Here is a 529463-nt window from a genome sequence, read left to right on the forward strand (position 1 = left end):
AATAGACAGAAAGGAGTTATAAAGCAGCAATAGATAAAGAACAGTTTTTCTCCCATTTCAAAGAGCTCCAGATTTTACCATGGCACCTGGAGATATGGAGAGGGAAGAAGAGAAGCCACCATCAGCAAGACATGTTCTGCCAAAAGTCACATTTGGGCTGGTTGGTGGCTTCCGAAGGAGAGTAAAACGCAATGTAGGCATCCGTTTAGCATCTGGGGAACAGAGCTCCTGCCTCCAGACACCAAGACGCTTGCTGGAGTGAGAAATTGTTACTCCAGCCACAATACTTCAAGATGACGACATGTAAAGTGAATGGAACCCGCACAAATGAGCCCGTTAGCATAACCAAATACAATGTTCAGTCTTTCAAGAATGAAAAATATGAGTAATTCCCCGGCAAGGCCCAATTACAGCCTGCCAGCCCTAGCACATGGGTTATATCTGTTACGAAGTAATAAGATAACATTAATAAGATTCCTGGAAAGAAAATTAGATATCCAGTCTCCTAACTGCATAAAACCGGCCCAACTGTTCTGGCTGTCTCCTACCTTCATAGCCCAACACTCACCAGACCTTTCTTGTCACCTTTGGTCAGAAAAGCGAAGGCTTTCCGGTTTTTAAGCAAACGGCTCTGCGTGGGAAATGCAGCGAGATCTTTGGGAGTGCTCAGAAACTCAGGGAAGCTGTTCTCTTTCAAGGAATTTCAGTATCAGACATAAAAGAAAGAACTACAGCAAATACTAACACTGCTCATGAAATATTACTATAGATACAGAGCGATATAGGCAGCTATATATCGGGTCATTAACCTGAGTTCACAAGTACAATTCAGACACGCGCTGGCGGTGCTTTCCGCCTCTTGGTGGAAACGGGCTGAGTAGTCGTCTGAGCCCTTCCGCTGGAGCCCCCAGGCACGCGTCCCCGTGCAGACCCATCTCAGGAGCACACAGCACCGGCAAGGAGCTGGGCACACGGTCAGCCCCGCTCCCTGAGATACCTGCAGACATCAGAGAGAAGAGCACAAGAGAGACAGGCTGTTTTACCTCCAGGTATGCATAACTACAAGAGACTGTCTGCATTGCTCATGTCCTAAGGTAATAAAAAATAACCCACACAGAAAGACATACGTGTAGTTGAGGGTAATGTCACACACTGCTCAGAAGCCTGGCAGGATGATCCTTCCTAACGATGCCACTGTGATTTCCATCATCGTAACTCAGCAAGATGCAGCGCAGACACTGGCAAGGGGTGTCCAGCTCTCCAAGATCACGGAGGCATCCTGATACCAGCACTCGCAGCCACTGGAGGTTTGGCAGGTGGCTAAATTAGCTTCACAGCCTCACCATCCCTCGCTGGGGAAGAGAAGACGTGGAGTCTCAGCACATAGAGCTATAATGAGGATTAATAAGCCATGCAAAGACGTTATGTAATTGTCCGGCTGGCTGTTTCCTTTGCACCTTATGTTATCATTTATGCTTGTGCAAAGTGGCTATAAAATGCTCCTGGTCTGATTCAATATAACTTCACAGACTTCTCATGCAGGTGTAAATTGCTCTGTGAAGTCCAGGGCAATGTCTAAATGCAAACTAATCTGATCATTGCTGTTGTCTTTTTTTTTTTTTTCCTAAGCTCCTCTGCAGTCAATTGAACATTGTAATGCCTAATAAGCTGCAAAATATTGGGTATTCATTCATACACTGACTCCTCAGAAACCTCAATTGCACCTGGACGGAGAGTGGTGCCACTTTGCAAGGCTCCTGCTGCAGGATTGAAGCCTCCGTCCCCACACGGATCCTGCTCGCTTTGGTGTGTATGGTCAATAGATGGGCCCAACACGGACCCACCACTGAATATCTTCCATTTTGTTGTAAATTTGCTCATTTTCCTTTCAGTTCTTGAGATGTTTGCTGCAAAATAGTAATAAAACCCCCACATCTGCCATCCGCTGAAGCTTCGCTGGGACTTGGGCTTTTACCTTTCTGACCGCACCACTTTCTGACGTTGTGGCCTTTGGCCCCAGCAGAGGAACGGGCACATCATAAACCTCTGCAGCCGGTGCACAGTGACCGTGGGGCTGAACCCAGGGGGAACTGTAGAAAATCAGGTAAGAATGTGATTTTGGAAGGAACGGGGAGAAAAACCCTATTGTCCAGACAGAGGAGAAAACAACCGAAGACCTGTGGCAGCCGTAAAATTAGATTGAACTAAAACATTTGAGCTGATATACCAGGGAATAACCCTGAAGAAGCAGAGGGCTTTGATAGATGCACCCCTACAGGTATTTTCAATCCTTAGCAGCTGCAGTGCTTCAGTAATGAATGTCAGGCTGCTGGCCAGCTGAGAGTGGAATAAATATCCATTTGCCTTCAGTGCAAAAAGCAGCAGTTTGACATATGACATTCAAATGATATGAACTTTGAAAGAGTAGGTAAATGACTGCTGTTTGACTTGAAACCTTAAATTCCACAGGAACTGCATCACAGTTTACCTTAGCTCTGCAGGGGATTGAATCGCTGGGTTTGAAAATGAAATAGCAAAGTGTTTCTACAAATTCAGTCCATGGTACGTAGTGTGTCTAGCTGATAGTTTACACAAGCTTCAGTGGTCAGAAGGGTAAATATGAGTTCTTCCACAAAGAGCTGTTGTCACGTCCTTTGCCACTGAAGATGACTGCTGGTGGCACAAAGGTGGGTAAGGAGCCCAGTGCACAAGAGGCAAGGCTCACACATCGCGGTGGAGGACAGCGTAGCCTCCACTTGCTGAATCTTCTCCTACTTTTAAAGCGTAGCATGAGCTGTGAGCCAAGAGACCAGGCTTTTCCTCCCAACACTAACTTCCTGTCCCTTAAGCAGATCTACCTCAGTTTCCCCCAAAGGAAGATGAAAATTGATACTTCTTAGAGCACTTTGAGATCTCTAGATGAAAAGCTATATATAACATTATCATTTCTTTAGAGAATTTACAGCCGAGTTTAATGTGGACTTAGTACTTTTTGTTCTCAGTCTCCTCAGAGCACAGTTCTCATGGAGAACAGTGTCCTTCAGACAAAGTGTTGGGAGAAAGCACTGAGTGGATCCCTTGGCCCTTTCCAACAGAGTTAAATGCTTTGTAAGCAAATCAGAGCCAAATGGGTCATGCAAAACTGATTGTGAAAAGGAAACAGTGGTCCCAGACTAATTCCTACCCTGTGATCCTGCAGGAACAGAGCTCGTACTGGAGAGGCACTGCTGACAGCTACAGGGAAAAGAAACTAATAGGTTTTGGGACCTGGAGCGCAGTAGGCAGAGAGCAACAGGAATGTGACTGTGCGACAGAAATGAGCTTCTGGGCCATGGGACAGAACGGGCAGAGGAATGAGGGGGGATGTATTCTACCTGGTCCTGTAGTCCAGCACCAGGACTTTCCTGGCATCCTTCCATCTCCACCGTGGTGTAAAGCTGGTCTCCTGTCTGAGGATCTTCTGCAATTTGCCTTCCAGGACGGCTGGATTGTATCTACTTCACTGGCTCATTTTTCAGTTGTCCAAGAAATGAGCACTGCAAAGAATTCACCTCTCTATTCTAGGAGACCTTGTTACGCACTCGTTACATTAGCCTGTCAGTTTAATACCAGTAGTCATAACACTTTTATAGCCTACCTGCTGAAGTGACTCTGCTCACAATCCTCACACTAAAACAAGATCAGGACGAAAGCTGCTGCAGGAAAAATCACAGCCTTCTGACCTTTGGGCAGACTCTGTGGTTTAATTATTCCATCAATTTTAACTGAATGGAGTGTTCAATAAGGGTGTCTGGAGGCCTGTCTCTTCAGCAGCAGGTCTAGTACGGCACCAGCAGCAATAATGTGGACAACCTCTATGCAAAGCTGGGTCAGGGTCAGGAAAGCTCTAACTGTCTTGCAAATTGAAGCAGGCACCATCACTTTAACAGAGATCTGCCTGGGGACCTCCAGCTTGCTGGCTTGCACAGCCGGAGGAGAAGGCTGAGAGCCAACGAAGCACTCGAGCACATGTTAAGCCCAGGAGGGATACCACTTCAATGACTGAGCACCATGTTAAGTGCACATGGGTGCTCTTGTTTGAAACCAGCTTAAATAATTGAATCACAAGTGAATGGGGCCAGATTAAACTTTGCAACTTAGTGGTGAACTATCCCCACAGAAACTAGTGCCTTGCAGGAAGAGTTGCTAAGCTGAAGCTATGTTTGCATCAGCAAGAAGTACTATGTAATCGGAAGAGATATGTAGAGCAAAGGAGTTGGTGCTCAGGGTCCTATGTTTGTCCTATATGAACTTCTGGAGAAGAAGGGGACTTACTTCAAACTAGCTCTAGCCTGATCCAGTGGATGCCTAAAAGCAGTTGGAGCACTCTAGGTGAGCTCCCAGAGCACATCTGTTTTAGTGTCAAAAAGGAAACTCCTTGCTCCCCCTGTGACCTTTCTGTGATGTAAATCACAGCATGGCACTGATGTGGACACATGCCAAAGCTCACCATCACTAATCTGTAAGTATTTTACAAACAATTTTACATGCAGGTAAACTGAGGCACACTGTAGTTAAAGAACATAGCTCTGTTTCCCTCCAGCTATGATGAGCTGTGTATATTCAATACTTCTGGAAATAAGATCAGAGAGGAGTGATGTAGAACAACCTCCGAACTAGCTGCACAGGCTGGAATGAAGCCAAGCAGTCCTATCCACGTGCTATGCTCAAACCATGTTTGTCTCCAGAAAAACTCACAGTATCCAAGTGATTTCCCCTCTGTAAGTTCCCATCCAGCTACCCCACAAAGCCTCCCTCTAATGGTGAACCCCCCTCTAAGGCATCAGAGAAAACAGGATCCTTTTCTCCATTTCATAGCTATTTTTCCCTAATCTTTCTTTTCATCCTTGACACTGGAACCAGGTTTAGCAAAGGGATCTGAGATTTGTAGCCTCATGCCTCATTGCCTCTTTTAAAGCTAATCGGCACGAACCAAGATTTGTTCTCCCTTGCACAAGGCTTGTTGTCCTGCTGCACTTCTCCTTTAGGTCACCCTGAGACAGGCAGATGAGATGCTCAGAAGAGTCTTCATCCGTTCCAACAGCTTTCAAGATAGAAACATCTCCTTATTCAGGTAATTGTCCCAATTATAACCCTGATACAACCATGACACCACTGATTCACTATCACCTCCCTCTAGCTGCATCAAAGAAAGCCAGCCCTATTGCTGGTATTGCAGGGAGGGGATTTTCATTTTCCTCCGACATGAAAATTAAGTTCTCTGCTTAACCAAAAGCAGGTACCACACTGGAAGCAATACTGCCCTCTTTCCTAGTCACATCCTTCCTGTTTCAAGGCAAAGGCAAAGGCAAAGGCAAAAGGCCAGGCCAGGCTCAGCAGCCACAGTTTACTGTAAAAGACAAGGGGGAAATGGCAGAGGTGTGCAAATTCTGTTCTTAAGCAGGACTGAATTCAGTGAAATGAGGAGGAAATTTGTCACGCATCAGCGTCACTTTATCTCTTCCCAAAATTCAGTGCCTACCCTTCAAGATGAAGCAACACAGTCCTGTGAGTTTGTTCTTAGTTTCTCCGCAGGTAAATCTGGGCTGGAAGCGGCTGCGGCCCACCAGTGCGTGCCGAGATGGGGCAGGGGAGCAGCGCCGGGGTGCCAGCAGAGGAAGACGCCTTTGAACACAGATGAGAGAGGCTGAAATCCTTTGACACCTGGAAGCGAACTGTATATTACTAAAATGTTAAGCAGCTTTGTGAGAGAGATTATCCTGAAGGATATCTTCTGTCGGGTTGACATTTATATGTAAGTGATTAGGTCCAACACAGGCATGGAGTGAGCAGGCAAACCCCTTTGCCTGCTGGTTGGTCGCCTTCCCGCACTGCCGCTGAGCAAGCCATGGCCTTCTGGCCAGCAAGGGTACGAGTTCATTCCTGAGCTGTGACACCGTGTACTATTTCATCACCTTCATCTTCTTGGTCACCTCTCAAGGCAGAGACTAGAGGATTTTCCATGCCCCTTCTGGTGAACCACTGTGACAGCAGAGTCACGAAGGTCTGAAGGTCATGAAAGGCAGCAGGGGAAGCTGCGTTTGCATGCACGTCTGAGCTACTAGACTTTTATAGCCATCTTGCCAAGTTGCCAGAGAATCTGGAAAAAGAGCCTTACTCTTCTGCTACCCTTCCAGGCAAGGGAGTCATACTGAGGAATTTAATCCTCTGCAGAAAGGCTATTATGTCTCCTTAGGGGTTTTCTACTACATTCCTCAAAAATGCAGTGATAGAAAAATCAAAGGTTTAGCCAGCTGCTGTCCAGGGGCTGAAGTTCCGAAACTCAATTTTGCAACGGAAACCACTTCATGCTGTTAGGGACTTTGTACAGCCATTTCTTTCGGACTGGACTGTATCAAACTCTGCATCTCTAGAGGTAGCTCTTACTCCTGATGATACACGTAAGATAATGCCTTGGGTTCCTTTTTTATATAATGAGTTTTCATCCCCCAGGAATCCAAGCGGCATTATTCATGGTAGTGACTGGATTAGGTATATATGCACATGCAAATATTTTACCCAGCACTGAAATCTTGTGGTTTGGAAGCATGAGACATGCTCCTGTTGAAGGGTACACAAAAGCAGGTGCCAGAGGTGCTTAGGCGAGCATATGGAGAACACTTTGAACACCGCATGTGGTTAGCTAGTTTGCAGCATGGAACAGACACGGGAATCAAATCTCTTACTTTCACAGAAAGAGAAGTGCTTGGCTGAGACTAGCAAGATAGCACATTCAGAAATTTGTGTTGCTACAAAGGTCACAGTGGAATAATTAAGTGAAAAAGAGGGCTTCTACATTCACTCTGAGACACATTTCTGAGACAGAGGTACTTCCTTTGAACCTTCCCACCTAAGAAACGGAGAAGCCTTGCTGGGAAAGGCAATGGGACCACATCATTATCTGGCCAAATGCTTATGAGACCTACAGATGGATTCACTTGTGTATGGAGGAAAGAGCAGAAGCAGAGACTGGCTTCAGCTGGTTACAGAAGTAGAAGTAAGCGAGCTTTTTATTGTAATTCACCTTCCATTAGCACTTTTTGGAGGAGTAATGTGAAATGAGAAAGTACAAAGCACTATGTTCTCTAGAACGTAAAAATGGCAAAGTCCAGCAAGACTTCCCAGCTGCCAATAGCCAAAGGCAGCATCTTTCTTCTAGACTAAGGTTCTCCAGGATGACTGAAGACCTTCTCAGTGCTGCACCCTGCATTGTTAATTCAATTAAGTCAGTATTACAAAGGCAATACAAATCAAATCTAAACAGTCTCATGATAGCAGTGTAGACAGTGCTTGTGTTGACAGTCCCTTCTATGGGAGAAGGCTGCATGCCTGGGGTAAAATAAGCAAACAATCAGGAAACACATGCAGTGCACTTCTCTCCAGTTCTGCAGATCTCCAGTCATTAGGGGTAACTGCTTGTCTCTGCACTCCTCCAGTTAACAAATCTGCAGTCTGGAGCATGCAAAAGCCACCTAAAATCATTAAGAAAAATCTACAAAAAATCAGCACCAGAAAATTTGCCACAGGCATTATTTCCTGGAAGGATGTGACCACTTGAACACTTCTCAGAGTCGTAACAGCCTCACTGCACACAGCTGAGGAAACAGCCCAGGACAACTCTGTGTTCCCAGGAGACATACAGAGTCACCTAGCAGGCATTAGGAATAGGAGCAATGGTAGCATTACTTAACTCTGTGCAATTTGCTCTCCCTATCTTGATTTAAATTACACTGCCAAAAAAGACTGACAGTGTCTGAAATCAAATTGCTGGGCAAAGTTCATCTTTGAAGAGACAGAAAAAGCATTCAAATAACTCCAGTGCAAATGGGCTTGCAAAATGCCCATACTGATGTGGGACAGGGGGATTCGGGACTAAGGAATTTTCATTAGGATAATGAAATTCTGCTGGGCTAAACACCTAATGCCCTGTTACGAAATGGAGGTTTGCACCACTGACACAGACATCAAGCTGTATCTCCTCTTAAGTGTTAGAGAGTGGAAGCAGCACCCTTGGCACCCTCTTTCAGCAGTCTCTGATCTGTTCCAGCTCCTTTACTTCTCCAGATCAGCACAGCCTCTGGGGACCATCTTCAGGACGATGGGCTTCTTAGGCTGCATGAAACCCTGTGTGTCCAGCACCAGAGGGATCTTGAGCAGGAGGAAGAAAAATAAAAGAGCCATGTGAGCTGTGAGAAGGACAGTCCTGACACTGGCAGGACTCCTACAGCCCACGTATATCTCAGCCACCCCTTGTTCTCAATGAGTGTCCTGAGTTTACAGATGTATGTATACCAGGAATATCACTAACGCTCATGTGATACACATATAAACTTGGGTTTTAATACTCCTCACTCCTGAATGAATTGGTTAGTCAGTTCTGGCTTCCACACAGCACAGCTGGAAGAGCTCAGTGCACTGATCAACAGGATGGAGGAGGGAAAAGCTGGATGCGGAGGGAAAAGCATCCAGCATCCATCCATGGAGCAGCAACTAATGAGGGGACATGCAGTACCATTTTGTTTAATGCTGAAATGTGCCAGCACTAAGGGGAGCTAGACCATAACAGGAGCTGGAGGAGCAATAAGCTCTCTGTGAAGAAAGAAATTAAGAGAGGTGTTCAGGCTTAGTACCCAAGAGAAAGGTCCTCGCACAGGAAAGTGTCAGGCTCCTTTGGGGCTGGGCTGGAAGTCTCAATAAAATAAATACTTAAAACTAGTGATGGAGGGAGTCATCTTACAGGGGAGGGAAGAGCTGTTTTACCAAGTCTATTCTGCTGGTTCAGTGCTGCTCATATCCTTGCTCTCCTCTTCATCAAGACAATGGCAATATATCCCCATCCCGATGAGCTGCATTAAAAGCCCCATATCCCAATAAGCTTTTGTATCAGGAAATTCAAGCAATGTGGCGCTAAGCCCAATGTGCCATCAGTGAAGGAGCAAGAGCAGACTGTAGCTTCCATATACGTATTCCAAAGAGATGTTCTGGGGTGATTTTTTTCCCCCTCCTGCTCTAATCTGATATACGTGATTTCTTCTTCTGAAGAAAAAAGGCTAAAAGAGCCTCACAAACCTATGGGCACCAATAATACAATACATATTTAACTTCTCTCCCTTTAATTAAAGGCAGTTATAAAAAGAATCAATTTTATGGATTGCAGAGGACTAGAAAAATGTCATTAGACTTGGGGGAGGGTGGATAGGTCACCGCATTGTTAATGGACTATTACAGTCTTTCACCTCCAGGTTACTAGTTGAGTTGCAATCTGAATCTGCAGAGATTCAAGCAGAGAGCTTGTGCCAAGTAATAATTCTATGCATATTTTTCTGTTTCATACAACCAATGTCCTTTGCATATGCTTGCTGCCCCCTCTGTTCTGATTTCCCAAGCACGCCTCAAGAACAAAACACATTAATGTGACAGCTTTTCATGGCGATCAGTGTAGAAAGCCAGGTTAGGGGCCAGAAACTGGGTGTCCGCACCCAACAGTAACACCTTATGTAGTGCTCCCTGCCTCTGAGTCGCAGGAAATTGCCGTGCTTTCAGGGGGTACTGCTTGACTTACAATTTACTCTATGTCAAACAGCCCCATCTCCCAGTACTCGCAGGGCCTGCTCCATTGGTACCTGCTTGCGACATTCACAGGGATCCCAGGCAAAACGGGGAGCAGGGAGGGAGGGAGCCTATTCCCTGGTTTTCCTCTGCCTCCTAGATCCTGCATAGCCTCAAAGGGGAGAGAGGGCCACTAATTCAAATTTATCTCAGACTGGGCTTACTTAAAAGTTGTTACCCTTTAAAGACTGTCCGTTGCCCAAGAGAGAGGAATCTTGCTGTCTCATAGCTAATAGCCATGGTTGTGTGACAAAAACAACTTCAGAGCAGGCTGGGTGGGTGGTGGAGGACATTAATTTTCTCTTATCTGGAATAGGGTTGTCCTAAGCCAGGTCAAGGCAGACTGGCCAGGGACCACGGGGAAGTGAACACCCTGTGACTTAGGTGTACCAGAGGCAGAGGATGTCAGGGATTTCAGTCTGATGTATTCCACCACCATTACATCTCCTTCTGTAGAGGCTTGAAAAAATGAATCGGTAACTGGTGTTGAACCATTTAAAATAACTGAGAGCATTTAAATACAATCATTCCCATGTGCCTCTCTAATCCAGAGTAAAATCTTCCTCCCTGATCTCTGTGTGAAGTAGTAAAAACCAAGTCTGCAGACAAGGTTCAGTGCTCCTGGAGCTATCAGTCTCTGAACTCCTCAGGGAAGAGAGGAATTTAACGTGCATGTGAGCCGGTTCCCTATTTATCCTGAGATGTAGGCAAAAGAGAGCACACAGGACCATCTCAGTGGGACTAAGGTGCAGATAATGGAAAACATCAAGCCCATATTCTCACCGGAGTATCTTTGCAGGGTCTGAAAGAGTAGTTTTGCAACAGGACAACCACAGCCACTTTCAGGGTGAGGAGAGCAAACCTCATTCCTATGCAGTTCCTGGGGCCAGCCCCAAATGGCAGGTAGGTGTAGGGGTCAATAGACTCTTTGTTCTCTTTACTGAACCTGCTCACAATAAAAAAAATAGAGTTAGAAAGAGCTACTGTTCCAATGTCAGCTTTCAGATCTGAAGGGATGCGGGGTCTGGGAAGGAAAAAGGGTTTTGTGTTTCTGTGCATATTAGGAGAACCCAGCCAAGCTCCTTATTTCTTTCTTAATAGGTACCTTACGCTACTGCTTTTATCTGGTGCTTGGAGTTTGCTGTGCATCTCCAGGTTCATCGGGTGAGCACGGGAGACCTGAAACATGCTAATGGTTTCATAGCGACTCTTCTCTTAGAACTCCTGTTCTCAGCTCGAAACCTGAACCCAGATTTCAAACCCTGAAACACACATGCCTACAGCTTCACATCTTCCCTTTAAATCAAAGGATTAAGCGAACACAAAGATGTTCTCCCTCTGTGTGACTAAAAGGAGGATTGCTTTTGAGACATGCCAGCCATTCCTTTCCTCATCATGAAAAACAGGGCAGAACAATCAACTTCACAGAGAAATTTGCCACTGAGCGTTTTCAGTAATACTCCTTCCTAGTGATCACTTGATTTTCATGCTATCAGGGCTTTTTATTCCCAGTACATGAGGTCTGGGTATAAACCTTGGTCACGTTAGTCAGTAGTGAAGTATCTTGCTACCACACAGCACATCTCTCTGATCCACTCACAGCGGGACAAGCGATCCCTAAAGAGTGTCCGTCCAGCTGCGAACGCACCGTTAGTGACGTGGTGCAAGGATGCAGCTGCTGGAGTGACCCGTGCGACTGATGCCCATCGGCAGAGTGCTCCCACGCGGGTGGCTCCTTCTGCCATCGACACAGGGCGCCTGGGCCATAGGTATATAGTATCACCACGTGTGCCGTCAGCGCAAGGAGTCTGGGCCATAGGGGTTTGGTGCTTATCCATACAACCAACGCAGGTACCAGGGCCATAGGTGCAACTCCAGAACAGACTGGATGGTATAATCGCCATCGCTGCAAACAGAGTCCAGCTGGAGGATGCGATTTCAGCAGCACACATCCCCTTCCCTGACTTCTGCCTGATACTGCTGCCGGTTTTGTCCCAAGGGTGATGAAGGACCACATTTCAACCCAGGGGTTCACTTCCAGGGCATCTGAACACCTGGTGCAAGGGCACAGATCTGGCCCTCTGGGCCACCTGAGGGCCTAAGGGTCTCCCGGGTCCGTCTTGGGCTATTGCCTCATTTCTCAGGGGCTGACAGAGACTCCTGAGCAAGGACTGTTTCATAACTAGAACTGAAAAATTAAATTTTATTTCCTGCACGTCTTTGCCCTTCCAGTGCTGATTTGCATGGCGTTGTGCCAGTCACCCAATGGCTCTTGTTTTAATATCTGGCCATAAACCCCTCAGTGTTACAGCTGCTGGGAGCTGGTCTCGCTGTCGTTTTCTTCAATACAGTTAATTAAATTCCATGCACAGTTTATGGATGTAGATCATAAAATTCCCCTCATGGTAATGCTGGGACTAGATGTCAGACAATGATAAATGCCTAATTTAAATGTTATAATCATGCATTCCCCACTTTTGCTGCCATTTCTACTCCCAGGACTCAGGTTGAACGAGCAGCTATTTCCTCACCTCTCAGGCCTGAACTCCTCTGGCTGAGGCCAGTACGCCGGGTCGCGATGAATCACGTAGGCGGGAATCATTATCACCATGCCCTTCGGGATAGTCACGCCGTTGATCTCCACAGTCTTCTTGCAGACCCTTTCAATCCGCCCCCCCGGGGGGAAGAGCCGGAGGGTTTCGTTCACCACCATATCAAGATACTCCATCTGCACGAGCGCACTGTACGTGGGAGCGGCCTGGGGAGGGCAGCGGAGAGGAAAGTCTCAGGTCTGGGAAGACCACCTTGATAAGCGAGCACACCAGACTGCACCAAACAGAGCTGGAGGCACAACTGCTCTACCTCATCCCCTCGAAGACTGCAGTTACCTCAGTCTGCTCTTCGTTAGTGCCTAGATTTTAGGCCCTCAGGTGCTCTCAGATGGTTGTGAACATGGGACTTCAACCCCACCCCAATACACACCCAACGCTTCCCCTTCAGGCGTCAGAGACCAGCTCCAGAAGGTGAAATTCTAAAATTTCCACTCTGATGGATGCAGATCATCCCCAGAGACAGTGATGAAGTCACTGGAGGAAGCATGCTGCAGGTGTTAGTGTGTGTGGCTGGTGTCTCCTCCATGCAAAGTGACTGTTTTTGCTTTTAGTCTGACTTTTGGCTCAGTCTACATGGCAGAAGTGGGAAAGACCCTGGCATCTCCCACCCTCCTTTACCTTGCTGGGCAGATTTGCATCAATCTCATCCTGCAGTCGCTGCTGCACATCAGGGTGAGTGGCCAGGTGATAAGAGATGTAGCTGAGGGTGGAACTGGTGGTCTCATAACCAGCAAAAACAAAGGTAAGAGCCTGGGCCAGAATCTCCTCATCACTTAATGCTAAAAAGAGACATAAAAAACACAAGCAAGGAGCTGAAACTTACAGCACAACCCTGATTAACCTCAGGAATTCAGCATCCCACTGGTCTATTTAGGCAACTCTACTGATAATTACTTAACACCTAGTAAAGAAAACATCCAGCTGACACAGACTGAACGCTTCTGGCACCCACAGTGTGGTGGGTCTGGCACTGATGTAAAGCCAGAAAACTGCTGTAAAAATCAGCAGTGTGACATTGCTATCTTTAAGATAAAATCAAACCAGTGAAGTTACATGCACCCTGAGCCTGATTTAGAAAGTCTCTGTTAATTGCAGTCTTGGAATTGTGCTCAGTCCACAGTGGGTTAAAAAATATGGGCACATGCCAGGAATAGAGAAGAAGAAATGTCCAGAAGTTCCTCTAAGCTCTGAGATGAACCATGCACTGCTGAGGGATTAGTACAGCCCTGAACATAGTGTCACAGTGGTAATAATGAGAGCACAGGATTTAACACTGCTGCTGCAGTAGTGTCCAAGTGCTGTGAGGATGCAGCCTGCAGTGCAAGGTGTCATACAAAAACTCTGTCCTTGCGTCTCAGAAGTTTACGAGCATCCTGCCTTGTTAGAGGGAGATAGACTAGACTATGCCTTGGTTGAGCCATTATTCTCTGACTCTAACAATTTACATAGGATAAGCAACACATGAGCTCACAGATGAACAAGGTAAATACAGCATCATCACTTGCCTTTGGGGACGGCAAAGTAAGAAACAGCGGGGTAATGAGACATTCATCCTGTTTCCTCTCTGTTGGATGAACAGTGTTCAGGATTTGTCCCAGGAACTGAGATATAATTTAATATGGTTGACATGTGGCAAGCATCGTACTGCCTGCTACCGAGGCCCTGGATCTCCCACAGAATTAATGAATAAAATCCTCTCCCCTTCCTTCCTTTAACCATGTGAGGAACAGCCCTCCTCACTGCTGAGAGGAGGACAGATCTAAAGACATACTTTTATATGAGTTGCTCTCCTCAGCAGGGTTGGAGCTGCCACCTGAGCTCTGCGAATCAACCATGAGTTGCAGGAAATCAACCCGGTCCTGGAGAGAGAAAGTCGGAGAAGACATGGGTGGGGGCGAAGGCAAACCTTGCCCAGCACATATTCCTCTCTGACACGCCAGCGCCTGCTCCATTTGCAGCCCCAACTGCAGATGCATGTGCTCTGAAGAGCACATTGGGTTCAGACTGGGGACTTTCATGAGCAAACGCACTTTCTCCCCATGGAAGCCCAGGCAGGACATGTTTTTGGCCTTGCCCAGGTTCAACTAGCAGGGAGCTGTTATGGAGGGTAGGAGACACGCTACCGCTCCTGAACGCCTGAACAGATCCTTCCTGCGCTCAGAGAGAGAGTGGGGAGAAAAGGCCATCTGGGCTGCACTCACTTTATGGCAGCCCTTTCGCCGTTCCTTCTTCATTTTACTGAAGGTGTTTTTGAAGAAGTTCGTGGCTCCTGAGGGTAACAGAGTCACATTCATCTTCTCCAGCACTGGGACAACGAAGGGGAACAACACTGAAAGGAAAGAAAAGAACAACATATTTTAGTTCAAAGGGGCCCAAGAAACTCAAAACTGGCGAGGAACATGGCATGGGGAGGGACAAATCTGGACTCTGACCCAACAAATGGCTTTTCTGTGCCTCCAGCTCTAACTATACCTAACTGGCCTGAGTAGGCATGGAATAATGCTTGAGAACCTCCTGACTTTATACCACTATATGACCTCAGTGCCACATTAAGTGCAGTTCTCTGTGAGACAGAGTAGAAGCTCTCCATCTTATCTCTGCAAACAGATTTCCTGCTTGCAGCAAGATGAAGCAAAGACCCACGTGGGTTGTACAAATTTCCCTGGGGAACTATTTCTATGGACTTGCAAGGATGAATCAAATACTGCAGTGTCGAGCACCTCCTAGAAGATGAAGAGGACCCTGAACTACTAAGGGAGCTAAGAGGAAATGAAAGTGGTCACCATTTCTGACACTGATTTAGGGCCATGTGAGATGAGGTGTGTCATACCTATTAATAGGACCAGTGGATTTAAGAAATTGAATTTGAGAAATTTCTTAATGTTGGTGACAAAGGGGTCACTGGGATTATTCATGGAGTCAATATTCACACTGAAGGAAGTGCTGGCCACCACATCCATGCTGTAGGCTCCAAAAATGCTAGATAGAGAGAAAAAAAAAGAATGAATGGGATGAACCCAGCAGGACTGGTGAACAGAAGTCCTTCTAGGAACAATCCTTGAGAGAGAGAATCTCTTTTAATCAAGGGCTCAGTGCAGAGTCCTGACATAGCAGGTCCTGTCCTGGTTTGACAGTAACCAGCGTTATATTTTTCAAAGTTTCCTCAGTTCCATTCATGACTCAATTTTTCTCAGCTTCAAAAACCGAGGCTATAGATGGAAACCATTGAACTGCAACCCAGGGCAAGAAAAATTGTATTCTGATTTCCATCTGTAAAAGAGAGTGTGAAAATGACATCCAAAAATACCATGTCTGCAACATGAGGGGCTTCCGGAATGGGCCCAACTCCTTCCTCAAAATACTTCCCCAGTAAAAAGAAATGCAGAACACAGAAACATAGTTACCCAATTTGAACACAGCAGAGCACAGCAAGCCCGTAACAGAGGAACATACCATGGCCATGACCACGGTGGAGTTTGCCTCCAGGTGACATCCCAGGGAAGACAAGCAATCTACCCTGCAGCATGGAAATGGCTCTCCAAAATGACTCCTTCCCCATGCTGACTAAAGACTTTCCTGTCATCCCCGCACAGTTACTCACTCCTTTGTGGGCAGGAACTCATCATTAGCCACTTTCTTCTCAATGTTTTTCACTAATTTCTCACCATAGTAGTTAATGATAGGTAGCATCTGAAATGCAGAATAAAGCAGAAAGCACTGTTGACTCTTTCACCTCTATTAAGCAAGGCTGGGCACTGCTAGGCAACTCCACATCGGTATTTGCGATTTGCCAGCTCGCAGTGATTAGCTCTTTAGCTTGCGGAGAAAGCATTTCCAGGCCCTAGACATTGCTCTCTGTGACCTTAACAAGCTGTCTACAGAACGCGTCCGGATGTGGCTGAACAAGGGGCCCTTCGCATGCAGCTTCCCCTCTAGCTAGGCACGGTCCCTCGGTGACACAGAGCAGACTGCCGCCCTCCAGACTCCAAGGTCAAGAGCCATTTGAGAGCCTCCCTGCAGGGCAACACAAGCCAGTTGCAAACGACCAACCTTGAATTAGTGGCAGGAAGCAAAGTGGTGGCCCAGAGCTTGGTCAAACCCACAAGGCAGCTTTTTCCAGCCTGGGGGAAGTGTGCGTGTTGTGTGGGAAGGAAGGTGTTGAAGCCAGGCTGAAGATGAATAGGCTGGGTACCGTTCTGTGCAAACGTGGTGACACTGATCTGGGTCCTGAACACCTGGCTGGGAGTGAACGTGGCTCCTGAGTGCCATGGAAAACGGACACACAGGGTCTGAGCGAGATGGGATTAGAAAGAAGAAAATACAGGTCATTGGGCCATCAGCCTCAGCTCATAAAATCTTGCGTGCCGTTTCACTCCCCACATGCCCTTCTCCCAGCCGACAAAGCCAGGACAGGGTGGACAGCCACCACGTTACTGATCCATGAACGAAGGCTCTGCTGTACAAGATCTTGACACATGGGGCGACTTCCCCATTCGAGGAGAAGGTCTGTACTGACCAGAACTGCCCCACTACTCCTCCAACGACTGTTGCAGAGTACCAGCATACTCTGCTTTACCTCCTTCAGCTTCCCGCTGGTGAAGGTTGGAGATAGCACAGAGCGAATCCTTTTCCACTGCTCATCTTCAGCAAGGGTGAGGGCCGAGTCCAGGCTTCCATGCAGACCAAAGGTCTGCAGAGGGAGAATTTTAGAGCAAAAGAGATATTGTTATACAGGGAGGTGTGTGAAGGTTTCCAGCCCCCTCCCACAAGACAGCCCTAGGAAAAAAAGAAAATGGAGCACTGTCTTGGCCCCTGAAGTCATAGCAGCTCTGCCTCAACCAGCAAACAGCAGAAATGGAAATGAAAGCATAAAAGTCATAAATGACATTAGTTGTAGGGTACATCCAGACTAAGGCTACCAATGTGCCTGCCAGACTGGCAACTTTCTTCCCCGGCGCACGCACTCTTTGCACCAGAGAGGAAAGCTCTGCACTAGATACCTACCCGGCGATTAGTAAAAAGCGTATAGCACTCCTTCACCAGGATGGCTTTGATGAGTATGGGGTCCAGAACGGCTAGCACAGGCCGCCTGCCATCAAAAAACCTAGGCCAAGAGAAACCCACATCAATCTGTTGATCACAGCCACTTGGAGCAAACGCAGCCTGGTTTGTCTGTGGCCAGAGCAACTGCCCAAGCCCAAAGGATTTTGAGCCAGCTGAGTCCTCTCTGACAAAACAGCTAAGGGGACGAGGCTGAAACTCTTATTATGTAGCAAAACAGGAAAAAGGGAAGAAAGATGGTGCCAAATATAGACAATGTGGGCATCTCTAGCAATCGTCTGCATTATTAAAGAAGAACTTCCAAAGCAGCGTGTGTTTTGACAGAGGGCAGCTTTTGCCACGGCTTTGATCTGCTGCATTTGCGCTGTCTGAGCCCTGTTTGCACAACTGGTACCTGCAGTCAATAAAGCCACACAGAGTGGCCAGGCTGTGGGGTAAAGAGAGTTCCCTGCATGGCATTTGGGCAATGAGAGGGGATAAACTCCTCTGTGTCCTCTGTTTTTCCATCACTGGAGACAGAAACACTTAAAAGCCATGGTGAGGGCCAAAGGGCAGCGAGCTGAGGGCCACAGCTGAGGGAAGCTGCCATCTTCAAGAGGCTTGAGATCATTTAATCTTCTAAAAAATGCGCTGGGTTTCCTGAAGCCTCCCAGGATTTTTGTGCAACAGTTTTGCTTCGGTTTGAGAGGTTCCCAAGAGAAGCATGAAAAGAGACCCAGCGTCCGTCTGCACAAAACCAGCGCTGTGCAGGGAGCAGGGAGGCAGGTTGAAAGGTAACTCCTGCTCTGGTGCTGGGAGAGGCAGGGAGCAAGATGAAAAACACCGTGGCAGCCTGCAGCGCTCTTTCTGCCCAAGACAGACAGAACGGCAGCTTCAAAGACATGCGGCTCAGTTTGACACCAAGCAGCTGAGCTTTCTGGGCAGGCAGCACGGTAGGAAAATGACTGGTGCCTTCCCTCACTAGCGCATCCAGAGCTGAGAAATGAAAGTTTGGCTGTACGGATTTGATGGCGTTGGAGGACAGCAGGGAGCTGCCGGAATCGGATCTCTGGGCTCTCCACGGTGCAAGCTTCCCTGGCCCCAGGGTCACTAACACTGTCGTATGATTTTGAACATTCCCCAAAGGACAAGCGCTGGTTATGTTCAAAGGTTATGGAAACAAAAAACCCCAGACAGGCTGCCATCATCCCAACCTTACACTGTACCGAAATCCCAGTGGGAGAGCAGCCTTGGAGAGACGGCTGGAGAGATCCCCATTGGGGAACCTGGATTTCCCCGACGACCCAACCTGTCACTGCTGGAATTAAAATGTTGAGACTTGGTGGTAACATACCTCCTTCCACGGGTGTCACCATGCTATTTTGGGGCTGAGGAGCACCTCAAATAGGGCATTTTGCTCTGTAGTAAGAAACTCACCCCCACATTTTGCCGTATTTTTCAAAGCACTTCTGATCAAAATTCAGGACTCCCTGCAAAAGAGAAAAGGAGGAATGAACAGTTTGCAAGTGCACAGTGATCACAGCAGGTCACAGCTTGCAGTTTGGTGGACCCTGCAGACCCATTGTAAGTGGCAGAGGATGCCTGCTAGCTCTTAAGAGCCATGTTGGTTCTTAAGGGAGATCTGCAATGGAGGGAAAAAAGAGTGTGGAGCAAGAAAACTGCTCTTTCAATTTCCACTAGCCAACCTGAGCTAAAAATATAACAAAGTCAAGGTATGACAAGGTACATCTTTTTAGCATGAGGAGACTCAGCAGGCAGAACTAGATCCCAGTGCGCCGTCTCATTTCCAGCTCAACAAATCAGAGCTGCTACTACCTTGTCCTCACGAGATCTTCCACTGCACTTACTGAAACAGAGTGATGACGGCTTTTTTGTTCGCATTAAGGTTTTAACTGATGTTACATGTAAGGATGTAACTTATGGGACATGTAACAGTCACCATGTATCAACTAAACCATTAGCAGGAGACCATGTGCAGGCTGTAAGTCCACCAAACACAAGTTAAATCATCTCTTTCATTGAGGCTAAAGCTAATGCATTTCAGCCTGCATTTGCCCAGCTAGTACCTAGTTATTCGGTAAGCTCCAGTAACTTGATAATTGGTTTTATTTAGAAATCTCTTCATCTGGTCTAGTTTCAGGACAGCCGAGCAGCAAGTGGCTAAACAGGGCATGGCTGGGGCTAGTCCCGGCCTCTTTGTGGTGCCTGGCAGAAAGCACAAAGAAGCACGGAGTTTTCACAGAAATCCACAGCCTTGTGCACCTCTTCCTCTACTTTTTGCTTGTTTGTTTTGAACAGGTCTTCAGCTGCTGAGGAGGAGGTAGAAATCTAGGGGGAAACTAATAGCTTAAATTAAGAAGTGTGCGAAAAACATAACACCCCTCATCCTGGTCAACCAGTACCTAAAAGTGATTTCTGTGTTGTCTATGTCTGCAAAGAGTTTCCTAATTGAAAGCATAATTTCCAAGGGCAGGGGAAAGAGAAGGGCAAAGCACGGGGAGAAGAGGGCTGGCCACGAGAAAGAACCTAAAGCGTCGGCGGAGCAGAAGCTCCCGTTACTCACGTGCCGGTACTCCAGGAACGTCCCCAGAAACGGCAAAGGCCGTGGCCCAGGAACACCCAGCTTCTTGAAGGTCTGAAAGGGCCATATCCCATAGCTGCCAAGCAATGTCAGTATGTGAGACGCATTTATGCAACAAGAAGAGAAGGTGCTTCATCCTGAGGGCAGCAAATAGCTTAAATAGCTGGCCCCTGCCCTCCGGAGAATACTGAAATTATGGACTAAGCAGCTAACCTGCTGAGCATACTCTCTACCTGCAATAAATGTGAAATCATTTGGGGTATGTTTTGACACAGAAGAAGTGGTTGCCGTTGCGTGAATGCTCAGTGCCCTGCCAGGAGGGGTCTGAAAGCAGCTGCAGCCCAACCCGTGCAAACCCATGGGCCTATCTGAGCATCCCAGTCCTCAGCTCTTTATTCGGGGACCTCACTCGGTTGCCTGAGTCAGAGCGCTTTGGCTCAGGTGACTGAAGAGGGGCCTCAGCGGGATGAAGCTCCCAAGCTGAGACCTGCCTTTGCGTTTGTCTCTGCTAAGACCTGCTGCAAAGCTCAGGTGGGAGTGCTACAGAAAAGCCGCAGCAAAGCAGGGACATAAATTAAACCAGCAAAATTAAGTTTTTGCCTGTGTAGCTTGCTACAGCTCCTCTGAGTGACATAAGCAAAAGGGCAATTTTGCCAACATAACTGTCTAAAAGGGGACTTCTCCACTGGCACAGGTCCCACGCTCCCCTGCTCCCCGCTCACACACCCACACCAGGAAAAGCCATCGAGGGAGACCCCGTCTCCTTTGCAACCAACCAGAGTTTGCTACAACAAAAACACAGCAGTTATTTCTATTTGGATCTATGTAGAAAAGCACAAAACAAGGGGTTATTTTTTCCCCTGTAGTCCCAAATCCAATTTCCTCTTTCTCCCTTCGAGCTGACCCAGGCAGGGCACGGGGGAAAGGTCTGCCGGCAGGTTTCATTGAGCAAAGGCCTCCTTCTCCTTTATCAGCCCTTATCTCTGCCTTTAAGGTACCTCCAGACGGCCAGGGATCTGTTTTTAACACCGGCAGCGCAAACACTGCTTCCCTTCTTGGGTGTCCCAGCCCCTCCAAGGGCCCCGGGAAGCGCGGGGAGCTCCAGCTCCTCCCCGGGGAACACAGGCGCTTTTCCTCTTCCCCCGTCGCCCCGCGGGACCAGCCCCTACTTACAGAAGCAGGAGGCTAAGGAGGAGGGTGAGGAGCAGCCAAGTGGCTACGGAGAGCTCTGGCAGGAAATTCATGGCATCTCCCAGCCCGCCGCGGGAGCGCAAGTCTGCCACGAAGCCCCGACCTCCGCCGAGCAACTTTTCAGCCCCAGCTTTTGGCTGCAGCCACCCTCACATGACCCAGAGGAGGAGTCTGCCTTGCTCAGCTGCTCAGACTTTAACCCTTGGGCAGGTTTCTCCCTGGATTGAGACCTTAATAATGTGCCCAGCCCTAGTGACTTGAAGCTGCTAAAAGGGTAATTTTCACTAGGGGAAAAACAACACAGGGCTTGACCTTGCTTCACTCGTTCCTTCTCACCTTCTACCCCGAGAGCAGTGAGATTCGCAGGGGGCTGAGAGGGAGCTTCCAGATGCTGGTACTCACCAAACGAGCGGTGCTGCATCAAGCCGCTGCTGGATTTGTGCTCCATCAGCTTGCGCAGGCCTTTTCCGAACACCCCGTCGTCTTTGGTCTCTGCAATATCCCAGGGCAAGAAGTCCCATCGACAGGAGCACCGTGCCAAAAATACTTCCCCTGACCAGAGCCAGCTGCCTGGTGACTTCACTGGGCCCCAGTGCAGCTGGGGAAGGAGCCCCTGCCAAGGAGGGGTTTACAGTTCCCGCTGTATCACCCCTCGGATGCGATGCCCCGGTGAGCCCACGGCTTGTTGCGTTTGGACTTTTGCTGGTTTTGTTGCTTTTATTGAGGGCTACAATCAGGAGGGCGCGGGAAATATTGCCCTCTCCCCAGCCAGCCTCCTGCCCCCGCAGGGTCTCCCCCTGCCCGCCGTCCCCGGGGGCAGCTCCTGCCAGTGGCCCCTCGTCGCAGGGAGCAGCAAGTTAACCCTCCCTGCCCCGATAAGGGGAGGGGGGAGCGCCGGGTGCTGCCAGGGTGTTTCTGGCTGTGTAGATCACCTATAGTTGATATAAGGTATAGTCCTCTTATGTCTCCCTCACCCAGCCCCATTTATCTTGTCCTCCTGCACCTCCTCTTTCGGAGACAGGAGGGATGGAGGGCCCAAAGGAGACACTGGGGAGGAGAGAAACACCTTGCAGGGGAGGGCAGTCTTTTTGGGGTAGTGCTCGGGATGGGCCGAGAGGGTCGTTGCAGCTGAGTCCTCCCTCTGCTCTGGCTTTTTGCTGCCCCCTCCTTCTCTATGCGGGTCCATTCACCCCATCTTTGTCCCACGTCCCATCCTTCCACCCACCCACATCATCCCTCTTTTCACTGGCCTCGCACCCTGCCAGAAAACACTTCCCAGGGCCGAAAGGGACCCATCATCCCCAGGCAAGGTCCTCCGGCCTTCAGAGCGCGCAGCTGCGATTCAGCAGGGAACAGGACCTGCCTCCATCCCGAGGGCTCCCGCAGGGGCAAAACCGCTCGGATGCACTCGAGCCTGCAGCAGTCTGACCTGACGTTGCCGGCCCTGGAGACGCAGGCAGAAAAGCCAACAGGACAGGCTCGCCCTAACAGCCGCAAGTCCACAGCGAAGCTTTTACTAGGTCGCTTTTGGGTCGTGTTTGTGCTGCCGATGTACCTCCCTGAAGGAAGACAGAGCAGGGGGAGGATCGGATTTTCCATTTTGCATCTGGGCTCCCCGCTAGTTTGGATGCTGGTGGCTCCGTTGACGTATCCACGTGCGTCCTGGAGCCCTGCGAAGGCTGGCGAGGGCGCTAGGGCAAGAGGCAGCTCGCTGACCCTGAATCGGTTCAAAGGACCGAACCAGCCCGTGGCACAAACAGCACCGCGCAGGGAGGTCAGCCCACGCTCAGGGTCCCCGGCTCAGCAACGGCGTTTCCAGATGGGATCTCATTTCATCTCTGCCCCGGACTTTCTGCTTGCTTTACAGCCTGAGGTCACACGAGATGATATTGTTGCTTGTCTTCAGGAAACCGAGCGTCCCCCCACAAACACATGCAGGACCGGCCGCTTTCTACTGGAGAAACAGGGAAAACACATTAGAAATACCAGCAGAACGGACAGCAGGGCGTCTGGCTGGCTCAGCCGTAGCATGTTCAACCTCACCTGTGCTTGTGGGCTGCTGTGGACACGTGTTAGGGCATGGTCTATGTCGTTACCATTCCCTGTAGCAGACGGCGAGAGGGTGGCAGCCCCCGGGGCAGAGCCACAGACCTCCTCCTCCGCACGGCACAGCGCAGCCCCCTTCCCGCGGCCCCCCCGGAGCGCGTTGGCTGACCCACATAGCGGAGCGAACAGCCAGGCCCAGGGCACCCAGGCACATCCGCTCGCCTGCGCTGAGGATTGACCTACTGTGTCGAGCACCCTCAGCCACAGCCTGGGGGAAACCAAAGCGCTTCTGTAATTAACGGCCGGTTAGCACAAGGCAACAGCACCGATAGACTACATATGGCCATATCCATAGGCGAGGAGCGTTTTTGCCTGTGCCCAAATATTTATTTTTATCTCCTAAAACACAGCAGGTGCCAGTCTTCCCGCAGGTGCAAGGGTCACCTCCGCAAACACCCAAGCGAAAGAAGAGGGCAGCGGCACGGCAAGTTTCGGTAGGACGAAGTTTCAGGCATCCCCAGCTTCTCAAGGCCATGATGTGCTCCATGATTCACGTAATCAGCGACTGACAGGAATCAATTAGCCAGTTTACGGAAGAGTGTGTCTGATTTCCACCCGCCCCGGCGGTGCAGAGCAGCCGAACACCCAGCCGTTCGGCGCTGGAGACAGCGGCGGCCTGTTGAGCTGCAGAACACAGCGTCCCGTTTTGTTGTGGTCTCCTTCTCGCAAGAGCCCTTCACCTTGCCAGAGCTGAGGCTCCCTTATCCTGGGAGCTGTCTTTTGCCTTTGCATCTAAAGCCTAACTCCTCCACGAAGTAACCGACCATGGCCCAATACAACAAGGACATTAGGAACCGCAATTAGAGGCAGGAAGAAAAATTCGCCAGGGCTCAGTGTTAAAGAAGGCACCTCCAAGCGTACGCGGTGCTGCGGCACCGCTACGAACATCCCAGTCCGCGTTAGCTGCGTTTCTTCTTCTCACGCAGAGCCGCTGATTTTCTAATAAGCTCTGCTAATTGCTGTTGTGATTTCTCGGTGGGAAGCTGGTTTGTATTTCAGCATTTTCCCCTCTCTCTCTGACAGCAACCGAGGCCAAGCCTGGCTTTGGAGGAGGAGGAAGGGGTTAGCCCCCACCAAAGCTAAATAAACTGGGTAGCAACTTCGCACCCGAGCAAATATTTCCTTTCCTGCTAAATGGGCTTGAGCGGGGGCAACTTACTGATCTACAGGTGACCGATAATTTGAAGTAAGAGGAAAAAGAGGAGACGCAGAGGACTATCAAACACATGGTCACTACAAGCACCAGCAACGGAGAAGGTGACGGGTCAGGCGGAGGGGACAGTGACGCTGGTCTCCCCCGAAGCAGTTGTTCACCGAAGGAGAACTTCTCCTCCCTGTGGCAACATGCTCTGATAACCTTTGCACAACCTTACAGTGACGAATGAACCGCATTCAGGCGGGGAAAATCACACCGTTGGTGGTTTTGTGATGTTACTACGTGGGGTTCCTGCAGGCACGCCTGGGAGTGGCATGACAGAAAGCCACATCCGCACCAGCGCTCGTGAACTGCTGCAAAGGATTGAGCTACCCGAGTTTTTTGCGCAGCTCTCGTAGCGCTGTTGTCTCCCTGGCCTGGCCGACTTTGAGGAAATCGCGTGCTTGCTCTGCTCTCCCGAGGTTACGCCTCCTCCGAGAAGATGCCCTTCGCAGCCGGCTCCGGCTTGGGCTCAGAGCTGCTCGGTCCCAGCCTGCCAGTGCCTCGCGTCTGCTTTCCAGGTGCCTGGACCCAGTCTCCTCTCCTTCCCGCGTGGATTAAAGCGAAAACCGCAGCACTTCCAGCCTGTGACAGGGATTGACAAGAAAGGAGAAATGGGACGGAGAGGGTGGGATTGAGTCTATCTTGCTAACTCAGATATTCCCAACCCAAATTGCCGCCACAGGTGGGGCAGCACTGAACTCACATCACTGCATAGTTTTACACAAAATGAGAGTATTAAGGCAACACTTTTATACTTATGGGGCCCTTTGGACCAAATACGATGGTGGAGCCTGCACCTACCGTGGCTATTTTTGAAAGCAACTATCACTGAAACGGCACCCAAGGGGGAAAAAGCAGCCGGGCAGGTTCTCCAGATTACGTTTCCCGGCAACGTTAAAAGGGTTTTAGCACTGTGGGAAAGCAGGCCACAGCGTTACAGGTACGGCTGCTGTGGCAGCCCAGCGCTTGTCTAGGAAAAAGGGAAAAAAAGGCCCAGGTTTTGGCCAGGATCCGTACGCAGCTCTTGTGTCCAAGACCAGCGACCCAGGAAAATCTGAGCGTTTCACGTTTGGAGAAGGAGTCACTTCCAGCGGGAGGCCAGGAACGGGAACCGCGGCCGGCGCCGCGCGTGCGAAGACAACGCTCAGCCCGATGAGAGGCGGGAGGTGGGACGGGAGAGCGTCTCGGGCACCCGGCGCGGGCGAGCGGGGGGGGTGCCCCCGCACCGCGACACGGTCCAGAGTCCGGCAGCCCGGCGAGTGGGAGCAGACGTGCTGAAATAAATGACAAATAACCACACAGTTAAAAAAAAAAAAAGCACACGCTGCTGGGGGGTCAAGGCCGCCCGCGGCAGGCTGACGCGGTTCCCCGGGAGCACGGACCTCCTCTGCCTCCAGCCCCGACGCCGCGGCAGCAGGACGCTGCGAAACGCCGGTGACGCCCGGCGCAGACCGCGCCGAGTTGACTTCAATGCCCCTTCTAATTTCAGCTGCGTGCCGCAAAGCTGGCGCGTTTTTCTTCTCTCCTGCTTTGGATAATAACCTGTTTAATAGGAAATGTCTCCGAGACAGCTGTTAACCCCAGCAATGAGAGTCACGCTAACAGCTAGCAGCCTCTTTGGTACCCAGGGCTATGGGCGCTATTAGGTGTGAGAAGATAGAGATGGTTTGCAGCCAAAGTGATGTCTGCAGGGTTAATTGTCTCTAACTGCAGAGGAACGTGAACGGTCCAAAGGGAATCGCTTCCTCGGGGTTCACGAACAGAGGTGGCCTCAGCTGCTCTGCCAGGGCCCTTGTTCCCGACACCACCACAGCACCCTCCCTTTCCCTGTTAACAAGAAAGCCCCAGGACTTTCTCTAGAGAGACCCTTGGAAGCCTTGAGTAGTGCACAGCGCTATAAAAATATTGTACTTCCAGATCCTGGGGAGAAGAGGAGCCATTCGGTGTGTGAACCCGGGGCAGGGTCTCCTGCAGCGGCTGCAGACACCGCTGGAGCTGGGGGCCCGGCCGGGCTCCCGCGGGGGTTCGCCGGCTGCGCCCGGGGGTCCGCACGTCGCACCGGCACTCGCTGCAGTGCCTCACGGCGTGACCGCTCCTGCCACAAGTGCTCTCGTTCAGTATTAACAGGCTCACAAGGCTCCCCACCGCTCCTGATCACCGCAGTGAAACGGTGCTTGGCTTTCATCCACTATTGGCTTTCTTGGCTTCTGTATTACAGCTACGTGAGGGCAGGAGCTACGGCCCTCGCACAAGGGCAAGAAAAGACAAGACAAGAGAGAACGTGGCTCTGCAGAAAAGTAGCATGTATGAATTCACGGTTAAAACACACCGAACTATAACTGGCCATAGTCACAAGTGTTGTCATAGCTGTAAAAATGGGCCCAGCACAGGAACAGAACGAAACACCTTCGAGCAATCAGGGAGACGATGACCGAACTGATGACGTTTAAAACTCACGCAGAACTTCAGAGGAGCATGACTGACAAACGAAAACATCCTTCCATTTTTGAAAGCGCACAGAGAAACCGAGGCCCAAGAACTATTAAACCGCAGAGCCCTGCCTCGAGGAGAGGTGATATTACTGCTGTCTGCATGACAAGAACCAGACTGAACAGGGCAAAGTGGAGAGCAGTCCTGCATGGGCACAGGGGACCAGGCAGAAGACCACCAAGAGACGCATGCCCTAACTACATCTCAGGCACTTTCCTGAGCAGCTGTATTGTGAAACATCTGTATTGCAGACACACGGGTTCCCCTTTCCTCCGCACGCCATGGAAAAAATCCTGTTGTAACACACAGCAGTCTTCTAAAGGAGATAACAAAAAGCCTTGTTAAAGAACAAGCTTTGATTCACCGATTACCTCATCTTTAACAATTCCTTCTGCTGTCTCTCTGGTCCCACAAATGGGAACTTGGTATTTTGGGCTCTTTCTTACAAACCTTGCTTTCACGCAAACCTCTTGAAATGATTAAATGCAAAAGCACCAGATGTACTACTTCCTTGAAGAGCTCCAGCAGCGAGGGAATGACCAACGCTGGGCGCCGACTTCTGCCTTCCTTCTCCCTGAGCTCAAACCCGAGCAACTCATCGCGTCTGGATATTTCTGGGATCTCTGCAAAGCAAAGCAACACGTTGCTCCTTTAATCCAGTAACACTGCTCAATGCTCCTGAAGCATCGACAACTGAAACCCATCTCCCTTTCACCTACCCTGTAATTTCCTAGCAAGAATGGAAAATTATAAGCCACAGCAAGAGTTACATCATAAAACCAATTACGAAAAGCACAGAGGTGCCGGTTCTGTGTGTACTTTTAGTGCACTCCCCATGCTGTCAAACACTAACTCCTTCAAGGACAGTCTATCCTTTGCATATCACAGATATATTTTATACCAGTGAATAACATGTCTTTCTGTTTTCAGACCTCCCAGTTGGTAGCTCAGACTCACTTAACGAAGCAGCCAACACTCTCCAGAAAGCTATCCGAAGGTGAAGTGGCAATGCCGCATTTGCAATGACCCCAATTTCTGCCAAACCACTTCAAAATCATGAGTCAAGCCAGGGAAAAAAAAAATCATGAGGTGGCCTTAAAGATATCAGCTCTAAACATGCTATATACAATCTTTTCATTTGCTGTCTGTTTTCTTGCCCATCATGGACACAAGCACAACCTACACAAAAAGGCCAAAATTTAGAAAGAAATTCTACCATAACGTCCTTATCTCCAAACTACGCTATCTCGTGATGACACACGTTAAAAATGCACCATGGGCACAACACATTTTAGAGCCAGAATCTCTCCTCAGCCGGACTCCGCATTCGCAGTGGCATTGCTGCCTGCGGGAAGAGCCCGGCTCACCCATTTGTGCCTCCAGGAGCACCAGCTCCTGCGTTTGTTTTTCTCATGGAGCACGTCATGCACGTGATGTAGAGGGCGGCCACTCGAGCGAGTGATGCAAGCTGTTTGGCTCGTAGTTCTTTCAGCGTCGTCGATGTCTTATCAGTTGCTGCTGGACACCAGCCATCCCAGCATGTCTCGGCACATTCCCATCTGACAAACCCAGCGGATATGGCTGGAGGCTTCTCACGCAACCTCATAGGGAGAATTTTCTACAGCAACCATTTGCCTGGTTGTATTAAGCCTTACCTGCTTTTAAAACACCCATGTCTCTTACCTCACTAATTTATTGCGGTGTAGAAACAGCTGCCTGGGTGAGTCCTAATCTGTCAGCCTGGAAGGTATTAGGATGGAGGACTGAGATGCTGAGTTTTCCTCTTCTGGTCTTGTCCCTTCCATTGTGGTTGGGCGACTGTTTCCTATTGCATTAGGTTATGCCACATAAAGTTTTAGCATTCCTGGGGGAAAAGGTCTCCCAGCAGATTAAGTCACTGTCTCATAAATCAGTGTGGAAATTTGCACCACTTCCACCCCAAATTTTTCGTAGTTCAGTTTCTCTGATTACGCTTAATTGCCCCGTTCCTCCCTGATCCTCCACCTCCGGGGTGTTTATATCAATCAGATTTGTGCATTTGTACATGCATAAAAAAGAACCCAAGATTAAAAAAAAAAGCTTGTATTTACAAGTTGAGTCTGGTACTCGTGGAATTACGCTCTAATTAGGTCAGTCCTGTTCCTCTGGTAGGGTACGAACGATAGTGCAGGAAAACAGAGACAATTCACAGAGACCCAAAATAACTCTTCCTGCTCTGTTTCGTAAGCAAGAAGCGTTTCTTTGCACCGCGCTGAGGCCGTTCGCAGTTGAGGCCATCCGGGCACGCTTACCCCGGCCGCACGCACCACGGCTCGGCCCCGCAGGCACTGCCAGCCTGCACCTCCCTTGCCTTGCGGCAGGAGAGGGCTGTTAATCTGCTCCAATTTGACAGGGTTGTGGAGAGGTCACCCTGTGTTTGTAAGGCGTTTTATCGCTCTTGGCACAAGGCGCCTGGCCATACTACATACGCCTCTTTCCATGATTGCCTTCCTTATCTGCATATTCTGTTTACATAGGCCACAAAGTGCAAACGTTTGCATGATATCATATTATCAAGGATCGGGGTGAAGAACAGCGGGCTCATTCTCTCCGCGGGGACGGGCACTTCTGCGGGGTGCAGGCAGGAGGCCGGCGCTGCAGGAGCGATGGGGGAACATGCCTCCCCGTTGCACAACGCTGGGAAAGTACCTTTTAATGACAGCACGGGCGTTGCACCAGTTGCTTCCCCCTCTGACACATCCTTCCCCGTCACACGCTCATAATCTGCAGATTTATTATTTCTTCATCGAGCGGGGCAGGTTCATCAATTGTGCAGCTAACTATCGGTTTCAGCCACCACAGGCCAGCTCGGAAATTGGCCTTTTTAAAATTTTGCAGAGTGTCTTTGCACATGCCAGGCTCATCTGACTTAGTATTGTCCAGACTAGTCAACGGACGGTGCCAAGGGAAGGAGCCCCTTCCTTGGGGAGCAATGGAAGGGAGCAAAAACAAACAGACCCATGTGTTCAGATAAAGTTTGCTTTGATTTTGTAGGAAATGAAGGTTCGAAATGAAAACAACTGGTGAGGCAAGAGGAGGAGGAAAAAATAAATATATATATATAAATTTATATATATATAAAAATCAAGAGGCAGGCTTAAAAAAATGAAAATAAAAGGAGCGAGAGGAAAAATAAACAACCCTGGAGCAAAAACACAGGGAGAAGAGGAGGAAACAAATGAGACGAAGAGCAGGAAAGGGGTCAGTAATGAAAGCCCAGATTACTTGATTCACTCGGGGCAGGGCGGGAAGCCAATCTGCTCTCTGCAGTGTTGTTTAGGCTACAAACGCCGTGGCAGATTTCCCATCCGCTCCAGCGTTTATGTCCGCGCTCCACTCCTAACCACAAAAACACGCGTGGAGGAAAGGCAGCCGGAGGAAACCACAAAAACACGCATGGAGGAAAGGCAGCTGGAGGAGAGCGAGGGCTGGAAGCAGGAGGATGATACACTTTGGAGCTGAATGACCTCGAAAAAGCACTTCTGCATTTTCTGGCAATTTTGCAAAATAACGTTTTGTTCACAAAATTCTACAGCGTGAGGATTTTCATCTTCAAAATGGGTACATTGATACCTCTGGGTTATTACAAGCTACCAGCCGCAGAGGGCTGCCTGTATTTATACAGCACTGCATTATTTATAATATCCCTTTTAGGAGCAGGAAAATAAGAGTTTTTTCCTTAGCAGCTTTTTTTTTTTTTCTCCTCTCCCACTTGGAAAACATTGATTTTTCACCCTCGTTTCTCCCAACAGAGCCGTAGCCAATCTGACTCCATTTTACTTACTTCTCCAGGCAGCTCCTCAGCCGATGCGGAGCAGCGATAAGCTCCCTGGAATGAACGGAGCCACTCGGATTTACCGGAGGTGGGATCCGGCCGCCGCCTCGCCACCGCCACCGCCGGAGCGGGACCTGGTTCACGGCTGCCGCAGCGCTGCAGGGGACGCAGGTAGCGTTTGCAAAGGGACAAAATCACACCAAATGGTGGCCTGGGGGGTTACCTGGCCCCGAATGGGTTTTAACTCGTCCGTATTAATGAGCGGGTGGGAATTTATCACCAGAAAACAGCAAAAATATAGGGCCGATCAAATTCGCGGTGTAAACTATTTGAGAGTGTCATTTTAGTGGAAAAACAGCAGGGGATTGTAAGATTTTACAGTCCAGAACTAACAGCTTGGAGTTTCAGCCTGTTACATTTTCACTGTCCGGAACCGTTAAATCGTAAGCACACTGGCAAGGCACCGAGAAATTTCTCCAAGCCAAAAATAACAGAAGAGGTTTGAAAATATGTCCCCGTTCCCCCCTCCAAATAAACGCACCAAGGACACACGCATTCAAAAAAGGGTTCTTTTAATTAGAAGCAAGTTTGCAAAAGAAGAAGTAACTTTCTCATATAAAATAGTGGAGTGGTGAAGGTGAGGCTACCAAGAGGTGTGGAACAAAAAACCAGGTCAAATCCCCAAGGAGACACCAAAGTAAAAGCAACGACCCGATCACCATAACACACCGAAGGGCAACTCTGCGACACAGCTGTGTAAGGCGGTCCTACCCCTAAACCGACAGTGGATACCAAGGAAGATGAGGGACTCCATCTGAAGAGCGGCAAAGTGACTGGCTACAAACTCCCCATACCTTTAAATTTTTATTTTTTGCACCTTTCCATGACCTGAGAGCTGCCAGCGCTGCCCCCGGTGAACGTTACCAGGCTGGCGGGACCAGCGCAGCGCCCCAGCTCCTCCTCTCCGTGCTAGCGGAGAGGTCTCGTTCCCAGGCGTGGCTCCAGAGAAGCAGACCTACCTGGGAAACCCTGTTACGGCCTCTGTATCTAAGGATTTAAGCCCCAAGGAAGTACACCGTGATCAAACAGGCTGCAAGTGAAGTAACGCATTTCTTGCCAAACCAAATTTCCTGCCAAATCTCGAGGCTCCAAAGCCATTTAAAATGTGCATGTGTCAGCCTCGAGAAGATAAAAAGAAGATAAAAATTCTGAGTCAGAGCTCGAACTGCAGCTCCCAGTGCTGTTTCAGCCCTTGCGTAGACGCAGCTATGCCTCACCTGTCCCCCGTGTCGTGCGAGTGCTTATCAGTGCTGGCTCTCTACTGCTGGGGGTGGCAAACTTTACAGCTTCACAAAGTGCAAGCCAACTTTAGCTGTCTGGGAGGGTTGGCAGGGTAGAGATGTGGGCGAGAAGAGGAGGAATACAGAAGTATGGAGAACTTATCCAAGGAAGCTGTTTAAGGCTCATGCCCAGCCCAACATTTTCAATCTCAGGCTTAATGTGCTCCTAATTTAAGGGTGGCTTTCTGCAGGGAGGAGGTTTCAAGGGATACTGTACAACCACGTCACCATGCACGTGGCTTCTGTGAACAGAACGGCGACACACCTCTCCCCATGTGACCTCTAGTAACACCATGGTGTTGCATGGACTCCACATATTGTGGCAAAACCTATAAAAACAACCTAGAAAATGTGACTGAACTCACAGGAATTCAAGTTTGAATGAGACTGTTTACAATGCAAAGCGCCTGTCTAGCAACTGCCCCGTGATGGCTTTTCCTCTCTTGTCATAGCAGGTCCCTTTTGGCTATTACTGATAAAGGAGTTATCTGAAGATAGGAGGTTTAGGAATCATATTCTCTCTACAGGTCTCAAGTTTCTGGGAATGCTGATTTCTACTGGCCCATGCAAAGGTTTTTGTTCTTGTGTTTTTCTTTTTTAAAGTTTCTTGACAAATTCCTTCACTGAAAAGCGATTTTCTGAAACACGTCTTAGTCTGAAAACAGCAAGTGGGAGAAGACAACAGTGCTATCTATGCATAAACAGCTATTTCTCCTCCCTTTTGGGAGAACAAATTGGATAATCTTTAGATGACCCAATGGATTTCTTGAGAGAAGAAATGACAAGAATAATAAATGTATTCCCACATCAGGAGAGACGCAGATGCTTATTCTAAACAACCACTACAGCAGCCTCTGGCTGAGATCTGGGTGTAAGCAGATAAAATTAGGTCATGGCCCATCTGCAAAGCATCACTGGCTTTAAAACTCAAAATGAGGAAGAAAAAAAGTCCTGCTGGGTAATGGACCAGTTTCCTTTTTCAAATACTTTTTTCTTCTTCTCTCCTGCAATGCCAAGTGCTCCCAAAAGCAGGATTGCTGACCGCAGTGTGATTCCTTTAGTAAATGTTGCTGAAACCCTCTGCTCAGTTCTGCTGAGGCTTCTCTCTGCCCTCCCCAAGAAGGCGTTTCCAACTGGTAACTCCCAGGGTGGGGGAAGAAGAGGCTGTCACCAATTAAAATAAAACAGTGCCCTCTCCTGTCCCTTCTCACGACTGCTGCTCCACAAACAGCAAAGGTCCATGGGTGAAATGGACTTTTGGGGAATATAATGCTCCATTGAGAGTAGGTTGGAACAATACAAGGGTCCTTGGACGGCTTATTTACTCACGTGCGCTTTTGCACCAGAGCAGGATTTATTACAGAGACAACCTGAGGTTCGGTACTCGCTGGAAGCATCCCTGACAGTGGTGGTGGGTGTCCTCTCAGCCCTGGGAAGGGTAGGAAGATGGGAGCACTCTTTTCCTGTAGGAAACTGGGTATTTGCAAGGTTATTGCATGAAAATGAGCTCCTATTAAACTGCTCCCTGAAATGTCTCTCTTGGTCATTTCAGGATGCCATTTTCGTTTTTTTTTTTATAAGAGCCACCAAGAGACCTGAGAAACAAGGGAAAGTAAATAAAAAAATACAAATTAAATATCATAAGAAGGAGTTTTAAATATAAGCTTTCATTTTTCAAGACTGTTCTGAACAGTAAGATGAAACAAAAGTGAGTCTCATGGGTAAAGTTATTTTAACATGACAGCCAATGTTTGAAAGTCCTATTTCAAGGCTGTGACTCTCAAAGATTACAGCTATGAAAGAGAGCTTTCCTGCTAACTGATGGGTGTTTCCTTCCAGATAGAACAATTTGCCTGATATTTGAGGTAAATAAAACATACCTATTAATCATATTTTACGAGTACGGCATGCTAACAGCAAGGCACAGGCATCATGCACATAGCTATATGAAACAGTGGGCAGGAGAATACGCATCCTACTCTTATCTCGGGGGTGAGCAGGGCAGGGCACTTCCATGCTCTGCGAATGCTTAAATAAAATAAACCTGCATGTAAGAAAATCCTAAATAAAACAAAACCCCAGAGGAACAGTAGTGTGAACTGGAATGGAACAGAAATTCCTTTGTTCAGATCAACAGGTCCTAAAAGAATCACACCCAACATTTCGTTTTGGAGGCAGCCAAAAGAAAAGGGCCATACAGCCAACTCAGCAGGCCCTCAGGACGCTCGAGCATTTTAGCTGCAGTTGGCTCTGAGGAAGAAGGGATAGTCTCTTCTCACCACTTGGTACAGATCTTGCTGTTCCCCATGTTTTTCCTCAGTGGAAGAGCATCGTGAAGTCCACTTCCCTTATTCTATGTGGTTTCCTTGCCTTTTGGCTCAATGTGGTATCAGAATAAATCCAAGGAGTACTGCACCTTACACCAATCCAGATCTGGCAATACCTGCAGGAGATGTGGAGCTACGCTTACCTTTGGAGCAAGCTCTTCAGTAGTTTGATCTACTTTCTTCTAACCTGTTTCACTAACTCCCTCAGTGGTCCTTGGAAGCCTCTTCCTGTAACACTACCTCTCACAGCCGTTGGATAAGCACCATTAAATCTCCAACAGCAACTGCACTGCTATGTCACACGTATAGAAAACAGGGTGTCTAAAATATGCAATCTGATGCAGGAAATAACAAGGGAGAAAGAAAACAAGTCAGAAAGTCACACAGATAATTTTGTCTAAGAAACAAAACAAAACTCAAATGATAGACTGAGAACAAATTTTTGTCAGTTCAGTAATTAAAGCAAAGTCCATATGGCTTAAGAGAACAGTCAAAGTGCACAGAAGGCAGTGGTTTTTGTTTGTTTTACGTTCCTCTTCACAGTAAGCACATTTCATCCTCTTTGGAGCCCCTTCTCCATCCCACACACATCCTATCCAGTTGCAGAAAAGGGGATGGCTCACAGGGTTTTGACTCAAGCCCACGTCTTTGCAAGTCACTTGCCATCTACTGAGCTGTGGATCATTATCCCAAATTCAAAAGCACTTGAACACACAAACGCTAGAGTTTTTGGTTTTGAACTTTTTCTTTCTGGAGCCTTTGGAGAGGAACATCAATCCAGTGCCAAAGCTATCCAGAATCAGTATGCACCAAGAGCAGCAGTGCTCAGAGGCAGTGCCAAAGAATAAAAACAGTTCTGAGTTCATTTGCCTTGTCACAGAAGCACTGAAAGGTGACAGCAATGCTGAGCTCGCCCTTGGACCTGAGCAGGTGAGGTGCCACCAGTCTGCTCCTAACCAGCCCTGATGGGCAGCAGCTGCAATCAGTGCCAGGTTGGTTTCAACAACCTGCCTTGAAGACCAGCACCAGACAGTGCCACCACTGTCCCACATCCCTCCAGAGAGGGTGGGGACAATCTGCAATAGTAACAGTGCCCACACATGCCCTGATGACACATTAGCAAGTAGCAGGATGCTAATTATCCTGGCTCTTCTACACCCATCTGGGAGGAAATGCTGGATGCTGGAGTGGCAAGGACATGCCTACTTCCAAATCCCCCTTTCAAACTCTTGCAGTAAAAAGTCCAGTGATCCAGGACCGCTCCTAGGTCCAAGGGCTGGATTGGGATTTTTTAAGCACCTGACAGCTTCCTCATGAGCAAAACAACTTGCTGCTAAACACAACAGACTCAGGAAAAGGATGAACTGGTTGCAGTTCTGCAGGGGAAAAGAGGGAAACAAAAAGGGAGCTGTACAAAAGGATGGAAAATAAGCTAAAAATCCCCTCTCTTCTTCCACAAGGCTGTAGCTGGAAGTGCACAAAACAGCCTATATTAATGTGCACAAGATAATTCATGACCCTAATGCTTAGAAAACCTAGTCAACTTTATTTGGAGACACTTTGTTGCTTCTTTCAGATACAAAGCTGTAGAATCAATAAAAGGCACCTGTGGACACCAAAACTCAACCAATCTGTGTGAGGTGTCTTTGTACTAAAAAAATAAAAATCAAACAAACCCAGCTACCATGTACTTTTTTTTTTACAGACCAGTAAGCAGTGCTGCAGAATCTGGTCACGAAACGATGCTCAACTTCTATTGACAGGGCAGGATAACTTTGATGATCAAAAAATTTATCAATTAGTGCACTCTCTAGCTTGCCACTGCAATCTTCATTGAAAGTTTCCTCTGGCCTGCTGGGTTATGTCTTTTGACTTAAAAAACAAAAAACAAAAACCAAACAATTCGAATGGCATACGCAGTCCACAAGGGAGGATTAGAGCCACACCAAAAATAAACTGACCTTGCATCTGAATTCTTCCCACTTGCTTCACCCACTGCTGTCTAGAGCTCTCTTTTGAGCCATCTCCTCTCCTAAAGGCCCTGGAGTTGGAATATTTAAAGAATGCAGCAGGCCCCATTTGAACAAGAAAGAAAAGCAGGTCAGCAATTCAGTATAAAAACACCAGTAGTGAGCCTAGAGCAGACAGTGACACATCTGAGCCTAAGTTAATCAGCTGGTGCTCCTAATGTGGGGTACAGCAATGAGAAGAGGAGAGAGGAGGCACCTGCTTTTCATGTAGATATTTGTCCTTTCTCTATATTTTCCTACTTGACCCTGATGATGGGGAAAATTAAAAAAAAAAAAAAAAAAGTAAAGGAAAAGGAGCCTGGGAGGCTTTGTGTGTTTTCTCTTCAGATCACATCACGAAGTCACTCATTGCATCTAGGGAATTCACCTCCTTGTTTGGAAATGGGGGATAGGAGGAGGGAAGAGAAAGCAAAAGGGAAAAAAAAGGATATGGGAGCTGCTTCCTGAAGCAGTGTTACAAAAAAAGCGGTTAAAAAACCCCTACTATTCACAAGTGGTTAAAACTGTCACTTTTCAGAACTCTTTTTTCTCTTTTTTTAACAAAGGTTCAGCTAGTTCAGCTCCATATTTTTAGAGTTGATTGTCTTCAGAAAAAAAATAGCCTCATTCGTGTTCCCATCCATTCTACCCTGATAGAGAAGTTACCCACAGTTCACCGCACCGGTCACACACACACAGTCACTGCGACGGGTCACTCCGCGCTCCGACAGAGGCTTGGCTGTGCTGGTTCCTCCGCGCTGGTGTCAGACGAAGGAGGAGAACCCTGTCACTGGAGTCCGGGAGCCTGGCGCGGGCTGTCCCGTTGGGGTGTACACCCCTCCTGAGCTCTGTGTCGTGATGACAGTCTGGAAATAGGGTTCTGCCTCGCTCGCCGCACACTCCTCGTATCTGTAGGACGCCGGGTGCTTCACCCCTTTCTGTTGGCGCTTCCAAGAATTGTAGTATGTGGGGTCGCTCATGTAATGGTTCACAAAGGAGTGCTTTGGCAGCTCGTCTTCGTAATCTGAGTCAGTGGCCTGGAGCACCAGAGGAAAAAGAACAGCTGTTAGCATCTATGATTTAGCCTGCTCCACTCTGAAAGAAATTATAGACAAGTTTAACATCACCAGTTGACAAAAGCTGTAATTTTAGAGTAGGATGGTCTGCAATCCAACTGCAACACACACTGGATTGTAGAAAACTGCTGTGCTCTGATTTTGCTGGGAAAGTCCCCTGACGGACTCCAGCAATATGGGATGCAGAGAAATCTGTGCTAATTCACTGCAGAACACTGCTGCAAGAGTTAAAAGTTCCTATTTTGACAGAAGATGCAGGGGAGTGTAGAGACGTCATAGGGAAATTAGCAGCTTTCAATCACACCACCAAAAAGCTTGCAATTACAATTTGAGACAGGTGAAATGTTGATAAATGTTGATCAAAGAAAATTTTTGAGAATCTCTCTTCTTCTGATGCAAGGAGAGAAAAAGTGTCTTCCACGCAAATGTGCAGAAGTTGGCCAGACCTACTGCTGTTTATGATGGTCAGATCAGGGCACCTGCACAGTAGTCAGCGAGTTTGGCTTCTGAGCCCCATTAAAAATTGAATTTTTTTTTTATATAACTGAAAGGGAATTAAACAAAGTTACTGTTTATTTCAGCCAAAGAACTCTATTTTGTATATCCCATCTGATTATTTGTGGTATAACAATACACGCAAACAGCAGCAACAGAAGAAAACAGAATGCAAAATCTGAAAAAGAAGGATTGTCAGAATGGAGGAGTTGCTTTCCTGGGACGGCTCAGGCGCTGGCCTGTATTCAGAAAGGATCTTACCCCTTGAAACATTTATGTGTGGTGACTCGGTAGCTAAAAAGCTTATATCAATAGATAGAGCTGAGGAGCTCTACTGAGATGTAATCAGATATGCTTTGTGCATCTGCCCCCCCTCAAGTATTGCTGCTGTGCTACAGCTGGAGGAATCACAGAAGACTTGTAGATCTCTTCTGAATACAGAGACCATAGCAAAGGCTTGGCCATGGCATCCAAACGCACACTTTCCTCCTGTTCCCACCAGTGTTCCACCAATAACAGCCACATCCCATTCAGCATACAAACATTTACTCAGTAATTTCCATATCTCTTGCCTCCTCTCAGGATCTCTGGTTTGAGCAGGAAAAGCTTTTTTCCTTTTTTTCCTCCTGATAATCTGCATAGCCAATCCTAAAGGCAATTAAATATCAAAGCAGTAACTGCCTACGACATAAAATAGAGAGATGGGTAACTGGAGACTGTAACTGTTAGTTGCTGCAATTAGTTTCAAAAGTTGGTATCATTCTGATCTATGACACCACACCGCAAACGCACATCCTCCTTGATCCTGCCTGCCACACAACTGGTCTCTCCTCCTCTAAAGCTCCTTTTTAATGCTCTCTAAAGAACAATCCTCAAATGCCTTGCGAACCATCCTTTGAAAAGGGCACCGCATCCATCATCCCACTCTTTTGCTTAGATAGCTGCTTCGATACTATTTCGTGTCCGTTTTCCAGCACAGACAGTGATGGACAGGGCTGAGACATTTTTCCCAGAGTCTTCCAAAAGTCTGAGCAAAGCAGCTCTTTATAGTTCTGCAAAATTTCCCTTCCATTGTTAACCATGCTTTGGCTCTATCAGAATTATGTATTATATTATTTATTTATTATTTTAAGAATGCAAAGCTCCAGGTACCTTGACACATAATTAATATTACAACAAAACCCTACCAGCATTTAATAATTATTCCAGAAGGAACTCAGCACGTCTCTCAGCTAGGAAAACACTTCTTTGCACTAGCTGCCAATCTTGGGAAGCCAACACCCAACTCCCATCCAAAAGTCCTCCTTAACAGGTGCTTTTTGTAGCATGCCTGGAATATCCTCAGATTTAGACTATTTCACAGGCGGTGGGTGCAGAGAACAGGTCCAGAGTCTTGGCACCGCTACAGGGAACATCCTGCCAGCACTGCCCTAGCTGTTTTGTAAGAGGATTGAACAAAAGTGCCTCTGATGACTGCAGATGTGGCAGTATGGCAGAGAAGAGGAACAGAAGCTCAGACAGGCTGGTGTCCTCCCTATAGAGCCAACCAAGTCTCCCTGCAGACCCACAGGCAGCAAACATGGATCCCCAACCCCTGGTTTCTTCTGTTCCTATCAGCCAACAAGTTGCAGCACTTTGCAGCAGCCTGCATCTCCAAACATTACACTGCAGCTCCGCAGTGTCACCTTAAGGTAACAAGCACCTGGGGAGCAGGACTATGGCTGCATCCCAAAGAGAAGTCTCCCAGCTCGCTGCAGAGGAATGTGGTTACAGATCACTCACCAACAGCAAGCAACCAAGCATCATCTTATGGTGTGAACTCATGTAGTTCCCACAGATGTGCCTCCTCCACCAAAGGCATGATACTACCACTGCTCTTGCCTTGTCTTCTGACTCCTTCCCCACTCCAACGTCAGTCTGAGAGTCTCAGACGTGCTTAGCCACCTGCCCAAAGAATGGAACCACTGGCTGATGAGGTGGATTGCATCAGCCAGTTGAGGTGTCATAAGCATGGGGAAAAAAAGAAATTCCCTTCCACTGGTCTTAATGGCTGCATAGACATGTTGAAACAAAGAGAGAACTAAAAGGCCAGAAGTTCTAAGAAGAAAAGCTGAGAGGAAGAATTAATCCATGGGAGACTGTCCCCATCCATTCCCTCCTACGACAAGCAGCTAAGCAACGTGCATCCAGTACTGTCCTTGGCTAGTGAGCCTGGGGACATATGCCCTCTTTCAGCTCGAGCTATATTCATGGAAGAATTTACCACCCTCAGCTTCTTTACCCCACCTTTCCTGCTCCTCCCTACAGCCCACCATTCCTTCTACCGGAACAGTTTGTGTGAATGTTTCTGTCAGGAAAAAATCATATTCCTCACTTTGAATGTATAAATTACAGGCCTGAGATAACCTGGCTGACTTTGTCTAATATGAATTAGTACACGCATGCAAAAATAGCTCCTTTGATCATGAATGATTGTCCTTTGACCCTTTCATGAAACAGCAGTATCCCAAAGACCTCCACATTACTGGATAGACATAATACTATCAGTGTAGCCACTTCATTTCTGTCCATTGCTAGGAGAAAAATACCCACAAAAATAATAAAATTTCTGTACCTAAGCCAAGTCCCTTCTAGATTGCCAGAAGCCAACAAATAAAGAGGAGCAATACTGGAAACACTTTTAGATGGGCGGCTGCCACTTGTAATACAGTGTCACTTAGACCTGCCATGAACAGAGAGTATTTAAAACAATGCCACCTCATGACAGCCTGGCTGCTAATTACTCCATTATCCCAACCGGGAGACAACACCAATTTGGTGTAAATTCAGAGGGGATTGTCATGAAACATATATAACTGCACGAGCCTCATCTAACTTTGGCCTTTTACCATCGTTAGCACTAATGCTGGAAAGGATAATTTACTTGTTAGTGTTGATACACGGTGTTTTCTTAGTATTTCCTTCAAAATAGGCACTATTTTGACTGTTCTGTCCATGTGTGTTTCTTAAGTATCTTGTACAGTTCTGGTCCCAACCAGATCCTATAGCCGCCCTGACCAGCAAGGAATTCTCCAAATTACCGTCCCAGGTCCCTCTCTGCCCTGATGAAAATCAAGGAGCAATAAAATACATTCCATAACCTGCTTTGCACGATAATATAGACAGCTTATACTATAGGATTATTTTTTTTAGGCTGGATATATTATTTTTAATGTTTTTGAACTATTGAGTAAATAGAAATGCTGCAGGGCTTTTTGCTTTGTTTTTGGTTTTCTCCGCTCTGCGTCGCCCTTTAGCGCGACTCTGGCTTTGTTACCTAGGAAACGTCCATAGGCTGGAGTGGGATTGGATGTACTGTGACCTTAAAAGCTGTCAACCAAAGGTGCATGGATGCCCATGAAACAACAAATACAGAAAATGACAGCCTAAGTATTTTACTGATGACACAAAACGCACAAATGCTGTTAAGAGACAAATTGGGAACCTGAGTTGGCTAGTTTAGTCAAAAGGCCAGTATTGTAAGAAATTTGAAAATAGTTCCAATTATCGATTTTTTTAAAAAGTGACGGGACAAGAAATGATCTTATGAGGTGGTTTATAAAAATGTAGAAGGCAGCAGCTCCCCTTGGTTGCCATGAAGGGAATACACTGTAAGGGAGACCAGGAGAGCTAGCAGGCAAACAGATTTCCCTGGACAGTGGAACCCTTGCTCATTTAATGTGTCACCTGCTGCTGGTTTCCACATGGTGCCCGACTTGTCAAAATCCCTGGAGAACTTTATTGGAAACAAGTTAAGTCATATTCCATAATAACTATTAAGTGGAAATTTATAATATGTTCATACAGAGCTGAGAAAGCCAAAGTCAGCTACACTGCAGAGGGCAGCTGAGAAGACCAGAGCAATGCCAGCATTCAGCACTGACTGATAACATGGGAAATTTGTGAGAGTATGATCTTCTGAAAGCAGTTTTGGGAGACCACAAAGACACGTGCAAACAAACAAACAAACAAACAACCCCCCACCTCGGCAAAACTGCTCTTCCGTGGTTGGGTGCCATAGTAGATATATCATCAAATTTCTGTGCAGGGTGACCTCAGAATTTCTTCAGATTATTCACCCAGAGCCTAGTCCACTTGACTCATTATCTGAAAGCCTATTATTATTATTAATCATTTGGAAATTACACTCTTAGCACTCTCTTGGTCCATACCTGCCAATTAAACTACTTTAACCTCATTAAGAGCACTGGTGCTCAGTTTTCATGACATGGACTAAGTTAACAATTTGATTTATGAATGCTAGAGTACTGTTTGGTCTGCTAGATTTTCCCTTCATTTCTTTTCTGCTCTCCTCTCTTTCAGTAGGGAGCTTGGAGGCAGCACTGTTTTAAGTGCAGTCAGTCTGCCTGGGAGTTTCTTACAGGCTGCTTCGCATTCAGTAACCCCCGTGAGACTTGAAGGCAGTGAACTTCCTTCTTCTCCGTATAAAATCTTGACACCTCAGGCTACAAGAGTACAACTAAGAAGCAACAAGATGACGTGAGGACTGAAAGCAGAAGCGCAATTTTTGGCCTTGCCTGCCCTAATGTACGTTGTATTAAGCGGAATTTGAGATGCATGCAAAGATGTATCAGAGGAAAATAACATCAGGACCCCTCTGCTGCAGAGGCCCAAAGCTGTATAGAGCTCTTATAGAAATAAGATGCCTTTAATTCTTCATAACATGGGTAACATCTCTGTCTGCTAAAGGAGATGGGGATTCTGAAATCCTTGGAAAACTGAGCATGTCCCTTAAGATACCTTTGAAAACAGAAACCAAAAGAACAGAAAAGACAAACAGGAAGAGCTAATAGATTCATAAATGCTTGAAAAGAGAGTGGTCAAACTCCTGTAGCCACCTCTGTCCCTCTCCACCCCACCTCCTGCCTGCACCACCAACATAAACAGCATTTCTAGGCTGATCAAAAGACAGCATCTCCTATCGCTACCTCTACTGGGAGCCTATTAACATTTCATGCCTAAAAGCACTCCCCACAAAAAAAAACAACCATCAAAGACATTATACAGAAGGACTACATATCCAAGCCCCAAGGAAAAACAGGAGGCACATTTTGTTCACACACTCACACGCACACACAGACAGATTCACAAAAACACTGGAGTCTTGATTGAGACCTTCAGGCTCTACTGCAATACACAGTAAATAAGTAATATTAATAATAGCCTGGGAAAAAAATGAAAATCACCCTCCTCTACGTTGTACAAACAGTGCACATAGAAGAGAGTAATGACACCCTGCAAGTGCATTACCAGGAAATACCACATGGGGCATTGAAATTAATGTCAAAAGGTGCCAGAGCTAAATTCACGATCACGGTCAGCAAACTGTTTTAATGACAGGTTTAATGCTGGGTTGTTACAGTGACATGACTAAAGCACTACGGGTTTAATCTGGAGGTAATGCTCACACATTGCACAGACAGCAGCTTGAGCTACACCACGGAAAGCTGCCTGCATGACGGGTCGGCCATAGGGCAGCACAACGCGGCAGGCTGCCCGCAGTAATTAACAGGAGGTGAGCGCTAGGTAGCCAGGGAAAGCAGCTGTAGCTGCAGGTGCAGAGAAGCTACAGATGAAAACTGTCATCCTCTTTCACTGCTTGCTGCTCTTGATTTATTCTTGCTAGAAGGGTCAGGTTCGGAGTAGTTTGGCCCACTGCTCGCTTCTTGTGCTGTCAGCTCAGATTCATCAGAATCTCAGCTAACAACACACAACTTTAGAGACAGGTTTACCTTTCTGTATGTTCCTCGAAGTCTGTCTTTTAACCCAGGGCCACTGCCGAGTTCCTACAGAGCATGAGCATTTCATTTCTTCTTAAAGGGGATGTGAGACACAATATAGAGCACTGCCAGATGTATAACGCTGGCATACACCAACCTTCACTGGAGAGTCTAAAAGCAAACTGACCAGAAGGCTTCTCTTGTGTTAGACTAACTCTGCGGACTGGGGCATCCGGAAACCTGAATGCTGGGCTCTCTCGGCAATTGCTATGGGATCCTTGCAGGTTACTCATTCCCCAGTTACTCTGGGGAATGCCAGTGCCTCTGTAACAGAGGCAGCAGTTACCGTCAGTAAAGACCACCCTTCTGGATCTTGATGTTTGCTGTAACTGTCTAAAAATGCACTGTGAAAGCTTCAAACCACACTTACTTTGGTCAGTGCAACGATCCGATGCGTATCTCACCTTTGATTTCAGTCCAGACAGTAGCTGCAAGCAGCTGGTTATTTCTCAGCATACATACCTTTTCCCAAAAGCATTCCAACTTGCAGCCCACAGGCATTGCAGGATCAGCCTGTGCGCTGATCCAGCAGCCCACAGGATCAACAGGATGTGCAGCTGCGTACCACAGAAGTGAGCATACACTGACTGACCGACTGTGCTTTCCTTTTCACACAGCACTGGGAAACTGAAAAATATCCACCGAGGCCAGGTCTAACCTGGCTGGGCCCTGCCTGTCGTTCTTTCTTGTGGCATTTTAATTTTAGAACAGAGCACATGGTGGGAACAGCCAGGAGATACTCAAGACAGACAGACAATGAGAAAGTAGTAAAGTGCAGGTCTGGGAACGGGATTTCAAAGACCTTCTTGGGTTCAGTGGGCAAATGAGTGCCTTCAGTGACTGACCAAGGCCTTGGCATAGTCCAAGGCAAAGGAGAACACTCACCTCTGACTCGGATACTTCCAAGGGCTTCTCACTCAGGCCTAGGCCCTCGGTCAGCACGGCTCCGTTGTACTTGTTGCAGATATCCTCATCGGAGTAGTGCAGCCCCCCAGGGCTCGGGCGAGGAGGAGACCTAGGAAATGTAAAGGGTGAGCACATGAGATGTTGTCATTTTGCTGAAATGATCACAGTCCATGAACAACACTGTGTTTAGAAACTGGCATCACAGTCTAGGGCAGTGACCCAGAGACCGGCATATATTCCTCCCTAGATCCTCCAGACAACGGCCTTTCCACTTTGTCTCTTCAATGGTTGGCCTGAAGCCAGATAAAAAGCCATTTCCAAGAGCATGGTGTTCCCAGCTTCTTACCTGGTTCCATTTTTCTTTGAGAAGGTGCTCTTGATGTTTAGGTGCCTGCTGTTGAGCTCCAGAGCAGTGAAGCCTCCATTATCCAGGGTGACTGACTCTTCCATATTGGAGATGGTTTTACCTGGAGACAGTCAATGAAAGGTTCAGCTGAAACAAAGGCACTTTTCCCCCAAAACCAACTGTAAGAACCATTAGAAATGGGTTTCTAACTTTTCCTTCCTTTTGTTTTATGAGAACCTTCATTTTTTTGAAAATCTCTTTACCTTTCTTTCTGGTAAATGAGTCCAATCAGGATGGGTGAAAAGAGCTTATCAGGAGTGTGAATGGACAGAAGGAGCCAAAAGAGGCAACAAAGTCGCATGCATTTCGTTCTGAGGTAAGCATCAAAAATAACATGAATCAACTGTGCTCCAGAGGTGCTTATTTCTGTCTTTTGACGATAAATAGAATCCAGGTGACTAGTTCAGATGGCCATTGAAGATGTCCTAAACTAGGTGCCATGAATCCCATTCATGCTGATGGGAGCAAAGCAAGGGAAAGTAAGAAGTAGGAAAGGCAGAAAAAGAAGAAAAGGAGGAAAAAAAGGCAGGAAACAAAGCAAGAGGAAGGTTCAGTGGGTAGCAAAGGGGAGAAAGATGCCATAGCTGTAATAAGGTTAAGATACAGACGTGAGAAATGACAGGATAACACAGGGAAGGGAAAAGGACATGGGACTGGCAGAAGAGGTAAAAACACAGAAAAGTGTATTTTCTCTTGTGATCAAATACAGCAAGAGCTTATTCTCTCCCATGCTCATTCTTTGTAATCCCAAAGGTGTGAGCTCAGGTAGTATCTTGGGGAGAAAGACCAGTTGCATACTGCCACTTTGCAGCAGACAGGTACTTTATCCTTGGCTTCAATTTCAATGCTACATTAAGACTCAGTGTGAACACTGATATCTGACGGTACAGGTCAGACCTGTCTTTTCATGTCTTTTCCCCCAAAACAGAGCAAAACTAAAAAGATGAGAGATTTCCTGTGTGCTCTGCATACAAATATGTAATAGTATTAGCTCAGTAAAATACCATGGTATTCATACATCTTATATCCCATGGGACTAACATTTGATTTACTAACACTTAAGGGTGAATTATAAAGAAAGAAAAGATCTTCTCTTTGGGACTGAATTACTAAATTCTGCCTGGAAGACTACTTCACTACATTAATCCCTAAGAATGGGTAAAGTAAAGACCCATCCACCTGCTCTACTCATTAGTGTGTCTTTTTGGCACCTCCTAGCATTAGAGCTGTTTCTTGCTGGAGTGGAGAAGGCTATCAGAGAAACACACACATGAACAACTTCCTTCTGTAAGGAGAAGACAAGATAAAAGCAATATTCAGAGATCCAGAGTGAGGAATCTGTGTTTTGAAAGGGGCATATTTTGGCATTCATAGTTATAGAGCTGGAATGCCAGCACAGAAGGTATGATCAGTGCTTCAAATGCAAGGCATTTCTAATTCCTGCAGCTCCTGAGAATGTGCGCACAGCATGGAGCGAATGTCTTACCTGCGCTGCAGTTCTTGTATTTCTTGCTCTGGCCATGCAGGACCAATGCAAACACCACTAACAAGATGAGGATCAGACTAGAGAGAGCCATCACCAGCAGAAACCACCACTCCTCGTAAAAAGGGGCTTCTGTTTGTGCTGAAAGAACAAAAAACAAGTAATAATTCCTTGTTATGCTCCTTCAGAATTTCCCCTTCTTCCCAAAGTGAATGTTGCATCTATAATAGTGTACAGGACAGAGGGATGTTCAAAGGAGGTCATATATTCTACTAGGCAATCAGCACTTCCAAGAGGCATACTGACACTTTTCCTCAATGGCAAAGAGAGCCAGACAGGAGTATAGCATAGCTCCAGCATCTCCGCAAGCATCTTTCGCACACCCAGAGCAGTGCTCCAGAACCCCTTAGCCCAGAATTCATCACCAAATGAAGACAGGTAAGTTTCTTCCCACAGCTTTGCATACCCACATTTTCTGACTGCTCCGATATGCTTAATACTCCCTGGAGACAAAGAACTATTAATATATTTCTCATGACCCACAGCTACTCCACATTTTAAGAGGCCTGGACCTTGCCAGTGGCCTTTCTAAAACATACAGCTAGTGCCAGGGAACAAAGTACGTGCAGGTCAGAGTATTTCAGTACCTAAACAGTTTGTCTCCACCTTCCAATTTTCCCTGCTATTCTATACTGTTTCTCCATCAGCTTAGCCAAGCCCGATGTGCAGCACATGGACATCAATTCTCTTCCCAGATCTGCCTGGATCTTGCGCAATATCAAGTCATTTCACCCCATTTGACCTCTATTTCCCCAGCTGGAAGAGACTCAAAATGATACTAGCTTTCCCTTCCTAGAGTTATCTTGCCAGCGTCGGTTTAAAGTAGTAAGTACTGTTATTTTTTTGCTGTGGTATTCTCTTTGTCAGCATCCCTCAGCTTTGAGAAGAAATGCTGCCAGTAGAGCACAAATCGACAGTTGTGCCCAACTTCACTGCAGTCAGTAAGGTAGAGAAACACCTGGTGGGAACGGGTGACGCCAGGAGACCAACTGCAGCTGAAATCCTCACTATCACCAAACCCAGGCCGTTCTCTTTCCCCTGGCTGTCCAGATCCCCAGATCTAAGCAAAAGCCTGTTATGAGCCTGACAATATGGACTCGGATTTGTTCCAGATCGCTGGGTATTCTGCAGCAGTGAAAAGTAGCCACAATCTTTCTTTGCTAGGAGGCCAGCCCAGGCCAATAAAGCCCTGAAGGCAAACTGTGCAAGCCATGCTGGGCTGAGCAGATTCAGTGTAATTTGTACCTTCCTGTGCTAGCTGAAATGGCCAGCCTAAAATGCTTTATACTTTTATGACTGTGAATCTCAATGGAAACCTCTTACTTTCATGCAGCAATTTGAGATGAACATTGAAGCATCAAACAGAGATGAATTAAATAGTTCTGTTCAAGTGGAGAACTTACAAACAAGCATTTTATTTATAAAAAGCATCACGAGGCACTGCATGCCCAGCTTCGGGGGAATGATGCCTTCCACAAAAAGAGAGACTGACAAGATTACTGCTGTGGAATGATCCTTTACTTTGTGTTATAGCCTCTGTGAAACCACAGACAGGAAAAACACTGACTCTCGGTGCTTGGAGTGGGTTGTCAATGCCCTTGTCCTGAAGGAGAAAAGCAAGGTAGCACTCGCACTGAAATCCATAGCCAGCTCTCACAGGCTAAGTGGTTAATTGTGTAAGGACAAATGCAGCCATGATGGTGATAGCAGCATTTGCTATTCCTGCCTGCTGGGTAACTGTTCAATGGTGTTTATGCTTTTCACTCTAAGAGCAAAGAGATAAAAGCCACTCCAGATGCTGGAGCATTGCCAGGTTCTCAGGACTCTCCAGAATTTTGAATCACAAAGATGTTTTAGCAGGTTCTTTTATTCCTCTTGTCTGCCTTTGCTGACACAGCAAAGGTGAAACCTATTGCTCAAAAGCAACTTGGAGTAGAACTGCCTCAGCAAGGGTAAAAAGCAACCCGAGCAAAGCTTTCACAAAGACAAACTTTCCTACTTCACAAGAGGCCATCAAACTCCAGCTGCCCAAACACTGCAAGCTGAGCTGAATTTGCCCTTCAAGGTATTGAAGTTCCTCCTGAAAGTCGGAATGCCAGTTTGTTCAAAGGGATGCTGGAAGCATGTTAAGGCAATAATCCTGTTTACTGGGAATAACCACAACAGAGCAGGGAGAGTGGATGAGTACGCGAGCACCACCAACAAGCTCTTTGGGTGCTGGGGGCCTGGAAGCATTACACTCTACTGCAATGCCAGCACAGAAGATATGATGAACATTTCTCGGTAATTACAATTTTGTATTTTTGAGAGCTAAATTCAAAATAACACAGAAAGCGTTTATCGCAGAACCCTAGGAAAAGAAGGAAGCAGAGTAAGGAACAGAGCTGACCAGGGAAGGAGTAGGGAGAAAGAGCAAAGAGAGCCTTTGTGATTTATTTTAACTAGAGAATCTATTTTTGTTTTTTTTTTTCTCTTCCTCCTTCAAAAGAAAACCCATCTGAAAAGGTATAACAGAATACACGATTACCTGATACTGCCACAGAGGGGACACTTGGCTCTCCATAGCCAAATTCATTGACAGCCACTACTCGAAATTCATAGGTCACCCCCTCTTTCAGCTTGTCCAGGCTGACTGTGTAGGAGGTAGCACTGCGAGGGATATCCTTCACAAACATATCCCACAGTCCTTCATCTAGGAAAGCAGCAAGGAGAAAAATGGCGTTAACAGCGTGCCTTGGCACTTCCTTCTGCTCACTGAAAATTAATTGCCATTAATTGCATGTTTCAACCACAGGCAGCTCACCTGAAGGCTGCTCAACGATACGCACATATGTCAGAATGCCCTGTAAGACCCACCTTTATAAATGGATTTATTTATGATGGGAGGTCTTACACTAGTCCAGATGGAAGAGGTCTCCTCTAAGATCTGCACTAGCACCACAGTGGCCTGAGCTGGCTAGAGCAGCTAACAGCCACCTCAGTGCCTCCCAAATACCTGCGACCAATATATCAGCATTCCTGTTATGCGACAGAGCAATAAACCCAAAGCAAACTGATACATTAATCAGTCCTAACCACACAGATTTTGCCTGTTTTTCACATTGCAAAATGGACTTCATGATCCAAGCTAAGCTAAGCTTTGCAAACTAATGTTAAGATTTGGGTCCTGGCTGGAAGTACTGTGGCTTTGCATGAACTGGTGCCTGCCAGACTAGTGTCACTAGAGCACTGCTTCCTTCACGACATGGGCAGCGATGTCCTTAGCCCCTGCCAGCCTGCAGTGTGGCACAGCCCACGCAGGGAGCCTGCAGGCAGCACAGTTCTGCGCCGTGCGTTTTTAAGCAGAAATGAGTTTTTGTTTGTATTATAAAGCTATGAAAATTGTAAGAAACACAATGCCTTCTGAATAACTGATGAGAACGGTCCAGTAGGGTAATCTTGGTTCTCAACAGCCATACTGACATTTATATTGATGCACATCCAGCCTAGGTACTGTTTTGGTCCCTGATCCGTACCCATAATTCTATATATTCCCTTCAATATAGTGGAAAGAACTTTCAACAAGATGGATGCTGCTAGCAGTAAGCACAAAACCAACTATAATTAAAAATGCCAGTCAATAATTTTGAGTGTAGGGCTTGAACATTAATCTAAATGGACTTTTTTTCAGTAGCAATCGGTACCCAGCACTTCCACCGACAAAATGAAAGTACTGTCTAAGCACAGGGCCAAATTCTCAGCTAGCCTAAGCCAGTACAGCTCTTAAGGATCTGACTCCACAAATACCCCATCAGGCTTCTGCTTTTAGTTATCAGAATTGTTCAAGCGATGTCTTTTGCTCTCTAGGTCCCACAGCAATGGGAATCCTATGAGAGCTTCTGCACTGATGCTCTTCCAGCACAGGAGCTACCTGCTTTGAAAGAAAGCCCCCTGCACTGGGAGATGCTGGCATCATCATGACTTGAGGTGTTATCAAGGGAATGATAAAGCAGGAGCCAGTGGCGCTGCCTGGAGTGACTTCTTCCACCGCTGCAATATACAGCCAGAATCTGCTCTGATTTTCCTTGCGTTTACCCAAGTGCAGACTAACCGAAGTCACCACAGCGATTCCAGAACTGTGCTGGAGTAACAGAGCGAAATTTGGCCCTCAGCCTACCTCTATGCAACAGGGAATAACAGCAAAGATGGATTGATTAACACTGCAGGTGCATTTCCATGTGAATGTTTTAACTTTGGCATCAGTAAATATTGGCTCAGTAATCTGTAACGTGCTGCATGGCTAGCAACACACACAACGACTAACAACCCCCAAACTGCATTTTTTCTGATCATGAGGATTGGCAGTCTCAGCAGATGCAAAAAGCAGACTGAAATGTTATTGTTCTAGCTACATTTGAGAAATGTTGAAGAACAATAAAAACAGGTAATTCTTCTGTCATGCTTAAAATTCAGACCAATAAATTATTCACCAGCATGATCAGCGTATAATGAAGTTATCATAATGTACCATTGTTATGTATTAGTTGGATATTACAATAGCTATAAAACAAGAGATAAAATATTGACTTCCCTTTCACAGGGCAATATAAGGCTAGATTATTTCTACCATGCACAGTTACAATGTAATAAAAAAGAAGTTTAGGATTCAGTTTCTCTGAGGAGGGTGGAGTGAGGGACACGTTTTCATATTTAGATTGTGGCAACCACCAATACTAAAAAGATGCATCTCAGACTATAAAATATTGTCATAATTGCTAGAACTGTGTGAGCTTTCATAAACACATTTGTAAACAGCTATAACAGAATTTCAGCCTGTTGTGAATTGTCTGAAAAGCAATTTGTTTACATTGAAAAGCCACTTAAATGGGGAAGAAAAGGCAACAATAAAAATGAATGCTCAACCCTCATTGCAACAAACACAACTCTCCCCCCAACACACACACCCTTTCTCACTCATTTTCCTAAACCAGCCGGGGTGCACAGTGCAGGACAGCTAGCAGACCGAACCGAGAAAGGGTAAATTTTGCCTCTCTTTCTAGATATAGCTTGCAATCAGATGTATCCAAACTAAAAAGCCCTTTATGTCAGTGGCGAACTTTGCAATTAAATACCATTGCCAGCACTCGCGAAACCATTCGCCCCTACCCCTCAGCCCTAGATTTGCTGGAAACGTTAGAAGTTCAGCTGAAAGAGAATTCATGAGAAGGTTACCTAGCACGGCAGCAGACTGGCCTTTAAGTTCAGTAGAAAATCATTAGGATACCGCACGCAGCATTTGCACTGGGTTTGGGGAAGGGTGGGCACGGCGGCAGCTATACCGACGGCAGCTGAACTCCGAGAAAGCGCCGAGAGCAGCACGGTTCGCAGCGCCAGACTCCTCCAGCCAGGCCCCGGCACCTCCCGCCCACGGCACCGCTCCCAGGCGCTGCCGCTTCAGCGTCCGTCCCTGCCTTCATTTCACGCTGCCTTTCGCTGGGTGCTCAGAGCCCTAAACGTCCGGTGCAAAGGGGAGCGCTCCTCAGAAAAAAGAAATTTGTCTTTGCTTCCTGGTTTTACGAATACTTCACTGCACCCGGCCCCAGCCTTGTTGCCTGCTGACATGAGGTTCAGTATCTATCTTCCAGCCTTGAAGTCCAGCTCCGCCATGGGAGTCACCCGCTTGCACACGCATGGAGGGAGGGCCCGAACGACGGGGAAGGCAGAACCGCCTCGGACCCGACGCGACGCTGAGCCAGCCTGCGGGCCCCGGCCGCCCCGCCAAGGCGCAGAGCGGCACCGCGGGCTTTCTCCGGCTGCGGCACCCGCGCGCGAGCCTCGTTTCACAGGCAATTAGTCGGGGTCGGCACACTGGCTAAAGCTGCCAGTCAATAACGAAGGCTCCTGGCTCTGGTGATGCGGGCCGCTAACAAACGCCTGCCGTGCTGCGGCTGGCGGGACGGAAAGCTGTCAGCTATGTGTTTCTTAAACCCTCGCCCTCCCCTTCTTGGAGTAAGAGGAGGGCTGTGCCATAAAACCTCCTCCCGATCCCACGTTAGGAGGTTTAAGAGGGGAAAAGCAGCAGAGAATTAAGGGCCGGCTGAATGCAAGTAGTGTCCCCACTCCGAAGGGCAACGTTAATGTAGGGATGCGCTTGTCCGAGGCGAAGCTCTGCATCCCCGTGCAAGCGCCCGAGAGGACGAGAATGGAAGTGAAGGCTGCCAAACTGTCAGCCCCTGCACGTCGTCTGCAAGCGGAAGCGAACCGAAGGCCCCATGGCAGATGCCGGCAATGCAGCTGCACCCTTCACTTCGAATTTACTGACTGCTGCTGGTGTGTGTCCATGGCTGACACCGTGCTCCCTCATTTGTTTAAAAATAAACAGAAAAGGAAGAAAGCATAAACACGTTCCTCAAGAGACCAGAAAGGAAGCTAAAGTGAGATCTGCCTTTGGGAGTGTGCGAAGTGAAAAACCCCAGCGTTCATGGGAAGGAAAATCCCCACTCCAAGCAGAAGAGTTCTTCCCCAAAACCTCTGCTGCCCTCATTCAGCAGATCATTTGGGGGAACCAAAGAAAGCATTTGCCTGATTCGTCTATGTCCCAAGTTCACGATTTCTGGCTGATCTGAGATTTAAATGGCCTGTTCGTGCCAGCCAGAGTGTTAGGAACATTATTACTGGAAACACATTAAAACGTAGTTCTCTCCCGCCAGACTTAAGACATTCCCTACTTGGGAAAAGCCAACAAACAAAACCCAAAACACAGGCTGGGGGGAGAGGAAGCAGAAGAGGAAATCTGCCACCTTGTCCTGGGCAGAAGGCTCCTCCTGAGGTGAAGCTCTAAAAGCCCTCAAAGCACAGCGCAGAGAGAGGAAGCCTTGGACACGGCATGGAGTTGGGAGACAAGGGACAAGAGGGTTCTTCTCCGCTCCCTCTGGCAGTACTAGAGCCTTGCCACCGCTATGCCATTTTTGTCTTTTCCTCCGCACGTAGAAATAGAGGACACCACCCAGTACCCATTTCTCAGCCAGGCCAGCTGATGCCTAGGGAGCACACGCTACGGTAGCGACAGAGATCGCCTAATTGCATCACTTGTAACGCACAAGGAGCTGAACTGGAATCCGTTTCTCTAGAGACGGATGAGTTGAAGGAAAGGAGAGAACTCTTCTGTTTCTGTAATGCTTTCCTCTAGCACAGGTCACTCTGGAAAAAATATTGGTGTGCCTGTTCCACGCCTGTGCTGGAGTATATTCAAAATGCGCAGGAGGAACCCAGTCTGGTCACCTTCCACAGGTCCTGGAGAGAACAGGGAGATCAGAGGAGCAATCTCAGCTGCCTGCTGCCACCACCACTCAACCCAGCAGGGCAGAAGGAACCCTGGGAGACACAGCAGAGCAATGAAAAATTCAAAGGGAGGTGACAAAAGGGGGGAAGGTTTGCCATTTATGACAGAAAGCCACCCTCCTGCTCTGACAGAAGAATCTTGGCAGGGAACTACAGCAGGGAAATCAGCATTTAATGTTTGGGGTAATGAGGCCTATAATAGATGACACTTGAGATGTGAAATACTAAGGTAGTGGTATTGCATTTAAATATTGGCAACAAGCTGAAGCTTTTCATCTGTCTGTTCAATGCCCCTTTTTTTTGATCTCAGAAGGATGAATATCTTCTCCTTCCTTGATTTTATGTGAAGGGCACAAGTCAACTGCTCTTCTCTTGGACAACAACTACTTAAAAATAAAGGTTGCTCCAATCCTTGCTCTACTACCTATATAAATCACTGTACAAAAGTAAATTCTTAGAATTATATTAAAACAGAAGCTGCTCTGAATGACCAACCCTGGCAGGAGGAATTAGCTCCCTGCTTTTGTTAAGCTCGAAATTCAGGTTTCAAACTCTGCTGTGCAGAGACGAGGAAGAAAAGCAGTACTGAAATGAAGCTGAAGCTTGCGTGAGATAAGCAAACGTTCCAATTAGTCCGTCTCCTCTGTTGGATCACATTTCATGCTTTCTACAGCTGCAGCCACAACTGAGGAGGAGAATCCAGCACACAAATGGCTAGTTCATTTACTATAGCAGCATGAATAGGATTAAAATAATCTGAAGAGGAATTAAATGCCTCAACAGTCAGGTTGCAAGAGCAGGAGAATAAGACCTTTTCTGTGTGTGTTTCCAGGATCAGTGGAGTGGGGCCAGTAGGAATGACCCAAGGTTAATGCAGCTCAGACTGGCCTTGGAAGGACTGTTTTCTTTCTGCTCAAAAAGACTGGGCCACAAATCCTACAGTGAATCCTTAGGCATGACCTGTAAAATGTTCATCCATATCCAAAAGTGAGACAAGCCCAAAAACACCTGATAAATTTACGGTACCACCACTCACATGACAGGGTTGTCTTTTGCACGAGAACATTTCTTTAGAAGTTTTATGATTTGTTTCACAGTGATAGGGGAATAGATTAGAGTTGGGGTTTTTTCCTGGTCTAAAGCAAGATGTGAATGACAGTAGGCTCAGTGAGGTATCTTACAGAAAGGTGTAAGTTAAAGGAGCTCCTGGATTGTAAATTGGGATTTTTTCCATAGAGCACTTACAATATTTCAGCTTGCAGACAGTCTGTACACGGGGTACAGGTTTCCCCCTAAAATACTCTTCCTCAAAAAACCCTGGTTTTGGGGGCAAACGTTAGCTGGCTGGCAAAAGTCAGTGAATGGTTTTGGTTTAAGTTGCTATCTGAACAATACTGCTCAAAAAACCAGGATATTTTGTGTCCATGAACAAATAAGGACAGGAATCGACAAGCTAACTTAAGGGAAAAGGAAGCACTGAGTGTCATTCCCCAATTAAGAAAACTCGATCACTCTGGGAAACTCCAGCGCTTTCAGAATGTACACATTTTCCTTCACTTTGCTTTGAAAACAACTGTCACATTAAATGACAGAAATCAGAAAGCAGAGCCTCATACAGAGCAAATTCTACCAAAGGTACAAGCAGAAATCTGCATCTTCAGTGATGATCACAGAACTGCAGCCTGTGATTTTGTAACTGGTCTGGTTAAAATTAATTAAAATCATTGGATACAACTGCAACCCTACATTCAAGATATATATATCAGAAAAAGGTATGGTCCTTTATATAACCAAACAGATAAACATTCATTTAATCAATACGCAATCAAGCATTGTGTAACCACCTAGAAGTAAAAAGGAAAAAAACAACCAGACGACGTGGATTTGTCAAATATAAATCATGTCTGATCTCCTTCTATGACAAGGTAACAGACCTTGTCGATAGAGGAGAAAGAGCAGACATCATCTATCCTGACTTCAGCAAAGCTTTTGACACCATGACATTCAAACATGGCCTACATGAAACAAGTATCTTGTACATGCATCACTGGCTGGAAAACCGCACTCGAAGAACAGTTATCAACGTTCACTGTCAGAGTGGGGGGAATTTATCAAATGAGCTCCCACAGGGGTCTGGCAGTATTCACCATTTTTGTTAATGACTTGGTTACCAGAAGGTGTGCACTTATTAAATTTGCAAAATGATACCAAGCTGGAAGAGGCTGCAAAACAGGCTGGAACATAACTGCTCTGTGATCTAGCCAAACTGGGAAAATATTCTGGAAAAAGTACATAGCAATTCAGTAAGGAGGAATGCAAATCCCCAAAAGCAAAGGAGTTCAGGGAAAGCATCAAGGAAAACTGGCTGGTGATGAGGAGACTCCTTTCATCTACCTCACGTCCACCCCGCTGAACAACTGGGGAAAGCTATGCTCACACGCTGCCAAAAGTCCCGGTCCTGCTAACAACACCAATTAGCTGCTGCGTTCTGCTGTGCAGGGGGATAGGTTTCAGTGTGTGGTCCTCAAAATACAGTTTGTGAGTACTTAAGGGTCCTTGTGCCTGAAAGACGCTGTAAGCATTTAAGCGATTTTTAATTTTTAATTATATTAGTTTATCAGTTGGATGATTTAACAATGATGTAGCACAGTGAAACCCAGAGCACTCTGTGTAATTTTCTGTGACTATTCCTAAACAGCAGACAATCTCATACACCATATAATAAACCAGGGAAGGTTGAATACTGGATGGGGATAGCTTTCCCTCACAAAATCCTATTACCTTACCAGGATGACCAACAACCTCTTCCACTACGGGACGTGTTTCAGTCTGGACTGAAGGAAGAGAACTCCTGACACCATGCGCTCCATGTTTCCCACGGCTTACCTGAGGGCCGTGCCTCTATAATGTATCCGGTTGTGGGTTTTTCTCCTGAATCTCCCTCAGTCCACTGCAGAGTCAGCCCAGAAGCAGATTTTGTCACCAGAATTTCCTGAGGGGAGCCAGGAGATCCTGAAGGATGAAATGAGAATAGCAAACAGCAGTGATACCAGAGACCTACTGCAGTATTCCTTCTTAGGTCTGCTGACAGAGGAAAACAAAATGCAAAAGTATTGGTCAACACACACACATTACAAACCAGCCCAATGGGCTGCTGGCCTAAGGTTTTTTTTTTTTTTTTTTTTTTTTTACTGTTTCTAATATCACCAATTAAACAGCAAATGCTGGGTTTTACTGGTGCCTCTGTAAAGAAGGAAAGAGAAAAAGCACTGTCATTTTAACAATTTGCATATCTGCAACGTCTACACATTGCCACTGCTATTTCTGCCTTCAGAGGTGGAATCAGCCTCTGAGTTTCAGAGAGATGTTCTTTGCTGTAGCTGTCTGTATGTTCACCTGAGAACATGCCACTGTCACGTTAAAGAGAATTCATGGTTTCTACTGTCTATGACTGGACATGATCCACTGCGCGACTATCCCAGATATGGACTAAAGAGGACACTGGGATAAAATCAAAGCCTGCTGGCATCCAGAAGGGGGGAATCGCCTGATGTGGCCCACTGCCTTTGATGGAGGGAACGACTATTTCCTTGAGCTGGAAAGGAAGCAAAAATCAGAACTGTGAGCATTGCATGAATGATTTATGGTCTACTGGGCAGTCTAATATCATTGGAGGTCCTTTACCTTTTTAGGTTATCTATTTATTGGAATCAATAATAATAATAAAAACCCTACTGCTTTGGTATACACATTGAACCAAGGGGGAATTCTGAAGTTCATCTTGCTGCTCCTCTCAGCCTATGAGGAAATTTGCAGACATATCCCTGTGCATGAACTAAAGTGTCAGGAGGGTGTAATTCTAAATTCTTATTCATTTTAAATCCAGGACCCTCCACTGGTTTAGACAGAGTTTTTCCAGTTTGACTCCAAAGCATACCAGTACAATCAGAACCATGGACCATGCTGTCAGGCTGTACTGAATTCTCTGGCTAGCCAGTTTGTGTTATAATTTATTAACACTGCTTTGTTTATTCGCATCAGCCTTTTAGCCTTCAGAAAAAAAGGAAACATCTTTTTCACAGGCAGTTGTGAAACCCACTGAATCAGGCCCTGAGCTCCCACGACAAAACTTCTCCTTGGCTTGGAACTACATGTTAAGCAAGGGGTGCACTATTTCCTGCTGTTGGACTGTGTTTATACAACTGGATCTAACTTGCTACATGCTTTTACGGTTCCACTTACCTTCTGCTGGCCCAGCTGTGACATTGGCTTGCAGTTCAGGTCCATAGGCAATGGTTCTGGCTTGCACTCGGAATAAATAGGTCATGCCCTTGGTGAGATCTCGGACCTTCAACCAGCGTTGCCAATTTCCTTTTATGTCCACGGTCACCACCTTACTCACCCCTGGAATAGCCACATAGATGGAAAGTAAGAAAAGATTGCAATGCAAAAAAGAAATCAAGTGGAGCTTATCACATCTAGAAAGTAAGTAAAATTATCTAACAGTTTGCTAAGAAAGTATTTCTTACAATTAGCAGGAGTTTAAGTAGTGATAATAGCCAATTTTCAGCACTGATAAGTATAATTAGAGTTTAAGCTTGATAAGTGGGTACTGACAAGAAGAAAACCTTATAACACAACTGGGAAATTACCAAGAGACTATACGCAACTTCACTAATTACTCTGGGAAGAAAGCAGGAGGTAAACGAAGAGGACTGCATGCTGCAGATTGCTTTCTAAGCAGGCATTTCTCTGCTACTTCTTTGCCAAGCAACCTGCAACTCTGCTCAGGGAAAAAATAAGGGCCAGCTTCTTTCCTTTAATCCTGCCCTGTCATTTCCACCAATGCCAAGTGAATGCAGAATGAAGGACATATATCCCATGTATAACATACGGGTATAAATGCCACTGCAATGCGGGATGCAATCAAAGCATTATTGACTTGGACAAGGCCAACATCATCACTTGTGTTTCACTCTTTTCAGCTTGGTGGAGCTTCAAGGTGTGCTAAACGGCCACGCTGCAGATGTTGGTGCAGCGAAGGAAGTCTTAAGGCTGTGCTCCAGGGAGCCCCTGCAAGCCACACCACCCTGGAACAACTCGAGTAGAGCCATCTCAAAGTAATGTGCCCCCATAAGTCACGCAGAGCCTCCAGCCTTCTGCACTTGTGTAAACTGTCCTGGATCCTCTCTAGACCTTGAAGAATTAAAATCAATGCTGTTTCCTTCATCAGTGTTTATAGCCAGTTTCACATTTAAGTTCTCAATGCTTCCGTGTTGATGCTGCACAAAGGACAGGCAGGGTGGCAATGACTACTTTGAAAAAAAATAGTTTTCATTGAAATTTCCTAAAAGTAACCTAACGAGAAGAATTTGATACAGAAAGTATTTTATAGAACTAAAAGTTTGAATTGAAAGAGTCCTTTTAGTATTTTCTGGTTCTGTAGATGTATATAACACATTTCAAACCAAGAAGATAAGAAGTGGGAAAATTATTTTCCTGCTAGAGAAGGGTGTTTGCTAGTTTGTCTCTCTAGAAAATGCAGAAGGAAGAGGTTTTCCAATTTGGATGCTTATTTTATGCAAATCAAGTTGCTTCTTTCAGTTTTTATCAGTTAATAAAGAATAATGTCCAAACAATTTCTGCTCAAAGTTTACTTCCAGTTACAATTTATAATTCAGAGAATCTTTCCCCAGTTAACAAGGAAGCAGTAAAAATGCTCCCTCCTTCCCTAGGTGTACTATTTCATTTCTCAGAAACAAATCAGGAAGCATTTGTCATTTCAAAGTAATGTTCAAAAAAAAAAAAAAAAAAAAAAAAAAAAAAAAGGAACTGTTAAAAAAGGCTCCAGGGCAATTTTGTTGTCTATAATGGTCTAAAATATAACACACTAAAGCTTAAACAATAAAGGGTCAAACAGTGAAACGACTGCTAGAAAACAAATCATTGTTAGAAAGTTTTGCAAAACAAGTAGGTTTTTAAAGGTTCATGAGTGGGAGGGTAGGAGTTATCACAACACCAAGGGGGCACAGCCCAAAATCACAAATGGGTAGAAAGTGAAAAGACACAGGAAAACAGCTCCAATGGATCTGGTCGATAAGTGTGGCAGCTCTGCACTGGAGGAGCACAAGACCTGAGATTGGAAGGACCCTCCTGGATCTCGGGCATCAGCTGAGCTTGGCGAGCCTTGCTCTCTGGTTGCATGCTCCATCTTAAAATGAGTTTGGTTTTACTCTGCTCTCTAAATAAATGAGCACGGCTTTTCTATCTAAGAAAAATGATGGCTTCTAGGAAGGGATTGCTTACCACAGAGGGAGAATAAATATTTTTGAGGAGAGAAAAATGTTGGCACAGGAGCAAACAGGTAGAAACTGGAGGATAAATTTAGGCAAAATTTTAGAATCTGAGGAAAAGCCCTCCATAACCTCCTTCCTCAGATAAGAAATCTTCTATAGGGGAAGGAGAAACAAACAGAAACAAGATATAGCACAGGTGTGGAAGAAAAGAAAAAAATGACTGTGAGGATGATGTCATATTCTCACAGAGAAAATATGATTTAACACTTCCATATTTCCAGGGAAAAAAATGGATTCTTTAACATTTTGTAGGAATATAAAGCAGGGAATGTCCAAAGACCCTGAACATCCTACATACCCTCTCCATGTTTCCCGGTCAGAATTACAGATGCTTTCTGCATTAGCTCTTTGTGCTCAGATCTGCCAGCAGTAAAGGTTGAAAGTGCTTTTATTCTCCTGTTTTCAACCCTCAGTATAATTTTCTCAGTGCACAAGACATGGATATTCAGACTATATAGAACACCTTTATTCCTTACAGAAGAAACAAATACTAGTGATTGATATCCTTATTTCTTTGGAAAAGAGTTTAAAATGGATTGGCAATGCCTGAAATTACTATCCCTGCTGTCACCCTGCCAAAGTTGGACATCCTATTGAACTATCGGCTATCTACCAGGAATATAAAAATATTAATAAGACCATCCCAGAACTTCGTAGTCTTTTCTAATTCACCTTTGGAATGAATTTACATTTGTTTCCAGAGAAATTGCCAATTCCTTTTCTGTTGTTTTTCTGGCAAATTAATAAAGCATTCGTGGCTATCGTGTTGTTGTGGAGGGAGTTTAAGTCTAGCGCTGGGTAAAAAATGCTGCTTGAAAACTTAGTATAAACAGACTCTAGCATTGTTATTCTTCCCTGTCAAAAGTAGCAGTGGTACCAGTGATGACTAGCACGTGTGATGCCTGGGCAATCTTTGCGATAACAGAAGTGACACATGATGTGATAAGCAACACAAACAAGTCTGATGACTATTCTGGGATGGAGCCCACTCAGCAATTTTAAAATGCAATGCAGGGAGACAATCAAGCACTCACAGGCTAAGTTTGCTCCTCCCCGATAGCAGGTACCAATGGCAGCATAATGACTTTTCAAACCATACAGAAATACAATTTTTGCAAGAAAATGAGAGAGGACTGACAAAAGCTATATTCCATGATATTATAGTCTACTTAACAGTTCTGGCAAAACTGAAATTGTTTTACTTACCCTCTGCCACCTGGATCCTCTTGGAAAATGGCAGAGAGCAAGTAAAAAATTGGGCAGAGATAAAAGATATGACAGTGCTTTTCTGTCATTTTCTCATGAATATGTATGATCTTAAGCCTTTCTTACCCTGGACCGGAGCCAACGGCTCATAGACTACTCGATAACCCTGCAGGACTCCATTTGCTGCTGTCGGCTCACCCCAAGACACATTGAGCGTTGTGCAAGTGATTTCGGAGAACGCCAAGAAGCTGGGAGCACTGGGTGCTGAAAGGAGTACAAATATTTTGAATTGCAGTGGGAACAGTCAATCTGATATACATATAAATTATAAAACATTGGGTTTTGCCCAGCATAAATCTAAAGGAAACAAGCTGAGAAAGGGATTTATCAGTTGTATCAAAACTTCTTGTAATCAGTCAGAAATACAGTTTGTCCTAAGAAAAGCAGCCACTCAACTGCAAAACTAAATCCCAAAAGAAAGCAAGGAGATATGACCTAGAAGGAGAAAAACCTTCATAGGGACACTGATTTGTGCCTTCGTTCTCTACCTACTTGCTGAATTTCAAAAGCTCTCAGGAGTTTGATATGTTTGATATCCACGGTCATCTTTGGTGGAAATGGGCTGCAGACACTGACATTTCTCAAGTTTAATTTCCTTAGAAAAGCAGCTAAAATGCAGGGCTCAAAGACAGAAGGCTACTAAGTAAGCCTACAGTCCAAGTGCACATTTTCTCTTCATACTCAGCAATGACAGCACTTCCCTTCAGTCCATGTGGGTGTGCTCCCCCTGGGATCAGCGTCCAACAGAGACAGCTCATTCTGACTGCATGGTTGTTGTGGCTTAAAAAACAAGGAGTTATAAAAAGTACAATAGTTCTCTCATATGATCGTTTGGGGTACTTCCAGTCACTGGAGATGAGTTCCTCCTGATTTTCAGATGTGTAGATGGTAGAGACCAGACCAGACCTACAGTTTCATCCTGGATCAGCTTGTGAAGAGATCCCTCATTTGCCCAGTGTGGTCTAGTTTTTACAGTATTGTTCATTTTCACCCTCAAACCCTTTCCCAAATGTTTGAGTTATTTGATCCACTTTTTTTCCCTCTGAGACCATTACAACATAATGTCCTATTTGAAAACCAACTTTAAAACCCAGTGCCTCCCCCCCGTCCCATTTCCCTTAGCCACTTGCACCAAGCCAATGCTTTGGAACGAGAACACAATCTCATACCAGCCTGATGTGTCCTGCCCTGCGAAGGGCTGCTCCTCGGGCCATCCCCGGCTGCGTTGAAAGCGGAAATGCAGACCAAGTAGCGTGTGTGGCTGGTCAGATTTTTGAGCCGGACTGTTGTCTCTGGGAGGAAGAGGACCTTCACTTTCTCTGTGTCATTTTGGATGTCGCTCTCCCAGTAATAAATCTGTAAGAACAGAGAGATGCTTAAGTATATGCTATGTCTAGCTTCCAACCTGAGTACTGTAGGCTATAAAAGACAATCAAGAAGATGGTGTATCTTGCTCTGGATTCCTCCCTAGGTGGAATACTAACGCTTTTCACCATGTGCCCAAACTATTCTTATGGCAAATTCCCCTGAGTACAGTGACAGGGTGGCTGAGTACATCATTCAAAAATAGAGCACAGACTGAAGAATATGGGCTAATGACAGTAGATACGAACTTCCAGAGTTCAGTAACAAAAGGTCAGTTTTTAAATTCTCCCCAAAATACCAGCTATCTGTCAGCACTGGCACCCTGACACACTATATCCATAATTCATCTCTGCATGAACAAAACAGTTTCACCATTTATGTTCACAGGATAGCCAAGCCAAGCCAAGCCGAGCCTGTTACTGCCTTCCTGAAAAGGGTAATAAAGACTATTCCTAAAGTTCCTTGAGGTACTTTTTCCCAGTCCCCTTACATAATTTTAATCCTGATGCCATAAAATTAGGCTTCAGAGAAGATGATTCCAAAAGAAAACGTGGTGCCAGCCCTACTTATTGGACAGCCTGGCACTGAGAGCATTACAGCAGGCCAAAGCAAGCCAGAAAGTTGAGGGAGTGAGCCAAGGCAAGAGTCTACCTTGGCTCTACAAGCCAAACTGTTAGAACCATCTATATACATATGAAAAGAAAAGTACATGAATTGATATATAAGCTTGCTTGTCACTGCCAAGAAAGGATGCCAGATTATTCACACTCGCTTGGCTTTTCTTCACTTATGGACCTAAATTCATAGAGAGAGGCAGAGCCAGACACTGAATCAAAGCCAAGTTCCAGTGTTTGTAGACTTGCCCATTTCCACTCTCTGCGGGTCCATTCTCATTCTGGAGAGGCTAAGCAACATGTCCCTGCATCATGCTCATCTCCTACAAACCAAATGCAATTAATACTACGATTTAATTTTCTTAAAGTTAAGGGAATGAAACAATTCTTCTGAAATCTGACCTGGCTCTGGTTTCTAGTCTGAAGGAAGTTCTTCTTTTCCTGATGGCTTGTAACATTTGATAGACAGAAAGCTCAGTTAATTTTCTTCAATACATTTCTTGCCCCTAGCTCTTCTGTGTCAGTTGCTTTTTGGAGCAGACGTTGCCTGCATGAATGGAGCTCCCACCACTATCTGTATGCCCTGATTCCCCATCCTCTCCTTCTCTGCAAATAGTAAGACTTTCTCTTTTCTTATTATTATTTTTCTCTACCTCATTCTATTTCTTTTGGTTTTGGGACACAGTGCCATTTCCTTACTGCTTTAATTTGCCTTATGCATTGTGGATAGCTGTAGCTGTAGAGCTGTCGCACAAGTAATAGCAAAGCCAAGAAAGATAAATGAAACTAGTAGAAATAGAAGTATTGCCTTGTAGCCTTGTATGTTCCCATTTTGGCTGTCGACAGGAGGGGGGTCCCAGGTGAGCTCCAGCTGGCTTGCGGAAAGGGAGTTTACTTGGATGTTCTGCGGAGCCATTGCCGGTGCTAGAGAGAAGAAAGGACAGAAGAATTAATACCGACAAGCAGAACTAGTTCATATCCAGGTTGCAATTTTCTGTTTGTGAAATGACCAGGCCAGACTCTGTTTACACCACAAGTCAGCTATCGGAGTTGGCCCTGAAGCTATCTATATCATAGGGAAGTCTCAGGTATAAGCCTGCAGCACACGGGGACGGAGGATCAGCCAAGCCTCCGGAGCTGGCTGTGTTCTCTGTCTCACCCTGACTGAGTTAGACACTTAATAAGCCCAGCAGGGGCTGGGGCGGGGAGAAGAGAGAGAAAAATATTCTTTGTTCTATGGTTATGTTCCAGGCTTGCCTTTGGCAGTGATGCTGTGTTCCTGAACACCCACTCTTGAAAGCACCTGTTTGACCAGGAGCAACACCGGCTGCCCTTTGCCATCAGCCTGGCCTTTCTACTTGGTTGCAAGGTTTTGCAATGGCCTCTTTGCACCACTCCAACAATTAGGGCCAAAATACCATTTAAAATTACCTCCAGAATAGGTCAGATACAAATGAATTCAACTAATATTTCATGTAAAACAAAAGGGCTTTTAGTTTGACATTTGTTAGCTCTCATTTCATTATACCTTCAGATATACATACTGGACCTTCTTGGCTCACGATGGCATTTCTTCTTTGCATTGCACTGTACTAGGAAACTCAGCTTTCCCTTCCTTTGAGTGCACCTGGGTCACACCAACTTTCCTTTTTGTCATGATCCAACTTGGTGCAGGTGCATTTCCCTCCCCAGCAGCTAGCAAGGACGCCTGGTTTCTAGCCCTGCTGTCTCTGCCTCCAGCAGATCCTAACAAACCAGCACACGTGCTGTCTGCAGAAAGGCTGCTGGAGCACATCCTGCTCAAACTCCAGAAGCAGAGAAGGAGAGGCGAGGCAAAGGGCACGCTTCTCCTTTCCCCTAGGTCATGGTGCTGCAGCCTTTGCCCAAAATACCTGAGAAAGCTGCCTCTTTTCTCTGTGCCCTATTACAGGCCATAAATAGAAGTGATAAAACATCCACTACTCGAGTGCGATAGCCCCGGTTATCTGTCCCTCTGGAGAGTTCTTTCTTTAGCGAGAATGACCTTCATAAGTCACACTTTTCCACCAATACTCCCTCCCCCCAGAGTTATAAAATAAAATAGTAATTAACACCCACTCAGCCTGACACCAACTATTTATTTTGTTCTAACTGTGTGGTTTCCATATTATCACTGCCCACCCTGCCGTTAATGGAAATGTTAATAACCAGCGCCAGGTTGTTGTGACAGATGCTTGGGCTCATTATCAGAAATTCTTATTTACCGCTCCATTAAACGACAGAATCACACAAAAAAACAATTCAATCAAAACTAACTGGAGGAATTTTAACAGCCACATTAATAATCCAAAACATAAATAAAGTTAATGTCTTTTGCATGTTTGCCATCGGCAACTCTATTGCAAAATTATTGTTCTACAATTAAAATGTGAAAGGCAAAATTGAAAATAGCCATTATCTTAGTGCTTGGTTAAAACTATTTCTTTACTATATTTTTCATTTCCTCTTGGATTGAATGGGCTGAACGAATGCACGAGGTGACAGTGACCCACAGCAAGGCACAGCCAGGCTCGCTGGCAGGGGCGCAGTGTCCCACCGCTGGCCCGGCTCCTCCGCGTCTCGCGGGGGAACGACGGCGGCAGCGAGCTGCCTGCCTGGCTGCGTTCGGGGCAATGCAGCGCTGTTCTGTGAAGGGCCGAAAATCTCAAGATTTCAAGCTTTTCCAGCACACATCGGAATGCGAGGCCAAACTGTTCACACAACACAAATGTGAAAATACGGCTCGGCGATTTGCAGACGATGACGTGCTCAGGGAAACAGGAATATGCACAATCACGGAACAAAATGGATCACTTTAGCAATGTGTTTTCTTCCCAGGTAGTGGCATTATTCTCTGTCCTGAGCTGACAGCTTCGCGGTACTCTCAATACCCAGGTTGGAAGCGCCATCTACAACAGCATTTTTCTTTGGACTCCATGTGCCAGGCTAGAAAAATGCTTCAGAGCTGTGACAGTTGGGAAGAGCCGGTGGTGCAGCCCATCACTGCACTCGCCACCCTTTCCGCAGCCCCTTCTGCGGCACGTCTAAGGCACACAGAGGTGAAAAACTGCCAGCCATCTCTCTCCACCGACGCTCTCGCTGCTGGAGTTGCACTTTTGCTGGCACGGTGGTGGCAAATTTGACAGGAGAAAACAAAAAAAAAGACAGCGTGGAAAAAGCCATTTCTCTTTACTACCCCAGAGCTTCAACAACATGCAAATTGTGTTTGGTTTCATGCCCTGCGAGTCTGTCCCTCTGCTCAGCTTTCAAAGGCTGGTGTGTCCCTCCCTGATAAGCACAGATTTCACGTTGACAGCAAGGGACAGCAGAAAAGTGCTGCTTACGCTTGATGCTGCTCTGTGCAGACAGCACATTACATTAAGGGTGAAATGAAATATTTCAAAAGATGGAAATAAATCCCTACGGACTCTACCTGTTTGAAACCCCAAACCATTCACCGAATGCCTGGGCAGCCTGTACCAATAAAAGCAAATACACTTTAAAGGTGAATTCAAAAGCCTTTTGCCTTCTAGAAATGCAGTTCAAGCTTTCTGAGCTCTGAATTTTTTCATGGCTGTTGATATCACTAATACATAAAAAGCAGGGTTAAAGCTGCATACCTCACACTGCTTTAGGTGTTAGTGACATTATCAACTACAGCAGGACTGACACAGCCCCCGGGGGTTCAAACTCAGCTCCTGGCAGGTAGAAAGCATTTCACTTTCCCTGAAAAAATGTATGCATTCATCATGTCTAAGTCTGTCCACATACCCTGCATTGGCGTCTCATGCAGGTATTTGCAAACATCTCTTTTCTTATCAGATTTCAATTCAGCTTTAAGGCTGTCTCCTTGAAATTCTCTGTCTGCCAAAAAATACGGAGAAAAGCCCGAGCAGACTGTACAGTATAGTACAGTAATTAGTAGAAAATAATAACTCTGGACTGGGATGATGTTGGCAGGATTGTGCAAAGACAACAAATCTATCTGGAAACACAACGAGGGAGAGTCAATACGTACTCATGAATAACGTTACACACCTAAATCCGCATTTAAAAATATCGCTGCCCTGATTTTTCAGTCACGCTGAACAGCCTCTGCTCACGCTGCAGCCAACCTGAGCTTGCAAATGCCTACAACCTTTAGAAGAGAAGGTGCTTAAAATCCCTAGAGGCCAGCCTGCACCAGAGCTCCTCGTACTGCAGAAGGTTCACCGTAGTTTTTCCTGCCGCTTGCCTGGGATATTTGCGCTCTCTGGCACTGACAACTTTTCATCAAGGCAGAGGTACCGCTGTGCTTCCATTCCTTTTCCTGGTGACAGTTGCTATGATGCTCTGTAGCACAGGTAGGCTACAAATCCTTGTGATTCATCGTCTAAACTTAATAAATGTTTTTATGAAATATTCCTTGCTGCTGTTATGTCTGCTCAAATTTCTGGGTAGCCAAGGAGTTCTCTACTGCTTTTCGCAGTATTATGTCAGGAAATTCAGAGACGAGTCGGGGCAAGATGCCTGATACTCAAGCCATTTAAACAAACATGCAGATAAAATTGAGGAGAAAGCTGTGGTGGACGAGATTGAAGATTTGCTGTCGGCATCAGCTTGATCCCACAGTTTCAAACAATCCAAGCTGATTTTTGTTTTGTAAAGACGTCTGATCCTTTTCCATCTAGCAAGTGTTTTCACCCCAGTTCATCAAAGCATGGTTTTGTGAACATGTCTGCTTTTATTCCCTAGTAATCAATATATTTGCATTTTGCTGTTAGCACCTAGAGGCCAGAATCTCATTGCACAATGCATTGCATAAACACAGAACAAAGAGACAGCTCCAGGCCTAAAAAGCCTCTAATCTGTATGGCAGCACATTACAATGTGGTTGCAGCATGTTCCAGCGTATCAGCAGTAATCTTATCTACCTAGTCACTAAGGACAAGAGAGAAGACAGCAATATCCAGTTTAGCTAGTGCTAACAATTAAAGCCTGCACACACAGCTCCTCAAAAGTTTACACCCCGGCGCACACAGCCGTGGAAAAACAGAGCTGGAAAAGATTTTGGGAGGAGTCAAACAAGTCATCCTCCTGTGTCACCCCAGGACCAGCTCTGCTGGGCAGATCTTTGTGCACTCTTGATCACAGACCTCTCTCCAGATCCCCCCCGCCATCCCCACGCAAACTCTGCCAGTGTAACCCTCTTCTCACTCTTGAAATTTAATCTTAGGTTACATTTTTTCTTAATGCATTTTCTTTTCCACATTTAAGCTCTGTCCCTACAGTGGACATGGAGAACTGACTGTTCCCTCTTGCTTTGCTGCAGCTGCCCTCAAGTTATGGCACAGATAAGCAATAGTTAAGTGGATCATAAAAACCAACCACAACAAAACAGGGAGAAGGTCACAAGATGAAACAGCAAGACCACACTGATCAGCAGGGTGGGCAAAACAAAAACAAGAGGTTTTCTTGCAATATCGGCTCAGAGAAGAAATGCAAGGATGGTATCTTCCAAGGATGAACAAAGAGGTTTCTCTGCAGATGTTTGCAGTCACTCCTTCCATGGAGGAAAAGCTGTACGAGAGAAAAATGTTCCATGTTTATTGGCCATGTCCTTACAGAGCCTGTGAAAGGGAGGTGGGTCTCCGTGCAGCAATACCTCTGGATGCCATCGGGAATGCTGTGTGAACTATGCTGATTAATTCAATAACAATTAGTTAATTGTGCTTCAAAAACAGCTACTGTGAAGCAGCATTCCGCTGTGACAAAGCAATACAAGCTATATTTAGAATGTAAAAGATGTTTCCCACCAACTTCTAGCTGTTTTAAGCTAGGCTACATTTTGGGATGAAAGTACTTTTTTTTTTTTTTTTTTTTTTAAAGTACCACACCTTCTGGTATCACTTAGATCTACTTTAATTTAGATGCGACAAGACAGGCAGATCCACGCACAGAGGATACATACTGACAGGCTTAACCCCTCCAACACAAGTCCAGTTGCTAACATTTGACCTGACTAGTGCTCTTCCCCTCTTACTCAGGCATCACAATTTGGCACCAAAAACTAGTGCTCTGCCAGTCGTTAACTTAGATGGGTTCGTGGTCACCCTGAAACCTGAAGCGAGTCTCAGAAAATGAGCAATCTGCTCTCCTCCATTTTTGAGGAGCCCCACCTCCTACTAGGGGAGGTAAAACAGCTGCAAAAAGGCAGGGTTTAGTGGGAAATTACCATTCTCCAGGGGAGAAATCTGTGTGTTGATTAACATGATAGCATAGATCAGGGTAAGAGAACTTGGAACATTTCCTAGTCTACGAGAGACCAAAGGATGATGATACAAAACACCTTGAACAACATCTCTCTTACCCTCATGAACACTGAGAAAGGGGGACCACAGTGTAATTGAAGCAAAAATGGAAAGACAGACAGAACCACCTTGGCAGAAAAAGGAGGAATGAACAGCAGAAAGAGAACGGGCTATCAGGATGGGGCTCTGGGGAACCAAGCACACCTGCCCTTGCTTCACTTTGTGTTGTATTATCCAGACAAAAACAGCTCCCTCCCTCAATACAGCACTTAGTCTAGCAGGTGTGGGAAAGTATTTTTGCCGCATCCAGTTCTTAAGGGTATTAAAGACATGACAAAGCATAATTAAAAGCAGCTGCAAACGATAGCCAAATGCAACACCACCAGGCTCTCTCTCTTCAGCATGGGGAAGCCTCCCAGCACTGCGTAGGCTTATCCTCGGCACTCTGGAGAGGCGCACGATGGAAGAAGGGGGGTAAAGAGGGACAGATCGTATTCACCGCACACATCAGAAATGCTGAAATGAAACAAGGACTAGAAATGGAGTATCCTTTCCATGGACCCAGACTCTAGGAGGTTGTTTGCCAAAGCCATTTTTTCAAACCAAAGAGGCAATCATGTTCCGAAGAAACCTCCGCAAATATGACTTATTCATGAAGAAGCTTTATAAAATGGCAAGCGAGTCAAGCAGAAACAATTCGCACCCACTCCCTCACCTTCTCTTCCAGCAATGGTGAAAACACTGTTGCTGTGATTACTAATCTTTGAACACAGGTTTCAGATTTCCCAACGAGCCACGTGCAATGCAGGATTTTCACGGGGTCGGTACCATCTACAGAAAAGACACCAGGTTTGCACTGCAATGCCTGCAAGCAAGGCCTGGCAGAGTAGTACTGCAAAACAGCTACAGCCTGTGAACAAAACGCAGACACTTTGCTGCTGCTGAAGCCCACAGTTCTACCAACCTAATAAAAGCCTTAAATAGACTATTACTTTGGATACGGAGACTATCCATCAAGCGCCTGGGAATGTCGTGCCCAAAAGAGAAGCCCTTACAGAATTGCCAGACCGCCTCTGGAAAGGGCGCGCAGGTGGTTAAAACAGGAAGGGGGAAAATAATAAGAGCTTTTTTCTCTGTTTCTTATGCGTCGACGAGGATGTGCTCCCACCCAGGCAGGCAGCCCATCCGTCAGCAGAGCTGGACCCGTGAGCAGGAACAGCAAGAGTCTGACAAGCATTAGGTATGCGCAAACAAACACACAGGCTTAAACCTACGAGCTCAAATCCCCTCTCGCTTACATCGATGTAAATCAGGGTTGGCTCCGCTAAAGCTAGTGGAGCTAAACCAGTATGAAAGTTACGTGTAACTGAGAGCAGTGTCAGCTCTGATGAGTGCAGGATTTGCCCCCCAGGAGGTACTGAGGGTTGTTTAAGTATGCAAGAGATGGCAAAGAACCGCTGAGCGCCTGCTACTCCAGCCTGACTCCTCTCTCGCTTATGCCAGGAGAAGTGGGAGTAGCACCATGGGGGAAAGTGCCATTCTCAATTCCCTGATAATAGTCTATCCATTTGGCTGAGTCAAAATTACCTACTTCAGCCTATCTCCCCAGGCACCCTGGTTCCCACGACTCCTCCTTCTCAATTTATAGTCTCGTTCCTCTCATTATAACTTGCTAGTCCCCCACTCTAATATCATAATATCACAATGTCAGCAGTCAAAAGCACCCACTTAATGTTCACTAACAATAACAGCAGCAGCTACTAAAGCCTGTATGAGCACTGACAGTTCCTTATACTCCACTAAAGTCAAGGGACATGTATCAGATAATTAGGGTGAATCTCCTCTGGATTTGCCATACACCAGAAGTTAAAACCTATGTGAAAAAAAGTCAAACTGAGTAGGTGAGATCTGCCACTGAGATAACCTTTCTCTGTGGCTTTTGAAGCAAGTCAGGTAGTCCATCCCCATGAGGGATTAATTTAGGATTTACAAATTGCCACGGTCAGGGGGCCCCAGGGAGCCTGCAGAGGACTCTGATCTCGTGGTCCTGGGGAGGGAGAGAGAGACAAAAACATCTTCTGGATTCTGAATGAGAAATCTTTGTTTATTTTTTAATCATAGATTTCCCGAGTTCAGTTCCTCACTGCAATCCTATACCCTGATTTCTTCCTGGATGTCTGGATTGCTGTGGCCATAATATTTTAGAATATTGCTAACTCATACTTTCACAAAAACCGGCAACTTTGTTGCTTTCAGTCTGCAAGGGGCAACCTGAAATGCCTGCAGTTCCCTGGCTGATGATGGATACAGCAAACAGATGTCAGAAAAGAAAACCAACCATGTTTCTCTACAGTTGGGTTCACAGCAAAGCCATACAGAGGAGGCAAAGCCACGGGAGTTGAGATCCAGATGAAAAACCTCACAACCCTTTGCTCTTGAACACCAGGATGAACGAATACAAGCAGAGCAGGTCAATACAATTAGAAGAAACAGAAATCTGGCTGCAAATATAACCCTTTAGTCAAAAATACTCAAACTCCAGCCTGTGTCTGCTGGAATATGAGTTATCAGCCAGGGGCTTTCTCACTTCTTTACCAGTGTAATTTATGGTCCAGTTTACTTTAATAGCAATCGCTCATGTATTTTAAAGGAAGGTTAATTCCTTTCCTTTTAATGGAGTTGCTCTGCTGTTAGTTCAGTAAGGCTTTGCACACACGATCGCACTGCTTGTCCCTCCGCCCTCTGTGTCCTGTGCTCGGATGTCCCTGCGCTTAGTTCTTCACAGGCCATATAACATAGCTGCAGAACTGCTAACAGCCAATTTGTCCTAGCACTCCCACTACCGCTTGCACCGGCTACACAGCAAAGACAGAAGCTCTGCTGATAAATTCGAGCGTGGACAGTATCTCTGTCCTGGGCTTGAGTCCGTGTTGAACACTAACATCAAATTGTTGGGTTTGCGAGAAGGAAGTTCATCATCTGGGCAAGTATCGCATGGCAATCGCAGTTCAATGCCACCTGCGCTAACAGTAACAGCCAAAGAGATAAGCAAGCTCAGTTCATTGGAAACGGATTATATTTTTGCATGGACAGAAACATCTTTCCTATGCTGAGACATGATAAAAACAGGCAATTAAACCAGAGCTAAACAGGAGCTGCTGCACTGTATAAAGCATGTGCTGTACCAAAGGCTGCTTATGACCAGCATTAACAACTTAATGAGCCGTTAATGAGGCGCACATTCAGCTTTTACTTGCAGCATGAAAACATTGCAAATCATTTTAGGGAGCTTCTGGACTGTCAATGGAGAATTCAAGATGTCAAATAAGCCTATCAAATCTATGTCTCAATCTGGACACTACGTTCCAGTGCATTCTCTTAAAATTCCTTTTCCTATGTGGTAGGATAACTTGCTTTGACAGCAATACAACTTGCACTTAGACTTTGCCTCCTTCTGTCTTGACATCAGATTTCAGTCTCCAGAGAGCTGCAGGGATGTCTTTTTGACATGTTGACATTAAGGACACTTCTTCCACAGACTCACACTGGCATGGTTACATTCTGCCTTACTGTTACAACATCAGCTACTGAGCTAAGCTACCAAATTTGGAGGTTTAATTATGAAAACCTCTGTGCTCATCTATAAACAGATTAAGAACCTAAAGCTACCCTTAAAGAGTAGCCAGTCTGAGCAGGAAAGGGAGCTAAGGTTTATGCAGAGAACTCATATCTGTAACTCCCCAGCAGTGCAGCTCCACCAGTAGCAAGCACTGACTAATGCTCTAACGCAGGCACACTTTTGTTGTTATTTTTTACTGTCCTGTCACAGCCCTGCTGGATTAGATAATGCGACTGAGTGCTATCTATACTGCTATTACCACCAGCGGAGCTGCATTGATGGGAACAACAAATCCAATTTGGGCTCGCTGTAGACAAGCCCCAAGTGAAAACCAGGTACAGAGCAAGTCTGGATGAGCTTAAAATCCACCAAGAAATACTGATATGATCTATCCAGTGGCTGATGCTACTTTCAGAAATGGAAGGCTGTTGGGATACAGGGGTTGTAATCATAACGATTTCCAGTAATGCAAGAGAAACTGAAAAGAGGTTTCTTTCCCAGTCCAAACAGGAAATGTCTTTTCACTCTTCTTTTTTTACCCTCTATTTTCCTACAGTTTTCCTTTCTTGCTCTGCTCTCATCTTACTCTGCTCTTTTGGCACAGTGTTGGAGGACGTGGCTTGGATCTTGAGCTCTGAGCTCAGCTGAGAGCCTCTCCTTGCTTTGGGAGAAAGGTGCTGGGGGCAGGACGAAAAGCCAGCGTCGCTCCTGGAGGACAGCACTCCCCGGCAAGGGCTGCGTAAAGATAACTCACAACGGAACACGATGCTGGAACAACTCTGCAGGCTCTTCAGCCTTAAAGGTGAGGGAAAAGGGGAAATCGGTGTTTCAAACATACCCTGCAATCCCACCCAAAGCAGCTTTTTCCTGATGCTCAGAAGTCAATAATTAATATGTAAATACCTCTTCAGAGTTCAAAGATTTGGTGCTTTTAGAGTGCCAAGGCAGGTCAAGCCCTTTGTTTAAAGTTTGAGCAAATTAAACCAATAATTTAATATCTTTATTATACTACTTTCCAACAGCTCCCCCCCATCCTCTCTTGTTTATCAAGGGAAGATACTGTCAGTATCCTACTGACAGGTTTTAGACTGCTGCAATACAAAATGGCCAACATAATCCTCCTCTTCCCTCTGCCAGTGGAGTCTGGGATGGAAATGCCCAACCAGTTCTCCAAGCGGTGCCAGCAGCAACGCGCTCCCTATCTGCATACGCACAGTCAGTCTCTGAGAGACACCACGCACGTGTCCCAAACAGATAGGAGAAAACAGCCACAGGGGCCACAGCAGACTGACTGAAGCTGCCAGCTCTAATGTGTTGAAATGTTGTCATTCCTCTCGTAGGCTGTTAACAAGGAGGCACAGGGGACTTCTCTCCATGGCATCTTCTCAGCTACTTTCTGGGTGGAGAAAGAGATAAAGCTTCTATGTCATGAAAGAAAGGGGCACATGAGGTGGTGCCAAGGGTCTCCCTTCTCCAGAAGGCAACCTAGAAAGGGGAGATAACACCATGCAGGATATTTTGGAGGAACACATGAAAAGAACCAGCCTGCATAAAGAGATGAAAATAGTGAAGGATAAAGCAGCCTTAAACTGACAATCTTCTCTGGCATTAACAGGAGAGACCAAGAGGCATCACCCAAGGACAAACAACCAGCTAAGAAGGGACAAGAGCGCTTTGCTAGAAGCAGCTCACAAAGGGAAGCCACATGTCTGGAGTCAAGTTTTTGCTTCCCTATAAGGCTGCTACCTGTTCCTTTTTCCTTAGCACGACTTCTCCTTCCTCATGCAGGTGTTCAGCCCCGTATTTTTTCTCTTTCCCAGCTCTAAATTGCTATTTTTGGTCTCGGAGCTTTCCAGTTGGATTCTGCTCCTTGCCTGCAAAATGCTGGAGACACCCAGGCAGCTCTAAGTGCTCCTCCTGATGTGACTGGCAGAGCAGAGGCTCCCACCCACCCTTCAGGTGCAGGTGAGCAGGCAGCTGCTGGCAAAAGAAAAGGGTTTGGAAACTCTAGGGACACCTGTAGTGCAGCAGGCAGGAGGGCAGATGAAAATAACTGCAGGAAACAGTGAGAACAGGGATATTTGCTTTGGCTTCTTTAAGCTTTGCACCAGGGCATAAATTCAAGTTTTTGAAGGGGGACGGAGAAGAGAGGAAAGAAGCAATCATCCCTCTGTCCCACTCCTGCTGTTGTCTAACCTACAGTTTTGCTTTGATGAAAGTGAGAGACAGGAAACCTGCTTTTCCAAAAGATGATGTTAGCATCCAGCGCAGCATTTCAGTGCAGGACTTCTAAGAAGTGGATCTCTGTCTCCCAGCTCTTTGCTCCTTCCCTTCCCTTTATAGAAGCAGCTCTGAGATTATCATTAAAAACAACAAAATAATAAAAACACCCTCAGCCTCACCAGTTCTTGTGAATTCTGAAGGTCACCAATGTCATCATCAGTAATAATGTCACCCATCACTCCCCTCTTCATGCAAATGGATTTATCACCTGTGTAAAGGCAAGTGCCTCTCGGTATACTTCCCCCATTCTGTTACCTCCTCTCCCCATACACACACTCTCCTCCAGCAGCAGCTGGAAGAAATTATGAATTCCATTATTTTTCATCCAGAACAGCTTTGCAGTATACGGGAGAAGCACTGGAGGCTGTAGGCTCGTTAGCACAGGATTTGTATTACCGCCTTCCATTTTATTCACCTTCTGAAATTAGGTGAAGCATGCCTGCCCCAAACCTATGATTTCTGTTTAATTAAAATGCAGGTAGCGGACTCTCCTGAACTCCGGAGCCAACCACACAATCACATAATGACAGCAACCCGGTAGAATAATGCTCTTGATATAGTAGCGGCTCTAACAGAGTCTTAATTTCAGTCAAGCAGAACACCACCTCTGGCAGCAGCTGTATTTAGGACCGGGATGAATATCAGTATCCCGACTCTCACTGAATACTCCCTGCCTTTCCAATCAAAGCCACATTCCCTGACAGCTGAACTGTTAAATGAATTAACAAGGCGAGTAGAGGGCTTGCCGAAGGGGCTGTGACTCCCTTCTTAATTTCCGCAAGTGGCAGCTTTCAATTTTTCTGTCATTTGTCAGGAGATGCACATGGTTCGCTAATGAGCGGGGCAGATCTGTAGCCAGATCGAAACAGGCAACGCTACACAGATCTTCAGGTCTGCCGAGGAGGCAGGTGGGGGTGACGACCCCAGCTTACCCCTGCTCAGAGCGAAACGACAGAGCTGCCTCCTCGGCACTGAGCACGCCTCTATTTTGCCCGCTCCACAAAGAGTTCCCGGCCCGCTCTCCCGGCCGGGGAATAATTGCTATCCAGATCAATGGGGTTTGCGAGCATCCAGGCAGAACTCAAAGCAGAGCCTTCACCAGGCCCTTTGATCTTACGGGAGAACATCACTGTAATGAACATCACCTGCAGCAAAAAGAAACCAAGCACTTGCACCTAGCCCCTTCATTCACCAGGGAAATCAGGACGCAGAGTCCAGTGGCTCATGCCTGGCATGTTGTCTGCCAGCAGGTAGTTTCCTCAGACATCTCAAAATCTCTCCCCGCCCTTCAGCCAAAGGGGAGCAAAGCACCAGCACTACCTAAGGAGGACACAGGACAGATACGGCTAAGCTGCTTTCCAGGATCTCAGAGACACTCGTTCATCTGGGTCTCTTTATTCAATTTGCAAAATAGCTGGAAGATTGTTTTTAATCCTATATTTAAAGTTTGTCAGGAGGCTCCACTGCCTACTTAAGCTTTTTTTTTTTTTTTTTTTTTTTTTAATTAAGCTTAAAAATCCAGATACAATGATAGGAAAAGCTTCAAATCTAACAGGGGAGAGCGCAAGAGAGAAGGGAAGATTTACAGATATTCCTCCTTCTGCACCGTTTATCTTGCTGCACCAGATGCAGAAGCTGGGTGTTTTAGTGTGCTCATTCGGAACAGCACATCAGCTATTACTATTTTACTGTGCCCCATGCTGTAGGTGACGACACCCACCTGGACCCACTGGAATCTCACTTGCAAAGAGCACATTCCCCCGAAGGCACATGCTGTATATTCTCTTTTACAACAGAGGAATCTCTTCAGACCTACCAGATTTACCACAACCCCTGCAGCAGAACGAAACACCATTTAACACTACTCAGAAGTAAATTATTTGGGGCCTTCAGACCCGAGACTGGTCCCCTTCGGTCACCTTGTGTTCAGTGGTATTTTTCCCTAGCAGCGCTATGGCCATGTTGCCAACATTTTTGCTTGTTCAGAAGGTTTTCTCTACTTTTCACATGAATGTCCTATTATCAAAGCTAAGCAGACCCATTTTTTCCAGCTTGCTGCTTACCTGCCTTTGCCATGGGTAAGAACATCAAGCAAACAATAACAAAAAAACCTTGTATTTCCACAGCACGCTTTAACTCAAAGGTGTCACAAATTAATTTAAAAACTTAAATTGCAATACCAGCTCCGATCACTTTACTCACAGTCTAAAACACAGCCAGTTCTGGAGGTGGAAGCAGCAGTTATATAACAAAGCATAATATCTTCACACAACAAGTGTGAAAAACTGCAGGAAGATCCTACATTCATCTTTTCTACAGCATGAACCTGGATTGTCCCTAATCAGAGTTAAATCCACCATCTCTAAAAAATCCTCTGAGTCACGCTACATCTAGAGAAATGCCAGCCCTGACTGCCAATGAAAGAAGGCCTCCCAGATACCTGAGCTGTCTCCTGAGTTTGCTCCCTTCCATTCCCCTGCTACTCGTCTGAATCACAATAAGGAAGATTTGGGCTGTGGGGTTTAAAGACATGATATAACAACATTTTCTTGTTTCCCCAGTTGAATTTATTTGCTGTGTACGTGTATATAAATGTCTTTGCTGGCTCCATTTGCAGCAGTGAGATATTCAGTTCTGAAACAAAAATGCATTTCGAAGGCAGACACAGTTTCGTCCACTTGGGGCTTTCTTTGCAGTTGTTACAGGAAGAAGTTGCAGCAGTAGCAAACTAGAAAAAAATGTAAATATTGCCAACTGTTTCTCAAGAATCATGCTGCTCTGATTAATTTATGACTTTTTCATAAAAAGATAGTGAATGCTACACCATGAAAAGCCGAAGCAGAGTTTAAAAAATTGTGCTCTTCCTAGTTTAGAGCAACAGGGTATATAACGAATACTAATAAAATGAATTAGCGCTGAGCTTGAAAACAAACTTCATTTTAGCCTCGGGATAGAAGAACAAAAGCGCAACCAGATTTCTTCAGGCCAGTAGACTGATCAGCAGAAGGATTTGTGTCGCTATTCTTACTTTAGGCTCTAAAAGAAGTTGCTTCAGATATTGATACTACAACCAACAAATATTTCAGCACCAGCCTTTCTCCAGCTGGGGCCACCATAAACACAGCAGAGGCTTTGCAGCTGCCAGGAAGACATCAGCTATCCTAATCCTGTGCTTCTCAACAAGAGATACTGAGAACAGAGTCAGCTCCAGGTTACGTGGGCTGTGCAGAACCACAAAGCATTCAAAGCAGCACCTAGTTACCTGTCTTCTCCTGATTTCTGCCTCCAGCCTTCCAATGCAGGGATTTTAAATTGATCAGCAAGTTACACTTCATAAATACAACCTGGATTCATGCACTAGATCTACAATAAATAATGGCAAGAATAGTGTCCCAGCAGCTCAACTTCTTCTGAGGAGAGGCTGGATGCAGGGGTAGAAGAGTCTGCATTTTCTTGAGGGTACTGCCAAATGATTTGTGGCTCCAAAACTAACATTAAACTGAACACAATGTCGTCTTGAATTCAACAGCATAAAAATATAGCAAGATGTGATGCACAGACACTGTCTCTACTCAGAAAACTATAAAATAAAAGAACCAGCTTTCCAAGTCTCCCTTGTTTTTTAGTTTCGTTTCTTTTCCCTTGTGGCTTTCCTATGCTCCACTTTTTACTTCTTTAACTTGAGTCAATTTTTCCCTCAAGCTAATTTGGTATGAGCAGTCATCTTTCTGAAACTGCAAAAATATTTTCTCTTCTTTCCTTTAAATGCACTTTCTTCACATATTCTCAAGCTTGTAGATGTACTGGCTTTCAAATGGTAAGAGACTCTCAGTGAGAACTAACCTCTTCCAGGAGAGGACACTGCAAAAAACTGTCAGGGATCATGATTCTTGGGAGATTTTTCACATCAGCCCTTTCCCAGTATCTGAAGAATATTAAAACATGGTGGTACTTTTAGAAAAATCAGTTCATTTTCCTTCTACCTACCTGCTTCACCCACAAACACTTCCACTGGTGTGCTGGTAGGGCTCTCACCAATTACATTATACGCTGTCATTAAAACTTCATATCTCTTGTATTTCTTCAACTCTGAAAATGTAAATAATTAAAATTAAAAAGCAGACATTTTTTAGACTCCATCCCCTCTTTATCACCAGACTTCTCTCTCCTCAAATGCAGCATTAGAACAGTGCACCAGTGCAATGGCTAAGTACTTCCATCCTTCCCTAAATTACAAAAAATCTTTGCAATGAAATGCCCAGATTTTCTATTGGTTCCTCACTGTGTTGCGCCTGTAAAAGGGACAATTCTTGATGGGTAACTAGCAAGAGGAACATTTCTGTGTCATTCTTGATGGCAGAAAAAGGAAGGACTTTGCTCTGAATGTTCAACATGTGGATTCACTTTGATCTCTACTGGTAGGAAGCAATATAGCTTCAGGCCTTTCCCTAACCTTAAAGACTTTTATCCTGAGAGTCATCTAGCAACTGCAGTCCTTGAGAGTGTCACTCCTGAAGCAGGGTGCAGAAGATGCGCAGCAGCGAGTCTGCAGTCCCATTTGAAGTATTGCATGCATATCTTGCTCCCTCAAAGTGATCATAGTTTGAAAATCACTCACAAAGAGAAAGCAGAATTTGAAATTTGGACTCCATTTGGCCACCAGGCAACCAATTTCTTTGCTGACATATAGAAAACTGCACTGAGAGATGAGATGGGAAAGTGAGAGCAGCGTGAAAAAAAGCAAGAAAACCCTATGGTATTCGGGTAATTAATAGATGCAAAGAGGGGAGGAATAGAATCATGTCAACGTCATTAGAGGAGGCCATGGCTGAGCAGCTTCAGGATTTGCATTTGCGCGATGAAAGAATCAATTCTAACAGAAACATTTATCATCTAAAATATTTAACAGTGAAATTATAGTACGAGAGAGATCAATAATATAAACTGCTGTATTTAAATCAGCATTGAATTTATTGAGGCATGCATGGACAGGGGTCCAAATTTCTCCCTTTGCTAATAATTTTCTCTGCTATCTATGAATCACATTGTACCCTTGATTCTGTGACTGACAGCATGTCATTGGTTTGGTAAGGTTTAACAAACCTAACCATACTAGTCCTTCTAGCTTCAACTTCGTGGAAGTGTTTACAATTGTTCTGCTCATATATCTGACAGAGTCCAGCATCATTCCTTGGTCTTAGGTACACGGTAGATGATATCTGATACATCACTAACTCTGCCAGCCCATAAATAAAACAATTATGTAATGTAAGATACAGACTTCTTGATTGGGATTACGGCACTGGACAACTTGTACTGAGAAACTTTAATTGCTGCCGTCAAAAGCCACAAGGGAGATTTTAGTGCCAACTCGATGTGGAAGAAAACGGAACATCTGAGAGTTCATGCATGCAATTTCAGTTGGGATAGGGCTTCGGTTTTTTAGCCCATCACAATCTGTGACTCAAAAGCCTCGGGCAAAACCTATCTAGTGAACCATCATTACCACAAAGCAACTTGCCTTTTAACTCTGTCGAATGCTATTTTATTCATTTCCAATTGAAAACACCTCTGGAGATGCATATAAATTCATTGGGCCCTCTCTAAACTGGCCTCACACTCATGGAATGCCTGAGCATCCTAATGTTTGAATCATAGGACTAATGATGTGACACAACTAAACTCAGATGGACTGTGAAATATGAAGGAAGGAAATCAAAAGTCATTTAGCATCAGTAATACTGGGATGTTAGAGGCCATAATGTTTCACCTTCCCAGCAGCCACATTTTTACAACAGCTACCTACTTGCATCATCAATGTCTTCTGACGTAGGAAAAGCAAAGGTTTAAAGAAAAAAAAGGAACTCAAGGAAGCAGAATCATTAATCTGAGTTGATTTCTGCTAGATCCACTGAGGAGAACCATATGAGTTTGCCTATAGTGTATTTCAAACCATTACAAAGAGTCTCATCTAAAGGCAGTGTGCACTTACGTGTTAATTCATACGTCGTTAATGCAGAGCTGCTGTTCACTGTCTTGAAGCTGCTTTGGGCTATTCAGAGTAAGCAAAGCAGAAAGCTTGTTACAGTGCAAGGAAATAGTTATTGCAAATGATGTACAGCAGAGACAGAGGCAAATGATGCAGCACACACATACATAGTTTGAGCTCTAGGACTATACCTTGAAGGGCAATAAAATCACATCACTCGCTTGTAACACATCAAAAGCATCTCACTCACACAGGGTTGTTTCATTTCCTCCTCAAACAGAAAATCTCACAAATACACAACACAGGGAAATGTTCTGATTCCTAGATTAAATAGAACAAATAAGTAAAAAGGCAATTTCTAGGGGGAAACTCTCAACACTGTACTGCATTCTTTTCAACATGCAGAATTTCAAACGTGAAGGGTAAAGACCTGCAACGCAGGCCAGAAAGAACAAACACTTAAAATAGGATGGGATCTGCTTCTTTAAACGTATGTTAAATTTCCCACAGTTTCACTTCTGGCATTCAGTATTCCTGCTGTGAATGAATTGTAATAATATGCTAAGCTGTGCAAAACAGCAGGTCATTGTGGAACAGAGGTGTACTGAGGTGAGAATCGTCACATTACCAGGAGAGAAGAGGGAAATTTTTCTTAAAATACTTCTGTCTCCAGCTCTTTCTCTCTCTCTGGCTCCCTGGAGAAGTACAGCAAGATATTTTCTACTATATCACTATCAGGAAAGTAGCTGCAGGGCCAGCAAAGAAAAAGGAAGAGAGGGGATCGGTAGGTTTTCCAGCGTCCTCGTCTTGTTAGACTAGAGAGCATCCAAAGTCACTACTTTATGATAATATACTCAGCCACTCTTTCAGCTTTTGCCTGGAAAAAACCTTTTTGCACACCTATAGCTATAGGATCTTTACATCTCTACTTTGGCCTGGCTGGAAGTCCATATGCTCCCAGAACTCCCATTCAGGCCTGACAATGTAAATGAGGTCAGAGTTAGATGCTTACATTATATTTAGAATATCCACTTTTTCCACACACACACACACAAAAAAACCACTTTTTTTTATCACTTTTTTTTTTTTTTTTTTTTTTTTCCTGTAGAGACCACTTTTATGGGTTCTGGCAAAAACAGAAGATGATGTGATATATTCACATAGTCTTCCTCAGCCACATTCTGCCACTCTCGGAGTGAATATTATTCTGAATAGTCCACTGACGTCAATGAGGACAAAAGCTGGTCCCTCTATGAGCACATCTCATTGCTGGGCTCTATCTGTCAGGCTCCTACTGAGTGCCCGCATCTTTGTCTCCTATCATCCTATTCTGCCTGTTCTTCCCTCGGATTTTCTTTCAGTCTTTGTCTAAAAAAGCTTTTCATTTTTCTGTTAGTTTTCTCCCTCTCCACCTTCTTTCCATGTGAACCAAAACCCAAGCGACTAACATGGCAAATATGCAGCTTAAGCTTCCTGCTCATTTTTGCTATTTTCTTCCAAAATAATAACAAACATTATAAAACATTCTATTTAAAATTTCTCCTCAGCTGACTTCTTATACTGCAAAAAGAAAAACAAAACATCAGTTATAAAAACTATTAAAAAGTACTGGGAAAGAAAATGCATGCCAGCTGATGAAAATGCAGTCCCTCCCTTTTTTGCCTGAAGGCAGAACAAATCAGGGCAACCGCGAGACAGAAGTAGCAGAAAGCAGGAACTCAGAGGACCACATGGAGGACACAGTGTCACTTTAAGCATGCTGGCATAGATTAGAAGGCATCATTACAACTGATGCTGATCAAAGGTATTAGCTTTTTTCAGCATCTTCATGCTGATTGTGTAAAAGCTGAATTATCCCAGCACTCTTGGATACCATTCTGTGTCCTTTCCACAGGGTCTTATTGTCCGGTACAATGATGGATTACCATTCTGTGACACTACAGAGTCCCAAACACATGCTTACGTGTGAGCTCTGCTCGTAAAGCTGAAGGGTTCTTGATGGTTTTGGATTCTGTTCCAGATCCAGTGTCATAATCCAGTTCCCGATAGTAGATCCGGTATCCCAACAGCAAGCCATTTAGACTCTCGACCTTTGGTGGCTGAAAAAAGTTCACATTAAGAATGCGCTTGTTAAGATGTGCATTGCAACAAACATCCAACAGAGCAGACAGTAGGTTACATGGACTCTTGACATAGGCCCCACGCAAAAGGAGGAAGCTCTCTAGTAAATAAAGCCGTTATTAATATACAGGGTCAAAAAGTCTGTGTAATTTGAAAAACATGAATTACAGGCAACTGATGATTTCACTTAGCTGTGGCAGTTACAAAACACTGTTTACTTAGACGTCTACAGCTGACACACTTCACGAAGACATAAGCTCCTTTACTTCCTGGTCCACAGAACCTTGTGTGTGATAACGAATGCAGAAAATGCATGTTGCTGGCGACTAGCAGTGAATTAGTAAGCCAGTATTTCGCTTCTTCCAAGAAGACAACAAATAAATTATTTTGTCACAGACATTAAGAGAAAACACTAATTCTTTAGTGGCTATTTTCCTTGGGGATTCTTCTTCATACAGCATTCTTCATTTGGCATTATTTTACTGAAAGACAGAAGAAACGGAGAATTGGTATATTCTGGCTTTGATCAGGAAGATGAAAATAGGTGTTGTGGCAATAGCAAAACTTGTCGATCAGATACTGCCATTAGTTTTTATTTGACTGAGTAAAACACTCCTCCTCCTTTCCACAGGTCACATAAATCTTTCTACAGCAAACAAAAGAATCTTTCCACACGAGCCAGAAAGGCGTGATGGCTCTTCTCATTTCTCACATCTCTGTGCCATCAGAGGACTAGATCCACTTACAATACTCATTCTGACTGAATATTGCTCTGAAGGTGTCTGCCACATCACGCACAGGACTCAAAGCATTTTTCTCCTTCTTCCCACTTGTTAAGCCTCTTGCAGAAAGGTTGGATGGAGTCTCTTCTGAATCCTACCGCTGCGGGTCTTATATCTACCAGAGACGCTTTTAGAGAGCAGTCAAAACATGATGAGCTGCAATCTGTTGGGGAGGATCAGTCTCATAGGCAAACCCCAGTCTCCTCCACAACAGTTTGGAGCAGCATGGTAGGTATAGCCATTGGGCTGGCTCAAATACTTGCGTTTTTTTTTCCTGGAACATGCTGCAAGGTGCTCAGACATTGTACCTCAGCAAGGAATTTGTACCTTCAGCAGTCCCTCACATCTTCCTTCAGATACGGATGTATAATCAGAGCTGCCCATTCATTCTACTGAGAGGAGATTTTTGTCTGAATGGCTTTCTGAAATAAACCAGGCAAAGGGATTCTTGATGTTTGGGGAAAAAATGCCTTTCATGAGTCTAATGCAGGCTAAAAACTGCAGAGAAGAAAAGATGCCCTGAGCCATTTATCTTCTAAAGATCCTTGTACTGAAATTTAAGGGGCTGAAAGGATAAATGAGAAGGGTTTTAATGATGATCTTGCCTTTAATCCAGAAAGATCCCTAGGTGTCTTGAGAACTTTACTGAGAAAAAAACCTTTGTCCATCATTAAAAAATTAACCACTGGTGTGGTTACAGGATAAGGTAATACCATATATAATTTTAATGAAGAAAGTAAGAAAGAATATTAAAACAGGAAAGGAGGCAGATATCTGATAATAATGAAACACTCTGCTACAAGAAATGACAAGAATCTTCCATTACTTTACTATCATAGCAAGAGGAAAGGGAGGACTGTTCTTTCTCAGTGTAAAGGATATCTCTTTGGGCAAGAACTGAAAGAATTAAGGTAGTTTATGGAAACCAGAAAAGAAAATCCTATGCTAGAGAAAGGAAACAGAGTATCAGAAAACTACACAGCTACCAGGAAAAGGAGCAGAAACTGCTCCTGCAAAAAGCCTGCTTCTTTTTCAGTTGTCCTGTCTAGAGTCTGCTGAAAGCCATCCAAAGAGTCCCAAGATCTTGCTGTACTTGCTCTGCATGGTTGGAGAGCCTCATTCATCATTATGTACCATATTCATTATTTTGCTCCATCCTTCGCAGAAGCTCTGGCTGACTTTCAGTGTTATTTAGCATTTGCATTGGAGAATGACCTAGGAACACAAGGTTGTGAGGGACCTTGAGAACCCCCAAGACCAGCCCCTCCTGACTGCAGGAAACAACTTCTTAAAATCCTTTTCACAGACAGAGCAAGCTCCATCAGAAAACAAGTTAATTTTTCTGCTTCCCAGTACTCCTATTGGAAAGCTGTTCCAAACTTCACCACTTGGGTGGTTAGAAACCTTCATTTAATTCCTAATCTAAATAATTCATAGCTAGTTTATAACCATTTGTTTCTGTGCTAACACTGTCTTTTAGTTTAAATTCCTTCTCCCTATAGGGTGTTTACTCCCATGATGTATTTTAAAAAGAACAATCATATCCCCTCTCAGACTTCGTTTTACAAGGAAAATGCATCAACCTCTTGTACAACAGCCTTTCCTAGTCACAGATTGGAACCCCCTGTGCGAGGGACTGAACAAATAGACCAAAAAAACTGACAGCCTTCTCCACGTCTGGCTGATGATACGATCGCTCATGTAGCAGCTCAAAGGACTGTTCTCCTCTGCAGGATAGGGAAGATGAGATATTATTTACTGGCAATTACAAGTATATCAATCATCATCTTTTTTTTCTTTTCCAATCCTCTGGCTTTCCTCTTTTGTTTTCTATATGATTCTGAAGTTGCTTTAGCTCTGTCTCCTAGCAGAGAAGGGCTCTGCAGCATGGCAATATCATTGCCTCTCTCTGCCCTGGTAGGGAGGAATCCTAACGCGAAGCATAAGGACTGTTTTCTCCCTAGATAGGGTAAAAGGAGGCACTGTCCTACCACGATATATCTCGAGTACATCCCTGCAAAGGAGGAGAGAGGCTGTAAAAAAGCAAAGCCTGTCTGGCACAGAAATAAACTTCACAATGAGAAAATACTGTGAACATTAATTGGATTTGTATTTCAGGTTGGACATAAGTTAATTATTACCTAGAAGGAAGGTGCTCCTGTGAAGACATTCAGTGTCTTCTCCTATTTCACTTTTTAATCAGTGAAGGTGTAACACAGCACTTAAAAACAAAAGATGATTTTTCTAGACAAAAACTTGGAGGTGGAATATCCTACAGAATCTTAAAAGGAAAACACTACCGAATCTAAGAAAGAGACCACTACTGCATACTCTGCCATATAGCTAACTAACAGGTACAGCTTAATCCCTTTTTGCGGTACCACACTGATTTTATGACACCGAGCATGGGGTTTTTTAAGCCTTCATTTGATTCTCCATTTTTTCCCTTCTTTAAATTTAGGGCAAGGAAACTCAGAAAATAAATGGCTTGAAATCTGTCTTGCTCCTTGCAATGGAAATGATGATTCTTTCCTGAAAAGTGTACTTTGCTGAAAGGTCAGGTCTTCCCCTTCCTATCTGTCTTTCATGGACAAAACTCTGCTTTTGATGTAATGGATTATTTAGGATTTTGTATTTATATAGAGAAAGGCTTGAGGGATCTGCTGAAATAGGTAAAATGATTATGAGTGGCAGCCTGTAATGTTGTACAGAAGTAAGAGAAACATTTTTGTGTTGTTTAAAAAAAGAAGAAAAAATCTAAGCCTGAATAATTGCTGTCTCTGAGGTGGAAGCACAACAGTACATACTCCTGATGTTAACTACAGCATCATCCAAAACATTTGAAATAACCTTGCATTATTGATATAACAGACCACAACGGAAATTACTTATTTTCTTCCCACTTTAAATTTAAAAATAATGGACTGATTGGACCAAGCAGCTGAAAACACAGATAGTGCATCTAGAGTTTGTTTTGTGAATTATTAACACAGCTCAAAGTTAAAAATTTAGCTTTGCTTGGAAATCTACTCTCCCATTTAGCCTGACTGCTGTTTTCAGTTTACATTATTCCTTAAACAGTGCTGTGAAACTTCCTGTTAATTGTAGGGTATTGTGGGACTTGAAGATTTTTGTTTATTTGAAAAATATGGTACGGCTGAATTACCAGGACCCATTAATATACGTGTAGTAATGACATGTAATCACCCACAACTCCCTTGAGGTGGCTCTGGCACAACAACCCCATTTCAATTTCATGAAATAAAAAGCATCCAATTACCTAAACAACCACCTATTTCACATTAACTACACATCAATAATCAGTCAATTGGAGGAATGCTTATTTCTACAGTACATCATGCTTCACATCCTCTTTGTCCTCTCTTTGCATACCATTTTCTTCACTGGGGGCTTTATTTCGAGGTGGGGCGATTGATTTACATCTCGCCATAATTCCTTTGGTAAAACTGTTCAACATGTCTTCTATTTGTTCAACATGCTGTAAGCAATGATGTTACTTAGTATTATGCTGCATGAACTTGGGCCAGCAACCCAGTAGTAGAGCCAGGCATATTTCTGAAATGCTGCTGCACAGCAATAAACAGAACCTCATACATATATTTTTTCCAAAATACAAGGAGCCCCATCTGTACTGTAAATGCCTATGTATATTTTTCACTATAATGCAATCTGTCCACAGCCATCCTTATTATGTGTGTAGAACATTGTCTCGGGAGCAGGGTGGGCAGAGGCTTTCCAAGCTAGGTTACAGACAACTTGTAGTACCCCACTGGGTTCCCTCTATTAATGCTTACTCCACAAAAAGAAGTCTCAGACACTGGGTCACAAAATGTTCTAGCATATCCCAGGAGGCCAGTATTGGATTGAAAGATAAAGGAAAGCACAGAAAATGCTTATAAAATGCAGACTTGGCATGAATACTTTCACATTCAACTCAGAGATATGGTGTAGAGCTGAAACTTGTTTCCCTTTACTCTGAAGAAATCTGAATTTTAGCCCTCAAAGAGCCAAAAGCCTATGTGGAGTTCCTCAAAGGCATGTACACGATCTCAGACCCAGCATATACTACTTATTATTTCAGCAGCTGAAGAAGACAGCATACGATGTGAAGGACGGAGCTTTTGATTACCTGATCTTCCCCGACACCCCAATCTGTTGAACGCTTTGTATGTAAATATGCGGGTCTTTTGATATCAATAAACGGACTGGAGAATCTGTGAAAGGAAAGTCTTGGGTATCTCTATAGAAACTCCTTTACCTCCCAAGGCTTCTTTCACAGAGCACAAAGTAAGGGCAACAGCCAGAAATTTCCATCTATCACTAAGATGGATGCCTAGATCAGGAAAATGAAGAATTAGCTGCAGTCCTTTGACCTTACGACAAGCTCAGGAAAATATCCATTACAATGCACCAGTAGGGCCAACAAGTCAAAACTAACAACGTTTGTTTGAGAAACAACATAAATTTGTGTTTTACCTACCTGCCACTGCACAAGGACGGATGAAGTAGTGTGGGGAGTTACTAACACAGAACTGGGTGGTTCACCTGGAACTAAACAAGAAAGAAAGGTAACCAAACCAATCATAATAAAGGGTGGGAAATGGGCAGCTTATTCATCAGATTCTCTTCCTTCACTGCTGAACTTGCTACCCCAGCTACAACATGGTGAGTCTGAAAAGCAGTGCAGTGGTGCAGTACAGGCAGAAGCCAGCTACCTCTCATACATCCCTTGCTCTACCTGGCAACATGAGAAGGGATAAGAGAGAAGCTCAGGGCCTAAATCTGGAGCAAGCTGCCTTGTGCCAGCCGCTCACAAACAATGGGATACACATTGGAAAGGCAGTTAAACTGGCTGAGTGTCCACCTGAAAGCGGGAACAAACTGCTCCCAAACTTTTTAAGATATTTTTGCCACAGTTGGGGCAAGGCCACATTGTTTTTAGGAGTCTGTGTCATGTATTCACAGATGATTTAAATCAGAACAGCTTGATTTACCATGGGTTAACCCATTCCTCCGCCATGGCCTATAACACACGCGCTATCTCAGCTCCAGTGCACAGAAGGGAAGGCTTATCAGGAGCCAACAGCCCTCCACAGCGTAATGCTCTAGTGGCAGCACCAGGTTTGCTCAGCAGAATAAATGTTCACAGTTTGTTAAGGAGGTGAGAAGCTTTCACAGTGTTTCCCCATTGCATTGCAAGGAGGCCAAGCACAACGCGGGGTTCACTGTAGTTACATTCAAAGAGAACTGAAAACAAAACTTCAAATTTTGAGGCAGCGAGTCAGTACTGCCTCATTAGTACCAGTTACAGCCTGCACCAATACAGCAGCTATTGTTCAGAAAGGTTCAGAAAGTCAGGATGTCTTTAAAAGGCTGTTAGGCACACTATTTGTTTGAGTATTACATGGGTTCTAGTTTAAATTAGTATACCTCTAAGCTCCATCCTCTGGTTTTCTAATTTCAATATCATATTCTTTAAACATTCCTTGGCAAAATTCTTTGCTATTTTCATATCTTAATGGTGTATTTGACAAGTCATTCCCTGTGCAGCATCAAATGCTGTTTAACTCCTAGCACTGTATATACATATGTATCCTAGTGTTACCCAGTTTCCCAGTCAAAGGGTAAATACTGAGGCTTTTATCACACTTTGGAGAGTTCCTCTCTCCGTTGGTAGTCTCATCCAAGACACTGGAGCTATTTCTGCATCGAGGCATTGGCTTTATACAATCAAGGAATCAGAAGCTGATCTCTAAGGTTAAAAATAAAAGCATTGTCAATGTCATTCACAGTTTATCAGTCTTGATCTGCAGGATTAAATGCTCACGTTTGCAGGAGCTTCATACTCCTCCTTACTTATACCTCAACAATTTTGCCATATTGCAGACTGATGTGGATTGTGAGTGAAAACAATTGAAGAAACTTCTTCAAATGTATGCAGGGCTCTACATTTATTTTTAATGAACTCTTGTAAATTATTCAATTTCTGCAAAGATAATGGTTAGTGCAGAGTTTGGAAGCCAATCAAATGGAGTTTAATTCCACTTGGAGACTCCTGAAAGTATGATTTATTATCAGAGGGCACAGCAGGACACTTAAGACTGCCTGTTATTAATTCAGCCAAATCTCGTTACTACCTGTATCAATCTCCTGTGAACAAAACTGTGTTTGATGTTGATTCTTCACTCCACCCAAAGTCACAGACTAGAATGGAGTCAGTGGAGAACATCCTGCTGCAGGTCCAGCAAACCCTGGAGCATGACAGAGCACCCATCACATGGCAATGCCCCCATTACGCCTCTCCTTCACACTTACCATCCTGCAGAGTTGTGACCGCTTCGGTCTCCGCACTGAAGTCGCTGTCTCCAATATCATTGGTTGCCTTCACTCGTAGTTTGTAAGAGGTGAATGGGTTCAAGCTGTGAAATGTAAAAACACAGCTGAGGGATGAATTCTCTGCACATCGCCACAACTGGGCTCAGAACAAGCCTCTACAAAGAACCTGGCCATTGGCAACTGAAGCCGTTAGAGTAGTTTGTCTTTTCCCCATATAGCCTTTTCTTTCCAGCCTCTCCCACCTTCCTCATGACACGAGAATCTTCACACTCCCACTGTCACCAGCATCTTCTCAGATTCCCTTTGGCCTGAGTTCTTGGAAACAAGCATGGATTCATAACTGAATCAGACTTTAGAAAACAGACATTAAGTTGTAGTTCATGAAGAAACCTGTGATTGGGGCTTGTTGGAAAGGGCAAGAAGTGCTGCTATTTGAGTTTTGCATGGGTATGCAAAACGTAGCTTTCAAAGTTCTGTGTAAGCTTTATCTAAGACATCCTCAAAACACATCTGTGGGTCAGCTCATCCTCATTTTACAGATGGGGAAAACCACCAAAGAAAAGGCAGGTGATGTGTCCAGAGTCGGCCAGTGAGTCAGTGCACAGCTGGCACTGGAAATCAGGCGCCAGCCTTCTGACTAATCCACTAGACCATACTGTACGATCAGTGCATTTTATTCCTATTGAATTTCAAATTAATGCTATTACCTGGATTATTTAACAGAGACAGCAACAACAGGTTCCCTGAAGCTCTTTTATGTATGCGGTGCTTTAAGATATGCAAAGAGCTATTTCCAGCTGACATAACCTTAGCAAAGATTTTTCTGGCTTGGTTTAGAAGGGAGAAGGTGTGGGGGAGGCTGCCTTTTGACCCGCATGCAGAGGCTAGAAATTCAGAGCTGTAAGTTATAGGGGATTTAGCTAATTAATTGGTAATGTCTAGCCACCAGCTGGCAGATGTAGCACTGACTACGGGCCCAAGTAAAGCTACTTGTAAGGAATGATTAAACATCAAGGGATAATGCATTCTGATAGGCAGCACTCTAGCATCACGCACATGCTGCTCTTCTGGACTTTCACAGGAAAATGCTTTTAGCAAGGGGGAAAAGAAATGTTTTCAGTAGCTCTGTCCTATTAGGGCACTGTCACTTTCCTACAGCAACTTGAATTATCTTTCTCGAAATACAGCTCCTCTGTTTTCAGTAATGACAACGTTGTGTCTAAAGGACACAGCTGGCCTCCCTCATTTTAGAGGTTCTGACTGTAGAGATACCGGGTGTAATTCAGGACAGGTATAGCTCCACCAATGTCAATGAATCAGGTCTATATTCGTCCTATAATTGTCAAGTTTTCTTTTTCTGTGCAGTTGGACAAAAGGATAGCAATGTATCTATAGCTTCTGTCACACGACCAGTGAGCAGCCATATACCATAGCCATGGATGCTTTTATAACATGCCTTAAAAATCTGCATCTGAATGCTTTGAACACTGTACTCTCCAAAAGCCTGTGGCCTTTTAGAAGCAATCAGACTTGTACTAGTCAGTCAATAGGGGAAATGGACAGCAAAACAAGTACCTGCTCACAGACATTCAATTGCTTCCGCAGATGTTACAAGAACTTTAATTACAACAGCCTGGCTGAGGGTATAATGAAGGCTGAATAACAAAGTTTAAACATTCTGATGCTATCTATAAACTTCAGTATAGAAAAAACAGATAAAAATGGTTCTCATTTCATCTGGAAGAGTTCATATAGAGATAATTGCAATGCAGCAATGAGAGTGGATTGTAACATCAGTCACTACTGAAATGATTTTTAACTAGTTGTATTTTCCAGAGTATTGCATAGCTAGATATGGGTTTAATCTGTGTAGCATTATCTAGTGTGCTGAGCTTCTACGCAGGGCTTGAAAAAATATCCATTCCAGTCCAACTTTAATTAGATATGTTGCATGACCTTCAGGAAAACTCTGAACTTCTCTTCCTAACACAGTCTCCAAAATGGGACAAGTGACCCTCATTTACCTGTATCCTCCAAAGAGACTGTGAAGCTGAGTAATGCTTGCTTTGGATTCCTAACTATTTGAAGTGGACTGCACTGGAATTTCTATGCTAGACTGATATCATATGGTACCTTTCAATAATGCAGGATGTAGCCTCATGGCTGATGGACGAGGAGTAGGTTTGCCAGTCTCCATCTGGAAGTTCTCGCAATTGTACAGTAAAGTATCGTATTGGTGAAGATCCATCACTTCCAGGGACCCACTTCAGCTGCAGACTCCGTGATGACACATCAGACTGGGGAGTCATCAGCTGCCTGGGAGGTGCTGGTCGTTCTGCAATTAAACCATAATTTGGCACTGCCCTGAGAGGAAGTTCAAGCTAACATAAAAAGTAAGAGTCTAACTGGAACTCCATGGTGGTAATGTCATAGGAGATTGAACTTGTGGATTTGCCACATGAAGGATGCAAGCCATACCTTTCCTTAGCCTCCTACTGTAAAGAAGAGCAGTAAAAATTTTTTTTTTTACTCTCCCTGTGGTAAAGGTCATCATTGAATAGCCATGTTCTCTAACAGCCCACAGAACAGACATTGCAACTAAGTCAAGGATACCTACATTCTCAGTATACCCTTTCCTAGAAGGTGGCAGGTCAAGGAAGAATCATTAGAGCTGTAAGACCAGCAGCCAAACAGAGGAAGGAAGCCTTGAACGAAACTCAGGCGTCCTTCCAGTTGCAATTGCTCTTTTGACAGAATTTGTCTGTAAACTAGTCCACGCTCTTACCCTGTGCTCACTGCTTGATGCCAGGGGCCTGCATTCTCTAGCTAGCCAAGTTCATTCTGTGCTATGTAGCTCCCTCTTCCACCAGCTGCTCCCCAGTCACGAAGGAGAGGAAGATTCAAGTTGGAAGAGATCCGTGTGTAGCAGAGTCCAAGCGCAGGAGTTGCAGCAGATCCTGAATTCCTGCACCAGCTCTCTGGCAAGCAACCAGGAACCACCAGCAGCCCACTGCAGCTGCTGCTCTTTCCAGACCCCAGGCTGGAGATAACACAGGCTTGGGGTTTGAGTGTCTGCACTTTCAGACATTCCTTCTTCCTTCCTTCACATTGGCTGACCTTGCACTGCAAAGTTAAACCAGCCAGTCCCAGCGTTGAGAGAGACCTCCCCAGAGTAATTAACAATATACCTTTAATTGAGGTGGGGAATGGAAATGCAGGTGTGAGTATGCCAGTCCCTAACTGTTTCAATATAGATCTCCTTTTCCCGTCACTGCGTCTCCGCAGTCCATCGATTTCAATAGAGAAACTCTATAGAGTGAGGAATAATTGTTTAATTGTTTATCATGAAGATTATTGATTCTGATTAAAATGTGTGGCATGTAATAAAGCAGGAATTGATTGGAGACACTGCAGTGACTTGCCTTTGAGAAGCAATTCAATTCAACTTCATCAGCACTTGTTTCCATAAACATACATCTGACTGCATGAATTCTTCACAGCTCTGTATGGCGAGGACTTCATTTCCCTGCCACCCCCTAAAAACATTCCCTGTATGTTTTGGTATTTCTCTGCAGCACACTCTTGCTGACATTGGTGCCAAAAGATTTGTAAGCTATTAGCTGTAGGAAGCCCTCAGTGCCAACAGCATGCGATCCAGAGTACAATGCAAAAGGTCAATGCCTTACACTGACAGGCTGAGACAGGTATTCAGGGTTATTCTATCAGGGAAGTGAGTGTCTTGCGGGGATTTAATACTCCTTGCTGATAAGCTTTATCCAGCTTGCAGTTTTGGGCAGGTCAGATCTTGCAGTCAGTCTCCCATGACTGGGTTCCTGTCTGCTGCTAATGGGAGATCTTAAAATCTCCCGTACTGTGAGATATATTTCCTGACTGTTTGTACAAAACCATTAGTATAAAGAGTTTATTTATGGGGGTTTAGCCACAAGCAAATGCCAAGGTGAACTGTTTGTGCAGGAATGTGTGGCCAGGCCATATGACTCCATGGACCCCTTTTAATGGCAGATGTGGCAATTTCTTGCTACATTTAGGTACAGAACATCCTCTGACTCAATTCTGCCCTGATCACTACTGTTAACTATTCTAAAGGGTACCATGTCATTATGTAGATTCAAAGCACTGCAGAAGGATCTCCAGAGAGCATAGCTGCAATCCAGGTTGGGAATCCATAAACCACAGGCATCATTATAAAATACAAAGTTTTATTTGGGATTATTCAAGGAATTAAATGGACAAAAGTAACCAGTTTCACTGCCTGACTATCTTATTATCAAGTACTGCAAGGATTTTAAATGCATTTTTATTAATGGAAAGTAAATATTTTTTTCACTCTAGAATATTTATCATCGTGTAAATAAGTCCCCAGTTTGTTTGTTCATTTACTTGTTACCAGAATGGCTGCACTGGATAAATTTCATTATCATGTCCTCATATCAGTCTTGGCGATGTGAGGTTACATTTTTCTTTTTCCACCCCACGTCTGGGATCACTTCAGTTAACTCTCAGAGCCTTGGGACTCAGTTCATAGCAGGCATACAGACACAGTACAGCCATCCATCAAAAAGAAAAAGGGTTCATTTTACATTATGACTTGCCTATTCAAGATAACCCTAAAGGATTGATAGCAACAAGGGATCATTGTTCTCGCAGCGGAGCTGGCAGTTCCGCAGTGAGCTATTGTGTATCCAGCAACAGCCTGCGCATGGCCTGGGAAATCTGAGCACATTTTATTGAAAAGGAGAGGCTCCTCTACGCTCCAAGCTTCCATCGTACACTTTGTTGGGCCTGTTTTTTTCTGTGCTTTTTTTTTTTTTTTTTTTTTTTTTTTGAAACTTTCATATGTTGAGATGATGTAATCTTCCACTTTGACAGCAATCAGACAACGGTGGAAGAAACCTTGAGCTGATAAATCTGTCTGATGGACAGTATCTTTAGTCAAGGCACTAAGTTTCTTAATACAGTTCTAGAGATTCTTTCTCTGAGGACTGCACTATTATGCTCTGGGAAGGCCGCACCTGACCTGGAGAGCTATGTCAGCGGGAATTTTAACACCAACCAGACATGCCAAACGTAGTTGAAATGCACCCCACTGATCTTCCCTGTTGGTGGCTAAATAACAGGTCAATGGCTTCTTTTTTTTGAGCAGTGTTAGAGGAACATGATAACGAAGACCTTATGGGCAAACAGCGTGATAGACAACCATGGGCAATTCTTGGTGCTGCATTAATGTAGAAAGGGCTTAAAATGAGAGGTTGCTGGGTAGTGACATTTTAAGAACTAAAAAGTAAATATAATTTGTATTACAGTGCAAGACTGAGGGAAGAGCCAGGACCCAGGCATACAAGCTCAAGCAAAAGTGAGAACTATAGTTGAAAGATGTCTATGGGGGGCTGCTCCAGGTATCTGCTGAAGTACACTTCTCTCTGAACTGTGATTTTTATAAATCACAGAGGTTGCATGGTTGTAATTTTTGAGGGTGAAGTTTTCTTAAAGATCAATACCCAGACAGCACAATGGGCCAGGGAGGCACCAAGTCCAACGGTGCACGAGAGACTGATGCTATTAACATCATCCGGCTAGTTCTGACTTTGCCAGCTCAAGAGATGAGATACCTGCTCTGCAGGGGAACATGGCATATGGTACAAGTCCAGAGGAAAGCTCACACTTCTGTTCTCTGCCCATATATTCTATTTTAGTTCCAAATGAAAAAAATCTTCATTTATAAATGCAAAATACAATTCTTCTAGTCGGCAGCTCTGCAGATTCAATCTAAGCCTGGAGAGTCAAGCCACCTCTTAAGCCAAAGCATCAGCAAGAAATAACAATGCAGACCAGATTCTGTAATACCTTATGTCTGTCATATTTTGATGTGTTTGGTATCTAAGCATCTGGATTCATTTACACACATATAACTCCTATTTTCTTCAAGTAGCTTCCCTACAGAACAGAATTTGATTGAGGATTCAAAATGTGAATAGCCATTTTGTGACTGATGCAAGAAGCAGAAAAATTCTAGGCAATCCAGATGTAAATGCTCTGCTAGAGTGTACGGCAGTGAAAGGACAGAGTAATTACTAGCACATTGGGTCAGAAGTGGGGTGCAATGGAGGATCTGTGTGGAGAAATCCTGCAATACCACCTGCTCTCATTTTGGGTTCCCTAATCAATATAATTAATCCATCACTTACTTTCTCAAGATTTCAAACTTTCTAGAAGATGAGAGAGCTGAAAGAAAAGGTCTGACTGCAGAAGGAGGTTGCATATGGCTAATATAGTGGCTGACGGAAAAAATCAATCTCCAACAGCCTGGCAGCTTAGGAGAACTTTGCCTCATAAAAGTCTGTCTTGCTCACCAGGCTTCTAAAATCATGATGTTGCTATGGTTTAGGGGCAGGTTTATGGGGTGAAGAGGAGGAGGTACACAGGCTGTAGCAGAATTTTAAAAGCAGGCTAAGTGCAGCACAGGCTCCAAGGCATGTAACAGAGAGTACCTCAACCTGTAGCTGTAAGCATTACCTCGTTTTTCTGTAGTGATCACCGTGGCTTCCAGTGGCTCCCCCCAGCCCTGTCTCGTCTTGGCAGATGTCCGAAAGATGTACGCTGACTCAGGGGTGAGATCTGTAGCAGTAAACTGCCTGACTGTCGAGCCAACCTCCACCGTTGTGAACTTGTTAGGGCTGCTGCTGGCCAGGCGGTATGCAATTTGATATCCTGAAGTCACAGCACCAAAAGAGAATAAAAGGGTTAGGATTGTTTTAGAGTTTTCTAGCAGGGAGAAAAGAGCACCAAAGCTACTAGTTTATCATAATTACTTATTTACCTGAGACCAGAACAAAGTAATTTGCTTCCTTTAATGCTTTACAACTCTGCTTTATATCAGCCCTTCCCCAGTCAGATGCAGTCCCTTATGGGGGAAATTACACACACTGGGACAATGCTAGGGGTCTACTGAATATCATCTGCCATGAAACTTATTTCATTCTCCATCCTTTATACAAACAAGGTACCAAAACAGCTTAACCTTTCCTGAGCGTACTGGTACTTCAAGAAGAGGTGGAGAAGCACACAGAGTCCATGCAACTACTCCCATCTATTTCAGCTTTCCACCCAACAGACACATGCATACATACATATCCTTGTGCACTCTTCTCCCCTCTCATACATTTTCAGCACTGAATGAAGCTAGAAGGTTTTCAGCGGCAGAGCAGTTGGATTGCCCACACTGTGCAGCATTCATACCACCCAAGTGAACGCTTGCCTCTGCTTTTTGCAGTTTCCTTTTTCTCAGCTTTCCTGCTTGTCTGTAACTGTACAGTGAATGCAGGAACTGCCAATAAAAGCATCCTTCCTTTGTCATTCAACATTCCTGCCCTTGTCTGCAGCCCAAGGAAGAAGCCTGCAAGCTTTGAGGTCCTGCTTGAACCATGCAGCACTTAATAATCAATTTTGTTGATGACTGTAAACAATAATCTCCAGTCAAACCTGCCTGACAATTATGAGTTTACAGTTTATCATGTATTATTGATGATCCAACTGTGCAAAGTAGGGCTTGCAGAGCTCTCACGCACCACTGACAACAACTGCCCCCCAAAGAGGACCTGCCAAATGTTCAAACCCATTCTGTAGACCAAGCAATTGAATCAGGCTCTCGCTTCTGAAGCTCATTGGTAACCTTCAGTCCAGCTGCTAACTTCCAAAATCAATTAATACCAGAACTGGTGTGGGGCTTCACTGCCCAAGCTGAATACAGCAGTATGATTAAATGCTTCATGAGGTTACAGAGGGCAGAGGGCAGCCAACAAATCCAAATCAGAACAGCTGAATAGAGGCATGCCATTGTTCTGCCAGCCCTCTGCTCATCCTCTGAACTACAAAGGGATCTGCAGACACCCATCACCATTTCTTCCTCTTGGAATTAATATCCCAGAATTTGAACTCCGCCAACTCTTGCCTGTAACAAGAACAGGGGAGCTGAACCTAGAGTGCTTCATTCATGGAGGCTGGTGTATGAAAACTAAGAATTTTGTCTTCCCTGTGCTTATTAGACAAAATCAATGGCATTTTATTTCTTCTATGAGTATGCAACAATTGCCACATACCCACGCACGGAAAAGACACAAACAGTTCATTCACTCCCTAGAGTAAATGCAGCACTCGTGTGTGCTGTGGGTATTCTCTGAGGAACACTAGAATTTAGTTGGGATACAGACGGTGTTAGTTTTGTGTGCTGATTCTTGCAGTGGCGTTAACGATTCATTAGCACTTTCTTATCTTTTTTGCTTCAGAAGCTGTTAAGAAATGTGGGCAATAGCCACAGCTGCCTTTCGTGGAGCAAGTTTGATGGCACGGGCACCTCCAGAAGCAACCAGGCAGTGTGTATGCCAGGCGTAGTCTTTGAATATCATCTCAGCTGGGTGGTTAATGTTAGATTCCCAGATATAAAGTGGTTTGATTTTCAGAGCTACCGAGCGTGCTTAGAGCCTGGCAAAGTCTTACAGTCTTCAACTTTGACAATCACATTTTTCCACCTGCAAACTGCCTCCTTTTATCCACTGCACCAACTCTCCCATTACTGGTCCCATATACTTCACCACAGTATTTCTGTATCTTTAGTGCTATAGTATTTTAATTCTCTTTTTTAAAGTCCACAGAAAGACATATAGCAAAGGGGAGAAGAAAGGGATACATTATAATCTTTTCCATTTACACAGATGTGCAGAAAGCAAAAGTGAGAACTCAGGCGCAGAATCTCAGTAAAAAGGAAAAATAGTAAAAGAAAGACACTGGGGAAAATTTTACAGCAGTAGGAAAGATGAAGGAAGAGCAACTAAGATGGCAAAAGAAGTTTGATAAGGGGACATAAGACGTAAAGAATAAGACCTGGAGGGAAAGGCAGAATATTAAAAGAATAGCAAATTTGATTTATCTAGTTATTAAAAGATAAGTATGTTATCTGGGACATATCATTGCTGAATAATTTCCTCTCTTTTCTAAACCTTTTAAAATAGAAAGTGTAGTTAAAATGTAAGGAGGGAATAGAAAGATAACTATTTACTGCTAAATAGTGGTACTCATGCTGGAAAGTCAATTACAAACATGCACAGATTAATCAAAGGAACACATATGTATCTAGGCCATTACAATAACTTACACAAGAGTGAATCTTTGGCTAGTGTAAAAACTAATTGAGCCATGAGAAAGAGGAAATCACTCTGACAGGCTACACAAACTCGCTTGCAGTGAATCTCTGCAAAAAAAAGCTTCAGCCCTCACTGTCCTCTCCCACATTTGCTGTGTTGGCTGACAGTCTAGGAAAATACCTATTTTCTTGAGTATCTTGGGAAAACTTTACACAACCAGACACTTCACCTTTACATTTCCTTCAGTCTGATTCAAAGGTACTTATGAAACCTCTGCAGCTGAACCCAGCTCACTTATTGCTACCTGCAAGTCACTTGAGAGATACTCAGTACCTTAATTTTGATCTCCTAGATCACTCTCTCTTATCAGACAATTTGGGGCAGTCAACATACATTCTGTCATAAATAGCACTGCTTTTCTTGTTTCCGAGTGACACAGAAGATTCAGTACTTAAGGCACAACTTGGATAATAATTAGGGCTAAGACAAGATCAAAAAGATAAAATTATTAGGTTGATGCATCAGCAACAAAGGATGGAAGAAGGCAGAAAATGCTGGGTGAAATCAAACAAGCCAAATCAATAGAGGTAAATGGAAAGCATTCAAAGAGAAATTAATGTATGCTTGAGGGCTATAAGAGGCAATAAATGCGACTGCAGTTATAAAAGCTGCAGTGGTTGAAAAAGGACACTCAAAAGTAACAAAGAAAGTCACAGAAATCTGTCGGGAAAGATTATAGAATAAATTTAAGGTAGGGGAAGTATAAGAAAAACTTAAGGAGGGATGAGAGACAAATTACATGAAGTGAAACTGGTACAAAGAGGGGTATTTATGAGAGGGGTTCAGGGAGCTTGACTGGCTAGTCTGGCCAGCGAAGACTCACAGAGGACGCGACTGCCGTCTACAAACACATCCGGGAGGTAAAATACACCAGGGAGGGAAGAGAACTGCTCCAAAAGACAATGCTGGCACAGGGCAAATGATATAAACAGGCGCAGAATGGATTTAGACTAGGAGCTAATTGGGTGTTTCTCAGTAACAGAGCAAGGAGATTCAGGAAATGTCACTAGAAGTACAGACAAATTATCTACTTTTAAAATGGAGCGTGAGCAGCCTGCACAGCGGAAAACCCAACAAGGCTGTCTGCGACGGGAGCAGCTGGCACTGGGGAGCTCCCTCCCTTACTGGATTACGACAACAAGATGTGCTTTAGATAAGAAATCAAAGGCTATGAGTGAAAGTAAAATCTTTAAAAGGTGACCAGAGCAAACTCTTTGGGGAGAGGAATATATTACAGAACATTAATCCTCTTGATGATCGATCAGAAAAATTCATGGTGTTTTCCTCATTTTTCTACTTTTTTTTTTTTTTTAAATATATAGCATTACATCCCAAATCTCTTCTGTTTGTGGGAGTCTTGTCATTGACCGGGCCAAACTAGCATAAAAAAGGCTGAAAGATCGACTCCTCTGGAGTTTATTTATTCATTGAAACACAGCTTATTTTTGCATTAGCATCTTTTAAACATTTTTTGCACAACTGCAAGCAGTTTCATGAGCTGTGCTTTCTGAACTCAGTAAAAGGCAACAGTTTGAACTGCCTGTTAAATGTTAGGTCACTGCAACACAACCACTAGATTCCCCAAAGCAAACAGACAGGAAGATGACAACACATCATGAATATAAAAAAGCTTTCAAGCTCATCACTATACAAAGCCCTGCAGAACGGACAGCGCCCGTTCATGCAGGCCATGATGCACCAGAGATACAAACACTTATTAATTTGTCACAGAACTTAGGGAAAGTCAAATGATATTGGGAGGTTACGGTCTGCCTACTGGAGCAGCAATCCAGTTTGTTGATTCTACTGCTTATCTGTTTAAGGGCCAGCCGGTGTGCAAATGCAGTCTGGGATCAAAATATGAATTTGCAAACAGGGATTACATCCAATTTTGGTTCTAATTCTCAGTGGAGTTCTTACACTCTTTTGCAATAAGCTTCAGGTAAATGTTAAATACAAGAATACTATGAGGAATACTAACCAGGGCCTGGATAGATGCCAAAAGAGCTCTCATTTTCAGGGAAAGCTCACAGATACGAAGTGCACACACGCACAGTAACACATCATTTTTCTTCAGTAGTATTTAAAGGAGCTATGTTGGGTGCTAGGTGGATGGACTGCTGCAAAGAAGATAGAGTTAAGGCTCAGATGGTTACTGTAACATTCCCAAAAGGGGAAATACCTAGCAGGCCTCCACAGTAAAATACTTAAACAAACACGTAGTTTTCCCTCTTGGTGCCTGCCAGTATTTCATCCTGCTCATCTCGCTCTGAAATGCTAGAACATGTTTTGATATAGATTACAAAAATGGTAGCTGCAAAGGTGCTTGTATACTCAGAGGACAAAGCTAGCAGAGCAGGAACATTGCTTCAAAGGCTCTGAATATAAGTTGCTCTTGCAAAGCAGGTATTTTTTCTTTCCCACCAGTGAATAACAGGACGCAATGCAAAATTATGCTAACTTATTTTTTCCAGTAATTCTACTTCAGTGCACTTGCCTGTGATGTTTACAGTTTTGTTTTGAAAGTTCATTACAATAATAAGATGTAGAGGTGTGCAGGAAAAAAAGAAAATTGTAATCTTTACTTAAAATGCTACACTGTTTATCATCTATTTTTTGAAGTACTCCACTCTTCTTAGAAAAGATTACAGAAGTACCCAGCAGGAGTAATTCTTACTTGTTTCTCTCTGACATTGACACCTAACAACTTCCTCCACGAACCTCAATTTTTCTACTGTCAAAGAAACAGAGGAGTGAGAACTGTTCCATAAAGACAATGGACTTCAAAAAGGTAGACTTAGGGAATTGGTAGGTAAAGTACCCTGGGAAGGAATTCTAAGGGAAAAAGGAATTCAGGTTAGCAGACAGTTTAAAAAGAGACAAAAAAGGTTCAACTATCTCTATGCAAACAAAAGATGTTAAGAGCCCAACATGTTTGCATTGAGAGCTCACTAATGACCTCAAAATCAAAACCAGATTGCACAAAAAGCTGAGATAGGACACATTGCTAAGGGAGAGTATAAATAGATAGCACTAGCACGTAGGGACAAAATCAGAAGGGCTAAAGTGCAAAGGGAGTTAAAATTTACAAAGCGCATCAAAGGCAGAAGAAAGATTTTATAAATACAATAGAAATAAGAGGAAGACAGAAGGAGGACAGGTCTACTACCTGGAATGAAGATGAGCACGGGGCAGATGGCATAGAATGGAATGGCTAATAGCTGAGTTGCTCCATTTTCACATACACACACACACACACACACACACACACACACACACACACACACACACAGAGGAAAGAAAAAAAAGAAAAGAGATTGATATTGACTAGATATTTAACACAAATTAAAACTGACAACAATAGAAGTAGGGATGCAGGCTAGAATAGAGAACAGGTTAAAGAATATTTTGCTAAGCTAGATGTAATCAAGTCAGAAAGGCCTGATGAAATTTGCCCCAGAGTGCTTATGTAACCAGCTGAAGCAAGCTCTGAATAATTAGTGATTATCTTCAAGAACTTGTGGAGGACAGGTGAAGTCCCAGAGTATTCTGGAAGGGCAAGCATGGTATCTTATATTTTAAAAGGGTGAAAGAAAGACCTGAGGAGTTATGGGCAAATCAAGCTAAACTTCAGCACCCAGAAAGATCCTAGAACAATATGAGTCAATATATAAGCATCCGATGAAGATAATAAGGTGTCAAGGAACAGCCAATATGTATTTGCCTAGAACAACCAAAAAATGTTAAAATAACCTGTTTTCCATTTTGACAGGGTAATTGGCCAGGTGGAAATAACAGATATGATCCACATTAACTTTAAGTAAGGCTTTGATATGGCCCCACATGGCCCTACAGAAACAGAATCTAGCAAAAGTATTACAACACATAACAACATTTTGACTGTTTGTTTGGGTTTTTTTCTTTTAATCAATAGTTTGCTTACAAATTGGGAGGGTATACTAAGTAAGGTCTCAGGGGAATATGTCTTGAGTCTGGTTCTGTTCAGTATTTTCATTAATGACTTGGCTGATAGAATTGCTGATCTACTTCCAAAATTTGAGGATGACACCAAGTCGTGAGGGGTTACAAGCCCTCTGAAGGACAAGACTACAACTTAAAGTGATCCCAGTAACTAGCAAAAAGAGTCTGGAATCAGTAAGATGAAATTCAATAGAGAAACACGCAAAGTATCACACTTACAAAGAAAAAGCTAAATGTACATATAAAACAGGAACTGAATGACCTGGAAGCATACTGCAAAAAAGGGGTAGGAGTTAATAGTGGGTCATAAACCTACTCAGTTACAACACCAGTGCCGCAAAAAAGCCAAATCAGGGCAGTATCAAGTGGCCTGGGATGTGATACCAGGAGTATAGTATGCAAGACATAGGAGACAACAGTTCCCTTATCTCAGCAGTGGCGGAGCTCTGCCGACATGCTGTCATCAATGCGAGGCATTAAACTTCCAGAAACATGAAAGTAATACAGAAAACAAAGAGAACAATAACAATGTTGGTAAACATGGTGCAAGAAAAAAGGTTGAAGGAACTATCACCCTTGAGAGAAGGACCAGAACTATCCGGCTCGGCTGGCACCACAAGATAATCAGGCTAGATGTTTAGGGAAAAAAAGCTAACTGCAAATTTATTTAAATAGTGAAATAGATCAACAAGGGACTCTCACAGTTTAGATACATGTCAAGCATGCTTTAAGGGATACCTCTCGCCTTTCCTTCCAACCCTGTATTTGTATGGTTTTATCAACATAGTGGTAATGAGCAGGAACCAACTGAGGATGGGACATACTGCACAAAGCAGTGTGCAAAGTAAAAATAAAAGAGTTCCTGCTCTGCAGAGCTTACAAGCTTCAGCAGATAAGGCAGAGTGCAGCAACATAAGACATCGGAACATCATCTGGATAGCAAAGTACCATTTGTACTTTCTCATCATTTGTATCAAAAGATTTTTTTTTTCTCCTTAACCACATCCTGTGATTCAAATCTCAATCTCCACCGCGAACAAGCTTATAGGATGCTGCTCCTTAAAAAGACAGTAAATCAAATGCACAAGACAATCCAGATGTCAAGCTTCCTTGAGCTGCAGCGATACCCTGCGTGGTTCTGTCTCTGGCAGCTAACTGGTGCCAAGTTTCATACAAACTCTCTTTCTTGTGCTCAGAAAATCCCTGCAGCTGCTGCCTGTGAATCACATATGATGATTTCCCTGCTGCTTCAGGTGGCAGGATCACCTCTTGAGCACTTTTGGAAACTACACACCTGAGCAAGTAGTTTGAGTTCTTGATTTAAGACTTAAACACAATGCAGTGCCAGTCCTTTACTTAAAGGGATGCCACCAACACATTAAATATCAAAGTAGGCCCCCTCCACCCCATCAATGAATGCTGTGGGGAATATTCCTAAAAGACTAAATATAAACTTGAACTATGGCAGTGAAATTAGAAGCAGAAGGGTCTAAAAGAGTGAGAATGAAATGAAAAGCAAGAGTTTTTGTTTTTCCATTTTTAGAACTGAGAGGAATCCTTGCCTGCTGGAACCACTATGAAATGTGTTTAACATTAGCACAGAACTCTGAAGACAAAATTGCTGTGTAGCTATTTACTACTTTATTTTTAGAGGCAAGAATAGATTCTTGCATTATAAATGTCTTCATGTTTAAAGTGCAAGTAACCCCTGGTGTAGGTACTGGAAAGGCAACCCAAGAGTAAGGGGAGAAGAAAGGTAAGAAGGTTTTTCATGAATTCTCATCATCCCTGGCTGTTCCTGTTCTTCTTGATGGAAAGCCAAGTGCGAGATAACTCCTTGGGACCTGACAGATGGTATCATCCAAAGGAAGCAATAAAGCAGAAGCACACATGAAACTGCGAAGTTCAGCATGCCTGGCAGAGGGGAGCAGGGGAAAGGAGAGGAAAATGCAGCTCTCCCCTGCTGCAGCTTAACAGGCAAATTGCCCCAAAGCAAGCCAAACGGGTTACAAATCCAAACCCAGATGGAAAGAAAGATGACAATTCAGACATCGTGCCATGAGTGAAATGCAGTTCTGACTCAGGGAAATACACCCCACGGGGCCTGGAAGAATTTTACTTTCACCACAGGTGTCGTGTCTCTCAGCTGACACCAAGATGTTTGCTTTGCTTTAGGCATGGATTTGCTTCCGTGTGGTTTCTAACCCTACGAGCAAGAGGAAGACAAACCCGACAGCCAGCGCTCTCCCCATTCGCCAGCCCCTGAGTTTGCTGCTGCCTCTCCTTACCCAGAATAATGCCGTTGGGCTCCTCTGGCGGCTGCCAAACGATCCGCACCGATGTCAGCCTCACCTCGGGGAACACCAGCCTCACAGGCGGCCCGGGGGCTGCAAGGGAAAACAGAGATCAAGCAGCGGGCATCACCCGTCCGAGGGATTGCAGGTTCCCTGCCCGCTTTGTGCAGAAGGCAACCAGAGCTGTATCTCACCGATAACAAATGGATGGCTAGGAGCGCCTACATCCATACGTAATATGCATTTATTCTGGTGAATTCTGTCAGCAGCCGAATGCCTCCAGCACCCATGAACACCAAATACAATACAGAAACAGGGCACCCTACAGTGCTTTACTGCTCCTGTAAAATGAGTGTACTGGGATGCTCTGACAAATGAGTTGTGACCTCTGCAAGAGTTATCTCCTAGCAGCGCAGCAGGGAGTCCCTGCGAGCCAGCCACGTTACCTCCTCGCCTCGGCACCAGATAACTGATTACAGACTATGAAGCGAGTCACTGAGCTGCTTTACAGAGAGAATTATGGGTCAGCTTCATCCACTTCATACCTGTTGAAATTGAATAATATTCTTTCTCTGTGTCATCAGCCCCAGCTCCCAACTGCCTTGTGATTTTGCATGTGCATTTTAAACACTTCTGTCTGAGCAAGAGAACCTGAGGCAGGTTAGAGGCACTTTAATACAGACAGCTGGTGGCTGCACTGACCATCCCAGGTTCACAAGGTGAGGAGATGCTAATTCATAAATTTGCATCCACAAAATTTCCCCTTCAGCACAAATTCCACCTGCAATACCCCTGATGATACTTTTAATTAAGTTGAGCCCAGAGGAGACACAACATGTTTATATCAGGAGTCTGGAGATGGAAGAACAATTTGTATCATTTGCCAGCATGTACTTAAGGAGGGAACGGCTGTAATGGGGTTATCTTAAACAAACAGTTTTTAAATATTTCTCATTATATTCTGGTATGCGCAATTCTGTAAGTACTTTTTTTCTCCCGGCAGAGTTCTGCTAACAGTAACTTCTCTTTGTTCCCATTCAAAGAAAAGCCAAGACGCTGCACAGGCAGTACGGGGAGAAAACAGCTAACAAAACCACTGGGAGCTGCTGCCCCTCTTCCCGAGGGCAACACAGGCTCCAGACCCTCTTCCCTGCACTCCACAGAAAGTGTCATTTTAAGCCAGAAATCTGAATGTGTTTTCAGGCCAACAAAATCACCTTAATGAAGCTGTTTGTAGAAACCAGTATTTATTCCATTTCTTTTGGGAGCATTTTGACAAAAAAAAGGGAGACTAGTGTTTTTGTTCATTTTCACTGGGAGTAATAAAGGTAGCCTCTTTACACAGACATTATCTTTCACTGAATACTAAAAAGGTAATGAAGCTAAAAGTAACTTTAGCATCTGCAACGCCAAAAACATTTTAACAGCCGAGTTAAATTTCCATAAAAATCCACGAGCAGGAACGCTCTGAGCACACAGCCACATTCAAACAGAATCAGGCTGGGGGTGTGCCTGTGCGTACGTGTGTGTGCGCACGTGTTCCAGTTCTTTCAACACATCGAACCACACTCAGAAATCCCTGAGCTCACGGGAAGCATTGGAAGGAATTACAAAGGGAAGCTGATACAATCATCTTCCAGGGTCAGTGTCTTAGTCTTTTGCAAAAAAACTGAGACTGGATTACTGAAGTTGCAAATTCCCAATCTCAGTTCATTCCAGTCAGACTCAAATTAGTTTATTGATTCCAACTTCAGCTTTTTATTTATTTATTTATTTATTACATCCATGATTGAACTTCAAAAGGAATTCATAATTGGCCTCTAAAAATTCTCTTCAAATGAAATTGTCTACATCAAGCTTCAGAGTACAAATATTTTTTAGAATTTTTCCCCCCTCGATCAGCTGTGAAGAAAGAGAAAAAAGGGGCTGTGGTTTTCAGTGTTTTTTTCCAAATCCTCAGCCCATGACCAATGGAACCATGCAGAGTTATACTAGGTAAGGATCAGGTCCTTTAAGTTTAAAATTGTAAAAAATACCAAAAAAAAAAAAAAACCAACCCCCCCCGCCCCCAAAACCCAAATAGCTTTGTTTTGGGCTATTGTCTACTTGCATCACTAAAAATAAAAAATGGTGTTCAAAAAGATGAAATAAATAGGATATTTATTTTGTTATCCCATAAACTTACCATCATCCTTGGTTCTTTCTATAACTGCAGGAGAGCTGGGGACTCCATCTCCAATACGCGTGAATGCTAATACCTGGATCTCATAGAGCACGTATTTCCGCAGGCCAGACAGCAGGAAAGACTGAGTGTGGTTACCTCTTACTACTTGGCTCTTTGGTTCAGAGTCTAAATCTCTTGCCTTAAAAAGGATCTGCAGAATAAATGTGTACAAACACAGAAAGTAAATGATTATATTCCATGAGAACTGCAAAAAAGGGGTGTGCATTTTGGATTCCTCCTTTTCACTCGATACAAAATGAGATCATATTCACCAAGCAGATTACCCCTTTCAAAACCAGCACACTTCCTATATCTTTTCCTGGTGAGTTATGGAAAATATTAGTATCTAACAGATGAATAATAAATAACAAATGCAAAAACATATCTAGGTAAGACATCTAGTAAAGATGACACTCCAGTTGCGTGTACCTTATAACCCAGGATGAGTCCGTTCTGCTCCGACTCGGGTACCGCGGCCCACGTCAGGAGGATCTGGGTAGAGCTCACTGCTTCGGCAGACACATTCGCAGGAGGAGCAGAGGGAACTGGAATCACACAGTTACAGAAATCAGAGCTAGGTAAGCCCTGCTAGATCGTTTTGCTCCCTCTCCCTGTCTGCTTAGGATTGTTCTGTAAAGGCCAATTACTCTTCTCTTTCCTCATCTGTTTTTATAGATCCCTTCAAGAAGTATTCCAGCCCCAAAGGCCTGTAACATATTCTAGACAATCCCTTCTTCTCTTGTATTCACTCTACATCATCTTTAAATTTCAGCCTACTTCACAATTTCTTACCCGTTCATCGCAGAAATCACAATGTTTGTAAAGAGCTAAACATTCAACACTAATCAGTGGCTACAGAGAGACAATAAATACCAACAGATATGAATAAACTGCAGGTTCTATGTATTTGCAGGAATAAGAATCAAGTTGAGACTGGAGATGGGAGTCTATTTCCTAATATTTCTTTCCCATACATTTTATTTCCCTATGCCAAAAGCTGGAAATCTTTATGAATGGCAGTTAATCTCATGATATGATCTGTTCTAACAAGTTTTATACCACCTTGGCTTCCTATATTATCTGAAAGAAAATTATAGCATCTTGTCCAGAGTTAGGAGTAATTCCAACCACTGGATTGTGCCCAAGACCTCCCAGTTCAGGAAGAAGCGCTTTAACCTCTGAGCCATCTGATTATGTGATAGCGCTCAGCATTTGCAATACATCAATTACAGACAGATACATTAACACAAGGTGTATTTTAAGGGACTGGTACGGCATAAATGAAAGACATGCCTATTTCATTTATGTTGCAAAATTGGCTCTTATGAAACTAAAAACATCATTAGAACTGATGGCACAGGAAGACTGTAATTTTCTCTGACTTGAGAGAGAAGCAAACTTACATATTCTCATGCCATTAAAACCCTAACCACTGCAGAACAACCCCACAACTGCAAGGTTTTGTAGGCAAGCTTAATACTGTGCGGTTACACAAGTAGAATTGGAGGCTATTTTTAAGAGTTCACATTTTATGTTGCCCTTTCACATTTTCTTCTGTGGCATTTCCAACATCTGAAGGGTACGATCTTTTTTAAAGCGTAATACACCTGTCAGACCTCAGAGAACCTCACCAAGTTATGTTACACAAGCTCTTACGGACAGTAAGGCCTGATTAGGTCCTGAATATATCACAAAAGGAAGCACAAATCTCTACCAAAAGCAGTGCTTTCCTGGCTGTCCAAATGAAAGAGCAGATCTGTTGTTTTGAAGGCTAGCTCCTGGAGCTCCTAGCAACATGAACAAGATAATGAGAATGACACCAGAATTAATATAAATTGAAAAAAAAAATACATCAGCCCCCACCCTTGTGCACTCAAGGTTAACCGCAGAGATAGTCATTTCTGAAACAATTTCCCTGTTACCAATTAATTGGGACATGAGAAACAGAGCACCATCGCCCGACAATGCAGCAGACTAAAATCCGATTTTTTCCTCCAACGCTGAAATGCCTTTTTTTTTTCCCCCCTAATCTTCTCCCAGATTTATCCCCCACAAGGATATAATTATGTTAAAGGAAAATACATTGCCAGGAGCCACAAATGTCTTTGGATAGCTGCCATAACTTTATCTGTAGATCTTCACAAAGAGCTACTCCCACATGAATCACTTCTGGAGAGAGAAAGGGTGGAGGTGGGTCGCAGGAAACCAGAATGCGTAGAGGAAAGAAGCCCATTCCAGCCACGTTTATTTTCATTTTATCTGGTTTAAATCCTTTCAAGAAAGCAAGCTGCCTTATTTTACAAATATTTCTTTTCCTATTTGATCAGCAGCCACAAGATTTCCCGAATTCACAGAAGGTCAAGGCCGTGCCTAGGCTGGTCCTGTGCATGCACGCTTCCTTTGAGGCACATCTACGATCACACTGCTGGTAGGGGAGTCTAAAGCTAACAACGGAGAGAACGGTGTGTTTGAGGATTTATTAGCCCAGGCTCCTCTGAGTCCCCACTGACAGCCAGAGCAGCGAATGCTCCCTTCTCCCGGGAAAGGAATCTAAGCCCAACACCTAAATGGCAAAAATACTTGTGTTCTTTGTGTGTTTTGCTCTGCTTTAATTCCCCAATGCTGTTCTCATTTCAGTGTTGAGAATTTTATTCTAGTAGGAATGAACGAGTTCAGAGCCTGCAACTGATATCATGCATCTCATTGTTACCAACCTTCTATCAAGCAGCAGACCCTGCTTGGCCCTTTAAGAACGAATTGAAATGTAACCTTCACTTCTCCGACTCCTCTTCCATCTCAGGATATCTCGATTCAAAGTTTTGCAAGGCTGATTAGTAGCTTGAGTGAGGTATAGAGATCCCTCTCTTTCCTCTGCAGACTCCCTCCTCTAATGCTGGTTTGCTTAACTGTTACATGGCAGAGATTGTTATAAGCTCCAAAGCAGAGTTCTCATTAGTAACCCTGCAAGAACACTACATAAGCCAAGCAATGTCCGAAAAATCTCAGGGCTTTAAAGAACTGAACCAGAAATACTGAAACTAAAGGATTAGCTAATCCAGCAAACTGCCAGCTGCAGGATGTACTTTAGAAGATCAAACATATGAAATTATAGAGATACTGGTGCTTTGCACTGGAACTGCAATGAGAACTCAAGCATTTAAGGCTATCCATGTTGGCACCTAAGATCATGCCATCCCCTTTTCCACCTCTAACTTAACCATATTTAATATACAGCACATGATCCTGGTTTAGGTCTCTAACTGGGCCAAAATCAGCTTTTAATAAGCTCGTCTGTATTCTGGCTTTCTAAGAAAGCTGGATAGTGTGATGCAGCAGCTCTCTCCATTTTCACAGCTCATTTCAGCTGAACAACTATTACTGCTTTTTCAAAGTAAAAATTAAGCTGGCATACTGATGTCAGTAGGAGGTGCAAGTGTAGAGCTATGTCTGTGGCAGAAGCAATATAGCTGCAGTATGCAATCATTTTGCCTATAGAGTTAGATACCACAGGCCAAATTCTCAGCTTGTATAAACCGATAAATCTCCGCAGTGACATTGGACCCCATACGAATTATCAAGCAACGCTTTATCTCACCACACTAACTGCTTCGTGAAGGTCAGTCCCCGAAACATCACGAGATTGATCTTTGCCATAGATATGTGACCACGCTTGTGTAGCAGCTGATTTTATAAGACACTAGCTATGCACCTTCACGTACCTGAATATTAGGAGCCCCAAAATATTAAGACAGTGGGTTAGGTGTATTTGAGATGAACTGTTTGAAAATAAGAAGGTTTATATTTAAAAAGAAGCAATCCTGTCAAGGTTGTTTTACTACATTAGAGGTTGTCTTAGCATTTTCTTGCTTTCTGTATATTATATCTAAGATCATTTACAATTTATTGAGTGGAAACTGGGCTTGTTGCTCTGTAGTAATTTTACACTGTAAGATTAAATGAATTATTTAATTTCTAACATTATAAAAACATTTTGCATTGATAAAACCTGACCTGTTTAAAAATCGTAAGTCATTCCACTCTTCAGCTTCCTGCAACTGTACTCCAGATTTTCCTTTTAGGGTTTCCCTGTTTTGTAAACCTGTGTCCACAAAACCCACAACACTATATTTATCCTCTCATAGTTCCTTTGGTTTCAAGACACTTTTTTATATTTGAGCACTTCAGAAACCAGAAAATACGTGTAATAACATGCTCCTTTATCGTCAGCATGTGTGCTCAGCTAGTAGTGATATGATCACATATCCTAAAATAAACAGAAGTGTTCAAGTACAGCTTTATTTTTAATAAAGAGTTTGGATTTTCACTGCACTGTCATTAGATACTAAGAGCTAATACAGTGCTTGGGCTCTGACTTCTTAGGCTCCTTGCATGGTCTGAAACCCAGGACTATTAGTTCTGCCACTAAAAACCACGTGATCTTAGACAAGTCACTTTTGGACAGCTGTGAGGGATATTAAAATCTGCAACACCAATCAAAATCAACTTCCCTAAGTCTCTGCATAAAATGGAAACAAGTAATTGGGAGACTTGTGCTTGTAAAATGCTTTTAAAACATAAAGTAAGTGATAAATCTAATTTTTCTTATAGTTCAGAAAACAGACCTAAAAAAATTGCTTTGACCCCTTTCTCTGGCTTCAGATATCTTTTATTCTTATTTTAACCCAGTCTGACTGTGCATACACGTTGATTGAAGATTCACTGAGGTTATTCGCTCTAACGCAGCATGCTACTATGCCAATATTTCTTGTATATTCTAAATCTAAAAAGATGCAGCCAAAGTCTGAGACCTGAGTTGCTCTATTCCAAAAATCAAATGTTAGTATCAAAGAAAACACATTAAAAAAAAAAACAGTCCTTATGGCCTAGACCACAGCTTTGTATTATTTTGATCCCAGTTTCAGTTTGCCTCCTATAATCAGTTCCAAGTCAACCTTTTTTTTTTAATACTGCAACAGGAAATGCCAAATGCACACATGTAACCTCTGATCTTTAGATGCTGAGCAAAAGCACTGTAATCCTAAGGTTTTATGAAATCACTTAATCTTAGTATTTACTATATTTCAAAAGAAGTGTTTGAAGAGCAGTGGAAAGGAGAAAATGGAAAACGCAGAATGGTTTTATTATGATACAGAACACTTCAAAACTATTTTCTCTGGGTCATATAATCTTTAACTCCAGTACAAACATGCCTTGTTTAAAATACCTCTGGCAATAACTTTCCAATTACTGCTTCCCCAAAAACAACACTTTAATGGAGGGGGATGACTTTGTTTAGCTTTTCCCTCAGCCAGTTCAAAGAATAGTTGTCTGAATCAACGGACCAAATCCTGCAGCGTACGATGCATTCACATCCTGCACTAAGTGACACTGCATGCTAAAAAGCACATGCAGACATGCACTTGTTTGTCTGTAAGTGCACAACAGATACAGTATTAAATTTCAAAACACTTTTTATGATGAAAAATATGAAAAAAATGAAGCAAAATGTCACTGTTGAAGCTTGCTTAAATATAGGTCACAAAGAGCTTTTATTATTTAATTTTTAAACCATACAGGTCATCCATTTTGTTATTCACTTGCAATAGATAACCAGACTTATCAGTTGGTTGTAGGCAGGTTTGAGAAATAGGTTTTGTCGAAGTTAACAGCTAGACAGCAGCTTTCCAAGATCTGTCTTTAGTGTTGCTGCTGAACTAACAATAATTTACTGTTGCCTGAAATTCTGAGTTTGCTTATTTCTGATATTTGAAGGCTGTAGGGTAGTATACACAAATCAGCTAGACAATACAACACCTATGTTTGATGTATATATGAAGGTTATGTCTATATAACCTCGTGCAAACAATTTTAGCAGCCAGTTTTGAAAACGTGTCATCTAAAGCTTAGATAATTACCTCATTTCCATATGGGTAATCAGCTCTCTTAAATAATTTGTGCCCTTTTAGAAGTACTGGGTTCTTGAAATTAATTTTCAGATAACTACAGCTGTCTTAAAATCTGCCCCAAACTAGAAGCAGACAGGGAAAGGGGGAGAATGAGGGGCAATGGAGCTATGAGGGAGGGAGAGGAAGCAAGCCAAGAGGGATAAAGAACGTGAGAGCTGCTCAGGGAGAGAAGCTTCATCTTGTATTGCCCATACTGCTGCCAAACTGGAGCAGGAGTGGGGAGAGGTTGTTTTGTTTGCTTTAAATAAATAACCTACAGCTTTATACATGAAAACATGGTAGGAGTAAAATAAACAAATAAATTACAGAACTCCCTCAAATGTCTTCACGTCCTTTTGCCTTCAGTGAATGCAGAGACTGCTTTTTCTTGCATTTTAGATTTAGTGGATCAACAAGGAAAAAAAAGGCTGAATAACATGACATGAAATACTGAAATTCACTGACATGTTCTTCAAGCAGACATTATCCTTTGACTTACCAGACTCCCGTGTACGACCTCGCACTACTTCACTCCATGGTCCTGCCCCAATGGCATTGAAAGCCTGGATTTGCAGTTCATATTCTGTCCATTCCTCCAGATCTTCAATCGTGTACTCTCTCTCCAGCCGGTCATTAATAACCTTCATCAGCGGTGGAGACTGCAGGTCCACTCGCCAAAACTTTATCCTGTAGCCCACTGATTCGGGGTTGCCATTATACTGCGTGTCGGGAAGGGGCTGGCAAACGAGACAAAGAAAAAGCACAACATTATCATACAGCACACATTGCCAGTACTTTCCAAACTATATGCCAAGGCAGTCTGAACTCATATGAGGTCACAAAAAAGCAAAACGTATTGGAGGGGTTGATTATCTACAATTCATGACCTCTAAATGTTTCTGTTGCTTGAAATATTCTTTTCATTTTTACCTTAGTTTTGTACCAAATAGATATGCTTGCACAATGATGCCACTTGCTGTGGGTGTATCAACAAAAGTGATACTAGTACAACAAATTTCAGGTCTTTATGATTAATTATGGAAATGAATGATAAATTGCTGAACCATATGACAAATTAATTTATCGTGCATTTTTGACTTTTTAACTGACTCTCTGCCTACTCATTTATCAGCACAGATTTATTCTAGGATTCTAACTCCCCAAGCAATTTCAGAGATTAAAACACAAAATAATTAGCCTGCTTCAAGAAGTTTCAGAGTTTTTCCCTGTAAAACTCTTAACTGCATGATGCCAAGGATGACTGCGATTCAGCCTTGCACCACTGGCAAAATTTTGATATACATTAACATTTCACAGCTTAGAAGACTAGACTCTGCAGGCAAGCAGGGCTAGAAATGTGACCTTTATTCTGCTGGAAAGGAGGAATTCCCAGCTCCCAGGAGGACACTGGTTCACCTGTAGGTCTTGAAAAGGAAAGATTAAACATCTTCAAACACTGGTGATACTAAGCAGGGAAAAGGTATGCTGGGGTCATTTTTGGCTGCGGCTGTTGCTCCCCCTGAACCCCGAACAGTTTGACTCAGGACAACCAGGCTCCCTGAGAGCGCAGCGGGAAGCACGCTTTTAAAAGTTTTCAAAAGTCTCTGAAAGAACCTTGAGTTAATTTTGATGTAAGATATATGGGTCTGGATAGAGTATCTGTGGCTGTGATAGGATCCAAAGGTTTAATGAGGTGGGCATATTATTCACATGGTAAAGCCATGCATGAATTACGTGGGTCCTACCAAATGAACTGCAAAAGCTTGTCTACACATACTGAGGCGACACCTTAAAGTTGGACGTTTTGGTCTTTCAAGGATCAGAAGCAAATTCTGTTTCCCGTTCAGAAACTGGAATTATTTTTTTTCTGACCGCAGGAAAAAAACTCTCGTTTCTAGCCTGATTTTGACTTCCAGCCTTAATAAGTTTATGCACAGAAAAGCTAACATTTGGGCAAAAGGAAACCTGTGCTTCATCAACTTCACACTGCAGCAGCCCCAGTGGAAAATTCTCCTCTTACAGGGGAGGGAAAAACCCCATTTTGGAGCAGGTTAATTGCCAAACAAATCCCGCTGTAACAACTCTGCAGGCACCCAAGACCGGCAAAGGGGCACAGCACTTCCACCAGGCCCCATCTCTGCAATTAATCATGTGTTTCTACATTTTATCGCATAATGCCATAATCTTTTGCATAAATATAACCCTCCTACATGAATATAACACGCGAAACTTCACCGCCTTTGGACGACAGCTACTGGTATTCGGTACCCGCAAGATGGCCGCCAGTGGCCTGCGGGTACCTGCTGGGGGCCTGTTTTACACCAAACCAACGCCGGAGCCCTAGGAAAGTGCAAATTGGCTACGCTATTATATTTCTGTCCCACACGTTGACCCAGAGTGCGAAACTAGAGAGTCTCAAAAGACCGGGTTTTACACACAGGCACGCGTTTCCCTGACGAGGAGGCAGGAGTAGTGGCAGTAGGCAATTTAAGTGATTAATAACGCACTTAAGGTAAGGTTCAGCTTTCAGACTAGTCTGAAAGCAGGAAATAATTCCGCTCTCAGTTCTGCTGTCAACCGTGAGGAAAAGGCATTCCCGAACTCCGTGCTCATTATCCGGGGAAGGAATGGCAGCTCCCGGCCCGGCGCGCGCCCGCCCGCCCGCCCCGCGCCGCGGCGGCTCACCACCCAGCGCATCCGCAGGCTGGTCTCGCTGGCCGTGCGCACGCTGGGGCTCCCGGGGGCGGCGTCCGGCGGCGCCTGCAGCGTCCGGATGACCCGCGACGGCTGGCTCAGCGGGCTGGGGCCCGCCACGTTCACCTGCCTCATCCGGAACCTGCGGAGAGACGCAGCGGAGGTGCGCGGCGGCGCCGGGCGACGGCAAGGCCGCGGCGGGGGAAGGGGGCAAACGGGGCCTTTCGCAACGGTCCCCAAAGGGCGCTGCGGGCCTTCGTGACGACCGTTTTAATATCGCCGCAAAAAAACCCAACTAAAATAAAGGAAAGTCAGATTAGCTTAGGGTCTAGAAGCAGTTTAGGCATTTGTGTAAGAAATTTTTGTTAATTATACCGAGTCTGATGAGCTTATGCTGGCAGTCAGTGATTTTCTTTTGCAGTGCTTGCACAATACGTTCAGAAAGGTACTAAAATATCAAACTTTAGATAGTCTCATTCCCTGTCATTATAAAAAAAAATATATTAGTGATAACATTTCCCCTCAATTATGGGTTGAAAGCAGCTAATTTTTCCCCGTGCTGCATTTTCGGTCTTCCTGCACAAGAAAGATTAAGTTATTTAATACAGACATGCTTCTCAAAAAATACCCCTCTGCTTGAAACCGTCTCCTCTACAACAGAATTCCCCACCAGGTCACAAAAGATTTAGAGAAACCTTTTTTTCAAGACGTACAAAATAATTAGGATGTGCTGAATATTTCAGATACTCTCACCTGCCATAAACACGAAAAGATACTGCAGTTAGAGGCATCCAGTTCTTGCTCATAAATACATGACCTGCTCCTATTAAACACTTCATTTTTGGACATAATGACTGAGCTTGGTAAAAGGTTCTATCTGCTATCATCTATCTACTCTAATCTCCCTAGAAAATGCATTAAAGGAAATACATTAAACAAATACTGTCCTTGATTTCACTCTCAAACATTGGCACAAAATATAGAAAAGAAGCTGGCTGATAAAGACGCAGTCTGATAATTAGCTCTCATGATTTATCTCCTCAGTGGATAATCACTAAAGCTGACTAAAGGACAACAAATTTGGCATTTGGCAACAACTTTCTAGGTTTCAGAAAATTATATAAAATTGCCCTATACTGAAATGAAAACCAAAAAAGCTCATCTTTGTGCTTGCGTGTGAGAGAGGAAATATTCTAGACCAAATTCAAGGAACTGCCCTACTGTATGAATTACGATGAAAAGAAAGAGAGAAGAACTGGAAGTGAGAAAGGCGCAAGTGCCAACCAGTGCAGCTTGGATCACTTGAGAATTCAATGGGCGTATAAAATCAGTGCAAGACTCCAGAGAAAGAACAGAGATGTAGCAGTAAGAGAAATAAACCAAGAAGTGCAATAAAAAAAAATTCCCAACCTATCATATACTTTCTTGTTATTTGTTATCCCAGAGACATTTCTTCATGCACCTGCTAGGTGTGCAAGTTACACTCATTTTGTATGTTGAACTCTGGTACAGCTTAGACTTACAGCATCTGCTTTTTGATTCAATGATAGTTAACTCACAAAAGAGTTTGAAGAATTCACTGCTGTCTTTTCAGCTTTAAGGGTCCACCTCCATGAGGAGACCAAAATCCAGCTCAGCCTGAAAATAATTTTTCTAAAGCTCTGTACTAGAAATCTGTGCTCAAGTTCCACAGTTTTGAAATAGCTTTTCGTAAAAATCTTAGCTCTTAAAGTGAGGCGTAAAACACTTCAGTGGAGGGTTTGAGAGAAATCCAGCATGTTTCTGGATTTTTGACTAAGAGAAAAAAAAATTGTGTACCAGCACTGAATTAGCTGTAAGTGATGTGAACTATACTTTGGTTGCATCTTATTACTTTCTAGCTCACAACAGCACACGCACAAGCTAACAGGCCTTCCAGCCAGGGGAAAAGGGACAAAGTTTCTAGTAAGTTGATTTAACGCTTGCTGCTACATCTCCTTGACAACCAGCCTTTACATCAGCAAGCTATTCCATAGAAGCATTTTTCATTAGGATTGAGCATCCCAGATTCTCAAATCTTGTCTATACTAAAGCAATGCACCACTTGAACCATATCGATTTAAAAATCAATCTCATTTAACTGGGGTGCACCCATAATGCAGGTTCACTTCAGTCAGCTTAAGCCTTCCATATATCTATTAGCTTAATCTGGTAAATTCTTATAAGCAAAGGTTTCATCTAACTGATGTTATTAAGCTACATCAATAAAAGTACATTTAAACTGATGTTAATATGTAATTACAAGTTTGCACCAGTTTAACTACAATTGATTTGTTCCTGATTGGTGTTACACTGGTGCACCCTTTAGACTAGGAAAGCCTCAGGATATCAGTTACTCATAATACCATTCCACTGTGCACTTGGCTTCCCTTTTTTAATGTTATGAACTGTACCTTATGCAAATTCCAATTAACAATATCAGATGAGTAATTTTAAGTATAAACTATGGAAACAGTGAAACCTTTTCTCTTTTGTTCGGATTACAAAATACAGCCAGCTGTTCCTTATTAGGAAAGCTGTTCCATGCAGCAACTTACTCATTTATTCATGCTGTGGTTAATCACCAGCTGTTCTTACCTGTAATGAGTGTAAGGAATGAGGTTTGGTATCTCCAGCATCTGAGCATCAGGCTCATTCTCCACCTCACGGAGATTCACCCACTCTTCTTCATCACCCAGCACACCAACCTGTACATGGGAAAGATAAGAACAAATGCAATCAATACAGTATCTGCATTTGCAACGTACAGTTGAAGAGCCAATACTTTTAAATACGTAATATTTAGTTAATATTTTTTTTTTATGAAAAGGCACTACTTATTGGTAAAACAGCTGCATAGCCAAGTGTCTTTGCATCTGTTAGGACTTCACTGGGATTCCCTAATAGCATGTATTCTAGAAAAATACCATGTGAGAGAGCGAACATCCTGTTATCTTGCACTACAGCTCCAGAAGGCTCCCACTTGATCAAGATGTAAGGACATAAAAAATGTCCTTCAGGGCGAGACCAACAGTCCAGCCAGGCCGGTATTCCAGCTCCACCGGTGGCAATAGATGTTGAGAGAGAGCCACTGTCCTGGTCCCTGCCTGTAGTCAAGTCCCCTCACACTACCACGCTATCCACAACCATGATACGAGGGGTGTTTGAGGGTATATCCATGCCTATTCCCTTTAGTGTCTATTTATGGACTTAATGTCCATGAATTTGTCAAATCCTTTTTTAACCTGCTAACCTAATCTACTTCCACAGACTCCTATGGCAACAAATTCCAGAAGCTCATGATGCACTGTGTAAAGAACTGCTTTCTTTAAACTTTTTAAAATAGATCCCTTAGGAGTTTGATGTAGGATACCAGTTACACATAGACACTGTCAAGACACTTGATAGGCAACATAGCCCAAAGTATCTAACATTTCCCCAAGTACTTCAAATAGAAAAACTGGTTTCATTCACTCTTTTTTTTTTTCTTTCCCCTACAGGAGAAGCCGCCTGATTTATTTATAGATGTTTTAGTACTTTGCTCACCCAGGAGTTGCTGTGCTGCATATTTATGTTTGTGCAGAAAGAAATGACACAAGGAAAATTAGGCCAAAGAAATAAGTTGTGTCTTGTGTTGAGAGGGGGAACCGCTGTGATCTCTCTAGCAGAGGATGGCTTCCATGGAGCGATATGCTCGCAAAGATCTTTCAGCCTGATGGGTATCAGGGACATGGCCACATACCAAAGAGCTTATAAAGTAGATGGCACTGTAGATTATAGGCCTTTCAAAACTCCCAACCCCAACTGTGCTATAGAAATTGTAGTAAAGCTCATGGATACAGAAGCTTAATTAATCAGCAACTCACACAGGTTTGCAAGGTAAAACAGAACAGCCCTAAACTGAACCAGAGAACAAAGCGATGATAAAGAGAATTTTTTGAAAGAGCTACATGAACAAAGAAAGGAGGAGTGGATTGATTTTCAGTCACAGACACATAGAACATTTCCTGATTAAAAGAGTTTCTGATTAATTTTGTAGAAAGACTTTAGTAAATGGTTATTTTTGCAAAACTCCTTGCTCTTAACAGCATCACCTCAGAGCACTGCAGTAATTGTATAGCAATAATCCATAGCATTTCAGAGGCTGCAAATAATTTCCAGCAGCGAGTTAGAGTCCTCTTTTTACATTCTAAGAACAGTAAGAGCTTTTAAAAATGTTTCTTGCAGAAAAGACCACAGGTTTCAATGGATATGCAGCAGCAGGCAGGTCATTAATACACATTAAGGACCACATGGTTCAGGCCCAGAGGCTCACAGGGCTGTGAACAACTGTCATTGACTCAAGCTTGAGAAGTGTCCAAAACCTCCGCCTGTTTTGCAGCTATATATTTACCAGCTGGCTGCGAAGGTGGAAATACTGAGACTCTTTTACTGATTGAGAAGCAACAAAAGCTTCTCCGTGCCCAAGATTATGGCAAGCCCCTAAAAAGCTATGCCAGGAGACAGCTTTCTACTTTTCATCATCTCTGTTAGGGATGATCAGCGCAGCCCAAGAGGAAACGGCAGACCCCACCACGCTGGTCATTGCCATGCTCAGGAGCCAGCTGGTGACAGGTGCCCACAACCTGTGTTGGGAGCTGGGGGCCCCAGGCAGCGCAAACAGTCACAATTTACATCTTTAAGACCCATTTGCTGCCATGCTGCCAATGATGGGGAACAACCACAGGTCATAGATTTGTAATTCAGTAAAACTTTTCATAAAAAGTAGATTAGAAATTTGCTAGAGTCTACGCTGGCCAATGTCTTGTAACATTTCCAGGATTTGGTGCCAGCACTTGGGCAACTTTAGCTTAAGGGATTTCATCTTACTTCTACTGAAATCAGTAGTATAACTTCAGTGCACCTTTCCTGGAGGAGGATTTTCCAAAGTCGGAGGTTTGGGGCTGTTCCAGGGAGGCTAGGTGAATGGCCGGGGGCATTCGTAGGGCTTCTGGCTCACGTGGCCAAGGAATTCTGGGTCATCACTAATCAAAGGAAAATCCACTTATTAAGCAATAATCTCAGAAATGGGGCTTAGAAGAGAACCTTCAGCAATAAACTTCCATATTTTTACTTCTGGAAGATCTGTATTAGATTCCAAGGTTCAGGCTCTTGTTTTTTGCTGAAGCACTCTCATGTCAGATCGGAGGAAACCCATCAGCTTCAAAAATCGGAGTACAAAAGAATCCCCAGGAGGCAAAAAGAACTATGGGCAGTGGCAAGGATGAAAGAGTCCTTTGTGGGGCCAGAAAGTCCACTATGAACAGCTCTGTACAGAACAACATTAATTTTGAGGCTTTTTTCTTATTGCTATTTTTTGGATAACAGCGTAAGCACACTTTAGAGAAGGATTATGTTTGTAACAGATATGCACATGTTCACACATTCATTGTTTTAGCAGAACACCAACTGCTCTTCTGTTATAATTGGCACAAAAAAATCTTACGAAATGCAGTCTGCATCTTAACAGTACAATAGGACCACAACATCGCAGGAGGCCGGTGGGGATGGCCCCAACAAAGATACCTATGTTCACCAGGTCACTTCGTTTGATTCTCCCTAGCAATCAGCCATCACAAGCTCATTTCCAGCTCTAGGCCGAATCCTGGTGAAGTTCCCTACAAACACATACTGTTCCTAAAGCATTATGTTCAATAAAAGGGTATAATCATCTCTTATAATAGAAACAAGACAGCATAAAACAATATTGGAAGCGATATCAGAAACCTTTACCTCTCTCTGCTTTAGTTTCTCCATTTATAAAACAGAAAATGATGCATACTTTGTAAAGGGATTTAACATCTACTGACAGGACACACTATATGAGCAAAGCTTCAAAATCCTGACTTTTAAAAGATTTCAATGAAAAATGATTAAAATTTGCAATGAAAAGTCATTTGCTTGTGATTTCTTATACAAGACAGTGAAGTACTGCTTCCAAAATTGAAAATAATTACAAAGCATTAACTGCAGTAAAGGAAAAACACAACGCTGCTGCACATTATAGAGGTTCCCTGTGTTCTTCTGCAGTTCAAGGCATGGCAGAGTTTTCATTATAGGTCTGTAACTCAGGGATTTGAAATCCCTTTGGGATGAAATTTGGTACACAGGTTGTCACCCTGGATGCATTTCTTTTTTTTCTTACAAAAGAGTACTTAAATCCATTCAGCCATTTTTGATTCAAAGATTAATGAAAACATAAAACTGTCAGAGCTTCAGAGACACTTTACTTACCAGTTCTGACGTGAAAACGACACCAAGAGAATCTCCTCGTACAATGGATGAATCCTAACAGGGCCACTGACTTCACCCACAAAACCAGATAAATTCATGGTTAAAGCTACAATGCCTTCCCCAACTCACAGCTTTACAAATAAACACAGTGATAATACTTTAAAGCTTTTACTACTTTGAAACTCCCTTTTCCAACCCTGCTAGTGCTCACCATAATATTCACAAGAAATTTCTCTCGAAATAGATTTTTTTTAAGCAAAATCTGGCTATGTTAGCCCATATAGTACCCATGGCTCCGTGACTTGCACCACCTCCTCACAGGTGGCCTGCTGTCTTCTGCTGTCTGCACAACATTAATCACCAGAAAAATATCAAACTCAGCAGAAGTTAGCCCAGCTTCACTGAGCAACCGCTAGAATGCTTGATGCGGCGGGGGAAACATCTACCAAGGCATAGTAATGATTATGTCATTTACCTATTACTCCTCACAAAACCCCAGGAAAAACTGAGCAAGAGAAAAATAAGCTGAAACTGGACTGCAGCACAGAGGAAGTGCAAACATGAAACCACACGAGCAGCAGCTGGGTTTCACAGACACTTGTGGTTGCAAATCGCCGGAAAAATGTCTACACTATGTAGAGTATATGCTGACCAAATCTGAGAGTTCATTCAGGATGCCCTGTGGTAATAGGAAGGACGTCCTGAAGCTCTTCGGGGATGAATGTGTTGCCTGAGACCATCGAGGCCACGAGACATTTACTGCTGGATATTCTGAACAAGCATTAGCAAAACCTTTATATCACATCAGACTCTCTTCCCTTTAGATTATACTGTATTTAACAGAAAAGCAATTTTAGAAATATTTTTTTAAATGGCACTGCTACTTCTTTGTAGTTCTCCAGGAATCCAGTTTGCTCCAATCCTCCAGGTGCAGATGTAAAGATGGAAAAGAAACAAGCTAACAATTTTAAAGAAATCTCTTCAGAAGTAAAGAACGTAGCTTTACTAGAAACACAGGGATGGGATTGTAACACCTGATATTTCTGTATCTACCAGGACTGAAATCTTAAAAGACACGATTCTCTCTCATCTTCACTGACATAAAATCAGAATTAGTTCCACAGCAGCTCCAGCAAATTTGCACCACAGCACACAAAGCAGAAGCCAAGGCCAGATGTACAAAATTTCATGTAAACTGGAATTCCCAGCTGTGTTTTTCATCCAAATTGTTCACGAAGTATCAGACTTCAAAAACAGCACTTAGCCAAAATGGAATACTTGTTACGTTTTCTAGACCTGCCCTATTAACTAAGCCTTGTACCACATAAAGGAATAAAGAAGAAAAAAGTGTTGGTGGCAGGTCGGTTGTATATGTGAATATAAAACAAAGTCTGTAAAGACTCAGAGGCTCACAGGAAAGGATGTATCCCAGTAGACGATGGAAGACAGACTATAAGGGATGTTCAGTGTAAAGCTACAGCACAGCTGTACAAACCGGGGGGGACATAGACTGAAGTGCGCATGGCAGGACCATGTCAGTCATGCTTCATCCTGAACCCCCAGAGACAAGGCAAGTGCTGCCCAGAGGGACAGACTTGAGTGGGAAACAGACCTAGTCCTCTCTTCTCTCAGGAGAGATCACAACAGGAGCTCTGGTTTAGATTGGCTAAAGGTGCTGTGAAATCACACTTTAAGACAGAAAAAGTGTGAGTGGAGTGCTGGCAGAAAGGGGCTGTGAACAAGAATCATAGGCAGCTGTCCTCCTGGAAACACGATTTCCTTAAGGAACCACCAATTTCCTTGTGTAACTGAAAAGATTTTTGTTAACCAAGTGAGCAAGATTTTTTTTTTTTTTTTTTTTTTTTTTTTTTTTTTTAAGTATTAAGTCCAATTGGACCAATGTTTCCTGTTGTGCCAAAGCTAAGTAATGAGATATGGTCTAGAAGAAGTTTTCAGAGGAAGCTGTGGTGAAAAGAACTCCTGCTCAGATTCAGCATGACTCTGCACAGACTCCGGAGCAGAAGCTGTACTCTTACCTCAGATGGAGCACATATTGTTGGATCCATGACCTATCAGAACCACTAATCCTTTGACTTTGCTAGCAATGCATAAAATGCAGATGAGTGTTTGTAGATGGCAGATAGCCTCCCTTCCCTTCCTGCACACCAAGAACCCTTCAACCCCATCTGTACCTGGGGCTCTTCGTGGATGCAGGTGAACTTCATGGTAGTTATTACCACAGTGTTAAAACATTCAAATTTATTTCATTTCAGTGGTGTTCTGTAACTGATGTAGTTATAGAATTAACGCAATATCAACATGGTGCTCTAGGACAAAAATGCTTCTCAGAATGTGCCAAGCCATCACATTATAGGATTTCAGTGTTTAATTCTGTAATATGCAATAATGTGTACGTAAATGGTACAAAATGTACCAACTTGTTCACAGCAGTCTCCCTACCAAATGAAGTGATTGTTATCAACACATCTAAGTGGTGACGGTGATTTAAGAAGTCCAACATTTGGTCTTAAAAACAGATTATATTATTTATAAAGATCTGTGGGTGGAAAGGAAGAAGCACAGCTCATCTGTCAGGAAAACAAATGAGGAATGTATATCTCCTCCAAGGCATAATGACAGCAACTGAGAGGGACATTGTTTAAAGCTAATGAAGAAAAGAATTCATCCTATTCATATCTAGAGACCTGGATAGAAAGTCTTAGTACGTTCCATTACAAGATCGCACAAATATACTCCGTCTCACGAACAATAGGATCTTTACTGTCCATTGCGATTCTTCCTATACTGCTCTGTGACTTAGGAGGTAATAACTCCAGGTTTACACGTAGTTTGAAAATGCACATAACAGAACCTAAATCCAGGTTTGAAACCAATTTTTTAAAAACTGGACTTCAGCTCTCGTGAATGTGCTGCTTAAGTGGCATCTGGTGTTCTTCTGGACATACGCAAAGCTGCTTTACAAAAATCCATGTGAATTACTTAAAGGATAAGCATTCCCACATATACGTATTATATATAATATTTTTCCTTTGTCCTGTGAAAAGAAGTTACAATATTCATATCATCCTTTCTCTCACAGGCTGTTGCACAGACATTTCTCACCTAAGCCTCTCAAACTCCCCTATGTTTCAACCTTTCCAGAACCCTGTGAACAGTTGGCCCAGGCCATTTGCTGAACAGCTTTGATCTAAAGCTGATGAAAACCTGTGATCCAAACAGCAATTGCCTATTTAGATCCATTTTAACTGATCAGAAACTTCATTAGGAGCTCCTTGTCAAGGACATACCTGGCCTTCAACTATCCACTTGGAGATGGAGGTTTTGCCGTCATATCCTGGCCGGAACTGAAGCGTGGCGGAGCGAGGACTGATGTTGGAAATCACCAGGTTGGATGGAGCACCTGGAAGTTCTGAAGGCACAGGAACATAAATGAGAGGCAGAAAGGCTTTTGGTTTAAGATGCAGTAATACAGGTTGACATTCGATGTTGTAGTATATAAGGTACCTTTCTAAAAATCATAATAGGGGAAATATCTGTGTTTGTGGGTTTTGTTTTTTTTTTAAACTGTCTTTACTAAATACATTATTCCTCTTTCAGCTGCATTGAGCATACACAAAATTTTACAGATCAAAAGTGAAAAGAGAGACCCCACCTACAGAATTACAGCTACTATTTCAGAAAAGTTGCATAAGAGAGACAAAGCATGGTGGCTCAAGCAGGAAAGGTATTTCCCAGCTCCAGATCTGCTAAGTCAGTTGTCAAGTCACCCAATTCCTCTGTGCTTCTGTTTCTCTACAATTAAATGACAATAATATTTTCCTGCTTCTTCAGGTAAATAGAGCTTTAATATAGTAATAACCGTAGAAGACTGAAATTTCCAGGGCATGTAAGGGGAAGATTTTGTGATTCTTATATTGACCTATAATCGTTTGGGTTTTAGAGGGAGATGCTGATCAGCTTCTGATGCCTGAGTAAAGCAGATTAATTTGGTTAAATACCGGTTGTAAATACAGAGGGTGGCCTTCTCTGAGGAAAAGTATGGAGTCTAGATCAGATCTTTGCCTCACATCAGTCAAGCTTAGAGTGGATTTTTAATTTTAATTTAGCATTTTTAATATTATCTGAATTGTCAACAAAAGCAAGTCCAGGAAAGGGATCAAATACAGTTTGTTTAGAATAAATTCCCGTTAGTACCTGCATTGATAAGAGTGATGGAAATTAGTATTCTATAAACAGTAATCATTCCTAATGTTGTAACTGTGTGAAAATACATCAGGCAAAGAATGGACAGCTTTTTGGCATATATCTTAAATATGCAGAAATACATAGTATTTCTTGATTCTTGCTTCACATTTCTGGGAACTAACCTTGCCCAAATAGGATAATACTGTTATCTGGCTAACAACATGGCATTGATCGGTCTAAAACTTGTCACAGTTACCTAAGACTAGCAAAACCAAAGGCAAGTATACTTCAGGATATATGGAAAAGTTCAAAAATACCAGAAAAGACCTGACATATATAGGAAAATCTGGATTATCTCACCACCAATGATGTACACTAACTGCTCTACCTTGGAAAATTCTATTTAGGCAAACTAGAAATTAACTCAGGCTGCTTTTCTGAGGTCTGAAATGGCTTTTTAGGTTGCTTTTTGTACGGGATGAGGGAGAGCGCAGAATTTTAAAAACCAAAAGCAAAATGTTAAATCTAATAATAAACAAGTCCCCGAATGGTAAACTCAGACACTGCCGTACCGAATTATCTCATCCCAACTCTTTCTCAGGCTACCATACTGATTCTTGTAAATAAGATTTTAGTTTCACTATATAAATGTCTTCTCACAGGTGACATAAGCTCTACTACTTATAAATAGAAAAAAAATTTCTTTCCTTTTAACAGCATCCAAACACTATTTTTCTTCCAAAGCTACGTTTTTCAAACTGATTCAGGCTTCATTCTCATGTTACTTTATAAACATCAACAGATTCTGTACTGCATCCACTTTAGCACTTTATTTGTTCCTTCTGTCGTCCCTACAACATTTTTTCACGTGAATCAAACAGCCTCAACTTTCTGGCAATTTCAGAGAGTGTTTCATGTTAACTTTTTTAATGTCTTTTAAGAATTAAATTGAAATTATGTGATACAATATTTCAATGCTTTATAAATAAAACCATTTTTATTATTACTGAGCCAAAGTCATTCACGACCTTCAGGAATACAGAAGCAAACAGTCACATTTGAATCCGTTCCGCGTAGTTTTACCAACCTGGGGGCACACCAGATGAGATGGTGGAGGAAGTGACCCATCCGCTCCCTTTTGCGGTCACAGCTGCCACCTCTATTGTGTAGGTGGTTAGAGATGAGAGCCCCGTAATTTTGTACTCGAGAGTCGTGTTGGTTAATGTGCGGGCAAGACGAGTTTCGTTCCTGCCATACACCTCCCAGGATATCTGGTAGCCTGAAAAACAATTACACAGAAATCAGGGGGCTGTAACAGTGGTTAGGTCTAGTTTTTCTTCAAAAACGCTGTTATGCAATAGCCCGGACACTAGATAAATTGCTGCTCCTGCAAGATTTGTTCGTGGTCAACAGTGCTATGACTTGTTTCTTACTCTACTCCATTACAGAAACCTTTTATAAACAGAAAAAAAAAAAATTATGTTAGTATTAGCTAAAATACCCAAGTATTCTTCTAATACTACTAATTTCTAATGAGCAGTTGATATAGGTACCCACAGGATATCATCTGCTCATCACATTACAGATGGGAGAGGACACGGAGTCTCAACAGTCTGTCTTTCTTTCGATGAATATACAGTGCACACTACAAAATGGTTAGCAGTCCTGGGAATAATCTCTCTCAGAAGGATGGGCTTTCATTTTGTGAACTCTACAAATGAATAGGAAGAAACACTGGGAAATACATCTTCTCACCAGCTGGAATATCTAATTAAAGGCCAATCTGCACTTAGTAGGGCTACTCCTTTTCTAGGCTAAAGCAGCCATCACTGCTGTATATCTAGAAATACTTACAAATCAGACAATAATGATCATGTAGGAACATTGCGGGAATCTTCTAGGAACTGAAAAATCTCTACTCCCCATTGCTTGTTCCTCACACAAACCCTTTTGCAGGATGAATCATTATCTTTTCTTTCAAAACCATCATGCAGCCAATCTATTGTCCAAAACTGCACTCACCCTGACCTCTATATTATTCTTATATCATAACCAAGTTCTAATACCCTTCCCTTTTTATCACTTCTATAACCGTTTGCCTTCCAAGAACTTTTGAAACTTTATACGGTCTGATTTGCTCAATTTTGCCTCCAAATCTGCTTGTTCTCCTCCTGCCTGTTCCTACTTTATTCTCTTTTGAACCCATCTGAACCTTACTGTGCCATTCTCCAGAGAGCCTGTCTGAAAAGTTTGCTTGATTGCAGCTTTCTTTGTGATTTGGCTCTGGGGAAAAAATACACATCGCTCTTGAATGCCTATGAAATGGCAGTGAGTGAAAAGGACTAGCAGAAAGAAACCCCGCGGAGCAAACTGCGCATGAAGCAAGCTGGCTAGTGAAACTCCCTACTGGGTTCCTTTTCCCATCATCTAAGATGAGGAATTCAGACCAGTTGGAGTTTTTTTGGTTTTTCTCCTTCTTGTTTTGTTTTTTTAACTGTGATAAACTGATTAACATATACAAATTGGAATAGCAAAACACCTTATGGTATTGATCAACAGAGAAACAGCATCTAAGGAACTGAAAGCATGGTCAAACACTGCGCCACAGTTTGAAGGGTGTGAGATGTTATCCTCCCACTGGTGTCAGCTACCACCACTGACAGCAATTCACAAGAACCTGCCTGTGCATGAAAATGGGCTTGGAGTACTCAAATAGTCCCTAGCTATGTTTCAGGTGATTGGGCAGGGATAAACAGCCGAGGGGTGATACTTTCTTAAACCATTTCAACTGCGCTGCAAGCACTTGTTTGACTGTTTGACTTGTTTCCCAAGCGAAATGGGAAGTAGAAACTCCTGGAGGTTAATCTGGAATCAGTTTTAAGTGTCTCAAATGTCCCATCTGTAAAATGGGAATGAATTAAATCAGCAGTTTCCCAATGTCGCAGAGACGCTGTGGCGTTCCTGTGCCGCCTGCGAAGGCTTGAGAATCGTTTCCTGGAGATGGCTGTTTAGGTAGAACAGACAAGATTACAACCTGACGGAAGATTATGAGAAAACTTAAGGACTCTGTTGACTTTATTACTGGCGGGTGAACAGAAAGCTAGAGGAAGACTCTCCACTGTATTAGATGCTCAGTGAAGAGGCATGAAGGAGCCGTAAACAGAACGACTGTCACAAACACCCATTTCTCTCAACAGCCGAGGGAGCGATGCTTGTTGCAGACAGGGCAATGTGGAAAACGGAAAGGGTCCAAGGAAGCTGCAGCCATGCATGGCCCCACTTCCCAAACCGTGGCACAGCAGCACATCTGCGTGCGGTCCCAGGTGGAGCAGAGGCTGGGCAAGGGCTGTGCAGCAGCTGGTCTGTCCACCCAGGAGCTGCGGACAACCCTGCTATGCCCACTTCAAACCCTGCAGGCAGGCTGGGAGAGGAACAAGAGAATTTCACCTCAGAATAAAACAAAATGAGTTGTTCAAAAAATAAATAGCTAGAAGATAAGCAGGGGATTTTAATGCTCTCCCTACCCTTTTGTGGCTTACAAACAACACAGTTTCATGTGCCATGCACTGGGCAGTCTTGATTGAGAGAACTTCTCTCCCATCTAGATCAGCTTTGGCTACACATCAAATTTTGGTGATTACTCCCTGAATATTTTATGTTTTCTCTGTTGTGACCACAGGGATGAGACCCAGCTTCTCTGCCCATTATGCACAGAGTTTCTATGTATGTATTTACTGAAAAAATGTTCACCAGAAAAATATCCCAAGTTCCATGTAAACTGAAGAAAAGGCAAAGAGGCAGCATTTACTCTGGCTATTTCAACCCCAAAAGTATATAAAAATGCAAACAGCAAATACATACATACATAGCAAGCAGACACAAAGCCAAATGTAATCATGCATAACGAAACCGGATGAAAAAACGCTAAAGGAAAGGAACAACATCAGCAGTACCCCCAAGTAGTACTTAAGCCACAATGACTGACAGATGGGCCGAACTCTAGGACATGTGGTTGGTAAAAACGTGCTGTTTTACAGACACGATCTCTGCCAGAAACGTGCACGGGGAAGTCCAGCAGGCCTGGGCAGAGCGTGTTTCCGCTGGCTTCGGTGTGAGTGAGAACAGGAAAGGTGCCGCAGAGCCTTCCCCTGCGCTCTGGCACTACACCTTCTCCATAAAATGCTGCCTAACAGAAACTAATGACCAGAGGAGTTTCAGAAATAATTTTCTGTTGATCTGGAGTAAATTCTCTACAAGAGAGCAGTACACCCAATCACAAACTGTCCAACTACATCCAGGTCCTCATAAATCAGAGTTTACGGAGAGAAAGAGGAAGATGCTGAAATTCCCAGCCAGAGTAATGGGCAATTCACCGGGGCAGGCTGGCTGCCTGCGACACCCCCCGCTCCCCTCCTCTTAATTCTGGGGCATGGAACAAGAAGTTACAGTAAAGATATCAATGAGCAGAAGTGATGAAGAAATGCCTTCCTAAGCACTCAGATCTCCCTGTATGAACCTCTGAGCTACTCAGGGGCATGGACAATTTTGCTCTTGTTTTCCTCTAGCCCAAAAGCAATGTACGCCAGTAAGGGAAAACTCCCTCCCCACCCCCCAACCCCCCCATAAACCTTGATGGCATTTTTACACCTGTATTTCTTCACGAACAATAGAACAACTTGAATTCCTTCTTTTTAAGGCAATTTGTCCTGATCATAACCCAGCCCACGGTCTTGCTCCGCCGGGCTCCAGCTCAGCCAAGGAAGGGGCAGCTTGTTCCTACCAGAGCAATTCTGCAACATTAAGTGTATCACTAGCAGCTTTGCAGAGGGCAGATTGCTAATTGCTGTGTTAATCAGGGGCTTCCATCAAAGCAACACTGAAGCATTCAGTATCTTATGGATAATCTTATATTTGTATAGCCCCTTTTATGCTGAGGAAACCTAGGCGGCTTCACACATGGCGTTGGATCAGGATATTAACGGTTGGTACTAAAATAGTGGAGGCAAGAGAAAGGTCATGGGCTAGATGAAAATAGTAAGTATTCATACAGCAAATGTTCCCCAATATCAGGATGGAGTTTCCTTCAGGGAACCACTTACGTGTAGGGCAACTCTTTAGCAGAAACTTAAAACACAGCAGAAATGTTTGTAACTGGCACTAAGAAGAATCCGATTCCAATCATAATACTGGCGAAATTCAGTACAGAGCACAGTGTTATTTAAATCAGGCAAAGTGCCCAGCACTTATGAAACATGATATTATGGTTGTAAATAACAAGGCTAAAACATTTCTTTATAAATTTTATACTGCAGACGAACTCAGATATACAATTAACTGTCTTAAACAGTGAATATTAAAGACAACTATTGTTTTTATAACTCATCCTTGAGTTCCTGTCACAGACCAAAATAGACAAATTCTCATGCTTCAAATTATGCATCCAAAGAGACACTTTGCACTTGAATAATAACCTGTATATTAACAAATTCTGATGCTTAACAAGGATGAATATTAGATCATCTTGCTTAGATAGCTAGATTTGGATTTAGGTGCCTAAATTTAAGCACTCAAGCTTGAAGGCTTTGGCCATCATCACAGAATCAATACTGCTCTGCTTTCAGAAGTCATTAGTTTTTGTTCTTAAGCCATTTAAATCAATGCATATTTCAGGAACGCTACCATAGTATAAAGGCATAAGGTAATCTGCACAAGGGTTCCACATACACTACAAACAGCATGGAAGACACATGTACAAATGGTGCATCTTAGAGATACACAGAAAAAACATTGAAAAAACAAAGTCTCCTTACAATAATTAGCACTGTCAAAATTAAAATGCTTCATGCTATTGCATTGATATAACACTTCAATGCAAAGTCTGATTTTTTACTCCTTAATTTTTTCCTATTTTTTTTTTACAAAGTATAATACAATTTAAAAAAATAAAATAAAAATGCAATGTTTCAATGTCAATGCTGTCAAAAAGTTTTGATCCATGTGAAATGTTCTTCTCCCTTCCAAACTATGATTTTACCTCGAGTAATTTAAAATTTGAGGGCTTTCTTGCACTTTGAAATTTTGAAGCCCTTTGCTACATGGAACGCCTGTCCTGCGCAGTCGTAATACTTTTCTATCTGAAAACTATATGCCTCTCTTGACAAGAGCTAGGATTTTTCTCAACTATTTATGGTTTCCTTTATGAAAAATAATGAAGTAGCTGATGTTGCATCCACACTGACATAGAATATAAAGATAAATAGCAGGGAGCAGTCAAATGGCAAGCTCATCAAAAGAGAAACAAGAGAGCTCGGTACTGTTGTGATGGTTTGTGCAAAATTAAGTAATGACATGCAAATTCTGTCACACAGCCTCTCTCTGGACCACTCGATTAAAGATGATGCATACTGCTGATCTGGGGGCTGGTCTTGACTGCAACTGCTAGCAATGCAATGCAGATTTTTCAGCTGCAACTTCAATATAGGAAAACACAAACTTTGGGGCAAAAGACCAAACACTGTCTCACAAAGTTTCAGAAATTTAGTAACACAGGTGGAGGTCACGGAAGACTGAACAAGGCTGGAGACGCAATGGGGAGCTGATTTCTAATACAGACTGTCTTTTCACCAACCACAATCACGAGCTGCTGGTAATTGGACCTGTACTTTCTGCAACGCGCCCTAGCTGACATTTCAATTACCCTAAAGAGGGAGCAGGAAGCCAGCACTCGCGGTAGCCAGTTCTCCCTAAATGCTCTATTACGCCAACATTTTTCACTGCAATGATACATTCCACCCCACACATACACTTACAAAAAAATAAATAAATAAATAAAAAAGAGAGAGATAACAGCTGATACGTGCCTGTAATGATGCCATTTTTTTCTACAGGTTCTTGCCAGCTGACCTTGAGAGACGTGTCCAGAATTTCAGTGAAGCTCAGGTGTCCCACAGCTCCTGGCTCTGGCAATCAGAAAAGGAAATCTGTTAACAGGAGAACCCCACTTACTTTTGATCTGATTCACGTGGCAAGCTTAGGGCTGAAGAAAGAAAACACTGCGCCAAGGCCAGTGGAAGCCTGCTGGAAACATCAGTAAGAGCTGCAGGGGGGAGGAAAGAATGCAAGGTGTTAAGAAGAGCGCTGGCTATCATCACATAAATTATTTTATCCAGTCCTCATCCTAACTGTGCCGAGAACTAAAGAGAGACGCAGTGGGAGACTCGCATGCAACTTGTTCTCTGTCTCTCTTCTTGATCTAATCTAATTAGAACAATCATGCTGGCTGAAGCCTGGAAGAGGCTGCACGTGTTGCTCTCCCTTGGCTACGCGATGCTGCGTGGACCGGGGCTGCTGCAGAGACTCGTTTCCCAGGCCCCGGCTCGGCGACGCCACCAGCCGAACGCTCATCTGCAAAGAGCCTTTTGCCTCCGCAAGGTCAGTGCAAGGTCGGAGTTACCGAGCCACTGCTTAGACAAACTCTTTCAAAACATCTCTAAAAATGTCCAACATAATGGCAACTATCTTCTGCAAAATGAATACAAGTGTGTGAAACTTTTAAAGGATTTTTATGATGTAGCTCAAGAGATCTTAAAATCTTCAGCTCCCTAGCGTGCAATGAAAGAGTATAAAACGGAATGACTGTCAAGAATATGCCATTCTCCTTCAATTTTTATCTTCAAGGAAGACATCCTGACTGATTTTTGATCCAACTGCTGCTCTGTCTTCAATCGATGTACTGGAAAAAGGAGTTTTTGTTCACTTTATATTCACTGTGCTTCTGTCATTGGATCCCTGCCTGAGTATCCTCCAGCTCCACTGACATCAGTTGGCAATTTCTCCACTGCAATTTCATATTTTGTTTCCTCTTCACTTTAGTCCAGTTTCTCATTCCCCTCCAGCTATGATAAAAAAAAAAAAAAAAAAAAAAAAAAAAAAAAAAAAGCCTGCCAGTAGGTTGACTGCGACCACATTTGCAATTCTGCAATCCTAGCGAGGAAAACTTCCAAATCCCTTCTGCGATATCTAGTCAAAGAACTGTGGAAAGAACTGCTGATCTGGTAGCGAGCTGAGGAATACCTAACCGGAGCACAGCAATTGCCCACTATGCAGGAGGAGGTTATGTGCAGACATGCAAACCTCATACTCACAAAGCTTTACTCCTGTTAGGTCCTGCAGTTGCAGGCCAATTTTAACATCATAATGAAAACCAGGTGCAGATTGCACCAAGCTAGGACATGCGGCTTCAGACTAGATGTCAGATTCTATTTGACCTACAGTTCTTCAGTAAACAGATTGGTTTGCACCACTTTTTTTTTTTTTTTAAAGAAATGCCTGACTTTCCTATAAAGCCAGGCAGAAAATTACCACCTGAGAACATGAATGACAGTCCTTTCAGATCTTTTTTTCCCACCGCATAAATCCTAAAGCCACTTAGAGTCACTGAGTTCTCTGCAAAGATGCATTATACCATACTACACTTATCTCAATGAGTATTTTCTTAGTCATCACAAAAGCAAAGGAAAGCAATTCTGAGGGATCTAAAAATACAAAAAATACCTGCCCATCTCTGCTAGCAAACCTCCTCGCAGCATACAGCTAGCCATTCTCACCCAGAAATAAGTTTTAACAGATAGGAGTTTGGCTTTCTATAGTTTCACGTTTCCTGATGGAATTTTACCCCCTACCTTCCACAAGGTCTCTAATACGAAAGGCTCATTCTGCTACTATTTCTGCCGGGGGAAAGCCTGCAGCAGTCTCTTTCCTCTACCCAGCTGACTAATCTTCACTTAATCCCAGGGGTCTCATATCTTCGACATCTTACTCTTTGGGAAATTTCACTGAATTAGCCACTGGGTTCAAATGTTGCTGGAGGGAGGGAGAACGACAGATAGACATCAAGGCAGACAGGCAAATACATTTATGAACCATGACTGAAGAAATTCTCATTTCCTTACAAAACCAGGGAAAGACGTTATACTTGCACACATGAACCCGATGTAATGTTCCTCTTTCCTCCATGCTTTTTGCTTTCACCCCAGGTAAACATGTATGAGGTTATATTAACAGCTCATAGATCTCTGATAGTTAAATTGCTATCGCTGAGATCTTCCAACAAGCAAAAGGTTTAAGTCTAGAATCTACTTTTTCTGCACAGGTCTAGCATATGGAGGAAATGGACCACAAAAGGAAAATCCATGGACAAGTACTTAGTTTTCTTCATATTCTTTCAAGAGTATCTCACGAACAATTGGATTAGCACTTTAAGCCTCACTTCTATGAATATTAATGCAGTCCACAATCAGATTTTTCTTTACGGGAACATTGACTAACCTGAAAGATCCCTATTAAGGCAAAGTAGTATTTCTAAAAACAATACCTTAATGGCTGTATTAGACACTTTTTATTCTGATTTATCTGTAAATGGGAAGCAGTGTTTATGACGCTCCGTGAAAGGAAGAAGACTGAAGTGTTGGTCAAAGCCAAGATCACTGTGGACACGCAATTAGCTATGAGGGCCACTGCAACTTAATTGTTACCTGCATCATACACATGCTAGACTTGCTAGTCCCAAATGTGACCTGGGCAAACACTTCCAAGGGACCACAGAGGTCAGAACATTCTGTGATGCAGCAAATAGCTCATACACTGAACTATCAAGCTCATTTTATTTCATTCTAAAAATCTGACTCCAGTTTTGCAGAATAAAGGTTACTGTGCTATTCTGATCTTAGTTCTTTCACTTTTATACAAATGCTTGCAATATAATGTAGCTATATTTTCAGTATACTGAATAACAGAAGGAAACGATCTTAAATTAATCATTGCAATCCACATATAAGTATTTAAATATTTAAGTTTCAGGAATCGCTTGATCTGCAGAAATACTGAACTTTATCACTGTCCTCAACCTCCACAGGGCGTTCTCGTGCTCAGTTCCTGAGAAGATCAATTCATATTCATTTGAATGCCTAAAAATGGATTTAAGAGCATAAGGGTTCAAAAAAACATAATCAACTTATTCTGTGTTAGCCGAACCAGACCGTGGTGCGTGCAGCTGCTGACAAATCTAAGAAAATTCATCTAGGCCTAGACCATAACGAAAAAAACCCAACCTCCCAGCGGCGAAGTTCCCTACCAGTGCTGACTACTCACTGTCTTCAAGGGTGCGCAGGAGCTGCGGTGTGCTTCGTGGTCCATCGCCAGGTGTGGTGAAACACAGAACGGATGTATAATAAGTAGTGAATTTCTTCAGGTTGGTGATGCAGCCACTATGAACACCATGAAAATCCGGAGCAATGGTGACCATAGTTACGGTCTCCGGCGCATCCACTGGCCATGCGAGAAGCTAGAAAATTTAAACATTGATGAACTCTCATTAGACGCTGCATCTATCTGGAATCCAAGCATGCTTGACTGCCAAAACCATCTTAATCTAATTGAAAAAAAGAAGCAATATTGTGAAACTATTGTCAGCTCTGACACTGAGCAGATGGGTATAACGTTGCTACTACATTAACTGAGGGATGTGTATAATACTTGTGATGGGGGATATACCGATACCACGGTGGTACTGCAATTCCGGATGCCTGCTACTGAGCAATGCCAAAACTATCGTGTGCGGTTATTTGTATGACATTAATCTTTTGTTGCTCTCTGAGCTGTTCTGACCAGCTTAGACAATCTCTGCCTCTGAAAGGAGGATGAAGGAAGAAAGGAAATTCCAGTGCTACTCTGAGCAACGTGCTTTTTCTTTCCTTGGTGCTCCTTGAAAGATCCCACTGCCTGGGTAGGGTAGCGGTAGGAGAGAGAGGGAATCCTCCTTGACATCCCACTGCCCGACCTTGCCTAAAAGGCTAAGATTATTACAATGTTTGATTGTCTTACGATATCCATACTATGAATGATTCAAATGGTTCTGGGACTACAGGAAGAATAGGAAACTCTTGTAAAAATGATTATTACAATTTTCAACACCAAGGTCCCAAAAGTTAGACTCCTGAAGACATTCTCATGCATTAAAAGTAGCCTGTTTGTCAGATGTGCCCAATTCTTCCAGGTTTCATTGATCACAGTGGATTTTCTAGGTAATTAATATTTTTTGAAGTAGAATATCTTATATGTAAGTACCTAGAAGAAGGTACCTAGATTTCTGGCAAATGACTGATATTTTAAAACAATTTTAAAATCACCTTAATGGGTTAGGAATCTAAAGCTTTAAAGTGCTTATGAAATTTTATTTTGTCCAAAAATCCTTATCTTGTGACTCATAAGCATGTTAAAATTCTGGGCCTTACTCAGTAGCTCTGTAAATCATGCTACTTGCATTGATTTCAAGTTCATAAACATGAATAGATGCCTGAAATTAATGAGCCATATTTGACGCATTTAACCACTGTCTATACTTTCTGATAATCAGAAAGCACAGTTAGAGGACTATAAGGAGTAATTTTGTTAGGAGTATTTCATATTTTAAAAAGTGCACTTTACAACTCCTTGAAATGCAAATAAATTTCAAAGAAAAGATAAAAATGGAATAACGTTTGATGGAATAGTAAGTTTTATTTTCTTTTCTAAATCACCTTTGTGGATTACAATTGTCATTTATAACTTCTATGAACTGTACTTTTCCTCAGGAATATTTCATTGTGTATTCTTCACAAAACTTGCAGGAAATAAAGGTGAACTGTCAGCTAAAGGACATAAGGGGTTTAACCCTTTGGAAAAGCAAAGACCTTTGACTACTAGCAATTTGTAAATCATATAAAAAAATACGCAGTAGTAATAACTGCGACAGAAATGTTCTCACACAGTCTTCATAATGCAATTCAAAATCCCCATGAGGAACAGGAATGGTAAAGCTCTCGCAATCTAATGCAGTTAAAGAAATTCAAGTAAAGAGAAATTTTCATCATTTCAGAACAGTTTTCACTGACCACTCACAGCTACAAATAATGATTTTAGCTATTTTGTACGGTGGCTAAGGAAAATTAGACTTAAATTAGAAGTAGCTATGCAACAAAATAGGGATCTTTACACTGAAACTCTCTGTGATTGAATAAAACAAAGAGTAAAAATCTAAAATATGGCTTTTGGAAATCCGACTGAGCTCACCCAGTTTGGACTTCCACCAGAATAATGTACTGAGCTTCAGAGCCCCCAAAATGTTTTTATCCTCCAGATTTTGAACAGAACTCAATTGCTACGACTAGACTGAAGTTTCCAGACACACGCTTGCAGCCCAAATTCCCCATCAATCACGTCATCCTGAGAGCTGGGTCTGTCTCTGGGAAAACCAGACAGCTATACATCCACATGTATATATTACTTTGGCAGAAGGATTCTCAAAACCACCACTGCTCTTTGTAGCTATCAGCATGCAAAATACACAGATCTGAACAAAAATACAAAAACACGCATGCACGTCTCTGTCTCAGTTTCCTCATCACTTTGAAGCATTCTTAGATAAGGATCAAGTCATCTGAAACGCCTAAAATCCACCTAAAATCCCCAGACCCACAGCCTGCCTTCTGCACTACGCATTGGTCTTGGCTCAGCTAACAATTCCTCCACCAACAGCTAACCCAAGCCGCCTCCTCCCTGCTAATAAAACATACTTGTCTTCCCCTTTGCTGCTCTGTGATTCCTACAAGACTTCTCTTTTGTTCTATGAATGTTTTTAAGCCCTTCCTTTATCAAGTCCATACTGATGAAGCATTGAAGGAATTTCTATTAAGCAGCCCTTCCTGAGAGACAGAAATAAACCACTCCAGCTACCTTTTTAGCATACACTCCACTGGTCAAAGCACCAACAAGTGCTTTGTCAAGCACTCTCTGCTCTGCCTACGGTAATAGATATTGCCAGTTGCCCCATCAGCAGGGGCTATTCATGCTAACTCTGTCATCAAGCATGATTAATAAATTTCACATTCTTCTCTCTCCCAAATCATCACAGTGGGAAAGTTAAGACAAATATTTAGTGTGACATCTTGGTTCCTAATGAAATGAATGGGAATTTTGCATTAGAGTCAATAGACTTCTCAAGGTTGATTTTCAATGGCACAACAACATATCTTGCGTGCTGACTTTCCAAGCTGTTTGACATCGAATTGTTTTTCGTGTTTTGGAAATTCTCCAGGTAGATGACAAAGGGATTAGGACATATGCAATATTATGACATATTTCCTTCTCCTCTTCAAGAACGTACATAAATCAGCAAACATTATGTTAGGAGCAACAACAGCTCAGTTTTCTCTTCTTTCTACTCTTTTAATATACCTCTGATAATGAACAGTTGCACTGGAGATACACAGCTTAGGAGACTGAAATTCATTTTGTTATATACCAAGACTGTATAAAGCAAACTTGAAGTTACAGAAATCTTGTTTCTATTTACCTTGTATCCTTGGTTAATGCCATTGATGAATTGCTGGGGTGGAGGGTTCCAGAGGAACTGGATGGTTGTGGAGTTCACGGCTTCCACTTGCACATTTTGCGGCGGAGCTGTAGGCACTGCTCCCAGGCGGCCAAGAGGCAACCAAAATAAAACAGAGGGAAGGAGGGATTAGGGGACAGAAGAAAGAGATGAACACAGAAGCTACTCCCTGTTACTCATCAGTCACAAAGAAATACCAGCCTTGAGAAAAGGATGCACTTCCTGCGATATGGCAACCAGCAATAGTTTGGAAAGAAAGGTAATTGGGTTATTTCCCATTTTGTATTGGAGATTTGTTTAAGGAGAGGTGATGAAATTATTTCTTTAGCTTATTATGCCACAGAGGAGTTTCTCATCTGGACGTGAGACAGAAGCTAGGTAACGACAGGTGGACACATCTCTCTCAATTATCTATGACTGCACAGAGAACGAAGGGTTTCACCACGAAATTTCTTGAGTCCTTTAATTTCCCAGAACAGACAAGCAAACATGAAGTTTGCACAAATAGAAATCTAATTGTGAATTATAATCTGTCGACAGCATCTGTTTATTATTTACTGCTGCTTAAAAAATTATGATCAGTCAAATCTGATAAAGAGTTTTCTTGGAAATTGAAGACATTCTCACTTTATCTGATACGATACTCACTCCTGTATATTGGTTCAATATACACATTCTAAATCAATACATCCTCAAACCTACTAGAGGTTGTAAAAACACTTTATGTCAAGTATTTGAACAGATTTTTTTTCAATACAAAAGAAAGCATGGAACATAGAGGCATACTCGCTTCAAACGAAGAAAAAACACCCAAGTATTTTGCCATTTAACATAATGTCTCTTAAAATATCTTCCAGGCAATTTCTTGAACTCATTGCTTTAGGATGTCATTTGTGTAGTTTGCAGAGGAAGGAATACTAATAGTCAGTTTATAGTTTATAGTAAGATTAATCAGAAAGATTTATTTAAGCATAAATAAAGGCCTAATATCCTTTGAATCCTAAAAATAAATTTAATAAAGCTTCAGAAATATTACTATTGGCAACTATGTATATTCACAGTCTGTGAAAGAGGAATGAACCACAAGTCTCTCTGAAGCTTGAAAAACTTTATTGCTTCCTCTTCCAAGGGAAAATTTCTAGCGAAGACCAATGATCTGTGTTTCTAAAAAGTATCTGCAATTCCCCCTGGGAAGTGATGGTTTGCTCCATACTTTTCCAAAACAGGTCAGAAGCTTTTAAAGTTCCAAAAGCCTCGTGAAGATGAGTCTTTCTATGGGGAAGAAATCAAGACTTTACATTCAAAATGTAAAAATGCCCCTTTGTCCATCAAAAGCTGCGTTTGTTTGAAACGGATAGAAAGGAGCATTATTCTTAGCTGTGGAGAAGCTATTATGAGAGTGCAGCCAACAGCGTTAGGACAGTGTCCACCACTCAAAGACATCCACAACCTAGAAATAGCCACACAGATAAGTGGAGTAACCCACAAAGAGAACAGGTCTGAATGACAAGAGCTCCCACTCTCATGCACCGTGTCACTAAAACTCCTTGACGGCTACCTGACCTGAAAATTTAGCTCTGCACATTTTTTTTGTACCTCAGAAACCGCATGTTATTCAGAATTCTTTTGCCCTAGTCTAAGACCCAATGTCACAATTTATGAACTATACATAATTATTGAGTTCTAAAAACAGAATTTATCTAATGCTACTCTAAATTCTCATTAGAGTCTAGGCCCTATTTCCTGCCATATATTATAATTCCCTGTATGCTTTTGGAAGTTTAAAATATTATCTTAATGACCTGTAGACATCATAAAGTTTTTGTGGTTAAGAGATTCACCAAATCATCCTGATATACAGTCATATATATTAATGTCATTATATAGTCATAATGAGCTGCTTTGGCTACATTCCCCTACTAAATATATTTTTTCTTATTCATGTTCTTTGATGAAATCTGTTCATCATGAGAGCCACAAGATGTGCTTAAAGTTGCTTTAGTTGCAATACTTTGTACGATTTATGGTTGACGTGAGAAGATTTTGTAAAATTAAAATTCATACTTTCCTGCACATTTGCATATTCTCATATTGTATTTGCCAGAGATTTGCTATAGTAGGAGAAAATTGTATTAGAAGGCTTTGAGTTAGGGTTTTTTCTTTTTTTTCTTTTTTTTCTCAGAAAGTCATCTGGATATCATTGGTAGATTAATGTCCTGTCATGAAGGGTAAATCAGCTTTGTATCATCCCCCTCTCCACGCATTCCTCTTGCTTCTGCTGTAGTGCTACGTCACAACCCTATCTATAGATGCTATGTTGATTTTCTAACATATAATAATTATACAGAAAATCTGCCCATAACGCAGATGCTGCTGGACAGCCACAGCTAAAGAAATGCGCAGCTTTGGCAGTGATGGGAAGTGCCTCGTTCACAGAGCACACGAAACATGCCCAGGTGACCCATCACCTGAGAGTTCCTAGTACCACCACTCCCAGCAGGACATTCCTGCTGCCTTCATCACTGCCCTAAAATACTTATTAACATGCATACTGATGCCTTCATTTCTGAGGGCATTATCTGCTTTAGTGGAGGATCCCATGGATGCTCTAAAATCAATAGCAAATTTCCAGGGATCTCGATAAGGCAAGGATTTTATCCTATCAGTCTAATAAGCTTTTTAGCTATGCGGACAGTGTCCAATTGAAAATATTGCAAATTTTTTAACGGGGGGGGGGGGGGGGAAACTGTGTCAAAAAGCCCCAACTCTGCATTTATGATCCTTATTGCATCACACCTCAAAAAAGCCCAGACAAGCATTTTAGGACAGGTTTACCAAAGTTTTAGAAATGTGGATAACCAAATGCATTAGTCATTTCTTTAAAAATGTGAAATATTTTTCTTTCATTAGTAGGTAATTTCCTTCCTGAAACAAGAATAAATCATCATAGCACAAAGAGTACCTGCTATAAGAAGACAAATGATAAAAATCATGACCAGAAAACATAAACCCTTCAGTATGCTGGAAATCGTGATTTCTATTACAATTCATCTTTGGACAACTTTACTGAAAAATCAACATCTGCATCTCAATGAATGCATTTCAAAGATGGAAAGAACATGATCTGTCTAACATGCATAAGCTTAATTATACTGCAGAAGACATAATAGAATACTTTTTTATAATGTTATCAGTAAAATATTGGCATTATAACCTCAAATTGACTTCAAAGTGCCAGGACAAAGTTCTCTTTTTTATGTTCTGATATTAAAGACTTCCTTGGGTATCTGAACAGTTCTGCATTTAAAAACATGAAATTTGAGAGAAGCTAAATGCTATACTTACAGAGCTGACCTTCTGGTTACTTCTAAATTCAAATACTTTCCCAAGATCATGGTTAGATGTAGCTGGCCACATAAAGGGTTTTCTAATTGGATGTACTATTTACCACATCCCTCTTTCTCCAAGTTTCTTGCTGTCAAGCCATACAGAAGCTACTGATGTCAAAAAGGTGTTTTGACAGTAATCCCTAAGTATTTACATGCTCATTTCTTAAATCTGGTCATCTTCATGTTTGTGAGCATTCCTAAAACATCTCACCCTGGCATCCCATTTCAAACTTTATGTCACATCTGTGTCTCATTTCTGAACTGTAGATCAAATTGGTGAGGCAAAACCAACTGCTCGCTCCACCGTTCCTCCCTGTAACGCTCACTGGGCTCGAATCCGCCAGAGCTCAGCTCCCTGGCCAGCAAATTAATGCCCAGCTTCCTGAGTAGGAAAGGTCATGCAAGCACTCTGGATAAAAGCCATTAAAAGGGTTTGGTCGACAAGATAATTGAGACATGAGAGGGCATTAAGGTTAAGCATGTGTACATGTAATTATTCTGTCTCCAGCTATGTGCAAATAGCATGTAAAACCTGCACAGATTCCGAAAGCCAGACTACTGAGTTTAAATACAGGTCTTCAACAAAGGCTTGTCTCATCCTCCTCCCCAGCTCCTGACCTTTGAGATGCCAGTTTCCATGTCTCAATAAAGCAGGCTCAGAGAACCATAGGTTTTTCTTTAAGTGAGGATTCAGTTGCTCCTTTAATGCACTGGCTTGAGGAGCTAAGCTGCACAGCCCCAGTGGGAACCGGGAAGAGCTCTGCCTCAGAAGCACACGATTCTCACTTGAAGCATATTCCCCTACGCACTGGCCGACATCCTTCGCTGTGTTTTGAACTGCAGCAGGTGCACAGAAAAAGTGGTCTCTGCAATTCTACATATGCCAATATTTGAAATTCAGAAGTGTTAGATTTGGCAGTAACTGATGAGTTTGCTTCCTGCAGCTGGGAAGAGCCTTTTTTCTTTCTCATGTGCCTCTCATTAGAACAAGATTTTACCTCTTTAGGAAGCAGGATTTTGCAGCTTTCCCTGAATTCTGATGTCAGCAAGAGCTGGGGGCCAGAGGCTTCAGTGAGACCACTGCCAAGGCCACCTTTGTGAAAGCATTAAAAAAAAAAAAAAAGAAAAAAAAAAAGAAGAAAAAGAAAAAGAAAGGGCAGTAGATGGGAAACAACACCTAGCAGTGATAAAACTAAGGGTTATAAAGTCTAGACACTACAACCGCAGCCTGCTTCAGCAGCGGGAGCAGCTGGCTGTGGATGCTTCACTGCTGTAGGTAAATTCCCCATAGGCAGTCAATGAGCATCTTTAAGTTGCTTTTGGCAAGTAAATCTAAGGGAAAACTAAGGGAGATCTTGTGCTTCACCTAGATAAAATTGAATGCCTGTAGAGGACAATGATTATTCAAAGATTCCTTTTTCAAAATTATTTTCTGCTTACAGCAGGAAGTTTTCAATTAACAGAGACAGTCAACAATTTCTTCCAGCTCTTCAGTCTCATGCCTCTCTGCTTCACTTCCTACTGCCTGAAGACCTTTGGACCTGGCTGAACAGATGCATATTGCTTTTATCCTTCTCTCCATACCATCAAGACTCCCTAGTCTGGTGAATCTTTTGCTCAAATTTCCCTAGCTTTTCAGGGTGTCCATGTACAGCACAATAGGGAAAATAAAACAATAATAAACTACATGTTGAGGCCTGTGAACTTCAGGACAGAAGACTGGATTTTGGGACTCTCCGGCTACCTGCCAAAAGAAAGACACAGCACTCTAAGTAGACACAAAAGGAGGTTAATGCCAATGCAAGGAGGCTAACGAATGCTTTCTCTCTGCTTATAAACCTTGCTTTGCCTAAATCTAAGGAATGGTAGGAGTTTTTCAAAGAGAGAGAGATGCTCAAAATTATTCACATTAGTGAGATAGAAGGGACAGACCCAAGCCAAAGGATGGAAGATTTTTCTCTCCCAAATCAACCTGCAGGAAAAGATAAATATGTCCAATGGTACAGAACAAAATAAAACATCATCACCGTCCAGGAACATGTTTATATGTCTCACAGAGCTACTCTTGTATGAAAAGGTATTGAAAAGCTTCAGTTTTTCATATGGCAACATAAAGTCATGCAGGACACTGTTCACCTAGGTAAAATCTCTCTATGCAGCAGGCTGGCACAAATCCCCGTAAAAAGTAACATCAAGGTAAGGGACAGCTGGAGAAGCTCTGATGAAGAAAGATCGATATATACAGAACATCAAAGCATTATGCTGAACATCATTCTGAAAAGACTTTCAAGATTCAGAGACACTCAAACTGTCTGACCTTAGTACTAGGATGTTCAGTGCTTTGCCAGTTAATCTCCCTGCCATTATATCTAACTGACATTATGTGCCTGTTTCTCCACAAGGTTAGATCTTCCAGCATCTTGCAGTTTTGTCTACATGCTGGGAACTGGTGATTTTCAAAGAGCTTTGAGTAGTTGATTAGTTATCGGTGAGCTAAAGCAACCCAGAGGACTAATAAGGGATTAATGAAGTGGGTTCTGGTATAAATCCACAGTTTATATAGCCAGTCAATATTCATCATGACAAAGGTGCCAATGTGTTGATCTGCTCTTGCCAATGGGTTGATCTGCTCCCAGTGCTCTTTTCCTGCCAGGCTCTGACTGCATAGTATACTTGATTAATATGAGGTATTTCAGGTATTTTTCATCTGCAGACAGACAGGCTCTTGCCAGCATAGCTCAAATCATTTAATGCATGTCAAAACAGAGGTGGTGGTGGTGGCAGTAGGGGAAGGGGATGGATGGGAGTGTGTGTCTTTGACATTTATCTCAGCTCATTTTAAAATCAGAATACAATTTACAAGGCAGCTTTACACATTGCTATTTTTTACTCCTGTTGGTTTGGTTTAGGAAGGACATTCCACAGCAAGAAACTGCCACTGGCTTTTCCAGTCATTTCCCAGCTACAAGAAAGATAAAGGAGCAAGGCTAAGGACAGTAGTGCATTGCATACCAAAATTTGATGTTAATCTAGTTTCAAATTAGACTGACATCAACCAACCTCCCTTCTTTTCAATTCTAAATGTAAAAAGGCTTCAAACTCTTTTCAAAACAGACTGTATGCCTTAGGTGATGTGCACAGAACACCAGCAAGGCATTCATTAGGAGATGACAGCATCCATTAAGTAATTATTCACTACTATTATCAAATATTGATTTAAAATAAATAAGAAATAACTAGTTTTTCATCTATGTCTAACCACCATCAAACAGTTAAGGATTATATAAAGATGAACAGGCCACTGCAGATCGTCCTGCATTCTAAACATTCTTGCTTGCTAATATGAATGCAGGACTGACTTGCACTTAATTTATAACAGAGGATTTATATCCTTATAAGTGACAACAGACAACCAATCAATAAAGGATGATATTAACAGCACGTAATATCAAGGGAAATTAGAGTCAATTGCAGGGTTAAAGAAAAGGAGTGTGAAGTCGGAATGTGAGTCTTAATAGATGGAAGGTTAAGGTACTTGGACAGCTTAAAAATGTCCAAATAAACAAAGTAAGGAATTACAAGCATATGCACAAAAGAGATTCAAATTCTGAGTACAAACTAGTTCTCAGCAGAGATCTGGTCTTTTGTGGGATACAAAACATTAATCCTGGCTGTAAGGAGGGGACTATAAGTAAAACATTTCAAGGTCTGCCATAAATACTTCTAGAAAGAGGTAGAGTGTGTCTAGCCTTTTCTAAACAGTGAGGCTTTAGATGTCCTAAGACAGAATATGCACAGCTTCCTCCTTTAATTGTTGTAGTTAATTAGTTCTGCATGTGAATGATCTTATTTTAAAGATCTCCTCACAACTCAAACTGTATCTAATCACATTATAATGTACTCCTAGCAACAATTAACAAACAACTACATATTCTTCAGATTATAAATTAACTGATGTACTGTAAAACTGTAAGTTTTTAAAATAGTTTGTTTTATGACCAATAAAGTGGAGATCATGTACTGTCCAGCACTCAGAATTCAGCACAATCCTGTAATTATGGGAATATATGAAAGCTCTAAGGGCCTGGTAGTTAATTATCCTAAGGATTTTTATACCAATCTAGAGGCGTAAACATGCCTTATGCTGGTTATAAAATGTAATTACATATCCTTTTGTTGATGTAATTTATACTCTTCTTAAAGCACTTACCAGAAAGGTGTGGAGGAGTTGTAGCATAAAAATCAGGGCTTTAAAGACCATTTTATCTTCCTCTTGCAAAAGTCTGTTTCATTCCTGAAATGCTACAGAATCCTCTGTCTCTACAGGTGCTATTTGTTCCCTCTTTCTAAAACAAACTATTTTGTGTTTGGCAGAACTAATGGAGCTGGTATGCTTGGTATGTGTCTCCTATATTGCATATATGGCCTCCCACCACCACAAAGCCAATTCCTGCCATATTCTCCGTGCCTCTCCTATCAGGGCACTCGCAGCCCCTGCCCGTCACACACCCTTTCAGTCCATTCCACAGGACCTCAGCTCTCTTCAGCATCTCTTCTCACAACTTTTGCTGTGGTTGATTCTGACCTACACATGTGCTAACACGCCATCCTGTGGGTCAACAAGAATAGATAAGCTTTGAATTCAGCCACAGTTTTTTCCAAAACTGAGATAGTAACAGTCTTTTCTCTTGCCTCTACATAGGTATGGACTTTCTCAAAATTTGTAGGTGTTTGCTACTTCTGACACCTCAAGCCCTCTATGAGATTTGATTGAGCTGACCGTTCATTTCAAAGGGTGTCAGATGGGACCACCAGAAAGTGCATCTGCTCCTTAGGAAACTGTGCTATAAACTGATTTTATAGGATTTATTGTTCTGATTTGCTCACCTCCCTGTAAAGTGTACTCTGTCACAGGTCTGCTGAACGCTCCCAGCCCAGCTCCATTGTAAGATGCCACCTGGATTTCATACTGGGTCCAAATGATAAGGTCTTTCACTAAGCAGTAGTTAATTTCGGCACTGGTGATGTTCTTATACTGGTATTCCCCAGGGAGCCCTGCCAGGCGATACCTACCATAGGGGAAGAAAAATTTGCTGTTAATTAGATAGTATCAATTATAGCAAATATCCCGGCTAGCAAAATAGCTTCCTTTTTGAAGAGGCAATATCCAAACTTTTACAGCAGAATTATACAAAGAATAATAATAAAAAAAATCAGCAACAACAGACTAACTCCTGATAAGACCGTATCTTGTTTGATTGCTGTAGTATTTATAATCTGATTTCATTGAGATTACATGCTCAGGGCTATACAAAACTGGTATTTTATCCTGTTTTATGGTTGTAGAAAAATTACAGCTTTTTAAATGTGGCTTGTCTAGTAAAAGCTGAGATTTAGTACAAAAAATAGCCCAGATGTGATTTTTATCAGGGTGCTGCTGTAAATCAGTTTGAAAAATGCTTTCTTCCTTCTCCTCTGAAACCTGAAAAGGAAGAGCTCAGAGGGTGCTGACCTTCTGGTCTCAGGCACTGCCATCTCTGGCTTCCACCAGGATTCACTTCGCAGCATGAATAAAATAAGGACTGAATACATCTGAGGTTGAAGGAAGGGCTAGAACTGGAAATTCCAGGAGGAAGGCTAATCCAAAAAAGAATTAGTGGTAAACATCCTGAAAACTTTCTGCTGCAAGGTGGGAAGGAAAACAACTGAATACATTTTTCCTTGTAAAAACTGTACAGAAAACAGAGTCTGTTTGATGTTTCTCTTTAGGCCAAAAAACTATGGAGAAGAAATAAACTGTAGAAAACAAACAAACCTTGCAAACCTACAAATGTGAATAACAGTGTTTGGCTTTCTTCCTTTAGCAGGATGATACAATGGATGCTTAAAATACACTAATCCACAACAAATCAGAAAAACATAGACCAAGCAAGGGCATGAGGCATTACTATTTCAAGAAAGGACAAATATGGGAATGTTTGGATTTTTATTCATCACACCACTTTTACACAGTCTTATTCATTTTTTGCTTGACAATAATCACCAAAAGCTTACTGACACACAACAGTTTCATTGATATCTTATAGTGCCATTTTAAATTCATCTAAGTTAAACTGGTGCCATTTCTACAACTAGACAACTTCTGCATGTACTTAGGCAACAGAGTCTGTTGTAAAGTCTTCTAATAAAGAAATCAATTCTTAATCACTGGCAATCCCTCTCTCCTCTGCTGAAGAGTTGTTCGCCCAACCGTAATTTGGTGTACTTCGTATCTGTAACGCTACTTTACCGTGATTCCATTTATGAAACACAAATAAAGAAATATCAGCCTTCAGCTGAGTTTACTGAATGTCTTTCTCTTTTGCTATTTAATGCACTATCTACCTTCTCTTTTCTTCTGGCTCTTGTCAAGGTTGTATGAGTGTTGGCAAAAGCAAATCTTCGTGCAGTACTGTTTTGTGTCACACCTAGCAGACAAGGTGTGAGGAGCTCCTGTGGTCTAATGTATTATGCTGTTAGCACAGCACTCCTCTAAACGCAGCACTGCCAGGGAGAAAAAGGGCAGAGGAAGAAGGCCAGTTCAGAAATGTCATGTCTTCATGATTTTTCTCACCATAGACTTTGATGTATACTCTACGTGACTTGTGCAGTGCACCTTCACTTTTAAAGATCAGATGGTCTGTCACTTCGGTATCTTGCATGTCTTCGGTATTGGGTCTCTGGCCTGCATTGTGGTTTTGATTTTGTTATACGCTAATTCTACACAAAGCCAGTGTAGTAATAACCTTTTTCTGGGCACATATTGTGGTCACCACACATTTTGACTGGGAAGAACAGCTTGGTTTATTACCTGGGACAGTTGTGCTTTTATATGACAAACTTAAATTCCTGTCGAATAAATGCTTTCTCTGCTCTGTAGTCTAGACAAAGCATTTAGACATCAAAAACGCTCACAGATTGCCCATAATGAATATGATCACTCTCTATAAAAATGAAAAGTGATGTTATAGTGAGGACAGGGATCAATTATGCTAATAGCTGTGGTAGAAAATGCTTAAGTTAAACATTACTGAAAATGTTATATGGAGAAAGAGAACAGAACAGATTGGCAAAAGCAGGAGGCTATGGGACCACTTGCTCGGAGGAGTTCACGCCCAGACAGGGTAACAGCCCTTAGGAATAGCTAAGGAATTAATCCTATCATTCAGTAGACTGCTTTGAAGCAAAGAACTGTATAAACAACACTTGTACCCTGTGTAAATGGGAACCCAGACTTCATGACAAGATTCTGGCCATGGGCAGAAAAGCATCTTTTCCCACTTGTCACAGACGACTAGCACAGCTCTCAAACTATGTCCAGCTCTTAAGACCGCAGGCACTTGCACAAGCAGCACACCCCTATAACAGGCTCTGTGCAGGTGACAGGGAGATTAGCAGACTTCAGCTCTGCCTGCAGAGAGAAGGAACTTTCCAGCACTATTTTGGGAACTCACCAACACTCTAACATCACAAAAGCAACTCCATCCATGCCAGCAAAAGCGACAGCACAGCATGAACAGGGTGTTGGCATTTATACTGTAGCATTCATTTAGTTATACATTAAAAATGTCAGCAGCCTGACTACAATAGGGTATAACCATCACTTGGAGAGATGTTAGTGGTGGCGTAATGCTTAGGAGTTTCCCACAAAAAGTCTAATTTAGATAATGTCTCCCTTACTAAAGGCAAGACCCTAGCTGGCTGCTTAGCACAGCAGGATAGGTAGAAAGCCAAGTAAGCAAGTAAACTGTAGCTGGATTAGAGTGAATAGGAGTGAATAACTGATTCCTAAGAGATTAGAAAAGGGTTGTGCTCTGCAAAGTCTCTCAGGGTGGCAACATCCTTTCCAACAAAATAAACCCTGTGAAAGCAGAAAGACTGGATATATTAAGGATTCCCAGTTACCTGTCTGAATCTGCATCTCTTTAATAAATACAGCTGGGGCTGGAAGAATCTCACTCAACTGACTGATTTTCAAAACCAAACCAAACCCTGCCATGGAGCCCCTGACCTCTCATTCCCTCTCTCCATTCTGTTTGGCACAAAACAGAATTTTACTGATGCTGTTCTTGTTCTTCTGTAATGCAGGATCCCTTTGTTTACAGTGTCTTCGGTAAGAAAATTAACCTTTTTAGCAGGAAGCTTAGACTGTAATAAGCAAATATACACCTGCAATCCATAAGCTGCACTGTACCAAGCCATGTAAACACTTCTAGTATATGGTACTTCACTTCCTTTTGAAAACAGAAGAGGTTATCTGGACACGGAGAGTCTCCCCAGGGAACTAGTCCTCACAGGCACTCCCTTTGGGGTAGCTAACAGAGTAAAAAAGAGCCCCAGCTTCCTGGCTGTCTTGTGTAGACAGACCAGAATTTAGATATCTAGATTTTCGTAGCCATTTAAACAGAGACCTTTTCTCATCTGTAATCTACCAGGGCAGCCACGACATTTGTAAATAATAATTAATATATTAAATAAAATTGGGAATAGCCTTTAACACACGCTTGAATCACACTAAGCTAGGAATTCCCTCATGCACACATGGATCTAGCTCTGTATTTGCTATGTTAGGAACCAAATAACTCACCTGAGGATGTACCCGTGAAGAACTCCGTTATGTTCACTTTCGGGAGGAGGCTGCCACTGGACCATGATCGACTGATTAGTGCGCCCACTGGCCACTATGTTTTTAGGTGGAGCGCTGGGAGGCTCCTCAGGTAGCATCAACCTGAATACAAAAAAATGTGATGGAGCCAGATGTTGAAAGAAAATGATAGATAACATTTCTATTTTATGTATCTGCTACATGTGAACCACTTCCGTTTGTCAAAGTCTGATGACTTGAAAGAAATATAACGCTGATCAAACTGCTGAAGACATGCATGAAATAGTTACAACAAATCAACATAATAGGAAATCAGTTAAGCAAGCAACAAGACAGACAGCTGAGGTAACCTTGTTCTCTCTGAATCACCCAGGCTGCTGCAATTCTTTCGAAAGATTACAAGCCTGAATGAGTTAGAGCTCAGGTCCAGTATCTGTGACTCTTTCCAAATTGTTTCTTTCAATATTTTTCATATCAAATTCCTACATTTTGAAAAAGCCATTTAGAGTTCAGCTGTTCTGCAATTCAAGCTCACAGCAAGCTTTGGTTCACGGAAGAAAGGGGAGGCATTTGAAACTAAATTTGATGAAGCCATCCTTCTATGTCACATCTGGGTGAATTCCAGAAGTGACATTGCAATGATTGGGTGAACGTTGTGCTCCTTCCAGAGCTAACTGCTGGGGCTTAACACAACAGGAAAAAATATTTAGGTCACACATACGCTTATCTTTCAAGATGCTGTTCAAATGATATTCTGGAAATATGAGGGCACCTCTCTCTCGGTGTTTGCTGATATCCTACATCTCCTAATTGCTATTTATATCAATTACTGATGGTTCCAGTGCACTTTCCAGAGGCCTGGGTAACGGCTAACTGCTCCATTACCCAATTATTGTGTAAAAGGTAACTTTATTGTATTTATTAAAAAAAAAAAAGAAAAAACACAGCAGATTTCTCTCCTGGTAGTCCTAGGTTATTCCATAGCTTGTACCTTTACTACACAAGGATGTTCTTTTACTGTACCTGCTGGTCTCAGAGCTGTACTGGCCCTTTCCCACCTGGTTAACAGCACACACCCTAAACTGGTAGGTTCGGGCTGGAGTTAGTCCACTCACAGTGACACCGGTCATCTTTGGGTCAAGATTTGATAGGTGAACCTTCCAGGGAGAATCTGTTGGAATAATTCAGGTTTGAAAAAGATTGAGGTGTTTGTTAGAAGCCCTGCAGGGGTGAGAAAACGCCTCTGAATGCACAGAGCTCTTTGTGCTCCTTTTCCTCAGAGGAACTTCAGGAAGAAGTTTCTTCTCAACAAAAGAAACCTCCCTGTCAACCCACACAGTTATGCAGATTGCACATTTGTCTACTGGAAAGTGATGCTGCACATGTCATGGCATAATAAATAAAAACTATATTCATTAACATTTTAATAAAAGAGGAAGCAAGCATGATAAAGACAGATGGGCTGTGTATTTCACAACCCATCTGTTTGGCAGTCCATTACAGCACCACACCCATGAGTGGCTCCGGTGGAAGGGCTGTAATGAAATTCACAGTCGGTTTGGAATATCTTTCTACCCAGCTTGCAAGCAGGTGTAGAAGCGTGACTCTCTCTGCCAAATCAGCTCTTTGCTGTAAGACTTGAGAAAGTTTCTGCTGCAGATTCTGCGTCTGCATTTTTTCTAGAGATAGTATACGGTATTCAGTCTCTTCATTTCCTAGGAAGATTTCCTGGTACGCACAGCCCCGGCAGTACTATCAAACCCACGTTGTCAGTTCACATACTTCACACGCCAAGCTCCTTTGCTGCCCGAATTACATTTTCAAGTTTTCAAAGAGGTCAGAAATGAAACATGTTGAAAATTAAATATCCGGACTTTTCTTCCTAGCGTGGTATCATATATTCTCCCCAAAGTCATGGCTGAAATAGTCAAGGAGAGGTGACATTTGGTCTGTGTTGCAACAGTGCAGCTACGAAGTCAGCCAATTTAAAGATTTGTTCAGTTTTTAAATAATACCAGCTGTTTTCATGCTCCCTGCTCAAAATTATAAACACTTCTGGAAATTACCAAGGAGCTAGCTGCAGATTTTGGCAACGTATCTGTGCATGTTGCTCATCAGAAGTGCATTGCAGTTCCTGGCAGGTCACCTAGACGTCTGCCTGAAAATGAAGATGAGACGTCCCAAATGTGGAAGGCTGCTAAACTTCACACCAAGATATAAACCATTAATTTAGTGCTTTTCTGGCAGATTCCTTAGCAAGTCTAAGTCCTCTAGGGCATGATGCCAGTTGGGCTATAAACATGGCATCTCTTAATTATTCAAAATATATTTATTCCAGTAATAGCTTTCTGAGAACAAAGTCTTTTTTTAACAGGAAAACTGACACAGCAAAATGGGAGTGCTGGAGAGGGACACTTGCACAGCAGTCAAGTTCCATCAGCATCAGTTGTTGATGATTTACCAACATTCACTTCAGCTGCAAGATCTCGATGGCAATTTATCTTAACAGAATATTGAGCTTCTTTCAGCAAGCACTCGGAGGAAGCACACCTGCAGCCACCAGGAAAGCACTGGCCAGGAGCTGTTTGCACCTTCGTTCCTTCTGAAGTTTATCAAGCTCCTCTTGAGACTTTCCAAACAACTGTTCACCTTGTCACACGCAGAGTGCATGAAAACAAATCATGGAAAGCCAAAGCTAAGGTATGGCTGACTTGCTAAGTTGCCTAAAGCAGATTCCTGATGGAAAATGGGAGAGCAGGCAGCCCGAGGAGAGCCAAACACCCCCACGGCCCAGCTGATCAGGTAGGGGTCCATTCCCTAGAGCAAATCAGTCTCATTTGTTTATGGCCAGTGTAAACACCACCTGAGTGTGCTTAACCCCAGCAGCCCAATGTAGTGAGTGGTTTGATTCAACAACGGGGCCTATTAATCTCTTCAGCACCTCGGGGCTTTGCTCTGTTGATATGCTGCATCTTTAGAATACTTTATTTATTCTTTTTCCTCTCCTGGTGAAAGATAAAAGATCTGGCAGGAAGACAGATTAAACTGAAAACTAATATAAACGAATCCTATTCATCTCCGGGGCACTCTGATTTGTAAAGGAAAGTATTCAAGGAGGATTTGCTCGCTCACCGGGCAGTGGATACAGCGAGTCTGCAGAGTATCTTTAAAATTTAAATGTCAAGTTTCTTCTGACAATCAATAAACTAAACATTTTGAAAGCCTGTTCTTCCATCTTAAACACATAACAAAACCCAGAATTGTACAGAAGCTTGTTTCACCGTGTAGAAAAGTAATTTTGACATCGGAAACATTCCATGAAATTTTCAAGGCTCCCTCTCTTCTCCTTCAGGGATTACTGTCACTCTCCTGCCCCAGGAAGCCTGGGGAAGCTCCACACTGACAAAAGACTTGCCAGGCCAAACTATTAAATAAACCTCTGTTATATTGAACAGACTGTGCTAATCCTTCATTTAACTTAAGCTGCCCAGAACGGACTCTGGGCTTTGCTTGCTCATTCTTCCACTGTAATTGCCACTTTATGAAAAACTTTCATGTTTAGTTGTCTATCTTCTTAAGGACATTGGGTATGTGGAATTAACCCTGATTGCCTCTCCAAGTTAATTTGGTTGAAACTGAGAATCTCACAGGCTACTCTCTAGTTTACTGTTTGATTTTGAGGGATTTAGAAATTACTTCTGGTCTACCAAGAATTTTTGGATGTACTTGTGATAAGCTTGATAACACAGGTTACTCACTAAGGGACGTTTCTTCTACAGCTCCCTATGCACTCTGACATTCTTGTATTAATTGCAGGCTCCTCAAGAACCAATTCTGATTTGATATTGCAGATGAGATCTACAGCAGAAACATGATTTTTGTAGTAAATGGAATACATTTTTGTCTCCTTCCTTCTCCAGGGGGTTTCGTGCAGACAGTACTATTGGAATTTGCCATACTTCTGTAATTTGCTGAATTAATCTCTCAGTTGTTCTTGACAATATGATACTGCAAAAAGTTCAAATAAAAACAAATGGGCTCATCCTTCCTTTGGTGAGACTTCAACGTCTACCACTGGCCTGAGGAAAAGTATGTTTTAACAGTACCGTATATAGGCCTGACTCACAGCTGTAACAAATAACATAGTTTTCCGTTAATTTTTTTACAAAGATTTATGCATGTGTTCAATTTTCATCACATGAATAATCCTACCAAATTCAGGAAGACAATTCATGAGTTAAACATGTACAGATGCTTTTCACAGGAGCTTTAATCATCTCCTCACGGGCAATAACGTGATGAATCTGAGTTACAGCATTACATCACAAAGCAGATACCCAAGAATACAATAAAACAAAAATGGGCTTTTATCTTAACTGTACCCAGCAGAGAGTACCTCTTTAAATATTAATTCATTTGTTCAGATAAAAGACTAGTCAGAATAACATTTGATTAATTCCAGAAATTTAAACCTCCTAGGAATAAAATAAACATATCTCCTCCTAGCTCCATGAAGTTGCTTCTCCAGAATTCCTAGGTACACTGCAATAGTGGTTAAACAGGTTGTGAAACATCCAAAAATTGTGTTAGTGCAAATGACAGTAATGAATGCTACTATTTGTTTGAAAATCCCATTCCATATGAAGATTCACTTTCCTGGCTCTGTGTGGGCAGGAATACTTAATGACTGTGTTTCCCCGGAACTGTGTTTTTCAAATTAGATTATAAATTTGCCCCCAAATGTTTGAGGCCATATGTCTCAAATCACCCACAGACATGGTCTATTGTGAATACTTATGATTTGATAATTATTCCACTGTGCCAAATATACTCATTTTAAAGATTAGATGACTTGGTGACTAGAGTCATTTATATTTCCAGCAATTTATGCATGCGATCTGCCACTGTTTTTTTGGCTAATTAAAATGAGGTTTTTACATCTTTTTACTGATTTGATATTAATGAAAAGGAGTTTTAATCCATGCCAGGTGGAGTGACATGCCTCTCTTTAATGCAGCTAGTAATTAGTCCCTTGAAATTTATACTCATTATTTTGAACCCTCTTCAGTTAGTTCTGTGTAACAGATACTGTTGTTATCTATTCATTTATGGTACCTGCTTCAAAATGTACAATGGATGCTAAAGCTATCAGAAAATTATTCAAAGCAAAACAACCAAAAAATGAATGAAACTATGCTACATTTTGGCACCTGTAACTGCAAAACAAAACCCACCTGTAAAACTCCATAGAACCACGTTTTCTGTGCAGCCTTGCTAACTGAAAAACAATCTGTAATTCTGATGCCCCTCCCTAACCTTTACGTATATATGAAAGCAAACTTGGATTAGGATATTAAGCATTTTGCACTGCTGCCAACAGCGAAAGAGCTACAAACACAAGTAAACGAGCTCATAGGTGGCATATGCAGAATCCTTGAGAGCTGTTCCCTCTGCAGTAAAAACAGGAGCGACAGAGAACCTGAATGAAAATTTTCTTTGCAAAACAAAAAGATTCTGCACAGTCACATCAGACAAAACTATACCACCATAGGTCACATCAGCCTCATCCAAGAGCATCATTGAAAAGCGGGTGGCGTGGGGGGAAGGAAGGATGCCGTTCACCATAGGAGGAGTAGGTCTGTAGAAGCTAAGTATAAACCACACACTACTGAGCTAAAATAGCCCTCAAAAACAATATACTCTATGCAAGTAACAACAAAATGATACAGTGACACTATCCAGACATTGAAGTCATCTGTGCAAACCAAAGTCACTGCTGACATTGTTCCACTATTCTGCTGACATCCGTAAAGCTGAGCAATAGTACAAGAAATATGAGAGAACAGAAACATGTGGAACATTTAAGGGCTCAGATTCCTCCCCATCCTATTTCTGAGAGTGACCATTTAGAGACAGAATATAAAAGCAAGGTAAGTAAAATAAAGATGAAGACTCCAAGGACAGCAAGATCTAGAATATTTCTGGGAGTTAAGATGCTCAGTTCGCAGTAAGTCTGGCCTGTGTTTGGTTTTTGCAGCTGCAAGCTTGCTGAAGTACATATACCTATGATTTGTGATAATGAGACTCTCTCAGTGGTAGATTGCAATGCCATCAGCCAAAATTATTGGATCTATCACAGAGTGAGTGAGAGTTCACAGGATCCTGCAGAGTTCTGAGGGACTCGCTGCATAATTTCTGTAGAACTAGTGCTGATTTTTGCAGAGCCTTCTACAAATTTCAGCAAATGAATTATAGCATTTTCCAATCGATGGCACATTTACCCCATTCCCCTACTAGAACAAGTGCAAAGCATCCTTGCTTGAAAGTCACTTAAAGACCTTTCAAACTTCACCTGGCCCCAGATAAGCTGTCTCCTTCCCTAGGGACACTTCTGATTAACGCAGCCCAGTGCAGGACCCAAGGGCACACAGTCTGCCAGCTCTGCGCTGTCTCTGTATAAATACTGCTGGAGTACCTTTGCATCATATTCCCAGACTGGGAGTTTGTTAGCTTGCCTTCGTCAAAGCTACTGGGAGAAACAGAAGCACAAAGGCAACAATCTTGGGCGATAGAACAGGAAGGAAAAGAAAAGCAAAAAGGCATCTACTGGACTGGAGTCAATAGGAATGGAAGCAGAGGGGGAGAGAGAAGAGAGTAGCTGGTGGCGAGGAAAAGGTAGAGAACGGGCGCAAGCAGTTGGATCCAGTGTGGCACAGAACACTGAATTTCTCAAAGTCACTCTGTTACAGAAATATCAGGACTCTCTGCTCTAGAGAGCTGTTTTAAGGACAGCAGTCCTGGGCAAGACTTTAGAGCTCTGCTAGGATTAGAAAACTGCACTTGACTCAACAGCTGTCAAGATCATCAGTTCTGGGACCTCCGTATCTGAAAAGTGGTGCACTACAGCCTGCAAAGCAAAAGGCTTACGTGTGCTCTGAACTCTAGCTCTCCATGTCGCAACACAAGCACTATTCTCTAGATAATCAGAAATCAGCACTGTTTCACATTTAGTTATGCAGTGGCTAATATCCACATGTCAGAAAAAGTGATGCTCTTAATTTTTCCATCTAAAATCAATTGTTAGGCTTGGATTTCCAGCTCTCAGGGTGATAGAAATTAGAAAGTATTGCCAAGGTGACTGATTTCCATATAACCTCATCTTTCGCTCAATTCCTAAAGAGGCATTAGCAGTGTCCCTGAATAACCTGCAAAGGGAGAGCCAGAAAGGACCAGACCTACCAAAGAGGAAACGGTGAGAAGTGGCAATTTACAATGACCAGGTTTGCAATTTATGAACCCAGATCCTTCTGTATCTCACAGTTAAGTATCCTCAACCACCTACTTAAAACAAAGGTGTAAAATAACAGCATAGGGAAAGCAAAGAGAATATATGAATCCATATACATGTAAGACAGTAGGTGCTGTTACTAGAGCTGTTACCTGATAACAGATCAGAGGTTTGTTCCTCAGACAGATCATCAACTCCTCACATTATCATACATATTACTATGTACTCTTCAGCTGAAATTGAGGCTCTAACTGTATTAGGAGATCTACGAACCCAGAGGAAAAGACAACAACAGGAAGAAATAAAATACAGCTACTAGCCATGTTGCAGATGACGTTTAGAAGCACAGAGAGATGAACTGATGTGCTTGAAGTCAGGCTGGCAAAGCTGGGGGAGGCACAAGGCTTTCCTGGCTAACGAATTCACCATCTCAGGCCTCATGTTGAAAGAGTTAAATAACAGAAGAACAGTTGAATGTAAAACCCAGGACTTCCCATTCCTGCACGCTTTCTCTCATCAAGAAAGTAACCAGAACATTTTCTTGGTAGCTCTGGTAAAAGCTAAATCTGAAAGAAGGCTCAATAATTAAGGACAACGTGAGGTTGAAACATATTGGACTTTACTCACTGTTCTCAGATAGCTCTACCATGTAGTAGAGAACAGGGCTGTTTCCATCAAAGGGACGCACCCAGGAAAGCACCACGCTGCGGCTGTACGAGGAATTCAGGGCGGCCAGAAGATTCTGAGGGGCATGAGGCAGTTCACTATGGAGAAAAAGAGAAAGGGAGAAAAAACAGCACAGAAAATCAATCTACTTTTCATTCAGCTACAATCTTACAGGCACTTAGATGTGCACATGGCATCAACCTTGCATGATGATAGATATAAAACCAGCAGCTATTGCACAATTAAATAAATGAAAGATATCTCTGAATTATTCACAATTTTGTCCTGTTTGGAAAAAAAAAAAAAAAGAATTATGCTGAAAGTCCCACGGCTGATGCTTAGAACAGCTAATGGAACTATTACCAAATGTGGAAAAAAGCCAATTTTCCTATTGCTTTTTAATTGAGACAAGTTGGTCAATATATTTCTCTTCTTGCCTTCCCTCCCTCCCCCCTTACAATGACATCCGGAGCAATGGAACAGCAGTAGTACATATAAACAGTAAAACATACGAGAGGTATGATTTAATATGGAATTTTTCATACTCAGGAAAGCAGAAGACATTGACACTAGCTCTGCAGTGTTAATAATCAAAATTACCATATGTATTCTTAGGCTACAGGACAGCTTGATTTACTCGTGGATGCAGGCTTATGCTGTCACGGGTAGAATCTTTCCTTCATATAATAGGGATTTTTTTTTGGAAGCACCCAACCAGAAAATGCAGTGAAAATGCCTGCAGAAATCCCATGGAAATACTAAATGAAACATTAAAAATAAAAATAAAACAGTAGCTCAATTAAGACATGTAATTTCTCAAAATAAATGCATTCATTTGGACTCATTGTCTGAAAGTCACAGAGGCTGCATGGTGCAGTGAGGAAACTAAAATCTGCTGCAATCCTTAAATGCCGATCTGTGTTAAGAGCCCTCTAGCCATTATAGTTAAACCTGGTTCCTACTTCTTCATTCTCAAGGAGGACAAGGATCTCTGACAAGAAAGGAAAAGCAAGGGGGACCACTTTTCTCCCATTTGATCTACTGCTTCTCCCCAGGAAAGCTCAGGGGTAATCCTTCCTCAGCGTACACTACTGCTAATCCACACTAGCCAGAGCACAAAGCCACAAGGGTACTTGCTATCCTGAATTTAAAAATGTACTAATTGCTTGCTGTGATGTGTCATGCTCCTGCACGCTTAGCTACTAAAAACCCACAACTCCTTAGCCAGTCACAAAAGTAAACACAGACCCTGGCTTTAGGTCAGAACAGTATGTTCTGGATTCAGATTTTTTCTGGAAGATCAGGGAACGTACAGAAAACCAGACAACGGTTTTATTGCTTTTCCAATTAAAGCTGTGAATGTCCTTGTTTACGTCTTCAGAATGGTTCCTTGCTGCAGAGGCAGTTCAAAGGAGGTTGCAAGAAGAGTCAAACAGGAATGGCAAGAAAAATACATAGATTATGAGAAAACATAACTGGAGGGCTATCACTTACCCACCTCTACCTAGACTAGAAGGGTTAATGCTTCCTAAGGCTAAACCTGAGCTCAAAGCCTCTTCTCATCTCATTTGACTTTAAATGCCTAACCAAATGCGAAGCAGTAAACATGGAAGGACACCTCCGGGCGTGATTCGGGTATTAACTTCATTAAGTCACTCTCTAAGGATGCCTTGCTTTCTCCATTGATTATATGCAGTTTAGGCTGACACATGCTCATGTGCAGAATGCCTGCAGAAACCATGCACCAGACTTTTGATGTTAAGACATGGTCACTTTGGGGCTGGAGGAAACAGGGGGCGTTGGAAAGAGCACATAGGGAGCCCAAAACAAGCAGATTTAGAGCACAGCACTGCAAAATTTGGTAAAAATAAATAATTTATTTGTCTAAAAACCCGCTTCTGTACCACTGCAAATTATTGCTTCCACAAGTTCTCCAAGGGTTTTAGCTACCGTGCGTGGGATTAAGTTTAGGGAAGAGAGAAACCTGGAAACAGATTTGGAGAGCGGCTGGACTGCCAGACAAAACAGAAGAGTAAGCCTGCCACTGGAAAAGTATGGGCTTGGGGTTTAAAATATGGCCATTTACCAAGGGACTGTGAAAGTGTGTTACTTTATTATAATTTAATGTTTCATTCAAAATTAACATTAAATCTCCACTACAATTTATCACTACATCCTGAGCTAGCTGGGTGGAAAAACATATCTGCGATGAAGCTGGCAAAGGAAGTTACTGAAGGGAAGAGAGGGAAGTGTCATGCTGTGACCCGACTCCCGGGAGTCCCAGGCCCTTCGTCGGTTCTCACTGCGCCCTGCGGGGACCAGCCAGGGACGGGCTGTGGCTTCGGTGGCTTCCAGCAGCCAACGCTCGCGCAGGGAGCAGTGTACCAGGGATGGCTGTCGGGGAGCTCACGGCAAACATCCCCAGGTAACTCCTTCTGTGAGCTGAATAAACACCCCTGGAACTTATTCAGGATATTTTCAGGGCGTAATCTTGTTTTCTCATACATTTAGAAGGGCTGAATTAACAGCTTATTTGAGGACAGAAGCTATGGGACTAAAAGAATAGTTTGATCTCTTTTTCTCAGGTTACAAGTACCGAAAGATTTTTTGGAGGAGAGCAGACGTTCCTTTCTTCATTCCTTTTAAGTACACGCTGAGTTATAAATATGTTTTTTTGCTTAGGATCTTAGCTGATTATTTTGTTAGATTCGCACCAAATGGTAGCAGGAAGGAAATGGGCACTGTGGAGCTGGAAAGGCAGGAGCTGCAGCAGCCCCGCAGCACACCTAGCTCCCCAAATATCATATTCTCTACCCATATGTATCCACCCCGAACAGCAACAGATGGTGCTTACAGATTTAAATCCCTCAAGGCAGACATAGCAAGTGCCTAAGAAACACACCTGGTCAAAAATGAATATTTAAAAGTACACAGAAATTTCAGCACAGAAGAGTACTGCTCTGCTTGTAGTAAACAAAAGCAGAGATTAATAAATAGGAATTCCTACTTCAGCAAGCACTTCCACTTTGTCCCCTTCTCACTTGCTACCACGTACTGCGTAGAAGGGATGATAAATGAGACCTGTGCCACCATCATGAATATTCGTGCTCCCAAAAGAGGTTACTGCTTCTTTTTTTCTTTAAGAGAATTACTTTTTCTTGCTCCTAACATCCGAGAAGTCATTGCATGGAACGGTAAATCAAAGCCTTCCTCAGGCTGAGAAGAACCTCAGACTAGCACTGCTCAACTTCTGCTACACCACGGAAGCAAACAAGGCTCGGGAAAATGCCACACAGCACGTAACTGCTCTTAATCGGACACCGGCCGTTTAATTCTAGCATTATCATCTCTTTTTGTATTTGATGAAGCCCCAAACAGGAAAAATATCAACCTTTTTGAATACAGATGATATCTCAGGCATCATTCATCTCATGCTAAAGAGTTATGTGGAGTCAAGTTTTCCGTAACTTCCCTTGTACGATAGCAAAAAATAGTTTATGGACACTTAAATCTGTAACTGATAGATAAATCCAGGGTTAATGACATAGTCACCAAGGTGACCTGAGGGGACTTTGACAAAGCAATTAAAATAGAGGATTTGCAAGAAAAGAACATGAAGCCACTGTGACAACCCAGGAGAGAAACATTAGCTAGTTACAGATGATACATGTTCAAGACAAAAACCCTAATGTTTTGAGTCAGCTCTTCACTGCCAGAGGGTACCTGAAAAATTTACTCCACAAACACATAGTGTTTTATAAAATTAGCTAAAAGCAGACTATTTGCTAAGGGAAATAAACCAGACATGGTTTGGAAAGATTGCTGAGAAAAATGGTCCAACAGCAGGTAATTAGAGAGACTGTGACTGAAGAGGGGATTACTAAAAAGGCAAGGGAGATTAAACAAGTCTTCCTGTCAGTTTAGAAAAAGCTCTGCTCCTACCTTAAAAATGATTTCCTAAATCAGGCCATCCAAACATACCGGGTTTTCGCAGGAGCAGGTGGTTCTTCTGCTAGACCTGGTAACTTGCTAAGAAGTTGAGGCAAGAAGTTTAATAAATCACTCAGCCCTGATGGCTATTGGTCATAAAAGTTTATAATATTTTAAATTAAGAAACAGGTCATCTATTGCTCAAGACTTCCCAGTTTCTCTTGTAAAAGAATCCTCTCCAATTTTTTAACCCAGGAATGATTCTTACAGCACATCCAGTAGTAGCGAGGCTTTTTGCCTCTTGCAGGCCTACAACATGGTGGAACTTAGAAATTAAGCATTTGCCAGATACCAGAGCACACAGATTTATTTTCCATTTCATTCTGGCAGTCAACACAAGCTCAGATCTACAGAGAAAGACTTTTGAATTTTATGCTTTCTCTTTGCTAAAAACCTCTATATTTTTGATATACATTTGATGGTGACCAGGCACAACCGGTTTCTTGGCGATTCCCTCTGGAACATCAAGTGCATTTAGACTAGCAGGGAACCTTATTCCTTGGTTCCCAAGATCCCAACAGAGAGCTTGGAAAAATAATTAAACCTTTCTTTTTAGTGAGGAAGGCATAACACACTTGCATGTCTGATGTCCCTCCTTATTTTACTCCCTGCAAAAGGGAAAAGAGAGGGACTATCATAGGGGATCCGGACGAATGCAAGTTTGTAACAAGATGTCATTTTGATTTGTTAGTCTGCACTGCTCTTATCGATTTTACTTTTAGTAATCAAGCTATGTGGTTATGATGCAAATTTGAAAGAAATCAGAAGCAGTAACAATTACAAATACCGCAAGTAAAAATGTTATCACGCGTTCTCTCTAAGCGATGGACAAAGGCAGGGCTGCTGACTCCCGGCAAGCTGCTGGGCTGCGCTGAAAGCGGTTAGCTCACCTCTCCTGCTTTTGAAGAAGAGGCGGAATGGTGAAAGAGAACTGAAAGAAAATGAACTTGCTGCCAGGAATAAATTGTCTGTTTGTGTATTACACTGTCCTACCTGTATTTTTGTACAGAGAAAGAGTCTAAAAGATTTTACCGTATGTTGTGCCATAACCGAGGTTTGTCCAGGGCTTTGATTTCCCAACAACGCAGCAGTACCACGTACTTTTCAGCCACATTCAAACAACAAAGAGACTCCTTAGTATGGACTGCGCACAGGCAGGTATTGAGCAGCCAGCACAGATAGCCGTAATTTGGCATATTTTATATATACTGAGAACCCTCAGGATACTTGGAATCAGCAGAGTTTCCTGTCGGGAGAGTGATACACTGTGGTAACTCGGAGCTTATTCAGCTTCAGGAACAAGCATTTCTTTCTGTGTACCATTCTTTATGGTATTTACAGGACTATAAAAGCAAGCTAAATGAAGCTGGGATGTTTCATCCATACAACTATTTTCAGGATCAAATCTTATGACTTGGAAGGATGCAAGAGAAGCACAAGCTCATCACCAAAAGACCTGCAAATGTTTCTGTGTTTGCAGTTGAGAAGCTCTGCTAGAAACACAAATAGATTTAAATTTTGTGCTTATTTATTTCTTGCAGGAGAGAAACATCACTGGCAAATGTTTTACCTCGTGCAAATCAAATGAAGTGATGTATATGAAGAATAAACACATTTAGAGGGAAGACAAATGAATAGAGTATCTTGACTAGCAATTAGCTTCTGTGCCCAAGTACCATCAGTGCAGAATTGATGAGCAAGGTAACCTTTGGCTACACTTTAGCAAGTTCTTCATTAGTTTTCTGGCTTTCCTTTTCATATATTTTACTTCTTTCACAGACATGCCAAGGAAGACAGTCCACTCTGTTTGCACCAACCAGGTGTGCCACAGTAGAGCCCCATTCTGCTAGCACCATATTTTCCTCTAGCAAGAAACAGTATCTTCTCCACAAGCCTGTTTTCTAACAGGGGAAGACAAAGGAAGAAAAAGTTTTGTTTCCCTCTTTTCACAGACTGGTAAATCAAACCACTCAGAGATTAAATAACTGAAGGTCACCCTGAAGGTCAATGGGTTTGAACTGAATGCCTTGCAATGGAAATGAGTAACACTGTTATTTGCACCTTTGGAAATCTCTCTTTACATGCCTGGAGATAGAGAAGCGATATGCTGGTTCCTGGGGGAAAAGAGGTGGTAAGAAAATTAGAGTTGTCAGACGAAGCTAGATAGGCTACAATATTATCTGTTGGTAGACTGCTCTAGTCTGTAATTGGCTCAGAGGCCTCCTTTGAACATTTGTCTGACATTAGTGCTACTCAAGGCACTGAAGTGTAAGTGCTCACAGACAGGAATGTACATGCCCTGTTTGTTAATGTTCTGCACAAGAGAATTATCTGAGAGAAAAGGGAACCTTATAGATCTGTCATTCATATACTAGCTAGAATTTAATTTAAGCTTTACTTCAAACATTTCCTTTCCACATATTTTCTTCTCTATTTCATTTCTTGGATCATGTATCTCTGTATTTCTCACTGATTTGGTGCTGCTGAGCCAAATGATGATGATGAAAGCTGCAAGGGAAGGCAACGTTTTTGGCATTTTTGCAGTACTTGTACTACTTTGAAATGTCACAATCCAAGGTATGATTGAGTGACTTAACAGTTATTGAAGTCCTCTAAAGGAATTTCTTTAATTCCTCTGGGGAACGAAAAGGTTATAGGCCATCAGCCACAGAACATCAGAAGGAGCAGAGATACAGGATTAAGAGCGAGTGACAGCACACAGGCATCAGGAGCCAGCAGAACCACAGCAAATTGGGATGTGAGGAAAGGCAGCCTCAGGAGCACACACAAGATGTGCCTCTCCCAGTTAACTCGTAGCACGAGTTGTATGGACTATAAAACTGTTCCTCTCTGGTCAACAGAGACCTGCAAGTAAATAAACCTGCAGTGCTGTTCTGGGTTGCATAGGGCACCTTCTGCTGTTTTGGATTAAGAAATTGCCAGACTGCAAAAGCATTTAATACACATTTGAAGCTTTACTTCAAAGTCCAGCTTATAACATTCTTTGCAGTCTTTATTCCATAATTTTCTGTCCTCCACTCTAAAACAATATATTCTGAATTGTCTTCTGCTCTTGGATTCAAACCAGCTGTAAAGTGCACTCCGGGAGGAGAGCTGAGGAGTGCTTAATTAGAGAGAGAATGTATGACCGCTCTCTCAAAATGGGCATCTGATCTAGCCTTGGCACTGTCAGAATAATGCTGTATCAAACAGCGCTCTGCATAGCAAACCTCTGAGGTGAACTCATTATACTGCCAGCAACAGAAGTTGCCATCTTCTCAGAGAGATCAGGCACAACCAGCAGAAACAGATGCAATTTTAAATTAAAGCATGCAGCACTGCTCAGAAAAAAAAAAAAAAAAAAAAAAAAAGGAAAAAAACCTACATAAAATATTACCTTCTCATTCATTTGATCTACTCCACACACGTACCAAAACCATAGCTGTTGCTTTTAGTGATAAAAATAAAATGCTAGTGCATTTCACTCCAGTGAAGTGGCAGAAATAGAAAATACGGAACTTCACAATGCCATTTTTATAATCCTTTTTCAGAAGTGAACTGCACTTAACTTTTCTTTCTTTTTTTTTTTTTTTTTTTTTTTTTTAAAAGATCCTTAGGAAAAGGCATACATACACATATTTTTCCCTAGAAAAAATTCTTATAAAGGAAATGTAAGAATAAGCAATGCCTGCCCAGGGACCAGCTATTCTGATATGTGTTCAACAGGGGGAAAAACAATACTAAAAGGAGGAAAATATTTTCCTATAACCTTGGTGTCAAAGCCCAGCGCTTGGGCTTTATGTGGACATTCAACAACATGGCATCACGGGATGATTTCGGGTTGGAAGGGACCTCAGGAAGTTTCCAGCCTCTGTGGGCAATCTCTTCCAACACTTGAGCATCCTAGTGGTTAAAAATATGTTTCCTTACATCCAGCCTGAACCTCTCCTGTTTCAATTTCTGCAGACTGAACAAGCCCACTTCCCTCGGCCTTTCCTCACAGGGCAAACACTCTAGTCCCTTTCCCATCTTGGCAGCCCTCCACTATACTAGCTGCAGTTTCTCAACAACTGTTTTGTATTTGGGGGTCCGAAACTGGACCCAGCATTCTAGGTGCAATCTAATGAGTATTGAGGAATTATGTCCCTCAATCTACTGGCTCTGCTCCTGTTAATACAGCCCAGGGTGCTGTTAGCTTTCTTCAATGTCAGGGCTCATGTTCAGCTTGCTGCCTACCAAGACCTCCCAGCTCTTTATAGCAGAGCAGCTTCCCAGCCAGTCAGTTCCTAGCCTATATCATTGCAAAAGGTTATTCTATTCCAGACGCAACCTTGCATTTGTCTTTGTTGAATTTCATAAGATTCCTGTTGACCAACATCTTCAGCCTGTCTAGATCACTCTGAATGGTGCCCCTGCCCCTGAGTGTGTCAAATGTTCCTCCAACTTTTGGTACCACCTGCAAACTTGATGAGTGTGCACTCTGACACCTCCTCCAGACCACTGATAAAGATGTCAAACAGGACAGGTTCCAGTACAGACTTCTGCAATACTCCACTTGTTACCGACCTTCAGGTAACTAAGGCCCATGAACCACTCTCCTCTGAGCTCAGTCATCCAACCAGCCGAACATGCACAGATGCCTATCCATAAAGATGGACGGGCTGCAACTGGCATAGCTGACTTCAGTTACTTGGAAATCAAAGCAGCATGGCAACATGCAAAAGCAAGGATATTACAAGGCAATTTCATTAGCAATAAAAACTGGCTTTGTTTCCTCTAAAACACCAAACATCCACACTCCCCAGATCTCCTAGAATTGGCTAGAAAAACGTTCAACAGTATCTGAAAAAAACATAGAATATCTTTAAGTTGGAATACTCACATCACTTCTAGTCGAGCCATTCTGGAATCATTTCCTCCAAAAGAAATGACCTCGCAAGTATAGTCTCCAATGTCACCTGACCACGTCTGGCTGATGAGGAGGGTTCCACCTTTCTCTACTGTAATCCTGGAACTGCTGGATGGATTTATTACAACGCTGTCTTTCTTCCAAACATATCTGAGTATCACAATGTTTCAGTTAGTAAATACTAACGACAGCTTTAAAATATATTTATTTGAACTGCACAATAAGATACCAGCTTCTGCAATCATACATTAAAAATAACAGGCCCCTACAGTTACTTTCCAGAACAGTACCTTTGACCAAATCTTGGGTTTATATCAGCGATCAGAATGAGAAATGTAATTAAATTCTGGATACAATATAATTTATAAACAACACTACAGATTTTACATGGAAAAAGCGAGTTGCCCCTAAATGACCAAGTTTTAAGTCTGCCGTCATCAGCATTTTAAACTGAATCATCAGGCTGCGAAGTTAACCACTGAGGTGTTGGCCCATGTCTGCTAAGGCCGTAACAACCTTAGACTGCCATAATCAGTAACATCTTAAACTGCTGCGGCAAGGTTTACTAGAGCTCATCTGTTAAAACGCAGTCATAACAACACATCACAGAGACGTCTACACTCCATGGTGCCCAAATTAAGTATTTTTACATAGTATTTTTACACTTGTATTTCTCTTTTTTTAAGTTCCTTCTGCAGTTCACCATTCTAGCACCTTCCAAGCTGTTCCCTGTATCTTCTTTCATTTGTGTTGCTTTCAGACTACATAAATTTTCATGTTAAATTTATTTTTAAATGGTGAGCTTCCTTTAAATGCTCTAGTGCTAATGTTAATACTCCAGACAAATTCTCCTTGCTTCTACACAGTTAGAGCAGAACACAGCCCCTAGTTATTGAGCTGTTTCCAAGAACAGGGGCATTTCTTGCATCATTTTCATACAGCCCAATGTAAACACTTCTGAAAGCCTATTCCTTCTCTTTGGCTTTTACTCTCATTAAGTATCAGCTTCTGACAAGTTGGTTTTATTGATAGTGTATTAACCTTGACAGTAAAATCATGGAAGGCTGTATTGAAGTCATGAAGTGGAACATAGCTCATTGTAAATAATACATAAGGCTGAAATGGAAGATGGGATTTATGTGATTAATGATACAGCGTACAACCTTATAATGCAAGTATCAGGGGTCTGGTGTTAAAACTTGGGGTCCCGAAACTTCTCAACCTAACGCTATTCACCCAGCTTATGAAATTAAGCTCAGATAAACCACACAAACAAGAACTGACACCACGAACCTGATTGAAATTCTAGGATCATGAGTTGCTTCACATTTCAGAGCAGCTGTGGTTCCTTTGATCACAGTGCTGTCCTCGGGAGGGTGAACAATGACGGTCCGATCTGAAAGGCACACAAGCCGCAGTTCAGGTGAAATTACAGCCTTTGGACCGGGGTAGTCCCTGCACGAGCAGGCAACCCAACGTTTGTCATTCAGAGCAAGCAGGCCATCTCTCTCCAAGCCTTTGGTGCGAAGGCCTCCCTCCCTCGCACAGCATCATGCCAGGAAGAGGCTGGGTGCTGCGGGGCAGGTGGCACGGACGGGACGGCAGCAGAGCGCCTGGACCCAGGCTGGCAGCCACCTGAGCAGGAGCAGCGCCAACGCCGCACTAACGCTCACTGTACTAAGGGGCTCTGGCAACTCCCTGAAGTCATAAAGCCGTGCATATGTTTATAATGCTAGGCGAACGCATAAAAACATACATTTAGTCATACTGTTTTGAGTTGAGGAAACAAAAATAAACAAACAAAACCTGGGCAAGCGAAGAATATTCCCAAAAATGCTCAGGAAAAGGAAAATGTAAATGGCACCCCAGAATCTCATCAAAACTATGAAAGAGGACAAAGGAGGAGGAGTTGCTGTGAGCGTGAATTTTCCATATAAGAAAGACATGCTGTTTACTCAAATGTTGCAAAACATCTTTATTCAAGCACCTCCTGGAGACCCAGAACACAATAATTGCCTGTAACTACAGCAACCAGATCTAGTGTGAAAGATCTCTATTACGCTTAGCACACTGGAGTGGCAGCAGATAGCATCAGTTGAAGCAGCTAGACAACTAGGACAAGCACAGAAGATAGGTGGCTAATGTTAATCAGTCCCAAATCCCTAAAGATAACCAGTAGCTTCTGAGATATCTCATACACGCACAAGAATAAATCAGACAACTCAAAGGTGAACATGTAGAGATATCACCATAGGCTGTATCTAACAGTGCTTAATTTTTAGCATTATTCCAGATGTACCTGTGTATGCCTTCTAGCTTCGTAATGTTGCTAAACAAATATTATTAGGTTACATCCCCTTCCTGGCCACCCCCAAGGCCATATAATGACCATGACCTATCTTTAACAGATATTAGCACCATTCCTTTGAGAACTAATAACGGGGATCCTCTTTGCACACCTGGATAGCAGACAGTTTGCAATATCCTGATACATATTGCATCTTTTTTTTTTTGGGGGTCAGTATGGCATAAATATGATGGCATATGACACATGTACATCACTTTTACTGCCAATATTGTTTTCAGGTATTCTCAAGTTGAAAAGGCAAAATGTTACTGATGTAACTTGATCTGTTTGGGGATTAACAGATGTCAAGAATGCACCATAAGCCAGTTTCAAAATCAGTCTCAGGGCTGTACGTCAAAAGTAGGGGAGAAGAGAGAGGGCCTCAACACTTCTGTATTTATTATCATTATTGTCTCCATTATTTTTAATTATCTTTAGTCTCAGCTCAAGGACTGTTATTTCCTACTGTTAGTAGCAAAAACCTGTTACACTTTAACACCTTGGCTTTAGATTAGTCACATGGAACTTGTATTGTACCTCCCTCATAAGGCGGAGTCACTTAGCAGTAACACAAGTGAAACTAATAGATCAGACTCTCTACACTAACAGAAAAAACAAGTAGAGATGAAGGGCAAATGGTGGAGAGCAAAATCATTTCATGGGCTGCCCTGTGCCCTGGCAATCCGTAGCATGAGAGAGTAGCTGAAGTCTGCTGTACTTTGCTTTGGCTTCCAACAAAGCCCGGGGCCACAGAGAAACAGAGGTTTGAGGAAAATCATATCCACAGTCGCTGGGAGCACAGCCTTAGTAACAGCATGGGCTGCTCTACGCTGCCTGCGGACTCCTGGAGGCAGAAGCAACTGCAAATAGCCAAATCTGCAATCTGCAATCGCGCTGACGTACAATGCAGGCCAGTGAAGATTCACCAAGGTAAAAACCTGAGTGAAATTGTAATTGTGATTAGATGCTCTAATTTATTTAAATGCAGTTCCTTTCACAAAATCTGAAAGTTTATATGCATAACTTTACACACAAAAAAGATAATTCTGACTGGTTTCCTAAAATAGCTACATTATTCCTATTAAATTTTACAAGTATCTCTGTTAACTAGAAAAGCATAATTACTTCTGAAAATTTCCTGAACATACACCAAAAACTGATGAATACTTGATTAAAGTTAGACTTTAAACAAAGCATTATCCTTACTCCACACTGTCAGCATCACAAAGGCATTCAGAGCTCCTTCAGAGTTGACTGCATAGCAAGTATAATTGCCAGCATCTTGAAGGAAAACGGGTGTTATCTGGAGCCCTCCTGATTCAAGAAGGATGAACCGAGGAATCTGCACTGAGCCACTGGCTAAGATCTGGTTCCCTGAAACAGAAGGAAACAAACAACATGACTGTTGTCACTTAGACTGCAAGGATGAAGCACTGCAATTCTAGTTCTTCCAAAAGACTTTTACAAACCAGCCAGGCTACTTGGATGGTACACACAGTGGCAAACAGCAAAACAATCCCTCTGCTCCCACAACCGAAGAAATCAAGAAATACGTGCTAAATGAATCTACAGAATCTCCAGAGTAAGAATGGGCAAGAAAACATGGATCGCAGCTTTTCCACAATGACATAAAGCTGATTACCTCTCTTCCATGAGATGGCAGGTTTTGGAGCCCCTGAAACTTCACAGGTTAGCACCGCAGTCATCCCCTCGGTAACAGTAGTATCCACTGGAGGCTGTATAAACTCTGGTTTAATGTCTAGAATCAAAAATTTTAAAAACTCAGTGGATCAGCTGTCAGAAAGATCTCTTAGGTACTATCATGGACTACATTTATAGAGCTGATCATGGAGAAGGACATGACAATAACACATGAAAACCTTTCAGCAGTGACTGTAACCTTTCGTTATTCATCTCCTAGGAATTACCTAACTCAATTTATTACCTACATGGAAAATAAAAATCTATCAGTGCTTGCACGTGTATAAGTAAGATGGCTTACAGATAAAGGAGGATAAAGTGCAAAATGAGTGTTTGGGAGAAAGTTGAGAAATCTAGATAAACAAAACTATTTTCTTTCATCTTCATAACCCGGAGTTCTTTAAGATGAAAAGCAACTTGAGAAAGGCATTAACTTTCAAATTTAAATGTCAGCCAAAAAAATTCAGAATCTGACTCTCATCCAAGACATTTTCCAAGTTTCATTCTCTCTTATTTTCCCTCAGTTGCATTTTATTACAATTTTGCTGCAGTTTCCTACATATATATTGAACTGGGGCTGTTTTATTTTCTAAGGTCAATAAGTATTCTGGTCAGTACTTGTAAACTGCCCTTGGGTTAAATATCAGCTTCCTGAAGATGAGACATCATGGCCAACATCATCTATGTTCTCAAGGAGTTAAAGTATTATGGGTATACCTGTTTATAATTGTTTTTAACAGACAATATTAGTATTTGAAGTTTTTCCATAGAGAAGAGTGTAATTCATTAGCCAAACCATTTAATCGGGCTTTTTGGCCCAAAAATATATTTAACTTGGATTTTGTTTTCCTTACAAAATGTTGAAAAAAATGCAGACAAAACAATACCACGCAGAATCATGAAGCAGTAACACATATTCAGAGGAGAATTACATTAGAGTAGAACTAAACTATTTAAGTATAAAGGACAGAGAAAATTATTTTTCAATTAACTTTTCTTTTTTTGTACTATATTTCTCCTTTTGTAGAATGAAGTAAGAGAGCTCATCCCAACCCACTAATGCCACAGAAACATTTTCTACAGGCTTCAGTACACTGTGTTCAGGCCACACAGGGAATTTTTGGGTACGTGACAGCTAGAACACCTACACTTTATGAAAATCAAGGTTCTGTGAATGTGAATTGAACGATGTAAGCATAGAGCAGTGGAGAAATCTAACTGATTTGGGTCCCCGTCATTTTCTATAATGAGCAGAAATGACAGCGTAACTCATGACTCTCTATTGTAGCTCCTTACTCACTAGTTACATCCAGGTAGGTGTACATCTGCATCTCCCCGGCTTTATTACTCGCAAAACACTGGTAGATCCCTGAGTCCTCAGGCTGCAGCCTGTGAATCCGCAGCCCACCGCTCAGCAGCACTTTGTAGCGCGGGTTCTGTAGCTTGCCGAGAGGAACAGAGTCTTTATACCAGACCAGGGTGGGAACAGGGATGCCTATAACACAAAAGAATTTCATTATTAACCTCTGCGCAATGCATTTTGTGTCATCAAAATACATAGCGCTATTATGGCCATATCACTGGTATCCCATCCTTCCACACCAATTACTTATATTTCTACAAGCTGCTTTTGATAAATGGAGGCTGCAACTTACATTATCAGTGGCAATAATATACTGTAGAACATGTGGGAATAAAACCAGCAGTGAAAGGGGAAGTGTTGAGAAAACACGTTATCAAATTACTTTGTTCACCCAATCATATTTCATGCTACCACAAAATAAAATTTAGAGCAATTTCATATTGAAAGCCAGAATCATGTTACTTAAGCAGCAGCAATGTGGTAATACTGCAAGTCTGTAAGACTGTTCCATCTCAAATAAGATTCTTCTCTGCTACTGTAGCTAAGATGTCAAAATAAAAAGAAAATGGCAAGTTACACATAAAAAAAAAAGTGCTCATACGACTATTTTGGATTCCTAATTTGGTGGTTTAGTTTTAGCTGATGTGCAAACAGCATGTTGCAAATGATGAGATAGTTTTAAATTATTATTTCTATTCCTTCTCAAGCTTAATTTGTTTTTGAAAAATGGAGACATTAAACAGAAACAAAACCATTATACCTGTTCTGAACACAACTTATTGTCCTATTTATTCCTGTGTGCTTTCACGTGCATGTTGTACAAATACTGACATAGCTATTTCAGTTCTGCTGTAGTCACATCCCAGTTCGCTAGAATAAAGTGGCTGTACATTTAGTGTTTACAATCGGTGTAGGATTCCCATTTCTTGGAGAGTCATTAGGGGGTATAGAACAGTCATACACCAATGCTTCTATCTCACTCCCCCTTATCAGACACTGTTTTGTCTTTACAGCCCAGAAATCCCTGCCTCTTCCTGATCAAATGCTGGGGGCTCTGTGCAGGGGTTCAAACTGAAGCAGTTGCTTTATGTGATTGGATGACCACAGGATCAGAAGGGTATCAAGCTCACCAAAACACAGCGTTTGCATTATAGGCAGCTGTTTTTAACATATATCCTTAAAACCTTGGTGCTTCACATTCCTTTGTAATAAGGTGAGAATAACAGTTACTTGTATCATGGTGAAATTGTGGAGTTTAATTCATCGGTGAGTGAAATTTGCCCAAATAGAGAAGAGCACTCTATCACAGAGGCATTAAGAATGGGATGCAAGTGATGAATTGATCATGTGCCAACGAGTTTCACTGTATTGTCGGCAATGCCTTAAGGTCTTCGGAGGAAAAGCACTACTGGATGATCCATATTATCATCATCATTATTATTTTAAAAGTCCCCAAATTAAATACTATTCTATTATACATCCATTCATATCTCCTTTCAATTTACTTGCTCTCTGTACACAAACAAAAGCTATATCAACTCCCAGAAAGAGTGTACAAACAATATAAGGAATGACTGAAAAACAACATTCAATTCCTGCTGTTATTTTTATAAACATGTATCATTTACTACAATCACCTTTGATGCTTTGGTTCTGTTGATAAAATAAAAAGTACTCATAATCTAGGAGGTAATCATCTCAGGAAGAAACCCACGACATAGAGTGCATTGTCTGACAGAGAATAGACGTAGTGCAGTAGCTTGCAATGCACACAATTTAAATTTCATACAGCAGCCCATATACAGAATTAGCGTAAATTTCAATGTTCACAATTCTCGGTGAGAGTGTTATGCATCTCTTGAAAATCCTCCCGGGCAAATACAAATTATCACTGAGTAATGAAGAAACAGATGATGCAAAATGGAATAGTTCTCTTGATGCAGAGGAGCCTGGAAATGATTTCAAGTTTAAATAATAGCAACTCCATTTTCCCACACATTAGGCTTGATGGGCACCTTGGAAATAATGAAATCCTGCGTTCGATACTTCAGACCTTTAACACCGGTATCATTCCATAAATCCCATTCTACTAACAGAATTAGCAAACCTCCTAATCCTATAATCACTGTGAGATGCACCTTCCTATCGCCAACGCAGCTGACAAACTGAATATTACCATCTCTATTTTTCTCGTTTTTTGGTTACAGATACCTTCCCCTACTCAAAGTTATGAGTCTGAATAACAGGATCTTATCTAAGCAGTCTGGAGCCTGTCAGCAGCATTCATTTGGGCTTTACTGATCTTCCCAGAGAGATTTGTCTTCAAAGTTGTACAAATTTTCTATTTTCATTTTGCTACCGCTTTAGCTATAAAAATAGTTAAATCTAGTTTCTTCTCTTCTACCTCTCTCCTATTCCCTCTTTCCCCTAAGAATTTTCCTTCTTTCTCTCCAAACCCTTCTGGTGAAAAAATGAAAAGAAGAAAATACTTTAAAGACCTGCTGAACTACATCTTTCCAAGCAGCATTTGCTCCTACCTTACTGTTTGAGGGATTGCAGAGTGGCCTAAAAGACTAGCAATAATAAATAAAATAAGCTTAGTTCTCAGCATGTATACAATGCTATTCATTTTTCAAAGAGAGGCTGACAAATTAATCTAGGCTTGCAGAGGAGACTGGAAGCCAGGAAACTGAGACTCTGCTTCTGGCTTTGCCACTTTCTCTGTAACCTTGGGCAAATAATTTATGCAGTCTGAGGCTCAGTTTCCCCATCTGTGAAACAGATGCTTGACTCTTTGCCAATTTTAACTTATTTAAGAACCTGGATTAAAGACTCTAAATATTCACAGTATCATTTTTGTTGTTTTTTTATAGCCTTCACTAGCTCCCAGTGGGCTACTGGGGAGTCCCCAAAGCATCCTTCCTTGTACTTGTCTAAACAGGTAGAACTAAAGTCCAATTAACCATGCTCTCCAGACACCACCACCACTGCCTGCAGCTCTACACTTTCTATAAGCAAATAAGAAAAAGCATCTAAAGGAAACCCATTGAAAATGCAGGCGGCATCAGCGACTGCTGAAAGATATACAGCAGAGCATGGTTACAGTGCAGTCTGATACACTGAAACTCCATTATAGGGAAGTAAAAAGCTAGTCTGTGCAAGTTGCAATTTTATTTACAGTTAATCTCTGCTTATACTGTGAAATTAATCTGTCTCTCACACATTCAAAGTGCACAAAGCCTGAGCAAATGGGCTTTGTGCACAGAGCTCCATGGGGCTGGGGGAAATGCAATCCGCCTTCCCATTTGCGGTAAGGTGCAGGGCAGCTTGGCATTCCCTAGCGCTATTATTCTAGCTTCTAGCTTAGAGTAGGGGGGCAGCAGCCTTCACTTATCCTTTTTTGAGTGCAGATTTGTATGATAATGGATTAAAAGCCCCTATATTTAGGTAGTGTACAGAGCTAGTACCTGCTCCTTACAAGCCTGTGATACAGACAGTCAGCAACATAATCCATGTGAGGACGAGTTTCCATGCTCCCATACCACATTCATCAACAAATCAGAGGTGCACTGAAAGAGTTCAGCAGAAATAAGTTATCTGGCTCTAGTAGGGGTTCCCATATCTCAAATAAAGCCTCATCTACTGAGAATGATTGTTAGTGCCCTATTAATCCCCTTGGGAGCTAAATAGCTCAAAGGACGAGTCAAAACAGAAGGAAGAGTTAGAAATCACCCTCTTATCTCCCTGACCTCTCAAGGATTTTTTTTTTCTCTGTAATAAATGAAGAACATTCGAGACAGCAGATAGTTTTCCCACAGTGATAGTGAGACAGGCCAGAGACTGATCACATAGTTGTGTACAACTGAAACGTTTTTGAAAAAAAACTGAGAATGCTTTTTTAATTCAATTTACCTAATGACACAATATTTGGGTTTAATTCTGCTACCTGACAAATCTTCTCCAATAGAAAATGCCAGCATGTTTGACCTAACGCATGCTGAAACATAGAGATGGTAGTACATGGCCCGAATAAATGTCTATCTAGTCATATATCGTTCCTTTGAAATTGGCTTGTCTTGGATGCTCAGCCACAAAATGTAAGAACAAAACAAGGACAGAATGCTATTTCCATCTTTTCAGCTCCAGTAATCTGTGCTTTAGCTACTTCCTGAGCCACAGACTGCACATACACAACTGCATTTAATAGTCCTTACTAGGTTTTTCTTCCACAAATATATTGAATTTTGTATTTCTAAACCATTTGTATTTCTGATCTTAACTACTGCCTGTAACAATGACCTCCACAGTTTATATGTTCTTTGGAAGACTATCTTCTGATTTTGTACATCTCCTATCCAAAAACGTAACTGGGTGCCTCCTCTACTCTTGTAGTAAAAGAGAGAGAATCATCTTTTCCTAATCACCTTTCCATAGGGTAACCACTCTTCACTGATCTCTTGCATGAAGAGTTCCAGTCTACTTAATTTCCCATTATTCAGAAGCCATGCTAGACCTCTAGTTATCCTATTCCTACCTTTCTGCACCATTTCTAGTTTTTCCATACCTTTCTCCAATGGAGCAATTAAAACTGTGTAAAGTCTTTGAGATGAGGGTGCCCCGTGGCTTCACACAGTGTTGCAGAGACATTCAATGATTCTTTTCTATACCTTTCTTCCCCATACTTAACATTTTGAACCACTGGTTGGCACTGAGCTGATGTTTCCAGAAGACATACCTTTTCTGAATAGTAATTTCATCTAATTTCACCTCTCTCACAAATTTTGTCTGCAAGTTTATTGCCCAGTCACTTGGAATCATTAGAACCTTCCGTGACTCTTCTGCAGTCAATTTTAATTTTGATTACCTTGAATATTTTTATATAATCAGCAAATGTTATCATCTTACTGTCCATCTTCTTCTCCCAGGCATTTATGCGTACGGTGAACAGCACAGGTCCCAGTCCCTGGGGAGCTCCATTGATGGCAGGTCCCCACTTTGAGAACTGAGCATTTGTGCTCTTTAAAAAGCCATTAATTCATAATGAGACCTGGTCTCTTATAACTTCATGGTTTAGTTACTGTAAGAGCCTTTGGTAAGAGACCTCAAAGGCTTTTGAAACTCCAAATCAACAGGAGCATCCTTATGCAGATGCTTGCTTACTGCATTAACAGATTCGTAACGCTTCACTCTACAAAATCAATGTGGACTCTTTCCTACATGGAAAGCACAAAAAAATGCTTAAATCCTAATGGAAATAATATAACCATGCAAAAAAGAATATTTTAATTGGCCCTGATCTGAAGAAAGAATGCATTCAAATAAACTGTCAGTGTTGTTTTTTTTTTAAACAAGATTCTGTATTTTTTACCTAAGAATCTCAAGGCATTTATAAGCGTACTGCCTGTTAACCTGAGCATCAGGAAAATCGAGGCACCAAAAGGCTAAGTAGCTTGCCAACGTAACATGAAAATCCATTGACAGAGTCAAACTTAATATCCCACTTTATTAACTTTTAATTACCTGCTTTAATCACAACATTATGATTCCTCCTATTTTTTAGGGTGCTAAAATACGATGCGCTTCTACTTCTGTGGAACTAACACTTAAAAAGCATTTTTTCTGAGGTAGAATTACATTTGAAGGCATTTACGTTAGTAAAACACCTTCCAATTAAAAACTGCCTGAAACAGTCCTTCTGCAGCACTCTAACTACACTTAAATATTTCAGCTGCTGACATTCTGCTCAATGCAAAAGCTCCATAATCTTTAAAAACAAGGAAGTGTAAACTACTGAATTTACTGTTTGCATTGCAGATGATGGCTTCCAAACCTGTACTTTTACCTCCGCTCATTTACTGCCTCAAGACACTAATTCTTGTCAAGCCACAAGAACCGCGAAGTCAAGCTCATAGAAGGGAAGGAGCACGAGGTGTCCTGCTCCCCCCTAAACGTGAACGTGCCTGCGTGACACACATCAGAACTCAACTAAAGCAAAACGACTGCCTATTTTCCCAAAGGCAGAGGACATCCCTCTCGCAGAAGGAAATTCTACCTTGTAATCACTGTATCAGCGATAGATAGTAATTACGCACAGGCCTCAAAACATTAGAAGTTGATGCGAGATGCTTTCTTCAATACAGACCATGCACTTCTCTCTCTCACAAGTGCGAGTACTCACCCATCGCCTGGCATAAGATGTCCACGTCCTTCTCCGCTTCAGCCAAAATCCGACTCTCAGGCTCCGCAGTAAAATACGGAGGCTCTTTAAGAACAGGGAAAACAAACAAAAGTAAACAAGTAAAAAACACAGTGAAATGAAAAATAGATGTTGATTTAAAGAATTTCATATAATCTCTCCACAAGCATTGCATTTAATACAGTGTATTACCAGCAGAGTAGTTTGTCTCCTTTTGGGGGCTTTTTTTTTTTTTGGGTAGTAAAAGCATCATAAAAAAGCCAACAATTATTTGCTATGATGAATATGAATTTCAAAGAGAGTCAAGTCAATGTCAGGTTAGATTTAGGGTTTTGCACTGCAAATTAATACTCAGAGCAGGGGGCTATTTTTCATTTTATAGGTTTGAATCATGGAATGTTTTAATTCTCAGTTCAGAAGAGCCTTCCCGAGAGGTTTATAAAGGTCTATATTTACAACACAGGATTTTATAGGATAGTTTGCTTCAGTATCTAAACTAAACACCACCTCATGAAGGCATGAAGCATGTCAAATAAAGTGCCATAACATGTCAGAGAGCCTATATCAGAGGATAAGTGCAGCATAATTAAAAAAACTCTCCCCAACAGTTTTATTTCTTGAAAGCAAACAGATTTAATGCTTTAATTGAAGTTACAGTAATAACCACAAAACCCCACACTTTATCATTAGGACTTAAGAAAAGATATTAGACATTTAATTAAACAAAGACAAGATTCCAGAAACTGTAGAGCATGCATGTCATGCAACTCTTTCTTCTATGCAGCATAAAATTGAAGAGCATCATGTCAAAATCCCCCAGGCATTAAGGTTGCAGTAATTATCATGGTAACTAAGAACTGTCATAGTCTGTTCAATGCAATTATCATCTGAGTACTGTTTTTAGAAGCATTTTATTTGATTGTAACTACAGTTCTATTGTAGCCTAGGCAAAGTGACTGTGAAGTTTAAAAAAAATACAGACAAGGCAATATAAATGGCTTGTAAGAACAAGTTGCTTGTACTTTCATCTTTAGGAATTCAAGTAGGTTGGAAAAAAATGTAGCAAGCTATAAGCAAGATCCAAAGTCATCTAAGCTGATCTTTCCTCAAAGCTTTTCACCAATCATACGTGAAAACCAGATGTGCTGTTTTTATTTTTGATAGGACATAGCTTATTTTCACAAGTCAAAACAAAATCACATCAATTTATCCTGCAAATATCCTGTTCTTTCTCCTGCTATGACCTGTAGCAAGCGTTGCTATCAGCATTTCACAGAGTGATTATATGATGTGCCAGCAAGCACACATCGGTAACCAACAGGACTACAGCTCCGAACGCGCTCACACCATGCCTCCCCACTAACTACAATAAAATACTTGCTTGAGTGCACAGAACTGGGGTCCCATTTGGGCTCCGATGGATATTACAATTCTGTATTCATTCCAAATAAAGTCAATCAATATTAGTCTTCAAAATCCTGCGCACAGGAGGAGGTGAGGTTGCAAAATAGTCTGGAATATGCATTCACCAGCAAAACCAATAAAACAAGCTACATGATTTATTATACTCTAATAATATACATGTGTTAACATTATTGATCCTCACTGCCTAATATAAAGCTATTAATAAACATACATAATAAGAAGTGATTTATTGCATATGATCTCATGCATTAATCTAAACAACAATTTGAAAAGCTGAACATTTAATTGAAATTCACTCATGGAAAACAGTGTTTGACACATTTGATCATCTAAGTTGCTGAGCCATCTGCAATTCATCTAAGTCCATGTCCAGGTATCATACACTTTCCCTTTCCGTGCCCTCCTCCAAGCCTTATCTTCATACTTTCCTTGAGCTCCAGTTCCTGGAATTTTATCTTTCTGGTTTCCACATTTTTAGCCTAGTGTCCTTACTTATCTATGTGCCCACCTGTGTGCCCTCTCTTAAAATAACTTTTGAGCCTTTTGTTCCATTCCAGTTTACTTGATTATGAGGAGAGGCAGAAGGGAAAGGTGGCCAAAGCAGCACAGAAGCAAGACAGGATCCAGGCACTTACCCCTACACCCAGGCCTTCTAACCTTGCGCGTCTATCTACGGATGTCTCTTCTGTCAGTGAGGCTCCAGCATATTTTCCTCTTTTTAGGGGTTACAGAAAGTTCCACTTTCACCCTCCCCTTTCTATGGCACTCTAACCTAAACAGGCCAATTTTTAAACCTGGCAACCTTCAGCTGCCAGTTCCCAAGCTTTCTCCTGGATCAGCAACAACCAGTGATAAACCTCAGATTTATCTTCAAGATGGGCCTGCAGTCCAGCTGCAGAGCAGTTAAGGTGGACTCAAAGATGCTAGCGGCTCCATGACCACTGCTTACAAACCACTGTTGCACACAGCTGCTGCAGATATACTTGGTCTATTCATATAGCCTGCTTTCGCCCTCTTCCAAAATCCTGTCCTGCAGCCTGCGCTCCTTCCTTTAAATCCCATACAGGTTGCTTTGCTACCCTCAAAGAAACCAATTATAATAAGAGATGTTTAGGTGAGCTGGTTATGAAGCAATGAACTACCTGAGAAGAGACTTGAAGTCATTGATAACTGTCACTCTGCAAATAGGACTATTATAAAAGGAAGAGTCACCCCAGCTTTTTGGAAAGGAGGAGGAAGGCACTGCGGCAGACAGCATGGAGCAGCAGATAAAAGTCTGGGGTCTAAAGGACACAGGCCAACTCCCAGAGGGCAATACCTCCCACGCCAACGGTGCTGCTTTTCCATATATATGTCTCCTACGCTAGCAACACCAGTAGGTCCTTTGCAGGCTGCATTTTACCTGCCTACTGCATTGAGCAGTGAGGGATCATAGCTTCAACACAACTCAGACTGCTGAAGGGATTAAGCAGAAATGGCTCCAGTTACAGGACCTAGACAACCAAAATCTAAGCTCCCACTTCTAAGAAGAGTCAGGCACATGCTCTGCATATGAAGGATGTGCCTAAAGGCCTGTTGCAAGTGTGCAATTCATGGGACCTGAATTTGGGTGCTGTACAACACCTGGCAAATGTCCATCAGGAAGAGGCCACAGAAAACAGCAACATTTACAGGGGTCGGATGGCATCCTGGCTTTCTGTACAGACGACTATATTGCATATTTATAAGGCTAGGTTTGGATCACACAGTGTGAATTTGAACATTTATTGTTGTAGGCAATAATCATGTGCTGAAATTTAACATGCATGGTGAAATTACAGTCTCTTCCAAACTCTCTAACACGCCAGACAAGCCCCCAGACACAGCTATTTCAAGGAATGACAGTCGTCTCTTGGTATCAGGTCAAACATTTGATTTAAATTACAGAGTCAAAACGGTTAGAGGAGGAAGAGACCTATTATACCAAGTTGACCCTGCTGGCAGTGCAGCGTGCTGTGCAACGAGAGGGGTCACGTCTCATATTAGACTGAAAGAAACAGATACTATATTGTTCAGCTGTCATATTGGTGTTTGACTGATCTTAACTAAAAGGTCAAGAACAAGCAAAAGAAAAAAAGAATATTTGAATATAAATGCACGCTTTCTACAGTTGTTGAGGGTCTGGGGTGGGGGGTATTGCAATACAGATATCATTGCAAAAACAGCCTCCCTGCAAAGCCCGTGGGAGCCTGCAAAATTTGATACCATTCTAACTTCTCCCACACAGAGTTACATGGTCACTGATTTTAACATTCAAAAGATAGCAGTCAGCATCCATTACATACCCTTCAAGCTGCATTGGAGATGTGTGACCTAATCCTAGATGCCTACATGAAAGTCAGAAAGAACAGAGGAAGCCCCAGAGGCTCCTCCAAAGCTGAAATTCCTGTATCACTCAGAAATTCAGGCCTGCATATTAAAGAGGCAAACCGAGCCTTCAACATGGAAGCCTTTCTCTAACATTAGCATAAACTAACTTATTTGGTGAATATCCTGTAAAGAAGGTGGAACGGAAAACTTGAGAGCCCCTCATAGGTACAAAGTCTGTAACCCAAGGCAGAAGATCAGACTGTGCTGGGAGAGTTCACACTGTGTATCCAGGTTTAACAGGTCCCTTGAAGCAGGGTTTTTCTTTGCATGAGTATCAGGTTAAAACAGAAACAGATGAAAAGCTACTCTCAAGTCTCTGGCTTTGAGCTTTGCATGCTCCGAGTCATGGGAAAAATCCTTCTGGCTTCAGAACAGCTACTTTCAAAAACAGATGCAATTATTGCACCTGGGAACCTACATGGTACGTATGACTAACCTCCCCTACTGCGACCTGCACTCTAAAATCCTGTAACAGCCCAGGGCACGCAGCTTCTGCCTGCAGAACTGAAAGAAGGGGGAACTTCCAGTGCACGTCATGGACAGAAGCAGACTTCATTCAGTGCCATTACTTCACTATGGGATAGGTCCAGGCTGGGTCCTGTGTGCATTTGGGTGCAAGCAGGCACAGATAACTCAGTCTCATGAACCTCTGTGGCTCACCAAACCAAAAGTAGTAACAACATACTGAAAGCAAGAAAGATTATTAAAAGGCTGGTCTATGAATTTCACGTAATAGTTTAACAGCTTTCAAAACCCATTTCTTCCACATAACTTTTTTTTTTTTTTTTTTCAACAGGATACCTCATTTTTCTGCTTTGAGCCTCTGCATCCGCATTTAGACCAATCAAAAGACATTTTACATATAAAACAGTTTTCTTGAAAGTGCTCATTCTTTTCTTATGCACAATACATAAACATCATCATCATGGAAATTTTCCTTCCTCTGCTTTCAAGACACAGTGTGTAGTGTTTCTGAACAGCTAAACTGGAGCCATGAGGGCTACCATATGCAGAGAGCTGAGTGCAAAGAACTGAGGGGGGCTAGCAACAGCTGAGGATAATTTCTGCTTTTATCTGCAATATAAACTCTTTATGGAAATTCATGAACAATGGCAATGCATAAAGAAGGCCCTTCTGCATCTCCACGCTTGCTCCTGGAGAAGTGGAGTGAAGGAGGAACAGCCCTATAGATCATCTCAGCTTCTAGCCAGGTTGCTCTTCCATACTAATGCTATCTATATTTCTGATGTGTTCCTGAATCCCTTGATCCCATGAAGCTCTATCCTTTGTACTTTATGAGAATCAGGACAGAGAGACAGACCTACAATGCTCACCTAATGCCCTATTTTCAGAAAGAACTATATCCAGCTGGGATGTAAAAATTCTGTCTAGGAAACACCTAGATGAGAATAATACATCTGTTAACGCTGATCAATGCTTCCAGGAACAAAACAGCACCAAAAAAGAAGGGAAGTCCTCTATTGTGCTTCTGCTTTATGCCATCATATGATAATGATAATACGATTCCATCATACTCCTTACGATATGCCAACAGGGCTTCAACACTTGGTTCTGTGTAACACCTGATCATACAAGGCCTTTTTTTAATGTTTTTCTTTTTTCCTCATTTTGTTCAGATTTCACTTTCTGACTGCATCTGCTTTAAAGAGCACTATAGTTTTCATGTAGTGGAACGGTTTCATTCCTTATTCTCTTGTGTGCCTAAAATTCATAATTTCCCGCAGAACAATCACTTTAAAAACGACTATTGTAATTTGTTGCTACAGGAACCTGCAAAACCAGAGCAGAAGAATTTAAGATTAGCTCCATTTTCAAATTGGTTTGCTCATGAGAAGACTCCCTAAATTACTTAATTTTCCACCAGTTAGTGGTAAAACAAATGTGCTCTTATCTAATCTGCAACAAATCTTCCCCAAACTGTTACTCTGCCAACTGGGGAACATGCTACCCTTTAAAAATTTATAACAACTGCAGCTAATAAAACCAGAGCTTGGAACCACCTCAGTTTATCTTTGCTGGAACAATATGAAGATGTCAGAAAGCTCTTTGCCATATTCAGAAAACTGCACCGCAACAAAAGGCTAGAGCACTTCCTTCTTGTCCATGCAGTACTACTCTGTTAGATATTCAGATTTTTCAAGTGTTAGGGTGCTCTTAATTTATGAACAGGGGATGCACTTTCAGGAATATTCAGAAATAATTTCAGAAATACTACTGTAGGTCACAAACAAGAATTTAAGCTGGCTATACACACCTTTGTACTAAGCTCCATTGCCTTCTAATAGAACTCTTGTCACCTGAACACATGCTCAAGTTGTGTGACTGAGCTGGGAAAAGCAAGGACTGATGTATTGTTTTAAAAAAGGCTCTTATTATTTCGATATCTGTGGAATCTTTGATGATCCATCTTTTTATCACTACCTTTGTTCTACCTGTTAATAGCAAAATAATTTTTCCCATCGACCGACAAAAGCTCTCATTACTATACTATGGAGGGTCTTATTTGGTTTATCACAATCATTTTGAAAACAAACCTGTTCTATTAACATAATTTCCTTTTTTCCTGTTAGTCAAGACCCCTTACCAAGCCCACGCTGTACCATCCTCCCAAAGAAGCCCAGCTCATTATCAGATGCACCATCAACATGCACACACTACAAATCTCTCATACATGCAAAAGGACAAGCATACTTGAGTCTCTGCAAATACTACTCCAGTAAGTTATGAGGGATATATCACAAAAATCCTTAGAATTATTCCATCAGAAAGAGGAGGAAACGTGGTTTGAATCGTGTCTGCGCTTTCTTCCAGAACTTGTTCTTTCGCTAATTAAACAACGGCCTGACCCATCCCAGAATTCCACGCGTGAATTAAAGTTATGAATTAACTGCTAATCCTTTGATTCAGCTTCCTGCTCAGAATGAGAGATCCATTCTCCAGCTCAAGAAACTCATAAATAAAGAAATGTATCAGCCTTAGCTGACACATCGAGTAAACACCTGCACCTGAAGTGTCTTGTTCCATCAGAATGAAATAAAAGTAATTGGTAACCAATTTGTTTCTGCTTTCTTTCATCTGCTTGTTCATATCTACAGGCCTTTTCATAACTTCATTCCCTGACAGCCCCCTAAAACTGGATAAGAAATACATAAAACATCCAAAAATAAAAGAGTAAATAAGCTACTAAAGAAAGGCAACGTTGCTATGTTAGTATGATCCCCCAATGACTGTTTATCATTTTTCTTGTCACTATATTTAAGAATATTTTTACATTAACCAAGAGGCTGCTTTAAGTATTGCACTAGGCTGGACCTGACAGCAAAGCAGCAAAATTAAGCTAGTTACAATAAAATGTTATGAATAAGGAAGAGTTTAAACCAAAACCATAAATAAGTGAAATCTGCCTCTGCTCCTTAAAGGGAAGGGAAGCTGTGCAGTAATAATTCTAAGAAACAAAGTACAAAGAAAAAGGCTGGAAGCAAACTAATAAATATAATAGAGACACAGTGCTACAAATGAACCTGGAACAGAGCTTTGTGCAAAGAAGAGCTGTTTCCTCATTTAACACAAACTGCTTTAAATTGCTTTAATAGAACAGACGTCATACAGCAGAGTCTTAAAAACTGTATTTTCAGAAGGCCAAAGGAATGTAGACAATTGTGTGCTGAATTCTCTCTGCAAAGCACTCCAGAAATTTCTGTATATGAATTCTGATCAACATTAAGAGCTTGCATCACTGCCAGAGCAATGATCTGTCCAGGACACCTACGTGGTCACCACTGTGACTATCACCTAAGATCTAGACTTACACAATCAGCGCTGGCTTCTCATTCTAAAACTTCTCTTTTATACTAAAATTCCTCACAAGCTTTAGATTGTGTCCAGTGTGCTCATTTGCATCATTATACCAGGATACGACATGCATAGTAACTACCGCTTTCAAATTATGATCTCCCTACCACAGCCAAATTCCAGCATAGCAGTGATGGTGGAAACAGGACAGTCCCTCCAAGCAAAAGGGCTGAAATGCATCACTGCCTCTTTAAAAATATTAAGTCCAAAGCTTCCCTTGTGGTCAGAGGTCCAGCACGTAGTGCTGATGTTAATCTTACTTCCTTCTCCCTTTTGTTGCTTCAGTAATGACATCTCCCTGCCTGCGGGCTCAGGAATGTCCTTGGCCCCCTGACTGGCTCTTGCAAAAGACAACACACAGAAGTGCTCCTGAAAGGCTTCATTTGGAAATGCAGGCACTTGACACATTAAAACTAGATGTAAGCAAGCTGGGAGTTAATCAAGATTTAATGCAGCTAGAAGATAAGATGTGCAAACTGCCCAATAAGGATTTTACTACTGTATTTCCCCAACTTCTGATTAAATGCGCAGTTTCACAGGGAATCATATCAGTTTAAAAAAAAAATCTATTTGATGAATTTATATTCATGGAGAAGAACAGTTGAATTAATTTGGAAGATAACCCCTTTTCACCTCTTTTGTTCCATTCAGTGATGAAAGGTTCAAATGTAAGGTCGATAAAATATTAAAATATCAATTTTTTTCCTATTGTACCTGAATCCAGAGCCTGTTTTACTAAAAAAAACACTGCCTTGAGAATTACCCATTATAGAAAGGAAGGCTTTCGCTCTTGCTGGTTCCTCTGCGCTATCTCTCAATTTCACTTCACAGAAGTACACCCCAGCATCAGCAGAGGTTGGGTTGGTGATCGTGAGCCGTCTCCCAAAACTGCTAATTCCACTGGTTATTTTTATTCCATTTCTCTTCCAGGTCACGCTTAGTCTCTCAACAGGTCTTCCAAGGTTAAAACAAAACAAAAACACAACAATAAAAGAATATCCATTTCAGAATAAATTTATCTGCAGTTATATACAGATTATAAAACTCTAACTCTTCCTACATCCCAGACATTAGGCATTTAGAAGTAAATCTATATATAACTTCTACATATCAAGACCACAGATTACGCAAATGGCATTATGCAAGCACAGCTAATTGATACAGCAGTAGAAATTAAGGATTAATAATTTGATTTCTCTAAACAAAAGGATATAATGAATAAATACTGCTATGAGAATCAGCTGCGCAGGAAGTGCTTTCATTATAACTCAATTACCAAAACAATATTAACCTTATCAAGAAAATCTCTGCCCCCAGAGGGGAAAGTAAATCTGCTGGACTGCTTATCATCTGAGGACCTCAGCTATTCACTTCCCCTGGAATTCAATGCTGTGCCTCCTGGATGGAAACTGAACCCTGCCCGCAGTAGGAATGCTATGAGCTGTGTGTTATGGCGCATTATACGCAGCTGAGCAATAACCAACGTAAACTGCATCTGTAATGAATTACTCCATAGAGCACAAAGTAGGAGAAGCGTCTTCCTAATTTATTTGCTAGGAAGTGCAGACTGTTAACTTAACCATATTACCTTTCATTTCAATAGGCAATACGGTTGTAATATTAACTCTTAACATAATTATCTCCTGTAAGATAATGTTTGCTGATTGAACCGCACTATCCTACTTTTCCTTACGGGGTGAGTCACAGGTGGGAAAGTAGCTCTACCCGTATTCTAACTTTGCCAGAAAAATCAGTATGTTGAATTCAGTAATGCTGGACAAACAAGGTTTTTCATAAGGAAAAGCAAGTTATGTGCTGCATTCTGCTCCAATCATTAAAATACTAAAAGATATTCCTATGTCCTTTTCAGTAAAGGACAGGGCATTAAAAACAGTCCCTTGTAGCCCCGCTGCTTTGACGATACCTGGCATTGGCCACACACTCCAGCGTGACGTCCCCGCTGCCGGCTACGACGCTCGCATTCTGCGGAGGGACTACGATCGCAGGAGCCACCGTGTCCGACGGGTCGCCGGTACCTACATAGGCAGAAAAAACCTTGTGAAGACTCTGTACGTGACCGAACCATCCCAGGCAGAGGGTCTCGTCAAGCGACACAGCTGCAAGTGCCATTCCGCAGCCTTTCCAGGGATTTTAATCTCCTCTTTAAGGGGAGATCTTCAGCATGGCCATTTCCAACGGCTTTCATTACGCTGCACAAACACGCTGTTTCAATATACCCAGCTTGGTGCCATTCAAAACACATAACTCACCAGAACTACTCCCAGATGGAGTGCAGAGGCCATTCTCAAACAGAGAGCAAATAAATTAAGCATCCTAAAGGTTTTCTATTGTTGAGCATTTTTATTTTTATCAAACGCTTGCTGACTTACATTTTTTAAGACCTTTTCATGTTTCGTTTAATCTTACCACTTCCATACCATTTCAAAAGAGTCTGCCAACACTCATGTTAGTTCTTTAAAAAGATTTTACCCACTGGGGAGCAAATAAGAAATTAACAGAGCAGCATATCACAGCAACTTCAATCCCCTGCTCTTATCAGCAAAGTAAATAACCCAAATCTGCTTCTCTTTTGTGAGGCATCATACTGTAAATAATTTAGCTTATGCAACAGTCAGCAGACACTTAAAAAATGGCTAAAAGGCTGCTTGTAAATTATCGCTGTATACATTTAATAACTGAATTAAAATACCCATGCATTCGTGGGTACTTTGCTTCAAGCAATTCATTTGGGAAAGAAAAATTGGCTATTTTTTAACTTGAATATGAGAGTAATAAAAATTTCTAAAGATAGAGAATCCAATAAACGAAATACCAGAAAAGGACATGAAAATAAATCTAAACTGATGCAAATTGAGCCAGCTCATCAAATGCTTTCTACAAAGGAGGCTAACTCATGCACATTACAGGTAAGCAGAGTGGCAAAGGCCAGGGATGAACCCTGATACCTCTCTTTTAAGATACGGCCCTAAAGAATAGAAAAGGGAGAGAAAAGTCCTTGTTTATCTAGCAACTAGCATGCCAAAAGCTATTTGCTGTGCTATTTCACTCATTGGCTAAGCAAAGCTTTGGCACGGGGGCTCAGAAACTTTGCAAGGTTAGCGGAGAAAACAAACCTGCTTTGCAAAACCGATTTCTGAATTACAGAATGAAAAAATATTTCCATTTTGACAGCTTTTTGATTGATAGCGAATAATGTGCTAAGAGAAGAAGGCATGCAATAAAACTAAAATTTTAAGAAAACCACCTGCACACCTGAATAAATTCAAGCCTTTGAGGAAGTGCTTAAGGAAGCGCTGAGAACGTACTTCAGCATGTCTTCCAGGAAACATGCTCTGTTGACCCGACACCAAAACAAGGTTCTCCTTTGCAACGATATTAACCCAACTTCTACGGGACCTCAAAAATCGAAAATTTTAGTAGATTTTTACCTCTGCTCAACAACACTCCCCAAAAAGGTATTATCAGGTAGCAAACCTCCTAACAAAATATCCATGGTGGTCTTGCAAGTACTGGTGACAGGAGTCTCACAGATATAGTAATCAAAGAAAACAGACAACAACTGCCAATCAGGTTAGTAGTTTGTCACTGAGGAGGAGAAATCACCTCAGATCTGCGGTTCACCACCACCCCTCTGCCCACGGTGAAGGTTTACAGCAGTGACTGCTGAAAGATCAACAAGCACGGCAGAGACAAAACAGGGCAAATTGGGCAATAATCATTTCTTATCTCCATCTCTAGAAGAGGAAAACCACTTGTTCTGCTTATCAGCCCCCTGGAGAATGGCTCCACCACATGGAAAAACAACCAAAGAATAGAAGCCGGCTTCGTGGTAACCTCCGGGAGGTCACCCCCTGAGAAAGGCTCTTTGTGCGGTAAACAGATAAGCACGGGAAATAAAAGTGCATTTTACTCTCCCTGCAACCAGGAAAACCTAAGGAGGTTTCTTTGACTTTATTACTAATTGTAACAAGAACCTAAACAGAAGTTGGCGCTTATTTTCACTTCATACAAGCCCCCCAACAAATCTGCTTTTAACAGTCTTCTGATGAAGACTTGGAGTGGGTGAGTTAATACAGACGTGGTATGGAGAGCTCATCAAAACGCTCAGCACTTGTATTCCGTGCACTATATCGAGAAATGTCAGCTGCAGAAATAACAAGAATATATATAAAACAACACAATTTCCAAGCATTATCTAAACAGTTCCTAGGCAGCATTCATATTCATATTTCCTATTCAAAAACAGCTTAAGTTTCCATTTGCAGCACAAAGAAACCGCTTGCCATAACTCACTCTGGTTCCAATCCTGCCAAATAAAACTCGGTAAGGACATTCCCACGGATCCTTTTGCAGAATGGCCTTTGTAGCTTTGTTTTATGGCTGTGGAAAATACCAGAGGAGGAATGCAGCCCTGCTTTGAGTAAAAGTCTCAACGTGTGCTATGGGGTCTGTAATGGCTGTAATATGGCTTCTATGTGTACGTGTCCACCATATCCTTTCAGAAATTTATCCGTTCATGAGAAAACCCCAGGTTAGAACTTAAGAAAGTAGCCAAGCCCCTGACAGAGATAAGAAGTAACACTGAGATTTTGTTGCAATGATGTGAGTGAAACAGCAAACCCAACTGCAGTCTGGCCACGAGGGTAGAGAGCTACTTCAAACAATCAGGTAATGAAAAACTACCCAGACTTTCTAGGTTTATCGTTCCAGCCAGTGAAACCATTCAACCCCCCTCCTGTCTCCTGCTCTACTGCAGCGACACGATTCTGCTCAACTAGGTGCTCCACTAACACGCCGTGAGCAGTGCCAGCATCAGCAAACAGCCATTTTCCTTGAGAGCCCTTTGCAGGGAACAACTGATGTTTTTCTCTTCTCCACTGTTCCTTTTTTCCTCTATCAGACTTTTTCCTGTCCCACCTTCCCTGGTCTTTGTCCTTGCCGTTTCCTTCTTGCTTGTCATCTCCTCCTCCCGTCACTCAGGCAGCCTCTCCACATTAGTCGCTGCTTTTTTCCCCTCTACTGCCTTCCGCGATCCCCTACGGACGTTTCACACTATTGAAAACCTGCTCAGCTCCCCCTGTATCCTAACGGCCGAGCTGCGGCTTCTCTGGCTGTTGTTTACACCCATCAGGAAGAAATCATCACTACAGACACCGAAATGGGAGCGCAGCGTGAGTGCCCGCAGGAACACGGTGCGGCGAGATGGCTCTGCTCCCGGGGCGCTGCCGTCCCCCTGGCTGCCGCCCTCTGCGCTGGAGCCGCTCTCGGGACCCCTCTGCACACTACGGCCGGCAAGCGACGGCAGGCCGGAACGGGAGCTGGGATGTGTGACTCTTTGGCGTACTGAACCCGTGGGAAACCTGCAGGAAAGCCGCAAAGGGTGGGCCGAGAGGCCCTGCGGGTCGCTTAAGGATGCTCTTACTCTGGTTCCAGCCCGCAGCAGGTGACCGCACGGGAGGACCGCCACAGGCACTGGGCTCCACCAGTCCTAGCCCACAAACAACCTCCAAGCAAGAACTGGCACTGCTTTATTTTACGCTGTATCTGCTTTAGCAACAGCACTCACAGTGTTCCCAGTCTGCCCTTTGCTTATCAGCCCAAATACTCTAAACCTTCTCGCTAGACGTTGCCTGAATCAGGGCCTAGCGGCTGGCGTGCCTTCAGGGCCATCGCAGTCTACCTCCGAGGCGGGAGCATCCCACACAGAGGAGTCTGATTCCCAAGCGGAGGGAGCTCGGCCCGGAGCGGCGTCAGTGCTTCCACCCCAGCCGCTCTTGGAGCGATGGGTGAACCGCCGCAACGGACAGCCCGCGATATTACAGTGACCTGGCACCAGAATTACTTTTCCACACCAGAATAAAAAGAATAGAAAAAAAGAGACAAGAAAAAGCAACGAGAGGACCTGGGGTCTTGTTGTTCCTCTGAATATAAACGCCCCTCGGGAGCGTGCAGAATCCCTGGTGATTCTGCACAAAGCAAGGCTCTGTTATGGGAAGAGAGGGAGGAAAAAAAGGGTGGAGGGTTAAAAGCTCCTGCATTAACTCTGCTGGGTTTTATCACCAGAGGATGTACAGGATTGTGCAGCTCTGATTGTGGATCACAGTGAACTTTCCGCCTTTTTTCCTCCTGCCTGACCTGGAACGAAGCAGCTCACAGCACAGGGTTTTTTGCTCCTGATGAGCTGCAGAATTCTTACACTGTGTTATTTAAATACAGTAATTATGTAGACTGCCCTATCATCTCTGAAAAGACATAATCGGTGTTTTAATCTCTTTATATATATATATATTACTATATAAGATACAGGGAGCTTTAAATATAATCTAGAGATTATAAAGATCACAGACTTTGTCAAAGCCACTTGGGACCTTAATTTTCTCAACAGAGATGAAATCTCACTCAGGCCATATATATCACTGAAGATGGAAAACGTGCTTTCCCCCCAGCACGTATAAACATTAGCTTCTTTCTCAGGCCTTACATTATGGCATGCAAAGTTTATCTACATCTGTGTTTGTGGTGCAGAATACTAACAGCATTACTCCACGGATGCTCAAACCCATCTCAGAGAGAGGCTGTGCAAGCCAGCCTTAGTACAAGGTGGGAGAAAGTGTTTATCTCTAGAAAAGAAGTAATAGCTTGAGCCCAGACTTGACAAAAATGACAAATCTTACTTTCGGGGCTGAGAATTTAAATTGCTTATAGGTCCCATCCCACTGATGACACTTAATAAAAACAAGATTAGCCTAAGCAGGAGTAAGAACTGCCCAAATCATCAGCAAGATCACCCTCACTTACTTTTATGGGTACAGCCTGCAACATGCTGCTGACTGTTAGTCATTCCTACCCTTAGCCTTAGTCTGCAGTTACTTCTCAGTGCCCTGTTCTCAGCAGAGAAGGAAATCCCAAGGAGTATCCAAAGATGAATTTACTTCTTTATGTTATGCAACTTGTCTAAGAGGAAAACACTGTGCAAAAAAGATCACTGTTACGCTACCCACAAGCTAATGGAGAAACTGAATACTTCAGCAGAACTTCGAAGCTTTTGTAAGTTAACCTGGAAGAAGAAGATTAGAAAGTCTTCACCATAAACGTCCTACAGACTTTCAGACTTGCACAGTATGTAGAAAGGCCTATTCAATTACTATGCAGGATACACACAAAGCTTATTGTTACAAAATTACGGATACCTAAATTAGAAAAAAAATACAATGGGAAATAAAAGAAATGGTCCAATACAAATAGCAAAAATATTTTGTTTAGCATTATGGCATCAAGAACACGCAGCTTGAGACTATGTGATATGGAATCTGAGAAAAAAGGAGAAATAACATTCACATTGTGTCTCAGTATGGATCAAGAAAAAAAAAGGACCTTACAAATACAAATTATGTAATGAATTCATCACTTTTTCCCCACGTACACCTGCAGATGTTTTAGATTATCACTCCATAATGGAATAATTTCCCTTTCCAGTAGAAGACACACAACAGAAACTGGATCTTGATCAACAGACTAGCAAATCCTGACAACCACATGTATGCCTAAGAGAAAATAATGTTGTCAATAATGAAAAAAAAGCATGTTTCTAAGTCATAAAACTCTACCCTAAAACAAGGTTTGTCTATTTGTCCCCTACTAATTAGGCTGCCTGGTGACAGATTGTAGACTGAATGAGTATTAAGATAATAAAAGCTATCATTTCAATTTTGCTCTTATACTACAGCAGAGACTGCATTCATTTTCAAGAAAAGGGAAATGTGATGTTGCTGAACATTTGTATGTAATGTACAGCACTCTGCTCAGGTTCCTGAATGTAAAGAAAAATAACAGAGACTTTCCTGCAAGGGTGGTTCATTCTCACTGTGTTTGGCTCTCAACCCCTCGGCTTACTCCAGCCATAGCCAGTTGGTGCTCCCCATTTCTTCTGAACTTACACGATAAAACTTCTAATAATCTGTTCTTAGTGGTTGTACCCATCTACGTAACACTTCCTCGAGGTACTGAAATACTACAGTGGGAGGAATGGGAATCTCTGAAGGACACTACTTTCAGAGAGAAGCATGCCTCTATTTGGACCTCTTTTTGGACTTCTGCAGAACTGTCCTTTTGAGGTGACATCCAGGTGTGGGGAATCCAGTACGATACAAGCAATTCATCACATTCGTTTGGTTTCATGGACGACGCTAAGGCTCCAGATGGAGTTTTTGGAGACAAAAGTATCATATTTATGAAATAATAAGCAATCCAATGACACAGAGTTGGTGTATGAAACATTACTATGATTTTTCACTACCGCAGGATATCTTAGGCCCCTCAAACACATACATATTAAGGGAATTTCTGACCTTCCAACCTTTGAAAAAAATAGACTTGAGACTCAAAGAAGCAACATAAAAACTTAGCTTTGGGGATGAAATTTATAGTGAACATGGCCTAGTTTTTTGAATCAATCACAGTAAGTGAATTCTTATGTATACAGTGCTTGTCTTGATCCAGACATCAGACATCACGACACATGAATAAAACCCCAGATATGAAAAAATGAAAAAGGTTTACAAAATGGAATACAAGCAAAACGAATGATCTAGGTCAGTTATATTTATTGACTCAACATGCTCTTGTCAACATGACTAAGCTTTGCCCACAACAGATCAAACGCAAGATTAATTTTCACTGCACGTAAAACAAAAAAGGAGCGAATAAAAGAATAAAACCAAACAAAATAAAGCAAACAGATCACAAAATAAATACACATTGTTTTATGGTGTGGTATGGCAAAGAGAAGCTGCTACAAAAGATTTCATCAACAACTGCTTAGGAAGCCCTGCATAAATTAATCTTGGCTGAATTGCCCATATGTAAAGCAGCCAAGTACCTGAAAAACTGCACTCCTTTCTTTCTACTCCTCTGTTCTGGCTCAGTGCAATGTTACCATAGATGTTACAACAGTACCTCTGACATATATCACTTTAAAAAACAAAGCTGCCCAAAGATAATGAAATTATACCTGCAAAATTTTACCCAGTCAAGCTTACAATTCTGCAAGCAGTTCAAAATGTATTTAACTTCAGGCATATTGTTAATCCATTTGAAAAGAGCAGAAATACTCATATGCTTAGATTAAGGACATAATATATTTTCTGTTTTCTCCTTTAAGATGCTGTTTCGGAAAAATTATGTAACTATGCAAAACTTTAGCATTTATCCAAGCAGACATTTTATGTGTATGGAGCCTTCTGATAACTATATTGGGAACGTAGGACTAGAAAGCACCTCTTGAGTAAGCCTAAGACGGCTCTCAGACATCCCATCACACAATTGTGTTTATGAATGTCTGTGGTAAAAACACTGAGTTTTTTGAACTCTGCTTTTCTTGTTGGAAGGTTTCCTAGCGCTTTGTTGTTCAGACTGTTAGAAACACTCCAAATTTCCAGCTTAAATGTGCCCCTGTGTTCTTCTGCCAATGTTGTCCTTTAGCTTAAATAGCTCTTTTCTCCCTCCGCGATGTTTACATCCTGAAGTATTTATAGGCAACAATCATATTCCTTCACAGTCTTAATTTTACTAAGCTGAACAAGCCAAACTCTTCTTGTCTGACAAGTTTGAAAAGATTCATTGAAATATATACAAACAAAAGAATAAGAGCAAGAGCTAAAAAAATAGCTAGCATCATGCTATAAATGCTTCCAAATGTTTAAACAAATAACAGTCACATTTGTAACAGCTTCCTCTCCCTTTTTTTAAAAAGGCTTTCACACAGGCTGCAAGAGCTGTTAGTTTTAGCCCTAGGGAGATTAATGGAGAACTCGGCTCTACCCACAAGATGACTTGCACCCTTGTGTGTGTAGATAGGACAGCAATGAAGAGCTTTATATATGTTCTTAGATAAAACAGTGCCTAAAATGTGCATTGAGAAGCATCTGAAATCTTGTAGAGAGTGTTTAGGTCCTATTTCTCAGAAGAATGAAAGACACGAATCTATATAGAGTTGATTCACGGACAGGAGATGTGTTTTGGTAAATCACAGCCATCCACTGGTGGCATAAGGCTGTGTTGCCCCAGAGGCAGCACCAGCGCCTTCAAGGTTCACAGTGACGTAGTCTCTCCAAGCCACCTTTCACCAGTTCCGCTCCAGGGACAGGGATGGGAGACCTGCCTTCTTTCCCGATTTTGTCTCTCTTCAACAGACCATTAAGTGCAGGTGACCAGGGACTGCTATTTATGAACAAGCCCTCCACAACTTAGGCTTGTTTCTCCTCTTTTCTACTACATGAGGACCACAAACCGAGTTTGCATTTCAGGACTATTTCAGCAATAAGTTCCCAGTGTTGTCCTGTATAGTTTTAAGGAAGTTAGTTACTTAGTTACATAGCTCCCTGTGATGACTCAGCAGCTGAATTCAAAAAAAGACCAAGTTTCTGCTCCTACACTCCGAAATTCCCTTCTCACAACTCCTCGTGCAACCAGAGCAATTTAGAAGTTCAGTCTCTGGCACTGACCTGACCTTCCTCCGTGCACAGTGAGGGGTTTCTTTTTGCCTAGAAACTTATCATCCAGCACATCATTAGAGCTTTTGACATGAAAAAAATATATAGCCCCAAGCTATTCTAGCTAAAGAACACTCAGGTGGCTTTTCGAATCATCAGATAGCTTTAATATCAGATATATAAGTGGATAGAGTGTGTAATCTTATTCAGCAGCAGTTAAAAGGAAAAAAATCCATGGTCTAGCAGTGGAATCTATTAGCCTTCGAGTCAGCTTCAAAGCAACGCAAGAAGCAGCAGACAGAGCAGCCGCCCGCAGCAAGCCGACGGGGCGAGCGCGGCCTCTGCGGCATCTCTGCAGTCAACACCCCCACCGCTGGATTTTTAATGGCATAATCTGAAGCATGCGTACGGTTGAAAAGATTATTTTAAAATAACTGATCAGTGGAAACAATTTTTAGGAGGCTGTATATTTTAATGATGCACTTCAGGGCATCGTAAGAAAAGCATCCTTTCCAACACAGACAGGCAGGCACCGAGGAGGGGGCTCGGGAACGGCACTCTGCCGCCCGTGCAATTCGGCGGCAGCAGCCATGTCCTGCCGAGGACAAAAAGGATCCTTTAACTTATTTACAGCCCTGGCAACTTCACTTCTCTGCGTATTTACCACTCGTTTTTAATAACTGTAAATTAGTTCAACAAACTGCACATCAGCATTTGGATGTTAAATAAAAGTCATACGAGAACTGTCGGTTCATCATGCCGTCCTGAAACGCAAGATCCAGTGGCGAGATATAAACTGAGGGAAGAAACGCGGATGGGGGGACACGGCCGTGTTCGGAGAATCGAAGAACCCCGGGCAGTTGAGATGTTGCAATTCTTAACCAACAGATTCTGGTTTACTGTCAAGCAGCAGGAAAGAAAGAGAAACGATAGACAATAAAAAGCTGCCTTCTATTTTCAACGGTATCTTCATATGTGGCTTCATTTTTATATCGATGCAGTGCATTTCTTTACTTATTGCCTCTTGCCAAAATAAGAAATAAAACCACATAAAAACTGACAATCCAGTTGCCTCTTTTCCCACTCATTTGTAACAAGTTTAAATGCTCTTCTGCTTAGGAATGAAAGGGTGGTAACAAAAAAAGACATTCCCATTTGTCCTTTACTGGCCTTAGAAACCTAAAGCCCAGGGACAAAAAAAAGCATCTCAGGTGACTGCTGGGCAGAAGTACTTAAGAAATGGCATCACAGCAACAATTTATTTTACAACAACAAAGATTGAAGCACTATTTTCACATAGAAGATTGAATGTGCTCTATGGAAGATTAGAAAATAAGTATGTACAACCGACCACACTGGAGTTTCTAAAATCTATTTTTTTGTAGCACCTTTCTAAATGGACCTGACAGTGTGATGCAGTACACTGGAAGAACATGTTTGTGCCTAGGTACTGATCACATGATGAGTAGCACTGCTAAGGCTAAAATTAATACCAAATTGCAGTTAGATGCCAGTTAACCTATTGTGATAAATCAAAGCGCTACTTTGAGGTTGTTTTCATTTGCATTCAACACTATTCCACATATTTTTAGGAGGATGTTGTATCAAACAAGTTGGATTTTTCTAGATTCAGGAAAATGCTATTAGATGCCAGGCAAATACACAAAAATAAGAAATAGTATTGATTTTAGATATTTCCTTATACCCAGGTTTCTACTGTACCTTGTTGCTTGTTTAAAAATCTGGGATCTTTTCCTGACAGATTAAATAGCAGAACTTAAAGCTGCCCTCATCAAGGATAAGTCAAAGATGAATCTGAAAGTATTCCACAGTTGATTTGTTCTTCACGAGCAAAGGAAGCATTTCTGTTTCATAGCGTTTGGTGCCAGTAAATGTGTTCAGGCCGCCACATTGGCCACCATTATGTAAAACACGTATACAAGAATACTTCCACAGATCTGAACGATGCACTCATTCAGCTAAAGCTATGCAAACACATTTTTGCAGTTACTGGATAAGCAAGGTGTTGATGGAAGCTTTCTCCAGAAAACCCACTCGACGAACAGCGATTAAAATTAGCTACATTTAAACATTATTTGAACTTCAAAAAAAGTCACCCAGATGTCAAAAACTGCCTTCAGATCCTACATGCATGTAATAATTCATAAAGGCTTAAAGGACAGCTCCTCTACAAATATTTCTAACGTTGGACTGCAGGGGCTCTTTTGCTCTGTGCTAAAGCTACGTTCTAGCCAAGCTGCTCCGAACAGCGTTTTAAGCTCAAGGTCAACCCTTGCTGTGTACTATTTATACGGGAAACACGCTTTGGAATCCAGACTGCTACCTTGCTCCCAAGGTCTGTCGTTTCCAAGTCTTTACATAAAGAGAGCATAACTGAAAAACAAGAAGATACCCCACAGCCTTCTTCCAACAGCTAGCTCAACCAAACACACGCAATGACTTGTCAAAATAATATTTTGAGAAATAGGTTACCAGGGGCCTCAGGTCCACTCCATATGGTCTAAAGACCTCCATCTCCCTTGACCACATCTTGCTACTTTGTTCCCTTCTTCTATAAAAGGATATAATCCTTAATAAAACTAGAGTTGTTCAGGTCACAGAGATCCAGAAGCAATAAAATATTTCATTTACATATTTAGTGTACTATAAAATATAAAAGCAGGGCAAAATCACTCACACAGCAGAGCTCAGAATCCAAAGAAATATTTTGCTATCAAAAGAAAAAATTTTTCTTTCCTCTTTAAAGCACAGATGTTCTTCTAAATAAAGTGAGGCTTTCCCTTTGCAGCCTTTGTGATTATCAGTCTTTGGTTATTTTATAATATAAGGTTGCCTCACACCTCAGCAGGGAGAAAAATAAACAGTGCTGTATTTCCTCTGTAGCAAGAGCAAAACAACTGTGAATGCAAAGAAAGCACCAAAAGAGCAAACAATAACCCAGCTAAAGAAAGTCCACAGACTTATTCATTCAAAAATAATTCCACAGATGGATAAGCATTTAATTTTCTAAAGTGAGAATAAAACAGCATCTCTCTTTTCTGGAGGATGGAATGGGTTTTTGTGTCTGCCTATTTATATACAGTATCTAAATGCATGCTCAGAGAATACTGCAAGTACTGTAAAAAGAAATCTAAGGGGAAGTTATTACTCGGTGCTCTTTGTTGGTATTTCTGCAGCAGGGGTAGTGTCAGCATTGTTAAAAATACATTGGTAGACGAACCTTGCTTGCCCAGTGCAAATGCTGTTTGCATTAACGTACTTATGATTTCCTATCTGCTGCTCCCAGATAAGACAGGAGTTTTAGGAGGAAGATGTCTTTTGGATCTTACATCGACTTCTTGCACTCTCGGGAAAGCACGGGCTCACTGTTTTCAGCTGTGGGGACGGCAAACAGCCCTCTCCGCCTGCGACAGAGGTCTCCTTGCTTCAGGAGCCGAGCCGAGAAGGGGTGTTCTCATCTCCCAGCTCGCCCCAAACTTTCCCTGTGAGGCTACTTCTTATTTGCAACTGTTATTATCCTGATACAACACTAGGATGTCTCAGCAGAATTAGAGTTAAGTAGGAAAATTAGGGGGAATAAATGAAAATCAAAACGAGAGAATGTTACACTTCCTTCCTGTCTAAGCCTTGAACTTGTGTCCTAGAAAGGAAGAAATCCACCCCTAGGTTTAGAAACACAGCCAGTTCCAAAACGTCCCCTGGTTATCAGTTTTAAATGAATTGGGAACGTGGGATTAGGCAGAACACAGCAATACTGCTTAGTTTTAATCAACACATGTTATTTAGATTTGCCCTAGAATTAACGCCACCAACGTGATCCCGCTGGCTGGCCGGCCACGGGTGGTGGTAGCACTGGACCGTCAGGCGTCAGTGCAAGCGACACAATCGGACAGCGTCACAGGGTTGCTTCGGAACAAGACACTGTCTCCTGCCTGCTCGCACACACGTACCGTCTCCAAAACTTATTTATAGACACGGGGTGCAGAAGGATGAATCACTTCACTTATGCCCACACATGAAATGCATTTGGATACCAATTAAAATTCTGCTAAGCCGCTAAAATAAAACGGGCAGCCACAGCGGGAGCAGCCGGCTGTACGCGAGCGAGGGGCCGCGGGACTCCTCCGAGGGACAACCCTCGGCCCGCCACGCGGGGCGAGCTTTGCCGTGTCCTGCTCTGCGACTTCTGTCCTCCTCTGCGACTTCTGTCCTCTCCATTTTGGTACCAGCTCACCGCAGCCAGACCCATCCTCAGCGAACGAGGATACCCGGTGCCCAGATCGCACGCGGCATCAAAAGCTAACGCTCACCTCTGCGCCAGCTACTGAAAACACCCAGGAGAGCGAGGCGTAATTGAGATTAGCGTGCCAGACAGCTTGCCAAAGGATTTTAAAACGTAGACCAAATTTAAGACAATAAAACACGTTACATCCCGAGCCACAAAAGCTCTGAGAAAATTCAGGCATACAAACAGCTTTTCAAAATAAACCACATTCTCCCCCTCCTACTGCCTCAAGAGCCTGTAAACCCACCCCCCCAAAAACCAGAATAAAACTGAAGTGATGGATAAAAATAAAAGTACGACTGAAACATTTTTGACACTTCTCCATCACTCTTAAGAAAAAAATCCTGAGCTATTCAAGTGACTGAAAAAAACCCTAAAAATCAATGTATTTTCACCTGGCACTTTTGAAAAAGAGGAGGATTACCGGGCGCTTCAGCAAAGCGGTTTAACGCAGCTTTGCAACGGAGCCCGCGGTGACTTATAAATAACGCTGGTCACCACGGAGCACGTCACCGGAGGGAGGGTGCTGCACCCCAGCACTCGCCAGCCCGGCAGAGGCGGGCGCCGCGGCGGCACCCAGCACCCAAGCTCCTCCGCCGGCCCCGCCAAGCCACACCGGGGTTTTCACACGAATGGAACAATTTACACGCTTGAGCTTCAGGGTGCACCCAAGGGTTTGGAAGTGTTGGCTTTTAAGCGTTTCTCCACATTACCCATTTTTGGGCAATTTTAGATTTATAGCTATGGACAGGATAAAACCACCCAAGTTTCTGACAGATGTTAACAACCTCCTGTAGATACTTCTAAACTGCTCAAAACCATCTTCAAAAGAGGTGAGTGGTTGAACCTTCCTTTAAAACATGTAGGGTGGAATTAAACTTGTGTATTTTACAGCGAATTATCTCTTTCTCATGTCTTTCTCAAAATTATTAATGATGATAACCAATTTAAAAGACGAAACAAACAGATAGCATCTTGCAAACATACCTCTTTTCTTCAGCTCACACAAGAGAGCTACAGTCACTAAAAATGCTTTAAAAATGTTTTCAAACACCAAGAAATTTCCTTTTGCTTCTGGTTCCTCTCTATGCATACAAATACATGAAATGTAAAACCCAATAAGGAGGGGAAGCAGAACATTTTAAATAGCTGATTCAATTCTACATAAAATCTTTACTCCTACCATTAAAAAGTACAATTTATTACCACTGAAAAATGTAAGAAGTAGAAAGTGCTCTTGAAAAATAATAACTGCTTCTAGCAGCACACCAGAGACCTCTCCAGAAGAGGCAGGAATCATTATCTCCATTTTGCATGGGGTGAAAATGAAGCGAGGACAAACACCAGCAAAATGAGGCCACAGCAGGTAGAAGTCTGACCTGTTTATTATGCCCTTTCAGCAATCGAAGCCACACTCACATACAGGATGGAGAATCTTTCTGTTTTTCTTTCCAAACTCCAGCTGGAGGAAGAAGCTGCTACACAATACCCACGGGGATCCTGCAAGCTCTGAAGCCATCTCCCCTTCTCACACTCCCTTGCAGCATCCATCTCAGCTTGTTAATGCAATGTGGCAACTGAAATTAAACTCTGGTGCATGTTTTCAGATAACACTAACGGGACAGTTATTCACAGCACCTGTGGTCAACAGCAGACAGGATGGGTTAAACAAGACAATGTATTCTCCCAGGTTTTATCGTAGGCAACATCAACCTCAGAATAAAGCAGGCAATTTATGTTTCTCAGAGTTATCGTTTCAAGCTGCTTGCACACTCTGGCGCATGTCACCACACCAATTTAACTGAGCTTTAGCTTTGGATCAAGCATTGCAAATGGATGTCTAAACCCTAGACCATAATGTATGGTAAGACCATTTAAAGAGCAGGTTACATTCTAGTGCTAAAGAGCTGCTCTTCTGCTCCCTTCGATCTCTACAATAATTTTGCTGCATCTTTCTCTCATACTTTTTAAAAGAAATAATATTTCAAAATAAAAAGCCAATAGGAAAAACAGAGTCCGCAACATTACTAGTGTGTAATTTCACTGTTCGTAAGTGCTTTATTCCCTGCCTACCCTGCCCTCAGACCAAGACGACGAACGTGCCTGGGGCAGGAGGGACTGCTATTCTCAAGCCTTTGCCTTGACTCCTTGTACGATGCGTGACAGCAGCACTCTTTGACTTCCCCATTTTTCCATGAACGCTCAAAGTCAGCTCCTGGGTGTTTTTACACCCACAGTTGGTGCAGTATCGCTCCTCTGGCTGGAGCAGTGGGCCAAAGCTGCCAGAAGGTGAAGGCCAGGGTGACAGCCAGAGCCCAAACACGCTGCCAGGGTCTGCAATCTCTTCCTCCCTCCTGAGTGTAGCTGCCCGTGCTCAAGGTCAGCTCTTATACGGCACAGCTGTGTAACCTTGCATCAGACTGCTGTGAAAACAGCTAAATTGGGAGAGAGAGCTGTATGAGAAAGAGCTGTGAGAAGCCTCATCTAGGGCCTCTGCCCACCCACTCAGGAGCTGCACTCTGTAGGTATGGTGTACCTTGCTAGCCCTGACTTTCTACCTTGCTGCCTTGAATTCCTGGCTTGATCTTGGACCTGCCTTCTCGCTATGGACTTGTCTGGTAATGACTGGACTGTTGGCTGAACCTCACCAGACCAGCTCTGCTCTTCTTGTTCAGACACTGTAGGACTCGGCCCCTTGGCAATGAGGTCACTAGTCCTGCCTTGCTCCCTCAGCTCCCAGCTGCCCTTCTCTTGCAGAGCAGCTCATCCTTGCTGCTCCCTGATGGCCAGCACCCAAACAGTAGGCTCAGGCTTTGAGATCCTTAATGTAAAAGCAAGATAGCTTAATATATTTCCTGAAATGTGAGGCCTTACTAAATTATTTCTCAGGCATAACCCTATCTGTAGCCACCTGGATTAGAAGCTCAAAAAAATAAAGTGCAGGTAATGAAAGGAAATAGAGCAGCATCAAAACAAACGCATAAAAATAAGAACCAGCTGCTTGATTCCTGAAAGCCGCCTAAGATTGACTCTTGATAGCCAATGGCAAGCAATATCTCCAGCCTCAAAGAGCATTATTCTGAAAACTGGAAAGGGAAATAAGCAGACTCCAAACTGTTCTTTTTCAATCTCTTTTCCAGTCTATGTCAGTCATTGTAGACAATGATAGACTACAAACCAAAATGGTGAAATGAGATTCTGGATAAACTGCTGTTGCTTTGCTTATCTTTTCTGTTTATCACTGTCAACAGCTGGATGAGCACACTGGATGTAACACAGATTAGACTGATAGGGCTACAGGCATATCTCTGGTGAGCTACATGTACTGGTGGCACAGCATGCCTGGAAGATCACTTGTATTAGGGAAGTCTCCTGAGTAGGAGTTTTTTGATTTGCATGTAGAAATGGCTTCTGAGGACATAACTTAGGATGAGTTTGTTTCTCCATAATCACTTGATTACTACAACCAAAAGTTGGAACTGGGACAAGAGCATTTAGCTTAAACGACAGATGTCATCCCATTTCTGAGAGGATGTTAAAGTATATTTGAGAAGGGGGATATGACTTTCTCCTTAGAAGGAAAGAAAAACAAATTTAATTTTCTCCCAGTAAGCTTTATGAATCACAGTTTCCCATTTGTCTGTGGTGACAGTTTCCCATATTTCCCAGAGGAAAATGCAATTTCCCTAGAGGAAGGGGAAGCAAAAAAGAAGATGAATGAACATGTTTTGATTCTTCTAGTTCTTTCAGGGATCACTTTCTAAGGAAGTGACTTAACGAATCCATCCATATGGCTGCTCTTTCCCAGGGGTCTTGTACCTAAAGATGTATCCACAAGGTGGGCCTAAGTCCCCTAAATAACTTGAAAGAAAAGGGATGTATATATACATTGCTAGTTCTCTGATGGATCTTTGAAGATTCAATTCAGCAATCTGTGAAAGAGCTACTCCTACAAACGAAGCAATATTAACATGAGTTTGGTCTAGATGTTCTCCAGCCATCTCCAGACACGCTTCTGGCCACTGCTATTTCTCTGACCACTGAGAGAGTTCATACTGAGCTGTCTCACTGACCTACTGTTTACATTCAGACAGTTGGGTTGTTTTCCAATCAACTTGACCAAGGACTAAGAAAACCACAGAGTAAGGAAAACCCTGAATGCTGGGGATGAAGTGAATGAGCTGTCTGGTTTCACAGCAACCCTTCCCCTTCATGAACACCCCTGATTTGGGGGGAAAAGTCTCTTTAAAAGACACGTTATTAACTTACTAACTTTTATAAAGAAAGCTAGACTCCTCAGCCCTTCTTACAACATTACAGGAAAGGCAGCCAAAGATGAAAGGGCACATTTGACAAAGCACACATATATATTACCATTATTCGATGATCAGCTTCAGGTTAAACCTGTCTGCCATGAGACTGGAGATTAATAGTGATAGCTTCTTTTAACGACTGCAGAAATGCCACAGTGCCTGCCAATAACAACTTGAGCAATGAACAGGTTGCTATAGAATGTATTGTTTATGCACGACTGACTGCAATCTCTATACAGAAAATTTAATAGACCCTTTTTCCCTCTCAGCAAGCTCATGTGGTTGGGGATTTAGAACTGCATTATTCCTTATGACCCGACTTATTTATCATGTCAATCATAGTAATGATGTGTCAAAATTATCACAGTTCTGAGGCCTTCCCTTTATCATCATTTTGAGAGTGTTCTTTCTCAGCATTATGAGTACATATGACAGAAGAGACATCAGAGACATTGATTTCACGCATGGCTCTAACAAAATCACAGGGTTAAATAGCTACTTCTAGAGCCAAAGCACCACGGAATAACTTCTTTCATTTTTCTAATTCAGTTCTTTGTAACAGCAGCTAGACACATAGCTGCAACTGAAATTAAGGAGAAAAAATGGGGAATAAAACTGCTCAGAATCAATTGCAAAGGTCAAATTAAGACACCGGAATTTGCAGGTCCTGACCCACCTAACAGCCCTCAGTTGGCCCTCTGGTATCATCAGTCAGGTTTAAAATTACAACTATTGCAATTAGTAAGACTAAAGAACGAGACAAGCAGGTTTCTTACTGGTGAGACTGTCCTTTACCATCTAAACAAAAAGCTTTGCCAGGGACGCAAATGAGACATGGGAAAACAGCATAGATGGAGGGACTTCGGAACTGCAGAAACAAAGGTACCGGACAAGTGTGCACGCAACGTCACAGCAGGATGCTGAAGGTTACGGACTCAGCAGTTCGGGTGTAGCATTCCTCAGGGCAGGTTTCTGAGCAAAATACTGGATTGCATCAACACCAGATTACTGACTGAGGGAAATTAAAGGATGAGAAATAGTTAACAACAGGAGTTCTGTCAGAGGTACAACATATATTCTTTAGGTTCTATTTTCTAGAGCCTGAGGTCTGAAAGAGATGGAAGCCTCTTCGAAAGGGTCTGGAAAACATTCTAAATTTCACGTACCATAAGTTCCTCTCCGTCACAGAAGATTAATTCTCCATTTATTCTGCAGGCTAGCAAGAACTCAGAAAGCAGGTAGTGTGTGCTCTCCTGGAGGAGAGACAGCAAAGTCCTGTTTCCCTCCGGGGCTTGTAACCGTGGCTGGAACCATTTTTAAATGCAGTTACAGTCGAAGAGAGTTTTAACAAGTTTGAATGCACACCTAACATCGTTACATTCTGAAATATAGGTTGTCTAATGGGTAGCCTGTGTTGCGGCATAATTTTTGCTACAATAGCTGTCTGAAATGATATTAAAACTGAGCTAACTATAGACACGTCGGAAAATACCTGTCGGGTATAGTTCCAGTGGTGTCACCATGAAGCCTATTTGAACTGTCCAACTTATGGATCAGCAAGAATACGTAGCTTAATAAAGAGTAATAAATTAGAAAATAGGTTGGTCAGTGAAAACATTGATGGGGCTGCAGAACAGAGGTGTGTATGCCTCGAGGGACTCTAGAATCAATGAAAAGAAAATGGATGTGGCCCTCCATCCAGTAGAGCTAAGACAGACAGGTCCACAAAATGAACTGACAACAGCCTGGAAGAATTGCTTACTTAGGAAAAGCAAGCTCTAAGAGCAGTTACTCAGTGGAGGGAGATTTAAGTTAAGCTTCACCTAATGTTACTTCAAAATTACTGAAAAGCAAATGAATCCTAAGAAAGAGCTCAAAAAAAAAAAAAAAACCAAAAAAAAAAAAACAACCAAAAGAAGTTAAGATTTAGGTTGGAACAGAATGAAGATTTCACAATTTAATATGCCAAGTATATGTGCTGAGACTTTGGGGTGCTTCCTTTGGAAAATAAGTTACAGTGTAAAGGCAGTCTGATGCTGAGGATTCACTGAACTTCTAAATCTTAAAACCAATCCATTCTCATCTCACGGAAACCCATCTCCTTAGGTCACTTTGAATACTTAGAATTGTAAACCTCCAAAGATGCAGATGTGACCATCAGCTTGCGTACCACATCTGCTCACCCATGCATTAACAACATGTTTAACATATTCATTATTTTACTGTCTAGTAAAGAAAATCTTGAAACTGCATTTACAATACCTTATTAGAAGATAGATTTCCAAACCTGCACTAAGTTATATCCACTCTTCTGTGCAGGCACACTAGCTGAGATTTGTGCTATGTCTGTATACAGGCTTAAAACTCTGTGCACTACGAAATACAGGCATAATGGGCCAGATCTTCAACCAGAATATTTGTACAGATCCATTTAATTCTGGAGACAAATTAATTTATTATACCATAGGATTTGGATCATGTCTGTATCTGTATCTGTGCACCCGTGTATATAGCCACTCATGCTAGCTGTAACCCATAAGGAAACACTGTCATCCAGAAGCGAAGAAATGTTTTGCTGAATGAGTAATATCTGGCAGAAGAAAGCTTTGTTCAGAACACAGTTGAAGAGCAAGCCTGATGAGCGCTCATGCTTGGTTGGAGTTCTCAGGCTAAAATCCCAATTGCATGCTTCACTCACTAGAGAACAGTTCCAGAGGGGAAAAGCTGGTGAAGATCTGCAAGACTATCTGCAGCATAAAGGATCATATTTTGAATGCAACAACAGAACCATTAAAGCCAGTACATAGGTCTACAGGTCTTATATGTTACAGAATAAGTCCGGCTCCCAAAGAAAGGGTAAAATATTGCCCAGGTGCAGGACTTTAGGGCAGATAAATTTATTATATAGTCTAAAGAATGAGAGACTGGGATCTGGCTAGGATCAGCTCACTCTTGCTGTAGAAGTTCAGGGCTCATATCATACCATCATTTTGTGGCTAAGAAAAACATCAGCTGGCTGAACAACTGAAGAAATGAATTTAAGCTGCTTCAGTGACTCCACACAAAACCCCTCCCCTCTTTATTCTGGAGATGTTCTCTAATAATGGTAAGGAAGGGACTGTAAGTGTGGTAGCAATAAGATCGATTTTCATTGCTGGTGCCAAGATTATCTTTCATTCATCCCTTGTGAGGACTCTATTGAAGGGAAAGTGTTTGCAACACTATTATTGTACATTTGTGCCTTCTTGGTCAAAAATAGCAGCTGGGGAGTGAACTTCCAACATCAGTTTTCATTTAAAATTGTTTTTTGTAAATAAAAAACCATAATCTTACTGTTTCAATATCTTTATTGAAAACTGATAAAATTGAAACATGTATCTAAACCTACTTAAATAAAAGCTAAAATCGGCTAAAGTCTCTGCAGCAATAGAATCTGTAGTGCAAATTTCACCTAATTACTTTCCTACCATTGGAGGGTCCTCAAATGTACTTCGATGTCTCTTGTTCTGTTCTTACAAAGCTCTCCAGATTAATCGTTTAAAGGCTGAAGTGCTCTGGTGTTGTGCTCAATATAGGATATCACAGTTAAATATAATGACCTGTTATATACAGAAAGTCAGACTAGATTATCGCATGCTTCATATAACTTCAGACTAAGAAATCTGTCTGCAAAAGAAATGCTTCCATCTCTGTAGACACAACTCTACAATGTCCTCGCCATTTAGAGCTACAGGCCTTTAAAGCGAGACTGAGCACAACAAAAGCAAGCGGCAAGGGAAGGTGCCACATCCAGCAGCCCTCACCCAAGGCACGTTCTGGAGCAGCACGGGGAATGCTCCTAAATGCCCGTGCTGTCCCTACAGGTACATTGTACCAAAGGAAAGCCTATCCTCTTTGCTATGTCCCTGTAGTGCTAGTAGTGGCAAATATGCTGTATAATATTTCTTAGGAATTTCCATATAAAATATTCTCTCTGTTATGAGCTCAGTGGATAACAGAAGTGTTAAACATGGCATGAGAAGAAAAGATGATATATAAAATTCACAAGACAATGAAAGCTTGACAGCATCTCTAACATCATATTGAGTCGAATGTGGTTTCATGGTGGTTTAAACAATATGAACCCACTTAAAAAAAAGTGATAACATCATCTTGAGTGACTTAAATTCAGGAAAGTGAAGATATTAGCCAATCAGGTTGTATGGATCGTCTCTCAGCAATCCATTTAGCTTTTAATTACCCAATAGACTGTAATAGCTCCTTTGGAGCTGTTACACTCCGTCATGTCAATTTGGCTGCTACAAATGCACAGCACAAAGTCCTCAAGCTAAAAATCATTATGAAATTATTGTTGAAAAAGATTGTTGGGCATGTGCAATAACCAGATTTTAAACTTCTATGTTTTACAATTTCTGTTTTATAAATAGCTAAAGCAATTAGATGCTGTTTTGGAGCAATTCAAAACCTTTCAGTTTTGAGATTCAAAGCATTTCTTGAGTCATAGAAGTGTAAAAATTCAGTTAAACTGGCAAACTTCTCTTTGCAGTCTGTCATAACCTCATATTTTTTCTTTACCTCTGTATACAATCTATTCAACTCGTATTTTCACATAATGTTCAATCAGATAAAACATCAGAAAATATTTTAGAAAGTAAATGCGAGAAACCCTCTAAAAATTCAGTCTGCACTAAAAGCTAAGCAATATCAAGAAATAGATGTGTGTACAGATGAACAAAATAAATTCAAAGCATTAAGGAGTGCACATAGCTTTTCTTGGACACTAAATTAAAAAGGGAAAGAAAGGATTTAGGAATACGAGAATGAAAAGATAGATGAGCCTTAATTTAAATCACAAGGGTAAAATAACATGGAAAGTGCACTGATGGGATTTGCAGAGAATGAGTAACTAAATGATTTATGGATTTGAGAAAAAAAAGCTGTATATAGATAAGATATATCTTCCCACTTGTACTCCCCAAATCATGGAAATTCCAGCTTGAAGCAGAGAATAGACTTAAACTGGAAAAGAACCTTGTCATGGACAAGGACCAGGACTTCACAGAGTCAAGGGTTCTTCAAACAAAGATCAGACAGATTGCCCCTGTTTCAAAGATCTTGCAGAGCAAATACAAGACAGAAGTCCCCCTCTCCAAAATTATATAGCCAAACAAGAAAGCAGAAGGAAATTATTCAGCTATATTTGACAGCATATCAGCCGCTGGATCACGGTCAAGTTTTGTGGTAGGCATCCCAGCACAGAAAAGTTTCCTTGTTGCCTCAGGGAGGAGAAAGAGGTCATGAAAGTCCTCAAAAGTGAGCAAGGGGAAGACAACTGTGGGACACAAAACATGACTGTAAAGGTCAAAGCAATAGCCAAGAGCAGCTTTCTGAAGTAATACAACCAAAGTAAGACCACATTTGCTTAGGCAAAAAAATGAACGGACATTGTGGTAATTTGAATATGAGATGCTGAGAGCTTGAATAAGACTTTCAGATTTAGTGGAAAGGCTCTATCATCAGAGAAGTATTATGTAACAGGAGTTTGTAAATAACAGACAACATAAACGTAAGGGTATAGAATGGTGACAGAGTAAATGGTATCCAGGCAAAGACATCCATTGGGACAAGCAGCATGTTTGGGTTCTCTGGGGGAATCACAAAAGAATGAGAGGAAGAGGTGTGGCAGGATCTGGAATAACTGCTATGGTGAGATAAAGACTTGAGCTGTCAGAAGTGATTGATAAATAGTCTCTCCTATGAAGAGAAAGGGCAAAAGACACCTCAAGAAAGGTGAAACAGGGATAAGGTAGGAGTGCTCTGAAAGACTGAGTAGACTGATAGCCAGGAAATCAGGTGAGCATAGTGTCAAAAACAAAAAAGTGGTCAAGATTTTAAGGAAGATGTGCACAAATATGTCATAGGAGATTACCACTCTGTGTGTTATTGGGAGTGGCATTAAGGAGCAATGGCAAAAAGTAAACGACAAAGTAACGTGCCTCTACCCACTATCAACTTTTTCATAAAATTTATAAAATTAAATACCTCGGATAAACTGTGTACTTATAATGCCGAGTGGTTTACAAAAGTCCCCCTTCCTGTATTGTGAGTACTGAGAATACCAAGAGGAGCATAAACGGTTAGGAGAAGAAAGGTACAGAGAAAGTCCTTGAAAAGACCTGAAAAACAGCCCAATTTTGAAAAGGATGCAAAAATCACAGAAGAACAAAGCATCGAAGGTGAAACATGCCTGGGTGACAGAGAACTCACTGGAATACCTTCATTATACTACCTGGAAATTTATGCTACGAAAAATTTAGGAATCAAAAGTTTTTGTTCCTATAATCTTGTATTTTAATGAGCCTAACTAGCTTTACACAATGCAGATATATTACTAGCAAAGTCGGTTCAGCAATAAACAGAGCATGCCTTTGTAGGCAGAGAACAATTTGGATGTCTGTAATTCTGCTTCCAAAACTATTTTTTGTAAGAGAGGACAATGAAACGCTATTGTTGGGGAGTGAAGTAACAACCCAGCATGACAGTCTATTTTTGTTTTGTTTGTCTTTAAAAATGTAAGAAAAAACAACCCTGCCATTCTGCACGTTGTTTGCTGCCCACAGACGCAAAGCCCCGCACACCTCTGCCCAAAGCTGCTGATGCGGCACAGTGCCAGAGCGCTGTTCACACAGGTCGGCATCTCACTGCAGCACAAAAAGCAACAGTTCTTCCACTGCTGCTTTTAGGAAAAATTAACGACATTCTTGGACAGATTTTCAGCCTCAGAATGCCTTATATTTAATCTTCTCCTTAACTTGTCTTCAAAGAAATTTTACCTCCCAACTCAAGTAAGTACGATAAACACCATTTAGAGCATACATCTTAGGAGTATCTATAACCACTATCTATAAGTATAGGCTTAACTTCTACCTGTCTTTAACAAGTAAATATAAGGGAACAAGAAAAGGTATAATTACATCCCATTGACCATTTCACTTTGACTATTTTGACTATTTTAACTCTTTTGACTATTAAGTTTGAAAAGATGCATAACCTAATAAAATGGCCAAACAAATTTACAGCATGCAAGACATTCAAACCCTCATTATGCTGAATACAGATGTGTTTTGCGTAACAAATGGGGCATCCTACACTTTTTTAAGCTTCTACACTCTTTAAGTAAAAGCTGTGTTAAAAAGGTCTTTGTCAAGATGGCAGAGAAACACGGCCTTCCTCAAAAATTGCTGTCTAGTCTGTTGATTTGGAGTGTTTTGCTAGCAGCCATAGATCAAAGATTAACCTTTCTTTCCTAGATTAACACCGTTAGCAATATCCTACCATTTTCTTATTTTATTTCAACATTAGCAAAATAGAAGTAAACTTCTGTGTTATCAGACCAGTTCTTTACTTTATTAGTATTAATCACAAAGATTAATATCAATCACAAAGGTCTAATTCAGCTTTGCTTTTGAAATAATTGCACTATATTTTAAAGATTTGCATGACATGAAAGAACATCTTTCAGAAATTCTTCATATAAATAAAAGCTTTCAAGAATCAATAATGACAAAAAGCATATTAAATCTTACCATTGTCCACCTAACTGATCTGTAAAAAAATCAAACGTGACTGTAGCACAAGGTAGCATAAGAGATTCAGAAAGGAATAACTGATTTCTTTCAGAATGAGTACTGAAACCATGCCCTGGATGATATTCTGGGATGCAGGAAGCACAAGCTGAGAAAATGTCAATGCATGATGTAATTTGTATTTTATTTTCCACAAGATTGTTTGCTCTAATAGTAATTATTATAATTACGTATTATGCATCTAGTTAAAAGCCCACATAAAAGTTCAATGAGATGCAGAATCCTTTTTGACTTCACGCCCTGAACTATTGTGTAATTTGTTATGAACTAGATCACTAATGATAAAAATATCATTACAAAAACACCCATACTGTACAGTAATAGAAAGTAAAATGTTCCCTGCATATAAGCTTGTTGCACAATTAGGGCAATTCTAGTTTACACGTGATGTACAAATAACACAATAAATCATGCACATAATTTTTAGATTAGCACTGCTGACAGCATTTAACTGTAGCACTGTAGTAAGACTTGGATCTAACATCAATATAACTGACTGCAAGCCTTTTGCTTGGTTGCCATCTACAGAAGAATCTAATGAGACTAAGAAATATTAAAATATTTTTAATAGTTAACATAAAACTTCATAAAAAACAATCACTGCTAGTTCAAGGAGACAATCAATAGCCTTTAGTTTGAAAAATACTGTGGTTACAATTATAACTGGACTGGCGTTCAATCCATCCTCTCTCCTTTTTCATAAAATCAGTATCTTGAAGAATGTTCTTACGGCACTACATGCACTGTAATTTTTCACTCTTTCTCTAAATCTCAGCAAATGTGCTGTACATGGCCCCAGGAGCAAACACAGCAAAGATGAAGTAAAACTCGAAAAGAAGCTGTCTAGTTTAATCTATGAATGTTCACGGCAAGGGCTTTGTGTAGAAATTTGTAATCAGGATTTTCACAAATGATGGTGGCAAGGTTTCATTGGAACTGGTGTTCTTGTCATCTGTAGGGGCTGTCACACAATAACCTGCAAATGTTTGCTGCTTCTCCGATTCAAGAATCCCCAAGCATTATGTTTCTCCCCAGCGCCCAAACACACATACTATATCTTTTCGTTTAGAAACCACCCTGGCTTAATAGCTACACATTTGTTATGTGTTCTGCAGGGAGAAGGGCAATATGCACTCAAACAAGCTGATGTAGTTCCAAAATGCTAGCCAAAAATCTACCAAACTAAATCTGTCCAGCATACTGGTCAGCATGTCAACCAGGAGCAAACCGAATGGGTGACGGGTGGGTGAGGGACCTGGGGAATGCCTGGCCAGAAACCCCAGGTGTCAGAGCTCCTAACAAGGATGACTTCACTCTAGGCAAAACAGCATATAAACTGTGCATCTTGCTTATTAAGCACTTCTGCTGACTAAAAACCCTCAGAAATAGGAAAACAAAAGCAATCCTCCAGCTATTGCTTTTCTCTAACGTGACAACCAAGTCTCAAATCTTTTACTGATCAGTTTGCTTCAATGTGGTTTGCTTAACAAGCAATGGGGCAGAAGTTTCCCAGAAATTTCTAGAGTCCAGTATGCTTCAGCATATCCACTGAACGGCAGTGGCTTTTATTAAAAAAATTAAAATGAAAAAAATATTATATGACCTATGATGTGCACTTATTCATGGTCACACATGCACATCCTCATGTGCAGTACCAAAGACAAAATGGACACGTGTGGTTTGAAAGCTACTTTTCCTTGCAATTGCCAGACCTCCAACTATGGCTAGTTCAAAAACATCCTCTATCAAATGCAAAATTAACTCCAACAAAGATAATCAAGTTAAACTGGTACAAGAAAGAGGAGAATTAGTTACTCACTGTCCTCCTTACCTCAACCAAACCTTTCAGCTAGTTTTCAGCCTAGTTTTCAGGGATGCTTTCTCAGCTTTTATTTCCATGCTCATATTCGCCTAGTGTATGGCCTGTATATGAACTGAATTATGTGTTACATATTCAGAATTACATTCAGAATCATCATGTCTTAAAGCAACTCTTCTATATGGTAACAAAGCATATTCACTGCAGGAGGCTATTTGTATATCTTTACCTAGAGCATCATCTCACTCAACATCTAAGGTAATTCTTCCTCCCCTCATATGTATGAGAGAATTGAAAGTTTGAACGAGTGGTAAGTATTACTGTGAGATTATCGTTATCCTACATGTGTATGATTCTCAAAAACAACCAAGCACCAACACCACTGAGGCACCTGCAGCCCTAGTCGTGCATGCTGCACTGGACCACTCAGCCCCACCAGGAACAGAAGCTGGATATCTTTCCCTTTTCCCTAGCAGAGAGCTAAAGCAGAGAAGGATTGTCATTCTGTGTGGATTGGTGGATCCTAGAGGAGAACCAGGAGAGAAAAGGAAGTAGGCTGGAATATGAGATGTGGCTGGGATTTGGGCTAGAGCCTCCACCACGGGGCAATCTTGGATTCCACCGCCAAATCAGACCAGCTGGGATGGACACAGGAAAGACACAGGTGAACAGCCTCTCCAACCAAAGCAACCCCTTGCCCAAAAGGTTTAATATTACCATCTGGTGATGTATTTTAACCTCGCTACCATGACATATTCAAATTATAGCAATTATTACCATTTTGAAAGTTGGACTGAGGTATTACATATTGCCTTTCACAGGTTTCTGATAGCACTTAAAAAGTTGAATGTATGATTAACAGACAAGGGAAAAAGCCTGTAAAAACATCCAACAAAGTCTCTTAGAATATGGCAAAAAGTATAGTTTCTGCTTAAAAATGGAGTAGAGTAACAAAAAATTGCTTGTAAATCTTCACAAATCAAAATGCAAACACTTTGATAGATTTGTTCTTCCCCAATATTTTATTCATATCTGTATTTTGCAATTTCAACTTGCGTGGATGTGCATGGGCAGAAAGGGAGGGTGGAGGACAGAGATGGATTTTACGTCAACAATTCCCATTAACACTGATGAGAACTGCAACCATAAAAACTCTGGTCACTGATGCTTTTCTATACTCATTAGGTAATTTCCAGCATTTTACTCTTTAGTTTTATGTTCTCTGCCCTATAATTTCCAATGTAGTGCTTAGACTCTGCCAAAAAGCTTCATTGTCTGCTAGCCTTCTTTTGCAAGTAAACAGCACCGTGATGAACTCAGAAATATCCGTTTCTCGCATAATTGGTTGGTACTAACCGATGCAGCTCAGCAACAGAAAAATGAGGAAAATACATTACAAACAATGAGCTGCTGCAAATCCTCTCTGAAAACATGGACATTCTACTACACATCCTCACTGTCAGCAAAACACAGTGAAGAGAATCTGACTCCATGTCAGTAAAACTAGCTGTCCCCAGGTTGAAAACCAAGGGACTAAGATCTGTATGTGTTTTATTGTTTTATGCCAACAGGAAATCTAGATCTGTCTTTCCTTCTGTAGCATCAGAATAAGTTGCTCCAAACTCTTTCCTTCCAGAATACCAGATGTTTTTCAGTGTGCCAGGAAGATGAGACTAAAAAAACTTTAAGGTAATATGTTCTAACAGATCATGTGTTCAGATTTCACTGATCACCCAGGATCAGTACAGCTGCTTTTGAAGTTTATTACCCTGATCAGGTCACGATCACTGCTGATAATCATCTGTCAGCAGACCAGTGCCGATCAATTTTGATCTATTAAGTGCTTTTGCCTTACTTTATTGCGCCATTGTCTCCTAAAGATGTCAGGTGCTGATGTATTTTTTAATAGGGATTATTTGACACAGTTCTTAAAAATTCTATGAAATAATTATCCTTGTGCATAGGAGTCAATTTTGTTTGGTGAGAAGAGCGTGGGCCTGGGAATTACAAAATCTGACTTCTAACCTTGTTTCTGCCACTGATTCTAACTAAGTGATCTTAGGCTAATCACTTTTACCTTTCTGTGCATCAATTTCCTCATTTTGATATTGGAAGTAATGACATGCACTTTTGTAAAGACTTTTGAGGAATACTGATGAAAAGCATTAGATATGAATCAGGCCTTATTATTAATAATAGTAAATTGCTTTGGGATCCTTGGATGATAAACGCTATTTAAATTCCAAGAAAATATTAGTACTTTAATTGCTTCAGCTTTCAGATCTACCCCAGCTTTACTTGCTCACATACTGACAGGTAAATTGAACTCCAATTACTTCATAGCAGATACATAAAGTTATAAATATAAAAAAGATATTAAATTCATTCCTTACATTATTATTGTCCCAGCTTCATAGGCTTTAGAACATGTCCTTTAGAGTGCTGAAGGTCTCACACAGCAAGCTGCTCAGCCAAATTTTAACACTTCTCTAAGAATATTCAGTATTAATAGAACCTTCTTCGCCAATATTGAAATCCCCAAATTACATTGATAGGCAAACTTCAAGCTTCCTATTCATGTAACAGTTTAATCTCAGTCACTGCAACTGTGATGAAACTGCTATTGTTTTGAAATGATATACTGAACAAAATGTCATTATCAAGTAGTTTCACTGAGAGAATGGAGAAGAGAGCCATGCTCTATTAGTGTATTGCCATTGATTTATTCAGTAGTGTGCCCTATATTTTCATCTGCAAAAGCCTAAGATCCAGTGTCTATTAGTGCAATTACTCAACATAACCACTCTGCAGGGCACGGCTCGTTATGTTTCTTTGCTTTGCTTTTAGTGCTGAATGCTGCCAATAGCATCCGGGCTACAAGAGAGTTGACTTTAGGATGTGTTGTCAATACGAAAACAAGCACAGCATTGGCTCGACGTGCTCAGAACAAGAGCTTCACCCACTGTCTTTGCAACAAGCCCTGCCGAGAAAGCAGCCGTAGGATAACGTTACCTGCTCAGCGGCACCCAGCGACACGACAGGAGGTGACAGGCACAGGCTGAGAAACGTGAAATTCTGCTTAAATGTAAGAAAACCCTTTTTACCCTAAAAGTGACCAAACACTGGAGCAGGTTGCCCAGAGGGGTTGTGGAGTCTCCTTCCTTGGAGATATTCCACGCTGGACAGCCCGGGCCTGGGCCAGAACCGCTCCTGGGCAACCCGCTCCAGGCGATGCTGCTTTGGGCAGGGGGTTGGACTGGAAGGTCTCCACAGCTCCCTCAACTACGATTACTAATCCCAGTCAGATCACCAGGTTGTTGATGGGTGACCTGTATTCACTACTGGACATTAAAGAAAGAAACTGCAGCTGGAAACCTGACTAGTATCTCCCCCCACAAAGCACTGCAGAGAACTTGTCTCCTGTCTCCCCACGCTTCGCCCGAGCAAAGCGCAGCAGAAACCCGGCTCTTTAGCCACTCTACTTTAGGCAAGACGAACACAATAGACTTAATTACTAATCACTTTGCGTCAGAACTTATCAGACAGAATGGAGAGAGCTGGATCACTCCGCTTAACGCTGCCACGGTTAACATTTTTCTCCTCTCAGAAATCTCTCTGCTTCGCCTCCACGCTACGTGGCAGGAAACCGTGTGACAGCGTCCCCTTCCAGCAACATGAAGGCTTCATTATAACCCAGATTCCACGCTGAAAAGTGGAAACCTTACTGGTTACTTAAATGCGTATTAATTATTTTTAAAAATCTGTGTCTGCCCCCAGGCCCTGTTTAGGCAGCTCGTCTTCACTGTCCTCAGCAGCAGCAGCAGTGAGAACTCCCCAGGAAAAGGTAGCAAGTTCTTGTTGTTTGTTAAATAACAACAAGTGAATTAGATTAGCAACGATAGCCTTGGCCGCGGCGCTTCTGGGAACTGGTGGGGAAATGAAAAGGGACTGGCACTTAGGGCCTACAGCAAAACTCCTTGTTTAGGTACCTGAACTGCAGCCGAATGTTCGGTCATATTTGTTTCTCAGTGGGGGAAGAGAATGAGAAAAACTAATCTGGATTTAAAAAAATAAAGTTTCTTTTCACTGAATAACAGTAATTAAGCCCCTTTTTGTCACACATGAAAATATATCAGACTGAGCAGCTGCCATTTCTGTTCAGTGTAACTTCAGGTTTCCAACAGAAAAGGTTTTGGAATGCAGGACTTGCACATTTTTATAATTTAAGGTTCTGCTACAATATAACTAGCAAATCAAATGCAGATAACGTTCTGTTTGGGGCTTGCACTACATGCCCTAAGACCTTGAGTATTGCTAACATCCATTTCATTTTCCAAAACAAATAAAAAAATGATACATATGCAGAAAAAGAATGCTTTCTGGTATTTAGTTTCCTACGGAGGATACGGACACTGAGAAGTGAATTATTTAAAAAACAAAAGGGCTATGTTTTAGCTATAGACAGGCACTATAAATATTTCAGCAAGTATTATAATTGGGTTCATTTAAAATACCCTCTACTCACAGAACATTACATTCAAAATGCATTGTGCAGAGTAACTACCATTTGTTTTGCTCACATCAAAATATCACTCAAAAAAATTAAACTCTCTCTCTCTCTTTTTTTTGGTTGTTATGCTGTAAAACACCATCTTCTCCCTGAGAGAAAAAATGATGTTGTGGAGCATATAATTCATCTTGCCCCTGGATAAAATGACTGCTATGAAATAAAAAAAAAAAACCCCAACTTCCACAGCCGAGATAAAACAACGCACAGTATCTCAAGAAAATCCAAGTTCTTTGACAGTACCTTACGTAAACCCCATGGTTAAATCCCAAATAGTTTCTTTAATTATAATTTTTCTTCACCCTCCTAAGAAAGAGCCATATTATGTAAAGCAAGTATTATAAAGCTCCAAGATTCTCAGAAAAGAAAAATTTCTGTCACCTCAATGCTAAAAGCTTGTACTTTAAAGACCTGAGTAAGTATCTCACGCAATTGCTGAGCTACCAGCTCGGCCCAAGCACTGCCGCAGTGAGCACAACGCCAGCATAGATGTAATCTATGTGCTGGAATCACACTTCGACATAACAAAACTGGAATCAAAAGTCCTTTCCTTGACATTTTTGGCTTTTGCACGATTAAGTGAGAATCTTAACATGACTTATATTCCATTCTGCTATTTTTTTTTAAATTGCATTTATTTTTTTCTGTACTAAGTTAGCAAGGAGAGAGATTGGCATGCTGAGGATTTCTATGAAATGGAGTTCACCCACTGGAGAAACTTGGTTCATTTGCACAGAGATGTCAGGGTATTCAGGGGTCTTTTCTTTATCTCCCCATTGACTTTCAATAGGAGGCTTCATGGTTCTGATGCTGCGGATTGCAATGCAACAAAAAGGAAAGTCAGAAGTCAGTGATTCCTATCAGATACTTCTAGAAGAAAGGGCTTGTTTTGCAGAAAGCAAAAGTGTTAATATCCTCTGCACATTTCTTAACTTTTAGATGTTATCAGCCATGAATGTGAGCAGAAGGAGCAAGGAATAATCTCACAGGATTAACTGAAATGTTGGCTACCAGGACAAAACCGAAATTCCACAGCTCCCTTTCTCCTCCCAATACAAGTACGGCACATACGATTTCTCAGGGGAGCAGCCCCCTATTGCTATTATTATTATTATTAAATTCTGTGCCAGCGTCAGGTCTGCCTTTTTAGCACCTTCAGACTTCAGTCGCAGTGGCAGACATACCTTTCACCATTTCTAATTTTGAAAGCAGTGCAGAATTAAGTTAAATGTGATGGTAACAGCATCAGCTTTTAAGTGTTCAGAATGTCGGCTTTCAGAAAACAGCTAAAAAGCCTTTCACCTTCGTTAAGAAACAGCAAAAAAAAAAAAAACCAAAAAAACAAAAAAAACAAAAAAACTTCCGAAGTATTCTTTGAGATCTAAAATTGTGACAGACTGAAGTCACACCGGAGAAAACGAAAACATCCTGGGGTCCAGCGGCACCTCTCCGGTTTGTGTGCGCGTCTTGGGCATGTCACATCCACAGCGGCACCACAAGAGACTGTTACATGTTCTTAGCGGGGAAAACGTGGATCCGAAGCAACACTATTAGTTCCTGCACAAACTTGCTGTCCCCAGAGGAAGGAGACCTAATGATAAAGGGCAGCAGGGTCTCTCCACTATGTGCTGCGACCCTCCCGCCCTCTTATTCACCCGCTCCTGCCCCGGACCACCCGTCCCGTTGCTGCTGTACAAGCCCTGGCTGACTGGTGGCACTGTCCTACAGCATTTTGCAATATAGCCTTTGCCTAACGTGGCCATCCTGCTGCCCTGACCAGCTGTTAGCAAATGATCAAAATGGGCCCCTTATTACTTCAGCCAGGAAATATTCTTCCACCAGGAACAAGAAATTCTGTCCCATTTGTTTTTCAGAGCATAACCAGCAGAAAATCCGCACACACATCCCTGCCCCCAAAGTATGCAAGGAAAATTATGTTCATTAAAAATCTTTTTGTAATGACAGCCTTGCTATCAAAAGGCTCAGGGATGATTGACCTTGGCATTCAGGATTAAGCCAGCATTATTTTTCTTGATTACCAGCAGCAGAATAGTGGGGAAATTATAAAGCCATTGAGAGGATTAATACAGCCTTGATCTCTCTTTCCTGGCTCTTTATCTCAAGCGATTAAAATTCTCTAGAAAAAAAAGAATGGTCATGTAGCATACGCCTGCTGCCACGGATAGATACAATATCGACTCCATGCATCAGCTCCCCATGACAGCCAGGGCACAGGTTAATTATGCGTGCTGTATATAGTTTTAATCACTTTAATCAGATCACCGTTCTGCTCCATTCCAAGCTACAAGTTTCCAAAAGCAGGAGCAGCACTTCAAGCATGGCAATGTTTGGCTTTTCCTTCTTCTTCTTTTTTTTAAAGGGGGCAGGGGAAGAAAACATGCTACATTAACCACAAACAAAAAAGACAGTGCAAAACCTATCGACTAAAGAAGGCGACTGAGCCCGAGCATTTGTGTAAATAGAGACAGGATGGCACAGAACGGTCAAAGAGAGGATGTAAGGTCCTTTTCCAATTTAGAGACCTACCCGGATGGCTTTCCAAAGCTCTGGAACAAAGCACGTTCTCGACAAGCAGTCGAGACTTCTCTCCACCTTTGTCTCTGCTTTCAGTGCCTTACTCTAGTAATGCCAAGGAAGAACAAGTGAAATAATTGCACAGTAGCAGAAAAAGCCACATTAAAAGAGACAGAACTAACCAGTTGGAAATCACAGAAGTCACAGTTCTCCAGTCTGACATCCGAACAAAGGACTGCTCCTTTTAAAACTTCTGCTACGATTATTATAAGCTCTATTCAGTGCTTTGTGCTCGCATTTTATACAGACAAATCTCCCATTTAGGGACATTTGGCTTGAGAAGAAAGCATTGAATAGGGCTCTGTTTTATTTATTAAAGAATATTAGCCCTTAGGATGAAGGGAGGAAGTGCCATCCGTGGAATGAAGTGGGAGAGGAAAGCCAGCCTTTGTTTCCCTCTGACCATACAGAGACAGTCTTATGTTCTACTTAAACGTTTTCAGAATGGGTGGAGTGAGGAGCTTGTTCAGGCTTCTCACCAGCAGCCAGTATTTATTATGACATAAAAATGTCAAACGTGGATGGGTTCTGTCTTCTAACAATATGATCTCTAAGCCAAACTTATCTTGATTACAAGGCTCTTCCACATCACCAGGCAGCACAGTAATGCAAGGGCACATTATGCCTGCCAGATACAGTTTTCAGGGTACTTTACTTTTACACCGCAAAGCAGAAAACCAGGAATATTATCTGGCCCCCAAATAAGCTTTGTTTTAGAAAAATATCCAAAATACGTGACAATCTTTGCAGACTCAAAGTTTCTCCAGTGTTTTATCAAGCAAGCAGAACTCTTAACATTAATTTATTTCCCTTTATTTCACTGCAGCCCATCAATTCTTCTCTATATAATGCTTTGGATATACCTGGCTATGAACAGGGGACTTTAAAAGTGCGTAAAGATAATTTATTCATTTTATTTTTAAATCCAGCCATCTGGAGCTGTGAACACATCTAGAGATTACATAATAAGTCCAATATCTAACAAAATCCTCCCACATCTGCACAGAGGAGGACTCCTTCATCCAATAAAACCACCTCATCCTTAATCCTACAGCTAAGAGTATCATGTCCTGTTTCTGTTAGTCCCAGCTTTTTCCCAGGTGATTTTGCTGCACAAAAGACCATATTTGCATTTCTTTTATTTCTACTTTTTCCTCATAACCAAGGACTTATGCATTTTACTTTGAAAAATGCCTAGTATGACTCAAAACAAATTTTGCATGTGTTTGGGGGGTAGAGAAGGAGTTTTAGATAACTGGATAAGAAGTCACCCTTGTTGTTTGATTCTCCATTTAATCCAGTATACCTCCTTCAAGTACTACCGAAAACTCGATACAATAAAGGCTGCTTTTTCAAGATTCTATATTTCAAGATGACAAAAATCAGGCAAGATCTTTATTTCATAAGCTTTTTAAAACCAGAAGCTTCTGTGAAATCTTACAAGCGCCAGAGATTTCAGAACCATCAATTGTGAATTGAAACACCCTGTAAAGTCAGCATAGAACAAAGAACCCCTTTAAATACAAATATAATAGTTAAGATAAAGCATAAAGAGAAAAAAAGAGTTCCCCATTACAATTAAAATCTGAGAGCAGAAAGAGCAGCATTTCTGATCAACCACTTCAGCTGCCAGACTGGAACTCAAGAGACCCAGTTGAGGCTTCCAGAACAGACACCCAACATTTTCTTTGACAAAGTAACTTTTACTGACTCAATTCCTACATATAAACTGGGACTAGGACTTCTTTTCTCCCAATCCTCTGTATTTCTATCTCTATCTATCATGTGAGTTCCTGGGGTCTTTCCATCACCACGACATAGCACAACGGAGCTCTGAGTCTGCTTGCCATTACCATAACGCACAGGTTTATGGAAGACACAATTCTGCTTCAAGTCACTGCTGCTGACCAGGATAACACACACACTGAACCCTCTTCCCTCATAGAAACATCTAACTCCAGCAGACCGGGATAACGCACACTGAACCCTCTTCCCTCATAGAAACATCTAACTCCGGCAGAGGACTGTTTGGAACTACATCCTCCTGTGCACAGACAGAAAGGGGAATGAGCTTTTTTCCAACAGTTGCTGAGTAGCAACCAGGTACCAAACACTGCATAGAGCAAACTATGTCTCCTCACTGTCTGACTGAGTTTAAAAATTGATGCCAAGAAAGCAGATAGCCTTTGACCAGTATCTGCTTTTCTATGAAGGAAGTTGCCACAGTTGTAAGGTGACAAACACTGGCTGGTTTTAGAACAGAGCTCTCTTTCTTCACCTGTGTATTTCTGAAACCAAGTTTCTCAACCAAATGGAAATGGAAGATTTTGAAACTTTTTTTTCCCCTGACTTTACTTGATAAAACACAAATAAAATATCTGACTTCAGAAAGTAAACTGTATGAAGATAGCATCAATCACGTCCAGCCTATGGTGGCGTTTATCTTCAGAATACGACAGAGCTGACAGAAAGATAATAGGATAATTTCAGGGTTCTGCCAAAACAGGAGTTAATAAGGGCAGGGTTGATTCCAAATGCCATGGTCTCTTTATTCAACACGCAGTATTGCAGCTCCAGGACAGAAACCCTCCCACCTCAAAGATTTTGCAAGCTGGTATTATCACTATCAGAAAAATCACTTTAGAGCTTAGCAAGGAACGAAACACCTTTCAAAAGTAACTTAAGATGACAGGAACTAATAGCAAGAAAAAAGCCTTGCTTCTCAGGAAGATGCTGTTTTCAATAAAGAAAACAAATGGCAAAACAAAACAAACCCTGCACAGAGAATGACCTTTAAGTGAGTCTAACCTTATTTCAGTGTAAAGGAAATTAAAGTCTGTGGTACTGATGCATACACAGTCAAAAGTGTCTTGTGCTGGTAGCAAGAATTTCCATTGCTGCTTTTCCCTTGACCTTTTGCATCTAACAGAAGGGAAGGAGGAGAAGGGAGACCATCTGGACTTCCTGTAGACAAGATGCCTGTTAACATACATCATGAACCGGCTAGTAAATAAAGACACCTTATGATATTAGTGAAAAGCAAAGACCTGTACAGCTCAGAGTAATTCGCCAGATGAGGTGATAACTTTGCATATCGTTCTCATTCTGAATAATCTGCTCTGTGCCTCCTGCGGTAATCACATTTAACATTTATTTGCCCTTTGGATACAGAAGGAGCTGAATGACTTCAGACAATCCTTTTTCCCAGGCCATTAGAAAAGAAGCCTTTCTACGTTTGTTTTTCTAAGAAACTTGCTCCTTTATTTCTCCATGTGACATGTGTCTGAAGTGTTGTTTTTCAGTTGATACAGGAGAAGCAGCTAATTCTGGCAGAAGACCCTTGAAGTTGCCCTAATTGTACTGGATTGTCCTACTCTCCCACCAGTTCATCATCTATTGCAATTTTCTGTCTTATGGGAAATATGCATGCTAGATATTTCTTAGTCTCATGCACGTCTTCTCCCTCCACACTTTAGTCTGTCTGAAACACTACCATGACCAATCTGCTCAAATATATCCTTTACATGAATAATTTCAGAATCCTATGAGAATGAATGAATGAATGAATGAATCCTGCAGCAAGAGCTGCAGAATGGAAGAGGAATTTTTGGAATCCCTTCAAGATAATTTTGATCATTAACAATTCCGGCAACCCAAAGAAAGAGACAGAATGGATACATCCCTAAAGAAATTGAATTTTTTTATATAAGTTTCCTTAGCTGCTTTATTTCCTATAATAAGAAACTGTTGAGTGCTAGGATAACATTATCTAGCTTCCTCACAGAACAATGCCACTACAACATATTTATCTGAAAGGTGCAACACCTAAAGCGGATGTCGGATGAGGCTAAAATAAGAACATTACCAGGGACACAGAACCCTTTTCCCCCCAGTAAGCCTATGATACTTGCATAAACGTTTATGGTGCTGTAGTAAAACTCATGGCTGATGCCCTCTGCTGAAGTGGTCCAAAAACAAAGCATATTTGTATTCTAGACACCACATTGGGTTATAGATCCAGAATTTTCTTGATTCTTCAAATACATCAAGAAATCTCTAATTAGACCTCAAGATGCACAGTGAGGGGATACACAACTTGTCCGCAGCACTTAAAGCCTCAGAAGAATAATTTAAAGCATCTTGTACATTCTTGCCTGTAAGGAGTAAAATACAATTCCAAAACAAAGGCATACTTTTGTGATTTGTAGTGCTGTCCTGTCTTCTAGTCATGAAAGTCTTATTTGTAGGATGTGTTTATGTAAGCCTAGAGATACATCCACAGCCTAGCTGTTGCCTCTTCAGTTCTCTACCTGGCACTCCAAGAGCGTAGCAGATTTAAAGAAGTGCCCTGTTGCATTTTGTGAAGCTGTGTGGGGAAACCAGACACTGATGATTATCTGTCCTGCTGCACTTTGTAAGCTTATGTGGCTAGAATAAAGCAAGTTTTCATTTATTCCACCTGTAGAAATCTCTGACATCATACTCTTCAGAAGACTGAAGTAATTTCCCCCCCTCTGCCTGGCATTAGGCTGACTTGGGCACCTCAATGTCTCCAAGGTCTCTTCCTTCTATTCTCGTTGGCACCTTTCCTGAAGTGGGGAGGAGACATTTCTGGCTAACCAACCCCTCTAAAGGAAACTGCGGAAATGCAGTAGTTTTCTCACTAAGCAGATTTCTTGCCTCTTGAAAGAAGGATATATTTTTTAAGAGTTTCCTTCATAGAACGTAACAAGGGATTGATCCCAGCTTTATCTCAGAGTCCCAGCTATGTAGCTGCATTTATGAGAGTGCAACAGTCCATCTTAATTGGCATCTATAGGTGGGTGATATTTGTTCATATGCCAGTGACATTCCAAGCTGCCTCTTTTTTTCTCAGCACAAGGCAAACTTACCAAAAACAGCTACACAAAGAGTCCCCCCCCACAAAATTTCAGTGTTATAAAGTAAAGTTCTGCAGCCAAGGTAAAAGAAAAAAACTGCATGTGTTGCTGGAAGCTATATGACTGTAAAAGCTAGCAAAAGAAACTGGTAAAATATGTTGCACAAAAAAATGGTTAGTGCTTTTTATTTACTGGTTCCAACATTCTGGTGCAATAATTTGAGAAGCTGAGGGTTTTGTTTCAGACATCTGACCTCTCACTCACCAGCTTCCTAGGAACTTCTCTGTATGACAACAACCAAACCTACATAGAAGAATACTCTAAAGCTCTGGTGCTCCTATATCTTTCTAAAAGCCTATTAAGCAAACATTGTTGCTTAATCAACATGGAAAATGAAAAGAGCTAAAGTCAGTACAAAGTTTCATAAACCAGCCCAACCAGAATTAGCGACAAGAACTCCAAGAGCACGGACCACCCACCGCAAGTCACACATCTCAGGAGGACAATCCAATTGCTAAACAAGCTCAGAACTCCAATAGACATGTTTTTTAAAACTAAACTGTCATTTAAATGACAATGGTTTTAAAAGTGTGTTACACTTCTGATCTCAAGGAGTAGAGAGAGTTGATACAGTTTGTTACAAGCACAAACTGTGCTAGAGGTTAAGCACACTTTAAACTTAACTTCCACCATCATGTATCTTTCTACTCACAGAGACTGTTATATCCAAAGAGATCGGAGCTTCTCTGTGTGAGCAATCATTACAAATCCCCCTCCTCTCAAGAGTGCTTCACATTCCTTTTTTAGCAAAGGCCAATACCCTTCAGCCCGACCTCAAGAAGCAGAAGTGGTGCAAAGTCCCCGTGATCCGCGAGCTAACGCGAAACATCCATATCCTCCACATTTCTTTTTTGCATCCTTTTCTCCACGTGCATGCTGTGCTGTAACTTTTGTTTCATTGCAGATCACCAACCCTGCAAATTTTATTTATTCATCTAACCAGACTAGGTAGCAAAGGCAAATAATGTAAGAACAGTTTTTTCTCATCTCTGAACAGAAAGGTGCTGTTCACAGAGGATCCTGCCAGGAGCAACTTAACCCAGCAGCTCTCGATAACATACAGTATTGAATTAGGAGAGTATTAACACTAAGGGTCCTTAGGGAGCCTCATATATTTCTCTCAAACATACCTATCATTACGGATTTTCTTAATTTAAAAATGAAATGCAGCAGACAACACCAGTGATAATTACTTTTATGATAATGCCACAACCCATTTTATTGCTCTGAAAGTCAAATATATTTATTAAATCTGCATAAATTACAATATTATTAAATTCTAATGTACGCAGTACTGTGTAAATGAGACTGGTTGGGCCTTTGTACTAATACGTTCTAGCCAGCAGATATAATTTGTATTTGTACAGCTGCTGTACTTTAGTTTATTTAATAATTATGTAACTTAAGTCTCAAAATATAGTAAGCCATTAATTGAGTATCACCACACTATAAAATCAACCTTCTATAAAGCAAATGTTGATGAGGCAGCCTTATCTCTTGCTCCTTAAATAAAGTTCGGTTTTCTTACGTAGACAGTTTTAATCTCATTAGACTGAAAATTTTGTTCAACGGTATTTAATAAACCGGTTCTACCAAGAGACACATACTCTATACCGAGATACCATTTATGGGAATAAGTTATACGGCACATTTTTCAGAATCAGCGATTGGTGACAGGCTTGTTTACTGTTCATTAATAAACAATAAAGGTATCACTCCAGCTGGGTGATACCGAGGTTGCTTGATTACATTTCATTCCAATTACTGCAGCTGACCTATAACTCACCAGAGTTCGGGACATTTACTCCGGACTTTGCAGAGAACGCAGCAACAGTCCTTCACGGTGGCACCTAAATATATCAGCATTAACATTCTGCTAACTATTCAACCAGAAATTACTCTGGAGTTGTAAACTAGGGGTTTATGAGAGGTTTTATGTCATTTGTGGATTCTGATCAGATCTGGGAAGATATAAAGGATCAGTAAATAGGCTGCCACAAAATTCATCTCTCTGTTAAGCAGAAAATAAAAGTCCTACCAAAGCTAAAAATATTTTTTTTTTTGAGGAAGAACCATATGAGAAGTTTGGCATATTGCTATTGGTTCTTCTCATTTTAAGGGGAGATTAGAAAAACTCAAAAAATTAAAATCACGCATAAATACATGAAGTAATATTTCCCTAGCTTGCCCAGAACATTTAAGTAGTAAATACACCTTTTGTTGACTTTTAACCTATGAATTACAAATGATTTTTTCTTAGCTCCCAACCACTACATAATTCTACACTGTAATCCTCACTAGTTATAGAACTCTATCAGATATAGCATTATACATATGTTTGCGTACATATAAGCACACACAAACAACAAAAAAATACGCATATATTACACACATACACAACGATATTTTGTTGGCACTGGCAACTGACTGTAAAAGTGCCTTCATCTACTCTTAATCTTCTGCCACCACAATTATCTTCTAATTCTCCATCTTCTATATAGCTGCATTTACTCAGCTCTGAAACCCAAATGGTGACTGAACATGCCTTGCTGTCACATATCGATAACTCTAAAACCTAAAATCTGAGTTCTAGCTTGAGAATATTCCTTCAAGAATACTGTTAGCATATAAGACCAGATATGCTCGCCTGTAAATCAATCCTGAAAACCAAGCTTAGATAAACAAAATTCCATTCAATCTCCCTACAGGTTGGCCAAATCAGTAGCTGACAAAAACACTCCATTTCACTGCCGGAGGTTTTCCAGAGATGTGTGGATTTAGGCATTTTTCCTTTTCTTGGCTGAGACAGTGTTAACAGACTAGGTGGAGCTCAGAGCACAAATTGTTGTTAGACCAAGAAAATATAAGTGTCATATAGAAGGATTTAGTGTATAATATGTACATAATGCATAATTCATGCATGGTACAAACTTGTATTCTGCACTGTTGAAAAAGGAAAGCAATTCAAGAGTTGCATAGAAACCACTGGGCTGCTGAGCATCTTCTGGACCCCAAAGACCATTTTCCTTTCCTGTGTAAGGTTGACAGACTCAAGTCCCCTACTAGGATCAGCCCGAAGATAATAAGAATACTTCAGAGAAGTTTAACTACGTAGTACCACTGAGAGGCTTGCCGCTCACTGAATAGAAAACTGCTAGTCTTCTAGCCACAATTTCAATATTTTTTTCCTGAAATTGTTTTTTTTTCATGGCGTGTGGTATTCAAACAATATTTCCAAGCCACTCTTGGAGCCAGAATACCAATGAGTTATTTAAAGTCGTTTCCCTCGGTAGCAGGAAACAACAACACAGGATGATCAGACTGCCAATTTGATCACGCAGAAATGCTTTTCCCTCCCTACTTTCTAGAAAGGCTGTCATCATATGGGACTTAAACATTAATTCCTGGCTTCTAAAAAGTGCAAGAGTTTTGCAATCACCAAATACAAATTTGGCTAATGTTTGGTCGAATAAAAATAAATGAGAGGTTGCCTTGAAAGTACAAACTTGTGTTAATGACCTTCACTAACCTGGTTAGCAAAGGCTGGAAAGGTACTCTCCATACCAGATCTTCGGTAGCACAGTGCAGAGCTGCCGGGCAACAGGCTCCAAAGCTTGCTACGCGGTACTTTGTATTGCAGTCGCTGACCATAAACCTCTTCCAAAATTGTCTTATCAACTGTCTACACTGCAGCCTGCAAACCTTGGCAATTCAGAAGCGGCTGCAAATTGTTTTTCAAAGTAGATTTCCCCTTTCACATAGGGATGGAATAAACACAAACTCTTCTAATTCAGTAATCAGGACAGATAATTACATCCCCTTAATTGTTTTCTTTTTCCAGCTTAAGTTCATGTTGATGGGAGATGGTAAAATTAGTCCACCAGCCATCTGAAGTTTGCTGCTTGCTGATTAAAGCCTTAATTGATTCAGAATGTTTTACAAATCAATCTGTGAATTACTTCAGGACCACGGTGGCATACTGTAAGAAAGAATAATCCACACACACTGCCCTTGTGAGTGAGAATCACATTCCCACAAACCCAGAACTGTATAAATAACTCTGTTCTATGTTGTTTTCAAAATTCACTGTTTGGTAAAACCAGAGCAGAATACGGCAAAATGAGAATTAATTACAACAGCAAATTGCTGTGACTTACAGAGAACTCTTATTCTTTCCTAAACTTCCCTTAAAATTTCTGAATGGACTGCATGCGATACTTTCTTTAAATGGAAAAAAATACGTATCTTACTGTCCCCATCTTCTGTAAGTCTCATAAAACAGAGATCTAGAACGACTGTGCCTGATGGCAACAATGCGTTCAAAGATGTAACTGCTTCTGTGATGCACAGCAGTTTTTCCCTGAATCAGGATCTGCACTTTGCTTGCAGATTTTCATGCAGATTTGGTCAGTTGAGCCATGGACTGCTACCAATTCCTTTCTGAAACCTGGATTCAAAACTTCCTGCAGTGATCAAAGGTGAAAAGAGGAGTAATCTTACATTGGTCGTAAGGGCCCATCAAAAGGAAAAACTCTGGAGCTAACGGCAAGCGCTGCCCGTTCCCATTGCTGAGCGCGCGGAGGGCAGCAAGCGGCAGAGAGCGGGGACACGAGCCTGTGATCGGCCTTCGGAGCTGCCCGCTCCATCCAGCCCTCCCAGGCGCCACTCTGAGCACAGCCCGCAACCACGCAGTGTGTGGAGACTGCCTACAACATCCCATTGCTCCCTTTAAAAAAGAAAAAGCCTTTCTGCCAGGTATTTCAAAACCTGCCAGATTTCACAAAATGTCCTATTCTTTACAATATATCATATCTCTAATAACTGTAGTTTTCCTCTTTTTTTAAACAGCTATGTCTGAAAATCTAATCGGATGCTAAGAGCAGCTAAACTGCAGAGCCTTTGGACTATAGGCCAGTGCTCCTCCAACCCCCTTTCTTCCGGAGGCAGAAGGCTCATCAACACAGACAGGTTTGCTGGTTTACTATTCACGCTCATTCACAAAACTTGCTATGAATCATATAGCTCATGAAGGTTAAATTTAAATAGGAAAATTCTTATTAAAAGACATGATTGGCAGAGTTTTACATAACAAATATTACATAAATTGCATTCACTTGTGCTGAGTATTTACAAAATACCACCCACTTAAAGAGAACCATTTATGACAAACGTACCATCTTCAGCATTAACACACGGCTGAGTTTTGTACTGCCAGCTCCACTGGTATCCTGTCACAAAGTGTGTGTAAATGCTGCATTAAGATACTGAAGTCGCCAAGGTTGCTTTCAACTTTACCAAATGAATCTGAAGTGAAATGCCAGACCCATACAAACCTAAACCAGCATAACTGCCTCATTAAAATCTAATATTTTAAAGGCTTCAGTGGGGGATTCTCAGCTGACTTCATAAACCTCTACTTTAAAGGCACAGTATCCATTTCCAGATAATAGCTTTATTCCTTTAAAAGTAGTGAAATACAGCTCTGAAAAGAAGTTGCCTTAAAGCAACAGTGCTTGCAAAGGCTTGCAGAAAAAACTGCTTGGTCGTTATTCACAATAAAACCATAACTTGTATGTTTTAAGTTTCATAACATGGAAATACGTTTAACAAAATTGAAAACATCTCATCTGGCAAGTGTGACAAAAGGACGAATATAAAAAGTATATTACCTATCTGCGTTTGCTAGGAATAAACTAAATTCATTTACGGTTTTGGACCACTCCTCCTCTTAGGAGTTATTCCAGATAGGAATCAGGGTTAGGAGTCATTGCAGATAAACAGTGTTATTTCATCGCTCCCCTTTGTCAACACACGCAGCACAGTAGTATGTCATGCTGCCAGGCTAAGTAGGCTTCTCTCGCTTTTTCCATTACAAGCTCCCTTTGAGAGCATTTGCAGCAACCGTGTAGAAAAAGATTTATCTGAATTTTTAAGTAATACTGCATTTTTATCTTGAAAACATGAAAAAAATCCTCCTCAAATAGCCCAGCTGGCTACGTCTGCACGACTGGTAATGGCAAGGTATAAGCAACATTACAATCCACAACAAAAATGCATAATTGTCTCTGACTCATTTGTCAAAATAAATTCTGCATTATACTCAAGACAGGGATTCAGCAATCACTATGAGGTACAAAGAGGTCTGCCAGATTCCATAATATTTCTCCACGTTAGCCTGTGAAGTGCAAATTGCCCTCCTCGTCAACAAACAATATCTGATCTCTCATCCACAGTTTAATCAAAGGCAGTCATCTTCTCTCATCACATCTAATGCAATTCTCCGTTTTTGCTGGCAACATGGTCAATAGTACTAGTTTTTGAAATATCCCAGGCTTTCACCGTTGCAACATACCATACCAATCATATATAAGAGTAATCAATGCCCTTTCCATAAATCAAAGTTGCAGCTGATAATCCAAAATCTATCAACGTTTTCACTTTTAAACAGTCTGCCCCATTCCCAGTGCTTATATTTCATATCACACACTTTTTGAAGGGTTAAGTTTGTACACGTAAGCTTAGAGTATAATTTACAAATTTCCACTTTTCTTAATTAATATTGTATTTAACAGGAACATAAATCTAAATCCAGGCTACATTCACCCTGGGACATTCCTTTGCACTCTCATACTGTGTTGCCACGGTGCTAGTTCACGCTGGATGGCTTTTACAGTCCATTTAGGCACTGGAGGTAGTGCCAGCTCCAACTGTAAGCTAATGAAACCCTCGAGATCTACTCTCGTCTCAAAGTATGTACTTCCATTTAATAACAATTTGATTATACTTTTATACACCAAAACAGGTTCTTTAATTTATATCATATTAGGAGGACTGGCATCCCATCCGATCAGGTTCATAACTCAGCTGAGTAATCAGTGCAATCTATGTCAAAAGAACCACTGACTTCAGCAAGTTCTTCATGTAAGAGTTCTTTGAATCAGCCTTCCAATACCTACAGTACTGCTGTCTAAAATGTACTTTAAGTTCTGTTCTGTGGGAGCAAAACATTTAACAAAGATGCAGATATTTCCCTGAAGTTCTAGATGGACTTCAAATTCTTTCAAACTGAGGAAATACAGATTTTCCAGAGCAACATCCTACATCCAAAATGCAACTCTTCTCTCTCATTCTAATATGACAGTAAAGATCTTTGAAATCATTTTTCACTGTGTTTGTAAGAATTCATTCTTACATGCATGATGATACAAAGTCTATTTTGAAGTATGGTATATAATGATAACACAGTCTTATGTTTAGCTCAGTTAAACTTTAATTGCAAGAGTGGTCCCAAAGAGCTGCTAGTTTCCAAAACCTCACTCATTATTTCTATGGTTAAAATTTACATGATGTTTTGAGGGTGGAGAAACACAATACTGTCAAAGTTCAATACATCGCTTCTTAATGTTTTTATTAACAAAGTTCCTCTCAACAGAAAAAAAAAAAGGTCTCATTCTTTCCTTTTGTTAATTCCTTATAATTTTTTAGGTATTCTCTATTTGCATTAAAAGGTGAAGCCTGTCTTTTCGGTTAAACAGAAGTGCTGAGCACCTATTTAAACAACCTATCCCTTAAAAACACATCTGCTCCATTGACTATGAATGAAGCCATAATAAATGTTTTAGTATTTTTTTTAAACATTGTACAAATATCTTTGTCAAGGAGGCCATAGATGAGCTCCAACTCGTTAGAGATAAATGGTTAGAGATAAATATTACTGCCGTGGAATACCGAGGGAATGTCCACAAATGATATAGTATTAATTTGGATGAAGAATCAATGCACAGCAGAACTGTTAACATAACAATGACCACAAAATTCAGATAAGCAGAATAATTGTCTGAAGGGAAAAAAGTCCCTCCAACAATTAAACATACAATTCCTGTCACACCAAAGGTAATAAGCGATAATTGCACACTACATGTATATAAATCTTCACAATACATCCCATGGTGTTTTACAGTTTAAGAGCAGATTAGATAGTCAGCATGAAGTTTGAGATCAATACCATAATAATACGTTGTTGAAATATAAAGTAACCATGCAAAATCCTTCTATTAGAAAGCATGAGAGTGGTCAGAAAGTGATGAGTCTATACTCAAAATGCTCATCACAAAACAGCCTCTTAGACTATAAGTTCACAGGCTTTAGACATGCAGGAGTTAGACATGTGAAAGCTCTCTGCACTGTTATTTTTTTTTAATATATATATAAATATATATATATATATAAATAGAGCTGGGCTCAAAATTAAGACCTTTGCCTATTTTTCAGCTTTCTCTTCTGTCAAATGTTTGTATCTCAAATTTCCATTCTAAGTTATGCAACAAAATGAAGCTTAGATATTCAGCTAAAATAAGATGCCCAAAGAACCTTTCCTTTGAGAGATAAACTTCCCAAAATAAAATTAAGTCACTACACAGTAATTCTTGGCTGTTCTCCAGGGGCAGGGTTACATGGAAAGAAGCATTTGTCATAATCAGTTACAACTGGAAAAGAACAGAAAAAGACCACTATTAATATCCAGCATCCTGTATGCATATGGGACTTTTCAGTCCTGTAACTGCTCAACATTAACAGCATTGGACCTGGGATAACATATTATGCAAACAGGTAGCTAGATGCAATAAATTCTCTGCCCAGAAGAATAGAGATTTACAGTCTAAAAAGGGCACATATTTAGTTGTACCTCCTTTGATACAGTAGCTCCACTTGAATTACAAGTTGCTTCTTGGGGTTTTTTGCTTGGTTGGCTGGTTGGGGTTTTCTTGGATGAGCAGGGCATGCTCATTAAAATGGGAATGCAACTATCCTCTTTTCTGCAACGATCTTCAGCATACACACTTTCCAGTTGCAGGAAGCTTTTTAGCTAGCCTTAACAGACCTGATTTAATATTCATGATCACCTTGAAAAGGCTATCTGCAATTTTAATCACTCACTACCAATTACTTTCTTTAATAGCAATGAAAGTATCACTCACGGTGATCTGATAAATCCACAAGGATAGGTGAAAGTAGCACTGGGGGTGCACCTTCTTTCCCAACATTTGCAGAGGATATAACCTTGCAGACTTTTTAAGCATTCACTGTCTTTACTAAATCAGGTTTACTAGCACATGGTTCTGTAGAGTGGATCCAAATACAGCCAACATGGAGCAAACAAGCAAAAGTTTTTGTCACTCCTCAGGGGACAAAGAAAGAAGTAAAAAAAACCCCAAACAACAACAAAAAACAGAAAAAAGCTCTTTTTTGTCTTTCTTTTTTCATGCAATAGACTGCCCATTGCAGTATTTTCCCCATACAGAAGAGCAGTAAGTTGCTTGTTCTCAGCTTGTAAATATATTTAACATTTATAGCAAAGCAAATATAGCAGGAGAAAAAAAAAAAAGTAATTCTTGGAAGAATAGGTCCTCAGAGACTAGGATATTGTGTCTGCCTTTCTGGCTGCTACAGTCCTTTATTTCCTGTCACAGAAAGCTTGCAGTTCCTAAGAGATACACTACTTTGCAATGATGTTCTCCAGATTATAGCAGGTGTAACTTTGTTCCCACATTCAATAGCTAAAATGATTTATCCATCATAAAAAGGTGGAGTTTGGGACTGTGGATCACTTTGAAGAGGTTAAATGTGTAGATATGGATATAACATAGTCTTACAACATGGTCTATAAGGAAAATTTTATTCCCTGAGCAACTGCAGACTTTAAACAAAAATCAGAACACACACACAAATGCCTCTGAAACAAGTCCATAACTTTAAAAATTTCCAGAGGAAAAAAAAAGGTGCTATTTATCTTGGGCATAAATGGTACCAAAGAAATGCACAGCTCTAGAGAAGAAGATGGGTCAGTCCTAGAGGCCCTGGAAGTGGGCAGCACTGGATATTGCTTAGCGTAAATAAGTCTTCAGTGTTTTATGATTCCTGTTACTGTCATCGTATTATTAGTACCTATTTACTAGCTACAAATTTTTGTAGTATCATCAATACTCATCAAAAAGCTTTCCAAAGATCCCAAAGTACTTCTTAAACATAGAGGTACGGACAGGAACTATTCTCTCATGCCAAGAACTGAAACAACTCAGGAGGCACAAGGCATTTAACAGGGACAGCGGCATTTTAGTTCCACTCCTAAACTGCAATGAAATAGCAAAAAGAAACTTCCAAGAAATTTTTTCATGGTAGAATGCAATTAAGCTGGGATTGGACTGTACTATTAATTTTATCACCTTTGCCCCAGCAAGCTGACTCAACCCTGAGTGACCAACATCATCTTTTCATGTCTGATCAAAACCGTGTTTATTTTAGCAGCTTCCTTTCATCTTTTTCCACGCCGAAGTACTAGTACAAGACTGACTAGGAAGAAACACACTAATCGAGACTTCTATTTTCTTGGTAAACTGTGAAATGTTATTAAAAAAAATTGTTGGTGAATCAGAGAAAAAAAGTTTGTCTGTTGAACTAGCAAAATGTGTCGGCCTTAGGACAGTCTCCTGGCACTGCTCTTAGGCCGGTCTTTCAACAGATCATCACAATTTGTTCAAAATGGCATTTGGCTGGATGGCATGTGTAATTGATGTGTGCCACATTTTATAAAATGATTGCAAGGTAAATTCAATTTTCTCTTTTCCTTATTTGTGTCCTCTAAGAATCTCTTATCTCCACATATCAATTACAGAGCAGTGACAGAGATAGGAGACAAATCTCTCCGATGAACGTAATAGCAAAAGTGATTAGAGATCGGGAGAGATTAATTGCATGTGTCAGATATAAATAAAAGGTTCAGGAGACAACCCTCAGTTTTGCGACTGTGCATGCATTCCAGATCTCTTACAGACACGAAAACCTATAAACAGACGAGTGTAATATGAAACTATGCTAAAATAATGAGCAAGATTTTAAAAACCTTGGCATTTCCCATTTTGTCAGAGCAGTGTGCATAACGGATGCATGTATGCCAAAGGAGCATACACTCAACTGGTGTGCATTTTCCTAAGCTAAGGATGAGTCCCCATAACAACAGGACTGTATTAGGGAAAAAAAGAATGAACTGTTCCTTCTCTTGTACAATTTTATTTCCTTATTTCCACCGGCAGCTAAAGAGAAATAAAACAGGTCTAACTTAAAAACAGAAGAGGTATTCTGAAAACTTGCCCTGCACTTAAACCTCTCTGAACATCTGTTGATGCAACACTTTAAGAACATGCATATCACAAAAATCAAGTGTCAGATATTTAAATGTTTTATGCTGATTTTGGCATTCGAAGCTTTCTTCAATAGTAAGACTGAAAAAAATATTACAGGAGGTTTATTTTATCATCTTTCCATTGCAAAAAGACATCTTCTTCTATTAGGACTGATACATTTAAACTATTATAATGAATCCGAGAAAAGTCAACCAGAAGTCAAATTCTACTAGCAGAAGAGAAACAAGGTGCCTGGGACAGGGCAGTGCGGCAGATGCAGAAATACACTGAAAATGTGTGGTGAGAAATACTGTCAAAAACAGTGCAAAGAGGAAGAGACTTCAGACAAACAAATCTCTCTGCTATTTATCAGAAAAGCCACTGACAGAATATTTGGGTAAAGCCAAAGAAAAGCTCAAGCTCCCACAGAAATGTCTTCACTAATATTTATTATTCCTGCAGTTTAGCTATGTATGTTCTTAATCATAGTTTTCCCTCTGTATCACTTCTGTTAAAAATGAGGAAAATTTTCCTTTAAGGAAAAGAAAGGCAGAGCACTATGGAAAAGTTCTGGTTGAATCTAAAAAAAAGAGAAAAAGAGAAAAAGAAAAAAAGAAAAAGAATTGGAGTCTAAGGCTGTCGTTAAGTCCTGAACTTAATCCTATTTCTTTTTAATGAATATAATATGATTCTACACTGCAGTACAGTATCTCTTTCTCAGTAAAACACTGAGAATATCAGCCTTTGCTAAAATCACTAGCTCTGAATGATTAAAGCCTAACTTAATATTTGTTTCAAAATTTTGGAAACAAATGTTTAACATTAATTCAGTTGAGTCCTTTTTGTTATAGCTTTGTTATAGCTAATAAGTAGTTGGCTTTATAAATGCATAGCCCAAAAGCATACTTTTGTATTCAACCTCTTCTCAGAATAATAAGCAGCAAAAATTGCTGTTTAAAGATTTATGCCCTTTTGTATTAGAGAAAAATGGAGCACACAACTTCAGTTCAGAGCATCAAGCAAGACTGTATTTTTGCAGGGCACTAAAACTGGCAGCTTGACGAGTTTATAGATCTTGCGTGAATTTGACCTCAGAATAGAAATATCTATTCTCTAGGGGGTCCAGCCCATTCCTTTCTTCTGCGTACACCTGAGAGCTGGAACTGCCTATGAAAAATTCATGCAGCAGCATGTTTCAAACATATCCATGAAGGATCCTCAACATCTGCTCACTTGAGCAGACCTTGATGCTTAATATGAGAAATTATATTTGAGAAATGCTTTCTTCCAGAAAGGAAAAGGTCTGCTCAGAATCTTCTGAAAACTTACCTTCTTAACAAACCTGGCAGAAGGTTGTCAAAAATAATATTGTGTCAAGTACAAAGATGGGTAAAATGGCACTTCTGAACTCTCTCTCCCAACAAAGCAACCTAAACATCTTGTGCTATCATGAGAACCTTTCTTTAAAGAGGAAAAACAAGCAAACCTAAGTCTTTGAGGGAAAAATCAGTAACATGCTATTCTGAAATTGAACTCTTTCCTTCTGTAAATTTTATGTTTTGATAAATTAAATTGAAAAAACAAAATAGGCTTTAACTGGAGACAATCAGTGTCTATTTAGCCTCATGTAGATCACTACCATTACAGACTAAAACATCTCCTTGTTGCAAGTGGAAGCTGGGCACAGCAACCTGACACCCTCGTACTTTAAATTAATTGCAATGCAACCAAGCCAGGAGTTTAATTTTTAGTCCTCAACAGTCTGTCTATTTTATTTTTTAAAGAACATTCCCAGTGCTCAAGGGAAAAATTTATCTTCGTTAAATGATAATTGGCTTTATTATCTTTGACTCTTCAGAAATGCTGGCTGGCAAGGTTTTTAAAATTTTCATCAATCTTGTTTTTTGTTTTCACAAAGCCTGCATCAGAAAAAGACGTCAGTCTGCAAACACTCCATATCTCCTAGTATTATGAATAGGTCCTGAGACTATCTAATTTACTAATAAATCTATCGAAGCGACATGCATCTCAATATTTCACAGCTTAACAAGAAGGTCCAGAAGCAAGGCCCTGAATTGCAGTTCCACATGATTAGCACTGCAAAAGCAATTGAAGCAGGAGTATCTAAGCTGTCAGAACGGCTTACACATACCTACCTTTTGCAAACTTGCCGTTTAAATCATTTACTGGGGGACACAACTTTTTCATAAAATATTTCAACTACAAGCTAAAGCAGCAGTGCGCACAGTTAAAGCTCCCACGACCGGGTTGCGGTGCTCCCACCTCTAGCCTTCCACTGAAGTTAACAACGGAAAAATCTCAGCGGCGCTTTTTGGGGCTTCTCAAGTGGCACCACAGTTTTGCCTTGTAGTCATGTCATAAAGTAACGAAGACACATTGAGTACATCGCAGTGAATACCTCAGCCAGTTCTTTACAGTAACAAAAAGCTCTCTATGATTCTGGTTATTTATGTATTTTTTTACACTTCTTAAATTCCGTACTTATATACTAGAAATCCCTAGAGTTTCAACAAGAATCTCAAAAAAAAAAACCAAAAAAAACAAAAACAAAAAGCCCCCCCTCAAAATGCCCCAAACCACTGGCATGTGTAAGTACCACCAACTGCAGAAAAATACCATTTACCATTCTTCTTACTTTCTTACGTTCCATTTACCACTGAAAGAGGCTTGGGGCAAAGTTTCACAGAAATTTAGCTGGTATAAGGAGTATGGCCCTGAAGGAAATATCAGAGTTTTATGATGGCCTTACTTTAATGAACAGTTTTATCTTTAATTGTCCTGCCAACACTGGTAAGATCAGAAGCATGTCATTTTATCCCCCTGACAAACCAACGTCTTTAGGAAGACCATCTGTGCTGAAGAGTATCTGCAGGAGAACAGCCAAGGAAAAAGAAAAAAGCCTAAAGAACTAAGGCCCAGGTTAAGACATTGTCACCAAAGCTATAGCTGGATAAACAGGAAGAGGAAAGAATGATAAAGATTTAACTTTTAAATATTATTTTCTAATGAAAAGATCTAAGAAATGAATAAGCTCACTACAGCTCAGTGATATATTAACTCTCGCACCTCTCTAGTCGAGTTCGGGACTCACTCAGCTATGTGCTCTACTGACACAAAAAAGTGCCTTTAATTACCTTTAATACCCAGATCCCTAGTACAGAATTCTCTGCTGTTGTGGCTTGGAGACTGGATTTTTGAACCATGTTCTGCGTAGGACCATCCTCAAGAGTCCTTATCCAACACATGTCAAATACAGCCATTAAATGGAAGACAGTTTTAGCACATAGCTCAAACTTTTTGTTTAGTTCCAGCCACAATTCAGCATGTTGACTTTAATTTGCAGTATAAGGCCCTATAGCTCACGTTTGGCTTACCTCTCGGACCATACCTTTATCCTGGCATTGGTCTTGTATTCGGGCCCAGAACAGGCACCAAATCTTAGGGCATTCTCAGCTGTCAGGCTTTGACTCTGCAAATTTGCTTTTCCTAAAGGCTGGGGAGAGTCTAATTCTGATGTCCTTCAAGGAATAATAGGCTGTGCATCTCTCTAACAGTGTGTTCAAGGTGGATGACTGCCATGGGAATCATCTATAGTTCTTTTCTTTTGCCGCCCTTGACAAAAGTGGCAATATGTGTGCCTAGCCATGTAGCTAGATTGTACTCAATAATTAATATATAATGCATTCACACAGAGATTTGATATACCATTTCACTTGCAACACTGTTTATTAGAATCTGACTTATTCGATTTTAATTAATCTGTTCTATTAAATTTAGGGTTTATTAGTTTTGATTATTTTATACAAGTCCTAAAGGAAACTGACTTGTGTCATCACATTTAACACCTGATACGACTCAGACAGTGACAATTCAACACAATATCTTCCAGACCTGGAAGCACCTTTAAGAATGATGTTTCCAGCCATTTGCTGGAGTTCATTATTAGTCCTCCAAAACATAACATTTTTCTGCAACCATCCCCTGCAAACTGCTTCAGGACCATATTTTTGCTTGATTATTTTCTGTTATTGGACCCAGCAGGTTTATTCACTTCTATCTAATGTATCACATATGTTTCTTTTCCTCCTCAGATCAAAGTTCAGAATGACCATCTTAAGCTCATCTGCTTTACAGATACTGTAATGCCTTATTGCCAAGTGCCCTTCTTCAACATACACATAGTATTAATAATCATAGCTATCATGCAGGCAATTTAAAACCTCATTGGCTAATATCCATCCTAACAAGCAAATCCATATCTGGCTTTCCATCGTGCCTCATTATTCATTTTCTTTTATCCATTTAATCATTTCTATTTTTCACACTCTAGATAGACTTTGCATTCATGGTAGCAAGTCAGCATGCATTTAGAAGTTTTCTTTTCCATATGCCCATATTACCTTCTGTTCTGCATAGCACTTGTTACGCATGCATGATCACAGACTATTTCTGACATTAATTAAGATATGAAATTACAGTGGGAAGTATATTATTGGGCACACAATACAAACAATACAAACCTGCTTTATAAATGAAATAACTAAAATGTTAGCAAACCTATTCATATACCGTCAGAATTAATAACGTTTACAATCTACATGCCAGAGTACTGCCAAAACTCACAAAAGGATTTGGAATATTTTCCCTTCAGAAAGATAAACAAAAAAACCTGGACAGTTTCTCTCATTGCCTACTTCACGTGTTTATAAACACATCTGCAAGAAAACACAGGCTCGTCTCTACTGCTGTCTGCTGCACCACCCTGATCCTGCCCCAAGTGACCCCTTACACAAGGTACCCCGCACTCCACTGACGGAGCTTCCATAGGTTGCTTAAGAACAGCTTTCTTTGATATCTGATCAGTAATTTTATCAGAAAATCATGTTTTGTCAAAAACGAAATGTTTCAGAGGAACACCTTGCTTTTGATGAACTTCTGATAAACATCAGCATATTCCCAACACAGAGTTGCTAGATTCCCTGCCTAGAAACCCAGGCTCCCAGCTGTGCTGCTCCACGGATCCCAGCCCTGTGGCCTTTCTCAAACTTAAGGATGATTTCCAGGATCAAAAGGTCTTGGGCATCTCATCATGCTGATTGCTCCAGAGCACAGAATTTTGCATCTTCTAGCAATCAAAACCACTAGAGTGGCCTGCCAGCAACGCTGCCAGTGTCACAGACAATTTATTCAGTCATCTCTTTCTTATCTCTGTGGTCAGATATGTAAAAGTCTCCACACTGGCTCAGCAGACTAACAATCTCTGCCTCACTGCTACGTTAAAAACAGCTTTACTGAAATAGCCTTAGAAAAGGAGTCAAACTATTTTATATGTTCAGAATACTGATTTATCATACAAACACATTTGCTGAATACTTTACAATAGCTTACATATGCACATTTTTGCTGGATAATCATGTTAATATATTTAGTGTGCAGTCATCTTTCTGACCCCATTGCTCTGATGCTTCTTGTTTTCCTTTGCGGTAAAATCTACTCGTGGAATGCCTCTGTAATGTTAAGTGTTAACACAGTTTTTGCAATGTAAAATAGTAAGAAATAATAATGAAATGCATGTTCCCTGGGACTCTGTGATAACTGCAGGTAAAAATAATGTCATAGACTGGGAATAGATTCATTAATAAAATTGCACTCAAAAGAGTGACTTGTTTACTTATGCACAATGCAAAACAATGTATTATGAAATCCTGCATTAAAAAGAAGTTATGATCATGACTTCACAAGAAACCTCTAGGGATACCATCATCTACCTGAATTGCACTAAATAAAGCATCAAACAGCTTTGAGGCTGATTTGTCAAGGTGCTATTTGCACCCTTAGGTCCCTTTGATTGCACAAGGAGTTTAGTGTACTCCAAACGAACCAGGAGGAGTTGACCTCCTCTAAACACGCACCCTTTGCTAGCAAGGCTCTTTTTAAAGGGCAGACTTTTGTGAATACCTTCTGTGACCTCAGTACCACAGTGTATTTTCAGGGATTTGGATACTCACTTGCTACATTGAGATGAATAAATGGACTTGTCTTGTTCTCACCATTCTTTTCATTGACAGCCTGGACATAGTAGCCTCCTGCATCTGTTGCAGATGTTGCAAGGATCACCAGCTGGTTCTCCAGTGTTATGGCTCTATTTAGGAAAGTAAAAGATTGTGTTAAAACCAGAAGAATGGTATTCATTTAGCAAGAGACTTGACAGAATTGTACAATCTTCATCAGTCATCTAGATTGAGGTGCTTGGGTATCCAAAACAGCCTTCCAGTTTCAAACACATTCACAAATAATATTTAAGATCTTTGACATTTCTGGGACTTTTCTCTGTTTAGATTGTGTAAGATTTTTATGGTGACACACAGAAAGCTACAAGATATGAAACAAGAAAAATTTAAATGGCAATAAGAAGTTATACAGCGAATGGCAAATGACACAGACCTATAGGCTGCAAACTGCATAGTTATGGGTTGATGATCCTGACAAACACCAGTTTGCTGCAAAGACAGTTTTACTGAAAGCTAACCTATTAAAGCCTGGAGCTCAGGGAATAACACCTAGTTCAGTGAAGAAATCAAAGGCACTAAAACCTTAGAAGGCTAACTTTCTGTACTTATGGCATCAGTAATTATCTCAACATCACAGACAACAAACATAGACAAGTAAGAGCCTAATTAATATACACAGATGAGAAGCTATGTGTTGATAGGGAGGGAAGAGTAAAATTATTTACTCTAAAGCAGGTAGGAAAGCACAGTCCCATAGTCAGTGCTGGTGCAGTGCAGAGGGAGTCCATAAATGTCATTGTTTAACACAAGCTTACTCTCGCTTAGGGCTGCTACTTAACAGACATCCCCACAAACTTCCTTGCAGGCTACTGTTATCCTTCTGCCCTTTGCATTTTACATGTATTGGATAGTCTTTTCTTGACAATATGAGATAAAGGTTTAAGTCTAGAGGCAACATGTAAAAGTTTCAGGGCTTAACCGGACATGAAACAAGAAGCTCAAAAACCACATGAGAATAAATGAGAACACGTGAAGCTCCATGGAAAGCCCATGGAGCAAATAGCTGACACTTCAATGCTGATTGGGACAGGCACAAACTTGGTGATCTGAATGCAAGACCTGGAAGAAGAAACTCGTACCTTTGCTTGCATTACTTGGTGAGAAGCCCCACTGAGTTCAGCTGTGCTACTGCACATATCCTTGAGCATGAGGTTGAGCACAACATGCAAAATCATTATACAGGATGAAACAAGTTCGTACATCAATAGTCCTCAAAAAGAGCCGGGTGCTAAGCCAAAGTATTCACACACCAGTCAGTCAATAAGGAACACTCCTGCATGTCTCCTCCTTTTTTGGCATGGTGTGGTTACGCTAATAATTCACAACTATTTTGCTTTTGAAAAACATTTAAAGCAATAGAGAAAAAACGCATTCCTACTGTAGCATGCTAGTTTTTATGTGTAAGAGGTGGCATATAAAATGACAATGAGAAGATAACGGCCTCCACTTGAACCACGCTCAAACGCTGCATTTGATTTACTCACATCGCTTTGATTTTCTAATGCAGATACAAAGAACACTGAACTTTGATAAAGCCATTAGTAGCTACCAATAAATAAAAATCTCCTGAAAAACATACAAGGCCAGATTTTCAACTCTGATAATGGTACAAGTCTGTTGAAGTCAGTCATTGTACACCAGCTGCAGATCTTGTTTATTTTATCTCAACTGACAGCTTTTATTAAAACCTATAAGGAATATGCCAGTATGAAATTTTCTTGTGTATTGAATAAACCTGTACTAGCTTAACTGACTTAGAAAATTAATCAAAGAAAATGTGTGCTAGATTTACAGAGTGTGTGTATATAAAATGTAATTAATATGACATTTGATAAAGCAAATAAAGGTAAAATTCCAATGAAGCACTAATAATTGAATACTAAAAGACAATGACTTTTACATGTGCTTCTTCTGTAGTTCTAAGGAAAGCAGCATTAGAAAGATTCTTTGAAAATACTAAAATGTATTTCAGATTGCTCTGATGCCACCTGCAGCTGTACCCAAAAGTTTTAAGGGTGATCTTTTAATACTAATGAGATGCACACTGCTACTATCTGTATTAAATTGGCTAGAAACTGGGAGAATGAAACCATTGTAATCATTATGCACTACTGAAGAGCAAAGGACATTTAAAAATGTATTTATTAAGACTATTTCAAATTAAGATTTTACTGAATTATAATATACAAAAATATTCATTGGAATGTGAGTAAAATAAGGCTAATGGGTGAAACGTAATGAACTTTCAAGGACTATATGAATGCAAGTATGTATATCTGAACTGAGAGAGATCACTGCAATATGGCTAAGCATTATACATTCCATGCTCAAATTAGCATGAAAAGTTTAAGATTTATTTGTCCAAAAAAATAAGAGTTACAAGACATAAGAAAGAAATTACTGAGGACAATTCTTCTGGATTATCGACTACATAGTCAAATTAATGTTAAATTAAACACCAAAGCTGAGCTACTGATATCTTTTCAGAATTCTGAGAAAAATTCAGTGTTTAATTTCAGTTACTAAAGATAGGTATAGAGTGAAACACTTGAGTTTGGAGGCTGCAGACTCCAGGAGTTTTATTTTTATCAAGTAAGAGCTAAATGGCCATGTGCATCAGGAAAATGAATTATTCACGTTTTAAGGACTCATTAATTCCAATGTTTCTAAACCATTTCAAGATTCACTGCCCAGCCTTTATCAGGGTTACAGGCACTTTTTGCACAACAGCTGCACAGACAGCCCTCAAATTGGCTTAGCATATTTTCCTGGATTTATTGTTTGTTTTCATTGTCTGTTATAACTTTTAAATTATGACAGCACCACCCTAATGTTCTAAGGAAAATCTGATTCCCGGCTGTTTGGTTTACTAGCGTATTTGAGGAAGACAACTGCAGCAGATGGAGCTGATCTGTCAGTAATTCATACCCAGTACAGAATTTACGAAAAACATAAATATTGCTATTTTAAAGTAATAATAAGCTTAATTTGATCAACATTTTCAAGACTGGGGAAGTTCAGCAAGCAGACTGATTCCTCAGGGTTCCTTAAGCATAGGGAAAGGGTCATTTAAAATCATATATTTTAATAAAAGAACTCAAAAAGTATCTCCAGAGTTCAGCAGAAGCCTGCAGAGAAAAGCAGCCAATATACAAACGTACGCATCCATGAGTGGTAAAGCAGTTATTACAGCGGATTCAGTATTACGGTATTATACCAGTGTCTCAATGGTATCTTTAACACAAAGAGCAGCCACAGACTAGACTAGATGGATCTGAAGGCGAAGGGCAGCCAGGCCTCTGACACTAACCACCACGGCTACGATGACCAAAAGAATATGATCGGACGGGATGGGAAAACGAAGCAATGATGGAGAAAAAGAACTGGATATGTAAAAGTACTTCAGTGTCTGAAGATGGAGACAGGTACCTAATGAGGTTTTCATGACTTCCATTTATTTCAGCCAGAACGAAGCACCGAGGTATGTTCTGGGCCTTTTTAATTGCAGCCTGCAGAATTGTCAGTTGTCCAAATACTTTAAACAAAACTCATGCAAATATTTTCTCTAAGTTTGACCCAAAGCGTACAGAAATTATGGGGAAGACATTATATTAACATCAGTGGAACACAGATCAGGCCTTTAGAAATAAATAAAAGAGTTTCCTAAAGCGGGTATCATCGTTAAGACATTTATGATAATGTTTTTGCAGTTAAATAAACTTTTCCAGCTCTGGAAATTGGATCATTTATTAAAACACTGAAAATGCACTCTGCAGTATCTTAAATAGGTGGATTTCATAAGAAACGCCATTATTAATAGAAAATACCAAAATCTACTCTATAGTGTAAGTGGATAACTCTTAAAAGTTAAGATACTTCTCAGGTTATTAGTTACCAGATTACACAATAAACAGATAATACTAGCTTACAAATGCATCACTGTAATAAAATGAAAACCATAGACTAACCGATTAAGCCTCCTCTGCAAAGACAGCCATCTGTTCATGAACCAGAGGGCAACATTTTAATAAAAAGGCCATCACAAAGCCTCTTTTCCAACGTTACCTCCAACTAACACAACTATCAAATCCCTCTTTACAAGATAAACTAGAAAATCTCTGTTCTCCTCTAAAAACTTTGGTTCACATTACACAGCAAGAGCCAATCCTCCTCCACAAGCCAGATATCGCACAGTAACAGTGACATTACTAGGAACTAGAGAGATTACGGAGTAATAACAATGTAATTACTAAAGGACTTTCCAGTTGGATTTCCCCCTTTTGAAAAATACACAGCTATAGCATAGTTAAAAACACAGCTGTTTAAGTGAAATCCTGATTCTGGGTAGCAAAACTTGGCTTAACAGAGTGAGGCCTTCATCTTCCATGCATCTTCCAGTTCTGAGTTCAAATTATTAACCAAAGTTTTATTTAAATACATATCTTCTGCTAACAGTCCATGTTTTTTAGGACTCCCAGAGCAAAGTGTTAGTGTATCTGCTACAGTAAAATATGCTCATAGCAACAGAGCACTATGCGCTGTGATTGGATATCGGTCTTATAAAATTTGTATTAATAGATAGCTGATTTGCAGTAATAATATACCTGAAACCTGAATAATATTTTCTTTTTACCCAGCTGATGAATATTAGGTAAAACTATACAAATCAATGCATTGATTTTACAGCCAACACTAGCTAATACTACTGCTTCTCTATGTCACGGCACAACACGCAATCCAGAAAATGACTGGGATTTCTAGTCATGAGAGCAAAGCAAATTTAAACAAAAACAAGAAGAAAAAGCTCTAATTGCCAGGCACAGTGGAATACTATCAGGTAGGGGAAGCAGACGAGCTATCGACACATTTAGAGAAAGCTGACTGCTTGATTTTGGCAGATACATTTCCAGGAGGAAAGCAGAAAGCCAGGTAGGATCTAATTTTTAGGTTTGGCTTCCCTATTTTTAGCTGTGGTTTTGCAGCCTGTGCGATCTTGGCTTGGCAAGGCTCTTGACATGATTTCTCATGTTTCTTCAAGAAAGCATTCTGTAAAACATGTTCTAGGTAAAGTAAGTGCAAGATTGCTGCAGAAGTGGATGGAAAACCATACTCAAAGAATGATCCATGGTCCTGGAATGCTATGGCAGGCAGCAATCTACAGGGACTCTCTTTGATCTGGCACTATTGAATATATTTTTGGCATCGTCAACTGAATATAGATTTCACTTAGTAAATCTACTGTTAATGTCACACACGCTCTGGAACACAGCATGAAAATTCAAACTGATCAAGGTCTACTCAAGACATACTCTGTAATACTGACTTTTGCAATTCAATGAAAACAAGTTCAAAACATTATATTTGAGATGGAGTAATTGACTGCAAAGATATAGGATGGAGAACATTGGTGTTGGCAGAAGTCTTAGGAATCAATAGCATCATGATTGTATGAAAAAACACAAACATGGTGTGGAAACAGAAATATCATCGGAAGACTTTGGAAATAAATAAGCATTAAAAAAAAAAAAAAAATCACTCCAGAAGACAAAATACCCTAAGCCCAAAGAGTAATCTAGAAAACATGACATACGTGAGAAGATTAAGAAAATCTGCATTTGTAAACAGTAAATCCTAACAACTGGCTCCATATACACACATGGCTGCTGCAAAGAAGTATCTCAGATTTAAGCACAGCCATCAACTATTGAATCTTGTTATAAAACCATTAGCAGTCCACCGCTGGAAAAGCTTACTTTTATTTTGTGGAGTTAGCAGCTCACAAAATAGATGCTCAGATGCATATATCCCAAACACAGATTTAAAATTATTCTCATATGGAGCAATTTCTGTTCTAGAGACAATGCTACTAATCCAGAAGCAAGTGATTTGACATAATTATTATCAGAAAACTCCATTCCTTTGTTTGTTCATTATCATTGATTTTAAACAGCAAAGGCTTAGTCTAGCTGATACCAGTACTCGTCATGCCTGTGCTCAGGTGTCAGCTCACTGAGCCACGCTGATGAATGTTTGCCTAGATGTGCTACTCCAGCAACGGCAGTCCTCAAACTAAAAGGAAGGTCCAGACTTTCAAGATAAAATATAATATAAGTCTCAGTCAATAGTGGAAACCAAAGATACAGAATAAAATACATTAATTTTCTCAACTCTCTTCTCCTTCTTAAAAAACTGTTCCTGCATTCAAGATATTTGTGTGTAAATATAATATCTATTTTCTTTTCTCCCTAATTTATCACATAATCGAGACATTGAACTCCACTTGCAACATCCCTATCCCCTTGCTATGGACACAGCTAGCAACCACCGGAAAAAGGAATAGTAGAAATTCTTAAATATAAATGGCTTATTTAAACCAAATGTTGCAGTTAGAGAGTATCACAGGTTGTTGCTCTGCATAGCTGACTGACTTCACTGACAGCAAGCACAAGGCTATTTGTACTCATTTGGAATTTCAGAGTCCAATTTTCCAATACAAATAGACATGAATATGGCTCCACTTTATGACATTTTTCTTGAATTTATTATTAAAGTTTCTTGCCCTTTTTTTTCCTCTTCCTTCACTGTGAAAGGAATACTTGTGGTGTCCTGAAATTGCGTCTTCACTTCTGATAAAATGTGTCAGCATAGTAGTATGTAATATTATGGTTTGTAGTCAAGTATTAAAGAGCTTCCTGTTGAAGAATGTATGTTCATACCATTATTTCACTGAGATGTATACTTGAAACAAAAATGAATGCAAGCCACGATGGTGAACTGCACTAAATGTAAAACAAATTAGCAACGACACGTCGCTGCCACAGGGCAACACAGTGAAGAGATGATCAATTATTCAGCAGTGACAGAAAGGAAGCTTCAACCTCCTCACGTGTTTAACAGATAAATTTTATATATGCCATAACTTTGTCTACTTTGACACTCCCAAACTTTGTTTATTCAAGTCCCTGAGTCTGCCTTCAGCACCACTTCTGTCATTTCCCTTTGCCTCCCACGTCTCCCATTGGAGGCTGTCGCCATCTTCACATAGGGGCAGCCGAGAGTAAGGTTTTGGCAGGGCTGTTCTGCAGAAACATCTCTAGTCTCAGCGACTCGAAAATTTCTACCCTAGCAATTGAGGTATCCACACAGCTTGGAACTAAATCTCCAATTTGTGGGAGAGTCAGAGCAAGTCTCTCTCCCCCAAAAGTTGTGCCTATTTTCTCATCTGAGCCAAGTCATTCTTCTACAGCTACATACATGTACATAAATACATGTAAAACTGATACAGTGATACACTGAGTAGGCAGTGTTTTTCGACAAAAATCATCTGGCTATGCTCATGAAACCTACTGGTAGCTGCACACCGGTGAAGATGAAATGGTACATTGTGGAAGACCTGAAGAGGATGGTACTTACAGCTGATGAGCCAATAGCTTCATTTTACTTCTAGTTCCAGAAAACATATACTGCTTACAAAAATTACACCCAAACTTATCCCAATAGTCCTACAAGTCAGAAAAATGCCAACAGAGACAACCTATTTGTTCAACACCATTAGGTGACCCAGTATACAAATATGTTAAAATAAATGGGCAAGTATCATGAACGGGAAAATTTGTACTGCCATAACTTATTACACACTTGTTTTGTGAAACAGTAGTGGATGTAATGCTCCAACATTAACATTCATTATTTTTCATACCCGTTAATTCTCCTTTTAATAGTCCCAAATCCTTAAACAAAAGCCAGGGATATGGTGGAACATAATAAGTGATCCAAGCATCCAACTCTACTGCTGTCATCTGTATGAAGAACAGTAGTACTGGGTAACGATAGAGCAATTTATTCAGACAAGTTTTATTATGAAAGATAATTAAAGATTTAGCAGCCTAGATTAATACAACGCTATCCATGTATAGTTCTGCAGTTTGCTGAGACAAGCATTTGCGTTATTGCTGCAAATTGATTGTACAATTTTATTAGACAGTGTCTTAGGTTTGTCATCGACATCAAAGTAGGGATCCTGTGTGGTTATTTCTACTTGCACACCATTAAGACAAACACTATTGCTACACAGCATGAATTACGCACAGGCCTGGGAACCCAGTATATCTCGGTGATTTGCCAGTGATACGTTGCCTTGGGTGAGTTATTCAGCCTTTTGGTCTATTTGTTCTGCCAAGAGAGAAAGAGGATAATACATATACGTATTTCTTTTCATCCTGAAAAATTTATCTAGAGGCTTAAATAGTTAATATCGCTAGCACTCAAAAGATGTAGAGGATTATGTAAGTGCTAAGTCTTAATACTCTCTACTCTTCCCTCTTGCTTTTCAGTTTGACTATCAGATGTTTTGTTATGACTTTAGGCAAAGCAACTTCTTGTCTTCTCATTTTCAACTGCTTTAACACCTCCTGAATTATACACACTGGGCAGACGAGTATTGCTTTCCAAACACCAATCTTCTAGCAACTTGTGGTATTGTACTACTACTTTCAGTAGAAACCCCTACATTTTAATCGTACAAATCCGTACTGAATACAAATGCATTTAGTAATAGACGTGTCTACCATAGACTCCATAAAATCCTAGTTCTTTATTGAAAATAACAATATAGGAGAAGAAATTTCAAGTCAGTCAATCACCTACTTTATTTCAATGCCATTAATGCAAACATTTCAAAGTGCTTTAAATTAGTGACAGTAAAACAAAGAAAGCCTCAATTTAAAAAACCCCAAAGAATAAACGAGTGGGACTTCAGCAGAAAGTTCAAAGAAAGCGGTGGCTCCCTGTTTCTATCATATGTAGGCCATGCAGTGGGATAAAAGTTTAACATCCATATGATGCAGAACGTTGAAGATTTCAAGATTAATTAAAAAAAAAAAAAACCTAGAAAACTGAGTAAGATATCACAGTGACATTTTTTATTATGGTTTTTATCCATAAATGACTTCCCATCAATATTTTGGGAAACAGACCGTAGTAACGAACTAGAAAATATTTCTCTATCTATAGCATTTTATCTAGTCAGTTAAGTCTCTTCTACACTGTACTGGTTACAAAATAATACAAGAAAATCACAGGAAAAATGGGGAGAAATAGCATTTAGCCATAAATATGAGGCAAACACACATGAAGCTGTGGCATAGCAAAGCCACAGAGTTCTGAAAAGTGGAAAGCGTCTAAGTGACGAGGTGGGTTATGTAACAGACTAAAACATGGAGCTGCAATTATATCTAACCTAACCACTTAACCACCCCTTTCTCCAACATCCCAGACAACATGTCAGCACACAGTTATCTGCATACAATGACAAGGAGGGGCGTTCCATAGCCAGGTGTTTTTAGTACGCTTATTATCAAGATTTCTTCTTCCTACACAAAGCATTACTGTGCATATTAAAATCCACCAAACTTCAATGTGTACATTAGCATCTTTTAAAATTTAATGTTCTGGAAGATAGCCTTTAGACATTTGGAATTACAGCTCCCTCCTGGGATCCATTTGTATTTTGCATTTGAAAGCAGGTTGCAGCCCTTGACTCTAAAACCCATAAAAGAAGAGTTTGGTGGCCAACTGGAATGTAAATAATGCATGATTAGAGGAGCAACAGGTCATATAGATTTTTTGCTTTCCACTTGGGCAGTGTTGCCAAAAACAGGAAGACAGGTAACCTCTCAACTCCATTTATTTCTAAATCACTAAATCAATCGACAGGTGTGTTCACAGGACGTCCTGCTCATCTGACTTCTGAGTCAAACGACACAAATTTCTGCATGGTAAAGCAGCAACATATATTCAGGGCTTCTGGTTGTAGAGCTTAAATAAGTCAGAAGGCCAAAACCTGCGCAGTAAACGCTGCCGCTCCTTCGGTGGAATGACAGCAACTTTACCTTAAAAACACTCCCAGAGGCAACATAGACGGCAAAGAATTTCAACTCCCTTTCACCTTATGGAAACCATAAGCCTCACATGCTGTCTCTAATGAAGAGCAATAGGGACGGTGCGCCGGAGAGCCTGCCTTGTTTGCATTTGCTGGCTGATCCATAAACACCGTGCCTATTGAGCAGGCAAATGAAACACTGAATTGTTGTCAGTAGATGCAGTTTTGTTTCTTTGATTTTATGGCTACAATATGCTTTGCGGAGTATTTTTATTTTCACTGCAGAAGAAACACTCAGCTATAAGTTACACGGCAAAAGAACTCACAAATCCTAAGACAACAACATGCCTGCGCGTTAGCAGCCTGGCTCCTACTGCCAGGGCTGGGAACAGAACGCTCAGCATCTTGCCAATGCAAGTAATTCTACATAATAGTTAGACCAGAACAGCAAACCTCCGATGCCCCCAAAGTCTTTACTGCAATCTGTCTTCACATATTTATCTCTCTACTTGCAGACATTTCTGCTGCAGAGATTTTAGGGATTTGCTCCTGCGACGCAGCAAAACGCTGCTCCCTGTGAAACCCGTCGTCTGGAGAAGAGGTGCTATTACCGAGTTAATGGACAGTGGACACAACAGTTCCCTCACTTCAGTTACTGACTCTTATTATCCACTTCGCTCTGTAATGAGGCTCTCTACTTGCTCACATTTACGTAACAGCAGCATCAGCTATCCCCTAATCCTGCAACACACTAAAATGGAAAGATAGATGCTGGAAAACATTAAAATGCCCTTATCGCTTGGCTGCAGGGACATAAACTTAAAATAGGGGACTGTTTTCCAGTTGAAAATAACCAAATACATACATTTACTTCATTATCTTTTTAAATAACTCTTACAAATGTTGAAAGGATCCTTTGATTATTACTGTACAGATAAACAATGAAACATTCCATTATATCTTACTCAGGTTAGATAGAAACAAATTCAGTTCCTTCCTGTACATATTTTTCCCAGGTGCATTAATACACTTCACATTCAAGAACGAACTTTTATTACAAGCTGAGCGTGTCGGGAACGGGGAGATAGGGAAAGGGAACAGAATGAACAGACTGCTAATGAGAAAGAAAAGACGCAGCCCCTTCAGCCAATCCCTTTAATGAGATGCACTTTTAGATTTTTAACTTCCAAGTTCTTAATCCTGTTGTCACCGAACTCGGAAGATAATGGAGGACAGAAGCAACACTCAAACAAATGTGGCAGACTACTTTGCTTCAGGAAGTAGGAGTTAGCAGGTTAAGTTTGACAAGCAGAAAATGTGATACAGAAGAATGACAGAAAATGGTCATACCGCAGCCAGAGCAGATGAGGCCAATGATAACAAGATGTACGAACTTCAGAATGAAGCCTCAAAACAGACCTAATGAACAGGAGATGGAGAACAAGGCAGTGGCTAGGTAGACTTTGTTTTCAATCCTACATACTTCACTAACAAAACTAGCACCTAAGTCATGAATTTGGCTGTTCTACAGCCCTTCCAGAATCATAGAAAACTATCAGGGAAATTACCACCCACGCCAAGTATAATTAACTTTGCAATAATAATGAAATAAAAAGATAGTTATTTCCAATTAAAAGATGGTTTATTGCAGGTTGGTAGTATTTAGTAAGCTAAATTCTTATTTGCTAATAAGAATCTTTGTACGAAGGACAGAAATAAGTTTAAATAGTAGCTTGGTGTTTTGAGGCACCCACAAGCACATTGTGCAAGTGCCTGATGTTTAACATGGAGCAGAAGCCGAACATCTACCCAGGGACTGTGTTTTTTCTTTTCCTCAAAGCTAAAACAATTGCAGAGGTATACACGCTCAGAGCTACTCCACACATGGAAGTTTACACTTTATCTCTGTACACTTTGTGCAAAGTAACAGAGACCACTGGGGGAAAAAAAAAGTCATGGCATGGCTCATTTTTAAATGAGCAGTAGTGTATGAGAATGAGCAGGAGAGAGGACACGCACACACTGAAGCCCACAGATGGGCATCTCAGGAGATGTGTCAGATCTGCTTCCTGACTGATCCCTCTGCCAACTCAAGTACTGAAGTTCCTCCTTCAACTCATCCAACCGCCTGAGTTTTTGAAGCAGGTATTTTAAATTCTGTTCCCTAGCGTCTCAAGTAAGTTAGTAGTCTATATGCAAAGATAGGGATTGTTGTAATCACAGAATCAAATTTGAAGACCTAATGATACTGCTCCGCAGGTAATTTCAGAGTTCTGGTTTCAGACGCATTCATGATCTTTAAGTGGAATTAATGAACACCTTTTCCTCCCTGTGCCTTTCCCCTTCACCGCTGGGCAGCAGTGGAAGAGGACGGCTCCGGAGGGCAACGCCGGTCACCCAGCAGGAGCCGAAGCAGCACCACCACCACGGGCACCATCTCCACACCATCTCCCTCCCAAAGGAGCAGAGGCACCGTCAGTTCAGAGAAACTCCCCATGCAAATAGTGCAGAAAACTGAAGGAAAAAATTCTCCACCAAAGCCAGACACTTCAGTCCTGGGAATCCTCCCGTGTAGCTATTGTTGTTGCATAGGCAGAATCTTAGATGCCTCAAGGACATTTCGAAAGAGTATTTTGGCAATTCCTATGGCAAGAATAACATCAACATAGAGTACATTCACAAGAACCTAAAGCTTCTTTTTTACAGCCAAACCAGGCAGGGGTTTACCAGCCTTGCTGAGCCACCTGCAAGCCTCCTCTTCCACCCCCCGCGACCGTTTCCAGGTGCAGACCCTCTTCCAGCCCGTGATGGCAGGGTGACTGCACACGTGCACCCGGCGCTGCTCAGGCTACGTGACGCTGTCCCAAGCCTGAGACAAATCGTCAGCGCACCCACTTACAGGAGCCCGCAGCAATGTGTGAAGGGTGACATTAAGGTGACCTGCGAAGATGGATGAGTAAACCCCACAGCTCTGAATTTCAATGCTTTATTGCTTGAAACCATACTTCATCCACTTAATGCAATTTAAAGCAGGTCCTTAGGATTGTTTTTAAACAAGAATCCACTTAAAGAAAAAGGACATAAAACATTTGCTGAAGCACAATTGTAATTCCCTACTCCTAACACTTCCACATTTGCATTATTTTCTGCAAACATCTACTTGTAGGTCCAACAAATGCAAAATTATGCACACTGGTTGTTAAACCGAAATGGGGTAAAGCGCTGGAGAGGCCAACCAGTCAGCATTAAAACAACAGCCGCTCTATTACGCTGTACTTCAGAAGTGCAAATATAGGCTGTGCTGCAAAGCAGCACCTGACGCTAACGAGACAAACATGCTGCTCTCCGAGTAGCAGAACTAATGAGGCTTTTTCTCCCAGAGATTTGCATCTCATGTCCCTGAGTTCCCTCCTGCGTCCCCCCCAAAACTCCCTAATCTTCTTTAATAGCTGCTCTCCTTCACTGCCTCCAGCCCTAAAGCATTCAGCTCCACCTTGGTCGCTCTCTCCAAGCAGCCCCTGTTTTCCAGCTGTGGGACCAAATCCTCACCAAATCCTCATATACTTGTGAACACAAACGATAGACTTGTGCAAATTTATGCAACTGTATGCATGTAAAGTGCATTCCTCTAAAGCTATTTCTGCAAATACCTGAATATGTGAATAACCTCTATAATATTCTTTAATCATTACATGTATCTTCAAAAAGTTACTTCATACTCTTTCTGGTGAAAGGTGAAAAGCTACTGTAAAAATATACCACATTCTTTCCTCTTCAAAGCCCTCCTTACATTTTTCCAGCCTCATGGACACAGAGATGCTATGCCTCTAACTTCCAGAGCACTTCTCAGGTACAAAAACCCTTTCAGTCAGCATCTAAACCTCGGTGCCTTTGGGAAAGAAAGCCCTGCAGCTCCACTGAGCTTTTACTGGACTTCGAACTTCATAAAACCTTTTTCACTATCAGTCTTTCAGAAACTTTAAAAGTGCCTGAAATCCAACATGAGACATTCTGTCTTTTGCATTTAGGAAAACAGCACGTGCAATGAAACAGGACAGGTTTTTCAGATGAAACAGCTTTTTAACCAAGCGAAAAGGAGTGTTTTAGGATCCTTATGTCAGAAGAGAAAAGCAAAGCTTGCATACGTTTCTCTGCTGGCAGTATTACCTGTATTGGTAAATAAAGGTCTGGGCCAATATTAAGCTTTTCTCAGGACCAATCTTTTTTCTATCTTTTATTCCCTTCTTCTAGGGACCAATTAATCCTTCAACCACCATAAACAAATGCATCGCAAACTGAGTCACAAATATTTTTCCTGAAAATAATACAAAAGTCTTTCATAGCTTATACTTGAAAACAGTAAGGTAACTGGGGACCACTGTTTATTGCACTAATACATAGATTTTGTCTTGCTCATGCCATGTGCTCTCTCCAGTTTATTGTATTCATTTTTTGTCTTTCATCATACAGGAAAATAAAAAATTCACAAACTTTCCCTGTTGCAAATGTTCATAAACATAATAGAAGCTTGATTCCTAATGCAGTCTCTGGGAATCATCATAATATAAATACTAAATAAGGCAGTCATTCATGTGCTTAAATGTTTACAGGGTTAAAAACTGTAATAGCTTCTGAATTAAAAAATATCTACAAGTTTCAGTTCAGAGGTTTGAGTTATGGAAACTAAGCTAATGTTAATTAAAAAAAGAAACCACTCAAATTATAATTTACTCTGGTCTTTTTATGTGTGTCCTTACACTGGCTGCATTTCATTCTTTAAATAATCAGTTGCTTCAAGAACACTAGGGAGAAGGAAAAGGTATTACCACTGAGGACATGCCTGCTCTCCTATTGAAGCTTTAAGCTTTGCTTCCAGCAGCCAAGTAAGGAGCAGGCAAGCGGAAGGTTAAAAACTTTGCAGTTCTTCTCTGCCAAAACAGTAAAAGAAAAATGAGATTGCTGAATAGCTGACAATGGCGGCAGTATCAACACAGCAGTGATCGGCCTATAAGCTGCAAAGGGCAAAACTAAGGCATCTGCTTAAAAGCTTATACCAACTGTGGTACAAAAAGAGTAAGGAAACCACAATAAAACATAGTTATTAAGAGAGCTATAATTATGGCATTATTCTTTGGGATATTCAACGTTGTGCCCATTAAATGTTGTACACTGTGAATATTTAATAATTATATGCTTACTCAGAGCTCTTAACGTCCTTAAAATACAGGTATTTTTCATGCATTAAGATGAAATTATACATAATTTTTGTCCTAAGGGTCTGCAGTTGAAATAGATGGACACCATTCTGCAAGTCTTCTGCAAATTCAAATCTCAAAGCTTTGGAAACTATATGTGTTTACAGCCACTGCATATCAATTTTTAGTTCTTTTCAATAAAAGAGCCTTGACCAATCATCACCTTGATGTCAAGAAAACAAAATGCAACCTTCTAGTGATCGGCCGCAGCTATGTTCTGTATTACCATACTGTAGTCCTTACATATAGATAAATAGCAACCTGCAAATATACTAGTTGTAGCAGATATCAAAGTAGTCTAAAAAGCTCCAGATACAGGCAAAAATACTTCACTAGTAACAAGTAAAATGATATATTGCTACAATAAGAACTAGAACGAAGCAGGATTCACTAAGTGTCAACATAGGATAAAACAGTTTCTACTTAACTATGTTCAATAAACCACATAGTCAGCCAGTACAAAGAAGATAGATATTGGAATGCAAAGCAGTATAAAAGGGGCCAGGTATATAGTTACCAGTGTGGTATAAAGATATAGATGGAAGATAAATTGTGAGTTTTTCCCTATGTATTGAGGCTTTAGTGTAGTAAATACTGACACGGGATTTATTACATCTTGTGCACTGCATCCTTACCTGGGTGGAGAGCACAACAGCTAGATGTAGATGTTTTTTATACTAGAAAGATGGACATTTTAATGGAGTTTATTTAACATTTTGTCCACAGTTTGGGCTGTCTTAATAATGTTTATGGCTAGACTTAAAATTTGCCTCTTTGCAAATACTAACCTTTACAAATACTCTTTCCAAATACTAAAACGACAAACTCAAGAAAGCAGAAACCGCTTCCAAGGCTGCTGCTTGGCTCACAGGATCAGGATGGGAGCTCCTGAAGATCTCACAAAGCCGTTCACCGCAGCAGTGAGCTGCCGGTAACTCTTCTCGAAGCAGTTTGCCACCTGCATCCAGCAATTGCTAACAGGCCATGCTTTCCTACGACTGATAGAGAAGCATCAGCAGCCTTGCAGAAATCAAGATACGTGGTATCTGTTGCTCCACTCCCATCCACAGAGCCTGCTACCAAATCACAGAAGGTTTAACACTTCTTTTTCCTGACAAATAAGTATTTGAACCTTTTTTGTTGTTCAGGAGCTTAGAATTAGTTGCTTTGGTTGCTTATTACAGTACTTTTCCGGGAACAAAAGGTAAGCTGACTGGCATTTAATTTCCCAGCTTCTTTTTCCCCTTCTTAAAAACACACATTATGTATTTCCTCTTTTCTGGCTTCCCAAACTCATATTCTGTATTAATTCTCAAGGATAACTGCTAACAGTTCCAAGATTGTCTATGTACCCTAGATAAACTCTGGCCAATTGATTAAGAAATACTTAAGGTATGAGATCAAGTAAGAGGGATGGTTATTTATATAACAAACTTGAAAGATTGCTTGTTTTCAAAAGCACTATGATGTTCTCCTGTTTTTTATAATAACTGATTTTCATTTTATTATCCCAGCAACAATGAATGCTCTAGCACTCCAGCTGGCTGGAGAGCACTTCTGATCCTCGGGTTATGGTTTGTGGCCTTGGAAGGATACTGAGTTAAAAACAAAATTAATATGAACTAAATTAAGCCCCTCAATGCATACCTTACTTTTTTAAACTAAGTTAAGCCATGCTTGACCACACTTCCCCAGATGCCTCCCACCACCTTCCTTTGTCTCTGCGAGCAGTTCAGCTATGGTGCTCCAAGCAGTTGCTGCATTCTCTGCTGCATCTGCTCACAGCTCCCTTTCTGGATGACTCTGGTATTTCGGGAAAAGTCCCAAGGTGTACCTCCGACCTTGGGAGCTCCTGAGAAAGCAGTTAAGGTGCTTGCTTGAATACTTGCTAAAAATAACAGGTTTCTGCATCCCACGCTTCATACTGCTCCAGACCGGAAAAAAGGGAACGAAAAAAAGTGGGAGCTTCCTGCTGCCACCTGGGTCATTGCAGCACCAGGAAGCCCCTGGCCGGAGAGGCAGACTCCCTCCTTCCCCAGGCTCGGCAACGCGGGGAGGCAGGGAGACACGGGAAGAGAACGTGATTGCTTTCTGCAGTTACGGCTTGACGAAGCAGCGCACGGCAAGGACGGAGCTCCATAGCACTGGCAGTGGCCTCCTCACCACCAGTTTCCCCCAACTAAAAGAAAAAGAAAAGTTGATGTTCTCCTTTAGAGCTATGAAACAAGTTAAAACATTGATAAACCTCCTTTATAGGTACATCCAGAAGCGGATGTCAGCAAAATGCAGCAAGGGAGCAACACAGCCCTCCGAAACAGCTAGGTAAGGTATGAACGAAACACTAGTGCCAAGTCCACGCACGGAGAAACACGCAGCAGGACGGTGCAACCGGAGCAAGCAAATGCATACAGAGGGGCCCTTCGCAGCAGTCTGGCACCCTGCAGAATTTCCTCAATAATGTTTCCATTGAACTAGGGCCACGAACGGGAATTTTTCCGTGCTAAGAAAAGGCTATTGAACACAGCGGTCAAGGACAGGCTCATCTGCAAGGTCTTGCTGTCCCCCAGCGAGTGCCACTGCCGCGGGTCACGGCGGTGGCCGTTTGTCTGGCAGATGGATTTCTGCAACACAATGAATGATTCAAGATTTAATGGGATTTTACAGTCTTGTAATATTCGAGGTGAGCACAATACGTGGTCTTCTTGTGCTTGATATTTAAAGGCCTGCAGATAATTGTGGAATATTTTAAATAATGTTTGGTAATGTGTGTACTGTTCATAACATATGTATTGCCCGGTGCACTGTGTGTACCATTTATAAAAGTTTAACAGATCTAATCATCATCTTAAGCAGCACAAGAATTTTATTACATATTTATGCAACGATAAGCACTATATACTATCCTTTTATACATATTTGTAAATGAAAATGAATGAAAAATGGATTTTTTTAAATCATACCTTCAACAAAACAATGTCATCATTATCCTTCCTAAAATACTTGACTGCAGAACATTGCACTCACAATTAAATTTCTTTGTTGTTTGTTTCTGTAAAACATTTCCTTATACCTCACAGAATGGCATAAACATTATTTTAGAACTCTAAAAAGTATGCTATTTTGAGAATGTAGTGCTCTAAAAATATCTTTGTTATCAGGACTTTCCAGGAAGTAGATACATAACGGGAGAACTAATTCTTACGTTATGCAGCACACTGATATGAAAGCCATTTGATTAAAAATACAGAAAAACTATTTTTTCACCAAGCCATACATTTGATTTCTCTCCTTCCTCTGATTTTGAAAATAAGAGCTCCAACTTGTTGCTTCATTTTGGCCTCTTTTATTCGTCCAAGTCTAATGAAAAAGAAATGTATAGTCACCTACAATACCCCATCTGCCACCACGCAGCACACCACAGCACTCAGAGCTCCAAGGCGTCAGGACAGACCAGATCGGGATCCTTCTTTTTCAAAAGCACTGGCTCCGCGAGATAAGAAAATCTTCATTAGCTGCTTGCTTTCTGGAGACAACGAATCAATTAAGCAATTCTGAATCCATGCAATAAAGGGCAGGAATACGAATGTATACACTAGATAACTAGCAGTGGTAAAACTTGGAAAACTTCCTGTGGTTTAGATATTGCTGATATTGGAATTGGTTGTATGATTTTGTTTACCACAGACTTCTGTACTATTACTTTTATTGAACAGCAATAGCATATATCCATAATCTAGACTGCTTGCTTTGTCCTTCTAGAGACTCTCAAAAATAAGGCCTTGGATGAGTGGTTTGTTTTTTTTTAAATCAAATATTTCACAGATGAGAAAAATTCAAACAATACATGGTAAACATATGCATTCCATAGCATCTCCCGTGATAAGACTGTTCTGGGTCTTCACAAGTGGAAGCACTCCAATTCACTCTCTGGTGTTTGCAACTGAGCTGCTGAAAAGACAGTACTCAAAGATTCCTAGTGTGGGAAATAAATTTAAACAGTCCATTCTCTGTAAGGGCTTGAATAAACAGTTTTCTTCTGCATTTATTTTTTTAAACTACTTAGCTTAATATAGTCAGTGCCACTGCTCTGTTGTTCCCTTTTAAAAAGTATTTTTAGCACCACCATACAAACAAAGCATTATGACTATAAAACCCACAGACTGGTTTAACTTGGAATTAAAAAAAAATGCAGTGTTAACAATGGCAAATAGGAGGATATTATTTTTCAGTCACACACACAAAACAGATAGAGGAAAACCAAACTGCCTTAGCAAAATTTAAACTGAGATATGATACTGCAGTTCTCAGTAGCATTTTACAATATATATTAGCTTTAATAAATACAACAGTATGGTCAAATCATTAGAAATCACAGAGTAAATTATCTATGCACAAAGTTGACTATGTGCAATACTGCAGAAGTAATTCTAGCAGATGAGAGTGAAGCCCTGGCACCTGTGCAAACCTTCTCTCAGAACTATTGCTCCTGATTAAAGACACTCATTTCAGTTAGAAAACCCAAAGACCAGGAATTTTTGCATACCTCCTGGAGCCATTCATCACCTAATGCAAAAAGAGACCATCACTGGGAACTTTCCACGGGCAAGGAGCCGACCTATGTGCTATAAAGTTTCACAGGGAAAGCTCACTTAAGTGTGATATAAAAAGTCCTTCTAGAGCACTAATACGAGCGAGAAAGTCTGTTTTCCCAACATGGAAGAATAATTATTTTGTTTCTAAACTCTGAATCTGAGTCCAGTGCCTAACAAAGTAATAATTTCTGCTCAAAAAGAGAGTGAACAAGCGTATGATTCAATGTTTGGGTTTTTTTTGCCTTCTTCTATTATTCATACAAGCTGACAGCAATATGTGTATGTAGGCAGTCTGTATATGATAGTATGAATTAATCTAATTCCTAGACAAAGACATAAATAAAAATGGCAAACTGCAATATTTTTCTTGTCAAATAAGGAAAATAGCAATCATGTCTTCTATGATTAAAGCCAAATTTTGGTTCTCCTAAATGAAATGCCCCAGCTTCACTTGACCACTGGACATACAAGTGAAATTCAAAAGATGCAAACAGCTGCATAAGTGGCACTGAAAGGTGATGTGCATGTAAGGAGACATTTTCTATTCTCTGCACAAGCATCAGGATTTAAATAGAACTTTAAAACAAGAATAAGGTAGAACAAGGTTGGAAATTCTGTGGAAGTTACTTGCAGAAGAAAAGTCCTATACCTCTAAGAGAAGAGCCACGAGACCAATGCCATCGACATGCTGCCACTGCGATACAGAGGTATTAAAGGTGCTGAGAAGATTTCAACTGCAAGACTGGAAGCAGAGATATATCAGGCACGAGAGAAGATTTCTGTAAAGAGGCTCAAGTTACTGCTTTGGCTTACAGATACTGATCTGAGCACACAGATGAAAGGCAAACGCGTAGTTGGTCTTAGAGACAAGCCAGGATGTTATTACTGTAACAAAATCAAGCTATCTGCCTTTTCCCCTTTAATCCACATATGGTGCTGCATGGATTGCACCTTTTCACCAATAACTGGAAGTAAATTCTCTCTTCAGTTTAAGTGCAGGATTAGGCTCATTCCTGAATGAACTCACCTTGTCTCTGGAAAACCTCAGATGGCTAAGAATTTTGAATAGATGCAGAATTCAACAGAAAAACCCCTGTATTGCACTTTCTATGGTTGCCAGGCATTTCAGCTTTTACTTTGACAGGACACAGGTCATAAATTGCAATAAGCCAAACTTTCCATGTTCTCCTAACATTTTACTTTCCATTACTGTTGTTTTGAAACTTATTGTCCCTCCACAATCCTGCCAGTCCAAAAGCCTGTCTGTCCTCTGCAGTGTATGAAAAGCATAATTTCTGCTCTACTCTAAAAGATAACTGGTCAGTCGTGCAGCATCCCAGGGGTATAGCTAAATATACTGCAGAGGAGGGCAGGACCAGGAAACCGGGGATGGGAGGCATCACTTCACCTATGTCTCCTCCTGCTCCACATTTTGGCTTCTCTCAGGTATATATTTATATATAAATATATACCTTGGAATAGTGGTATAGAATAGAAAAGTTAGAAACATGGACGTGTAAGGAACTTCTTTGTGCAGTGTCACTGCAGATAACGTATGTCCCAATATGCAACGTCCATACAGAGCCTCCCTCAGCAGACGTTGAAGCCGCTTTAAATTGCATCAAGTTCTGTGCTATCCCAGGAACCCGAGGCGCTGCAAAGGACCTTACCGAAATTTCAGCCGAGATTCCTAGATCACCTTTTGGCTTCCTGGTACGTTTCGGAACGAGAACTCCCTTCCAGCTGCCATCCTACTCACCAAACCCATTCATATGCCAAGGCCAAAATTCATGCAGTGCACACACAGTGGGCAGTGGATATCGTGTACGTAAATCAAGTCTTCTAAGAACAAGATGTAAGGAGAGAACGTGACTGCTTGCAGACAATAAGCAGTGAAAGAGCCATGGCAAAGGGGACTTTGAGTAAACATAATTCTACCCAAAGCTGCCTGTAAATTACCATTCTTTAAAAGTATAATTTGACAAGAATTCTGGAAATGTTGTCAGCTAATTAGAGACAGATCCTGACTGATTTTTCTTCTTATCCACAGACCCACGTTCAATAACCCCAGACTAGTGAGACACGAGCTGCTGCTATAGCCTTCTGGCACTGCCATTTATGTCTAGATCCTGGGGACATAAGGTATGATGATCTAATGATCTCTGCTTTCCCTTAAAATCACCTCTTATTATTTCATGCAATAATCTTTAATATCCTTCAACAGTAACTTAGATGGCCAAATATAATTAAAATTCAGTTTTACAAACTAAAACAGCATCTAGAGATCTACTTTCTTTAAAATAAAAAGATGACATTTAAATAAGCAATCTAGTAGGAGTGGAAGACTGGGACATTTTTGAGGAAGAGGTTAAGTGATGAGAAGGGTGGATTTACTAGCTTTAAAGATCTTTTGGAGAAAATGGCACCAGCATGCTTTGTCCTGCTCTGATGACCTCTCCCAAAACATGCATGAATTTTAATCATTACTTTTTAAAATTTTTCACCCCCTATGTGCTGAGAGTATCAGAAGTAAATAATTTCCAAATCCAAGGAGTAAAATGCAGGCAGAAAAATATCCACAATTTGTTTGGGTTAAAAATTAAAAGGAAAAAAAAAAGTCAGAGAGAAACAGAGAGAGTGGAAAACACCTAAAAGGAGGAAAAACCCAGATGTTTATGGGAAAATAGTTTTTGTCTCTACATAGCAGAGGAATGTGAGAGGGCTTTTGAAATTAGTTATGTCTATTTAAAAACTCTTTTTGCATTGAATCTGGTGAAACAGCTCTCACGGATGACTTGTCATCAGAATGGAGTATTTGATGATGTGTGATAAAAAGTCATCACCCCTTCTGATAGCATAGCAGGGAAATTATCTTAAGCAACACTGGAAAACAGCTCACACTTCGAAAAATATTACAGTAAGGAAGTTTTATATGGAGAATTTTTGTATGTGCTTTTATTTATTTTTACACCTTATCGCCCACAAGTGTTACACTGCTCACTGTCTGGCATGGACTAACAGCTGCCACTGGGTTCACAGACATCGAAGACTTGGGGAATTCCACTACGTGGTTTCTCTCTCTTACACACAACAGTGTCTTATAATAATGGAGAAACACCACGAACAAGTGACTATTGTCTGACTAGCTGAAAAATACTAGAACATCTTTAAAAATGTCCATTATTATATACTATTCTTTAAGAACATAAATAAGAAATACTGCTTCTGGAGGTCAGCTTGAATTAAAAATTTTCAATATAATGCATTAATACCATCAAACTCATCAATTACACACCACTTTTGACAACTACAAAAGCAACTGATGTTGTCCCTACATTCTTCCCCTTCAGGATCATTTGTAATCCTGGAAACCATAACACAGAAGACAGATTTGACTACAGCACTCACCCACGCAAGAACAGGATTTATTACAGGTCCTTTCTAAACCGCTGCAGCTGCAGCATAATTGACTTCTGCGGGCCAAGACAGACACGTTGGCAGTCTTAACACCTGTACTCCTTCTGTTCAAAATCTATTTGGCCAACGGATGTCAAACTGCATCGCAAGACAGATAGTATGTTTATTTCATAAAAAAATCAATATACAGGATAACTTCTCTGGGCAGAAGGACAAAAAGGAAAGGGAGAGGAGGGAAACCATTAATAATTTACTGTGGCCTTTGTTAATTTAATATTAATCTGAGGTATTCTTTTAAGAGTCTCATTAAAAGCACCTCTTACAATGGGACCCTAAATTCTTCTCAGTGTCAAGGATGCCAAGCCTACAAAATAAACAGATGCCTTTGTCTAAGACCATTTTGCTCCTTTGCAGTCATGCCTGCTGATGTCTCATGTGAACTGTTTTTTAGTGGTAAAATTTTGTCTATAATGTGCAAGCATTGCAGCACTTTGAAGTAATGAAACCCAATGGACCCTTCAACCTTATTCCGTTTATGTTATATAATTATAAACTCATTATTTTTACATAAAATGCTATTCTAGTCTAAAAAAGGATGTAACAAGACATAGCAAGGAAGTCTGTAAACCCGCAAACCAAACAACTATCTGTCAATTACACCCTGATGACATTTGCTCAGTTTGGAAGGGAAAAATGTAGTTACATTGTAATTGTGAATACGACAGAATGTGAAAATTAAGTTGAGCTCTTTCTCTACCACTTTTTCATCCTCACTAGTAACAAACATCCTGACAGTCTAAACTGTGCTCACCTACCCGTCCGGAGCCTTGCTGCCTGCCCAGCGTGCCCTAATGAACTCCACCACAGCCGCTGAGCAGAGCAGGAAGGAGATCACAGGCCTAACGAACTGCAACATTCTGCACATCTGGAAGAAACATGACTTTTTAAATGCAAACATGCTCGAACTGTACCACCTCTATTGGGGATTTGCAGAGAAGAACGGCAGTGCTTCTCGTTTTGCCTCTCCTAATAATTCTTAAAATTACAGTCCTGGGTAGAGAGCTCATATTTTAAGAGCACTGGTTGCTGTCCCTCCTTTCTACTGGCAGTAACAACCAACTTTAAAGGCCATCACAATGCATGCGTTCAAATTATTTTTCCCCACGTGTGTTAATTTGCATTTACATTTTAACATATGCCACTTGCAGGCGTTTTCTACGTTATTTTAGCTAAATTAGTGAATGAAGACTCTGAAGACTGTGTTTAGACCCTTTTATCTCTCCTTGTTATAGTCACTGTTGGAAGAAAGACCTTGGTATCCACTGGGATTTCTTATCAATTGTGTAATCGTACCAGAAGAATGAGCCCATATTTGTTGCTCTCCAAAGATGGGTTCCTTTCTATAATCATAGCTACCAATATGATTGACTTGATAGCTACGGCACCCATCATCATGGCAGTGAAGCACCACGACAGGCAGAGTCTCCGCATGCTTTAGCTTTGTACTGCATAACGAAACAGATGAAGAACAGAATCTGCATGCATATCCGTGTAGCCGCTGTGGCACTGCAGCAATGGTACAACACGTAGCAGCTCGAGGAAGTCTGTTTTCGAGGCAACCAGACTCCCGCATGGGAAATCCTTATTCATTTATGTCAAGAAAAAACATTTTTATTGTAAATCTTCAGGAAGCTGACAGCTACTTATGATGAAGCAGAGGCTTGTCTAGGAGTAGATTATATACGCAGGATAGTAACACAAAAATATGGAACTTAAATTACATTTTCGTCACTACTATGATCAACACTGTATTTTTTCTTTCACACTAAATTTTGAGAGAAAAGACTATATCTTGCTGTGAGTATATATTGCGCTTAGTACCTTGTACCAACATCATATGATCCAGCCATGTAACTGTTCCAGTTAAAGCTGCTCTCAAAGTACATAGATAAGTAAGCATCAATGAAGAAATAAAAAGACATAGTTAGCCAATAAATTATTTCTCTATTTTACTATTGTTTCTGCTCTTAAAGCTTTTCTCTCTCAAGGATTTTAAAGCTGTTAACTTCTATGCTGTGTTATTTGCTCTGTAGAGTAATGCTTCTGAGTTGTGCCTCTACACTTCAGCTAATATAGACTAATCTTGTTATACAATACTCGTCCCTATTCTCCAGAGTTTCAAAGTAACAGCTTTTTCTCTTCAGACTCCAGAAGATATTATGTTTCCTCTGCTACCCTTCACACTTCCAGCTGCTTTGACAATGATGGTATTTACAACTGGGAAAAAACGGTTAATAAAATTACAAGCATCTGCTAAAGAGGGATTCAGACAGTAATGTATCGTCATCCTGGTCTCACTCCGCCGTGGAACAGTCATCCTTCTTTCTGAAACCAAGGTCCTGAGGGAAGTGAAACTGCACGATTCTGCCTGGCTTTCACGTTCACCCTTTGTATTGCAGATACAGTTCTTCCGTAAGACAGCATGCGAATCAAGTGCAGGAAAGGACGTATATGATCAGAAGGAACTGCCTCATCCTTCACAATTTAATTAATCAAATTTCCATTTTTACATGATGTCCCCAGGTCCTTTTAATAATGGCTGAGCATTTAAAGGTAAAAGCTGCGGTTCTTCCAAATGCATCACTGCGTTGCAATGTAAGAGCCATGTTGTGCTGCCAGCATCATTCTGAATTGCGTTCTGGAGATAACAGTGTGAAGCAATTTGCATTAAAGAATGTATGTGTGGGACATAAAGCAAAATTAGTCTTTAATGTCTTTAATCCCAGACAAATATAATTCATGCAGTAGTAAGGATATAAGATGTATTCACATACGCCACCCTGCCTGTTAAACCCTCGAAGCCTTTTTAAATGGATAGCTCTAGCAGAGGGCCCAAGATCTGGAACAAATATTAAGCTATGAGGACACAAGATAAAACATCTCCTGTCTCAGCAGGTACGAGAGGCCTCAGAACTAGGAAAACACATCCTCAGTCCTTCCCACAGCAGCTTCACACAACTGCATACAGCTAAATCCGGACTTTAAGGTTTGAGAAGAAAATGAAAAATCAGTGACAGAATAGAATGAGACCTTTGGCTGGAACTTTATATTTCAGTTATTAGTTGAAAAGACTGAACCATGCTGGAACACATAAGTGCAATATATTTATATATATATATGTATAATATCCATATATAAAAATATGTTGGGACATGCAACTATTTTAAACATTTATTTTGTATATATACTGACTTATTTTATATAAAACATGTTGCATATACATATATAAAGTTTGGTACATGTAATTAGATATCTAACTCAACATTTAAAAGTGAATTTAACACTCCCGCTGAAGACTGCATTTCTAGTCATTAACACAGATTCAGATATTTCTTTCTCTTCTTTAATATTTACAAAAGGGGATAATAAAATTATAACATTTCTCATACAGTGTGTCATAATGGCCTTAGTGCACCTGTATACCATTTGTGTTCTTAAGTTCAAATAAAAAATGAAATATATGTTTTCAGTCATGAATGTCATTTGTGATCCAGTGTCTTGTTCCCTAAATAGTCTCACTGTCACATAAACATATATTATGTTATATATATAATATATACATTATATATAATATAAATATATAATAATATAATTATATTATATTATTAAGCTATAACACAATTATATAATATAATTATATGTGTGTGTGCATGTATACATATATAAATGTTATATATATTCCAGCCATTTTTAAGGTCACTTTCTATTTTGATTGATTTTGGCGAACAGCTTAGCAGTCTGGAAGATTTCTAAATGACCCCAGACTGTATCTCTGGAGAATGCTTGCTTTAGTGAACATGTCTCGAATCTTAACAAAGACTAAGTTAAATTGACTTGCCTTCCAAAATTGTGGTACCTACCTTCCAAAGCAGTATGGCTATGAGTTTATTTCAGCTGTAATCTACATACTTCCAGTAATCTTATCACCATCAATCAGAACAAAAATAGTAGCTGGGGCAAAACATGCCTCTTTAGACATCCTTAGTTGTATCAGCTCTCTAGAGAAGCGGGGTTCTGCTTATGAATAACAACGCATATGCAGAGATTTATGCCCTGTGCAAATAAAGCAAACTGATATCAAAGGAGGAGACAAAATCAATAGTCAACTAAACTAGGAGGGTCAAACCAACGTTTTCAGGAACGTTAAAAAAAATTACTGATTTAAAATTTACGTACTCTTGAATAATCAGTTCTGAATAAATTTAAACCATCATCAAAAGTAGCATAACATATTTAGAATTAGTTGGAAAGGTCAAAGACATGAACAGGGTATCAACCAACAGCCCATCAGAACGTGTACTACTGAAGACCACGACGTATGCAGGAAAAGGCTTTAACAATAAGAAAAAAGGCATCTGTAAGGTTGAAATGAATTTTTGAAGATCAGACAGTAAGTACATCCTCAAGAGTTCCTGTGTACATACTGAGGCATATTTTGTCAGCAATGCATATTAAATACTTCCCCCCCCCCCGCCCTTTCCACGCAACACACATTTGCAGAAGGGGCTGCAGGATCAACTGGCCACCATCAAACCACTCATCTCTAGTATACAGGTTTCAAAATGGACCAAAACTTTGAAATGAACAATTGAGTTGAAGAAACACTTTTAGAAAACAAGAGTAGCAATTTCCTTGCAATAAAGATTACTTTGAGGTGAAGTATGGAAGAAATCTAGCATACTCTATCAAGTGAGACAAAGATTTACAAGAATAGGAGAACACAGAAGTCCTGTGACTGAATTTGTAAGGTCGCTATATCTCCAGGTATTAGTCTTCCAGCTCTGAGAAGGTAAAGTAGAAAAAAATTCAGAGAATAGTCTTCTATTTCAATCAGGCAATCAAAATACATCCATTGAGTCAGAAAGCAAAAATGATCAGCTGTTGCAAATTGGCTCTTCCATGTATACACTATAGCTTTTGGACAGCAAAAGCAAAAGCACAGTACATTTCCTCAGCTTTCACTTTGGAACAGAAGTTACATATTCATTTTACAAGTAGAGCTCTAACACAGATTTAAACTTCAGCTTCCATCTCCTGAGAACTCAGAATTCAGAGGATCTTCTTGAGAGTTCATAAGAGTAACGACGGCAAGTCCTCTTCCCAACCCCAACCCCAAGTCTCTCAGAGTGCAACACACCAAAGAGAAGATGCCTTCCTTTCTGGTCTGCATTTGATTTGTGAGCATTCAAATAATAATAAAAAAATCTCTGTAAAACACCATTTGTTCTCTGTGCTGCCCAAGCTTCTTTGAGCTCTTACGCAAAAAAATTTATATCCTAAGAAAATCACAAATTAAAATTGGTCAGAAGACCAAAAAGAGACACATTTGCATTTTTTTCTCTCCAATGGTTTACAAAATAGCCAACAGGAACTAACACCTAAAGAACAGACGACTTTTAAAATTTGATGATTGGATTTAAAGATCTGATAGTTTTTTTTATGGCGTATTTTTGTGCAAAAGTGAAATAGAAGAAAGCAGAGTTAACACACTCCCGGGTCAGACATTTCTAGTCCCTTCTCCCTGTGAATTACATGAGCCAACAGGAAGGCAGTTTGCAGAAAGAACTGATCCTGAAACAGGTTTCATCAGCTGCATTGGGAAAAGTTGTTTGAATGTCAGAAGAAAATTTTTCTCGATCCCTGCAGCACCAGCTAACTCTCTAATCTCAAATCTTTAAAATAAAACATGCAAGGAATGGGAGGGCATGCAGTTTGCAGGTAATGACATTTGGATTGTGTGTCTAAGATTGATCAGATTACTGAAGCATGAATTCACAGAGCATTCAAACTGAGATGGATGAAAAATTAGTTTGCATATTTTACATTACCAATGTATACGAAATACTGAGGAGGCAAATCTGATCTTCTTACACAGTGTCAGTATTTTCTGTACCTGAAAAGTCCTACTTAGCTTGCTCGCACAATGCAGGATGCCAGTCTTCAAATACGGAGAGTTAGCTGTGTCACTGCAAAATGGGGCAGTCTGTCACTGATGTCAATCTCTGAACACGTATCACTGTGAGTATCTTTTATCTGCCTCAGAGGTGCCAAACACCCACAAGTCCTCTTGAAGTCATGTCATTAAACTACATATGCAGATGGTTTCAGAGCCATGGCTTTAGTCTATTGTCAACTGATGCGTTTACTCCTTGGCCTACAGAAAATGAGTAATGGAAGAATTTGTTCAAGATTTTCTCCTTTGGATTTCACATTTGATTATTACGATTTTGTAAGTAAATAGTGAAAAATACTGTTGGGTCAGAAAATGTTATAAAAAAGACAAAAATGTGCTTATCCCAGGCCTAAACAGCTATTCGAGTTTTACACTATGACAGATGGAGTTACTTCATAAAGGCTGAGAATCCATTCCTGAGTGTCAAATCTAAGAATTAAAAACTATTCCAACAAACCCATGTTCAGCAAGCAAACAATGGCAAGATACATACTGAAACTCAGCAACTCTGCTCTACTTTAAAATGCTTTAATAATTCTAATAAAGACCCCCAGCAATGTATTACAGCACCTCAAATATTACCAAAGCACATGAAACACAGCATTCATCTGAACGACCAGAAATGAACTTCATTCATCTGCCACTTGACCATCAACACTCTCAGGAGACTGATCCAGCTCCAGCTCAGTGGAAACAGCAGATTCCTCTCACATATCAGTTCTTTTCTTTTAAAAACAAAGCAAGCCACGTATGGAAAAAATAGTCAAGGATCTTAATTTGGTGTTTCTTTTTGTTATATCCCAGAAACAGTCATTGCTACACTTTCATTAATTAAGAAACATGTTTTCATAGTAAGAAGTGATGGCCAACACTGCAATGGACACCAGGTATGGATATTTTTGCTGAGATTGCTACAAGAAGTTACTTGATACTGCCTTTCTTTCTGCTGGCATCTGGGTCAGTTGAGAATAGGTTTACACAGTGTAACTAAAACAAGTTATTCTAAGAAAAAACCCAGATTCAGTAACCCTGATTCCTTTTTCAACAGCACACTGGCAAAGAAAATCACTATGCTTAATTAGTTGGGATAACCTAGTATAGTCTTCCTGATAAGCGTCCGTATGCAAGGTTTTGATGAATATTCTGCAAGGATAGAGGTAATTTTCATTCCCACCTAGCAGCAGTTCTATAAAATACAATTTCTTTAAACTTGACAAGTAAGTTATAGCTTTGTATATGAAACTGAGGCAACCTGTTCTCCTTTCAATTTTTTTCTGAAATGCATGGACAAGTTAAATGCTAAATTTTAACCATAGATAGGATGCTCCTGAAATACAGTTATTTATCATCTACTGAGAGCAAGAAATAATGAAAACATCATAAATGTCTTTCCTAAAACAAAAAGAAAAATAAACTCGTGTGGCAAATTGATTTTTAAAAATTCCCTTGAATACCAACAGAGCAACATGAAAAAATTACTGCAAGAAAACCAATACTTCTGCCAATTTTAAGAAAACAGCATTGTTACGCAATCTCATCTCTAATCCTCCAGAACCAATAATTACCATAACCTTCTATTCTAACACTCAATTTGGAAAAGGGAAATGCTATGTAAGGTCCACACATGCCCCCAAACATATAAACACGAAACACACAGGTTAGATGATAAAGAACCCCCCCCTGCGTTCTACACTGTCCTTCTTGTACTCTGAGACAGAAGAGCACGTGCAGGTATAGGTGTGTTATTTTCACATTTCCTCTGATAAAGCTGAAGTATCACATATGATACTTGGGGTTGTTGCTTTTCCTAGAGGTAAAACATGATGGAATATCTGTCATGGGGTCACTAGTAGTTGTAATAATTGGTGAAAAATCACGTTTTTGCAAAAGGCATCCGTTATGTACGTTTCTTTGCCCATCCATACATTTCTTTCAAAAGCTGATGAAACAGAGGCTTTTGTGCATATGTGTAGTTACTGCATCATCATCTTTCAAACACATTTCAGTTCCTAACGTATCAGTGTCAGAACATTTTATTGTTCATCTTCCTGAGCCTTCTGGGCTGCCAGTATGTAATTTTTGATCACTCTAATTTCTGGTTGTCCAAGAACTACATTTGCAACATTGTTTGGTGAAAGATAACATTAGTTTTGGATGTACAGAGAACAGAGGAAAATAGAAAATACACTGAAGTTGAAAAGAATAGTCAAAGCATAGGTAACAGGTTAAAAAGGAAAAATTGTCTCGGTAAGCAGAGGAATTAACGAAGCCTTGTCTCTTCTCAGTCTGTACCTTCAGGCTGAGCTCCCATGTGGATTCTCTAAACAGGGCTGTAGCTCTCCTCTCGCTGGATGCATTACTGGTCTCTTGCTTCCACTCAGCTCAACTTTTTGGAATTCAGGACATCTTCCCCTCTGCCAACGTCAGCTGAAACCAGCCAAGAGCTCCCAAGGGAGTCTGGAGGCCAACAGCAGACGGCATCAGAGAGCAAGCCAAACAAGACGGCTTTGGAAGTGGGTTAGACCAAAAGGAGATGATAGAGAACAAGAGGGAAGAAGAAAACTGGAGTTTTATTATTTCTGTATTAACTCTTTTCAATGTTTTCTGGTTATTAATTCCAGTTTAGCATTCATCTTTTTCACTGCAAATGTAAATCAATTCACTTATTTTTGGGGGGTTTCAAGTTTCATAGATAAAGTATTTTCCCTCATCTACCTTTTCTGAGTCAGAGACATATGAAAGGGAGGTGAAGTGGAAAGAGATGATAGTCCAAATTTCCTTTTTTACTTTTCTGTTTAATATATGCTTCCATCCTGTATTTATTTTGCAGTTCACTACACTACTTATTACTATTTTTTTCATTTCAGCTGATCTTCTTTCCTTCTTCAGTTTAAATTCACTATTGTTTTATTTTTAGCAAGTGCTTAGATAGAGTACAACTTCTGAATGCAATATGGTACTTTTCACTACTAGTTTATTTCCTACATGTCCATAATTGCTAGCATGAATTAGAAAAAATACTTCTTCAGCATTATCAACTGGAGATACCCCATTTTATTAACTCATTTGTTATAGTTAACTGAGTTGTCAACACGTGCGAATGATTTTAACTCAGGGCTTTGATTAGGCTGCAATGAGTGACTGGAAGGGAGATGTTCTCCAAGCCACTGGGCCATCAAAGCTCCTTTGTGAGCCATCCACTTTCCCTAACTAAATTCCACGAATATTATACTGCTGCTTCCTACTTGATTCATTTTCATATTATTTCCCACTTTAGTGTACCAGTCCTGCTTTATTTCACCATCTAAATATTTCAATGTTACACATTCTGCTTCGCCACCGAGCTGCTCCTGTAACTTTCCCGTCTTCCCACTTTGTTTGCCGTCCCCTGTGCCCACGTTTCCTATGGCTTCTCCACGTTTCAGTCTTGTCTTGCCTGCATTTGCTCCTCTTTGGGGCCATTTCAGTCCTCTCTGTACACGTTCCACTTTCGTATTGGTAGATACTCCCCTTACTCCTCTTTCGCATTTCTTCAGTCCAGAAGATTACAGTTTTACTGATCTCTAAGGTAAATGCAAGTAGGAATACTCAGCCGGAGAAAAGTTAATGCCCTAACTAACGCCGCTAAAGTACTGTGTAGCACACTCGTGGGGAAAGCCAAGCACTACTACATTTTGGCCAACGACATAACCATTTTCTCGTTACACACTGCAGTTTTTGCATAGCTGATTACAATGCACACTGCTAGACAAATTCATTGTAAAAGAAAGAAAAGATCTGCTTACTTCACAGAAGTAAGGCTAGCCACGTCTGCAACCAGCCACAGCCGAGTGCAGAAAAAGAGTAGGAACAGGAATAAAATAATAAAAAATGCCTACCAAATAAATCTCAGACATAACAACTGATCTCTGAAGAGGAAGCTAGTGATGGCTCCCTGTGCTGCGATTCCCTTTCAAAGTCACGCAGCCCCTTTTGAACCCGCCATATTCCCCTGGCTAATGCCATCATTATTTCCAGGCTGGCGGCCGGGAGCGGAGCAGGTGCCGTCCTGTCGAACGCCCCGCGCCTCCTTTCATCAGCCGGCAGCTCCTCGCTGTGGATTGGTACCGCCGCCGGGGCTGGGGTTGCCCGGATACCAGGTCACGCTGATGTAACTGCCAGCGAGCCGCACAACCAAACTTCTTCGGCGAGGAGAGGAGCGGTGCGGAGGAGAATTGTTTTATCCCCACACATCGGCTTCCCGGCAAAGGAAGTCCCACCAGCTTATCGCAGAGAGATGGGAAGAAATTAATGATGGAGAGCTTCCAGTGCCTGATTAAAGTGATTCACTCTATGGGAAGCTAACATTTCTAGTCCCATTTCTAAAAGTTTTTCTTCTGCACTACTTACAACAGTCTGCTGATCCCTAAAAAGGAGAGAAAGATGCCTCTGTGCTAAATTACCTGACGTGGGTTTAAAGTTATTCTGACAGAAAAGTAGAACAAAGTTTGCCCAAGGAAGCAAAAAATGTAGCATTCCCCCCTTCCCCAATTCGAAATTCAGTTACAAATGATACATGAACCACCGCAGTGATCCAGTCCAGAGAAATACTTAAAAACAAGAGTTTCCTCAAAAAAAAAGTTTAAGTTCAGTTGAATCAAACTTTTCTCCTGAATTTTCTTTATGGCTCTTCTCACAGATGGTTTTCAGAAATACGTTTTCCAGCCATATGCTTACCTAAACTTTCTCCAAGAACTTTTTCTGTAAACATGGTAAATGCACAAAGACAGCTACAGAAGTAGTTTTCTTTTATGTTAACTGCTTTTTATTCTTGAAATCAGTAATTAAACTTTTACCTATAAGGCATCGTTTTCCATTACGATGCTGGAGGCTCTTGTTCTTTCTCTGGGACAGAAGGTTTTTTGACAGCACGACGTTAGACAGCAGAAAGCCCAACCTCACCTGTTAGCTACAACGTGGTGACGGGGGAAGTCAGCTCTGCAAAACCTGCAGTTTCCTGCACAGAGAAGTATGACTGAATTCCCTAGAACAACTGCTTTTTTAAATGATTCTGGCTTTCAAAATACAAAGCAAAAATCTCTATACTTAAAAGCTATATATACACACACACACCAGAAAACTCCATCTTACTCAGTCAATGGCACTCACTCATGTAGCCAGATAACAAGGCTTCTCCTAAATAATACACCTCAGCAGCCTGCTCAGGCATATCCGTCGAAATATTTGAGTTGGTTGAAAAGCAACTCAAGTATTTAATGTTTTAAGCTAATGGTATATGGGAACTGCCATCTATCATGCATGAACTTAGAATAATAGACTCAGCTAGCAAGTTCTTCTTGGATGAGGCCCTCATGATTTTGGACAGGCAGCGTTTGAAGTCATGAAAACCATCCCCTCTTAAATGGGGAAAAAGATGTCTGGCCATGTAATTAATTAATTTTGCCTGTTAATTGAAAACAATCTTCTCAGTGCATCCAAGAAAGCCATTATTAAACACAGTGACTGAAAAACATGGATAAATGCTCTTGACCACGACAGGTAAAAAAAGAAGATGCAGCATGGGTGATAGAGTATGCATGAATTAAAAACTTGTTTTAATTTCCAACCAAGCAAAAGAAACTCCTTTTAACCTGGGTATCCTAAAAATAAAATTAAATTTACAACAGATACAAAAAGGAGTGCAGGAGCAGTGGAAGGAAGAAATGAAAAGATGGAAAGGAAGAAGACAGCTAGCATGTGATAGAAAGGTACACTTATATAAAGAACTTGCTAGGGAGATAACTATTATTTTACTAATCTCAATCCATACTGAATGGTAACTGTTTATGGAGATGTATATGTATATATATATATTTATCTCTTCAATGAAACATTTCATTACTTTCATACAAAAAGGGATGTCAAAGTATAAAAGTTTGTGTCAAAGTTAATGTGCATAATATAATGCATCACAAGTCATATGGAAAGAGTTCAGGTGACTTTCTCCTTCTGAGGCTGCTATACTGCTGGAACATTAAAAGCCTGAATAGAGAAACCAGTGACAATGCAACCCTCAAGTGGAGTGGTAGATATTTTCACAAATGAAAAGAACTGGATGGGGGAAAAAAAAAAAAAAAGAAAGAAAATGTACACATCAAGTGATTTCCTGTCCACTATCTTTCCGCTGACTTAAGTACAGCTATAAAATTCCCTGAATCCCTTATAGGCAATACTAAAAAGCATATAACTCACAAAACTTTTTAACATGTATTTTTTATTTAATCTACGAAAACCACAACGGAATAATGTATTAAAGTGTTAAGTCTGAACATTCAGTAAATAAATATCAAAGTGAAAGTGATGAAAAGCTTTACAAAAAAAATGTGGTCAGAAAAGAAAAAAATATTAATGGTGAAGTCCTTAAAAGAATACATCACAGAAAAAAAATAAATTGATCTAAATTAATTAAGTAAATCGATTGTAAAAATTTACTACCCTATGCAGCATAGAATAAGTCTCTCGGGAGGTAAATTACCAGAGCCAATTTCAGCCTTTCAACCATGAGAAACTTGTAAAGCACCTCAAACTCTAATACTGGAGGAGAAAAATAAAAGTTTCCTATATCCTAAATACCTCAAACAATAATCTACAAAGTACCCTACTGTATTGCTTTTCGCTAAGTGTTCCTAGATGGTCTATTTTTATTCAACCCAAAATAACAAAATCGATAATTCTTCCCACGCACATTTGCTCAGTTCTCCTCACAGTTTGTAAAAATTGCTATATGCCAAGTAATAACTTACTCTCTTTCTCCTTTTAGTTGACTTGTTGGGCCTTGCATCCATTAGAAAAAGCTAAAATCAGTATTTTACAAACTTACAAGATTCTGCAAGCAAGCACCTTCCTAAATTTCCTATCCAAACATTTTGACAAGAGACCTTCCTACATGAATAATAACTCATTCCTCTTAATCATAGAACCACGTTCATGAATCATAGAATCAGCTGTTTCTAAGGCAATCACAAAAGACCATCTAAGTCCTCTCACTTAAGGCAGGACAGTAATGCCTAGATTATTCCAAAGGGAGACTTGTTTTATTATACTCTTAAAAATCATCTGTGAAGGATACTTCAAAATCTCTTCTCATAGAGAGGATCCAGTGTTTAATTTTTCTTATATTTAGAAAAATCTACCTTAACTTCAATCTTCTTCACAAAAAATCAGACTATTTTCTTGATCCCCACCACTTATACAGAAAAACTGATCATCATCCAATTAAAAATAACATAATACATGCTAGAATATGTTATCGTGTTCCTCCTCGAACTTCTAAACCTAAGCAAATCCCATTCCTTCATCTTTTCATCATCTGCCAGTTCTTCTGGGAGAACTGCTAACTCCACAGCCTCACATCTTTGGGGAGACCTGCTCTCATTCCAGTTAACCCTGTAAGATACAACGGAAGAATTTCCAAGTCCATAAAGAACGAGCTGGTGATCATGAAAAGCACTTCAGTCAGTGCTTCCAATAGATATGCTAATTAATAGAGATAACCAGCCTTAATCAAACTAATTACATTACAGACTAAAAGGTATTTGGAATTTAACACAGCTTCCTGTACATATCTACATTACTTTATGGTGACCTTAAGCAGCAACCTGGAATATATATGTTAATACCTTCCTTTAAAGAATTAGTAACACATAATTTAACTGTAAAATTTAAAAGACAAGAAATAAGTAAGAAGCCATCATAGCTTTTATGATTTCCCCTCTTCTTTAATACGGGGGTGGGAGGGGGAAACCTGTCAGCTCTGCTACAGATGAAGGTATTTCTCAGAATTACAGACTTCAAATTCAGCTCCTTGTTATTGATCCACCGAACGTGTACGTCAGGCCAGCGCGCAGGCTCGGAGGCGCAGGGGGGGCTGGAGGGAATGCTAAGAACACGTAACCTGCTGTACCTGGGGCATCGCCGCTTGACTACCGGCATTACCTGCACTGTGGCACCCATGTATCTCGCAGCTTCAATGTGACAGTGACAAGATCATTTACAGGAAGATGGAACCAACGCATTCCAGCAGGAAGGACTGAGTTTAATTAAGCCAGTGCAATCATGTCTGAATTCTGCATATTACTGTGAAGGTGCCAGTGTCCCCAAGGAAGAGGAGCAACATATGATAGACATTTGTTGTTCTTTTGAACAGCAGAAAGCATTTTATTGTTAGAATATTTTAAAAATTATTTTCATACTTTTTAAAACTTCACAACAGGAAAGGTTAGCCACAGCAGTCAGCTAGTATCAAGAAATTTGTATTTTTTACCTTACAATCTTTTGTCTTCTGTACTACAATTAGCCATCTTCATAGCTCTCACTGTCCATCTAGACTTTTTCCATTTGAGTGCAGCAGTTCCTTCTCACCAAATACCCGACATCCCTCAAAATGCCCTGCATGACTTTTTACAGGAAAGCTGGCCCTACAAGATGATCCTTAATTTTAATTGCATGAAATAACCATCTGTGCTGGGAGAGGTATTTTGTTCAGCTTTCTTGCAAAAATCTCACTACTCCTTTTAGATTACAACCCCTTTTTTGTCCTTATTTCAGATATAAAGTGGTATCCCTCTTTTTTGACCTTCTGTACCAGAGCTTTATATGAAGCAATCTGATTAAGGTCTGAGGTGGGGAATGAAAAAAACTATGGTCTATAAAATATCCTCCTTACCCATTTTTTTTTCTTTCTGTATTAAGTTTTCTTTTTCTCATTTCCACAATAATAAATCTCAGGACAGGATCACAGTGTCGTTGATGCCAATAAGTTTCCACAGTAAAGAAAAGTAGGAAGATAAAATTGTTAAAAGTCTGTGGGAGTGACTGGTCTGGGATGGAAAATAATTATAATTGCCACCCTCACTTTGTGTTATAAGGTCATTTTGAAATGTGTACATTTAACCACATTTAATTATGAATTACTTGTAAGCACTGTATTCTGCATTACGCATTCAAAAAATAATAGCTGAAAGTGATAAGGTAACTGCAGATTCTCTGTACTACACAAATTAATACACACACAAAGACACGCATGAAAGAACAACTACAGAGGAAAGGAATGGCGTATGAATCATTTCTCTATACTGCATTTATATTAGTTAATAAAGTAAAAGCATCTAACATTTCCCAGTACTCTTGATATGATTCTGGTATTAGCACTGAAATGAGCAAATAAAGTTTATTCTGGATGCAAATGAATAACGTGCCTTTGCATTTTCACCCTAAGAAACAGTACTTCATACAGGAGGGCTCCCTGTATTGCACCTTCTTCTGGGGAGGAATACATATGCGCCCTTACGCCTGAGCTCTCCATCTCTGTGAAGACAACATTATATAAACTGAAAGAGTTCATATGCATCAGGAGTAATAAGTACAAAGGTCTCAAAAATCTCCAAAATAACTCGGCCTCCAGACTTTTGTATCCATAATCATTGCCTAAAATGACATAGATGAGGAAAATTGTTTAGTTAGCTGTTATTACATTTGAACAAGAAATCAATATTCTAGGTCTCAATACTGAAAGAGAACAAGTAAACCCTCATTCGATCTTCGCTGATGTTCTTCTACACTCCTAAATTCATAGGGATATCAGGTCCTTGTCTAAAACAAACAAAATTCTGAACTAAAGTCGCAACTCACAACATCCCTAAATAAATGTAAGAAGTTGGCAGAAGATCCAATCCAGTCACATAATACATTCTACCAATTTGAATTAGAAATGGATGATTTATGTGATAACAACTCCTCATCTTTTAAATCTTTTTATGTCAGTTCAGGCTTTCCTTCACCCTGTGAGGCCACAAAATGCTTTAAAACTTCCACCCAGCATGAGCCCTATACTAGGAGATAAGCATTCTTTTCTACAAAGAAATTCAGTATCTTTAGGCACAAATCAGAAGTTATATGTAACATAGTGTCAATTATGCTCACTTAGATTTACTTAGATTTCCTTAAATCTGCGTCATCCTGCTCCTTGTGAGGTGTGCAAGCATATAAAATGGTTGTAAGGCAGGACATTCGCATGAGAATCACGTTAGTCGCAGACTAAATGACTGATTAAAGAAGTTACTTCTCTCACTGTTTGTTCTCTTCCTCTTACTTAATCAGCTTCTTAATTGCTCACTTGTCGAAACTATCCTGGTAACAGAATATATCTTTACCAGCTGTAACAGGAGCTTTTATTTCCACAGGTACAGGCAGACACCTGGATTTAGACTTCTTAATCTCTTTTAAATAGATTTCCTCCTGGGATTTGATTTAGTTGCCTAAAAACAAGAATTGAGTGCCATGAGAGGTGACCTTGGATATGTGACACTCCACATGGTGCCACAAATCCAATGCATAGACATAATGGAGACCCTGGAGCTGCAGCTGGAGGCAAGCGGGACAGTGTAGCTTGTCCTAAATGGTACTAGACACTACATGCGGACAATCGAATCCTGACCCAAGTCACTGTCAATGCTCATAAAACCAGGGAAGCTGCAGCTAAATGGCAAGAGATAAAGAACTAACGGCTACCTAGCTAATATTCTTCTAGGTGTCAGATAGGTTCACACAGGCTTCCTCAACTGGAGCAGTTAGAGAGGCAGGTCTAAGTCTAACAAAGTGTAGAAGGAATTCCACTAGTAGGAGAGAAGTAGTTACAGTCATCATTTTTAAGTTTTATCCTTTAATTTCATTTTTCCTGTAAATATATGCAACATATTTTCTTGGGCTTTTACAACAAGTAGCAGGATTGATCCAAATCCTATTTCCATGTAAAAGGTCTTGTAATAGGCAGATAAATGTATGAAGTCTATCTCAAAGCATTAATTGAAATGTTTTGCTTGGTTGGAAATGTTTTTATCCTATCATTTTATTTGGTTAAAAAGGCCTCTGGCTTGAACATCCTTGTTAGCTAAGTAATCTAGTCACAGTTACTTTCTAACAAAACTAACAATATACTGTTATTTTTTCTTGCTGATGTTGATACGGTATCAAGAAATAGGAACTGAATTTATAAGAGAATGCTGGAACATATGCCTGACGTTAAAATGCAGCCAAACAGCTAGAGGGAGCAATTAGAGGGTGTAAAAATACTGCATGCTAGCAGACACTCTCGTGTGGGATTGGGAAGTACTTTGGAAAGTGTTGGTTTCTCCTGGGTTTGGCTGAACACACCTCCTCCTCCCCCAGCTGACTTCCATATCCTCACAGTTGGAGGTTATTAAACCACAGGTCAGCTCTCTATGTGTTGCAATATCAGTTCAAACTTATTAGATCAAATCTTTCTCTGCGGTTTAAACCAGGGTGACAGACTTTGCACGGAGGCAGCTGCGGAGCATTCTCACCGCCAGCTCTGCTTTAGGAGGGTAAGCGCTAGCTGAGTGGAGACAATGACACCCAAGATGTAGTAACTTCCAAAATCACATCAACCTATTCAAAGTGAATGTAAGCCTAAATCCTAAGCAACTCTGTCACATCTTTTGAAGTTGTCAATGTTTGCTCCTTTCTGTTCAATGGGAATCTGGGCAGGAAAGTGAAGCATCTGTCTTCCTCTAGGAAGACACGTTTACCTGGAAAAGTCATCTCAGAGAAAGGTCAGATGTAAACTTCAGTGAAACAACTATTTCATAAAAGCAACCCAGAAGAGCATTCCTATTTTAAGGGAAAACAATTATTCTGGCCAACTGCCCCTTTTATACAAGTCCTCAATTTTGGAGAGTGGGGAACAGCAAAAGGGCCATATCCTATGCCAGTTTTGCCTGCTAGGCACTAATCCATGGCTGCAGCCAAATTAGCTCTTGCTGATTATATTATTTGCTACTAGATGTAACTACTACAATACACTGACCTTTTTGTTGATATAAAGTTTCATGTGCAGAACTTATTTCCCATTATCTGACATCATTACTAATGACCTACTGTGTTACCCTTTAGTAATCTAAAGCATCACTATGAAAGGTATTTTGCTTCTATTAACCTGATTAAGATAGTGTTTGACCTGGCAAACTGCTAGGCTCCCTAAACTTCTAGATGAAGTTGACAGCATTTAATACTTTGCAGGACTGGCCTACGATGACAACTGGCCTGCCAGATAAAGACTGGTAACTGTCCAGCAATTGCTTCAAACTAGCAAGCACTCACCTTAAAACTAGACTAGAACTGAACTACCTGATGCAAAAACCAAAAGACTTTTAGAAGATAAAACAACATGCACAGGAAGCCGCTGTTTAAACACAGCCTCATTAATTACCATTCCACTGAAAACACACAGTAAAAAGCTATTTTTTTTCCTTATTCTGAATGACAGTGAACGTGTGGTTATTAAGACTTGGTTAGTGGTGAAGAAATTATCATCCTTTCCCATGGGCCATAAGTCATTAAAGGAAAACTAACACATTACAAAATCTGCTTTAATCACTACGCCTGATTATGGGTAAATTAACCAATTAAAAAAGTAAAAAGTTTATAAAATTTGAGAAGGTTCTGTGTTTGTTCATATTAACAAAAGCACTCAAGTCATACTCCTAATTCACCAGTAATATCTTCTGAGGAATATCTGTATTTAAGCACTTTAAAAGAAAGGCAACTCTTATATTTCTGAATCCAATATGGAAAGTGTTAACACTTATCAAATCACACTATTTGTAAGTTGATAATATTAAGTTTGTATAAGATACGGAATAAAGGCATGAAATGTAATGAGTAACTGATAGATTTTACTATTGTAATTTTGGAGTCCTATTTAATGTAAGCTGTATTCTGAATCTGCTATCTCTCCTTATAGAAATATAGAAGTACCTTAGTCATATAACAGTCCTCAAGATACCATGAAATCTATCCAAGACTACTTCAGCCCCATGCCATAATCAGTCATGCTCCTTTCAGATGTTAGTATAACTTGAAAACCATTATTTGTCATAGGTTAGCAACAAAGTACCCGAATTACAGACAACATCATCGTTCTTCTTTGAACCCACTTTTGGGCTCTCTGCTCGACTTGCGTACAACCCTGCCAAGCCTATGTAACAGATAATTAGCAAACTTAGTACAGATATTTTATCGCCACATTCTCTTACTTAGCTCATCTAAAGACACAGTGTTGAAATGATATTTATATACTTGTGATTTCTATCGTCTTATTGTTGGAGATGACAGTTGACTGCAAGATGGGAAATTTATCTACATAAAGCCCTTTGTGAAAATGCATATGAGGGTGAGTATCAGTTACAAAGTAAATTAAAACATGCTGCATTTGAGCACAACAGAATTGTGACTGAACATGTCAGAATATGCAGAAGAAAAAGCAGATCTGTCATCATGACAGCTTTAAGTTTCAGAGGTTTCTTTTTATTTCATCCTATTACTTTAACCATCAGAAAATGAAAATGAGGGAAGAAATTCTCCCAATAGTAAAAACTCTGAAGAGCTGATAAAGTATAAATGAAGCAAATCATGCGACACTGACCTCTCTACAGAAGCTGGTTGCCTTCATTTCACTTATGGTTCGCGACTGTCCTGTAACATCTGGTAAAGTCACTTACATTTTGGCCTCAGAACACCACAGATGTGACCGCACGGAGGAGGGATTCTGTTTTCCAAGCATACCCAACAGTGTTCATAACCATACCCAACCAAGAAACCAAAACAGCCTACTAGTTTGGGATAATCTTCCAGTAACGTTGGTATAGTTACCATAGTTTCTTCATCTTAACTGATATATTCATGTTGCTATATTTAAATATAACTTCTTCAGTATGGTTGACTTGCTAATTGCTGTAATTCCTCCATGTAAATGTTTCAAAACTGAAGTGGTATTACCCTATCTTAAATGATCTCCAGGTACTAGATCTCATGTGTCACTATATTTACATTGTCATCCTGAACTTTCCATGTTTACAATTCCAATTTCAGGGGGACACAAATCTCTCAGTATATGGACAGATGGACAAAAGTGTCAAATTACTGAGACTTAGAGAATTTTGACTAGTCAGCTGAGCCATGACAGCTGGTTACGTATATCCTCCTAATTTGCCCTATTTACTAAGCAAAACATATAAACTTACTTATCTTCAGCTTGGTCACCGAAGGCTTACAATTGTATAAAACAAACTTTTAAACTAAAATGTTTTAGTTTGTAACTGGAGCGAGCAAAGAATAAGCACGTAGTTCAGTAAATATCATAACCACCTTTAGTTCCTGTTTCCTATCTTTAACCAACGCAGTCCTCCTCATACAGTTCTTTTTTCATTCTTTCTCTAAAAGCAATATGTGCTCACAGTTTTGCACTCAGACAAGCTGATAGCATACTAAAACGAGAACTTATTGACAGATTTCTCAAAAGTTGAAGAGCACTATACCAGAAGTGTTGCTGGCTCTGGGATCTACCCAAGCTGACGACCAGAAGCATTGCCTGCTCCAGTGCAGGAACTGGTAATAGACGGGTGTCAAACTGGGTCCCAGAGTGGGCTGAGAAGCCACCACTGGAAGACCAGCAGCCCTTGACTGGGTCATGGCGTTAATCTATCTGCAATGTGAATTGAGGTTAACGAAATAGCTCTTGAGGGATGGTTACTTGAGGCCTGCCCTGTAACTCCAGCCATACTAACTCAAGCAATTCCTCAACCACAGTTTTGAGAGGCTTTTGTGTCTCACCTGTCAGTCAGTTAACGAGATCAGCTGAGCCATAACTTGAATGAAATTAATAGCAAACAGAAGTTTCAAAAAAGACAGAGACTACTTATATTTTTAAGCATAAAAGCTTACACTCTTTTCTGCTATGGACCAGCTCAGTGTAAACCTTGAAGGATACAGCCAGCTCTAAGGGTAAAAGCAGTCTTTGGGGAAACAAGGTGACTGACAAAAATCACTGGAACACCAGCACTCAGGTACCAAAATGATAAGTACTCTTATAAAAATTGAGATATATTCAGTTCTTCTTTTGACTTTTCTGAAAAAAAAAAAAAAGCAATTCAAAAAAGCAAAAATCTGTGCAAAGATACGTAGCAAAGTCAGGGAACTCCCTGAAGAACTGTGGTCTTTGCTTAGATTATTGTAAATTTGATCTAATGTACAGAGATACCTTCTGCAAGAAAGACTCATTTCTGGGCCATAGTTTAAAAATGAGCAGGGAAAGATGAACTGAAGAAATTATAAATAGAAATATAAAGAGATGCAGAAAATAAAGGAAAGCATATTAAGTAAAACTGAGATAGGTAAGGACCAACAATGAAATATTACAGATTTATATAAAAGGTTGAAAGAAAAAAAGTGGAGACTATTTCAAAAAAGGCAGAGCTATAGTTATGAGTGCTCAGCACTAAAAATTAGTCCTCTTTTTTTTGCTACACTTTTCAGTATTTTCCATCTCTTTAAAGTCTTTCTAGCAAATCATTTTTCATTTTAATTCTAGGCTCTTCTCCTTAAATGCAAATGAAGCCTTGCAAATAGGGTTTCATCTGTTTAACTGAATCTCTCATCTTTCATAGACAGTTGCTTACTTCCAGTTCTTTATTCCTGGCTGTAACACTCTCTTTCAAGGACTTTTCTGCATTAGAAGAAACTGAATGACAATTAATTTACAGCACTTATCACATTTGTACAGGCTAGACACTCACCAGATTCCAGGGTAGAAATATTTTTGCTCTCAACCAAAGCAAAACCACCATTTTTGGTTAAATAGGAAGAATAAGGTAATATAATCAGGAAAAATTCTTCCCAGGAGATAAAAAGCATGAGAAATTGGTTGAGATGGTGAATTGCTATAAAATTTATTGGAAGTTCTGTATTTCTCAGCTCTGTAATTCTGTGTCACAATTTAAACGTGACTCTGACTACAACACAAATAGTTACAATGATTAAAGTATTTAGATGAAAATTCTTTGTAATTCAACAGACATTTTTGACAGGAAGAGAAAGTGTAAAAGCCATGTTCACCCACTATTTAATGGAGGAAAAAAATGTGAATATAGCTCAGACCTTTCATATTCTAGTCACCAGGTGTTTTAACAGTTAACACTTTCAATGTCTATTTGGAAAAAATAAAGCCTAGTTTTATGTCACAGTTCTAAAAACAGATCTCAAACTTTCTGCTACTATAAGATAACATATAATGGGATTTACTGTGTTCCCCTTTCTAGTGAATCTGGTTATACATTAGATCTTTACACACAGACAGGAGTCAGATAAAAATCAAGGCAGCAACAAGGTTCCCTTTTCAATGAAAAGTACCTCAATTCTCTTTTGCCATGCAAACAATCACTGAGTGGTACTTTCTCCTCAACGTCTATTTATGATGCAAGCCAAAAGGAAAAAATCAATGCCCTTCAACAGAAGGAAACATCAGTGTCACTCTGTAACCACAGTAAAATGACCCATTCTCCTTCCTTATCACAGCCATGCCACTCTTGTAAAGCTTAAAAAACACATCCCCAGGAATGTCAGTCAGAAGAAGGCACCTCTTTAATGATCCTTCTCTGGGAAGGACATTGTAAAGCTTTTAACAAACAGTTCCTATGCTCAATTCACAGATTGAGAAAATCTCCCAGGATATTGATTGGTTCATTTTATCAGAAAGCAAAATGTAAAAAGTATATAAATTAAAAAAAAAAAAAAGGTATCACTAAAATTCACTGAAAATGTCATCTCTGTGCCTTTTTCTATTTGTATTTTTTTGAGCTTGATCATATAATTAATCCTTACTTCTAATAAAAGAAGGGGTCCCAATACATTTGAGACTCATTAGAAACTTTGAGAGGAGCAGAAACAAAGTTGCTTAGGATATCTCATTCTAGCCAAATTTGTCCAACAAATGTTGCTTTTGGCACTTAGCAGCAGCTAAAAGACATGCACATTTACCACTGATTTTAGGTATTTTTGTTGTGAACCTTGCTGATCTTGACCACATTTGTATTGAGTGGTGTAAACCAATCCATTTCTCTCTAAATTCTTCAACTACTTAAAACTGTTCACAAAACTACTAGGGCTGTTGCTAAGATTAAAAACAGAACCAGTTCATTTAATTTTTAGCAATAGGATAGAGTGCATACTACAAAATGAAGAATGCAGGGTTAATTTACACTAGCATAGAAGCCAAATAAGAGGTGACACTTAAGCTAGGAGATCATCTTCAGGCTGTGAAAAAAAAAAGAGTATATTTTCTCATAGCCCTTAGAAGGGCTTAAAGCTGAAATGCCTTCTCTGATCTAATTGTTTATTTCTAATCTGCATTTATTATCCTCTTTGCTTTCATTTTGCAGCTAACATATCCCTGCAAGACTCTATTTGTCTCCAGATGTTGATCAGTATTAATTTTTTTTGCTAAATGTCTTCTGGATCTACCCCGTTTTTCATACTGCAACTTGGTAATCACAGCCTTTTATATCTTTGCTGCTAGTGTAAGCATAGTCCTCAGAGGAAGATAAAGCAGTAACATTCGCTGGAGTTAGGTGTCATGCAAGTGGATTTTTTTGTTTGTTTACATGGTTTTGCAAATATATTTTATTGTAGCATTCTGACTGGCATGTAAAATGTAAAATTCATAGTTCTTTCCACTCTCTTTTTAATGTCGTGCAAGTACATTTGAAAGCAGACTCAATTTAATGTTTTATGAAATTGGAGTTTGACTGCTGCAATTTCAGATACTTAATTGTAATTACGAGCTCTGTTTTTAAAGAAACTGTCATTCAGTAGAGTCATATGCTCCAAAAGGCTTCCTCCCAAAGAAATCAGTAAACAATATTGCCCAGAAATGTTTACTTCATATTATTCTTAGGAGTCTCTGCTGCTTACCACAGAAGACAGTCAATTAGGCATAGAAATATTGGAAGTATTCAATAATTTCCTCATAGGAAAAGTGGTGTTTTGTTTAGTTTTCTGTTGTCACCTACTCTTGCATGAGTGAGGAAGGAAGTGGCAACAGTCCTCATAGCTGACGTTACCCAAACGCACGTGAAACCGCGGGACTTTAGAGCCTCTTCACCTGAAGAAGCTGGTGAACTGTGTTCCAACCCAATGAAATAGTCCTTTCATCTTTAAATAAATTTTCCACAACTTTTCCTTGCTAAATATAGCTCTACAGTGCCTTTTTTGATGACTCACATGGTATTGCTACAGACTGATGCCTAGCTAATCCCCCTCCTGAGTGGACCGTCTCTCTAGCATATTAATCCTTAATCAGCTCAGCTCAGTGATGATGGGGCAGATTGTGAAAATGCTGCAGCTGGTGCACAGAGAGCAAGAGAGTTCAAGAAATTTCTTCCACTTGTGTTCGTAACAGCCATAATCAAAGGCTTAGAACTCCTGCTGATGCAGTAAATTCAGTTAAGAGATTTAAAGGCATTTCTGTATCCGCAAAATCTATATAGGGCCTGGTGAATCCTCACCCAGAGGAAAAGGGGTTTTTTTAGCTTATTTAAGGATGCAAGTATGAGTGTTCCCATTTTACTAATGCACAGCTCTATGAGGAGAGTCTGTCACCGTGACACCCAGGAAACCTTTTCCCATCTCAGCCCTTTGAGAAAGAGCCTGGAAGATGAAAGAAATAGAGAGATACGTATTGCCCTTCTGCTGAATCAGGTTTAGAGAGCTGAATGAATGACCTGAAAGGCCATCGGAAAAAGATTTTACATTTTTCCCCTTCCAGAATTCCTGGAAGTATTTGGGATCTGTTGTTAAACTCCTACCTCGGTGGCTTCCTCAGTTTATCATAACTAAGCCTTAAACACTCTTCCTATAACAGCAGAAGCGCCACCTTGATCACTAAATCGCTAGCCCAGCTTTTTCCTTCTTTGAATCTCTGTTTTTCAGCCAAACGCCCTCCTGCATTTACCTTCTGAAATCTCCCCAGATTTGTTTGCATTAGTCCTTTAACACGCCATCTTACGTAGTGTCATCTGCAAATGTAATTACAATGGTTCGATGTTCATTCTTTTTTTAAACAATTTGTACAACTATCAAATAGGAATATCTGCATAGATGCTTCTCAGAGTTTGTTGATTATGCTGTATTTTCCTTTAAAGTTTTTCAGCAAGTCTGATTTTTTAAATTAAAAACCATAATGTTGTGACCAGCTACCTTCTCATTGCATAAGCACACAAGAGACGCATAATCCTTTTCTGCTCACAAATCTGTAACATTTCCTATCTAATCTACTATAAAGAAATCATATTTATGATGATATAAAGTTCCATAACTTTGTTAAAAATTATTAGCTGGTAAATTTATGGAGGCAGACGGTATCAGCAAGTTCAAAAGAGGACGGACAAGTCTATAACCAGATATTGAAATAACTAGGCAGGAATAAGCCCTGCAGCCTCTCTAATCCAGAAATCCTCGATGCTCGGGGAGGAAAAGGGGAAACAGCTGAACACTCTCCCCAGAGATCATCTTGCTTTGCTAGTGGCGAAGACAGAATACTGGGCTCGATCGACCATTAAGCTGAGCAAACAGAGCATTTTTTATGTTCTAATGGAGAACCTAATTTGTCTTTCCTAAAAGCCAATTATCGCTATAAAAGACTGATATTATCATCAAGTTAGGACAATCTGTAAATGGAGTATTCCAAGTTAGGAGCACTTAGAGAAATGTAACTCATGTTAATTGAATGCTAATTATATGTGCAATTATTTTGGATTATACTGAGCAATAAGAGACAGAGTGCTAGAAGTTAGGGTTCAATGGAAGTCAATCATTTGAAAATTTGAAAGAAGTAAAAAGATTGGATTTTCCTGTATCATGTTATATATCTTTTTCTTTAATGTTTTTCATGTTGTGCGATACTAGGTCACATGCAAAACCTCCTTCCCATGATCTATATTTCAAGGAGAATAAACTATAGTGGTTAATGAAAGAATATTTAAAAACGGGTTCTGACAATGGACATGCAGAGCTGGAGAACTGGTCCCTTTTCATCTGGTGGCATTGCAATGAAGAAAACACTAATGATGTAGAAAATGTGAGCCATGTGGGATACATATTAGTCATCCTACTTCAGGTACTATTTTATAGAGCTCCCTGAACCATATTCTGAGGTTCCTGACACATTGTTCAGAAAAACAGAGCAAGATTCTCAGGATCTTTGAAAGAAACGGATTAAATTTCTGTAATTTTCATAGCTTTGCAAACATAGCTTCATCTAGGGCTAGATTAAAGCACAAAGCACTTGAAGCCTGTAAATAACAACTCAGATCCTAAAGTAATGGGATAACACAATTTAAATTTCATGATATGAATCTAAGCTAGCAAATTTCTAAAAATTACCAACACAATGTAAAATTTTGATTTATGTAGCAAATAATGAGACCCTATAATTCATGCACTTTACAGGAGACAGAAAACAGAAAGAGGGAAAGAAAGGCAAAAAGAGTCAAAGGAAGGAAAATTACATTTGGTATTAGAATTTGCCGTGTTTTCCTCTGTTCAGGGTTTTATCTTTTCTAATCTAAATCATTCCATGAAAGCTGGTTTAAAGGACAATATATTCTCACTTTTGTATTAACTACATTTGCACATCTGAGAATTTATATGGGACTTCCCCTGAGAAAATACCATCCTTTGCACATCTTACTGCTATTCATGTTAACTTTGCCTTTGTTTACAACGGAAGGTATCAGGTCAATATATAACACAGAGGCCCTGGAATGGATATTTGTTTCTGTGGAAAAAAGAAAAAAACATAAAGGCTTTATTTAAAAAATTGTTTAGATCATACAACCAGGCATTATCATGACAGAAGAAAATAGCTGCTAAAGCATTTAATTCTACAGAAAAGGCCAGAGAGTGTAAACGAGGAATGTTTCAGAGGGGCACATTTCAGACAACATTTTTGAACAGTTGCTCCCCCTTTTCTGCTCCACCAGCAGCAGCAATGATAGAAACAATCCACCTAGGTACTAAAATTTCAAGAACCATGTTGTCTAATTGATCAGAGCAAAACCTACATAATCAGCAGCCTCAAACAAGCACCAGTTACTGTTTTCTCTCTTAGCATCCCCCATCTTAGAGTTGGGCCAAGGGAAACTTCAGAGGAGGAAATTTATCTTGCACTGCCCTGGTCCAACAGGAAAAATTGCAGTGAGAACCCCACCTGCTCTGTTCCCAGTACCAGCTGTTGAAGTAGTAGTTAGTTCACTATTGCTCCTACTACATTTTAAAGCTTTTGTATTGTCCAGTACTTTGCAATACAGTCAGCTTTTAGTCAAGTCTGTGAACTTGCTCCTGCATCACAGCCACCAGTTTGCAATTAGTACAGAGGAAACGTCTTTGAGGGTAATGCAGTGGCACATCAGCAAAGATTATAACAGCTTGCGATTCTCAGTCCATTTTTACTGAGCAGTAGAAATAGAGCAAACTAGGTCAGCATCATCCCCCCATAAGGTTTACCCGTAAGTTCCCCGAGTGAAAGCTCATACACTAGATCAAAGCCACACCTAGACTGACACTCGCGGGTCCCGCTAGGATGTGCTTCCCTACAAAAAGCTCTTGTTAGGTCCATGGGAGCTTAAAGCCTGCACAAATTAAACAGAAACATTGCCTTGTTGCTGTACTTTACAGCTCCTTGAAACATGCTGTTATTCTCTCCAAAGACTGTAATTGAAAGTTATAAGTTATAAAAACTGATTTATTCTTGCTGAAGGACTATTTAAAATGATCTGAACTAACTGAAATTTAAAGTTTAAAAGCTACATCGATAGTTCTATCCTCAACATTTATTTTAAAAAGGCTTAGAACAGAGAAATACGATATGATTTAAAAATGAATTCAACAGTTGTTTTTGCTCCCTTAGAGAGCAGTTATTGCCTGTCATATAATTAAGTGAATATGCCAGTGACAGAATACACAAAGCAGCAGGGAGCACAGAAAAGTACAGAAGCTTCTTGTAGTCTGTAAGCCTTTTGGCTTACCACAGTGAGAAAAACCTGTCTTATATTTCAGGAAGAGAATTAAAAGACATGATCAGAAATACAAGAAATGGAAAAAGAAAAGCCATATCAGTATATTACATACTGGGTGTGAATCAATCCAGATGACGCTCTGAGAATTTTATGACACATTACAAAACATGCTGCTGTTGCACTTTATCTTGCATAAACATTTCTTTAAAATTGATAAAGTCAGCTGAAAAATAATACTGCACCTTGAAGAACTATGCTGAACGAATGAAAATGTTCATGTAGCTTCAATCCACACTGATGAACATAGTATGAAAAGTTCATCTACTCTATTTCAAATCAGCCTAATGTGTATGTTACAGCTGTAGACACTTTTGACATTTTTGGCTTCAGTTATGAGACCCTCTAAGGTAAAGAAAAAGAAATGAAAGATTCTTCCTCATCTCTAGACAGGAAAAGAGTGAAGCGGCAGCTCTGGACTGGAGGATTTTGTCTCTCATAAGCAAACGTCCTCAGAAGTTATCACTCTAACTGTCCAGATTCCTCAGTGAGAGAGGAACTGTGGGACATTAGAACTACAAAGAAAAGAGTCCGCCCTTGAGACACAGAACTGGCATTAGCACACCATATTTTGGACACCACAGCAGTCAGCAACACTTCCCAGAATATTTAGTAGCCTGCCTCACCTTCACCATCACCAGCCTGGTGACACCATGGTGGCAATGCTTAAGAAGCATCACCATCGAATATCACTGGGTATTTCTTCCGTTGTAATTTTTCTAGGGCCTTATCATGCAGTCACATATTTGGTAGATAAACTTGCTGACTCTCTTATTTTTATCTATTGCAATTTATGAAGATTTATGAGAAATGCTTGCAAAACCTCAGACTAAAGTGACAGAAACTAAAAATGAAACCCCAGGGTAAAAGGTACGGCGCAAGCAAAGTCAAGGACACACTAGCCACTTTTCAACAACAGATGCTATTCTTCACATTCTCGCCAGTGGAAATAAGGAGAGTCACAGAGCACTGAACTTTGCCACCAGTCTAATGGGGCCACCAAATTCATTGCTGCTCTCTGCATGTGGCCATGTTCTACTGCTGCGGTATCTGGGAACAAGAACATATTTTGAATAAACAGATGGTTACTGAAAGAAAGCGAGATGCATCTCCCCAGATGTGAGCTGCTGTTAGATTACCTGTGTCGAACTCCATCATACAGAATCCAGAGCCAAACAGCAAATTTTGGTCCTATGGTTCTTACAGCTACACACAGCAGCGAGGACATTTTTCTGGAAGCTACCAGTTTCCATGGAATTTTGCTCGGTGATAGTGTGTGCCATTGATTACAGATAATCACTAAGAGAAAACTATGGCTACTAATTGTTGAAGTTGTAGAGGAATATATTGAGATGATTATCAACTTAATGAAGCTGGCATTGAAATGTATTTTTCTGATCTGCTTACTCTGTGTACTGTGTCTTCTAACTGAATAATACACTGTGTTTTTACTCAGCCTCTGTAAATAACAGACTGATCTCCCTTGCCTGCAAATGACAGCAAACAGAGTTCCAGGAAAAATAATAAAACAAACAAATGCAACACCCAAGACAAAAATCAACCACTTCAGTCTCAGTGAAAATTAGTATTATAGGGAAAGCTTGTTTCAACATACTTAAACTTGATGTTAATTTGTACTTATAAACCTGAATCAGAACTATTCACTAATTAAAAATAATTTGGGGGTGGAAATTTCCTCTGGATGCCTTTGGTTAAGTGCAAATCCAATTTATATGTATCTTCAAAGAAAAACTAAAACAATCAGTTAAAAAAGCCCTCCCTTCCTCCGATTACAGCAAGGTTACTATCCCTGAGTGAGGTTTTCCCTTGTTCTAAGTTTATTTACTATGTAAATTACAAATAACTTCCTCCCTTGAATGACCACACAGGGACAAATCTACCACCACAACTCAGAGCTGTGCCTGTGAACACCCATTCTTTCACTGCACGTGTACATTCCAGCTTCACTCCTCACCTTCCCAATACAAATCCTCTTTTCCAGGCTCCAGAAATTTTGCAGCATACATCTTGAACCACTTTTGATCTTTTGATGTATATGTGCACACCCCTGCAAGAAAAAAAGCAGCAAAGGGCCATAGCCCTAGCTCTAGGCTGCTATTTGAAGATCGCTAGTTATCTGAAGTGTGACTACAAGGCACTTCAACGCGCTTTCCAGAGTTCAGAAGGCAGCCAGGATTTTATGCGGCCAGAGCCAGACTGGTACTTCAGGTTGTGCCACGATGAGCAAGCTAGGCAGGACTAGTCCCTTGCTGTTTTCAAACCTTCTAAATGGAGCACACGTTACTGCTCCGCTACAAATGCTCTGTCAGTAACAAATACAGGTGATAAAAATGCCTAATCTTCTTTTTCCTTTGTACAGTATATGCAGAAGGCATTAGTGCCCGAGTTCCACAGACGATCAGTCTGTAGCAGTATGTAACAAAACTTTAAAATTACTTATGCTCTAAATACTGAATGCATTAACTAATTAATCCTCACAAAATATCTGGGATGTAGATTTGTAAGTATTAGCATATGCCCTGAAGCGTGAGATTTGATTACCTTTACCATTACTTTAGCTTCCACACAGATAGGGTTTAACAGCGAATACAGAATGCTCCACAGGAAAAGGGGCTGGATACTTGCAGCTACAGCATTTGCCTTAAAAAGTCTTCCAGGAATACTGGTATTTCAAAGGCTGAGTGCAAACATACAAACAAACATTCCTGTAATTCTACTGAACACATCACTGATACAAGTCATTCAAAAGAAAAAAAAAAACTGACACATTTTCATCATGTCTTTCACGATTTGAATATTGTGCTCAATAGAGTTTTTCTAATACTATTGCAAATGGCTGCAAATTCTGTTTCAGTTGCCAGAAAGGTAACTAAGATGCACAAAGTATAAAACATGGTAAAACTGTCTTTCCAACTTCTAACAATATTAGGATATTTTCCTTGTCATTCTCTGGATTAATTCTGTTTCTGTCTTCTCTATGTTAAAGGACTACGATCAATTATATTTGACCACTCTATATGGGTATATGCAAATAGCTCAGTGCAATGGCATTATAATATTTTTTGTTCTTGTTTTAAAGTAGCTAATATTAATCTTTGTTATTAACAGCACTACCTAATGGTCAGGAATTAACTTTATAGATGAATGAAATGAAAATAGAGATTTCAAATGATACGGTTCAGTCTCTCAGTATTATGATTCAGGATGCCAATTAGTTAGAAATGATAGGCAGAAAACAAAGATATGTGGTTCCAGTTTCTGAAATCTTCCAGAATTCTGCACAGAAGGCACTACAGAAATAAAATATTAATATAGAAGCAGTTGCATGAATTTTCTAAAAGTATAAATCTAATTTCAAACAATGGATATTTATAATATCATGATTTTTCATACTGGAATCTTAAAAGGAAGTTGATAGATCTATATACTTGAAAACCCCTCTAACTTTTATAATTTACCATTGAGAGTACAGCCAAGGGAGTATGTCATAAATCACCAAAATCCAACCATGTTGCTTTTACTTACTGCTTAGGAACTGTAGAACTGTAGCACATAGGAATGATTCAAGGACTCATTTTTAAGTGCATAAGTGCACATGCTCCTACAAATACCACAAAAACTGCCCTGAGAATTTTGAGTTTTCAGAACAATTAAAAAATGAAATAAGCTTACAATAGTTTCTTATTAATCTTCCTAAATTATATCAATGAAAGAGTGGATGAAAGAGTACTACATGGCAAACTACATCAGAATTTTCAAAAACTCTAATAAGCTGGTATTAAGAAAACTGCATTCTCATAGAATAAGATACAAAATTTTGATTAGGACCTGGCTGAAGTAAAAATAAACATAGCATATGAACAATCAGTTCCACGTTTGGCAGAGTTAACTCCGGACAGTCCTAATGTTTCTATTATTGGGCTGATGTTGAATGATGAATCATGTGATATGGCAAAAATGCAAAGGACAAAGTAATATTTAGTTTACTCAAGACTAGAGGAGGCTACAGGGAACCAGCTGAACAGTCAAGGTCAAAAGGAAAAAACTGCGTCAACTAACGTAAAACACTGCATGGTTTTGGAAAGAATAACGTCAAGCATACGCATACACCAAAATTGCTCAGAACAATTGGGATACGAATGAATGGGCAACTAAAATTTTTCTTCTGGTTTGTTCTATTTTGAGGTTCTCTACAAAAGTGCCCATTTTTATTCTCTTCCTTACATTGCAGCTGATTCTTCTCACTGCATTCATGTAAATTAAAATGTTACTGATACCACAAAACTGAGACTGACTCAGAAGTCCTTTACTTCTCCACAATCTGCTGAAGCACACCTTCTTGCTATATCCCTCATGGGTCCCAAAGTAGACTGGGGAGGAAACGCTGCCCTCATCTAAAGATCGTTGTTTCCCCACCTGGACATACTCCAGCCACTGCATATCTCCTTTCCCCCTTATGGCTAGCAGAGCACCGGGGAAAGTAATCCATGCCAGTAAAAAGATTAAAGAAGTATAAAGAACTTCCTAAGCACGACTATGTTAACAGAACGGGGAACTCTGCTGGAGCAGACAGCAACTGTCAAAATGGGAGGGTGAACCTTCAAAAGCTTACCCAATGTACTACACTTAAAAATGTAAATTTAAAAAGCTTATTAAAATGCTAGATTTTATATTAGCATTTATAAAGTACAAGTTCAGAGTCCTTTCTATAATTCTGGTAAATCCCTTTTGCAGTTTAATAAAAGAAGATATTCAGCATTTGCATGAGAGTAAAGACCCCAATGGACTTTTCTTTCTTTTATTTAAGGAATGTGAGTAAGAAATGCAGCCCTTTGGAAGTACTTTGATGTTACACCAAGAAAGGTTTTATTATTATGTTATTTCAGAGGGATAAGTGAAATGTTAGAGAATAAAAGATTCTGGCATCTAGCTGGGTAGCTTAGACCAGCTGTCATACTGTTTGACCATTTTATATCATCCATATGCTCTTTGTATTACTTAAGCTATATGTAAAAAAAAAAAAAAATACAGAAAATAAAATGCATCATTTGTGCTATTAGTATTAAACAACTTGTCTGTGCTATCCAATACATACCTATCAAAAAATTCCCCAAACTACCACATTTGATGAACACGCATATTTTACTATAAAAATGATTAAAAATCACACCTACCAGTAAGATAATTTATTAGAACAGATCAAGTGAACACCCCATTGGGTACAGCAGGCTTCACAGTTTGCAGAGAAGTCGGAGACCTGTAATTCAGTACCATCTCCCAACGTGTAAAAGAATCCTGACAGGTGCTCCACAACCAGCAATTTTTCTACTGATGAAATAATTTTGCTTAAATAATTAAAAACATTGGGAACGATGTTCAGGTTCTTTATTCATCCAGGATTGCCTATATACATTTCATGAGAGAAAGCAATGGGTATTTTACACATTAGGTTTTCTGCTTCATGCTTGGTACTTTTTTTCATCCCATTTGTGGAATTGTTTCCTGAATAAAAGCGGCTTATCAGAGAGACAAGAGGATGACAACTGAAATTCTACCTTTATAAATCTTGATTAGTGTAGCTTCATCACCATAAACTTTTTTTATTCAGTGAAATTAACACTGACAGCTATGGATTAAAAGCTATCAGGCATTAAAATATTAAACCATCTTTTTTTTTTTCACTGAAATGAGAAGATTTTGCAAACTACCCTTTTTTATTAAATTATCTGTGAAGCATTAGCTTATTTCTTATATTGGAATTCTAAATCATCAACATACAATAAAGGCCTATTTACAAGATCTCTTCAAGGTATTTTCACTTCTGCTATTAAAAGGTTTCTTAAAAATAAATCAGAGTAATTTACTCATTAGATAATGCTGTTGAAACTACAGCTGGATCCAGTTTATACTGGATCTAGCACCCAGTAAAATGGTTGCACAATAGCCTCTGTCCACACTCTCTTGCTGCGTAGTCTTGGCCATCACTTACTGGGTATCTGTCATTTTCCTCACCGCAGCACTTCTCTAAGTCCGTGTATGTATGTAGAAGTAGGGAGATCCAGGTCTTTGAAAATATGACTTGATTTGTTCATAGTTACTACAGATATGTATAACATTAATAAACAAAGCCAATGCAAAGCTGTGAGGTTATATATTTAGTTTTAAAAGTGGCTATTGCGGTTAAGCACTGCAGCAGCGAATTACATTATCCCAGATGAGCTCCTACGGAAGTGCTGGCTGCATACGGAAGCAAGAACTGAGGCTTTTATAGACACTTTCACTAACCTCTGCACCCTTCGGATCTGGCACTGAAACAAGTTTATGATGAGGGATACCATCACGCACGTAACTACTAGAAAGACCTGCAGCTGAATTAACACTGGGATATTTTTATTGTGTGATCATCCAACAAAGCAAGGAGCTGTGTCTCTTAAATAAAGACAGTCAATTTATCTAAGCTTTGACCAAGAAAGTTCCAGTGTATCGGCAGCTGAGAAATGGGGCTAGGGAATGTTTTTGCTAACTTCTGCATTAGCCTTTTGAGATGGTTCATGTTAGTGGAAACTCTTCAGAGATAATTTGAGAGCCTGGGGAAATCAGGATTTCTCCTCTTGTACCTCAGCACTACATGGAACATCTAACAATTTCCTCTCCCCTTCTATTTAACAAGACAAAATATCGTCAATTTTTCCAGCACACTTATTAGTACATATGATCTATTTTTCCCCAGAACACTTCCTCGTGAGCCTACTTCCAGCTGTGATGACAAGACTAGTATTAGGAAGATGGGAGAAGATGATAGGGTTGTTTGTTTGGTATAAGGTCTTGTAATAGCTTTTCAAGAGATCTGCAATTTCTCTTAAATGACTCTGCCTCACTTCTCAACCAACATAATGACAAGCAATAAAAGAGCTATAGTTTTCATTCTAAAACAAGTCAGAAGAAAAGAAAAATAAAATGCTGAGTAGATACGCATGTTAATACTCCAAACAGTTAATTGCCCAATTTTTCCTCTTTGATACTCGAATACTCAATACAGATATACAGCAAAATAGCATATTTTAATCCACACTGCTACTACTACTACCTACGAATTTGGTAAATGGGTGTTATAAATGACAGTTTTTATACAAATATTTTTTTTCTTGGGTTCTCCTTTTCTTCCTTGCAGATTATCTGTGTTGATGCATGGTCAGTGCAGACTGTCCAGATTTTTACTCGTCTTTCAGAGTAGAAGGAGAAGCTTTCATCAGGCCGGGTGCCCCGGGGAGCTGGGTGCACGTACCTAGCCACTCTCACCAGCTACAGAAGAGCAGCAGGGACAGCTGCAGAGGTATGGGGCAGGGGGCTGAGCAGCGTCTGAACAGGAGCTGAACAGCAAATAGTAGATCCCCGAATCAGGGGATCCTGTGCAGAGGGTGACAGGGAGGAAGAGTAGGGAGATGTGGGTAGAAGATTTGGGGAAGGAAGAGAGCAAGATTTGGGGACTTAGGCAAGAGAGGGGAACAGCTTTGGTGGGAGAACTTGGCAGTACCCGGAAAGGTGAAGGGCATCTAACTGGAGAAGTGAGGAGAAGGGGATATGTCTGAGCTGGGAACAGCCTGACAACTTGGCTGTGGGGGGACAGGAATAGTTGGGAGGCAGGATTTACAGAGAAGTCTCATGGAGGTCTGCACTAGCAAGAATTAGGAGAAGCTGCGCTTTGGAGCCGGAAGGTGAGCTGCAGGCTTAGTGTTGGGAAATGGTGTTTCTGGGGCAAAAGATGTAGAGAAAATAGGACTTTGGAGAGCAGAATCTCCAGATCAGGGTTACCAAGGGACAGCATTACACCTGACACCTTTATGTGGGACTTTCTACCTATTTTTTGCCTCTTCAACATAGGACATTTTTTCATTCTCTTCTATCTCAACCATAGTTAAGTAATAGTATCAATTCTTGCTACAGACGTGTCCAGTAATGACTTCGGCTACTGGAAATCATTGACATGTTACCTCTTCTTGATCATAAAATTTCAGCAAAAGTTGTGGAAAATATAAATAAAAATAAATTAAAATGAAACATACATAAGATTTGGAAGTGTATTAAGAGGTTGTTGCTGCAATATCTGTTGGGAAAACAGAAAACGCAGCTGTCTAACTGCAGCCATTGAAATTTATAAGTACCCCAATAAACTCTGCTTCTTGTAGCTGCTAAGGCCTGTTTCAGTTCCCATGGAAACAGATGATGGATTGCCAAAAATGAGATTTGACGTTTTAAAATAATCAGTGATTTGAACTAGTGATTATTATAAAAGTATTGCACTCTTCTCCCAGTGAAGAAGTATTATTATCCTGGGAGAGGGAACAAGAACACATGGCAGCTGGCAAACAGCAACAAAGTTGTTAAAATTCTTGCAAATGGTATTGGTTGCTTAATGAAAACGGCAAATGCAGTTGCTTGAAAAAATCATTGAGCAAAATCTAGCAAAACTATTGTTTAAAAAGTGAATAGCCTTTGAGGTTTTGGAGAAAATATACAAAATGTTGTACAGATCTTATATTCAATGCCTTCAAGTGCCTGTCACAAATAAGCTCCCCCTCATACCTCTTCTTTGGAATTCAAGTAGCCAGGGATATACGTGCTAGAAATTGCCATAACTTGCCTACAGAGCCTATAACCTCAGACCTTTCTGTTCTTGCTTTTTAGGGGATGCTATGCTTTTTTGTCAACCACACGTTAGGTTCCAACCCTGCAAACAGGCCACTACAAACACCAAAACCAAGAGTGGGCAATGCCCTGTCTTCCAGCAACAGAAAAGGTCCAGAGAGGGATGCGTATCTGGTGGGGGGGACAGTGGCATTATGGAGGACTAAGGTGGGGCTTGGATCAAGAGGGTCAGTAAGATTTTGGGTAAAGAAATTAGAGAAGTGAGGCAGCTCAAGGAGCTGTGGGTGGGGGCTCCCCTGATCTTTTGGGAAGGTTGGCTTTTGCTCCTGTAGGACTACAGCATTTTCTCTGCCATGTGAGTGAAAGCTGAAGATGACTGCTCCCAGATCAGTGTTCCCAAATCTTCCTCATCCCGCCTCTCCCTCTCCTGGGGTCTGGGACCCATTTTCCCAGGCCATGCCATCTCTCAGGTTCCTCTCTCCTCCTTTTCTTTTCTCCATCAGGGTTGGATAACATACAATCCATCTCTCTCCCAGTACCCACAGACTTCACACATGCATTGCGTTGGCCCAGCTATAGCTTTCTGCATGTATCTTCACTGACAGCACATATCTGTCAGATGGAAGGGGAGGAGAGGCACGGACTTTGTCCAGCACTTTCCTTTCTTATCCTTTTCCCTTGCCTCTGCTATGATGAAAATTTGGCAGATGATATATGCTTCTCTTTTCCTGCCCTAGTAGAAGGAGTTTAGAGCTGAAGGCAAACAGAACGAAGCTGAGTAAGCAACTAATGACTGTGGTCACCCCAATAAACAGATCCTTGTTTGTCTCTATCTAGAATTGGTCCTGACATTAAAATGCAAACTGATTTATATGATAAATATATATACATACATATATAGATAGATATCTCAAAAAAATGGTAGGGCTAACACGCAGCAGTCAAATAGATTTTACAAGAATATTTGCAGACTTTGATTGTTTTTCCTTAATTTTAATTGCAAGATGCCTTTACCAGAGTTAAAAATCATGCTCCTCCTACAGATCAAATAGACTCAAGAAACCTCAGACAGGGCATTTACAATCCATTTAAATTCATTTGGAATCTGTTAGATGAAGGCCAGACACAAAACAGCTAAAGATTCCACTCACAGCTAAGGATCAGAGATAAGCCATAGGCAGGCTGCCAGTTCCCTCCTTTCTCTGCAGCATTAATTAATGTAAGGTCTGCCTCACATTTGCTTCCATGTATCAAATTCTTCAAATGCAAGCTGAATACTGTTAACAAAGTAGACTTGATGCAAATCAACCACAAAAGCCACAACACATCCCAGTGTGCTAAGTTATGGTTGTTTTTCTGACAAAAACAGAAGTTTTCAATATGAAAATAAATCTGCCAAAGCAATTGGCTCTTAAAATTATTTAATGTAAATCATTACTATAAAATCAGGAACTTGTGTCTTAACACCTTTGTATATCATTAAAAAATCCACTAGAGTCACGAGGAAAGACAGGATTTGTCTGTTTCTGCATCGAAAGAAAATTAATAACCCTTCATAATATGCAGCCTGAAGTACTCACAAATGCATTTACTTCAGTCAGCTTTGATGAATAAAAGCCAGTTGGTAAACATAAGACATTACGTGCTGTAATATCTGATAAGTCACAATTTTTTGCATCTATTCCTATAAAAATATAGATATGTGAAGGTCATAGGAGATAATTTGTTCATAGGGATCTGGAAACTTGCCACTTTTTAAGCACAAAGCAAGAGTTCTGCTTTGCTTATTCGCTCTTTAGTGACTGCAACACTTATAAACACATTCTTATCTTGGTTACATATAAAAATAGTACAGTTTGTAGAAATAGCAGTTCAAAGATAGACAGAATGTGTTTAAAAAAAAAAAACAAAAACAAAAAAAACCACTCACCCACACACATTACTTGTTAAGAAATGGATGATAAGGATATTGATGATTTGTCCCTAACATAAATAGTTCTGGAAATGCAGCAGATCCAAGGATTAAGTTCCAAATTACAATGACAATGAGTCTTCATATCTACCCCCCTCTATACTGGACATAATTTTTAGAAAAATATTGTAAATCTCCTTCCAGAGAGTAAAGCTACTAATACCTCTTTCGTAGTTCTTACTTTCTCTCTCAAAGTCCATCAGTCCCCAGAAAGCAACAAACTCATAAATCAATTTTCTAGTGAAAGCAGTGATAACTAAATCACAGCTAAGCCAAAAGGTTTCTTTCTAGTGACACTCCCATCCATTCGTTTTCCAAATTCTAAATCTATGATTAATGAGCATAGTGACATAAAAATGATTGTTTTTCAAATGCGATCATCTTAAAAAACCATTATCTAGTAGCCAGATTTTCTCTTAGACAGTGATCTTTAAAATTTTATTGATATTTACAGCAGTTGAAGATTGTACTGAGAGATACTGTGAACAGTTGAGGCCCATTATAACACAATATTAGTTCCAAGTATCCTCTCTTTTTCTCTCGAGAAATAGAGATTTTGTAGTGCTAGTACAATAGCAGTAACTTCACTAGGTTTATTAAAAACATATATATTTTTAAAACCTATCTTTTCGGACCCACATTTGTAAAGAAACAGATTGGTCAAATCCCAAAACACGACTTGCATGTCATCAATGTGCATCTCTTGGAAAGGATTCACTGTCAAATATACCTTGCTAAAAGGCAGGTTCTTTGGCAGTGATTGTGCTCTACCATCCCTCTTCCACCCGGTGACAGGCTGTGTCCCTCCTGCACCCCCCTCATCTCAGCACACGCGTGGTCCCCAAATGCGACCCACTCTACCTCCCCCTTCACATACCTGACATAGGAGGCCACACCCTGGAAGTTAAGGTCTGAATAAATTTGAGATATGTATTTAAAACCATTGGTGAACAAATTCTGAGCAGAGAGAAAAACAGGGAGTTTGAATCTTGACAAGTCAAACAGCTTTAGAAAATCATCCTGGGATTTGTTTGCTCTGAGGTGCTAATGTTTTCCTCTGCTGAACACAGCAGACACAGCGGTACTCAAAACAGCCCACTGAGGGTACCCAGGACACCTCAAACTGAGTACTTGAGGAGATGATGGGAGATTTCCCTGCAGTTTTTCATACACATATGGGCCTCAAGGATGGCAGTAAAATGCCATGTATGATGTTTGCTAGTGCTGCCTGTTCCTTGAAACTGAAGTTACTCAGTGCCAAAGTTTTGCTACATACATACTTGGGTACTAATGTATCTCAGTTTAAGGAAGTAATTTAATTCTACAACGTGTTCTTCATTCTCAGCTATTGAAGAGTTGATTCATGTGGTGCATTGTACAAGGTCATAGATCCACAGGTACTGACAGATAAAAACAGCATACAATTTTCTTGTCATCTCTCTTACTGATGAAAGGTGCCACTCCAGTTCATAATGTCAGCAGATGCAAGAGCTCTGGGAACCTCTTCTCTTTAAGGTATTGCTCAGCTAACACACTGTGGACTTGACGGTCTCTGAATTTATTGTTCACTAAGGCTAATCATCACAATTTTAATTAAAGTATTATCCAGTATGTGTGAAAAGTAATTATGTGCGACTAACATTAGTTGTATGAGAGGACAGTAGTTGTAGAGAAACGCATTGCTGGCACTGGAACTGCTTGTTAAAAAATGATGTGGTGTTTGTTTTGAAGTGAAAAATGTATACATGGAGCACAAGGTGAGCTGTTACCATCAAGGCAAAACCTAATGTAAAACTAACACCAACCCCAAACCTAATATATTATTTCTATACCTTTTAAATTTTATCTTTTAAAGTATGCTTAGTTGTAGCTATTGCTAGTGATACTGTCAGTAATATATTTACAACTTTACCTTAACATAGTTAAGGTAAAACTTTACCTTAAGTGGTTAGTAAATCTGCCCAAGCTTGGCTTATTATGTCATGGACGTCCAAAACCGCAGCAAGCGCTGTCTAAGAGTTGCTTGGGCCTAACATACTTTCATTTCACAATTTGCCAGCACATTCAGTTTCCATAAGCGACACTAATGACCGCCTTCATTCATATGTAGAACGAAAAGCTCTTATAAAAAAAGATATTAAACTCATGTATACCTAAAGGCAATACAAATCATTGTCATCTGTCTGCCAGGAAGAAGCACATTTGGTTCATTTACAGTTAACTGAGTGACAAAAGCCCACCTAGCTCCCAGGGCCACTTCTCCAACAGCATCTTTACATGACAAAAAGGAACCTTCCCATGCTGTGTCAGACAGACCTCCACTAGCAAAAAGAAACGTGAGCTGAGAAATCAGTTAATGCTTCTAGTGAACCAATTATCAACACAAAAGCTGCAGAAAATCCGAAGGATAAATTTACATCAAATAGAAGCCACATTGAGGACATCAGTTTGACCGGCATCACTTTGGAAACAGCGCTGGTTTAGCAGCCCCTGCTGCTTGCTCCCTCCTCCATGCTGCCCTTCAAGTTATGTGGAGCCATTTAGCGAACTGGAGCAGTACAATGACAGTCACACTGCAACCAGCAGAAATGCTCATCCAAGTGCAGCTCATTAGGAAAAACAAAGAAAGATTTCACATATGAATTGGCTCGGAAGTTGGCTTAGAAACATCATCATCAAGCAGTCCCACAATTCGGAGTACACGTAATCTATTGCAAAGTAAAATAGGCCCTAAAACTGCATACTTCACTTCCTACTTGAGGGACACAAAAACACCTCAATGTAACACTAAACAGCGTCTGCCTTAAAAATGCAAAATGGGTGATCATTTGTGAAAACGATGCTCAACTGTTGATTTCTGGGCAGTATTATCAAGTTATAACACTATTGCTAAGATTCCTGAATTACAAATGCCTCAGTGCAAACGTACACCAATCTCTGCAGAAAGGTCTTCTTCAGCACCCCTCAACGCAATAAACAGTCAATAAATCTCACCACTGAGCTATCAAGACAGAAAGAAGCTACCACAAGTCTAGGCACATCAGTTTTAGTGCACGGGTCTGGAAGAAAAAGTATTTTTTAATGTAGAAAGTTACTGAAGACAGTAAAAATGTCTTTACAATATATGCTTTTTTCTTAAAAAAGAAACCAACAATAAACAAAATGGCTGCTAATGTGAGTCTTCTCAGTAAAAAAGTCCTTCACTTCGGAAAAGCCAAAAAATCCTACAAGAGTACTAAGGATTTAATTCCTTGTGATCACAACTAAAAGGCAATTTTAGACCTTGATGGTGCTACTGTCCTTTGTGTGTCTCCAAGGTACTGTTCATGCCTCACGCAGACAGAAAGTCAAATGCTCCCTGCTTCTAAGTCTGATGAAGTACAGCCGGGCAAGGCAAGCTGAGGACTTGACATCTCAGGGTAGCAATCTCTTTTGATGCAGTTACCTTTAGAGAGGCTATTGTTTTCTGTAAGATGTGAGGGGAAACGTGTGGAATCACCCCATCAGTCAATTCACGGGATTACAGCGCAGTTCTTATTTCACATTACATTTGGAAAACTAGTACACTTGGAAAACATTCTTACGTGTAGGTGTTGTGCAAAGTCATTTCCAAAACTCCTCGAGAAATTTTCATTGAATATAATAAAAAACATTCCAAATCTTAAATCCTCTCTTCATTTTCTTTTGCTGCTGTTGATGATCTCTTGCTCTTCTCTCCCAGATTCTCTACTTTGCACCTTTCTAGCATGCACACAGCTTCCTTCTGATGATCTACAAACATCCCTTTGAATTATCAGATTGAGACTTTGGCGAAAGAAAAATGCAGAAAAGCCAGAATGAATATATATACCCACTGTACTAATGTGGAGGGGAGAATTTTTGGTCTTAAATATGTAAATACACACCATCATGCCATAATAGCTCTGCTGCAGGTGTGTTAGTTGCCCTATGTCAGAAATCGTATCAATAACCCCATGAGTATATGCAGGCCATTTGGTTCATATGCATATATTACAGAGGGATTTGTTCACATCTTCACATTAGCCCACTCATTTAGGAGAAACTTACCACAGAAAGCTTATAAAAATAACAGTTGTTATTCTAATTTATATCTGGGGGCTTTAAACAAATTTTAAGGTATCAACACAGCTAAAACAGGAATTAATACGTAGTTATTCACTGCAAAGTTGAACAAACCTTTCCACCATGAGTTATACTGCCAGTTAAGTTAAACAGAATACGCACTGTTTGAAAATAATAATAATAATAATAACCATTATCTTAACAGGAAACTTCCTCCTACAAAATATCACAACTGCGTACACTCACATGGTAGGAATACCATTTTGATTTTTCCCTTATAAGAGACTGTGAAACCTAAGCTATTCACTAAATCAAAATGTTTTTCTCCTAGCTGAAACAATTGATACTCTTCAACCTAACATCCAGTAAGAGAAAGAGGAAACTGGTCCATTACGTCTGCTCATCAGAATCCAAGAATATCTCCTAGAACCATCCACTGTGTGAAGTTGTATAGTTAAGATTAGAAAAGGCAAAGAACAAGTAATAGTCTTATTTCATATATTTGTAAAGTATCTTCAAAATATATATATATACACACACACAGTTATGCCAGAATTTGTTGACGATTCAGTAGTGTATCTTTTGCTCTTTAGCTCCCTAGAAAAATGCACTATTGGAATGCTGAATAGCTTTGAACTAAACACTGGCAGAACTGTCCCCCCCTACATCAGTGTGCATTAAAAGATAGATATCAGCAGTTACTACCTTGAGACTGCTAGGTAAACCCTACCGGTCACTTTAATGCCACTCCTTAAAACGGCTTAAGGCATTCATTTTGTCAAAACTGCTACTTACTTTTGATCTTTCAAATTTCTCATATAATGACAGCTCAGCACACATATCTATCTCAGCTTCCCCACCAGTGATAGGAATTCATTCGAAGGGTGACCGCAGTCCCATACTCCTGTCCTCGCGATCATTACCACCTTTCCCTCGTGTTATTGCAGTATAGAAAGTTGGGTGCAGTGCTGAGTATCTGTACGTTAAGGTTTTTGCATGAATAAGAGTTCACTTGACCAACTATTTGAGTGAACTGTTTTCTCAGAAGTTACTACAGATAAAACACATGTCAGTGTCAACTTGGTTTGTATTCAGCAGGCACTGATGAAAAATTACTGTGTACCATAACCACCTCTACTGTCCTCAGTTTTAGCACTGTGCATTTCCTCAGTCTGCATACAATGCAGCGATGTCACTCTTGGGAACCATTACTATAGCTGACAGAGTAGCTGATTGATTTGGCTAAATCATTGTAAGCCTGTTTAAGAGGATTAAAAAAGCTTTCTATTGATTTAGCAATATAAGGTACTTTTAATCAGTTTAAAGAGCATCCCTACAAGGTGGCTGCCTCAATCTAACTGGATCAGTTGCTAAACTGATCATTTAAATTGATACACTTTTGTGTGCACAGAAAACATAACTTGAAATGCACAGCTTGCTCTCCAGAGGAGCAATGGAGTTCCCATGAGAAAGATATTTTTCATTTCTAGCAGTTTTATGCCTAAATGTACATCCTCTCTGGGTCGCAGGTTTCATGTACTTTTAGGGCTGCCATATTTACTTCCAGAATTTTACAGACAGCAATATGTGAGTCGGTGCTGTATGGTTTTTCTAATAGTTTGAGGAAGCAGTAGACCTACTGCATACAGATTGCACAGAGGACTGGTACATGCAACTTAAATCTGTCATTTCTTGAACTTACCAGGCTTAGTGTACTACATCTATCAAACTTACAAGGAGGTTCAAAATTTCAGCACATATACTTCTACTGCAAAAGTGTTCAGATCTTCCTACACAGCCCAGACAAATGTAAAAGTCCTTAAAAATTCCTTCTGGACAAAACAGCAGGGAAATAAAAACACATGTGGGAAGTTATAGATATATTCGAACCCTACTGTAGAACAAAATTTTGTAATTTTCTCACTTGTGAACTGTGCTATAGTGCTACGAATTACAGATGATTTTGCCCTAACAATCCCAACAAGGCAGGAGTAAGAGTTTAGATTATCAAATACACTTTACCTATATCTCTATTTGTAATTTTCCTAGACTGCAAGGGGACCTACACAGAACTCATTTCCAGATATTGCAGGCAGGCCCTTGCCTATGCCACTCTCTTGCCTACTCATAGTTCCCAAGCAGCTGTCTGATACCTGGGTAACAAGGCTTCTTCACCATTTGCAATTTTTTTGATTTTTCTATTCCCAGCATTGACAAAATAAAATTTGTATCATGTCATGACTGAAGGAAGTATATTCTTAGTGGTTAATAACTCAGGATTTGTCTCATAGCTCTCCTTAAGAGATCACCCAAAAAAACATTGCTTCATCTTCCAGCTTGTTTCCCATCAAATTACTATCAAACTAATCATAGACTACTCATATAGTTGCTTCAGATTCCTGCAATACTAATTTTAGCAGTTTCAAAGAGCTTAGCTGATACTAGCTTTTGTGGTTAAGAAATGCACGAGAGGTAGTAAAACATACAGTACAGATTAATAAAATAAAAATCCAAGAAGTTTTCTCTTTCTAATATAAACTCCAAAATTTCAGCAACCCTTTTGGAACTTAGCAACATCTCATTACTATCAGTTGCTAGCATCTCTATTCCTTTGATTACATGAAAATATAATGCACAGAATAATAAAAAAAAGCCTCCTAAATTCTTAGCATTTCAACAGTTTTCTGATAAAATAGACAAGTAAAAAATTAGTTTAGATTTTTTTAAATGCTACAGCTAACCCCTACCATCTCTAAGTAAAATTATGAAGTTAAAAAAGCCACAGGCTGGCCTTACAACCATCGCAGGAAAGGATAAATGAGCACACCTTGAGATAATGCTTAACTAATCACAGTGCAAGAACTCTGCCATTAGTGGTTGAACTGCTAATTAGACAAAAAGAGATAAAGCTGTCATTGCACGCTAAAAAGATAAGGGGGAAAAAAAACAATATTTACAATTTTATTGTGAAGAAAATAGTATTAAGTATAACTCCATGTAAAAAGTCAGCCCTATATGTTTAAAAAAAAAAAAAAACCTCAGCATTCATTAAGTTAGTCCATTCAAGTAAATAGAACTGAGACATGAGTATTCACTTTTCCAAAATGTGCCATGAAAATGAATAGACTGAAGAGAGGGCAGACATTCTGCATATTCATTCCCTTATGCTGCACCAGGAACATTAAAATCGCATGAATTATTTTGTCAAACTGCTTAGGAAGTTCAGAGCTGGTTTTAAAATAGACATTTATCTCTAACTTAGTATGAGCCATGCTACTTTATTCTCTTTAAACCTTAATTAGTGTACTTAAAATGTAAGTTGTGTTATCAAGTGTGATTAATCATATTTCAGAGTGTTTTTTCTTTTTGTTTTTTTGAACTTTATATCAACTTACATTCTGCTGCTTGGTATAATCTTGTGTCCGTCTCTAAACCATGTCACTTGTGGTCTTGGATAGCTGAATATGTGTGGGAAGTTTAGAACTGCAGCTTGTCCTTCAGTCACTGTTTTTCTCTGGTTTGCGTCCACAAAATTTCCCATATCTGCAAAAAAAAATTGTACTAAGCATCATGAAAGTACTTGTATCTCTCTCTTTCTTCTCAGGGGTCAGAGAAAGAAATAACTGTGCTTTCTAATAGTCATTAGCATTACTATAATTAGGCAATATGACACAACAGATCATGAAACAGTGCTGATGAACACAGATTTGGGTGAGCAGTAAGGCATAAGGCAGAGTCAAGTGCTGCTAGTGCACACAAGAAGTGCATCAATCAGCAACACTGCATGGTCTAAGTGGTTTTTTTTGCAATAGCTGAATCTGTTTTGAACCGAATGTGACATTTTGACAGAGAATATTTCTTAAATATATCCTTCTACCATATAAAAGAGCTTATTGTGCGATGCAAAGCCAAGCAAATGGTATACATCATTTTATCAATTTTTATCACAATATTTTTCCTTCTATAGTTACACGCATAGACGAAGCAGCTGCATCACTTATAGTCAAACCAATGTACAGTCCAATCTATGCAAGCAGCTCATAAAGGCCAAATAGATATTAAAACAACAAGGCGAGAGTTATGCTGGTAGCTATTAGTTCTTCTATGATGTAAATAATGCACCTGTATCTTTGACATTTACAAAGGCATCTGTAGTATTAAACAGCAGGTTTTAACAAGGATTTTAATGGAAGAAAAACTTCTACAATGGCAGAACCTCTGCCTCTGAAGAAGTTTTCATTTCATAGACAAGTTCATGCATCTATGGAGTCTTTGTCAAAAATTCAGTAAATGCTTTTCTCTTGTTTTTCTTGTGCCTTTTGTATCTTATTTCTGTCCATTAAAATAAACAGGGCTGTAGGCTACTACTTATTCACTCTCTAAAGAACTCGCATGCATTTTAATTTGCTTTAAATTGAGAAGCTGACACACAGAGAACTCCTCTGGTTTCCTCCACTGAATTCCCATTTTTTAGGACCACAGGGTTCTTTACAAGCTCTCTGGAGCAAGGGAGGTAGAAGCACACAAGACTACATTCAGGTCTGTGGATGGAAGGAGATGAGAAGAGACAGAACAAGAGCAGGAATTAAAAACACATGGTATTTTAAAGAGGCTTTAATCATCTTTGTGATTTTCAAGTTATTTATTCAGACATAATCAGCACTGTACTTCCTTTGTTGCTCCATATTTCTCACAACTGTAATCAGATCACCTACTTGAAAAGAAGTTTCAAACCATGTAGGTGGATCTAATTAACTTCACTGTCATATGATTATTCTAGTCTTCACAATGCAAGAATTTTTAAGGCCATTCTGTAATTAAGATTTACTCAGCAGTTTTCTTATAAATATCTGTTCCCATTCAGTTAAGTAATACTTTAACACAAACATTTTTTAAATTATTTAACAAGTTTGCTGCTGCCTCAGAGATCTAGGACATGGAAAATACCTCAGATCTTTCTCAATGCACATTATACTTTTGACTTTTGAATTTTCACTACATATCTTAAACTTGTTAAAGTTTATTGGGAAGCATTTCCTATCTACTGGCACATAAAGTTCACTTCCTGTGAACACTTCTAAGTTAAGCACCTAATGTATAGTTCCCTGTAACTCTTAAGGACTGGACAAGACAACCTAAACCCTTTGAATTCTATTTTCCAGTATATTTTTAAGAATAATACAAAAGTAGATTATGGTAAAATATGAGGTATTTCATAGCTTAAAAACAATTAATTTAGATCAAAACATGTCAAAATATAGAAAATATTCATAGTAGCAAAAGTTACTCTGGACAGAGGAGAAGGAGGATACTTAAAACTTGTAGGACATTTTAACCTGTGGGAATACAGTGCAATTCTGAATGCCCAGTTTCACTATAGGAACTATAGGAGGTCACTATAGGACCAAGGCCAAGGATCTGTCATCTCATAAGATCTTCTTTACTTTGTCTCAACATCTTTATCAGTGAAAGTAATTAAAAAAAATAAAATTTCTTAATTCAGACAGAGAAATCTTAACAGACAGTCATTTAGCCTTGTTCTGCAATGCAGAAGTACAAATTAAACAGGAAAAAATTAAAAAACAAAGAAAAGGAAAAAAGATTATACTTCTTTCTCTCTCAAGAACAACCAAATACACACACACAAAAAAAAAACCCTGAGAAAACAAAGCACTTCACTGCAAATCTTTCCCCCATTCACAAGGGGAAAAGGCTGCCTTTTCAGGAGACAAAATTCTTTAGCAGTAGTATCAAGGTAAAGTATTCCTGTGCCTCCCTCTTACTATGATTCCCGCAAATACTTTCTCAGAAGTTGTACCCTCCACAGTGCCAATACAACTGCATGTATAGTGGCACAGGGAATCATACTGGGGGAAACAAATGATTTTTACAAACCCTACAAATTAACTATTGCTTTTCAAAAAGTGTTGGACAAGTATTCCAGTCCACAGCTGCACAAACAAGTTTTCTGGCTCAGCCTAAAGGGACGGTATGGCACACTGCAGTGCAAGAACGGGAACACTTAGTGAGGAGGAGCGAAAAATGAGTATATGGCACTCTGGTATTGCTGCCAAAGCATCGTTCCCCTGAAACCACACCTGTAGATGCAACTCCAGAAGCATCCAGGCTGATCTAATGGCTTACTACTGCAGAAAGACAAATACTCAGAAAAATATTTGTAACGGTCTGAGGCACATCAGAGCAAGCACCAGACCAGTGGGAGCAGTACACAGCAAGGGCATAGCAGCTGGGGGAAGGCAGAGGAGACAGAGCAGAAAAGCCCCTTCGTGGCAGCAGTGAATTTTTAGATTGGCTCCCAGCATCCTTGAAACAATATCACTGACAGATCAAGCACTTAATTACTGATATAATCATATAATTTACTATAATATAGGAAGCTGTTGAACATGAGATCAAAACCTTTATAGTATCATCTATAACTATTTTAAAGCACAGAAAATTCCAAGCTCTTCTCTCATGACACAGTTATAAATTTTCATCCATTCCTTGGAATTGGCTTTCTAGCAAATAATTCAATTTATCTCCTAAATTCCACATACAAAGTGACATTTGCTACTACTGGTTTTACAGACACTGACCCTGAGGAAGAGCAATCTGATCCACGTAACACATTGCTAACATGTAATATACAAATCTCTCTCTCTTTTTTTTTTAATGTATTTACTTCAAAGAAAAAATAAAATCTAGTTTTCTGATGATTTCCAAGTTATTTGGATTATATTTTCTATACATTATCAGAAAAAAAATGAAAATAAGACTAGACAATCATTCACTAGGTAACATAATTTAGTAGTAACACTAGAGAAAATCATTTTAACATGTCCAAATGAAAGTGAGATATCAAATTAGAGGCCAAATCCAAAAAATCCTCCACAGTCCATACTAAAGAGGTAAAATATTGGAGAATTTGGTTCAGAAAGATGTTCATAACAGACTTCTAAAGTTTGGTTAGCAAGGTTTTGGCTGTGAAACAACCATTAATTTTGTAACCTAAGAATTATGTTCTGAAATCTTCACAGAGCTCTTCCCCTATGCTGCTTTCCTTCAGATATCCTCTCCCTGTCTTTTTGGCTTTTTTGTCTTTGTTCATCTCTGTATCTTCAGGGAAGGGTATAACAGTTTTCTCTCATCCTACAGCTATCGCCAAATGATCTCCTATATTGATGTCTTTGAATGGTTCAAAGCTTTGCTGAAAAACTTAACATTGCATAACTCTGAACTTGTTTCCCAGGTGATACTTTTCTTGTACCTCAGTAATTTTAAAACATGATATCTAATAAACTTTCAGAAAAAAACTAGAAAATTTTATTACTGTTGCTTTTGACACATGAAGAAAATAAGTTAGCTAACAAATCACAAAACTTCTACTTCAACATACATGCCACTTGAACTTCAGATCTTCTCTGCAGCAACGCCCCCATCCTGTTCCGTACAACACATTGATAAAAACCAGCATCAGACCTCTGCAAAGCTGGGATGATGTACCTAAAAGACACAATTACAGAATTATAGTACGCCTACAGGCAGATCAATGCTACTTGATACAGCATTTCTTATTTCTCCTTTAAGAATTTACACATTCTCTCAAATGCTTATTGTATTTTTTCTTATGAGCATCATCATCATATCATCTCTGACCCTAGGCTACAATATTTTCTGTACTATATCTAAGAAAAAATATTTGAATTGCATAAAAAACCCTTTCAACTTAAAATCCACACTTGATAAATACTGATTAGTCTCCACAATTTGCCTTGACATATAGAGTTAAATGTTTTTCTTAGTTTTAGCTACCTCATTCATAAAGCAAAGAGGCATAGTATTTTGCTCAGAGATGGCACAACAAAACTACGATCTAAATGCAGGCAATAGGAAAACTTGCAAGAAACATCAAAACTCTCCAATGAAAAAAAGATGTTTGCTACACTGTGACCAGCTCAACTCAGAAGAGCCCTGGAAAAGACACAGTGCACTGAGCATTGTATTTGTTCTGCCCTTCAGTATACTCAAAAGGTCACTTAGTCCACTAATGTTCATCTTTCTCATTCAACTATATCTGATAGCCCAACATGAAAATGAGCTGATAGGCACAGTTTTAATGTGAATAAAATACAGGAATAATATAGATAATCCTGCATTAAACAAATATTAATCAAAGTGCAAATTCCTCCAGTCACCTTCAGAGATCTTATGGCAGGATTAATGAAAGTCTTTATGAAAAGATAAGGAAAAATAATACTGCTGAATTTTAATCTTCAAAATTTAATTCTCCTAAAGAAGGCTTCTCTTCTCATACTCACACATACTATACACACCCACATATAGAGCTAATGTGTGAACAGAATCAGACAGTATGGAAATGAGGGAGGTGGAAGAAATCTAGTTTAAGTGATAAATGGAGACTATAATCACTGCATTATAATTACCATCAAATAGACAATAGAAAATAGTTCAGACAACCTAAAACCAGTGATTTAAAACACCAGTATCACCAATAAATTTCAGCAATCCCTAGCACTTCCCAGAAAGTCCTGACTTCCTAGTAGGCAGTTGTGTTGCCCATCTGCCTCGGTGCATCTCAGCCTACTCCTCCCCAACCTGCTTTGGAGCAACTGGCAAATTTTCAGTATTGTAAAAATGAATCAAAATTCAGTATTGTACTTGGCCAACATTTATTTTTCTACTTGTCTATTAAATGGAGCCCAAATTAAAGGCTTTTTTCTTTGATATTCTTCTGTACTAAGACAATAATGTAGAGTTAGTTTTTCCGCCATTAAAGACAAAACAAACCTATTACAACAGAATTGTGCTACTTTGGTTTTCTTCACTTAGTAATGTTTCAGCAGGGAAACATTCTGAACGTGTCGCCCGCAGAAAAGACAATTTTTTAAAAATTTACAGTGCACACGCCGTCTTCCTCGGGAACTCCAGCCCAGCCCGTAGCTGCCAAGCGGCTGCCCCCCAGCCCCTCTGCCGGGCAGCACCGCGCAGGTAAGGCAAGCAAACAGGCACCTTGTGCAAGGTGAACCTGGAAAGTGGATGATTCCCTTTTTTTTTTTTTTTTTTTTTTGGTTGATGCTGTAGCAGGGTACGCGCAGATTGTGATTGTGTCAGGCAGGAGTTTGAACAGTATTTTAGAAGGGTGATCTAAGAGGTGAGAAGCAACAGGGAGGGCAGAGAGATCTAAGGGAAAAGCTAAAAAGAAATTAAAACAGTTTGGCTGGCGCATTGCCTGTGAATGCACAGGAGAGCGAAGGATGCTAACTGAACTGGAATACAAATACGATGGCAACCTTATCACATAGGACCTTAAGAGAAAAGCCATGACTATAAGCTGGCACAAAGCTCCTCACGGAGCTAGGAAAGGGACTACTGATCCCAAGAAACTAAAGCTTTTGCCAACTTCTACGATCCAGAGCTTGTTTCAAACAAGATGCTTGACTGGACTTTGCAGACTGAAGAGGGCACACGTGTTGCTAAATCCAACTAGCTTCTCTTTTTCTGACAGACGTGTCAAAGAAAAATCTAATCTAGATTGGAGGAAAAAAAAAGAATTCAAATGTTCAAATTTCAAAATGTAACCATAAAAAGAAGTCTAATGTCTGGAAAAGTCTAACATAGGCTTACTAATTTTTATGTCAGATCTTACAGTAAAGATGTTAATGGAGTCTTAGACTTTGCATAGAAATCCTAATTTTGACATTTGAGGAAAAAATCCTAGGCAAAAACTAATATTCTACCAAAGTTAGGAGGATTAAATAACAAAAGTAACAAAAGAGGATAGAACATATATTTATGTTATTTGAGACTAACTGGAAAACACAAAAAATGGGCAAGAGAGAAACAGGTATTGATTTGATTTCTACTTCTGTGTTTACAATTGTAAACAGTCTTTAAGGACCTCAAATGTCTGATTTTTCTTCTTCTAAAAAATACTTTTCTATTCACCCTGCAGTAAAATACTGCTTTTTGTGCCAAGCTTTCATGATTCAAGGTATTTTCTGATAGGCAAAAGGAAGAAAAATAGTTCTTTCTAAATTCAAAAGATTCTCTTCCACAGACTAGATGTATATCAAAGGTTAACACAGGGGTTTTCGTTTGTTTTCTTTTTTTTACAATGACAAGACATCGTTTTGCTTTAATTTTGTCTGCACTCCAACTTCCAAGAGAGAAGAACTCTCCACTGTCAAGATGCCAGAAGGCCACTCAAGGCTTCGGGGGATTTGCGCAAGTAATTTAAAAAGTCAGTTGATTTGTTGAGTGGTACAACCAACTAGAAACTGGCTGTTTAAAAAGCTTCCATAGAACGATGTAAAGTGACATGTATGAAAGAAAGCTTCAAGGAAAGTACCTCAAAACGCAAGCAGTGCTCTATCACAGGCAGAGCAATGAGTTAGAACTTCAGGACAAGCTGTTATCGAGCACCTAAGCAGAAATGCCAGCTGAAGCTTTATGACTTTCAAATGTTGTATTCCTGATTTTAAATGCTGTCAGAGTTAAAAATCAACCTATAGGATACAGGTTGTCAAAAGGCCTGATTGCAAAGACAGTAATAAATTGAAACCTAGTAATATAACTAGTAATAGCTTAGCTGATAGTATAGCTTATTATCTATTCCAACACCTTTAACAAAGGAATTATGCATCAACTGATGTAACTTTTTATATAACATAAAATTAAAATGTACCTAATTTTAAAAACATATATATAATAAACTTTTTTTTTTTTTTTTTTTTTTTTTTTTTTAAGTAGTTTGGGAGAAAATCATACTATTGCTTAAATGTAACTTTGGTTTGTTAAATTCAAATAAATGAATATCAAGGCCACAAAGCCAACTATGAAATCCCCAACCGGTCTAGAACTCGCTTTCAAAAGACAAACAATACCAAAAAAAAAAAAAAAAAAAAACCCACAAAATGAAGAAAAAGTCAGTCTTCACTTCAAACACTCTTAATGTATACTAGCTAGCCAAAATAGCCACCTCAGTCAGCAATATTGATTTGTTTTTCATTACAATACATGTCTCTCAGACCACAGCAAGTTTAAGGTTCTTTTATAAATACTTAACACAAACTAGTGTATGCGCAGTCACTGTAAAAGCCAGGCTGTGCATACCTAATCAGCATCTTTATACAAAGAAAAGCTGTTTGTTCAGGGTCACCAGTGTCAAGCAATGGTATGCAAAGACTCCAATTTGTTCTTTACTCATTTGGTGTGTTATAATAAGCTTTAGAGGATTTTCATCCTGTTACAAATATAGGCATTACTTTAACTAAGACACAATAACTAATATCAATTACTGAAAATCTTTGATGAGACAACCTGCAGCTGAAGTCACTTACATAAGAAAGATTCATGCATTTAAACAGAACATTTACCTACCTAAGAGAACCGAAGAAGAAACTATTGCAGGGTCAAAGTTTAAGTTTTGCAACTGGAATTTTTATGTCTAAGCATACCCTTTCTTGCTTTCATTCATCCTAATGCACCTATGTCACTTAATCCTTTTTGGAAGACTACATGCCTGCTAAGGCAGCAAAACTTAAAGCTTTCCATTCCTATAGAATCAAAATCCTGTTTGGCTTATCTCAGACTGTGGCAAGGAATTACAAATTAATAATAGGGCTGCAATATTTAAATTAATATTTTCTATCAGTGTTATTGTAATTATTATAAGCTAATGTTTTCCTATCTTCTTAAGAACCTCTGTAGCAAATGTGTTTAATTAGAAATGGAAACAAGAGCAAAATAAAAAATGCAAAATGAATAAATATGCCTTGCATCATGACCCGGAATTCACTAGAGTAAATTAACTATACTGATAAGAAACAAGGTAGTGTGTGTACAGATAGGCATACATGCATACATACAGCTTGGGAAAGATGTTCCAGTGCACTGATTCCAACTCATATTGCAAGACACAGCCAAATTATAATTTTGGTTCTTGGTGAGTTTATTAAGGATGCGCACATATCTAATAAATACCATGGCATTCTGATCTCAGTTTCAAAATGTCATACAGCCTCAGTTAGGTTTCTTACAGGTAAGTCCCTCAGTCTACCACATCTACAAAGCTTGAGTTTGCTTTTTGTTGTCATTCCATGTTCTTGCCCTCCTACACAGTTGCTTTCTCTTACTTTCTCAGCATTTATGTGGATAAGAGCTGTAGTCAGCTCCTTCTACCAAGAAATTCCAATAGACTTTGCTCTTGTTATTGAAACAACAGTGGCATTAACTCCAAGCCATGCTCAAACCTTCTCTGATTAATTGTACTATTAGAGATTTATTTTTTTCTAGAAATACTCACAAATCTCTTCTATAAACTGAACATTACTCCATGATATGTGTAAGACTCAAGATATCAGCATGTTTCAAGGCTTGAAAACAAAAACAGCTAATAAAAGACACTGAATAAATTATTCAGTACTAAGCAGTCTCGCCTAAATCAAAGGACTTTAATTTTCAGGAAAGTGCAGATAGAACTATGTTTCTTTGGAAACATAGTCTCTGAATACATCTGTGCACTACATGACCTGAGAGGGTTTTAAAACACCTGCTATTTAAGACACACTTTCTACTCCTCTAGAAATGTAAATAATATGGAAAATAGTACTAATTTAAGTTACAATTTCGAAAATTTTTGAGAAAATGAATTAGAGACTGCCTTGTTAGACTGCATTGTCAGAACAGTTCTATAAGAGGAAGCATTTCAGTAGAAGTAGTAATATAATACTTAGTGTGTTAATAGTGATATTAACCATTACAAGTATCTGTTCTTACAAAGGGAAAAATCTCAGGAAGGCCAAAAGTCTACTGGAGACTTTGGTTTTGCTATTAATTTTAGACTAGAGGTACTTAGATACCATAGTAATGCATATCAGTACCTACACTTTTATACCCAACTACACTATAGCTTCTATCTATAATGATGGAAGACAATTTTTCCCTACCTTAAGCAATGTGATTATTGTCAAAATGCAGTATTCAGCCTGGTTCGCTAAGGTCAGAAGTGTTATGCAAGGGGCCTGCCTACCACATATATGCACACCCCTTACAATTTTTGAATTCACTAGTAAATTTCAACAAAATTTGAGAAGTACAGAAGTTGCATAGATATTAAATTTCTATACTGTTTACTGGAAACTGGCACCTGCATAGGGGAGACCCAGTTAAGGCTCCCACTACGGAAAAGACAGACAAAACTCAATCATTTTACACTTGTATGTCTGGCCAGCCATCTGCTGCCGATCAGCAAATACATAGCTCTGATTAGCCCAGCATGTTTTCCTCTCACTGATGGGACATCTTGAGGAACATGGAGGGCATGAACGAGGTCCAAGGAACAAACTACAAGGGATCCACAGAAGCCCAGATCCACAAACTACAAGATTAATTTTCATGCTCTCAGAAGTGAAACCAAAAGATTTTCTTTATATATAATTATTTAAGATAGACCTCATTCTTTTATTTCTGTATCTACTTATCGAAAACTTCCATTGAGCTTAGCTCTCTTTAAGGATGAGGAGCAAGTCAAGACACAACATTTATCTAATATTTGCTCTGCTCTCAAGACACTATACATGGCAGAGAAGCAAGGTACCTAGAACAGTAGACAAAAACTGAAGTGACAGCAAATCCTTTTTCTTTTGATTCTGAACAGGAAAATCTTTAATCAGTATCATCAACACAAAAAACATCAAGAAATATGCCCACTCCTTAATACAAATTCATACGAATTTACATCTCCCACAAGAAAGGACTATTGTCACTTTAAAGTTTCTATGTTAGGACCTCTGTTTTGGAGTATTAAATATAATTTTTTGCGAAGGAGATTCTCTCAGATCTTCTCCATTTATTACAAATCATCTTCCTTCATAATAAGAAACATTGTCAACATATCAGTGTCTACAAAATTGTTTGAAGTACTGTCATTTTTTTTTTCCAAGTACACTTAAAGAAGGCTATTATATGGTTTTTATTTACTTATATTCACTGGAGTAGTTGGTTATTTCACTATCATTGCGTAACCACTTGAATTCCAAGGGCCAGCTGCCTTCAGCGAGGCATGTCAATACAAGGCGATTTCCTTCCAGGTGTATCTGAGGCAAGCCTGGTTCAGTCTTGAAGTATGGTGCAACATCATCTGAAATAGAGAAAATCATTTTGTAAGTTATTTAAATGAGTTGTAGTAAATTTAATGCCACCGATATTTAGCTCATTTCTTCTCAAAATGGCCAGTGAAAACAAGGACAGTGTGGCCCAGCACTTAAGGCTAACACTGCTATATTTAGAGCTAAGTTTTATCTTTAGAAATACAGCTCACAAGTGTGTGTGTGTGTGTGTGTGTGTGTGTGTGTGTGTGTGTGTGTGTGTGTGTGTGTGTGTGTGTGTGTGTGTGTGTATAAAATCTTGAAACCCTTAGGCCCTAATGCTTATTTAGAAAAGTGCTCACTCTGATCTCCTTCGGTTCTGCTAATACACGAGATATTTCAGCATTGTCCACTGTGGCTGGCTGTGAACAACACTGGTTTTTTTCCTTTTTCTTTCATGAGGATTAAATTCACTCACAAAATTTTTTTTTTTTTTTAAAGAAATCAAAAGAGTAATCTTTGATAGAAATGATTATCACAGTAGGAGAAGTCTCAGAGTAAATGAAAAATGTTAATAGAAAAAATAGTTTAGAACAAAACACTTTATAAAAATCACAAGATTGATATGTTTTTCAATATTATTGCAAACCAAAATGCATTAAATTATATTACCTGAAACCAATTACAGATTTTGAATTAAGGTTTTTTAATAATGCTCAAGGGTCACACACAGCTTCAAACTCTTATTCTCCTGGTGGACCACAAATGCTTAAGAATACTCCAAGCAGCAAAATTACAAGCAGAGACTGTGAAAATACCCATAAAGGACGTGCCATTTTCACCAGGAAAGAACTCTCCCACAGAATTATGAATCATTCTGTGCCCAGTCATACTCTCACCAACATCAACAGGAACAGGATTTGGCCAGTAGCAAATAAACAGCCCACTCAAATTACTTATAACCCAGCCACCAAAATTCTGTAAACTAGAAAGAATGTCATTTGAAATAAGCAGTCCAAAGTGGGGGGGGGGGGGGGGGGGCGCAGCTCAGAGGCTCAGATTTTCTTAAATTGATTGTGTATGAGCTCCTGTTTGGCAATAAACAGATTTTTGACACGCTCCCTAAACATCCCACTGATATTGCAGAACCAGCTTCTGTAACTGGTTCCCATTTTTGCACAGAACCTGCTCTCTATTCCAGCTCTACCCTTTGCAATACTGGACAGGGCACATACAGACAGGTCTGCAACTGCTAAATCACCAAAGCTCCACTAAAATCCAGATCTACTACCATTTTGCATCTGCTGCAGACCCACCTCTCGGTTAACTCTAGAAAATCAAGGTTTTCCTGTTTTATATCTCAAATTTCTGCTTGTAACTGGGTAGTAACTGCAGACTGTCCATCTAAAGCATTTACAAACACTTCGCATCGTCAACGACAACATGTTTGTGCACATATGGAATAGGCATTACATTCAAGATCAGAGTTTTGATATAAAAAATGCAATTTAATAGGTTGACTCAATCTCACAGACTGATTATTTTTATACAGTTTTATGAATTTCCTCATCATGTGGATGCCCCGAAGTTTACTGGAACAAGCTGCAAGCAGACAGGTTGAGACATATTACATATTATCAGATCTTTATTCTCAAAAATGCTCTAGTTGCAAAACGCTTTTGCTACACCTGATACAGAAAGAAAGTAAGGGCACTTGAATAGAGATGCCGTAAAATAGAGCTTAAAAGCCAAAGAAAGTTTTGGATATAAGCAAGAAAAAACTAAAGTCATTGGTAAGCAAAGGACTGATTTGACCACATGACCTGCCAAGGACAAGGAAAGCTAGAAGCTGGACTAAACTCCAGGTCACAGAACGGGATATAAACAAAAACACACGAAAGGTGACAGCAAGGACACTGAAAGGAAATAAATGTTCCACATATGAGAAGGTTGTGGGAATTAAGCAAAGCAGAGGTTACAGTGTCTACTAGGCTTGACACCACTATTGGCAATAGCCAACGTAAGTAGCTCCCACGTGTTTGCTAAGAAGTACGTATGCACCGCAGGGAATGTTTGGCTATTTAGACATTTATTTACTATTTAGTATCTTGAAGTATCTTGCACAACGCTGGAGCTTCCCCACAGCTTGGGAGCCCCAGCTCCGGGAAAGTGTTGTTTTGTGCTGACCCGTGTGCATAACAAGGTTCGTGACATATCTGCGACCCCAGAGCAGGCTCAGAAACCCAAAGGAAGAGGCGAGAGTGGGACCGAGCTCCTGAGCCTGGGCTGTGGTGCAGGGCAGGGGTGGGCCGGGCCACCCGCAGAAGAGCACCACGGGGTGCAGAAGCGAAAGCTCTGCCACGTCTGTGACAAACGCATGCACTAGCGAACAGACAGACAGACAGCAAACACCGAGCAATCAGAGAGAGGAACATACTGAAAATTCCTCTTCCTCAGCTAGAGGATGATAGCAAAGTGCTTTTTGAATATTTGCCTCCTGAATACGTTTACTTCCTTGTTTAAATCAGTCGTGACAATTACACTTAAACCAGAAGACGTACTGGCAATGTTTTTTACTGGTGGTTAGGCTGTCTACTTTTGTTTTAACTCGCAGATAGATTAGATTTCATGATATTCATTATTTAAATCTTAGAAAATAAAATGTTGAAGCAAAACAGTGCTGGAAAACTTCAGTTACAGTCATGACTTCAAAACAGCACCTTTCATTGCCACTGAGTACAACCGCTCCCTGCGTCACACAGCCCAGCTGCTGAAGAGCAGAGCGCAGCACTTCACCTGCATGTGCTGGGCTTGTGTAAAGATTCACAGAATAATTTTTGCTCCGTTTTTAATACTTACAAATACTTTTTTTAAAAATACTGTTCCCTCCTTCATACCTAAATTTTATATTCGTAAAGGAGAAAATAACTTTCACTGTTCTTTTAATCCTCTTATTGTGCAAAACAGGATACTATCAATAGTGTACAAGTTAAATGGCATCCTAAAGGGAAGAAGAAGAAAAAACCTTTCTGGATCTGATTAAGATTATTCAGTACTACCAAGGAGATCTAATTTCCACTTAAGATTTCTACATTTTACACTTTTGTCGTCTTTCCCATTGAAATTCTGCTACAGAAATAATATTTATTCAAGGAGAAAGGAGACTTCATTTTTTGAAATGACCATACACATAGGATAATGAATATTAATTTGACAGCTTGACTACAGACACATACACTTCCATATAGCCTGTTTAGAAAGTACAGTAACTTAGTTATTAATCACTTTTTCATCTGATTACTGAAGTCCTCTCCTGGCCTTTTTTTTTTTTTTTTTAAAAAAAAAAAAAAAAAAAAAAAAAAAAAAAAAAAAAAAAAAAAGCACATGTCTCATGATGCAGCAGTAATACTTTCAGGTATCAATGCAACTTTACTACCCAGCCTAATATGTCAATTACTTCTTGAAATATTTTCAGTAACACTATTTAAGTGTAATGTGCGGAGGTTTTCAGTAATAATTATTGACATATTGACAGAATTGAGTAAAATACAGAAAAATATCAATTAATAAAATACTGTAATAGACTGTATATAATCTATACAAAACTACTGTGTTTTAGGGTCTGTATTTCATTTTCCTATATTAAAATGATATTTTTTTATCTTGGTCAAAATTAAAACTTCATATTACATATGGTTGCAAATAAAATTTTATACACTCTCTACACAGAGGCATTTGATGACAATGTATTTCATAGCCTTTAACAATAATTAAAAAGAAAAAAAACAAAGCAAAACAAGGCGTGCCAATAGCTTACGAATCATCCAACACATCCTGGGTAAAATACCGACGGCATTTATTAAGCCCTCACGATCAGCACCATCGATCAGGTCAGGGGCCGGGCAGGGACAGGTTGGAAACCTCAGTGTGAATGCAGCGATCAACCAAGGACGACACTTTATTACTGCACTCTGTGGTTCAGACAGCTGAATTTCCCAGGGCAACTAACCTTTCCGTTAAATTGCTAATCTTCCTTTCAAAGCTTATTTTAGATTAAGCTCAGGTATTTTTATACTTGTGATTGAAAGAGTTTAAGCTATCTTTTACATTTTATGAGGAAATGACCTCATTCACTATTTAAGGCTGTCCGAACTTTCCAAATCCACAAGTCACAGACCACATCCTTTAAATAGCTGATAGTCGAGAGACCGCAGCCGCGCACGCTAGGGAAGGAGAAGCTCAAGGAAAGGGCTTTCGAGGCGTCCCACCGCTCCTCTGAGGCCTGGCACTGAGGAGGGGCTGCAGACGCCAACCTCCGCGGTCTCCCAGCTTTCGCTTTGCCTCTGCTTAGGGAATTGGCACTATTTCGCAGACCGCACAGGCTCATCGGCCGCCTAACGGCACAGCCCCGGCTCGCAGCCGCACTTCAGCTCAACGCGGTCAAGGAGTCGCGGGGGGCTGTCATGGACATCTCCAGTGTCTAAGAGAATTACGGATTTCTGTTTTGTGCTTTGAGAAAAATAATTAGTAAGATTTACAACCAGTTTTATCCACAAGTAAAGTTGAGCATCAGCTGCATGCACATTTAATGACTTCTACCAATAAATTGTCTCCCTACTCCTTGGCAATTAACTTTAGAAAGTTACTATAACTTCTGCAGAAAAAAGCTCATCTTAAAGCAATAAATATAAGCTATTTTACATAAAATCTGACTATAATTCACCTAACAAAATACGTGAAAAAAACGCATTTTTTGCCCTGTTGTAATTTACAGCATTTAAAACAATTTATTTTTCAAAGTGCTTAATGGCTACTGCAGATCAGTAATTCTTCCTTTAAATTGAATATACAGAGGCAGCTATGGCAATTCCAAAGAAACCCTTACAAACTGGCAGATTTCCCAGGCTAGCCAGGGGTGTTTGGTGCACTTCTCCGCTATATCACACAGGTGAGATGATACTCTACAAAGTTGTTTGTTTTTTTTGGGTTTTTTTTGTTTTTTTTTTTTTAATAACTGAATATTCTGAAGCAGCCTTACGGCAGTTCCCATTTTCTCTCAACCCAGGAAATCAACCGACATTTTACAACTTTATAAACTGAAAATTTAAGTAAGACTCAGACAATGTTAGTATGACATGCAGCTTTAAAAAAAAAAAAAAAAAAAAAACACAGATGTTCTCAAAGTATTATACATAATATAGCCATTTTTGAAACATTTCCAGGCATGTTTAAATCCCTAAATATAATTTTTACAAAGAGATTTCTAATGAAGTATGGAAATGTTAAATCAATTCATAGGCTTCACATGTATTTTTGGGAGTCTCCTGAGTTAGGAGACAGACATTATCCTTAATAACGGCACACTTGTAAGATTACTTAAAGGGGTCAAATGTCCTTGTGGACCTGAAAAGTCAGTGACAGGGAGCTGGGCTATACCTGGGGGAATGGGCTCTGGAGGAGCCCCTACGAGTCCCACAGTCCAACCGCAGGGCGAAATGATTAGCACCGAGTCTCCTGAAAACAGCCACCTTTACCTGCTCGTGTAGAGGCTCAGAAATGAGCTCATGAAACTGCTCTGAAGAAGCCCGAGAGCCATCCCGCGCAACTACTCCACGATGAAACAGATACCGGCATTATAAATCAGCACCCAATTTGTTGATCCTCTTTTTCAGTGATTTACGTCAGAGCTCAAACAGCATAACAACCTTCACTGCTTCACTCACAGTTACCCATTTACCCCTTTTAACTCATCTCTTCACAAGAAAAATGCTTTGGAAGAGGAGGTAGCTGCCGCCCTCACGCCCACCCCAGCCAGCAACACCTTCCCACCCAGAGGGGCCGAGGCCGAGCCCCAGGCCAGGGTGCTGCAACCCTCAGCCCTCTGCCCTTCGCAGGCTCCAGTCAAGCTGCTATTGCATGAAAACGGTTCTCCGAATTCACCGCAATTCGGTTAGACGTTAAAGTTTAATAGACCTACTAGAATATTTTTAAAAAGAATATAGCATGCTTTATAAATTAACCTGCTTCTCTGGAAGATTTACTCAAACCCTTGAAGTAATTTTATCTTTTAATCTTTTATTCTTGATTTTTCTCAACCAGCACATACCAGCCGTTTATCGAATTCAATTATGTAATCAGAGCTCACTAAAAATTCACTGAAAGAAAAAAATGAAAATAAAATACCGAGCAAAGGCTCCATAAAAAAGGCAGCAAAGAAGCTTTGATGGCTTTGGCATTTCTACAGTACCGCACTGCTCGCACCTTAGACATACGATTAAAGTGTAATGGAAGGCAGAATTTCAAAGTGGGTCAACAGGGACCAGTTTGGTTGCTCTAGAGCCCCTCAGGGAAATGGAGAGATGGGCAGGAAAAGAAAAGTCATCTCAGGAAGAAAACCATGGAGAAGGAGAAGCTGGCTAAGTGGGGGAGAGAGGAGGGGCAAGATACAAGTGGGTCATCCAGCACACGTGAGATACTTGGACTTTACTAGTTAAATATAGGAACGAGAAGGTCCTAAGGCCAAGACCTAAGGCCACCCTTGGCCAATCAAGGCTTTAGAAACCATGAGAACATTTCTTAACTTTTATGCCCTTGAAGGATGGAGCAAAAAGCCAAGAAAAAGCCTATTCCAGTCCTACAGACAGGAGTAATAAAATACTGGTGTTATAAGACTCTTAAGCTAAAAGAATTTTTCGCTTACAAAAAAAGCAAGCCTTAATGCTATACAATATTGCTGTCTTCTGAACGCTCTTTGCCTCTTCAGCTAGGCTGATAGAAAAAGTAGATTTTGTCTGAGATGCGAGGAGGAGCGAGAGGGTAAGGTGTCTATCTGCTGGAACGTACAAATGCTGCAAGTTTTCATCGAGGCTGCATGCTGAAGTCTCCAACATCTGACTAGAATCCTTAAGAGGATGGTGTAGATTTGTTTCTATGGAAATCTTCAGAAAACACAGGAGAGAATATGCCAAAGTTCTCTTAAAAAATTAGTGAATAGTCATGTCTCATGTCCGGATACTTGCTCCCTGTCTGCCTTGCTTTTGTACAGCATTAAACTACAAGACTTAGATTATACTGCCAGGGTAGCCTGTCTGTTTTCTCTCCTTGGTACATGCAAAGCTTAAATGGATTTTATCTCAAAAAATAGTTTCAGGCCCTAATTCAGCATTGCGCATATACTTTTCTTTGGATTGATGCTGACATTTTTACATAAAAATGGTGCTGTATGCAACTGTTATCTTCTTTGAGCTTCTCCCCAGCCCTAGTAAATAGGTGCATCACGGAAAAGCAGAGAGCTCTCCCATGCTTTGTTCTCCCTGAAAATCACATTCAGGCATAAATTTGCAAATACAAGCTACAAGAGGAGGTGGTCTGACAATTTAGCTTTCTACTGACTGGAATGGGAACTAAAAAAAATATTCAGAGTGGCTATTCAGTAGTTAACCAAGGGAACTTAATCTCACAAGGATGGCATGAATGAACATGGCTTCAGCAACTGGGGAAGGGACCCTCGTAGGGACCTCAAAACAGCTGCCACTAAACATAGCAACTGATTTTGGCTAAAGAGTCTTAGCCATCTACGAGCTTACATTTGTGAACTCCTAAGCCAAAGTCAGATTAAACAGATCTTTCAGTTCCTACAGGCTGCTATAAAAAAAAAAATAAAAAAGCAGTCCTGCAGTCCTACCCCTCATAAAATATATTTTTTATTAAAGACATAATTTGATCTTGAACACTTGTATTCTACTGAGGAAAGGGAAGTTACCAGTCTCCAGAAAAGCACCACATTACCTTCATCAGTGAAGACCACTGCAATGACCCTGTTGAAATCTCACCCTTCCCCCCCCCAGAAACAGAGTACCTAACAGTTGCCACTAAAATCAGGTGTTCACATCTTGAGAAAATCAGTGTCTAAAATCCTGAAGACACTAAGAGAAACAATAACACATTGAGTACAGTAAACAGATTGAGAAACTCCCACATTTGTCTTTGTTATGTATCTCTACTTTAATACATTTTCAGGTGGGCCAATAAGGAAAATCAGAAGTAGATTAACCTGTTCATAAATCAGCAAGCTAGAGCAAATACATCTCAATCACTAATAAAATAACATTTGACCATCTGTATTTCCATCGCTCAGTTTCCCCCACAGATAAGAAAATAAATTTTTGACTGGGATATAGTTATCAATAAACCCAAACAGAAATACAACTGGTTCATTAAAAAACACACCTATATTGATTTCAGTTTACCAGTCCGTAGCAAAAATAACGCACATCAACCTTTTTTGGTATGTGTGTCTAAAGTTATAATCAGCTAACACAGAAAATGAAAGACCATAATATCTATGAGGTATTTTCCAGGAAAATGAGACTATATAAATGACATTGAGGCTGAACGACAAGTCCATGAGAAAAGCAACACCATAGAACTGCTTTTGCACTCGTTGTTTGCTAGGAAATGGGATGTGAGCCATCTTCAGGTAGGTTAATGATAATTGATAAAAAAAGATATTTTAAAAGACTGCCTTGAGGATTGAATACATAATACAAAGTTATAGTTAAATTAAAAAGGAAACTAGAATCAGGAAACCCAAACTCAAGGCAGGAATAATATTTTCAGTGATCCAAAGGAAGTATATAATGTAAGTGCAACTATGGGGAGCAGAATCCCATCAAAAACAGATTAAAATTCAGCTGTGACATTCACAGGCTGATGCTTCGGAGCACATACTATTGAGTATGAGCTGCTCTGCGCTGACTGATAGCTGATAACTGCAGCCTTCTGGGGAATCAGGACCATTTTCTTCTCATTCCTGACTGGGATATGTGATACGCTTTTTCTCTTTTCCCTTTCCAAAAGCAACTTTTCATCTTAATTCCTGATGTGTATGCATATGTGTACTAGAACATGTACTCTCATGTATTCTCTTGTGAACATGAACTTCAGTAGCTTATCTGGCATAAGAATTTGAAAAAATTACACAGTAAATCTTAGGGCACATACCAGGAAGCCTGATTGAACTCAGATATATTTGAATCAATCTTCTTTTGAATTCAGACCTTCTAAAAGGCTGTGAAAGTTAGTATATGATCTACTCAAACTGTCAATGTGAACATATATTAGAGCACTGAGTTACTTTAACTGTATGGATTTGCAAGAAGGTTATTCTACCCAAAATATTGGATATTTGAGATTCAGATTATCTTGGTTGTAAGTATGACATAAATCACTAAACACATCAGTTAAATTAAAACTGCGTTTTACTGCCTCATGCTAAGCCTAGATTTCAAAGGACTAATGCATCATAGCAAATATTTCATTAAAATATCAGGTTATTTTTCAAAAACATTGCCACAAGTTCAGAGCTTTCACACAAAAGTATAAAGCATACTCCTGAAGCGGATTTCCTAAACTTTTATCAAAGACAATATCTGGTTTCATATTGGAGTAATACTGAAGCAACTGTATTTAAATCAGTCCTGCTCTTCCTCAATTTCCTAAGTATAAACCAAGGAAACGAACCCACATTACCCATTTTTGTCTTGCTCTAGATAAGAAAAATAACTTGCTTGTTGAATACCTCTGCTATAATCTCTGAATGCAAATACAGCATTCACTAAGGTTGATGGATAGTGCTTTTAAAAGAGTTGATTGGGGATGGAACTAAATTGTTTTAGGACTAAGTTTTGGGAGGAAACCTACATATTTCTAACACAAGTGACATTTATTGCTCTTAAATGCACAGTCACTGGAAGACAAGATTTCAATAGTTAACCTTTTTTCCTCTTGAATAGGATAATTCAAACAATAATTGGTTAATTAGATGTTGGCTAATGGACAATCCTTTGTTTGATTTGGATGGAATAAATATTGAACTTAAGATTATGTACCTGTTTGCACGCTATCCCAAGAGAAAAACTAAAACATTCTGTAATGCAGAGTTATGATTAGCTTTAAACAATTCAGGAGAATAGGAGTCCCCAGTGGCAACAATGAGCATTTCATATCGATAGTTAAGTAGATTAATTAAAATTTCTTTTTTAAAAAAAAAAAGAAATTAATTCTATTCCAGAATTATCCAAATAGCATTGCAAATTCCATTTTGCCTCTGAGTTTCTCATTTCTTTATGTAAACAGATCAAATGTTTTTCCTAAATCCTGACTAGTATGCAGTCTCGTTTAAAAGAGCAAACACCACAATTCATTCCCTTAGCAACTTATGTGATTCTCAGATTCGAGGCACCAGGGAACAAATTGCTGCAGGAACACCTGTCTTCATATTTCCAACCTTTCTCTCTTGCTTTAAATCATAGAAATTTCCTGTTGTATCTTTTTGCCTTCTTCCATTTTTCCCTACAAAATGCTTGTTAGGACAAAACTACAAGAGTGTCTCAGCATAATATGCGAATACAAAAAACAGAAAAAAGCTACAGTAGTTTTTTGGTGATGAAAAAGAAAGAATCTTATTCCTCCCCATCTACCTAAAAATCCTTACGCACAACCAATTCTGGGAGTTCATAAAATTCACTCCCTAAACAGATGACTTACTGTTAACATCCTTTTAATCACTCCAGATTTCTCAAGGAAGTCTTTTCTCCTCTTTTGAGACAAAGTTCTTGAGACTTGCACCATCTTATTAGAGAAATTCAAAACTGAACTGAAAGGAGGAGGGCCACGAAAGCACAAAAGAATTTTTAGAGGACCAGGACTCCGAAAGGAAAAGAGATGGATGTCAATAACATAATTTGGTTCAAAATTCAACCTAAAAGTATCTTGGTCATCTCCCCAAAGACTCTGAGAAGGATTTTGCCACATGCAATTGTATATATTTTTTCTTAAAATTGATGTCTTTAGCAGACCAGACAAGAAAAGGAACAAGCTAATATTATTTTAACAGAGACTCAAGCAGTTCTTTATGTATCAACTTAAACTTCGGTTACGGTTTCCTGGCTGGTTGGTTAATTTCTGCATCTCGCATTTTCGATTTTCTTCCTGACCATCTGTAGCAATACTTCGCTTGAGTCAGGGCATTCGAACATTTTTAGAGTTTGCTGTGATAAGGCAGTACCATAAGGAAAACATTTCAAGAGCTGAGCTTGAAACTAGTGACACATGCTTCATTTTTAAAAATCTCTTGCTTTTCTTTCTTTGGTATTTGTATTTTCGGATTGTCCATTCAGATTCTTCTATGACCAGAATTCTCCTGGGGTTTCTTCCGAGTACTACCCAGCCCTGGAAAGGGTCAGTTATTATAGGGCATAGCTGAATGGGTCAATGGGGCAAGACAGTTCCAACGCATCCTAACTCTGCTGTGAGTCTATCTGGAAATATATTTTGCATTTTCATAAAACTCCTGCAAGCTCTGAAGACATGCTGCACTTCACCTTCTGCTACTCTACTGTCAAGCAAGCCCCTGAAACATCTCTGGAAAATTTTAAGCTGCACCTCCTTGAATCTCAGCATCCAAACAGCTAGTTAATAAACACCACCGTCTTCTTTCAGTATTTGGATAAATATACCTAATTAAAATCCAGATACTATGAAATGATAGCATCAATCATTTTTACATCCACTTTTCTAAACCATCTTCCTATAGAAATCACTAGCTTTTCTTCCTTGCAGCAGTTAAAGCAAGCGGCATAGCAACAATTTTCTGTGTCAAACAGCAATAAAGAGCACAAAGGTTAAGTTGAGGCATATATCTAGGAAGACTCAAAACATTTAGAAGCATTTTACATGGGATTTCATGAGCAATTTGAAGTTGTGATAAGAACAGGATGATTCATTTGTCAGGATACAAATTGCAGCTCATATGGCCCTCGAAGAAGATCTGTGGAATTGAAGTACCCCTGGAAGTTACAGAGCTCATATAAGGTGATTTGTTTCCATCAAGTGCTATAAGTTGAGTGAAAGGGCAGAAAAGAAGCTCAATAAAAGTACTATATACCAAATGCTTTAGATAGTTTAAAGGTACAAAAGAATAGCCAAAACCCATAAAAGTATGTTTTCAGCAATAAAATATACAGTTTCTGATAAGTAACCTGATATGCTCCAACAGCTGTTATTTAGTGAGGGGCGATGTTCATATCTCTATAAAGCACTGACATTTAACCAAAAAAATCATACCCAGCCCAGTAAGTGTCCCCATTATCTCAAATCACTGCAGCAAAAGCCAGCCAAGGGCAGTTCGGTTTCACTCATATATGTCGTAGCTGTCTGAAAGACGAAGAACCTGAGGCCTGAACCTCTACCACTGGCCCAGAACACAGGCAGAAGCGCAGAACATGTGCTACGCAAGGGGTGCCTGGAGACATCATTGCAGTATGTTGCGCAGGCCGAGTTGGACCATTCATGCAATTATTAAGCATTCTTTAAAGAAAGTTATAAACATACTAAGAGGAAAAGGCACAAGAACATACGAGGATTAAATGAGCAGATAAATAAAAGAGAACCCATTAACTTTCAGAAGACAAACAAAACCTCCAGAGAAATCTACAACCACTCCAGGCTGAGTTTTGTAGCAAAGCATAACTTCAGTGCTTTTTATACTTTCTTAATATCTAGTGACATTTATGAAGACTTTAGGAGTTCTCAAGGAAATAAATTGTTAGTGTTTAAATCTTGACAGACAGCAAGCAGGTAAGAGGAAGACTGCCCAACAGAAAAAAAAACCCTGAATGTTGCAGGATTTTATTCATTACCTTAATGGCAAAGGAAGCTACTGTTGCTACTACATAATCTACAATCTCCATCCACTGTAGGGCCATATATATCCACTAAATATTCTATCTAACACCAGGATGAAGCCAGAATCAAACCTTACATTTAATGTAACAGAACAGGAAAAAAAACCATAAGTGTGCTTTTCATAATTTGTCCTCGGTAGAAGAGGCATTTTCAATTGATTATTTTGTATAACAAATTAAATCAAAAAGTTGAACAGCTGATGAGCATTTCAGCATCTAGAAGTACCAGAACAGAAACACTAGTGCAGCAGCAGGAAACAATAGCACAGCAATGGCACTCCTGAAAGCCAGGTAAGGCCATGTATTTATTATTTCAAAGAGAAAATTATTTCTAAATAGCAAAGCAACTACAAATATCCATAAAAGATACAAACACGCATCTCTTGGTAGAAAGGACAAAGGGGAAACGATTCATGCACAGACCTTTGTTAAAAACAACACCCACTCCTTGCTGCTATTGTTATTTTGTTTACATGTACCTTGTAATTTTCTTTTTTGCCCTTTAAACTTGAAAAACATAAACAGGTTTGTATATTGGATAAGGCCTGCCTCAAGGTGCTCAGGGTTTGGGAGCGCAGGTCATTTCCTCCTCCATCCTGCCAGCAAGGGGGAGGGATGGGAGGAGGAGGAGCTGGATTTCCAAGTTAACAACTGGCTGCACTGCTGGTGCTGGCAACAAGGTTTTGCTTTCTACAACCATGAGACCCTGTTTGAAGATCAACAGCCGATGGCGACAGATAGGATCCACCTCACTAAGCGGGGCACGTGTGTCTTTGCCAACAGGTTGGCCAGCTCGGTAAGGAGGGCTTTAAACTAGGAAAGATGGGGGAAGGGGAGAGTTATAGAGACAGGGCAGTCAGGAAAAGACAGCTCAAGTTAGGATGCCTCCAGCAGGTGCCTGCAGCTGGGGAAGTGCATACAGGACATGGCTATGGAGGATCCTCTTGCACCCTTCCTGGGAAACCTGCATGCTCGATTACCTCGCTGAAACACCTGTACACCAACACACACAACATGGGGAATAACCAGGAAGAATTAGAGATCTGTGCAGAAGGACTGCCTGAGTAGATGAGGGGAGAGCAGTAGATGTCGTCTCCCTCAACTTCAGCAAGGCTTTCAACACTGTCTCCCATAACGTCCTCATAGCTAAGCTCAGGAAGCGTGGGTTAGATGAGCGGACAGTGAGGTGGATTGAGAACTGGCTGAACGGCAGAGCTCAGAGGGTTGTGATCAGCAGCGCAGCGTCTGGTTGGAGGCCTGTAGCTAGCGGTGTCCCCCAGGGGTCAGTGCCGGGTCCAGTCTTGTTCAACTTATTCACCAGTGACCTGGATGAAGGGACAGAGTGCAGCCTCAGCAAGTTTGCTGACAATACAAAACTGGGAGGAGTGGCTGATACACCAGTGGCTGTGCTGCCATTCAGAGAGACCTGGACAGGCTGGAGAGCTGGGCAGAGAGGAACCTCAAGAAGTTCAAAGGCAAGTGCAGGGTCCTCCACCTAGGGAGGAATAACCCCATGCACCAGGACAGGCTGGGGGTGGACCTGCTGGAAAGCAGCTCTGCAGAGAAGGACCATGGGAGTCCTGGTGGGCAACAAGTTAACCACGAGCCAGCAATGTGCCCTTGGGGCCAAGAAGGCCAACGGCATCCTGGGGGGCATTAGGAAGTGTGTTGCCAGCAGGTCGAGGGAGGTGATCCTCCCCCTCTACTCAGCCCTGGTGAGGCCACGTCTGGAATACTGTGTCCAATTCTGGGCTCCCCAGTACAAGAGAGACATGGCACTACTGGAGAGAGTCCAGCGTAGGGCTATGAAGATGATTAGGAGACTGGAGCATCTCTCTCACAAGCAAAGGCTGAGAGAGCTGGGCCTGTTTAGCTTGGAGAAAACACTGAGGGGGGAATCTTATCAACATATACAAATATCTGAAGGGAGGGTGTCAAGAGGATGGGGCCAGACTCTGTTCAGTGGTCCCCAGCGACAGGACCAGAGGCAACGGGCACAAACTGAAACATGGGAAGTTCCATCTGAACAGGAGGAAAAGCTGCTTTCCTGTGCGGGTGACAGAGCACTGGCACAGGTTGCCCAGAGAGGTGGTGGAGCCTCCTTCTCTGGAGATATTCAAAACCCGCCTGGATGTGATCCTATGCAATGTGCTCTAGGTGACCCTGCTTGAGCAGGGAGCTGGACTAGAGGTCCCTTCCAACCTCAACCATTCTGCAATTCTGTGAAAGTCAATTTTAAGTATCACAATAGCACTACTGAATTCAAGGGTCATAAGCAAACAGTCATACACTATACTGAACAGAGATGGGATTATTCATATCCTAGGATGATGCTGAATTAGTATCTAAATGCAGTTAAAGCACAATCCAAAAATCCACACACTCAGTGGAAATACTTCCATCATCTTAAGTAAACTCTGGAATAGAGACCTGGTTAGTGTTTGAGCCAGTAACAGAAGCACAGAGTGATCCTTGCAGAGCCCTCAAAGTATCTCCCTGCATAATTCATGTAGACAACTGGATAATACGTTGCAGCATGCAAACACAGAGAGACAACTTTGGATATTTTTCATGCAGAAGAGCAGGCATTAATTAAAGGCCAGATGAAAGCTCCTCTGCAAACCTGACATAAATTGGCTACCTTAATTCTTTCTAGTATCATCACTTATTTCTGTGTCTTTTACACTAAATCTTTTCAGAACTAGCCAAGTGGAATTCTTTCACCACCTCAGGGATAATACACACACATTGAGACTATAGGATTATTTTCAACAATTCTGACTAAACATGTAATTTCCTCTTGTCAGAAGTTGGAAGAAACGTATCACTGTTCTTGAAAACATAACTCAGCTTGACGTACCTGAAGGCAAAAGAGAGCCGTTTATTAATCTGGATATTTTATTTAATTTTTCTTTGGGTTATAAGTAAGAAGCAAGTTAATACTCTTAACTTTTGACAGTTCTAATGTTAATTACATGTACTGCATTTTATAAATCAATACTTCTTACATAAAGTGTTATTCAACTTGCCAAGTGCAGCAATAGATCAATGCATTTACTGTTCTTGCTAATGTTGATGAATGACATATATCAAAAAGATATGTAAAGGAAAAATAAAAGATTTATTTGCAAGTCAGAGAGGGTTAAACTATTTAGGCAGAGAAGGAATTCAAGCAGTGCTTTGAAAATGATGTGATAACTTTAAGGTTTGAGAGTCGGGTTTTTTTTTTTTTTTTCTTTTTAATGTCAAGGCCTTAAGCTATCATAAGCAGATTGCTCTGCATACAGATCTATTACATTAACTCTGTACATCTTTCAGAATATAATTGTAATAAATTATGGCTCCCAATCTTCAGGTGTATTTTTACTGAAGTATCATATTGCTCTGTTCAGTATGCAGTACCTCTATCGACACATACTACAGGGTGATCAAAAGAATAAAGCATAGTCGGTAACTACTTCGCTACTTGAAAATGCATTACACACTACAGTTAATATGCTTAAAATTTTAAAGGATGTACAAGTAAGATTTTGATTATAAATCAGCTTTAAAGATTGCATTCACTGAACCACAGACCGTAAAAGGGAAACGACTCAGGGCTAAAAAACCATTCTGAGACCTAGTACTTACGCACCCAAAGGTCTTGAAGGGATAAACAACTCACGGTATTATTAATACTCATTATTGTTTTGCACCATTTGCAAAGAAAACATAAGTATATTAAAAGTAAGTACTAAAGAAATAAAAGCTATCACTGAGTATGTACCAATACTAGATCAATAAAACCTTGGTTAAAACCCATTATGAGAAACGTGTATATGCAGACTGTAAAATTATTTACTGAAATAAAAGGAAAAACTGTTTTCCTTCCAGCATGGATAGATTTCTCAGAACAGAAGTAATAACTACTCAGTATATTCTGTCCAAAACCACAGAAGAGAAAAAAGGTTTTTTTATACAAAAGATAATCAAAAGCTCCTCCTGATGATATCCCTTATAAAATTACAAAAAATTACGGAATATAAACTTGAAGTGTTATTTCCTTTGGGATAATAATAAAAAAAAAAATACTGTGCCATTATGTTCATGTCATCATTATGTTTTAGTGCAATATGTCTGAGTGGAGAATAAAGAGATACCTCTATTGTGCTACCAAATCATTACATTGAGCACGAGCAGGATCCACTTGGTTGGATCTGTTTCTTTGGACAACAGTCACAAGAAGCAGCAAGCAATGACTACCATCTACTAGGCATGTCAGCATATTTACGAAATAGTTAAGAAGCAGCAGTAACTGAAAAAAGTGCTGAGTTAAGCCAGGCGGAAAAGATCATTTAGAAACTTTTCCATATGCCAGGATGGAAAAAGATTAAATTCAATTTACCCAAGACTTTAAAGCAAAAAATGAAAGCATTTAGTCTACAAGCTAAGGCATGTCTTGGAGGGCAGTATAATACCTTTCATGAGACTCCAGTCAACCTAGGCAATATCAGAAGAATTTCTTCATAGTTTTTGTTTATTTTGCCCAAAATTATTCAGCAGAAAATTTCCCTACCCCCTCCCACCAAAAACCTTCAAATAGTTAAAAGAAGTACGTGTATAAAAAGAGAAAACAGTCAACTGCTTTAGGCGAAGCTCAGTTGTGTAAGTTTAGTAGAATTTCATGCAACCCCGGTCACCTTATTAAAGAAATGAGAAGAAAAATATGCAAGTGAAACATGAGAACGCTGCACACTCAGCCATTCTGTCCAACTTCAAATCCTGAGAGTCAGAGGGCAGGAAGATCCATAACTGACTGGCTCAAAAACTACATAAAGAAAATTTACTTGTAGAAATACTATACAAAGCTTAGTCCCAGCTCATTGGTGTATAACATACAAGTTGTAAAAGAGGAAAAAATACACACTTTCCTATAAGAGACAATAATTACACTATATTGTAATCCTATTTTCATCTAATCATTTCTACTGCAGCCTAATATATACAGCCTTAATAAATCCTGCTTAACAATATTAAGCAAGTGAAAAGCAAACCTCTACTGCTTCCTTTGAACCTAGGCCTCCTGACAATAAGGAAGCTGAATATCCAAGGCACACGGAGTAAGCCCAAACCTCGAGTGACACAGACTCCCGTCCCTGGGCAGGGGGAAGCCCCGGGCGCGTTATACGCTGCAGAGAAAAGCGCACTCCGGGGCAGCAATCTGCCAGCTGAACTCTGCTGGCTCTCACAAGCCCCTCCAGCCATCTCTCCCTGCTGTACACGTTCACGTACCTCATCAAGCTGACAATTTAGAAACCAAACCAGATGGATGTGTAACCCAAAACAACAGAGTTGTTAAATGTAAAAGCTATTAATCAAAATAATTTCCTTTATTAAACTCTATGAGACGAAGGCACAAGCGCAGTTGGCACAGTACGCACATTGCCCAGGACCGCACCACCGCATGATCCCAACCGAGGCTATCCTCACCAGGCCATGCCAGAGAAAGGTCGCCGGCAGAAACGCTCTTCCCTAAAAAGGGAAGGGTAGGACAAACACAGCAGGAAAGGGCATCTAAATGCCCTTCTCACATAGATAAGGCACATTATTCTTTTTTTTTCCCCACAGAGGAAATAAAGTTGCTAGTCATTTCAGAGAATGTAATTACGTTATTTTTTTTTTAAAAAAAAAGAACAGTGCTTTGTCCAACATGAGCACTAACTTTTTAGCAAAGCAACGGGTGGGACTATATCAAAGTTTCCGGTGAAAGCTAAAGTTAGATTTCACTGGACACTTAATGCCAACCCAGCCGGGAAACAGGCTGGGTTACCCGGGTTCGAGATACAAGACGCACAAGGAACGCTCCCTGCTCCCCCCTTCCCAATTCCGCAATTCCTCCTATATTTAGACATAAGACTAAAAGATACCTATGTATAATTTGTTATTCCAACCTGAAATTTTACAACGAAACCATTTATCTGAAACAGGTAATGGGAATGTTCTGATTTTAACAACAAAGAAAAATTTTGTACAAACAAATTAAAGAAACACAGTCCTATAGAAATATCTGGAAGATGGTTTCTAAAAATCTCAAAGGGGCATTTAAAAAAGAAAGGAAAAGCCTACAGCTAAAAGTGTGTACCAGAAGAAAACAGTTTTTTATATTCAGAGATTGATGATTTTGGAGGACTCCACTGACTCAGAAAACAATCTATGTTGTAATCCTACACTAATACTTGGATACCTCATTTATTGCATAGAAAGCTCATTTTACAAGTCGTTCCAACCGTGAGGCAGAACGCACACGTTCGGGGACAGTAGAAATTACAGGGATACCAATAAGGCAAGCCAGGTGGCCGCACTCTGGGCACTGCCATTCTTTTACTGCACCTTAGAGCATAAGAAAAGAGAGAGACTAAGGAAAAAAAACCAACATGTTTCATACCTGCTTTACATTTTAAGAAAACGAGAAATAACAGCAGCATCTGAATTGCAAAAAATATAGAGAACAGTCTGATCTGGAAGTTATTTACCTTCCTACTCTATATCCTAAAAACCCTACAGTTATTAATTTAAGGGGTATTACATAAATACTCTCACTCATACAATTTTCACCAACAGAGCTTCCATTGATGTAGTTTTTGAAAATGCCTCTCATTAACATAGACTCAGAAAGGCCTGTTCACGGCGCAGCTCCTTCTGAAGACGTGCTCCACCAGGAACCTCTGCCGGACTCGCAGGATAAACAGACTGAGCTGCTAGCTCGTTATTAGTGGCTCATTAAGGAGCAAATTGGTTGTTTTTCTGTTTGTTTAGCAATATTCAACAAGTAGTTATTTTGACACTGTTCTCATGTGGAAGCACATTAAATTAGCATGTTTCGTGGTTACAGGAAATATTTATTGGACAAAGGCCAATTCAGCAGCCTCAAAACAGAAATAGTAAATTTTAAATGAAAGTAACACACATTAAATCGCTTAAGACACTTCTCTGCGTGGCTCTTGTCAGCCTGCTGGATCTGAACAAAAGCTGATGATTTCTATCATTCTACCTCATATTTACAAATCTCAAATTCACAATATCTCAAATACAGCTTTATTACAAAAACACCTTAAAGTGATATACACGACCAGCAAAAAACACAGCAGCAGAGCAGACTTCCTGGGGATACGACAAAGTCATGACCATTGCCTCTGCAACGTTCAAGAGTAACCTCACTAATGTCTCCTTGCTAAGTATAGAGAAAGAAGTTCTATTAATAAGCAGTGAGCCTAAATTAGCATTAACATAACATTTATTTAAACTTTCAGCTTTTGGTACATATCAGCTTAAGAGGAAAACAGAAGTAGTACGCTAACGGCGAGTAAAACAATGAAGCAGTAAATATAACACGATGATGGATTAGAATGTATTGTTCTACTCAGAGTCAACAGGGCAAGTGCTTTATAAAAATTATGTTTTCCTCTGAGAAAAATCAGTACAATACTAGCTGGTACAAGCAATAAAAAAAACTTACATAAAACACTTCCGACTTTGCTTTCCATTTTAATGGCTGCAGGCAAAATTCAGACTACATTTGTCAAGTTGATATTATCAACACAACAGGGGCATGCCTGACTTGCTCTGCGTTTCTTCTGAAAGTTCACTTTTAGTGGCCATCAGCCAAGAAGGGAGGACACAAGAAACCAAAAGCATTTGTACTCGGCAGACACAGAAATAAACTGTTAAACATTTAGGAGAAGTTTCAGGAAATATTAGCATGTACTTCTCTGCAAGACATCAATCACATTCGGTTTAACGTTCAATACAAAAGCCCAACCAATCTGAAAATTCAAGATGATCGCGCTCTCTCTGCTCATGGTTAGAGACATCCTAGTCTGATCCATGACAACAAGTGCCAACATCTTTAACATCTTTCTTGACATCTGAAATAGATTTCAACTAGACAGACCCACGAGAAGGCAAGAATCCTACAGAAAGGAGGGAAGAGCAGCACTCTAAATAGGAAAATCAAATGTAGAGCCTCAGCTCCAACCCCCCCCCCCCCCGGGAACTTAGAAATCATTTATGTCATTAAGGAAATGAAGAAAAATTTTATTAAAAGTTCTTAAATGTAGCTAATCCTTATCCTCACGCCTTTGAGATGAATACCAGTCAAACACCTTTTGTTTAAAAGGGATAATACCTGGAAAAAGTTTTGTTCATATAAATTCTTGGTGAAAGGCTATTCTGTCATCAAAATACTTGCATTTGTGCATGCATTTTTTAAAAATCTCAGATTTCTTATTTTCCAGGTTAAAATGTATAGGGTGAGAAAAAATATATTATATAGACCAAAAAGCAATAATTGCAAATTCAAAGAATTACATGCTTCCAACCTGCACACATTTAAAAAGGAGAGTGGGGGGTTTTTTTGTTTTTTTTTTTGTTTTTTTTTTGTTTGTTTTTGAAACTTAAATCATTTTTGTGAATATTATTTCTTTCGGTTAAGCAGTTCAAACTATTACCGCATTCCTTCAGTCCATGGACAAATCAGCCAGCCCTTTCCACGGAGGCTCTGCACCCAGAACCACTACAGAACACCACTGTTACAGCAGAAATCGCAATATCATTTAATGATTTGAAGGATAACGTGCAATGGGTTTGGGCTGCTTATTTTTAACAAGGGCATGATGATATTAGGACAAGGAGCTTCACTTTGGCACCACTGCAATGCTTGTAAGAGAGGGATTTCAACAGCTGTCCTGTGCAGATGGTTGCTTTTACTTACAAAGCTTTGAACTGAAGAAAGATTAAATCCATGGCTAAGGGACCTTTACCTTGCTTTTTGCTTGCATAGTTGCCAGAGGAAAAAATGACAAATGTAGATTATAATGAACATTTTTTTTAACATTATGCATGCAGTATTTCTTAAATTTAGAAAACACATTTATTTGATTTTAGCATCATACAGTGCTTCTACTGGGGGCCCAGAAACTCTTCCAAAAAATTAGAAAACTCAGCTTTTTCCTGCCAGACTGTCCAGTATTACAAAAATTAAAGAAAAAAATGCAGAAGAAAAGAAACTGAGCAAGTCAGAAACAACCACTCTAAGAGCACTATGCCACACATTGTATGGCTAATGATGTGTGTCTTTATTCTATGGTAAGTAATCCTATTTTTCATTGAAAGTTGAAAGGTGTGAAAGAGTCATCTCTAGGAAAAACTCTGGTTTTCTCTAAAACAAGGCATAATATTGAAGCATTACACTTCGCTGATTGTTAAAATAAACTTAGAAAGCAACTATATACACTGCTCAATGAAAAAGTATTTGCATTACATTCACAAAACACAGAAATCACTGTGCAATTCCCAGAGTTTCATTTCTGAAATCTGTCTCCAGCCTGACTTTTTAAACATCTTGGTGAAACCCTTGGTTTACTGCAACTCAGATAGGTGTCTGATTATATCAGCCGTTCGCATGTCACAAGAATATCTACATCAGTAAGAGGTTTTCCTGAGCCTCATAGTTGGATGTCAGTGTATCAGATAAAGGAACGACAAGATCCACGGCAGCTAGCGCTCAAATTCCAGCCTTTGGCTTCTAATGAGTCTTCCATTGCACACCAAGGCTCAAAGGAAGTATCAGTTTATTCTGTTCTGGCAGCTATACACCATTTGGAAGCCAGGATGGATGGAATCCATGGACTTCTAAGGTGAAAATTTATTTGAAATTCTACAAGAGAATTTAAGAGCTCTAAATTCTCTCAAGAGGTTTAAAAAAAACCTGATTTTTGATTTCATCAACTGCATTTGTAAGAGGATGCCTTTTTATCAGAGAGAAGTGAAACGACAGAATACTATTGAAACTAGTAAGAGTGGAATCCTAAAGTTAAGAAACTTAAGCTATTTACATATTCTTTGGAGCAATAAACTCTTGCTGGAAACTACAAACTGTTCTTCATCTCCTTTCAGCACACAAATACAAAATGCGCCCAACAAGCAGAAAGGAAGAGCAGTGCAAAAGCTTTGACATGTGGTGTATTTCCTGGTGTCAGGATGGCTTTAAGGTATTAGCACAACTGTTCTTAGCTATAGAATAAGAGAGGCATATCAGCAATTTCTTTTAATTTATGGTTCTGTCTGTTGAATAGATTCTAGACCAATTACTTTGATGCCAAGTACTGCAGAAGGCCACGTACTAGGCTCCTTCCTTCCACGAAAGCCATGTGGACGACTCGGTTTGAGGCAGTCTATTGACAAGTGATTTTTGAAAATGTGACAAGTTATTGTTGCATCTGATGTATATCCTGTTTGATACAAACATCAACCCATCACATCTTTTCCCCTCCTCTCCAGGGAGCACATCAAAGCTCAGGAAGTCCCCATAATTGAACCATTTGAAAACCTGAATTAAGCAGCTGATCAAGAGCACTTTTTTCTCCTCATTGCTCAGTGAAAAGATTGTGTATCAATGATTCCACATTTTCCTTCCTGTCCATATATGGCTCAAACATGCGTCTGGTAACACCACTGATTTCAAACACCAGCTATAACCAATATATCAACTACATAAATAATCTGAAAACAGAAATAAGGAACACAGCAATAGGATGTATCAAATAACTGTGCCTGCTTAATTTACTGAGCATTTACCACCTGAAAATAGATGTCCATTTTGCAAAGCACTGAACATTTTTGAAAGTTAACTAAACAACACACAAAATATCAAACATCTTGCAGGTCCAAAGCCTAAACAAAAATAGTCAGCAACTATGTAAATAAAACAGTCTCTCTCTCTTATTCTGAAGGTGCAATCAGGGATAAGAATTCCCGAGTATTTACACCATGTACTTCTAATAAACATTGTTAGATCATTAATGAAAATAAGCTTCAAGAGTTCAAAGAAATCTGTTTATACACATTATTTTAAACTGTCATATTTCATCTTAATCAATGCAGACTTTCATTTTTAATGGCAATAATGTTTTTGCCCTACATTTCTATATGCTGAAACAGTTGAAGTGTTCAGTTGGACTTGTTCAAGCTTTCAAAAGAATTTATCCTCAAGCACAAATCAGCATGAAAGATTTCAGCTTGAAATGTGAGCAATTAAGGAAAAGTTTAAAGCAATCAAATATGATCTTTAAAAAGGAAACATGCATAGGCAGATAAATTTTGTTACACCACCATAACAATATGAGTAACAAGATACACAGCTAATGTTTTCATTCTCCTTAACAGTTGTTGTCTATTCATCACTGAGCGCTGAAAATAGATTTTTCTCTCTCTAAAAATTAGATGCAGTCACTAGATTATACATTTCATACAAATTAATCATTTCTTTCATTAGCTCCTTTGTTGATCTAAAGGAGCTATTTAGGGAAAAAATGTAATAACAGTGTATCAGTTCATCCATCTCTCTACTGATATGATGATTTGGAGTTATATATACATATATCTATGAACATGTTATGAATCCATCTGTTATCAGGGTTGAAATCACACAAGAATTCATAAAGTAATAAATCTGCACAGATTGACGGGGTCCACAGCATTTAATACTAAAAGAAACCTGAAAGAAATTAGTAGTAAAACAAAAGACGCTTAAAAGATACCCAGGCACTGTAGCACACATGGGTAAGGTGCAAGAAAACCAGCTCCAAGTTAAACTGCAAAGAAAGAGAAGACAACACAACAGAGACACTGCAGATTTTTAACACAAAAAAGGCATGGTTGGGGCACTGACTGTGAAATGAGCTGGGTGAGATCACACTAGCTAGAGAATAGCACAGGGATGGAGAGCAGAGACCGCGACCGAGCAGAAGCAGACTGCGAGTCCTCCAGGAGACACTCACTGATGCTTGAGATGAAAACAAAGTCAAGAAATTAAGCTTGAATTTTTAAAAGAACATTGACATAAATCCTGAAAAAAATCTCAAATTACTGAATAATGTCATGGGAAAATTTCAAAAGAATTTCAATTCTCTGTTTTAAAATTCCCCTAAAATATAAAGCAACACTATTTGTCCTGATGCTTTAGCCTGAGACCCAGTACTTTATATGAGGACTGCAAAATCCAAATAAAGTCAAGTTCAACTACACTCTGTTCATAGTCCCTCCGATTTAAAAAATGGTGAAAGTTAGCATGTCTTCAAAATCACTCCTGCATTTTGTAGTTATTTCTTCAAACTTTACAGACTGCCAGATGATATATACAGATACCTATTAGTTACTGCTTTAATTATGGCTACAAGAAGTAATGACAGACCAGTGCAGGTTTTCTGTTTGATTTTTTTCTCTCCTTTCCCCCCGCCCCGTCCCCCCACTATCATAGCTACCAAAAGCTAAGACTATTCCTGTATTCCTGTCTCCCCAAACACACTGCCAATCCACTCTTGACTAAAGAATTCCTGAAGTGATTGAAAATAGTTTCCAAATTAAAACCACAAACTTAATTTTTATTAAAAGTTTATTTCTTGAACTCTGCTTGCAAAGCAAGCTTTCCTCCCTCTTGTCTCTCCTTGCCACCTAAATAACAGATGACAACCCTCTGTTTTATGGTAGACTATCATTCGCACGTCTCCCATGCTGATTCATTCTCAGCTTTCACAATTGCAGGCACAAGCTGTCAGGAAGAGCTATGCTGGCTACATTTCCCATATGGAATCTAACAGCTGGAGTTCATTCATTAGAGCAGTAAACTCCCAATATAAATTAAAAAGAGCAAAACAACACAGTGACAAATACATCTTCTGATGATACCTCTGGTATGACATTAAGTAGTATTGTAAAGCAAGCACACTGTTCAGTGAGCCATGGAATTAATGAAGTCCAATTATCTATGGACTTGCTTGTGTCTGCTAGATCCCCCCTTCCCAAATTCCAGCAACCCCAAAAGCCTCCTCTTTGATCAAGACGCCCTAAGTATCATTAGTCCAGTCCCACACACAGCATCAGGTCCCCCTTCATGTCCCTATATCTCCCTGCTTCATCAAATCTTCAGATTCCTCCGTATTTCTAAATCCCTCCTGCCAACACCTGAGCTCTCAGTGGCCTGCGAAAGTCAGGAATTGTGGCATGAAGTTCCTGCCCGCTGTTCGGCCAACCAGCATCCATACAGGCACTGACAGGCAGCAAGCCAAACACAACGGGTAATTGCTGACTTTGTACTGAATGGAAGAAACAGTTTCAGTCCTCTACAGTACCCAGCTGCCAGGTTTCAGAAAACTAAAACTGAGGCTTCCACCCCACTGCCAAGTACATTAGGGGGTGTTAGCATGAAAGCGATTAATGCCGCACAACTGTACTGGCCGTTCTTCCTCGAGAAAACAGGCACAGAACCAAGTCACATAAAAGCTAGAAGCAAACTCTTTTTCAAATACTAAGATCTAAAGGGCTAAAGATCCCCCTCAAAGGAGGAAAGCGTTATCTTTCTTGGTCCAGGTTCTGATCGTTATCTTTCTTGGTCCAGGTTCTGATCGTTATCTTTCTTGGTCCAGGTTCTGATACCAGAGAACTTGTCCAGACCAGGAAAGCAGACAGCCCTGCCCTGCCGGCTGCTTCTCTGGGTGGCCGCTACATCTCAATCGTGTCACAAGGCAGATGCAGCCCATGGGCATGCATTCAAGGTGCTATCAGTGGCAGAACCAGGGCTTTGTCTGTCTGTTTTAAAATTCACATTTTTTCTATATGAAGTTATCACAAGCTTTGTATCTTTTTATTATCTTCTCTGTGTGTGCTACAACATCCAGCTTCAATAGTGTTTGCTTTGAGAAGCACATTCTCCCTCTCCTTTAGTCTATGACATGATATTTTATAATACTGGTGAACCTATGAATAGTTCTTACCTCCTAGCACTATTCTCAGGATTAAGTTATCTAAATCAAATATGCCTGTATTACATAAATATCTACACATGATTGAATATACTCTTACTGTACCCATCATAGTTAATCCTTTTTGGTCTCTTAAAGCATACAATAAAATGCCCTAATGTAGACATCACAGAACTTAGAAAAACAATAATCAAATTATTTTCCTGTCTCTAGGTTATTTGGTCTTAAACAAAAATTATTTAACTAAACTTTACTAATTGAACTATCAACTTTAACAGCTCTTTCAAACTAGCTACTATGAAAACTTTCACCCTTAAAATAACCAACTTTTAGATGTAGGCATAACTCCTAGCAAACTTCCAAGTTTCTCATTGGTATTTTTACCAACCTTTAATTTCATGACAGAATATTACCTCAAATGTTCCTTTTTAATATAGTAGCATGGAGTTCTTTTCATGGTTTGAGTTTTGTTGCTTCAGTAAAAACATACCAACCTTAACACAAGATTTCTTTTCAGACAGACATGTAACTATCAAAATAATGAGAAAATCCAGTACAATATTATTCAACTGCAAAAGGGGAAACTGCCTAGAATCAGAAAGCTTATTAAATGGGCCAGAATAGTTAAATAGCAGGGTAGAGAAGGCTAGTGAGAAAAGGTCCTTTGAAAAGTTGAAGTCCAAATGACAGAAAGAAAAGGCCACAGTCTTGCACAGCAAGTGTAAAAATACAGCAATGGTGCCCCCAACAATTTCAAAAACAACTGGATAAGGACAAAAAAAATCAAATAGTAAATCTTTCAGAGTCTGTAAGCATAGTCCAAAGAAATAGCTCAAAAAAGGTAAGGCCATAGCAGAAAAGGCAAACTAATACTTCACATCCATAGTAACTCTGGCAAAGTGTGGAAGGTCCTCATGCCACAGATGTTTCTCATGGGCAAGATACTGGTGGAACCATTTCACATCGCACTGCCACACACCTCTGCTGTCCCTCATTTTCTCCACCAACGCCATTATAACTCTTCTTTAGAAGTAGCCTCGTCCATTCAACTAGGCATCATTTAAATTGTATTTAAAGACAAGATATTACAGCAGTATTTCGAATAATGCATTAATCAACAGCGACTCATGATGAAAATAAAGCCACTTTGATTGTCGGTTGGTTCTTGGAGAATGTGCATTCCTTATCCTGTGCCACCTATCCCAAGTAGGGAGGAGCGTGAAGACGAGCATCCCACTTAATATTGTAATGAAAACTGAATGGCAAGCTTCTCTTCACAAAAAACAAACTAGTGAACTGGACTAATTTAAGTAAACAAATATTAGTAAGTCTCTAGCTTTTCCAGAGGACCCAATCAAATATGTGCGAGTAAGTCAGAGTGATTACTGGGAGTTACCTTAACAGAAAACAATGTTTATGATATTTTCAGGATTTGCTGAACAGCTCAAAACTGTAACAAAAACACCTGCTATTCCAAGATATTCCCAAGAATTTATTACACAGCAGAAAGATATTCCAACAGATACAATAAAAAAGGTTAATGCCAATGCGGTACAAACATAAATTACTCACTCATAGCTATAAGGCAGACGGAGGTCAGTATTACTAGCATACTACATAGTAATTTTAAAATGCGGTCAGAGCTGTCAGCATTAGTAACCACATTATGAGGTATCTGAAGACCCAGCAACTCCAATAATAAAATGAAACAATAACCTACTCCAAGGAAATGCATTTTGACAAAGTTCAAAATTGAACATACACAACTAGCATACAACCTTGAATACAAAACCATTTACATGTCTCACAAAATTCGCTACTGAGGACATATGTACTGCATTTGATTCCTGTTGATACCATGTAGTTTTTCACATTTATCTTGAAATTATATGTATTATGATATAATAATCATCTATATTACATTATAGACCACTTAAGCAGCGATTAATGCTTCTCTTACAAGGAAACATGACTTTAGCACAAGTAATAATGATCTTTGATTGAATCTGATGTTGAACAGCTTATTGCCAGGTTAATCAGACATTTTAGAAGAAATATTTAAATATAGATATCACATAAGTAAAAGAGAGTAATAAATATAAATAGCAGCTGTGATGTCTCTTCAACTTAATTTGAAACAGAAAAGGCCAATACAGTGGTTTCTTCTTTTTATTGATTTTGTAAACACCGATATAAAACAAGAGTTACTTTGAGTCTTGATACCTACTTTTAGATGAGCTTCCTAACTTCTCCTTTACGCTAAAATCATAGGCATAATTGACATTTTATCAACATCACCTTCACAGCTGTAATGTTAGGATGCTTCTTAATTAGTTGTTTCCTACAAAAAACTGATTGCTTTCTGATACTTTTCATCTTTAGTAGATTTTAAATCTCTTAGAAATTATATATGAAGTTGATGAAGATGGCATTAAGTGATACAACACTTTCACAACAAATTCTCAGCATCTACAAATAATGCCACAGCATTCAAGTGACAGCGAGCTATCTGCAGATTAAAACTCGTCCGTCTCTGGACAATTGTAGCAAAAAGACTTTCCCGTTCCAGGTTTAGTATGCTTCAAGTACTTCATAATCCTGGAAAAATGCAGTATAATTTAGTATCTGCCATGACACTGTAAAATCGAAATATAAGGGGGTCTATTTGACTCATGCAAAGACCTTCACGAATGCTATCTGATCCACTAAACATCAAAACAATTTCTTGTATTAATGAGGAATGGTTAAGGTGCCACATGGCCAAAAGATTAAAAGATAATTTGAGAATTTTTCCCACAACTTAAGAATTGTTTCGTAATGTGTATTCTATCAAATGTCCTCTATGAACTACCGGGAGAATCTGATCATCTGATACGGTGGATGGGGCTACAAGCCACCTGAGAAAGAGGACCAGAAGCTGCTTTTAACCAGCTACTTCAGAGAGTGGGAAATGTTACCCACAAGAAAGGTCAAGGATAGAAAAGGTTCCAAGGCCCCGTGCGCTGCCCAGCAAGCCGGTAACACAGATAGTTACTCCCAGGATGGACCGCAAACGCCTGGGGCTGCCTGACCAACAAGCAGTCCACAACAGGGAAGGAATGGGAGAAATGGCATTTGTGCACTCATCTCTGCGCAACAAGGTGTGGTTGGAAGCAAAAGGAAAACAAATGGACCACCACAGCCTGGTCACCACTTAAATTTTTCTTTTCCCCCCTTTGCTGCTGTGCAAGTTTACATTTACAGACCAGTTTCATGCCTTATATTCCACTTTTAAAGGGATATTTTAGCAGCATTAACTGGCACCTGAATTGACAACTTTTTTTGTTGGTTTTCTGCAAGATATTTATTAGTTTAATAACAATTTGCCCTTTTATCAAGATTCTTTCAAGGAAAGAAATATCCACATTCCTCCAGAATGACTTAAGTATTGCAAAAATAAATCAATTTGAAAATTAAATGATTGGAGTCCTTTCAGGAGTCAAAGTCTCCACAAATTGTAACTTGTATTAATAATACAAGGAGTACACATATTAAAGTAAAGCTAAAAGTATTTCCAGTCCAGATATGAGATAAATCACACTATCATCTCTCAAAGTTAGTCACCTCATCCTCCAAAACTGTCCACCTGCTTAAATCAGATTATAGCAGATAGCACATCCAAGTACATTCAAGAAGACAGGGACTGCATTTGCATTATCAGCAGCCTGTATGGCCAGAGCGGGAGCACATATGGCATCTCTGCGAGGTTTTGCCTGCTTTGAACCTGTACTAGCACTGACAGTGAACATCCATTTCCAGCAAACCTGTTAAAATGACTATTAGTAGGTCTGCTTCTTGCGAAAGTGCACTAGCCTCAAGGATCCATGGAAGACACACCAGGCCAGTCACATGCGCTGCATTTGCCACTTGGATGTGCGATGTCTCATCTTTGGAGCAGGTTTTTCAAATATGTTAATGACAGATCATCAGTGCATCTTAACATCATGTAGTTTGCTAACATTTGAAACAGTAGTGCTTTCTCCCTGCAGTCTACCAAGACGCTCAGGGAGTAGACAGCATCACTTCACTTCAATATTTTTACCCAGTCCTTCAACAGCGAAGTCTTCAACACACATCTGTATCTTAGAATAAAGAAATTCTACTGTGGCTCTCTTGTTATTCTTATTCCTGTTGTAAGATTTACTATACCCGTAAGAAAAATGATTTAGTGTTACCATAGATAAAGCTAAGATCAGCAATACTGTTTGATTTTCCACTTCTCCTTTCATTTATAATCTTCTTCTTGAAATTGAGCCTAAATTTTATTATATAAAAAGCCATAAGTATCTGAGGCAATTTTTGTTATGCTGGTTCCTTTTCTCCTGTTCCAAAGAGTAAGAATCTGAAAAATAGTAAAATTCAATATACTTACAATTTATTTAGCAGGAATAATTTGAAGTGAAGATATCACTAAAAACACAGCTCTTAAATGAGTCATAACTTTTAGCTTAGCTGAGCAAAACCTAACGTTTTTATGCTACTGAACAGATTACATAGGAAAGATGGAAGACCATGACAAAGTAGCATACCAATATGGAAAGAAACAGAACTGCTCTTTAAATATTAAACTTGGAGGAAAGTGCACCATATTTCAAAGCCCATGCTCTCAGAAAGAGCTGGGCATCTACATTCTTTATGCTTTTGAGTTCTTGCTTTATGCACTTTGTACCTTTGGAGAAGTGAATAAATAATGTTTTGTTTTGAAGATGCTGGTTTTAAGTCATTTTAATCAAGCTGCTAATCACAAATCCCCAAAGTGCAAGGTTTTGCAGATGCCCAATACAATTGGGTAAGCAGCAGTAAAATGGCTAGAAAAACATCCCAAACATTGTATCTAGGAAAAGGGACACAAGTGTTTCAACTGCAAGTGGAAAGAGTCAACCCTCTTCACCCTAGGATGCACTGCAGGAAATCTGAAAGAATAATAGAAGTTTTTCCCCCCATCGTGATACATCTAGATAAGAATGACCTAGAAATAATGAAATAATTCTTTCTGCACTAGAGACAGAAAGTTCCGCCCCTTGAAATAGAATTATTTTATAAAAATACTAGATTTAAAGCTCTTCTTCCCTGTCCAAACTATCAAGTGCTTAGGAATGCCTAAGAAGGCCTGGAGGCTTCCTAAAAATTATTTAAGCCAGTTTTGTAACACAATCTTTTCAAAGAAAAGATGCTGCTACTAAAATTAAGCAAACAACCTTTCCTAGTTTATTATTCATGATTTTAATGTAAGAATGGCACTCTTATTATATCATTGTAATCCATATCTTTGTATTAATCTGTCCTACGAAACAAAAATGTTAAAGTGGTTAGCAATTTACCACTTTGAATTATATTACAAATTCGCCTGGAAGTTGGTTTTTATACTTTGATCTAAAACTATTACCCAAGTCTTGTACAATGTAATTAAATAAATTAAACCAGCCCTTGGGGACCTCTTGCTCTGAAATGAAATTTCAGATCCAAAGAGTGCCTGTAACCTTTACTGTAACCATGTCTAAAATGCTTCTTGTAATTTCACAAGTAATCAGATCTCGATAGAAAGGCAGACACTTGCTGATGGGACTCTGTACTGATCTCCCCAAGGATAAATTTACCACATCATGATTGAAACGAATTCTATTATATCAGAACCCATATTTTTAAAAATGTTAAGAGTTCTGAAGTAACACATCTGGAACACTACTGGCCAGTCACAGGGCATGCATACTGCTGGGGCTTTCTGCTGGACCCACTGGCAGCTCATTTAAAGACTTCATATAGTGACACACTACATTTTTATTCTAGTTCGGGCCTCCTCAAAATCGGGGTGATAGCAATACTCAAGTTAGCAGTGATCAGCCATAGCAAGTTAGTGACAATAGGCCAAAAGTTTGAAGCACTACTTCAGCAGGCCACCTTTAAGTGCGAGTTATCTTGACTTTGTGGATGAAGTCCAATTTTTTTTAATCCTACCTCTCTCAAAAGATAGTAATAATCAGCACTAAATGAAAAGCAAGAATTAACTGTAGAGACAGCAGCTTGTGTGACATTATGGATATATGCAACTAAAATACATGTAAAAAGCTATATTCACAATGAATGTATGCAAACAATAAAATACCGGCTCCTGACAGGAACACAGGAATCAGACATGGTAAATTTTTACCACGCAGCTGAAAAATCTCTCCTCCTTCTCCCCTCAATTCATTAATCCAGGTGCTTAACACAGTGTTGCTGCTATGTGCAGGATATGTGATTTCATCAGTTTGCACACCAAGGTAATAGGTACCTAAGATGCCAGCTGAGACATTATTAAGCTCTGGATTTCGGCGTTCCCCACCCAGCTCTGCAGCCCAGCCCGCGGAAGCGCCCAGCAGATGCTCTCCCTGGCCGTGGGTATAGTGCTGGTACCACACATCTCAACAGCAGCTCAGACACAGTGATCTCCTAGCCCCATCCTGTCACGCCTGCCCGCTGCTGGCATACCCCCAACGTTATTTGCTATTACTGACACACTAGAGTTTAACAGCTGTCAGTCGTTATTGATCAAACACATGGTTTTGTAAATCTGGATACCATCAGCCAGAAAACAGCAGGAGTCAGTAATCACTGCTCAAGACTCTGTACAGTTCACTTACCATGTTCTCCTACTCGTTACAATGCCTTTTACACGAACAACATTGAGCAAGAGAATGTGTTCTGCCATCTGAAAAATCTGTAATCCTGCCCACTGAACCGGGCTCAGCAGCCTTCAAGGGCAGCCCACCACCCTCCGGCCTCCCTGCTGACGGCTGCCACCCTGACCCACTCCGGCATTCGCAAAACGCCTGGCTTCAAGGTGGCACGGTGACTCCTCTGTAAGCATCGGCTGCACTCCCGGGAGCTCTGCAAAGATAAAAGCTGACTTCTCGCCCAGAAACTTTTCTTTTTTGCAAGATAATTGTTTCACAGTCAGTGGAACATCTTATATGTTTTAACTTAAACACTTGCTTAAGTACTTTGCCAAGATGAATCTTTAGCCATCGCTTCACTATAACAACACACAGTATCAACCTGAGAGACATTTTTAAAAAGAATCCTTAGGTAAATTCAAAGAAAGTATTCCAATGCAGATACTTCTATTCTTTCCAGCTAAGAAAGTAACATACTATCCTTTCCTGAAACACAAAGGTAACCAAGGAAGTGCTATGTCATTTCCAAAATGTTCACTTTGCAAGAGTAAAGTGGCTTTTTATTACTATTTAATTTCATCTATTTCTGTATATTTCAACTTTGAAAGCAATACGGCACAGCATCAAATCATTTCTTAGGCATAACAGGCATGTAACAAGAATTATAAATGAGTTACTAAGAAAACATTAATTTCTCCATATGAATATTTCCAAAGGTCATATCTGCTTTTTTCATTTATCCAAGGCCGATCCTGCCTTGTCCGAAGTATCTCAGGCCTGTATCTCATTTATTTGGTTTTGCTACAGACTAGGAAAGGCTATAACGTTAGTATTTGTTCTCCCCAAGAGATGAATCAATCTGTCTGAAGAGCATCACTAATTTTAATAAAAATAGGTTGATTAATAATATTAAGCATTTTAATGCATAACTGAATTTTATTTTTAACTTATGGGTTATGGCAAACATACCCAAGGAATAGACTTGCACTGTACCTGTATAAATACCACAGTATGGTATCAATGTGTAATTTCAAAGTGCCTACATATGGGGAAGGCACATATAAATGGATTTGTTGCATTACAGCCAGAAAACTATACAGTCAACATGCAGTAAGCCAGTATGTTCAGGAAAATAAGTAATTTATGTCAAGCTTATAAACAAGAGCAGCCACTCAAAACCCTCTTGCCAAACTTGACAGTTTGTGCCAGCTCCTGTATTGAGCAGCTGGCTAACAATCTTACTTATTTTGCATCTTCTAACAAAGTCAGAAATCATCCTCATTTCTCTAACCTCCCACTTCCACTGAACTGAAATTATTAAATATACCAATTAGAAGAGGCAGAAGTAGGCTTTTTGGTCTCCTAGCTCACTGCCCCTTGAAGAGCAAAGCATCAGAAGAAACAGCATTTTGTCTGAGCGCCAGTAAACCAGGGTACTCCAGCATTTGCAGTTAGACCTTTATACTTTATTCATTAACATGAGCATGCTACCACTGAACATCAGACATGACACAGCTCACGAAGAATTAAAGACCTGCCTGAAATAACTCCTGCTCCTTACTTACAAACCCATTAAATGGGTTAGAAACTCAGTACGGAGTTTCAGACTTTTTTTTTTTTTTTTTTTTTGCACGTGCATCTCTTGGGGGGGGGGGGGCATCTCTTCAAGATACGAGGGTTTTTTTTCCATCCTGGGGGGGGGGGGGGGGGGGGATTTTGTTTGTTTTCTTAACATGCATGGTAACTTAAACCAACATTTCAGGTTTTCCTACTTACAGATGCAAAATGTATAGTGATATTACATAGTCCATCCGTTTCTATTGTGCCAGTGCCATGTTTAACATTTACAACGGTTTCCTCCACAGCCGCCTCTGTCTAGCTGAAGACAGCTTAAGGAGTCTACAAGTAATAATGCATTTAATTATAAAAACCATATCTAAAATGGTTACAAAGTGGCCCTAGTGGGTGAGCTTTTGCGTTGATATTTAAAAGCTTTTCTTTACATTTTAATGCCTAAAATATATTAAGTATTTACAATTCTATGGAAGATTCAATATTTCACTGAAAAGCTTCTAAGGCATCACTATAGAATGTAAAATATTTTTCTGGTTGTTATACAAATTAATGGCCTGATGCTCAGAGCTAAAGAACAACAATTATTAAAGTAGTTAACCAAAACCTTGTTGATGTCCATCATAAGCAAATACAGTGGGGATCTTGCAGATTATTTATGACCTAAGGGTTTTCTTACTCCTTTACAGTGGGGATCTGTTAAACTAAAGGAGTAAAAAAAAAAATGCCTTTGACTCTACCAGAAATATTCGTGGTCTAAGGAGAGTTCAAAGGACTAGACAATCCTGAAGTTACTTTCACAGAAACTGCTAGTATTGTATTTGGTTTCAGTAAACCAAACAGACTAAGAAATTAAGCAGGAAAAAATATTATAAAAAAGAAATCCCACAATTAAGCTCAACATTCGCAATATATGGACAACGAGCTAAGAAAACTTTATGCCTTAAGTAAACATTCAAACGAGCAGATGACTTTTTCAAAGCTTAGTTAAAATATTTTAGTCCTGTTGTTTCACTTGTATCATCTTCCTCTAGTTGTATATTTCTCAAAATTTTGCATTTACACCAAGTAGCTCTTCATCATGACACCATTAAAACCATTATAAATGCTCATGAAATTTCAACTCCTTGCAGTACCTTAAGTCCATCCTGACAACCACATGGATTTTCCATTCCTGCTTTTCACTAGAGAGCAGCTTAGCTAATCCTCTTCAAATGTTCACCAGAACATATACATATAAAAAAATGATTAAGTCCATTTTGTACCACATCGTGAAAGGAGTTTATCGGTCATGGCACTGCATTAGAATCTGGCAGTCTCATCAGAAGAGCCCCTGAAGTGCCCTAGTCGGTGCAGTAACATATTTACAACAGAGATCTGGGCAGTACGACAGTCAAAATTAGAGACAACCATCTGTGCAGAGGTGGTGGACTGAAGGGTACAGTAATAGATCTTTCTCAATAATTGTATATTTTGAGCTAGCAAGGAACAGCAATGAAACTGCACTTTTCCACTGATGTGATTCCTTGTGTTAAAAGTGGTTTTAAAATCCAAAACCGCTTTTATAAAGAATGTTTAAAAAGGAATTGGAAGAATTTTAGAAATATACTCATCAGAAACATGGATGAATTTTTCCTATAGAGTCAAGGGTTTTGGCACTAGATTTAATAATAGATGCCTTCAACAATAAGTGAAAGCAATCTATAGCTATTCATTCTCTTGAAAACTACGCAGGAAGGCATTCACCTAAGTTTGCTGTAATATACTTTAAAAGCAGGCTGAAAGTAATGGCAGTTAAACCTCTGAAAAGCTACTCCACATCGTTCTATATTGTTTTACCGAACCCACGGGAGTACGTCTTTCTGTATGCTTTAGTGATGCACGCAGCTTTGACGACACTCAATTATCTCTGGCTGAAATTGAATCTGTTAAGAACACTGTAAACCAAATAATCCAATTCCTCCAAATACACCAGACTGAATCCCTGAGCCCTAATGAACATTTTTCCTCTTTCATTCCCTCTCCCTAGAGCTAAATAAATTGTTGAGTCAAGAACCTAGCAATTATGTATCATTTAAATATTTTTAGTTTATATGCATTCATCATTTGCAAGCGAGGACATGATTGCAGTAAGCTTCCCAACAATGCAATGTAATTTTAATTACCAGAAATCCATCACATTAGGTGAAACAATGCCATCAATATCTGAAACAATGCACTCGGCATGTCGAGAAATGTTGGAATTAAAGGAAAACACAGTTTATAGCACCAGCTATGATTTTTTAATTAATGTATCTTTATGTACTCTGTATTTCATATACAGAAATTTATATTAAAAAGAACATAAAAATAATGTCTAAGAGCTCCATTTTCTTGTTAGCATATATCCTCCAATAAACCTGACTCCTAAATACAACATAGTGTCAAGAACTTGATAGTTTTGAGGAGACTTTATATCACTCAGCTGGACAATAAAACTTCACAAAACTCAACTGGACAAGATCATGAGCAACCTGATCTAACCTCGAAGACAGCCCTACTACGAGCCTAGATGATCTCCAGCAGATTCTTCCAAACCTGTTATCCTACGATTCCTACACTTCAAATCAGAATTTGTTGTCCCAGTTACACATAATGGCTAAGAAGAAATATTTAAAAGATATTTTAATACAGGAACCTAGACAGTTCTACGCAATATACTTTAAAACTGCCATTACTTTTATATATTTTGTATTTTGACATTAGAAAAATTTAGTATTAGAAAAAGTTCTAAAAACGATGTTTACAATGTTCCTTTATATACATCACGGCTCTTAATACACAAAATCACAAGTATTTATTTTTCCTCGCAGCTGAAAAAATAATAAGACTAAGACCTATGACTAGATCTTTACCTGTTCAGTTGAAGAATTTATTTTAAAATAGGGTTAGTCAGTGATTTCAATACACAGTGATCTCAATGTTTCCGAAGAGAGTCAGACATGCCCAAGGTTTGTGAAAATACTTGCCAACTGTTATCAAAGTTAATATACATTTAGTGAGTCAGTGCAATCTTCATTAAACATTATCAATATCTATTTATCTAAAAATAAACTGTACAACCCCAGCAAGTGGCTTATCAAAAATGAAATGCATAGCATTTAGACTATCACATATTTCAAGTTACTGAAAGCCATTTTAAAAAGTTGGGATCTCAGAAAAACATTTTTCTTCATTCTTCATTCTTACGAGTTTAAAGATACTTCATAAAGTATGCAACTTAAGAAGTAAGAAAAAAATCAGTAATTTAAGGTTAGTAATAACACTGGATCTGGGACACAAAATGGGCTATAAAATTCAAAATTCTGAAAACCAGAATTGAATAGTATGAAAGCTAACAGAAGTCTGCTCTTTACTGTTAATTTTCTGCTTTGAAACCATTATGCAGTAGTATTCTGCAAATATCCACATCCACAGGATGACAAGACACCTGCGACACCAAGGCTGCAACACGAGGACAGAAGCAGCTTCTGTTGAAATGCAGCGAGAGTCGGGCAGTTCCACCACCCTGCTCTGAAAGGTCTCACGCAGCACCGCTATTTTGCGGAATCCTACAGAGCGTCGTGGGACTTCAGATTACTGCTTAGAAACGGCAGGAATTTACTGACACAAATTACTGTAATTTCTCCGAGATCACCACAGATTTAGGCAAAAGCAAGAGCAAGCTGCAATATTAATTTTTAAACAAGAAAAAACTTATGCAATAATATTGAGCAAAAATTGATGATACTTTAAATATGACATGAACTTCTCCAGGAAGTAATTCCAAGCAATAAAAAACATTTGACTCACAAAGCAAATAATAATTGGACAAACAATAATTGAAAAATATTGTCTTCCCAGAGCTATAGTTTCCAAACTTTGATTCTGTAAGAACTTCAAGATACCTGAACTTGCACTTGATGGACAAGTGAGCATCTCTGCTTCAAAGAAGAGTAAAACTCTCACCTTTTCTTCTGGCAATCATTTGGCATATTTCAGTGAGCAACACACCTTTCACTGAACCTTACAATCTATATCACCTGAAAATCAAATACACAACCATTTTACACCCATCTAGAGAAACTTCCACGTCTTCCTCTTAGGTAAATTGGAATGTTTTGATCTTTACCTAATGCTGCCGTTATTTCATGGTGGATTTCACATTAGTTGAAATTATCCCGTCATCGTAATAAGAGTGCTCTTCTGTAAAAGAATTTTAAAAAACATCTTTTCCACTTGCTCTTCAATAAATAGTTTAATAGCTAAACTGATAATACAACATAATGAAAAGAAAATGCCACAGTATGGGGGTATTAGTTTCCAGTTTAACGGGACTTGAGAACTTCAAGTACAGGCCATGATCAGAGACACTGAGGACCATGCCTTCTACATGCTCTATTAACTTTATTTCAACAAATGAGTAATGTCAATAATCTCCACAAGGAGGCATATCTAGCCTTCCTCAGAAAGTGGACATCTCAACACACTTTGGTTTCTCTTTACCCAGAGCTAACTTTCTCAGCTCTTGCGTCCTCATTTCTTAATTTACCCTTGCAAAAGCACTCTGTTTTTGCACAACTGTGTTTTACCTACACATTTAAGAAGCCTCGAGACAGCTCTCAAAAATGATGTCCTTTAGGACTATCCAGTCTGCTGTCACACTGGTGAACACAAGTAATTTTTCCAGAGAACATCCAGGTATCTCTCTTTCCCAAGGAACACGTTAAGAGGCAATAAAAGGACTGCTTTGTCATCTTTTGGATGAGACTTAGAAATTAAGCCCTAGAAATTGGTGTCCACTGAATAACCTGGGGGGAGGAGGAGAAGGCTTTTAATAACAGAATGGCAGCCTAGTGAATTAATATTTGGTGCATTTAACATTTCAGGGTTTGCTTGAAGCGCAGGACACGGGTCCCTCAGGGTTGCCTGCAAGCGCTGCTTTACTCAGACTCACCACTTCCAGGAATATGGATGCTCTGTAATTGTCACATTCATCCTGACTCATCCATGGCCTCATACCAGACAGGATTAATACTTGCTTAATTGCTCTCACTTCCAAATCTCCGTATGTACCCTAGTCATCTGATCTGGACAGTCTGTGCTCAGAGCAACCCTCTCTCTAAGAGGGAAACTCAATTCTGAACATCCACTTCAGCAACTGTCCGTACTCGCACCTGTTTGGGCTTAAACAGGCCTTTAATGGCTTTATCTACAGCTAGGCATCTTGCCTATTTAACAGTGATCCTCCCCAAACTCCCTCCCTTCTGAGTGGGACTTAATCTGCCCAGGACCACATGAACTGTGCAAGTGCCATCAATGGACTCCCTGACTATGACTCCAGACTCTTCTTGAACCTAGGGGGTTGCCAACACTTGCTTCATTTTTGTTCATATTCATCCTGCTAGCCAGTCCTCATCCAGCCTGAGCCGTTCCCTTTATACAGTTGACTAAGACCTCCTTTAAAATACATAATTCATCAGATACATACACTTCACATTATGTGGTATTTTATGTGCCACCACCTATCCACTGAGACCACGCATAAAACTATTAATACAAATGAAATGCAGAGTAGTAAATTATTCTGCTTAAGTATGTCCATGAGACAAAAACCCTCCCTTTCAATATTTCTATTGCACATGACAGTATCACATACCTAAACTCCCCCTCCAGTTCTCACAGGTTTTCAAAAGATAGGAAGGAGAGTTGGGTCTTTCCCATGTGGCTCTGAAAATCTCCCCTCTGGAATTTCGGAGAAGTGCTGGATTTACTGCCCCAGTTGCTGAAGCCCTTCGTCCTCACAGGTTACGAAGAGCAAAGATGCAAGTTTGCTTCCAACTGCCCTCAAGAGTGAACTTGAAGAAGTCACCCTTGAAATGAAAGCACAGTCCAGACCCCAGGCCCACGCAGCTCTCGAACTATGGCGACTGCCCTGCTATTTCAGTTAGACACAGTATTCTTCAGTTTCTTTGGAAATCTACTATACTGCTTTGCATTATCATCAATCCTTAGAGACAGCAGAATTTCGGCTCTCAGTGAAGCGATTCTTATTTACTGTCTAGGCGTATTTCAGAATGGAAGGCATTTATGTATTCAGCATTTCATGGTCTTTTGGTGGCTCTCTCTCTACTACATATGCTGCAGGATCTCTGTGTAGGACTCGTATTTTATTAGAAACAGTATCCTTTTAATTAAATGTTAGGTTACATATTTAAATCGCAAATGTCAAAGACAAAATAAATTACCAAGTTTTAACTTAATATATTGCACAGAAAAATACAATTGAAAACACATTAATTTATCTCTGGTTGTAAAAACAGGAGAAATATACAGAAATATAGAGTCAATTTGTGCCTGTTCCCTACAGTTGTTGAATTATTTGAGGTATGCTTGGATTGTGGTCAGGAGTGTATTCATACACATAATGTTTACAAGAAAATAGTGACTACTGGAGAAATGGAAGAGATATTTATCCTTATTTGGAAAACTGTTGAAAAGATCCCATCGCCACTGAGAAACAATGGACGGTTGTTATTTCAGCTAGAGCGATTTTCAGTTCTGTTCTTATCTTTCCGGAATTTGAATTGCCTCCGATATTTAAGGCTATGTTTTGGAAAGACAATAGTATTTTACAACCAGAAGACATTTTCAGATTACGTTTTACAAATCAGATTGAAATGAGAGAAAAAAAACACCCTAAAGGTTCAAGTCTCCAAATAAAATGTCTATTTAGCTGCGGGGCTTAACAGCACCAAGCTTTGGAGGATCACTTTCTTTAAATCAATGACGATCAATACGAGGCAGATGGCTGGCCTGTCACGCAGGATGGAGCTGTCTGCCTGATAAGGTCACCGCATCTGTCAGCGGGAAACCACTGCAAAAGCGCTGCATCTCAAACTCCCTAAACTCCTGGCCCATCTATCTGAGGCGAGTGCACCAGGGATTAAGCCGTGCAGTTGCAGGAATTAGATGGGGTTACCACATTTGACAGTGTTTGTCAAATTACTACTTTTTTTTCCTTTCCTTTTTTTCCTCTCCAGCCTTTGTGGAGAGATGCAACAAAACTATGTTATACTATCCCTCTAGTCAAAAGAAACTTCTAACAATTTTCTCCAGGGGGTATTTTCTTTCCTTGTATTTTCAAACACTGTTTTGATACAATTTCCCACAGACTGCATAATATTAATAAACACCACACTGCGTACCAGTTAGCAGTAAAGCAGTTATTACCATAATTAAATGTTGCCTCTTTGAGGGGACAGATACTGCAAGTTTGTACTACATCATAACTGTTTTTGTACAGCAAGTTGTAAAATAATCTCTCCTGTTGCTTCAGAAACTCACTCTAGAATAGCGATAATTACCTAGTTACATTACTTTTATCATTACTTTTACAGTATAGCCTGTGATATACATACTGTATCACTATGAGGAAAAAAGAAAATTAAACTTTTAAAAGGAAGTACAAAAACAAACTGTCTTCAGGTAAGAACTGTAAACATCCAGATGTTTTCTTTGGTGTTTAAATGTCAATTTTGATTACATATACACCAAATTATAGCAGATTAATCTGCTATACTGATGCTAAATCTGATGTTCCTTATTTTTTTTTTTCTAATGGCCTCACTTAGAGTCTTACTTGCTTCCTTAACACCATAAGCAAATATAACAGAACTGATATGACTCTACTGAAAGCAAAATGGGCAGCTTTAGAGCAAATGCACGAACTAAGAAAGGCTATTCATTGTATGTCCTAACCACAGAAAGTCTACATTAGTATTTAAATCATGTTCTATGTTCAGCTGGTTTCTTCCTTGACAATAAAAACAGCCTGTTCCTCCTTGGGACTAACACCACCATGAACTCCCTTTCCACTCAGAAGAAGCAGGCAAGCACGTCTGCAGAGGACCTACTTTGGAAGTCCCCTTAGCAGAACACCAACAAGACAATTGGTAGCTTCGCAGACAAGTAAATCTCCATTTATTTGTTAGCAGGTAGATGTAGAAGGAAATGTTCTAAAATGCTGAAAGACTGATGCACATTTCTTGACTTCTCTGGAAGAATTATAGAACTATTCTGGTTAGACTTAAAATTTTTCTTAAATAACTGCTGTAATTAGCTAATTGCTAATTGAATTAAGCCAATTTTTTTTTATTCCACTGGCCTAAAGCTTAAAATAGCCAGGTAGAATAAAGAAAAGTAGTTCAAGTATACCAGAAAACATTCAAGCTCTCTGGTACCCTAAAAATGCATTCTAATGCATTAACAGGATAGTGTAAATCTTGCATCATTTTATCCCTACAGCACTAAAAAGATGCATGGGGTGGGCATCTGTTTCTAAATGAACAGGTAAAAAATCATCTCCTCTTATGATGGAGATACTACAGAATTCCAGAGCACTGGAGTCTGATAAAAGAATAAAGTCCCTTCCATAATGTCTCTCCCAGCCCCTTAATCACATATGAGACCACTTAAAGAAAATCCTAGATATTAACTATTGCTGAGCACTTGTTCTGTATATAGAACTAACAGAGCTGTATCCTTTCATAAACACAAGCAGAAGGGATAAAATTGCTCACAGTAAGCACTCGCATAATACACAGTCATGATCTGCACTTCAATTAAACTAAAAATGACAGCTTTATAACAAGACTCTCCATTGATACAGCCATCTAGTTTTGCATTTTCCTGAAGAACTTGAACATATCCAGCAAATTAATAGATGCAGGATCTAATGAGTCTTCAAGAAAGTAGAATGGGGGAAGAAAATAAGATAAATAAATTCAATCCTGATGATATATGACAGAGAATGATCCACTAACATTTTGCCCTGTAGGCAGGCATTGTATGAAAGCCCTGTAAAGCATCTATAGCATTAAAGCCATTCAGAGGGAGGAACTTACAGAAACTAGCAAAATACACAACTTGGTAGAAAGGTCTTCCTTATTCTTCATAGCTTTGAGTGTAAAATAAATCTAAACAAGCTAATTAATATGCTGACGGCTCCATAAAGCACAGGTCTTCTGCAGAAAGCACAAAAGACATGTTTGCAACTTATTTTTATCAAGTTCGGTCCTCATCTCAAGCACCTCTGTTAATCCCACAAAAAAAAAAACGCCCAATATGCTAGTGGCACTAGCATTAGCTTTTTACTTTTTTTATTCCGTTACCTCCAATTTTAAACAACCTTTTTTATAAAGCCAGTTCTTCAAGCAAACAACCCTTTAAAAGAGCAGACTAGCATTCACATATAAATGATCAAACAAAACACTCCAAGCAACCATAATTATCCCTTAGCTTTAGTAAAAACAGCCAATTTGAACATGTTCTCTTTCATCTCTTCCTAATATTAATATTACAAGTAATATTACAAGTAATATTACTCTACCTTACTATTCATAAACTTCCTAAACATAAGTAAATTTATTCATGTGTGTAAATGCCCATGGATCAGGCCCTAATCTTTTGCTGTAAGCTATCCTTCCGATTACCTAATGCTAATATAATCTCCTTGAATCAATTTTACAAAACTGTATCATACTCTATTTGATTAAATACTTTTTCTGGTTTCCTCCAGAAGGGGGAAAAAAAGATTAAGCTTTGAAAGATGGAAGATACATTTGATGCCTAATTTTATTATCAAATTAAGCTTCTGGTTCATGTAATTGTGGCCATTGATTTTAGCTGATTTTGCTCAAGTTTTCAATTTAACCTACTCTCCCATCACTCTGAAAACAACTTTAAATAGCTATTTCTTAATTTGATAAGCATATGTATAAAATTCTTATTAATTTGATCTATATTTCTGCTATCCATCAACACAATATTAGGTTCAGATAAAGACAACATTTCTGTTATCTTTGCCACTGACTCATTCCATTGACCCTGAACAAACCATTTGATTTTCTTTCTTCTCCCATTTCTGCACGTAAACAATACAATAATAATGTAACACAGTATTAATTTTTCCCAAAAAGAGAGTTTTAAGTAACAGGGTTAGCCTACTTAATGGTTTGAGGTTAAATACTCAAATTGTCAGGATTAAGATAATGCACCTGACTAAAAAGTAGAAATATATTTTACTCCAGCTGGAGATATGTTCTGAAAAAATTCTTAAAAGTATTTCAGCCCCTCAGTAGGTGTTAACCACAGAAAGCTTTTCAGAGGGGAATCAGTATTCTTTTCTGAGTCACCTTCCTAATACAGTTCTCTCCACAGGATTGAAAAATTCAGCAGGAATTTCAGAAAAAAATTATTTCCTACAAACACGCACAAAGAAGAGCGCTTTAGTACTCATTCACGGGTGCAGAAGGGGTTCAATACACAAAAGATAGCTTAAGTTTTCCTAAACGGAGAGCTTAGAGATGCAGAAGATATGCAGCAGAGAAAGAACTAGAACAGTATTTTCAGAGTCAATAGCCTTCTTCCCTTATGCTCTGCAGCAAGATCCTCAAACACTGCTTGATATATCAGCAACTTAATTATATTAAAAGATAGATGGGCCCTGGAATTCCAGAGAGGCCAGGGGACAGGGCCAGCAGCTTGGGCTCAGGCGGACGGTCTGATGGTGGGCACAGCACAGGGCTCTGAGCATCGCGGCATCCCCTCTCCAGGGAGGGGACGCTGCTTCCAGCGCTACTGAAGCGACTCCTCCCCAAGCCGTCTCCCACCTCTGCAGCTTAAGAGATGGTTTACAAGCCGTAACTGGAATACCGGGGGACATCGGTAACAGAGGGGGTATCTACACTGCTGTGATGAACATGACCACAGCTTACCTTTAGTTACCTTTAAACTTGCAAGCTGAGATACCCATAACAGCATAGCCACTGCAGCACAAGTCACTGCTGTGATTTGGAAGATTTGACAAAGAACTGACAAAATATTCTGGTAGTTGCTATTGCTATTTATGGCTAAAACACTGCTGTTTAAGTTAGTTACTTTAAAATTGAACTCAAAAGGTCTTTATGGGCTGTGATCCCAGTCAGATCCTATCTGTAGTATAGGTACACCCTTAACTTACCTTCCACTCACATCCGGTAAGCTAATCCTACAGACTTTTCTTTCATATGCACCTTGCCATATTTATTCATCAATCAGCTCTGTGGCCTCAGCAGAGGATCACTGCAAAATAAACCACATAGCTGCAACTGAAAGTTGTTCTCTGCACACTGAGCCAAAACCAAGCAATTTTTAAACCACTGCTATGCAGTAAGCAAAGTTTCAGGCTAGCCACTTGAGAAGACATTCTTATGTATTTTATATGATGGGCTTCAAAGTAAGTGGCATTACTTCTGAGTTGTTTAGTTCCTGGGAGAAAGCGATGCAAGTCTGTAAACGGTTGAGAATACAATAGGGACCCTTAACAGCACAGACACATTTTTTTCCCCCTGTAAACAGAGTTCAGAAGTACTTAGGAGCAAATTAAGACTTAAAAATAGGATCTACAAGAGGTCTGTTCTAGACTGTAAAGAAAACAGGATAACCTAGAACTTTAGATCCAACTAAGCAAGCATAAATAGCACATAAGAAGAGTAATATAATACCTATCTTCCTATTAGGATGTGTTATGGAAAAGTAGCAAATACTTGTAATATCTCAGCAAGACGAATAGCTATGCTGTGAAAGATACTGGGGAACGGGGGAAGTGAAAGGAATCATTCTTTCTCCCTCTAAATGGCATTCAATGATGACGATTAACCTAAAATATTTCTACTCCTGTCAGAAGATGTTTAGTAACTCATCAGTCACTAACCTGCCTGCACCCTAGTAGCTATAGAATAAAGCAACTATTGAGAAGACCAAACTACACCAGTGGAAGTTTCACTAAAGGCAGACTTTTTTTTTCCTTCATTAATTGGCACCTAAACCCAAATATTAGACAGAAAAAATACCAACAAGAACAACAGATAATATATCATTCTTGATCAATTCCTTCAACAGGAGTAAAAAAAAAAAAAAAAGACAACAACAATTATAGGAGAACATTCAATAATTAACTCTTCAAATATATTAAACTTTTCTTGCTTTATACCTAATGGGTATAATTGGTTTTAATGAAAGATTTCTTTTTTTTTTCCTCCAAGCTTTCTACTAAGTTTATTTCAGTAAGAAGACTTTTTATGCAACTTCTTAGTTTAGCCACAAAAATCATTTGTTGTGCATCTCATGCTAAAACACAGATCGGTGTCCAATTTTAAGTCTTAATGGTTTAATTTCCCTTCTACATTTTCATCAGCTTATACTTATCAAGTAAATAATTCATATTGCTTTATTTAAAAAAAAAAAAAGCTTTTCTAGAATTTTCCCTACTTTTGAGTTCAAAAAAATTGTTTAATAATCAAAACCCTCAAACAGTAGATAGCTTAGTGAAATGCTCTGTATATTATTCCTGAGACCTTTCTCAAATTGGTTTCTGTAAACTCAGGATAATGTAAAAATGTAGTAATTTTTTGAACAGACAACAGACATTGACCAAAAAACCTCAAAACCACTAACTTCTGTCAGGTGCGTACAGTACTATTCGGAAAGAGATGTGTTAAGCAAAGGACTGATGGCCAACACTTCAAGGCCACTACCGATACCAGAGCCATGACAGCTCTGGGCATTCGCCTCAGAACAAGCTCGCTCTCTTCCCTGGGCTGTTTAGGGTGCAGTTTTGCTCTGGAAAACTCAATGATAAGAATACCTTGCGTCTTCATCAGTAACTAAAGTAAGGTCAATGATTCCACAACAGTGTAGTGTTGTCATACCGTACAAATCCCTTCCAGACGCTGAGCAGTAATACCACCATATCGTGACCTCAAAGTATTTTCTATATATCTGCAGCCTTGGTGTAAGCCTTTCAAACCTTCAAATGAGGGGAAAAGCTTATTGGAAACATGATTCAACACATTTATGATTGCACACCTAGACACCCAGCAATTTCTGAGCACAGGAGTAACAAGCTACAGTTTTTTCTATCCTTAGTCTATTCACATCATAATCACACTTGTTTCTAAGACAAAAGTTGCTATTTTTATCTCCCGGATGTATTGAAAAAAAAGTTAAATTCATCCAAATCAACATCAAGTAAAATCTTCAAGGCAACCTTTTCTTACATCACACTTCTTCATCAGAAAGACTCCTCAAAATTGATATTGCTGACATCGCTGTTCATTTTACCGTAACAGAGAGCTGAATCCAACTGCTAGACAGCATAAAAGAATACACAGATAGTAATAATGTATTATGCAACCTATCCTACCTACAAGTTTCTTCCTCCCACCCCACAACAAGCAGCAGGTTGGAAGCTGCTCCTACTTCCAAAAAGCTTTGCTTTATTCTGAACACAGTCCCACCTCATTGCAGAGCAAGAACTGGCTTGTCCTAATTACTACCAGTTGTAGGCTCCACTGGTTAACAGTGGCTTGCCCCTTTCCGTCCCATTTAGTGGAAGCAAAGCACCAGAAGTGACACTGCAGTACAGTCTGGGAGAATTAGTGGAGCGTTATTTGTACACGAAGGTACAATCCAGCACATCTCACTCTACTGACCGCTGCACCACTAATGGAGGAAGTGATCACAGCTCCATTTCTTAGAATGGAAACATCTTTTCTGGTTTTGTTTCAACACAAGGAAATTTAAAGAAATATAAATAAGAGGCAATCAAAATGAAACCTTATTTTATCAGAGATCTAGACAAGGAAAGGGCTAAGGAAAGATATGATACAATAAGATTCAGGCAGATGTGCAGCTCTTGCCTCTAAGAACAGATTTGTGTTTGAAGTGGGTCTTGAGAAGTGCTTCACTGTTCACAAAGTAACTTTTCTGAACCTGTGAACAATCAGCACAATTTCTAACAAATATGACACAAGTTTTTTCTCATAAAACTCACTTTAAAAATAATACAAATAGAATGAATGAAGGCAGAAGGAGAAGTTCTTGTTTACAGGAAAAAAATGGATTTTAACAAAGCGTTAATCTATCATTTCATATCACAAGTCAAACTATTTGCAACTGAACATTAGAAAAACTTGTATAGGTGACACCTGCTATTTATAAAGTGTTGACATTCTTGCTGTGTTTCACAAATATACTGCCAAAGCTTGAAAGTACAAGATAAATATACACAATTAAGTTTTTGTTTGGATTACTAAAACAAGCCATAATTGATTGCTCATATTCTTTACTTCATTAATGATTCTCTAATTAGCAAAAACTTATCAGTATCTGTGGCTGGAGGGTTAGCAGTCAGTGATAAAAACACAGGTGTGAAATAACCCAATTTACCATATCAGATGATGTTAATGATTTAACACAAAGTAGTAAGGTCCCATGAAATATAAACTAAATTCTTATTACTACCTACTGACAATCAGTTTTATATCAGGAAAAGATTACTATACTTATCTTCTCATTAGCAGCTAATTTCACTCATTCCTCTTGCCAAGATAATTGTAAGAATTTTTTGCAGGCTGAGATGAATTAATAGGGCAATTGGACCCCACTCATTTTTCTCATGATAAAATAATTAATAAGGACTTGTATATAAAAATCAAAATAGTTCTGTTAACTAATTACTAAGACTAAGGTCAATAAAAATCTGTAATGTACTGGAATTAACAACAACTCCTTTTCATGTGTAATAGAATAATCATCAGATTTCCCTAACTTGCAGTTGTATTATAATAAAGTCAGAAAAATGAGAAGCAGAATACAAGGCTACTGTTATAAAAATAACTTCCTTTTCAAGATCTCAACAGCTTTTTCTCGAAGCAGAAGAGGTTAGTAACACTGTAATCATGAAGTTAGTATTGCAACCAGTGTTTTGCTCGAGTTATTAATGATTTAGAGAGGCGATCATTAGTGAGTTAATGATTTTTGTTGATTAAATTACACTTAATCAGAAAAAATTATGGAGAAAGTTTTAAAAATCTGTAGATATGGAGTAAAAGCAAGAATACCAAACCTAGTATCTTTGACTAAGGAATACTTAACCTTTTTCTGTAGCTCTGCTAAGACTGCTCCTGCTGCACTGCATCTACATTTAGTATACACACTTTAAAATCATAAGTGAGGGTGTAGGGCAGATTGGTGAATGCACAGTGATCAGGAATTTGGTTCCTACAAGATTGGCCTTCAGGATGTCATCCTGTTTTGCCACTAACCCGAACAGCCATAGCTAAGTGACAAGGGCATTCTGTTGGAAGATGAGGAAACTTGAATTGATCCATTAGGACTCAGAAGAGAACTGGACCAAATGGTATAGTCAATAATAGCCAGAAATGGTTTCCCTTACTGTCTTAACCTGTCCAGTTTGCTAAACCTTAAACAAAGAAGTTCTTGTGACTTTTTTTCCTATACTCAAGAAGTTGCTTTCACTTACGTTTCTGTTACAATCCCACCTGACACTGTGATCTCAATCAATCTAAGTCTCATCAACTAAAAAGCAATAATGAAGCATCAAAAAAAATGCACCTAGTGAACCTGGGGAAAGAAAGAAAGAACAAACGAACAAAAGATGTTTCAGCTTACATGGACCAAGTGTAACAACTCAACTGCAGGTACCAACATTCAAATGAGATGCAGAGCTGACAACCCTGACTGGCAGTGGCAACAATCCAACATTGGGTAAATACATCCTAAATAAATATGCCAAGGATCATTTCGGGACTTTTCATATGAAAACAATACCTCACAATTGTAAATTATTACTATCGAGTCAACCACCTCTGAAAAGCATGATGGATTTCTGCTGCACGCTATACAAATGGTTAGATTACCTGAAAAATCCTTCTCCCCCTAGAAGCAGGTACCCACGACTACTGAATGCAAAGACTGATTTCAGGGGTCTGAAACAGGAAAACAGATTATTTGGAATTTCTATTTAAGAAATGGAGTTTCAAAAGAAGAAAAATGTAAACATGGATTTTCAAGTTAAAGGCACTGGAAGTACATGGCTGCAAATGAATGTATCATTTTGAAGTTTTGGAGTATAATATATTCTGTGAGAACGGTGGACTGTTTTTAAAAATAAACCATTAAGGATAACTTGCAAGAACGAGTTTTGATTCATCTGAACATCAGCACCTCAATTCAAAGTTAAGCTCAGATTAATCAGAGACAGATACTGTTTTAATTACTTCATTGGATTCAAGCCCCTTCTAAGCCTTTTTAAACAGTATCTTGTCCAGAGGGTAGTAGATTCATCATGCCTATGGATTTCAACTAACAAAATGTTCCAGAGGGTTCCCCCCACTTTGAGGTGGGGGGGGACCCAGACCAACAGAGGTTTTTCTTTCTTTCTTTCTTTTTAAAGCACTGAAACAGGGCACCATTCATATTCAGGCATTTTCAAATTTTGTTTAGAAGGGTATGATCACTACTCGAAATCTCAACACATACACACACACCCCAAAAAAACCAATCAACAAAAACCGCTATCAACTTGAAATCTTAGGCAGTATTTTCATTTTCATTGGGAAGAAATGCCTGATAGCTTCCTTTTCAATCTAGCTGTACAAAGCTTCTGAAGATCAAAGAGGTTTCAGTCAGACAGATGCATTTTCATACCAATGGCTAGGAGAAAGAATAGTCTTCCAGCAAACTGTTCAGTGAATCCCTAAGTAATCAGGCAGCAGAACAGAGTATAAAAACCTTCAAAAAGGTCAATGGATAAGAAAAAAACCCCTGATTATTAACTTAAGGGCCAAAAAAACCCCAAAAACAAAACAAAGAAAACACTACACACTCCACTAACCTGCAGCTAACTGCGAACTGTGGAATTTAGCCCTATTGAAAATGATTTCTCCAAAACAAAGAAATGTGTTAAAGAAAGTAAAGACTGCTGAGAAAGAACAAGGAAACAGGCAAAATTGAAATCACTGCACTGGTTTCTGTCTAAGATAAAAATGAGTTTTGTTAACTATTTCTAGCACCACTGCTTAAGAAAATATTTAAAGAATAACAATAAAAATCCTTTAGGATACTAAGAAGTCCACTGAGCAGATGATTAACCTCACTATGCATTTAATATAAGCAGTTAATAAAAGAATGCAGGGCTTCATAAGAATGAATTCAAGGTGTCTTTTGTAGTATCACAGGAACCTAATAAACTAATTCTAATCACACATCCAGTATCACAATCGAGAGAGACCCGATCCAGGATTTCCGAGGGAATGCTTGTGCAGCCTTTGTGGCACGACTTTCCCCATGTCTCAAACTTGAGAAGCCAACAGCAAGTGTCATGCATCAATGGCCTGGTCACGTGCAGTAATTCTGAATCATGCAACTCTGCACATGCCACGGAGCTGAACTGAGTATGGACAACTGCCAAAATCTTGTTTCTACAAGAAGATAAGTTCTCTTTTTCCACTTGGAAATTATCTAGCAAAACCAAGCATGCAGACTGCTAGAGTGGTCCCATTCCCTTCATACAGGGAAGATGAAGGCAGAAGGTATAAGAATGCAGAATAAAATTCCAAGATTTAATTTCTCAAGGTACAATTTCATTGATTCACAAGAAAAGGTCAAAACACATCTAACCATACTTCTCAATTAGATTTTATTATCCACTACTCTATTTTTCATTTTCACAATTCCTTTCTGTGACACCTACACAGAGTTCAAAAGTGGGGGAAAAAAATAAGCAAAAATGCTTAAATAGTAAAATAGCATGGTCTGACAGTGTTATATTTCCTCAGATACTGGAAACTAACACGAAAAATAAGCTGAAGGGTTACGCTAGGTCTAACCAGACCTACCAGATCAGAGACCCTGCAGTGAATGCTGCTCTGAGCAACAAACATTAAAACGAATTTGATGAGGTTTGTGTTTTGTTACATCAACTAGGTTTGCACTGTATCTGTGGTTTATATAGTCTATTTAGACTAGTATAAGACCCCATAACTGTCTCTATAAATTATAGACACAAAGGTTGGCCAAAAGCCAAAGAACATTTATACAATCAAATATGCCTAAGTTCAGAATGGATGAGGAAATCTCATCTCAGTTTTTTGTATGACAAACTATTCACCTGCTCTCACAGCTTTTTGCCCCACAACTTTTTAAGCTACCAGCCTTCACTGTGAAGTCTACTCTGCTCAACTATTCCATTTTCTCATCAGTCATGGTAATATAAATTAATTTTGCTGGAGTTGTTTGGAACTAGAGTCTCTTCCTGACAAATTCATGCAGCCCATGTCTAATCAAGTTATGTTTTTGAAGGCATCCTCTAAAAATACACTAGTGACTTTTACCACAATGCTATTAAGTCAGATAGCCTTCAATAGTTTGCTGCAACATTTTACAATTATGCTTGCAATTCACAATTCTTAGACATTAGCATCAGTTCCCAAAACACAGAGCAACAGCTTATTCCCCTCTATTGCCAGGAATCTTCTTTCCCAGAGAAAGACCTTTTGACAAATTATTTTATGACTGTAGATAATCATTAGTAAAGTGCTTTGGATTTTAGATCATATTGTCCCAACAGTAGCAAACATGTCCACGGGGAGGCAGAGAACATACGAAGTGTCAGTTGTTCCATCGCTTGCCTACCAGGAAAGTTCTTGTGTTTTCTTCTCATCTCCCTCCCATGTCTTAAACATGATGAAACGCTATTTGTCCAATAATTATCCTCTGTATTCTTGGTTCACAGTAAGAAAGCCAGTTCACAGAATGGAAATATTCATTGGAAGTCATCTCTGGAGGCCATGTAGTTCAACCTCCCACTCAAAGCAGGACTGGCACGAACACTGCGTCAGATCAGCCACAGCTTTGTCCAGCTGAGCCTTGAAAGCTTCCAAAGGCAGAGGCTCCTCGTCTCTCTCAGTAACTTGTTTTCCTGCTTTGTTACTTTCCTAGTTAAAAACTGCTTCTAGTTGCAACCTGAAAACAAATGCTATTCAGACTACTCTTAGGAAACTTTCAAGGTCTCCACACTGCATATTTTGACATTTTTATTCCTTAACTGAAATCAAGTGCAAACTCTTATTGTTTTAGATCATTTTTCCCAAAAGTGAATTCACACAATGTACCTGCTTGTGATTTATTCTAAGATTTGCCATGATGAAAGGTGATCTTAAATCTTCAGAACACAACAAGCACTGCTGTGACGTTAGCACTACTCATACAAGCACTTCCAGCTTTTTCTTTTTCTACCCTTTTCCTGTTTGGATGCATCATGAAAGGTCGCACAACACATTTTTCATTGACACACTAGAATTACTTTTCAGTTATTGGGAAAACACCCAATATATGATGAGGAACACTTTTTTCTACCATTTTAGCTGATAAGTGGGAGGAAACAACTCTACAGGATCACTGACAAGTCTTCTATACCGTGACTTTTGAATGAAGACAAAGCAAAGTGCTCGTGAAGAATACCTGGGAGTTCTGGGCTGCTGTTGTATACAGCAGGACAAGACACATTTAGTGAGGTTGTGGTTCTCCATATCAACCCTGAATTCTAAAAAGCACTCCAGGGGAGCCTGTCCTAATTGAGTTTCCTAAGCTTATTTCAAGAACCTGAAACCACGTTCTTCCCTTCATTCCACTGCCCATTCAAGCTGTAGCAACAAAAGAAATGTTAGGCTAGTGCTCTTCATGAACCTCAACTAGGTCAAACTTTTCATGGAGTACACAGTATACATTTCTTCCTGTAAATGCTGGTCTCCAGACAAAAGAGAAGTCTTAGTTGTCACAGTGGGATCCAGCCAGACTGAGTCTGAGAGGTTAACCAGAACTCCAGGTCTCCAAGGAGAAAGGGACTGCTCCCCAGCCCCGATGGAAAGGGGCACAGGCGAGCTCATGTCCTCGCTGCTCTTGTCTATGCATTTCTACAGCAGAAAACATTATGTGTTATAGAGTACCAAGCTCAATCTCCCTGGGCTCACTAAAGAAGCCTTAAAATATAGGTTTGTGTATTTTCAGTTCAGAGTATGCAAAATTCTTCCACAGTATTATTTTTATGGCATGAAACAGATTCTCTTTTGTTTGCCCGAAGTTTGAAACAAGGACACGATGTAGGTTTTTTGACTGTGTAAATTCTGTTGCAGTAGTAATTCAGAACAAACTAAGTCTGGTACAGTCTTATCTGTGCACATATTCTTTATATCAAAAAACAAAAGTTACATTTAGCATGGCTTTTCTAACCCTAAAGGAAGGCAACCTTGAATTTGAGGCAACCCACAATTTTTCAGCTGATCTGCTTAGGCGATCCTTGTCTTCCTCTCAGGAAAGTACAGCACAATGGTAACTAGTTATCTACAGTGAAAATGGTCAAGTCATTCAGTGTGTCTTTTATTGAATTAGGAATCTTTATAAGAATCAAAGAATTACTTGTCATTTTTACACTGAAGATTTTATAGCCTCAGATTGGAGTTTTCAGCCTCCACTCTGAGACCAACTCCTCCTCATGACAGCCAGGAACATGTCACCACTTGGGAGCAGGCTGCCACTTCCACTGAGGGCTGTTTTAGGTGTGAACCAATAGCTGTTACTGCACTGTTACTGTTGAAGCATTGAAATACGGTCTCTAATTATACCTCAAAAGTAGGTTAAGTATTAAGCATTTTTAAATGATCTAATGCTTGAAGGTATATTATTATACCAAGGACTATTTTATCTGTTTAATACACATCAGCATTGAGATGGATTATTTGTCATCTCTGCCTACATAAGTGATTATCTCTTAATGCATTTTCAATTCCTTACATGTATGATAAACTCATTTTAAACTGACTAATCAAAGCAAATAAACAGCACCTCAGTTTTCTTGCAAGATCTTCATGTTCACAAATTTCCCAAGAAATGTTTATTAAAAATTCCTCTTCAGTTCAGAAAGTAAACAACTGAAGCATATAGCATATAATACTCAAAAAGTGAAATAATTTCAATATATTAGAAAGTAATATAATGTTCACATCACAAAGCTCTATGACAGACTGCAAGAAGTAATAGAATAGTAATTATCTGGAATTCAGTTGAGCTGCAAACCAGCCCAAAACAAGAACAGTATCATCTTATGGAAGATTAGGAAACAGAAGGCAACATCTGCAACATATATGCTTTGATGTACATCCCATAAGACCAAAAAATATTATTTAGCAACCACAAAGGGTGTGCAGGAGCACCTTAGACACAGTTTACTGGCTGTGGGAAGGAAAGCCTCACAGGACGGTGAAGCACTAAAGTTATGACAAATGAGAAAAAATACTAAGAAATGCCACGGTTCCACAGCCTTTGCATTTTACAAAAATAATCTGAGTTATTCAAATCTGTAGATAACTACAATGGGGGGGAAGGAAGAGGGAGGAAAAGGTTTAAACAAAACCCCTATTTGTAGGCATTACTACAGAAATCCAGAAAAACACATAAAATGATACAGAATTAATTACAGAATGCATTTCAAACTCATCATTGATGCTCTGTCATATTTCAGAACAGACCCGAAGTAAAAATGAAGTAAAGAACATGTTTCACAGTTATTTTTGGTGGCAAAACTAACTTCGTTACTGGAATAGCACCCAATCTTGAGTATGATCCATCAAGCGCAAACTCTATAGCTACTCAGATAACTGAAAATCTACATACAATTCTGTCAGATTTGCAAGGATGTTTCTTCACATATCTGGTATTCAGTACTTCACCTCAAAAGCAGAAATCCTAAAGTAAACTTTAACAGTTACTGCTGTAGCTCTGTACCACTGTTAATGCACCTTTGCTTTAACATATAGGGAAAGATTAATTTTCTTTTAATGGCCCTTGTTTCCAAGAAAAATGTGGTAATTTTCACATTCTTCAGGGAATTTTCAGATTTTTTTTACTGTCTATGCATTACAACACTGAAACCAAGAAAGCTTCCCCATTTGAAAGGCTCTTAAGACCAACCAATGTTTTGAACAAAAAGAACTTGTACCATACGGACTGCTGACTTTGTTGTTCGCTCTTTAATGTTATAGAGCAAACCCCAGCTCCACAAGAAAGTCCTGTTCATATGCCAGTAAAGTAGAAGAGAAATTAGAGCAACTGCTTAATGAGTGTTCAAGTTCAGCAAGGACATCACTGGTATTTATTTTACCTTCCAAATACTCTTCCCTAGCTGTAGCATCAGGGTCTATAACATACAATCTTTGATGGACTGGATGCCATGAGCTTCAGAGGCAACAGGTAAATAAGCAACCTTGGATTACCACACACTTTGAATGATCTAATGTAGTACCTAACGTGCTTTGAGATTCCACCTTGTGTGGGGTCCAGGACATTGCTAGTTTAAAATATTAAAATGTACACATGCATGTGTGTCAGAGGTGGGGAGACAACTTCAACATGACCATCCATCACCACTGTGGTAAGCAGTGATACACTGAGTAATTCTGTAACTTGAAAGATGCATTTCTTAAATTAAATTATCCTTACTTTATGCTTCACTTGTGAAGGAAACTACTTAAGCTAAAAACAACCTAGACTTCAGCCAGGATGGCAACCCTTCCTGGCTGGGGCAAAAGTGGGATACACCAGCTGCTTATGAGATCTTGTTTCAACATACAAATCCAAATCTCCTTCTGATAACACATCCTTTCACTCATCCTCCTCAGCACAATGCAAGATCTTAAACAGCTGTCTCCCAATGAACTGAGCTTGGTTTAACTTCTAGCATTCAGCACTTGTGGCAAGTGCTAGGACCATTCCTTATGGAATGAAAACTAGCTGTATTGCCTTACCTACCAATACAAAGAAAGGAAGAGACCTAGAAACTTCTTTGTAGAAACAGAGGAAAACATCCTCGAGAAAGCAGGATAACAGGCCGCCAGGGAGTGAACTCAAAGTTGATGACTCATGCTTTTTTCACTTAGGTTAACTTGTTTTATTTATGTTGATTAAAAAATGTTATCCTGCCAAATTGCTCTGATTATTGCTATCCCATTAATGCTGAGTCAGTCGCCCAGCTTACAGTGCTTTTCAGATAAGCATAAATAAAAAAACAGAAATACATGAAGTAAATTAAAGAAAGGAAGCATAAAACTATGGATCAGAATTTGCTACTCTCCATTAGGAAAATTCTCTGCTGTGATTTTTAGCAGGCTACGAATAAAGGAACTCCCAAGTTTTTCAAGATGCTCTCTGTTCAGAAAGAACTAACAATTTTAAGATATAATAGTTTATTTTTTGAAAATTCTAAACAATATTTATGTTTGTTTGTATACCCTATAACAAAATTGACAGTTGTTTGACTTTTCAGTTATTTCATTTGAAGCTTTAATCAAACAACCTCAATATTTTAAAAGAGTTCAGCTATGACAACATGGTGGCATGTTAATATGCCACTCAATGTTCAGGAAAAAATCCTCGCCTCCGCTCATACACATCTCAGCTTGCCTCTCTTTCCAAAACTCATCCATCTTTTGCTCTATCACCAGTAATCCTTCATCTAATAAGCTGGATCAGAGGACAGAGCAAGTTCTTCAGGAGTCAAATGAAACAAGAAAAAACTCCAAAACACTAACACACTATAGAAGAAAAAAAAAGAAAAAAAACTGCAAATCCCTACTCCAACATTCTTAAAATAACACTTAACTCCTGAAAGCCCAAAGACGATATAACAATTTTCAGTCTTCATTTGGGAACTTCTTTACACGGTCCAGAAAAAAGCAACACACTAAAGCATATACTGAGTAAAAATTCATGTGTCATATTTCTGAAAGGACCAAGAACAGCTAAAAGCCACTAGTCTAGTAAATATATCAGCTTTTATTTCAAGAAAATGAATTTTAAAATACCGTTTCAACTATACTTTTTACTCTGTCTTCATGTTTTTGTCAATGAGTACGCTCACACCACATTCTAATACAAAAAAAACCTATCAAAGCATAAGGTTTCACAAGAAAAGAAGAAAGCAGAAAAACAGCAAAAGACAGTTAAATTAAGTTTCATAAATACACTGACTTTATAATACAGGTCTATAAATCTAAGGGGTCATAATAGCCCCAATGAAACTGTCAGTAACTCACTTGCACCAGACTAGATTTCTCCCACTCACATTTGTTAACTTTATAATCTACAAAAAGCAAAACCTGCAGAGAAGATATTACGGACATAGCAGTTTCGACCAGAGGTCAGGCCCCTCTCCAGGAGTGTCTGACCATGACTAGGAGCCACCACCCCTTTTTGGGAGCAGGGACTATGGCTTACAGGTCCGATAAACACCCACAGACCTGGCTGCCATCACCAACACTATCATTTCATCTTGAACAGCTGATTTACCATTCCTACCAAGCACCACTACATGTGCAAGATGAAGAGCAGTAGACTAAAGGACAAAGCAAAGCCTTTTTAAACTTGTCTCTTCTTCTATAGCCCAGAACTTTGCAAGTCACAACTGCCTCCACTACCACCACATTTCTTCCCCATAAAGATATTGAATATGCCTTAACTGAGTCTGCAGGATAAGCTGTGCATTTCAAGAACACAGGATGACCATTTCCACCGACTGCTCTTTTGGAATACATAACATATGTGGGGTCTTTTTTTGTTCTAACATCACTACATAAATATGCTCATGAGTCATTGCTTACAGAAGATCAGTTGTAAGTAACATTTAGCCAAGCTTATATTCATACTTTACACTATCACACGATCACAAGAAATAAGAGCCACTTGAGTTTAATTACACATTCTTATCTATTGCCTACTTAATTCAATATTCAAGGCCAATAGTTTGAAATTCTGTAAGAGTATGGGTTGCTCACTGCTTCTCCTTAACATACTACAGTGCCTAAAATAGTTAAGCCTAGAATTTCCTCAGATTTTTAATAGGTACATGGTATTATTTTTAATTGAGCAGGTATGGAACAAAAATACATCCTCATTTCTTCAATCATCATTTTTGTAAAAATGAATCTTAATTGTATGCTACTTTGTCTAAGCTGTGTGATAAATAAGTGAAGGATGGGAGAGGCTGACTTCAAATTCACTTGAATTTTTCCCTCAAATATCTCGCGGTTAGTAAGATTCCTCTGTCAGGAATCAAAGGCTTCCCAAAGGTCAATGAACTCAGCATGAAGTTTTTGATCTAGAGATATTTATGTACTTATTGACAGAGGGAAGCAATATAAAGCACTGATCAATAGTAGAACTGAAAAACCCTAAAGCCAACTCATTCTTCACAAAAATAACAATGTATGTTTCTTACTGCAAAGGTTTTGGCAGCAAAAGCCTTGCACGCAATTTTGCTTCAATGCCAATCAAACTAATAACATCTAATGTGTCCAGAACATCTAAGGTCAGTTTTCCTTGTAGACTGGAATTATGGTATTTACATTCCACTTCCCAGGAAATGGGCCAGATCATCTTATAACACTAAAAAGGCAAGAGAAGTTGGTACTTACCAAGAAAAATCTAAGACATAACATTAAAGATAAAAATAGATCTGCTTAAAATCCTCTTTCCATTTGCCTTCTCTATAGAAACGTCAGTATTATGCATGAATTCCTTTTGTCATGACTAAATTCTATAAGAATTTCTTAAAATTGAAGAGCAAACTTCTCCTAGAGTTTAGCGTAACTTTCTCTGATTTTACTAACAGTTTCTAAGGCTAAAAATGCTTTAAAAAAAGTCAAGAATTGTTTTCATAATCTCTATAGTTTTAGTCTGCCTAGCAATGGAGATTGCCAATATTAACTTACTTCTGGATCCCAAAGAACATCAATAAACTACCTCCCATCTCCAAAGGAACCACAGATTTAACATTCATGCAAAAGCAATTTGGACACTATGATACTGAGTCAGGTACGTCATATTTATGTTAAGCAGTTAAACGGCATTTACAGTATTTATTTCTGTTACCTACCTTCCTGTCTATTCATTTCAAAACTTTATGACTCTATATGCAGGAAACATGTACTGTAAGTGCTCATTTTCTGCATTTCTCATCTATTTTCTTTCGCTGGGGGAAGAAAAAGGAACTAAACATCCTACCACCAATTTGAGAGAGATACACTATATATTCTGGGTTATCCTGAGGAATTAAAATGTCCCTCAGTTATAACTTCCAAAGCAAAACCTATTACATTTATTCTACATGTATTAGTAAAGTTTTAAATCCCATTTGACATAAATTCAATTAAGCACATCCTTAGAGGACTGTTGTACAGGTAATGGAACCACTCATAAGGATGTTTAAAACTTCATTAAGGGATATGAGTAAGTTCTATTAAGATTTATTCAACTAATTTGGCATTAAAATAAATATATTCCTTAACAGGAACAGTTTGTTAGTTGATTAAATCAGAGTTTTCTGTTCTTAGCAAAAGTCAAGGGAAAAGTTTGAAGTGCCCAGTTCTTACAGCCCCCTTAGGATGGCCCCTTGAGTAGTCCAGACTCATTCCAGAGTGCCCTCGCTGCGAGGGCCCAGTCCCGAAGCCCTTATCACAGAAGCCCATCGAACCTCACCTGTACTTTCACAGCCTGGCACACCCAGAGCCTCTATGGTATTCACAAACATAGCACAATTGCTTCAAAAAGCATCCCCAGCACTTATTTATAATCTTGTAAGCCAGGTATACTGCTGGCTGACAACCTTGCTCTCAGAAGGCAGCTTGAACGCCTTCGACCAGGAACTCCTCCCCATGTGAGCAGGAGTAGGGAAAAACAGGGTTTTATGGTTACACTAACAGTTTCCTGAATACATGGGTCAGCCTAGTTTACATGAAAAATAAAGAATAATGCCAGAGCGAAGTTCGAAAGTGGCAGCAAGTCTAACACCATGCCGCAGCCAGAACCATCAGCACTGGCAGCTGTGAGGGGCGCAAGGGACCAACAGTTGGACACAGACAGCACGAGCCAGGCCCAAAACCTGAGTAAATTCATTGAGATTGTGCACATACGAGACACACAGAAGGTGTGTTACTAGAAATAGCGATTATCCATAGTTGTTAATTCCTGGAGTTACTAAAAATAGTAACTTCAGGAATTAACAACTATGGATAATCACTGAATTAAAAAAAAAAAAAAAAAAAAAAAGAGAGAATGAGTATATCACCATTACCTACAGAAATTCCAAAACCATTGACAGAAATGCTTATGTCACTGAACTACACTCCACATGCCTACTGTCCAAAGAAAGCCAACCAGATAAACCTGGAACTTCACAGGCGGTTTAGAAGGCACCTCCCAGGGAGCTCCCAGCTCTGGGCAGGTGTATTTTGCAACACGTGCCTTTCGAGGACAGAAAGGAGTTGTATAAAAGTTCCTCCGAAATGTACTTGGCCATTTCCCACTAATCCCACTAACACTGCATAAAAAAGCAAAGACGTGCTCTTGCTTCTTCTCTGCTTGTTAAAAAAAGCGATAATTATATGCCACCAAGCACTACAACTTGAATCATTTCATAAATGAAGGAAAAATACCTTGAAAACAGTTATACTAAGCTGATTTCCACAAATATAACTGAAAACTACCTTTATCCTGTCTATAAAGGTCACTCAGCCAAGCTAATCATTTACAGAATACCATTTTATCAAGCATAGCTTGACAATACAGTTGAGATCTGAAATGAAGTTTGTTTTTTTTTGTTTTTTTGTTTTTTTTTTAATGTGATCACTGGTATATGTTAAAACTTCTCAAAACACATTTGACTATTCACATCTAATTTAGGATTCTTTTCTATTTATTTTAGAAAAGAAAAAACAATCCACACAACTCACCAGACAACCACACCAGGGATTTTTAATTGGAAGCACTGTTTGGGTAATACAGTTTCTTTTCCTCTATCAACTCATTTTGGAAGAATATTTTTTGGTAGTATATAATGCATCAATACTACATTTTAGCTACTCTAAGAAGTGCTATACTTTTGTTTTGTGGTTAAATGGGACTGAACCAATGCACTAGAGAAGACTGATGAGAAGATGAAGTGAATGACTAAGGAAAATTCATAGCCACTTCTATTGTCTGCAAAATACAGAAAGGGATTAGTTTCAAAGCATACTTCTCAAAGCATACTAAAACACTTCCACTAAGCTAGCTGAATCACAAAGCAGAGAAAAAAATATAGAATACTACAGTTACTTTGAATGCTCTGAGGTTTGCAGAGGTTGCATAATTTTAACACCCCCTTCTGCCCTCAAGTAACCCAGCATCTTTCTCAAATTAGAAAAATTTGTTTGGAAGAGAAAAGCATTGCTACTTTTTTTTTTTTTTTTTTTTTTTTTAAAAGTTTGTCTTCTCTCAGAAGAGCATTATTGCTGTATACAAAATCTGTGGTATCATTTTTGCTGTGTATGAGGTATTGATTACAGAATCTGTGCAGGCTGACAGCTGTCTGCCAGGGGAATTTTGAAACACTGATACCTAAGTCTTTAGCAAAAAGATGGGTTTTGTCACAAAGAGTTACTGCAACTCTTGAATTGCAGATTTGCTGCTGTGGGATATTCTAACAGACAAGGGCATATATAGGTTTATATGCTTAATCTGAGTTTTCAGTCAAATCATAGGTTCACTATCTGTTCAAAAATACAGTTGAGTTCAAATGATTCTGTCTTGGAAAGCAGTTAATATACTAATTTCTAAAGAAATTTAATCTGGTGATTTAGCTAATTATTTTGCCATTCTTGGAAAGTAAAGTGAGCTTATTCCCAGAAATGAGAGTTTTCTCCCTAGTAAAAACTCAATATATGGATTATCTGTCATTTATTATATATTTTGTTGAATATAAGCAGTGCATAGGTCTTTCGAACTGTCCAAACAAGAATTTCACTTTTTCATTCTAAAATAATTTCAGATAAAAGCAAAATAATCAGAACAATGGCAACACTCACTGATGTAAAGTTTGAAGTAGGAAGTTAGTTTTAGCTGTCTTATACCAGAATATTTACAAAAGATGTTTAAAAAATAAAAATAAAAAGAGCATCTCCAGGGTTGATGCATCCTTTTATTATAAGTTAAAAGGAAGTAGCCAGGCTTTTAATTTAGTTCTGAAACAATCACTCCAATAACGTTGGGAGCTTTACAGGGAGTGGACTTTCCCCAGAGTCTACTGTAAATTAGTTACATACGTAAAGAATAACATCCACAGATACTGAACTTCGATTACTGACTACACGCTTTTTAAAACTGTAGTTAATGCTAAGTCCTTTCAATGGAGTAAGTCTGAGAGATAAAGAGCTTTATGAATGGGACCTAAAACAGGAATACAATTATTCATTTAAAAATATAAATTTGCATCTTTGGGGTAACCTAGACTACTACGAGGAAATCTGTGTCTTCTTTGGCAGTGCTGTAGGAAGACAATGAGCTCAATCCCTAAGTTCTGAGCTTGTCTTCTGCAGCTTTTCTACATGCCAGCTAGAAAACGAATGATTTAATCTTCATTTCCAGCTAGTACTGGTGTTTTTGTAAACAGTTATGTTCATTAACTAACTTTTTGCGATAAAAATGATCTCATTTGTTAGGTAGCAATTCATAAAGTGCATTGTATCAGTTTTATTATCATGCTTGACATCTGCCAATGTTTTTCTGAAGTCACTCTTACACTGGGCACATCAAAACCAAAATAAAAAGAAACTTGATCACTTGAAGTTTAAAGTATTTTTTAGGTCACCCTTGTTTTTGTAGTGATCTATTTTCAAATGGCGAGAAGAGTCATATGGGATTAATATCTTTCAGCCATAACAGGAAACAGTAGAGGTCAGGTTTTATTATTATATTTATTTTATATATATATATATATATATATATATATATGTGTGTGTGTGTGTGTGTGTGTGTGTGTGTGTGTGTGTGTGTGTGTATTTTTTATATAGTCATAGGAGTATTTAAGAAAAATAATTAGTCTAATGACAGAAAAAATATATTTTCTATCCTTCCCTTGATTTTAGCTCTTTTTACCTAATTTGCTGTACAGACTACTGTACAAGTTAGGTCTACAGACTCATTCATTTCCCTGCACTTAGCACACAGACAGCATTAGTGTTTCTACAGACTTAAATTAAAAGTGCATAAGCAATGCCTACCATAGATATTCCACACCACTGACAACTTCTACCCAGCAAAAGATAGCAGCCTGTTGGGGTTTATATTGTAAAATAGCTGGAACAGCAGCTGGAAGGAGATGATTATGACACTTGGCTACCATTGACATTAGATAAACACAATGCTAAAGGACCAGGCATCTTTCTAAATTCAACCGTCTTCAATGCATACTTCTACCACCCTAATAATTTATACCATAATCCCTCTTCTCATGAGGATTTGGAAAGAAGAAAGTCACCGAAACATTGCAAGTATAAATGAAGCTGAAATTCTTAAAGTTATTTTATTCTGTGGCATTCCAGAAATAACCCTTCTGGTCTCATACTTTCTTGACTGATATTCTGGCAATAATAAACACTAACTTAAATGGGAAACAAGTTAGAGTTAGCTTTACGAATTCAGAAAATGTTTCATTTCTCTTGAAAGCAAGCTATCCCAGATCTTCAAAATGTTATTAGTATCCAAAATAATATCTCTTAAGAACTCTTTCTAACTTCATTAAATTACTTTCTACTTTAACATTCTTGAATTTAGGAATCTTAAATAGAAAAACATCTGATAATACTGTCCTTTGAGCCCAGCTCAGTATGATCATGATTTGCAGGTTTAAAGTGGTTTGTTTAGAAGGATTCTATTCTCTAGACTTCATGTACGAAGTCTCATGTTTCTGCGACGAACTGATGAAACCTGTTTCTGCCTTCTCTCTGGGACAGCAACATTTTTCTTTGATTGTTTCCACAAGCATGTTCCTCTGGCCAAGTTTCATAAACTCTCCTGTTCCTTGAGGCTATCATCAACTCAGATCGTAATTCATATAGAAACTTCAAAAGATGTTGCAGTCCTTTTGAAGGTGTATTTAATCAGCATCCTAATGCATCATTAAGGAAATACGAAGCAGAACACTACTGTCATTAGCTATCATAACAAATCATTGATTTTTTTTTCTTCCTCTTTTCTAAAAAAGGATGATGATTCCATTAAAAATGAAGATAAAAATCAAGCAGGTTTTTTTGGCAGGGGGAGGGGGAGTCTCTCTCCAGATTCTCATCTCTGATCATTCCTTTACTGTGGAGTTTTGGACTCCAACAGTGCAACCCTCACCCACGCTCACCTGGTTCTCAGTGAAGGGACTGCTGATCAGATTGGCAGGGATAAGTAACACTGTCTAGAAGGGTGGAAGACAGGTGAAGATAAAATCATACACCTAGAAAAACAAGTGCTGGATTTCCCATGCAGGTCATTGGCAGGAACACCAATTTAACCTTTTCCTAGATACCTGCACAAATACATTCCCCATTATTGGCTTCATTCTCCAATTCTTCTAGTTGCCCTACAGGAACCTTACTTTTAAAAATGTGAATCCGACAAATCACATATTTTGGAATCAGGAAGGAATTTTTCTGGACCAAATTTTCCTGGAGCCTGAAGGGTTCATTCACATTTCAGTGTCACGAAGGAACAGCATCTCATTGAGAGGGGCACAAAAATATTAATATAGAAACAGGTAAAATTGTTTTGTTCATCAAAAGCTTTGACCAGCATCTTGTGTTCACAAAGACTAAGAGACTAGTCCCCATAAGTTAATGAGGGTCACATGGCAAACCTCAAACTTCTAGAAGAAAAGACCTTTAACTATTGTGGGCTTCCAACCCTGTTTTACATATCCTGCTTCCAGAAAAGAAAGGACCAAAGACTTCAGAAATGAGGTGGGCAGGCCAAGAACCCACCGGTTTATTTTTCTGATTTTTATAATAGGATTTTCTTTTGTCTAATTCCCACATGAGCTGCTGGACAAAAAACAACCATCAACAGCTAATCTGCAAGGAGTTCTTATTCTCCTGCCTGGACAGATCCTGCTTCAGTTTCCTAAACTGACTGTTTTCTGCCACAGAACAGAGGTCTAATCCACACCAATGTTCATAAAAACAAACAGAATTCCTAATTAACATAAATACATTTCACATTGTCACTCCCCTCCGTAAGCATAAGCTAAAGAGCAGCAGATGCTACTTCTACTTTCAGCAATGTATTACATGAAAAAAAACATTGCAAGAAGTAGCTGTTCTCCCCAGTCTCCCTTCTACTTCCCCAGTGCTGGCTGTGTACAGGACACCACCACTGTTGAATCTACCATTGCACGGAACTATGCTTCCAAAGATGGCAGAGCTATGCCAGCCCTGCCGATACTGTTAGTAATGACCGAGCTACCAAATTGCTCACTGATATTACTTTTATCACGTCTTATGGGTGTTTTGTGCCTCCTCATGTTCCCAAGGAAGCCCATAAGGCACAGAGTCAGGCCGACACTGTCCTTTCTCTGTGGGAGGAAGTTCTCCAGTTTTTGTCCACATTTTTTTAAAAAGAATAAAAATCAATATAAAAATGAAACAGTATTGTTGCAACAATGATAGATGTATTTGTCAGCCAAGAGAAGAAAAAAAAAAATAGTAGCGAAGGATTAAATGTATTCAGAACTCAAGCCTAATTTTGTCCTGGCTTTTTGGCTCCCTTCAGTAAATATGAGGAGGTGGAAGTAGAACTCTTACTAATAACATACAAAGTGGAAGGTCCTTCAAAAAGCTACTAGAGTTGATTACTGAAAATGGAAAGAGTCCAGTTGTTTATTGATTATGCTATTGTATTTAAGAATACCCTTACACATAAAGTACTAGTCTGGGAAAGTGATATTGATTTCAGCTTTACAACTACAACCAGAATAGTCCCTTTGCAACACAATGCTTTATTCAATAAAATATTCTGTGTGCCATACAGTACAATCAGGTATCACCCACGATCTCTAAGTAACAGAACATTAATGTGGTCATTTGAACAAGGGTTTTTGTTCATTTTTTAGTTCCTTGGGAGACCTCTTTATTTGCTAACACAGGTACTACCAAAATACTAGTCATTTTCCTCATCATGGCAGAGAGCAGCTACGTATTTGAAGCTTACTATCCACTTTCAGGAAGTAATCAGTTCAAAAAGATGCTGGGGATATACTTCCCAATTCCTTTGGGATTAAAGGCACAATTCAGCTTGTTAGTTATTCATACTCTGGAAGACAGGTCAAAAAATACATATATTTTAGTTTCCCAGTAACCTACATTACATTTCCTTTAAATAACGCAGTGGTCTTTGTTCACAACAGATCCTGGTAATATAAGTATCTTTCCAGCGATCCTAAACCAAAAGACTACTTAAATACAAAAAAGGTCTACCTAAAAGAGCTGAGTTTTTTTTTTTCCTTCCTACTAATGCCAAATCAATAGATGAGCCCTGTAAAGAGGAGGAGCACAAGAGGTCATGGAGAACTTAAGATTTTGGTCTGGATATTACAAAAATTAATGAAACTTAATTTTTCTACCATTTTGATTTAAAAGGTGAAATAGCATGGTGGCAACAGTGTGGCTTTCTGTGGAAAAACTGGGCAGCCGCTGAATTCCTCATGAATGTCAAGAGAAAGCTTGTATTTTGGGGTCTAATACAGGGAAAACCTATATGGAACTTGTTAGCCTCTCCAGAATCCTTCCAAATAGGGTCTCATTTAAACAGAGAATTCATAAGAAGAAAATAATACTGAGTTTACTGGTCTCAGTATGTAAGAACAGTTTTTATATAGATATACATATATATTATATATATAGTGCAGATACAAACAGCCAGATAAACATGTAATTTGTATAAAAATTCATTTCTATTACAAAGTACTTGTTCTGTTGAAAACAGAACTTAGAGTACTGAATGGCTGACAATCTAATTAGAACATGCTAATGAACAATTGACAATTCAAGTAAATCCCATGCTTGTGTGATCATCGCTTGCTTTATCATTACCTGTAATTAGAGATGACTTCCAATCAATTTAAATATATCTTCAGCCACTTAATCAAAAATAGTCTGAGAATGCTTACAATCTGTTTCTCAAAAAGTAGTAAGCTGGCCATTAGAATACTAAGCCTGACTGGCTGTATAATAGCATTCAGGATTAGAAACTTTGAGATTTCTCTAACATATCAACAATGAAATTAACATATATCAAGTATCATACATCAACATATATCAAGATCTCAAAGTTGAAAATAACTTGAAAACAATGTATTCCAAGACAAGCTTTTCTGGTCTAGGACAGGTGCACAGGTCCAAATAACTATTTCTCAGATACTATTTGTCAGAATTCAGACAAAGTCAATAACCATGAGGCCGTCTGACAATAAAATTTAAAACATTTTCTGGCTCCATATCACATGTCTACTGTATTAATACTCTTTATACAGTATAATTAGTGTACAATGCCATGTGAAAAAAATAAAATCCTAACACATTTGCACCAAAAACATTTATTGTCTCAAGAAATGAAAACTATTTTTGAGGAAGCCTTCATTAAATATCCGTATCAAGGAAAGTTTTGTCTGAAACATCACATGTCTTTTACTCCCAAATTTCTTTACTCTTCTCATAAGGAAAAGTGACTCTATAGAATTAAAGAAATGAAGAGATAGACATATGAAATACTTATAGCATGCTGATCTGGTGCACTATATTAGAAAGAGATCTAGCTGCATCTTTGAAACCATATCGTAGTCAAACATTCTCCTAAAAATTACTTCACACAAAGAACTTGAGCTTTGTCACTTCTCAAAAGCCTATTCTATATATTTTTATAATGGAAATTTAAAATCTTTTAAAAAGCCAATATTATGAAGTCTGTCACTTTCTGTCACCACAGGAGTAATTTTAACTTTTACCAGAACATTGTTGATAGCAAGAGTTCCACCCTCAGGAAAAATAAACACAGGCTGTGACAGAAACTAATATTTCTAAATCAAAATCATTTTTCTGTGGCAGTTGCATTAAATAATATTTTATAATAGACATCATTTGATAAAGATCAAATTGGAATGACGTATGAAGTTTCTCACATCTTTTAAATTAGCTCAGTATATTGACTGTTTCCCTGATTTATGTACTAAGGTGAAATGCTGGTGATGGATAGATAGAAACCTTTATCTGTGATATAAGAAAGTCTCTCAGCTCTAATGGTTCCACTCAATTTTCTCTGCAAATGAGCATCTAAAAGCAGAAAAAGGAAACTCAATCTGCAGATTGCAATCCTCACCAATTAAATTATTTTGCAGAAGAGTAGCACAACTGTCTTCACCTCCACTCTAATTCATAAATGCTCACAAGATTCCTTCAGGAGAGGGAGATCTGAATATCATTTTTATGCTACCAACGGAATCAAAAGCTAACTGGAGACGCATTTGTCTTTCCAAGGTCCTTTTAAAAGTAATATAGTATATTAGAATTTATAATTACTAAGAATCTCGCATCTTACAAACTTCTTACACTTGAATCAGTACTTTTTAAATGCACGAAAAGTTCAGACAAAGCTACAGTACAACAGCCTTCCAGTGCTGCATTATCAGCTAAATGCCCAGATAATTAAAAAAAAAGTAATTGTTGCCTGTATTTACATTATTTCAGTGTTGACAGGAACACAGCCAAAGCTTTCAAACATAGGTGCCTAAACCAAAACAACATCAAAATACATCTCCAGTCCTGCAAATACTTACACAAGTGTTTTGATTATCTAAGAATTATTCTTTTCAAAGGTGTATATAAACTGTGGAAATGCAAAAGTGATGTTTGCCACTTCAGATCAGCACTTGAGTCAAGGCGAGTTCTCAGAGTGCAGTATCTTTGAAAGTATAGTCACTCAAGCAACTGCACCTGTATTTCATTGTTAAATTTAGGCATGGATATATTTATAAGAACGTTACAATTTATCTCTGCAATATTTGCTTCTGAGATGCTACACGATCAAAGCGAAAAAGTGCTATTCCTGTTATATCTTTCTTTCAACAACCTTTCATTTTATACAAAAAGAACTGCTACATTGTGTTTCCATATTCATAAGTTATTCCAAAAAGAGGTAGTCTGCTTCTCATCTTAAGATACCAGATTAACCAAGTTCCCATTTTCTAAAAATGACTAGATTTCCCCCCCCACCTCCATTTCAGACATTTCTGTGCCTCTTATCAAAAGAGAGGAGATAGCAGTGGTATTTCCTGTTGGAGCAGCACAATTAAAAAAAGCAGGGGGAAGGGGAAGGGGGAGTGAGAGAGAGGAGAAAGAGACTCTTATCACATCCTCAAGCAGCAGCCAGAAGGCAGAACATTCCTATCTTTCTGTGTGGCTTTTGTTGGAGGATTTTCTGTCATTTAATAGATTTTTTTCAGAACAGCTGCTAAGTTTGTCTTTTAAGAAAGACACATAAGAAAGCTCCCTGGACATGAAGTTACTGGAAGCCGCACACCAGGTACCCTGGGATGACAAGTCCTGTGATTTGATTAGCTTTTGCTACAGTTTATTGGGGGGGAAGCGCATAGGCTACTAGTCTCCATATTGCTGCAACAGCAGTGCAGATATGGCTCATTTCATCCAATATTTTATATAGGAGGTTTGAGGTACTGCAACAGCACATGATAAAAAAGTTCAAGACTTATTACAGCACAGTTTCATCACACTCTAGCCTTTTTTGGCTGCTTGGTGCAGCACAAGCAGCATGCTTCAGGTTTTTGCGCATGGGACAGCTCATGACAGTGACAGCTCAGGAGATCAGCTTGTCCTCAGAAAAGCCCAAATTCACATCTCACAGAAATACTTGCTACATATATAGAAATTCTTCAAAGAAGTAGCCTGTGAACAACTTTTCTGCCTTTCATCTGCCTGGTGACATCTACCAGCTATTTCCTAAAACTTGGTGGTGTAGACTTGCTCAGCCTTTCACCATTCTTCCCATCTCGCTAAAACATTCCTCAAAAGCCCAAAGGCTGATATCCAGTCAGCTTTTGAATGCATATCCAGTAATATATAAAAGAAACATATAGCAGAACATGCTCGATACTGGGAACAGAGCCTTGTAATAAAATGAAAACACAGTTCGCAAATACATAAATATGGTGAATAAAAATATCTCCTGGATTTATCAGAACTTTCCTGGCCAGGGAATATAACCTCTCACTAAGAATTTTCAACATAAATGCAGACTGCTGAGGAAGGTTCAGAAAAATCTGTGCATCCTTTTTATAACCCCAAAGTAGTACATTAAAAAAAAATTATTAAAATCTCAATTAAGAAAAAAATTCTTATTATAAATAAGTTTTCTGCAGCTTTCTCACAACAGCCTGGAGAGCTGGATTTCAATCTTATAGACAAGAGCTCAAACCAGGGTGAAAATTCTCTCCCTGTCCCTGCCAACAAGAGGCATAGTCAGAGATCTACATCAGCTTGAAAATAATTCAGAAACTTTATGGCCAGATATGCCAAATAAAAAAAAGTCACAAAGAGACGTAAGCAACAACTTCCTCCTATATCAGTTACTGCATTGATTTGATATAAAAAAACCAGCATCCGTGCAAGGGACAGAAATTGTCTTTTTAGAGGAGAGGAGTGTTCTATTTGCAAGTGTATTTGTTGACATAATCAGCCTTACCTAAAGTCTCTGCCTTCAAGGAGAGAAGGAAGTATTTCTTCTTTGTAAATTAATCTTTCACAAGGGATACAGCTTTCTGGCCAGTAAATTTCCTTTTATTTTTAGTCTGCTTATTTTCTCTCTCCAGCTTGCCTTCCATCAAAAAGAAAGAGAGCCTCCCCAGATTTGTTTTTGAGAAATAGCTAAGGATTCCTCATGCTTAGTGTCCTGTTAGTGGGTACAGTGACTGAACAACTTCTTTTACAATATCAGATAGCTCCTGATTACAATTCTTTAATCTTAGCGCTGTTTTTTGTTGTTGTTTTTAAGGAGTTGAACGAACGTAGCATTGGTGAAAACTCTTAAATTCTTCTTCTTGCCATTTTATAAACATTATTCAAAAGTTACATCCACAGATCAGCTCAATTCCCATTTTGTTGCCTCAAAACTGGGGACAGGCCAAAAAGTATAAAAAGATAACATACAGTCAGGCAACCTTTCTACTTTCCTGGTAGCGTTTTTCCACAAGTTTTGAAGTGGTACGTACTGCTAGGCTGCTTCCTTGTCAAGGCTTGGCTTGAGCCATAAAGGAGTAAGTAGGTTCAGACAGAGAATGGAAGATTTTTTTCAGTGAGGAACCCAGGCCAACAACTACCACAGCTTCTTTTTGTCCGAAAGTCCTCAGGAAAGCCTAAAAACTCTGCCTCAGGTATATTGTGTTTGGGCTGGAACAACTCTTTTCTAACCACTTTCAAGGAGATTACTGGAAGTCTTGGTTAAGATCAAAATATGGCTGTTCTTATATAAGAGAGAAAGGTCCAGATCCATAAGTCCTCACGCTCAGAGGTTATTATTTCCCACAGACTTATTTTTCCAGATCAGCAGATCCATTTTAGAACAGTACAAAATCAGTGACCATGCCAATTATTTTTATTTCTCTTAATATCATTTCATAGACTGATCTTCTCCAAGTACATCTAGTATTCTGCTACAATGCAATCTAACACAGATCTTTATTTTGCTTTACATACAGTGAACCTGATAGAATATTAAAATGATTACAAAGGATCTCTCTATATGGACAGGTATAGACACTTGCATGTTTTTCCTCCTGTGTTCTCAGCCAAACACAAGCCAGTTTGGAACCACACAGCTACAGTACAGCAGTGCAGACTTTCAGCAGATACTTGTGTTATACTAAAACATAAGCCAGTTTCATAGAAAGACAAATGACTATGAAAGAATCAGCACTTTTTCTTCCAGACATATCACTTGTCATGCAACTAATAAAGAAAATAGCTGTTTTTCTTTCTTCAGTTTGTGATGGTTATTTTAGCATTGTGTATCCTCACTTTTAGAGGTTGTCAGTGCCTTCTCCCTCCTTCTGCTAGCTGCACATGAAGTTTTTTTTGTAGTCCAAAACATATGTAGAAGTTGAAACAGATTGTATTATATATTAGAAGCTACAAAGCTCTCCCATTTACAGGTGTCATCCCCAAACTTATATTCAGTTAACAACATTTAAGAATAATTCCAGAGAACTTGATAACTTCAGTGAATGAGTCCATTGTTCTTTATCTTGGCTTTAACCATAAAAGAACATGCCTTACTATGACAGGAACAGCTCTTGCACTTTGAAGCTTCTATAACTCTCCTTTGAATCACCATCATTCTCTAATATGACCCATCATACATGCCCGAGGCAATACAGCATGAAACTACCTTTTTTTAAAGGTTCAAGATGGCCACGTGTATTGTGCCCAACGTCCGCATCAATGTGAAGAAGTCCGCATCTTTGCTGAAGAAATCACATACTGTATAGGATACAAATGACCAACTACATCAAGCACCAGTATTTTGGATGTAGGAAGGGTAGGCAATATTTATACTGGAAACTTAAGAAAAAGAGAGTGACAGACAACCTGGCCGAGAACAAAGGTAACGGTAGTACTATGCTGACCATCTTCTTTTAACTCCCCTACAATACAAACCAAAAAAAAAAAATTCTAGCTTTCTATACTAAAATGTTAGTTCAGCTGTTTTATGTACCACGTCAATGTTTGGATCACAAAACAATAGTGCACAGAATATAGTTCACCAACAGCTTCCATAGTCTTCACAGTAGGTTTGTGGAGTTTTAGGAAACAAAACACATCTGGTGCAAAGAACTTAGTTTATATCCATTATTCGAATGCATCACAGTACACTAATCTGTCTGTTTTCCAGTGTATTAGATTAACATTTATCTCTTTAAGCACACAGCTTATCTGTCAAAAAAAAAAAAAAATATATATATATATCCTCTACAGTGTCTGGAGCTGTCTCCAAACAGAGTGTCCTAGTTACATACAGACTGCTATTTACTGCCCCAATTTTGGTCCTTTCGATAAAGGGGGGGGGGGGGGGGGGGGAATATTCAATCCTGACAAATGGATTAACAACAACAAGCATTATTTTCAGATCAGCTATTTCCAGAAAAACAGTGAAATTGTTCTCATATACATTTCTGCCATGTCAAAATTATATCAACTCCAACTATGAATGGCAGTGATAAAGTCAAAGCACTTCTTACTTGTGTAAGAATTATACCTTTCAGCAAGTATTTTCATGCCTCAAATAAGTGACTTACCCCAAAATTGTGTTGAGAGATTTTCTACAGAATCTAAAGCCTTCATTTCAAAATAAGTATCTCTTAACTGCAGTGTCTTACTTATCTGTAACTGCAAAAATAATCTCAAAAACCAAGCTAATACTGTTTCAGTAAACTAACAAGAGTCAAAGGTGTATGTTTGCCTTTGCCCTTCTTATTCATATCCTTTTCTGCCATAGTAACATGTCACACAAGTCAACCAATCTCAAGACCCAGGCCTATTCTTTTCTGCCTATGTCTGTTTTTATTGCTACATCATGAATTATTAGGTCAATTTTGATTTCTATGTTCCCATACACCTCCACAGGATCCAAAACACATACAGACACATGCAGAAATAATTCTGCACTTTGTGTTTTTCTAGCTAACAACTATGGAGATTCTTCATCCATACTTTGATATTAAAGATCATATGGAATCATATCTAAACTACTGGGCTTGTTATAGAAACAATCATCTGCCCACACAGATATGGCTATGGTATCAAAATAAATATTTTTGAATGCTGAGATTATGTAATACTATATTATTAATATTAGATTTTATATCACTTCTAGGGCTGTTGCTGAAAATGTGGAATACTATTAATAAACAAATATGGAGAAATGTGGAGCTTGTAAGTTATATCTTTGAATTGAAATTAGGACTATTGGCATCATCTTACAATTATACCATAATATATGTAAAGGCTAATCTATTCTTATTTACCAAGGTGTTCTTGACTCTAGGTTGAAAAACCAAAAGATTGAGATGCAGGGGGAACCACACACACCACCACCCTGCCAGCAGCTGCAGGGATTTCAGTGGTGTTGTAGACTGAAAAAGGTCACAGCCTCCAATACTTCATGGTTTAATAGTATTGTTCTGCTGCATCATGAACAACTGGGTAAATCCTGACTATCATGATTCCCTGCGTAATGGTATCTTATGAACAGCATTCCAAGGAAGTTAATACTAATTACAGTAATTCATCATATGGCAATTGTATTTGTAAGCAAACCTCAGAAACATTATACCATTCATTACATAAGTATATCACATACAGTCTTCATGTTTAGCTTATATAAATTCTCCAAGTGCATCCAGTCCCAGTTGCCACATGGCAGCATGAAGTATTTATTTTCTTTTCACAGAAGAAAAAAATACTTCACATATGCTTTTTTAAAACTACTGCAGGACTCTGACATACATCTTCAGTAGACATACTCTGTCTTAAACAAAAAGAAAGAGTGATTTTATACGGATAATTTTTCTTTTAACCCCTTACTAAATTCCCTATCTTCAGTACACTAACAACAAAGAATACTTGATTGCAAGTTTTCCGCTTTGTCCCTCTGTTGCGCCGCAGAAGATAACTCTCTCCTTCACAAAACATACTGGATTAACAGACTACCTGTCATGAACTCAAAAACCTGAGTAAAGCGTTAGAAAGGGATTAGATATCATGGCCATTGTAAGCAACTCAGTATGTCCAAACAAGGAGGCCTTAAATTTTGAGAATAAAGAGCCATAAGTTTATTGATAAGCTAGAAAGTTTCCATTAGCACACAGAGGTGTATTTCCGTATGAAACAAAGAAAAAGATTAACTACAGTACCAGCATATTTACTTCCCCCTCCAGCCAGTGATTTCTTCCCCCTCAGCATCTGATTGCATAGACTAGTCCTGCAGCAAGAAAAACACCAACTGGATGGAGGACATTACAGAAGAGGTGACCAAGAAAGATGACAGAAGTCACTTGGTAATCAGCAATGATGCTGTCCACAGATAGCACTGAGAGTGGGTGGCTTCCAGGTCTCAATCAGCATGCTGACACACACAATGTAGTGCTAAAAAGTAGCCTATATTCTGAATGCCACTCACATCCCTGTTTGTATTCAGAACATTCAACACATTACACTAGAGTAGTTTAAAGCAATACATCCAGGTTATCTCTTAGATTATTATGATTAAATATAAATAGGCCAGTTCTACTCTGTTCCTTCACTGATGGGAATTTCGGAAGCCAATTTTTATTATATTTAAAAATCACTTCTTCAAGTATCAAGAGACTCTTTGAATATCAGTGTCATAAACAGGACTCAAAAATTCACAGAGAGCACAAATTCACATACTAACTTTTCATTTCCAAGAAGCTGGAATCATATTCAAAACTAAACCACAACAGAAAGAAAACAGCTTATCATATTCCTTTGTCTACATTAAGAAGTCACCAAGTAATGCAACATTGCTGCTAAGCCATGAACTTAAATATAATTCTGTTAATATCCTATTCAGGTAGGAGTAGAAATGAGATAGCACTGGTACCATAACATTTTAGGAAAGTTATGACACCAAACTGAATACAAAGTGCACTACACCTGTCATTACTGCTACACATTCTCCATTTGTGCCGTCACCAAGACTCATAGCTATAGTTTAGATACAATAATCAATGACTTATTCTATAAAGTTATGACATGATCAGTTTGACTAAGAATTCCTACAAATTCCACACACCCCTGAAAAACTGCAAGCACTACATATACAGATTATCAAGTACAGTCAACAATTTTTGGATCACCAAATTTTTGAAGGAGTAATCACAATATGTACGACAACATTTATCTTTTAGCCCTTCTGTTAAAAGCAACTGTTAAAGGACAATAAAGCACAAAATAGCTAATCCTAATAAAAACAAATCCAAAAATACTTAGTGCATTTCGTTACACGAAAGCAGAAGTACACTATGACATAGATCATCTCAGGTTTGATGATGCTAAACCCAGCCACAGCCCCTAAGGCACAAAAAGGATATGGTTATGTTTGAAGTAAGAATATCTTAAACAAGCACTAAACTTCCAAAAGAGGTTATAGTTCCATTTGCTTAGAAAACAGGAGTATCTGGTTCATCTGACAATGCAGAGCTTAAGGTGTAATTTTGTCTTTTCATAAGATTGTTATAGACCATGAAAAATACAGTCATCTTACATGAGGACAACTGTAAGCATCAGTTTAAGGACATTTAAGGTATGGAACATTAAACATCCCAGGTCAGATTCTCTAGTCTCAGGGAAGCACAGCAAACTCAAAGGTCGGACCAGGACACAGTTATAGCTGCCTGACCACTGCAGGCTCAGTCACAACTTACAGCACTCCAGAGACAACGCAGAGCCAGCTGTCAGATGCAGCACACTAAACTTCACACACACTCATTTTTCACTTTATTCACAATCTTCCCCAAATCTGCCAGGCAGCCCCCGCATGGAAGCTGCCTGAACGCGGGTAAAGGGCCAGCTTTTACACCAATTCCAAAATTCTAGACAGTCTCTCTCTCCCTTTGCAGCTCCAGGATAGTCCGATGAAAAAATAAAACAAACAAGCCACACACCTCACAGAATAGAGTATTTCCCCTCAATCCATATTTCAAGCTTCCTTTATTTTAAAAGGAAATTCTTTCAGGTTCTTGCTATTTACTTCCCATCTAGGCTCTAAAGCAATGTTTTCAGAAGAGAATCATGCAACCATAAGGAAATTAAGAGGAAAATTAAAAGGAAACAAAGGTAATGGTAACTTCCACGATCAACCTATAACACCCCTGAATAATAAATCTGAGAAGACAGAACCACCTTAAGAATTTTTTTTAATGAATACTAGAAATGCATGGGTTATTTGTGAGGCACTAATTTATAACTATACTGAAAATATTGTCCATATAGTTATATAGTACTCCTAATTATCTGCATTTATTAGACTACCATCTTAATTTATCTCTAGTGATAAGTCAGTTATTAATTTTTTGCCATATTCAACATAGAAGAAACTCTATCATCCACCATCCTACATTTTTATCTAAATTATGTGGTTTCTGCGCCTAAGGAGGTATGTTCACCTAAGCAATATTTCAGTTTAACAGTTTTGGGGAAAAAACAGTTTGCAGGCAGTGCAATGCAGATGCCTGCACCCAAGTATAATGATGTACAGTATAAATAAAGTATAAAATCATTTATATATGCTTCAGCATTACTGTGTGAAATCTACTGACTTGTGAGAATACTCTAGCTGTATACATGCACACTTTGAAATACTCCTTTTCTTAATCTATCTTGCTCACAATGGTACTTGCTAAAGTGATTTATAAGACAAACTATATGACATTTCAATTGCTACTGGCAAAGACTTTCCGATACGGTCGGCAAGCCATTCAAACAACCGACAACTCACATAACATGCAGTGTGCGACACAAACTATGAGGGTGCTTTTATAACTTCCTAGGAATAAGAGCAAGACTTGCTAGCACATGGTCCACTAAAACAGAAAGTTCTCATATCTTTATATGCTAGTAATCTATCAAATACTGATTAAAAACACAAAAGAATAGTACATGAAACTGGAGATACTATCTAAGTTAATTTTCAGTTCTGACTCATTAATCTCTCGTTTCATTTTTTTTTTTTTTTTTTTTTGCCTTAGCTTTCTGGTCTGTAAAATAGGGAAAAAGTCATTTATTCTCACAGACCAAAGGATTAGCTCAAGCTTATAAACCATTTTAAGCAAAAAGGGATTTTTCTATAACTGCTAAGTAATGCAATTACTGGTGCTTTTCTTCTGAACTGAAGGAAAGGAATTATTTCAAACAAGAGAGTTTGCTTTTACAGCATGTTTATTCTGATTACATTTTTATGGCCCAGTAACAATGAGGAAAGCACTTTCATTTTTATCAAATTGGCTTTACGCTTTCCATTAATTTTAAAATAATTTTTATTATATGTAATGGATAACTACTGGGAGGAGGGAGACTAGCTTTCTCTCTCATTCAAAGAAAAATATTTTTTTGAAAAAATCTTCAGAAGTTTTACTATAAGCAAACCAACTAAACAAAAAATCTAAACCAACCAATCTTTGCTAAACAGAGGCACGCTCTTCCCTTAAAAATATTTATTGCCTTAAGATATTCTCAGATTGTTTTTTCAAGTTGCTTGAATAGCATAACAACATTTTTGCTTGAAATTCAGCCCACTTCCTCAGAAGTAATAGTAGTAGACTACCAGAAACATTTGCATTGAACTACAGTTTTCTGTGTAATGACAGCAGAAAGTAGCTCTCCATCCACTTCATCAGTGCTCTTGGCAGCCACAACCCTAGATCTGTGCCAAACATTATTTGCATGGAGAAGCTTCCGCTAGTTTCAGGTAAAGCTAGATGAAGCTGTATTGCAAAGGAAGAGCCAGAACTGTAGTTCTTCCACATTTCTGAAATCAGATCCTACCTGACTACATGGCACAACATACTTGTTGATTTAGAGCAGGGAAAAAAAAAAAAAAAAAAAAAAAAAAAAAAAAAAAAAAAAAAACCAACACCACACACACCAAACAGGGGGGACAGGGAAAGGAAATAAAGGGACTTCCAGGCTTTAAGTTCTTACCAATTTATTAAAATAGTTCATTAGTGAGCACACACAAATTTAAAGAGTGGAAAACCACAGAGAAATATCAATATTTATGTGAAATATCAATATATTATGAGAATAATACCTATTCTTCTGATAAGCATTATAAAACAGCAGCATATGAGTAAGAAAACAGAAGTACTTGAAAAGTGAAGCTCTTCCAGGGACTCACTTTTTTTAAATCACAATTGCTTTTAAGCCACAGCAACAGCATGACCCTCTTCATATGAAATGAAGAAATGATATCATTGCCACAACATGAACTCTAAAGATATTCCAAACTTGCACATTCTCATTGCACATAGTAAGTACTGTAAAAGATAAAATATACCTTCAAATCAAATAGAACTATCATTTCAAATAGAACTTGAAGCCTAAGCAAACAAGATAAATACCAGGTTGTCAAGACTGGTAATAAAACTAAAATGCACGAAAATAAACAGAATACTGTAAGGGTTCACTAACAACTACGAATTTCATCTGCATTAAAAAAAATACTGCTCAAAAAAGAACTAATGCATTCCACATGTAGCAAGAACAGAAAGGTATTGAAACCATCTGCACTGCGATGCCCTTTAGCCGCCCAGGAGGTTAAAGGTCCAGGAGGTCCTAACAGATAATCAAACTACAGAGTTAATAGTGATCTAGCCAGTCATTTTTAGGTCTGTTTGTTTAAAGTTTTACTTGAAGTTATATAAGACAATTTAATGTAAGCCCCTGGAGTTCAAAAGTTCTAGATTTAATAGAGAAGTCATAAGACAACTACTTAAATATTTTAAGTTTTAAACGTAAACTTACAATGTAATGAAGACATACATGATTTGTATACTAACGGTATTTTTTCCTGTTAATAACATGCAATGTGTCCTTTGTTCACAAGATCATTGTGGATTTTCTCTACTTCCCCACCCCATCATGGGCTGTCAACACCTTAATCCTGTAAAACATCTGGATACCTAACAGTTACAGCCAATTTTCTTTTTCCATTTCTTTTTTCCCTTGTGCTAGGCTTTAACTGCAGACTGACAAACAAAGAACACAAAGACCATACATGGAACAGCACCTTTTTTTCCCTCCACTACCTCGCTGCAGGACAGTGAAAGGGGGGAAGGCATCAGCTCTGTGAGGTCCCATGCATCAGTGTGCACAGCTTAAGAGCTGGGATCCATGCCTACATTGTTTGCAAGGGCTGTGCAACTCCAAGTTCTTCCTTTAGCAGCTGTTCCTCTCTCTGGCTCTTCTAGCACACCCAGAAGAATCTGAATTCTGAAAGAAGCTAAAAACACAACTAACACACAGTATTTCAGTGTTCTTATATTAGAACAGAAAACTGAACTGTACGTGTGTATTGGCAGTATCGCCCCTTCCCCTCCACCCCCAACTGCTCTGGATTTCATCTCTCCCACCGCACAGGAGAGTCAAGTACATATCAGGATTTCCCAGCACATCAGCTCTTTTTGTCAAGTTAAACCACGGTGAATTCCCTCTGCTGGCTGATAGTTGCTAAAGTTCATGTCTGGTCATTATCCTTCCTAGATAACTCCATTCATATGTTAACAGTTCTTTGCAGCTTATTCAATTTATTCAGACTTGGCTGACCAAGAACTCTTATTTCTGTGCTCACCTTCCCCTCTTCCTGCCACACAAAATTGCCTCAACCCTACCTGTTTTACTGCTGAATGAATAAAATAATACGTATTTTTCATTATGCAGAAATTCTTCACATTATCTGTACAGGAATATGGCTTTTCTTTTCCTTTAGGCAGCACAGAGCTGATCAAGTCACTGAGCAGAATATTCCTCAAAATCCACAATTTGGAAAAACTGCTCGAGGATTAGAATCTTCCTGATCACCTTCGGAACATCCAACAACAGTATATTAAAAAAAAAAAAAAATGCACTGTTGTAAGTTTTTCTACAAGATTTAAGCCAGAAAACCAGAAAGGAGAATACCACAAACATTTCCCTAAGTGGCATCCCAACTCCAAAAGGAAAAACAGAAGACAAAAAGGAAATGAGCAAAATAAGAGTTTGCTTCTACAGGGACATTTACTAGGAGACCGCAGGAGCAATATCATGGCAGTAGACCTGAACTGTCCTGCTGCATGAAGAGCCATGTCTAACCAACACTGACCCACAGCTGTACAGCAAGGGCCTCAGAAATACCAGGCGTCTCTCTCCGAGTTAGTGGCTGCAGATATTCTGTGGAACTCCATACCAACATGACACACTAGAAAACAGAAATTGCAATTACCAATGGATTATTTTTCCTCTTCTTTACAGTTGTTTGTGGAAGTTCCAGTGGCATTTTTCCATATTTGAGCGGACTGTTATGATTAAAACAAAATGAAATTTAATACAGTTTCTCCTTGATAAAGTTATATGTTGGCTGAGTTGAACTGCCATCTTCTAATTCTTTTTTTCCTTCAGCTGTCTGATCTACTCCTGTGCTGCTAGCGGAGATGGGCCCTGACAGATGCACAGAACACAATTCCCACTTAAGGGCCCTCTTACTGTGTCAGTCAAAAATCAAAAACGAAAGACAAAACCCAAAAAACCCTTATTGACAGTTTTCCAAGACAATTTCCCATCCAATTTTTGGCTATACAATATCCCAGGGTCAATAACAAAAGCCTCTTGAACAGTAGGAAAGTAAATTTATTTGGGGGAGGGGGCAACTGAAACAAGATGACAGGCCTGCTTTCCTCTAACACTAATAGATGTTTTGTAGAACACATTGAGAGTTGTTTTTATTTTTTGCAACACTCAAAAACACGAAAAAGTTAAGGCGGCTAAGAGGAGTAGTAAGATCAGCTTTAGTACAAATGGGACTAAACTCAAATGGATTCCACATCCATGCCAAAGAAGCACGACTACACCAGCAGCCAGGACAGAACTGGATCAAGAATTAGCTGATACAGTCAGCTAGTTAGTGACTACCCTAACAAGCTGGGCTCTGTCCCATACTGGTGATACCTAAAACACCACCCCCTCCCCTTTTCTTTATTACTCTAGTATTCTGTGCCGATTCTTGTATGTGGTGTGTAAACTGCGTAAAGAGCTCAGCGATCAGGGAAAAAAAGCTAGGCTTCCACCAGAAGGTAACTTCTGAGAACTTCCTAAGGGTATTTAAAACAACTTTGGTTTCCATATGCATATCTGCTTCTCCGCACACCTGAGGTTTTTTTTTTTTTTGGTTTTTTTTTGTGTTTTTTTTTTTGAAGACAACAGATTTTAAGGCATTCCAAAAAAGTTTATATAATTACTTCTGTAGAATTATAATGAAACACAACAAACCATGTTGTTCTGACTTCACTATTCAAGACAAATACAGTACAATAACTCTATTTGATTTATCCATATATTCTTAAACATTCAAGCTCAAAGCTCAATTTTTTATACTTGGCAAACAAAAGGAGGAAGTTAACCAAGCTTAACCTTTGTCTTTGAAAATATTAAAATAACTGTTATATTCACTTCCAATCAAAACAATTAAAGTGGTAAGTATGTCAACATTTAAAGGACTAAGACACTACATGATTGGTCAAATTCAGACCATTTCTTGGGTGTGCAGTTGTTCATACTGCAGTAATTCATCTGAGTCATGCAAGAACACTGTCAGCCTGCAAAGCCACTTCACAGTTTCATACCATTTCGGTACCTTTCTTCCCCTTGCACAAACATAACTAAGTTACAAAGCAAAGAAAAAAGCAAAACAAGTTTTTTGGTTAAGTTTTAGTTAAGCTCATTATGGATTTTATGGATACAAATTACTTAATTTACTTGACTTTTCCTCTGTTTGAGCAATGCAATACTTGTTCAAACCATGATGACTGAGAATATTTTTCCAACACCCTCAACTGTAATTGGAATAATATCTTATCCCAAGACATCAATACATGAAATATGACCTGCTAACAATTTTAAGTCTACAGCTAAAAAACATGTAATTCTAGCTAAAAAACATGTAATTCTAGCTACTGACTTTTTTATATAAATGTCTGAATGTGCATATGCATATTATGTAATAACAGTAATAGTTATATGTATGTTTACAATTACAGATCACAAGCAAAACAGTTCTGGTGGTCTTTTTAAAAAAAAAAAAAAAAAAACAGTGCCTATCATGTTGTAATCTGAAAAGCCATACTCTTTCTTTTTCTTATAGGCTTACCATTAACTTTCACACTGGTAAAAATTACATTTGTAAAACCTTTATTTTAAACTTGTGTCTCTATTTCTAAACCAACAAGCGAAGCACACATGAACCAGCACTGACTTCCTTAAATCCACATCATTGACACAACATTGATCTCTATGAAATTAATTGAAAACTCTTATTGACTCTAAGACCTAAAGATGGCAACTTAGATGTCAACATTAGCAACTTGATTTTAATGTTAACATACAACTATGACAAATGAATTGATGACATGTACAAATTCCTGACATCTGTAACTTCACATAAGAAATGGAGTTGACAAATGGATCTGATGGAAAATATTATGTGACTCAATAATTAAGGTTGTACTGAATTTTGCACTACAACTGCACTGGATTGTGAGAAATTTTCTACTGACTTGCAAATCAGATGACTATTTTCAGTTGTCTAAAATGCATGCAAAGTCAATCATAAAAACCCTACAATTTGATTTAGTAGTGTTCTTGACCAATTTCACTTAGCTACAAAGCAGCTGCAAATCAGACAGATTCTTTTACAAATTAGCAACGAACAGCAGAATATTCAATTATAACTAAAGACTGTTCTATGAAAAAACTATTTCATGAATTTTCATACTATGAACATTATGAGAATTTATAAAAACTATTTGGTTTTAGAAATTGTTTCCATGATTCAAATGAAATATTAGAACACAAATATTTAAATAATTCAGTGCCTCACTGACTCAGTATCTTAGCTCACACACTAGTTTAGCTTAGCTGAGCTCTCTGTTCGCAAACAGAACTTGCTTGCTATGCCCAAGACCCATTTTCCTCATTATTTCTGTAACTTGTGTTACCATTGCACATAACATCCATAATCACGATTTTGCCACATTATAAAATCATAGAACAAAAGAATAATTATGCAAAGAGCATGCTAAATGTGTAAAAGGAATTCCTTCTACACACATTTTTAAAGATACACTAAAGACCCTTAAAGTGTTAAAGACACTTAAGCATATACATGCCACAATCCATTCCAGTTAAGCAAAGCCTTTAGTAACGTCTTTACATTCAGTTGATTTCACCAGGACAAAGGCAGCTTCAGACACAGCCCCAGTCCGAGCTCAGCTTGGTGCATATCATCATGAGCGATACCGAGGCACATGACAGGACTGGACCTCCAGTACAAGGCTCTAATTTGGGGTATGATATATCTTCTAGAAGCCCCTGTCTAGCAGTTTGCTTCCTCAAAAGTGTAGGGGGCAACAAAGCTGGAATGAGGCCACTGTGCTACACTAAGAACAGTCCTACTGTTAAGCACCTTTACCTTCTCCGCAATTCCAAAGCTGCTTTTAAGTACAAATTTAAATACTGCTGCGAGCCAGGCAATAGTCCTTCTGAGTCTACTAAAAAAAACAAAGACCACATACACACAACCCCCACACAACACATCCCATGACCACTAGCACTTTTCTATCCAATTTTGGGGTTTCACCATTCAATTTGCCATTTCTAAACACAGATCTAGTTATAAAAGAAACTTTAGTGACTACTGTTTACATACATGGAGCAGCTTCAGCTGTGGAACCCTAATCTCTCTCCAGCTGTACTACCTGTAATAGCTATGCTCAAGTTTGGGCAATCACCAAGTGATTACAGCCAGTTTTCTCCCTTTATTTGTAGGCACAGACCTCAAGCATGAACTAGTCCTCCCCCTTGGTCTGTGTTTCCCAGCCTGGAAAAGACAACTGGCTTGCTCCAGACTAGAAACAAGAAGTAAGCCAACATATAAGCAGTACAGAAAGGAATTTGTGCTAAAATACATGCTCAAGGTCTAAGCTAACACAAGAACACAGATGAAGCCTTAGAGCTTTCTCCCAGGACCTTTCCAAAATGCAGTTTAGCCCAGTCCTTTTACTCAAAACATTTTTTAAAATATGTATTGCATGCAATAAAATACTAGATGGACATTATTAGAAATGGTAGCTTCTTAAAAAGAAAAAAAGTCTGCCCGTAAATAAAGATTTTTCTCTTGCAGATGTCCTCCCCTCTATACATCGATTAATCGTCCCTAGCATAGGTGACTTGTAGCTTTTGTTCATTAAATTTAAAGTTTGTCATCAGAATTTACCAGACTAAGAATACAATCACCAAGCTGTTCTACATTATGCCTTGGCTAAACATTCCCAATATCACTACCACAACCTGAAAATCTGCTATACTATTAATTAGTGCACTAAGCATCTTCTTCTAAATAAAAATCAAGAAAAGCTTTTGCAGAATTTGCATTGCTTGGATATATGTTTTTAGACTCCTCTCTTAAAAGGAGTTTTTTCAAAATGCAACATACAACTGACAATAAAGGGAAAAATTAGGACACTTTTTGCCAAGATATTAGTCACATTTTATATTTCCTGGAATGTCCAGCATAATCCATCAAATAGATTGTTGTAGATCTAAATTTTGAACCTGCTATATTTAAAGATCAAACCAGAGTGGAAAGAAACAGCTCAATTAAGAATAAAAATAATACATATGATTCCTGTAAAAATATGAACTGTCAAACTATCCCATATTCATTTTTATATATATACACACACACACATATATATATACACATATATATATACATACATACACACACACACGATTCAAAGTACTTTGCTTTCCCAGGGCATGTTCTTGTTTCATTTGGGGAAATATAATTGCATTTTATATATGACCTTTACAGCCTCTTTGTCACAGCTTGACAACAACTTCCTGGCAATTTCCACACAACATTCAACCTTACTTCAGAAAGCTGTAATAAAAAATTCCAAAGAGTCATATGAACATTTGGTAGAATTACCACTGTTTAGTTTAGGCTTTACCTATAAAATTAATATTGGATTTGACTTTTAGGTATGCAAAGGTACTGAAAGCACTCCAATTTAAAGCATTAACTATATAGCCTCCTATGTTATGTCAAATACAGCTCATTTTAATCACAGTTAACCGATTTAATTATGACAAAAGATTTTGCTCACCTGTATATTAGCCTATCAGAGGCTGATAGCTCTAAGGCCCTCACAGTGTTCAAGCCACACTGTGTTACTTAATTGTATTTATCATCAATCTTCATCCAAAAAAAAAAAAAAGGAGGAAAAGTTGTTTTAAGCTGTAAGTTTTTGAATCACTGCTGTAATTGAAAAAACAGAGGGTTTTTTTTTTTTTTTTGCAGGGGGAGGGAATACTGCCCTGCAGTTACAGGTTTTGCATCTGACCACAACAGTGTGAAAAAGCTGCCACTTGTACCATCTTAATAATGGATAATTCCTGTTTTACACAGTATGTATTGCTGTCTTGGGAATTAGCTTACAGAACCTGTAAATACTGAAAGAACCTGGGGGTTTTTAAGTAACAGGATGGTTCCATGTACCTTTTCCTCCACAGCAATGCTGACTTAAGGACTTTCCATTCTTCCTACTCCACTGCTCATCCTTGTCCCCACTGTGCCCTTCACTTGCACTGCACAACTCTTTTGTAGGGCTGCATTGTGAGTGCAACTCAGGAACTAATCCAGGTTTAAAAAAAAGGAATGATTAAATCAAATCAGCTCCCTGATTCAGTTCAAAGCGTACTCCCAGAAATAGCTATAGGAACACATCTAAGGTGACAAGGTGAGTGAGGGGAGGAATAAGCAGCAAGGATGATAATATCATACGCCATTGTTACCACTGAATCCCACTTAGAGCAGAATTACTGATTTAAAAAAAAAAAAAAACAAAAAACAAAAAACCTGACCAACATTTTTACTTTTTGTCAATTATTTCCAGATTATTAAAAAAACAGCACTTTTCCCATTTACTTTTGCTACTAAAAAAGCATTCTTATCTGTCTCAGGAGAAAAAATACCTGTACGTATGCAGCACCTGAACAAAAAGGGGTGCTAGAAGGCAAGACCTCCTAAAGAAAATTTTATTGTCTAATATTTGTTTTTTTTTTTTTTACTCTTCCTTCTGTACGTATGCCCAGCTTAAGACCAACCTTTCCTACAAACAAAAAATAAAAGCCATAAGGAATTAATTACAATATGTGGAGAGCTTTCCTGAAATTTATACACTAGTAAAAAAGATTGTTACCAAACTAATGTTTACCAGTTCTATTTTCTACAGTGGGTGAGATTTTTAGAGAATGTTAATATTTAGATAACAAAAAAGTAAGTAAACAATATGATTAGAATTCTCTATAAAAGTAGGAACATGAAATTTTATATTTTAATATTTAAAAGGCTCATACTGTACCAATCCCTACAAAGTCATTCACATATTTTATTGTGGTTTTATTTATACTTCTACGCATTAATTGTGAAAGCTTTGCACAGTGCTAGCCATCCATGGCTTCTGTAATTCTTACATGTTTCAGTAATGCAAACACCATCCTTTAAAACATACCTAGTGGGATTGTTACAAACAAACTAGCTGGAGGCTCAGACCCAATGTTTTCATAGGGGTACTGTATGTTCTCTTTTGTGTTCCGGCTTATGGTTAGTAAAATTATACTTTATTTCTACTATGAGTCATGGAAGATCTGTAATCTTTCACCTTGATTAAGAATTCAACATGTAAAGTATGTGGGGCCATGAGCCATATACTTAGATCATACAGCACAGCTGGCTCCATTAAGCTACAGAGTCTTCAAGAAAGGAAGACGCATACCTCTATCGCACACAGCATATGTTGTAATTTTGATGCTTGCGAGAAATTTTGAACTTGGTGAGTATGCATGACTCAAATACAGGCAGGAGTCTATAGAACAGGTCCCGTAATATCAGTCTTCCTACATAACAAAGACGCATAAAATATCCAGTGATGTGCAAGAGTAAACTTAGCTTTTCCAGCAAGCACAGTCACTGCGTATGGGACTGTCTGGCATACAGCGTTCTGCAGCACTCCTGCTGTGATCACCAAGGAGTAGCTGTGTCCAGGCTGCAAGACCAGAAATGTCACGGGGGGAAAAATCAGGAAGAAAAAGAGACAGACATGCTAAGGAATCCTGATCACAAATAGCCATATATTTATACCAGCAAGACTCTGACCCTCTAAGGTTAATATAGTAAAGTTAAATTTATCCTTACCTGCCATTTTTTTTCTGAGAATAGTGCCTGCTCAAAAGGTGAATTAAGTCCCTTCAAGGCTCTAGAGTCAACAGATCCAAACAAGGGTAAAGGAATCCAGAGCAAGTATTCATCTAAATTTGATCTCTCTATGATTATTTATAATTTAGCACATCATATAGTAAAACTAAAGAACAAAGTCTTGTACTCAACACTGTTTTCAGAAACTCAGAAGCTGAGTACATAATTATGTACACATCATACCCCTTGCTATTTGGTTCTATGGCAGCAAATATTAATAGAATATTAATTTGAAATAATTCAATAAGATTAAAGATTAGAAGCCGCCAGGAAACAAATAATGAATTTGTGGTTTTTCTCTCTCTTTTTTGAGAGGGGAGAGGGAAGGGTGCCAGAAAGGGTCATGTATTTATATATGGCAACTTCAGAGTGAAATTTTGCCTTGGGATCTATGAAAAGAAAAAGCTGCATTTCAGTATAAACCTTGCTACTGTATAAAGATCATTCTACAGAACATGCAATATGGCTCTCTAATGGGAGTAGTGGATGTTAGAAAGGTTAACAAAGTTTAAGAGCAATAGAAGTAGCTTCAATGATAGATATACATCAACTTGGATAAAACTCAACAACCTCAGATTCTAATGCAAAGAAGAGCTCAGAAATGTTACGACTCACTTTCTAAAAGGGTTATACTGAAATTTATTAAATTATGGTATGGCTACTCCTCTACATATGTAATGTGGCCTAAAGGAAAGAGGATTAGAAATATCTACACAGGAAAATAAAGCATGATTGTGGAAGACCTACAAGGACAAGGTTACTTCCAATCTAGCTAGCATGGATAAAAACATCATTGGCAATACGGTGGCACAGGCTACTTGGATTCTACTAAATGTCTTGAAGATAGTGAAAATAGGAATGGCTACACAGATTTCCCTTGGGAAAATGAAATGTCTGTCTATTGGAATATTCTAGCAGCAAGACAGACGACAAAAATAAGGGGAGTTACCTATTCTGACAAAGAGATAAAAACCAATACACTCACTACTAGGTAGCAGGAAATATGAGTGAAGGAAAGCATTGTCCAGGATGCTCCTCCTCTGATACAAGTCAGAGTGCTGTGCCATTTTGTATCCACTCCCTATCCCATCACTCAAGCACCAGGCTCACCTGATGTCATTAACAGAGGATCAAAACCACAACAATAGCTTCCAGCTCAACTCATTTGGGGAATATCAGTGGCAACTGCATTATTAAAAAAAGTCTAATATATCTTCTCTTGATGATTCTCTTGCTCCCTTATTCTCCCAAGTGTTTTGCTAGTATTTTGTACTAGCGTAGGTGTAGTATCTAACCCTTTGAAATGGTAGTGACAATAGGAATTTAAATCCAAACTATTAGGAGAATTATAAAGCAGAACTGGAAGTGTATTCCATAGACTAAGCTTTGGCTGAAATGATCTGTGATGTAATATGCAAATTTTGGAAAATGTTGCAAAACATTGGTAAGATTTTTCCAAATATCAAAAACAGCTATGACATTTTCTATAACATTCTGCAGTTGAACAAAAACAGCTATTGAAACGTAGGCGAGCAGAAGTACTTCTGTCAAGAACCACATATGAAAGTCAACAACAACAAAAACCACAGAGGGTGTCAATACTTAATGCCACAAAATACAGCAAGCTACTTAGCTTTTCATATAGCCATACAGCTTAAAAAAAAGTCTGGAATTATTCATTACAGCAAACACCTGTTGAAAGATGACACTGTCTATCAGTAAGGGTGTAAATAGCTGTGCCCCCCCCCAAATATTTTTCAATAGTCCACCCTGATGCATACAGACACACTTGGCCAAAACAGGAGCAATTATTTATGCAGCCCAAATTAAGTGCTAACATTGAAGAACTGCCCATTTCACAGAGTCTAGGTCAGAAACACTGTGCAGACATTCGGAGTCAGCTGAACAGCAACAGAAGGGCAGGACCCAGCCCCCCCCAGCTAACCAAGCAGCCTCCTCCCACAGGCACTAGAGGTTATTCCCAGCAGTGGCTGGGGTGGGGTGAGGGGCTGTTGGTATGTCCCTCCCCTCCCATTAAAGAACTGAAGGGGAAGATCTAATAAAACTGATAAGCTTTCCCAAGAAAACCAAACCAGTTGAGGTCCTGCCTTTAAATATGTAAAGCACCATTTTTCAACAATATCTACGCAACCTAAATTCACTGGGGGCAAAAAAGTGTTGGTTAGAAAGAACACTTTTCTTTCTTTATAACACAGCAGCAGTTTAAATTATAGATTTTAAACAGGCTTTTTTCCCTCACAGGGGTAAAAAAATCATTGGGGTAATACTAAAAATAATTGTAAGAAATAATTACAAGTTTATATAATTAAAATTTAAGTACTGACTACCCAGACACTAGCCTGAGAAAGTAAATGTCAATTATTTACTATTGGGCATTTTTATTTTGTCTACTGAGGTATAAAAATATTATGCTGGTGGCAATTTTTCTGATTAAAAAAGAAAATTGCATTCTCCAGCTTTCTCGATATCGGTTTAGATGATCAGACAAGACAATACAGTTAATTTCCACCTATTTATATGTTGACTTTTGTTCCCAAAAATAGGACTCTAATAGAATTTAGAAAGGTTGAAGATTGCCTTCTTATGTTTCTTTGGCTATATTGCTGATTTAAAAGATAAAAATATGATAGGTAAGTAGGCTTCAGGTCCAACTGTATGTTTCCCCCCCCCAACTTAAACACATACTCCTTCCATGTTTTTTCACTAGTTAAACACTAATATGATGTACCTCTACAGAACATTTATTAAGCAGATAGTGCAAACTGATAGACTGACCTATAGAATCACTTCAGAAATTATGAACTGGCATGATATAGTTAGTATCTAGTAACCTTTTTATATTTCAAAATAAACAATGAAAGTTTTCTTCCCATAGATACTCTAAAATATATTGCTGAAAAGCAATATATTCTGAACTTAGTTTGCCTATGTCTGCTCATTTTATTGTTTCCATTTCCTTTGTGTAACAAATATAACCAGACCTGATCCTCTCCATTTTTTGCCTTTTGCCTTGCCCACTTAACAATAAAATGCATAATTCACATATTACTAACATCTATGAAAAGTCATGTTCTTACTTCTGCTTTCAGGACACTATCAGGTAGAATACTTGCTAACCAGTGATGACTCTTTGTACAATCAACAAAGACTTGTTTAAGCAAAACGAAACAAACAAAGCATTCTCCATCTCTTCAGACAGAAAAGAATGATTTTAAATATTTATATATATAAAATATATAAACAAAGAATTTCTTAAAGACACCTTGGAATCTTCCTTCCTTTGAAGACTGACAGAGTGTTGGTATACCATGGGCAGCAATAGTTCAACAACATTTAACATGTTTTCATTATCATATTGAGTTAGGACTATGACTGAAGAAAAATGAGTACTAAGTTCAGAAAAAGCACTTACTGTTGATTCTAGATTTTAAAGTAAGTTCTTATACCTTTGAAATCCTATTCCCCCCCCCAAATGCCAGCCTTAAGATCCATTTTTAAACTATATACTGTCAACTAATGTTTATGTAAACCTCTGAGGTTCTTGAAGCAATGCTATCATAGCCTATTCACTGTCCTTGTAAAAGCTAATCATTTTTATATATTCATAAACGTAAAAATGCTAAGGTCTCATAGCCTATTATCTTAGAGTAAGTACACTTACAGCAGATAGTAATTAGCAATGTGATATCCCATGAATCTAACTACTCAATTTTACTATAAACACTTTAGTAATTTGTTTACCACAGTTGTGCTATACCCAAATACTAGACCCCTTTCTCACATCTTAAAACAGCTTTGGAGCATAAATTTTCATTTCACTTACACCAACATAAAACTAAATGACTTACTAAAAGTATTAAGATGTTTGTTTCTTATTCAATGTCACCTTCAAATAACCATAGATTTACATAATATTGTAGGATTTTAATCAAATACTATAGTTCCTATACCATACCCAAAGGCTTTTTATAACAGTATTCCTTTGGGCTACACATCTTCATTTTACTTCAGGTTGAGGGGCCTGCAGCATTCAGAGCTCCTAAATGAGGCGAGATACTACATCCTCTAAAAACCAGGACATAGCATTGTGTTGGGAATGCCTTATTGACCACGATGTCTGCACATGTTCCACCGAGGTTCTCTACTTGCTGCACACTAGCTCAATGACATTCCACACCTGAGAGCTGATGCCTGTCTTCTGTTGACCAAAAGAGGGAACCAAAATTGGTAGGAAACAGGCACAGAAGTTTCAGATACCTCTTCTGTGTTTCTATTGATCAAAAACATTTCTCCAGCTCTTCATTGCCTGATTGTACACTCAAACACTTCAGAAAGGAAAACGACTGCCTAGTGAGGTTGTTCCCTACTCAGTGAATTTTTCCTTTACACTTAGTTTCTTCTAAGGATTGCTCTGATTGCAAGAACAAAGCACTCAGCCTAGTTGAATAGATTCACTGCCTGCAAATGAAGTGTCTTCTCAAGATTTCCCTTTTTCAAGGCACTTTGCTGCCAAAGTCTCATGAATCCTTCTTAGGGATGCATTAATTTTCTTGTCAGATTGCTCTCTTCAGAGGGAATCGTTCTCTCTGCAAATACCACTATTTTTCACTAAGACTTAACAGTTGCATCTAATTTTGTTACTTGAATAAAACAAGTGTTTTCACTTCAAAACTTGTGCTATTTTTAATGTTAACTAATAAATCAACCTTTTGCTGTGATAACCTCAGAATTAAGTTCCTGCAAAACCACACTGATACAGATAAGACTTTTCAGAGAAAGAGGAGAGGAAAACTCCTTATACCCACACTTTTTGAACTCCTTTGCCTAGGCTTCTGAATTGCTTTATCTTGTTGTAGGGGCTTTTCTGTTTGTTTTTCCTTAGACTGCTCTTGTATGCTTATTAAGCAATAATTTCTTTTTAGCTGAAAAAGAAATTCGATGAAACACCTGGAGGACAACATGCAGAATTCAGATCCTTTATTCAGGAATAAACCAGAAGTTCACATAGATAACTGAGAACTTTGTGCCCTCCAAGAATATGACCATAAACTATTCGTTCAAGGAATAGCTCAGTACAATATCCACTTTCTCATCCAGTGCCTCCAGTATAAAAATATCAGAAGCAAACATAAGGACCTGGTGAGACAGAAGTGCTATTAGGACTGACATCTTCACTTACTCCAATGGTATTTTCTTATGTCTAGCCTCTCCATAAGATATCTTCATTGGAATCCCTCATTCTCCACCTCCAGCAGATGTATGTTAAGAGGTCAGCCATTGGTCAGAAACAGCTTTGCTTCCACCATTAATGTTTCAGAGGACAGACTGAAGTAGGAAGTTTCTCCCTCCCCTAAAATGTTTCTCCACATAACATCAAAACTCCAGAAATTCAGCACAAGATGACATTTGCAGAAGATGTAACATTTTACTTCACTTAAAGGGAAGCTTAACTGAGAAACTCTTCTCCTGCACTGAAAGTTAAGGGGGGAGGGGCAGAAGAGGGAGTTGTACAGAAAAATAGTGCCCTGAAAGGTAATTTTTCTGGCTTTTCTACTAACTGACTTGCCAGTGAAGTCATCAGGTAAGCTACATTTCCCTCCATTCAGAAGTATATAAGGTTTTCTAAGCAACAGTCCCAATTCCACATTGTGCTCAGATGGGAGAAAAACAGACACAAGTTCTATTTTACTACCCAACTATCATTGCTGCCACAGTAGTTGACTGCTTAACATATTTTTATCACCTCTTGGGACAGTCATTTACTACTCCTTGTAAAATCCAAGCAAGAGAGCAATCTGCTCTAAAGGACCTGACAACCAAGAATGTATCTTCTCAAATTGCAGAGATGTCGATATTGCTCTAGTGACTTGTCAGTGTTTGTGTGCACATGTTACATGGTGGAACAAAAAATAAATAAATAAAAGGTTACAAAAGCAAGAGAACTGGTTAAGTAACTTTTAAATAGTTGTCTGATGCTGTAAAAAAAAAGCACCAAAACTAATAGAGAAGCCCCCCCCAGAAAAAAACCAAACATAAAATGGCAGAAGCTTACATATGATTTGAATTGATCTCCTTTCCTGCCACAGTCTACTCAAATTTTGTCATATTTTACTTTAAAGAACTTGCACAAAGAAAGAGCACCCAGATTTTAAGAAAGTAAAGCACTAAAGAAGATAATTTCAAGTACTATCTGCTCACCAGGCAACTGAATGCTAACAAAGGATAACGTGATCTGGAATCAGTTTAACTGAACCAAAAAGTACAGTTGCATTATGGAAAGGGCACTTCTTTACTGTTTCAGTTACGAATCAAACTCATTCATCTGATATAGTCCAAATAATGTTTTGTGTGCTTGATGTATCAAAAATGGTTAGCAGCCATTAACATTTCAAGGCTACAGTAATTTCTCCAATTAACCCTAAAGAAATGCTTTTACATAGTTGCATAATTAACTGCACATGCAGCTTGTAAGAATTAGTACATGGCATGTTTAGGGAATTAAAAAAAGCTTTATTAAATGACAGGTAAAAGAATTCACCATTATAAAAAGGACATACACATTTTCCAAAGTAACGCGATTAGAACTTTAAGCATATATGCTTACTGATTATATTTAAGTTAAAGGTTTGAAGAAAAAAAAATGTTCTCATTTCTAATTGGTTTGAGGACTGAGTCAAGACCAAATAATTTAAGAACAGCATTTCCATTGTTTTGGATAAAACAAAAGGCTATAAGTAAGCCCTTAAATGGGGTCACAGAAACTTAAGAAATAGCTTTTTACCAAAAAATTACCCTATCCCAAACTACAAAAATACATGCCAACTCAATTTCTGTATGCCGCCCTGCCCCACCTTAGCTCACTAGTAAATCGGCCCAAATTTTACTCCAACAGCAACCAAAGTGACTCCTGTATTTGCAACATAGCATAAAAACAATGGTTTAACAGTTGGAATTGAAAAACACTACATAAATTAAGATTACTGCCTTGTGTCATTCCATCTGGCATGTTTTGTTTTATTGTACTGTAGATTGAGACCAGGAGAGAAAGATTGTTTAAGTGTACAGGAGTTGAGAATTTGATTGTGAAAAATCACTTTCACAGCCAAAAGGTGTAGCCAAGGTGTATCACAAGAACAGCGAAAACATGAAAGCAATGCAACAGAATGGCTACTAGTTACTATCACCACAAGCTGTTCATACTCAGCACGTGCTATCATAACTCATTGACAAGCAGTCTGCAGAAATATATATATATTTTTTTGCAATAAAGAAATCAGCAGATAGGCCAAACAATGTTAGCCTGGCCTGCTTTTAAAGAAAAACTAAAATATAGTCAACTGATGTGCAGTATAAGAAACGAGTCACTGATTGTTAGTCATTTAAGACTACTGGAGTACATGAAAGATAAGAGAATTTTCTATAGTATGTTTTATATTACATTAAACTCCATTTTATTCAAACTCACACATTTCTCTAGCATGCAAGATTTTAAGATGCATCATTGTTCCTACGGATTCAAAAGAGAACACTCACATCCAAAATGCAAACATTTTAACTTGAAATCTTTGCAAGCGGAACCAATCTATTACTATTTACGATATCTAACATCAAATATAAATACACAGTTAAAAATAACATAACCAGATAAAACTGGAAACTAGCTGATGGAACTTAGGATTAATTTGGTGCTAAAGTAAATTAAAAATATGCAGATTAGAAAGGTTCAGAACTACTCTACTCACAGTGTAGAAACGATCACTTTATCTCACTATAAATGTATTTGAGATACTTATCTTCTGGGAGGCTTTTTTTGTAAAATGCCTGAAAGAAGATCATTTGAGAAAGGAATTTACCCTCTTCTAGGTGTTCTCTTCTCCTCCCATTCTTTGTACTTACTTCCTATTAGACACTGCAGCAAGAAGTGGTGGAAGAATTGGAATGACAGTACAACATTTGCATGCACTCGCAGAGCGATACATGGCTTCCTCCACCCCTCTGACTGATTCTGATACTGTATCAGTAAATTTTCAGAATAGTTGGTTTTGGAGCACAGTAGACTCCACTTGAAGTATCACATGAGATCAAAGATACAGATTTTTTTTTTTTAATTAATTTATCAAGGTGAAACAACCAAAGATATAACGGATGCAGATGTTACAGGGACAACTGTATAGGTGCAGCGTACTTCCAGTCCCAGTGCATACTTCCTGTGCCAGTATATTGTGGAGCAAGGCATGGTGCCAGCCTGCATATTTTTTGTGCTTCGCAAAGAAGGGAAGTTTCAGAAAGATTTTACTGAGCATTATAAAGCTCTGGTGGAGATGGCTAGCACTACACTCGGGGTAAGAGATGCCCTACTAAGAGAATTTATTAGTAAAATATTGAAGGAGAGGAAAACATAGAAGTGAAATGCAAGCGGGTCCCAAGTCAACCTAAGCCTCAGGAGCCTGTGCTCGTTCACTTTCTTCAAAAATTGGGAATTCAGATTATCCAGAGGCTGGCTGCACAATCTGATGGCTACAAGTCACTCACATGACACAATCATGACATTTCAACTGCCTAAAAGCTACAGAATGACACCCTCCATTACAAAGCTGAGAATATGAAGAGTAAGGTGTAAAGCACAGCAAAAGAACTTTGGTAATTGATATAGAAAGCTTTAAACATTTAAATTGACTAGATTTCATGTTCTATCCCTCCCATCTGGAATTACTAGCCCTTTATAACTCATACACTGTGAATTCTTAGACGGACTAAAGGACTGTTCCCTGTTAGTGAGGTTCACAGATTCCAGTAATAAAAGGAAAAAAGTCATTAGTGATGAAACAGTAAAGTGGGCACAATGAAAGGGCAGAAAATTAATACATCAGTTCATTGTTTCATTTAAGGATCACCTTTATGCTAATGAATATAAAATAAAATTTTTTAGCTTTAACATTGTTTCATACTGTTCATATCTTCTGAGAATATGGTTATAACAACTTTAGTTTGTCTTTCAAGAAAATTTTTGCATGCACAAATAATTAAATCAGGATTTAGATACAAGCTTGAATTACATTCAGATAATAAATCCTCCACCCTCACAGTAAAGGTAAACAAGATATTTACCTAAAATTATGTTACAATGTATCCAAGTTGTACTATTTTTTTTTTTTAGAATTTCAAATTTAGCTTTTAACTGTGAAATAATCTAGAAAAGCTAGCTACAGCTAGTATTTAACCTTCACAACAGCTACAACTTTCCTTTGCAGCTTGACTCAAAAACACACACAACTTTCCAAGATGTTTACTTACACTTTCCAACTAGTCTAAGTCAAAGATCTACACTCAGAATTAATTTAACACTGAAAATAAACTAAGCGCCAACCTCAAAGTAAGTTTTTGTTTTAGAAGTCCAGGGTTTAAGTTTAGATAAGAAACATTTAAACAGGCAAGTTAAAGAGACAATACAAGGTTCTGGGAAAACAAATGAACAAACAAACAAAAAGACTCCACCACACTTATCCATCCTGAGAAGTCTATCTTTCAAGAGTCCAAATTGATATGCAGTTGCTACAGGCGATATGGAAAACAGAAATTGAATCAGCTAATAAACAAAATTCTTATAACTAGGATAATAAGACTGATACCTACTCCAGTGAAATGATAACCAAGGAAGCATGACTGCAATATAACTGAACTAACTGCTCTCACGTTTTATTCCAGCTTCTGAAGTTTTGTCTCTCATTGGGAGGAGAAGGAGGGGAGATTTAGGTTCCTTAACTGTTATGCATTTACCAATAGTCAAACTATTAAAAAGAAAAGATGAAATTAACATACGCACTGAAAAAAAAATCGTAACTATAAAGGAAATGCATGCTCCAAGTGAAATTACTACTTGTGAGTAAGTTATCCTATGATGGCAAGTTTAGAGTTGCATAAAATTCAGAGCTACCACTGCAGGATTTATATTGTGATAAATGTTTTGAAATATAAGATATTCTAAATTGTAACACCCCATTCTCAATATACTTCTGAGTTTTTCTACTACCATATCCACACATCTCCCATTAGCTCTCCCCACATATATGCCTACAGTATCTATAAATTTGCATAGAAAAATGTTAAAAATTATTTATCGTGTTGAAATAAGTAACCAAAAAGCATAGGAACTTCAGTGAGATAGGAATTTAACTCTAACTTTTTAAACTGAACTAAAAATAATAAAAACTTCAGATTCTTCAGAATAGGCTTAAATTCTACCATTCCCAAAAGCAATAAATATCTCAATTTCCTCTAAACCGATATTAGGCAAAACCTTCATGATGACATAACTAATGAAAACACATTCCACTGATGCACTGTTTGAATTTCTCATTAACCTTAAATTAAAACTGGCATTTTTAAGACTCTGTGTACCTGGCTATTCTGAGAAGGAAAAAAAAAAATCTTTTATAAAAGCTATTTTTTAAAAGAAGCATGAGAACTAAGGGGAAAAAAGGCTGAATACTTTCTTAGTTGTTTGTTAGTACTGGTTTACCAATGTTAAAAAAGCTTTACTTTTAAGTAGGTAAAGTTTTTGGATCATAATACCCTCATTTAAGCATATATATTTTCATTTTCACTCTGACCCACAGGAATCTCACCTGCAAGCATAAGAAGTGACAGTACATTTTACAAGGTTATGGTGTCTTGAATTTGAATTTAAGTACAGCCTACTTTCCTTTCTCTGGTTGGCCGCTACTTCACTAATACTCAATGTGATCAAAAAGAAAGCACTGACTTCAAAGTCAAAATACCCAGCATTTTAGGAGATTAAATTTTATCTCTGTATATTGTACTTTTTTTTCCTTCTTCTGACCACAAAAATAAATCAAATTAATTTAGGAAAACCATTGGCAGCACAGATCAGAGAGTACATGAAAAAGTATCAAGCTTACTCTTCCACAACAGAAACAGAGAAATCGAAGTGAAGACATGAAATATCAGTGCCGTCTTAAGATGGCACATAGATTTTTTTTTTTTTGGGGGGGGGGGGGGGGCACGGGGGGGAGAATGACTCTGGGCACCTGCAGAAAGACAGATCCACATTGGAAGAAGAAGAAGAGGTACTAAAATGCAAACATATGGAGCATGTGTACACAGAGTTATCATCCACAACCGTAAACTAAACCAAGAATTATTGTTTTTAAGCAAAGCATTCTTAAAAAAAGGTTACTTCTACTTTACCTGAGGTGGGGCACTCAAGACTCACTACTACTAGCATTCACCAAGTGTGCTACAGCTAGGTTATTTCCATCCAAAATGGGTGCACACTGAAAATGGGACTAGTCTAATCTATTCATTTTTCACTGCTATATACAAAGTGTTATTCAGAACCACTAAATTTTGCATCAGCCTATGTCTGAATTATTTTCCTCTCTTATCCTATTTCACAAAAGAAAAACAATAACTCTCCTGTCTGTACCATCTCAGGCTTTCTCTCACAAAAACATTGTTTCCTTTTTACACCTCTTTATCAAGCTTCTATTCACTAAATAAAAGCTATTCTAAAAAATCAGTTATAAAAGAAACTTGTTTTCTTATTCACAGAAAGAAACAAGGACAATATTCATTTGACTGAACACAGAACAGTACCTTAGACTCCTCTTAAAGGCCAAAGAGCCTTAAAGCATAACAGTTTTCTTTTTACATTACTACCTTACAAGGAAAACTAAACCCTGACACACAAAAGTAACTTGGATAATGTTTTGTACTTCCTAAATACTTCTTCCAAGATCAAGTTTCTAGGTTTATTGCCTAAAGTAGTTACTTTCAGGCAACAGGCTTAAACTTCCAATCTTGACAAAATATACAAAAACAAAGCAACTCTAACATCAGAACGTTTTTTTTCCCCTCCAATGGAAATACAAGATCAATTTTGCAACAGATTATGAACCGCATCTCTTAAATATATGTTAGCATCTTCATGATAGTGCAATTGATACTTACTTGACCTGAGGCGGATTTGTTTTTTCACATTTTGTTATCTACACAACCACATGTTAAACACCAGCTAATCAGCAGCATTCTACTTCTATACATGGGTATTTCCAAAAGGACAGAGTTTGAAAACATACATTTTAAAAAATGGATATTTTTCAGTAATTAAATCAAAATTGTTATTTTTCTTTCCTTTTGAAACAGACAGTCCTCAGGGGAAAAGAGATTGACAGAGATTGTTCTATCCCTTAGGGGTTAACATTTGTATAGCTGTCTCTTTTTGTTGGCACAGCCCAATTTGAGAAGAAAGAACCATCTGCCCAGCTGTCTGGAATGCAGCTCTGTCTAATAATTCCCATGTTGAAAAATAAACATTTCATAAAACCCATGCACTAACGAAGCCAATTTACAATTAGGCTACCGAACAACACCTGTGGAAGACATAACACATTAAAACTTCAATTTTGGTTTGAAGTTCTGACCTTTTTTGCTATTTCTATTGCATACAATTTTTTTTTTTTTTTTTTTTTTAGGAGATTGATGAGTCAAATTACATAACTTTCAAATACAACAATTTCATTAAAAAGACTGGATTAATGCAATTGTTCCAGTTTGCTTAATTACTACCAGCACTACTATGAATGCTCCCAAGGAACAAATTATATAAGTGTTATATTTCAATAACAATTATGGATTGTAATAGTTAATCCACTAAAAAGCTTATAAAGTGGCAGTAATAACACATTATGCGATGATTATCAGAAAACTCTATTCTTGGGTAAATAACTTAGAACAATTAGTGTCATTAATTTTTTCAGACATTACAATTACTATTCAGATCAATTCAAGAGAAAACACTGAATACTAAATTAGATACAGTATGTTCCTAAACATCTCAAAGAAAAATAGCTTTGGTTTTATTTTGTTTTTATCTTATTTTTAGGTTTTTCAAGAGAGTGGATGGGAGAAAGTCTTTTCTTATGTAGTAACGAATATTTGGACATAGTGGAGCCAATCAATTCACTCTTCTTCCGAGGCTCTCAAGCATTAGTTGTACCATGACTACTTATTCGCAGCTTTTAGGGTTCATCAAGTTTAAGGACTGAACTAAGTTTAACTTTTGGCATATGTTTTCCAAACTTAACAGCCAGCAAGATCTTACAGATTCCAGAAGACACTTGGCTCAGCTCTCACACGAGCCTTGTCATACAGGCCTATAGTTTGGGCAATGTTTTCTTTTGTTTCAACTATCATTAAACAACAGGGTATTATTAGATAATTCAGACTAAGTGAGAGAGCTATTGATACCTCACGACTTAAACTATTACAGAGCTATGAAAGGGGCTTGCAACTGTGCTGTATTAAAACAATCTCCGTAGCAGTGCTTGGGAATATCTCAGCATACTCAGTCAAGTGGAATTTAGAATTAAATAATGCTTAATATACAATCTGTTTAGGCGTCAAAAGTCCAAACTCCCATTGGCTATTATGTTTGTGTACAACTCTGCAAAACTGTGGATGATCTAGTTGCAAGATCTATTTTCTCTTAAGACTGTATGAGACTGCAGTTCTTTTCTCCGTGTTAGAGTGAAGGGAGTTGGCTGTGTCTTTTCCTACCAATTTTAAAGTCTTTACATCAGGATTGGACACACAGTGTATTCTTAGATATCTATGTTCAGAAGCCATATTAGACACAGTATCAGCCAGAGGGGATGAAGATATTTACTAAATCACAACAAACTTCTTCCAGAGTGGATGTGTTTGGACAAACCAAACAGTTTATTGTTGCCCCCTTGCCCACACGGTTGAACACCTTGCCATTTTGTTTTCTGGTAAGGGAAAGAAATTGGTGAGATGAGTCAGAGGTAATTTTCTTTACTTGTAAGAAAGGGATACAAAGTACCTTTTCCTTGAATGGAACAAAAAGAAACAAGAGAGGCAGCAATCTCCTTATTTACAGCTGGAGTTTCTCTAATGCAAATTAACATTTTTCCAAATAACTTTCTGCCAGAGACATACCCTATGGTTTCTACAACTCACTCTCTCTCATATCCATGATTTCTGTTTTCTTTTATACACACAACTGCAATGATTCAAAAAACCTTTGCAATGACCATCTAAAGAAATCTTTCCCGGGCCACATACTTTAGGTCATGTGCACACATCAACCTCTTGATATAAATGTGCCAGTGGAAGAGGTTACTCCTTGCAACTAGGAAAGGCTTTGCTTCTCCTCCAGCATTGCCATACTGCTGTGTCTTCACTATACCCATGGACTTCACCAGTAGTTATCTATGATGGATAGCTACTGACAACACATTCTACATAACCATTTCTGTGATCTAGTAGCACAGTTACAGACTCACTGCCCCACCTTCTCTTCAGGACAGTCTTGGAATTTGAAAGTTGCAACCTCTTCCACCTTTCATTGGTGGCTAGTCAAATGAGAATGAAAAATATATATCATTTAGCTGTGCAGTATTTTTCCACTCAAAGTTAATTCTCAAACTGAAATAAACAGAAGCATAGTCACAATTTAACAATAAAAAGATAAGGATTCCCTGAACTCTTTGCCCATAATGCACAATTCTATAGTGAAGTAACAATCATGGTAGGCAAGGTTTAAAAAAAAAAAAAAAAAAGCAGTAATAAAAATAAAACTTTAATATATGTCCAATTGGGGAAGGGGGAAAGAGAAAAGTATTATTCTGTTTTCTAAGGACCTCATTATAGATTCACTAACTCTTCAAGCTCTTCATCTGAACCCTGGAACAAAGTACTGGAAGGCATTAGTTTAAAAAAAAAAAAAAAAAAAAAATCTGAAAGCCTGATGGCATTCCTTAAACAGAAGGATGAATTCTTCTAAAACTGGCAACAGCTTGAGGAAAAAAAATAAAGTTACAATTGCTAACGGTAGACAAATAGATAGCTGTTACATACAATGACTATCAATTAGCTAATAATTTTCTACCAACTAAGGACTTTTGTACTGTTTACTGCAATATCTTGTCCCATTCAATCTGAGAGGTCACTTCTACTACTGTTATCACAAAATTAACATTCAATATGAAAAAGGTCACAGAATTATGTACCAAATATCTTTCCCTGCCATTTTTAATTACAAGCTATTATGCTATTCTAAACTATTTCTTGTCTCCACTTCTGCATCCTTCCCAATGTTACGTACTTTGATCCACTCCTCTTCATCTTCAAAGAGCAAATGGAAAATTTAGTATTGCAATATTTATTTTTTTCTGCACCAACACTGTATTTACCATGCCCTCTGATTTCTCAGTTCCAAAGGCAGCATTATGCTCCTATCTGTATGGACAAAGATTTCAAGATGTAACCATCTGAAGAGGGAGACCACTCTTTCCTTTGTCACAGTAATTAAATGAAAGAATTTTAACTGTACTGCTCCCAAGTGCAATCCTATTATATACCATCATATAGCCAAGATTAATTCTCCTCACTTGAGTGGAAGCCAGGCTAAATTCAGACAAAATATAGTAAGTTAGCTTTTGCACTTCATTAATACTGTCACCTCACTAAGTGTCCAGTGCATAAAAGATAGGAAGTTTATAAGGGTAAAAGAAACCCTAGACCATACCCCAAAAAAGAAAAAAAAGAGAGAGAAAATGCAGTGGTTTTAAAATGGATGTTGTTTAGACAAAAAAAAGGAAGCACATGATGTTGAGTTGCTAAGTCTTAGCTCTTCACTGAATAATGCCATATATTATGGTTCCAAATTCAAAAGCATACTATTTTAAAGTCTCTTAATCAGTACAGCACTCAAATGCCACAGAAAGTATCTTTTATTATGTTGTTTCATGACAAATTATACAGTGGTCTCACACCAGTATAATACTCAATGAAGATGTGATAAAAAGGCAAAGCATGATGAGAAGCTGAAGTGCCAAACTCCACTTCATGAAACACCATCGGAAGAGGCAAGATATTTAAAAAGGATAAGCAACACAGTTTTATCCAGAAGAAGTTTAAAAGCCAGCTTTAGGAGTGTGGAGTAAAAAGTCAAGATAGCAATACAGAAATCTACCTTTGCATTATGAATACCAGACACCTTTCCTTACTCAGGAAGCTAAATGAATTCAGAAAAGTTCCCCCTCCTCCCCCAAAAAAGAGGCTTTCTGCTATGTGTTGTTTTACTGAAACCAGCTAGAAAACCTTCTCACCATTGCTACTTTAGAAGTACAAAGATGAGAATTATGGAGGCTGGGAAACAAACTGTAGACTCACAATAACCCTATGAAATTCTCTTAAGCAGCAACTAAAGCCATGATCTCTCTCAAGTGGCAAACTAACCCTTCAAAATTACAAACCACAGAGAAACCATACAAAGTGTGAAGGCTACCACAAGGGTTGTAAGTTATGACCAGAACTTTTTGAGCTGTGGGCTGAGACATAGACCAGAACCAGCTCACCCACGGGGTACTAGTGATTTCCCTACCAAGGAGGCTAGATCATCATAGATATGGCTGTAACACCACCAGTCCCTCAACTAGTATTTACAGCTGGGTAAAAAATAAGCTCTAAAGAATCACCTGACTTGTGCTAGACAGACACACTGAAAATATGCTATGGGAATAGCATCCTTAATAAATTAGTTGCTTGTACAGAAAGTTTCTTTTCATAGATAAGCCAAGTTTCAGGAGAGGTAACTGTTACATGCTGCATCCCGAGACAGGGAGAGGTATGGCATACTAACTTAAAAGGTCTTTTGCTGCACGTTACTGACCTCTTCCAGAATAGAAATCCAAGAACTAATCAGGTTAAGCATAGCAAAGCACAACAATCTCATTAATTTTTTTTATTATTATTATTATTAAACTTCTGTGTAAGGTGCCAGCTGCTATTAACTCAAAAATTAAAAAAGCTTATAGGATGCTGCTATTTTAGAGACATTCTGATGAAAATCTTATAAAATTTGCCTTATTTCATTACATTAACTGAAAGTGTTTGTGTACAAACACAGCAAAGTTGTTTGATGCTCCAACTGGTTACCCTGACAAGTCATTTCACTTTGTGTATGTGTACATACAATTTGCACATATACTGACTGGGGAATATATCTAGCAATGTTTACTCAATCTCCCTACCAAAGAGAGGAGCGTACATGAATATGTTCTCAAATACCTGTTTAAAGGCACAGATGACAGGAATTACATTTAAAAATAGAACTGCAAGAGGAGAAAAGCTTTCTATGTTGAAAAAAGAAGGGAACTAGACTTAAAAACCACTGAAACATTATTTTGATTAAGCCCTGATAAAAATTAAAGGCATACAAAAAAAGAACCAACCTTAAAATCCAAATTTTGAAGACCTCATGAAACATTCCCCCTACCAAGATAAACCCAAAATAAACTGTCCATTAGGTATGAAGCAGGACAAGTCATGTGGTAGTGGATGGGCCAAGAGGCCCATTAGTTACTCCTGCCAACAGGCTAAATTACTCAGCCTTCTTACCCATAAAAATCTGCGACTAATCTAATACTGCATTAACAACCACTACGGTACTCCTTCATTCTCCGCTCGCCAGACTACCGAGACCTATCACCTATTAGAAGTAATCAGAGTTACATGCTGCAGATTCTATTTACCAGAAAGGAAAAACTCCCAAAACTTGTATTAGCATTCAAAAGCCAAGAGCTAAGATTTCTATTCTAAAATTTTTACAATAAATATAAAAAAAATTGTACAAGGCAGAAAGTAGATAATCAGATTGGATATTTGGTGAATATTTAAGAAACAAGATTTTTTTTAAAAAACAGAACCACTTAAGATAATCATGAGAAATTGCGTATTTACGTAAAATTATAGCTTTGCCACCCATCTACGGCAAAATCTTTTCCAAACTGATTGAACTAAACCTCTAAGTACAATAGCAGCTTTGCCCATTTTGGCACCAGTAGTGGGTAAATAAACTGCACTGCATATTCTCCAACTGCACTGCATATTCTCCATCACCTCTTCCAGAATTTCAGGGATCTATGAAGGATAATAGAAATAATAAGTTCTAGTCAAACCCTGACTCAGTTAATGTTTCTGAGACTTCAACTCTATGCTGAAAACAGTGAAGGATCTTACATGGAATACTGCCTTCCTCAAACTGTAAAGAAATCCAGATCATTTTCTCTCAAAAAGATAACTGCATAGCCAACAAGTTATTAGTTATCAAAAAAGCTTTCAGTAATTTATAGCTTATAAAGTCATTCAATAAGTTAAATATCCCTCCCCCCCCCCCAAAAAAAGAATAATTTTATGACCAAAGTCAACTGGGTTATCATAATTTTGTATTATTTGTTGGATTAGTCTATACTGCTCTTGGACTGAGGAGAGCAGAAAAATGCATTTCACAATTTGAAAAAAAGAATCTACAGCATTATCTCACAAGTCTTCTTAGGGTCTTATTCACACAAGGAACTGCACAAAATCGTTCACCTTTCTAGGTTTTGAACTTGCATAGCATCATATGATGTGTTAGAAGTATCTTTATTGTATATTGTACAGTTATTAAGCAAAATCTTACTCTCTATTGCTGCATGAAAGGATTTTGTAGTCACTTGGACTGTGCCCTACCATACTAGCCCCTACCACGTAGCCCTTCAGGTTGCTAACAGAGATGACAAGCTAGATCAAATAAGCTTATTAAAACAGTTGCCAAGGAACTATATCTGAAGCGGCTCTTACTTGACCGTGCCCGCAGCTGCCCAGCACGTGCTCCCCCTCCGCCTGCAGCTGCGGAGCCGGGCGGCAGCTCCGGGGCGGCGCGCAGCCGCCACCCGCCTTGCCCTCCGGCGCCCTCTGCCGGTCCGTCCCGGGCCTGAGGACGCGGCTTCGCGCCGCCCAGACCCGCGCCCCACAGCGCGCCCGCGCCGGGCGCTGCGCCGATCTCCGCCGCTTTGGGCAGTCGGCGCGCCACCGTCTCACCACGTCCGGCTTATACCCTCAGCTTCCCTTCAGCTGGTTAAGCTCCAGCGCCGGCTCTTCCTTTTCTTCGGGCACTTGCAGAGCTTCCTTACACCTTTAGAAGAACTACAACTCTACAGTTGATGTAATCTAATCCCCTCTAACAGTGCAGACCTCCAAAGAACTGCAGATGCTTTAACACCTTCTTTCCCAGAGATCCAAACCTGCGCACATTCCAGTAGACAGCTTACTTCCTCCAGCAGCAGCTCAGAGGAGAAGCACAAAGTAAACTTCACAGAGGACTTAAAGAAAACACAACCAAACAAAAAAACTCCCACAAAATTCACTCTTCAAAGAGCATATGAAAAATGAAGATGTAGGCAAGCAATTGAACTTCCAGGTGGCATTTCCCTTTCCTCCCACTCTTGGGTGTTCTTTAAAATTCAGGCCTTCAAGCTTCCTTTCTTGGAAGAGCCTCTGAACTTCTGGCTTCTACTGAAAGATGGACTGCAGTTCATCTCCAAGCAGCTTTCTCTGGCAACAGTATGACCTCCTATTCAGCAACAACAACAAAAATCCTATCCCGTTCCGAAAGCCCCACTTTTTTTTTTAAGCCCCACTCTGACACCTTTTTCCTCTTCTTATACAAATGCATTCTACCTACCAATAAACAAATCTAGTTTTCTTCCAAATTAAATATCTGTCCACATTTCCTTGGAAAAGCACTAAACCCTCCAAGTCAAAGTAACAAAACAGTATAAATTTTACCTGAGTCTCACTTAATATTTCATTAAGGTAACACTGAAATTGCCTACATTCTCTACACCTCAATGTTTACTTTCTAGCTGGCCTGCAAACTTTCAGCCTTCCAAAAGGCAATGCTTAACGTAACTATCAAGTAGCAAAGAGAAGGAAGTTATATTTCAAATTCATTAAACCTCAAATTTTACATCTCAATTTTACTTTAAAAAAAAAAAAAAAAAGCAATTTTTCCCCCTCCAATATACTTTAGAATTGCTTAGCTAAAAGGGGGGGGAGGGGAAAGCAGTGTTTTTGACATTTAGCATGCCAGTTCAGAACTAAAGGATTCTCCTTAGACATCCCAGAAAGACAACCGATCAAATACCCTCAAACATACAGGGAATCCATCACACTGGAAAGAATAAATCTGAAAGCACAAAACTTCACCCCCACCTCTCCGACTGAAGGTATTGATAGCAAAAGTGGCCACATCTACTCTACAGGAAGTTATGTGGGGGTTTTTGTTTGTTTGTTTTAAACGCTACAACTTCCACAGCACTCGTGTCTTTCCCAGAGGCTTCTCAAAACTGGACCAAGTAATCTATTGAAGACATGCAATTTGGATTTTTTTTTGTTTACTTCACTAGCAGAAGACAGGCCAGTTAAATTTTTTTCAAATATCAATGCAAGAAGCATAGCCTCAACAAAACCATAAAACAGAAAAGGACTCCATACAGCAGGCATCTGAGATATCATCTACTTCAGCAATATGGAATACTGGTAGCTGGAAAAGCAATTAAGACTCTGCACTTAAGAAAGTTTAATCTTTACAGCTTGGATAGTTAAGTAGTAAAGACACTGACAGAGGCTGTGGGACCTCCATTACTGAAAGGTTCAGAAAACAAGTTAAACAAATATCTGTTAGGAATTGGTTAGCTATGACTGACCCTGCCCTAGGCTAGAAGAATGAACTATTGAACCTTTGGGCCCCCTTCCAAGCCTCTTTCTTTGGTGAGGGACCAGGGAATTGCAACATCATCATCATCTTATTTTAATCAATTTATCTTTTAAAAACACATGCAAAATTAGGTATATTTATTTCAGTCATGAAGATGCAGTATGATCAGAAAAAGCTCACAGCCTTGTGGTGGGGAGACATCGCTAGACAAACTAAGCAACAGAGCAAGATTCCAACAACAGAGAAGTAGGCAAGAGGGGCTGACAGGCAGGAGGGTCAGAAGAAGCAGGAAGAGGTGCAAAGGTGCATGGACACGAGGAAACCGTAACTGAGCTATGGAGAGCCATTTGCTGATCCTGCTGCTGAGGAGTAAGGGCAGGGGTAAAACTATTGACTGCTGATGCCAAGAAAGCCTGATTTCCATAACACTCGTCCTTGAGCAGAAGACTAAATGCTTAGTAGCATCAGGGAGCAGTAAGGGCTGCCTGTTCCCAAAGGGAAGGTAAGCCAGGACCAAGGGTAACCCCAGCACAGGCAGTGTCCTCACCAACTGGGGTGCAGTCCTACAGCATCTGAACACAACAGGCAGAGCAGGATGGTGGTAACAGGGTCCACCGACAGTTCCAGACAAGACAAGCAACAAACCAGATCCAGGGTCCATCCAGGAAGGCCAGTCAAGACCAAAAGGAGATGTGAACTAGAGACAGCACCCAAGACAAGTTACAACATATGTCTGAGGGGTTCATCCAGGAGATAAGCTACATACCATAGAGGTCTGAGGTTTATCCAGGAGGCAGGACTAGAGGCAAGTACACCAACAGCACAGCCCAGGTAAGAAGGGGCTCCTGGGAGCTCTTATAGGCAGAGGGTGGGGTTGGAGGCCCCAGGTGAGGCTGGTGAAGGCTGTTAAGGCCTATTAGAGCTCTCAAGGCCCTGACAGGCTGCAAACTTAATCTTCATGTCCGTTGAGGCAAAGTTGGCAGCTGAACCACAGCCACACCTTAACAGTCTATTACCCTAAATAGCTGCTAATTCTGATTAGCTGAAGCTTAGATCTTACTAAGTTTAGCTGTGCTGATCAGTTTGTGTTAACATAAAATGAAACTAGAGATGTTAGTGTTAAATAGAAAAGACTCACTGACTGTGGAGGCAAAATATTTGATAAAAACTTCATGAATGCTTCTGCCAGTTTTTGCATAAATAATATATACTAATGAACCCAAAGTATGAAAAATCATACACATTGCTCAAAATTTCACAAAAATTTCTAGAGCAAAGCCAAGCAAGACTAATAAAAAAAGGTTTTCCATTTACTAAGAATAATTTTCAGCAACTTGTCATCATGAAAGTCCTTAAAGCACTGGGAGTTGTTTCTTATACAAATGATGATCCAACTTCAGTAAGATAAAACATACTTGACTTATCAATAATATCAGTTCTTATGTACTTGAAATGAAGCTTTTGCTGAAGTACCATACGGAATGGGGCCTGTAAACAGAGTAATTATTTCATTAGTTTTAATAAAATTATATGCAATCATTGCTCAATGATTTGGGGATGGAATTTAGCTGAACGAAAATCATAATCAAGCCAATGTTCCAAAACCAAAAATAATGAATTAATTCTTAGACATGTTCTTCATTATCAATTCCTAGTAAGAACTCTAACACCAAGAGTCAAGTCAAACAGCATATAATTGTCATTCCTTGGCTTACCTAGTATATCTATTGTTGCTAAGATGGGGAAAACGTCAGAAAAGGCAAAACTGTCCATGTAACAATACCTAATTGCTTCTAATTTGAACAGAAAGCATTTAACAATACAAGCAACTATTTTTAAACATACTCTTAACATTTAAGATCTAAGGCACAGATTCACAAAGGGCATTATTCACAAAGGGCATTATTCTATGCCTAACTTGTAGGCATATGATTTGGGCAGTTTAATTCACAAACCTAACTTTAGTGTCTTAGTTGACAAGAGCTGGACACTGAAGACTCTCAGTAGCTACTATGAATAAGGAGTATAAACTGTTGGAAGTTTATTTAGGGGCTAGAGGTTAACAAAGGTTAGGCCTGAAATTCTGCTTCTCCAAGACTCAGACTCCCATCTACAGTGCTGAGTCATTTGCTTATACATAAATGCCTGAAACCCCTTCTTACATAGACGCTACATGTATACTAATAAATACACAGGCATCGTTCTGTGATCTTCCACACTGAGAAGCTGTTAGCGCAGTCCTTGGCATGATTTTTGGCCATATACCACTTAATATTCTTCCAAACAATTCCTGGACATGATTCCAGGTTATCATGTCTACAGACCATTTCCAAAATGCAGTTTGGATGCATTCGGCTTGATTTATTAGGTAAGAGAATTTAAGATATGGATTCTATCATATTACATATCATACCATGTTCTATGCAACTTTTGGTTCTATTATGCCAAGCCGCCTCAGGGCCAGAGAGGGCCTGGTCCATTTTGTTTACTAGCACAGATGTGGTCTTAGGTTCTGAAATCGTATATGGGCACAGAAAACTAGTCCCACTGCTTTTTTCCAAGGACACAGTTAGGGCGTTATCTCTGTCTCTCTCCAGGATATAGAAAATGCGGGTTCAATCTTGTGCCTTAGCACAAGGAGCTGAAATCGGAAATTCCTGTATCCCTTTCCCAGAGAAAAAAAAACCCTTAGCAAGAGTCCACAGACAAGGCTGGAAGTATCTTCAGTTATCCAGCTGAAGCTGTCCCTTCCACATCCTCATAAACGGAGAAAGGTCAAGGGACGGAAAGGAAAGGGCAAAAGCACGCACACACAAATGAGAGAGATGATAACTCTTTGGCATAATGAACAGGAAATGATTGAGAGGGAAGAGTCGTGGGTTCCTCTGCCTGCCCCTGTACTATTTATGCATTTTATCTGTATTTTTAAGTGCATACTTTATCTTGAGAGTAGGGACCAAATCATCGGACTTCCCACTTTCACTGAAGTGTCCTAATGAAAATAAGAGTTTACCTGCACTAAGCTCTGCACTATTACTGCTAGACTATTCCAAATTACCTGGGATAGGTTTTCTATTTCTAAGTTATCTCTGTGCAGCCCTGTAAAATGGGGAACAGAGGAAAAATCAACAGAAAGTTAAAATACACAAAATTAAAAAAACAAAGTACAAATTTCCTTCTATGTAAAAAGCAGCATGCTGCAAAAATCATTTTTATTCTGGTGCTTTTTTCAGTTCAGTTTGATATTTTTATTCAACTCTATTTTATGGAAAAAATAAAAACTTCAAATTTATCATTTAATTTTACTTGATTTCCCAAGGCAATAGTGTGCTTACATGCAGCTACATCTTAATGGAAAAGATAAGGGAGCAATTTCAGTAGATCTTTTAAACTTGTGATATTTTTTCTTGATACTGCTCCGCCACCCTAAGAAATCACCTTAATTACTTCTAAGTTAAATATCCCTTTTTTGTAAAACTATTTAAAATATAAACATATGTTTAACTGAGCTTTGTTCTTTTATTCACATGTATTTATCTGCAGTTTTTCCATCAGACCAAATGAGCCCAAAAGAAGTGCTGTCTGAAAAGGAAAAACATACAATTAACAGAAACTACAAGTCCTCTTCAAACAGCTGTCTACTTTTAATACAGATGAATACCCCTGATGCTTCTCAAAAGTCTTATAAGAATCATGCCACTGAACATACTAATTTTCCCTGCCAATCTTACATTTTTATTTAACACTAACTAGGTTGATGTCAAAAAAATGAAACAAAATTATATTCCATATGTCATACCAGAAGCAGCTTGTAAAGATTAGCATATTTATAAGACAAAAAATGCATTTTAAGTTATGCAAATATGAAAAAATCTTTTTATTTATAAAACCATTTTTTCCAATTTAACTTAAAGTATGTTTTTCTACTTTACTTTTACAAGATCAAAGAAATTAAATTCTATCCTGTAGGAAAGATATTAGAGAGAGTAACATCTGATATTGTGCAAAAAGTCAACAATCAATAATTTAGCCTTTCAACCTGTAATGCTAGGGTCTAAAGAGAAATCCATCTGGTCCAACATAAGACAGAGAGAAGACAGTCAGTTTGGCAACAACCATGACTGCTCAATACACTCCATGTTCAAAACTATATTGGACGAGAACTGAAAATACAACTCTGAGTTTCCAACTAAAATCTGGTATTTTTTTTACATAAGGCGACTTGTGCAAATCTCTTCTTGGGTATCTTTTTTATAGTGAATTCATTTAGATAAACTTTATAAAACAGCACTCTTTATACCTGTTTAAATATCTGAAAGGTAATGCAAGTTGCAGATGAACAATTAAAAGCATGTGCTTGCAGCAGAACTGCAATATTTGAATAACAAAATTATTAAAAACAAAGGTAAAGCATAGTTAGCATGCTATACTGACCTTTCTTATGGTCATTAATACTCAATACATTAATAAAGTCAGGATAATATTTGTCTGCCTCTTGGAGACATAGTTCTCTGTATGAAGTTGATGGACTGACAAGTACTTCAGTATATTCCACATACATTTTGTTGTATTGCCTTTGGTGATAATATATAACTTAGTTAACCTAATTTAACATCAATATCGAAATAGCTTGCCAGAGGAAACTGTATGCTAGTTAAATATATATTTTGCCTTGTAGCAACATAATTTGTTATCCAAGAATTTTCACTAAAAATTAGTTATAATTCTCTGACAGATATTTTCAAAATGTGAAAACTGACCAAAAATAACTTTAGATATACAATTAAAAGTACTGAAGAAATTATAAAACCCCTTTTGACAATGAGACTGTTGTTTCTTCATCCGTGTTATTCATTTTAAGAATCCACAACCTGTCAATAGCAGATTTTTATTTTATTATCACTGTCATACAAACTAGCCAATATAACAGCAAAGTTTCTAGTAAACTCATCTTTGTATGCACTTTATGATGCACTAATAATCTGTAATAGAATTAATAGGGTAACTTGCAGGAAGTAAGCAGTACAGCTACAAGAGTATTTTTGCTGCACAGCTCTCTCAACCTACTATTCTTAGCTAAGAAAGCACTTTAATTTCTCTGAATAGCTGTTCAGTAATACAGAAATACACTAATTAAAATCTGGCTTTCTTCATTAAATTATGTCATTGTTGAGCTTCTACAAAATTGAATGTTTGCTATCATTTTTAAGTATCTTTTAAATAACCAAAAGTTCTGTGCCCATATTATTGATAATTTAATTTTGTAAATTCTATAGGTATAGCAAAATGCCTGATGACTGACAGTTGTTGCCTTGATAGTGGTAAAGCTTCCAGAGCTTGAAATAGTTTCAGGAATGTTGTATAGCTTCACAGGGCATTTTAATGTCAACTGTCACATAAACTGTTAACATAAATGTTTGCTGTTCATAATAAAGAAAGTGATTTCTGTATTTTACACTTTTTTAAAGAATAGAAATCCTGGTAACTCTGTTTATTAAAATATCTGGTACAACTTATTATTGTTGTGGGGGAGGAAATGGAGTCAGAAGGAGGGAAAGTAGACAAGAGATTAAATGACTCATAAAAATAGTTCTCAGATACAGCAATGGATTGATTCATCAACTGCTAATCACAGAATTACTTCAACAGAGAAATCAGTTCATACCAAAAAATATCAATATAGTCTCTGCAGATGCTGTAATTGAAACTCATTTGGCATAGACATTTTCTTAAAATATTTATATCCAATAAGCTTAATATATAACAAAGGCAGGTTACTTTGTATTTCTAGTACTGATGATACCATGGATGAACTATACAGTGTAATCATCAAATCAAGAAGTGATGATAGGCTACATGATGACCTACAGAGCTTAAAATATAATAACAGTAACTGTACCTAGTATTTCAGAGGCAACATAATTTTAAATATAGCCTAACATACTGAAAATGTATCGCCACTACTATTCATAGGACTGCCAGAGGGGAAAAATGGTTAGGGAAAATCTATATTTCAAATATGATGTATGTGAATGATTTCTGGCAGAAGAGATCTATGCAATATTTTCCTCCAGAAATTTTAAAAGGAATTAAATTGAGAAGAGGGAAAGTCTATTTTTATGGCAATCAAAAACAATGGGCAAGTCTAATTTTCCATATTCTCCTATCAGGTTAAACCAACGGCCACCAAAATAGCTCATGGCTATAGACTTGATAGGATTACACCTGAAGCTACAAGTGCATACACAATTTCTGTCTATGACAAGCTTCTACTTCAAGTCAGTTTATTCCGCTTCTTTTCGTATCTTCCAGAGCTGCTGAAGAGTCCTATAGACTATAGAGCCTCCCACAAAAAGAAAATATGCACACAGGGCAGTCCACTGATACAGATCTGTGAAGTATAATTATAAGCAGAATTTTATACTCCTAGTGATATGCAGACCAGAATCAAGATATTCTGATAAAAGAAGGTATGATTTTTTTGCCCAAGTATTCAACTATTAGTGTTAGCATGAGCCAAATCTCAGAATAATGGTTCTTTAACAATACCTTTATTTTATAACAGTAGTATGTTAATGTAGCTACCCTTTCATATATTTATGTTACTGAACTGCAATGGATGTTTGCCTTACCATTATTATTGATTTTCAAGGCTACCAGGTAACATTAATTAATATTTTCCAAATTAAATTCTCCACTATCATTCACAGTAAAATATTTCATCCTGAACTCCTTGAGAATAACTATGTATTCTTAAGTCTTTCTGTGTTTTCAAAAGGAGAACTATAAATATTCCAAGAAACTTCTTTCTGTTAACAAAATCTTCCAAAATTTGGATTACATATTACAGGCTAAAAGTTAACTGGTTTCTCGGATCTACAGCATTCTGTAACTTTAACAAAAAAGTAGGAAAAAAAGAGTGATTTTTCATTATTATATTATTTTCTCTGCATACTTAGCTCCTTCTTATCCATCCAGTAGGCTGGGCAGAATACTACAGAATTCTTGCAAATTAATTCTTTCCAGTCCTACCACATTTTCTTTCTCTTCACCATGAAAGTTTTCAGAAGCACAAAACCTTTCAGAGTGGTAAAATCTCCTGTTACATTCACAAGCATGAATTAGGGAGCTGTCTTAATAGAACTGCAAAACAAAGATGCTAAAAGCCAGACTTTCTTTTTCATTATTATTATTCTCACAAACTACTAAATAAATATACTCTTTTCTTCTAACCAGATTCTTGTGGAGAAAAACATTTCATCCAAACAAAAAAAAAGACAAAAAAGAAATCCTTAGTTTAGCAAACTGCATGTAAGTTTAAGACTCAGTGGAAGAAAGTTGTGCGAGTCAGTTCTTAAATGTACTGAACATTCTTCAAACAAAATTAACCTAGGAATACAATTAAAAGACAAAGAACAATCATAGAAAGTAGCTACTAAGAAGTAATGATCCACAAAGGTATCATCTGCCAGACATGGCACAAGTGAAAATGCTTAGTGAAGGAATGGAATGAGAAACACTAGAATAAAAGCTTGGCCGTTACTCAGCTGAAGCATCTATACAACCCCAAAAGATGCATGGAAAAGGAAATTATCTACCCTGAGCTTTAACTTTACAGATGTACGGATGGCCCTTAGAACATCAAGATCCTGAGAACTTTTCAGTCCACCTCCTGGTACTGTTGCTTTCCAAATGTGCACTCCACCAGTATTCCACAAGTGCTAAGAGCAGAACTGCATTGCATATGTGACCCAAAAAACATATAGCATCATGAGCAGCATCAAAAGATAATAAAAATGTCATATAAAATGATGTGATGACCATGTCATGGGAACATAAAACAGGACCATCTTGTTCAAGCATCATATACTCCACCTACACCTGATATATTCTAAACCCTTACGGCTTGCCAGTGTTTTTCATATTTGTGCTTATCAGCTAAGCTCCTGAGTGCTTTCTGGTTGATATTTTTGCTTGTTTGTTCAAGATACTAAGTTATAGATATATATGTCATCAACATCAACAATTTAATTTTGGAAACCTTTTCAAAAGTTGATTCTTATTTGGTTCTAACACAGCTTATATGCAGATTACCTACAGATAAACATATTCTATAACAGCATTATAAAACTCCATTATAAAGAGTCTGAGAGCTGACTAATTCAACAGCTATATGGCAGAGAGTTTTCAGAGAAAACACTGTAAACCCAGAAACCTGTAAGATTCCACCAATCCCTGATAGTTTTCCTGTCTTAGAAATATTACCTATATTTCAGGTTAACTATTGTCTTTCAGGAGTAACTACTTCAGGTTAACTACTGTGTTTCAGGTTAAGAAAATAAGTAGAGCATCCAGCACCTAAGTATATCTGTTCCATAGATTTTTTTTTTAACCTCCTGCATTGTTCTTGTATGTCTTCTCAAATCTCAAAAGAAAACCAGCATTTCTCTGAATGCTCAGATCAGCCCAGGAAGAGCTTTATGATTATTTTACAGCATTACAGACATCTAAGTAACAGCCTGCTCAGCTAGCTACACAGTTTGCAGTGACAAGCAACAGTAGCACCTGTCCTTATTTCCATGAGGAAATACAAGATATCACAAGGTATCAGAAACCAAATCCCAGAACTGCCTTTTCTGCAGTGCTGGGGAAATTAGAACATACGCAAAATCTAGGAAGCAGCTATGCCTAAGGATATAGGTGGAAGGATTTAACAGGCATTATCCCATTTTTCACTCCCTCCTGAGCAAAATAAATGAATTAATATACAAACAAACAAACGAACAAATAAATAAAATAGATAACCCATCAGAAGTCAAGCCAGAGAACACACGGTTATGGACACAGATATGTCCATAATTTTAACAGAAATAGTGTGATCCATCCGAAAGAATTTATCAAGCTTAGATTTTTTTATTTTGATATTTTCTGAACTCTAAAGGTGTAGAAGTTGATCAATCTGTGAATAAACTGAATTTAGTTTCTTCCCACCTAACTACTTTTCATCTCCAGAATTATGAAAACATTGTCCTAAATACTGTCCTAAAAAACTGCCATTTAATAATCACATTTCTTATTTCTCTAAATATTTTGTTTTCCCTCACTGCTCCAAGAATTTCCTGAAGTAAAAGAGGAAACTGACCGATTAGAAAAGTGTTCAACCCATTATACCCAAGCATTATTCTTGTTACTTCTTATATTCTTATTAATAGTGTGAATATTCAACTAAAATAGTTTACAAAATAATAAATAATTTTATCTAATTTCTCTCACCTTCAGTATTGTAGGGCATTTGCTCAATCTGTGATTGTTACATTTTTAGATAACAGTTTTAAGTTCTTTCAAAGTGGAAGAAGACAACTTATTAGAGAAGAATCTGGGACCAAGATTTGAAGACAACTTCACTCTAATGGACAATCAGTCAATCAATATTAAAGGGATATTTAAGGTAGTTGCCTGCTCCAGAAGTCACAGAAATGATGAAGAAAACGTTGGATATGGAGCAATATTTTTACTTGATACTGACACACCTGTAATCTGTACCATCAGGTACACGTCTGCTAGGAAAAGAGGCTATTAAAATTGGCATTATATACTTCAAAGTTTATTATCACTTGTTGATTTTTATGCCATACGTATTCTATTACAAATAAAACTCTTAACTGACAGCCCTGTTTAAGCTAGTATCTGAGACTTAAACTGAATTCTTTCCTTTTTGAAGACTGTAACTACTTATAAAAGTTACATATGACAAATTCGATATTTGTTATATCAATGCAGTATTGTTACCCTCATCAGCACTTGAACGGACTATTTTGCCTTGAAAGAGTTTGCATAGATTAATTGTTTGGAACTTCATAAACATTCTTATTGATAATGCATGAACAGAAGTAGGATCCAAGATGATAAAATAGCCACTAAAGAAGATAAATGGTAAAGGATTCCCCTGCCACTATAATCACAGTAACCAAATAAAACTCTTCTCCCTATCTACAGTCTTCCAAACAATATAGATTGGAGAAGATCAGGGAGAGGATATTTAGTAAGCAAATGTCCCTTTCAAAGGACTAATGGAATACACCCTACTTAAGCATTACAACAATAACCTAGTCTGATATAAAGAAACTAATGGTACCCACCCATTAACGACTCTGCCAAAAAAGAGTTTAAAAACTGCCCCGACACAACTCAAGCTTTTAAATGCCTAAAGCAAAACTAATAAGAATTTTATAACAGCAACACATCAGTTTAAAGTAAAAATTACCAGCCGACAGAATGTTTTTACACGTGAAGCTTACTGAATCTAAGCTCAAATTAAAATCACCTACTTTTACACACCACATTGTATTAGTAAAATTACATTACTTACCACATTAAATCAAGCCATACGAATCGTAACCTTTCTCTTATGATATTAGTTTATATTATCATTAGTTTCCCCCTACCAAAAGGATTTATTGTGATTAGCCTAAGACATTTTTGCAAGTTCTAAAATACATCTGTACATGATGTACATTGCCAAACATCATCTGATGTACACTACACAAAGAAAAAAACCAAAGACCTTATTTGTGCTACATGAGAATGTAATAATGCACTTCATTTTTTTCCCAACAAATTTAACAGGACATTTAATAATTGACCAATAGTGATGATAGATCACTTCACCAAAGATTCAGAGCCAAGGTTTCAAAGTGCTTGTAACCTGTTGCCTTTAGCTGTGCTTCAAAGATGGTACATCTGAAAGATCCAAATGTTTTGTTTCTGACAGAACTATTACACACATATTGATATGAAAAAGGATGACTAAGTAATGTAATAACCATGCATGTTTTCACTCTAACATTATTACATATGACAATAGAGATTTATGAGATTTGGGATCTGCATTTAAGATCACACAATTTATACAGTTTCTCTCTGTCAGTAAATGAGGTACAAAATGAAACTACAGTTAGATGAAGTTGTAAATTCTAATTATGCTTAGAAATCTGAAATTCAGCAACATATACATTTAAATCATAAAAAATATTGATTTTTCCTCGAGTAAATTACAGTATGATACATAATGCAAGATACTGACATTAATGCCTCTATTGAAGCAAAAATATTCCAACCTATTGTATATCACTTGACTTAAGAACAGCATCTTAATGTTTATGAAGGTCATAATTTTTTAGGTAATTACTACAATATCATTGTTTTCACTTATTTTTAGACAACTAAAAAAGTTTATAAAGGAAAATTATGTGTGTACAACAGCAACAGCTTCGATCTAAATGTGAAGCTAAAATTCTTAAAATGTGTTGCAATTTTTCACTAGTAGTAAACAAAAAATAAAGATTAGCCTGTTAATTTTGTGAAAAAAAGTTTGAAAGGTCTGTATAATTAAATATTCATTGACTGTAGACAGCAAAATTAGTTGTTTAAAATTCAAATACTGCATAAAGTTAAAAGTTTCAGCTTAGGTATCAAAAGCATCTTAAAATATTTTTTGATGAGTTAATGTGAAATGTCAACAAACAAACCCCCAAAAAGGAAGAAGGAGGCCTCCAAGATGAGCAGTCTAAAAACTGACATGTTGTTAGATGGCCTTTGTTAATGACAGGCACTATTCCTACTATTTCTGCATCTTAACTCCGTGTTCGACATGTTCTTCTTTCTTTATCACAGCATTGCTTCTGCCAAGCAAAACTGAGAGGAGCAAGTGAAGGCAACTGAGTAGGGGAGAGGAAACTAAGAGTGGAAATTAATGCCAGGACAATATATTCCACCTTACACTGCACCCTAAGGGCCACCTTTCTGAATTGCCACATAACCGAAAAAAACCTAAAAAGATACAGTTATTTAAGTCAATCCCAAATGACACAAAACATTTTTTAAGATACATCAAAATAACCTGTTGAAAAAGAATTATTAAAAATAGGGCAGAGATGTTAAAATGCAATTTTGGAAAATATAATTATGCAAAACACTAACATGTGTAATACTAAGATGTGAATTTAAAACTTCTCGCTACATAGAAATAATACTTTGTGTACAAAAGCATGAAAAGTAAAAGTACTCCCAACCAGCATCAGTATTAAGACTTCAGAGGGCTTGAACACACTGAAGGCTTCTAAAAACCCCAAAATATAAATTACTATGGACAGTTCTTTTTATGTACACTAGATTGTACTTGTTAGCCTTACTACATGAGAACAGATTAGCTATATGTTATGTATTTTATTTGCCTTGATGCAGCATCATACAAAGCGTGAGAGTTTATTCGGCATGTAGCCACTTTCCCAGAACCTCAAGGCTGCTGAGACTGTTGGATGTCTGGAAAAGTTACTGAAAGCTGCAAATATATATGAAATCGACATTTGCTTTTCACGTAGGATATAAGATTTGACTGAATTATTGGAAATCCATATCTGGCAACTCCAGAACTGGTTTCGGGAGCTCTTTCAGTCACAGCGCCTATGTCCTTAAAACAGCACTACCTCTGGTTTACAACAAAACAACAGCAAACAAAAAACACTTTCTTTCTTTCCCAAGTGATATAACATCCACCGCCTTTGTCACACATTAACAGTTCACACAGAACTGTTTTGGTACACATAAAGATTTGCGTGTTAAATAAATTCAATATTCAAGTGTGCCTGACAGCTAGATGCACTACATGTGCCCAATCCCAAAAGTCACTGATAAATTGGTTATAAAGAATGAGCAATATGCCATAATTTACCAAAGCACCAATGCCTATTCACTTCATGCTGCAATGAATTTCAGTAAACATTAGTATGCCATGAGTTATGAAAAAAAATGACAGCTAACACTTATTCCAATACAGTGAACATTTGCACAAAAGCTGCCTTATCAGTATTTAGAAAGACTAGCAGCTCTACAACAAGATAGTTAAAAATTAAAAGTTCTTGTAAGAAAACAGGCTCATAACAAGTTCACTTACAAGTGCAGAAATCCAAAAATATTCAGCACTCCACTCTTTTGTATACAATATGAACACTTTGACCTCTTTTCTATTAAACCCTCAGGACAAATATTAAATAATATAATGTATCACTGTTCATTCCTTAACCTAGTAAATCTTTTTGACCAGACTGCACAAGCACAAACTGACAGTTACTCTTTTCTTTTGCTTGACAGTTCAGCAGAGAGTGATCAAGAGGGGCTAAGCTTTTTGTTATCACCCAATTACACTAGCACATGACAACTGAAAACTTCTAGGGATGTAACCTTGGCTGAGATCAGAATACACCCCAGTGGACAGGTTCTTTCTAAGCTGAAAAGTACACTGAAACTTATGTAACTGAGCCACAAAATAAAATCAGAAGAGTAAAAATATTATCTCCTAATTCAACAGCCACCAATTCATACTGATAAATCACTTCCCTTTATTACTATACTTGTCAGCGGGTGAAAGCTTCTGTATTTTGTAATTTGTAAGTATAGAAAAATGACTCCTGCTTCCTGTCCAAAGGATATCCTTGATTTAATAACTATCACAGTGAAACTAACAATTCAAAGGGCAATGAAAACAAAACTCTACTTAGTTATATCTCAAAGGCAGTAGAACCTAGACCAAAGAATAGCCTTATTTCATTGAGTCCTTTTGGATTCAGCCATTTAAGGCAAGCTATGATTTTGAGGTAATTTAAAACCTTTATCTGGCTGCCATATTCTCTATTGACACTGTTTTTACTTTCACAGTGATACTTGCCTATGTATTTGTTGTGTTTTTGTCTTTCCTTACTGACTGCCAACATACAGTGGAAATTCCATACAGAAAGGAAATATTAAAACAGATGTACTCAAAATTATGGCAAATGCAAAAAATGAATTGAGAAAAGTGTTTTATCTCCTCTCAAAGAGCACTTAAGCTGAAAGTGATATTGCATTTGTTGGTGACAACTATTCTGCAAGCACCAAGCCCCCATTCTGCATTGTTGTAGATGGAAAGTATCCATCTCTGTCCATGAGATTAGGATGCCACAATTTCAGAACCATCTTAAATTTTCTCACTGGCTGCTCCACTAGTTCTTTATAGTATAGCACCTCAACAACTTCCAAATGCCAAAGCTTTAGGTTTTAGGTCTTGCCTGGATTTCTGTAGCAGAATAATAAGATTTGCGGTCTTCAAATTTTAACAGACGTGACAGTTAACATTGCAGGCTTTTATTGACAACAGTATGCCATAACTATGTCTGTTCAGGTTTGAGGTAGCAGAAGACACAGTTATGTTCTGTATATTACAGCTAAAAATTATAATCATGAGAAACTTGAACAAGATTGGCACAGCATCTTATTTAATTATGATACATTTAAGTAGTGAATGTAATGTTGAACTACCAGCACTAAAACTTTTGCGTTTGATGTGCTTCTACTCTCAATAACTCGGAATTCTCATCAGAAGATTCAGAAAAATATGCATAAATATTTGACCAATTAAACGCTAGTCATGATTCACGTATAATGAAAAAAAGAATTAAACCTGAGAAGGTTGTTATCAACAATGGTAAAGTGGAACTTGAAATAAAGATGTTAAGTACTATATAAATAAGTTCAGGATATGTTTTCAAAATGCACAGATATGAAATCTACATCACTATTACTCATTGCTATTCCAAACCTGTGGAATAACGGGAGACTTATCCTCCATCACCTGAAACATACTTCTGCTGATGGCTTCATTAAACAATAGCATCACCAGCCTGTTTTGCTTTCTGAACTATGAATTAAAGGCAGAATCACTTAATCCATTTTCCCATTCCAATGAACAAAAATGTTTAAGAGTGGAATTTTAGCCTTGTTGTATGGATAACCAGCACTAGCAGAAACGTCCCATGGTCAGGCACTGTGAATAGGACACACTTTCTCTCAGTCTACATCTTCAGGAAATTATTGTGTAAAATACATCTATCTTTTTCAAGAAAAAAAGCACAGATTTCTCAGAAGCAGTTCTTAAAACATAAACATCTTTCACACTAATTATAAGAGAGAATAAAGTGCAGAACTTAATAAAAAATTAATAAAAATGTTTACGATAACTAGTAAGAATATTTTTTTCTTTTTAAAATGTCATTTCAAAAATGATGGTTGCACGTGCTGCTTTAGGAAATAAGTTTAACAATCAAAATATTTTTCTCCACTTGAGATGCGTTTACATTTAAAAAAATCTAATGGAAAATGAGAAATATGTTTGTATCATTTACCTCAAAATCTGGTGTCTGAAGTGGCAGGCATTAAAATGATTTTAAAAGGGCTGTAACTTCTGTTACTCCTCCTCCGAAAACAAATCTAACTTCTTCGTGACGATAAAAATGGCTTGACAGAAGGTAAAACAGGAGTTACTATTCTTGATCTTTTGCTCTTAGTCTTATCTAACGTTTTTGAAAAACAATGCCTGGGATAATCCATCATGAAACAATCTTTCCGATTATCTGTTGTGAACAAGGTCTTCCAGCACAATAAAAGCTCTGCTTCAGATAATACGAGTGTCCTAGAAAAGCTATTCTGTGACCAGTTAGAGGATAACTAAGGAATCTGCTCTACATTTTGCAAGTAGAATATGGGGTTTTAAACTATCACCTCAATCTTTTACTAGCAGTAGACATTATTTGTAATACAATAGCATCTAGGAGCCCTCATCACAGATCAGAACCCCATTGTGATAGAGGTTGCATCAACCTGGGACTAAAAGATAAAGCAAATTGAGGACAATAGTCAGAAACACACAGATGGGCATATAGCTGAGCAATGAGGCAGTATTCATCAACACAAACAGCAGTGTTTTCAGTGCATCACCAACTGAGCTACTGTAAAGTTTTGTTTATGCATCACAGAAAAAGAGTGGTTGAAGAATTTAAAGGAGGTATTTGCTGAGGGATAAAGTTTCTCCTAAGCAAAAGGGAGAGCAGCGAGGAAAGCACAAGAGTACTATTTTGCAAATGTTATGTTAGCATGAAAGGTTAGAATCAGAGTTTATTCAACCTCTCTATACTGAAGGAAAGAAAGCAGTCCCAAACAATCTGTTTGCTCTATACAAGAAAAGTTAGTAGTACTTTTTCATGAACAGGTCCAGGAGGACTTAAAAACATGCTAATCAATACAGACCTTTAAGAATATTGCCAAAGAATCCCCCTCACCTCATTCCACCCACTTGAATTAGACTATAGCAGAATATCATTCGCCATTTTGTCCCATGTTATGACAAATATGTCAGTATCGTCTTTGAACTGCAGGTATGGCATAACACCACGTATTTTCTTTCTAATTACTGGATACCACTTAATTATTTCAAAAGTATTTAGTCTCAATCTCCTTTGCACTTCCTCACAGGTAAGAAAGGAGAAACAGGTGGCATCTCACAGGTTGCAAGGAAGAGAGCAATAACTTTGGCACAGTGAAACTATATTGAAGCAAATGTTAGGTGAGCAAACAGTACAAGTATAACAAAATGTATTTTTTCTGTATGTCTGCATGTTTGAAATATTTGCACTCCAGCTCCATTATTTTCTTAGTACCTTCCCTTAAAAAGTACTAAGGCAACTGAACAGATTTCCTGTGTACACAACGCCAAAAGACTCATTATCAAAGCCTCAACATTCTTAGCTAATAGATATACAGAATTAGGTAAAGATGAATCTTAGGATGCAAGTACTGCCTACCAGCTCTTCTGCTTCTTTGTGTAATAATGAGTTACAAACTTTTCAATTTCATCCTGGAGTCAATGTGTATAAACAATTCGGCCACGCGTCCTGGAGCTATTTAACATTATTCCCTACTTTCTAGTCCAAAAAGGCTACACCCAACAAATTACTTTCTTGATAACTTGTAAGACCTAGGATTTTATTTTAAAAATATGGTTTATTGTTTGAAAGACCATAACGCGGTGTCCCATACATCCCATTGACCTATGGGACATTGTTTAATCCACCAGAACCTATAGGCTGCCGGCTGTTAAGAGCATGGAAATGTGAAAAACAGGACTAAAGATTCAAGTTATCTGTTTAAAAACCACAAATGCTTTATCATTTACCAAGAATGGCACTTTAAAAGTTGTCTGAATGGTGTGACACACCATAAAATTGTACAATCCACTTCCACATTTTGCATAAAGTGACATCTAAGTCTTCCTTTTACCAGTTGTTGATGCTCAAATCACCATTTTTACCTGCTGAATCTGCATATTATAATACAAATACTGAAAAGTAGTATTGTGGAATTTACAAGACAAGTAGACAAGACAGAGAGATAGAGACAAAAATCATTATTCCAATTATAGATCTTGAGAACTGAGGTACAGGAAAATTAAGGGTAACGTTCGTATTGCCTCGCTTTAGCACTTATCTTAGAAGTTTAGGTTAGGAAGACTTGCTTCCTAACCTCCCTCTGACAGGGAAAGAAACTCCCTTAAAGGGTGTTCCAGAGAAGAAATCCAATGTTAAGTCTCCTGAATCATCCCTTTGAAGTCTCCAGAATCATCACTAACCTTTCTATTTTCTACCCAGGAACACTGGCCTCCAAACTTAAGAAAGAAGTTAGGCCAGTTCTTCAGTTAGGCCAAATTTAAGAAAGATGTGTATATTCCCTTGTGTATTGTCTAAATCTGAAAGCTCTAACAATTTAAACTGATCTTAGTGCTGCCAGGGTCATGCCCCCTGGCCACACGTTCCCATCACCTCTTCTGCATTGTCCCTGCTGCTTGTCTGACCCCAGTTTGAGCTAGTTCAGAGAGCTAAATCAGCTGACGATTAACTTTATAAACACTTACCCTAGATCGACACTTTTAATATTAATGAATGAGCTGTTTGTATTACCTTTCAGGGGCATTTCACAGAGAAGATATACGATTAGCAGCAGACTACTATATTTTCTAGCAATAGGTTTGTTATTTTTACAGCAATGGCGAAAGAAAATTACCTCTTAGTAAACCAAAAACACTAATAGTCAAGATAGAGTATGCACGCATTTGTAGAAGCCAAGCATTTGTGTAATACATAGATCTTACAAAATCAGGTATGTTTGTTTAAAAATAATATAAAGTTTGTGCACTTTAAAATAAAAGGCTCTTCCTCTCTCAGCTATGTAACCCCCTGAATGCAGACCTGCAAATGCTACATGCCCTAATTCCCATGGAATCTATTGGAAGGTCCGAGGACGTGACATTTCAAAGATCGTGTCCATAACGGAATGTGAAAATTTTACTTAGATGAAAAAAATATTATCACATCTATTTAACACCTATTTATAACCAATAAACTGGGAAAACAAACATTGCCAACAATATACTGAAAGGGTGCCAACTACTACAAGACTCCAGTTTAACACATTTAACTGGGCCACTTATCAGAAGAAAAAAAGTACTCCTTCCTACAAAATAAAAATGATGAAATTGTCTGCACTAGTCCAACAAGACCAACATTAGCACAGGCAGAAATAACCCCAGAAACACTAACTTCTTCAGGAATAGATCTTTCAAAGCATTTTATTTTTATTCTGCATGAGCTTTATGGGTGGCGCAGACATCTCTGAGGCAAAGGGAGAGACTAGTCTTTATTCATTAGGAAGCACTCTATGGTCAGGAATGGAAAGCCAGTCTCACTACTGATGTGCCTTCCAGCTGTAATAATGATAAGTAGTTTAATCCAGTGCTGCACTATAGCTACTAACAGTTCTTTCTTTAGCCCATGCACAAGTCTTCTTGTGTTGAATTTAATAGGCTGAAGTAAATGAAAGATGAGACCAAGCATGAACAAGAAAGCAAAATACTGAAAAGTGAGCAATGAGCATTAGTCAGTCTTAGTTCTGACTAAGGTAGACAGCAAAATAGTATATATCAACTTAAACTTAATCATAATGTACATGCATAAGGAGTTCACATTAAGTTGCACAAGCAACCTTGGTTTTAGCATTTTCTCATCTTTGAACATGTCTTTTTAACTTTATGAAAAGTATTTTAAGTTGTTATAACTTCAAGAAAAAACATCTTTAAAAGGACTATGAGGGGATCAAAAAAGTTATCATCAATTTGTTTGTTAAAAACTATCTTAAATAGATTATATTTATGCATATATGCAGAGGGAGGAAGAAAGCTCTCTTTCTGCAATGAACTCAGCATGGATTGGATTTTGCTCCACGTGGAATCTCATTGCCTTCGATCTGCCCCCAGAGTCTTTACAGCAAAAATGCCGAAGTGAAGAAAACAGCTAGTCCACTCAGAACCACTGTCACGGTTCAGGTACACCTGCATACAAAGCTACTAAATTCATGAAAATAATTTATTTTAATCAATAGTTCATTATAGGCATGTACCTATGTGCTGGTAAGAACAGTAAAATAAAATAAAACTCTGAGACATACAAAACACAAGCATTTCACTCACAGATTCCTAATAATTCGCTTCAGATTGTTTACTAAAATTTCTAATTTTTTTTAATTAGTCAGTTAATCTTTAAAATAGGAGCCAATGCCTTTGTCATTCAAAATACATGGCTATACACAGAGATGATAGAACCTTCCAGAACAACCTTTCAAGGACAACAAGCAATGGACACAGATTCCCTTCCTCCCATTTTTTTCTTAGCTTTTTTTTTTTTTTGTAAAAAAGTGATGTAAAAGTCCCACAACATAACTCCGAGACTGAACTGCTACAATCTCCCTCTCCTGACATAGGTGGTTTCTGGTTTAAGTGTCTTCTGGTGATGCATGAAGACAACATGATAAATATCTATTGCCCATGGTCCTCCTGCCCCCTAATAATACTGCTAGAGTGCACTCGCAAGAAATGGTCTGGAATACTGTACTTAAAATGTTACTGCATATGTATACATACCTCTTTTAACGTGCTTTGAGAAGTCTTGAAAATTAGTTATTTTTCAGCAAAATATAAGCGTATAGATCAAAAAGATTTACCACAGTAGTTAGAAGTCACATGATATGGACACGCAAAAAAGCCCACTCTCTCCACCCCCTTTCCATATAGATGAGGGCTTGTATTTACTCCTTTAAAACCATTTTTAATAATCATAATCGTATATACAAAGAATTCACGTGTTTAAAAACTAACACTTTTTTAAATGCTCCTCTAAAGAAAAGGAACATCAGAAGTAAATCTACTATGAATTAATGAGCTTCCAATGAATAATATCAGAATCTTTTGGAAATAAAAATGTATCATTCAACATCTAATCCATAATGCCTTTCATTCTCAAATAAGTGTCACCACCACATTTAGCTGTTTCTCTGTCCTTCTAACAACTAAATACTCTTTGCAAGTTGCTTATCATCTTACATGTATAGTGCAGTTTTAAATTTGCTTGAAAAGGCTTCCTACACTTAGCATATGTACAGATATGCTAGATTAAATATGTGCAGATTAAATATGTGAATTAAAAAAGCTGAGCCTCAGAAACAGTTTCTTCCACCTTCCATGTCACTGTTTCTATCAGAGTATAATGGATCTCCATACCACCTTAAATACACATTCAGGTCTTTGTACAATTCTGAATTATAGATTTGATCAAGTGGCACAAAAAGATTACACTTCCATTTCTGTTAAACTAAGAAAAATCAGACAAGCTTCTCTTAATATTTAAAGATACCGTCTCCTGTTAAAAAAGCTTAAAGCTATGCACTGGTTTTATCTATTTTAAAATCATTCTGACCTACAGCCATCAATCCAAGAGAATTAGTATTTTTTCTAAGTATTCTTGCATTCTTTAACAAAAGTAAGACGTTGGGAAGGTACTTAAAGCCATTAAGATGCATGTAGTACTAGCCTCTAGTAACCTTCAACCTATTTAAACAAGAAGACTTTTTTGTTTCCATACAAATATTCAAGTATTTCAGTAAACATTTTGTACCTTAATAGGCATCAGTGTTTGTTAATCTCACACATAACTAATAAATTCCAATCCTGCAGTGAACTCTAAGTATTCAACGGGACGAGGCATAGGCACGCTAGACCACTGAGCTAGAGGTCACTGCAGGATAATGTTCTTCTAAGTACAGTAGCTACTTACTGTGTTGAAATGATTCACTTTTACTATCACCTAGCAAATTCTACATTGGTAATTAGAGTGATTATCAATTAGCATCTCATCACTATTTGATGACACACAATGACTTTAGGCTAGCTAGTACCTAATACTCAAATTTTAACAAAAATGCCAAGTGACACCATGGCAGAGGCTAGCAGACATAAAGAACTGAATAGGCAAAGAAATGTACAACTGTTTTCCGACTCTTAAAGGTTAATTTTCCTGATGAGCTTCCCATTCACAAATGGGGAATGTGGAAAGCAGGATGAGACACATGCCCAGTCTGAATGGGTTTCTGTGCAGACCTGCAGCCAGGACAGAAGTGAGAGTACCATCCCAGACTACGTTCACGGGACAAGCACAGCCTTTCTTATCTGTCACTTTCTTCCTCTCAGAAAACCTCTTCCATAATGAGAAGGTCTGCACTAACAGTACTAAGGTTTGAAGGGAATACTCTATTATCCAGTATAATAAACCACTGTATGTTTCATAATAAGTAAATTCACACAGAAATGGAAAAAAACATATAAACCATTATACCTAATTATGTAACGCAACTACCAGGGAAAACAGAGAAGCTGAAGAGCTAAGTACGAAGTGTATTTACAAGTTGTTTCATTTATATTTCTTCTCTAGATCTGCTTTTGTGCAGAGGATATTCAAGCCTAGAGAGTACTCAAACAACCTGTTGCTGTTGAAAATATTTTCTTTCATTCACTTTACAGTACAAAATATTTAATCTCAATGACCTTATCCAATGTTTCCTATGAACTAAGGAACTCTGCATTTCAGTATGCCTGAAATATTTTTATTTCTTTAAGGCTGAGATAGTTATTACATAAATGTTAGTTGGTTATAGCATAGAATTATGATTCATTCAAAATAATCATGGCTCATATATTTAGAATGTTCCTTTTCCTATCACATAAAAAGATCAGAGTCATGTAATACTCTCATGCCTATAACCACATCATTCCGTTAAAAACTTTCGGTGGCCGTACCAGAACTTCCATTTTCATAAAACCAGGACTTTTATAAAAATTGACATTTTCCGTTTAAAGTAAATTTTGGCATAAAATGATGGATATATTAAAGAATTCAAAGAGCAAAAAGAACTGTGACTTACAAATGAATACAAATTTTGTGACAACCTCATAGAAGCACTCTGCGTGCCGGTTTGTGTGACCTCCACATTGGCTTGTGTGTAACAATTTTTAAAGGACTACCTGTAAAATGAGTATTTCCTCATTTTCTGTATTATATAAAAAGAAAAACCTATTTTGTTTTAATTGTTTATCTTTCATTGTTTAATGGCTACTAAGCTCCATATCTTTATCTGCACCAATATTTATCTCAGAAAGAATGCAGCTTTTTCTCTTTGCTTCCCCTCCCCCCTTAATTACTGATGGGTAAAACTGACTTAGTGTTAGGACTTCTCTTTAGGATAGTTTGTAAACACTGTATAACTCCCAGAGAAATGTATTATCTAAAACTGATAACATTGAGAATGCTTAGTAATCTGAAATATTATATTGAAATATTTTTCCATACTATGTGCTAAACAAAAGTTTCAATCCAGTTTTTAACTCATCCAATAAGATGGCTAGTTTACTACCAAACCACAGAAAACTGTCTTACAAGACATCTAAATTGATTTCTGAATCACTTGCACCTAAAACTGGCCTCAATTAAAATTTTTTACATTTTTAATTAAACAGCATTGTCAAGCACTTGCCTTTCAAAATAAAGCATCATGTTGGCATCTATCAACACTACTAAAAGAAAAAAAAAAGAAATGTTAATTTTAATTTGCAGGGAGAATTATGTTGGGTATGTTTTGTTTCAGAATAACAATAGCCTGTAAGGGCATGCAGGCCTCAGCATAAGTAGTTTGGGAATAGGAATGACAGCATAAACAAAGCATTCAGAAAGGTTTATGAGGGTGGAGTCCATCATTAAACACAGCATTCAAACTCTTTTGTATCCTGCGGCTCAAAACTTTCAGAGGGTGCAGTAGTAAACCCTGAGCAGGCAAACTACAATAGATTTGGCTCTATAATCCCTCTTCCTCAACACACAAGACCATCCAGTTATTAAAACTCAATGCAGTGTTGTTCCCTATGAAATATTCAAAACCAAAGAACTAAAACACAAAGCCCATTCCCCTTTATAGAGTATTAACTTCCGCTTTTAATAACTTATCATCCCACACTATACAATTCAGCATTGTACCACACATACCACTCCAGTCAGACAATGCACACAGCAATAAAACTCAACCCAGCAAAGAAAGTGAAAGCTGCATTTGTTCAGCATGTTATTTTGTGCAGCCAACTGTAATGCTTCTGCCTGCCATTTATTGTTTATTCTGTCAAAGAATTATTAAGAATTAGGCTACATTTGGCAATTTTTTGAGAAGGGAATTTAGATGCAAAGTGACTGACACTTGATATTTAAAGTCTATTGGACGACTCTGACCCTTCGTTTACAAGTGACTCATTTGACTCCGAGGATCTCTGATGTGGAAATGCCCAGATACGAATCAATCGCAGTTTTTGTCTCGGTTAAATGTTACTTGGCAATCCAAGAGAAATGAACAATGCTCGAACCGAGGTTCACATAGAATGGTCCTCATATGTTTAAAGAATTGCTTTTACATGCCTGACTTAGTTCTAGTCGGTGGATTTATGTCGCTTTCCCCCAATAACTTATCTCAGTGCACAGTGCTTTTAAACACACACCCAGCAGTTAACTCTTATGCTGCCTTAAAAAAAAAAAGGAACAGAAATGTATGGACACGTTTAAATAAATAAAAAGGCAGGTTTGGTCCCAATAAGGCTGTTGATTCTTTGTGGGAAATGGGGGATAGGAGAAGGATAGGAGGACAAGAAAGGGGCAAGAAACATATAGGTACAGTTTGCAAACGCCTGCTTCATAAAGGAACAATTCTGTTTAAGAAATAACCATTTCTACACAAAATCAGCTCAGTTCGAATTCTGCAGTTTGTTATTTCTGACAAGGCTAAAGTAAAATGGTACATCTTTACACGAGCGAGATTTCCTTCCTCTTAGAAGGCAAATGCAGCATTTCTATAAACAAAAATGTCTCTAGCCCTACCTTGTGCCAGTGCTTGCAACATGTGGAGCTGAAGCAACAGAAACGCCCACCATCCCCGACAGAAGAAGAAACAGAAGTTTAACTTTATCATCGTGCCGTCTCCCCAGCTATTCCTTCGGGCAGTAATTTGGCGATCCACCTTTCTTCCAACCATTATTGCCTCACTGATCCCCATCCGATTCGGCTGCCGGCCGCTCCTGACAGCGCTTTGGTCATTGCTCATTCCGCACCCCGAGGCCGGGTTCTCTTTGGTGCTTTGGGAACATCGCCCGCTGCCTCTGCCCCGCAGTTTTGGGGGAACAGAAGCCCCCACTTCACAGGAACCGAGGAGTCTTTGACTTGTGCTCACTTCGCATGCAAGCCGAAAGCAGCACTCCGTATGCCTCACTGTGTTATAATCACCACCTAAGTCAATGTATTTTGTGGAGGTACTGATTGCACCAAAACAACCAGTCAGAAATGTGAAACACATGTTTCTCTGCACTGTCACATCCAATGCCTTCAGCACAGAGGGAGTAAGTTTATCGGCGTCAGTATTTTAGTAAATCCGCATCTTCTAGCACAGAGGAAGACTGATCCATCTCAGCCACCAGCAGACAATCCAAAGAGTACCTCTCATACCACAAGGATGACGGAAACTGTTACCTCTGTGATTTTTATGAAGCGTGGCGAGTTTTCCGGCATGTATCCCATTCCCCAGTAAAAAGCTTGCTATGAAAGTGTTAAATTCTTGTACAAGGAAAAAAGCGACAGAGAAAAGGAAAAAAAAACTAAAAGGAGGAGAAAGTATCTCGCTATTCCTTCCGCTTAGGATTTATTTCAATTTCAAAATTAGCCATGCAGACAGAGTAGTCTCCAGATATTCCCGCAAAGCTCTGCACAGTTAAAGTAATCCGATTTTCCTTTGGATACAAATCTCTACCGTCAACAGAAGGGTCTGAAGAGTCCTCGACCAGGTAAATTCAGCAGCTCTGGCTGTGATTCCGGCTAGCTGTGCGGTCAGTCAGCCACAGGCCAGTGGGGGTGTCACTTGAACTCTCACGTTCAGCTGGAGGTAGCGAAAACCTCAGTTGATCTTATTTCCTTCCTCCTCGAGGATAGGTGCAGATCTGCGTCTTGCAGGGAGACCACGACAAAAATCACCTCTCACATGTAAAGCGTTTCTCTTCTGGCCGGTTATGGAAGCAACAACGAAACAAACGCTCAGCTGGAGAGCGTCCGGGGCGGGGGAAGGGAAAATCTCCTAAAACAAACAGCAACAAGGTGAAATCCTTCCAGCTTTGCTTAGATGGACTCCTGCCTTCCTTGTTTATGCAGCCCAGGGATCCTGGTTCTTCCTCCGAGCGTCTCTCCCCCACAGAAGCTGTAAACGCAAGAGGGAAAGCGCTATCACAACAGCAGCAGTAGCGGCAATAAAACCATACACAATTAAAAAAGAAAAAGCACTGAAGGCTTTAACATTTAAACAATGCGTCTGGTATTGTTTCAGTCCCGCCCACCGTAAAAGAAAAAGTTTCGTGGGAGATTCCTGCTCCACCGTATTACAAAGAATAGGAGTAGTTATAAAAGAACACCCAGGACAAAAACAAGTTAAAAACAAAGAACCTACGGGTGAAGTTGATCCGACAAAATCTTGTCAGCTCTACCCCCTGCCCCCGAAAGACAGCCTGAACTTTTCTCACCTCCTTCAACACAACGTCGGTTTTAACCCTCCCCTAGCAGGACGCTCGCACTTTGCCCACCCTCCCCGCCCGCCGCGCACCTCGCCATCTCCGCCCCGCACCGCCGCTCCCCTCTCACCTCCCTCCAGCCCAGCAGCCACGCTTCCCTCCCCGCCGCCGCGCCTCCTCGCTCTCCCTCCACATCTCCCCCGCGCACACACACCCTCAGCTCTCCACAGCCCGCAGAGCTCCCCCTCCCCAAGCGCACGGCGCGCCTCACCCCACCTTCCCCTGACCTGCACCTAAACAGGGCTGCGTCTGGGGGGGGGGACACCCTCCGCAGAGCTAAGGAGGGCGCTGCGGGAAGGAGGGGGGTACGTGTGGGGGGCACTGTCAGGACTTGGGGGCCGCTCATTTCAATACAGGTTTGCCCCCCTGCTCTCCAGAGACGCTGGAGGCGGAGGAGGAAGGGGCCCGCCGCCCCCGCGCGCACACACACGAGCACACACACATACCGCCCCTCCCCACGCGCGCGCACACACACACTGCCCATCCGCGAGCGCGGGACCTGCCCGCAGCCGCCTCTAACGCTCATCGCCCTAACGCCCCACCCCTCCCCCTCCGGGAGCACCGCCCCCGGCCAGCCCGCTGATTGGGCGGCCGGCGCGTGGGGCGGGGGGGGGAAGGCTAAAGAGTCGCGCTCGCTGACGGTTGCGCGCGTGCTCGCCTGAGGGGACGTTGCCTTGTGCCCCCCCCCCCCCCCCCGCGCGCGCGCGCTGGCGAACGGCTGGGCGCGTGCAAGCCTGAGGGGACGCTCTCCCCCATTCCCGCGCCGGCTAACGGCCGCGCGCGTGCAAGCCTGGGGGGACGTTGCCCCTCGTTCCCGCGCCCGCTAACGGCCGCGCGCGTGCGCGCCTGGCGGGACGCTGCCGCTCGTCGCCGCGCTCGCTGCGCCCCCTAGGCCCGCGGAGCGTCGCTGCGGCGGCGGCTGCCAGGGGGCACGCCAGGCACGCCCGGGAAGGCTGGGGTGCGGCTGCTTTCGGCTTGTGTATTCCCAGCAGCTATTCATTTTGCAGCGAACGCGGAAAATAGCAGGGATGTGACAAAGCCAGGGAGCCTGGAGGTACAAATTAACCCCCTTCCTGCTCTTTGTATTGCGTTTAACATAGCCTGCGAGGGCTGGCAGCACAGCAAAGTTTCTGAGTTTGGTTTAGTTTTATTCAGTGAATCTGGCAAACGTTTGAGTTGAAGCTTTTTAGTCAGCTTCTGCTCTTTCCCTCCCCCCCCTCTCCTTATTGGCAAGCTGTCTTTTATGATGGAGACATGCAGGTAAACATAGTAAATTATCCCATCAAATATGAGGTCATTTATTTTTATATTATTAACAACTGACATTACAGGATTCTGAGTGAGGCATTTTATTCCAGGCAGCTCCTTCGTGTGCCTTTTTTATCTTCTGGCATAGAAAAGGGAAAGTCTCACTGCTTTCAACACACCCCAGTCTTAAGTGAATAGTTTTTACTAGTCCTGTGGTAGTGGATGCTCCCTCTATGTGACACGTGCTCCTCATTTGCACCCTCTCCTGTCCCAGTCATCAAATGAATGTGTGCTACTGCTCAGTTTTTCCTTTAGGCCATCCTTTTGTATCTTGCAGGTACATCTTGTTTGCTAGATTCTCACCTGCACAGGTTCCTGCTTCTCCTAGCATCTAACAGGTTATTAAGGCTTAGGGTATTCAGTTGCTGTCCTTTGTTTCTTCTTCCCTGTGTTTGAAAGCCTGTTTCTCCTGTACTCAAGAAGTTGCTGTTCTGCAGTCCTTGCACCTCTTCCTGGTGACTATAAGGTATTAGCTGTAGTTCAACAGTTATCTCATCCTTGTGATCAGTAGTGTGTCAGCAGTGTCTCATCACGTCACACTTTTCTTTTCTGTGTACAGACCACATGAATAATTACTTACGTGTATCAGGACCCAGTGGTTATGGTTTTTCCTTCATTATGTCCATTTTAAGAACACTGCAAAGTAGATCCAGGTTGTTTTCAGGTGCATTGAGAACTAACCTCAAGGGAGTAACATTGTATTTGTAACTCCCTTTGCATCTTTATCACTAGTTAATTCACTGCAGTGTGAAGAAACTACCTTTTTATCTAGTAGTTTTAGCTAGTGTTTTCAAGTTCTGATTTGTCTTAACTGGAAATGGAAAGTATACTTAACTGTTTTTTTAATTACTGCTAACAAAGGAGCACAGGGGTGTTGATTCACTAGCTGATGGAAATTTTAGTTTAAGATTTCAAAGTCAATTTGAGCTGTAAGAAAATACTTAACACTTCCTTATACGTGAGGCAATTTGAGGTGGTTATATTATTGATGTCTCAAGATTGTCTAAAAAGTCATTATGAAACGGTTAAATTTTAAAAACAAGATGTTACAGAAAAGAAGGATTTGTTTCTATGTTTTTTTAATATTAGTGAAAGCATGTTTCTGCTTGTAATTAAGACGTCTTTGCTTGTAACAGTTCCAACCTGTTCAACATAGAAACAAACATAAGAACAGAAGGTTAACCTGTTTTTGTCATTCAGGCCATGATCTTTTAAAATTATTTAAATATGGTCTTAAATACTTAAAAATGGTGTCTCTTATAGTCAGTAACTCAGCATTTTGGGCGGAATGTTTTCAGTTGGTTATCTCCTTATCAACATGATTAAGTCCCTGTAACATGTCACAGAGAATAACAATGGTGGCTTTTTTCTGTTTGCCTTGGTTGCAATAACTGTATTTAATGATGTTCAAAGCAGAATAATGTCTCTGAAGTCTTGTTATCTAGGTTAGTAAAAAATTCCACCATTTTAGTACCTCCACTCTATGCCTGCTTCTTCACTTTCCTATGTGCATGTAATAAGTGAGGAACTAAACCACTAAACACACATTAGGAAGACTAGTAAGAAAACAACTCTCCCACCCAAAACAAGCAGAAACAACAATCTGATCTTCATGAAGAGAAAAGAGGAGGGGATGGATATTTAACAATTGTACCAAAGTAAAAGAAAAGAAGAGTTAATATGGCTAATTGCATTTAAAGGTGGGGAAAATAAGGTAAACAAGGATTTTTCTAATGACTGTAGTGTTGTGCAATGACATATAAATGTGATAAGTTTACTAAGGGCTGAAGACCTTTGTATAATTAGTACAGAATGGTGTGACACTTTATTTACATAAGTGGTGAGACACTGAGACGAAAGAGAAAGGAATAGAAGATTGCATTACCCAAAACAGGTCAGCTAATGGCAGGCAGCTTTCTAGCCAAGAAAATAGGATCATAGAATTGATTCTAGAGAAAAATCTCACCAGCATTGAACAACCTTAGTTCAATTTTATAAGAGTTTGTATCTTCTAGGGCATAGCCTATTAACCGTTTCTACCATCTGGACTTTCTCAGCCAAACTCCTTTAGAAAGAGCATTCTCATATACTAATAATTTTTATATAAGTTTTTGAGTGGTGCAGAAGGTTGTTTTGACCTAGTGTATCTCCTGATACAGCCTGTAGTTCTTGCAGTCATTGACAGGTAATATGAAACTGGAAAAGTGTAGATCCTACCATATCATTTTTTCCAAGCAAGAAATTGGTATGGTTTGCTTGCCTATTTTAGTCCTCTAAACTGAGTCATTATCTTGCATTCATTCTTAAAAAAATAATAAAAAAAAAAAACACTGACTAACTTTGTATCAGCATATGGTATTTTATACCAATGCACTTTCCTGGATGAAGATTTACTCTACCTGAAAAGTTTAACTGGTAAAGTAAAAAACTCTCAACAATAACTTTGAAAATTACAGGGAAAGAGATGTGAACACTTCAACAGGCAAAACCTTGTAACACTATTGCAACCTAGATGTTAATATTCTAGTAAGATTTTTGTCTTAAGCAATGTGGAAACGTTAATATTTTTAATCTATAGATAGAAGGGTTTCCTATAGAAGGTGTACATCCTTGGGGTACCCTGAAAATACCCAATACTGTGTTCAGTGGTTTGTTCCTACACCTCTGTTTTCCTTCATTCTAAAATTTGAAGTGCAGAACTCAGGGCAAGCAATTGCATTAACTTAACCACGTGGTTGTCCCAAAAGATTTTAAAGTGTCTTTCCTTTTCTCCCCAGAGAGAAGCGGAGCTTTAGAAAACAATGAGTATGTGAGTAGAAAGTAACTTGCTTTCAAATAGAGTTGTTTTTCAGCATACCAAATCAACCTGAATGCAGTAAACTATTGGAGGGTGCTAAAATCTCCCTTAACAAGGGTATATTCCCAAGGGTCACTAGACAGCTGCTCTGCTTTTATGGTGTAAATATGCATCTACATCAATAATAAAGATTGGAAGAAAATGAAAAAATATCACATTACACAGCTGGAAATCTCAGGGGAAACATTATACAATGACTTCACCACACTTCTGGAAGTATCTTCTGTAAAGAACACACAAGAAGAACAAGAGTAACTCCCATTAAATTCTGCTGAGTTTAAATAACTTAATATGATATCAGTTATAAAACCCCAAAACAAACAGAATGACAGATTTTTGTTTTCTCAATGTGGTTTGAATTTACATAAAAGAAATTAGATTTATATGCTGCTTGGGTCTGATTTTAAATTCAGAAATGCTAGCAAATTCAGAGTTTCTGTGCTTAGTGCTTAATATGATTACACTTAGTCTTGAAAGTAGACAAGGTACAGTTCTAAGGCACAGTGGTAAAAGTTGAGGGTTGAGTGAGTAGATTGAAATGTATGTTTTGCAGCTTTTATGAGTTTGAGCTATTCTGATAGAACTATAGCACAGCTATGTTTATATTCAAAAACAGTTAAGCTGCTATGGACAATGCCTGTACAGTCAGGAGAAGGGGCTAGTGTAGTTTCTGAATTATCCCACCTTCTCTATTATCCCAATGTAACAATAGGCTTTCCTATTTAGCTATCAGAGGAAATTCACAATGACCTAGCCACATTGCCCTGCTGTGTTTTATGGAGTAGAGAGTTAGCGAAGTAACACAAAGGATCGAGACAACAGGTTCTGTGTTTTTGAAATGTAGACGTTTGAAAACATTCTTAGAGCCTCCCAGAGGAAGACTACAGGGGCTATAATGATTCTACTCCAGACAAGTTTGGCTAGGATGTAGAGAGAGATCTTATTTTAAGAAGTCTGTGTCTTCAAACATCAGTAGGTCTGGCTATCCAGCGATGGGTTGCAGGGATTACCCTTTCATGATTCAGATGATGCCCCAGGCATAAGTGACCTGAGCACTTTGAGGAATGGCTGAAACTGTCCATAAATACTAGGGAGGACTTTAGAGAAAGACTGAATCTTTTGGTGGTACCTAACCTTTATGCTTATTACTGCCATCTTGGTAACTTTCTCAGTCTACTAGTTGATCAAGAAAAAAAAAGCAAAACCTCAAACTGCAAGTACAAAAGAAATATATTCCACTAAACTGCAACTGAACCTGCAGTAATATTACTACTGAAACGCATTAATTCATCAGCTTACCTGTGGTCACGCTAGGTAGAAGACCTTCAGGGAACTCCAGTGGACTACAGGTACAGTAGTGCTAGGGTCTGTCTTTTTTTTTTTCTTCTTCCTTTTTTTTTTTTTCCTTTCAGAACTGAACCAAAACCCAACCACAGTATTAGAAGGTACTGGTAGAACATAAAATTTCAATCACCTTGAAATGATATTAGATTTCATGGTATTTTCCATTTTCAAAGTGGTAACTTTGATGTTTTGAAAAAAACAAACTTAAGTCATTGTATACCTCGTAAGATCCAGTGTGATTTCAGTTGGTTTCAGTTTTCTTCATGTCCTTATCTTCCTCTTGTACTAAGGTGTTATAAGATGACCATGGCTTCACCCAGAGAGGGTACTAGTTCAATGATTAATGAACTGATCATTGTCTCCCATATGCTTACCCACAGAGATATTACAGACTCGGATAGTATTCTTGCAACCCCTGAAAAGTGTTGTAGAAGTACAGATTATGTGTTTTTATCAAATGCATGAGTTATTTTCAGATGTGGTATAAACACTTTTTCTGAAGTAAGCAAAGACACCTGTTGAACATTTTGTGATGGGATTACATTATTACTGTGAAGAGAAACGTTAAATGTACACATAGATATATTTCAAAAATAGCATATTCTTGAGATACTGTAATTAAATGAGAAATGACAAGTAATATGTGATGCATTCATGATTACAATAGTGCATTTTCTAACTTGATCAACATGATTATAATAGAATAATCTTAAAAGAAAAATAATTTTTATTGCAAGTTGATAGAGTTTACAGGAAGAAGGACGGAAACAATTATCATGAGGGCTTGAACAATCACACTTACTGAAAGGGGATAAAACTAATCATCTCAGTCATGTTATTGTCATTGTCTACGGTTTGCCCATCATAGTAAAATAAATGCATCATAAAATGAGAGAATAAGTTTTAAAACATGCATAAAAGGTATTTATAGTGATTACAGTATTGGCTGCCTTAGTTATAATTATTTTTCTTTCTATAGGAGGAGGAAAGGTATTGATTAGTGGTGTTATAATTAAGATTTAAATCCAGCGGAATTTGCTACTATTGGGCTTCAGCAGAGGGTGTTCTGCCATACTGAGGCTGTTGCTTGTCTTAATGACATTCTAGTTTTGTTAATCTTCTGTGCTTGCATGCGTACATATCCAAGAATTTTCCAGATTTACTGATGCCTGAGGTTGAGACATCAAGCTTAAATCCCATAACTCTGCTTTGCAGAAATAACAGCTGGACCAGATTGTGTCACTTCAGGGAGGTGAAGACAGAGGATTAAAGTAGATGAGCCAATGTGTCAGCTGGTTTTGAAAAGTTCTGGGATTTTGGCATAAAATTACATCAAAAAACATTTTTCCCCTAGTTATTTGGTGCAGATGATCTTCACCAACAGGTTCTTATCTTTAGCAGCTAAAATAATATATTCATCACCACTGTTCACTTTGGCTGAATCCCTGTGTACATCAACTCACCCTTTCTTTTGGCTGACTGTCTATAGTTCAGCTGGCATGTAATCAGTGCATCACTGCTTTTCAAGACTGGTTCTTCTCAGTGCTGTGATTCTTTCCTTTCCTCATGAGCCTTTTTAAGGTGATCAAAAGCAAATAAATTATATCTGTGAATCTGTTCAAGAAAAAACAGGGGCCCAAAATAACACTAAGGAGCTTCCCCACCACCACAGATCTCTTATCATGATTCTACATTCCAACAATTAACTTTGTAGAAATCCAGGCTGTGGACATGGACAATACATTTTACCCTTCTCAGAGCTTTGGCTTAAGGTTAGTAGCACAGTTCTGTGCTTTGAAGGCAGAATGTATCTTAATTAATTTTATCTTGATTTTATTTTAGAGGGCTAATCTCAAAGATTTTCCATATGATCCACTTGGATGATGCCATTGCACCGTTTTTAGAAAAGCTGTGAAAATGTATTTAAATGTGGAATAAGACTCATCTGGCCTGTTTACTTGATTCAGATTCAGAATCTCACTTTTCAGTAGTAAACAAAATATGAAATGCATATTCCTGGAAAAAAACCACCCATAACAGAGATCCACACCAGTGGTAAATTTACGCAGCAGCAGAATGTTATGATAGCTTTGACTGCAGTAGCTGAAGTGAAGGAGGAATACTGGAATAAAAATAAAATTTATTTATGAAGGAATATAGCAAAATTTAGTGGTTATTTATCATAAAACCCACTAATTTTTCTGAACTACTTTGTAATCCATCTATGCGGTAATTTGGAATACTTGTACTTAAAACAGATGCCAGCAATATTCTTCAGAGAATATTCAGACCAGTGTGAATGCGAGACAGATGGAAACAGAAAAATCAATAGTTCAGGGAACTATCTCAGATGCATGTATTTTGCATAGGTCAAGTTTGATGAAACCTAAGTTTCATGAGTCAACATTTCTGGTGTAAATAATTCACAGTAATGAAAAAAACCACTAAGCCTGTATGGAATGAATATAAATATAATTTTTTAAAAGTTATTTGAGAGTTATAATATCTAAGTCTTGTGGTTGGTTTATATGTAAATATGACTCTACTGATGTGATTTGATAGGACAGTGAAAGATTGGAGTTTTTTAAATTTTTTTAATAATGTGTTTAAGATACAGAAAAATTTCATAAAATTCAGACTGAGTGGCAGTTGTAGTATGACAACACTGGCTTTTTTTTCTTTGTTTTTAATGAACATATTGTAAAAATCACTATAAATCTTCAAATTAGTATTAAAATCTGATCTCAGTCCTGATATTTTTTTGTGTGTCATCAGTTTCTAAGTGTTCCAAGATCACTGTAACAGCAGCTGCCTTTAGGAGTTGCTCTGAAGAGCTCCCCTAGTTACAAGATGAAAATATAAGAACAAGCTAATGCAGTGAGATGTTATGCTATGTAAAGTACTTGGTAATCAGGGCAGCACTCCTGTTGCCTCAGCTGACAGTGATATAAAATAAGACCTAGCCAATTCTGTATCACTACGGAGACATAGAACTTAATTCTGATCTCTCTCATTAATTGAACTGATACAACCCCACAGATTTTAGTGGTTACTTCTGGTTTACACTGGTAAAATGAAAAACCCGTGGAAATTAATGTCTTTTTTTTTCTAGAACTATAGCAGATTCCAGATTAGACACTATGTAAGATTAGAATAAGGGCCAGTATGTTTTCCTGAGAATGTATATCACAGCTTTGCATGGCAGTCTTATAAAGGACCTCTTGAAGTCCCCTCACAGGAACAAAAATTAAGCAGATATGGGCAAAACTTCAGTATCCAGTTGTAGCTTGCATTTATTCACTTGCAGTTTAGAACTAAAGTATGAATTTTATAACCTTAAAATCCTATAAAAATATATATGTCAATAGCTAGGGCTAACCAAATTATTGAAGGATGGTGCGTACCTCACCCCTTACAAGCACAATTCTTTTTTATCTATCTTCTGTGTTTGGAAGAAATCAAATGTTCTATTTCTTTATTAGTCAAAATTAGTATTTTCTATGAGTTGCTAGAAAGAGTGCAAAACACCTTTAAGTTTATAATGCCTGGATAATTTATACAATGGTTTCTGAAGAGAATTGCCTAAGAAGTTCTGTGAGCTGTGAGGGTTGTTTTTAACAAATCTTCAACTTCTGTAAAAGCTCCAGAAGAGTGGAAGGAAATTCTAATGTGCGCATATTTTAAGGTTAAACATGATGCCACAAGTAATATCAGGCAGCCTAATTCTAAAATCAGTTTTCATGCATTGAAAGGCTGATAAAGATGGAAAAACAAAAATTAACCATCAATGTTGATTGATACGATCTTATTGAAAACAGATATTGAACAAGCATGCTGATGCTTTTGATGAGATTGCAAGGTTGACTGATGGTCTGTATTGTTTGATTTAATGTACTTTGACTTCAGTACTGCCACTTGGCCATGTCTTGTGTGACCTTGTGGTTAAAAGAAATGAGAGAAAAGTGTATATTATATAATCTGTTTGGCCTTTTAGATTAGTATGACAAATGGAAACAACTTCAGAAAACCATTATCTGGTTGAAATTTGTCTCTAGGAAGAAGTGTGTACCACGGAGCTTCGTCAGATCTCTTTTTTGGCTTGACGTTTTTCAGGATCCTTCTTGGGGAATGGCATCCTGCCAGTGGAAGGCTCTATAATCTGTCAGGAAAAGCATAACCTGGAAAAACAGTTGGAAACTGATGCAAGATGATTTCAGACTACAATAGGAGTAAGGCTTGTCTAGAGTAACATTGCATCTGCATGCTAACACTTAGGAAAGTTAAAGTGAGTCAACTGAACATGTGGAATTAGTAAACATAAACTGAAGAATGATAAACCCTTTTTTGGATGCTGTCATTCATAAGTAAAGTGAACTCCAGTATGTTGGAGTTTAGTATTTAAGGACCTTTATCTGAAATGAAATCATCTATGTTGAGTTTAATTCATATTTATATTTAATTTATTGCCATTGTCTTCACTGGTTTTCCTAATCTGTCCACTTAGACCACTTCAGTTGAGAATTGGCATTGGATCATTTTACCTAGAAATGCAGTGGCTTCTCAGTCAGTTGAAAACTTTGTTGCTTATTTAGAAAGAATCCATAAATAGAAACCTTGCTATTCCTAATTAGATATTTTTCAATAATCAGTGTTGTCTGGCAGTAAAAATTTTATTTATACACTAACCCCAAAAAGGGAATACTTTTGTTCATTCTTTAAGCTTTGTAAATTAATGAGAACTTTGCCATATATTTTAATGTTGTTTTATCAAACCTTAAAGGAACATTTACCTAACAAGCTATAGTAAAATCCTAGCCTTGTCAGTGGGAGCTTAGCCATTTGCTTCAGGGAGAAGAAAGGAAATTTGTATTGCACAGTGGTTGATTGTCATCAGTTTCATCTGAAGCCAGTGATCATCACTGATCACAATAGCACCCAAGAGTTACTTTGATGTGCAGCAAACAAGGAAAGAAAACAAATGAAGATATTAAAAACTTCCAAATGCTGAGAGAATTGTCAAGAGAAAAGCAAGATAGTTGCTTCAGGGACAAGACCAGGGAAGAAGGACATTCACATTTAAATCTTAAAAAGAAAATTCCAATTAAACAAATCCATAAAATATATTGTAAAAAAAAGTTAGTTTGGAGTCTCTGTATTGAATTCTTCTATCTGGTAAGAGCAACTTTGCTTTGCAGTATCCCTTGAACAGTGCCTATATCCTACTTCTTTCTTGACTCATCTTCAACCTTTCAAAAGAAGATTACACAATGCCCGAAACATCTTGGAAGCGTAGATTAATAAAAAATAAATTGGCCTTGAATGTTGGCAAAAGTCAAAACCGTATTTTCAGGGAGCTGTTTCATTCAGTCATAATTAATTTTTAACAAAATGAGTAGCCTTAAGCATTTGGATACCTGGATGGAGTCTGAATCCTGCTAGCTATGTTTGAAATCTCAGGGACTTGCAAGAGATGAAGAAAAGCTTTCATAGCTGTGGCCTTACTACTTCAGCGATGTACGTCTGTTCTAAATAACGCTGAGACTAATTCTGTCCATAGTCACACTGATGTAAATCCAGAGTAAACCCCTGATACTGCAAGGAAATAGCATGAACTTTAAGCATGGGACAAATCCTATTTATTACAGCAGTAATGTTCATCATCTTGAAGTTAGATGTGTGTATAGCTCTGCAGGGTTTACTTTAAATAGTCACCCTTTTTAAAATGAATTGTACCTAGAGCAGAAGTTGGTGCTGCAGCTGGAGACATTATCCTTTACTATTGTTGGTTATCTCTTTCACAAGCTGTGCAGGTTTACAGTCACTTAGTATTCTTTATTTCAGCAAAAAATCATTAAAAGAGATTCTAGAAGTTGTTGAAATATAGGTGATTATAAACCTCTGAAAAAAAGAAATAACAATACATCTTAAACTGTTGCCAAATACTGCAGATTTTAAATCACAAACCAATTAAAATTATTCCATTTTAGTTATTTTTAATGTATTTTTAAATAACATGAAACTATTTCCCTAGAACATCACAAAGAGTAAAAAAAAGAACCTTTGTTTTAGTCTTATTCCCATGCTGACAGGTTACGCTTTGCATTGGCTCTCTAATAAACATTTGAGTAGAGAATAATTCCAAAAAAGAAAAATGAAAGAGAAGCTCTGTGGTGCATTACAGTATATTGTCTTATGACACAGCTAAGTATAGCTAATTTATTTGGAGCAAAGGGGTTATTAGGGTGAAGATTAATGCACAAATAACTCTTATTCCTGGAAGCTTACTGTGAGACATAAACTCACAAAATCTGTTGCATAGGTGAGTTTACAACTGCGCCTAAAGTAGCTGAGATCTTTATATGAGTGAGGTAATGCTTAAGGTTCCAGAGGCTGTTGCAGAACAAAAAGGGGAAGGATCTAGGGATTGTTTTATGACCACTAACATATGTAAACATGTATGCTGGCAGATGAGTAATTGTATCTGTGGTTCAGGTTGATATATGATCGCAGGAGGGATTAGTACCATGATTTCACAATGATAGGAACAGCATAGAAGCCATTAATCAACAAATGGGCATTGTTTGTCTTCTATTAACTATGTTGTATAAATGACTAGATTATTATGGAGCCCTTTTGCTTTGCATTTTTTTGAAGCACCGTGTATTTTGAGTTATGATAGTGTGAGTTTGGTAGATCCAGAATCTTGTCCTGAATAAAACCTCCTGTAATCTCCGACATGGATCTTAGGCATATCTTAAGTCTAGTATAATATGTAGTAGTAATATACCAGAATGTCCCTCTAGGAAGGGTGGGGGTTATAAACTGTTGTTAGTACTTCCAAGGTCAAACATAGTTCTTTCTATGAAAGTAAAAGATAGAACTACATTACCCTGTCAAGTTAATACAGTGTGATAGAGCATCTCAGGCAGCACATCCTGAAAGACTGTAAACGTCTAATAGATTTAAGGAAACTGTACCTCAGGGAACATATTAGAAAGAATTCATCAATAGATCAAAACTGTCTTGGAGCCTTACTTATTGGGGACCAGCACAGTTTTAAATTAATATATTTTTAAGAAAAGCCTCAAGACAAATTGTATTTCTTGGATTAGTTTTACAAGGATGGGTCAATAATTTCTAATTGAGAATTTCTAGTTTTTTTTTTTAATGCTGGCATGAGCAATTTCAATAATTTTAACTCTGTAATTAAGTTTTGAGGATTTTTTTCCCAAATGAGTTTCAAATTACTTAATGTGCTGTTTATATTCTGTCATTCTTTAGAGATGAAATTGGATGTATTTGTGAAGTGTCTGAGCAGTGTGCCTCTAATGACAAAGAACTTTAATTATAAAATATGTTTTTGCAAGTTTTGCATTAATCAGACATAAAATTAACAGTGTAAAGCTTTTACACATGTTCACATGCTTACAGAATACCAGCAAGTTTTCATCCTTAGGTGTGTCACAATATATTTAAACACTTGGAATCAATACTAATTTAAGGATAATAGCAATTAATAACAATTCTGCTATTCTGTGTGCTTTAAGTAATTCCTTCTACAAGCAGTCCCAGTAAAATCAGTTACTCTACAGTGTGAATAAAGTAAAGAAATTGGCCTTTATTTATTTTTCATGTGCAATCAAATTTAAGCTCACCTTTGGACTCTCTCATGCACTTTATGGAAATTTCAGCTGTTCTGGATAGCTAGTTCAAACCAGCTGGCCCAAGATTTCATCCTGTGGTGCTTATTCTCCATTTTACTGCAAAAAACATTTCACTAGAGTCTGTGGAGTCTCACCAATGTAAAAATGGTGTGATAGAAAGGCAGTTCATGCTGCGTGGATACATTCTAAGCAGTCATGCAACTAAAGAGGAGAACTGAATATAAATATGCAGAAACATGAAATAACTACAGAGTATAAGTTCAGGCATTTGATGACTTACATGCTGATAAATTCTACATGAAGTTGTTTTCCTGCTAAAATATATCTGTGCTTCATAGCTTTATATTTGTTCCAAAACCACAGAAGAACTTTCCTAAAAGGAACTTGGGCAGACTTTGGACACCCAAGTCCAGAAGTGTGTCCTTCAAAAGCTTCACCTAAGGTGCATAAGGTTTCAACAGTAAGATTTGCAAGGTATTTTAAAATCATCTTTTTATATATGTCCCGCAGTAGGCATGCTTGATCTTAATCAGGATCACTAGATACACATTCCTTTGCTTTCTCCTAGGAAAGGGGAATTTCAAAACTTCAAAGGCTGCTTCCTACATTTAAACGTTGTTGAATAAAATTCACGGACAGTCCTTGGAGCAGGGGTTGGAACTCACATCTCCCAGATTTAGTGCTCAAAATAGTGCTAAATTCTGTAACTAAGTTTACAGAATCATGCAGTGTCTTGCCCTCTCTCTTCCTCTCTGACATAGTTAATTCTTTCTTATAAAGTGGCGCAGCTTCAACAGCAAAGAACAACAACCCTCCTGAAAACCCTTGGAACGTGATTAAGGTTTGAACTTCTTCAGGCTAACCTGTGTGTAGATGCTTTTCCCATCAGTTTGTTTTATAAAAAGGAGTGGGTTTGAAGTGAATCTACCACTGTCCACAGTTAGCATGCTTTGGTTTGCATTGTGGAGTAGTCTTGATTCATGTGAATGGATTGATTTCAGATAAAACTAAACGAAAAGATGTTCTTCAGCTGCTGCTGAGTATTCAATCTATTGGATCAGACAAGCATAAGTCTGAAGTAAAACCCCCTCAAACATGCGTAATGTTGGGTCCTCGCTGTCAGTTATTTCATTTTATAGATCTACTGTTGCACCACACTAGTTGCAAATTTAGACATGGCCTCATTCTCCTGAAAGAAAGAAGGAGCATCTGTTCCATTTTTTAGAAGGAACAGCACTTAAGCCTAGGAAAAAATATTGTAGGCTATCCCGCTAAACCATGATAAGTATCTTCCTGGAATCTAGAATTAGAGGTCTAAACCCTAGAAAGTAATGAGATTTTTTTAGTATTTTCTACGTGCTAGATTTGGTGGTTCCCTTCTCAACTTGTCTGTTATAAATTCCATGTTGAGGTGCTTGTTTTTTCCTATGGATTACATAAATAGCTAAAGCTAGCTTACGGTCATGGATTCTACTGGTGTCAGGAAATCAAAGTTTGAGATGAGCACTGCAATGACAATGACTTTTATGAACATAGTCTTTAGTTTAGACTTTCTGGTTAGTAAGAATTCCTTGAACAGCTGCTCTTATGATAACACTTTGTTTTTCTTCAGCTGTACTTTTCCTTCAGCGCAAACATCTCAGTTAAAAGCCTCTACTGTATTGACAGTCAGCTATGTTAACCCTATTATGTTCATGCTATTTAAAATCATAATGAACTATAATATACGACTTAGGAAAGCTTTATACCAAGGAGTGGATAAATACACTAGGTTAATAATCCTCCAGTTCTGGAGCAATTGCTATTTACAAAGGACAAACTATGGTCTACTGATGACATCATTAGAGAATTGTTTTAATTAAACTCTATATTGCCTGTGTCTCACTGTGACCACCTCTTACCATAATTTGATTTGTATAGGGCACTCATTTGCAAACTGGATATTGCTGCAGAATAAGATTTGCTCATATTTTTGCTGGCCTGTGTTCCACATAGTAATTAAGAACAAGCTTAAAGTTAAGTATGTGTTTAGCTACTTTCTTGAACTGATGCCTCTTTTATTCCCCTTCATTTAAATTTGTGCCTCAAATAGAAATATTAAGGATCTGATTCTGTCAATCTTATTGATGTTGAGTAATGAGTTAATTATTAGATTATGTCATTTTGACATAAACTATTCTAATCTCAGAACAAGAAAATCCAAATGCAAGTTATTTAACAGTCTGTTCAAATCTAGAATTAAAATATTTTGACAGTATCACACAGAAGAGGAAATAAGATTTTATACTATTCTTTATTATGAAATATAAGCCATGGTTTGCAATCTGTGGAAATTACTAGATGTGTCTTCTGTTTCAAGTACCTGTTGATTTTTGGTGTTGGGAAAAGAGTGATCAATTTGGAGAAAAACAGCATTTTTTTTATTACTACCTGCAATTTGACTCTAATTTTGTAGTTCCCATAACAACATCCGAATGACTGAAAGCTCTGTACCATTGCTGTCCACTGAACCAACAGGATATAGCAGGCTATTGCTTGTCTTCCTTGTTTCTCTGACAAAGACAAATGCTCTGAGAACCTGACTTCACATTCTGCTTTAAAAAACAAACTTTACTGTTAGTCACTGTCTGTATTTTCCCACCTATAAAAATGATAAAACCAAAATATCTGGTGTTGGGAAATTCTTATGTATCCTTTATAAGTCAGATCTTTTTTTCCCCTCTGCATGCCCGGAGAAATACAGTACAGCTAGGTAATTCTCAATATCATGGCAATCAAGAAATAAAAAGATTCTTTTTCAAAATAATGTTTCATTTCCCAGTACCTCACATCAGATTAGGCAGAACAGCAGCAGAATCCAGCACATCAAAAAGCTGAGGGACTCTTTAAAATCATTTTAATCTTTTCTGATGCAAATGTTTTAAGTACATATAAATGCTGTAAGGCAAGGAAATAATATTTTTATGGCCTGCAACTTATTCCTTGCTAAGTTAGATGTTTATTTCTTGAAAATTTATTTTATTCGCCGAATAATAGACAGCTGCATGAAGTAAACCTCAAGCTGTATTCTGAAGTCTGTTTGAATAGAACGCTTTAGTCTAACAAATTGAGAGGACTTATACCCTCTCTAGTATGCTGATAGTACAACTAGCTCATTCCATCTTGAATTTGTTAAGCTAAAGACAGGAAAGGGATTTAAAGGTTGGGGAATGTTGTTTTGTTTATCCTGCTGGTGGTGAAAATAAGCCTCTAAATATCTGATCACAACCTGCACCTGCTATTTTAGAGATAAAAAGTGCCTGAACTGCCTTTAAAATAGCAAATAGCTTACTTTGCAAGTTGCCATAATCTTTAATTTATTTATTAAAGATATTTTCTTAGAATATTTGTGTTAAACGTGACAGTTTGATTGCACTGGGGTCTTGCCCTTGGGGCAGCTATTTGGATGCATCATATGACGCAGAATATCAATATAAAATAGTTTTGCTGGAATGAAAAGTTTGTTTATCATACTGTCTGTATTTACCATCTCGAATGCACTATTCAACAGTTTAGTAAAATTGAATAGTATATGCTCCAATTCTCTCTTGGAATGTTATGATGTTAGGAAGCCATTGTATTTCTGTGCAGAAGGAGATGAATCTTTATTCTGTAGCAAAGCCTTGCCTAGAGCATTATGGTTTTTTCCTACCCATATGTTTAATATATGTTCCTATATGCAGATTAATGTTTGGCCAGCCTTCTTCACAACTAGCTTATAGCTATCCCTTTCAAACTGTCATTATGCTAATCAAGCAATTTTTATGTTATCCCCGTACAAAACACTAAGCCAGGAAGGAAATAAGTTTGAGAGTACATATTAGCATCCTAAAAATAAGTACACATACACAAACACAAACAGGCACATCCATACATATATATTAATTAGGGAAATGTAATACTTATTCAAAAAAACAGAATTGCAAACCTAGAGAATTACATTAATATCTTCAGACTTAAATTGACCTGCAAGGCATGGAAACAGAGTTAGAGGACTTAGCAGTCTGTCAGCAATGCCATACAACATGATCTAAACTTCCAGAAAGGTGAACAAGTGAGGTATTGTTCCTTACATCCACTGAGCCTCCTCTCATATTTTATATCAAATTGTATTATATATTAATTGTTCAGAAATCTTTTATTTTTAGTATTAGAACCTTCAGTTTAACTAAAAAATAACTCAGCCTAGAAAGGGCAATGGAAAGAAAATCTGTGGAGGTAGACCTATTCTTAAGGGTTTCTAAATGCAGCCAATTTGAGAAGTTCATTGAAAAGTCTAGGTGAAGGAACAGTGACAGTGCACCTGTCTCTTTTAGCTGACATCGGAATAATTAATTTCATGAAAATGACTTCTATTGGAGGTTAATTTATTTTGGCTGACAGGCACATACATTAGTATACATGTCTAATGCTGCAGTCAGCCTGAGCTTTATTTAGAATAGTTTATTTACATCTTTGGGTGATTTCATTGTAAGAGATGGAAGATGTACAGGGTCATCAAGTATGAACATTTTTTTCTTGGTTCAGAGAAAATAAAATATCAAAACAACAGAATATTGGCTGCTTGAATATTTTGGCCTTCTGACAGAAAATTATGTCATTTTTTACACCAGTGAAGTTTAAGCAGTTCCTAGGTATGGTACTTTTGGTAAGCAAACACCAAACTCCTCTCATTTCACTGATACTGGTAATGTGTGAGTATAGTGAGAAGGGGACACATTGCATTAACTGAGTATGAAAAGTAGTGTTTGTATGCAGCTCAAGTAACTCTGCTTACCTGCTCTTCTGGCCATAATTTGGTGTTTAAAACAATCTTTTTTGTAGTCGTAAAATTTACTGACACAAAGATGGCTGTCTGTAGGAGGAGATGGGGATTCCTTTGGAATGAGTGATCTTGGAGTGATCTTCAGTAGGAGCCAAGCACAAAATACAGCATGTACATTTTGAATGGCACAGATGTGTTAGAATGGAATGACTCCATATTTTAGAAAGAAGAGCAAATCTGAGACTATTTAGTGGATTTATATGCTATTCGAGTCTGGAAAGTCCAGCAGTGGAAAATGATCTACATTCCCATTTCAATTTCTGAGTTCATGAAGTCAGTACAATACCTTTTAAAAGTGAATTACAGTAAAAATTTCCCAAGATATAGTTACTCCTTAGGCTTTTTTTTGTGCATCTTTGTGTGGATGGGTGGAGCCTAATGTAATTTTTAAAGTTTAGTTTTAACAAGCTTATACTTGTGTTCTCAGCTAATCAAGAAGAAAAAGATGGATTCTGTATTTGTGTAATTTAGGCAACATTTGGCTTCCTCAGTTTTTGTGAAAAGCAAGTAGACAGTATTTATGGGGAGAGTGGATATGCTTTTAAAGATAGATAAGTTGCCTCTTTTGACCTCATTGTCCAGTTTTCTCATACACTGAAAGTCTCCTGGTACTTTGGCGTCCTTCCCGGAGTAGGAAGTCTTGGGTTATCTAATTAGACTTGGGCATCTTGTAGAAGGGAAAATAGAGATTCTTCCTACCCTGATACATGAATGATATATGCTAGCTCATCCATTTTCATTACACTTTTCTGTGGCTAGGATCCAACCATTGGATGGAATTTATATTTATCAATTTTTGTGATAGCCACCTGTTAAATCAGTGTCATTGGTACAAAGTCAAATAATACTTATATACAAGCTAGACTGAATGATGTTTCAGTTGCTCATTCTACATCCTACAAAAAGACATTTTGGGCAAAAAGATTAGATGAAAACAGAAAAGGCAAGAGGACAAGCATTATTAAAAAGTGTTGTATGATCATAAAAGATTTTTAAATAATCTTTTCCATGTATCTAAAGAGAGTAACAGAAGGGTTCTATTACTAACAGACACAGAGAGATCACAAGTTCAGAATAGCTCCCTGAATCAAGGAAATCAATGGCCATGGGCCATTCTGGTTGGAACCTCAGAATTTAAACTGAGGCCAACTCACCTTTATTGTCTTGAAGGAACATAGAAAGAGAAATGCTTGCTCAATTATCTTGGAGCTAGATTATTAAGTATATATTGAAGTGTGTTGTGTTCTCCAGGACATGAGTCTGGAACCTCTGTTCATACAAACCACAGAAAAATCCATCAGAAGGCAGGCTAACAGCCAGCCCGCCTGAAAACAGCTGGCATTAGATGAGAATGTAAGTTGTGAATTTTGACTTGTTTCTGCATTGTCCTGAAAGAAAGTAAAAAAAAAAAAAAAAAAAAAATTGTTCAGACAGAACCAAAAATATGGAAATGAAGCAGAGAGAGGAGCTATTGTATTAGACGTAAAGCTGAAGGACCTTCACTGTATGTGGATGAACTTGTGAAACATATGGCAAATTATATCATTGGTATAAGCTAGAAGTAGAACTTCTGTTTTCCATTCTTCTTCAAAATGAGATTAATTTCAATAAATATAAAGGTTTTCTCTCCTACATTTTTATCAGCTATGTATGTGTAAGTATATGTGCAAACTGAGTAATTTCTGAAAAATGCAAGAATTGCAGCAGAAATAATATTTACAGATAATAATACTAAAATAACTAATTCTCCAGATTCATTATTGGGTTTTGGTGTTTGTAGTCATTCACACCTGTGCATGGTAGTTGTAAAATCCTATGAAATTCTAATAGTAGCATTTTACAGTCATTTTGCATCTGTGTTAGGCAGTGAGAATGAGGTCCAAGCTATATAGAATCAGATTTATTTAAAATTAGGTACAAATTCATTCTACTTGTGTGGAATACCTGAGTTATTTAAATGCGGAATGTGTATCCTGACTGTCTTCAGATTTAGGACTCAATATTAAACTCTTGAACAGATATGCCTGCAAAAATTAAGCAGAGATTACAATTCAGTAGGTCAAATGAACAGAACTGAGTCTAAAGTTTAGCTAATGCTTTCCTCTTCACAGATATTTCCTTAAGGATGAGGCTGCAGTTCTCATGGCTCCTGCCATAATGCTAGCCATGTGGAGTTAACTCGATTGTTTTTAGTTATACTCCAGTTTCTGAATTACAGTTTCCTTGAAGAGTCATAATATTTGTCCTTGCATTCTCCCTGCTAAGCAATCTGAAATAGGAATCGGTTCATATTCAAGCAAACTTTCTTTAAAGCACCAGTGGCCATAGTTGTTTGTATATTCTCCCTTTCTATAGACTTTGCAGATTCTATCATAAGTTTCCAAGGTCACTCAGAAAGAGAGGGAAAGAGAGAGAGACAATACTAATTCTGTTGCTATTGAAGTGTTACTTGGGAAATGACCTGGAAAAAAATTCCCTGAAGAGCAGTAGGGTGTCAGTGCTAACTCCAAAATAAAGAAAACAGTGAAACTATTGAACCGTGCCAAGTGCCATTTTTTTCATCTCCTCAAACTGTTAAAAGACTGAGTAGTGTTGTTGACATAGCAAGAACTTAAAAAATCTCTCACTAGAGGTTACTCATCAGAAGAATGAACATTATGGAAGTAGTTTGGGAAATCTAATGTCTATCAAAGATCTTCCACTGCTTGTCACATAACGTATAGAAAGTGTAAAGTATGTCAGTCTCGTTTTAAAAGATTCTCTTAAAAGCCCTGTCCTCCATAATAGTCCTGTAGTGTCAGTAAGCCATACCATGGTAATCAGCTTTCAGTTATCCAGAACAGTGATTATCTTGGAGGGAGGGAGGGAAAACGCAAATAATAGAACATGTGTAAGTTACATTATGTGCACAGACAGTAATGGGGGAAAGACAGGTTAGTGATAATGTTGCCAGTAAAGGACAGAGATACCTGTCCAAAGTCAGCACAGCACAGCCTTATTCAAACATTTCTGGAGCTGGAATGACTCTTGTAAAGCCCATATGGCTGTCCCTGCTCCTCCTAAGGGTAAACTACACTTGTGTTCCTAGATACAGGAGAGGTGATCACACCGATACGGTATCAGTACAAATAATGGTGTGGGAAGCATCACCAGGTGATACTTACAAATGGGGCATGTTAACACTGCACAGCTAAGTCAGATACACATGTTAGTTTTGAGGGAGCTGGAGCATCACCACAACATAATGTGGCATTATACAGAAATATTAGGTTTGGTCCTGAAAGCAATAAAGCTTTAACAGCATGGCCCTGAACCATGGCTGATTCATAGAATCCTTCCTGAGGAGTAGTTTATCCACAAGCAAACACCGTGCTGATTTGGCTACATAGTTGATTTGGTTTATTAGTGCTAACTTGGGGATATCTGCCCGGTGTTCCATTACAACATGTTGGTGTATTCATAGGCGCTCAGGTTATTTTTCTTAGTATGCAAACACAAAAATCATAAGAAAATGATGTCTTGTTAGTCTGGTGTTATTAGAGATATTTTGTAGGCATTGCTTCAAAAGGCTGGGTCTGAGACATGTTTGCTGTTTAAGAACAAGCCGCTGGTGTTGGCTAAGGTTTCTGGAACTGATGCATGGTGACCATTTTATTTCATGATTAGTAAAAGCGTATGTAAGGAAACTTAAACATTACATCTCCAATCTTTATGCTTTTGGTAAGGCAGTCCTTAAGGCTACAACATCTATTGCTATCTGGCAGAGGGCCACTGCTACTGTCAAAAGAACAGCAACAGTAAAATGTGTGATAACAGTTTTAACCTAAACTTTGGGCTTGATGAGAAGGGGAACTACTGCTAGTGAACTTTTTCCCATCATCCTTATGACTGTGAGTAATTTGCAATTCTGGCCCTCTACCCCACAAAATATGGTGATGTATCTACCTAGCAAGAGCAAAAACAGTCACGCGCGTGAGGGTGTGTATGCAGGGAATATAGCTTTGCAAAGAAGCTGCAGTTATATACGCAACACAGCATATCACACTTGCTGAACTTAGACTGGTTGAAGAGTTCTTATGGAAAAAAAAACAGAGCAGGAGAAATCAGATTTATTTATTATTCTTCTTTTCCCTCATGTTGTCATTTGTCTTTAATATTCACTATTTTTTTCTTTTCCTTGTTGACCTAATTCTTTTCCATTGCTTTTCTTTAGCCCTTCCCTGAGCTCTCAGGCTTATGGTTTTCCAACTGCAATTTTATGTTGATTATGAAAACGAAACATATCACATGAAAACACTGCTTGATGGTAAAGGTACTGGCCTACCTTACAAGACTCACTAGAATTCAGACGTCTTTTTCTTCCAGTACAAAGTACAAGATCTTGCACATGCAGGTGACCTTTGATCTAAGGTGTATTTTGTCTGGTTTCTATATGTCTTAGCCTTTAAATATAAGGTAAGTCTACCTGTTTTTCCCCCCTCTAGGAAACATGTCTCATCCTGGTGAACTGCATCAGAAATTCTGACTAGAAAGAATATATTCCCTTTGGATTAATGTTTATATGGATACTGCCTTACAGCCTTTGTACATTTAAAATAATAAGTGTTTTATGGCTGAATACCATTCCTCATTTTGAAAAAGGTGCAATGCTGACATCATAAAGTCTGGAGCAATTTATAAATGGCAGCAGAACCCTATGATTAAATTACAGGCTTATTATTTAGCCATGAAACTATGTATTGTTATTTGCCATGTGCATAAAGAGATTATCAGTAGTTACCCTCTAGGGACTATAATTTATAATTTACTTTGCAGGTAGAAAAAGTTTATAGTTTGAGAAACTGTGTATGAAATCATGTTTGTGCCATTGTGTGTGTTGGAGGGGAGGAGAGAGAAAGACAGACGTCAATAAAATGTTTAGTTTAATGGAAAAATCCATGCAGTATATGAATATAAGGTAGAATGATCTTCTTTTCTTTTGTGTTTGCACAGTACACTGTTATCTGTGTAATTCTGGAGCCATCATAGCATTATGCACTTTTGCAGAGTAGTCTTTCATCTGTAGTAAGGCAGTTTCATGCTTGAAAAGATGCCAAAAGGCTCCCTATAAATTTTTCACTCAGCATTATTAAAATATACATGTAGCTCAAAAATATACAGTACACTAGAGAACATCTAATAATTGCTATATAAAAAGTTTTGTGTGGTAACATGATGATTGCATTTTAGGTAGCAAAGATGTGAAAATGAATTAAAGTGTATTGTACCCAATTGTCATGTTTAATAAAAACAATTCAGATTGAAAATTCAATTAAATTATTAACACCATTGATGCTATTGCACATTCGTTTAAAAACAAAAATAGTTACTGGGTTACTACTTGATCTGAATTGATTTTGGCTTTCACAATGAGTATTGCCAAATCTCTGCTAGTCATTCTTTAAGAAGATAAGAAGAATTGATCAAACTAGTGGTTCATTTAGTCCATGTCCTCTCTGACATTTGGCAATATAAAACATCTTGGTGACAGCTGTGAAAAAGCCCACTAGGTGTTTGTATTAACAGCCATAACATTGGCTTAAGGTCTGAAGCATGGAATCTTGTATCCTTTTTAAGGAGTTTATCCTATCTGATGCAATTATGGATGTTTCTGTGTAAATGTCTGATCCTTTCTTTGAATCTACTTTATCTTTGGCCTCTGATGTCTTGTAGCAATGAGTTCAACAAGTTGATTTGCATCTATTGCCATGCAGTGTCACTAATGAGAAGTGGTTCACAACATTTTATTATGGAAATGTGTTTTTTTTAATTAAGGGGTTTTGTGCATTTTACGTACATACTTACTGAGATGCAATGCACTTGCAAAGGCAGCGTATGTACATCAATTAGGTAAGCATTTAACTTATTCCTATGAGCAGTACACACCATCGTGGGGAGGAGTCAGAAAAGAGCTTGTGAGGGGCTCAGAGACTACTGTTGAAGATAAGCAGCTTCCACTAAGTTGTACTGGACTATTCCACAGCTGTGATTCTATGAAATGATTAAAACATATATATGCCTTGTGGCATCCACAATTTAAAAATAAGGCAGTAGATTCATTGATACACTGAAAGGGCAAAGGTCATGCTGTTGTTTCCAACAGTAAATCATACATGAGGATTAATTAGTCAGTGTTTTTACAATGCTTTAGAAATGTGGAACTTCACATAAGTACTAAGTAGTCACAGTATTAAGCCACAAATTTTAGTTTTCTGAGGTCTATACTTCAATGTCTACCTTAGTATTCTTTCCTTTATATGATATGATTTTCCATTATGTAGGACAGTTTTTAGTCTGCTTGTGAGAATAAATAGCCAGTTTCCTGTAACCTGTACAAGCCAGTACCACTGACAAGGAATAATAATGCAGCTGTAAGTAATAGAAATAACCCCACCCTACATTTTCTGTATGTTGTTGAGCTCCTTTTCTTCCTCACTGGCCTGGGTTTTGATTTCTTGCATATGAGTTGACAGTGAATGGTCAGCCTGAGATAACTGTGCATTCATTTTAGGAATTGTGACATTATGTTCTGTGCTGTAAGACTGCGGCATGCTTTTAATATGGTAAAGTTTGACATGACATATATTGCAAGCCAGTGCCAACAAAGCAGAAAAACCCCAAAACAGTGTATGAATATTAGATGGGATACTATGGTGGATTAGGCTGCAAATATGCTATATGCCATTTGTTCTTTTTTAATGTGCATTTTCTTTTTTATAAAGGTTGTTGTGAAGAAGGTCAGCATCTACCACAAAGCCATGTTTGAGCACATCATCCCCGAAGATCCGTGAGTTGCAGTCATTGTCCTGAGGGCTTGAATGTTATAGCCATGAAAAACATTCATGTAACACCTACATGCACAAACTAAATTGGGATTGTCTCAGGAGTATGACCCTAGCCCACAAATTGGTTGTCGGAAGTGTTAGAAACTAAGCCACCTGCACTTACTTAGGAAGATCATGTTCTGAGCCCATTGTTGTCCCAGATCTTGTGGACTTATAAAACTGCAACAGATGGTTCCCTGTTTGCACAGCTGCCAGAACCCTTGGTGATAATAATAATGCTTTTCACTTTTATAATACTTTCCATATGACAGCCTCATCGAGGTGCATAGGTTGCTCTGTGTATTTTGTGCCGTCTTGGTGAACATCCTTTGGGGACGTAGTTTACTAAAGGCTCCCAAAAGTTTTTCTCCATTTTGTGTCCCCATCCCTAGGCATCTAGGCTGCCCCTGGCTGCAACTCCGTTTGGTATTTATGGCCTGTTGCTGCATAGGTGATTTTTGTTTATACACAGTCTTCTCATTGCTTTTTTACAGTGTGTTTTGATCATACCCTATTCAGAGATCTCAGGATATATTAGATGCTGGTGAAATGATTAGAGCGGTTGACAATAGCAAAACGGGCTTATAATTAAAATTGTTCAGTTACATGTGTCGCTGTGATATATGTATTATGTAGGCCTGTTTTATGATTTCCCACTACGGAACAGATAACAACATATTGATAGATCCTTCTAGGTCTTATTTTGAATCTTGTGTGGGAGAACAATGTCACAAAAAAGTTTATGTGAACTCTTGCTTTCCACATTATATAAATCATGTATGGATGTGTATTTATAGAAACACATACATGTATGTGTATGCAGATGCATGTGTCTATAAATATACCCTATAAATGGCATATATTTATGTATGTGTATATAATGTGGGTTTGTAGATTCAAGTATGTATATATGTTTGTACTTAACTCATCCTGTATATAGATGTGTATGCATCTGAAATCAGATGACCTTTCTGTTCTATTTTCCATTCCATTAGAGAAAAGACAGCTCTGTCCAACCCAGTTATCAGTAAGCAGTGCCCAGTCCAAAATGAGACAGAAAAGATAAAAATAGAACAAACCACAGGACGTCTGAGAGCTATTGTTGAATGATCACCTGCCTTCATCAGGAAAAGGAGGATAATTTGGCATCAGATGCCAATGGATGGATGGAATGGAATGAATGTGCTTTTTATTTATGGCTGCACAGCTGCAGCACGGAGTAGTAGGGTACTGGGGACACCTGGCCAGTGAGGAGTCCAGCCTTACCTCCAGTGGACTGGAATCTGTCCCTTGTCCATCCAACACTGTGCAGCTGGGAGGGGTTTTGATGCTGGAAGACACTTTTCCATGACTGAGAGCTTGCTTCTTTCTTCAGTCTGTGTCAGTTGGTGTAATAAGAGAGATCCTGTACACTTTGCTTTGATAGTAGGAAGAACAGTAATATGAAAGTGGAGATTAACAGCTCAGACCTATCTCTGTACTTCAGCTGAAAACTTTGGCATAAATTTGGCTTTGTTTTCCCTGGTGTAACTTTGTGGAATTTACTAGATTTTCTTCTGATTTGTAATACCAGAGTTTACTTGCGATTTAATTTCCTTTCTTTTCTGTGGATTGTTTTCATATACTTAGGAATCTTGCAGTTTTCCTCTTCTTCTTCCCTTCTGCATGAAAACAAAAATAGTTCTATGTGCTCTGTGTGAGATCCCCAGACCACTCATCAACCTGTGCATCATTTTCAATATTTAAAAAAATGGATGAAAACATTTGAGGAGAATGGGGTTTATCTTCCACTTTCTTATTTTTATTCCTTTTTATTTCCTGCTTCTCAGTTGACTACATTTTCTAGCCAGTGAGCAGTGTACTGGAGGTTTGTTTGGTTTTTTTTTTTTTGCAGAAGTCTAGCTCCAATTTCACTCAGCGCTGTAAGCTGAGAGTCCTGAGACTTGCTAATTGGACCCTTTCAAAACAGACATGTTTTTTTCCGCTAAAAAGCAGCCCTGCTAGTCTCAATGTATAGAAAGCCTCCAAAAAAAAACCCTTTTGCAGTCACAAGAGCATTTTTGCTTTGTTTATTTAATAGGGCTAATGATGAATGCAGCATTATCTAAAAATTGTTCACCATGGCTGTAAACCAGCTGTTCTGATAAATGAAAAAGCTCTGGACAGATCAAATATTCAACAAAAGCCAGAGCCTACCTTTACTGTGACGTTTTTGGAAGATTGCCTAGCTGTTATAACACGCCTTTTCAGCAGCCCCAAGCTTGTACATAATATTTAACATGTACATGAATATATACATATAAATATGTGAACATATACTTTACATATACAAAGACTACCTATGTATAGAAACCAATAAAGTAAAGTTGATATGGCTAACAAGCTAAAACTGAGCTTATTTTTCTTAAAAGTGCACATCATATTGTACCACTACTACATCCATCAATAAGAGGAAAGAAAGGATGATATAGAAAAACAAAAATAAAACAGAGAGTAGGTTAAGGCAAAAGAACTCTGGTTGACAGAATTCCAGTTGCCACTGTATAAAAGAGAATGACATATACTTTCTTTTAAGAGCATATGCTGTAAGTCATATTAAAGAAGAAAAGGTTTTACAGGGCTTTTAAGTATTCCTAGAGTTCTGGAAAGGATCCTGGAAGTCGATCTGTAATGCTTTTCATCCAAAGATCTCAAAGCACTGTGCAGAGCAGTGAATTAGAACACAGGGTAATATTAATGTTTACTTTCTTGGCTGCAAAGAACCCTGTGATGCTTTAGTGATCAAGAACATCCTACATCTATATTTAGATATGCAAGGGCCTGATTTTCAAAATTGCTGAATACCCAGTAGTTTTCAGGCAAAAATGATTTAGGATTATCAATGCTTTATTTTGAAAATCTTGAACAATACTCTATAAAGTCATGTTTTACAGAGACATCAGCAGTTAAGGTTGCACTGAGATTTTTATACAAAGTAGGACTCACACTTCAATTACTGAATTTATTCTCCAGATGAGGGATAGAACTGTTCATAGGGAAAACAAATTTCCTATGAGGATTTTTAATTAAAATATTTACTAACCTTAGGAGAAGAAACATTGTAAAACATTCAATATTTGAAATATTGTCCTGTTCTCTCACATTTTCCCTAGTTTTAAAGACTGCAGTCTCCACTGCAGGTATCCACGCCTTTATCATTTCCAGAATTGATTGTTCATATGTAATCTGTATTGGAGCTATACCAAAAGATCACTCCAAATTTCCAGCTCAAGTAGAATTCTGCTGCTGCCTTGCTTCTTAATAGAGCAAGTTATCCTTGTTCTTTTTAGATCTAACCGGCTTCCAGTTCATTTCTGGGTACAGTTCAAGGTGTATAATGTTTGTAATGGTTGTAATGGTCAATCCAACGTAGTCTAGAGACCATCTTTCTTTAAGTTATATCTACTTATCTGAAAAAGATCTGAGAAGCAAAACTTTAGCAGGAAGCTGAGAACAGAACATTTTCCACAGAAGAGCAATTCATTTCTTTTTTTGGTGCATCAGAACCTAAGTGTGTTAAGCTTCATAGCATCTGGTAAAACCCTACCTTTTCCCAGGGGCTACTTGTTAGCATGGTGGATTTCATGTGGATGACTGGAGATGTTTTGCTACCATACATTCTAACTATTGTAGATTACCAGAATGTTCATCAGTAGACCTACTGAGAAATAAGTAAAAGCTTGCTTGGCAAGTTAAGAGTTAAAATCGATGAAGTTGTTACGGAAGTTCATACCGTCCATCTGATTTCATGAAAATAATTGCAAGCAAGTTTTCAATTGTGAAGTGGAGATTGTAGGGACCTTCCTAAATAAGTAGTGCAGCAAAGCCTGAGAGATAAACAGCTATCATATAACAAACATAGAAAGCAGTTAAAATCACACATCATGAGTTTGTTCATTTATTTTTTTTCTTGAATCGTTTTACAGCTAGGTTCTCTGCCATGTAGGCAGTTTGGCAGAAGTTAAAATACCGGAAGGGAAATGGAAAGCAGTAATCTATGGGATTCTACATGAGTGTCTTGGGCAGTGAAAAACACAGAAATAATAATTATAGAGCGAATAGGCACAACTGCTGATCAGGATTTATTACAGCATTTCTGTTTTGTGGATGTATGAATATTGGTGTGTCTGGAATTGTATACGCATGCTGTGCTCTCAGGATCATAGCATCTCTGAAATCATGAAGATACGTGCTTTGCAGCACACACTATTTCATTTTCAGAAATGTGTGGACCTCTGCCATATGTGCAGGGTTCTGCTGCCTTTGGCTCTTTTTGGCCTCATGTTTTATATCTAGAACTGTCACTTCTGTGTTGTGATGGCTCATTCTGCTTCCAGAATGTTTGAATACCAGTGATTGACAGTTTTTACAGCAAAAATTAAAAGCCACGCATGGAACAAAAGAGCAACAGTAACCAAAACAGATATGTTCGTAAGGAAAAACGAACTTTCTCCTTATCTAGGAGTGGTTAGTGCAATTCTTTTTCTCTTTTTTCTTGTAAAGTAATCTAATGGAACTTATCACAGAATAGTTGGTGTTGGAAGGGACCTCTGGAGATCACCTGGTCCAATCCCTCTTGTCAGGCAGGGTCAGCTAGAGCATGTTGCCCAGGACCGTGTCCAGCCAGGTTTTGAATATCTTCAAGGACAGAGACTCCATGACCTCTCTGGGCAACCTGTTTCCAATGTTCAACCACCCCCACAGTGCAGAAGTGCTCTCTTATGTTAAGATGAAATTTTCTGTGTTTCAATTTGTGCTCATTGCCTCTCATCCTTTCACTGGGCACCAATGTTCAGAGTCTGGCCCTGTCTTCTTTCCACCCTCCCATCAGATATTTATTAACATTGCTAAGATCCTCTATGAGCTTTCTTTTCTCCAGGCTAAACAGTCCCAGGTCTCTCAGCCTCTCCTCTTATGAGAGATGCTCAGGTACCTTCATCATTTTTGTGGCTCTTTGCTGGACTAACTCTGGTAGCTCCATGTCTTTCTTGTACTGGGGAGCCCAGCACTGGGCACAGCACTCCGGACGTGGCCTCATCAGTGCTGAGCAGAGGAGAAGGATCATTTCTCCCGATCTGCTGGCAACACTCTTCCTAATGCAGCCCAGGATACCATTGACCTTCTTTGCCCCAAGGGTGCACTGCTGACTAGGACCCCCAAGTCCTTCTCTGCAAAGCTGCCCTCAGGCTGGTTCACCCCCAGCCTGTACTGGTGCATGAGGTTATTCCTCCCCAGGTTCAGGAGTTTGCATTTCCCTTTTTTGAACTTCTTGAGTTCTAGCCTGTATTTCATCAGCTTTATAACCTGCAATAAAACAACTTCTACAGAAAAAAAAAGACTATGAAGAGGGTTTTTTTTAACATTATCATTGGTTGGTCTTATGTAAGAATAGTGTGATATCATATATCCAAGTTCTGATCTTTCATCAAGTATATTACTTATCAGATGTTAGGAGTGACTGTTCAGCATATGACAAGTTAGATTGTAGCACAGAAAGATTTTTCCCTTTACACGGGTATAAATTTTGAATTTAAATATTTTTAAAATCTTTCTAAAATTTCTAAATCTCATCTGTCCTAAAGAATTTTGCAAGGCCTGAAAGAAATGATGTAACTCAGTTAAAAAAGAAAAAGAAGATTGAATGTTGTTTCTGCTTCAGTATGTGTATATGGATGTGTGTACACGATACATGACTCTTTGTTGCTGGGGTTTTTTGACAGTTGGAGGGAGCTGTTGGGGGGAAAACAGAAAATCAGACAAAATGGCTAAAGATAGGTACCACCTGAAAAACACATCAAATATCATTAGCAAAATAATTATTGGGGTCTTCATTGGAAAGGGTCATAGCTTCTACAAAATGAAGGCTTATTCTGTCATGGCCTAAAATCTAAAGGATGCTGAACAGTCAAGAAGCTTTTCACTGGAGGAAGGAAGAACAAGGTTATTTGTTAGAAGCTTCCAGGAGAATTAGCTCACTAACATAGAGGCTTTGGTGAAAGGTCTGAGGAAGCTAGGCTGCCAAAGGAACGTCAGAGGGATGGTGAGATCAAGGTAGATAAGCTTGCTAGTAAATACTTGATTTATTTTGTGAAGTGATCCTATTATAAAGAAGGAGCAGTACTTTGCTTTATCAGGGCTATATGGTCCGATCAATATACTAGTGATCATAACCTCCAAAGGACAGACTCACAGATACTGAATCCAAATCAGGCTTGTTGAAGTTAGTACACAGAGAGTTATAACCTGCATCCTGTTCTAAAAGTGATTCTGTTTGAAGATACATAATTTTGAGGCATGTCATCAGTGAGGCTGTATGCAGGGAAATCCAGAAAGGAGAGAGTGTTGTTTGCCCTTGACATCTGTAGAAAATATTAACATTCCAGCCTTTGCCTGGAAAAGAAAGATTGCTAAAGTAATATAACACCATATTCTTCCCAGTGCCTTAGGGAGGAACAGGTCTGGTTCTAATCTGGTTTCTTTAAATTCTTGTACCACATGCATCATGATGATACATAAGCCCATTCTAGAAGTCTGGTAGCCCATTCTAACTAGCAGCAGGAATTCATTCTTTCTTTCTCCCTCCCTCTCAGAATATCATTAGTGGATTAAAATTATTTGTAATGATTATATTTTGGTTTGATTCATCCTTTTTTTTAAAACAACATGATGTTCTGTGAAGTTTCTACTTGCAAAAGCTGATGGAAGAGTTGTACCTTTCTCTTGGAATGGAATTGAGGAAGGCTTATTATGAGCCTATGATTCCATAGCAATGTCTGAGAATAACCCTGAAAAAAAATCCCGTCTACTGCACACAAAAACTCTCCGCTTGCTGCAGATACACTAAACATTCTGGAGAACTGAAGTTGTGACTATAGGCCTCATCCTGTTGTTTCAGATGATTTAGATCAACAGCTCTGACTAGCAAGTGCCTGGGGAAGAAATATCAAGTCTAGATTTTGATAATATATTTTAAATGTTCCTAGTTAAACTGATGAAAGCAGTCAAAGGTAATTTGCCACTAGGAATTGTAATGAAATATTTGTAGTCATTCTACATTTCATGACTCGATGGCAGTTTCTAGTAAAGGAAGAATTAACCAAGCACATGTTAGCACTGACAGTAATGAGAGTTGGTCAGCTTTAAAATGTGCATACACTCCGTTTCTCAACTTGTGTAACAGATAGATTTCTAAGACACTGTTTGTTCTTGACTAACTGAAACATTGCTCCATTTATTTTCAAAATGTGTAAGGTGAAAATTGCTGCCAGGCTAAAAAATTATATTACAAGTCTCTGCCTCCAGCAAATTTTTACAGCTGAATTAAGCAAAGCTGATAATATAAACACTGATAGACTTTTTATTATGGCTGCACCAATGTGAGAATATTGCTGAACTCTGAAGACTTGCTTCTGTCCAGCTTAGTTATTAAAAGCTGACCACCTAGGCAGCAAATTACACTGACGATTCTAGCCTGGAGCTTCTGTGCCTTGACTGTGTCCATATAAGAGTATTTGTCTCACCAGTGACAGCTTTCTATTTGAAAAAGAGTTGATACTAATCTCAGTGTTTTCAAACATTTACATTTCCAGAGAAAATAAAGAGATCCAAAATATAGACTTCCGTGTCTCCTTCTTCCTTAATTACTCTTTATCAAAGAATTTTTAAAGACTAGTAGAGGCAAATTTGCAAAGGTGCCAGGCAACAACAGCTGGCTTCAGAAAGACCTTTGGTTACTGAAGCCTATTGTAACCTGAATACCGGTAGCACAAATTTTCCTGTGTTGTTAGTGTCAGTGAAAGAGGAAGGCAGTGTTTTACAGTTTCACCAGGAAAATAACTGCATTCTGTGGCAGTGGGAACTGTGGAAAAGCCTCATATAGATATGCTTTGAGCCACCATCCCTAGTTTTCAGTTTCTGCAACGGTGGAGATATTACAAGAATGAGGTATCTACCTTTTGAAGTTGAGTGTGCTATACATTGTAATTTTTTCAGATGATTAGGGCTTAGTCCTGAAAGTTCCTAAAGTCTATATGTAAGAGATGTAAGTGCTATTTTTTTCACTTGATACACCAGGAGCCAAAATCTCCACAGCTGCCTTCAGTGTACCTCAAAGTTCAAAACCATTGATTTCTTCAGGTCAAAGTGTTTTGCAAAGAAAGCAAAACAAAATAGATAACTGGAAAATATCAGCTTGGAATGGATGGTGCTTTTTCATGAATGAATAGTTCAGATTCTCTGCTGCTCTTTCTGTCCTTCCAAACCTGCTTTTGTTAGCCAATTTACTTTTGAGTATTTTGCAACAATACAGGTCTTCTGTGGTTAGTCATGAAGGAACACATATAGTATGAAAAGCATATTGTGCACAAAAGAGCAGCATAAAGATGTCAAGGAGATGTGCCTTTGATATGAACAGGTCACATAATGTTTCATAACTAAGCATTGAAAAACAAAAGTCTGAATTTTAAGTTGAACGTGTAGAAGTGACTTCAAGTCTTCCTCCATATCCACATCAGTTCTACAATTGCTCCCTGCAAGTTATCTCCCCAGATTCCTCAGCCACCCATATAATCACCCTTTCATTGCTAATAATTTATATAGTGGTGTTAGCTACGCACAGTGATTTACAACAGGTTGACTGTACCACATATAAAACTGAATCCTTGCTTCAGGGGATTTGCAGATTAAAGGCTTGAGTGGTGCCCGTATTCTGAGGTGCTGAATTTTGTAAGAAGCAGAATATAGAACAGTTAAATGCTATGTACTACTGATTAGTGTTACAGAGCTACCTACTATGCAGCTGGGATAAGCTCCTCAGTTTCTTATTGCTTACCTTCTGCATGGCACATCTATTTTGTACCCTCCCTTTGCATGCAGCTTTCACAGGTTTATTATCCTGTGCACACAGCCCTTCATACAACTTGGCCAACTCTGTCTTCTTACTGGGGATCCTGGCTGAGAAGAATAATGATAATGAGATGAGAATATAGATATCACATTGCTTTGAGTGACTGCATGGCGAACACTTTTGCCAAGAGCCGATTGTGAACACAGCTTTTGGTCTTTCCAGAGCAGCCTCAGTGATGGCTGACAGAGTGAGATCTCTGCCAACTGCAAATTTTGTGAACTAAAACAATGATTATGTTTCAATAGGCTGGAATTCTAATTGAAGCTAAATGCTTGTTTTCTGTGCCCTCCTTCTGCTTTGACTTCATCTCAAATTCTTAAAGCAGGAGCTAGCATGTACCGTTGATCCTTCTGAATTGTACTGAAGGAGTAAGATTTCCTATTAATTCTTCTTTGAATGGATGATGCTTTAGAATGAGTGAACAATCCTTTCTTCTTATGCACTAGCTTTTGATATTCAGTATATGCATTAGATCATAGTACTTCATATGAAGCAGATTATTATAACCAACTTCTTCACAATTTGGAGGAGAGAGCCAAGAGGTGTGATTAGAGTAGCTGCATCCCAGAGGCAGACTCAGACTGCCTTTACGTTGTGCTCTGTGTCAGTGATATTTAGTGTCCGGGTAGTGATCTTCATAAGAAGCTAATCTGAGTGGGGAGAAAAGCAGAAGAATAAATTCCAAATTAGAATAAGTAATTATTCAAATAGAGCAATGAGATTTTTCTTCTCAAATATATAACACAGAACAACTGAATTTTATCTTTACCAAATCCTGAATGCAGAGAGGGAATGAGGGAGGAGTGTCTGCAAGGGTGAAGCAGCCAACTGATAAGAGAAACACAGTCATGAGGCGATGTTAAAAATGAACCAGTTTTCAGTTTGTTCTTTAGAAAATAGCATCAGATCTTTCCAGTTGCTTTCAAGCCTTATTGGTCAAATGATAGTTGACCTGTTCTTACTTTGAGGAAGTATCTTTTATGACGTGAGCTAAGAACTAGCATAATTCACTCCACTGTTGTGTTTCCTCCTCTCCTTCTGGTGTGGTGTGGACCAGGTTCTCCAGAACTACATCCTACTATGTCCTGCAGAATACAGTAGGAAAAGTCAAGTTGAATGCTGCATCTTCCTGTGGTCCTAATGCAGCAGGAGAGAAAGAGACACTAAAAGCCCTATACAGTAGCACCCGCCTTTCTTCGTTATTATTTTTTTCCTGGAGCTTGCTAATTAAATCATTAAAATTTTATCTTCGCTTAACCATGGATAAAACCATTTGAAACATTTAATTAGTATGCTGCAAGAGGTATGTGTGAAGCCAGAAGCATTTATAGGATGTAAGTGACAAAGAAAGATAGATTGAGAAAGAGAATATATAAAAATGCATTTCTTTGCAGCAAAGCTGCCCATACTTTCAAATAAGCTGTAGATAAAATTGTACCATTGGCAGGATTATGTGCAGTTCCCACTGAGGTAGTGACATTCACATGACAATACCAATAGCTAACATCTAGATTTAAGAACAAATATATTATAAATATGTTTTGCTTTGCCATGTTCCCTTTAGCAGGATAGTGAAAGAAGTTACAGTTTGGAATTTATGTCTCTCACATATTGTATAGGTTCTCTTTGTCATAATCTAGAACAGTGCCATGGAGTTGGGAATCAGGACTGGTTTTGCATACTGCCCTAGGAGCTGTGCAAAAAGCCACATACTGTGCCTAGGGACGTTTTAACTTCATCATGTGGTATAAGATTGCAGAGAGATGGATTTATTGGCCAATGCTCACTTTAGGAGAACCTTAGCCAGAGAAGGACTGGAAATGTAATTGTGGTCATGACATTTTGATGCATCATAAAATAATTTTCCAGTCCATATCCTAGGAGGAGCACTTGCTGTATAGGAAAAAAGTCTGAAAGTACGGTTAGGCAGAAAAGAAGAATTCCAGTCTTCCAAAAACATTTGCAAGAAATTGAAAACAAGAATAGCCATTAGTAAAAGCACTTAGGTGTAATGTCTGAGACCAGAATTCAAGGCTGTGCTCTGCTAGAGTTGGAATAGGATTTGAATCTGTTCTCCAATGGACACCAGTCTACAGTATATATGAAATACTACAGTATACAGAACAAAGGCAGGAAATATATAGTCCCTAAGCGAGCATACAATATGCTCTAGGAAACCCTGGGAGACCCAGTATGGAAATTTCCTATTCTGTTCCAAGTGCCCTATGTTGGGAGTCCTACTTTTTTTGGGACAGTTTTGTTCAAATGAGGAGGAAGATCAAGAAAGGCTCATTAGTCTATAGCCTTCTTTCCGTCTGCTCTGAAAGGGGAGTATATGTTTTGTGGGGTTTTTTTAACTACATCTCTGTTCTTTCCGTAACTAAATTTCTTCCCGGCTGTTTTGCTGACAGACTGGCCTCCCCCAGGCAGTTCTCATATGTCAAAAAGTTGTAAGAATTGTATAGAAAACAACATTAAATTAAAATGAAGAAGAAAAACACTTCTATTTTCTCTCTCCTTTCCCCTACCTAGCCTAAACACTGTCTTTACTAAAATCTTATAATGTCTACAAAAATCAAAACATCTTGCAAAACATCATTGCTGTTATTATGTCAGGTTATAGATGTGCTGTAATAGGGATGTGCATGTGTCAGCTCTAACAATGCATAATGACATAGCACTCTATTTAGAAATGGCAATGACAGCTATTAACCTGCTCTATTTGTTATAGGATAATAGTGGAGAGTAATCCCTTGATTTCACTTAAGCACCAAGAGAGCTTTATTCTGCCCTAAAAGACAGACTCATTGGGTTCATGTAAAGGAAATTGCAGAATACTTTTTGCCTACATCTTTATTTTGAAAATTCTGTACTCAGAGTTATAATACTTTAGTTTGGCTTGACCAAGATTTGAATTCAGTGGTGAAGAAGAGGGGTCTTAGTTGGTTTTGTTTGACATGTACTCTTCAGTTCTTAGTTCAGACATTCATTTTTTCTTCAGTGAAACATAATTTGAATTCAGTTCTGAATTCTCCATATCTAGATCCATCCATGGCAACTGTAACTCTGACCTGGTTAGAATACCTTGGCTGAAGCAAAAAATCCTGCTATTTTTTATTCATTCCATCCTGATCTTTAAAGTCAGAGGCTTCAGATCAAACTCACTGTTCTATCCATTCATCTGAAGGTAAATAATCCATTTGCTAATGCAAACCAGGTAATATTAAATTTCCAGTTTCATTCAGCCTTTCTTTTTTTAAGCAGTATACATTGGGATGAATCTGAGATAACTTACTTTGGATTTTGAAGCTTATTCATGTGGCAGCAAAAATATTTCACCTAAATTTAGGACAGCTTTTGGTTTCTTTGAACCAGGATAGGCTGATAGTTTAGAGAATACAGACTTCATCAAGTATAGATAGTTCTTGCATCAGCTCTTATATTCTGATCTGGCATGGCACAGATGTGCTAGTTCAGTTCACCTAGGAGGCATGACTAGATAGAGGCTTGGGAGCAGCAGAACCCCCTCAGCACTTCTGAATGCTTTCTGGATCACAACTGATTCGTTACACAGGCAGGCTTGAGAACGAAGGATACCCAGTGCAAGATTGTCTGCAGTTCACCATTTAGGCACACCCTGTATTTTTCCTTTCCATGTATAGAATTAGGTTCCAATCATAGTCAGTATATGGGATTGAATTGCAACATGCAGAATTGAGAACATGATCACCACTGTACTCTGTTCCCATCAGCCTGGGGAAAAAAGATCAAATTCTGTCTCTAGAAGTTCCAGCAAAACTCTGCAGTAGCCATCATCTTCTTTATAATGGCTTTGTTTCTGCCACATATGTATTCACATTGGCTCTTCACAAACAGAATTTGCTAGTGTGAGGTAACTTCAATTATCTTGCATCAGGCTGCTGGAAAAGAAAACTCTGGAAATACCTGATAGCTGCTTGAGAAAAAACTCTAGAAATACCTAGATGGTATTTTCATCAAGTTCTTCCAGATTCCCCCAAAAGAATCCTTTGTTCCAAATAAAGGAGATTGGAATGATAAAAAAAAAAAAAAACAGCCAAACAAAAAAATCCATTTGCAGTCCCTCTGAGATTTACCCTGCTTGTGCATTCTGTCATTGGTGTATTTACTCATATCAGAGTCAGAGGCTCACAATAGAACAGCTAAATATCAGCACAACACAGCTGCAGACTGCAGCAGAATATAGGGTCATTTATAAATTGCTGATCAAATTCTACCCAGAGTTATATTTATGCAATACTATTGATTTAAGTAGGGTTGCCTGGAAGTACTAAGAACAGAATCAGCCCCCTCAAATCTTTCATGATGGTGAGACCTTTATCCTTTGATGATGTCATTTTACCCACATATACCATGGAAGACCATTCGTATTTATTAGACTATAAAAAATATGCTATAAAAATAGCATGCGAAAATGCTACTATGTGTTCTTTTTCTGCACATAGATAAAAATACTATGCCCATATTTGTTTTGTGATGTAGTTTATTTTGGGGGAATCACACTGCAAGTTATCAAGAGAACTGTTTGCCCTATCCCTGATTTTCTCTAGAGTAAACTCTTAGGATGCATCAAGCTTTTATTTCTGAAAAGGGAGCTTCCTGCATGCCCAGCTGACATCACCTGTTTGACAATTATTCTCTTTCCTTCCATGATCATCTGGCAACAGCTTAGCAGGCACAGCTGCTGGTCAGGATTAAAACCTAGGTTCTCCTGAAAATAACATCAACAGTTATCCACGGATTTCAATTCCTGATTTATTAGCCTAGACAAAGGGAGAAGTCAGCCCCATGGAACAGCTAGAACACAGTTGGTCAGGCTGGCCGCAATACCATTGTAGCTTGTGAGTAGTTTAGGGAGCATGCTGGATCCCAGGTTGTCCGTGGGACACATTGCCAAGTACTTCCGCTGCTCTACAGGACCCATCTGCTATTGAGGTGGGCCAAGCTACTGCTCTTCCTGAGCAGACACTAGCATTCTGCAACCAAGGATCCTGACTCATCTTTTCTGTCTAATGTACCACAAGGGTGGTACAAGGATGGATGAACTAACTGTAGGACTAAGACCTGTTCATTCTGCAAGTTGTTGCTTTCAGGGGAGCATTTCAGATATTAGTACACCTACAATTTTGTTCAGGAATCTCTGCGGGCTTTTCCCTGAGATGACAACACAGAATGTTCTTATGAGAAGTCAGTGGGGATAGGGTTTTTGTTGTTATTCTTAGCCTGCTCTTTTCTAAGAGTGACTACTGACAGAGCAGTGTAGGTGCAGCTATTGTGCATGCATTCAAGTAGCTTTATGACTGCAATCTCATAATGATAATGAAAAATGTTTTGCAAGTTCCCTTCCTCCTTACTTTTTCTTGGAAGAAACTGTCCAAGTACTGAACTGAGATGCTCACGTTAGCCCCCACCATGGAGAAGAGTCGTGGAAGGATCAGCAGGCTTAACAGGCACATGTGCTGAAGCAGGATTCTCTCTGGAGTGCTGAGATCCTTCTTTGGGAAATGGATTTTGAGCTTACCTGTCACAGGGGGGAATGAGTAATATTGATGTGAGTGGTGTGAAAATTTACAGCAACATTCTATAATTGCAAATCCTGTTCCACTGAGCTAAAACTGGATTATTCAGATAAGATTCTTTGACTTCAAGATCTTTGGAGCATGATAGGGATGGAGGAAAGCCTACTAACTACTTGCTGTTGACAGGAAGAAGCCTGGCCCATTCCCCTACCTTGGCAGATATGTCAAATTTGAATTATTCACCTCTTTTAGTGACTTATTTTGCCATGAAGTCACAGCCATCACTGTGTAATTACTTCTACATGCTCAAAATACCTGAGTTCAGTGTTGGCCCTCTGCTTTGCATTGGCTAATTTTCTAAGTTTGATAAGGAATCAAATTCCAGCTTCCCAAGCACAGCTCTATTTCCAGTCACCTCCTCTCACTCCAGTGTTTCAGGCTGTCTTGCTAACAAGTGACCTAGTTCAACTGAAAAAAATTTTGTATCTTTTGTAGAGGCCATAAATATCCGTTGAGCTTTTGTTTATTTCATTTTTTTCAGTTCTTGTTCTGAATGAGGATATTGCTAGTGAATTATTTATATGACAACAGGAAATGAGAGGGGGAGTGATGAGAAAAATTTCCATGCAAACCTCATACAGTTTTCAGCAGATTTCACTAAAAAGATATTTTTTTCTTTGCAAGTTTCATTTATATCTTGTCACTAGAGAAAGCTGCCATTGATTTATCTTAAATATTTACACAGAATTAAAATCGTAAGATATACACACATATTATGAGAGAGCACCATATATTAAGGAAGTTTATCTCCAAATAAAAAGTTGGAAAGGTTGTGTGTACAATCATCAACTGCTTCATTCTCTGCTAATTGCTGACACCTGCAGTGGAAATCATTCTCCACTAAAACTAAGCATTTCAGTCAATTCCAGTGGTAATTAGAAATCTAACAAACGCATCTTCCAGTTAGCAAAATATACCAATTGCAGAACACGTAGCAGATGAAGGATGAGATGGGATGGAGAGATGTCTTGTTCTTCTTCTCCCCATAAAGCAAGTATTATAACTTCTTGAACTGCAGTCATTCTGAGTCTTAATGTAGCTGGTTGTGGAACAGCCTTGGTTGAACCATGCTTTTTTTACACTTCACTTCCCCAGAAATGCCTTGGCTATGACTTCCTTAATTCTCCTTGGATATTTTCAATCTTTTTATTTTTATTTTGGTGTTTTACAAGCAATCCTGGGACAGCAATTTGCAAGCTAACATGCTCTCTTTGGCAGCCTGTCAGAGAAGTGAGAATCTGAAGTGGAAAGAATCTTGCAACCCAGAGGTGCCAAGATTAGATCATTCTGTATGGGATTGTCCATGTATGAATGTAGAGAAGGGGAAAAAAAGAGGGAAAAGCCAAAGAATCAACTACTCGGTGCTGTCATCTACCCTGGCTCAACTCATGAGGCAAGCCTCATCTTTCTGCTCCTGTGAGGAGTTGTTAGGCAACATGCAGAGTGTTATACCAGCTCCATTTTATGGAAAAAGAAATCAAGAGTTTGTAGGAAAAGAGAAAGACATCTTTTCTATTGCATATCCTTTCGTCTCTTAGTATGTTGGCAAATTGAGAATTCTATGGCTAAACTGCAAAAGGATGATTTGATGGAGAAATATCTTCAGCCCCTTTCTTAGAAAGGAAGCTAAACATGCATGGCCTTCTTTCCTTTGTACGATGTCTGCTTTTTGCTTTGATGAACAAGTTCATTTCCATACAGCTTAGGCAAACCCCAAAATGTTCCTGGAGTGGAAATGAAATCCAGTGGTATAGACTGACTGCCTTGAAAATGGGAGGTTAGAATTTCAAGTTTGCTTTAATATTTGTTGGGGAACAGCATGCTTGGGATAAAGGATGCAAGCATGGCTAAAAATCATCCTTTTTGCTCTTTTCCCATATACATTCCCATAGTAGCCCATTTCACTGGAGTGTGAAACAAGTATCTCATCAGGTGACCATTGCATAAATTTAGCTGTGTATTGTATGCTTCTAAATGCCACAGTGAATAAGATACGTTTTGTATCTTTTTTTTGTACTTCTTGTTTTCAGACTCAAGCTTTCTGAAACATCTTATCATCATATTGTAATAATATCGTCTCTTTCCAGAAGAACTTCAAAATAATTCGAAGAGCAGAGTCATCGTGTCTGAAATTCAATCATCTTTTTCCCCAGTGGGATTGCAAAATAGATGGAAGAGTGTCACTATACTTAGAGTGATTTTTTGTTCCCCAAGAGCTCCTAAGTGTGCAGAAGAAGGTCACTAGACTTGGAATTCAAGTGTACACATTGAAATATATAGAATGTATAATGCACGTGATGGAATGCGTGGAATTTGGAAAGTTCATTCTACTTAACTATGAAGTTCCATTGCGCCTCAGCTCATGGTAGTCTGTTGGGAGCACACTACATAGATAAGCATTTGCTTATTGTTGTACTATCATTGCTGATGTAGTCCAGATACTTCTTCACTAATTCATGCTCCTAAAGCACTGGCTATGTATCCTGGTGATATACTTTAACGTTACAGCTCCATAAAGCAGGTATAGTTGTTCTGTTACTATTCTTAACAGTAGATTAAGAAAAAAAGCAATCTTGCAGTATGGATGAAATTATCAGAATCTAAAGGTGTATATAGCTCATCCTGACCAAAGTAAATGGGATAGTGAAGATGATCTTGGCAAGAAGGACACAGAATTCAGGCCTGATAAAAAAAAGACAAGGGGGGAATTACTATAAGTTATTTCAAAAAAAAATTGTATTTCCATATAGTTTTGTGTCTGATAATATATAGATTTAGATTTACATATGTTAATAATAATGAAAAGGAAGCTTTGAGTACATGAGAAAATAATGTAGATGTCAAGGAGTATTTCCTATCCCTTGTTCATGTGCTGGGATACTGTATTTATAATAAATCATTAATCCCATTCATATATAATTATTTTCTGAATCCTCCTTTCAACCTGTGTCACCAGATACCCAAATGAGAACGAACAGGAACTGACCATAAATTATTCTGATTTGCAACATAAATGTAAATTCCAAACCTCCTTGTTAGCATTCAGTTTCTAAGTATGTAACCAAATAAGTAAGTCATTTACTTCACTTGTAACCCTTGCACCACATCTGTAATGCTAGCTTCTGTAAATGATTATAAAGGAGCTGTGATTCCCAATATGAGATATGCTATATAGAACAAATGGTATCTCTATTTCTCCTTCTTATTTCTTTATAGTATTTTTAGATGGGCAATATTTTTAAAGAACTTTCTTGGCTGGACAGCTAAGTGCATTAGTGTATGTTACTGTGATATTTCTTTTATAATGTACCTGTTACATTCTCTCTGGATTTACACATATTATATCACCATTGCTTTTCTTACTCCAAAGCTCCTCTATGTATGTTTTTTTCCTTATGATTCTTAAGACACAAGCCTAGCTTGACTATAGGACTGTATTGTTAAACAGATAATATCAGCCTGCCCTTTGTAAGTATTTTAACAGATAAAAGAAATAACATATTTATTTAGCAGGATGGATCTATGCTTCCACTCACTACAAGTTCATTTGAAATTGCGGTCATTTGGCAGTGAGACTAGGAGTAAATAGAGGCAACCAGGGTATCAAAGTTTGGGGGCCGTTTGTAACCTCTCCAGTTATAACATAATTCTGCATAACATTAACCTCTTAGTCACATCGTCAAAATGCTTGCTTATCTAAAAATTCCAAGCTGCCGTAAGGGAACTATTGCTTTTAACCTGGGGGCAAGTTTCTTTGATTTTATTTCAGCACAGACCTTCAGAATTACTTGTGAATTGCAGTGGATAAGTCCTTCAGAAAAATAATATCTTCCCTCCCAACAAATGAAGCTATGCTTTCTTTAGATTTTATTTGCTAAATTAATATTATAAATTCATTCTTGACTCCAGGGCCATTAGGTGGCACACTTGGGCTATGGGTTTGGCCGGGTGTGCCATGAAATTGTTTGTGGAACCCAGATTACAACTGATTAATCACAGCTCTTTTAATTTATAGGGAATGAAGCAGGGAAAATGCAATAAAATAATGGTTGAACATGAAGTGTTGAAAAGTGTTGGTCACCAGGAAACCAATAAGCTTTCAGCAGCTTTCTTTTTAGGTCTGTATCAGTGATGTCTCCAGGAATTCTGCGTTCTACCTTACACTAGTTGTATGGATTTCATTCCTGCAGTATTTGAATCCTCAGGTGTACTTAAGTGCACAATTTGCAGTGAGATCAATGGCAGTTAGATAGCCATATACTTCTGAGGATATCCAAATGCTTAGAAAAGGGCTGTTGTTTTTGTTTTTTAAAAATCAGATAGGCCAACAAGAAAATAATGAATTCAATCTTCTCCATTTAGAAAGTTTATTTTTAGTATGGCTGTGTCATAGGAGTTACATAAACTGTAGAAAAATACATCCTTAGGATTAGGTAGGATTGTTGCACAGGGCTAAGTATTTCTAAAGTTCGTGAGATTCAAGTAGGATGCTGCCTCAAGTGAAGAAACTGAGAAGTTAAGACAGACTAGTATTATATATATCTGTGAGACTGTTGGCCAATCCCATCCCAAGTGCTAGTGATTTCTAGAGATCCCACTCACGTTAAATTTCTATTTCCTGTTCTCACAAACCTCCTTCAGTTGACTGACATTTTTTTTTTTTTTTGTTCCAATGGAATATACCTGTCATGTGAAGTCATAATTGTGGGTAAATTAAGTGTCAGTATTTCATATTCACCTCATGCGAAGAATGTGTATACGGACAGTTTTTGCAACTCGGCTTTCGGATAGGTAAGGTAAAGCTAATGGAGAACTTTTCTGAATACTAGGACGGACACCTGGGATTTCACAGGCACCTGGCTTTTTATCCTCTAATCAAAGGGCACCAATCTGAATAGCAGAGTTCTGGGATGACATTTTCATGGTATCTTGTCTCTTTTGGGTTATGATGCTTTGCTGTAGTTGGAATTCATTCCCAGTCTTCATTAATAATAGAATGAGCTGCAGAAATGAAAACTAAAAGAGAGAACATGTAGATGACTGCTAGCCAGTGGATGCAATCAAAGGAAGTGTGTGTTCTCCTGGAATGGCTATTAGATCATCCATTCTCATTGGAAAGAGAAAGAAGCCCAAAGGCTTGAAGTTTGTTTAAAAAGGTAAGGAATGAGGCAATCCATAGTAAAGAATATGGGTGCTGGACAAATTGCTTCAGTTTTTTTACCTTATGCCAGAATCCCTTTAGCTTTATTTAGGCTTAGTATTAGCCAGCTCTCTTGTGCTGTATGATTGTAGAGATTGGGGTCTGACCCAGATGCAACTTGTAGTGCTACTGTATATGAAATAATAATAACATAAACATCAGTCTCAGCTTACGTGCATGACTGTGAGCTTCCTTTGTGTCTGGAGAGAGAAACTTGAGTTACTATCACTCCTGCACTTGTCCAGGGATTTTACATCAGCTGGAATTGCTTTTGGATATGATTGCACACATATTCTCATCTATCTGCATTCTGATGTGAGAATTAGGTGCTCTGCTTATATGGTCTTTGGAATATTTATTTACATTTAAAATTTCTTGTTCTTTGGATGAATGTTAGTGCATGAAAACTGGTGTTGCAGTTGCTTTATGAAGGTATAATACAAGATTGCTTAGCATGAAAGTTATGTTCTGCTTTCAAATTCTTTCAGAAATAAGAATCAGTTTCCAGGGAATATCCTGATGGGAATGTAAATAAACAATAAGCATACAAATAACTTCCCACTGCTTTTCATTGGTAAGGGAAGATTTTTAATTTATGATCAGGTTACAGTTAGTAATTTAAAGCTCTTAAAATATTTAGAAGGAATTCTTTGAAATATTAAAATATTTTTAAAAAATCTAGAAAGTCATAGTTTTCCTAAATTCATAGCCTCTCTGATGCTGCTGCCATCATTAGAAATAAGTAGAGTGAATGTAGCTAAAGGGGTACAGGCTGAACTAAAGCAAGAATCAGTAAGGACAAGAGCAGTGTCCAAATGATAAAATTTTCCATCTAGCTGCTTTGTTCTTCAATTTCCTTACCGCTAGTAGCCTCTCGAAGAGAATGTAATGGTCCAGCAGTGAAGTGAACTATAAACTTGAGAAAGATGAATGATTCTTGTAATTTCTACCATAAATCTGCCCTGTACAGAAACAGGGTGGAATTCAAACTCCGTTGTAACGATGAACAAAGATGGAATCTGCAGGAATGCCACAAGTTCAGGTTTTGGTGTACTGACAAAGGGCCTATGGCTTGAATAAGAGACAAGCTGCAAATGTTAGCCCCAAAATATATTTAAAAATGTGAGAGTTAAGAAGAAGCAGTTTAGGACTGAAATGGGAGTGCTTCAGAACCAGAATGAAACGTACTGGCTAAGCTCTGTAAACTCTGGTTTACATGAAAGGTGAGGGGTACTGCTTAGAACATATTAGCGGAGTTGGTGAAGCTGGTACTTAGAAGAGGTTCACCTCAGGATTAAGGTGTATTAGCAGGGCTCCTGAGCACTAAACAATTTTTGTAAAGGCACAACATGAGCCATCCTATGAAAGACATTTAAAGTTAAGATGTCTAAAAGAGAGAAATGTTGCCATTTGCTATATTTGTATGAGAAGGGGGAAGACATTTACTAATTGGTATGCAAATAGTGATTGATCCTGACCCAGTTTTTAGCTGTCACTTGTCATCCTTTCCAACCTTTTATTCCTGTTCACACAGCTAATATTTACACAACCAAGGAGGGAAGTTTATGTAATGGGCTCTTCCCCTCTCCCATTGCATTTTGGTTAAATGCCTCTTTAAAGTGCCACACCTTTGCTTCTTCAAAAGCTCTCCCTCTGGGCCTTTCTCACTATACGTGGCCAGCAGGACACCTAATTTGGTGTAGGCTCAGCAGTCCATGTGCTAAAAAAAGTGCTGAATGCTGTAGCCATAGAAAAGCATCTTTCTAGTAAATAGTAATTGTCACAAATAATGCTGGCTTCTGATGTGTTACAGGACAGCATAGCTGAGTACATTGAATTTGGTTTCTTGCTATGAGAGGGTAAGATCTTGGAGACCCAGATGTTAGGGAGGAGAAGATGATTAGTGCTGTATAAGTTTCATTACTCAGTACTGTGCTAATTATTTTGATGACCCCTTGAGAAATTCTGTAGTAGTATGCATGCCAAAAGAAGTATGACAGCCTTTTCTCTGAGATCTGCCTGTAATGAACTTTGCTGGATAGGTATATTTTTTAAGGTTGCCACAGTTTGTAGAACTAAAAAAAAAAAAAAAAGAAAAAGATTTTTGTGAATACTGTGCGGAAGGATGTTACATGGACAGTTACATATTTCTGATGCAAGTGTTCTGCATTCAGTGGATCAACAGCAGGGATGAATTTTGGCTGCTTCTTCTAAGAGGTTAAATCCCCTCTGCCCTCAGTGCACGTGCAGAGAGTCCGGGCTGAGGCACCAAGGAGCCATACAGATGAACTGCAGCATGAACACTGCAGCAGCTCTGCAATAGTGCAGGGAGAGCAGGAGCCGCCTTTGCAGAACTCAGAGTTAAAAACTGCCTGTTTTGAACATACACATTACTAAATGTGAAATATTTATGTGTGTCATATTTTTTCAGTGTGGAAAGAAGTCGGTTTTATTTCAGTGATATATTTCTGTGGCATATGCCATGGCATTGTTCCACAGATGCTATCACCACTGCAGTGTTACAAAAATACGAAGTTTCAAAGCTCTGTGATTGCTCACAAGAAGCCCAGACTTCTCAAAACTATTCAAAGCAATTTGCAGAGGAAAACCATACTCTTATACTATATTTGGAAGAAGACAGCATTTGCAGCTCTTTCTCTGCATGAGAGAACTTTCAACTTGTGGTTCCTTCTGGTGTTGTTGCTTCTGGACATAGTGTTGCTGCCTTATGGAACCATTATGCGGGTCTGCTTAGTAATGGCACAGCATCGTCTTGTCCTGTGTTGCAACAATCAGTCTTCCCACAGGACAAATTGTAAACTGGTTCTTCCTTTGACGTATATTCTTTTCGTGTACACGCGCACACATAAACACACAAGCCCCTTGCAATTTCTGTGTGTTTGGTGTGTGGTTTTGGACATAACTTATTAAAGAATGATACATGAAGATAATTATATCTTTAAGAACAAATGTGTGTGCAGTGATCAAGTACATAATATTCAAATAATGAGTAAAAATGCTTGTAGCGATATCCAGTAGTGGATGGTTGTTGCTTCTTCTGTAGTGTATTGAAGTGGCAGAGGGGAAGTGGTGATGAAGATAAGGATAAAGACTAGTGGCTGTGTGGCATTCCTGTTGCACTGCTTGAGGGCTGATAACAGGCTTGGGTTCAGAATTAGTAGAGAGAGTCTATAAATCAGACAAGTGCTTGGAAATTCTGATCTTACATGCTCAGCCTCTAGGGTTTATTTTTGTTTGTTTGTTTTTTATTGATTCTCACACAGTTAATGGCTTGCTGGAATTTACTCTTAGTGTGATATGGGATGTAGGGATACCATATAAAGGAGATACCTCCTCCTTTCAAATCCCAGAGTTGCTGGAGGTAAGACCTTGTTAAAAATGTACAACAAAGGAGTGTTAGGAACAAACTGTCCTCTATTTTCTGATCCCTGTTATTTGACATAGGTCCAGATTACAAAAAGTGGATGCCTTCTGTCACGTGGGTAGATTATTATCCATGGACTGGAGTGGCTTCTGTCACTGTCTTAACTGTCTTGTCTTTTCCCAAATTTCAATCACTGTTATTGCAAATAAAAACTATATGGTTATACTGAACATAGGCATTTCAGGTGTGTCGTCTAGATAATATTTCTGTGAAAAACTGAGAGAAAACTTTACTCCCACATCTAGAAATCTTACCTTCCTCTTTTCACCTCTGTTAATTGTTTGAGTTCTTAAGGAACACAAAATTTTGCCTTCCTCTTATTTTCACTTCTGCTGTCTGAGTCTTTTTGTAGTTCAGAGAAGGAAAGTACTTAGATATGAGACTATTTTCTCTACTTTTCTGCTTTCATATATTATTTTAAAGTAAATATCACACCTCATCAGATCAGAGAAAACACTTCATTACATGCCTATTTCCTACTAAAGGAAATGGGATTTGAGGAAATACTCAAAATTAAGAACTTGATTATATTTGCTCAAACATGACTCTAGTACCATCTATTTTTAAGACAGAAGGAATGTATAATTAAAAAAAGTAAATGGGACTTTTCAACAGTTTCTGAGGGAGGTAAAGAAGCACCTCCTTCAGAACTTCAGTGAGCCTGGGCACCTGATTCCCTTAACTGCCTTTGAATTCTATACTACAGTGGATGAGGGGTGATACGCACACTCAACCAAGTAAAGTTGCAAGGACAACCTTAGCTGTGTCATTCTTAGGCTACGAGGTGGTTAATTTTACAGCCTTGCTACTTCATGGAAGCTTGGGGAATGGGGTGTTATACAACTTGCAATGTTGTGCACATTGCAGTTCCAGCAAAAGCCCTCATAATTCCAGGATATGCTGTTATACATTCAAATCAGTATTCATCCTGAAGTTGTGCTCACTGGTTGCAAAATGTCATGTGCAAGAATATCAGAACTTTCCAGAAATATTAGAAGAAGAGCCAGGAGCAGTGAAGATCAACTGACTTGGAGCCTGTTTACTAGGGAAGCAGAGTAAAAAGCTGTAATAGTACTAAAATGCTGATCACTGCACTAGAGGCAGTGAACAAGATTGTGGTCTTGACCAGCATATATCGGGATTACAACTCCTAATTGCAGGGGAGCCCCTCATGCTCCAGTTGCTGTAAAACAATGACAGAAGCTTAACCAATGCAGGTAATGCTGGGGAATGGTAACCTGAATGTCTTGGAAAGAAAAGGATTAGGGGGGTGCTGCTAAGATTTTCGTAGGTTTTTAACAAGGACTTGTTAATGAGAGTATTTAGAGGGACTGGCAGGTAGCATCAGAAACTCTTGGAGGAGGATGTTTTTTAGAGGGATAGGCTTCAATGGGAGTTATCGAAGAGGTAGGGGCAAAGGAGGTAGAATCTCTTGTGTGGAAGAGAAAGGGACCCTGTAACTGGTATCAGTATTTGGCGTGAAATACAAAGCCAGTCAGGCTTGAATTACAGAGCTCTAATTTATGCTTTGGGGTCTGCTGATGACACAATCCACTTGAGCCTCTCTCCCATAGTTTATGATGTCATCAGAAGCCCCGATGGAATTACAGCCCTGTAATTCACAGCAGCTTTTTATTACATATCCATATACACAAACACATATCACACACACACACGTTTTTTATACTTAGTAGTGTACATCACACTGTGTGTTTATTCCTTGTACATTGGTTTTCTCAACAGAGCATTATCTTATTATAAGCAGAAGAATGAGATAATATGAAATCATGCCTGGATTTACTCTTCAGTCAACTGCACATTGTTGCTAAGAAAAAATAACAGGCTTTTTTAGAGCTTTATTATATCAAGACCTCTGTTTTTAATGCCATTAAAATGAAAAGTCATTCATGGGGGGCAAAGTTAAATTTTTTTTAATCAATGAAAAAGAATTGAAGCAGATATAGCCAGTTTAGACTTAAAAGTAATAGAAAATTAAGGATGTTCCTTTATGTCAAGTTCTGACTGAAATTAAGGCCCAACCTGAAACGGAATTAAATTCCTGTGGAAATTATGGGTCATACAAAGAATGCTTTATTACAGTTGAATTGCTTGGTGTCTATGGATTCAAACATATACTTTGAGGACAATACAGCTGCACTCTCAATGAAATTTAGATGGTGGTTAATGGTGGCTGAAATGATTTGAATGACTGTAATGGTTCCCTGCTTGTAATCTAAAACCAAATCAAAACAAAATCCCTGTCCTTGAACCAAGCATGGGGAAGTGGACTTCAGGTAGGGAAGGATAAGATGAAATCTTGTAGTATTTGAGCACATCAACTTAGAGGGGAGCTGCTCATCCCTCTGTGGACTAGAATAACTGGTGCTATGTAAACATGTTAATGTGACAGTTGTCAGTCCTGGGCTCTAGGTAAGTGTGGTTCCAAGGAACAACTTCAGCCATTGGATAGCTCATGAGTTGGGGAAGCCAGTGTGAGTTTTGCAGTTCATCCCATGTGAATGGTGACTGGACAGTAGTATTTGTTCAGTCTATACCATGTTATTAGACTGAAGATTCTTTTAATGTAATTTTTTGTTACAGTTTTCTCACAAGCGTTATTTTTATATTTCTCCACCGCTATAAGCAAGGTGTCTTGTTACCATTTACCAGGCCACAGAAAGACAGATAAGTATAATGCAGTTTTAAAAAAACCTGATGATAAAGTTTTTTATACCGCTAGAAAATGGTCATTCCCAGCTCTCTGTTAGAATGAAGTACACATTTTGAAATCCCGTACTTGGCAAAACAGTAGATTTTAAATCTGTCAGTGTTTCAGCATTATGATACCCACTACAGACCTTTAAATAGTGTCATTTGGGTAAGAAATTATATAGATGAGAAGAAAGAAAAAAAGAGTTTTTTGATGGGCATTTCTGATTAAAGAAAATAACAGTGGTGTGGAGCAGCAGCAGGGCTTAGCAGGTTAGAAATAGTACTGTTGCTAGTACCTCAGTAATTGCGAGTGTGAAGTCAAAAATAAGTTCTCTTGATCACATGATGGCAGAAATATGAAAATGTCTGATGCTTGATCATCAGGCAAAACAAAACTGCTAATGATCAGCATTAACTTTGACTTTCCCAGCTTTTGTCAGTTTAAGTTACATTTTTAATGATGTTTTAGCATAGTTTTTCAAAAGTAATAGAATCATGGAGAAGAAATGATACCATATATGTCACATAAACCTAGATGTAAAAGGTACAATACTGCAATAATGGGGCTTCCAACCTGCCAGGATACCTTTGTAAATGGAAATTGATTTTCTTATGGATCCTTTACTGGGTGACATAAATTAAATATACATTTAGTTCTACTTGTTTAAAGACCTCTTTGTTAAAATAAGAACAGTGATATGGAAATACACTGTAATAAATTAGAGCAAGATAAATTATATCCAACAGCTTGCTGAATGCCTCAAGTTATGAGCATTTTTTTACATCTGAAGAATACAATGGGAGCCTTACAGGAAGAGAGCCTGCAGATGTCACCGAAACACTTTGACTAGCTATAAATTATTTTAGCTTTGATTGTGTAGCCAGTGTGTCTAGACTCTTTTTTTCTTCTTTCCCTTATATGTTTTAATTCAATATATTTTTTTTGTGAACCTTTGAGTTGGAGAGTCAGTTTAGTTTAGATCAATAGGCCCAAGTTTGACCTTCGAAACAGGCTTCTCAACCTCAAAATGCCCCACAATTTCTAACCAGACACTAAAAAAAAGTTAATGGTTTTTTAGGACATAGATGAAGCTGTTGTACTCATTTTGCTGGCATAATTTACTCCACTGATGATCAAAAAAGAGTGGAAAAAACAAAGTAAAAATCTTAATTTCAAGCACCATTACAGAAATACAATAAAATAAAATAAAAAATCAGATAAATGTTCATTTGGCATAAACTGATGATTGTAAGAGCCCATTGCCCTAAATGGAATTAGGCTTATAGCAGCAGAAGACCTAGGTCACTATCATTTGTGAAATGGAGATTACTTAATGAGGATTTTTGTCAATGTTTTAATAGAAGAATAGCGTGATTTAAACAGTGGTTCTCTAATAATGAAGAACTGGCATTGTTATGGTGATTGTGTTAATACACAATCCCGTTATTTTAATGGCTAAGGCATTCTTGAATAAATATGTAGTCTCAGTATATATAGTCTCAGTGTAACTCATCAGTCAGTATCTTCTGTATCCCAGCCTCTTGCTGGGAAGCAGGTCCTCTAGCTCCAGCTGCTTTTCTTAGTAGTCCTAGTTATGGAGATCTCCCTTTCAGCTTCTGACTGGGTGAACATCAGGGATTCAAGCTGTGTGAATGTTATGGCTATAGTCTCTCTATTTGGAGGGAATGCATAACCTCTGGCTTAACAAGTCCCTTTTCTCTCTGTGCCTATTTGCTGGAAGAGCTGATTCTCTAGCTGAAGGTGGAGAGTCCTGTATTCCACTTCACTTCTTAGTGGTTCAAACATTGTTGCATAATTTAACTATCACAGTCACAGAACTCTAAGTCTCCCCAAGTCCAAAATTAGATTGCGGTCCTTGACAAAGTTCACATGTGTAGGAAATGTACAGTGCTCAGATGACCACTGTAGATCTTTCTGTAGCTGCTTCTCTCTGATGAAAATTATGTACACAGTTGAAAGTAAAAGACCAAGTATACAAGAATTCAGGGTTAAAACTGAGTAGCACCCGTTGAAACATGGGTCCTTTGAGAAGTATAAAATTTCAGTCCTTGCAGCATTGATCAACTTCAAATATATGTCAGAGCTGTTTCCCTGGCAAGAGCTTGAAAGCACCTCAACTGTTGGAAGTTGTTTAAAAACTCAGGTACAACAAGCTTGCTCAGGTTAAAACTATTGTACGTATTTATATCTCAGTCTAGATCTGAGCCTTGTTAATTGTTTGGTATGCATTATTTATAAATATATGAAAATCAGTAAGAATATCTTTGAAAAGCTAGCTGTCGAGTGTTGAAAGTGTAGCAGGAGAAATGTAATTTGGAGTAAATATATACTTTTTCTAAATAAAATAACTTCTCTAGTGCTCTTTTGCATACCAAACAGGCCTAATGACACTTCTGATATAGTTTATGCATTCTGACATTTTTACATTCCCAGTCAGATAAACATGCAGTACACAGCAGAAGTGATTGTATTAGTTTCTTATTTCTGCACTGCCTATTGTATTAAATAATGGCTTAGAAAAATAAAATAAATCAAGGCCATGCATAAAGATGATTTGAGTAGAATAATAATTATGTGCATAAGTTCAGACCTTGAATCTAGTACCTTCTAGGATATGCCAGACTCCATGTTCAGAAAATGCATGCTCCTATTCTCTTGAATACAAGGGAAATGTATTTCTGGCATCTGGGAGAGCTAGATCAAGTCCCAGGTTTCGAGGTGGTGACACAGGCATTTCTTGCTGAAGGATTCAAGTGAGCTCAACCCCTCTTACATGAAGATGGAATACATCTTTGGATACAAAAGTTTATCTCTCACCATGGATTAGAGCAGATGATATGCTTCCTCCAGCCTCCTCACATCTTAACACATTGAGTCTGGTAAGTACTCAGTGCTTTGGATCTCCTTACATAGAACACCTTATTGCATAGCAGAAAAGCTCCATTTCATTCACTGCGAAGCATTTGTCCTCATGGCATTGAGGCAAAACATTTTCTCAGAGTCTTTTTCATCCAAGATTCTCAGTACGCTTTGCAGATTATAGGCCTGTATGTGCAAATATCCACGCTGGGGAGCCATGCACTTGTAGTTGGTAATTTGCCTAGTTTTCAAGGAGCTATATGTGATTGGAAACACCATGCATGATAGCAAGTTGTTTTCAGAATTAGAGAGTATGGTACCTAATTCTACATCCCATTCATTTTAATAGATGTTTTTGCTGTGATAAAGTAACAAGATTAGATCAACTAATTTCTGTGGTGCAGAAACACTACAGTTCCACAGATGGGGAAACCACACCAGAAGAGCAGAGTGACTTGAGTCTACAAACCTCTCCAGTTTCAGTGTTGAGAAAAGCATAGCACAGAATGGAATAGAACAGAACGGAACGGAGCAGAGCAGGAGCAGAACAGAGCAGAACAGATTGGAATAGAATAGAAGCCTTTGCTTTATTACCTGTTCTTGTCCATCCTAACCTCTGAGACTAAAGCTCCTGGCAACTTGAGCAAAGATTTAAAATACTCCATCTATGAAAGTGTTTGCAATTAAAATATTGACACACAATCAATACCTAAGAAATTTTACAAAAGATAACTCTGCAGTAGTTTCAACATTTTATAGGATAATTAATATTGGAACAGTATGAATTAATTTAATCATAGGTATGAAAAATATATGCAGAGACTTTGAAACCTTCAGAATAATAAGAAAAGAAACTTAGGAGAGAAAAGAGCACTCTGCTCTCCCATGGTTCTCACATAACTTTGTGCATTCCAACTTTCTTGGGCCCTCTTCCAGTGAAGAAAGCCCAGTGAGCTCATTCTTATTATAAGAGTCATTCTTGTCAGAGACTGAGCTGCAAAGAGAAACCTGGCTTTGTTATGAAAAGAATGTGATTAGAAGGATCCAAGGTTATTCCAGGCATTTATTTGGCCAGAGGTGCCTGTTTATTTGTGCTAACAGTAGTGGAAGTACAATTTTTAACCTCATTATGATTACGTAATTATATTAATTTTGAGTTGTTTGAATGTTTTATGTAGGAATTTGGCTTTAGGTTTCATATGCCTTCATCCATAATCTGTTTTTTTTTTCAAATATATTAAGTAAAAAAGCAGTAGGCTTTTTTTTAAAGTATAGCTTTCTATTACTAGCAATAGTTCTGAGGCAATATGCTTATTTATCCTTTCCTATGTTTGATCATGACTGTCTTGGAAAATATATCAGGGGTACAGACAATTACAGTAACAGCAGCATTAATGGAAGAACATCTGCCCTGATCACTTCAGCCATAACCTACACGCCCAAAAGAAACTCCCATCCTAAAAAAATGAAACTTTAAAAAGATGCAGAATTATTTATGATGCTCACAAACAAGCATACGGAAAACCAAGGAATGACCGGGATAATTTCAGTCTCTCAAGGTATAAGTATTAGCTATAGTTATATTTCAGATCACTTCTGATTATTAGAATGTGATTCCGTATGTCATGTGCCTATGTGGAAAGGCACAATGCAGATAAAATTCTTAAAAAATACATTTAGAATAACATAAATTGGAAAACATAGTATGGGAAACCGAGAAGCAGTTAGTTAATAATTTTGTATATTCTGTACATATTTGTTCATCCTAAGAGATCTGCTCCTTTATGAGCCTACAGAGAAGATGTGACCTCACAAGTATTCACTAACATTTTGTAGACACATTCTTTGTGGACTGCTCAGTTTTGTGAATTAAGAAATGCTCTAACTGAATGCAGTAAAAATAAATCAGAGATACTGAATTCCAAAATGGACTATGTTCATTTATTTCTGACAGGAATGATCTAGTTTTAATTATTTGTAATACTTCACAGTACATTTGTAAATGTGCTGCGACACAGAGTGAACTCGGTCAGAGAGTGAAAGCTGAGGTGCCTGTGGAGCTCAAGAGGTATTGATGGCTATTGACGGGGCTGGATATCTGCAGATATCATTCCCTAGCAATGTGTCTGGTAATTGATACTCAGTGAGGCCTCTGCGCATCATGAACAGTCAATTTGGATAGTCATCAGCACATAAGGAGAGCAAAATTGGTGCGAGAATGAATGCTGTTGATGCAAGTTGCAATGGAGCATTCCTGATGGTCTGACAGGAAAAGCTATAGATGCCTGTGGAGATGGAGAGGTATTGATGGCTGTTGATAGGGATCGATAGGGATTGATATCGATCGGTATCGATCCCTATCAGTCGGCATGGAAATGTATAGGCATCAACAGGGATCGATACTGAGAGGTATTGATATGGAGAGTGGTCAACGCCTGCCGAGAGCCGACCTCGTTGGAGAGCGAAAGCTGAGGCGCCTGTGGAGCTTGAGAGGTATTGATGGCTATCGATGAAACTGGATATCTGTAGAAGTCATTCCCTCGTGAAGCATCTGGTGATTGATACTCAGCGAGGCCTCTGCGTATTGTGAACAGTCAACTTTGATAGTTGTTGGTGCGTATGGAGAGCAAAATTGGTGCGAGAACGAATGCTGTCGATGTGAGTCATGATGGAGCGTTCCCGGCGGTCTGAGAGGAAAAGCTATAGATGCCTGTGGAGATGGAGAGGTATTTATATTTATATAATATAATTTATATAATATTTATATTATATATTCATAGCTACTTCCTATGAATTTGTCATCCCTTAAAAACATTCAGTCTCGATTCTCCAGGTTTTTATTTTTACTGATTTTTATATGTTCGAATCCATTATCTATCTGAATAAAAAGCTAATTTATGCACCAATCTGGTCTGTATCAATGGGGAGGAAATGTAAGATATCTAGTAGGAAGAGGTTTTTTTGATAGAGCTTGTTTCAGGCAGTGAACCCACATATACAAGCACACTATTGAAGGGGTGTGTTTTTACCTTTCATGTGGAAAAAAACCCCAACTCTCCATTTCTGTGCATCTGTTGCATTGATAATCAAGTGGCTAATGGCTTCCCCTGGACCGGATGAAATGCTGGATCTGCACAGCTGTTTATATTTTATGTTCTTTCTTCTTCACTTTGTCCTGCTTTGAACCTTGCTGTTTCACGCCATTGATATATTCAACCCTGGAAAGAACCCAGAGATCTTTTCCCCACATTATGATATCAGATATGTCAATATAAATATGTAGCTACTACATGAAGGCAATTAATTTTTTTCTAGATTTCTATTTGTGTAAATGATTACCTCTCAATAGTACTTGAAGCCCTTCGTTGCAGCAGTATGTTAATCTATGTTGACTTTGGGGAAGAACAGTAATGTTAATGAATAGCCCACCTTGTATATAGGCTGTAGAATCACAGAATTTCTGGAATATGCTTTCATGGCTTATTTCCTCTAATGTCTTTCTCATGAAGCCACATTCCTGGAGTAACCTGGGATTAAAAATACAAACCTTGATGCTGATCCTAAAAAGAGACTTACTAATGGCCTTAAATCATGCGCTGATACTTTGATAGGACTGTTCACAGTATGGAAAGGAAAGAACCCACATGAGTCTTTGCAGACTCAAGATCTAAAATGCTAACCTTGTTTTAGTTTTTTTCCTTAATTATAATAGTGCACTTTTTCCAGGGACAATTGCCAGCTACCTCTATTAGAAATAGCTGCTGAGCAGCAGATTATGTTGCTGCTTTGATCCTGTAATGCCTGATTTTACAACCCTGGTATAGTCCAGTCACTGAACTATGGACAATGCTTATTCTTATGTTCTCCTGCTTCTTTGCACCATGACAGAATTAATTACCTTTTGCTTCTGACCTTTCCAGCAGTATAGTTGGGCGCTGCCCCATCTTCCTTCTTTTTCCTTCCCCAGGAATGCCAAATATTCATTAGAAAAAAGAGAGGTGCTGTCATACCCAAAGGTGTCTCCTCCATGAAAAGTCTCACAGTGGGAAAATCCAAAGTTTGTAATCAAAAAAGAAGCAGTTGGCTGTTGCAGGGACCCTTTATTTGCTCCCAGGCTCATGCCAGAAAGGATCAACAAGACCTTCCTTACTGCATTGCCATATCTTCTCCCTTCACATCATACAGGGACAGAGCTGCTAAAAAGTATGTGTACGCCTGATTCCAGAAATAAAATCTGTCCAGTGTCTATACCATGCACGCACTTCACTATATATCCTGATGCTTTTCCCCATCACCCTTCCTCTCTTCAAGGACACTGAGTGCCTCTGAGGTCTCCTGTGATGATCATGGTTTCCTATTAGACCTGTCATAGCAAACATTGTGTTCCTGTTTCTCTATTGTAAAGTTACTGAGATTTTATATAAACAAAAGTAGCTGTCCCTGGTACACTGATTCATCCGACTGACATAAAGCTAAAACATTGCAGATAAGCCTACAGTAGTTTTGTAGGGAACCATGTAATGGGCTGATAAACCACACAGTTACTGCATTCTCAGATGTCACTTACTTTCTCCAGGGCAGAGAAAGCCAATATGGGGTGAGCAGTAATGGTCCCTAGCAACTATAAAAGCAAAATGAAAAGTGACACTTTTCAACTCAGCAAAAAATAAAAGTGAGCTCAACTTTTCTCCACCCCTCTGAACACTTGAGTTTTAGCTTCTAGCCAGGGCTGTCACTTTTGACTAGACTCAGCACAGAGTCTCCTGAAAGTATTCTATCATCATCTTAGTCCCTCTTCTTTTTATTTCTTATTAATTTATCTTTACTAATCCTTTTTTACTTACTATCATACTTGTTTTGCTTCAAAGTATCCTAGGGCATCCACAGTGATTTCCCATATGGAAAAAAGATTGGATCCTGATTTTATATGGATCAAATTATACTGAGTCTTATAAGGGCACTTCTTATTTGCCCGTATTTGGAATTTCTGTCTGTTCTGTAAAATTTCAAGTCTTGGTTTTTTCTACATTTATAGGTCAGTATTACTGAGCCTCTTTCTTTGGGAAAACTAGTAAGTGTTGTTTTGTCTCTTCTCTCATCATTAAAGCATTGTAGGGAAAACATTGCTGTGTTGTTTTTCTCCTGAAATAAAACATACTATTTTAAGAGTAGGAGCCAAGCCTGGATCTCAACTGTCCCAGATCCCTTTCTAGATGAGAACAGCCTGTGAGCGTATGGAAATGATGGAACAACATGTTACCCCTTTTACTTCCATGAGTGTATGTCTTTTGTTGCTAAAGAATCCCCAAATTCAGGCTATTCAGAAGAGATTTACAGGGAATCTGTATAAGATTCTTCTCATTACAGAGATTTGTAGAGAATGATTTGAACGATTCCATATACATATTTACTAAAGATAGCCCCAGCATGCCCTTTCCGACATTCTTTAATTTGAGGTTGGTGCTGTGTGGATTAGGTTATTAATCCATAGGTAGCACCAATGGATATCCCTGGAAATCTAAGGCATATGATATATTTTTATTATTTGGTTTACTTAAAAAATCCTGATGAATATTAATGAATGTACTCCCAAAAGACCTCCTCCACTGTGATGTTTTTCCCTAGGGCAAGAAATCTAATGCAGTATTTGATTTGATTCTGACATAACTTCTACAAATTCCAGTTCTGTAATTCAACTTACTCATGCCATCTATTCACTATTACCAACTACTTTTATTACTAATTCTACCTTGACCACATCTATGTCAATAATAATTGCTGTGACTACATTTTTTTTTTTTGGATAGGAATCTGTAATTTTTCCTTTTAATTATACAAATTAACAACACCATTAAGGTCTTAAATATACATATGGTCTTAGTGCAAATTAGGATTGGCATATTTCTGAGCAGAGCCTGGGCATGGGAATTCCTGTACTATCTTCCCAGTTTCCTGTTAACCTTGGGCAAGCTGCTCAGAACCCATAAATGGCTGAGCAATTGTGCTAAATTGCTCAAAGAATAACTCTGTACCTTGACACCATCTTTGAAAATTCTCTGTTCATGTCTTTCAAATTCCAGCCAATTCTTCCAGCCTTTTGAATTTGTTTCCCTTAGCCTTTGTCTCTCACTTTACCCACCTATGAAATTAGGAAGGTCTTCTCTCTTCTAACTTCTTATGTTATATGAGGCCTATTTCTTGAGATTCTCCGGTGAAAGGCTCAGTAGAAGTGTAGAGTACCCCTATTTATGGCAAGTGCCTATTTCTTAGTTTTTTGCTGAAAATGTAATATTACCATTGTGTTTAGAAATGTAAACTAATTCCCTGTCTATTTCAGGAAATCTGTACAAAATCTCTGCCATTGTCTATATATTTGTACTTTCAATATTACTGATTTTTCTACACCTGTTCACCAGCACATTCCACAGACACTTTGTGTCCAAGATTTGGTTTTATGCTCTATCCTTTCCCTTTCATCACCTCAGATGCTCTATTCATGAATGATTCTTTGATTCCCTCCAGATTCCATGTTAAGGGCCTTCTCTTCTTCCTTGCTGTCGTCTCTATTTTTCTTTTTGAAGCTATCAAATGCCAGATTATTTCTCATGCAGGTCTTAGGCCTGTGACTCCTTTATAGTTCTTCTGGACTGGAAGTGTATTCTGTATATATGAAAATGGTCAGCTGTAAGACAATTTCACTACCCTTCTTTTTCCATTACTTTTTTTGCTTTCTTGTCTATATAGAACTATAGAGAGCTATCACTTTTTGTCAGCAGAACTCCACATCCTGGCTATGAACAGCTTGTACATTTGTCTTTGCAAAGAGTTCAGTTAAGTTTTCTGTAACTTATTTCATGTACCCTTCTTAACTACTCCTCTTTTGTCTCCAGATGCTGCCTGTTTGCTACATTGTTACCTGCATACTTTGCTTGTAGTTGTACACACAGACTGTGTCCAGATATGAAACTTTTTCTTGATCTACTGTATTAAAAGATAAATTGAATGGGATTATACCCCAGTGGAAAAACTCCACCCTCTTTCTCATCCTTATCTGATTGCTTCACTACAGTCCAGAAAATCGCAGTCCTTCTCTTTACTACTGTTGTGTCTGGGTTAACTTTCTGTGCAGAGAATATTTTATGCATGCTCACTGTTACAGTAGGATATTATTTACCAAAGTTAATTTTGCTTGTATTACAGTGCACTTGAAAGTAAACATGCATCTTCTCCATTCAAGTGTACAGGGATCTTCTAGTGAGCAGTAATTTTAACTAAGTTACAATGGTCAAGTTCAGACACACATTAGAGAGATGACCATAAATATCTTGCTGGACAAAGTTAGACTCAGATACAGCCCTTTATTAAGCCACTGCTTGCTTTAGGGGTCTCCTGAGAGAGCATCTGCTGATGTCTTTATGGGGTTTGTGTAGCAGTTTGTTTCAGCTTCTAAAGCTGGTCACAGTTTTGCCATCTATCTAGCGTTAGTGTAATGGTTTCCAGCCTGTCAGAAATGCAAGCCTTTCTGTTTCCTTCCCTTTTTACCCTTCCCACTCCTCTTGCTTGCACATGGTCAAAGAGCCAGGAGAGGACTTTATGTTTGGCTGTAGCTTTGTGCTCGCTTGAAAGTGAACCCAAATGCTTGAGCTCTATTGGTCTCTAACGCACAATCACATGCACAAAAAACAGTTCAATTTCATTGCCTCGGGCGACCACCTGTTTTTCTTTAATTCACTTACCTTTGAATTCATTCTTGTATTACAAATAATATGTATTTAATTTAAGAAGGTACTATTACTGAAAGCAATTCTTATATAAAAGGACAATTTCTAAAACTAAAAGCCAGAGAAAAATCAGATTCTCTGTTTCAACTGCTCCTTTCATCTTTCTCCTTATATTTTATGAGCATCCTATATCTAACAGTCACCAGAGTCAGGCCCTTCAGAACAAAATAGAAAGCAGATTTCAGAGAACACTTACCAGAAAACCAATTCCCTAATGTGTCAATATAAGACAAATAGTTTTCTGAGTACCTTTCGTCTCTGCTTTCATGACAACATATGGGCAATTTGATGGTCTCTCAAGACCCAAACTGTAGGAGAATTTTTCAAACACTTTTTGCTTTTCAAACACTTTGCTTTTTGCTTTTTCTTTGAGAAACCGGGAAGCACAGCTGAAAATGGATTACTGACCCTTCTTGAAGGAAGTCTTACTTCTTGTTTGTTAAGTGGATGATGCTAAATAAAACTCAAATCACCCATTAGTGAGCTGTTAAATACAGTATTGCAGATATGCTCCCTCCACACACACATTTTGCAGTCAAAGAATTACAGCAACCTGGACTATAAGATGTGCATCACCTCTTATCAGAAGAGAGCAAGGCAACTCTTCAACATTAGTAAAAGACGATACGGTGAGAAGATACCTATGGTGAGATATAGTGAAAGAACTGTTTCATATGGGAAAAATATTCAGGATTAGTGGGGAGGACACAGTTAAATTCCTCAATTATACTGCAGTAAAGAAAGTACTCAATAGATCAACAGTTGTAATATAGACTATAGTTTGTTTAATCACGTAAGGATAAGAATTTGATGCAGCAGTTGCAGGGGGAATATATAATTCCCTAAATCCTAATATAAAATCATAGCTGCTAAAATAGGATAAATGCATAATTGTTTCTTTTCAGAAATAAGCACTGTAGTTTCTTTGTTTTCTCCAAAACTTTGTAGACTCTTAAAGAACACTGAACAGTGCTGTAAATCTAAGAAAAATATATTTTTTTCAAATTAAACTCTTCCATGGAAGGACTGTGTCCATCTCTATGCTTCCTCTCTCAAACTTAAAAAATATAACATGTAGATATACTGCTCTGAGTGAACAGGATCAGGAGGCACAGCAGTCTTCTTGTATGTTATACATGACTGAATCAAGTAAATAGTACAGTGTCTAGTAAAATTGGACTTTCAGTTCTGTAAGAGGTCACTAGCTATTAATACATTTAAGAAATTATTATGATTATGCGGCAATTTGGATCTGTGAACAAAAATCTAGACTCATTCTGTGTACGTTTATATTTACTTCATTTCTATTACTTATTTTGATATGTGTTATCTGAGTTTTATTACATCAGGTGAATCAGAAGTAACTCCATGAATGACAAGTGAATTACTGGTTATAACAAAGATTATGGCCTGTAATTTGTTTGGGTATATGAGTACTGGAATTAAGTGAAATAAAAATCCTATATATAGATGTAAAAGTATTTAATATTCTAATGCAAAGTTGTCATGCAGTGAGAAATCATAGCTTTCATAAATCTATACCATTGTTTCAAAGAGAAGTATTAAAAATTCAAAACCAGGTATTCATTTATGGGTCAATAAATAGTAGTCATATAGTTTTATGGTTATGTTTAATCTCACATATGTAAAATCTCCAGTGATATATGACTGCTATTTATGTTCAGTTTAAGAGTTCTTCTACAAGCATGCTTAGCTTCCCTCCCCTGGGAGCTATGCAGTTAACGAGAAAATGAACATTGGAGCTTGGAAGAACAAATACAACCAAAGACGAAAAAGTCTTTTATAAGCAACAAGTCATAGAGAAATCACACATCCTGATCAAGTATAACTTCACAGTTTTTATAAAATCAGGACTGTGTTAGAAGCAGTGCAGGCCAGTTCAGTCTAACAGACCGTTAAAAAACGCTCAAGAATTCTCCCCTACCAGCTGCTTCTGCCCTCTTTCTCAGTGCCACACTGCTCCTGCTTTAGTAGGCGTTCCCATCTCTTGCTTGTAACATATTGTATGTTCAAACCTCTGCTTTCAAAAGTGATTATTGCTTTTTTGGCTGAGTACCCATGCATTTGCCAGCTAAATCTTGTTTTACTTTAAGAAACTAAGGCATAACTACATGGTAGTATCTCATTCTGACTTCTGATCTCTGATAACTTTTCTGTCAAGTTACCCAACCCAAGTTTTTTTGGAAAATTCTTGTTTCATAACCTTATTCATGTTTCCTCCATAATGAACCAAGTCCTGTTCCTGCAGTGATTTCTTTGCAAGAGAGGAGGTGTGTTTCCTTCAGGATGAGTTCAACATCAAAGTTAGAAAAGATGTAGTTTCCGTTCCATTCAGTGACTCGAAGATATGTTTCTTCTTCCTGTTTCCAGATTGGATTCTATTGAAAATGAAGTTAATTCATTAAAGGTTTATTTTGTCTTTTTATAAAGCTTGCTGAACCGATGTTAACATAAATTAATTCTTACATTTGCCTCTAATATTCAAAATTCTTAAAGTCAGCTTATTCCTCCTATTTTTTCAAAATTGTATTTTCTCTTATCTTCTTGTTACCTTGAAAATAAATGTCATCTGTTTTCAAATCCATCATTAGAGGTTGTTTTAGAATCTGCATGGTTACTTAGCCTTAGAATTTCTGTGGAGTTTGGTGGTCTTGCAGGCATCCATGCTGGCACTGTACTGTTTAGCATATTCCTAAATGATCTGGAAAACAGGATGAATAGGATGCTAACAAAATTTGTTTATGATACTAAGTTACTACAGGTAATAATGGTGAGAGCCTACTGTGAAGAACTGTAGAAGGATCTTATGAGACTGAGTGAACAATAATATAACAGATGAAATTAATGGCAGAAAAATGTGAAGTGAGGCGTTGGGGCAGAGAAAGATGCAGTACTAGCTTTACATATAAAATGATGGTCTCTGAGTTGATTGTTATAACTCAAGAATGAAATTTTGGTGTTGCAGTGATTATGTATGAGATCAGCAGCTCATGCTCAGCAGTGCTCATAAAATCAAGCATTTGTTAGTAATTATTAGGAAACGAATTAAGAACAGAGAGATAACATCATTATGCTATGGCATAAAGTATCTTAAATATTCCTGAGAAGTGTCTGGTCCTCCTTTTTTTGCTGCAGCAGAACTGGAAGTGGTCCAGAGAAAGGTGTCAAGGATGAAGGTCTGGAAGAGCTTCTCAAAGCTCAACAAGCAGTAACCAAGTAGACGATAACTTTTCTGGCTGGCAAAGAGACAGCTAATAGGGAGTGATATAATAGAAGTATATAAATTCATGAGTGGTATGGAATGGAGGGGAAGGAATTGATTGTTCATTGTCTCTTCCAGTACAAGAACTAAGAGGCATCAAATGAAACCAGCAGAAAGCCAGTTCAGACAAAAAAAAAAGAAGATAATTGTCTGCACAATGGGAAGTTCAGCAGTACAGATCCTTGGGACAAACTGTTGTGCCTACTGAAGTATTACATGATTTTAAAAAGCAAGGTGAGAGAAGTGGAAGAAAATTCCAAGTTTGGAGTCACAGACATGCAAATAGCTCCTAAGCTGCAAGTAGTGGAGGCTAGAAAATCTGTGGGGAGTAACACCACATAGTGGCTTTTGTCTTGTACTCTTCTTTTGACATTTGCTATTGGCCACTCTCTGGGACAGCAGACTGGGGGGGATGCATCTTTAGTTTGACCTAATACAGTTATTCTTGTTCTCACAGCATATACTTATGCTATGTTCACATGGGGTTCCAGGTTCTGGTTTTGGCATGTCTCATTTATATCATAGTTTCTAGTTCAAAGCTTTTTATGGTCCTTTTTACAGATGAGAAAAGTGAAGCATACTTAGATTTTGTGAACCGCAGAGCATGTTTGTATAAGAGCTGTGATGAAAGTTAAGAAGTTCTTAACTTCCATGTCTGTGTTCTGCTCATTAAATCGTATTTAAACTATGGAAAATATCCCCTTACCATTTATTCTATATGGATTAATATATTAATCTTGTTTGAGGTATTGCATCATTTATATTACTAAATAATTCTAATATTATGTTTTCTGTGAGGCATATTGTCCCTCTGAGCATAGCACTTAGCAGAAGTTTTCTTCCTTCTGACCTTTTATAGAAGCTTTACAGAATAAAAAGGGAGAAAATGCAGAATAATGCAGTCATTAAAACTCTGCAGTTGTTTTCAATTTGTCTTCATTAAAAATACACATACATTTTTAATTAGAATAAATGTTGACCTATAAAGAAGACAAGAAACCTTCTAATTTAAAACAAACAAGGAAGAATAAGTAACTTGCCTCT

General features: G+C 39.4%; 2 protein-coding genes across 7 annotated transcripts; both read right to left on the reverse strand.

The window, feature by feature from the left end:
• Nucleotides 1–7031: 7031 nt before the first annotated feature.
• LOC112992903 (cytochrome P450 3A12-like) lies at nucleotides 7032–21240 on the reverse strand. 2 transcript variants are annotated; one of them, XM_026116200.2, is made up of 13 exons: nucleotides 21076–21240; nucleotides 19885–19978; nucleotides 18738–18790; nucleotides 17265–17364; nucleotides 16837–16950; nucleotides 15862–15950; nucleotides 15091–15239; nucleotides 14462–14589; nucleotides 14032–14119; nucleotides 12879–13039; nucleotides 12180–12406; nucleotides 10432–10594; nucleotides 7032–8187 (listed from the first exon to the last, which is right to left on the reverse strand). In XM_026116200.2, the coding sequence occupies exons 1-13, from the start codon at nucleotides 21144–21146 to the stop codon at nucleotides 8092–8094; spliced, it is 1533 nt and encodes a 510-aa protein (XP_025971985.2). In that variant the 5' UTR covers nucleotides 21147–21240; the 3' UTR covers nucleotides 7032–8091. The 2 variants fall into 2 exon arrangements, with proteins under 2 accessions (XP_025971985.2, XP_025971986.2); XM_026116201.2 differs by lacking the exon at nucleotides 19885–19978 and adding an exon at nucleotides 19388–19526 and having other exon boundaries at nucleotides 21076–21220.
• A 10016-nt stretch (nucleotides 21241–31256) lies between these two features.
• SDK1 (sidekick cell adhesion molecule 1) lies at nucleotides 31257–464205 on the reverse strand. 5 transcript variants are annotated; one of them, XM_026116143.2, is made up of 46 exons: nucleotides 464102–464205; nucleotides 461926–463288; nucleotides 327320–327479; nucleotides 320715–320821; nucleotides 316711–316858; nucleotides 247412–247545; nucleotides 191430–191541; nucleotides 190269–190459; nucleotides 181781–181864; nucleotides 175540–175734; nucleotides 174181–174297; nucleotides 173745–173912; nucleotides 171485–171587; nucleotides 170165–170341; nucleotides 161254–161390; nucleotides 154362–154509; nucleotides 153321–153461; nucleotides 149582–149763; nucleotides 141267–141382; nucleotides 138026–138218; nucleotides 134737–134835; nucleotides 128964–129155; nucleotides 126979–127100; nucleotides 119996–120105; nucleotides 117371–117521; nucleotides 115185–115422; nucleotides 109170–109285; nucleotides 108702–108891; nucleotides 106511–106609; nucleotides 97558–97752; nucleotides 93157–93358; nucleotides 91003–91106; nucleotides 89168–89238; nucleotides 83727–83862; nucleotides 81767–81826; nucleotides 79762–79863; nucleotides 64373–64488; nucleotides 62755–62941; nucleotides 61652–61789; nucleotides 58206–58367; nucleotides 56850–56975; nucleotides 49171–49335; nucleotides 46587–46724; nucleotides 45041–45161; nucleotides 44674–44803; nucleotides 31257–37414 (listed from the first exon to the last, which is right to left on the reverse strand). In XM_026116143.2, the coding sequence occupies exons 2-46, from the start codon at nucleotides 462395–462397 to the stop codon at nucleotides 37142–37144; spliced, it is 6828 nt and encodes a 2275-aa protein (XP_025971928.2). In that variant the 5' UTR covers nucleotides 462398–463288; nucleotides 464102–464205; the 3' UTR covers nucleotides 31257–37141. The 5 variants fall into 5 exon arrangements, with proteins under 5 accessions (XP_025971928.2, XP_064376236.1, XP_025971927.2 ...); XM_064520166.1 differs by lacking the exon at nucleotides 464102–464205 and adding an exon at nucleotides 463810–464068; XM_026116142.2 differs by lacking the exon at nucleotides 464102–464205 and adding an exon at nucleotides 463726–463800.
• Nucleotides 464206–529463: the final 65258 nt, after the last annotated feature.

Source organism: Dromaius novaehollandiae, chromosome 14 (assembly GCF_036370855.1).
Source record: "Dromaius novaehollandiae isolate bDroNov1 chromosome 14, bDroNov1.hap1, whole genome shotgun sequence".
NCBI classification, from domain to species: Eukaryota; Metazoa; Chordata; class Aves; order Casuariiformes; family Dromaiidae; genus Dromaius; species Dromaius novaehollandiae.

Bases quoted from the DNA above. Each gene is read 5' to 3' on its own strand.
- SDK1 (XM_026116143.2), bottom strand. From the start codon at position 462,397: ATGTGTTTCACATTTCTGACTGGTTGTTTTGGTGCAATCAGTACCTCC. The intron at 316,859-320,714 runs GTATGTTGAAGT...TTTTTTTTGCAG, and splicing joins ATCTGAAGTTCAAGTGGCAT to ATATGGGAAATTTTGTGGAC. The intron at 108,892-109,169 runs GTACACGCAACT...TTTATTCTGCAG, and splicing joins GACTCATCCTGGGTTATAAG to ATCCTTTTTAAGGCAAGAGA.
- LOC112992903 (XM_026116200.2), bottom strand. From the start codon at position 21,146: ATGAATTTCCTGCCAGAGCTCTCCGTAGCCACTTGGCTGCTCCTCACC. The intron at 15,951-16,836 runs GTAAAGCAGAGT...TCTGCATTTCAG, and splicing joins CCAGCGGGAAGCTGAAGGAG to ATGCTACCTATCATTAACTA. The intron at 13,040-14,031 runs GTATGTCTTTAG...GTCTCTTTTTAG, and splicing joins GGAGAGCAACTCATATAAAA to CATTAAGTGATGAGGAGATT.